The sequence below is a fragment of the Pinus tabuliformis genome, chromosome X (assembly GCF_031772625.1).
Source record: "Pinus tabuliformis cultivar Carrire ecotype Pingquan chromosome X, CPIR1, whole genome shotgun sequence".
Lineage (NCBI taxonomy): Eukaryota > Viridiplantae > Streptophyta > Pinopsida > Pinales > Pinaceae > Pinus > Pinus tabuliformis.
In genome coordinates, this window is record NC_142308.1 from 1,293,860,750 (window position 1) to 1,294,437,465 (window position 576,716).

Genomic DNA, 576,716 nt, shown 5'->3' on the forward strand with positions numbered 1-576,716 from the left:
TCTCCCAAACAATCTACACAACATTGCAGCGGCAAAACAGTAAGGAGAAGAAAGAGAGCTAGTGGTGTACATACCATTTTTATCCTTCTTTAATCTTTCCTCGTTGTTCGACCAGTTCTTTGTGCATTCTGCCAAGTCTTCGTTCTCCTTAGCGAACTTTTCTACAAATTGCTTGTTGTAGCTAGCCTGGGGTTCTGGCAAGTGATACATGCGTCTCAAATTGTTTGGGGTAAACGACCCCACGACTTGATCATTGGCCATCTTGAAATCTCTATCAAATATGTCTGCGTGATCTATAATCCATTTCACCATATTAGTGTATGGGAGTATTTTCGGCCTTACAACAATACGGTTTAGAAACGAGCATGCAAACTCAGTTAGGGATGCTTTAGAAGATCTGCGTCCATCGGATGTAACTGTAACTTTCATAATTCTCTGGTTTTCCTCTTCTAACAACTGGTACGTGGCTTCCCAAGTAGATATCCCTGCGTCCCTAGTATAGGTGGTGTCTGTGAATAATGGAGTCATTTCTGTTTTCTCAGATGTGGGTGCTTTGCCTTTCTTCCCCATTTCGTCGTGTATTACGCTATGCGTACTTTTCCTGAAAATTGCAAGCAGAGAGCAAGAATATGATAAAGATGATAGTGAATATAGGAAAAATCAATAGAAAAACAAGAATAAGGTGACGAGAAAGATATTAATTCTAAATCATATCAAAAGATATCATCCTGCATGAAATGGTCCTTTACCCTGATTTGAATCGTTTTTTAATAAATGACCACTAATGGACCATTAAGCTAAAATTTAATGTTCATAACTTTGCATCGAATGTCAGAAAGTCTTGTCCTAGAACTCTGAGCCCTTTGATCTGCGATAAAAGTGATTTTGCGATTTTCTTTGCAATATCACAGATCGCAATATTGCAAAACCTGCTTTCGTTAAAAACCATCATTACATCGAGGGGCTATGATATGCGATTTGCGAGAGGCTTATCACATTTTGTGATATTTGGGCTTGTTACATAAAGTAGTGCTGCAGAATTTGGAATTTGAGATGCGATGAGGTTGTAAGCTTTGTGATCTCGCATTTTCACAGATCACATTTTATAGGAGTTACTTTTATAAGGGATGCCCGTTGTGACCTTTTGTGATGCGATAATATTGTATAAAAGAAGATTTTTTAAAGCTCCTCTTAATGTTCAAGACTTTCCATTATAAAGCTTTTCTTAGGTCTTGTGGTCATGTAGCGTTTTTTATAAGGAAACTCATAGTTTGTGATGTGCTTGGAGTATGAAAAGGGAAATTTACATGTTTTAGCAAATTCCATTTTGATATCTTGTTTTATTCTAAAAGCAAAAGACAACTTTAAATGTTAACATTTGATTTCTTGGAAGGGTCCCCATTTATTAATGTGATTGCTAACATTAATAAAAGGGGGGGTTATTGATGGTCACAACAATTGGTGATTCACTTGAAAGAACCAGTTATCTCTGATGGTTTTTGAATTTTCTAAAACTTATAAAATAGAAATGGTTTTGAAAATGAAACTTTATTGTATAAATATAAGGTAAACAGTGCTATTTGTTAATAACAACAGGCCGTTCCAACTATCCTTATTCTGATTATCTTCTTTCCAACGTTAGTCATTGTACTCACATCAGTCATTACTTGGTTTGTAAAGATAAAAACAGAGACATCTCCTTAGATCAGTTTAGGTGTACTCATTTGTCGTAGGTAGAGCCTCTGCTACCAGCAGACATTTATAGCCTCGACAGGGTTACCTGTTACCCATCAATGATCCAGAATCCTACTTAAAAAGTATGCAATTTTCGAAGATAAATCCTCATATGCACTTGTTGCTTTTTCTTTTCTTATTTCTCTTTTAATTCTTAAATAACAATGTCTTGGTTTGGTGGCCAAAATTGACAGTGCCATTCACTTGATTTATAACTTAATTGAACAAGCTGGCTCGTGATGAGACCCCTTGTCTTTTGATTGAAACAATCTCAAGCCATTGCCCTGTTTTGGTATGCAGTATGGAAATGTCAATTAGTTATAACCTTTATGATCATGATAAGACGGCTCTTGATGAGACCTTTTATTCTTTAAGTTTAAAGTGCATAGTTGGATTACTCTTTGAATCTCGCAATTTCCTAAAGTGGGGAGGAAGTCATTGGATCCTTAAGTATTCTTCTGGATGACAATTGTAGAGTTTAAAAATAGCTTTTCTCTAGAGAATCTTTGTCTTGTTATTGATACCTTTTATGACTGATATGAGGAAAAATTCTTCCTAAGGTTGACTTTAACCAAAACTTGTATAGTTGTAACAAAAGAACAAGTAAATTTTTTTAGAATGATAGCACTTGACCCTATGTTTCAAAAATAAAGACTAATTTTCCTAACCACTTCCACTTATACAAGCGAAAAACAAAATTGACATGAGACACTATTCTTTTCATGGAAACCAAAAGTAAACATTTTCAACTTGTTTTATTATCAAAAAGAAAACTGAACTAAAAACAATAATTTACAGAAAATAGAAGAGATTATATTCTATGGGAAATATTTTTTAAGGATCTGTCCATTAACAAGTAAAGATTCTCTTTTCCCTGCTAAATCTTGTAACATGAAAGTTGATGGACCGATGATTTTGACAATTTGGAATGGTCCAAGCCATATCTGTTGGAATTTAGTATGCTTGCCTTTCTCTTCATGGGCTTTATCCCATTTCAATACTAAGTCTCCGAGCTGAAAATATTTTATAGATACCAAATTTGAATCAAAAGAAGCTTTTACTAATTGTTGATGATGCACATGGGTAATTCTGGCCTTTTCTCATTTCTCTTCTAGCTTAAGGATCTGCAGTTGTCTTAATTGAAAGGATGAGGAAGGGGTTTCTTCAATGAATTAAACTAAGGCCAAAGAAGGAATAACTAGATTTGTTGGGAGGACCACTTATTTCCCATAAACTAAATTAAAAGGAGAAGTTCCAATAAAAGTTTTCTGAGTTATTCGATCTGCCCAAAGAGCGTACATTAAAGACTTATGCCAGTTCCTATGATTTTGATCAATAGTCTGTTTAATGATTCTAATAAGGTTTTTGTTTGATGATTTAGCCAACCCATTTCCTTGTGGATAATAATTAGCAGAATATTTAAGCTTAAAACCTCTCTTGAGCGCAAATTTAGTCATAGTATTACTTGAGAAAGATGATACATTATCAAACATTAAAGCATAAGGTAAGCCAAACCTGGTAATTATGAATTGATCTATAAATTCAATGATACTATCAGAGTTGGCTACTTTAAGCGGAACTACTTCTACCCACTTGGTAAAGTAGTCAGTAGCTGTAAGGATGTACTTATGCTGTTTAGAAGAGTGAGGAATGATCTCACCTATTATATCTAATCCCAATTATTCAAATGGTTGATCGATGTTGACCGGCTGTAATGGCAATGATGGTTTCCTCTGTTTTCCGGCAGCAGTATGGAAAACCTGACATCTTCTTACATAGCTATGTGCATCCTTAAATAACGTTGGCCAGTAGTAACCTGCATGCAAGTTTTTGTGTGCTGTTGCATCTCTTGTGTAGTGTCTGCCCGCTCGTCCGTCATGAAGTTCCTGCAATACTTTTTCAACTTCAGATTTCTCAAGGCATCTAAGGAGAATAGAATCATAATTCCTCCTAAAGAGTACATCATTTACAATTTGATATTGTTTAGCTTTTAGCCTCAGGGCTCTTTTCCTTGTATGATTCAAATGTGAATGAGCATATCCATTTTTAAGTAAAACATGATATCAACATATCTTGATTCAGTGTCGTTTAGGCTTAGCTCATATATTTGTACTTCACTGTCTGGAGACTGTGTTTCTGACATGTGCGATGCTCCAGCCAACATCCTGCAAAAACCTTGACCTTTTACAATTTTTGCTCGTTTAATTTCAGCATCATATTCTTGCAAGGCCGTGACCCAATTTTCCATCTTTTCGCCCACGTATTTCTATACCAAAAGATTTATTACCACTGAAATGGTACTATTATTTTCATATGAGTCTTGAGAAGGAAGGGTCTGAAGTCTTTGATTGCTTTGAATACAGGATAAGTTTGTTTCTCAACGTCGGAGTAATTTAATTAATCTCCTTGCAAGTTTGAACTGAAGAAGGCAATTGGGGCTTTGGCTTTATCTTGATTGGCCTGTGTGAGTATTGAAACATACAATTTCTCAAAGGCAAATGTATACAAAGTGAAAGGATAAAAAAAGTTTGGAGTTGCTAGGGATGGGTCATTTATAATCACTTGTTTTATCAAGCCAAACGCTTCATGTTCTGCCTGTCCCCATTTGAAAAGAGAGTTTTTCTTTATCATGGCTTGGAGAGGTGACACGATTCTTGAGAAGTCAGGGACAAATATTTTAACAAAATTGATCTGACCAAGGAAAGATTGCATCGCCTTTTATTATGGGTAGGTATATTTCACAAATTTCCTGAATTCTATCTAGATCAATATGGATTCCAGATTTAGACACTATGAAACCGAGAAGCTTTCCTTAACTTAATGCCAAAAAGATATTTTTTTGGATTAACTGAGATCCCATATTTTTGACATCGTTGGAAGATCTGTTTAAAGTCTCTGAGGTGACTACTACGTTTTTTAGAATACACTGTTATGTCATCTAAGTAAATCACCACTGACCTATTCACTAATCCTTTAAATGCAATGTCCATGGCCCTTTGAAATGTGGCACCAATGTTAATCAACCCAAACGACATCTTTTGATATGTGTAAGTGCCCCATTTCGTTCTAAATGTAGTCTTCAATTGATCATCTGGGTGGACTAAGATTTGGTTGTACCCCGAGAAGCCATCTAAAAAGGACATTAGTTCAGACCCTGCGATCGATTGTAATATCTGTTCCATAGGGGGTAGGGGAAATTATCCTTATGGCAAGCTTTGTTGAGATTTCGAAAGTCAATAAAAATCCGAATATCTCCATTTTTCTTTATGACTGGTACCAGGTTGGAAACCCATCTAGAATGCCTAACAGGGAAAATATTCTTGGCTTTTAGTAATTTGTTCAACTCAGACTTAATCTGGTTTTCCAAATTAGAATGGATTTTCCTCAATTTCTGCTGGACATGCTTTTCATCAATGATAATTGGAATTATATGTTGTATAATCGAAGTGTCGTAGGTTTTGAGATCATCGTAATTCTAGGCAAAGATATTTTTGTATTGTCTTAATAGTCGAATGAAAGTTGATTTTTCCTCGGGTGTTAGACCAAGACCTAAGTTGACGTTCTGTGGTTTTATGTCAGTCCGCAGATTCACTAATTCATATCTCAGAGTTGAACTCTGAAGTTTTGAATTGGTGGACCTTTTGAACCTGTCCTTTGAATCATATAGGTCCTCCAACTTGACTACAGACTTGGGTATAAAGTTATTGTTGTTTCCTTGTTTCAGCTGCTTGGCATGTTGGTCTTCATCAATTATTTGATTATTGTAAGAGCCTTCTGAAGTCAGAAAACTTACAATATTAGGGTCATCGTTGAAAACTCTCCAGTTGGTAATGTTATTAGGAATGGAGGGTCTAAAGATTAATTCAATCGAGAATCTGTCTAGGCTATAGTCCTCTGATGGAATGAGCTTGGAAGCCACATTAGCAAGGAGATCAGCACTAGCATTTTGGAGTCTGGGAATAGATGAAATATTAAATGCTATAAAGTGTGAAGTCAGGTCTTGTACTAACGATTGATAGTGCTTCAACTGTCCTAACAGACAATGTATAGTATTTCTTACCTGTCTGATAACAATCTCAGAGTTTTCAAAGACTTGCAGATATTTGATATCAAGCCCGATTGCCTTGTATAACCCTTGAACTAACGCTTCATATTCAGAAGTATTATTCGTGCAATCGAACTCGAGTCTACATGTTAGCATGGTTTTCTCTCATTTTGGGCTAACTAATATACAACCTACTCCTGCTCCATCATTAGACTTAGAGCCATCAAAAAATAATTTCCAAAACAAAGATTGATTTACAGGTTTATCTACAAAATTAATGCATCTAGAAGTATCTGTTTGAGAGAAATTTTCTATATGAAATAAAATGGAATTTTCTAAAAAAGTTGAAGTATGAGCATTGAAATTTCCTAAGAACGAATCAACAGAATAGTTCCTAATTATATTGTTACTATATGCTATAGGCTCATTTTCTCCTTCTAACTCCATCACTATATACTTTTGGTGTCTTTCTCATTCAACCTTTATCTGATTTGGTTTACCATTGTAAGGGAGCCACATATGAGACCAGTCGGTCGCAAAGTAACCATGTAGCTTCTCTGACCAATCCCTGCTAAGAATCAGTCCATAAAATTCAGGAATATCTACAACAAGTATATCAATGACTTGACATACCTTTGGGTTTGATGAAAGCCTTATGGTCACTTGATTAAGTTCACCGATAACCTCAAATTGAGACCGATCCAGCTGTAATATGCGTACTACAGATTTCTAAGGTTGGACATTTAACTTCGCACAAATTGTCTTAGGCAAAATATTAGATGAAGCACCAGAATCTACCAGATAGTTATGTAAATTTTTATTGAAAACTTCAAAGGTAAGGAGAAATGGTGGAGTATGGGATTTCGACCTTCCTCCAATCAAAGAAATGTCATTTGGGTCAACTTTATTTGTCATGGCAGTCAAAGGTCTTCCCATTTCATGAGTAGTTTGTGAAATTACAACGACAGGTAAAGGGGTAATTGGTACTGCATTCAGCTCTTTCAAGAGCAATTTCTGTTGATGCTTTAATTTGCTGAGTTCATGAAAAGTAATATTAGCCCTAGTCTTCTTCATGTCTTCAACAATGTTATACTCCATTTCATCGGAGATGATAAGTGTTTTGGATGGAGTTGTTGAATCAGATTGGACTGGGTTTGTCTGAGTAGCCTTTGGTGAGGATTTCTTACCTGCGATTTTATCCTTAGCAGTCGGGCTTGGGTTTTTTTTTGTTTAGAACTGGATTGTGGGGGATCAAGTTGATTTCTACTTCTTGTAGCAACAGGCAATACATCTTGATCTTCTTCATCTGGAAGAATGAAGTCCCACATTCCTTGTAGTTCCACAACTTCATCATCATCAATTTGTTCCTCATTCGAAACTTCTTCTTCTTCCCCTTCTGATTTTGCGTTTGTTATAGCATTTGGAGGTTTCAGATCGGTTGAAGGATTTCTCATGAAGGGTTTAAAAGGTTTCTTGGAAGAGGTTTCTACTACTTGTTTCTTAATATCAACCATTTCGTTGGACATGGTTTTTAAAACTTTCTGTAACCCTTCTAGGTTGAATGGGTCCTTTGATTGTTTTTTCTTAGGATCATCTCTAAAAGCGACCTTTTTAGACTTTCTTTCATCTACAATGGTTTTCTTTTCTACAACTAGGATACGTTTATCTATAGCTATCGCCTCTTTCATATTTTCAGCCAACGATGGCTTGGCAGCCCTATCTACGAAGATGGCTGAATTTGAAGGCAAAGCAGAAATATACCATTTATTTTGGACTTTATTGCTATGCTTCGACGCTGCTGGTATTTTGTTTAATAATTTGTTGAAGTGAGAATTGAAATCATTAATTGGTTCTCTTGGTTCGGCTTTCAAATTGGAGAGGTCATTGATTAAGGTTGTTGTAGATCGGTCATCTCCAAATTTTGTTAAAAACTGATCTTGGAATGTTTCCGAGTTATTAATGGAGCCCGATGGTAATTAAAAATACCATGATCCCGCTGCTCCTTTTAAAGTATAAGGGAATAATCGTACAATTGCGTCCTCTTTTGTTACTCCTTTTAAATTAATAAACAACATGAAATTATTTATATGCTCTTCAACTGACAGGCCATTGTCAGGATTGAACTTGGGGAACCATTTCTCAAGATTAGTTGGTAATTGGGATAAGGGTGCAAGCATTCTCACGGCTCCTGGATTGGCCCATGGCCTTGGTGGAGGGTTTCTTGTCATTTTTGGGGTATGAGTAGGAGGAGGTGTTGCAGTAATTGAAGGTGGTTGGGTAGAGGAGGATGTTGCTCCTGTACGGTGTGAACCACGATCTGGAGTTGTGGGATGGATGAATGAAATTGTGATGATATGGATGGAATGGTAAATGAAGATAATGATAAAGGCTCACTCTGATATTCTATTGGTGTTTTCCTAGCTTTCTTACGACTCGATAAAGGAAACTCAACTGGTGGGATTCCTAGCTTTTCGCTTTGTGCTCTAGTTAGTCGTTGAGTCGGGGTCAGATGAGAAGTGACACTACCTTGGGAAAACTCAGATTCCTCTTGAGATAAAGAAATTCCCTGTAACTTATGAATTAAAGTTTGTAACTCAAGGGGATCTGAAGAAGAATGATCTGGCTTGTTTGGGATTTCAGTAATGTGCTCTGTATTTTTCTTTTCAACTTCTGGTTCAGTGATGGAAGATTTGGAATGCGAACGAGAAGTTGAGGGTGATGGTGAGGGAGTTTTACTCTTAGAATGGCGTGAAGATGTAGATTTACTTGCCATTCATAGTTAGGCCCTCCTTCTAGCGCCAAATATGTTGAAGGCTCGAAAAATCAGGTCTAAAACAAGGGGGATAACCACCCAGCCTAGACCTTAAGGCAACTCCTTTTCCGTTTGGAGTAGTGGCTCTGACTGGGGATGATGGGACTAGTTTCCCAATCTATTTATGATGGGTGTACTAACAGGATGATGTTTTTTCTCTTTGGGGTTTTATGGGGTGAATGCTTATTCTAAATCTAATCTATCTTTTAACTATCATGTGCAATCTATTCCAATCAAAGAAAACATCTAACTCTAAACTGTCCTGGGAGTAACATTTACTTATGCGATCTAAAATAATTTACAACAACAATTGATAATGAAAATCATTTAATCACTATAAGAAAAGCATCAATTAAAAATGGTTGTTTTCGTATAAAAAGTTAGCTGAAACAATTATGAGAAACATATCGCATAAGAGTTATTCATATACTCGGCATAAAAAATAAGTTATCACCATACAGAAGTGCAATAATGACAACTAAACATTCATATTTTCATATATCAATAACTGAAAATAATTTATCACTTGGCACATAAGTAAAAAGTATTAGGAGATAAAAATACCATTGGTAATAAGTTCTACTCATGAGCTGCAGCAATATAGATTTATCTTCAAATCACTCAACATCCACTAAGAATACAAAAGTGCATTTTAGTAGCAGATATCAAACTCATATAAAAATAAATCTCGTTCCATTCATTTTATCAAAACCTCCTCAGTGGGGTTCAAACTGCATGTTCTGAAGAATTGTTTTTGATAAAACTCTGGATCCCCCTCCAAATGCAATGAGAGGGATTTAAATACTACTCTATGAAATCTAAAAATAAATATTACAAAAATAGATGAGGAAGTTTAAATGACCTACCTCATTTCAAGCAAAAATGAACTAAAACAAAACTAAACCGTATCTATGATAAATCTTGTATCTGATCCTTTAGATTGCAAATATCCAACATTGGTTTCAAGAGCATCGGTTGGCCAAATTCAACTTTTAACTATCCTGCAAATACAATGTTGGCAAGAGCTGGCACTATCTTCTCGGCAGAGGTTATGAGGCATTTCAGGGTCATCCATTGGCTATGTGGCTTTACTAGGTACTGCCAGTATGTGTCCCAATTTAACTTGTTTACCTGTTTAATCAACTCTGCCTTTTCCTCTGTTGTTTGTTTCCACTTTGTTTGAAGCTGTTGTGCCTTTGGAAGGAATCCTGGGGTAGTCTCTGATATCAAATTGGCCTTGTGCAAATTTTCATTTATGCACTCAATGACACTATTCGCTGTTGTCACTACCTCTTCCATTGCCTGTTCTGCTTCTTTAAGCTAGGAATCCCATTTCGAAAATAACATTTCTTTGTGCGATTCGTCGATTCTGGGCAATTCTTCTCTTTTCCCTTCTTTTGATCTCTGCGAGTTCAAGAAGTCTGAAACCTTCTTAAAAATTGAATCATAATCAAGTCGTAAATCTACAACTTGATTTGTAATATTATCACTTATTTCACAATGGGAATTCCATTGCGAGATCTTTTGGCAGAGTAATTCTTCCTGTTGCAAGAGCTGGGAATTAAGAGCAAGTGCTTCTGTGATAAACTCCCTAATTTTGGGATCATCCTTATGCAGTTCTATCATAGCTTGTAACTGTTCTTCTTTATTGGCCAAACTTCTTTGATGATCCAATTGCATCTGTTGGAACTCTTGCTGAAGTTTTATTAGTTGTGTTTCTACTTCTTGACTGATACTATGACTGAATTTGCACTCAAGAGAGGTTTTAAGCTTAAATATTCTGCTAATTATTATCTGCAAGGAAATGGGTTGGATGAATCAACAAACAAAAACCTTATAAGAATCATTAAATGGACTATTGATCAAAATCATAGGAAGAGTTGGCTACTTTAAGCGGAACTGCTTCTACCCACTTGGTAAATTAGTCGGTAGCTGTAAGGATGTACTTATGTTGCTTAAAAGAGTGAGGAATGATCTCACCTATTATATCTAATCCCCATTGTTCAAATGGTTGATCAATGTTGACCAGCTGTAATGGAAACGATGGTTTCCTCTGTTTTCCAGTAGCAATCTGGAAAACCTGACATCTTCTTACATAGCTATGTGCATCCTTAAATAACGTTGGCCAGTAGTAACCTACGCACAAGATTTTGTGTGCTGTCACATCTCTTGTGTAGTGTCCGCCCGCTGGTCCGTCATGAAATTCCTGCAATACTTTTTCAGCTTCAAATTTCTCAAGGCATCTAAGGAGAATAGAATCATAATTCCTCCTAAAGAGTACATCATTTACAATTTGATAATGTTTAGCTTTTAGCCTCAGGGCTCTTTTCTTTATATGATTCAAATGTGAAGGATCATATCCATTTTTTAAGTAAAACATGATATCAACATATCTTGATTCAATGTCATTTACGCTTACCTCATACAGTTGTACTTCACTGTCTGGAGACTGCCTTTCTAACATGTGCGATGTTCTAGCCAACATCCTGCAAAAACCTTGACCTTTTACAATTTTTGTTGGTTTAATTTCAACATCATATTCTTGTAGTGCCTTGACCCAATTTTCCCTCTTTTCGCCCATGTCTCTCTGTACCAAAAGATTTCTTACCGTTGGAAATGGTACTGTTATTTTTGTATGAGTCTTGAGATGGAAGGGTCTGAAGTGTTTGATTGCTTTGAATATAGCATAAGCCTATTTCTCAATGTTGGAGTAATTTAATTCAGCTCCTTGCAAGTTTGAACTGAAGAAGGAAAATGGGGCTTCAACTTTATCTTGATTGGCCTGTGTGAGTATTGCAGCGTACGATTTCTCAGAGGCAAATGTATACAAAGTGAAAGGATCAGAAAATTTTGGAGTTGCTAGGGATGGGGCATTTATAATCGCTTGTTTTATCAAGCCAAACGCTTCATGTTTTGCCTGTCCCCATTTGAAAAGAGAGCTTTTCTTTATCATGGCTTGGAGAGGTGACACGATTCTTGAGAATTCGAGGAAAAATCTTTTAACAAAATTGATATGACCAAGGAAAGATTGCATTGCCTTTTTGTTATAAGGTCGGGATATTTCAGAAATTTCCTTAATTCTATCTGGATCAATATGGATTCCAGATTTAGATACTATGAATCCGAGAAGCTTTCCTTCACTTAATGCAAAAAAAGATTTTTTTGGATTAAGTGAGATCCCATATTTTTGACATCGTTGGAAGATCTGTTTTAAGTCTCTGAGGTGACTACTATGTTTTTTAGAATACACTATTATGTCATCTAAGTAAATCACCACTGACCTATTCACTAATCCTTTAAATGCAATGTCCATGGCCCTTTGAAATGTGGCACTAGCATTAATCAACCCAAACGACATCTTTTGATATGTGTAAGTGCCCCATTTTGTTCTAAATGTAGTCTTCAATTGGTCATCTAGGTGGACTAAGATTTGGTTGTACCTCGAGAAGCCATATAAAAAGGACACTAGTTCAGACCCTGCGACTGATTGTAATATCTGTTCCATAGGGGGTAGGGGAAAATTATCCTTTTGGAAAGCTTTGTTGAGATTTCGAAAGTTAATAAAAATCCAGATATCTCCGTTTTTCTTTCTGACTGGTACCAGGTTGGAAACCCATCTAGAATGCCTAACAGGGAAAATAATCTTAGCTTTCAGTAATTTGTTCAACTCAGACTTAATCTGGTTTTCCAAATTAGGATGGATTTTCCTCAATTTCTGTTGGACAGGCTTTTCATCGTTTATCATTGGAATTGTATGCTGTATAATCGAAGTGTTGTAAGTTTTGAGATCATCATAATTCGAGGCAAAGATATTTTTGTATTGTCTTAATAGTCGAATGAAAGCTGATTTTTCCTTGGGTGTTAGACCAATACCTAGGTTGAAGTTCTGTGGTTTTATGTCAGTCCCCAAATTCACTAATTCATATCTCAGAGTTGAACTCTGAAGTTTTGAATTGGTGGAACTTTTGAACCTATCCTTTAAGTCATATAGCTCCTCCAACTTGACTACGAACTTCGGTATAGCGTTATTGTTGTTTCCTTGTTTCAGCTGCTTGTCATGTTGGTCTCCATCAATTGTCTGATTATTGTAAGAGCCTTCTGAAGTCAGAAAACTTACAATATCAGGGTCATCGTTGAAAACTCTCCAGTTGGTAATGTTATTAGGAATGGAGGGTCTAAAGATTAATTCAATCGAGAATTTGTTTGGGCTATAGTCCTCCAATGGAATGAGCTTGGAAGCCACATTAGGAAGGATATCAGCACTAGCATTTTGGAGTCTGGGAATAGATGAAATATTAAATGCTATAAAGTGTGAAGTCAAGTCTTTTACTAACGATTGATAGTGCTTCAAGTGTCCTGACAGACAATGTATAGTATTTCTTACCTGTTTGATAACAATCTCAGAGTCTCCAAAGACTTACAGATATTTGATATCAAGTCTGATTGCCTTGTATAACCCTTGAACTAACGCTTCATATTTAGCAGTATTGTTCATGCAATCAAACTCGAGTCTACATGTTAGCATGGTTTTCTCTCCTTTTGGACTAACTAATATACAAATTTCTCCTGCTCCATCATTAGACTTAGAACCATCAAAAAATAATTTCCAAAACAAAGATTTATTTACAGGTTTATCTACAAAATTAATGCATCTAGAAGTATCTATTTGAGAGAAATTTTCTATCTGAGATAAAACAAAATTTTCTAAAAAATGTGAAGTATGAGCATTGAAATTTCCTAAGAATGAATCAACAAAATAGTTCCCAATTATATTGTTACTATATGCTATAGGCTCATTTTCTCCTTCTAACTCCGTCACTATATACTTTTGGTGTTTTTCTCGGTCAACCTTTATCTGATTTGGTTTACCATTGTAAGGGAGCCACATATGAGACCAGTTGGTCGCAAAGTAATCGTGCAGCTTCTCTGACCAATCCCTGCTAAGAATCAATCCATAAAATTCAGGAACATCTGCAACAAGTATATCAATGACTTGACATCCCTTTGGGTTTGATGAAAGCCTTATGGTCACTTGATTAAGTTCACTGGTAACCTTGACTTGAGACCGATCAAGCTGTACTATGCGTATAGCAGATTTCTGAGGTTAGTCATTTAACTTCGTGCAAATTGTCTTAGGAAAAATATTAGATGAAGCACCAGAATCCACCAGACAGTTATGTGAATTTTTATTGAAAAATTCAAAGGTAAGGAGAAATGGCGGAGTATGGGATTTCGACCTTCCTTCAATCAAAGCAATGTCATTTAGATCGACTTTATTTGTCATGCCAGTCGGAGGTCTTCCCGTTTCATGAGTAGCTTGTGAAATTACAGTGGTAGGTAAAGGGGTAATTGGTACTACATTCAACTCTTTCAAGAGCAATTTCTGTTGATGCCTTAATTTGCTGAGTTCATGAAAAGTAATATTAGCCCTAGTCTTCTTCATGTCTTCAACAATGTTATACTCCATTTCATCAGAGATGATAAGCGTTTTGGATGGAGTTGTTGAATCAGATTGGACTGTGTTTGTCTGAGTAGCCTTTGGTGAGGATTTCTTACTTGCGATTAACTTATTAAAATTCTCCCATTCCCCTTCTAGATACACTACAAGTGGCTTTGTTGGCTTTGTAGGGGGAATGGGAACTTCAGCTCGTTTCAGGGACAAAACCTGCTGGTCAGGTTTTTGTGTTATGCTCTTAACCTGCAAAATGATACCCAATACAGAATATGCGAAGAAAAGATACCCAGAACACAGAATAGCAATGATTTTATTGTTCAGAGAGTAATGTTCACTTGCCTCTTCGAGGGGGCAACCTCCAATAGAGCAGAGCTCGACTACAAAATAAGACACGATGCTCCTCGCAGGGAGTCTCTATCCTTTATATATGACTCATACATGCAATACCACGGGCCAATACCGTGGGTTTTATTAATACCATCTATCTAATACTACGACCCATTTGCAACTAACTGTGGTTCCGTCATTAATTGCGGATTAACCACTTACAATTATTAATATGGGCTTTATTGACTCTTGACTATGACGTGATCCCATTACATAAATAAGGGGCTTAGGGTGGGACCCTAACATGCCCTCCCCCTTAAGACGAGCCTTGTCCTCAAGGCTGAAGCTGCGGAAACTGTTGAAGAATAGTGGCTGGTTCCCAAGTTGCATCTTCCGGAGAGGTGTCTTTCCATTTGACGAGGACTTCCTTAATCATGCAGCCGCGCAGTTGCTTGTCTCGTGTGTCTAGGACCTATTCGGGTTGAAGACAGATGGACACTTCTTCGTCCAATTCAGGTAGATTGGTCTGAATTCTACAATTGTTCCCAATCACTTTCTTGAGGCATGAGACATGGAAAACTGGATGGATTTTCGTAGTAGGTGGCAAGGCCAACTTGTAGGCCACTTCTCCAATGCGCTGAAGTACTTGATATGGTCCGTAGAATTTGGGAGAGAGTTTCTGACACCCCTTGTCCTTGAGTGATGTTTGCTTATATGGTTGTAGCCGTAAAAATACCTGATCCCCTTCTTGAAATTGGTGCTCTGAGCGATGTTGGTCTACCTATTACTTCATGCGGTTCTGAGCTTGATGAAGATTCTCTCGAAGATGGGCGAGCATGGTTGCGCAGTGTTGTAGGAGTTGATCCACTACTTGTACTTTTGAGCATCCCTTGAGATACGAAGTAGGTGAAGGTGGGAGTTGACCATATACTACTTCATAGGGAGTCATTTTGGTGGTGGCATGATAGTTGGTGTTATACCACCATTCAGCCAGAGGTAACCACTGTACCCAAAGGTGTTGCTTTTTTGAAGTGAAACACCTAAGGTAGGTTTCTAGACATTTGTTGACAGCTTCGGTTTGACAATCTGTTTGTGGATGATAGGAAGTACTGAGTTTGAGTTGAGTGCCTTGTATTCTAAAGAGTTCTTGCCAAAAATTACTGGTGAAGATCGGGTCGCGGTCAGACACAATAGAAGTGGGCATGCCATGCAATTTGAAGATCCGATCCATGAAAGATTGAGCAACCAAAGTTGGTGTAAACGGGTGGGGTAGGGCGCAGAAATGAGCATACTTCGACAGTCGGTCCACAACCACCATGATGACTGACTTGTTCCCTGACTTTGGAAGACCTGTAATGAATTCCATAGAAACCTCCGTCCAAATTGAGGCCAGAATGGGCAATGGTTGTAATGTGCCTGGTGTGTTGACGATTTCCCCTTTGTGGCATTGACATACATCACATTCTGCTACGAAAGTAAGGATGTTCTTTTTCATGCCTGTCCAAAAAAATGATCATCTGGTGCGAGCATACGTCTTCTGAAAGCCCGAATGTCCTGCAATGGGAGATGAGTGCAATTCTGCCAAAATGCGACTTTTGAGGGTGGATGTTGGTGATATTACGACTCTGTTCTTCTAGCGAAGAATATCATCCTGCCACGAGTAGCCCTTGGAGGAATTTGGATCTACCTGCAATTGAGAAATGAGTTGGGAGAGCCCGGGGTGTGAAAACCATTCCCTGCAAGCCTCTTCAATCCATTCTGGAATGGGGAGGGAAATTGCTAGCAGAGTACTTTCCTCCTCAAATTGGCTAGATAATGCATCTGCTACACTATTGTCTTTCCCTTTCTTGTAAATGATCTCATAATCATATCCCAACATTTTGGCTAGCCATTTATTTTGTTGTGGGGAGGATAAGCGTTGCTCCAAAAAATATTTAAGACTGTGATGATCTGTGCGGATTTGGAAACGTCACCCTAATAAGTAAGGTCGCCAGGTCTCGACTTCATGTAAGATGGCCATCATTTCCTTCTCGTAGGTAGATTGGCCCAGATCCCTCCCACTGAGTTGTTGGCTTGTGAAGGCCAACGGTCGCCCTTCCTGCATTAAGACCGCCCCAATACCTGTACCCGAAACATCACATTCAATGACAAAAGATTTGGTGAAGTCAGGGAGTGCTAAGACTGGAGTGGAACACATGGCATTTTTGAGAGCTGTAAAGGCCTGTTGTGCTTCCTCATTCCAGAAGAATGAATTTTTCTTTAGGAGTTGGGTGAGGGGCTTCGTTATGCGACCATAGTTGTGGACAAATTTACGATAATAGCCTGTGAGACCCAAAAATCCTCTCAAGCTCTTCAAAGTCTTAGGTTGAGGCCATTCTTGCATTGCTTAGATCTTTTTGGGGTCCACCTTGACACCTTCACGCCCCACAATGTGGCCCAAATACTCTACTTCTGCCATGCCAAACGAACACTTGGACATATTGACAAATAATTTATGCTTGCGGAGCAGTTGCAAGAGTAGATCTACATGCTGAAGATGTGTGGCCCAAGTGCAACTATAGATGAGGATGTCATCGAAGAAGACAAGGAAAAATTTCCTGAGATATGGTTTGAGAATGTGGTTCATAAGGCTCTGAAAAGTAGAGGGGGCATTACAAAGACCAAATGGCATGACCAGGAATTCATAATGGCCTTCATGAGTTCTGAAAGCAGTCTTGGGGATGTCGACTTCCTTCATGCGAATTTGGTGGTAGCCTGAGCGAAGATCTAGCTTAGTGAAGAATTGAGCCCCATTGAGTTCATCCAGCAAATCATCAACCACCGGGATGGGAAATTTATCTTTGACTGTCAACTTATTGAGGGCCCTGAAGTCGGGACACATCCGCCACTCCCCATCTTTCTTGAGCACCATGACCACTGGGGATGAATAAGGACTAATGCTGGGACGAATGGCACCTGCTTCCAAAAGTTCCTTGATGATTTTTTCTATTTCATTCTTTTGGGTGAACGGATATCTGTATGGGCGCACAATTGGGGGTTGGGCCCCTGGAACCAAGGTGATGCTATGATCATGTTCCCCTCGCGAGGGTGGAAGCTCATGAGGCTTGTCAAATACCGACAGATAGTTATTTAAAATCTGTTGCATCTCAAGATGAATTGGCAGAGGGTTTGTTTCGACTACCTATATGGAATTAAATTGAGCTACAACTCCATGATTGCCCTTTTTTAACAATTTTTCCATCCTATGCGAGCTGATGATAGAGGGGGCTCCCGCCTGGAGTCCACAGAGGGTGTGTGTGTAGTTGTTTTGCTTAAAACTCATATATAATTCCTGGAAATCCATTGTGATTGGCACAAGAGTGCGAAGCCATTCAGCGCCGAGGACAATGTCGCAACCCCCCATGTGTATGGCAAACATGTGGGTTTTCAACTAATAATCCCCCATTTGAAGTTTGACATTTTCACAACGACCTTCACATTTCATTGTGCCTCCATCCGCAATTTGAACTTGGAAGTTAGAAACTGCGCGTACAAAACAATGCACTGCTTCTGCGACTTTTTGATGGATGAAATTATGTGTACTTCCACTATCAATCAAAACTACTACTGGGCGATGTTTAATAAAACCTCTGATTTTGAGAGTTTGAGGGGAAGAAATCCCTGCCAACGCATGCAACAAAATAACTGGTTCGTCAGGGACATTGTCCTGTTGGTTGTCTTCTTCTAGCGCCTCATGGTCCTCAAGTGGTGGATCTTCCTCTGTTGAGCTGTAGTCAGTGGCATCTATTTGAAAAAATTTGGGCTCCTTGCATTTATGACCTGGGGAGTATTTTTCATCACAGTAGTAACATAGTCCTTGCTTTCTTCTTTCGGCCATTTCCGCAGGTGACATCTTTTGGACCTTGAGTGTTTGAGTCGTGTTGTGAGCCTGTGGGGGGTGACCTTTAGCGGAGAAATTTGGGCGACTGTATTGAGCTGCTAAAGCACGTTCCACGTTACAAGCTACCTTGCAAGCCTCCGTCCATGTGGGAGGGTGGTGCAGTAGGACTTGAGATTTAATGGCTTCTTTAAGGCAGCTGATAAAACATTCCATGTAGAACGCATCTGAGAGACCTCAAGTGCGAAAGGCTAAGGCTTCAAAAGCTGTAATATATTCATCCACTGTACCAGTCTGTCGGAGCTTAGTAAGATGACCCAAAAAAGAGTCCTCCTATTCAAAGCGGCCTTGAAGAGCTTTTTTAAATTGGGTCCAAGTCCTAAAAGGTCCATTGCAACGTTGATGCCATTCCCACCATTGCCACCTTTCATTGTCCAAGTACATGCTCCCCAACATAAGCTGAGTCACATCATCTAAGATACGATTCAGTTTGAAATACTGGTCCATTTGTGCTATCCATGCCGACGGGTGAGAACCGTCAAATTTATGCATATCCAACTTGGGAGGTCGCTGACTGGGTGGTTGGTGGGTGTGCCAGACGTGAGGAGAGTGGCTAGACTCACCCTCATTGTATCCATTGCCATTATACGCCTCCGCGTGGGCTTTCTCCTTGTCCTTTGGGATGAGTTGCGTGACTTGGTTACTTAATCCGTTAAGCTGAAGGGTGAGGGTGTGCATGGATTCTTCAAGTTTGTCGATCCTTTCATTGGCCATTGCTTGAGCTCTAGTTTCTACCATACACCAACCTGATGAAAATTTGGGACCGCCTAAAAATTTTCACTAATAATTGAATGGTACCACTGTGCTCAGCTCGTCGTCCTGATTCTAATGGGCTAGATCACCAATAAGTGCCCCAAAAGATCTCAAACGACTTTTTTTTTTTTCTTTCTTTCTTTCTGAAAACTCCTAACGGAGTTTTACTCCTTCCTTATCAATACTGCAGTGGCCAAATCCTCAAAATGTCAATGCGGCCAAAAGTCCTGCGAAAATTATACCCCGGTATTCACAACGACTCCGATCTGGTGGATCTGAATGGCGGATCTGATGGCGGAACATACTGCTTCTGCGGATCTGATGGATCTAATCGGAATGGCTGATCTGCGAACTGCGGGACTGATGTCTGCTGCTGCTGCCTTTTGCACAAGCGGGTCTGGAAGAGATGCTGTGTGATCCCCTGATAGAAAAATGGAACTATGGTCTTGAGGAGTGTCAGGTGCTATATATCGCAATATACATAAGGGTCTGGCAGTAGTACTCGGCCCAATGTTTAAGGGCTCTAACTAAGGAGGATCGACCGTACCCTTAGCCGTACAACCCGACTACCCTATTGTACGGGCGAGTAATCTCCCCGAGTGCTGTTCTCGGTGTACTGTAGTCGCAAGACGGCCGACGGTTTATCTATGGCGAGGTTTCAAGGGAACCTAGGGGGCTTCCAATATACCCAGAGGGTACGTGGAAGACAATCCATGCGCGGTTCTGTCTAATGCGCTACTACTCGAAGGGGTACCCACAGGGGTTACAAGGGAGTCCAACAGACGTGACCACCTCTTGTATTTCCTGCGTGCATGCCTCCCCAAATCCGCAGGTTTATGCGCTCAATGACAAATCCCGTGGTTTAAAGACGCCGAAACACGTCTCTAGCCAAAAAAATTTTTTTGCTAAGAAATGGAGATCCCACCGGCCTTGGAAAGTGCTCTGATACCACTTGTTATGCTCTTAACCTGCAAAATGATACCCAATACAAAATATGCGAAGAAAAGATACCCAAGAACACAAAATAGCAATGATTTTATTATTCAGAGAGTAATGTTCACTTGCCTCTTCGAGGGGGCAACCTCCAATAGAGCAGAGCTCGACTACAAAATAAGACATGATGCTCCTCGCAGGGAGTCTCTATCCTTTATATATGACTCATACATGCAATACCACGGGCCAATACAATGGGTTTTATTAATACCATCTATCTAATACTACGACCCATTTGCAACTAACTGTGGTTCCGTCATTAATTGCGGATTAACCACTTACAATTATTAATATGGGCTTTATTGACTCTTGACTATGACATGATCCCATTACATAAATAAGGGGGTTAGGGTGGGAACCTAACATTTTGTGTAGATTGAGTTGTGTCTTTAATTGACCCCTCACTTCTGCTGTGTCCACTCTTGAATTGATCATCAGACTTTTCAGCTGATTCTTTTTCGGAATTTAATTTAGACTTCTCCTCTTTTGAACTTCCACTTATGCTAACACTAAGAGTAGGCTCCCTTATTGGTTCAATGAGCAATTGGTCCAATGGGACCTTTGTTAACCTCTTTTTTCTGTAATTGTCAAACTTTTGGAGTTTTTCTTGGTCAAAATGAATTCGTGGCATATGTAGAACCTCTTTGAAAGTGTTCTTTTGTAGAAAGACATTGTCAAAGGGATCTTCTTCATTGGTAAACACTTTTATTTTAACCATTGTAGTAAAATTACTTACAACACCAAAGGGATCGTACTGCCTCCCCGAGAACTTTGGTAGTTGTAAACATAACATATTATCAGCTTCTTTAAAAGCATGACCTAAGTCAAATAATGAAAAATATTCGCATACCACAGGAAATTGATGCCAAATGGTCTTCTTAGAATCTTTCAGTACTTTTCTCATTCCCCCAATGCCACAGGTCTGGTAGGTTATTTCCCTGGCCATTAGTTTGTCGGAGACGTAAAAAGGAAGCACATGGGGTGAAGCAATGCTGCCAAAAACTCTAATATATGTGAATAAATCTTCACCAAACCACCTTCCCACGGGGAGAATGTCCACTTCAGCTTCTGGGGAAAACCTTGGGGCATCTCTGTTGTAGAGAATTTTATGAATAGGGAGCATAACTCCATGACAAATCTTGTAGAAATATGGCATGAAATTGGATTCCCACAATACTTTGTGATAAACATGAATGGAAAGAGGATTTTGTACCGTCCACTTCCATCCCATAATAGGAAAATTAGAAACAAAACAAATAGCATCAATGACATAGGCACTAAAAAAGAATGGAGGGTAAACCCTTGAAGTAAAACTTCTTTTAGTTCTGTATCCTAAAATTGCAGAGGATAAATTATTCGATAAAATTTGGGCCCAATCCATTATGGTGGCATTGGTAGCTACATTGAATAGAGGTAACCATTCTGATGAAAACTTGTTTATGTCTAGTCTCCTAAACAATCTACACAAAATTGTAGCGGAAAAACAGTAAGGAGAAGAAAGAGAGCCAGTGGCGTACATACCGTTTTTATCCTTCTTTAATCTTTCTTCATTGTTCAACCAGTGCTTTGTGCATTCTGCCAAGTCTTCATTCTCCTTGGCAAACTGTTCTACAAATTGCTTGTTGTAGCTAGCTTGGAGTTCTGGCAAGTGATACATGCGTCTCAAATTGTTTGGGGTAAACGACCCCATGACTTGATGACTGGCTGTCTTGAACTCTCTATAATATATGTCTGCATGATCTATAATCCATTTCACCATATCAATGTAGGGGAGCATTTTTAGCCTCACAACAATACGGTGTAGAAATGAGCATGCAAGCTCAGTTAAGGATGATGCAGAAGAGCCGCGTCCATCGCTGTAACTGTAACTTTCATAATTCTTGAGTTTTCCTCTTCTAACAACTGGTACATGGCTTCCCAGGTAGATATCACTGCGTCCCTAGTACATGTGGTGTCTGTGAATAATGGAGTCATTTCGGTTTTCTCAAATGTGAGTGCCTTGCCTTTCTTCCCCATTTCATCGTGTATTACACTATGCATACTTTTCTTGAAAATTGCAAGCAGAGAGAAAGAATATGATAAAGATGATAGTGAATACGGGAAAAATCAATAGAAAAACAAGAATAAGGTGATAAGAAAGCTTTTAATTCTAAATCATATCAAAATATATCGTCCTGCATCAAATGGTCCTTTACCCTGATTCGAATCGTTTTTTAATAAATGACCACTAATGGACTGTTAAGCTAAAATTTAATGTTCATAACTTTGCATCGAACATCAGAAAGTCCTATCCTAGAACTATGAACCCTTTGATCTGCGATAAAAGAGATTTTGCGATTTGCTTCGCAATATCAAAAAACCTACTATCGTTAAAAACCGTCGTTATATCGGGGGGCTGTGATACGCGATTTGTGAGAGGCTTATCGCATTTCGCGATATTTGGGAATGTTACATAAAGTAGTGCCATAGAATTTGGAATTTTCAATGTGATGAGGTTGTAAGCTTTGTGATCTCGCATTCTCGCGGATCGCATTTTCGAGGAATTACTTTTATAAGGGATGCCCACTATGACCTTTTCTGATGCAAAAATATCGTTTAAAAGCGGATTTTTTAAAGTTCCTCTTAATGTTCGAGACTTTCTGTTATAAAGCTTTTCTTAGGTCTTGTAGTCATGTAGCATTTTTTATAAGGAAACTCATAGTTTGTGATGCGCTTGGAGTATGAAAAGATAAATTTACATGTTTTAGAAAGTTCCACTTTGATATCTTGTTTTATTCGAAAAGAAAAAGGCAGCAGTAAATGCTAAGATTTGATTTTTTGGAAGGGTCCCCATTTATTAATGTTATTGATAACAGTAATAAAAAGGGGGGTTGTTGATGGTCACAACAGAACCATACAATATTTATTCTCCAAGATAGATATGACAGTATTAAAAAAAGTAAAGTGATGATAATTAAATCTAAAATTATCACCTATGATACTTTCACTTATGAAAACAACTACTTGGAAGAAAATCCTTCATACAAGTATCTATGAATTGAGATCCATCATAAGATCAATTGTAATTATAACATTGAGAAAATGATAAATGGAGGTTGGAAATCTTATTATGGGCTTGAAAACAATTATAATTAAGATGATTTTGGGATATGATACTTTCATTTATGAAAGCAACTACTCGGAAGAAAATCATTCGTACAAGTATCTAGGAAGTGAGATCCATCATAAGATCAATTGTAATTATAACATTGAGAAAATGATAAATGGAGGTTGGAAATCTTATTATGGGCTTGAAAACAATTATAATTGAGATGATTTCGGGATATGGGAAACAAAAACAAAAAGAAATTCTCCTCTTTAAGACTCTCAACGCTCTTGTCATTTTATATGAATGTGAGGTGTGGGGTTTAGTATATCCAAATAGTTTTGGTGGAATATTGAGTAGGTACAAAAGCGGTTCATAACCTACAATATCAGGATTAAAGGAAATGCTCCATACCCTATCCTCCTGATTGATGCCAACTTTCCCCCCACTGAAAGCATGGATATGACAAGGTATCTTATATATAAGAAGAAGTTATGCAACATGGAAACTAAGAGATTTATTAAAATTTCTTCTAACTCTAGCCAAAATCCCCATCTATGACTTAAGTAAGGATATCATAATGATGCCTCTGCTTGGATGACACATTGGGGAATAAAGAAGGAGATCAAGTTGCATAATAAGGATAATATTAAAAATATTATTGGGTCCAAATTAAACGAGAATTAGTGGGGTAATAAATATTTTAGAGGGAAATAAGAAACAAAGATATTATAAGGAGTTGATCAACCCATCTTAAAAACCAAAATCATGTTTCCTTCTTGACTAATGTTAAGAAAAAAATGAACATTGCTAAGACAAGAACTAATTCTCATGAGCACCAATGTGAAACAAGGCTTTGGTTAATTCCCAAAACACCTTGGGATGAAAGGCTCTATCACCTATGTGATACTAATAGGTTTGGAGATGAAAATCAATTTCTCTTAGATTGTCCATCTTATACTCATATTCAATCTATTTTTCAAAATATTTTCCACAATACCATTCTCCTTTATCTTTTAAGTAAGCAAAAATATGGTGATATGGGAACACTTTTCTCACTTCTTTTCGAGCATAGAAATAAAATGTTAAAGAATTTTGTTTAACCTCTTACCTTATTAAGGTCTAGTAAACCATATAAGTCTACATTAATCATCATCAAATTTTGACAAAATAGAAAGAAAAAAATTATAACTTGATTCTCATAAAAAATATTATTTCCTTTGCATTGTGCCAAATCTTATAAGCTCATTGCAACTTCACCCACAATGTGTTAGGACCTATTAATGATACACATCTTAACATCAAGTTTGATAATTTAGAATCATGTTCTCCTTATATCTTTTATTATATATTGTTTAAAAAATCCTCATTCACATGAAATGGTGCTTGTTGGTATTACAGCCACTGATTTTCATGATTTTAACATATTTGGATACTTATAACATCAATATTTTGTTTGATAAAATGTATTTCATCGATCTTTCATTAAGAATCTTTTTCCATTAAAATGAAGTACATCAATACATTCATATAACTCTCTTTTAGAGACCACAATATCAAGAAATGATACATTTTCACTTTCATTCTATGTTTTATTGTAATAACTATTATATATATATATATATATATATATATATATATATATATATATATATATATATATATATATATATATATATATATATATAACATTTTAACATGAAATACATAGAACATGGTTATAGTTCTCTCTCTCTATCTATATATTTCATGTTAAAATGTTAAGATTCATGGGTTAGTAGCTCCCATATGACAAACTATGATTCTCCTTATTGAAGTTTACTTCCAAGGGTATTTGTATATATTAAGTTTTTGAATTTAGCAATACATAACACTCACCTTTTTTTTTTTTTTCCAAAGTGACAACTATATGTCTATAGATATGCTTTAGTATACTATTAACAAAAATAATAACCCTAATAATATAAATACACTAGTTTTTTATTTTTTATTTTTTTTCCAAAGTGACAACTATATGTCTATGCATATGCTTTAGTATAATATCAACAAAAATAATAAACCTAATAATATAAAACTCATTGAATTATTAATCTTGTTCTTCTTCTGTAGAATATACACCTTAATGTTTTCATAATTATTTCTCTAAGAATATCCTTCATTCTGTTACTTTGGAATTCTATCCTTATATTATGAACACTTGTTCTGTTACTTTGGAATTGTATCCATCTATTATGAACACTTGTTTCTTAATTAAAAGTTTTAATGCTCATATCGTATCATATGATGGAGTGACACGAATCCCATCTTCACCATTGTTTGATCATTTATATGAAAGACATGGTATCCTTTATTGTTTTTATATTTTTACGTTGTAAGGTGTTTCCCTTAAAAAGAACTTCCTCTCCATACCACCTGTCATGCCCCTACACTAGCAGTACTCTTCCAACTGCACTATAGGAGGTGCGGCACCACCGACCACTTTCTTTTCACCAATACTTGCGATTGTGGACTACACCTACTTTCTATACAGTTTATTTTTCAACAGCTAAGAATATTTTTCATTATACCATTTATCATATTAAATTCATTACCATGAATCTGCATTAACATGAAATACACAATAGTATAACTGGGAGGAGCAACTCCCTATGATGAGTCTGCACGTAATAATAGTAATAATAGTTTACAATATACAAGTTCCATCCTGAAGAAACCCCAGATTTACACTTAGAATATTTTCACATTCATCGGCACAACACATTTAGCTAGCTCGTCAGTGCGCCCACACAGTCGGCTGAACGACTCTTGCCCAACTCCTTGATTGCTTCCGCACATTCACTTGAATGCATTTCGTTCAGCTCATCTAACTCGTTGGGCACTCCCACCGAACACCCAACTCGCCCACCGGCGGGTGCTCTCCACTGAACGCCCAACTCGCCAAGTCTCCATTGGTGAGTCATTCACCATGCACGCCCGTTAAAGACTTTGCAAAAACCACCGTTCACCAACTTGTGTCGTTCAGGCGGGCGCCCTTCCGTGCCCTCGCACACCCTCGAACGACTTTCCGAATGGTCACCCGAACAACCTCCTGCACAACCCCTTGAAAGACCTCTGAACAATCCTTCAAATGATGTCCTAAGCGAACACCTTTGAATGACTTCCTGCATGAATGCCCTTGAACGACTTCCTACATGAACACCTTTGAACGACTTCCTACACGAATGCCTTCGAACGACTTCCTGCATGAACACCCTCAAACGACTTCCTGCACGAACGCCTTCGAATGACTTCCTGCACGAATGCCCTCGAACGACTTCATGCACAAATGCCTTCGAATGACTTCCTGCACAAACACCCTCGAAAGACTTCCTGCACAAATGCCTTCGAACGACCTTCCTTCGTTTCGGCTTGGGTGCTTCAGCCCGTGTCCGCTTGCACCTTCGCCCGTTTACTTCAGTCCAAATTCGCACTTTCACCCTCGCGCTTCTTGAATGCTCTGAACTTGTGCGTTTTTCTTGCCTTAGCACCATCGCCAAGTCTTTCCATATATATGGTTCGCCCATCATTTGAAACATTGTGTCTCACGACCATCCGACCCACCATATCTCCGTTTCAACCTTTGTTTCATTTCTTGAACGGGTCGGCTTGCCCACCGGCCGACCCAAGTGTGGTGTCCCATCATTTGGCCTTGCCCACCCATTGGCCCGCCAAGACTGCCCACGTCCTATATATCAAATGACCTCCACAAACACTTAGTTTATTTTGAGCATTTCCTCCCATCGTGTTGCTGCTCCTCAACTTGTTGCCTTCGTGCAAGCTCTTTGTATAACCTGCAGCTCGTGGGCGTTACATTCTCCCCCAATTGAAGTCATTGTAGTCCTCGACAATCTCTCATTCTAGCAACCATCTGTCACCAAGATACCCATACCAAGGCATATAAACCACCGGTATGTCATACATCGGAAAGTCTCCTCAATCCATGATCATCAACCACATCCATCACAATCTTCACATGCTGCTCCCATTGTGGAAGGCTAGTCCCTCCAACTCAAGCTACATGCTTACTACAACATATCGTGTCGACCTCATCATGTATCGTCATCGTGTGAACTATTGCCATGGTACTCCAACATAATGCTAACACATATCTGTACACCGTCAACCCCCATGACTTGAACTAGTGGGGTAGCTAATCCAATTGTCATGCCCAAACCATAAGAATGCACATCCCTTATGCCATCATCAGTGATTTCTCAGACTCCTGTCACAACATCAACTCGATCAAGAATCCATCTCCATATTAGTAAGCCATGTCTGAGTCCATAAAGTAGTCTTCATCTCATCTGCAACATGATTTCCATGATGTTTGGTATCAATGTGTTGCATGAAATCAGCCGCATCTATCCAACATCATCATCCATATGTGTAAAATCCATCTCCTCAATATGAAGAGATCCTCTCATCAAACCTAACTCTCGATGTGCCACATCCAGGTCCATGAAGCAACCTCCATCATATCTGTAATGTGCCATCCTTCAAGTCTGCCATAGAAACAAGTATACACCTGTCTCATCATCCACATGCTGCCTGTGATTGTAGATCAATCAATTTCCATGTATAAAAAGTGGTTAAGTCTCGGCTCAACCCATTTCCAAGTGTTTCCACCAAGGCATCATCATCGCTTCAACTCTATCACTCCAAAGTGTCTCGTATTGATCCTCCTCATCAAGTCACTCTTTCAAGCACACCCATGCATGTACTCAAAAGTATGCACCCCATTCTGTATCAAAGTCCCCAACTTCAGCTCCTCAATGCATCAGATCCTCCAAGTCCACCACAATATGAAGTCCCTAAAACTCACAACCTCATGTCATCATGAGCTCCATGAGTCATCTCCAACCAACACCCTCGCAAGCATACATGTCTTGGCCCAAAGGTCTTTGCCAGATGCCTCAGCTCTCCATGTAGTAGGAATGCTCCATAATCTGCTCACAAATCCAACCAAGTCCATGGCCTTGTTGTACAAGAGTGCACAACCTCTCCATCGACTCATAGATAAAATATCTCCATGTCACATCAGCAAATCCACCTGCACAACATCCCTGCCTTGGCACTCCTCATTGGATGCCCATAAATGACACCTCTACAAGTGCTCCTACGTAATGTCCCTGCATAAGACTGCCATGCTCCATGTCCCCAACTCGATGTCCATGACTTAAGTTACCCATGTTGTCCATCTAAGTAGACCCATCACAACAATTAGTCACCCTCATCCAAGCCTACAAATCGGTCTAGTGAACTCGGTCACCTAAACCATATCATCATCATATGAGTTCCTTCCACCATGGATACCCCACTGAAGGTTCCACCAAGACTTCCTCTTGGTATTGGCCATGAGAAGTCCACCCAAGTATCACCATACTCAAGTGTGTGCCCTCCTCCAATCTGTCCATGAGTCATGCCGGGCATTTAGCCAATTTCTCCATATGACTAAAGCTTGACCCATTCCTCTGCAACGATCATCATGTTCCTCCCTTGTCACGGGCCTTTGTACCTTCTACCATAAGGTCACAAACAACCCCAAGAAGTCCTGCAACAGTCAATGGTCCTTGCTTCTCCATACAATGTCTCCCCATAGACATCCATGGTGCGATCCTCCATTGCATTAGCAACCTGATTTTTCCCATCCCTACATACGGTTCATCTTCCAAAAGTCTTACTGAAACACAAGTATTAATAATAATTACTTCATCATGAGGCTCCTCCATGTGAGTATCCCCATCCACCAATGTCTGCAAACCACACGATCCTGGCCCAACTTGATCAATCTCAAGTTCATCCTCCATCGTTTTCATATCTGCAACATCCTCAAACATCACGGCTTCCTCTTCTTCGTCATCGCAATATGCAACTACATCCTGCTCCATTGCCCAACCAAGTCAAAGAAGTTTGCCTTCAACATTCCTTTCCAAGACTTCAAGTTTACCTCGAATCTGTGGGTTCTCTTCTTTCATCCGCTTCAACCTGTATAAGGTCAGCAAGAGCTTCCCTTCACATTCTTCCAAACCTGCCATGTCTTGTCATTCAGCTTGGCTCAAGCACAATGCTTCACCTCTGCTAAACTGGTCACAAAGTATAACACTTCTCTTCAACAAATCTGAATTACCTGTCACGAATGTCAAGTATTCAACTTCTTGTCTCAATCAAGGCCGATACCACCTATCACAAAGTGTAGTGGGATCATCTCTTCTGCAAATCCGATTATCAACTCTGATACCACCTATCACGCCCCTACACTGGCGGTACTCTCCAATCGCACTATAGGAGGTGCAGCACAACCGACCGCTTTCTTTTCACCAATGCTTGCGATTGTGGACTACGACTACGTTTTATACTTAGTATATATTTTAACAGCTAAGCATATCTTTCATTATACCATTTATCATATTAACTTCATTACCATGAATCTGCATTAACATGAAATACACAACAGTATAAATCGGAGGAGCAACTCTCTATGATGAGTCTGCCCGTGATAATAATAATAACAATTTACAATATACAAGTTCCATCCTGAGGAAGCCCCAGATTTACACTTAGAATATTTTCACATTCATCGGCACAACATGTTCAGCCAGCTCATCGGTGTGCCCACACGGTCGCCTGAACAACTCTTGCCCAACTCCTCGTTTGCCTTCACACATTCACCCAAATGCGTTTCATTTAGCTCGTCTAACTTGTCAGGCACTCCCACCGAACACCCAAGTCGCCCATCGGCGGGCGCTCTCCACCGAACGCCCAACTCGCCAAGTCTCCACTAGCGAGTCGTTCACTGTGCACGCCTATTCAAGACTTCGCATGAACCATTCAATTGGAATCGCTCCACAATATCGAGAAATGGCATTCCAATGGATGATTTGTTTGGGTAATGTCTAAATTGCAGCTATTATAGTTTTTCTTTGCCATATTTTAGTTTACTCGATATGCATGTACTTCTTTCCTTTTTTTCAGGGTGCGTGCTTCTTAATTGCATTGCTTGCTTTTTTTGGGGTGGGATTAAGTTTATGTGTTTTATTTTATTTGTGGGGATTTCAGTTTATGGGTCTTATTTTTGTGTTCTTTCCTTTTTATTGTTGTCAAAAAAAATTCTGAAGAAGCTCAAGGATTTGCAGATGGATCCCGTGACATCTTGCAATGTTGGTATTTTTATACCCATTTCAGATTTTCCCTTTCAAATTATTCCTAGATTTTCAAGCGAATGTGTGTTTTGTTTTATGTAGCTTTTTGGCACAAAGAATCTGTACGTGTTCCAACATTTTGTATGTATGTTGTTCTAGCTTAGTTGCACAAAGTGCGGTTGGATAAAATTTCATAGCTAAGTCTATGATGTCTTTGTATTTGTATTTAAACAGAATTCGGCTTTCGCTAATTTTTTTTCCACTTCTAACCATGAAATTCCCGGTGCCATATTATTTTCTCTGTGTGACAATTTATGCTACCATAATTCATGTAGTTTCTGTAATTCTTGCCAAAGTGGTGAATGCAGGATCGATCCTCAGACCTTCGACCACCAACCCTTCTGGTTGTCTCCCACTGGGTTCCTACCCATGCTCGGTGCTCATTTGCGTGTTCCCTTCAGCCTGCAAGTTGACTCTTCCCACCCTGCAACTTACAATAGGAAAACTGAGGCATCGAGGGTTCTGAGAGTAGGCACTCTAATTTATCTTTAATTTTTGCATAATTTTCTATTTTCTCTTACTTTTCTATTTGGAACTATTAAAAAAATATGTATTTGAACCATGAATCTCTGATGACAGTTATTTTGCAGGGTGGACCAAAAAGAGATTGCATGTCTAAGTGATTTTATTTTTTATTATGTACAATCAACTTAGACTATTCATCAAAGTAATTAGTGTAGTTCTTGCCATAAGGAATATTACAGATAAAAAATGAAGTCACTGCACACAACTCAAATGTAAGTTGGATTTACGGAAAAACTGGAGTAATTTTAAAATTGGTAAAATATATATATTTTTTTTATTCATGCATATTAATTTTTATTAAATTTTTAATACAAAATTGGTAATATTTTTTTTTTTCATGCACATTAATTTTTATTAAATATTTAATACAATGCCAGATGGATAAATTTCTCACTAATTTTTTTTGACAGAGATATGTGAATACAATTGAATTATTCATGTCATAATTTTTACATTTTAAATATTTATACAATGATTTTTAATTCAAAACTATACCCAGTCCCGGTGGAACTACCCATCAAAATGCCACAGGGTCTCCACCAAAACCGCACCCTAACTACCTTTACTATGTTGACCACTAACCAGTTGATCAAGCAAAATTAATGAAACTAGTTGGTGAAAGGGAGAGAAAAATGCCACAGGGTCTCTACCAAAACCGCACCCTAACTACCTTTACTCTGTCGACCACTAACAAGTTGATCAAGCAAAATTAATGAAGCTAGTTGGTGAAAGAGAGAGCAGAGACTAGGATCAGTCGTCTTTTTTTTTTTTTTTTTTTTTTCAATTGAAGAAATCACGCCTAAAGTAGTGATTAGAATAAAAATGGACAGTGGAACTTGTAGGAACCAAAACCAAATTTCCATAAGTATCAAAATTAAGATCGGTTAAAAATTAAGATCGAGTAATCTGTTGTAACACCTCATTTGAGAGCATTGGAAAGTTTTTCTCCAATTTTATTTTTTATTTTTTATTTTTTTAATTAAAAATCACGCCTAAAACAGTTATTAGAAGCACATAATCTTACTTAAAAATAAACTGTGAAACCTGTGAGAAACAAATCTCCAGAAGTATCAAAACTAAGATCGGGTAATTTGTTGTAACACCCTGTTTGAGAGCATTGAAAAGTTTCCCTCGAACTTTTCCTGACAATGCCAGAGTCACTTCTAAGGTTTCCAATGGCAGATTACAGTGGAACCTTTCATCCAGGGTTTTGGAAGGTGCTTTAGGGCTACCGTACTTGAGTCTAGTCAAAGATACACGAAATATAAAAGTTCAACGACAGTAGTCGCTTAATAAGTTATGTGGAACCTTCACTTCTTCATCCTGCTTGTTTTTCATTTTTCATCCACATGCACGAGTATAAAGGCTTTCAATACCGTTTCAGGGAAAAAAAAAATTAGCCAAGAGTGTCGATATAGGGCTGCAATAACCTTAATGTCATAAATGGGAGCAACTATGAGTACTCAATAGTTTTCTAATTGTTCCTCCTTGTCGAGTTTACTTTTGGATGGGATAAATCCCTTTTTACTGAACATGTCTTTACATCAATCCTAGAGAGCTCTCTTGAGAGATAATATTAAGATTCCAAAGATTGTATAATTTTGAATCAATGTTAATTTATTCATGTATATCTTTTCCTTTCTTTTGTTATGGAACAAGTGGAATGAGGTGTTATTTGATATTATGGAACTTTTCATATTTTTCATGATTTAATAATAGCTTGATTCTTGTTAACTTTTCCCTACAACTATGAATGATAGAGATGAAAATGACACACTTCCCCTAGAGATTAGAGATTTTGAGTTGCACTATCTATTGCCTAACCAAGGATACACTTGGTTCCTCCCCTAGCCACATAATTTCTCAATAGTCCCATAGATTCATGTCCAATAATGCATTAGGGTTATTTGTGCATTTAAGGAGAGGAGAGAAAGTAGGCACAATTAGCCACCCCGTCATATACAACTAAAGGATATGTTTCTAAATTTTGATCCTACTATTTTGGAAAATGTTAAACCCATTGAGTCTAATAATGATGATTGAGACTTAATTTTCATTGAGATGTAGCCTCTTAACATTGGATATGGACCAATCCTATTCATGTCATGGATTATATGTTAAGGTATTTAATATATTTGACTTTTCCTACAGTGAACAAGAATCTTTATTTTGAACTTTTCCCTTACTTTTGATTTCATAGTTTTCCATCTTTTATGTAAATAACATTGTCCATATTTATACCTTGCTAATATAATAAAAATATAATTGGATTTCATTTTCACACTCAATCAAGAAACATATGAAGAGAAACAATGTTCTTAATCTTTTGTATGCTTTCACAATGTTTCAAATTGTTGAATTGGTTTTGAATATTAACCGCATCCATGATTTTTGCTCTAGATGTTGCAAGTGACGCATTTACTGTTAACACTACTCTTTTTTACGCTACTGCCTTACGACGTTTCCTTTGCAACACTTGTGCAATTGTTAGTTATAATGCACTCTAGTTACAAACAATATACATGATTTTTATACACACTTTGCCTTGCTATTTGTTACAAACAACACACATGGTTTATAAAACATATACATACCGCCTTGTTATTTGTTACAAACAACACACATGATTTATAATATATATATACATACATTGCCTTGCTATTCGGAAATCAATGTGGTATTATACAAGGTTTCTCGGTCATTGTTTAAGGAGTCGTCTACCGAGGTGAAGGAATTGGCTGGACGGCCAAAAGTGGCTGGAATCTCGGCAAAAAAAATTCGAAAAATCTTGTAGAGATAGTGTTTGAATCGTGTTTTTGATGGTGGAAATAGATTCAACACCATCAAAAACATCTAAGACACTTAAAATTTTGAAGTTTGACAACTATAACTTGGATTTAGAAAAATCTTTGCTGGATTTTCTCTAAATATAACTGAAATTTCCGTAACTTTTCAGGCAATTCCTACGGTGATTAGAGTACGGCATTGTTTAAAATCAAACTATTAATTTGTATATTAATGCTTCTCTCCAGCCTTCACAACATCATACAACAAGGGCTCCCCACAAATTGGTCAACTAGTCTGGCAATACCTCTTTTGAGGAGCGGTGATGTCAATAATCCCTCCAATTATAGGACCATCATGATAAACCCTTTGTTTGCAAAGCTATTTGGAAGCATGCTAGAAAACAAAATTAGAAAGTAGGCAAAAGAAAGAGATAAGCGTGCTAAAGGGCAAACAGGTTTTAGACCTAAAGATTCCACAGTTTATCATTGCATAACTTTAAGGCACATCATTGAAAAAGTTTGGGAGAAAAAAGAAGAAGCCTTTTGTTGCTTTGTTGATTTCAGAAAAGCATTTGACTCGGTTCCTAGGGATAAACTTTGGCAGAGAATGGAGGAACTTGGGGTTCCTAAACATTTGAGAGCAGCTATGTATAGATTGTATGAAGATGTGAAAGTCAAAATTAGAACTTTAGCAGGCATTTTTAAAAGTTTTAGAGGCGATATCGGGGTCAAGCAAGGTTGCCCACTGTCTCCTACCCTTTTTGGTTTATATATCGACAAGCTTGAGGAGTGGTTAAATTCGCAAGGGGGTGATGGTATATATTTGTGCAAGTTTGTTATAAGGCTTCTTTTGTATGCAAATGACCTTAGTCTGATTGCTAAATCGACTCTTGGTTTGCAAAAGCACTTACTATCCCTTGAGCATTTTTGTAGAAGTGTGGGGATGCAAGTGAATATCAACAAAACGAAAGTAGTGGTCTTCTCTAAGAAAAGAAAACATAACTAGAATCAGTTCTACTTTGAAGGAAACATTCTAGAAGAAGTTGCGGATTATAAATACCTCAGGATTGACTTCAACAAAAATCTACGCTGGAATGGTTGTAGAAAGAAAAAAACTTTGGGGGGTTGGAAAGCATTTTATGCTTTTCAAAATAAGTGTAGAGAAGCAGAGTTATGGGACTGGAAGACCACTCAAACTCTTTTTGGGCTTCTAGTGATTTCAGTGATTCTCTATGGTTGTGAACTGTGGGCTAGGCTAGCAGTACCTCCAACATGCAGTGGAGACAAATTGAGAAAATTCAGAAGCGTTTGATTACAAACAAATTTAAAATGAAAAGCGCAGTTCCTTATGATATCTTGTTAAGTGAAACAGGGAGTGCTCCTATTGAAGCAATTGCTATGGTGCGAGTCATAAGGTATTTAAAAAAAATTGAGCAAATGGAAGATGGTAGATGGCCTAAGGTTGTCTTTAATGATAGATTGTGCAAGAGAAAAAGGACTTGGATGCAGCAAAATAACAAATGGTTTAGTAAATGGGGTATTTGCTTGAACGCATGTCCCATAAATAACAAAGAGATAAAAGCTTTTGTTATGGAAAAGTTCCACAAACGTACTTGGGATAAGGAGCTAGAAAGAAAGAAAAATTACTATATTGAAGTGTTTAATCCCACTCACAATCATCAACCAAAAGCATACATAGAGGCAAATATCTCTTGGAGACACAAAATTTTTATTGCCCAGTTAAAGACTAATTCTCATCAACTTTGTTGTGAAACAGGGCGCTGGAAAAGGCCAAAGGAAGTGTGGGAGGAAAGGGTATGCATTTTTTGTTCTTTCGGAAAAGTGGAAACAGAAAAACATTTCATTTTAGAATGTGAGGCCTTCAAAGGCAAGGGAAAGTTATGTAGATACACTGGCAGCCAGCTCTTGGGATAATCTATTTAGCGAGGGGTTTGTTGAGAAGCTGGGAGCATTTATTGTGAAGCTTCACAGAAAAAAGGCCAAATACATCAAGCAGATGAAGCGACAATCTGTCCCATAAGCTATCTTTAACCTCCTATACGTTAAAATAATTTCTTTCTTTCTTCTTTCTTATAGTTGTCCATATTTTTCATTAAATGCATCCACACAACCCTGCATGATATGTCCTTTGCAATTACTATGGTTTTGTTAACACCACCGTTAAATATGAATTGTCACAGATCAATAGTTGTTTAACGTTTACCAGTAATTTTTTTATTACAAATCCCTATGAGTCTGCTTGACATCTCAATAGCAGTAAACTCTCTCGAGCCACTACGTATACGGGATGCATTTGGTATCTCCACGATGATAAGTTTTTACTTTCCCGATCAACGACTGAGAAGCTATCGTAATTAATTAACGGTAAATATGAACTAGGTTTTCTTTTACGGTGTTATTAACTATCGACATTTACAATTGGATCATTCATTCTCCCTATTCTTTCTACCACATTTCCCGTTCTTCAATTAGGGTTCCATGGAAATTTCTCTTTAGTTTCCCTACTCGATACGTTGATATATGTATGGAGTTTACATGGTAAGGATTGATTTTCTCATTTGTTGAACTGGTTTAGCTTTTTCCGTATTTAAACAACGGTTCTTATTACAAGTAATTAAATTCAAAACCCTCTCTGAAATTTTTATAAATTTTACGTCATTGTGTTCACAGATAACACATCATCTATGTGTGTTCAATTCCAAATATTTTTCCCGTTTTCCTATTTTGCAGAATAATGAAGGTTATTGTCTCCACCAAGAGTTTTTTAGTGGATTTGCACACAGGAGTACCTTACAGAAGTTTTTACCTTGGTTAATACTTCATTTTAAGTCGAATGTATGTGGGGTTATGTAGTTTTAATCTTCTCCACCTGCAAACCTTCTCAGTGAGATAATGTTTTCGAATGTACCTCTTTTACTAGGTACAACGTCTTTTATTTTCCTTTATTATGGTTGGGGCCGAGTTATTTTGAGTCTTACATTTTCCTCCACAAGACCTAGCAACCAAATAATATGCTCTCACGAACGGTTTTGAGTCTTTCAAAATTTTGTTTTACTTTAATCTCTTTATATATGTATGTTTGTTTGTCCTCGCAACAAAAGATGGAATTTATGGTAGTGGTGACGGTTTTTTTCTCCATTTTTGTTTTTTATTGTTAGGTTAGTGTTGTATCTCTAAGATAATAACGGTTAGTTATCAATGCCAGAGCATCTAAGATAATTGTTAATTGTTTTGGGGTTTTTGTTTTAGTTTTGAAGACCAATGAATGAAACAGTTGTAACACTCTAATGTCTAACCTTTTGAATAATATTAATCTCAAAGCATAGGACTGCAATAAAATTTCACACAGTGATAAAGTTTGAATAGTGGTGAGCAAAAACAAAGAAATAAAATATGATTATCACAGTTTCCAAACTGAAATTTGCATAATCATAAGTATGAAAACCTCTGACCAACATTCAAAATGTTCAAGAGAATATGCTTATGATTACAACAAGATGTTGATGATTTATTGATTAGAGGGAACTAATTGAACACACAGTCTATTAATCCATTCTCTTTAGAGATTATCACTTCATGAGCTTATAGGAACAGATTAATACTCAATTATTCCTACCTTTGTATCTCTGTAAGACATAAGAATATGAAGAAAAACATACTATGTAATACTGGAAAAACTTGCAAGAAACACAAGTTGTGTAAAATAGAATTCAGAGTCCTTTGTTTTGTATTAAGGGTTCAGAAAAGTCAAGTACATTAAGTGTTTACAAATGCTTCTTCAAGCATCAACCTAGTTCAGTGGTGAACAGTGAACTTGGTCCAAGAGTGAACTTTATTCAAATGTCAACAACTGTGAACCCTTAATAACTCGTAAAGAGAGTTATTTATACAACAGTAGGACTAAGAAAATATCCTAAACTACTTTTACAAAAATAGATTTATTCAAGGAAAATGAAATATCTTCATGTAAGAATATAGAGACAACTATCGAACTCCTTCTTGTTGTCCCTGTTATTTAGGTTCTACTGACTTGGTCTTTGATATTTTGCCCTTTAAGCTACTTATCTGATTGATCTTCACACTGGAAGTCAACTTCACTTATGACCTTTCATCTGATACACTTTCATCTGATACTCTTTGACTGCCTCCTTTTAACTGTATTTCTTTATCTGCGTCCTTTGTTTTGTCTTTTACTGTGTAAATTATCTGTTTTAACATTTACTATGTAAATTATTTACTTATGCGTAAATGATTTCTTCTACATAAAAGCTTTTGAATGGATTTCCTTGTAAATTTTGGATTAAACAGGTTTTTAGATCAGTATCAAACTGTTTATCCAACTTTTGGCCTTCTGCTAATCGCCTGCAAAACACAACAATCGTTAAGAAAAACACAGGCTGATAGGGAGGTGATAATGGTTTGAAGGAACTTGGAAGTGTATGGACATAAATCAGAGGTAAAAATGAATTGCAGAGGCTCAGGGTGGCGCAGGCAGGGTTTAGACAGGTTTCACTTTGTAAATGGGCGAAAAGAGTGAAAGTGAGGGTTTTCGTGTTTAAACGAGAAAAACAGTTAACTTTTTAAATTTTGGTGCAAAGTGAATAGTTGATGGTTTTGCCGTACGCGGGGAGCAGTTTCGGAGGCTTATCGCACCGCTTTTGGCCGTCGGGTGGCTTTTTCCAAAAGCACGCGAGTTAACGTGGAGTTGCCACGTAACCATGAGGGGCCTGAGCAAAACCGCTCATTTCATGTGCTCTTGGGTGGGTAAAGTTCGGAGATCGGGAGCGCGTGATATGGCTGTGGATTGTTGGATCTGGGAGCGGATACTTTAATGGCTATCGCGCAGTAGAGATGCACGAAGGTGACAAGCATGGAGATTAGCGGTTCCCAGGGGATTAATTACGATTTATCATAATTAATTAACGATTAAGGCAGATTAAAAGATAATGAGCAGGGTTTATGTAATGTGGGACCGGGGTTAAATACAACAGAACCAGGGTTAAATGTGGGGTTTGTTTAACTACACCAAGGGAGTGAGTTAAAAGGTTATATCAGGAAAATGTATGAATGGTGGAGTCTTGTTAAGTAATGCAGAGAGAGGCAAAACTTAGGCTAAGGGGTATTTATGGATTTTTTAGGAACAATAAGGAAATTATAAGGGGAAAGTGACATTTTCAATGGGGAAAAGGTTTCACACTAGGGAAAAGGGGTTTTAGGTAGGGAAATGACCTTTGAAAAGTAATTTGCTAGGGAAACTGTGTGAAATCAAGGGATAATGGTGAAAATGAAGGGAAAATGGTATTTTCTTAGGAAATGATGGGATAATAGGAAATTGGTAAGTATGTAGTAAGGGATGAAATGAAATGAGAAGTTAACCAAATCAAGCTTGTAAACATCTTTTCACTTCCATAACTGCTCCTGCACACTAAAACGCGTGATTAAGCATGATAAGTGTGTTTATGCGTCAATAACCTTGTATTTCTGCAACCTTTCTTCTACCTACCCTTTACTTACCCTAACTTTTTTTCTTCACTTAATAGGTGCATTTAGGCTAGCATACCCTTTCTTTTCCTTTTTCTTTTGAAAGTAAACTATCTAATTCTAACCTTATATCATCCAAGGGCTCAAATTAAACTGATGAGCTCCTTATTATTCTCTATCTAACTATTGATCTGCTAAGATTAAACAGTTTGACTAGATCTTTATTCTCTAGCTATAAACATGAAATTTAAAGCATGAACTAGTCAAGATTAAACAGTTTGACTATCATGGATTGTGGCATTTATAACAAGCTACACACAACAATTATTTTGCGTAATAAATTAAAAAATAGCAGCACTTGGACTTGCACACTTTAAGAGTTTACTGTTTTTTGCTTTTCTCTCTAACCTAACATTTTTTTTTTGTCTTCATTATTTAGGGCATCTATTCTAACATTTTATTTGATATAAACATATTTATCAAGATATTCTCTAACATTTTATTCAATTATTCTTTTTGTCCACATCCTAGCTTAACATTTTTTGAAAAATATTTTCATTTTTTGACTAATTGATTCTAACTTATCAAAACCAAAAAATGCTATAACATCGGCTTCAACTGGGGACTGCTTTTTCCTGTAGAATTCAGAGAACCTGCAAATGCATGTGCCTTCTTCTCGGGCTATGGAGTCTTTTTCTGTAAAAATTCACACTAACAACTTGAAAAGTAAAAGAAACCAAAATTTTTAGAATGATAGTAATGAAATCTATTTCAACTTCTCAGTACTGAATGTAATGTTTGAGAAACCTTCCATTTATAGGGTAAGTGGAATATAGCCCCTCAAGATTTTGTAGCACAAAAGGATTGTTTCCTTTCACTTCAACAATTGCTAAAGGTCCAAACCACAGGTTGTCAAACTTGCCATGTTTTCCCTTGTCTTCTCTCCTAGAATCCCATCTTAGAACTAGATCACCTTCCCTGAAGTCCCTTTCCCTAGCTATTCCTTCAAACAGGGTCTTCATATTATTTTGATATTTTTTCAATTTGTATTGAACTTCATCTCTGTTTTCATTCAATTCAATAATCCGCTTTATTCTCCTTGAAAAATCATCAGGTTCATCTGTTGAATCCTGCAGAAATTTTAAAACAGGGAAAGCCAAATTGTTAGGGAAGATTGCATCATTCCCATAAACTAATTGGAAAGGAGATTTTCCAGTAGATCTCTTTGGAGTAATTATGTTTTCCCATACCGCATAAATTAAATGAGAATCCAAATCTTTTTATGATCTGCTTGTCTTTTTTATTACCTTTACCAGACTTTTATTTCATGATTCTGCCAGGCCATTACCTTGTGGGTAATATGGAGTTGAATGATGTAACAAAATCGGATATTCTAGAAAAAATCAATCAATTTAACACTAGAAAAATTTGTTGCATTATCAGTGGCAATTTGAGTTGGGCAACCAAATCTAGATAAGATGTTCTCTTCAATAAATTTGATTACCACTGAATCAGTATCATTTCTCACTGGAATGGCTTCCACCCATTTAGTGAAGTATTCTAATGCAGTGATGATCCATCTATGATGATTACTTGAAGTGGGATGAATCTCTCCAATAAAATCTAATCCCCATTGGGTAAAAGGTTCTGAGACTATTGATGGAACTAGTGGAAGAGCTGCTAGTTTTTGCTTACCAGCAAACATTTGACAAGGAACACAACCTCTGACCTTTGCTCCTACTTGTAAGAAAAATGTTGGCCAATAAAATCCTCCCCTTAATATCTTATATGTTGTTGCTCTCCAAGCATAATGTCCTCCACAAAATCTTGTATGAAACTGGTCAATGATTCCTTCAGTTTCTGATTCTGTTAAACATAATAACAAAATATTTAGTGGATCTTTCCAGTACAAATTTTCATTTATGATACAGTACTTGACTGCTTTCAGTTTGAGAGTTTTACACTGGCTTTTGGAGAATGATGTTGGACATTCAAAATGGATCAAGAAATTTACAATGTCTTTGTACCAATCTGACAACAGAAATTTGTCATCAATGTATACAGGGATCTGATCTGAAGGTAAAGGTTCTTGTGGATTCTTTTCTTCAGGATTAAGGGAAGGTTCTTGTGGATTCTTCCCTTGTATCTCTAAAACATAATTGATTCCGAGCACTTTATAGTTGGATTCAGCTAGAAGCTTAGCTAATCCTTGGCCTTTTACTAGCTTTGTAGTTTTGATAGTTAGTTGAAACTCCAGTATTTGAGTGATCTAGCTACCTCTCTTTCCATCAGTGTTTAGTTGAGTTAAAACAATTTTCACAACATTGTTAGGAACATAAGCAGTAATAGGGGAATGTAGGACATACATCCTAAATGATTTCAGGGTTTAAATAAGGGCATAGGCTTGCTTCTCAATTATGGCATACTTAAGCTCGACATCTCTCATAACCTTACTAAAAAAGGCTATGGGTTGGTCATGGGAATCTTCATTATTTTGTAGTAGAATAGCAACTAGGGTTGTTTCCGAGGTAAAGGAAAAGATACATAATGGTTTAATGTAATCAGGGCTAGCCAAGGTGGGAGCTTCAGAGATATCTTTCTTGATCTGATCAAATGCATGCTTGGAAGAGAGAGTCCATTTAACTTCATGATCTTTTCGGAGCATGTCAATTATATCTTTTACAATCTCAGCATAATTGGGGATAAATATCCTTAAAAAATAATATTGCCTAGAAAAACTTGAATCTCCTTCTTTTTTCTAGGTAAGGCCAATGTTTCAATGGCAGATACACGCTTGGGATCAATCATTACTCCTTTTTCTAAAATAATATGGCCCAACAATTTTCCTTCTTTGATAACAAACAGATACTTTTTAGGATTCAATGATATTCTGAATTTTCTACACCTGTCAAAAACCGTCATCAAGTGCTTTAGATGTTTCTATTTATATTTAGAAAAAACAGTTATGTCATCAAGATAAATAACCACAAATTTATTTATCTGACCCACAAAAGCTACATCCATAGCTCTCTAAAATGTTGCTCCAGCATTGGTTAATCCAAATGGAATTCTAGCATAAATAAATGTACCTCAGGGTGTAGTAAAGGTTGCCTTCTCTCTGTTTGCTGAATCAACATTTACCTGATTATAGCCTGAAAAACCATCAAGCATAGAAAGTCTTTGTGCTCCTGAAACCATTTGAAGTAACTGGTCCATTTTGGGAAAAGGATAATTATCTTTTAATGATGCTTTATTCAAATTTCTAAAGTCCACACAGAGTCTAATTTCTCTATTCTTCTTTCTAACAAGAACTAAATTTGCAACCCAATTAGAGTATCTAAGAGGGAGAATGATCTGATCATCTAGAATTTTCTTAATTTCCCTCTCTACAGTTGGTAGAAGAGCTGGATTGATCCTCCTAAGTTTTTGTTGATAAGGAATTTCTTCTGGCTTTAAAGGAATCTTATGCTGTATTAATAAAGTGTCATAGGTTTTTAGATTAGCATAGGTCCATGCAAAAACATCCTTATAGTTTTGTAATAACTTAAGATATTGAGCTTTGATCTCAGGATCTAGAGATGCACATATTTTGATGTTTTTAATATCATCATTTGTTCCAATATTAATTTCTTCTATGTCATCTTGTGAAGAAATGGATTGAGGGTTTCTGAGCACATCATTTTGATCAAACAATTTTTCTAAAGGAATGAAGCCTTTGGGAATAAAATTGTTATACAATTGAATAATGTCATGATAAACAATTTTTGAATTGAAATTTGAAGTATCATTTTCATTTGTATTTTCATCTATTTATGTTCTATCTTCATCAATTTGTATAACTGCAAATTTATCTATAACCTGCAGAAACTATTTCAAATGTTCATCATCTTCAAATATCTGCAAGTTTTTTAGATTGTCTGGGATGGATGGTCTATACCTGACTTTTATTTGATAGATTACATTAGTCTGATCAGGAATTTTAAATGAACTAGCAGAAATAGCTAAGGCATCTGCATGAATATTCTGATTCCTTGGAATATAAGTCAAATTCAAAGCATCAAAGAAGTTTTCCACTGAATCCCAAACTTCATTTCTCTAAGACCTAAGTCTAGGATGCTTAGTCTAGAAATTATTTCTCACTTGTTTGACAATACATTATGAATCAGTAAAAACACTTAAGTTTTGAACCTTTAAGCTTTTGGCTAATTGAAGTCCTAAAGGAAAGCTTCATATTCAGCCACATTATTGGTAACTTCGAAGTTGAGTTTGCATGATTGGGTGATATTTTCCTTTTCTGGTGAAATTAAAACCACCCAAGCTCCTGCCCCATCTTTTGTACAAGAACCATCAAAAAATAATTTCCATACATCAATTTGATTTGGTATAGGACTTTCAATTACATCTTCTATTTTAACTTGAGTTTAATGTATTTGATTTGAAGAGAGTTGAGAGCAACCAAAATCCTGATCAATTGCATAAATGGGATGGTTCTTTGGTTGGTTTATTTTGCAAATAGTGTGCACAAATCTTACCTCTCTATATAACCTTAGTTGTTCTCCTCCATAAACCGAAATAGTGGCATAAGACATCCATCTGAAGAGTTCCCCCTGATTTGGCACAACAAGACCTAGAAAGGAGCATTCCAAATTTGGGAGGGATATATGTGACAACTATATCAAGCATTACACTTTTCACTAGAATTTGGGCAAGGGTGACTACTAAATCCTTAATCAATCCTAAGCAGGGCACCCTTTTAAAATCAAAGGTATACAAGTCATGATAGGATCTAGTTATGTCAAATTTCAAATGGTCCATGATAGTTTTTGGCATGAGGTTATGTGATGCTCCAGAATCAAGCATACAATTATATAACATGGAATCATTTGTCTTAATGGTTACATAGAAATGAGGCACTATTTCATCTATCATATTTGAGCTAGGACCAAAGACAACTGCCGGTTTTTCATCTTGTAGACTAATGATATCACTTTCAGCATCAACCGAGGTGTTTTGTATCCATTTGGAAGCTTGATTTTTGTACCCAGGTTTTTTAGAAAGTTTTGAAAGTAGAATTGGGATTTTAACTCTTTTTCAACATTAAATGTAGTCAAAGCATTTTTATCATTCTGAACAGTATCAGTTGACTGATTTAATGGTCGAATAACAGTTGTTTGAGTTTTAGTAGCTTTGGTACAAGGTTCAATTGTTGGAGTCTCCTTAGGAGGTCTTCCAGGGCCGGGTCTAGGCCTAAGATCATATCCCTTGTTCAACTTTGCAATTAAAATTTTAGAGAAGGCATGGTATTTAGAAACCTGTGTGGATTCTTGATCTTCTTGACCCTGATTTTGTTATGAGAGAAGAATAATAATTGTTTGATTAGAAGAAGTGTCCATGTTATTGATATCTTCAGTAATAGTCATAGTATTTTCATCAGATTGCTAGTCATCTATCAATAAAGGAGTGGGAACTTGTTGATCATTCCTCGGTCTTCGAAGAATTTGTAATTGTGGATTCCTCTTATACTGACCTTGATTTTTATTTTGGGGTCTAGTAACTGTTTGTTGAACTATCCTAGGTTGAGTCTCAATCTTGAAAATTCTATTAGATAGATTTCTAAGAAGAGAAGTTATTTCCTTTATTTTAGAATCTTCAGTTTTAGTCTTAGAAGAACTAGAGGAACTAGAGGCTTCTTGAATAGATTTGAGTTTTCTTTGGGCTTTTTCCTCTTTAGCTTTCAAGGAAGTTGAAGCATCCCTATTTGCTTCCACCTCTATAGCATTTGCTTGCATATCTTCAAGAGTTCTTGAAGTTATCTCTCTTAGCATTACAACAAAATCATCGTCAAAGGCTTTGGAAAACCTAGACTTAACTACTGCTACAAGGGGTTTACAATTAGGGGGGATCTTATGATAAAGTTTATTGAACCTTTTGATAAAATCAGATACAGATTCACCAAAGTTTCTTTTAAGTTCTTCAAACTCAGTCAGAAAGTAAAGAGGATATTTCTTTACACCCCATTGGTTTTTAAATATGTTTGTAAGATCTTCCCAATTTCTAATGGAGTTTGGAGGTAACTGCCTAAACCAGATTCTTATATTTCCTTCAAGTGACTATAAAAACAATCTCATGTAAACATTTTCTTATTCTATATTCATGTTGTCTGCAAAATCTAGCAAAGCTTGAAGATGGTCCTCAGCGGTTGGACCAGTTTCTCCATTATACCTAGGAAGGTATTTCAAGTAACCAAGTGGGAATGCATCTAGATTAGCAGGTAAGACTAAAGTTGCATATCTAGCCTGTACAATAGGTCAGAATGCCATAGTAGAAGGTGGTGTATGAGGTGTTTGGGTGGATGAGGAAGAAGAAGATGAAGAAGAGGTAGAAGAAGTAGAAGAAGGTTATTGAGGGGGTGTGTGATTATGTGGAGGTGAAGAAGGAGGGGGTCTCCTGAATATCTCTAAAGGAGTCTTAAGAACTAACTTGGGGACCCGTGAATGAATATCTTCTTTTGTTTCAAAGAGTGGATTTGAATATATAGATAGGGTCTCTTTAGGTTGTTCAGAAGTAGAAGCTTCAGGTCGTTTAGAAGTGGAAGGGAATGAATAAGTGGTAGGGGATATGAAATCTGTGGGTTTGTATTCAGGTAAATGAACACCCAAGTCAGATTCGGTTTTAGGTGATCCTGGTGGTAATGGGGGTTATTGAAGTGTTTCAAAAGAATTAATGAGAAAAACTGAATCTAAATCAACTCCCCTATCTAATAGTTCAGAAACCCTAGGAGGTATTTGTGTCCAATCAGGATTAGATGGAATATTACTAAAAGGATCAAATGGTTCTAATTCTTTAGACTGCAAGGTGGAAGAGGAAGAAGAAGATGGTTGACGTCTCCTTTTAGAACTGTCTTTTCTTAGAAGTTTTTCAGGATCTGACAGAGGGTTAACTAAGTTAGATTCTGAATGAGATCTAGTGTGCTTAAAAGGTGCTAGTTTGGGCTAATAGAGTCGCCAGGTGAAAGACTTTAACATTTCTAGACCTTTAATCACCTTAAAGGAATAGAATGAATATTGTTGCCCCAGGAAAACTTAACGGAATTTGATTCCCTAGTGGAGGCGCCAAACTGATGTTGTTGTGACCATTTAATGAGATTCAAATTCTTGGAGAAAGAATTTTACTTTGTTCCCCGGCAACAGTGCTAGTTGATGTTGTACCTCTGAGATAATAGGGGTCAGCTATCAATGCCAAAGCATCTAAGATAATTGTTTTGGGGATTTTTGTTTTATTTTGGAAACCGAATGAATGAAACAGATGTAACACTCTAATGTCTAACCTTTTGAATAATATTAATCCCAAAGCATAGGGCTGCTATAAAATTTCACACAGTGATAAAGTTTGAATAGTGGTGAGCAGAAACAAAGAAATAAGATATGATTATCACAGTTTCCAGACTGAAAATTGCATAATTATAAGTATGAAAACCTCTGACTAACATTCATAAGGTTCAAGAGAATATGCTTATGCTTATAACAAGATGCTGATGATTTATTGATTAGAGGGAACTAATTAAACAAACAGTCCATTAATCCATTTTCTTTATAGATTATCACTTCAGGAGCTTATTAAACAGATTGATACTCAATTATTCCTACCTAGGTATCTCTGTAAGACATAAGAATATGAAGAAAAACATAATGTGTAACACTTGAAAAACTTACAGGAAACACAAGCCTTGTAAAACAGAGTTCAAAATCCTTTGCTTTGTATTAAGGATCTAGAAAAGTCAAGTACATCAAGTGTTTACAAATTCTTCTTCAAGGATCAGCCTGGTTCAATGGTGAATAGTGAACTTGGTCCAAGAGTGAACTTTATTCAAATGTCAACAATCGTGAACCCTTAATAACTCGTAAAGAGAGTTATTTATACAACAGTAGGACTAAGAAAATATCCTAAACTGCTTATACAAAAATAGATTTATTCAAGGAAAAGTAAATATCTTCATCCAAGAAGATAGAGACAACAATTGAACTGATACTTGTTGTCCCTGTTATTTAGGTTCTGATGGCTTGGTATTTGATATTTTTCCCTTTAAGCTGCTTCTATGTTTGATCTTCACACTGGAAGTCATCTTCACTTATGACCTTTCATTTGATATAGTTTCATTTGATACTCTTTGACTGCCTCCTTTTAACCGTATTTCTTTATCTGCCTCCTCTATTTTGTCTTTTACTGGGAAAATTATATGTTTTAACATTTATTGTGTAAATTATTTCTTCTGCATAAAAGATTTTGAATGGATTTCCTTATGAATTTTGGATTAAACAGGTTTTTAGATTAGTATCAAAATGTTTATCCAACTTCTGGCCTTCTACTAATCGCCTGCAAAATACAAAAATCGTTAAGAAAAACACAGGCTAACAGGTAGGTGATAATGGTTTGAAGGAACTGGGAAGTGTATGGACACAAATCGGAGGTCAAAATGAGTTACAGAGGCTCAAGGTGGAGCAAGCAGGGTTTAGATGAGTTTCACTGTGTAAACGGGCGAAAAGAGTGAAAGTGAGGGTTTTGGTGTTTAAATGGGAAAAACAGTTAACTTTTTAAAATTTAGCGCAACGTGACCAGTGGATGGTTTTACCGTACGTGGGGAGCGGTTTCAGAGGCTCATCGCACTGCTTTTAACCGTTGGGTGGTTTTCTCCCGAGGGCACGTGAGTTAACGTGAAGCTGCCACGTAACCACAAGGGGCCCGAGAAAAACCGCTCATATTGTGTGCTCTCGGGCGGGTAAAGGTCAAAGGTCGGGAGTGCACGATATGGCTGTGGATCGTTGGATCTAAGAGCGGATAATTTAACGGCTATCACGTGGTAGAGATGCACGAAGGTGACAGGCGCGGAGATTAGCAAGGCCCAAGGGATTAATTACGACTAATCATAATTAATTAACGATTAAGGCGGATTAAAATATAATAAGCGAGGTTTATGTAATGCGAGACTGAGGTTAAATACAACGGAACCAGGGTTAAATGCGGGTTTGTTTAACCACACCAAGAGGGTGAGTTAAAAGGTTATATCAGGAAAATGTATGAATGGCGGAGTTTTGTTAAGTAATGCGGAGAGAGGAAAAACTTAGGCCAAGGGGTATTTATGGGTTTTTTAGGAAAAATAAGGAAATTACAAGGGGAAAGTGATATTTTCAATGGGGAAATGTTTCACACTAGGGAAAAGGAGTTTTAGGTAGGAAAATGACCTTTAAAAAGTAATTTTCTAGAGAAACTGTGTGAAACCAAGGGATAATGGTGAAAATGAAGGGAAAAGGGTATTTTCTTAGGAAATTATGGGATAATAGGAAATTAGTAAGTATGTAGTGAGGGATGAAATGAAATGAGGGGAAGTTAACCAAATCAAGCTTGTGAACATATTTTCACTTCCATAACTGCTCCTGCACACTGAAATACATGATTAAGCATGATAAGTGTGTTTATGCTTCAATAACCTTGTATTTCTACAACCTTTATTTTACTTACCCTAACCTTTTTTCTTCACTTAATGGGGGCATTTAGGCTAGCAGACCATTTCCTTTCATTTTTCTTTTGAAAGTAAACTATCTAATTCTAACCTTATATCATCCAAGGGCTTAGATTAAACTGATGAGCTCCTTATTATTCTCTACCTAACTACTGATTTGCCAAGATTAAACAGTTTGGCTAGATCTTTATTCTCTAACTATAAACATGAAATTTAAAGCATGAACTAGTCAAGATTAAATAGTTTGACTATCATGGGTTGTGACATTTATGACAAGTTGCACACAACCATTATTTTGCATAATAAAGTAAAAAGTAGTGGTACTTGGACTTGCACACTTTCAGAGTTTATTGTTTTTTGCTTTTCTCTCTAACCTAACATTTTATTTTTGTCTTCATTCTTTAGGGCATCTATTCTAACATTTTCTTTGATATGGACATATTTATCAAGATATTTCCTAACATTTTATTCAATATTCTTTTTTTCCATATCATAGCTTAACATTTTTTAAAAAATATTTTCATTTTTGACTAATTGATTCTAACTTATCAAAACCAAAAAATGATACAATAGTTAGAAATACATTTTAAACCCTATTTTAGTAAGTTTCATGTTCTTTTATACATACTAAAATGGAGTGAATTGTCCTTTTTCATTGCATTTATTAATAATCAAAACTTTTATCTTTTATTCTATTCGATTCTCATTTTTGTGTTACTGTATTACAAGTACCTATATTGAAGTTGGTTATGGTACACTCTTGTGAACTTTCTATTTCAAAATGGATGACACTCTTGAAACTTTTTCATTTTCCTTTTAAAGGTCAAGGTTTCTCCATTCCCGTTCTTTTCTTTGTTTGGTTAAGACTTTCCTATTGAAAGACCAACAGTATTTTATTTTATCCTATAACTAAGTTTTTCACATTTTATATATTGCCTTACTTGGTACTTAGTTTCTCATAAACTAAGACATTTTTTATAGGTTATGAGCCTCTGGCATGTAAATCATTATTTCATGAAAAATATTTTATATACAAATTCCTATTTTTTATATATATTTTTCTCTAATTGGATACAGAGCATTTATTGCCTCCTAAGCCAATTTGGCTCTTACTATAGTTAATTTATTATAAAATTGCCAAACATTTTCCTTGGAAGTTTCCTATATTTTTTTAGAAATTGTTTAATACAAGAATATAGTCTTTGTTGTTCTAACAATAATTTTAATTACCATGGAAGTTTTTCATTCGACATTATGTGTATGATATTTCTTTAATTTCATGCAAACTAGAAAATTTACAAAAAAAATCCCTATTCTATTTATAACTAGAAAGATTAGTTGTTCCTATAATTAGAGTGTAACTATATAAATTACATTATATATAATTATTTCATAAAATAGTACATCATTCCTCACTTCTCAGAATATTACTTGAAAAATAATCAAAATCTAGTCCATTACCTATGTTTATATTAAAAAACAATTCTTATTTTTCTAGTAATTTTCTTATTTAATACAAAAATAAGTCTCTACTAATTGTAACCAGTCCACGGTCCAACTTTATTTTCATTCCTACCATTTATTTCATGCTTATTGTACAATTTATAGAGTATGTATTTATAAAGAAACATACGTTTAGAAACTTCTACAATATATTTAACTTTTCTCTTTTCTTTAATGAAATCAAACCATACATAACAAATAATCAACTCTTTATCCCTCAACAAGCAAATAAGACATGAGGGTTAGATATACCAACATGGAAAAAAAAAATCTTTTTCTAGAAAATTAATTGTCCAGTACTAGGCTCCTCCCAACCTTGACACTATAAATAGCCAATGCCCCAAAGCAACCAGGCCTGCAAATTTTTGTTTTAATATACTACTTGGTTCTCTTCAGTCCCTTTATGCTCTCAGAATGATGGGACAAAAACAAGTAAAAACAACATATATTATCCCATCTACCATTCTTTTTAGTCGTTAATAACTGCCTCCACCTTACCAATAGGTAGCAGGTTATTTTCTGCTCATTAATGAGCTTTGTTTCCCACTCCTAAAGACAACTCCCTGACTTCTAAGAATAATTAATTGGCCAATACCATAATTCCTCAATAAAATATAATCATCCAAATTAGATTCCTAGGACGTTTTTATGGGTAATAACACTTCCATAATAAATTATACCATTTTCTCTTTTAGCCATTTGTACTCAACAATTAATTTTCCATATTTTTTTATTTACATAAATAAAATATAATAAATACAAATTTACAATCAACTATTATTAGTTTAAGTTACTCATAATTTAAAATGTTCAATTGTCTTTCAAACTAAAACCTTAAACAAGGGGCACATATACACATTTAATTACAGAAACACATCAAGTCAAGGGATATCACATTTATGCTGCAAATGTGAAAAAAATGTTTCAACTTATTTTTTCTCATATAAAGATCTAATGGAAAATGGCAAGGGCTAATCTAACATTTCTACAATAAAGAGATAAAGATCTAGAAATATTGAATTGAATGCTTCAATCAATGCTTGGATAAAATTTCTTATAAGTTTTATGCAAATCACTTAGGGGCCATCAATCAAGTTACTATTAATTGTAAGATTTTCTCATCATGGATTGGATTAGAAAATAAATTGTCTATGAATAGTCCCCTCTTTGTCAACATTTTCAAGGAACCCATATTTAGAGACTTTCAATAATTTAGTAAGATACATTACACCTTTTGCAAAAGAATTTAGCTTACATAAACATGTTTTAAGAGTACTTAGCATATGGTCAATAATAATTCCAAGTGATGTGATATCTACATTAATTTCTTAGGTTTTTGGTTTATTCAACTTCATCAAAATATCAACAAGCATATTCAAACAAAATTAAACTAAGAAAACCCTTGCATTATGATGCCCATGCTCTTTCTTTCTTTCTTCCAAAAGCTTAACATAATAGTCATCAATGTAAAGTAATTCAAATATTTGACCCCTACATAGCCATCTAATCATATGGATTTGAAGAACTTATATGGATTCCAATTCCATTAGTAAAGTAATTATTTCATTATTTATCTTTGCTAAATTTCCAACCCATGAATATATTGTATATGCTATTTTTTCAGTATACAAAAAAATTGATATCTTCTTTGAAGCATTTGACACTACAAGTCCCTCACTGTGTGCAATACAATGAGTACCAAAAAGATTTGGTTGATAATTCTTTAGCAATGTGACAAATCCATTTTCACATTCAACTAGATGGAACACCTAATCGTTGGAAAATTCTTTAATATTTTCATTTTTCAGTTGTCATGTTTCCTTTACATTAATGATAGTATAAAATGTAGTCTTTCATTATCCATCAAAAACACTAATAATTTCATCAATTATGAGATTATAAGGCCCAAACCTTTAAACTATGGATATGTGGAATACACGATGAAGTGTTGTTTCAAACCATACTTTATACTTTCATCTAAAATCAAAAATAAAAATGAACTTTCTAACATTTTTCTAACTTGTACCTCTTCAAAGTAATCTAATATACAATAAACAAATTTGGATGTAGTTTTTCTATTTATGTAGGAATAATGATCCACTTAAGAAGGCATATTAGTTGGTTTTATATGAATTTGAAGATCATATACATCTTCATAAGTATCAATAGCAATATCCTTATGTCCAATAAAATATGTTAAATTCATGCACAATTCATGATGGTTATAACCATTCTCTTATTGGTCTCATTTATAATCACTACATGTTTTGAAATGGACTTTTCCAATCAAGTCAGTTTCACATAACAAAAATAAATAAAAATTGAATTGATATTTGATGAATGGAAGGTTTTGAGTGAGTTGTCACAACATTATATGGAATATTATGACATCAAGCCCCAAAGCCCCATGGACTTGAGTGTTGTATTTCTCACAAATTTTGCATCTTATATAAATCGTGCCATCTACAATATTGATATTATATGCCAATTACATTTTGTCTTCCATTCTTCTAAAAAATCATGTTTTAGGAGGTCTTCCTTCTCCTAATACCGCCAAATCCACTATCTTGTCTTTCCTTGTCATATCTAAGTATTTCTAAATAATCAACAAGCCCTTCATCCATGTCTTTATTGGATTTATTATTCAATTTATGTATATATGAAATATCTTGAACATTAAAAGCTTTTGACATTGTAGAATATCCATAAACTTTGTTCAATGTTGATTGACTCATTTTTTGTGTCATTTCTATTTAAATAATTTACTCATAGAAAAAAACATTAACAATAAGAAAATAATTTTGGAACTAGGAAATAAAATAAAAATTCACCCACATTAATATCATTTCCATTTCAAGTATCCAATGAACCTGTTGTGCCCACAAAAAATCCATTCTCATCTTGAGAAAAAATAAAAGGGGCCCTATTAAATTTTGAAACTATTCTCTATGTCTGGTTTTTGAGTCCCGGTTTTGGGTAGTATTTTTGAATATCTAATTGTCTTTGTTTATGGAAATATTGATCGAGTCTTCATTGCCATTGGTTTTGATTGCTTTGGTGATGGATTATTTTAGTCTATGCTTTCGAGCATGATTCCCTTTCATTATAGTTGGGTTAATTCATGATGTTTGATGACATTTTTATTCATTTCTCTTAAGCATATCCACAAGTAAAATCTAAGAAAGTGGTGAATAAGAGATGACTACTTAGTATTTTTCATAGTTTATCACCAACATAATATGTTCTAAGAAGAGTGTAGAGTCTAAAAGAACTAAGAAGAACAATGTAGTGGAGGTGACAAGTTGGGATACAAAAAGGAATATAATAAAATGAGTAGAATAATACAAATTCCTCTTTAAATGTCACATAAATAGATATTTATTTTTAATGTCCTATTTTTGCTACACAATTCAAATATTAATTTGCATAACATTTGCATACACTTAAGTCCCTACACTAAATATACCCTGGAATATAATAAAAACATGATATTATTAAAAAAAAAGAGATAAGCATTCATGTAATTTGTCCATCCTTAAAATTTCTTTAATATTACCAATAATAAACATTATTTTAGATTTTTTTTAACTAATAAAATAGGAATCCTAGATATTTTCTTTAAAATTTTATTAAATCTATATTAACTTTATTATTATATTTAATAAAATATATTTATTCAATTCAGATATATAAAATATTTGCACCATTTATTGAGGTATGCTGATTGTTTTTTCGAAAATTTTATTTATATATAAAACTTTATTAATAATAATCTATATATTTCTTAATTTTATATAAGGATGGTAACAAAACATTTAACACATTTTTTATTATTATGAAGATAATGACCATCACAAATTTAGATGTAGTATCTTCATAAAATTTTGGTAAGAATTGAATAATTAAACATTTTATTTTTATCATCTAAAATACTATGTAAAAATTTTATTAGATGTTTTTGGTAAGTTATGAAAATCATCTTACCAAACATATAGAGAGTGAGAAGTTGAACCCCTTCAACTTTTATATTTACTCTCTTATCTAAAGCAAATTATGAAGAATTTAGATGGAAAAAAACATAATTTCATTTGATGAAAAAAAACATAATTTCATTCATAATTTAAACTCTCATTAAATGATTTCAAAGGTAATCTTATTAAGGCAAATTGATTCAAATCATGAAAAAAATGTTCAAATAAAAAATAGTTTAAAGAGTAGTGTGGTGCATTCGATCTTCTAGTAGTATTATATACTTCTTCTTTTTTATCGATTCAAGCACTTAAATTGTCCTCAACTCACGCACTAAAGTTATTAGTAAGAGTGTCAAACCTCCACCTTGCTTTAAAAAAATGATTAAATAAGTTTCTCTTCATGTGATATTGACGCAAAGTATTATACATAATAATGGAAAAGGTTGTTTAGAATGTAATTATTTATTAAGATTGCATGGCACAAGAGATCCCACAAGATCAGAGAAGATCTAAGTGATGAGCTTGTACAAATACTCTGTTGATTTCTAGGAGTCACAACATTGCAAAGCTAAGTGTTAGGGATTTCTAAGGAGAAACGAATATAGGATCATTGAAAATGTGATTTGATGACTTAATTGCTAAAATTGATAGCAAGGGATTACTGGATAAAAGGGGCATCCTTATCTTGATTGCAGATTTCAAGATTATTATGGAATCCAACAAATAGGAGTGAGGTCAATTGTTTTAACCTCATTTATGTTCGTTAGATTAAAAAATATTCTCAAAATATGTAATCAAGATAAGTTTAGTTGATAAGAAATCCAACTCGTATTGCAATCGAGGATGCAAATTGTGACCAACTTGTAAGGAGGAATTATTGTTGAGGGGATTTGGCTTCTTTTACATGGATGGGGGAAATAAATTCTTAAATGTCATCACATTGCAATGGTAGGGCTACAAAGGGTTAGAAATGATAGTGTTATCACATCACAATGATGTTGTAATGAGGAGATTCGTTGCTTGGTTGACTGCAAAGGAGAGACCATGTGAAGGCTCGCCATGAAAGTACCATTGGATCATAGAGAGAATTCCATTAGATTGTAGATCTTGAGCGTCGTGAGATTGCAAAGTCTGGATGCCATGATTTCACTAAGGAATGGCTTTGAGATCACTTAGAATTGTGCCATGCGGGAAGAGGGTAATGGCATGAGATCCTAGTGGGATCATAGACATATCATATTGGTATTGTAGTGGGCCACCCTATACTGCAAGATCACAAAAGGGATATGATGTGACTGTAGTAGTAAAATCATATCATAAGGAAACAGTGTAACCAGATCATGGTATCATGTGAACCAGATGGAAGTAGTAAAGGGTTTAACAAGACCACATAAGGGATTTGATTCCCTACTCAAGCCATTGTAATATATGGGAGTGCTACACCTTTGTGAACTTTCTTTTTCTTGGAAGCTCATGCTATTTTTTTTCCTCAGGTAATAAAAGATGGAGATCACTATGGAGAATACGAATTAGTGCTTTCATGATTCCATGAATTTCATCCTTTTCATTTAAGTGCATGTGTTTTATTAACATTAGTCATATTCTTATTCAATGTGAATTTGTTTCCATTTTTTTTATGAATCAGGTTACTATTTATATTCCTTTAATTCAATTTTCCTGAAAATAGGCCTTCATTGTTAACTTCATTCATCAATTTCTTGTCCTTGTTTGATTAGAAGTGACATTCCTATGGTTCATTAGCATGTATGTTATGATTTTTTTCCCACATTTCAATGAATGTGTTGTGCGTCTAAGTGCAACTAATTTAGATACATTCGTAGGGTAGAATAGATTATTGATTAGTTTTACTTTCATATATTAGCCTAGGATTACATTTAGGAATTTAGTTTATTCTTGTATTTGATTTTAAACAAAACATTTGTTGATAACATTAGACTTTGAACCAACAAATATTTCTATACCAAATAAGGGTTAGTCTAATTTGAACTCGCCATTCAACAATTATTCCTATTCTTAATTTATGATTTCAACAACACCATTATATATTTAGGCAGAACAAAATCACATTTTTAAACATTATGTTTGTGAAACTACCATATATTAAAATTCTAATAGACCTTCTAATAAACCATTATAATTTTGATTTGGTTCCAAGAATCACCAAACTCAAATACTTTATAATTATGGAGAAAATATTTAAAAACTCATTAATATATGTTTAAATCATTTGTAACCTAATATCAATATAAACTATTTAAACCTAAAATTATTAATGTAGTTTTGAAATTTAACTAATTTTTTTTAAATACGTACTTTTCTTATTAAATAACTTAATAAGTCTATAATATTTTCACGATTCTACATATGATTTTACAATTCTCCTATTTTACATGATCCTATAAAAAAAATTGAAAAAAATATTATATTTCATATTAATAAATAAAAATAAATAAAAAATAAAACACAAATTCATATAAAGTTTAGCATGATCCAAGCTCAATTTATATAACATTCAAACTACACCATCATCCAAGCTCAATTTAAATTTATAATAATTTATTTTAAAATTTACGTAATACTTTTGAAGTATGTGTTTCTTTCAAAGTTTCTTTCAACAAAACATTAGATTGGTTTATTCAAAATATATTATTTAAAAGATAAATGGATCAAAATAATAATTTAAGTATGGGAATAAAAAAAATTGAAAACAAAACAAGAACGAATCACCAAATTTAAAGAAAAATAACGAAAAATTAAATTGAACACAAAAATAAACCAAATCTAACTTTCTATACATCCATAAAAAGTTTTCTCTAACCAAAATTAAAATACAAAACTATTTAGTGTTTAATTTCATAAATAATCCTTAAAAAATTTTGAACACGATGTCAAACATACAACTTTTCACAAAAAGGATATGTTTCCATAACTGTTAAAAGGCCCTATACTCCCAAAGGTATATAACATTAGAATATCGAATAAGTCATTAAAAAATTATTCTACTCTATCATAATAACTTTTTTTCAGTAAAGTCTAGGGTTTGGAATTTATGTTCTCATGAGGGGAAAGCTAGATAAGGTCAATTAGTATCATTTGCGAAATGATTAAAGTTAAGGCTTATAAATTAAAAATAGAACTTAAACAATCAAGTAGCAATTTATCAAACACTACCAAATTTGTTACGAACATAATTAATTAAAAATAATAATATTACTAACCTAATTAATTAATTATAATAATAATAATAATAATGATGTGATTAAGCATGTGAGAATCGTACTCTTTTCATTTTTTATTTTCCCAATGCTTCAAACTTGATCCTTAAAAGTTTAACCTCCATTATACCCTCACCATATTTTTTTGCAAGCTAGTCAAGTTGTTTTTGTAAATGTTTTTACAATGAGCAAATTAATGTATGTGATCATCAATCTTAATTTTGTAAAAGCATAAGATTTATGTTGAGAACATAATACTTATAGTCTTTCCAACATAGTTAAATTGGAGAAAAACCATATTTTTTTGCAAGCTATTCAAGTTGTTTTGTAAATGTTTGTACAATAAGCAAATTAATGTATGTAATCATCAATCTTAATTTTGTAAAAGCATAAGATTTATGTTGAGAACATAATACTTATAGTCTTTCCAACATAGTTAAATTGGAGAACAAGTTGTTTTGTAAATGTTTGTACAATAAGCAAATTAATGCATGTGATCATCAATCTTAATTTTTTAAAAGCATAAGATTTATGCTGAGAACATAATACTTATAGTCTTTCCAACATAGTTAAATTGGAGAAAATTGACAATGGTGTAGTGAAACATGCATTTATATTAAACTTTACAATAATTTTTCGAATAAGCACTTTCACCAGAGAGAAATTTCCCTTTCTCCCATACACCATTTGTAATAGATGTTTGGAGATTTTATCAAATGAAAGAGGTTACACAACTTTCGTCTATTATATCTCCACCAATTCTCACGAGCTACTGCCAACTCTGCCAAAGAAGAAAAATATCACACACCTTATCTTTTCTCTCTCCCAACAACCTCAAAATAAAATCCACAACAATTTACAAAAGGCTCTCTTATCAAATAACAATTGGAAATATGAAGTTATGAGACTAGGATAGTTTGCATGCAAAGGTATTTTAGTAAAAAAAAAAATTGTCAAATAAAATCTCCCCTAATCTCATTTGGCAATTTTAGAGTGTAACTCTCATGATTTTAGCAAGTAATAGTTTTGTGTATTTTATGTGATTTTAACGATGGCAGTGTTAGCAAGTGGAATTTTGGCAAATCATTCCTCTCCCTTCAGAAGATGCTTGGTTTCTTAAGTGATTTTATGAAGGAAGATATTGCCATCTCTTCTAACTTCTATTAGATGGTCATTATCAAATGATTTTTAGCAAGTTAGCCATATGAATCAAGTGGTTAGAAGGGTTTGTAAAATAGAGGTGTTGACTTTGATAATGGATATAAAGTAAAGGGTGGTGAGTGTTGAAAATTGTAACTAGGTTTGGTCTTCATTATGATCATGACATTATATATTCTTCATAAAGAAAGAAAAAGAAATTATATTTAATTTTTGGAGTATGGGTTTCATACTCAAGTTTAAGTCAAATGCATGTTCTTTGTGCTTTTAGGTCTTCTACATCTTCTAGGTCCTTCTAGGATAAAGAATAATATTGGTCATGTGTCATAGTCCCATTTGGACTCATTGTAATGAAGAAAAATATTTATTTTGTCAAGAAAAATCCATGGATAAGCCCAAGACCAAGTCAGCCCAAGGAGCAGATCAAGTCGACCTAAAGGGAGGGAATTTGACCCTCAAGAAAGGTTATATAAAGGAGACCAGTTCAACTCATTTGGCAAACTCACTAAAAAAAATTCGATCTGCAAAAGTGAAGAAGGAAGAAAGTAGTTGGAGGGATGAAGAAGAAGGATAGAAGTCAAAATTTGTCTAAAGATCATCTTCGCTCGTTTCGCTCTATGGTTTTTGAAGCTGCTATTTGCAAAGGGTTGAAGTTCTATTCCAGAGGGGGCGAAATTTTTTGAAGCAGTTGCAAGATGTCAAAGTTGTAGCATCGAATAAGCAGTGTCAAAGTTCTGGAAGTTGTCTTAAGGAAGATCTCACTCGGGGTTGGCTTGGGGCTTGGAGGGTTTGTTGGCTTTGGTCTCTGGGTCTTGGAAGTCTCTCTTGTAAGCAGATTCTAAGGAAAGAAGAGAAGAATTTTATGGGTTTTCACCTTGGAGGGGTTTTTCCCTTACTTGGAGCCTATATCTTGTGTACTTTGTCTTGTTGTGATATTCATTGTTTTGGTAATTTCTTGATGAACAAATATCTAATAAATTTACAAAAGGCCAACACATATCACAAGTAATGATCAAGTTAAGGAAAATCATTTAAATACATAAGTCTCCTGATTTTCCAACATGGTATCAGAGCTAAGGTGCAAGAAGGAGACTGAAGATCACATCTTTGTTGGCACTATGGCAAGGGTTATAAGGAAGGGTTTCAAGGTTCTTGGAAATCTCGCTACATCTATCAAGAATTGTCTATTAAAGATCATCTCCAAGCTCGCAAAGGAAGTAGTAGATGGAAGTTTGTTCTCTGCTTTATCTGGCACATTCAAGGACGAGAATGTATGGGTTATTGATAGTGGTCCCTCCAGACATATGACAAGAGAATGCAGCCAACTCCAAACCCTATCTAAGGGTAACTCATCTCATTCAATCGAACTTGGAGACAAGAAGAGCTATCCAGTGAAAGGGATTGGATCCACTTCGTTGGAGCTCGAGTCTAGTGGAAGCATTCACCTCAACAATATCTTATATGTTCCAGGTTTGAAGAAAAACTTACTTTCTATTTCTTGTCTAGAGGATAAGGGTGATAGAGTTGCTTTTGTTGATGGCAAGGTTTTGGTTTGGGGTAAGGGATCAAGTATTGATAATGCTAGGGTAATTAGGATTTATGAGGGGCCATTATATAGACTCTTTACACCTCTCTCTAAAGCCCTAGTCCACTTGGAAGTGATTCCATTTGAACTATGGCATAGAAGGTATGGACACCTTAATATTAAGATTTTTCAATCTCAAGTCAAATGGTCAATGGCATCCTTGAATTAAAGGAAGAACATGAAGGGGCATGTAAGGGATGTGCTCTAGGAAAGAACATAAAGAAACTATTTGCAAGTAGTGACACCAAATCTAAGGAAATTTTAAACCTCATACACTTGCATGTATGTGGACCTATAGTAGTCAAGTCTCTTGGTGGACCTTAGTATTATGCAACCTTCATTGATGATTACTCAAGGAAGACTTGGTTATACCTTCTCAAGAATAAGGATGAGGTATTCAAAAAGTTTCAGGAGTTCAAGAATGAAGTGGAAAACCTAACCAAGAGAAAGATCAAAACTTTGAGGTTTGACAATGGTGGAGAATACACCTCCAAGGAATTAATAACTTTATGTAAGGAAGCAAGGATTAAGAGGGAGCTCATTGTTCCTTATAATCCTGAATAGAATGGCGTGGCAAAAAGGAAGAATCAAACTATTGAGGAATGTGTTAGGGCTATGTTACATGATCAAGATCTCCCTTAATTCCTATGGGGAGAGGCATGCATGACAATCATCTACCTACAGAATCGAAGTCCTCACAAGATTCTCAACAATATCACTCAAGAAGAAGCATTTACAGGAAAGAAGCCAAGTGTGGATCATCTTCGGATATTTTGGGGTCCTGTGTATATTCATATACCCAAGGACAAGAGAAAGTATTTGGATCCTACTGGTGTAAAGGGCACCTTTGTTGGGTATAGTGCTTTATCAAAGGCGTACAAAATATATATTAAGGAGGATTTTCAAATTGAAGTAAGAAGGGATGTGATCTTTGATGAGAGCATAGCTTACAAGAAATCAAAGGATGTTCTAATTGACTCTAATGAAGAACAAATAACTATATTTTAGGATATCTCTAGGAACAATGATGGTCAAGATCATACATCCACTCGAGAGAATGTTGAAGGTCCTTGTGAACCTATACAACAAGTAAGTATCCCAGACGATCGAAAGAGATTTATTTGGTTGAAAATTACTCTTCAAGAAGTAGAAGGACATACAATATCGGGGACCTCCAGGGAAAGTAAAAGACCAAAAAGGTATTCAGGATATGTTGCATACATGATAAGGCTTATTGAAGCATAACCTTCCTCCTATGAAGATGCAACTAAACATCAAAAGTGGAGGAATGTTATGCAGGAAGAATACCAATCAATTATGAAGAACTATGTCTACGAAATTTCCCTTAGGCCAAGTGACAAATCTATAGTCACTTCAAAGTGGATTTACAAGATAAAGCACGTTGTAGATGGTAGCATCGACAAATAAAAAGCAAGGTTTGTAGCAAGAGGATTCTCACATAAAGAAGGAATTGATTACAAAGAAACCTTTGCTCCCACAACTAGGTATACAACAATAAGATCGCTTTTTTCATTGGTTGATACAATGGGATGGAACATCCATCAAATGGATGTCAAGACAACTTTCCTAAATGGGACCATTGATGAGGAGGTTTACATTGAACAACCTCGAGGATTTGAAATAAATAAAAGGGGGACTCATGTCTGCAGATTGAAGAAGGCTCTATATGGCTAAAAGTAAGCACCTAGAGATTGGTATGCAAGAATGTATGCATACCTATTGAGACTTGGTTTTACAAAGAGTACTATAGATCCTAACCTCTATATAAAGGGTGGTCCAGGGTGAACAAATTATCATACTCTTGTATGTGGATGACCTACTAGTCACAGGTGTAGAGCATCGAATTTAGGAATGCAAGAAGCAGTTAGTAGTCGAGTTAAATATGAAGGATCTTGGGATCATGCATTATTACTTGGGACTAGAAGTATGGCAAAAGCCAGGAGAGATATATCTTGGTCAAGGTAAGTATGTGATCAAGATACTTCAAAAGTTTGGCATGATGGATTGCAAGCCTATGATGACTCCTATGATTACCAATTTGAAGAAGTTGAGGAGTTTAAAATCTAGTTCGGTGGATCCTACTTGCTACAGACAATTGATTGGGTCCTTGATGTATCTGGTAAACACAAGACCAGACATTTATTTTGCAGTGAATGTCCTAAGTTAGTTTCAGATGGAGCCAAAACATGATCATTGGATTACAGCCAAGCATATCCTAAGATATTTGTGTGGGACTATATATCATTGCCTTTGGTACACTAGTAATGAAATCCAACTCATGGGATATACAAATTCAAATTAGGGTGGTAGTGAGACAAACAGGAGAAGCACAACAGGTGGATGCTTCAGCCTAGGATCTTCCATGGTCTCATGGATGAGCAGAAAGCAAGATACAGTTGCTTTGAGTAGTGCTGACACTGAATATGTTGTTGCAAGTGAGGTCTGTGGGGAAGAAATTTGGCTCAGGAAGTTGTTATCAGACTTGTTTGAAGGACCGTTTAGCCCTACATGTATACATTGTGACAATGAGAGTTGCATAAGATTGAGAAAAGACTCGATGTTTCATGCTAAAACGAAGCATATAAACAAGTACCACCACATCATAAGCTTGGTAGGAGATGGGGTCGTGGAGTTGCATTATCTACCTACAAATGAACAGGTAGTAGGCATACAGACTAAAGTGTTACCAAACAAGAAGCTTGAGTATCTAAGAGGTAATCTTGGTTAGGTGGATATCTCTTCCCTAATTGAGAGGGATTGGTATCAGATAGTTCTTGTCTTTATGGGTTATGCACTGACTAGGAATAACAAAGAATGGAGTTTGAAGGACTAGATAAGCATCTAGATTGGACATTCTTATGGATTGTAGAATCTAGGGAAAGAAGTTGTTCTTTGATGCTCTTTGAGGATGAGGTAGGGCATCCAAGATAAGAGTAGTTGAAGAGGACCGATATAATTTGATGATACAGCTCTAGGAATCCAAGATAAGAATAGTCCTAAAAGGACATACCTTGTAGACATTCGGATGGGGTATGTTCCTTGAGAGGTAGTGTGGCAGCTCATGTAAAGCCTCCCAGCATAATGCTCATAATTAAAGATGATCTCGTCCAGTTAAGGCCTTTAGGGACAGTGTTGGTTATGATAGATATGTTTAACAAAAGATGAATTATCAATCCAACTCTTTGTATGAGAATGCTTCAAGATTGAGATTCCTTGTACCATAAATACCTCCTTAGTTAAGAGGGATTGCTGAAAATTGTAAATAGGTCTAGTCTTCATTATGATCATGACATTGTATATTCTTTATAAAGAAAGAAAATAAATGAAAAAGAAATTATGTTTTATTTTTGGAGAATGGGTTTCATACTCAAGTTTAAGTCAAAAACATGATATTCATGCTTTTAGGTCTTCTAGGTCTTTCTAGGATAAAGAATAATATTGGTCATGTGTCATAGTCCCATTTAGACTCATTGTAATGAAGAAAACTATTTATTTTGTTAATAAAAAGCCATGGATAAGCCCAAGACCAAGTCGACCCAAGGAGAAGATTAAGTCAACCTAAACAGAGGGAATTTGACCCTCAAGAAAGGCTATATAAAGGAGAGGAGTTTGACTCATTTGTCACACTCACTCAAGCAAGTTCGATTTGCAATAGCAAAGAAGGAAGAAAGTAACTAGAGGGATGAAGAAGGATAGAAGCTGAAATTTGTCTAAAGATAATTTTCTCTTGTTTCACTCTAGGGTTTCTGACGCTGCCAGTTGCAGGGGGTGAAGCTTTGTTGCAGGGAGCCGAAATTCTATGAAGCATTTGAAAGAGGTCAAAGTTGCAGCATCAAAGACGTAGTATCAAAGTTCTAGAAGTTTTCTCAAGGAAGATATCATTGGGGACCGGCTTAGGGCTTGGAGAATTTGTTAACTTTGGTCTTTGGGTCTTGGAATTCTCTTTTGTAAACAGATTCTAAAGAAAGAAGAGAGGCATTTTCTAGGTTTCCCCCTTGGAGGGGTTTTTCCCTGGCTTGGAGCTTATATCTTGTGTACTTTGTCTTGTTATGATCTTCATTGTTTTGGTAATTTCTTGATGAACAAAGATCTAATAAAGTAACAAAAGGCCAACACATATCACAAGTAATAATCAAGTTAAGAAAAATTATCTATATACATAAGTCTCCTGATTTTCCAACCATTGAGTGGCTCCATGTAGGGAGAGTTTATAACTTCATTAACCATCAATTTCCTCTATGCCACTTTGCTATTACAAGCTACAAAAACTATTCCATAACATGTTACATGTAGATGGTAGATAGTACTATGTAGAAGTTGGGCTTCAAGAATGGTATCCAATGTTGGAGATACTAAGAGGGGGAGGGGGGGGGGGGGGGGGGGGGGGGGGGGGGGTCATTGTTTCTTAGCAATTAGCACTTAATTAATCTTTTTCAAAGCATTAGTTAATCTTCAATGGCATTACAATTATTCAGTGAAGAAGTAAACATCAATGAAGAATGATAGCGACAGTAGGCACAAGATTTTTAGGTGGAAAACCACCAAACGCTTTTCTAATAAGTTCTTTAATCTCCAACCCCAACCGGGAAGAAAGCTACAACTTCATAGAACTATAGAAAAGCATTATTCTCTAGATCACACTGGAAGGACGCCCCGATGCCCTAGTTTTATCAGCAGTCAGCGGAAAGGATGCCCCGAAACCTTAGTGAGACATAACTCGCCCTAACACCACCCTACCACCTTGAAGTATTTACAAGCCCCAACTTGAGGGTGACTTCATTCACCTGCCTAGCACCACCCTACCACCCTATAAAGACAAAAATTAAATACAAAAGTGTGGACTCCCATACCAGGGACAATGATCCACGTTACAATGATATTTTAATGATTTTTTTGACTGGTCAATAACACTAAGACCTAAACCCTTGTCCCGACAAGCTAAAAACCATTGTCCCAACTATAAACCAAAACCCTTTTCCCAAAAAAAATTTCCTTCGTCAACTCTAGGTAATGACACAGATTTTTTACAGTTACAATGATGTACATTGTTTGAATTCAATTGACAAAAAGGACTCTAGAACAAACTCTTTACAAGACTTGACAACTGTTGTACAGATTATCCTTGATGCTAATGATGAATCCTGCTATAGGAACTGTTTTGCTTGTCTGTTGTTGATGTTGCTGCAAGTGATGGTGGATCTTAATACTTTGCTTCAATTCCTTTACTGCTTGTGATAGATATCCTTGCCTTCTATGAAAGAAATTTTTATTGATTTGTCTTGATGTTAAACCTTGTTTACCTGTCAATTTAATTGTAGGATTCACTTAGTGGAGAGACTTCAATTAACCCAAAGTTGTTGTATGTGACTTATATCTACAAAAAAAGAATGTACAAAGGAATCCCCCATCTTCCAAAACAAAACGAGGAATAACCTAGTACCAATCAAGTCTACAACAACAAGTTCTAAACTATATGCAACTACAAATTTTAAACTGTATGTATTTCATGATTATCAAGAGAAATATCTCATAGTAAACCTAACAACAATGATGCAATATAGTACAAAAATACTAACCTAGGCATAACTGAAGTGTTGATGTTGATCTTCCACATGCAATAGATTAACTCAAGGAAAATGGAGTAAACAATTTCTAAAACTTAACTTGACTTGTGCTAAAAGGACAAATCCAAGCTCTAGAGAGTAGTTTTGATCCTTCAAATAACACTTTGTAGATATAAGCTTTGAAAAGAAGTTAGTTTAATATATCATGGACATTGATCTTAATACATGGATCAATTAAATGAAGTGAAAATTTTATTTTATGTGGAGACCCTAAGTCAACATATATGTTGCTTCAACATGAGATTCTGACTAGCCCACGCTTCTTTGACACAATCAATGTAGACCGCATAATCTGCAATTAGAGTTTTAATCAAGAGGTTCTTTTCTGGATTTCATACGCAGGTATGTGACATTGAAACTTCACTCAAGACTCAACTACATATACAATTAGGTTATTGGCCACAGAGTTTAGTTCTTCAAGATTGGAGATGTTAAAGACTAATCTTTCATGTCTAGTATAACATTTTTTTCACAGGAAGGCCGAAGAAATTTTATGGAAATTTTTCATACATATAGTCCATGCAAATTCTCGGTGATCTGAAGTTATGGCTCAACAAAATCCAAAAAGTATAGGCACAAAATTCAAAGCTTTCTTTTCAAAGCATAGTTCGCAAATGATGCTAGATATAGTCTTCATTCTTTACAAAAGATATTTGTTGCAAGAGTAATGACGAAGTATGCTTCAGGGATAAAAGGTCGAGGGTCTATAGTTCCTACTTTAGAATTGAGAAACTTCAGATTTGTGTTTTCAACATATACCTATAATGCTACACTTGAACCATGCATTGTACTAGATGAGATATACTCCTGCAAGATTGTCCAATGACACAAAAGAAAACCAAATGCAACCGTCAACTCAAAACATTGAACCCTATCTTCTCATCTCCTTTTCGTTTCCCAAGGGACAAATAAATTTCAGAGGTGCTTCACTAAAGATATTTCACTAATATACTTTGAAGAGGATATTAGGTCTATATTTATAGGGATAAGTTTAGGCTATGAGGGGATTCATAGATTGAACATTTGAGGTTAGGAGGGGATTCTCAAGGAGTTAAAACACTTAAAAACTAACTTTAATTTATTTGTGTCAATTGTGCTAAGTAAGGGAGGACGTGAGCTTTATGGAAGAGATATTAGTCTTTGAGATATGAAGGATACTTCTTATGAAGTAAAAGTAATTTAATATGCTTCGTAAAATGATTCTTCCACTAAACTTAATTAATTACCCTTGATAACCCTTAAATTAATTAATAAAGGACCATTGACTAATGAATGTGTGTGTCATGACACAACCCTATGGGTTTTTAGCCCACAATTGAGGGTCTCAATCTTTAAATGTGAATAATTTACAAATTGTAAAGAACTACGTGGCGTGCCACATACCACCAGAAATATCTTTTCAGGGACAATCTAACTAGAGTGATAAGGAGACGAGAAACTACGAATTTCCATGGAAAATTTACCGATGAATATTAAGGTAGCTCTTGGTGCTACTTGGGTTGACATCAATGACAATTGTCTATCAACAATCTCCCCCTTTGGCATTGATGGCAACACAAGTACTCCCCTTGACATCATGCTTCTAACCTTCCTAATGATTAGTCTCCCCCTTTGACATCAATGGCGAAGGGTAACTCCCCCTGATAACCTACCTCAACTCCTTCTATCTATTTGACGAGATAAAATAATAGTCTAATGGGAACTTGGGAGAATCCCATGTTTTTGGCGAAGATACTGAAATGTCTCAAGCGATAGAGGTTTGATAAAGATGTCAGTGATTTATTACTTTGTTCCAATATACTCGACTTGGATATTCTTCTCCGCAACTTGTTCTCTAACGAAATGATACTTGATCGAAATGTGTTTCGTTTCTGAATGCATCATGGGATTCTTGGAGATACTGATGGCGTTGGTATTATCACAACAGATTAGAATGGGCTCATCAAACTTTACTTGAAAATCTTGCAAGGTTTGTTTCATCCAGAGGACTTGTGTACAACAAGTTATTGTTGCTATATATTTTGCTTCCGTTGTGGATAAAGGGATTGACAATTACTTCTTACTTAACCATGAAACAAGACAACCACCTAGATAGAAAGTTGCTCCACTAGTGCTTTTATGATCATCAACACTTCCTTCCCAACCTACATATGTATAAGCTACAATAGTTGTTGAAGTTTCTAAGTTTACTTATTTAGAAACCCTTCATGCACTTTTTATGATTTATTCCTACCTACTTGTTATTTTTCCTTAACAAGTTATTTACAAAGTAAATACTAAAAATAAACGCCAGTGTATGCTCAAAATATCACAGATCAGCAACTAAAAGAAATAAGAAAAAGCACACCACATGACACCATTATTTTTGGACTAATGTCCCGGAAAAATCCAATGTGGGAAAATCGGTGCAGCTATCTAAGGGTTTTCTTATTAAGCAATATCAGAGTACAATCTAGGTGCCGAAACTGGCCGTCCCAACAGAGAATTTCCTTAGCAGCAATACCTCTCGGTTTCTAACAAATCTACTTATTGAAACCCTAGATTATCCTTCCAACAGCTACTCAACACCAATCTACCCCAGAAACCCCAACATCTCCCAGTCAGAACTGCGTCAGCCTCTCCTAGCCCAGCGTTGGCACTGTGTCAGCCTATCTTGGTCTGCGTCAACCCCAGGAGGCCCTACGTCAACTATCTAAGCCTCTTTGTCAGTTATGTTGGCCCCTCTGGTGATCTGTGCAACACTTAGCTGCCTTTGCGTGGCCCTGCGTGAGCACTGGCTGCTCCTGCGTCTCTCTCTCTCGCTGCTCTGTTGCTATCCCGACACTATCTTTGCCTCTCTGTCTCTATGTACTCAATGCCCCTCAGTTGCTCTCTCGATCACTGATTCTATCTCTCTTAGCAAACCCCGCTCTAGAGAATAGAATGACTGATCACGCTGGTGTGTTCTCAACGGCTGAGATTAAGTCCCTAATCAATAGCTAAGATTAGATCTGGCTTGATCCATGTCTTTTGGACTGCTCTAACACAAATTCATATTAATACACATTAATATTTTATTTTCCTGTGTTTAGACTTAGGGACTCCATTAAAAATATTAATTATTTTAATATCTCCTTATCTATTTAGAATCTGCCCAAACCCTTTCCAGGTATTGGAGATCTCATGTGCCCCAACCACTCAACCAAATTTTGTGGCTAGAGCACATCCGATGCTACCCCAAATAAACAATAGTTAACTCATTTCGTTTAGGATACCATAATCCATATTATGTTGTTCCCTTAAGATATCGAAATATTCTTTTTACTACAATGACGTGAGATTCTTTTGGTGTTGCTTGGAATCGTGCTACTTGTCTGACTGCTTGCATCACATCTAATCTGGAAGTTGTTAAATATAGAAGACTACCAATAATATATCTATACATCCTTTGATCCACGTCTTTGGATGAGTCATCAATGCTTAACTTGAAACATGTCACCATTGGGGTGAGAAATGGTTTGCAATATGTTGAGAAATCTAGGGCATTCAAAGTTAACAATCTCTCTGCTTGATAATTGCTTGTGATATGTTTTTACTTCTTATCTTATGATCCTTTCTTTGTTAGCTTATTAGTGTGTTCTTTTCATTAAGACAATTACCAGAATAAATAAAGACAAGTGACACAGTATGTAGGCTTCTCCAGCCAGGGCCAAAACCTCTCACTTCTTGAGAGGAAAACCCGATCGAAATCCTTCTTTTAGATCTTCAATTGATAAGTGCCAAGACCATGACACAGACCCTTGACTCTAGTATCCTCCCAAGAAACTTGTCACTAACCTTGATGCTCCGCCTCTTCCTTTCCTCGCCTTTCTTCTTGACTTTGAACTGCTTCACCTCGACTTCTTCTGGAGAAGCTTGGTCTCTATCTTGTCTACTGCAACTTCACAGCTTCCCTAGAGAATATCAACCTCTAGGTCTTCTATAGAGAAACTCGGTCTCTACTTCGATCACTTAGAAAAGTCTTTCTCTTACTGCCCCAGAAGAAAATTTACTTCCCTAACTTTGCATTTCCCAGAAGAAATTTCACTGCCCTAACTTCGCACTGCCCAGAAGAAATTTCGCTGCCCTAACTTCACACTGCCCTGAAGAAATTTCGTTGCCCTAACTTCACACTGCCCAGAAGAAATTTCACTACCCTAACTTCACACTGCCTAGAAGAAACTTCGCTATACATAGAAGAAAGTCTCCCAGAAGAATCTTCACACTTCTCCTTGTTGCTCCTTCTTCGCACTCCTTTTTAGCCCTCCCTTTGTACCTTTCTTCTACCTTTTCTTCGCACTTTTCTAGTTGAGATTAGATCGAATTGCTTGTCCAAATTGTGTGTTTCCAAATGAGGTCGAGTTGAGCTATTTATACACTTCTTTACTTGACCTTTAGGTCAACTTGATAGCTGGAGTTAGGCTGACTTGACAGTTGGAGTTAGTCTGAATTTATCTAGCAGCTTCTTCATCGTTTGTAGGCTGACTTGAAGAGGTTATGTGACAATTTCTTGGAGGATACTTTACATAGACAATATTGACCTTTTACAAAGTCTAACATGACTTCATTTACATGAAAATGACTCTTACATTTTATGACTAGATGACAAATAAATTCTAAAGACTCTCAACAGGAGTCTTGACTTAAAAACAAAACCTGTTGCTCATGAAGCAAGTCAATATAATAATTTCATTTTTCTTATTTACATCTCATTACATAAAATCATAATTACATGTCATAATGAAGATCGAACCTAGTTACACTTTTCAACACTCCCTCTTAACTAGGGAGGTATTCATAATGATACTTGGACCTTCTCAAACTGAAGAGTCTCTCATAAGAAGAATTCAGATTTGTAGTTCATTGGTATAACATCATACCAACCAACATTTTTATATAGCAAGGCCTTGACTAACAACTCTATCTCTCCACAAGATCAGAGCACAACGTTGGCCAGGCCAATGATTTATAGACAAACTCATCATTATCTCTCTAGGAACATAACCCACCCGAGTTCGCTCAAGATATGCTCCATGAGGACTATTCTTTTCTTGGACTCCCCAGTCCCACAAAGAATATCAATCCTCCAAGACTACTCTTTCATGGGATGCCCTATCTCATCCCCTAAGAGCATTGGATGCCAAATGATTACACAATCCTCCATTCTATCTTCCCAAATGAAGAATAGCATGATGTGTCTATCTCTCCTTTTCAAACTAGGAGGTTTTATTCCTTTAAAGGAATGTACTCATTCCTATTACAAAGGAATGATTACACAATCCTCCATTCTGTCTTCCCAGATGAAGAATAGAACAACGTGTCTATCTCTCCTTTTCAAACTAGGAGGGTTTATTCCTTTAAAGGAATGTACTCATTCCTATTACATAGGAATGTAACTAAGCTCCCTGCTTAGGAATTTCCAAGTTTCTTCCAAGTAAGAAACTTCTTCTCAGGCTCCCTCTTAACCAAGGACTTGTCGCAGCTCTTCATGTGGAGATCCTAAAACAGTCAGTTGCATGAAGAGCTCCTTCCTTTGATTTCATGAATTTCTTCTTCGCTAAGGAGTCTTTATCCTTTGGGAACTTCTATATATAGGCATGGATCATTCACCACTTTTGTTCACGAGTCAATCATGTCCTCAACTCATCAAAAAGCGATCCATCATATTCTCCATCTAGCTTTGCTTCATGTCATTTTGTTTTCATGCCATATTTTCGAAAGGGCATTACATCTTTCTATATGGTTTGTTTCGAATTCATTCACATATCTTCCCTTCGACAATTCTACATAAGCCCAACTAGATGTTAGTTCAAACATAATCAATCATTTCAAATCAGAATTACCTTTATGATGATATTTCACCATGACATATTTCTATAAGTATCAACATCCTGCATGCAAATTGACTAACTGATATCTATTGTCAAGGGTTTCTATCTTTTGCTTCCATCAGAGTCTCCATATCTTTCCGAGAGATATTCTGGTCAGATCTTCTTGGACTTTGGATGCTTTGTTTCTTTGTTGCATATTATCCCGATCTCTTCCTTTCTTTTCATACACACTTCATTCCCAGGAGCTTCCAATCATAATTCCTTGATTGTAGTCAACTTCCTCATGATTCATGTGAGAACATATTATGTTGATTTCATCTAGTGTGACTTATGCTTTGTTGCAATCCTTCGGTGGAGGAGATCCTTCCTTCTCTTGATCATATATCCTAGGAGGGAAATAGTGATCCATATTATCTGTGACACGACCTTCATAATAATCTATGTGAGCATACATACATCATCTTTCTTTTGGTCATTCAGACTTCCTGTAGAATCTTCATTCAAAAGGATTTTATCCTTTAGACCTGCTTTCTTGTTATGTCATCATACCATCATTCCTTGAATCCCACGAGTTGAAATTCCTGATGAAAACCTTTGCTTCCTTTCTACATTGGTGACTCCTTTGATGAGAATTATTTCAAATAAACTCAAGGATGTTTCTTATCCTCAATCTGCGAGTGTTTTCTTCTATGATTGTCCCAACCGATGATGCCCTCTGCTTCTATAAGTATTAATGAGGTTTCGTAAGAACTTCCTATTCTTTGTAATTTGTACCAGACATACTTTATGTTTTCCATGTCATGAGCTCTTCTAATGCTTCTATCATGATGATTCTTTCTAACTTGATGCCTCCTATCTTAATTACATTACTTCATATCTATGACTTATAAGTGAAAAGAACCTTCTAATGAAGAAGATCAACTCAGTCATATTTTCGCTTCTTCCTTCTTATGCTTCTTTGTCTTTGGTTCTTTCACTTCATCAGTAGAATAGTCTTCTTCCCTGTCCCTCTTGCGATTAGGGCAGTCCTTTCTGTAGTGCCCAAAATTATTACAACCATAGAATCTTTCTTTAGCCATGTTATTCTTTTTTTTTCTTCTTTCGATTACTAAACTTTCCAAATTTTCCTTTTTGTCTTGACAATTTTTGTTCCCTACCATTTGATCTTTTGTCACTTTCATTCTTCACCTTGTCTTCTTCTGCCTTGCAGAGAGACCATAGCCTGATCAATGGGATAGCTTCCTCTTCCCTAGTGGCAATGAGGTTACCTTGTTCATTAGTTAATTCTTTTAGAATAATGGAGATTATTTTGTTATCAAATACTATCTCTCCTAGGTCCTTCAATTGACCTTTTATTTGAGATTCCTTTGAGAGACATGACGATATCCCTTCATCCTTTGACACCTTTAATTTATGAAGATCAAATATAAGTGATAAAATCTTTTCTATCGTGCTTCTAGAGAAAAGTTCTCCCAGCTTATCATATATTTTTTTAGATGTCTCCAGCTTGGCTACATAGGAAATGAGCTTGATGGACTCCTTGAGAATCTTTTGAGCCTTGAGATCCCTTTGCATGTATTCTGACAATGCTTGTTCTTCGGATGGCTCAGAGACCTTCTCATGGACATGATCAATGACTTCATTTACTTCGAGAACAATGTCTATCCTTATTTTCCAAACAAGGAAGTTTGATATCCCAACCAGTGTTTGGTATTCCTTAAAACATGAAGTCATTTTTACTAGATTGTATTATAATAAGAGGTACTTACTTGTGAAGATCAAATCTTCAACTTGGTGATGAACTTGGTGCTTCTTACTGCAAATCTTTCGTGCTTCTTACTGCAAATCTTTCAGTGAGGGAGGAATGTTTTCTATGAGATCTCTGCTTCAATAGAGAGCGGATTGACTTTTGATTCAATCTTCCTCAAATTTGAAGAGCTTTCACTTTCTTTCAAGTGCTTCTATGGTTTTTGTTTTTCTTCCTGCTTCCTTCGATCTAGGGTTTCTTTGATGTAGATCTTGAACTTATTGATAGCCTTCGACTTGCTTTGATTCTTTCTTTGAAGATCGATTCTTGTGTGTCAACTTGCTTTGAATGCCCCTTCTTGTCTTCAGCACCTAAGCTCTGATACCATGTTGAGAAATCTAGGACATTCAAAGTTAACAATTTCTCTGCTTGATAATTGCTTGTGATATGATTTTACTTCTTAGGTTATGATCCTTTCTTTGTTAGCTTATTAGTGTGTTCTTTTCATCAAGACAATTACCAAAATAAATAAATACAAGTGAAACTGTGTGTAGGCTTCTCCAGCTAGGGCCAAAACCTCTCACTTCTTGAGAGAAAAACCCGATCGAAATTCTTCTTCTAGATCTTCAATTGATAAGTGCCAAGACCATGGCACAAACCCTTGACTCTAGTATCCTCCTAAAAAACTTGTCACTAACCTTGATGCTCTGCCTCTTTCTTTCCTCGCCTTTCTTCTTGACCTAGAACTGCTTCACCTCTGCTTCTTCTACTTGGTCTCTATATTTTCTACTACACCTTCACAGCTTCCCTAGAGAATCACGACCTCTAGGTCTTCTATAGAGAAACTTGGTCTCTACTTCGATCACTTAGAAGATTATTTCTCTTACTTCCTTAGAATAAACTTTACTGCCCTAACTTCGCACTGCCCAAAAGAAATTTTGTTGCCCTAACTTTGCACTTCCCAGAAGAAACTTTGCTATACCCAGAAGAAAGTATCCCATAAGAATATTCACAATTCTCTTTGTTGCTCCTTCTTCACACTCCTTTTTAGCCCTCTTTTCGTACCTCTCTTCTACCTTTTCTTCGCACTTTTCTAGTTGATATTAGATTGAATTTCTTGTCCAAATTGTGTGTTTCCAAATGAGGTCGAGTTGGGCTATTTATACACTTCTTTAATTGACCTTTAGGCCGACTTTATCTAGCAGATTATTCATTGTTTGTAGGTTGAATTGAAGAGGTTATGTGACAAGTTCTTGGATGATACTTTACATAGACAATATTGACCTTTTACAAAGTGTAACATGACTTCATTTACATGACAATGACTCTTACGTTTTATGACTAGATGACAAATAAATCCTAAATACTCTCAATGGGAGTCTTGACTTAAAAAAAAACCCATTGCTCATGAAACCCATGAAGAAAGTCAATATAATAATTTCATTTTTCATATTTACATCTCATTACATAAAATCATAATTACATGTCATAATGAAGATTGAACCTAGTTACACTTTTCAACAAAATCTTCCATCTGAAATCTCTTTGACATTTCCTTGATATATTTAGTTTGACAGATAAATATCCCCTTGTCCTCCTGAGATATTTGAAGTCTCAAAAAGTATGTCAACTCACCAAGTAACGACATATTGAACTCATTTTGCATATCTACTATAAACTTTTTGCTTAACCTATCATCATCACTTACAAAGCTTATATCATCCACATATACTTCAATAATTGTAAGGCTATCGTGTTCAACCCTTACATAAAGGTTGTTATCAACACTTCCTTTCTTGAATCCTTGCTTTTGCAAATACCTATCAAGACAGGCATACCAAGCTTTGGTTGCCTGTTTGAGACCATACACCGCCTTCTTTAATTTACAGACATAATCTTTATTGCCAGTGAGGAAAAATCCTTCAGGCTATTCTATGTATACTTCATCTTCTAATTCTCCATTTAGAAATGTTGATTTCACGTCCATTTGATAGACTTTGATCTTCCTTGAACATGCATAAGCCAAGAACATCCCGATAGCTTCCATTCTAGCAATGACAACAAATGTCTCTTCAAAATCGATACCTTCAACCTGTGCATATCCTTTGCAAACCAACCTTGCTTTGTTCCTGGTAACCTGTCCATCCTCATTCAGCGTGATATTGAAAACCCATTTTGTGCCAATGACATTTTTATCTTCTAGTCGTGGAACCAGTTCCCAAGTATCATTTTTCTCAATTTGATCCAACTATTTGTTCATAGTAGCTATTCAATGTTCATCTTGACTGGTTTCTTCAAATTTTGTTTGGCTCAAATGTAGCCAAGAGAGTAATATGGGCTTGTTTTGGTGCATGAAATTGTCGATTTCTTCTCGTTCCTATGCCTTCATTAAGATTCCCAGTAATTTGATTTGAAGAATGATTCTTTTGATGCCATTCTTTAGGGTTCTTGTTGTTCAACTTGTTGTTCATCTCTTTTCTCTTCTTGGTTGGTAATTTTTACCATATTTGATTGTGCTTGCTCCAAAGCTTCTTTTTTGAGCCTTTCTAGTTATGTCTCATGTACCTCTTATTTGCTTGTAGAAGAGTTTTCTTGTTCAATCTTTGGGCCACAATCTTCATTAAATGTTACATTGATGCTTTCAACTATTTAGTTAAGCCTCTGATTGTAACATCTATAAGATTTTATTTTATGTGAATATCCAACAAAGATGCCTTCATCTACTTGAGAATCAAATTTTCTCGTTTTCGGATCTTCCCTTTTAATGTAGCATTTGCTTCCAAACACCCTAAAATGTTTGACATTTGTTGGTCTTCCTCTCCATAGTTCGTATGGAGTCATATCACAACTGCTTCTAAGCAAACCTCTATTCAAAGTATATACTATCATATCAACTGTCTGAACCCAAATTTTGTCATTCAATTTTGAATCATTCAACATTGTTTTAGTCATTTCTTGTACAGTTTTATTCTTCCTTTCGACAACTCCATTTTGTTGTGGTGTCCTAGTTGTTGAGAATTACCTTTTTATTCCAATTTCTTCACAGAAATCTTGAAACACTTTGGAAGTGAATTCTCCACCATTGTTAGATATTAAACATTTAATCTTCAAATCAGTTTCATTCTCAATCATTTCTTTGTAGATCTTGAAACATTCAAATGGTTCAGGCTTTTACTTCTAAAATCTAACTATCATCATCTTGGTCTAGTCATCAACCATTAACATAAAATACAAGTCACCATTTAGTCCTTTAGTCTTCACTGGTCCACATAGATCAATATATATCAATTCCAGTGGTTTTGATGTGGAGTTTTATTTCGTCTTGAATTCAACTTTTGTCTATTTTCCATGCTTGCAGTGGTCACATATATTGTTGGTTAGTTTTGAAATCAATGGCATCTCTCTTATAGCTTCTTTTTTTATGATTCTACAAGGTTATCAAAGTTTATATGTCCCATTCGTTTATGCAAGATCCAACTCTCATCTTCTTTTACCAAAAACATCATTTAACAATGTCATCCAAAGTATATATGTCATTTGGAGTTCTAGTTGTAGTAGCCACTAGTTGGCTGAATATTTCTCTTCTTATTTCACATTTCCTCACGTTGAATAACATTGTACGTCTTTGATCACACATTTGACCTACACTCAACAGACTGTGATTCATATTTTCAACAAGAAGCACATCCTTTGCTATAACATCCTTGCTTCCAAGCTTGACAGTGCATGTTCCTATAACATTTGCAGATCCGTCATTTCCAAAAGATATTGTTCCATATTTTCCTTCTTTCAAAGATATAAATTTATTCCTATCTCTTGTCATATGTGTTGAGAAACCATTGTCGACATACCAAACATTCCTTTTGATTTGATCTTTTAGGGCAAGAGCGCATCTTTCAATTTTCTTTTTCCAGACCTAATTATTTAGATTCTGTTATGATTCTCTTGGGGGAGCAATAAACCTACAATATTTAGTTGAATGTCCAAATTTTTTGCATTTATAGAATTCTACTTCATCTCTTAAGTAATCAAACTTCTTGTAACTTTGCCTGAAATTTTCCTATAAAATTCTGGGATAACCATTCCTAAAGGGTCCTCCAATGTTTCTTTCGTTCCAAGCATAAGTATGACACGTTATAGCTTTATGTCCAAACATTCCACATGAATAACAAAAACCATGAAAGACGGGTTGATACCTGGGAGGAAACCTTCTTCGTGGAACCGTTCTCTAAGGGCCTTCTTGCATATCTTGATTTTTTGGTTCTACTGGGAAGCTTCCTTGCTTGATAGATCCTTTAACCATTTTTGCATAGGTTTTTTGTCCATTTACCCTTTCAGCCATGGAGAAGCTTGAACCCTTTTCAAATGTTTCTTTGTAGTCTAGACCAGCCTTATCATTATATGGCCTTTGATTTCTAATGAGCTCATCCAAGGTTCTAGATCTATTTGCAAAGTTTTGCAGAACATTTCCCCTTTTTTCTTATTTTCATAGAGAGATTATTTCAGCTTCTAGTTCTTCCCTTAACTCATTCCTTGGGGATTCTTCAATTCTTTTGCCTTCTTCTAACTGTACTCTGAGGCCGATGATTTCTTCTTGATTCATCTTCTCTGCAACTACTAGATCTTGGTTTAGATACTTGTTTGCCTTTCTCAATCCTTTTGGATGTTGTATATGCAATTTCTATATTAGATGAACCATCTTCCTCTTCAATCCTCATTTCATAAGATGTAAGTATCACATGTAGCTCGTCCATACTAAGGTTGCTTAAATCTGATCTATCTTCTAAGATAGAAACCTTAGGATTAAATCTTGTTGGAAGAGTTCTGAGGACCTTTCGAACAATGAAATTTTTATTTGTTGGTTCTCCTAATCCTTCCAAGGCATTTGTTACTTCATCTACAAATTGAAAGTAAGTTGCAATGTTCTTATCTTCTTTCATCCTTAGTTGTTCAAATTGAGCTCTGCAAATTTGAAGTTTTTCTTCCTTGACCTTTGAGTCTCCTTCATATATGTTTTAAAGCTTGTCCCATAGTTCCTTAGCAATTTTACAGCCCAATACCTTAACATAGACAGATTGATTGAATCCACTTATAATAAAATATTTGGTTTTGGCATCATATACAACATTTTTCTTACCCTATATATATGGATTCTGTAGTTGCATTATAGCCATGTTCGACTATTCCCAAACTTCATATCCTTTTGCAAGTAAATGAACTTGCATCCTTCCACTCCATAGTGCATAGTGATATTCATTAAACAAAGGTACTCTATTCTTGGTGTAATCCATGATCTCCTTATAGTTGTTAAATTGCTAGCGAAGGAACCTACTCTGGTACCAATCGTTGCAATTAATTAATCTTTTTTAGTGCATTAGTTAATCTTCAGTGGTATTACGATTATTCAGTAAAGCAGAAAACATCAGTGTAGAAACATAGAGATAGTAGGCACAAGATTTTTAAGTGGAAAAGCCCCTCCAGGTCAAAAACTACCGAACATTTTCCGATAAGTTCTTTAATCTCCAGCCCCAACTGAAAAGAAAGCTACAACTTCCTATAACTCTAGAAAAACATTCTTCTCCAACTCACACTAGAAGGATGCCCAAATGCCCTAGTTTTATTAGCAGTTAACTGAAAGGATGCCCCAACAACCTAGCGAGCCACAACTCACCCTAGCACCACCCTACCACCTTTAAGAATTTACAAACCCCAACCTAAAAGTGACTTCATTCACCCGCCTAACACCACTATACAACCCTATAAAGACAATATTTAAATACAAAAGTGTGGACTCTCGTACCAAGGACAATGATCCACATTACAATGATATTTCAATGGTTTTCTTGACTGAACAATAACACTAGGACCTAAACCCTTATCTCGACAAACCAAGAACCCTTTTTCCAAACAAATTTGCCGCCTTCAACTCTAGGCAATTCCATAGACTTTTTACAATTACAATGATGTACATTGTTTGACTTCAATCGACAAAAAGGACTCTAGAACGAACTCTTTACAAGACTTGACAATCGTTGTATAGATTATCCTTGATGTTGATGATGAATCCTACTATAATAATTGTTTTGTTTGTTTGTTGTTGATGTTGTTGCAAGTGATGTTGGATCTTAATACTCTGATTCACTTCCTTTACTGCTTGTGATAGATACTCTTGCCTTCTATGAAAGAATTGTTTATTGATTGGTCTTTATGTTAGACCTTGTTTAGTTGTTAATGTAATTGTTGTAGGATTCAGTTCGTGGAGAGACTTCAATTAGCCAATAGATGTTGTATGTGTCTTGTATCTACAAAAGAGAATGTCCAAACGAATCTTCCATATCCCAAAACAAAACGAGGAATAACCTAGCACCAATCAAGTCTACAACAACAAGTTCTAAACTATATGTAAATACAAATTTTAAACTATATGCATGTGATGATTATCAAGATAAATATCCTATAGTAAACCTAACAAAAATAATGCAAGATAATAAAACAAAAGACTTACTTGGGCATCATTGAAGTGTTGATGTTGATCTTCCACCTAAACTAGATTTTCACAAGGCAAATGAAGTAAACAATTGTTAAAGCTTCTCTTGACTTGTGCCAGAAGGACAAATCCGAGCTCCAGAGAGTAGTTTTGATCATTCGAATAACACTTTGTAGATATAAGCATTGAAAACTGGTTAGCTTAATATATCCTAGATGTTGATATTAATACATGGATCAATTAAATGAAAAGAAAAATTTCTTTTTGTGGAGACCCTAAGTCAACATATTTGTTGCTTCAATAGGAGATAATGACTAACCCATGCTTCTTTGACACAATCAATGTAGACCGCATAATTTGAAATTAGAGTTTTGATCAAGAGGTTCTTCGTTGGATTTCATACACAGGTATGTGACACTGAAACTTCGCTCAAGACTCAACTACGCATACAATTAGGTTATTGGCCACAGAGTTTAGTTCTTCAAGCCCCAAGATATTAAAGACGGATCTTTCATGTCTGGTATAGAACTTCTTTCACAGGAAGGCCAAATTCGTTTTAGGGAAATTGTTCATACATATAGTCCATGCAAACTCTCATTGAGATGAAATTATGGCTCAATGAAATCCACAGAATATAGGCACGAAATTTAAAGCTTGTTCTTCAAAGCATAGTCCGAAAATGATGCTAGATATAGTCTTCGTTCTTTACAAAAGATATTTGTTGCAAGAGTAATGACGAAGTATGATTTAGGACAAAAAGGTCGAGGGTCTGTAGTTCCTGCTTCAAAAATGAGAAACTTCAGATATGTGTTTTCAACATATCCCTATAATGCTACACTTTAATCATGTATTGTACTTGATGAGATATACTCCTGCAAGACTATCCAATGAAAGAAAAGAAAACCAAATGCAACACTCAACTCAAAACATTGAACCCTATCTTCTCATCTCCTTTTCACTGCCCAAGGGACAAATAAATTTCAGAGGTGCTTCACTAAAGATATTTCACTATTATACTTTGAAGAGGATATTAGGTCTATTTATAGATATAATTTTAGGTTATGAGGGGATTCAATAGGTTGAACATCTAAGGTTAGGAGGGGCTTCTCAAGGAGTTAAAACACTTCTAAAAAATAACTTTAATTTATTTGTGTCAATTGTGCTAAGTAAGGGAGGACGTGAGTGTTATGGAAGAGATATTAGTCTTTGGGATATGAAGGATACTTCTTATGAAGTAAAAGTAATTTAATATGCTTCCTAAAATGATTCTTCCACTAAACTTAATTAATTACCCTTGATAACCCTTAAATTAATTAATAATGGACCATTGACTAATGAATGTGTGTGTCATGACACAACCCTATGGGGTTTTAGCGCACAGATGAGGGTCTCCATCTTTAAATGTGAATAACTTACAAATTGTAAAGAAATACGTGGTGTGTCACATACCACCAAAAAGTTCATTTCGAGGAGAATATAACTAGAGTGATTAGGAGATGAGAAACCACAAATTTCCATGGTAAATTTGCCGACAAAGATCGGGGTAGATCCTGGTGTTGCTTGGGTTGACATCAATGATATTTGCCTATCAACATCCAACACATATATTGGAATACAAAACAAACATTAATGATTATTTATAGGAAATACTAACCATCATAAATATGTCCCTGCTAATTAGTCGTTTATTCTATGGGACACTTTGATAAAAATATTAATATTGTTTAGTGGGAAAATGCCATATGATGTTTTCCCATCAAATTCCATCCCTACCAACACATGTTGGGCTATAGGAAAAAATAATGATGCTTTATTAAAAATTAAACATCATAAATGTATTTATGATAATTAGTCATTCATTTCTTAAGACAACCGGATAAAAAATTTAACAATATTTGATAGGAAAAAATCCCTGTGTATTAATTTTAGGTATGTTCTATGCTTAGAGCAATTTATTTCAATTTTCATAGTTAGCTCCATATCTTTTCCATATTAGCAATCACATCAGCATTAAAGTAAACTGCAGATAGAACATAAACAAAAATCGCAGAAGACAAGCCATGACAAGAGGACACAAGATGTGGCGCTAGGGAGGGACAAACCCCAATGTGGGGAAACCCTTGATCAATTCTTATTATATGTTCTTCAATAGTTCAACAAAGAGAGAGAGAGAGAGAGAGAGAGAGAGAGTACGTTTACAAAAGAAGTCAACACTTTGACTTATCTAGATAAGAGCATAGATCATCTCTAAAAAGATGATACATGAGATCAGTTGAAGACATGTTGCTTCAACTAATTCTCCAAGGTGACTCCTTCACCTATCATTGTGCTGCATTTCGTCATCATGCTGCACCTCACCGCACTGCACCATGTTGTACCCATCATCACTATGTTACATCTCATCACGCTTCATTTATCATGACTGTACCCATCACTGTACTGCATTATGTTCCATTGTTGCACCATGTTGCCATCCTGACCTATGTGTTGGCTACACCTTGCTTGCTTGGTTTCCCTAGCATGCTTGTTTTCCTTAGCATGCTTGTTGTTGCATGATAGTTGTCCCTTGCATGCTAGCTGTAACATTGCATGCTTGGTGTATTTTCTGCTAAGTACCATACAAATGTCCCAATGTTAGTTAGTTGTCCCTTGCATGCTGCTTTCCTTCGAAGACAGATGCTCCAGCTGTTTCGGCAGTTCCCGACAGTTCTGGAAATTCTGGTTGTTCCCGGCAGTTCCGGTTGTCCCAGCAGTGCCGGCAGTTTCGGCAGGTCTAGCATTTTCGGATTTTCTGGCTTTTCTAGCTTTTCCGACTTTTCTGGCAGTTCTGACTTTTCTAGCATTTCCGGATTTTCCGACATTTCCAGTGTTTCCGGCTTTTCCGGCTTATTCAGCTTTTTTTTGGCTTTTTTGACTTTTCCGGCAGTTCTGGCTTTTCCGGCTTTTTCGGCAATTCCGGCTTTCTGCGCTCTAGATCAGGGCAACGTTATTCCTTAAGATCTATCCTCCTACTAAAACCCAAAGACAAGTAGAGAGAGGAAGAGATACCAAGTGTGTTGAAATGACTTGAAGGCCACCTCTATTTATACTAAAATGTTGAGCAGCTAATATGAAGAAGAAGAATTGATCGAGAATGTTTCATACCATTCTCTACTGACCCGAAGTCAGTTTCATCTGAAGAGAGTGTCACATCACTCTTACTGAACCGAAGTCAGTTTTATTGATCCCAGATCAATATCACAAGAGAGTGTCTCAAACCACTCATACTGATCCCAGATCAATGTCACAAGAGAGTGTCTCAAACCACTCATACTAATCCTAGATCAGTTTCATTGATCCTAGATCAATGGAGGTCATCCTAGCATAGGGAGTGTTAGCGCTTGAAATTTCACCTCAGGCTGAGAAAGGCAAACTCCAAGGCAACATCAAACCACTTAGCCTCGTAGCTAGCCCTACGGGGCAGGAGAGGGCTCTATCCGGTATATCTCGGCAAAGATCTTCAAAGGGCGGAGATAACCAACAACGAACACTGATTTTAGGCTAGTAAATTGATAAAAGGTTTGATTTGAAATTTTTAGGATTTTGGTGGAAAATCGGGGAAAGGCAATTTTGGGTGCGGGGATTGGACACAGTTTTCGCAGGGGGCTCTTTGGGGCAAGATAGGAGACTGTATTGATGCCTTTGAAAGAGTTGGATGGATGAGAATGACTGGTGAGGAGCTAAGGAGAGCAAGCAATCACCTTGAATTCTCCTTAAACAGATGAAAACATTGATATTAAGCAAACTTAAAAGCAGAGCATGACAATCATGAATTCTACTTTAACACTTCATTTGCCTAATTTGCAGAAGGAAAAGTAAGAAGATGAATCACATAACAAACTTACAAGTACAAAGAGAAACACACCATCAATACATGTAACCACAGGAATCCCAAAAAGGACTGCAAAACCCTGGTCTTTCTTCCTTTGCCAAAATTGCAGAGATACAATGAGTAATACAATAGAAGCTTTCTCCCTCAAGAGTCCAACCATGAAAATGACCAAGAAAGTACATAATATAGGCAATATAACATCTTTCCTTGCCTCTAGGGGTCGAGCTCACTATCCTAGGAGCTGTTTCAACCAATTCCAAACTGAGCAATGAAAACTAGGCAGTCAAAACAACTTGCCTCTATAAGCTAGGAAACCAATTCATTCATTAAATTTTTGCCTATCTCATGAATGAATCTTCTAGAAGAGATAAATAAGTGTCAAAATATCATAAAATTACATCATTTACAATAAGGAAGATCAAAATCTACTCCAAAAAGTCAAATACAGTCAAAACTGCGTTTTGCTGAGCTATAGGTGAATTTCTGTGAAAACTGCCCAACACGTCGCGCCCTGATCTTGAACGCGTCGTGCGCCTTTGGAGCTGCTTTTGAGGCACTTCCAGGTGTCCAAATGGGGTAAAAGTGGGCTTATTGGAAAGGTCTGGATGTCTACTTTCCAACCCAAGTGGAATTTCTGAATTTGGTGGCCATTTGTCCCTCCAAAGTTGCAATCTCCCAAGACTGCTTCCTGTGTGTCAAAAAGGTGGCAGAAAGTCATTTTTTGCTTTTTTTTTTTACTTTCTGGAGGCCCAAAATTTGGTGAAATTTCTTGGCAATTGCTGAGCAAGTGTATCTTTGCATGACAAATCCAAAAATGCTGAGTTTTCCTGAAAAGGAGTTGCCCATCGAAAGGGTCGCGCGCGGCGCGCGACGTGTTGGTGGAGAAAAACTGTTTTTTGCCCAAAAATTCACAAGTGACCAAAAATGCTCAAATTTTTTTGAAATTTGTGCTGGAGTTAAGTCATTTAGCATCATGCTCCTTCAAGGAAGCCTTAGCCAAGATGTGGAGGGGATCAGGCCTTTTCCTTCGTTTTAGTGCTTTGGCCAACCGTCATTGGAGCACCTTCATTCTTGCCTTGCATACGTGCATTCGGGCCCAATAGTGGTTCTTCATGTTCTGGAGCAGGTCCTTATCTTGGTTGGCCTTGGCCAGCAACCTCTCCAAATGAGCATTGACCCGGAGAAGCATAGCCTCTCGCTCAACGGGTACCAAATCACCGGGTCTCTTGCGAGCCAAGTTGCGGTCCTCATGAATCCTCCGCAACTCATCAAGAGTGTGCTCATCTTCCAATTGCTTGTTGCGCTGATCCAAATATGTAGTTTTCCATTGTGCCATCTCTAACTTTTGCTGCAACAAGCGGTTCTCAGTCTCCTTTTGCTGAATGATCTCGTGAAGCTCCGTGCTAGGAGAATGGATGTCAAGATCAATGATGTCGATATCTAGATCACCTGACGGTCCCTCCTCAATCATGGGCTGCTTGCCCCTCTCTGATACCTGTGCTACTGTCGGAAGCGAGGCCCCTTCCACCTGATGTGGAGATAACACTCGCTAAGCTGATGAAGAAGGCGAGACCCCTTCCACCTGATGTGGAGAAAATACTCGCCGAGCTGATGCAAATAAGGCCCTGTGGCCTCTCTGATATGTGACCAATGGAGGAGAGCTGACATGTCTGGTCTTAGGGATATCATGCTGCTGTGATGGCCCTCCCTCCTCATGAACAACCTCAGGAGGTGTTGGTGGCGTTGCGAAAAAATCACAAGAGATAAAATCCTCCCATGGGATACCCTGCTGAGCCAACTGATGTATGACCACAAGCTGGATCAAACCATAATGATAGATGCTCCTGTGTTGCTGTGCTGGGCTCTTTCTCTGCATCAAGGGCACCATCTTCTCAATATTCCGGCACATGAAAAATGGTATGTTCATCATCCGTACCCATGTGAAATGCATCAACAAGCGAATATGGTACGAATACAAACATGAAAATCTGCCCTCACAGGTGAAATAGCGCATGATGAGCCTCATCAAGGGAGCATACTCATCCCTCAAAAATCTGAAAGGAAATACACCAGTCATGTGCCTCATATATGCAGGTTTAATGTAGGGCTCATACTGAAATCTGTCCAATAGTTTGCGCTTGTTCCACTCTTCTCCAACATTAGGTATCCCTGTTGCTTGACCAACCATCTCAGGTGTCAATGTAAAATCCACCCCTGCAAGGTTCACATGCCCGTCATGCAAATGCAAAACAAACAAGTGGACCAATTCCATGTGATGCTGAATTTGAGAGATCCTCTTGCAAAACTCATAACATGACAGGTGGCGAAAACATGTGACTACAAGTGGACAAGCCTGCAAATAGGTCAAAGAGGCGGGCTCCTCTCTCACATGGTGAACACTCTTACCACCCCCGTGAGGCCTCCTTTGTACCTCAACCTCTAGTGTTGACTCACGGTCATCACTTTGCTCATAGTCGGTTTCGGTTTCTGACATGGTTTCAAGAGCAAAGTGGCTGAAATGTACCGCTGCTTCTGCTAAAAAATCTGTTGTTTTAATTGTTGAAATGTTGTTTCAAGGGGACAAATAACACAAGGGAGATGTTAGGGAGGGGAGACTTTTAAGGGAAATAAGGGAAAATATATGAAATAGGGAATTAAGGGAATGAATCATGACATATACAATTATAATTTGCAAGGGTTTTATGGGAGGTAGGGTTTAGGGTTATATTATTGATTTTTAGGAATAGGGGTAGGGTTTTAGGGCTTTTGGTATTTTTGGTAGGGAGATTAGGTAGAAATGATATGGGAGGTGGTAAAGGGATGTGGGGAAAAAGTGGGGGTGAAAAGGATGACCTTGAAAACAACAAAACAAACCTTAGCTTTACTAGCACTTTGACATTCTTAAGCAAATACACATGGACTCCTCATTTGAAAATAATGGCTTTTAAATACATTCTCATGCTCGTTCAAGCTTTAGCAAACAATACATTTTGATGATTGGAGGCCTACCTGCAACCTTGAAGAAATTTGGGGTCGTTTTGCAGTTTACAGGCAATTTTCTGTGGATGAATCCCCAACATGTAGCACGCAAGTCTGGATGGGTCGCCCGCACCCAATGCGTCACGCCAGTGCTTTTTTCCAACTGCGATGACTCCCTTCACGCGTCGCACCTGCCCAACACGTCGCGTGCAGGTCTGAACGGGTCGCGCGCGGGCTCTGTCTGCAATTTCACGCAGTTTCTCTTCAAATCGCCTTTCACTCTTGCTTTGAGGCAAATGATGACCAAATGGAGGGAGAGAGGGGCTTTATAAGTTTGATTTAAATTAATTTCCCCGCAAACCCTCTTTCTAATGTTTATAACATGACACTTTTCCAAAATATAAATGCTGCTGACTTTATGGTTTCCTTTTGTCCTGAAATTGGTTGAACTGATGCTTTTTCTTGAAAATTTTTGCAGGGATAGCTTCTGAGGAATCTTGGAAAAGGGGACCAGGGCTGCATGCTAACTTTCGAAGAATTTTGAATTTTTACAACTTTTTACAAAAATGAGAAAATGACCTTGTCTTTAAAAACAGGGTTTTTAAATCCAAGGTAAAAATTAGCTATACAAGATGAAATCTTTTGAAGAAATACTTTGATAGTCATCCCTCTGGCCTGCTGGGCATTTATTGACTTTTAAAGACATGACCTCAAAGACAAATTGGACCTAAACCCTAGACCTAGGACTTTTGACCTCAAGACAAGACAAGTAACCTTGAAAGAGTTTATTGACTGAAACAACTTGATCCAGCAGTGCCAAGAGGGGAATAAAGACACCAGCTCCTCCATCAGGGTTATGGCATGCCTAATGGAATGCAATGAGATGACACTGATGATACACCTACTTATGCAAATGCAAAGAGCTTTGATCGCTGATGGAGGGCTACTAGACCGACTCTAACAGGGAGTACGGTAGATATAGCGATGCATCCATCGATAGTACTACTATGGTCCCTATCCTCATTTCCCTGCTCATTGATCAGATGAGAGGTACTTCCCATGAGTCCCAGACTGCATGGGTAGGATGCCTCGACAAGAGAACTAATCATCCTGTCCACAGGAGAACGAATCATCTTGTCAAAGGATGCCACAGAGAACTAATCATCCTGGCCCATAGGAGAACTAATCATCTTGTTCCACATTCACCACAGAGAACAAATCATCCTGGCCCACAGGAGAAAATCATCCTGGCCCATAGGAGAACTAATCATCATGTTCCACAGTAGCCATGGGAGAACTAATCATCCCGGCCCATAGGAGAACTAATCATCCCGTTCCAAAGTTGCCACGGGAGAACTAATCATCCCGACCCACAGGAGAACTAATCATCTTGTTCCACAGTTGCCACGGGAGAACTAATCATCCTGACCCACAAAAGAACTAATCATCCTGTTCATAGTGCACCACCAGGGGAGGGTGAGTTGCCCTATGGTCGTATGTTGCTCTAGTAAGTACCCCAAGTCCCCGAGAGCTCCCAAAACTCAATGCATGCAACATGCAAGACCCTTATAAGAAGGTCTCTCAACGACTCCAAGTTGTTCGAGAAAGTCACAGATTTGACCTTTCCCCAGGGCTATGACAAAATTTTTGCGACCTATACATCAGTCTCAATGCGATGGAGCCTCCTCACTCATCGACCTACCATATGGTAGATAAGGCAGTCTCTGATGTCTATCTGCTGGAGCAATCATCGAATATGGGATTCCTCAATAATCGAATCCCCCCTCTGGTTGTCACAGAGAATCACAGTGGTATTCATCATGTGTACAAACAACTCGAGCTTCTGCAACCATGCAACTTCACACGAGATCATACTCGTAGCTATGTATTCGGTCTCGGCGGTGCTTATAGCAACCGACTTCTACTTCCTGCTCATCCATGATATCAAAGCAGAATCCAAAGAGAACCAGCACTGAGAAGTGCTCTAGTGATCCTCCACACTGCCTACCCAGTCAACATTCGAATAATCACGCAGTTTCATATTTCCGACAGTGTATCTCAATCCATGAGAGATTGTGCCCCGAAGATATCTCAGAAGATTCTTGGCACCAATCCAATGAGGCTCAACCAAATATGAGCTCACCATGCTAACTGCAAAACACATGTCCGGACAGAAGTTCACCAAGAACATCAACGCGAATGAATTTATGAAACTCGGAGGCATTTCCCAAGTCTGGTCCGACATCACTACCATATAACTTCTGAAAGTTAAGATCCTCGAGGTAGTCACAGGCTTGTAATTTATCATTCCACATCCGGAATCCAACTCCCTCTTACTTTTGCAAATGAGAGGGTCTGCACCTGTCAAAAATAGGTCATCCTCATAAGGTGCCGGTATGAGAGGTCTATCATCCACAACTTTCGGGTAATGGTTTAGATCGGTTTCACTCCTAGTGAATCTCAGCTTCATCAGACAGCTATTAATCCTCTCATACTACGCCCGGGGTGTTTTTCTTCAATCCATAGAGGGCTTTCTTCCACCTGTATACATGAGATTCCCGATCATGAATCTCAAACTCCATGAGTTGTTCCAAACCCGTGGACTTGCTGCATGAGGGGAATGGTCCTCTTATAAAATTTTCCTTCGGTACATTTCAGACATGTACCTTCATGCTCTACTTGAATTCAGACATCCCTATCACCATTTGACTCACATTAGGTAGGGCCCCATAGGCAGACCTCCAGTGTTATAGATGTGATATGTCAATTGACATGATCCCTAATGGACCACCCTGCAACTTGATACAGATTGCCAACCCTAAACCCATGAGAAAAAACATCTTCGAAAATTATATTTTTTAACACGTACCTTTCCATCGATGAATGCCACCCTGAAATCTTTGACTTCCATTTCCGAGATGGACACCAGGGTCTTCTTGCGATTAGGTACATAAAAGAGATTCTGTAAATGAATCGAGTTACCATTATTCAATTGAGAGTTAACATTCCCTACACCCTTTCCGGGATAGGTGGCATTGGCTCCAAGTATAATCCCACGATTGTTTCCATCTCTACCAAATTAGAGAGTGCACCCATCTATCTGATGAAGTGCCTTGAAGTACTACAATCTATAAGCCAGATTCCCAAAGAATCTAAAGGAGAGGGCCAATACAAGATAACGCTTCTTTATCTTATCAGAAACAACATTTGATTCTTCATACCTGAGGTTCCTTGCTTTCAAGGAAGAGTCGACAATTTCCTTGATGACCTACATTACCTGTCATTCCTTTAATCATTGAAGATGTCCCTGGAATGATTGTTATCTTCATCAAGAGATGTGTCTCTGCCATTCAAACACTCCTTCGCATAATGGCCGAACTTATTGCAACCAAGGCATTTGCCTTTCCTTCCACCCTTAGATCAACACTTCCCAATGAAGTGATCTTTAGGTAGGCCATCAAAAACTTCCGCTGCACCATTCTGATAATATTCTCTGCTTCGACTTCACCCTCGGTGAATTTGAAGAGGGATGAAGAATCCACTGATCCTTTTGTCATTTCCCAGCTGTCTTCGTTGATTGCTCTTTCACTCTTGCTTGGGCATTGTCTTCACCTCAGCTCTGATACCATGTTAATTTTAGGTATGTTCTATGCTTAGAGCAATTTATTTCAATTTTTCACAGTTAGCTCCATATCTTTTCCAGATTAGCAATCACATCAGCATTAAAGTAAACTGCAGATAGAACACAAACAAAAATTGCAGAAGACAAGCCAAGACAAGAGGACACAAGATGTGGCACTAGCTAGGGACAAACCCCAATGTGGGGAAACCCTTGATAAATTCTTCTTATATGTTATTCAATAGTTCAACAGAGAGAGAGAGAGAGAGAGATAGTATGTTTACAACAGAAGTCAACACTTTGACTTATCTAGATAAGAGCATAGATCATCTCTAAGAAGATGATACATGAGATCAGTTGAAGACATGCTGCTTCAACTAATTCTCCAAGGTGACTCCTTCACCTATCGTTGCGCTGAATTTCGTCATCATGCTGCACCTCACCGCACTGCACCATGCTGCACCCATCATCACTATGTTGCATCTCATCATGCTTCATTAATCATGACTCTACCCATCACTATGCTGCATTATGTGCCATTTCTGCACCATGTTGCCATCCTGACCTATGTGTTCGCTGCACCTTGCTTGCTTGTTGTCCCTAGCATTCTTGTTGTCCTTAGCATGCTAGATATAACATTGCATGCTTGGTGTATTTGTTGCTAAGTACCATATAATTGTCCCAATGTTAGTTAGTTGTCCCTTGCATACTGCTCTCCTTCGGAGACAGATGCTCCGGCTGTTTTGGCAATTCCGGCTATTCCCAACAGTTCCGATTGTCCCGGTAGTGGGCAGTTCCGGCTTTTTCGGCATTTCCAGCTTTTCCGAATTTTCTGGCTTTTCCGGCTTTTTTGGTAGTTTCGGTTTTTCCGGCATTTCCGGCTTTTCCAGCTTTTCCGACTTTTCCGGCAGTTCCAGCTTTTTTGGCTTTTCTGGTAGTTCCAGCTTTTTCGGCTTTTCCGGCAGTTCCAGCTTTTCCGACTTTTCCGACAGTTCCGGCTTTTCCAGCAGTTCCAGTTTTTCCGGTTTTTCCTGCTTTTTCGGCAGTTCCGACTTTCTACCCTATAGATCAGGGCAACATTATTCCTTAGGATCTCTCCTCCTACTAAAACCTAAAGACAAGTAGAGAGAGGAAGAAATCCCAAGTGCGTTGAAATGACTTGAAGACCACCTCTATTTATACTAAAACGTTGAGCACATGTGGGGTTTATTTTGTAGCTGGTCGACCTTGACGAATTGTCTTATAACGCAAATAAATTCATAACTCCATGAATACTTATCGGAATCGGATGATCTTTAGATCAATCCTACACCTCTCGATGAGATGGATCTAAGAAAAATAGCAGCTGCCATAAATAAGATGACCCACATGGAGTTTGGCCCTAGTTGCCAATTTTAACACTGTGACAAGAAATTTGCTAAGTTAAATTCCAACCCTACATGGGGATTCTTCAATGGTGCTTCATAAGGAAATCTTAGGAAGTGAATCTCATTCATTTCTTAGCATTATTCTTTTTTCTTTTCATGTGTCTTATGTTTTCACTTCAATAACATGGCCACTGTTAAGGCTATCCCATTATTGGTAGAGTTTATACTAGAAAATGATATCTTGGCTTTGTAAACTTTAGTGACTCTCAACTTGTGATTAACTTGATTTCAAGGAAGATCAAAAATTTAAATCTTTTTCCACGGATCATCTTATTAGGAGAGCCAAAGATCTTTTAAGAAATATAAGGTATTTCTTTAGTTGTTGTATTTTCCAGGAACTAAACATTACCACTGATAGTTTGTCTAACATGGTTGTGAATGCTCCAATAGGCTTATTGGAGATTACATAATTTAGGAAGTTAGAGTTAGATGTCATTACATGAAAACAACTTTTTTTTTAATGTTAAGTCCAATATAAGTCCCATGTTTGTTGAAAATTGGCAGCTGATAGAGCAATTCCCTCCTAGGAGAATCTCAATAAACCCTAAGGAGACCCCTCTTGCACTTGGAAAAATTTAATTTGTACATGGAAAAAACAATATTTTCTAAGTCAACTAAAAAAGGTACAAGTTGGCCTAAAGGAGAAATTCGACCTCCTAAGCCACATATAAATACACCTCACTTGGCATCATTTAGAGGCATCATCATACACATCATTCCTTCTTCATTTGGTTTTATATGGTCTGAAATTGTAGGGTTTGATTTTACATGTGCGAAGAAGAGAGAGGACATTTTTGTTGACCAAGTTTGACTTCTATTTTGGGATTGTTTGACAACGTTGACTTGAGGAGAGTTTGACTTAATTAAAAATTTGAATGGTTTTGGATGTGTTTTAGGAGGATGAGTTGACTAGGATTTTGACTGAACTTTTCTGGACACTTTGACCAGTGTTGACTGTAGATGTAAAAATAGGGTTTTGTAGGTTGACTTTGACTTTGACCAAAATTTATGGGCAAATTTCATGGACTATTTTGACTGGGTTTGACCGAGAAAAAGAGGACACATTATTTGACTAGTTGACGAAACCTTTTGGAGTTGATTTGACCATTGACCGTGGAGTGGTTAGGGTTGTGTTGAATGTTGTTGACTTTGAATGAAAAAGTGTAGGATTGGTATTTAACCAGATTTGACTATATTTCTCATCTTTAATTGGATATTGGTTTGGTTGACTTGAAAGTCAAGGCTTTGACGTTTGACTAGTTATTGATGTACTTTGACTATGTATCTATGTTGAACATTTAATGAACAACTAATAGAAGAAGAATTTGGCTGGGTTTTCCTCCTTGTGGGGTTTTTCCCTGGTCTTTGACCTAAATCTCCGTGTCTCATTTGTCTTCTATTGTGTATATTGTTTACTGCTCTATCTACAATTTCTTACTATTATTGGGTGATTGAAATTGAATTGGAACAGTGATTTCTACTGAAAGAAGAAATTGATAAAGTGTTTTTTACAACATGGAACATTGAAAAATTAACATGGTTTCAGATATAAGGTGAAGACAAGCCCAAGAAGACCAAAGCAATAACCCCTTGAAGAAATCTTATTTGTTGTTGAAGTTAATTTGTCTTGGTCAAGATGACTATCTCATATTTCAAGATTGAGAAGTTCAATGACTCATCAAAATTTGATGTTTGGAGAGCTATGGGGATTTTACTTTGGAAGAGAATGATGTCATGGAATATGTTGAAGGTAAGGTACCCAAGCCTCTGGAGAATGTTTTTTTTGTTGTCAAGTCCAAGTACAAGAAAGGTGAGGTCAAAGCTAAGAAAATCATTATTGATTCTTTGAGAGATCATTTGATCACTTGTGTTTCGAAGCTAAAGAAGTCTAAGGAAATGTATGATAAGTTGGTTGGGATGTATGAAGTCAACAACTTGAGTCAAATTCTTGTTTTGAAGAATCAACTCAAGGAAATCAAGATGAACAAGTGTGAGACCATTCAAGCATACTTCATGAGGATTTCTCAACTCAAGGATCAACTCTTGACTGTTGGTGAAATTATAGCTGATAGAGAGCTAGTGTTGATCTCACTGGGAGGACTTCCTCCAATTTTGGAAACATTTATTACAACCATTAGCAACAATTACTGGTTTCCTTCATTTGATGAGCTATTGGGCAAGTGCACTCAAGAGGAGACCAAGATGATCTCTAGATGATCTGAAATCACCCCTAGGTGACCTCAGGAAATTAATGAAGGTATTACAAACTCATGTGCTGGTGTGTGTCTATGTTATTTTAGGCAACGGATCGATAAGATTGCGAAATACACATACACTTGAAACAGTAAGAGATCACAGTAAGCAAAATATAAACACAACAAAAATTTAATAAGGAGTTCACCCAATCCTCCTGGGCTACGTCTCCTGGTCCAGCCTTCAATGGTGGCCTTTTTATTATGTCTTTAAAACAGAGTTTTACAATAAGGATTTCAATCTGAGTCTCACTTAACAGAGAATGATCAGTAGGATGGCACTTGGAATTCCCAAGTCCTTAGAGTTCACAGACTCCCCTTACTGAATTCCGACCTCAATTGGTCTTTGTTTGCTCGTTGTTGCCTTTGCTATGATGGTCAGCTCGTCTTCTCTGTTCTCTGCAATTTTGCCTCTCTTTCTATGTCTCTCAGCGTTCAGCTTCTTTACTACCTTCTTTTTGCCTCACTGTCTGGTCGTGGCTTTAAAGCTAGTTCGTTCCTCCGACTGTTCGTTTCTGCTTCTCGGCTCTTTGGATCGCCTGCCTCTGTCCACTAGAACTCCTTTGCCCTGCATCACCATTGCTGTGTAACACTTCACAGAGAGGTGGCCACCTGTCTCTTTGTGAACTAAGTGTCAGTTCTTTTTGAACGGTCGTTATTTCAGTTATTTTCCATATGCCTTCGAAACAGATCCTTCTGTCAACTTGTCGGTCAAGTCGGACTTCAAATCTTATGCACCACAATTTATTTCTCACTCGGTTCCGGTCATCCATTGGGTTGAACCTCCACCATTGATCTGGAGCCCCCAGATCCTACGGTCTTCGCTCATATCGCATGGTTGAGTTGCTCGACCGTTACTCCACGATGTAAGCGGTTTTTCTCTCTCATCCACCAGACACGCATCACTCGGTGTATGGAATCGCTGGGTCCTTGGCCAAACCCGCTTACCGCTCGAAATGCCTCTGATATTTTGCAGGTTTTGAGCGCGGGACCCACCTTGTCGGTTTTAGCGCTTTCCCACGGTTTTCTGGTTTTCCTTGTGACCAGGTGCTCGAGGCTTTTCCTTCTCGAGGGGTTTTTCCCAACAATAAGAAACAGCCTCCATTTCTGGATCTGAGCTTCCTAATTGCCATTTTTGCGCCATGCACGGTCTCCATGGGCCAACAGTCAGCGCGCTTTGACCGAAGGTCCTCGTTGTTCCATGCTGGCTGCAAATTGCTATTATTCAGAGGTTATTTCTGATAGCTATAAGATTTCTTGAAATCTGTCATTCATTCTGAACAACCATGAAATTGTTTGAGGATCCAATTTGAATCATGGCCTTCCCACTGAAAAAGCTTTTGGACCACTAAAAGTTGGTTTTCAAGCATCGACTAAGTGAGGATACAACTTTCTCACCTATACAATCTCTATCCATTTTGCACTGCTTGGCTTTGAACCCTTGAGTCCAATTCTGAGGTACTCAACATCTCCTCTGCGTGTCGTTCTCACCTTCCTGTCCAGAACTATGTCTTCCTACAATTCATTAAGATATTCAAATAATATGTCATCAATAGAAGGCAATTGACTCTGCTCTTCAGGATCTTTAATTAACAAAGGTTCAAATAGTCTCGAGCTATCTGCATTAACAACTGAGTAGATGTGCATGTAAGCTGGCAAATCAAGGTGAAATGCATTCTCACCAATTTTCTCAAGGATCCTGAAAGGTCCATACCTTATTGATTTTAGTTTTTTACCTTCACCTTGCATCCTGTCTTTGCTGATATACGACCAAACTTGATCACCAACTTGGAAACTATGCTCCATCTGATGCTTGTCATGCCTTGCCTTGTATTTGGCTTGGCTCTTTTCCAGATGTTCCTGTACTGCCTAATGGATCTCTTGGATTTTTTCAATGAACCTAGTTGCCTTGTCCACATCATTGTGTCCATCAACTATTGTGTCCTTACCAAAGACAAAATCTAAGGGAGACCTTGGTGTGAAACCAAAACAGGTCTCAAAAGGAGATCTTTGTGTGGAAGAATGTTTGGCTCAGTTGTAAGCATGTTGCACATAACACAAATGTTCATCCCAAAGCTTGGGATGCTTGCTGCTATATCCCATGAGCAACTAGATCGTTGTCATCTTGACTACTTTGCCTAGCCATCGATTTGTGGATGGAAAGCTATGCTTTTCTTTAGTTTGGTGTCCATCAGTTCCCACAAACCTGACCAAAATTTCCCCACAAATCGGGTGCCTCGATCAGATATAATGGAAGTGGGTAATCCAAAATGAACCCATACATGCAGAAAGAATAAGTTTGCAGTTTGTTCAGCTGTAATTTGTTTATTACAAGGTATCAAAATACACATTTCGCTGAACCTATCCACAACAACATACAAATAATCATGACCTTTCCTAGACTTAGGCAGTCCTCCAACAAAGTCCATGGAAACACTTTCCCAAGGATGAGAAGGAACTAGCAATGGAGTGTACAAGCCTAGTCTCCTATTGTTGGGCTTTCTTTTAGCACACATAGTACACCCTCTTACATATTTAGACACTGTCTCATTCATTTTTGGACAATAACAAAATCTTTGCAGCTGTGCAACTGTTTTACTTACCCCAAAGTGACCTGATATTAGAGAAGTGTGTGCCTCTCGTATTATCTTTACTCTTTCAGTCTATGGAATGCATAGCTTCCCACAGTGATACAAGAGTTGGTCCTTAATGTGATAATCCAATTCTTCTACTCATTTGCCTTGACTTAACGTTGCATATACATCTTTAAAGTCTATATCTTGAGCATATTATTCTATGTAGCTCTCATGCAATACAAAATTATGCTTAAGTATAGTAGATGCATTTATAATGGGTCTAGATAACATGTCTGCAACTTTATTATGTATGCCCTTTTTATATCTAATGACTAAATGAAACTGCTGTAGGAACCCCATCCATCTGTAGTGTCTTGATCGCTGCAACTTAGTTTGGGAGTGTAGATATTGAAGTGGTTGATGATCAGTATGTATCACTGTTTCTTTGCCCATTAAGTAATGTTTCCACTTTTTCACACTCTGTACTAATGCATACAATTCCTTGTCATATGTGGGATAGTTAACTACTGCAGAGTTAAACATCTCAGAATGATAACATATGGGTTTACCGCGCTGTATCAACACTGCTCCCATCGCATAGTCACTGGCATCTGTTTGGATCTTAAATGTTCTTTGAAGATCGGGTAGTGCTAGTACATGTGATGTACTAATCTTTTCTTTCAAGGTGTCGAAGGCTTTCTGTTGTTTTCCTCCCCACTGAAACACCTTGTTCAATCTTGTTAAAGCATGTAAGGGAGCTGCAATTAAGGAAAAGTTAGAAATAAAATTTCTCCAATATTGTGCTGCTCCTAAGAAGCTTCTAACTTCTGTGGCAGACCTGGGTTTAGGCCAGTTTACAATGACTGCAACCTTAGAGGGATCTATCTTCAATTTACCACCCCCTACTATGTGACCCAGATAATTCAAGGATGTTTTGCCAAATTCACATTTTGAGAGTTTAACATAAATTTTTTCTCTTTTCAAAACATCTAATATCTGCTTAACATGCTTTAAGTGTTCTTCTTACGTTTTTCTAAATATAAGAATGTCATCCAGATATATAGTTAAAAAATCATCAAGAAAAGGTCCGAGTACATCATTCATCATTCTCATGAAAGTAGCAGGAGCATTAGTTAAGCCAAAAGGCATAACTAGCCACTCATACAATCCCTGCTTTGTTTTGAAAGCAGTCTTCCATGCATCTTGTTCTGCAACTTTGACCTGATGATATCCACTATGCAATTCTAACTTGGAAAAACAAAAAGCTTCCTTCAATTGATCTAACAAATCATCTATGCGAGGAAGGGGATAACAATTTTTTATTGTTATCATGTTCAGTTCCCGGTAATCAATGCACATTCTCCACGAGCCATCTTTCTTTTTTACCAAAACGATTGGAGATCCACATGGTGATGTGCTAGGTCTGATAAACCCTTTCTCGAGCAACTCCTGAACCTGCATCTTGATCTCTGCATTCTCTAAAGCGGACAACCTGTACATGCCAATGTTAGGCAATGGAGCATCTTGCTGCAAATTAATATCATGTACTATTCCCTTTTTGGGTGGCAGACCCTTAGGTTCTTGAAACAAGACATCATATTTTGAAACAACCTTTTCTAAATCAGCTTGTTGTTTAGCATCATAGCCCTCAAATACATTGGTTTTATCAGGTTTCTTTTCCTTTACAACCATCAGTAAAAATTGCTTGCATGAATTTACAATTCGTTTCATCTGCCCTGACTTTATGAGAGTATAATTATCCCTCAGCTTCTGAGCTCTTACAATATATTCGATTCCATCTTTAACAAGGAGACACTTGTTCTCAGCTCTATAGAAAATAGCTTTTCTATCATATAAGTAGGGACTTCCTAAAACAATTCCACATCCATCCAAAGGAATTACATCTAACTCAACCTCATCTACAAATGTTGACCCAAAAGAAAGCTTAAGTTTACATTGTCTAGTCACTTGTAGTTGTGCTTTATCACTCAACCAACCTAATGGGTATGGTTTCTTATGAGGTGTAGTTAGTAATCCCAATTTCTTTACAATTGCTTCAGAAATCAAATTTACTTGTGAGCCACTATCAAACAAAGTATCTATCTTTTGATGCTTGGAAATAACTCGAATATGGAAAAGCTCATGTCTTTTTCTCTCATTCTCTTCATTAATAGATTGTGCAGAATTACTAGTAGATGCTTCAGAATTTTTACCTCTTATACCTGTGGCTGCAATGGTTGTTTCATCCCCTGAGTCTGACCCCAAATCTTTCTGAATAGCTGCAGCAGTCTTCTTCTTCTTGCCCTCGAACTTCTTAGGTCTCAGCTCCGAATGTAGGATCCAACAGTGTTCATCATCATGCCCCTCCTTCTTACAGTGAGTACATGAGGACTTGCTCTTCTGTGCAGTGTTTGCCTTCCTCTCTTTCCATTTCTGTTTTCTTTTCTCCTTATTCTTGCTTGCAGTGGGTTGGGATGATCCCCCAACTTCTGGGTTCCCATTCTTTCCTCTAGCTTCTAGATGCGTAGCCTGAACAGATACCTCATCTAGACTAGTGGGATTAAACATGAGGATAGTGTGCCTCATGTAGTTGTGCAGACCACCTATGTACTTCAACAGAGTATCAGGTGAGTCTAATGAAATTCCTAGAATTAAAGCTCTCTTCCTAAATTCTTGAGTGTAACTTTGTACACTTTTCCCTTTCAATTGGCGAAGAGTTTGCCAGCTCATCATGGCTTGCTGCATGTAAGCCAGTGGATAGAACTGCTTTTTGATTGCAGAAACAAATTCACTCCAGACAGAAAGAGTCTTACCATGTTTCTTCATGTTAGCTTGGGTCTTGCCTTCCCACCATACCAAGGCAGTGCCCCCAAGGCGTAGGCTGGCCAGCTGAATCTTGCTCTTGTCTGAGTCGATATTCTGCACTCTGCAATAAACATCAATTTTTCTGATCCAATTGTCCAGCTTCTCTACATTCAACTCTCCATCATATATTGGAAAATTAAATTTAACATCTAGTTTAATCAAAGATGCTTTCTTTGTATGTTTAGGGCTATTAGGAGGTAAGAGAAAGCTTTCTTCTTTCCCTTTGCCTTTGGAGTGGTCATGGAGGAGAGATTCTTCTTTCCCCTTATCTTGTTTGGAGCCTGATGATTCCTCATCTTTTTGTTTTCTAAAGTCCCTATACATTTCCTCTACCATGGACCTCATGGCTAGGAAACTCTCTATAAATTGTGGGTCTGGGCCCAAGGAACCTTCCTCCGACATTTTCTTTTGAGTATAGACTCTTCCAATTTTAGGATTAGTTTCGACCAACTCTCCTTCTCTTAATTTGAGCTTTGATTTAGTTAGCATTCAACAACTAAATCCAGCACAAGCTTGTCTAACCTTAACAACCTACTGCTGTGATACCACTTGATTTGAAATCACCCCTAGGTGACCTCAGGAAATTAATGAAGGTATTACAAACTCATGTGCTGGTGTGTGTCTATGTTATTTTAGGCAATGGATTAATAAGATTGCGAAATACATCGACACTTGAAACAGTAAGAGATCACAGTGAACAAAATATAAACACAACAAAAATTTAATAAGGAGTTCACCCAATCCTCCTGGGCTACGTCTCCTGGTCTAGCCTTCAGTGGTGGCCTTTTTATTATGTCTTTAAAATAGAGTTTTACAATAAGGAGCTCAATCTGAGTCTCACTTAACAGAGAATGATCAGTAGGATGGCACTTGGAATTCCCAAGTCCTTAGAGTTCACAGACTCCCCTTACTGAATTTCGACCTCAATTGGTCTCTGTTTGCTCGTTGTTGCCTTTGCTCTGATGGTCAGCTCGGCTTCTCTGTTCTCTACAATTTTGCCTCTCTTTCTGTGTCTCTTGGTCTTCAGCTTCTTTACTGCCTTTTTTTTGCCTCACAATTTGCTCGTGGCTTTAAAGCTAGTTCGTTCCTCCGACTGTTCATTTCTACTTCCCGGCTCTCTAGATCGCCTACCTCTGTCTGCTAGAACTCCTCTGCCTTGCGTCACCATCGTTGTGTAACGCTTCACAGAGAGGTGGCCACTTGTCACTTTGCGAACTGAGTGTCAGTTCCTCCTGAATGGTCGTTATTTCCGTTATTTCCCAGATGCCTATGAAATGGATCCTTCTGTCAACTCGTCGGTCAAGTCGGACTTCAAATCTTATGCGCCGCAATTTATTTATCACTCGGGTCCAGTCATCCATCGGGTTAAACCTCCACCATTCATCTGGAGCCCCTGGATCCTACGGTCTTCACTCAAATCGCAGGATTGAGTTGCTCGACCATTACTTCGCAATGTAAGCGGTTTTTCTCTCTCATCCGCCGGACATGCGTCACTTGGTGTATGGAATCACTGGGTCCTTGGCCAAACCCGCTTATCGCTCGAAATGCCTCCGATATTCTACCGGTTTTGAGCGCGGGACCCGCCTTGTCAGTTTTAGCGCTTTCCCACGGTTTTCCAGTTTTCCCTGTGACCAAGCGCTCGGGTCTTTTCCTTCTCGAGGGGTTTTGCCTTGCGATACGTGATTTGCGCTAATCACGTATCATAAACATCCTCCATTTCTGAATTTGAGCTTCCCAATTGCCATTTTTGCGCCATGCGCAGTCTCCATGGGCCAACGATCAGCGCGCTTTGATCGAAGTTCCTTGTTGTTCCATGCTGGCTGCAAATTGCCATTATTTAGAGGTTATTTCTAATAGATATAAGATTTCTTGAAGTCTGTCATTCATTCTGAACAACCATGGAATTGTTTGAGGATCCAATTCAGATCACTAGAGGAAGAATTCAAAATCATGAAGAAGGACAACCCATTGCATTTTTTGCTCAAACCAAGAAGAGGAAAGAAAGAGGAGGACCATATAATTCAAGAAATCTTGCTCCAACATTTAAGAACTCCAATAGAAAAATTAGAAAGGACATGTCACAAGTTCAATGCTACAATTACCACAAGCACGGTCATTATGCTTGAGACTATCCAGAGAATGGTAATGCTCTAAGGTGCAACAACAACAATTGTGGCTACAACAACAATAGTTTTAACAATAGAAGAAGAAGAGAAGCTCCTATTGCTCGTGAAGAAAGTCACCGTCCTCATAAGAAATCCAAGGTATAATAATAACACAGCTAAAACATAATCTGAATATTTTCTTATTTCTACTCTTTTAAGTTCCTCTCCTCTAGATTCTTTTGATAGTTGATTAGTAGATAGTGGGGATTCTAGAAATTTCACTAGTTATAGAGAAATCCTCTCAAACCTGGTTATTAGGGAGACCAATATGAAGATCATTCTTGGGGACAATTCCACTTATCCTGTGAAGGGGTTTGATTCTATTTCATTTCATTTGGATTATGGTCAAACTATACATCAATAAGATGTTTTGTATGTGCCCAGATTGAAAAAAAAAATTGTGTATCTATATCTGCCTTGGACGACAAAGGAATAAAAGTTGCCTTCATAAATAGAAAGGTCCTCACTTGGCTAATGAAATCTAGCTTGAGGGATGCATTCACTTTGGGATCAAGAATTGAAGGACTTTATAAATTTTATGGAAGACTAATCTGAGCATTGGTCCATGACAGTAATCATCAATGTGAGTTGTGGCACCGAAGATTCGCACACCTTCACTATAAAGCCTTGCCTCATGTTAGAAAGATGGTTTCTGGGATGCCTGAGACTCATGTGGATCATGAAGGAGTTTGTCAAGGATGTACAATTGGAGAACATGTGAAGGCCATTCCCTTCTAGTAAAAGCGGGACCAATGGAATAATTCAAATTATAGATTCTAGTCTATGTGGACCCATGTCGGTGACCTCTCTTGGTGGCTACATGTAGTACATAATCTTTGTGGATAACTTCTCTCACAAGACATAGATTTTATTCTTGAAGAACAAGGACTAAGCATTTGACATGTTCAAGGACTTGAAGGCTTTGGTGGAAAATCAAACGGGGAAGAAGATCAAAATATTCAAATCAAACAATGGAGGAGAATTCATTTGAAATGAATTCATTGGCCTTTCCAAGAAAGCAAGAATCAAGGAGACCATCGTGCCTTATAACCCCAAGCAAAATGGTGTAGCAAAAAGGAAGAATAGGACTATCATGGAAGCAACCACAACTATGTTGCATGATCAAAAGTTATCGAAGTTTATGTGCGAAGAAGCTGCTAATATTGTTTTCTGTATTCAAAATAAGACTCCTCATCAAGCTTTGGGTGATAAGACTCCCGAAGAAGTTTTCACATGTGTAAAGCCTAAAATTGGACATTTGAGGATCTTTGGCTGCCCCATCTAATTTAATGTGCCGAAGGACAAGAGGAACAAGCTAGAAGCTTTAAGAAAGAAAAGTATTTTTGTTGGTTATTGTGAAAATTCTAAAGCTTATAGAGTATATGTACCTAGTCAAAGGAATATAGAGTTTAGCATGTATGTGAAATTTGATGAAGATGTTACTCTTGGGAAAGCAAGGGACACTCCACCCCCTGCTAATGTTGAGAGAAAGGGTGATGTCATGGATGTACAAGAAGGCCCTCCTATGACAGAGCCAGAGCCTGATCTTGTTGATGATCCAATGGAACCCATTGACCTCTTGGATCCCCCTCCATGTGATCCTCCCACCACAAAGAGACCATTATGGCTTCGTGACACCTTATAGGATGTTGAGAGACATGTTGTTCCAAGAGGAACCTTCAGGGAAAGCAAGAAGCCATGCTGATATCAGGGATATGTTGTAGCAATAAGCAACATTATACAGGCTGAACCACATACTTTTGAATAAGAAGTGAAAGAACACGTATGGAAGGATGTTATGGCCGACGAATATGAATCCATCATGAAGAACGATCTGTGGGAAGTGGTTTCGAGACCTGAAGGAAAGTCTGTTGTGAATTCTAAATGGATTTACTAAATCAAGCATAGTGTTGATGGTAGTGTTGAGAAGTACAAAGGGAGATTTGTGGCTAGAGGATTCTCCCATAAAGGAGCAGACTATGATGAGCTAATTGCACCAATTGCCCGATATACTTCCATTCGATCGATCGTTTCTCTTGTCGCTAGCCAAAGATGGATATGTTGAGAAATCTATAGGGAAATTATTAGAGTGATTTCTCTTTTCTTGATAAGTACTTGTGATCTCTTTTTATTTTTTTCTTACTTATTAGCTTCTTTACTTATTATTATGTTTATATATCATCAAACAACTACCAAAACAAGAACAATATTACACAAGAACACAAAATATAGGATGCAATCCAGGCCCAAAACCTCTCCACTTGAGAGGAAAACCCGCAAATCTCTTCTCTTCTTATAGATTCTTCAATTGGCGAATTCCAAGACCTCTAGACCAAGACCAATACCCTCCAATACTAAGTCCAACCCTTCTGGTTGATGTGCTTCCTTTGTCCAAGTCAAACCCAGTCAAATCTCTTCCAACCAATGTTTTAAAAACCGGAACCGATGACCAGACTGCTCCACCTAATGAACTGGGTTTCGATCTGGGACTGGTGAGGTCTAAACGAACAAGTTTTAGAAAAATACATTAAATAATTAATTTTTAATGAAAAAACAATTTTTAAGATTTAAAACCATGATTCCAAGCCAATAGAGATAAAATATGCAAAGTTTTCTCATTTATAAACAATGTAAAGCTGAATATATCAAGATGGAAACGAGTGCAATACATATCATTGAAACAATACATAAGCAATGAGGCTCTAAAAAACCTATAAAGTCCAAAAACAATGATGCAAGCTATGAGGTCATTGGCCTACTACAAGTCTACAGTGTACACATGATCAATCATCAAATTCATCACCACTACTAGACACAGGATCATCATCAAGAGCCACATAGACATCATCTGCATGTATAGGACGACGGAGTTTATTGTTCCATCTGTTATCAATGATCTCCCATATATGGCCATATTTAGCTAAGCTGTCCTTGTAAGTTGCCCGTATCTGCTCCTCTGCCTGATCCATAGCCTCATAAATGTAGCCCATGGCTAATTTTTCCCCATCCACCATCCTTAGCACCTTAACAAGGGCCTCAGTAATTTTCACAAGCTCTACAGACCTTTTCCAAAAATAATTGTCAAACACTTTCTTTTTGGTGTCTTTTCCATCTTGTTTATAAGCCCACTGAGATTCAGTCCAATCATCGTAAGAAAACATTTTCTGTAGGTTTGTATGTTGACCATTGAGACATTGCAACATGAGGAAGTGAGTTGCAAATCTCATAATTACAGGCCTAACAAGCTCTTTTCCCCCAGTGTTTTTCCTCATTAGATTCAATACCAATGAGTGGTTGTAAATGTATTTTGTAATGCACTTGGCATGCTCTACAGTGTTTTTTACCCACTCCACTTTACCTATGTCCTCAAGCATGAGGTCTATGAAATGTGCAGCACATGGATTCCAAAATATGGTCCTATATTTGGACTCAAGCATCTTTCCAACAAGAACATAGTTTGAGGCATTATCGATGATGACCTACATAACATTCTGCTCCCCAACTTCTTGAATAATGTCATCCAAAAGCTCAAATAGAAGGGTTGCATCCTTCACCTTATCAGATGCATCAATTGATTTAAAAGACATGGTTCCTTGAGGGAAAGAAATAAGGAAATTAATGATAGTGCAGTTCTTTCCATCGGTCCATCCATCTGACATGATGGGACAATCTGTTTTAAGCCATGAATCTTTATACTCAGCCAAATACTCATCAATGGAAGAAATCTCTTTTTGCAAAAGAGCTCCCCTCAAGTCATGCAGACTAGGACCTTTGAAGCCCTTTCCTTCAGCTATAACAGAGTCCCACATAGCTTGGTAATAAAGTGAGCGAGCAGCATTAAATGGGATATCTGCATCATACCACCATCTAGCAATGTATTGATGAGAAGTTTCTTTGCATTGTTTTTTCCAATGTTGATCCAAAGGGGGTTGACGATTTGGCTAGGAGGAAGTGGGATTAGAAGAGGCAATGTTGGCAGAGGATGGGAAATAACTTTGGATGTTTGTTCTCTTTGTTCCTTTGGATAGTTGGCCAAAAGAAGGATGAACATAGTGAAAGGGGTCATTGGTGGAAGGGATAAAAGAGGAGTCTTGAATCTCATAATCATCATACCCACTCTCTTTAATGGCTTCTAAGAATTCCCTCTTCCTTGCAATGTCATCTTGGATGGCCTTCTCCCTAACCTTATCCTCATGAAACTTGTCAAGCTTGGAAAGATATTATGCCCTAATAGGACCTAACACTTCATTTGGTGCATCACATGGCTTTACTTGGCCTCTTACCCCAGCCAAGTGTTGTTTCAAACTAAGAATATCCCACCTCCAATAGGTTTATGGCATAATTTGCATATCATTTTTCCATTAATCACATCACAATGATCCCATGCACTGTCCTTGCCTTTTGGAGCCATGTTTTCTTGAAATAATTAAAATTTGAAAAATCGGTCATTTAAAAGAAAAAATGCAACTAACAAACATGGAAAACCAAAGCTAAATTTAGGAAAGAAAATGCACATGTAGCCTACAAAATTTGATGGCATAGAACTAGAGATTTGATAGCATAGATGATAGAAGTTAGAAGTAACAACGTAAACTTTGAAACGGAACTGATACTGTTACCCGTTTTGTAGAGATAACAAAAAAATGACCTGATTTTGAAAAGGGGTGATGCAAAACACACATGTTTTTTTTAAAGCATAGTTTTTGGCACTTTAATTTTTTTATGTACATTGCGTTTTAGAATGGTAGTGATTTTCATGCTGATTTTAAAAAGTGGTTATTCTGCATCAGACCCTTTTTTTAAAAGACCTATTTTTTGACTTTAAATTTTCTAATGTATGAAATGTAAACAATTATTTTGTAAATTTAATAATTTTGGAAGTGGTCTTTTTCTTCATATTTTCTTGTTTTTATTTTTATTTTTATTTTTTTTGTAGTGAGGTTTTTATTGATTTTCATATTTAAAAAAGAAGGTCGATATTTTGCATTCATGATATTGTACATATTTATACATCGTTAATTAAATTTTCAATCCACATGAAATAATTGTCTCTAAAAAACTAATATAAAAAAGACAAAAAATAAAAATAAAAATTGTTAAAAAAAAATTATCTCATAAACCATAAAAGAATTTGAAAAAAAAAACAAAATTAAAAAAAAAATATATATATATATATATATATAATTAAGTAAGTAAAAATTGAAAAAAAAAAAAGAAACAAAAAAAACAACTAGTAAAATTAATATTAAAAAAAAATTATCTCACAAACCATAAAAGAATTTGGAAAAAAAAAAACAAAATATATCTAAAAAAAACATTAGCAAACTTGGGAAAATAATAATAATAAAAAATAAAAATTAATTAATTAATTAAAAAAAAAAATTTAACGAAAAAAATTGAAAAACTGGTAAAATTAATATTTAAAAAAAAAATAAAAAAAAAAATAAATAAATACATATTTTGTTAAATAAAATATATATATATATATATATATATATATATAAACAATCTTTTTTTTATTAAAAAAAGTTGAATTTTTTTTAAACAATTATTATTATTATTAAATTTAAAAATACAAATTATTAAACCTACATTTTATATTTAAAAATAATAATAATAAGTAAACCTACCTTTTATATTAAAGAAGAAGAAGAAGAAGTAGTTAATGTTGGTTTTTTTTTTTTAAATGGTGGCCCTCCGCCCAAATTAAACAATTTTAATTTTTAATTATAAATATGTTTATTAAAATTGTTTTTATTAAATATTTATTAAAAAAATAAAAATAAAAATATTAAACAATTTTAACTTTTTGTTTTTAAATTTTGTTTTTATTATATATATATATTCAGCCCATGGCCGCGCCACCACCGGGCGGCGGACGGGCCGTTGGGCGATTCCAGCGGTGGGCTGAATATATATATATATATATATATATATATATATTAAAATTTTTTTATTAAAATTGTTTAATAATTTATTTTTTTTCTCAAAAAAAAATTGTTTTAAAAAAATAATTATATTTAAAATTTATTTTGTGATTTGTTTTTAAATAAATAATGAAAATTTAATTAAAAAAATTATTATTATTATTATTATTATTAAATCAAAAACACATATTTTTCTGTAAGTTTAAAATGTTTTTTTATTTTTTTTTTTTTTAATTGGAAAAGACGTTTTTAATTTTTTTTTAGTTAATTTTCCATTTTTGTTTAATCTAGTTTGTTTTTAATTTTTTTTTTTGCTAGTTTTTGTTAATGATTTTTTTAATCTTTCTATTTTTACTTACTTAATTTTATATATATAGTTTTTTTTTTTTTTTTAGTTTTTCCAAATTCTTTTATGGTTTATGAAATAATATTTTTTTAAACATTTTTTATTTATTTTTTGTCTCATATATATATATATAAGTAATTATCATTTTAATCTTAATTTCACTAGTTTTTAATGTTTTTATTGTTAATTTTTCATTTTTTTTTTTTAAGTTGAGTTTGTTTTTAATTTTCAATTTTTTTTTTAGTTTTTTGTTAATGTTTTTTAAATTTTTCTATTTTTACCTATTTAATTATTATTATTTTTTTTGACGTTTTTTTTTTTTTACTATTTATTTGTTTATAATTTGTAAATTTTTTTCTAGTTTTTTAATTCTTATCTTTTATAATTATTTTTGTTTTTTGTTGTTTTTTTTTAACATTTTTATGATTGATTTTTATTTTTGATGTTTGATTTTTTTTGTTTTTTATTTTTATTTTATGTTTTGTTTTTAATATATATTTTTATTTATGTTTTGTTATTTTTTATTTTTTATTTTTTACTTTTTTTTTTGTGTTTTTTCATTGTTTTAATTTTTTTTTTTTTTTTTTTTTTAATTTTAATTTTTTTAATGTTTTTCGGAGTCATGATAAAATATTTTACTCTTTTATTTCGAAATGTTGAAATTTTACCCTTGAAAATAAATTTGTTATCCCAGCATCAACACTTTTCATTTTGAGGGTGTTTTTTGCAAAAAATTTACCATTGAAAATAATAATAATAATAATAAATAAAAATAAAAATTGTTATTCGAACATCAACACTTTGTTTTGAGGGTTTTTTTGGACAATTTTTGCACCAAAAATTGGTTTTCACCGCCATTTTTAAAACATGTTGAAAATTTACCCTTCAAAAAAAAAAAAAAAAGGTGTTATTCCAACATCAACACTTTTTGTTTTTAACACTGTTTTTGATGTTTTTTCGGAGTTTTTTGGCCAGAGTTCCCGTTTCAAAGTTTACATTGTTAATTTTATAACCCATAAAAAAAATTAATACATAAACAACAATCAAATGAGGAATTTTCAAGTGAAATCCTTACCTGGAAATACAAACTAGATTCTTTAGCCTCCTCTTGAAGATGCCAACTCCACTGACAGCTCCAAACTATCTCCAAAATAGCTACAACTTCAACTCTAAGCCTCCAAGATGACTACTCCAGCAAAAACTCAAGACTCTCCAAGCTCCCAATCAAATTCACAAATACTCCAAATGAGATGTGTGAGACAAATGAGAGGGAGAAGGGCATTTTAAAGGCTTGGAGAGAGTGTTCTTGGAGGGAAAGAACTGTTACTTTCCCTCCAAAACACCCTAAACATTTGGGAAAAAGCATTGTGTGGGTCCTCCGCAGCCGTGGCAGCGAATCCACTGGTTTAGGACGAAACTATCCTGTTTGACCACAAACCGGCCGGCTCCGTCCTAAATCAACCAGTTAGGACCGGTTAGCTCAATTTTTTGGCGAAATGGAGGGTCAAACTAGATTTTTTTGCCGGTTTGACCCGGTGGGCTAGCTAACCGTTTGGTTTGACTGGTTACCGGTTTAGACTAGCCGATTTGACCAGTTACCAGTTTAAACCGATCGGTTTTTAAAACATTGCTTCCAACAGCACAACTTCAACCCCCAGCTTCATAATTTCAACCTCTACAATAAGTATGAAATTTTCGGTCTTCCTAACAACAGTTGTTGCCACACGTGAGCTTATTATGGCTTCCCAAGTCTTCTTCAAACCTTCACTTGGCTTTCTCCTTCTTCTGGTGCTTGAGAATGGCCTAATGTGACCTTTGTTGACCTTTCTCTTCCTTATTCAAGATCGAACCTGCAAAAGAAAAACCATAGACCTGTGGATCTTGGTATCTTGAGAATCTGGTTGAGTTTCTTCTGAGAATTGGCATTAAGTAATAAGATCACACATAATCTTGTTTGGAAACATGTTTGGCAATTGTGATTGGCATTTTATAACTTTGTGGCTAATTGATAAGTTGATAAATTTATCTAATTTCTTGTCAAGAATTGGTTAAGCATCTTGTAGATTAGTCCATAGTTGAAGCTTGCACTTGTATCTTTAAACACTTATATTGTTTAATATTATTATCTAATCATTGTTAATATAATAACATAAACTAATCTTAACTCAAGATAATTTCACTCATAATCATTGCACAAGCGTCATAGGATTTAGTTTGCATTAATAACTTACCTCCAAGCATAAACTTAGTTGATAGACTCCTAGGGAAACCCTTTTCCAATTAGCTTGAGGGATTCATCCCTTCTTAGTGGTTAACACGGTGAACTTGCAGTTGTCAGAGCCACAATCTCTGCAACACTGGAGGCACTGGGTGGTTGGAACATAGGGGGAGGTATCGTTAATCAAGCCACTGCTTGCTTCCCATTGGCTTCCATCTCACAACCTACTCTAAACATTGTTTCTCAAAACATTTAAGGAAAAGGTTCAACTTATACTAGGCATTTGATCTAAAGTTAACCAACACCCTTGCATCACACATAGTTCTTATGAATTGCATCTCATATGGGTTAGTCTATCATATTAAACAGCGAGTGTCCATCCGGTTACTTGGTCTAAATTTGTAATAAGCAAGAATTGTGACTCCATAAGGCATTGGTCTCATCTCTGAATCTAATTAAATTCTTAAGTCTTGCTAATTTTAACCAAGTAGCTAGGACACTCATCCATGTCTCCCAACTTAGTTGGTTCCCAACTCGTTTTCCTTCACCTCATTCCATAAAAACTACCCCCCATAGCCTTTTGCTAGGATACATCTAGAACAATGGTCGGGATCAAAGTGAAAGCCCCCACCCTGAGCAGTTGTCGCAGTGCCTATACAATCTGGGTGACAACATGTCTCCTTCTTGATTCCTGCTTTCTTGTAAAAGTCAATGAATTCTCCTCCATTGTTAGACCTGAAGATTTTTATCTTCTTCCTTGTTTAATTTCCCACCAAAGCCTTGAAGTCCTTGAACATGTTAAATGAGTGGTCCTTGTTTTTCAAGAAGAAAATCCATGTCTTGCTAAAGAATTCATCCACAAAGATTATATAGTAAAGGTAGCCACCATGAGAGGTCACCAGCATGGGTCCTGTTGACCACTAGAGTGGCACCTGATGATTATATGAATACTCTGTTATCCCCCACAATGTCTCAGGCTTAGAGGAATTAACAGAGGTAACCACAGACCAAGCTTTTAGTTTGGTAGCTAGCCCTACCAAACCAGAGAGGGCTCTCTCTATGAAATCAAAGCCAACAGATGACTGAGATGTAAAGGATTTTAGGCTAGATAGCTAGGCTCAGGTAGGTTTTGGAAAATTTAGGGTTTTGATGTTGGATAAGGGAGAAAAACTAGGTAGCTAGGTCAGAGGGTCAAAGGATTATAGCAGCAAAGATATGAAGGAGAAAGGTAGCAGTACTTTTGTGATGGATTTTAGGTTTTGTCAGTGTAGTATGGTGTTCAGAAGAAACATAAAGGTCTTAATGAGCATGAAACATGAATTCATTAAGCAGGAGTGAAAATAACATATAATAATTTTCCATCAAAACAGATCTTAGTGAAAAGAATTATGTTTATAAACTACAAGGAAAATTATTGAAGAGATGATGAATGGAAAAGGAAGCTAAATATCATTCATATATAGTAATAATAGAGGAAAAACAACAACATAAACTTACTGCACAGGGTTTCCTAAATAATATTTGCAAACTATCCTTTGATTTCCAAAAATCTCAAATATAGGCTACAGTGGTTCTCTCCTCAGATGTCCAACCCTTGAAAATGATTATAAAAGGCCTCATATAGGCTCTGAAGATGAAATCCTCCTTAGGAGGTCGAATTTCCAGCAAAGAAAGTCAAATACATGCACCTATCTGATCATTGCTACATACTAGGGAGGTTACTCAACCATTTCTTCTTTTATCTAACTATCACAAGATATTTATCCGAAGCATTAAATGGAGGATAATGCACCTATTTACCCATATAGTAACCCATTTACATTTACATTTGACCATTTACATTCATCCACTTTCACCTTTTGACTTTTACAAAAGTCAAACTAGAAACTCTGAAAAATTACACAATGAAAATTTTAATTAAAATCTCAGAAAATTGCAAAAGCGTAGCACCAAGTTTGAGGCCATTTTTAGGTGTCTTCCTGAAGTCAAAATTGAAATCTGAAAGAATGGTAAACTAGCCTTGTCTATCTAGTTTCCAGAACATCTTGAATTTTTGAAAATTACCCATGGGAAGGCCTCCAAAAACGCATTCTCCCAAGGTGTCTCCAGAAGGGTCGTTCCAGGCTGAAAAGGGTCGCGTCAAGCCCAAAAGGGTTGCATCATCCAGCGAATGGGTCACGCCTATTGAGAGTTGATTTTGGCAGACTTTTAGGAGTCCATTCTGCATTCTAAAAGCTGGGTCAAGTAGCCCCACATGTCTACTTTCCAATGAGCCATCAAGCTCCAAAAAATACCCATGGGAAGGCCTCCAAAACTTGATTTTTCCAACCTTACTCAGAAGCGCCGCGCCAGTCTAAATTTAGTGGCAGAGGCATGAAAAAGGTGAGGTTTTTTGAGTTTCTAATCAGAATAGGAAGCTTTTATGCAAAACAAAGCTGATATTTGGCATGTATTCATCCATGTAGGAAAGACTTCATTTGGATTTCCGGGGAAAAAGGGTCACACCTCTGCGTGGCGCTTCTGTGTGCCATTCCCTGCAAAATTTCAAAAAAATTCAAATTGCTCCAAAAGTTTCAAAATTTGTTCCTTGGCTACTATGGATGATAGGGTAAACATTCTGGGATGTTTTAGCCACCGATTTCATTCTTTTACCCCTTTTTCTTGACTCCCTTTGCTTGTCTTGGGCTTCTTTGAGTCTTGCTTTCGATTTCCTGATTTTGTTTTGAGCAACCTGATTCCTTGTTTGATAGTGGTGGGCCATGTGCCTCAACATTTGATTGTCCCTGTTAGCCTTGTCAAGAAGCTTCTCTAGATGGCCATTGACTTTGCCTACCCAATATTCCCTGTCTTTATTGATTTCCATAACAATTCTGTCTTCAATACTCAAATCCTCATTTAGTAGGTGTTTGGTCAATTTAGTGATGTCTAAATTGCAACTTTTAAATGTCAACCCGGGGCTCGTAAGCTGATGAAGTGATGTGTACTGTATGTACTTAGGCAACTGTTTCTTAAGTTTTTGTCGTTTTTAACTTTTTAAGTTTGTTTTCAAATCTATTTCTCCTACAGTGATGTGATGGAAATGAAATAAAGTGAGTGAAGTGTGTGTGATTGTGATGAGTTCTAGATGATTTCTTAAAACTTAAAAGTAATCTACAAGAAAGCTTCGAACAACAACTGAAATGAAATTAACTCTTAAAGGAAAAATGAAGGCATCAAATAAAAGACCAATGGCATTGGCCCAGTACCTCTACTGCTGATAAAAATGAGATTGAAAATGACATCTACATTAACTCAATTAAAAACAAGAACAACTACTTTAACTCTTCAATTAAATCTTAAGCAATGTACAATCTAAGTGACAAATCACACTACTTAATTTCCCCTTAACCTTTCTGCCTTCAGCTGGATTGATCATATAAGAAAGAGTTATGAGAAAGTTAGCAATGTGAGTCTTAAAACAAAATAAACCAAGCTGCACTAAGTGATGTTCTGGCTCCACTAAAAGTTAGTTGATTATGATAAAAAGAGCCATTAAAAGATAAACAATTTGATAAGCTATGAGCAGAAAATAAAGTACAAACTAAAGCAATGATACTAATGGAAATCAAAATAAAGATCAGCAGTCTAGATAAGACGATCACAAATGCCACTAGCTGTAAAAAGAGAAGAAAGAAAACTGTCCCGGGCACCTAAGAAATCTGCAAAAACACACTGATCAGTCATGGAAGAGTGCAGAAATGTAATCAGCAGAATTCAAAGTTATATACAACTATTGTACATGATAAAAACATAGCAATCAAAAGCATTCTGTACAACTATTATACATAAACTGATAAGAAGAAATGCAAGAAATGAAAAGCACTGTACAGGCCTTAAGTAAACAGGGGCCCTCTGCCTACTCCAGCCAGCTTAAAAGATCAGTTACACGCTTAGAAACAGAACGGTCTTCTCATATATTATGTAGCAAAATAGAAAGTACAGTGGGGTTCAAAAATTACATATCAGCAGCTAACTAATCAGCGTTCAGAGACGCTTTATTTATAGCAGAGAAAACAAAACTAACTTAACACAAACTACGCTATTCTATCAGCTGTGTAAAAACACGTAATCTAGCACAGTCCTCGGATTTAGGCAACGGTCGTGGTGGGCATTAAATCTTCTGTTGGATTCGTGTTTCCCATCATCTGCGTGGCTGAGGAAGAGGCCAGTTGTTCTTCACGTGCTCTAAAACCGAACACGCAGAGCCGTGCCACCGCCAATGACCTCTGTTTGACCGTAGTTGCCCCCTCGTTGACCATGGGTTTTTATGACTGGTTTGGCTGAGCTGGAAGGACACACACCATGTCCTTGGTTCCACGAACTTGCCCATGTGGCTCTTCTGCCCGGAGGACACCTGGAACATGCCGTTTAATAAAACAGCTGCGGAATCCGGGGTTGGCTGCGGAAACCGGGATCAGCTGCGGAAACCCTGTGTGAGCTGCGGAAAGTGCAGCACTTGAACCAAAATTCTAAACCAACAACACAGTCATTAGCATAATTAACAAACCATGTAAAAAGTCCTAAAATACAATGATTTGAGCAATTTGATGGAGGGAATGAGTGGCAAAAGAAGAAATGAATAGGAAAAGGAGGCTGAGAGGATGTGTAAAGAAGTGCAGGTTTGAGGCTCAACATACCCCCACTGTGAAGGTGTTGCATGTCCTCATGCAACCAAAACTTTGTCATTGTTGTTCAGTCCATGTGTTCAGATGCTTCTGCCAAAACATCTAGCCTTCTTTTCTTTCTTCTTGTTGCCAAAATTGTTCTTGGTTTCTTAACCAAACACTTGAATTTCAAATTGATCAAGGCCCTGCTCAGTTTCTTGCATTTTCTCTTCAATTTTCTGTTCTTCTTCTGCCAGAGTCCTAAGTGAAGCATGGTGTTGTCATGGACAATTTTGTCCACCTTGCTTTGTTCTTTCAATGCTTCGTTTTCTTGTTTTATATGCCGGTTCAGGACTTCTAGCTCAAACATCTCTTGTTTCAAAGATTGGACCTGTTCATTAAGAGGCAATATAGTGCTTGGACCTGCAACTGATTGCTCTAAGGTCTCCAAATAATTGTATACCTCCTGCTGGTCAGGGTCAATTTCAGGTGATCTCTTTGGGCTATGCTCAAAATCAAATTCTGTTTGAAGTTCTGGCTGAAAGGGGCTCTCTTCCCGTGGAGGAGTGGACTCAAGGTCAATCTGAGTTGGAGCCTTTTCAGGTGTACTTTCTCCCAAATCAATGAAATGTGACTGTTTTACTTTAGTCACACTCATTCTTTCTTTAATTCTACTGCTTCTTCTCACTTGTGCACTAGTGCTCTTTGGCTGGACACTCTGTTTTTCTTTTTGTTTCTTCTTTGAGAGGGCAGCAGCTTGAAGTTGTGAGAGTCTATTAGCCAAGGTTTGATAGTCTTCTTCTATTGAAGGTTCAGGTGATGGACATGATTCTTGAACAATTGCTTTCCCTTTCTCCTTTTTCTGTTTCTTAGCTTTATCTCTCTTTACCTCTTCTTCCTGAGTAGTCTCCTGAGTTTCTACAATAGGAGGATCTTGGGCTGCAACATCTCTTTTCATTCTCCTACTTCTTTTTGGGACTCTAGGAGAACTGCTAGCGGAAGCTTCAGTTACCTCTTGAAAATGATTCCTGACTAAAAACTTTTCCCATGTATCATTGTTGTTTTTCAATTGGTCTTCTATGAGCATTCTAATGAACCCGTGATGATACAAGTGAGGTTCAATATGGCCTATATTCTTTTGGACAGTGGAACTCATTTTCGTTAGGCTTCTTAACAGAAAATAGGGTAAATTGATGGCATGGCCTTCCATGAAGTTCATCATAATTCTAGCATGGTACATATACATAGTGCCAAAGCGGCCCTCACATGTAACAAACTTTTGAACAAGTAATAACAATGCAGTCCATTCTTCCTTAATCACATGTACAAGAATCCCTTTGGTGAATATTGAAGTGTCCATACCTGGGTTCTTAAGCATATCTTTCCATCCCTGATCTTCCACTGTTCTGTTCTTAAACCATCGGTCTCCCACCTGAGGTAAGCTGGTTGCTGTTGCTATGGAGTTCTCTGTGATTGTGAATTTCAGGTCCCCTACTTCCACAGTGTGTCCATTGAATGATCGAGCAAACGCTTTCGTTACCTCCTTATCATATCCTCTGAATTTTTGGATGAACTTCAACCATTTTGCCTTCTTTAATGCTTCCTTTGTCTGTGGGTATCCTTCTAGATACTTTGAACCTTCAGGTTCAGCTCTAAGCAGCTTCCCCATCTTCGACTCTTAACTTCGGCTGAAGCTTTGACTGTGTATGGATGCTCAAGGAGGATGCTCACGGGAAAAACAGATGGACTACGGCTGTAAGTGGAATAGCCGCAATGTAATGCAAGGCAATACGGGTTTGAAACGGAACTGTGGAGTTTGAAACAGAGCTGCGGGGTTTGAAACAGAGCTGTGGAATTTACAGCGAAAATGAGAGTGGAAATGCTGTGAGTGCGAGGGAGTAGAAGACAAACACGAGAATGAGTTCAAATGTGTGCGGAAAGAGAATGGAATAACGACCGAATCCCTTGAAGTTCGGGTGGCTTACGCACACGTTTTAGCATTGGCTGCGGAGATCGTGGTTGAGAAGAGACGTAGTACGATAGGTCTCTTCTTCCTTGTACGACTCATAAATGAAAGCGCAGTCTCAACTTGAGTTTGAACTAAGAGTGATTATGAGACCGTTAGGAGGGTATGAGGTGGATGAAGGATTATCGTGGAGGAGAAGTGGGATGATCTTGCCGAATCATTGCATTTAGTGGCTCTATCCATGATTTAATAATTATGCATAAAATGACATTTAAATGGTTGTTTGGAAAAGATTTTGATCATACCTTCATGGGTTTGCCATTTGTTGATTAAGGTTGTTGATCCATGATTGCTTTTTGTTCCTGCAGGTGCCTCCTATCCTTGTTGTCTTTGGTGATGATGATGATGTTAATCTTTTTGAAACAGAGTGCTGCTAGCTGTAGAGACAGAGTGGTGTTGGCTGCGGAAATCGTTTTTGGCTGCGAAAACTGGTGCGAGCTGCGGAAACGGTTTCCAGCCGCGGAAACTAAACATCTCCCTTTTAACTGCACAAAATTAGTTAGAAAAAGACTAACTGAATGGAAATAGTCCTGAAAGGGACTTTTATTAATGGAATGAGATGGAGTGAATGGAGTGAAGTGGAAAAATGAAATGGAATGAAGTGAAATGGAGATGGAAAATGATGAAGGTGAAGTGAAATGGAATGAAAATGAAGTGAGGATGGAAAGAGATTTTTTTGGAAAATATAGAGTGTCAGGTGTCCCTGATTTTCACTCCATATTTTCTGTATAAGACCGCCAATCTGAGATTGGTTTTCAGGTTTATACATTTTTTTTTTTTTTTTTTTATTTTTTTCAATTCAGAAAGAAACTAAGATTAGGCTGATGGAGGAGAAGAATTCTTCTCCACTAGCCTCATTGCAGAATTTTCTTGGAATATTTTGACAAAGTCCTCTTTTGAGAGTGGCTTATGATAAATTTTCAATCGGTGGCCATTCACAATGAGAGGAGTTTGAAACTCATCAATAGTCTTGATTCGAACTGCTCCATTACTAAAGACTTCATCAATCTCATATGGCCCAATCCAATGAGTTTGAAATTTCCCTTTGAAGTCTTTAAACTTTGAATCAAACAGTAGCGCCCAATCTCCCTTTTGAAACTTCTCCTTTTTGATATATCGGTCATGCCACTTAGTTCTTTGGTACTGAACTAGATCGGTCCTTAGAATTGCATCTTGTCTTATTTCATCTAGCCCATTTAGCTGCTCCATTCTGTGCTTTTGGGCTTCTGATAGACTCATCCCCAACTGAACTGCCATCTTGAAAGTCTTGATTTGAAACTCAATGGGGAGCAAGACTTCTTTCCCATAAACAAGTTCATAGGGAGAATGTCCTGTTGTGTTCCTCCATGTAGTTCTATAGGCCCATAAGGCTTCAGGAAGCCTTTCTGCCCAATCTCTTCTGTGGAGATGAATAGTCTTGGTGATGATGCTTTCAAGAACTTTGTTTGTAGATTCCACTTGACCATTTGCTTGCGGATGGTATGGAGTAGATTTTCTATGCTTGATTTTGTATTCCTCCATCAGCTTCTCCATCAATTTAGATGTAAATTGACTTCCCTGATCTGTCACAATTTCTCTTGGGACACCAAAACGAGTAAAAATATCCTCAAAAAGAAATTGAACAACTGAATTTTCAGTGGTAGAAGGCAATGCCTTGGCTTCTACCCACTTAGTAACATAATCAGTGCAAACCAATATATACTTTTTTTGTTTAGATGGTTGATTGATAGGTCCAACGAAATCTAAAGCCCATTTCTCAAAGGGTTCGCTGAGTACCTGTGGCTGTAGTGGCATTTCATTTAAAGGAGTTGGTCTCCCAACTCTTTGGCAGTTGTCACACCTTCTAACATATTGCTTTGCATCTTTGAAGAGAGAAGGCCAATAATATCCTAAAGAAAGGATTTTATAGGCCGTCCTCTTGTCAGCAAAGTGTCCACCACACGGTTCATCATGACATGCCTTAATGATGTCAGGCATTTCATCTTCCCGAACACATCTTCTGATCACACAATCTAGCCTTGTTTTGAACAATTCATTAGAAATCCAAGAATACTTTGAGCTCTCCTGAATGATTTTCCTTTTCTCATTAGGAAATAAGTGTGGAGGTAGCTTCCCTGTAACCAAATAGTTAGCAATATCTGCATACCAAGGAGTTTTAGTAGTTACTGCAAACAGATATTCATCTGGAAACTTATCCTCTACGAGAGAATCTTCGTTAGTATTTTGAATTCTAGACAAGAAATCAGCTACTGTATTTTGTTTTCCTGGTCTATCTAACACAGTAATATTGAATTCTTGTAGAAGTAAAAGCCATCTTGTAACTCTGCCATTAGTAACAGGTTTGTTCATGAGATATTTAATTGCAGAATGATTAGTATGGACAAAAGTTTCATAGCCTGTTATATAGTGTCTAAACTTGTTGATTGCATGAACAACGGCTAAGAACTCTTTTTCAGTCACAGTATAATTTAACTCAGTGGGAGTCAAATTTTTACTGGTGTAATAAATGGCATAAGGAACTAAATCCTTTTGACCCAACACAGCTCCTAGAGCTGTATCTGAAGCATCTGTAGAAATGTGGAAAGGGAGTTTCCAATTTGGCCCTCTCAAAATGGGTGCTTCAGTTATTCTAGTTTTTAAAGTTTCAAATGCAGATTGACAGTCAGGATCCCACTTGAATTCACAGTCTTTGGTAAGTAATTTGAAGAGTGGAGATGCTATCTTGGTGAAGTTCTCAATAAATCTTCTATAATACCCAGTAAACCCAAGAAAACTTCTAACATCTTTTTGACAATTTGGAATAGGTAACTTGGAGATGACTTCGACTTTTGATCTATCAACTTTGATTCCATCTCCTGAAATATGATGTCCTAAAACAATCCCTTCAGTAAACATCATAAAACATTTTTCATAACTTAATGAAAGATTTGTTTCTTTACATCTTACGAGGACTTTTTCCAAATTTTCTAATGCCTCTTCAAATGAATTACCATAAACTGTAAAATCATCCATATAGACCTCTACACAATCATGAATTAGATCAAAAAGATTCCTAGTACTGCCCTTTGAAATGTTGCAGATGCATTACATAACCCAAAAGGAAGTACTCGGTAAGCAAAAGTTCCCCATGGACAGGTAAATGTGGTCTTGTCCTGGTCTTCAGGTGCTACCTGAATTTGATTGTAACCACTAAAACCATCCAAAAATGAGAAATACTTTTTTCTTGCTAGAGTATCTAATACTTGATCAATAAAGGGTAAAGGAAAGTGATCCTTCAAAGTTGCTTTGTTCAATTCTCTGTAATCAATGCAAACCCTCCATTTACCATTCTTTTTAGGTACTATAACCAAAGGGGAAACCCACCGGCTATCTGAAATAGGGTAAATGAAGTTTACATTAAGTAACTTTTGGAGCTCTTCTTTCACTATCTCCCTAAGATTTGGATTCATCCTTCTTTGAGGTTGTTTGATTGGTCTACTGTTTTCCTCAATGTAGATGTGATGAATGCAAGTCTTAGGATCAATACCTTTCATATCAGTATACTCCCATGCAAATGCAGTAGAATGTCTTTGCAAGATTTTGGTTAGCTCTTCCTGTTGTGATTTTTCCAAGTTTTTATTGATGTTTAATGTTTTTCCTGGAAAGATCTCAATGGCAAAACTACCAAACTCTTCCATAGAGAAAAGAGACATTTGTCTAGATGATAGACACTCTATGTCAGAATCCAACTGAAATTGTGTGGAGTCATATTCTGAAGATGGTTCAAAATTTTCTAATGTGTTCAGAATTTGACTATCTTCACTAATCTCAGAAATGGTAAAGACAGGTTGTATAGTATCTTCATCATCAACCCACTCATTATCTCCTATTTCTGTGATTGCTTTTGCTGGAGGATACAGATTGAACTTCTTTGTCGAATTACCATCAGAAATGTACATATCCCCAGACCTACAACTTATGAAAGCATCAGCTGTGGCTAGCCAAGGTCTTCCTAAAATAAGAGGATGTCCTCCTAGATTACTCTTGGGAGTTAAAATCATGAAATCCACTGGATATTCCCAAGAATCTAAGGAGACAGGAATGTCTTCTAATACACCATCTGGTTTAATAATTGATCGATCTGCAAGTTGCAATAAAGTAGGTGTAAAAAGAAGATTAGGAAGTTTTAGCTGTTCCATAGTTTGCCTGCTCATAATGTTAATAGCAGCCCCTAAATCAATCAAAGTATTTGGTATTTCTACCCCATTGATATGTGTTTTGACAATTGGACTACCGGGATCTACATATTTCTGCATAGTAATCTTTCCCATCATGATGTCTGCAATTTTTCCTACCAGGTGGATCCTTCTGGTATCTCTTGGTTTCCTTCCTGGTCTTTTAAGGCTCAACTCCTTTATTGTTTTCGCTAGAATAGGAATTTCCTTAATGGCTTGTAACAAGGGAATCTTGATACAGACATTCTTCAATTCATCTAGGAAATTATAGTCAGGCAACCAAATTTGTTTTTCCACTCCTTTGTCAATTTGTAATCTTTCAGGAAAAGGAGGTGTGGATAGAGATGTAGGTTGCTCAACTATAGGAGTTGTGGGGGTTAATTCTTTTTCTTTTCCTTTTTGAGCGTCTGGGTTTTGAAGAGATGCTTCAGAACCCTTATTGGCATCAAGAGATTCTTCCTCAAAAATGCTTTGCTCTTGAGTTTTTATAGAAGGTTTGTCTAGGACTCTACCTGATCTGAGTTGTACTTCATTGAGAGGAACAATCATATAGGTAGGAAAAGGTTGTCCTTCCATCATGTAAGCATTTTGAGGATTTTTATTGTTGGGGTTTGGCAATGGCTGAGAAGGAAGTTGATTTGACTTCTGTTGGAATAGAAGCAAGAGTTGAGAATTTTGATTCTGTTGAGAAGGTTGTTGTTGTTGTGGAAATGGTAATGATAGTTGTGGATTTTGATTTGGAAGTTGTGGAGCTTGTTGGTTTTGAAAAGATGGAGGATATTGGTAGAACTGAGCAAATCTCCCATAAGGATTCTGCATACCTTGTACCCAAGCTTGAAAAGGATTTTGAGGTTGGGGCCAAGGTTGTTGCCAAGGGTTTAACAACTCTATGAATTTTGTTGCCCCTGCCAAGGTCTCCTTGCAACAAAACAGAGAGATTCAAGTGTACTTGGATCTTCTTGAAAGACAGCTTTGAGCCCAGGGATTGAAGGACAATCCTTGGTCTCATGATTCTCTGAGCAAATTACACATGTCTCTACAACTTTTGCTTCCAAGGGACATTCCCTTAGAGCATGTTTCTTTCTACACTTTGGGAAAAAGATGGCCAAAGCCTCAGCTTCTGCTTTCTGCTTATTGTGAATCTTAAGAGTGTCTAGTTGTTCAATAAGACTCCCTAAGATGTCAGTTTTAAATTCATCAAGCATACTGCCAATCTCAGCCCTACTTACTGATCTAGTTGCAGATTTGTTTGCTCTGAGGAGAGAAGGATCTCTAGGCCCTTTTTGAGTTTTAGATTTCCTCCTTGAGAGATGGACACATAGTTCTGCTATATCATTGAGTGAAAGTTGAGATATATCTCCCTTCCCCATCATGTTTAAAATGTCTATCCATTCATCTCTAATGGCTTTTAACAAAAGGGCTTTCAAGGTCTCCTCATCTAAGTTGTTCATTTTTGCTCTTTTCAAATTGTATTGAAATCTTTCAAGCAAATCCTCCAAATTTTCATCTTCCTTTTGTACCATTTTGAATACCTCATCCTTATGATTGGTGGGCATACAATAGTCCAGGTACCTATCCAAAAATGTTTGTTTCATATCATTCCAAGACCTAATGGATTGAGTGAGTAATCCCATGAACCACTTCAGAGCTGCTCCTTTCAATGTTGAAGGAAACAATTTGAGTTTTCGAGAGTCTTCCAGATAATCATAAGTTCGACAAACGACTTCAAACTCAAATAGAAATGTTTCAGGGTCCTCATTCCTCATTCCATGGAAATTTGGGAGGACAGATGGTGAGATGTTTTTCATGGTGGCTCGGGAGTCCTCATCGACTATAGGAAACCCGAATGAGTTATCTCCATCCCTATTTCCCCCAATGCTACCTCGACCTCCTCCATTGTTTCCTCCTCCTCCTCCTCTACCTCTACCTCTACCAACTCCTTCTTCTGTCATAGTAGTTTCCCTAGAGACTTCAGAGTCTTCTGGTTCTTCTACAAAGGGTGAATGAGAAGGAATTTCTCCCTCTTCTTCAGATAATTCTACTTCTTCAATTACAGTTTGTCCTTCTGTAGAAGGAAGGAAAGGATCTCTTTCTGATTCAAATTCAATAGAAGGTGTGGGAGAGTCAATTCTTGCCTCTTGAATTCCAGGAATCCTAGGGCTAGGAGTGTCAGTTGGAGATGAGGGAGGTGTCTCTTGTCTATTCCTTGAAGTAGATGGACTTGTAAAAATCGAACTCTTGGCTCTAGCTAAAAACCTTCCCCTAGAATCTCTTGCTCTATGCATGTCATTTTTTTATTTTCCTTCAAGTCAGGATAATAATTCTCTTTTTGATCTTCCAGGTCACTCTAGGTGCAAGAAGAGAGCATACTCAAGAAACTATTAAACCAATAACTTTCTCTTTTTTGATCCTCCAGATCACTCTAGGTGCAAGAGGAGAGCATACTTTGAGAGATTATTAATTTTCCTTCCTTGAAATTTCTTGTTTTTTTTTTTAAGAATTGGCTACCTAATTTTCACTTCCCCGGAAACGGCGCCAAAATGTTTGGTCAATTTAGTGATGTCTAAATTGCAACTTTTAAATGTCAACCCGGGGCTCGTAAGCTGATGAAGTGATGTGTACTGTATGTACTTAGGCAACTGTTTCTCAAGTTTTTGTCGTTTTTAACTTTTTAAGTTTGTTTTCAAATCTATTTCTCCTACAGTGATGTGATGGAAATGAAATAAAGTGAGTGAAGTGTGTGTGATTGTGATGAGTTCTAGATGATTTTTTAAAACTTAAAAGTAATCTACAAGAAAGCTTCGAACAACAACTGAAATGAAATTAACTCTTAAAGGAAAAATGAAGGCATCAAATAAAAGACCAATGGCATTGGCCCAGTACCTCTACCGCTGATAAAAATGAGATTGAAAATGACATCTACATTAACTCAATTAAAAACAATAACAACTACTTTAACTCTTCAATTAAATCTTAAGCAATGTACAATCTAAGTGACAAATCACACTACTTAATTTCCCCTTAACCTTTCTGCGTTCAGCTGGATTGATCATATAAGAAAGAGTTATGAGCAAGTTAGCAATGTGAGTCTTAAAACAAAATAAACCAAGCTGCACTAAGTGATGTTTTGGCTCCACTAAAAGTTAGTTGATTATGATAAAAAGAGCCATTAAAAGATAAACAACTTGATAAGCTATGAGCAGAAAATAAAGTACAAACTAAAGCAATGATACTAATGGAAATCAAAATAAAGATCAGCAGTCTAGATAAGACGATCACAAATGCCACTAGCTGTAAAAAGAGAAGAAAGAAAACTGTCCCGGGCACCTAAGAAATCTGCAAAAACACACTGATCAGTCATGGAAGAGTGCAGAAATGTAATCAGCAGAATTCAAAGTTATATACAACTATTGTACATGATAAAAACATCGCAATCAAAAGCATTCTATACAACTATTCTACATAAACTGATAAGAAGAAATGCAAGAAATGAAAAGCACTGTACAGGCCTTAAGTAAACAGGGGCCCTCTGCCTACTCCAGCCAGCTTAAAAGATCAGTTACACGCTTAGAAACAGAACGGTCTTCTCATATATTATGTAGCAAAATAGAAAGTACAGTGGGGTTCAAAAATTACATATCAGCAGCTAACTAATCAGCGTTCAAAGACGCTTTATTTATAGCAGAGAAAACAAAACTAACTTAACACAAACTACGTTATTCTATCAGCTGTGTAAAAACACGTAATCTAGCACAGTCCTCGGATTTAGGCAACGGTCGTGGTGGGCATTAAATCTTCTGTTGGATTCGTGTTTCCCATCATCTGCGTGGCTGAGGAAGAGGCCAGCTGTTCTTCACGTGCTCTAAAACCGAACACGCAGAGCCGTGCCACCGCCAATGACCTCTGTTTGACCGTAGTTGCCCCCTCGTTGACCATGGGTTTTTATGACTGGTTTGGCTGAGCTGGAAGGACACACACCATGTTCCTTGGTTCCACGAACTTGCCCATGTGGCTCTTCTGCCCGAGGACACCTGGAACATGACGTTTAATAAAATAGCTGCAGAATCCGGGGTTGGCTGCGGAAACCGGGATCAGCTGCGGAAACCCTGTGTGAGCTGCGGAAAGTGCAACACTTGAACCAAAATTCTAAACCAACAACACAGTCATTAGCATAATTAAAAAACCATGTAAAAAGTCCTAAAATACAATGATTTGAGCAATTTGATGGAGGGAATGAGTGGCAAAAGAAGGAAATGAATAGGAAAAGGAGGCTGAGAGGATGTGTAAAGAAGTGCAGGTTTGAGGCTCAACAATAGGTTTTGGTCTCTTTCTTTCTACAATGCCCTTTTAGGACTTTGAAGTACTTATTACATATAAAAACATAAAATTACATTTTAAATCAAAATTTATTGAAGAAACTTGTTGATTACCACTCCTTTGCTGGATTTTATGCATGAATTGAAAGTTTTAGTGACTTGGAAACCCTAATGACCTAATGGAGACACTGAACTGAATGAAATCATGATGGTGATGACTGACATGATGATGATAGTCTCTTAATGATAATACACTTAGCTGAGTGATGAAAGTGACCGACATGTGAAATTTTTGAGAGAGTTGAAATAACCCTAGACACACTAATGAGTGACCAAAGTTTTTGAATATAAGACCTAGTGAAATGACAAAAACTTGACCTTAAACCCTAATGGACATTCTAAAAGAGAACATTTGATCACTGGTGGAAGGAAAAAACCACTGACACTAACAGATTCCACGAGCAAGGATGATCCAGAGGACACTTGTACCATCAGATAACATAAGTCAACAAAGTTTTTTAACTCTACTTCTATCTTCTCATCATCTTTCTTGTACCTAGATTCCACAACCTGTGGAGAATTGTAATAAGTGATATTAGTAATAATGAGTTTTTGAGTCTATAATAGGCCTAGGATGTTGGGACTCAATTAGAAAACAAGTACACCTTGAAGTGTTTTTTTATCTGGTTAATTATCCTTTTCCTTTTCAGAGGCGGATAATTTTTTGGGTTTTTTTTCACTCACTTTTTACCCCAAAGTTGGGGTGATGGTTTGAAGGTTGAGCCCCTAACACATCTTAGTGTCTAGATTCGATTAATATTACCATACTAGATCACACAAAAAAAATCGTGAAATTTGGCTAGGTCTAAGTAGGATTTTTTATTATTAAAAATTTAATGCAAAATGAGATTTTTTAATTATTTTCTATGTAATGATATAAATAAGTGGCCTTAGGAAATATTTGAGGCGTGTGACTACTCGAAATTATTCCTCAAAGGCCCATTATTATCCTAATACCCACTTTAAGGGTCAAAAAACAACTTATAGTCCCTCAAAAGCTGATTTTCCGAATGACAGTGGCAAAAATGAAGACAAATTAAAAAAAATCAATAATTGGAAAAAAATTATAATTTCTTCCAAAGCCAAAGAAAGTCAAACAAGTGACATGGAAATTAAAGTGAAGGTCAAAGGTGATGTGGCAATCATGTGGGGCCCACTAAGAAAGCTACAACTCAAGTCAGCGCTCTAAATACAAGTCAAAGGTTCCACGTTGAGTTTATGAGGCACATCAAATTGTTAAAGTTCAACTTTTGATTTAATATTAAATCAAATGTATGTAATTAAAATGCAAGGCATATAAAGTTAAGCCTTAATAAAGTGAGGACCCCACCTCACTATACCCTATGAATAAATCAGCCAACATTTAAGGAGATACACACATGCATAATAGAAACTTCCACGCATCAAGCAATAGGACTCTCGACACAGATGGAAGGGACGGTCTAATGTTCAGTCAAGGATAAGATTTTGTGGAGTTTGTCTCCTCCACTTTCCTCCATATGGCTCATACGCATTGCCACGATTGGAAGGAACCTCCATGCATCATGTTCAATTGCTTGTTATCTACAACCAGTACGCAGAATTTGAAGACAGGAGTGGGACATTGTTTTGGTGGGGATTTGTTGCCATGTTTCAAGGGACTTTTCTCCCCAAATATTCCATTCGAACTACACTTGGCAGGCTTGGTGATATGCTCAGTCAGTAAGGAAAAACACTGTTAGTCAAAGAAGATATACACAACAGTCATATCAGCCACTTGTTTGATCACTACTACATTTGGATCTACTCCATGATGCCACTTGTTGACACAACCTATATTGGGAGCGGCTCCCAAAGTTCTATCTAACAGAGCCTCGAGCTCTCATTTGTATCAAAAATTGAAAGCGAGCTATTGTACTTAGGGAATCGTTGCTCTTATGTATACTTATGTTATATTGCAATAAAAGGCTTTGGGGATTCACATATGAGGTGTTGTTCTTGAGCAAGACAATATCTTGATCATTGTGTTTCATTTTCTATTTATACTATTGTGTTCATTAGTTTCCATTATGACTTTAAAGATTTGTTAATGTGCAGTTATCTCACATTGACATTTGGTTTTGAAAGTTTGCTCTAGATAAAGTTTTAGTTGATTTTCCAAAAAAATATCTAAGATATTTTTATCATTGTATTTCTTTTAATCCATGTGGATCTAATGTTTATTCGAAGTTGTGTAGAGACATTTCTTAGATTAAGACTCAAGCGTGGGGAAATTCTTGGAAGAATCATCCCACTCTTGAGCAAGTTTATTGAAGAACCTACATTTGTCATACCCCAAGGTCTCATCTCACGATTTTGTCTTGCAGGAATCCTTGGTTTTTAGCTTGTGTTTCAAAATCCAATTTCAATTAAAATCATTTGTCTCAATTTCTTGTGCTAATAACGATTTTATTTCGCTACTGAAAAACATGTTGAAAATTAGGCAAAAATTGGAGTTTTGCTCCAATTCCTTAGCCTAAATTTTGTAGAATATTTGTATATTATATTTGCTAACTTTCCTCTTTGTTTTACACTAAGGTTGAGTGTGGGTTTTGCAGAAAATTCAGATCTTTTTACGGACTATGCTCATCTTTTGTGTTGACAGGATTGAGGAAGCTAAAGTTTGAAACTCTAACTATTTGTTGTAAGACCCCAAGAGCACTTGAGGATCAACTTTAGGGAGGTCGTGGGCAATCTTGGATAGCAGCAAATTAGCTTGGTCGTAGGCCTTTGTGCACTTGTAATTTTCAGATTTCAAGCGTTGTTTCTTAGCCATTGTGGCTGCCACTTCTTGAAAGGAGATCTTGGTTCCTATAGACTCCTATTTTGTAATTGTCTTCCATCTTTTGGGCAGCCCATTAAGGGGTCTTCTACTCATTGTAGAATGCTAATAAAAGATCTATTTTTCTTGTGGGAGCTTGGGTTTTACCCATGGCATCTCTTCTCTCCATTTAGGGAGAGAAACATGTGAGTGAATTAAATTTTGCATCTTCTTGTTTTCCATTTTAATTGCATGCTTAAAATTTACACAACCTCACTCGTCACACTTTTATTTTGTTCAAATAAGTTTGCTACAATTCAACTTAAGGTTTTTCATTTTCAATTTTATATGTTGATTTGAGCTACAAGCACTTTACTTTGAAAAAACTATTTTTCACATGTTCATTAACTTAATTTTCTATAAGTCATTTTAATTTCATATTGCAAATTCAAATCCATTTCTTTTGCAAAGTTAATCAATCTTGAGTTCACTTAATCACAAGTATTGTTATTTACTTACATGTAAGACATCTCTCAAGTTTTATTTGCTTTTGGGTAAATCACAAAACTATCATAAAGCAAAAAAAAAAAAATTCACAAATCCTACATGTGTATGCAATCTTGTGTTTAAAGCAATTTCTATCATTTACTTAACTTTTGCAAATTTACTTGCATGACATAATAGGCATATTAAATTAGTTGCATTTTACAAGCTTCCAAAATCTCATTCAAAATTAACCTCCAACTTAGGTAGGTTGTATAGACATTTAGGGACCCTCCACATCTATTGACTCATCACTGTGAGGTCCAAATTTTTGGGCGAGGGTGGGGTCTGGAAATTGGAGTTTAATTGAAATCTTGTTTTTAGAGTTTAACTAATAAAATCAACCAAGAGCACATTTACATCATCATTTTACTTCACTTGCAATTTCTCATTTTGTTATCTTGATGTATTTTAACAATGTAAACTTTGAAACAGGAACTGATACTATTACCCGTTTCGTAGAGATAGCAAAAGAGTGACCCGATTTTGAAAATGGGGGATGCAGAACACACACAGTTTTTTTAGAGCATAGTTTTTAGTACTTCAAATTTTTTTATGTGCATTATGTTTTAGAATGTTAGTAATATGCATGGTGATTTAAAAAAATGGTGATTTTACATCAGGCCCTTTTTTTAAAAGACCTATTTTTTGACTTTAAATTTTCTAATGTTTGAAATGTAGATAATTATTTTCTAAATTTAACGAATTTTGACACTTTAAATTTTTTATGTCAATTTTTTTATAGAAAAAAAAAACAAATATAAAAATATATTAAAAAAGATTAAAAAACATTGTGTGTGTGTGTATGTGTAAACCATAAAAAGAGTTGACAAAAAAACCAAAAAAAAAAAAAAAACTATAAAATTAAATAACTAAAAATAGAAAAATTTTAAAAAGCATTAACAAAAAACTACAAAAAAATAAATAAATAAAAATAAAAAACAAACTAAAAAAAAGCCAATAAAAATCTAAAAAACTATTAAAATCAAAATTAAAAACATTAAAAAAAAACAAAATAGACTGAGATTAAAAAAAAAAAAAAACAAAACAAAACAAAAAACATTTAAAATTTAAAATATATATATAAACCTAAAAACATTTTAAATTTAAAATATATATATATATATATATATATATATATATAAAAAAAAAAAAACATATATTTTCAATTTTTAAAAAGTAAAAAACATTTAAAACTTTAAAAAACATATATTTACGATTAAAACTTTAAAAAATATATCTTCACATAGCTCCACCACTTAGGGCCACGCCCCTATGGGCGGCCGGGCAGTGGCTATCTGATTCCGAGAATCGGATAGCCACCCCCATGGGCGGTCAGGCAGTGGCTATCTGATTCTCGGAATCGGATAACCACCGCCTGACTACCTGTGGGGGTGGCTATCCGATTCTTGGAATCGATAGTCACCGTCCAGCCACCCCCACGGGTGGCCAAGTGATGGCCATCTGATTCCGAGAATCAGATAGCCACTGCCCGGCCACCCATAGCCACCCCCATGGGCAACCGGGTAATGGCTATTCGATTCCGAGAATTGGATAGCCACCCCCACAAACATCCGGGCAATGGCTATTCGATTCTTAGAATCAGATAGCCACCCCCATGGGTGGTTGGGTGATGACTATTCGATTTCGAGAATCCGATAACCACCCTCACCAACAATCAGGTGGTGGCTATCTGATTTTTGGAATAAGATAACCACCACCTGACCGCCCTTGAGATCGATATCCGATTCTCGGAATCGGATAGCCACTGCTTGGCGGCCCCCATGGGCGGCCGAGCGGTGGCTATCGATTCTGAAAATCAGATAACCACCACCTAGCCACTCACAAGTGGCTGAGTGGTGGCTATCCGATTTTGAGAATCGGATAGCCACCGTCCAACCACCCGTGGGGTGGCCGGGGAGTGGCTATTCGATTCTCGGAATCAAATAGCCACTACCCGACCGCTCGTGGGGGCGGTGGCCGATAAAATTGTTTTTTTTAATAAATTTTTTTTTTTTTAAATACAATAAACATATTTAACAAAATTTATTTTTTATTTAATAAAAACAATTTTATTGTCCACCGCACCCACGAGCGGCCGGATGGTGGCTATTTGATTCCGAGAATCGAATAGCCACTTCCCGACCACCCTCAGTGGGGGCGGTCGAGCGGTGGCTATCCGATTTTGAGAATCAGATAACTACCATCTGGCCACCCCCACAGGCAGCTGAGTGGTGGCTATCCGATTCTGAGAATCAGATAGCCACCACTCAACCGCCTGTGGGGGTGGCCGAGAAGTGGCTATTCGATTCTCGGAATCAAATAGTCACCGCCCCCACGCTCAACCGCCCATGGGGGTGACCGAGAAGTGTCTATTCAATTCTCAGAATCAAATAGCCACCACCCTACTTCTCGTGGGGGCGTTGGCCGGTAAAATTGTTTTTTTAAATAAAAAATAAATTTTGTTTTTTATAAATACAATAAACATATTTAACAAAATTTAGTTTCTATTTAAAAAAAAACAATTTTATCAGCCACAGCCCCCACGCGCGACCGGGCGGTGGCTATTTGATTCCAAGAATCGAATAGCCACTTCCCGGCCACCCCCACAGGCGGTTGGGCAGGGGCTGTCTGATTCTCGGAATCGGATAGCCACCACTCAGCCGCCTGTGGGGGTGGCCGGGTGGTGGTTATCTGATTCTCAGAATCGGATAGCCACCGCTCAGTCGCCCATGGGAATCAGATAGCCACCGCTTAGTCGTTCCCACGGGCGACCGAGCGGTGGCTATCCGATTCTGAGAATTAGATAACCACCACCTAGCCACCCGTGTAAGGACCTGTTGTCACGCCCCTACAACTGCGGTAGTCTTTCAACCACTTATAGCAAGGTGCGGTACCACCGAACACTTTCTTTTCACCAATACTTATGTTCGTGGACGCCTATCCACTTATCCTACTTAGTTTGTGTTTTGCAACCAAGTATTATTAATGTTTCTTTTATACCAATGAACACCCATACACATTCATTATCAACAACAATTATAAACAAAAAACACAATTCCACAGTATAAAAGGAGGGGCAACTCCCTGAACAATGAGTCTGTCCAATAATATATTATACAGTCTTTCAATATTACAAAGCTTTGCAAGTATACTTGGAAACACCAAGTTTCATACTTAGCCAAATTTACAACCTTGTCACGCCTCCATGCGACAACCAAGATTTCCTTGCCCAAGGCGGGCAGGCACGCCCTCACACGAACTGCCTTCCGCACTTCACAACTGAACCTTGTCTTTGTGCACGACGGGCGGGTGACTCCACCAAGTCACTATGACACACCCTTCGCACAACCAGCTTCACCAACGTTTCACCGTGCACTCGGCTTCACCACATTCCACCATTCTCCAAATTCGCACCGGCGGGCGACTCACCAAGTCTCCACCATTTGCCCTTACACGACGGGCAGGCGTTCACCCAAACGACCAAGACACCCATGCCAAGTCTCACCAAAAACCGAGATACGCGCTACCTCCGTGCGACCTTGCCCAAGAGTGGGCGCATTACCAAAATCTGCGCCTTCTTTTCTTGCTGCGTCCACTTACTAGATATGCGCACTTCTCCACATGATGAGCGAAGTTGTTCCCTGTTCAAATGAGTTCCAATGCGTGCTTGTTTATACGAGTGGCAGGGCGAGGTCTTGGCTACCCAGACGACCTGCCCACACCCTCATCTCCATCGCAAACACTTCTAAAACATGAGTCGGCCTTCCTCCAAACGCCCACAAGTAAGGTCGGCCTTGCTACGTTTGTTGGTCGACTGTGGGTTGAGCGTTCATGCTTCCCACGCATATAAAACAACTCGCCCTCATCCTTTATGCGTTCATTATTACATAACTCCACGCGTATGTAAGTCTGAGCTTCGCACTTCGTTCAAACTGCGCGCCCGAGGTATGGACCAACTCGTCGCACCAACCGGAGGTCGTGCCAAGGACTGCAGGTCCTTACATCCTCCTCCACCTGAAATTGTTGTCGCCCTCGACAACACACCATCCTGGTAGCTATCCACGAAGATTCATCAATATCTGTCTTATCCTTGGTCCATGATGTCAACTCCTCAACATACTGCAAACATCCCTGCAACATATGTAGAACTTCTATCTCCATCATGTGTCGTCCCATCCTGTGAACTGTCATCCTTCCTGCCTGCCTGATATCAACATCTCTTTGGTACACTGCTAGCCCCCATGACTTGAACTAGTCGGGTGATCAATCCAACTGTCACGCTCAAATCATAAGAATGTCCATCCTTATGCCTTCACCAGTCTATCTCAGATTCTGCCACATCCTGTACTGACCAAGAATCTCTCCGTGCTTAGGTCCATGGAAATTCCATCCCATCTGCAACATGTCATGATGCTTGATGCCAAGCCATCCCTGCACCATCTGCCATACCTGCTCAACCTGTTTTAAGGACTCACTGCCATGAGCAGCTAACAATGAGCCCCATCTTCTATGTCATCTAAGAAGATGTGGAGGGGGTAGAGCCTGAAGGCTCATCCTCACTAATCATCTCAATCCATCTGTCAGGATTTTCTATCTCCATCCTTTGTACATAAGTGACCTGATCTTCCTCCCGAACATTCGGCCTCACATATGCCTCACCATCATCATCATCATCCTCAACCACTTCTAGCCTTCTTGACAAATCCAAGATACTTTCAGAAAGAGTCTTGATGACCAATCACTGCTCAGTAAGCTTTGTCTCAACCATAGACAACTGCTTACTCATATTTTCCATCCGCTTCTCATCCCCCATTTGCATTACTGTCAACTTACAATCATGCTTTGTCAGTCCAATGGTTGGAACACCAATGGGTACATCCTCCCTTCCATCGTAAATATACAGCCTCTTCAAATGTGGAACAATCATAGCATCGAATTGTTTCAAGAATTCCATTCTCAGCACAACTTCATAGTCATCAATTCGCACTATAGTGAAGTCGACCTTCCCTGTCCACTCACCTAGTGTTGTATCCACCTTTTCAGCTACACCAAGAACACAATCAGGAGGAGAATTGATTGTCATCATCTATGCCTTCACCGGTACAAACTTCAGCCCGACTCTTCTCGCAGTATCTTCACTAATGAAGTTGTGAGTAGCCCCACTATCCACCATAGTGAGTATATCAACACTCCTAATCTTCATCCGAACATACTCCAAACTGTTCCTCTCAGGATCCCTCTGAGAGACCACCTCTGTAGCAGTAGCAGCTCCAAGTATCTGCATCATCCCCACAGAAGCCTCTTCATTCTTTGCATTAGATTGTGCAATAGCAGCCACTTTCGTTCTTGAAGGACAATTCTTCACCGTATGTGGTTCAGCACATATCCAACACTTCAAGGCTTTCTTCATCTTCGACTTATCATCCGATTTCGAAGCATCATCCTTCTTCTTCTCTTTCGGCTTATCGGACTTCTTCTTTCTATCATCAGAAGTCTCATCATAATGCTCCACCAACCTGTCCACAGCAGCAAAAGCTTCCTCAAGTGTTCTAATCCTCTGCCTCTTCACTTCATTGTGTGCCCAAGGCTTCAACCCAATGATGAAATTGAACACCTTGTCCCTCTCCGCCATGTCAGGAAGTTCCAGAACCGCACTTGCAAACTCCCGCTAATATGTCTGTAGGTTCTCTGTCTGCTTTATGAACTTTATCTTCATCCTTGCTTCCCATGTTTCATCCTGAGGACTGAAATGGGTCTACAAAGCTTTCTTCATCTCATCCCACAAAGTAATGTCACCAGCACTGCCATTGGCAATCTGATCCATCATCTTTCGCCACCACATCTTAGCATCCTTTGTCAAGAACTGAGCAGCTACCTTCACCTTTGTTATGAACCAGCTCAAGAAAAAGATAGAAAAGATAGATCCACGCCTTAGAATTCAGCCTCTTCAAGGGGGCAACCTCCTTTACATTACATAAATGAACAATTCTTGGATGATTCAAATGACAAAACCTCATTTTTATATATAGGAGTCTAAGAAGTCACAATATAACCTATCCGACCTAACAATAATAATATAAAGCCACAAAAATAACAAAAAAGGGATTATATGGGGCATAGTAATAACAATATGGGGGCAATAGGGGCACAACAATATTAATAAGGGATACAACTACAATAGTAATGGGGTAATCACTAGTATTATAGGGACCCAACATGCCCCTCTCTTTCAAAAAAGTGTTGTCCTCAACGCTTGAGTAGTTCTGGAAGCTTCTATATAAAATTCTCATCCTCCCATGTGGAATCTTCAGCGGATAAGTTCTTCCACTTGATAAGATACTCTGAAATTAATCGATTTCGTAGCTGTCGAGTTCTTTTTTCTGTGACTGCTTCTGGTTCCAGTATAATTTTTCCTTCCTCTTCAAGTTCTGGCAATATTGTTTGAACTGGGAGCTTGTCGCCTATAACCTTCTTTAAACATGAAACATGGAAAACTGGGTGCAATCGAGAAGCTGCAGGAAGCTCCAATTTGTATGCCATAGTACCAATCTTTTGCGACACCTTGTACGGACCATAATACTTTGGTGATAATTTATTATCTTTCTTAGCTTGCTTGAGGGACGTTTGCTTATATGGTTGTCGCCGTAGGAATACCCAATCACCTACATCAAAACTTCTTTCGCTGCAATGTTGATCTGCCTGTTGTTTCATTCTATTCTATGCCAACATGAGGTTATCCTTTAAGAGTTGGAGGACTTGTTGTTGATGTTCGATGTGATGTTCCACTGCTTGAACCTTAGAATTTTCTCTTAAATATGATGTGATGGATGGTGGCTGATATCCATAAAGTGCCATAAATGGGGTCATTTTTGTTGATGTATGGAAGGAAGTGTTATACCACCATTCGGCTAGAGGCAACCATTTGACCCATTGTGTTTGTTTATCAGATACAAAGCAACGAAGATATCCTTCCAAACATTTGTTTACTATCTCAGTTTGCCCATCAGATTGAGGATGATAAGATGAGCTATGAGCTAAGTGAGTACCAAGACAAGAAAATAATTCTGTCCAAAAATTTCCAGTGAAAATGGAATCTCCGTCACTTACAATAATCTTTGGGTTTCCATGTAGCTTTTGAATTGTTTCCATAAATGCAGAAGAAACTGTATTGGCTTTAAATGGATGTGATAATGCACAAAAGTGTGCATACTTGGTAAGTTTGTCAACTACCACCATGATGACACTTTTTCCCTCAGACTTGGGTAAACCTGTGATAAAATCTATTGAAACCTCCTCCCAACATTGGCTTGGAATGGATAAAGGTTGTAATAGACCCGGTTCTTAATTGTTTCAACTTTATTTTGTTGGCAAACCAAACATTCCGCCACAAACTTTTGAATATCTGATTTAAGGCCATCCCAAAAACATTCCTTCTTAACCCTGTGGTAAGTTTTTAAAAATCCTGAGTGCCCTCCTAAGGGAGAAGTGTGCAATTCCAGAAGAATCTTTTGTTTTAGCTGGGAATTCTTACAGAGGTATAAGCGTCCTTTGTACCATAACGAATCATTTTTTCAGCTAAATGTATTAGACGTACTGGAATCTTGTTGTAACTTTCGAATAAGTGCCCACACTTCTTCGTCATTCTTCCATTCCTCCCTTGCTTCGTTTATCCAATCTGGTTGGATAATAGAAATGGCACACAACAATGCTTCTACATCCTCATTCTTTCTTGAGAGTGCATCTGCCACCACATTTTGCTTTCCTTTTTTGTAGATGATTTCAAAGTCATAACCCAACATCTTTGTGACCCACTTTTGTTGCTCTTCAGAGGATAATCTTTGTTCTAAAAAGTATTTAAGGCTATCATGATCCGTTTTTACCTTGAAGTGTCTTCCCATTAGTTAGGGTCGCCATTTCTTAAGTGCATGGAGTATTGCCAACATTTCCTTCTCATAAATAGCTTTGTGTAAAAACTTGCCTTGATTGGACGACTTTCAAAAGCAATGGGTCTTTCATCTTGCATTAAAACAGCACCAATTCCATTTCCTGAAGCATCACATTCCACAATAAAGGTTTTTGTGAAGTCCGGTGTAGCTAAGACCGGTGCTTGGCACATTGCCTCTTTAAGATGTTCGAAGGCCTTTGTTGCTACTGGAGTCCATGAAAATGCATCTTTCTTCAATAATGTTGTTAGAGGTGCTGCTATTCTCCCATAATTCTTAACTTGCGATAATACCCTGTCAACCCGAGAAATCCTTGCAGATGCTTTATGGATGTGGGGATTTTCCATTCCTTAATGGCTTTAATCTTTCTAGGGTCTACCTTAACTCCTTCATGAGATACAATATGACCCAGATATTCCACCTCTTGTACTCCAAAGAAACATTTGGATCTTTTTGCATATAATTGTTTCTCTTCCAATAGTTGTAGCACCCTGTCAACATGTTCAACATCATCCTTCCAAGACTTGTTGTAGATTAGTATATCATCAAAAAATACTAACACAAATTTTCTAAGGAATGGTTTGAAAATGGAATTCATCAAACCTTGAAATGTTGAAGGTGCATTGGTAAGGCCAAAAGGCATGACCAAAAATTCATAATGACCCCGGATCATCCAGTTCTGAAATTGCAACCTGTAGTAGCCCTCTGTCTCCTCTTTCCAATGCCACCAGTCTGATCGCAATTGGATTCTCGAAGGAAGAGTTATGTCAAATCTCCCACAGTGACCTGATTATATACTAGTTCAGTAGAGCGAACTTGTACGACGTGCCACGTGTCCCTGTTTTGACCTTTGGCTCTGAAAAAGATATACAAGAACTACAGTCCGTCCTCTTTCTATACCTTCTTATGAAATTTCAATTCGATGCTCAGAGAGAAAGTTATGATGATTTTCCCCAGGTCACCTGTTTGGAATGTAATTCAAGAGTCTGCAAAAAGACCAACTTCCTCAGATCATATCGCCACAAATATAGCGCGAAAAGATCTGAAATTCGGACCAGAGATTCAGTGCGATGTCTTCTCAGATGGGTTTTTTTTAGCTTCTGAAACGTCACAGAAAAAAAGTTATAGTGAAAATGCCACGATGACCTATTTGGAGCAGCGAAACCGTAAAATCCAAAGCTCTGATACCAAATGTTAGGAATCAGCGCAAGAAAAAGATAGAAAAGATAGATCCACGCCTTAGAATTCAGCCTCTTTGAGGGGGCAACCTCCTTTACATTACAAAAATGAACAATTCTTGGATGATTCAAATGACAAAACATCCTTTCTATATATAGGAGTCTAATGAGTCACAATATAACCTAGCCAACCTAACAATAATAATATAAAGCCATAAAAATAACAAAAGAGAGATTATATGGGGCATAGTAATAACAATATGGGGGCAATAGGGGCACAACAATATTAATAAGGGATACAACTACAATAGTATGGGGTAATCACTAGTATTATAGGGACCCAACAACCTTCGTCTCATCATCAGATAGACCCAAGCGTTCCAAGTATTGCTCCATGTCCCATAGAAAGTTGCCAAGAGTCTTTGCACTCCCTGTACCATCATAAGATTCTGGTTCTTTGACTTTCACATGAGGCACTCCTCCACTTGAGTTATGCCTCACGGCCTTCTTCAACACTGCGATCTCATCTCTGGCTTCATTAAGAGATTTCTACAAGTCCACGATCTCTGCCAAACGTCGATCTCTTGCCTCTTCAATCTCCTTGACCCTTACTTCAAGTTGTGTACACATAAGATCAGTGTACTCGTGTTGAGTCCGAAGTTCCTCGAGCTCTTCCCTCATCTTCGAATTAGCCTCTTGATCTCTCTCGACCAAGTCCATCTTCTTAGTCCAGAAAGCTTCTAAGTCCTCCATTTTCTCCAACACTTTCCATGAATGCCATAGTAGCATCCTTTGCATCGTGACTAGACCCAGCTTGAGATTCAGCTGCCATTGCTAACAGCTTCCTTCTTCTTTACGATCTAGTTTCGACCATCCAACAGCTTCACCAAGATCCCTGCAACCTGAACCAACCCTTGTTCTACTTGTATGTGAAACAACTTCCTTCACCTGCAAGTACCTGCTTCACTGTCACCAACTGTCAAGTGTTTATACACCTGCTTCATCCAGCTTCCTGCAAGACTCCTCTAAGTCTTCAGACTAGCTCTGATACCACCTATCACGCCCCTACATCTGCGGTAGTCTTTCAACCGCTTATAGCGAGGTGCAGCACCACCGAACACTTTCTTTTCACCAATACTTATGTTCGTGGACTACGCCTATCCACTTATCCTACTTAGTTTGTGTTTCGCAACCAAGTATTATTAATGTTTACTTTATACCAATGAACACCCATACACATTCATTATCAACAGCAATTATAAACGAAGAAAACAATTCCACAGTATAAAGGGAGGGGCAACTCCCTGAACAATGAGTTTGCCCAATAATATATTATACAGTCTTTCAATATTACAAAGCTTTACAAGTATACTTGGAAACACCAAGTTTCATACTTAGCCAAATTTACAACCTTGTCACACCTTCGTGCGACAACCAAGATTTCCTTGCCCAAGGCGGGCGGGCGCGCCCTCACACGAGCTGCCTTCCGCACTTCACAACTGAACCTTGTCTTTGTGCACGACGGGCGGGTGACTCCACCAAGTCACCAAGACACCCCCTTCGCACAACCGGCTTCACCAACGTTTCACTGTGCACCCGGCTTCACCACGTTCCACCATTCTCCAACTTCGCACTGGCGGGCGACTCACCAAGTCTCCACCGTTTACCCTTGCACGACGGGCGAGCGTTCACCCGAACGACCAAGACACCCGTGCCAAGTCTCACCCAAAACCGAGATATGCGCTACCTTCATGCGACCTTGCCCAAGAGTGGGCGCATCACCAAAATCTGCGCCTTCTTTTCTTGTTGCGTCCACCTACTAGATCTGCGCACTTCTCCACATGATGAGCGAAGTTGTTTCCTGTTCAAATGAGCTCCAACACGTGCTTGTTTATACGAGTGGCAGGGCGAGGTCTTGGCTACCCAGCCGACCTGCCCACACCCTCATCTCCATCGCAAACACTTCTAAAACATGAGTCGACCTTCCTCCAAACGCCCACAAGTAAGGTCGGCCTTGCTACGTTTGTTGGTCGGCCGTGGGTTGAGCGTTCATGCTCCCCACGCATATAAAACAGCTCGCCCTCCTCCTTTATGCGTTCATTATTACATAACTCCACGCGTATGTAAGTCTGAGCTTCGCACTTTGTTCAAACTGCGCGTCTGAGGGATGGACCAACTTGTTGCACCAACCGGGAGGTCGTGCCAAGGACTGCAAGTCCTTACACCTGCGGTCCGGGTCACATTCACCGTGCGAAGGACAGGCGAAGAGCCCGTGCGAAATGCGAAATGAAAAACCAAGGGACGAGTTTATACGATGTTGGGCGAGTTGAGAGGGCGGTCCCACGAGTTGGGCGGGCTGACCCTCCACTCGGGCGAAGGCAACATGTTGAACGAGTCAGCTTGGGCGTCGGCCATGGGTCGGCTAGGTGACATAACCCACCACCCGCCCATATATATTGGTGGAGCATTTGTGGAGACATGCCATCATCATTCGGCCAACACGAGTTCGAACAAAGAGTTTTGCAGTGCATGGATGAGCCCGCACGCCAGGCGAAACTTGGGTGAAAAACTCGGGTGAGAAACTCGAGCGAAAAACTCGTGCAGGAAACTCGGGCAAGGTCGAACTCGGGCAAGGTCGTTCAAGCAGAACTCAGGCGAGGTCGTCGGGCAGAAAACTCGGGTGAGGTCGTCGGGAAGAAAACTTGGGTGAGGTCGTTCGGGCAAACCGGGCGAGGTCGTCGAGCAACCCGGGCAAAGTCGTTCGGGCGAGCCGGGTGAGGTCATCGAACGACTCGGGTGAGGTCGTCGAACGACTCGGGTGAAGTCGTTCGAGCGAACCGGGTGAGGTCGTCGAGTGACCTGGGTGAAGTCGTGTGGTGACTCGGGTGAAGTTGTTCAGGTGAACGGGTGGACGCGCGGACGGGCGGCTGGACGAGGGCGCGCCGTGCACGCCGAAACAAAAAATCGTGCAGACGGGCAACCTAGGTAGGTCGCGCCGGCGAAACGATGGAAACGATGAAGTGTTGGAGTTGTGAAGGGAGGTGTGACTCGTGCAAAGGTGCCCGTGTGTGGTGACTTGGTTACGACAAGGCGCGCCCAAGTTGGGAAAATGACACAATCGTGCGACGAGGTGAACGAAGAGTTGGTGAGTTGTGCGGCGACCGTGCGGAGGCGCCGGCGAGCTGGGCAACCGAGTTTGCCGAAACTTGGAAATTTGGCTAAGTGTAAATTTGAGGTTTCACAAGATTTAACTTGTACTTATAAAAGAAGATTATATATATTGATTCGGGCAGACTCATATTGCAGGGAGTTGCCCCTCCCTTTATACTGTTGTGCAATTGTATATGTGTTAATTGTTGTTGATAATGAATATGTATGGGTTTTCATCTGTATAAAGGATAAAGACAATACTTTGTAACGAAAAATAAACTACGTATCGAATGTTAAGGTGTAGTCCATGAACATTAGTATTGGTGAAAAGAAAGTGTTCGATGGTGCCGCACCTCACTATAAGCAGTTGAAAGACTACCGCAGGTGTAGGGGCATGACAGGTGGTATCAGAGCAGGTTCACAGTGGGTGAAGCCGGTGTATGACAAAGCGTTGATACACACCTTCACTTCATGACAGGTGGTATCAGAGCTGGTGATCTAAATCAAGGCGCTGATTCTACAAAGGCCAAAGACTTGAAAGGAAGTTCAAGTTTTGCAAGTGACAGGTGGAATACCAAGGTGATTCAAGTGAATGGTGAAACAGGTTTAGCAGAGGTGAAGCTTTGTGCTTGGGCCAAGTTGAACAACAAGGCATGGCAGGTTTGGAAGAATGCAAAGGGAAGCTCTTGCTTACCTTATACAGGTTGAAGCAGATGAAAGAAGAGAACCCCCAGATTCGAGATAAGCTTGAAGTCTTGGAAAAGAATGTTGAAGACGAACTTCTTCAACTTGGTTGGACAATGGAGCAGGATGAAGTTGCAGATTGTGCTAACCAGGAAGAGGAAGTCATGATGATTGAGGATGTTGCAGATGTGACAATGATGGAGGATGAACTTAAGATTGATCAAGTTGGACCAGGATCGTGCAGTTTGCAGACATGGACGGATGAGGATACTCACATGGAGGAGCCTCATGATGATGATGTAAGTACTATTGATACTTGTGTTTCACTTTAGCATTTGTGTCACTCTCCCAAGCTTATGGTAGTGTTTCCACCGTACTTGGCAAGGTGCAGCACCACTGAACACTTTCTTTTCACCAATACTTATGTTCATGGACTACGCCTAACCATTAGTTTACTTAGTTTGTGTTTCTCAACCAAGTAATTATTATGTTTCCTTTATACCAATGAACAGCCATACACATTCATTATCATCAGTGATTATACATGAAGAACACAATTACACAGTATAAAGGAAGGGAAAACTCCCTATAAAATGAGTCTACCCGAATACCATATATTATTCAACTTTACAATGTTTACAAAGCTTTACAAGTATACTTGGGAAACACCAAGTTTCATACTTAGCCAATTTTACAAATCGACAACACTTCTGTGTGCCAACCGAGTTCCTTGCCCGAGTTGGGCGGGCGCGCCCTCACACGAGCTACCAACCGCACTCCTCAACCGAACTTCATTTATCGCTGCACGACAGGTGGGCGACTTCACCCGAGTCACCCCGCGTTTCCTCTTGTACGATGGGCGGGCAACCTACCCGAGTCACCCGAGACACCTTCACACGGCGGGCGGGCGACCTACCCGAGTCACCTGAGACACCTCCGTGTTTCTCCTTACACGGCGGGCAGGCGACTTACCCAAGTCACCCGAGATACCGATGTCACACCGAACGGCGGGCGACCTCCTACCCGCACCTTCACCTGATACAACCTTTGTGCGATTTCACCATGCGGCATTGCCCAAGGACAGGCGCATAAGAGCTGCGCCTCTTGCGACCTGCTACACTTCGCACTTCTACTTGTCCACCGAATGAATGCGTTCGAATGAATGCCTTCCCAAGCTCCAACGCTCGTTTACTTATACCATTGGTTGGGCGAGTTGAGGTGCCCAAGCCGACTCGTCCATTATGTGCCAAACGCCCTTACACACGCCCGTTCGCCTTGTTCATTGTTGGTCAGCCAAAAATCTTTGCCCGAACTGCCATAGTATGTAAGGTCGGCCCGTGGACATACTAAACATGATCCCACGCTATAAACATCATCGCTCCACCTTCTAATGCGCATTTTCACTATGTCATTTCGCACATTTCGATCATGGATGCTCGCACTTCGCACGGAGGCAAGAAACTGGACCGTAGGTCCTTACATCCTCCTCCACCTGAAGTCATTGTCATCCTCGACAATCATGTCACCCCCATAGCCAGATCATCATCAACAACTGTCTCGTCCTTGGTCCATGATATCAACTCCTCCACATACTACAAACATCCCTGCAACATATGTAGAACCACCATCTCCATCGTCTGTCGTCTCATCCTATGAACTGTCCTCCTTCCTACCTGCCTGATGTCAACATCTCTCTGGGGTAATCAGTCCAATTGTCATGCTCAAATCATAAGAATGTCCATCCTTATGCCTTCACCAGTGTATCTCGGATTCTACCACATCCTGGACTCACCAAGAATATCTCCCATGCTCAGGTCCATGGAAACTCCATCCCATCTGCAACATGTCATGATGCTAATGCCGAACCATTCCTGCACCATCTGTCATACCTACTCAACCCGTTTTAAGGACTCACTGTCATGAGCAGCTAACAATGAGCCCCATCTTCTATGTCATCTAAGAAGATGTGGAGGGAGTAGAGCCTGAAGGCTCACCCTCACTAATAAGCTCAATCCATCTGTCAGAATTATCTATCTCCATCCTCTGTAGATATGCAACCCGATCCTCCTCTCGGACATTCGATCTCACATAAACCTCCTCATCATCATCATCATCCTCAACCTCCTCTAGCCTTCTTGACAAATCCAAGATACTATCGGATAGTGTCCTAATAACTAATGACTGCTCGGTAAGCTTTGTCTCAACAGTAGACAACCACATACTCATGTTTTCCATGTGCTTTTCATCCTCCATCTGCATCACTGCCAGTTTACAATCAGCTCTTGTCACACCAATGGGTACATATTCCCTTCCATCATAAATGTACAGCGTCTTCAAATGTGGAACAATCATAGCATCAAATTGTTTCAAGAATTCCATCCCCAGCACAGCTTCATAGTCATCAATCCGCACTATAGTGAAGTTGACTTTCCCGGTCCACTGACCTAGTGTTGTGTCCACTCTTTTAGCTACACCAAGAACACAATCAGGGGAGAATTCACTGTCTTCATTTGTGCCTTCACGGGTACAAAATTCAGCCCAATCCTTCTCGCAGTTTCTTCACTCATGAAGTTGTGAGTAACCCCACTATCCACCATAGTGAGTATATCAGCACTCCCAATCTTCATCCGAACATACTACAAATTGTTCCTCTCAGGATCCCTCCGAGAGACCACCTCTGTAGCAATAGCAGCTCCAAGTATCTGCATCATCCCCACAGCAGCTTCTTCATTCTTCATATTAGACTGTGCAATAGCAGCCACTTTCAGTCTTGAAGGACAATTCTTCACCGTATGTGGTTCAGCACATATCCAACACTTCAAGGCTTTCTTCGTCTTCGACTTATCATCCGATTTCGAAGCATCATCCTTCTTCTTCTCTTTCGGCTTATCGGACTTCTTCTTTCTATCATCAGAAGTCGCATCATAATGCTCCACCAACCTGTCCACAACAGCAAAAGCTTCCTCAAGTGTTCTAATCCTCTGCCTCTTCATTTCATTGCGTGCCCAAGGCTTCAATCCAATAATGAAGTTGAACACCTTGTCCCTCTCCGCCATGTCAGGAAGTTCCAGAATTGCACTTGCAAACTCCCGCTGATATGTCTGTAGGTTCCCTGTGTACTTTATAAACTTAATCTTCATCCTTGCTTCCCATGTTTCATCCTGAGGATTGAAGTGGGTTTGCAAAGCCTTCTTCATGTCATCCCACAAAGTTATGTCATCAGCACTGCCATTGGCAATCTGATCCATCCTCCTTCGCCACCACATCTTAGCATCCTTTGTCAAGAATTGAGCAGCTACCTTCACCTTTGTCTCATCATCGGATAGACCCAAGCGTTCCAAGTATTGCTCCATATCCCAGAGAAAGTTGCCAAGAGTTTTCACACTTCTTGTACCATCATAAGATTCTGGTTCCTTGACTTTCACATGAGGCACTCCTCCACCTGAGTTATGCCTCACGGCCCTCTTCAATACCGCGATCTCATCTCTGACTTCATCAAGAGATTTCTGCAAGTTCAAGATCTCTACCAGACCTCGATCTCTCGCCTCTTCAATCTCCTTGACCTTTACTTCAAGTTGTGTACACATAAGATCAGTGTACTTGTGTTGAGTCCGAAGTTTATCGAATTCTTCCCTCATCTTCGAATTTTCCTCTTGATCCTTCATGATCAAGTTCATCTTCGTAGTCCAGTAAGATTCCAAGTCCTCCATTCTTTCCAACACCTTCTCAATGAGAGTCAGCGAAGCATTGTGGCTAGATTCTCCAACTTGAGATTCACTTGCCATTTCTGCTAACAGCTTCCTCCTTTGTGATCTAGTATAGACCATCTACTAGCTTCACTAAGTTCCCTGCAACCTGAACTAGCCCTTGTTCCACTTGTATGTGAAATCAGCTTCCTTCACCTGCAAGTCCCTGTAAGTATCAGTGGAAACAGGTGTTGTCACCAACTGTCAAGTGCATATCACCTTCAGCTTCCTGCAAAACTTCTCACCAAGTCTTCAGACTAGCTTTGATAAGCTCTTCACCGAGCTCTGATACAAACTGTCACACCCCCAGGCCTACGGTAGTCTTTCAACCATACTTGGCGAGGTGTGGCACCACCGAACACTTTCTTTTCACCAATACTTGTGTTCATGGACTACGCCTAACCATTAGTTTGTGTTTCTCAACGAAGTAATTATTATGTTTCCTTTATACCAATGAACACCCATACACATTCATTATCATAAGCAATTATACATGAAGAACACAATTGCACAGTATAAAGGGAGGGGAAACTCCCTGAACAATGAGTCTGCCCAAATACCATATATTATTCAACTTTACAATGTTTACAAAGCTTTACAAGTATACTTGGGAAGCACCAAGTTTCATACTTAGCCAATTTTACAAACTGGCAACACCTCCGTGTGCCAACCGAGTTCCTTGCCCGAGCTAGGCGAGCGCGTCCTCATATGAGCTGCCAACCGCACTCCTCAACCGAACTTCGTTTACTGCTGCACGACAGGCGGGCGACCTCACCCAAGTCACTCTGCGTTTCCTCTTGCACGACGGGCGGGCGACCTACCCGAGTCACCCGAGACACCTTCACACGGCGGGCAGGCAACCTACCCGAGTCACCCGAGACACCTCCGCGTTTCTCCTTACACGACGGGCGGGCGACCTACCCGAGTCACTCGAGATACCTGTGTCACACCGAACGGCAGGCGACCTCCTACCCGCGCTTTCACCCGATACAACCTTTGTGCGATCACCGTGCGGCCTTGCCCAAGGACGGGGGCATAAGAGCTGCGCCTCTTGCAACCTGCTACACTTCGCACTTCTACTTGTCCACCGAATGAATGTGTTCAAATGAATGCCTTCCCAAGTTCCAACGCTCGTTTACTTATACCATCGGTTGGGCGAGTCGAGCTACCCAAACCGACCCGTCCATTATGTGCCAAACGCCCTTACACACGCCCGTTTGCCTTGTTCATTGTTGGTCAGCCAACAATCTTTGCCCAAACTGCCATAGTATGTAAGGTCGGCCCGTGGACATACCAAACATACTCCCCACGCTATAAACATCATCGCTCCACCTTCTAATGCACATTTTCACTATGCCACCTTCACACATTTCGGTCATGGATGCTCGCACTTTGCATAGAAGCAAGAAACCGGACCGCAGGTCCTTACAATTTAGGAGATGAACCATATGCAGGGAAGGGCAAAATCAGTTTGTCGATGCTAGGGGGCATCTTACCATGGATGTCTACGATGAGACCTTGTATGGAGAAGCAAGGATTGTTAACTGTTGCAGGACTTGTTGGGGTTGTTTGTGACCTTATGATAGAAGGTGCAAAGGCCCGTGACAAGGAAGGAATATGATGATCATTGTGGAGGAATGGGTCATGCTTTAGCCACATGGAGAATTAGCTAAGTGCCCGGCATGACTCATGGACAGATAGCAGGATGGCACACACTTGAGTTTGATTATACTTGGGTGGACTTCTCATGGCCGAGACCAAGAGCAAGTCTTCGTGGAGCTTTTAGTGGGGGAGCTATGATGCAGAGACTCGTGATGATAATATGGTTAGGTGACCGAGTTCACTAAACCGAAGATTGTAGACTTGATGGGGATGACCGATTGTTGTGATGGGTCTACATAGTTGGACTACATGGGCAACTTAGTCATGGACATCAGGTTGGAGACATGGAGCTTGGCAGTCTTATGCTTATGCAGGAGCACTAGTAGAGGTGTCACTTATGGGCATCCAATGAGGAGTGTCAAGGCAAGGATGTTGTGCAGGTAGATTTGCTAGTGTGACATGGATATGTGTTATTTATGAGCCGATGGAGAGGTTGTGCACTTATGTACAACAAGGCCATGGACTTGGATGGAGTTGTGAGCAGACTATGGAGCATTCCTACTACATGGAGAGCTGAGGCATCTTGCAGAAACCTTTGGGCCGAGACTTGTATGCTTGCTGAGATGTTGGTTGGAGATGACACATGGAGCTCATGATGACATGAGGTTGTGACTTTTGGAGACTTCATATATGGTGGACTTGGAGGTTCTGATGCATTGAGGAGCTGAGGTCAGAGACTTTGATGCAGAATGGGATGCATACTTTCAATTACATGTATGGGTGTGGCTTGAAAGAGTGACTTGATGAGGAGGATCGATGTGAGACACTTTGGAGTGATGGAGTTATGACGATGATGATGCCTCGGTGGCAACACTTGGGCATAGGTTGAGCTAAGACTTAACCACTTTTGGCACATGGGCGCTGATTGATCTATGATCATGGGCAGCACATGTATAGATGAGACAGGTTCATACTTGTTTCTATAGCGAACTTGAGGGATGGCACACAACAAAGATAACGGAGGTTGCTTCATGGACTTGGATGTGGCACATCGAGAGTCGAAGTTTGAGGAGATGGTCTCTTCATATTGAGGAGATACACATATGGATGATGATGTTGGGATAGATGCCACTGATTTCATGCAGCACATTGACACCAAACATCATGGACAACATGTTGCAGACGAGATGGAGACTACTTCATGGACTTGGGCATGGCTTACTTATATGGAGTGGATTCTTGATCGAGTTGATGATGTGACAGGATGTACTGAGAAACAACTGATGGTGGCATGAGGATGTGCATTCTCATGGTTTGAGCGTGACAGTTGGATTAGCTATCCAACTAGTTCAAACATGGGGTCGCAAAGTGTGCAAAGATGTGTTAGCATTTGTTAGAGTATCATGGCAGCGGTTCACACGATGACGATACATGATGAGGTCGACACGATATGTTGCAGGAAGCATGTAGCCTGGGATGGAGGGGCCAGCCTTCCACGATGGAAGCAGCATGTGGAGATTGTGACAGGGTGGTTGATGGTCACGGATTGAGTTGATTTCCGATGTATGACATATCGATGGGGTGTATGCCTTGGTATGGATATCTTGGTGACAAATGGTTGCCGGGATGAGATATTGTCGAGGATGACAATGAATTCAAGTGGGGGAGGATGTAAGGACCTGCGGTCCAGGTCATCTTCACCGTGCGAAGGACGGGCGAGGAGCCATGCAAAATGCGAAATGAACAACCAAGGGACGAGTTTATACGATGTTGGGCGAGTTGAGAGAGCAGTCTCACGAGTTGGGCAGGCCAACCCTCCACTCGAGCGAAGGCAACATGTTGAAGGAGTTGGCTTGGGCGTTGGGCGTGGGTCGGCCGGGTGACATAACCCGCCACCCGCCCATATATATTGGTGGAGTGTTTGTGGAGAGGGGCCATCATCATTTAGCCAACACGAGTTCGAAAAAGAGTTCTGCGGTGTGTGGATGAGCCCGCACAATGGGCAGAACTCGGGTGAAAAACTCGTGCAGAAAAGTTGGGTGAAAAACTCGGGTGAGAAACTCGGGCGAAAAACTCGTGCAAGAAACTCGTGCAGAAAACTCGGGCGAGGGCGAACTCGGGCGAGGTCGTTCAGGCAGAACTCGCGCGAGGTCATCGAGCAGAAAACTCGGGCAAGATCGCCAGGCAGAAAAATCGGGTGAGGTCGTTCGGGCGAGGTTGTCAGGCGACCCGGGCGAAGTCGTTTGGGGGAGCTGGGTGAGGTCATTGGGCGACCCGGGTGAAGTCGTTCAGCCGAACTGAGTGAGGTCGTCAGGTGACCCGGGTGAAGTCGTGTGGTGATTCAGGTGAAGTTGTTCAGATGAACGAGTTTGGGTGAATGGGTGGACGTGCGGATGGGCGAGGGCACGCCAAAAAGAAGAATCGTGCGGACGGGCGACCCAGTTAGGGCACGCCATGCACGACGAAACGGTGGAAACGGTGAAGTGTTGGAGTTGTGAACGAAGGTGTGACTCGTGCGGAGGTGCCCGTGTGTGGCAACTTGGTTATGACGAGGCGCGCCCAAGGTGGGCAAACGACACAATCGTGCGACGAGGTGAATGAAGGGTTGGTGAGTTCTGCAGCGACCGTGCGGAGGCACCGACGAGCTGGGCAACCGAGTTTGCCTTAAGTTGGAAATTTGGCTAAGTGTAAATTTGGGGTTTCCCAAGATTTAACTTGTACTTATAAAAGAAGATTATATATATCGATTCAGGCAGACTCATATTGCTGAGAGTTGCCCCTCCCTTTACACTGTTGTGCAATTGTATATGTGTTAATTGCTGTTGATAATGAATATGTATGGGTTTTCATCTGTATAAAAGATAAAGATAATACTTGGTAACGAAAAATAAACTAAGTATCGAATGTTAAGGCGTAGTCCACGAACATTAGTATTGGTGAAAAGAAAGTGTTCGGTGGTGCCGCACCTCACTATAAGCGGTTGAAAGACTCTTGCAGGTGTAGGGGCGTGACAACCCAAATCAGATAGCCACCGCCCAACCACCCGTGGGGGTAGCCGAGAAGTGGCTATTTGATTCTCGGAATCAAATAGCCACCACTGGCCGCTCGTGGGGGCGGTGGCCGATAAAATTGTTTTTTTTAAATAAAAAATAAATTGTGTTTTTTTAAATACAATAAACATATTTAACAAAATTTATTTTTTATTAAAAAAAAAATTTATCAGCCACCGACCCCACGAGTGGTCGGGCGATGGCTATTTGATTCCGAGAATCGAATAGCCACTTCCTAACCACCTCCACAGGCAATTGGGCAGTGGCTATCTGATTCTCGGAATCAGATAGCCACCACTCAGCTGCCTATGGGGGTGGCCAGGTCGTGGTTATCTGATTCTCAAAATAGGATAGCCACCGCTCGGCCACCCGTGGGGGTGGGGGTGGCCAGTTGGGCTGTGGCTATCTGATTCTGAGAATCAGATAACCACCACCCGGCCACCCCCACAGGCGATTGAGTGGTGGCTATCCGATTCTGAGAATCAAATAACCACCCGCCCAACTGCCCGTGGGGGTGGCCGGGAAGTGGCTATTCGATTCTCGGAATCAAATAGCCACTGCTTGGCCGCTCGTGGGGGCAGTGCCCGATAAAATTGTTTTTTTAAATAAAAAATAAATTTTGTTAAATATGTTTATTGTATTTAAAAAAAAAAAATTGATTAAAAAAACAATTTTATCGGCCACCACCCCCACGAGCAGTAGCTATTTGATTCCGAGAATCGAATAGCCACTTCCCGGCCACCCCCACGGGTGGTTGGGCGGTGGCTATCCGATTCTGAGAATCGGATAGCCACCACTCAGCCGCCTGTGGCTATCTGATTCCGAGAATCGAATAGCCACCGCCCAACCAACCGTGGAGGTGGCCAGAAAATGGCTATTCAATTCTAGGAATCAAAAAGCCACCGCCCGGCTGCTCGTGGGGGCGGTGGCCGATAAAATTGCTTTTTTAATTAAAAAATCAATTTTGTTTTTTTTAAATACAATAAACATATTTAACAAAATTGATTTTTTATTTAAAAAAACAATTTTATCGGCCACCGACCCCACGAGCGGCCGAGCGGTGGCTATTTGATTCCAAGAATCGAATAGCCACTTTCCGGCCACCCCCACGGGCAGTTGGGCGGTGGCTGTCTGATTCTCGAATCCGATAGCCACCACTCAGCCACCAGTGGGGGTGGCCGGGTGGTGGTTATCTGATTGTCAAAATCAGATAGCCACCGCTCAGCCGCCCCCACGAGTGACCGAGCGATGGCTATCCGATTCTGAGAATCAAATAACCACCACCCGGCCACCCCCACAAGCGGCTGAGTGGTGGCTATCCGATTCCGAGAATCGGATAGCCACCGCCCAACCGCCCGTGGGGGTGGCCGAGAAGTGGCTATTCGATTCTCGGAATCAAATAGCCACCGCCCGGCCGCTCGTGGGGGCGGTGGCCGATAAAATTGTTTTTTTAAATAAAAAATAAATTTTGTTTTTTATAAATACAATAAACATATTTAACAAAATTTATTTTTTGTTTAAAAAAACAATTTTATCAGCCACTGCTCCCACGAGTGGCCGGGAAGTGGTTATTTGATTCCAAAAATCGAATAGCTACTTCCCGGCCACCCCCACAAGTGGTCGGGCGGTGGCTATCCAATTCCGAGAATCAGATAATCACCACTCAACCGCTTGTGGGGGCAGCTGGGCGGCGGCCGAGCAGTGGCTATCCGATTCTGAGAATTAGATAACCACCGCCAGGTCACCGCCATAGGCGGCTAAGTGGTGGTTATCCAATTCCAAGAATTGGATAAGCATCGCCCAACCACCCGTGGGGGTGGATGGGAAGTGGCTATTCGATTCTCAGAATCAAATAGCCACCACCCGACCGCTCGTGGGGGCGGTGACCGATAAAATTGTTATTTTTAAATAAAAAATAAATTTTGTTAAATATATTTATTGTATTTAAAAAAAAAAAATTATTTTTTATTTAAAAAAAACAATTTTATCGGTCACCGCCCCCACGAGCGGCCGGGTGGTGGCTATTTGATTCTGAGAATCGAATAGCCACTTCCCGGCCACCCCCACGGGTGGTTGGGCGATGGTTATCCGATTCTTGGAATTGGATAACCACCACTCAGCCGCCTGTGGCGGTGACCGGGCAGTGGTTATCTGATTCTCAGAATCGGATAGCCACCGCTCGGTTGTCCGTGGGGGCGGTGGCCGATAAAATAGTTTATTTTAAATAAAAAATAAATTTTGTTAAATATGTTTATTGTATTTAAAAAAAAACAAAATTTATTTTTTATTCAAAAAAACAATTTTATGGCCACTGCCCCCATGAGCGGCTGGGCGGTGGCTATTTGATTCCGAGAATCAAATAGCCACTTCCCGGCCACCCCCATGGATGGTTGGGCGGTGGCTATAGCCACCACTCAGCCGCTTGTGCGGGTGGCTGGGTGGTGGTTATCTGATTCTAAGAATTGGTAGCCAACACTCGGTCGGCCATGGGGGCAGTCAAGCGGTGGATATCTGTTTCTGAGAATTAAATAACCACCACCCGGCCACCCCCACAGGCAACTGAGTGGTGGCTATCCGATTAGCCACCGCTCGGCCGGTCGTTGGGGCAATCGAGCAGTGGATATCTAAGAATTAGATAACCACCACCCGGCCACCCCCACAAGAAGCTGAGTGGTGGCTATCTGATTCCGAGAATCAGATAGCCACCGCCCAACCGCCTGTGAGGGTGGTCGGGAAGTGGTTAATAGCCACCGCCCGACCGTTCATGGGGCGGTGGCCGATAAAGTTGTTTTTTTTAAATAAAAAATAAAATTTGTTAAAAAAGTTTATTGTATTTAAAATATATATATATTTTTTATTTAAAAAAAACAATTTTATCGGCCACCGCCCCCACGAGCGGGCGGGCGGTGGCTATTTGATTCCGAGAATCGAATAGCCACTTCCCGGCAACCCCCACGGGTGGTTGGGTGGTGACTAATTTTGTTTTTTTTTAAATACAATAAACATATTTAACAAAATTTATTTTTTATTTAAAAAAAAACAATTTTATCGGCCGCCACCCCCACCGCCACCCCCACGAGCGGCCGGGTGGTGGTTATTTGATTCCGAGAATCGAATAGCCACTTCCCAGCCACCCCCACAAATGGTTGGGCGGTGGCTATCCGATTCTCGGATTCCACCACTCAGCCACCTGTGGGGGTGGCCGAGTGGTGGTTATCTGATTTGATCAGATAACCACCACCCGGCCACCCCCACAGGCGGCTGAGTGGTGGCTATCTGATTCCAAGAATCGGATAGCCACCGCCCAACCGCTTGTGGGGGTGGCCGGGAAGTAGCTATTCACTCGGAGAATCAGATAACCACCACCCGGCCACCACCACAGGCAGCTGAATGGTGGCTATCCGATTTCGAGAATCTGATAGCCACCGCCCAACTGCTTGTGGGGGTGGCCGGTAAGTGGCTATTCACTCGGAATCAAATAGCCACCGCCCAACCGCTTGTGGGGGTGGCCGGGAAGTGGCTATTCGATTCTCGGAATCAAATAGCCATTGCCCGGCCGCTCGTGGGGGCGGTAGCCGATAAAATTGTTTTTTTAAATAAAAAAATAAATCCTTTTTTTAAATACAATAAACATATTTAACAAAATTTATTTTTTATTTAAAAAAACAATTTTATCGACCACCGCCCCCATGAGTGTTCTGGCGGTGGCTATTTGATTCTGATAATCGAATAGCCACTTTCCAGCCACCCACACGGGCAGTTGCGCAGTGGCTATCCGATTCTCTGAATCAGATAGCCACCACTCAGCTACTTGTGGGGGTGGCCGGGTGGTGGTTATCTGATTCTCAGAATCGGATAGCCACCGCTCGGTCCTCCCCACGGGCAGCCGAGCGATGGCTATCCGATTCTGATAATCAGATAACCACCACCCAGCCACCGACACAAGCGACTGAGTGGTGGCTATTCGATTCTCGGAATCGGATAGCCACTGCCCAACCACCCGTGGGGGTGCCCGGGAAGTGGCTATTCGATTCTCGAAATCAAATAGCCATCGCCCGGTCGCTCGTGTGCACGATGTTTTTTTAAAATACAATAAACATATTTAACAAAATTTATTTTTTATTTAAAAAAATATTTTATAAATACAATAAACATATTTAACCAAATTTATTTTTTATTTAGAAAAATAATTTTATCGGCCACCGCTCTCACGAGCGGTCGGGCGGTGGCTATTTGATTCTGAGAATCGAATAACCACTTCCTAGCCACCCCCAACGGCGATTGGGCGGTGGCTATTTGATTCCGAGAATCGAATAGCCACTTTCCGGCCACCCCCACGGGCAGTTGGGCGGTGTTGGGGTGGCTGGGTGGTGGTTATCTGATTCTCAGGATCAGATAGCCACCGCTCGGCCGCTCGTAGGGGCGGTGGCTGATAAAATTATTTTTTTTAAATAAAAAATAAATTTTGTTAAATATGTTTATTGTATTTAAAAAAATCAAAATTTATTTTTTATTTTAAAAAACAATTTTACTGGCCACCGCCCGGTAGCGCATGGGGGCGGTGGCTGATAAAATTGTTTTTTTAAAAAAAAATATATATTTTGTTAAATATGTTTATTGTATTTAAAAAAAAAATTATTTTTTTATTTAAAAAAAAAACAATTTTATTGGCCACTGCCCCCACGAGCGGTCGGGTGGTGGCTGTTTGATTCTCGAAATCAAACAGCGACCGCCTGGCCACCCCCACAGGCGGTTGGGCGGTGGCTCTCCGATTCTCGGAATCGGATAGCCACCACTCAACCGCCTGTGGGGGTGGCCAGGTGGTGGTTATCTGATTCTCAGAATTGGGAGCGGCCGAGCAGTGGCTATCCAATTCTGAAAATCAGATAACCACCACCCGACCACCCCCACAGGCCGCTGAGTGGTGGCTATCCGATTCTTGGAATCGGATAGCCACCTTTCAACCACCTGTGGGGGTGGCCAGAGAATTGGATAGCCACCGCTCAACTGCCTGTGGGGGTGGTCGGGTGGTGGTTATCTGATTCTCAAAATCGGGGGCGGCCGAGCAGTGGCTATCCGATTTTGAGAATCAGATAACCACCACCCGACCACCCCCACAGGCAATTGAGTGGATAGCCACTGCTCAACCGCTCGTGGGGGTGGCCGGGAAGTGGCTATTCGATTCTCGGAATCAAATAGCCACCGCACGGCCGCTCTTGGAGACAGTCGCTGATAAAATTGTTTTTTTTAAATAAAAATTAAATTTTGTTAAATATGTTTATATATATATATATATATATATTTTAAATGTTTTCTTTTAATTTTATATATATTTGTAAAATATATATATTTTTAATATTTTATATGTTATTTTTAAAAATATCAAAAATATATTTAGCTTTTTTTAATTTTAATGTTTTTTTTCTTTATTTTTTTTTTAAATCCAAATTTTAAATGATTGTCAAATCCAAACTTTAAATTTTTAATATAAAACTTGAAGTGTTTTGTTTTTGTTTTTTTTTTTTAATTGTTTTTTAATTTTATTTTTTAATTTGAAAATATGTGTTTTTTTTAATTTTAATTGTTTTTCAAGTTTTTATTTTATTTTTAATTTCAACATATTTTTGTTTTTTAGGGTTTTTTTGAAAATGTTTTTAATCTTAATTTTTGTAGTTTTTTAATTTTTTTCGTTTTTTTTGTTATTTTTTTTATTTTTTTAATCTAGTTTGTTTTTAACTTTTTCTCTTTTTTTTTAGTTTTTCTTAATGTTTTTTTTTTAATTTCCTATTTCTACTTAATTTTATAGTTTTTTAATGGTTTATCACATTAAAGAAAAATGTTATTTTTTTTTTAAATATGTTTTTTTTTATTATTTATTTCTTTAAAAAATTTTAATTCCTATATTTTATAGGTTAATTTTGTTTTTTTTTTTTACATTTTTATGATTGATTCTTTTTTTTAATTTTATGTTTTGTTTTTAATATATATTTTTGGTTTTTTTTTTTTTACTTTTTTTTTGTTTTTTTTTTCATTGTTTTTATTTTTAATTTTATGTTTTCATTTTTTTATTGAAATTTTAATGTTTTTCGGAGTCATAACAAAATCTTTTACACCATTATTTCAAAATGTTGAAAATTTACCCAAAAAAAAGATGTTATTCCAGCATCAACACTTTTCGTTTTGAAGGTGTTTTTTGCACATAAAAATTCGGTTTTACTGGCATTTTTTTTTAAATGTTGGAAATTGACCCTAAAAAAATCCATCGTTCCATTATTAACACTTTTCATTTTCGAGTTGTTTTTTGTGCAATTTTTACACAAAAAATTCGTTCTCACTGCCATTTTTAAAACATATTCAAAATTGACCTTAGAAATAAAAAGTCATCATTCTAGTATACACACTTTTCGTTTTTAGCACTATTTTTCATGTTTTTTCGGGGTTTTTTGGACAGAGTTCTCGTTTTGAGTTTATAGTTCCCATTTCAAAGTTTACATTGTTTTTTGAGTTTCATTTGTAAATATCATTCTTTTCATTTCAAGAAACATTTATGATGCAAGTATTGTGAGTCCTTTACTTTTGCAACAGTTTAATTTTCTTGTACTTAAAATATTGATCATTAGTGTAGTTCTATTTCATGTTATGGCTTTGATGATCATTATGATCATGGGTAATTGATGTATCTTGTTATTTGAGGCATTTTCTTCCAAAGTACTATTTCTTTTATAGTTGCAATTGGTGTTCATATGCTTATTCTGATTTAACATTTGAATTGTCTATCATTGTATCTTGATTTCATTTTTTGAACAAGTTACTGTTATTTACTTGAATGCACTAGTCTATACTTTGAATATATCATTGAAATTTGTGCATTTATGTGCTTGATTAATTCTTGGAAACAAGTTAATTTTTACAAGTAAATCCAAATTAACTTTCCTTCTAGAACCTCATATCAATTTTAACTTAAATTTTTATTAGAGACCAACCACTCCTTGTGGGGTTGAAGGCTTTTCCCACTGACTTGTAGGTGTAGGTGGCAAGTGAAAACATGTCCAGACTCCACATAGATCAAAATGTATAAGTTGAAGTGTTCCATTGGTATTGCTTTTACTAGAAGGGAATGGTCCCTTCACATATTTTCCACTTGCACATCCTTGACAAACTCCTCCATGATCCACACGAATCCCAGGCATCTCAGAAACCATCTTTCCCACATGAGGCAAGGCTTTATAGTGAAGGTATGTGAATCTTCGATGCCATAGCTCACATTGAAGATTACTATCATGGACGAATGCTCGGATTGGTCTTCTATTGAATTTATAAAGTCCTTGAATTCTTGATCCCAAAGTGAAGGCATCCCTCAAGCTAGATTTCATTGGCCAAGTGGGGACCTTTCCATTTAGAAGGCAACTTTCATTCCTTTGTCCTCCAAGGCACATATAGATACAACTTTCTTTTTCAATCCTGTCACATAAAAAACATCTTGTAGATGTATAGTTTGACTATAATCCAAATGAAATGAAACATAACCAAACCCCTTTAGAGGATAAATAGAATTATCCCCAAGAATGATCTTCAAATTGATCTCCCTCTCAACCTGGTTTGAGAGGGATTCTCTATAGCCAATGAACTTTCTAGAAGCTCCATTGTTTACCATCCAACTATCAAAAGAATCCAGAGGAGAGGAACTTGAAAGAGCAGAAATAAGAAAATATTCAGATTGAGTTTCAGCTGCATTATTGTCATACCTCGGATTTCTTGATCTCTTATGAGGATGGTGACTTTCTTCACAAGCAGCGGGAGTTTCTCTTCTTCTTCTATTGTTAAACCTTTTGTTGTTGTAGCCACGATTGTTGTTGATGGACTTTGGAATATTACCATCCTTTGGACAGTGTCCAGCATAATGACCATGCTTGTGGCAATTGTAGCATTGAACTTGTGATGTGCCCTTTCTAATTCTTCTATTGGAGTTCTTAAATGTTGGAGCGGGCTTTCTTGAATTAGATGTTCCTCCTCTTTCTTTCCTCTTCTTGGCTTGAACATTAAATGCATTGGTTCTCCTTCTTCATGCTTTTGAATTCTTCCTCTAAAGATCATTCCGGTCTCCTCTTGAGTGCACTTGCCCAATAGCTTATCAAATGAAGGAAACTTGTCATTGTTGCTAATGGCTGTAAAAAATGTGTCCCAAATTGGACAAAGACCTCCCAGTGAAATCAACACTAGCTCTCTATCAGCTACAATTTCACTGGCAATTAAGAGTTGACCCTTGAATTGAGATATCCACATGAAGTATGCTTGAATGGTATCACCATTAGTCATCTTGATGTCTTCGAGTTGATTCTTCAAAGCAATAATTTGACTCAAGTTGTTGACTTCATACATCCCAACCAACTTATCGTACATGTCCTTAGACTTCTTCAGCTTTGAAACATAAGTGATCAAATGATCTCTCAAAGAATCAATAATTATTCTCTTAGCTTTGCCCTCACCTTTCTTGTACTTGGACTTAACAGCAATAGAAGCATTCTCCGGAGGCTCAGGTACCTTGCCTTCAACATATTCCATGACATCATTCTCTTCCAAAGACAAATCCACCCTTGCTCTCCAAACAACAAAGTTTGATGAGTCGTTCAACTTCTCCTCAATCATGAAATATGAGGTAGTAATCTTGACCAAGACAAATTAACTTCAACAATAAACAAGATCTCTTCAAGAGGTGATTTCTCTGGTCTCCTTGGGCTTGTCTTCACCTCAGCGTTGAAACCATGTTAATTTTTCAATATTATATGTTGTAACAATCACTTTAACAATTTCTTCTTTCAGTAGTAATCACTTTTCCAATTCAATTTCAATCACCCAATAATAGTAAGAAATTGAAGATAGAATGGTAAACAACATGCACAATAGAAGACACCCAAGGTCAAATGATACATGGCGATTTAGGTCAAAGACTAGAGAAAAACCCCACAAAGGGGAAAACCCAACTAGATTTTTCTTCTATTGTTCATAAAATGTTCAGCAAATATACATAGTCCAAGTACATCAATAACTATTCAAAGGTCAAAGCCTTGGCTTTCAAGCCAACCAAACCAATATCCAATCCAAGATGAGAAATATAGTCAAATCTGGTCAAATACCAATCCTGCACTCTTTCAATCAAAGTCAACAGCAGTTAACGTAGTCCTAACTAGTCCACGGTCAACAGTCAAATCAGCTCCAAAAGGTTTCATCAACCAGTCAAAGAATGTGGCCTATTTTGCTTGGTCAAACCTAGTCAAAATAGTCCATCAAATCTACCCATAAATTCTGATCAAAGTCAAATTCAACCTGCAAAAACCCTAGTTTTACATCTGCGGTCAATGCTAGTTAAAGTGTCTAGAAAAGTTTGATCAAAATCCAAGTCAACTCAACCTCCTAAAATAGATCAAAAACCAGTCAAACAAAATCAAACTCTCCTCAGGTCAACGTTGGTCAAACAGTCCCAAAATAGAAGTCAAACTCGGTCAACAGAAATATCCTCTCTCCTTCGCACGTGTGAACTCAGACCCTGCAATTTCAAACTAGATCGAACTAAATGAAGGAGGAATAACGCGTGTGAGGATGCCTCCAAATGATGCCAAGTGAGGTGTATTTATATGTGGTTTATGAGGTCGAAATTCACCTTTAGGTCGATATGTACCTTTTTAGTTGACTTTGAAAATAATATTTTTACATGTGCAAATTAAATTTTTCCAAGTGCAAGAGGGGTCTCCTTAAGGTTTGTTGGGCTTCTCCAAGGAGGGAATTGCTCCCTCAGTTGCCAATTTTCAACACCACAGCTGACACTCCCTGCTCTTTACGAAATTTCACTAATGGGAGGAGTCTCGGTAGGAAAAATATCGCTCATAATAGGTATTCTAGGTTTAAAGTACGAAATGATCTTGCTAGTAGGTCTTCTAGAAAAACATAATTTTGGGTTTAAGGCTTCATAAGGAAGCAATTCACTTTCTATAAAGATTCCTAGAAATGGAGGCACAAGGCCTAGGGTTTGATTGATTTGACGAGTGTTGGGGTAAATCTAGGTCAAGGCAAGGAGAAAAGGTTTCTTACCATAAATATTAGCTAAGCCAAGGCACATAAAACCTTCAAGAAAGTCCTTAAGTTGAGGGATGAGAAACTAGGGTTTCTGTTAATTTTAGGTATGTTCTATGCTTAGAGCAATTTATTTCAATTTTCACAGTTAGCTCAATATCATTTCCAGATTAGCAATCACATCAGTATTAAAGTAAATTGCAGATAGAACATAAACATAGATTGCAGAAGACAAGCCAAGACAAGAAGGCACAAGATGTGGCGCTAGCCATGGACAAACCCCAATGTGGAAAAATCCTTGATCAATTCTTCTCATATGTTTTTCAATAGTTCAGCAGAGCGAGAGAGAGATAGTACATTAGAAACCAAAGTCAAACACTTTGACTTATCTAAATAAGAGCATAGATTATCTCTAAGAAGATGATACATGATGTAGCTAGACTCAGTTGAAGACATGCTGCTTCAATTGATTCTCTCAGGTGAAGTCATCGCCCATCATATTGTTGCACCTCGTCATCATGCTGCACCTCACTGTGTTGCACCATGCTGCACCCATCATCACTATGCTGGACCTCATCATCATACTGCTGCGCCTTATGCTACACCTTCTTGTACTGCAACATCTTGTTCTACCTTATCATCTTGCTGCACCCACCAGTGCTGGCTCATCTTGTACCTCATTGCATCCATCATGTTGCATCTCACTGTTGCACAATGATTGTTTGTTGTCCCATGTACCGTGCTCCACCAAGCATCATAGCCTAGCTGTCCCAATGTGTTTGCAGCACCATGCTTGCCACCATGTACTTGTTGCACCTTGTTGTTGTTGTTGCCCTATTGTGCCACAGCTGCACAATGTCATTGATGTCCTATTTGTTAGCATGTCATTGCATTGTCCCATCATTGATGTTGTCTCAACATGCTGTTGTCCCAATTGTAGCACCATGCTATTGTTGCCATGTGTTTGTTGCAAGTTGTTGTTGTTGTCCCATTGTAACCTACAACAACCCAACAAGCATCAAAACAATAGAACAACCATACCTTGCTTATCAACAATTTGTTGACCTCTTGTCCTTGAATTTTGTACCTTCCTCTATAATCTCGGCCCTCTGGTTAGGGTTGACTATAACCACTATTATAGCCCTAAAACTTGGCCGTCTAAGCTTCCAAGACTGCGAGTTTTCTTCCCAAACAAATTCTCTCTACTCGTTGTCCATTACACCACTTACAACCCTCTTGTTTAGGCTTTTGGTCCCTCCAAAAGTGCCTAGACAACCAACGTTTTGTTCTTTCTTTACTCAATCTAGTAGCTAGCCCTCTTGGCCCTAGAACTCGGCCTCCTATAGCAAAATTCCTCGGTCCTTCTTCCAACAAGAACTGGCCTACGTCTAGGGAATTATAGCCATGTGTCTAGGGCATCATAATCCTGCGGCTAGGGCATCATAACCTGCGGCTAGGGCAGTGTATATCTTGTTGAGGTTTCCTCCATAGCTACGTTAAAATGATTGCGTTAAAGGTAAGGTCTCTTCTAGGTTAGCGTATCTACCATAGCTGTGATTTGACTTCCATTAGGGCAGTGTAGAGATCCCTTCCATGGTTGTGATCTGATCTCCATTAGGGCAGCGTTGTGCCTTCTCCTTTTGACTGCTCTTAGGGCTTCATCCTCCTAGATTTCTCTTCCACTAAAACCCAAAACAAGTGGAGATAAATCAAGAGTGAAGTGTGTAGAAATGACTATCAAGTCACCTCCTTTTATACTAAAAGGTTGAGTACATGTGTGGGTTATTTGGTTGTTGGCCGACCTTGACGAATTGTCTTATAACACAAATAAATTCATAACGCCATGAATACTTATCGGAATCGGATGATCTTTAGATCAATCCTACACCTCTCGATAAAAGGGATCCAAGAAAAATATCAGCTACCATAAATAAGATGACCCACATGGAGTTCGACCCTAGTTACCAATTTTAACACTCCCTCTCAACTAGGGAGAACTCCATTTGCTGATCCACCTGCCAGACTGTACTATCTCTACCATCAGTGCCCTGCACTACTCTACTCTGCTGAACCATGAAGAAGAGGAATTGATCAAGAATGTCTCATACCATTCTCTACTGACCTGAAGTCAATTCCATATGAAGAGAGTGTGTCATACCACTCTTATTGATCCCAGATCAGTTCAAAAAGAGAGTGAGTTATGTCACTCTTACTGACCCAGAGTCAGTTTCATTGATCCCAAATCAATATCACAAGAGAGTGTCTCAAACCACTCATATTGATCCCAGATCAGTTTCATTGATCTCAGATCAATAGAGGTCATCCTAGCATAGGGATTACGGTAGATACAATGATGCGCCATCGATAGTACTACTATGGTCCCTAACGCCATTTCCCTGCTCATTGGCCAGATGAGAGGTACTTCCCATGAGTCCCAGACTGCATGGGTAGGATGCCTCGACAAGAGAAACACTCGTCATATCCCTAAGTCGCCACGGGGTATCACAGGGGAAGGCTGAGCCATTCACCCTGTAAACGGCGCACCATTAGGGGAGGGTGAGTCGCCCTATGGTCGCTTGTTGCTCCAAGAAGTACCCCAAGCCCCCCGGAGCTCCCAGAGCTCAATGCATCCATCATGCAGGACACTCATAAGAGGGTCTCTCAACAACTCCAAGTCGTTCAGGAAAGTCACAAATTTGATCTTTTCCCAGGGCTTCAACAAATGGCTGCGACATGTACATCAATCTCAATGTGATGGAGCCACCTCGCTCATCGATGTACCATATTATACTCCTATAGTAATAGGTGTCATATTTCATTATTGACTGGTTGAGCTCTGTAATATGTTCATCCTTTCCTTACTGTAAAGGTTTCCATATTATCAAAAAATAAAAATAAAAAAAATGTAAAGAGGATATACCCTAAAAGAAAAATCACAGAGTAAAAAGAATAAAATGGTCGAAAAAATGAAAAGAAATGAACCCCAAATAAAAAATACCAGGAAAGTGTGCAAGTCCAAATGCCACTACTATTTCATTTTCTGCAAATAAAGCATTGTGTGCAGCTTGTGAACTTTATGCCACAATTGATGAATGGCCAAACAACTTAATCTTGGCCAGTTCATGTTTGAATTTCCTGTTTTAGAGATAGAGAATAAAATTTGGCCAAACTGTTTAATCTTGGCAGATAAGTAGATAGGTAGAGAAGAAAAAGAGCTCAACTGTTTAAACTTAGCCCTTGGAAGAAATAAGTGCAGAATTACGTAGGCTTACCATGAAAAGAAAAGAAAGGTTAGATGAGGGCTTGCCAGCCTAAGTGCACCCAATAAAGAAGGAAAAAATGCTAGCCAAAGTAGGCTGGGTAGGTAGAATGGTGTTGCAGAATGAGACTTGTGATGGATTATGTTTCTAAAAATGTGTTAAATTTCACTTCTATCACAAAGTGCTATGGCAGACATTACTTTTGATGCAACTCAAGCGAGGCAGATTTCTTGACTAAACTCCCCTTCATACTTTTTCCCAATCATTTACTAATTTTCCCCCTCAGGTATTAAGATCTGCTTAATATCACTAAAACCACTCATCTCATTTCATAAACCCCTTTTTACTTCAAAAAGCCTAAGTTTTAATGTGACTTGCGAACATTGGCTTAAGCGCTCAAAATCATTTTTCATATTAACTCTGACTTATTATATAAATCCCATATATTTATTCCCATCCCGTACTATGTAAATATAATACAAAAACCCCAATATTTTAAATATCCCCGCCCTGGTTGAAATATAACCATATATATGTTTGTCAAGGATTAAAGGTTTATCTGAAACCTTTTAATAACCTTCGCGCGCAAACCGTGGGATAATTAACCACCCGGGTTAATTATAACCATGCCTCCCGAACCAGTAGAAATAGCCCTGATATCATTAAATAACATTGTTTATTTGATCGGGCCCGCGCATTAAACTTACGCCATATGCTGTGAGCACCCACCGTCAGATCTGTGCCCCTTCATCCGACGGTCCGCGACCATTTCGCAGCACCCTTCATCGCCGCACGTTAACCCACGGGGAACCGGCGGTTTTGCTGCCGTACCATGCCACGCGTCGCCCATCCAGGGTGCTCGCTCCCTCCCCGCGCGATACCGCCTAGCCCCAAAAGCGATGCGGGCCAAACCACTTACCACCACCCCCCCCCATTGACGTCATCCTGCCACATCACCTTTTGCTAACGTCACTCCCATGTCACCTACCACGACCTCCGTCATGTCGTCTGTCCTGTACTCCCGCTGACGTCATGCTTACATCATCCATCCTTCAAATCGAAAATTGCCGCCAAAGCTTCATTTTGTCCAATAAAAGAGTAAAACATCATTTTTGCTATATTTTTCGCTGCAAGCGGTGCTCTGGGCATAAAAGCGACTGAGTTCGCAGTTCGTTCTCGATCGGCCCCCAACCAGAAAATTTCCAGCAACAAGCTCGCGGCCTCAACCAAGTTGCCATTTTATAGTCTTCTTCCTTTTAAAAAACAGTTCGCACCAACACAGAAGGACTTCCAAACTCGCAGAAGAAAGAAATAGGGATATACAGGGATATTTTGTTACTCTAGCCAGTAGACCTTTAGAAACATGAATGGCCAAGGGAAAGATGATCCGAGGACATGTTAGCAGTTCTATTTTGCCAGACAGCGATGAGCAAGGGTCGGTTCAGCATTAGAGACGATGAAAAACAAGTCAAAGAGTATCAGTTTTAGCATTAAAGTGTATCAGATTAGAATTGAACAATGTCAGAACAGAATTAAAAGCAGCAGAGAAGAATTAAAGAAAGCAGATTAGAATTGAATGTAGCAGTTAAGACAGACAGTCGGCGCAGAGTTACTACAAGACAGCTGCAAGTCGAACCCTAAAGGCCTGCCTCCAACACAACATCAGTTATCTTTCTCTAGTCGCTTCTATGTTACTTGTAAACTATTTCAGGTTAAAAATAGATATTATCTCACAGTTGTTATGAGATATAGGTTGTACATATTTTATTGTATAAATACCCCCTCCATAAGAGTTTTGGAGAGGTTGGGTGTGTGTGAATTTCCTAGGCTTTGCTGTAACTCCGATACTTTGGAATAAAGTGCTGTTAGAATCAACTGTTGTTTGATCTACTGGATGAAGAATTGAAGCAGAGGACTTGTCACAAAATTCTTGAATCAACCTCCGGATCAATAAGTCCTTTATATCTCGTGTTTTACAGTCTTCTGGTTTACTATATCATCTGTGTTTCATAATCTGAATGGTAAAGAAAAAGGTTAATTCAGAATTTGCTTAACTGCATTATGTTTTCAGTGTTTATTATTCTCTGTGTTTTCTTCAGAATTAGCACAAACAGTGAATTCTTAATTGCTCCTGTTTCCTGATTCTCTCATGTCAAGTATTTGCTAAGGAATTCTTAACTGCTCCTTACCAGTAATCATCCATTTTCCCCCTTTCAATATGTTGAAGGATTCTTAACTGCCCTTCACCTATTTGAGCCCATTCCATCTACTTCAATTCTTTTAATTTGTTCCCCGTTTAACTACCTTGCTCTGTGATGCCATCCTCTGTTAGAAGCCAAATCCAGAAAACCATCTCCTTTGACTCCATCATGCCCAATGGACTTAACTATTCTGTTTTACCTCACTGTTCTATTTGAATCTCACCACCCAAACTCAAAACAAAACCCTTGAACTTCATAACTAGCCTAACACCTTTAAAAACAAAGCTAAATCATAAAGAGAGAGCCCTCTCTGGATACAGATTGGCTAGATTCTGTCTCTAAAAGATTGTTCTGTGGTTACCTCGGGCATATTCCCCTTCTTACAACTTTTGGGAACAACCTAAGTGATAACATCATTGGTGACTCCACTGGGGACCTGAATAATTGTTTGTTACTACTGTTTTCTGTATAAGCTACAGATGGAGCCTGAAATTACCCAGGTAGCCTTTGAAATGCTTTTTCTTTGCAATTGCAGAAGTAAATGAATGCTGCTTCAGTCTATTTCCGGTCTAGTTTATGTATTAAATTGTTGGTTTCAAATAACTGATCAATTCCTCTTTTCAAAAGTCTTCAGGAAAGTTCAAAATTCCCACATCTAAAAAAAACCTCCTAGAAGAGACTGTTGAAAGTTGTATTATCAAAATATATTCCAAGAAAAAACCAAAAACATACCTAGAAACTGGCTTCAAAAAAGATTTGTTACACCAGATCAAATCCTGATCCTAATCCTCCACCTGTGTTTGATTCCTAGGATTCGTAGAAGCCAAGACAACCAAGAAAATTCTGCTAGTTCACACCTCGACAAAAATCTGCAGAACTCCATTTAATCTGAGCTTACCTCTAAAAAAACACCAAACCTTTCTGTGATTACTGCAGCGTCTCCGAGTTCGCCCTCACCACCTCAAGCTACCTTTTCCACTCCTCCATCTACAGCACGCATTCCCACTGTTATTTCTACTCCTCTAGTTGTCACATCTGTTTTTGCAACCATGGCAGACCGATATACTCCCCTAAACTTACCTGCTAATTCAGGGGCTATGCCCCAAGACTATCAAAGTAAAATCACCTATTTTGACAATACTGGCACTTACACAACTCAACAACACACCAAGAAAATAACCGACTATTTTGAAAACTATGAGATTGATGATGATGATGTCAGAATGAAAGTATTTGTTCAAAGTTTAACTAGAGATGTTAGAACCTGGTTTAGAGCCTTCCCTACAAACAGCATCAATGACCCACAAGCTCTTTATCAGACCTTCTTGAACAGATAGGAAAAGAAGAAAGATCCTCTCCACATTTTATCAGAATACGAGAACCTAAGAAGAGGCACACAAGAGAGTATCCAAGATTACTGTGCCAGATTCAATAATGTCTATAATGCTATTCCTCAAAATCTTAGACCTCCTCCAGATTTGGCCTTGATCAAATTCCCTGATGCATTTGATTCTGATATGGCATACCAACTTAGGGAAAGAGCTCCTCGAAACTTAGAAGAAATGCAGAGTATAGCTGTCAGTGTTGAGGCCAACCTGATATCTAAACGATCTAGAGCCAGAGCTGAAAGGAGAACACCTTTCAAAGAAGAACCGTCTGCCTTTGAACAGAAATTAGATGTTATCATTAAAGGAATGGACAGACTTGGAGATAGAGTGGAAACAATTGAGAGAAAATCTCCTTGGGATGGTCAACCAAGCAATACTAGGAGAAATCCAAATTTTAGGAAGAACCAAAATCCTAACACTGGAAAGATAGGGCCTGACCAAAATATTAGGCCCCCATTTCAAGAAAATTACGCTGAAGCCTCAACTTCTATGGAACCAACAAAAGACACTCAAATTAGTTTGATGGGACTCAACAATGAACGAGAAGTTTTCTTGACCCAAGAGGATCAAGAAGCTCACATTGTGAAACAATTCCAAACTCAGTCAGATGAATCATTTGACTTTAGGGAGGGATATGATATAGCCATTTATGAAGTCCACAAACAATACAATCCGAGGAGCAGAAGGATAGATGTCCCTGAAACAAGCAAACAGAAAGATACCAAGCAGCCCAACAAAGGTAAGGTTAGTAACCCCCTTGTACATATTCATTTTAAAACAGATCCTAGCCCAAATAATCCAATTGTTGAAGATGTATCAGAAAATCAGTCACCTAATAGACAACCTTCCATTACTATTCATGCTAAAGAAAAAATTTCAGCCCATGATCCCAGTCCTGAAGAAGAGAAAATTGCAGAAAATTTAGCTGTCTGAATTACAAAAACTCAGACCAAAAAACCTTTCAATTTTGAGACAGAAGTAGGAAAACTAAAGATAGTTATTCCCTTATCAGAATTAGCTAAACATGATGTCTACAGAAGTCAAATCAGCAGATCACTCAAAATTTCTGTGAACGAAGATTCAGTAAACGTTTTTGATGACCAGCCTGAACTGATATTTGGCCCTGAAATAAATGGAAAAACAGCAGAGGGAGAAGTTCCTCCTTTCTATGTGGGTTTAAACATACATGATAAAATACTCCATAATGCCATGTTTGATTCTGGTGCTTCTCATAACTTAATGCCTAAATCTGTAATGGAGAACCTTGACCTTAATATCACCACGCTATATAAAGATCTTTTTTCTTTTGATTCAAGTCAGGTCAAATGTTTGGATTTAATCAAAGACTTATGTGTGTCACTAGTCCAATATCCTGCGAAAACCATCTTAATGGACATAGTAGTAGCTAATATTCCTCCAAAGTATGGTATGTTATTGTCTAGATCTTGGGGTGCAAAACTTCAAGGATCTCTATAGTTAGACATGTCGTACGCTACTATTTCAGTGTTTGGTCAACCAAAGAGACTATACAGAGAAACCTTAATGAAGTATGTAGTAAGTAGTCAAGAGAAACCTCAAAATTTCCCTATCTACTCAATGCATTCAGATATGGATTCTTTTGTCCTTTACAATACTGAAATTAATCCCTCACATAAAATGAAAGCTTTAGCAGATGAAACGGAAGAAACATCCAATGAAAGGTCAAGTGTCCGAAACCAAGAAATTTTTTAAAGTCATGAAATATCAGATAAACCAGAAGAAACTGAAAAACCAGATCTCCCTGCTAAACAGATCCCTGAAACACCAGATGTTAAGTATAAACATGAAATCCTGTGGTACTTAGAATTTGACGGTTCTGTGAACAAATTAGGAGCAAGGGCAGGAGTCTGGGTGCACAATCTTGAAAACAATCATGCTGAAGGCCATGCCTACAGATTAAATTTTAGATGCACTAATAATATGGCTGAATATGAAGCTCCGTTGCTAGATTTTAAACTGGTCAAGAAATTGGGAGCAACTAGAGTGTCAGTCCTAGGAGATTCTGATTTAATTATTCAACAAATAAAAAAGAAGTTCTTGACAAATGATCCCAGATTGAGAGAGTACAGAGGAACAGCCACAGAGATCCTCAATACATTTCTAGAAACTCAGCTTGCCAAAGTCCCGAGAAAACACAACTTGCAAGCTCATAGCCTAGCAATGTTTGTTGACACCTGCAAATTACCATTTGAAACAAATCATCAATTCACAGCTGAAATTAGACACAGGCCAACCATACCTAACAATGTAAAGAACTGGCAAGTTTTTGACAGTGATAAACAGATCAACAATTTTTTGACCCTAGAAGAGGTATTTGCCAGCACTAACGTAGATAGAGATACAGTTAGTGAGTTTGACCCAACAAATCAAATGGAAACAGACATTTCAGCAAAAAATGCAACTCAAATGCTTCATCCAACAAAATTTACCAAAGAGGAAATACAAGATCTGAAAGAAACAGACGTTGATGAGATTATTGAAGGAGAATCTGAAATTATCAATTTGAAAGACAATCATTTGCCCAAGGGATTAACTCCTTTGGAAGATCTCTTTGATTTTAACGATATTCCAAAGAAACCTCAAATGGAACCTCCAAAAGCAGACATTGAAGACTACAACATAGGAACTGAAGAAAATCTGCAAATGATAAAATTGTCCAAATCTTTGCCCCCTGATAAAAAACTGAAGTATGTTGAATTTATCAAAGAATTCCAAGATGTTTTTGCCTAAAGCTATCAAGACCTGAAATCTTATGACACCTCTGTAATTCAGCGTACAATACCCCTCAAAGAAAATCAAAAACCATTCAAACAAAAGCTCAGAAGAATCAACCCTGTACTGCTTCCTTTAATAGAAAAAGAAATCAAACGAATGCATGATGCAGGGATAATTGCACCAATCAGATTTTCAGAGTGGGTATCTAATTTAGTGCCTACCAGAAAGAAAACAGGAGAAATCAGATTATGTGTTGACTTGAGGAATATAAACAAGGTTTCTTTGAAGGACAACTACCCTTTACCTAAGATGGATCATATTTTACAAAGAGTAGTAGGAGCCTCCAGGATTTCACTTTTGGATGGGTTTTCAAGTTTTAATCAAATTCTAGTTTATCCCGATGACCAAGAAAAGATTGCGTTTACGACACCATGGTGTACATTCAAATATGTCAAAATGCCATTCAGACTTAAGAATGCATGGGCAACCTTTCAGCGAGCAATGGACATAGCTTTTGCCAAAGAGATTCACGATTTCCTGGTTGTTTATCTAGATGACTTCACTATGTTTTCTAGGTCAAATCAGCAACATTTAGATCATTTGAGACAAGTATTTTTAAAGTGCAGAGAGTATGGTATTTCATTAAGTCCTAAAAAATCTCTGTTTGGTCTAGAAGAAGGCAAACTGTTAAGGCCATATCATCTCCAAAGATGGCATCAGAGTTGATCATGTTAGGATAGAAGCTATTCTGCAAATACCCCACCCCAGAAATGTCAAGGAACTTCAAGCTTTCTTAGGAAAGATTAACTTTTTGAGAAGATTCATACCTAATTTCGCTGAATTAATTAGATTGCTGAATAACATGTTAAAAAATGATTCAAAGGTTAAATGTACAGAAGAAGCCAAGCAAGCATTTGAAGAAATTAAAATGCCTTTGACCAAAACACCAGTCCTTACAAGTCCAAAGTTTGACAGAGACTTCATAATTTTCTCATTTGCATCAGAACACACCATAGCAGCTGTTTTACTGCAAAAAGATGACCAAGGATGTGAAAAACCCTTAGCCTTTTTTAGTAAAACACTTAGAGATGCACCTCTGAATTACAAAATCATGGAAAAACAAGCTTTTGCATTGGTGAAAGCCATTCATTCAGAGTCTACATACTGTACTCACATGTAATAGCTTATGTGCCAAATGTTGTTATTAAAGACATCCTGACTCAGGATGGAATTGAAGGCAAACGAGGTAAATAGATAGCTAAAATACTGGAGTATGACATTGAAATAAAACCCACAAAGCTGATAAAAGGACAGGGATTGGCTAAACTCATGACTGAAACAAACTTTCAAGCCCTGGACATCAATGAACTGGATAATGAACATGAGATGGCGACTCCACAAATCAGCCAGACCTTCTTAGAATCACCTTGGTATGCTGATATAATTCATGTATTATTAAACCTCCAGGCTCCTACAGGATTATCCAGAACAAAGAAAAGGTTTTTAAAGATGAAAGCTTCAAAATTATATATTTTAGAAAATGCTCTTTTTTGGAAAAATCATGAATGTATTCTATTAAATTGTTTGATAAAAGAAGAAGCTGACAAAGTTCTTGAATAATTTCATGCAGGGGACTGCAGTGGACACCTTTACTGGAAATCAATTGCAGACAAAATTCTAAGGGATGGATTTTACTGGCCAACGTTGTTCGTTGATGTAAACAAGTTTGTCACTGCTTGCCACAAATGTCAAATTTTTGAAGGCAAAAGGAAACTGTTGCCCTTACCCTTGAGACCAATTTCCACTGAAAAACCATTTCAACAATGGGGTTTAGACTTCATTGGAGAAATATACCCTTTCTCTTCTAGCCAACATAAATGGATTCTTACTGCCACAAACTATTTCACCAAATGGATAGAAGCCATTCCTTCTAGACAAGCCAATGATACAGTGATCATAGGATTTTTAGAGACCAATATCTTGTCTAGATTTGGTTGTCCTGAAAAGATCATAACTGACAATGCTGCTGCCTTCAAATCCAAGAAACTGATAAATTTCTGCAGCAAATACCATATCAATTTAGGCCATTCCACAGCCTATTGCCCTCAAGGTAATGGTCTTGCTGAATCCTCCAATAAAACTCTGATCAACATTATTAAGAAACTGTTGGAAGAGAACAAGAAGAACTGGGACAAGAAACTTACAAATGCACTATGGGCAAACAGACTTACTACGAAAAGATCTATTGGAACCAGCCCTTATGAGCTAGTTTATGGCATGGAGGTTGTGTTTCCTTCATCTTTAGGAGTTCCTATGGTGAAATTGCTGCAAGAAGCTCAGGTGGAATCAAATAACATTCAAAGAAGAATAAATCAGACCATCCATTTGCAGCAGACCAGAAAAGAAGTGCACCGAAGATCCCAAGTATTACAGGGAAAACTCAAGAAAATATTTGATAAAAGGGCCAAAGCAAAAAACTTCTACATTGGAAACAAAGTTCTAAGGTGGGATTCCAGAAGAGAAGACAAAGGGCCATATATCATCCATGCATTGCAAGTGAACAATACTTACTTTCTGAAGAGCCTGGATGGTACAGAAAGAGAAGATGGACCAGTGAATGGTCGGATGCTGAAACATTACTTTGATCCAGTTTTTTGATAAATTTTGACTCTAACATGGACATACTATATCCTTGATAATGTCACAGTTTGTTGGATAGTAACTTGCTGCAGTTGAAGCCCGAAGAGAAGGCCCTAAGCTTCATAAGTGTGTTGTCATACATGTAATAAAGCAACCAGCGAAGGAAGATTTCAGAATATAGCCTAACTTATGAAGGCCATCTGACCTGTTATTCTTGACTTTCCACCAGGGAAAGCCATCCCCAAGTGGAGCCAGTGTTATACTCCTATAGTAATAGGTGTCATATTTCATGATTGACTGGTTGAGCTCTGTAATATGTTCATCCTTTCTTTGCTGTAAAGGTTTCCATATTATCAAAAAATAAAAATAAAAATTAAAAAAATGTAAAAAGGGTATACCCTAAAAAAAAAATCAAGGGGTAAAAAGAATAAAATGGTCCAAAAAATGAGAAGAAATGAACCCCAAATAAAAAAGACCAGGAAAGTGTGCAAGTCCAAATGCCACTACTATTTCATTTTCTGCAAATAAAGCATTGTGTGCAGCTTGTGAACTTTATGCCACAATTGATGAATGGCCAAACAGCTTAATCTTGGCCAATTCATGTTTGAATTTCATGTTTTAGAGATAGAGAATAAAATCTAGCCAAAGTGTTTAATCTTGGCAGATAAGTAGATAGGTAGAGAAGAAAAGGAGCTTAACTGTTTAAACTGAGCCCTTGGAAGAAATAAGTGCAGACTTAGGTAAGCTTACCATGAAAAAAAAGAAAGATTAGATGAGGGTTTGCCAGTCTAAGTGCACCCAATAAAGAAGGAAAAAATGTTAAGCAAAGTAGGCTGGGTAGGTAGAATGGTGTTTCAGAATGAGACTTGTGATGGATTATGTTTCTAAAAATGTGTTAAATTTCACTTCTATCACAAAGTGCTATGGCAAACATTACTTTTGATGCAACTCAAGCGAGGCAGATTTCTTGATTAAACTCCCCTTCATATTTTTTCTCAATCATTTACTAATTTTCCCCCTCCGGTATTAAGCTCTGCTTAATATCACTAAAACCACTCATCTCATTTCATAAACCCCTTTTTACTTCAAAAAGCCTAAGTTTTAATGTGACTTGCGAACATTGGCTTAAGCGCTCAAAATCATTTTTCATATTAACTCTAACTTATTATATAAATCCCATATATTTATTCCCATCCCATACTATGTAAATAAAATACAAAAACCCCAATATTTTAAATATCCCCGCCCTGATTGAAATATAACCATATATATGTTTGTCAGGGATTAAAGGTTTATCTGAAACCTTTTAATAACCTCCGCGTGCAAACTGTGGGATAATTAACCACCCAGGTTAATTATAACCAAGCCTCCAGAACCAATAGAAATAGCCCCGATATCATTAAAAAACATTGTTTATTTGATCGGGCCCGCGCATTAAACTTCCGCCATATGCTGTGATCACCCACCGTCAGATCTGTGCCCGTTCATCCGACGGTCCGCGATCATTTCGCACCACCCTTCATCGCCGCACATTAACCCGCAGGGAACCGATGGTTTTGCCGCCCGTACCATGCCACGCGTCGCCCATCCGGGGTGCTCACTCCCTCCCCACCCGATACCGCCTAGCCCCAAAAGCGGTGCGGGCCAAACCGCTTACCACCACCCCCCCATTGACGTCATCTTGCCACATCACCTTCTGCTGACGTCACTCCCATGTCACCTGCCACGACCTCCGCCACGTATTCTGTCCCGTACTCCTGCTGACGTCATGCTTACGTCATCCATCCTTCAAATCGAAAATTGTCGCCAAAGCTTCATTTTGTCCAATAAAAGAGTAAAACATCATTTTTGCTATATTTTTCGCTGCAAGCAGCGCTCCGGGCGTAAAAGCGACTGAGTTCACAGTTCATTCTCGACCGACCCTCGACCAGAAAAGTTCCAGCAACGAGCTCGCGGCCTCAACCAAGTTGCCATTTTATAGTCTTCTTCCTTTTAAAAAACAGTTCAAACCAACACAGAAGGACTTCCAAACTCGTAGAAGAAAGAAACGGGGATATACAGGGATATTTTGTTACTCTAGCCAGCAGACCTTTAGAAACATGAAATGGCCAAGGGAAAGATGATCCGAGGACACGTTAGCAGTTCTATTTTGCCAGACAGCGATGAGCAAAGGTCGGTTCAGCGTTAAAGACGATGAAAAATGAGTCAAAGAGTATCAGTTTTAGCATTAAAGTGTATCAAATCAGAATTGAAGAATGTCAGAACAGAATTAAAAGCAGCAGAGAAGAATTAAAGAAAGCAGATCAGAATTTAATGTAGCAGTTAAGACAGACAGTGAGCGTAGAGTTACTACAAGACAGCTGCAAGCCGAACCCTAAAGGCCTGCCTCCAGCACAACATCAATTATCTTTCTCTAGCTGCCTCTATGTTACTTGTAAACTATTTCAGGTTAAACATATATATTATCTCATAGCTGTTATGAGATATAGGTTGTACATATTTTATTGTATAAATACCCCATCCATAAGAGTTTTGGAGAGGTTGGGTGTGTGTGAATTTCTTAGACTTTGCTATAACTCTGATACTTTGGAATAAAGCGCTGTTATAATCAACTGTTGTTTGATCTACTAGATGAAGAATTGAAGCAGAGGACTTGTCACAGAATTCTTGAATCAACCTCCGGATCAATAAGTCCCTTATATCTTGTGTTTTACAGTTTTCTGGTTTACTATATCATCTGTGTTTCATAATCTGAATGGTAAAGAAAAAAGTTAATTCAGAATTTGCTTAACTGCACTCTGTTTTCAGTCTTTATTATTCTCTATGTTTTCTTCAGAATTAGCATAAACAGTGAATTTTTAATTGCTCCTGTTTCTTGATTCTCTCATGTCGAGTATTTGCTAAGGAATTCTTAACTGCTCCTTACCAGTGATCATCCATTTTCCCCCTTTCAATATGTTGAAGGATTCTTAACTGCCCTTTATCTATTTGAGCCCATTCCATCTGCTTCAATTCTTTTAATTTGTTCCTGTTTGACTACCTTGCTCTGTGATGCCATCCTCTGTTAGAAATCAAATCCAGAAAATCATCTCCTTTGACTCCATCATGCCCAATGGACTGAACTATTCTGTTTTACCTTACTGTTCTATTTGAATCTCACCACCCAAACTCAAAACAAAACTCTTGAACTTCATAACTAGCTTAACACCTTTAAAAACAAAGCTAAATCATGAAGAGAGAGCCCTCTATGGATACAGATTGGCTAGATTCTATATCTAAAAGATTGGTCTGTGGTTACCTCGGGCGTATTCCCTTTCTTACAACTTTAGGGAACTTCCTGAGTGATAACATACCATATCCCAAATAAGGTAGTATATGATGTCTATGTGCTGGAGCAATCATAGAATACGGGATTCCTCAACAATCGAATCCCCCCCGGTTGACACAGAAGATCACGGTGGTATCTGTCATGTGTACAAACAACTCACTGAAGAGCTTCCGCAACCAGACAGCTTCACGTGAGGTCATACTCGTAGCTATGTATTCGGTCTCAGCGGTGCTCAAAGCAACTGTCTTCTGCTTCCTGCTCATCCAAGATATCGAGCAAAACCCAAAGAGAATAAACACACAGAAGTGCTCTTGAGATCCTCCACACTGCCTGCCCAGTCAACATTAGAATAATCATGCAACTTCATATTTCCGACAATGTATCTCAATCCATGAGAGATTGTTCCCTGAAGATATATGAGAAGATTTTTGTCACCAATCTAGTGAGGCTCAACCAAAATATGAGCCCAACATACTAACTGCAAAACATGTATCTGGACGGAAGTTCACCAAGAACATTAATGCGAATGAGTTTATGAAACTTAGAGGCATTTCCCAAATTTGGTTCGACTTCACTACCACATAACTTCTGAAAGTTAAGCTCCATCGAGGTAGTCACGGGCATGTAGTTTACCATTCCAATTCCGGAATCCAACTCCCTCTTACTTTTGCAAATGAGAGGGTCTGTAGCTGTCAGAAAGAGGTCGTCCCCAAAAGGGGTCGGTATGAGAGGTCTATCATCCACAACCTTCGAGCAAAGGTTTGGATCGGCTTCACTCTTGGTGAATCTCAACTTCATCAAACAACTATCAATCCTCTCATACTAAGCCCGTGGTGTTTTTCTTCAAGACATAAAGGGATTTCTTCCACCTGCATACATGAGATTCCCGATCATGAATCTCAAACCCCTCGAGTTGTTCCAAACCTGTGGACCTGCTATATGAGGGTAATGGTCCCCTTGTAAGATTTTCCTTCGATACATTTCAGACATGTACTTTCATGCTCTTTTTGAATTCAGGCATCCCTGTCACCATCTAACTCACATCGGGTAAAGTCCTATAATAAGTAGACCTCTGGTGCTATATATGAGATATGTCAATTGACATGATCCCCAATGGACCATCCTGCAACTTGATACAAATTGCCAACCCTGAACCCATGAGTAAGAGCATCTTTGAACATTCTATTTTCAAACAAATACCATTCCATCGATGAATGCCACCCAGAAACCTTTGATTTCCATTGCTGGAATGGACATCAGATTCTTCTTGCGATCAGGTACACAAAAGAGATTCTTGTAAATGAATCGAGTTACCCTCATTCAATTGAGGGGTAACATTCCCTACACCCATTCCGGGATAGGTGGCATTGACTCCAAGTATAATCCCATGATTGTTTCCATCTCTACCAAATTAGAGAGAGCACCCTTCTATCGGATGAAGTGCCTTAAAGCACTACAATCAATAAGCCAGATTCCCAAAGAGTCTGAAGGAAAGGGCCAATACAAGATAATGCTTCTTTATCTTAGCAGAAACAATATTTGATTCTTCATACCTAGAGTTCCTTGCTTTCTTTGAAGATTCGACTATTTCCTTGATGACCTGCATTACCTATCATTCCTCTGATCATTGAAAATGTCCCTGGAATGATTATTATCATCATCAAGTGATGTTTCCCTACCTCAAACACTCCTTTGCATAATGGTCGGACTTATTACAAATAGGGCATCTGTCTTTCCTTCCAACCTGAGATCCGAACTTCCCATTGAAGTGATCTTAAGGTAGGCCATCAGAAGCTTCCTCTGCGCCATTCTGATATTATTCTCTGCTTCGACTTCACCCTAGGTGAATTTGAAGGGGGGTGAGGAACCTATTGAGCCTTTTGTCCTTTCCCAACTATCTTCGGTGATTGCTCTTTCACTGTTGCTTGGGTTTTGTCTTCACCTCAGCTCTGATAACACGTCAATTTTAGGTATGTTCAATGCTTAGGGCAATTTCTTTCAATTTTCACAGTTAGCTCAATATCATTTCCATACTAGCAATCACATCAGTATTAAAGTAAATTTCAGATAGAACATAAACATAGATTACATAGATTGCAGAAGACAAGCCAAGACAAGAGGACACAAGATGTGGCGCTAGCCAGGGACAAACCCCAAGGTGGGGAAACGTTGGGTCAATTCTTCTTATATGTTCTTCAATAGTTCAGCAAAGAGAGAGAGAGAGAGAGATAGTACATTTACAACCGAAGTCAAACACTTTGACTTATCTAAATAAGAGCATAGATCATCTCTAAGAAGATGATAGATGATGTAGCTGAACTCACTTGAAGACATGTTGCTTCAACTGATTCTCTCTGGTGACTTCATCACCCATCATAATGATGCACCTCGTCATCATGTTGCACCTCACTGTGCTGCACCATGCTACACCCATCATCACTATGCTGGACCTCATCATCATACTGTTGCGCCTTATGCTGCACCTTCCTGTACTACAACATCTTGTTGTACCTTATCATCTTGCTGCACCCACCAGTGCTGCCTCATCCTGTACCTCACCGTACCCATCATGTTGCATCTCATTGTTGCACAATGATTTCTTGTTGTCCCATGTACCATGCTCCACCAAGCATCATAGCCTAGCTGTCCCAATGTGTTTACAGCACCATGCTTGCCACCATGTACTTGCTGCACCTTGTTGTTGTTGTTGTCCCATTGTGCCACTGCTGCACAATGTCATTGTTGTCCTATTTGTTAGCATGTCATTGTGTCCCATCATTGTTGCTGTCCCAACATGTTGTTGTCCCATTGAACATTGTTGTACCATGCTATTGTCCCAATTGTAGCACCATGCTATTGCTGCCATGTGTTTGTTGCAAGTTGTTGTTGATGTCCCATTATAACCTACAACAAACCTACATGCATCAAAACAATAGAACAGCCATACCTTGCTTATCAACAATCTGTTGTCCTCCTTGTCCTTGAATTCTATACCTTCCTTTGTAATCTCGGCCCTCTGGTTAGGGCTGACTGTAACCACTATTACAGCCCTAAAACTTGGCCGTCTAAGCTTCCAGGACTGCGGATTTTCTTCCCAAACAAATCCTCCCTACTCGTTGTCCATTACACCACTTACAACCCTCCTGTTTAGGCTTTCGGTCCCTCCAAAAGTGCCCAGACAACTAGCGTTTTGTTCCTTCTTTACTCGGTCTAGTAGCTAGCCCTCTTGGCCCTAGAACTTGGCCTCCTATAGCAGAATTCCTCGGTCCTTCTTCCAGCAAGAACTGGCCTGCGTCTAGGGCATCGTAGGCCTGCGTCTAGGGCATCATAGACCTGCGGCTAGGGCAGCATATATCTTGTTGAGGTTTCCTCCATAGTTGCGTTAAAATGACTGTGTTAAAGGTAAGGTCTCTTCTAGGTTAGCGTATCTACCATAGTTGTGATTTGACTTCCATTAGGGCAGCGTAGAGATCCCTTCCATGGCTATGATCTGATCTCCGTCAGGGCAACGTAGGGCCTTCTCCTTTTGACTGCTCCTAGGGCTTCATCCTCCTAGATTTCTCTTCCACTAAAACCCAAAACAAGTGGAGAGAAATCAAGAGTGAAGTGTGTAGAAATGACTATCAAGTCACCTCCTTTTATACTAAAAGGTTGAGCACATGTGTGGGTTATTTGGTTGTTGGCTGACCTTGAGGAATTGTCTTATAACACAAATAAATTCATAACTCCATGAATACTTATCGGAATCGGATGATCTTTTGATCAATCCTACACCTCTCAATGAGAGGGATCCAAGAAAAATACCAGCTACCATAAATAAGATGACCCACGTGGAGTTTGGCCCTAGTTGCCAATTTTAACAGTTTCCCTCTCAAAGCAAACACCTAGGGAAAGAGAATTTATGGATGAAATTGAAGTGGATGGCCACCAAATTGATAGGTTTTGTGGAAAACCCTTTCTACTTGATGTTTAGGCTCTCCAACCACCAAAATAGCTCTTCCCTAGAATTTCGCCTTATGTCCTAGTTTCTAGCCCTAGCCTTGAAGGACTGAATTTAGTAGAGAGAAAAGATAGATAAGATATGAGATTGATCACCAACAAATTGGATTAATGCCTTGTCCTTTGGGCATATGGAGTCAAAGATGATTTAGGTTAGCTAAACTTCTTTTCAAGAAGGCCAAAATTTGATGCCCTAGCAAGCAAATTTCAAGCATTTACCCACTCAATGAAAAATAGATTTGTACAGGAAAGCTACCATGAGTTCACCACTAGGACTATTTAATACTTGTTATGTATGTTTAATGTATGCAATATTCATCTAAATAGAAATTTAATTTATTTTCAACAAATTAGGGCACAATTTTACCATGACCTAAAATCAATAATTCCATACATTAGACATAGATAAGATAAGATAAGATAAGATAATTTTATTAATGTCCAACGAATGACCACAAAGTAGGTCAAAGGGACTGTCGGTTACATAAGGGGGCCGTGCCCAGTAGGAGAACCAATCGGTCTCCTCAGAAAGACAAATGCTGAAAGGAAGATAGAAACTAAAAACTAAAAACGAGGCGGGTTGGGAAGAGCGAATGGAGCTCCGATCCCGGCCACGCCTGTTGATCTCTAGACTGCGTCGTAGTCTCACTGGTGAAGAAGACCCTGGGGACTCGGATGTGGGAGTCCGCTACTCCTAGCATCCGAGGCCGAGAGAAAAGAGCTGAGGGTAGTTCAGCAAGGTTTGTTGGTTTGAAGCGGTGGGCGCTGGTTTCCTCCCATTGTGTTGTCTCTGTGATCTAATGATCCTGGGCCGCCTCTCGGGGAGATGCCTGGAATGGTTCTGCTGCTGGGCCCTCGTAAGTAAGGGGCCTCTCCTCTTAACTGAACGAGGGTCTGTCGATCTGTGTGAACCGGACTAATCGGTACTCGGACTGGTTGATCTCTTGACTCCTCGGTCTGAGGGGAGTATGCTGAAGAAAGAGGTGATCTGACGAGTAGTGTTGGGTCGGACGGGAGGCTGGAGGATATGCTCCCGATGCTTTAGAGTCTCCTGGATGTAAAGTGCGACACATCTCTGGTCCGTGTAGCTGAAAAAGCTGGATAGGTTCTATGGTCCTCTGAACAGACAGTGGTAGCGACCTCTGATCTCATAATAAATCGGACAACCGAAGATGAAGTGCCATTCGGTTTCCACCTTCTGTGTATGGCATAGCTGGCAAGTCCTGTCAACTCTCTCTATCTGGTGGTCTGTCTCTACCCGAAGCCTATGTGATCCAACTCTGAACTGCCCGAGGGGGATCCGAAGAGCATGCATCCAATGTCTAAGCGTGTACTGGGGCCGAACTATAAGCCCGTCTCTGATACTCAAGAAGTGCTCTGCATAGAACGCCATCTTTGGGCGCAGCCCCCCTGGGAGGTTAATCCATGGTTTAGTTCCTGCCTGGGGGGGAGTCCTCTGGGGGCATTCAGGGAATACCGAAAGGGGGGGAGATGATCTATATGGAGTCCCACTGCCTCGAGGAACTTCGAGACCCCTATGTACCAACATTTGGCTTTTCCTGGTTGGGTGCGGTCGATGGCTTCAGAAGAGCAGTAGGCTAGATAAGGGTACCTTTCGCGTCCTTTCAATGTATCTGCGAAGCTCCGGGCTCGGTGAAGAAAAGAGACCAGTCTGAAGGCTGTCTCAAGGCGGAAGGGCTGCGCACCAAACTCGGCCAGTATGATTTGGTGTGGGATAGTATGCTTGCAACGGATAATACGTCGGAGGAGAAGGGTTTGGACTCTCTCAACTGCTGCCCAATCAGACTCAAGCAAGGAGGGGCCCCAAATTTCCGATCCGTACAGGACCGTGGGTCGGATTAGGGCGTCCATAAGGCTCAATTTGGACGAGATGTCCTGGAAGTGGTGGCGGAAACATTGTCTCTCTAGAATGGCTAGAGAGCCATACCCCTTATTGATCCGAGGTTGCAGAGCTGGCCGCAAACTGAACCGGGGGCCCGAAAACTGTACTCCCAAGTATGTGTAACTATTGGTAATCTCCACTATCTCTCCCTTGAAGAAAAATCGGAGATCCTGAGACTTCTTCGTCCCATTGAAGACTATTACCTTTGTCTTACTCAGGTTCACTGACAATTTCCGGAGATCACAGAATAGGGCTAACGCATCCAGCTGCCTCTGGAGACCTTCTGGTGATGAGGATAAGAGTGCAATGTCATCTGCAAAGAGTAAGATATAGATCAAAACCTGATGAAGATAGCAATCGTCAGACTCTTGTATGTGTTCCCGCAGAAAGGCTTCGAGCTCATCAATATATATCCCAAATAAGGTGGGGGAGAGTGGGCACCCCTGCTTAACTCCAATCGTGCTCCGGATGAACTCAGACAGTCCCCCCACCGTGCGAAGACGGCCCAGCACAGACTCGTATAGACGCATAACAGCAATCAGCCGGGAGTTTGGGGTATTGGTGTCTTTGAGTCGCTGTAGAAGATCCTCTCTCGGGACTGAATCAAAAGCCTTCCGGAAGTCCACAAAGCAGCAGTACACCTTCGAGGACCGGTGGCGTGCTTCCTCGATCACAGCAGGGAGTGTAAAAATGTGGTCAATGGTCTGATGATCTGGCCTGAAACCAGCTTGGCCTCTGGCCCTGAGATCTCTTTCTTCAAAATCGCTGGAAAGCTTTCTATGGAGGATAGTGGCATAGAGTTTTGAGAATGCATGGCCCACCATAATTGTCCTATAGTTGTTGGGGTCCGAGGTATCCCCTGACTTATGGATGGGATATATAATATGGTGGGACCATATGGGGGGGAACCCTTCTCGGACCACATGGTTGAAGAGATCTGTCAGGTATCCGACTAAGGGTCGGATGCCTTGCTTGAAGAATTCGGCTTGGAATCCTTCCTCGTCCGCTGCTTTGCTGCTATTCATCGCCCAGATGGCTTCCTTGACATCTTTATCAATGAACAGGTGGCAGGAGAGGGGAGGAGATGTGACCTGGATCTGGGACTGTCCGGGAATGTCGTAGAGGCAGGAGGTGTGCGAGAACATGGAGACTGGGTCGAGATCGGAGGGAGGAGGAGAGCGACGGGGGAGGATCTTGCCCCAAAATTGCTTGGGGGAATGGGTAAGGAGGGCGGAAAGCTCTCGTCTTTGCTGGGAGATGAACTGTCATTTTTTGTGACGGAGGAGGCGACGATAATTCTTTTGGATGGCAGAGTATGAGGGAAGGGACTGGCGGAAGGCTTGGCGGAGATCCTGGTGGAGGAGTTTACAATCTGTATCGTACCATTTGTTCATAGGGGAAGTTCCTGTCTTACGGGAGGTTGAGGGGGTCAGAATTGAGTGTGGAAAGGATTTAAGCGCCGACTCCCAGATTGCTGAGGAGAGACAGTGGTACTTATCTGAGACAGTCTCGAGATGGGAGAAGTCATCCGAGTCGGGGAGGATTTGTCTGAGTGAGGAGGAGAAAATGTCGGGGTCGCCCTCATCAAAATGGAAGATGGTTCTACCTGGGGATCGGGGTGGGGGGTGGATTGGTCGGGGGGGATCAAACTGAAGAGAAAGTGAAAGCAGTGCGTGGTCGGCTAGGGGGATGGGAGAAACAGAGAGATTCCGGATGAAAGGGAGCAGTGTTCGGCCGGTTAAGGCGTAATCCACCACACTAGCTCCTCCTCCGTGAGGTCTACACGTGAAGAAGTGGGATTCTGGGAAGCGCGAGAGGCCGTTCAGAATTATCAGATCATGTGATTCGCCCAATTGCATAAGATGTCTACCGTAGGCTGTGATGGGGCCCAGAGCGTCCTCTGAGGTCCTCTGCAAGCCTACTGAAGCCAGGTCAACACCCCTAGTGCAGAACACATCCTCGAACCGGTCATGGAGTGGAACCTGCTGGTCCTTGGTACGGGCATTGAAATCCCCCATAATGATAATTTCTCCATCAGCGGAGTATTTAGTGATGTCTGGGTATATGTCGGTGAAGGGGTCCCTCTCTACACCGTTGTGGATGGCAAACGGAGATGTGGTTGGGGGGAAGTAACAAACTGCAATAAAGATATCCCTCCGGGGTGGTGCTCCAGTTCTGATTCGGATCCACATGTATCTGGCGTACTCGTCTGTATTTGCCACTGTGACTCTGTCCCTGAGCCCGTCTTTGACTAGGCACGCTACTCCCCCTGACCCTCTGACTCCCCCTAAGCTCCTTGTTTCCTGTCTACATACTGAATGCCATTGGTACCCTGTTATGTCTGGGAGAGGCCGAACTGGGCTTTCGTGGGTCTCTGTTACCAGAAGGATATCTGCTGACTCAAGGGCATCATAGAGTTACATAGAAAAATAGATATTCAATAATAAAGAGAAGTTACAAGACAACATGTAAGAATTCCTTCAATTGTTCAAAGAATATATCCTATAAATATCCAAGAATAAACTCCAAATGTCAAAATGTATCCAAGATCCAATATAGTCCACAAAAGAGCAAGTGTGAGTTCCTCTATTAGGACGAAATTCCAGGTTTGATGATCATGATAGACTCAAATGAGATCTCTCTAATATATATGTGGTCTAACATGTCCTATTTTAGCCTAGAAGCCCCTCTACTAATAAAATAATGTGCAAGTAAAGGCCTAGGTCACCAGCCAGCCTAATAGCTTTTACAAAATTATCTTTATCTCCACAAATGTTAGTCGAAATGCTAACATCATGCTTGTGTTGGCTTCCTTAGAGCTAATGTTGAGGCCTTTTGGTGCCATGACAAGTGTAGAAGGCCTTTAAAATCAATATATAGGGGTTGGTCGTTGTATCTCGGTGAAAATCATCCTATAGGCCCCAAATGTGGGTTTAGGGCACAAAATTGGATCTTATGGGTCTCCAAGTGGTAAAATATTTGTCTCTACTCCAACATTGAGGGCACTGAAGGTGGTGCTAGCCCTCCCTTATCTCAAGGCATGAGACAAACCTCATCTGGGCCCTAGATCAACTGTCACACCATATATATATATGCTAAGCTGACTGGGGCAAACTGGTCCAAGTGCATCATCCCATGAATAATATAGGGAAAACTTCAAAGTGTAGAGGTTGTGGGTGCTGAAGTTGCCCATGGCTGCGAATGATGCTCTACAATTGTCCGGAGTCTCATGGCTCTCAACACATCACCTATGGGTGTCAATATGTCCCTCTAGAGGACCTAGACCCCAGTTAAGTTGCCCAAACCTATAGATGGAACCACCTACCAATTACACATAATATCCAATGCTACAACTTTCATCATTAGGTACATTAATCATTAGTGCATCTAAGTGAACCAAGCTTGAAAGAAATGGGCATAATAACACTTCATATGTGGCTTCTCTTCCAAAATTGGGGCCTTAGTCACGTAATGGTGTTACCTCCCTAGGTAGGAGTGGCTAATAGACAACCCTATTAGGTGTTCCCAACCCCAAAGGGAAGTGACATGTCCTCAGTCCACCCTTCAATTGATAGGTTCCATGTGAATAATGATGGAACAGAGGCGGAAAAGAACTCCGTGGTCAAGTGCTATGGTCAAAGGGACCAGCTATGATAGAATACCTCGTCTTGGCTGTATAGATGTGAGGGAGAAATCGTGGATGCATGAGTTACCTCGGCCTTTGTTTTACCACCCCTCTATATTTCCTTTTACTTTTTCTTGAATTTTCCTTGTATTATTGCTCATAGCTTGAGGAATGAGAGCTTTCTTTGTATGACGTATAGGAGTTATTACCCCTTTTAAGATGGGGTAGTTCATCGCCCTTTAGGAGTTGCGACATGCAAGGGTTCCTTGTCTTCCATGAGATAGGGCAACATTGGCCCAAGAACCGTGTGATGGCCATATGATAGAGGTAGAGCTCATCCTTGGCTTTTGCCCATGTGCTAATTGTAAGTCTCGATCATCTTGTGCATTTTGATTTTTCTTTTTCTTTTATTGTGGCCATCATATGCCTTTTTCTTTTCTTTTAGCTGCATCAACCTCCCAAGGTGCATTTCCAAGCCCCACCCAAAGTATGAGGATGTGTGGATGCCAAATCCCAATGAACCAATGGCTAGTTGACCTCATGAAGGGAGGTGGAACAAGGGCTCATAATGTAAGATGGAAAGTGGTATGTATAGAATATGGATAGATGGGACTATGCTATCTCAATCATGGCTTCCTAAGTAGTGCCCCTTCCTAAAGCCATGGGCCATTAAGGGTCATCCCACTGGATTAAGATAGAAAGTTAACCCTCCATTTAAGGTGCGGGAACAATAATTGTGGCCAAGACCCTTCTTTATTTTAAGTGACCCCAAAATCCATGCCTAAATTCCCAAATACAAACAAGCATAAGCACCCAATTGTATAATGAAGAAAGTACCTTTTGATCAAAATCCCACCTTCCAACATGTGCTCTTGACAGATGGGCAAGGAAACTTATCACTGATGTAGATCGCAAAGATATGAATGGCACGTCACATCGGCTACAAAGTGGCCCTCAGGGGTTGTTGGTTGCATATTGGAAGAGATGAATAGGAGAAAAGTTTCTCCTAGGGATCACCCACTTTTGGTGGGTAACAGTACTGACCATCTTTTGCATTTTTTTATTTTTCTTTTGTTGTGGCCATGATATGCTTTTCCATTCTTTTAGTTGCATTTGTTGATTTTGGGTAGCATCGAATGTGCTCTAGCTTTGAAATTTGGTGGATAGGCTAAGGCACATGAGATCTCTAAGACCCAGAAATCGTTTGGAGAAATTCCACACAGATGAGGAGTTATTAAAATAATTAATATTTTTAATAGGTTCCTAAGTCTAAACTTAGGAAAATAAAAATATTAATGGGTATTAATAAAGATAAGGGTGAGAAGCTTCTAAGAGACAAGGATCAAGTCTGTTTTAATCTTAGCCGTTGATTAGAGACTAAATCTCGATCATTGATTCATTAACAGGAAAAGTATAAGAGAAGACTTGAGGATCATTTCAAGACACACCGGCAGATACTCTGTATCCCAAGGAAAATCGATTCTCAAAGAGAAGGATATCGATTTTAGAGAGAGAGTTGTAGGGTGGAGGAAGAGGAGGGCATTAGCAGCAGTCAGTGACTGAGGAGGAGGTGACACAGGGGTATTGAGAGACAGTGTAGAGGAAGACGCAGTCTAGGGGAGACGCAGCTCTCATGCAGGCTGACGCAGAGGGATGCAGAACCATGCAGAGTGATGCAGAGGTGACGTTGAAGTAGGAGAAGGGTCTCTAGGGTGTTAGAAAGTTTCCAGAGGAAATTCTCATGTGTTTTCTCTCAGTTTCTCTGTAAAATCATTCCTTGTAAAGCGATTGTTGTTGAAGATTAATAAAATCCTCATTTGCGACACCGAGTTTCCCACATTGGGTTTTTCAAAGACAGTTGATGTGATTGGTTCTTGTGCATGTATTTTTCTCTGTGTAATTATGTGATAACTGCAATAGAATTTATTTTAATGTTTATTGAAGGGATTTCATAAATAACTTATTGTGAAGAATAAGTAGGTGAAATAAATCAATTGTAGCAGTAGAATTTCGAGTTAGAAATTTTCAAATGGTATCAAAGCAGAGATCTGGCAACAGGAGAGAAGATTTGGCTATGGTTCAAGAGCATGATGCAGAGGCATCAAGTCAAAGGGACTCACGCAGATTTCCAAAAGAAAGCACGAGGGACATGGATCACGATTATTCTATGTTAGCTTCCAGACTAGAAGAAGAAGTTGCTTGCCTAGCAAGCTCTGCCTCCTCTGAGGTTTGGTGTATAGATAATGGAGCTTCCTGGCATATGACAGGAATTCGAGAATGTTTTTTAAATTATCAGGAAGAAAGAATGAATTTTCAGATCACCATGGGAAATATGGCAAAGTGTACCCCCATAGGAAGAGGTACCGTAGTCTTTCAAACCGAAGCAGGAGAGTGGCTTCGAGCAACTAATGTGTTGCATGTGCCAGGATCGAAGAAGAGATTACTCTCCGTATCTCAACTTCAAAACAAGGGCTATGACATTTTCTTCATTAAGGAGAAAGTATATGTCAAACACCCAAGTTGGAAAAGGAAGGCCCAGATTGGAATCAGAAGTAACGGGCTGTATAGATTATAGCTAGAATCTCCAATGGCACTGATAGGCAGTGATGCAAAGAAAGATTTGAATAAACTATGGCACATGAGGATGAGACACTTACACCATGAGACTGAGAATTCTCAGGAAAACAGTATCAGGAGTTCTAGAATTAAGTACCGAACGAGATGATGTATGCAAAGGGTGCGCTCTGGGAAAGTATGCCAAAGCAGCGTTTTTCAAAAGTAACAATAGAGCTCAGAGTGTTCTAGGATTGATACAGTCAGAAATTTGCGGACCTATGTCCACAAAATATCTTAGTGGTGTTGAATACTTCGTCACCTTCATCGATGACCATTCCAGGAAGACTTGGATCTAGTTTCTAAAAACCAGGGATGAGGTTTTTGGTCGATTCAAAGAGTTCAAAGCTCTAGTAGAAAATTTGACAGGAAAGAAGATAAAAGTGTTGCACTCAGACAATGGTGTGTTAGGTAAACTTGACTCGGGATAGAGTCAAAGTTGACCAGTGATGGCTTTGGGTCACATGGTATTGTGCACCCATAGTATTCTGCTTGTGGTATTGTATGTAATGGAGCTTATAAAAGGCTGGAAGGACTTCATTGTAATGGAAGATCTGGAGGTGAGCGATGAAGGCTCACTTGGTCGGATTGGCCAGGATTTTGGCCAATGCTAATGAGATCTTATTAGGTTGGGTTTTTCCCCGAATTTGGGATTTTCCCGGATAAACATTTGTGTTTATGTGTTTATGGTTGTTGCTGGTTATTTTTATATTTATTACATGGTGGAGAGTACGTTGACAAAGACTTCACCAATTTTTCCGCTAGGGAAGACATCAGAAAAGAATGGACAGCTCCCTACAATCTGGAGTATAATGGAGTAGCAGAAAGGAAAAACAAGACTATTGTGGAAGCAACTAGGGCAATGTTGTATGATTAGGATATGCCCAAATTCCTGTGGGCAGAAGCATGTAGCACAACAATTTATGTCCAGAATAGGACTCCACACAAGGCATTGGGCAAAATCACTCCAGAAAGGGTCTTCACCGGGAAGAAACTTGAAGTCAGTCATTTCAGGATATTTGGGAGTTTGGCATATTGTTGTATACCCGAAGAAAAGAGAGAAATTAGATCAAACTACTGAGAAATGATATCTTGTGGGATATAGCGAGAATGCTAAGGCATATAGAGTCTATCTTCCAGGGAGTAGGAAGGTAGTAGTTCGGCGGGATGTAAAGTTCATGGAGGACAGATCTTTCAGGAAATCCCGAGAAATGCCTTCTGAGGAGTAGTCAAAAGACAATCTGTTGGTCCAACCACTTCGACCAGCAGAAACTAGTACCAACAATTCTCCTAAAGGCAAAGCTTCAGAACAGGAGGAAACTTAGGAAGAGGAAGAGTTGATAGATGTACCCACCACCAGTGGAAGAATGAGCCAGGAACTCCGACAGATTCTATAGGATGCAGAGGACTTCATTGGTGCACCCAAGAATGATAAAAGGGAGCGAAGATAGCCAGACAGATACTAAGCCCTAGTAGTGTAGGTTGGGGAACCCTCTAGTTTTTAGTAGGCTGTTTAGCGTCAAGTATGGGTAGATGCTATGGTGGAGGAATACAGTTCTATAATGGTCAATGATGTCTGGGAAGTGGTACCTAGGCCTCAGGATAGGTGAGTGGTAGGTTCAAGATGGATTTACAAAGCCAAATATGCTACAGACAGTAGTGTGGAGAAATACAAAGCTAGGTTTGTGGCTAAGGCGTATGCTCAGAAGGAAGGGATAGACTACGAAGAAACCTTCGCCCTAGTAGCCAGGTATACTTTATTAGAACCGTAATATCCCTTGCAGCACAGATGGGGTGGGAGATTCACAAGTTGGATGTCAAGACGACATTCTTGAACAAGGTGATAGAAGAAGTATACATTGAACAGCCAGAGGGTTTTGAGAAACATGAGAAGAAATCTCATGTATGCAGATTAAAAAAAGCCTTGTATGGGCTTAAACAGGAACCTAGAGAATGGTACGGTCGAATTGATGGCTACTTGCAAAAGATGGGGTTCGTCAAGAGTGACGCAAATCTAATCTCTACTATCTTGTCATAGAGAATGAGCCTCTAATCCTAGTGTTATATGTGGATGATCTTTTCCTAACAGGATCATCCAGGCTCATCAAACACTGCAAGAAGAACCTAGCCACAGAATTCTACATGAAGGATTTGGGATAGATGCATTATTTCCTGGGGTTGGAAGTTTGGCAGCAGAAGGGTGAGATATTCCTTAGACAAGGGAGATGTGCTACAAAGATCTTAAAGAGATTTAGGATGCAGGACTGTATATCTATGGCTACTCCAATGATCACCAACTGGAAGAAGATTGATGCATCAGAAGATAAACACGTTGATCCCACCTTGTACAGGCAGCTTATAGGGTCCCTGATGTATCTGGTCAATACCAGGCCAAACATTTGTTATGCTATCAACACCCTCGGTCAGTTCATGGTGGAACCCAAGAAGGGGCATTGGGCAGCAACCAAACATGTTCTTAGGTATATACAAGGAACAGTCAAGCATGGACTATTGTACACCCAAGGCAATGACATCACGTTGAGTGGGTTCACTGACGCAGATTGGGTAGGAAGTTCAATAGATTGGAAAAGTACAACTCGGTACTGTTTCAACATTGAATCAGGAATGACATATTAGTGTGGCTCTGAGCTCAGCTGAAGCAGACTATATGGCAACTAGCACAGCTTCATGCGAAGCCATATGGCTCATGAAATTGCTTGTGAATCTATTCAAGAGAAGGATGGAAGCGACCAGGATTTTGTGTGATAATAAGAGTTTCATCAATCTCTCTGAGAATCCAACATTTCATGATCAGTCGAAGCACATTGATATCAGGTGTCACTTTGTCAGAGACTATGTCCAACGAGGGGCAGTACAGTTGAGGTACACTCCTACAGGAAAACAAGTGGCAGACATCCTCACCAAGGCTCTAGGAAGAACAAAGTTTGTTTATTTCAGGGAGGAAATGGAGATGGTGAAGAATCCATTTCAGTAGCACAAATGGATAAGTGTCGGGAGTTGCAGTGTAGCAGTTAGCAGTGGTAGTGCTATGGGCAACATGTTGAGAGGGAATTGCAGTACAAATGTAGCAGTGGCAGTGTCATGGGCAGCAGTAAAGGAAGCAACAGTGCAGTGGATGTGGGGTAGCAAGCCAAGCATCAGCACAGAGGAACAATACGGAGGATCAGTGTGATGCTTCTATGGTGAAGCATTGCTAAAGCACATTCCTCGCTAAGAGGGAGTGTTGATTTTGGGTAGCATCGGATGTGCTATAGCCTTGAAATTTGGTGGAGAGGCTAAGGCACATGAGATCTCCAAGACCCAGAAATCGTTTGGAGAAATTCCACCCAGATGAGGAGTTATTAAAATAATTAATATTTTTAATAGGTTCCTAAGTCTAAACTTAGGAAAATAAAAATATTAATGGGTATTAATAAAGATAACGGTGAGAAGCTTCTAAGAGACGAGGATCAAGTCTGTTTTAATATTAGCCGTTGATTAGAGACTAAATCTCGATCGTTGATTCATTAATAGGAAAAGTATAAGAGAAGACTTGAGGATCATTTGGAGACACACCGGCAGATACTCAGTATCCCAAGGAAAATCGATTCTCAAAGAGAAGGAGATCGATTTCAAAGGGAGAGTTGCAGGGTGGAGGAAGAGGAGGGCATCAGCAGCAGTGAATGACTGAGGAGGAGGTGACACAGGGGTATTAAGAGACAGTGCAGAGGGAGAAGCAGTCCAGGGGAGACGTAACTCTCACGCAGGCTAACGCGGAGCGACGCAGAACCACACAAAGTGATGTAGAGGTGACGTTGATGTGGGACAAGGGTCTCCAGGGTGTCCGAAAGTTTCCAGAGGAAATTCTCAGGTGTTTTCTCTCAGTTTCTCTATAAAATCATTCCTTGTAAAGCGATTGTTGCTGAAGATTAATAAAACCCTCATCTGCTGCACCGGTTTTCCCACATTGGGTTTTTCTGGGGACAATTGTCCAAAAACAACTGTGTTGATGTGATTGGTTCTTGTGCATGTATTTTTCTTTGTGTACTTATGTGATAACTGCAGTAGAATTTATTTTAATGTTTGTTGAAGGGATTTCGTAAATAACTTATTGTGAAGAATAAGTAGGTGAAATAAATCAGTTGATGCAGTAGAATTTCGGGTTAGAAATTTTCACAACATCCGAGGGAAATAGTTTTCAAGCCCTACTTAAGCAGTGTGGACATGAGGGTGCCAAATCCTAAAGAACCAATGACAAGTTAGACCCAAAGAACGGAGGTGGTCGATGGAGCTTGTAATGTGGGATGAAAAGTGTTGAGTATGGTGGAGGGGATAATGAACACGCTATCTCAATCTGATTTTTCCAAGTAGTGCTCCTCTATAACCCTAAGGCCTCAAGGGAGGTCCCACTCAACTAGGACTAAAGATTAACCCCCCATGGTAAGGTGAGAGAACAAATTTACAGTCAAAATAAGTCAATCTCCATACTACCCCTTTACCCATACTAAATGCCCAAAACAAACAAGTATAATCAACTGATTGCAAAATGATCAAAGTACCTTTTGGATAGCTGGCCACCTTCATCCAAGTGGTGAGGCTAGATGGGGAGAGACATATGGCTGATGCAAATGGCAAAGGTGCATGGAATATCATCGTTAATAGTGGTTGTCAAGGGCTGCTGGCTAGCTATCAAATGTATGAGAAAGGTTTTCTCCTATGAGGTTACTGATTTTGGTGGGTAATAGGACCAAGAAAAAGGGATTAAATGTTGTCGTCTCCTAGATAAATGTGTTCTTTCACCAATTATACGAGTTTGAATTTTCCCTACATTTGTTTCTTTACCTTTGAACAACCTTACCCTCTCACATTAAACATGAATGAAAGGATTCTTAGTTCAAAAACTCTTTTACAGGATTGAGATTAATCAGAAATTTTAAACATGAGAACCTCAATTTATTTCCATTTAATCCTGTTGGACACCTAATCATCTATGGGTTGCTGTGGAATGTGCACAGCCACCAAAGTCCAAGAGACCACTTAGGATATGAATCCAAGGGTCACATCAATGTACTATAAATGTATATCATGTCAATAATATATGCAATTCAATGCTTATCTTTCACATTCATTGTTATCTGTCTCTAAGGAGAGGTACTACTGCTCAGGGTATTCTCTGTTGGGTGAGCTATTTCTAACACCCTAGTTGTATTCTGAAAACTGCATAATAATAAAACCCTCTGAATAGCTACACTGGTTTTCCTGCATTGGGTTTTTCCGGGGACACTGGTCCAGAAGTAACGATGTCACTTGTGTGCTTGTTTTCTTTCAGTTGATGATCTGTAGACGTTGATACTGTACTTGTGTTTATTTTTAGTATTTACATGGTAAATAACTTGTTAAGTAATTAAAAAAGCAGAAAGAAATCAACCAGATAGTACAGGAAGAATTTCTAATGGGTTAAACTTAGAAATTCCAACATGGTATCAGAGCATGGTTACAGATCACAGGATAACTGAAGGCATCAACTAGCAGAGAAGTAGCAACAGATTCAGTTGTCTTGAGTGACAGAGTTGATCTATGCAGAAGGCGACAAAGGAAGGAGTGACGCAGAAAGACTGTGTCATCATTCTAGGCCAGAGAAAGGAAGTGCAGAGGCTAAGGGAGGAAGAATCAGGCTCATCAGAGCCACGCAGAGGCCAGGAGGGCTGATGCAGTTGGTTGGGGGAGTTGATTTGCCAATGTTGGGATTGCGCAAAGCCAAGTGGCTCAATCCTTCAGTTGCTGGGGTATAGGAGGTTGTGGGTAATTTGTGGAGCGAAGCTGGTGGGGTATTGTGGTCAGAACAGTACCTAACAGGGCAAGACCAAGGTGGAGGGAGTTGCTGCCGAGGTGGATTTCTGGCCAAGGAATCTAGATCACTGGTGCAATTGCATAGACGATCGGAGTGGGGCAAATTGACATTGGCAGAGAGATTTCCAGAAGGGAAATCAAGACTCAGAGGGAGTCAAACCGAGAACTTCCAGACGGGAAGTTAAGAGACTCAGCAGGAGTTGAACAAAGGACTTCCAGGAGGGAAGTAGAGAGACTCGGAGGAGTCGAAAGAGGAGCAACATAATGGTCGTGAACGGATTAAGAGATCAGGATAGGTTGGACGGAGCATCCAACTTCGTGGTCTGGAAGGCCAGGATCTTGTCCATTCTAAATAGATATCGCATCAAGGACTTCGCCTTGAAAACGATAGCGATCCCAATTGACCCAGCTGAAAAAGAGAAGTACAAGGAGGCAATGGCCAGGGCGAAGTGCATCATCCTTGATGGGGTCAAGCATCATGTGGTGCCGCATATTGCCGAGAAGGACACAACAAATGAGATGTGGGATGCCCTTAAGAAATTGTACCAACATACTTCCGTGCAGAGGAAGAGGTTACTTGAAAATTAGCTGCGGTCATATCAGATGCAGAAGGGAGAGCAGATAGATGTCTTCCTCGGTCGATTGAAAGAGATCCGTGACTAACTAACTTCCATAGGGACCACGCTGGATCAGGAATTGATGGTGAGGACCATATTGAATGTAGTCTTAGAGGATTGGGAGGTATTTGTCCAGAGCATACTGGGCAAGTCGAGCCTTCCAGATTGGGATGAACTATTGGCAGCTCTTCGTCAAGAAGAGATCAGACGAGTGACCAAGGCAGGGTGTAGCGAAAAAGGGGTCAGAATCAAGAAGGAGGAAGAAGAGGATGCGGCTCTAGCATCTGCGAGAAAGCAGTAGAAGAGAAAGAAGAAGGACCTCTCCAAGGTCAAATGCTTCCATTTTGGGGAACTGGGTCATTTTGCGAACCAGTGTCCTAGGAAGAAGAGTAAGGGAGAGGCTTCTGAGACCAAGGCAACGCCAACAAAGGCGAAGAAACAAGTCGAGGAGGATGACAATTGTGCCATGAGTGCTCATGTGCCACTTGAGAAGAAGTGGGGAGACATCGAGCTGTAGTCAAGAGGGCTAAAGGCGATGAGGGGCAGGATCCTTGAGGTACCCAACCTCTTGGATTATATCTTGCTACGAAGCCTCGAAGAGGAGTATCAGGACTGGCAGATGCAGGTAGAAACGGATGCGGATGGAGCAGCAAAGAGTGCTACAGTGCAGGAGTCCCCGGATAGCGCGAGGCTAGCAGGCTGCACCAATGTGAGAGGCACGGGAGTGTTGCACCAGTGCAGGATGGCACAAAGAGGTGTGCAATGGTGCGAGATGCAGGGAGTTGTTGTAGCAGCACAAAGGTCAGTAGAGGGAGCACTTGTTAGCAGCAGAGGGAGCTTCAACATCGGGAGTGTCTCTAGCCTGATAGGGATGTCAGAGTTTGGTGGATCAGTTACTTCTCGGAAACTGAGTTGCAGTGCAGCAGTTACTAGTGGTAGTGTTATAGGTAGCACAATGCAGCATGATGAGAGGGGATGCAATGCAGATGCAATGTTGGGAGGATGGACCAGCAGTAGCATGGATGCAAAGGGAGTTGTCGTACAGATGCAACAGTGGCAATGGCAGGGCCATGGACAAGACAACAAGATGCAGCAGTACAGAAGATGTTGGGCAGGGAGGCCTAGCATCAGCACAGGGACTGATACTGGATAATCGGGGTGATACTCAGTACTAGAGCACAGTCATCGCTAAGAGGGAGTGTTGATGTGGGGTAGCATCAGATGTGCTCTAGCCATGAAAATGTTATGTCCCTATAATACTAGTGATTACCCCATTACTATTGCAGTTGTATCCCTTATTAATATTGTTGTGCCCCTATTATCCCCATATTGTTATTATTGTGCCCCATAGAATCCCTTTATTGTTATTTTTGTGCCTTTATATTATTGTTGTTAGGTCGATTGGGTTATATTGTGACTCCTTAGATCCTATATATAGAAAGGAGGTTTTGTCATTTGAATCATCAAGGAATCATTCATTTGTGTAATGTAAAGGAGGTTTCCCCCTCGAAGAGGTTGAATTCTAAGGCGTTGATCTATCTTTTCTATCTTTTTGTGAGCTTGTTTCATAACATTTGGTATCAGAACTTTTGGATTCTAGGGTTTCGCTGCTCCAAATAAGTCATCGTGGAATTTTCGCTATAACTTTTTTTCTGTGACGTTTCAGAAGCGAAAAAAACCCATTTGAAACGAAATCGCACTAAACCTTGGGTCCGAATTTCATAGCTTTTCGCGCTATATTTGCTGAAATATGATCTGAGGAAGTTGGTCTTTTTGCAGACTACTGAATTACATTCCAAACAGGTGACCTGGGGAAAATCGTCACAACTTTCTCTCTGAGCATCGGATTGAAATTTCGTAAGCAGGTAGAGAAGAGGACAGACTGTAGTTTCTTGTATATATTTTTCAGAGCCAAAGGTCGAAACAGGGACACGAGGCATGTTATACAAGTTTGCTCTACTGAACTAGTCTATAATCCTAAGTAGCAGGAAACGCTGGGCAGTACGGAAACGAAACGGACGGGTTTGTACCGTACGGCGTGGAAACGAGTTTCCGTCCGTGTTTCCCGAGATGGAAATACGGACGGAAACTCGTTTCCACGCCGTTTTCCTGTAAAAAAGCACTTGTTTTTAAAAAAAAAAATTTCCTAATTAGTTTAGGGTTTAGCTTAGGGTTTCTAATCACTTCTAGAAAGCGTTTCTAAAGTTATAAAAGAGCTGTGCCTCTCATTCTCTCATCACACTATTCAGCAAGGAGTTTCTCTTGGAGATTGGCAGTTTAAGTAAATGTATCATTAATGCTTTATGATTGCAGTCTTGCACTATTCGCGTTTCCCAGTTTCCAAAATTCGGGGAGGTCGCGTTTCGTTTCGAGCAACTTAGCTATAATCAAGTCACTGTGGGAGATTTGGTATAACTCTTCCTTGGAGAATCCAATTTGGATCAGACTGGTGGCATTGGAAAGAGGACATAGAGGGCTATTGCATGTCGCAATTTCAAAATTGGATGATCCGAAATTACAAAGATACATCAGAGGCAATATCGAGCTCCTACAAAGTGAAAAAAGGTGTGTAGATTTTTTTAAATTCTTGCTTAAGCTTAGTTTGAAAATTTATTTTGAAGGAATTCAAGGGAATAGTAGAGCATTATTAGCAGTAACTAATGCCCCGAGGAAAGAAAATGCAAACACCTAGTAAGCAACCTGAAAGCTCTAGCATGACTCATGAAGAAGAGGAAGAAATACTACATGATATATCAAAATTACAAGACCAAATGCAACAAATGTCACTCTCACAAAAGCTAATAGAAGCTAAGATAAATGGCGTGGAAGCTAAGATGAATGGCATGGAAGCTAAGATGGACAATTTGAAGATAGATTTGAACACAAATTTGAAGACAGACATGGCGGATTTGAAGATAAATTTGTCAAATTTTCTACAAGTAATACTTACTAATGGTGAAAGGGCAGTGTTGACCACTACCGGTCAACTACCCATGCAGTACCCACCCCCTTTTTTTTGCAAAAAGGGGTAGCACTTGATCGACGTGTCCGTGCCATCCTGCAGTCATCAGCAGCTTGATCTTTTTAATTGTAAACCCAGTCTGCATGTATGAATTGTAAATAATCTTAGCAGATATGAGTCATGTATGTAAATTGCCTAGGTGGACCTAACTTTCTAATGATAATCTACGTCTCAGAAGGTTTTTCGTCTCACCGATCTATGATCGGCAGAGTTTTCCTTCAGCCTAACCCCAAAGCCGGGATGAATTTTGTTATTAGAACTTTAGGAGAATCCTAGTGTGTTAATCTGCTAGATTATAGTTGTGTCACAGAAACTGGGTGATTTATGAGGGTCTATGATAAAGGGGGTTTTCCCCCTTAAGATATAAATTGTAAAAAAATTCATGATGTAATGTGTCCTGAGGGTTGGAAAATGTTTTAATTCCCCTCATGAGTCCTAAGTCCTAGGTCCTAGGTGATGTTTCCAAAGGCTTAGTTCGATGATCCATTTAAGAAAATAATAAAATAATAAAATAAATAAAATTATAAAATGAAATAAACAAAAAATAATAAAAAATTATAAAATAAAGCAAAAACCCTAAATAATAAAATAATAATATTTTGAGTGAATGCATGCAAAATATTATTTTTAATAATAAGTTAACAATTTCGACGGATGAGACTAAGAGATGTCTTGATCCTCATCGACGGTCGAGATCATTTCGACATGGATCACTCGAACTAGCCGTTGGGATCATTTCCTTTAAATAGGGTGCTAGGGGTCATTTCAGATCATTGGATCTGTGAGTCTGGTACTGAAGAAGCTCTCTTGTAATCTGTTTTCTGGTTAATAAAAGAAGACTTTGGGGTCCAAATCTTGCTGGTGTTACTCTCTGGAAGTGCTGTGAGCTAATTTATTTTTTGCATATTTTATGTTTCAGCCATTAATAATAGCTTATTGTAGAGTATTGTGAGCACAGGTATCTTGTTCACTTGCTAGGGTTTGAGTGTTGTTAGGGTTTCTGAAGTAATAGCAAGTATCTCCATTACTTTTTGAGATCTAGCAGCATTTTTGCCCTCTTTACTGATGGTTGTTCTGAGCTGTGCAGAGAACCCTTACTAAAAAAGATTGGTGGGCGTTTGGGGAAGTTCTCGGCTGAACCAGCCAACTCCCGCAAGAATTTTTTGCTGAGCCCAGTTGGATTTGATCCTGGGTCTATCATTCAGTTTATTTTTCTTTAATTTGCATGAGATTTTCTGAAGTGCTTCATAGTGAAAATCTGAAATTTTTATTCTTTAAAATATTTCTGTGCTTATTGTTGAATCTGGCCGTTAAGGGGCCAAAATCTGCAAATTAATCAAGCTGATCTAGGGTTTCAAATTTTTGCTTTATGCAGTTTTCATTAGGGTTTTGTCTTTTTGCAATTGCAGGACCGCCGTCAATCTTCTCGCCCACTGCACCTGTAATGATAAACGCCAATCCGGTATATTTATGATAAATCAATGACAGTTTGTTCTGGATCCATTTCAAGGAGCGTATGCCTGTGTGTAAAGCAAAACTGCCGGCGTGAAAATATTCTGCTCCAGCATTTTGATAAGCAAGTCGATATTCATAAGTATATATCGGTTTCGTGGCCCCGGATCGCATGTATTTTATGTGTAAACACCGCCGTCAAGGGTATTTGAGCCGCAGACGAAGATCATTCACCGCAGAGAAAAGCGTTTAACCCTCATGATAATCAAATCTCAGTCAAAGCGCTCAGGATTACGATTTTTGGCTCTGGTTATATTATCATTCAGCATTCTGAGTGTATGTGTGATTGATTGCCGTCATGAACGTCTTCGATTTCTAGCCTCCACCGTCTCCTTAACCTGCAAACGCATACCCAGTATCGATCCGAGGGCCAAGCAGCGAAACATTTACGCATCTATCTGCGCCTAGCATTCAAGTGAAAGAATGGTGGCACGTCTGCGTTAAATCTTAGAAACGATCTGCGTCGTCGCCATCGACTGGGTCTTTTTGGGAGATTTTCTCTGTCGTTTATGCACTTTTGATAACGCCATCGGGCCAAAGGAAGCGTGCTCTCGAAATTTCATTCTACGTGGTTGAGATTTCCATTTGTCCGCCGTCAGAATTCTAGTAGGGTCGCAGGAGGTTTCACGTCTTGAACCCATAATCGCAGGCCATCACGCAGGTGAAGTAGTTTTCCTTTCTACGTGTTCAGTCTTTGACCCAGTTTGTGATTGATTGCCGTCGTGTAACACTTAGTTGACAAGTTCGCAGTTGTTTACGTTTCAGTTCTTTAGATTAGGATTTTAATTATAGTTTCGACTTTTTTATTTACTTTAGAATTTTTGAATTGTATTTTAAATATAATGTGAAAAGGGTTAGACGTAGGTTAGAATAGTTTTTTTTTTTTTTTTATAGTTTTAGTTTCGTATTTCTTTAGATTTTAATAGTGTTTTAAATAGTTTCTTCTTTAGATTTTTTTATTTTATTTAATATAAAGTCATAAAAAAATAAAAAATATAAAAAAGGTGAATAGAATTAAGCTTTAGTTTTTTTCAAATTTTGATTTCAAGTATAGTTTTTTTTTCTTTTGTAAATAATTCAATTTTCTACTTTAGTTTAATTCATTTTTATTTAGTTTTATTTTAAATAAATTTTAGCTTAGTTCATTTAAATTTGGATTTTATTTTTAATTTTTCCTCTTTCAAAAAAAAAAAAAATTTGAAAAAAGCATAAAAGCATCGTGGATATTTTTGCCAGTTTCAGTTGTTTTACTCAGGGAATTATCATGTTATATCTTTTATGCTGACATTGAAATTTTCAAGTCTAGATACGAATATGATATCTGGTTAATGATTTATGATCCTCATGGTGGTTTAAAGCATTCATCTTTTCAAAATTCTCAATTGTTGGATATTGTTTTTTGGTCATTTTAAGAGCATTGTGATTTAGCTGATACCTTTTGATGACAAATGATTGCTTTTCACGGTTTATGTTTCTATATAATCTAACAAGTAATCGTTTTAACAACAATCTCTTAAGGCACTGGTCATTTAACTTCACAAAATCATTTTAGTGTTTCGTGTCTCCCAAACCAACTGGTCGACAGTTGGTCTCTTTCACCTCGTAGGGTCTACCCCCCTTAGCCGCGGGAGACAGGTTTAAACGGAGGGATCGGGGATCAGAGTGACAGCCCCCGGTCTGAGCGTTGTCATGTCAATCTGCGCGACAACATCTTTTGGCGCCGTTGCCGGGGATAGAGTTTTTCTGTCCTTGGTGTTTCAACGACTTTTCATCATTCATCGTTCATCTGTCTATCATTCGTTTGAGCCAGCAACAGCAACATTTTTTGGCGCCGTTGCCGGGGACATTGTTTTCTCGACATTTCAACGGCAATCATCCTTCTCATTTTTTATCTTCTCATCTGGCCCGGCAACGCCAACATTTTTTGGCGCTGTTGCCGGGGACAAAGTTTTTCTGTTCCTGGCATTTCAACGATATTCATCTTCTCATCTTTTTCATCTCTTATTTGAGCTGGCAGATTCAACATTTTTTTGGCATCATTTGGATCTTTTCATCACATATCAACAACTTCTCTTCGGTTTGTTTCTTGTCTGGGTGGCGACTCCATTTTCTTATTTTTTCCCAGACAAGAAGCCTTCCTCATATCTGCTTGTGTTTCCTTTTTGGATCCTAGAATTAGATTCATTGTTCAAGTGGCGACTCCACTTCTTTCATCTATTAATTTTCTTGAGCAGAAGTCTCTTTCTATCATCCATTTGATCCCTTATTATTCATCATGGATTGTTCATTTAAACCATGTCATTTTACTGATAATCTCCATGATCTTCCGAAAGAGGCCATTTCTAAATTATTCAAGTTCTCGGGTGGTGATTCGGTCGCTGTTAGACAACATTTAAACAGGTTTACTTGTGTAATGATCATATATTGTAGACTTCCTCAATATAATCATGAAGATTTCAAGATGCGTCTATTTGTCCATTCTTTAAATGGTGATGCTTTGAACTGGCTTAATAGTTTTCCTGAAGATTCCTTCATTTCTCTGCAAGACATTGTCAATGCATTTAAAGATAGATATGGTGATCCAGATAGCTCGCCTTGTGCCCCTAAAATTATGCAACAAAATGAAAGTAATCTTGTAAAAGGTCCAGCTGTCCAAGACAATTCTTCATATCAGAATGTGTCATCCACCTGTACTATTGACGATCAAGTTCATGATAATGGAAAAGCAGGGACAAGTGACAACGAAAAGGAAGATCAAAAGCAAATTATACAAGAACTAATGATGCTGGTAAAAAATATGGAGATTAATCAAACTAATTACGTCAATGATGTGAGAACTTTATGCACCCACCTGGAAAAACGTAATAGGGAGATGGAAATTATGCAAAATCAACATGCTAAAGAAATTGAGGCCATAAAGACTAATCATGACACAGTAATTAGTTTCATGCAAAGCAAGATGTCAGGCTTAGAGGAAAATATGGCGACCATGAAAGCTGATCATGATAGGGAAATTAATTCTATGCAAAACAAGTTATTAACTATGGATGAAGAAATGACTATCATGACGTTCGATCATAATAATCAGTTGGCCACCATGCAAGCAAATCATAAAGAAGAAATAAACTCCATGCAGCATTGCTTGATGAATATAAAGGAAAAGACCGATAAACTAATAAAAGATATGGAAGAACACCAGGCCAGGCAAATCAGTGATATAAAGGTTGAACACTCTAGTCAGATGGATGCCATTAAAATACAGGTTCAAAAGTTTCAACAATGGTCAGAGGATAAGAGAAACCAGGGGACATCAACAGATCAGGAGCCTTCTCATTTGTTGCAACAAGTTCCATCTTATTATGAGGAGGTCATTGGTTCGATAGAAAGATGGTTAATTGAAGGTGATCCAGATAGACTTAAAAATGATAAAGATAAGATGCAGGGTAAAGAAAGACACGTCATGCATATCTTACATACTTCATCTGATAGCTTTGAAACAGAAAGTTCCATGTCATTAGTGATACAACCTGCTACAAAGAAAAAGCGCAAGAGAAAGAAAATGAGAAGAAGATTTGATGCATCAGACGGCGCGAGCAGCTTGATTTTCGGAAAGGGAAAAGTCCTACCATATGAAGAATTGGACAGGGCACATCCGACAAGCAACCGACAGATTTGCTTGAAAGCAGGCAAATGCTCAGTAGACACTATATTGAACACATCTGATGCCACGGGGCATCCTTTATTCTGGATTCTCACATTCCTACAGTGCAGCAACGTGTCCCAAAGTAGAGCCAGATGTTGACCACTACCGGTCAACTACCCATGCAGTACCCACCCCCTTTTCTTTGCAAAAAGGGGTAGCACTTGATCGACGTGTTCGTGCCATCCTGCAGTCATCAGCAGCTTGATCTTTTTAATTGTAAACCCAATCTGCATGTATGAATTGTAAATAATCTTAGCAGATATGAGTCGTGTATGTAAATTGCCTAGGTGGACCTAACTTTCTAATGATAATCTACGTCTCGGAAGGTTTTTCGTCTCACCGATCTATGATCGGCAGAGTTTTCCTTCAGCCTGACCCCAAAGCCGAGATGCATTTTGTTATTAGAACTTTAGGAGAATCCTAGTGTGTTAATCTGCTAGATTATAGTTGTGTCACAAAAACTGGGTGATTTATGAGGGTCTATGATAAAGGGGGTTTTCCCCCTTAAGATGTAAATTGTAAAAAAATTCATGATGTAATGTGTCTTGAGGGTTGGAAAATGTTTTAATTCCCCTCATGAGTCCTAAGTCCTAGGTCCTAGGTGATGTTTCCAAAGGCTTAGTTCAATGATCCATTTAAGAAAATAATAAAATAATAAAATAAATAAAAATTAAAAAATGAAATAAACAAAAAATTATAAAAAATTATAAAATAAAGCAAAAACCCTAAATAATAAAATAAAAATATTTTGAGTGAATGCATGCAAAATATTATTTTTAATAATAAGTTAACAATTTCGACGGATGAGATTAAGAGATGTCTTGATCCTCATCGACGGTCGAGATCATTTCGACATGGATCACTCGAACTAGCCATTGGAATCATTTCCTTTAAATAGGGTGCTAGGGGTCATTTCAGATCATTGGATCTGTGAGTCTGGTACTGAAGAAGCTCTCTTGTAATCTGTTTTCTGGTTAATAAAAGAAGACTTTGGGGTCCAAATCTTGCTGGTGTTACTCTCTGGAAGTGCTGTGAGCTAATTTATTTTCTGCATATTTTATGTTTCAGCCGTTAATAATAGCTTATAGTAGAGTATTGTGAGCACAGGTATCTTGTTCACTTGCTAGAGTTTGAGTGTTGTTAGGGTTTCTGAAGTAATGGCAGGTATCTCCATTACTTTTTGAGATCTAGCAGCATTTTTGCCCTCTTTACTGATGGTTGTTCTGAGCTGTGCAGAGAACCCTTACTGAAAAAGATTGGTGGGCGTTTGGGGAAGTTCTCGGCTGAACCAGCCAACTCCCACAAGCATTTTTTGCTGAGCCCAGTTGGATTTGATCCTGGGTCTATCATTCAGTTTATTTTTCTTTAATTTGCATGAGAGATTTTCTGAAGTGCTTCATAGTGAAAATCTGAAATTTTTATTCTTTAAAATATTTCTGTGCTTATTGCTGAATCTGGCTGTTAAGGGGCCAAAATCTGTAAATTAATCAAGCTGATCTAGGGTTTCAAATTTTTGCTTTATGCAGTTTTCATTAGGGTTTTGTCTTTTTGCAATTGCAGGACCGCCGTCAATCTTCTCGCCCACTGCACCTGTAATGATAAACGCCAATCCGGTATATTTATGATAAATCAATGACAGTTTGTTCTGGATCCATTTCAAGGAGCGTATGCCTGTGTGTAAAGCAAAACTGCCGGCGTGAAAATATTCTGCTCCAGCATTTTGATAGCAAGTCGATATTCATAGGTATATATCGGTTTCCTGGCCCCGGATCGCATGTATTTTATGTGTAAACACCGCCGTCAAGGGTATTTGAGCCGCAAACGAAGATCATTCACCGCAGAGAAAAGCGTTTAACCCTCATGATAATCAAATCTCAGTCGAAGCGCTCAGGATTACGATTTTTGGCTCTGGTTATATTATCATTCAGCATTCTGAGCGTATGTGTGATTGATTGCCGTCGTGAACGTCTTCGATTTCTAGCCTCCGCCGTCTCCTTAACCTGCAAACGCATACCCAGTATCGATCCGAGGGCCAAGCAGCGAAACATTTACGCATCTATCTGCGCCCAGCATTCAAGTGAAAGAATGGTGGCACGTCTGCGTTAAATCTCAGAAACGATCTGCGTCGTCGCCATCGACTGTGTCTTTTTGGGAGATTTTCTCTGTCGTTTATGCACTTTTGATAACGCCATCGGGCCAAAGGAAGCGTGCTCTCGAAATTTCATTCTACGTGGTTGAGATTTCCATTTGTCCGCCGTCAAAATTCTGGTAGGGTCGCAGGAGGTTTCACGTCTTGAACCCATCATCGCAGGCCATCACGCAGGTGAAGTAGTTTTCCTTTCTACGCGTTCAGTCTTTGACCCGGTTTGTGATTGATTGCCGTCGTGTAACACTTAGTTGACAAGTTCGCAGTTGTTTACGTTTCAGTTCTTTAGATTAGGATTTTAATTATAGTTTCGACTTTTTTATTTACTTTAGATTTTTTGAATTGTATTTTAAATATAATGTGAAAAGGGTTAGACGTAAGTTATAATAGTTTTTTTTTTTTTTAGTTTTAGTTTTGTATTTCTTTAGATTTTAATAGTGTTTTAAATAGTTTCTTCTTTAGATTTTTTTTCTTATTTAATATAAATTCATAAAAAAAATAAAAAATATAGAAAAGGTGAATAAAATTAAGCTTTAGTTTTTTTCAAATTTTGATTTCAAGTATAGTTTTTTTTTCTTTTGTAAATAATTCAATTTTCTACTTTAGTTTAATTCATTTTTATTTAGTTTTATTTTAAATAAATTTTAGCTTAGTTCATTTAAATTTGGATTTTATTTTTAATTTTTCCTCTTTCAAAAAAAAAAAAATTGAAAAAAGCATAAAAGCATCGTGGATATTTTTGCCAGTTTCAGTTGTTTTACTCAGGGAATTATCATGTTATATCTTTTATGCTGAGATTGAAATTTTCAAGTCTAGATACGAATATGATATCTGGTTAATGATTTATGATCCTCGTGGTGGTTTAAAGCATTCATCTTTTCAAAATTCTCAATTGTTGGATATTGTTTTTTGGTCATTTTAAGAGCATTGTGATTTAGCTGATACCTTTTGATGACAAATGATCGCTGTTCACGGTTTATGTTTCTATATCATCTAACAAGTAATCGTTTTAACAACAATCTCTTAAGGCACTGGTCATTTAACTTCACAAAATCATTTTAGTGTTTCGTGTCTCCCAAACCAACTGTTCAACAGTTAGTCTCTTTCACCTTGTAGGGTCTACCCCCCTTAGCCGCGGGAGACAGCTTAAACGGAGGGATCGGGGATCAGAGTGACAGCCCCCGGTCTGAGCGTTGTCGTGTCAATCTGCGCAACAACAGGCAGTAAAGGAAACCATGATGCGAACAAAAGAAATGTTAATCATGATTTCATAGACTCTAATGTTGGATTGAAGACCCACCATATTCAAAAAATCGATATGAGAAATTTTGATGGCAAAGATCCCGCAACATGGATATTACAGATGGAGCAATTTTTCGATCTCAATAATGTGCAAAACACACAAAAAGTATGTATTGCAACTTTATATTTGGAACCAAATCAGTTTGTATGGTATCAATGGCTTTGCTCTCGTAAACAAATTATCACTTGGGCAATTTTTACGGAAGAATTGACAGCACATTATGAGGATACTGTTGGGTCCCTATAATACTAGTAATTACCCCATTACTATTGTAGTTATACCCCTTATTTATATTGTTGTGCCCCTATTACCCCCATATTGTTATTTCTGTGCCCCATAGAATCCTTGTATTGTTATTTTTGTGGCTTTATATTATTATTGTTAGGTCGGCTGGATTATATTGTGACTCCTTAGACTCCTATATATAGAAAGGAGGTTTTGTCATTTGTATCATCCAAGAATTGTTCATTTATGTAATGTAAAGGAGGTTGCCCCCTCGAAGAGGCTGAATTCTAAGGCGTTGATCTCTCTTTTCTATCTTTTCTTGAGCTGGTTTCATAACATTTGGTATCAGAGCTTTGGATTCTAGGGTTTCGCTGCTCCAAATAGGTCATCGTGGCATTTTCGCTATAACTTTTTTTCTGTGACGTTTCAGAAGTCACAAAAAAAACCCATTTGAGAAGAAATCACGCTGAACCTTGGGTCCGAATTTCAGAGCTTTTCGTGCGACATTTTCGGAGATATGATCTGAGGAAGTTGGTCTTTTTGCAGACTCCTGAATTAGACTCAAAACAGGTGACCTAGGGAAAATCGTCATAACTTTCTTTCTGAGCATCGGATTGAAATTTCGTAAGAAGTTACAGAAAGAGGACGGACTGTAGTTTTCGTTTATATATTTTTCATAGTCAAAGGTTGAAAAAGTGACACGTGGCACTTCATACAAGTTCGCTCTACTGAACTAGTCTATAATCAGGTCACTGCGGGAGATTGTGCATAACTCTTTCTTGGAGAATCCAATTTGGATCAGACTAGTGGCATTGGAAAGAGGACATAGAAGGCTACTACAGGTCACAATTTCAGAACTGGATGATTCGAAATTACAGAGATACATCAGATTCAATACCAGGCTTCTACAAAGTAAAAAAAAGGTGTGTAGTTTTTTTTAATTTTTGCATAAGCTTGGTTTGAAGGAATTCAAAGGGCATAGTAAAGCATTATTATCGGTAACTGATGCCCCGAGGAAAGAAAATGCAAACACCTAGTAAGGAACCTGAAAGCTCTAGCATGACTCATGAAGAAGAGGAAGAAATGCTACATAATATATCAAAATTACAAGAACAAGTGCAGCAAATGTCACGCTCACAAAAGCTAACAGATGCTAAGATAAATGGCGTGGAATCTAAGATAAAGGGCATGGAAGCTCAGGTGAATGGCATGGACGCTAAAATTGATGGTATGGATGATAAAATGGAAGAATTGAAGATAAATATGAATAAGTTGCTACAAGAAATGGTCACTAAGGGTGAAAGAGTACTAAAGGAAACTCATGATGAGAACAAAAGAAATGTTAATCATGATTCCATAGACTCTAATGTTGGATCGAAGACTCACCATGTTCCAAAAATCGATATGAGGAAGTTTGATGGCAAGGATCCCGCCACATGGATATTACAGATGGAGCAATTCTCCGATCTCAATAATGTGCAAAACACACAAAAGGTACGTATGGCAACTTTATATTTGGAACCAAATCAGTTTGTATGGTATCAATTGCTTTGTTCTCGTAAACAATTTATCACTTGGGCAATTTTTACGGAAGAATTGATAGCACATTATGAGGATACAAAAAGCAACACTTTTTTTAGCCAATTGATAAGTCTTTTTTTTGGAGCACATTGAGGAGTTCCAAAAATTGAACATAAGGGTAAAAGATATTCCAGAGGAGCATAGGATTGATGTGTTCATAGGGTCTTTAAAAGATAATATCCAACATGATGTGCGCCTTTGGGAACCTGATTCATTAGAGAAGGCATTCAGGTTAGCAAGAAAAATGGAAAGCAAAATTATGGCAACTAGAAAGCATACCATTCACAACTATAAAGACGGAAGTGTTGTTGCCCATAGTCTTCCACAACCTACAAGGTTGACACCACAACAATTGGAAGAAAAAAGAGCAAAAGGGCTTTGTTACAATTGTGATAGCAAATACACAAGGGGTCATAAGTGTGGTGAGAAGAAATTATTCTACATAGATTGTGAAGAGGAAGAAGAAAAGGAGCAAGAAAGGTCAAAAGAAGAGGATATATTCCAGGAACAAAGCCTAGATGAAGAACAAATAAATCCGACCATATCTTGTAATGCATTGGCGGGAATTACCACTCCTCAAACCATCAAGATAGAAGGACAAATCAAGAAGAAAAAGGTAATAGTGTTGATTGATTCAGGAAGCACCCACAATTTTATTCATTGTAGGGTAGCAAAAGAATTGAATTGCTTCCTATATCCAGCACCAGAGTGTCAAGTGATGATTGCAAATGGAGGAACAATAAATTGTTCTGGAAAGTGCCATAATATCAAGCTATCCATGGGAGAATATGTATTGACTAGCCCAATGCTTTCCATTCCAATGGGAGGTGCTGATGTTGTACTAGGAGTCCAATGGCTACAATCCTTGGGTACAATAGCTTTTAATTTTCAAGAACTTTTCATGAAATTTTCTGTGGAAGGAAAGGAAGTTGAATTAAGGGGTATTGCAGGGAAACCAGGAAAGATAATCAGCTCTAATGGCATGACAAAGCTTCTAAAAAAGGAGCAAAGAGGTGTAATTGCACAATTATGTTCGCTAGATGTTTCCACATTGGAATCATCTATTTCTCCAGATCTCCAAAAAGTCCTGGACAATCATTCCAAGGTATTTGAGACTCCCAAAGGTCTCCCACCTATGCGTGATCATGATCATGCTATTCATCTGATTCCAGGAAGTGTTCCTCCAAACATCAGGCCGTACAGATATCCATATGTCCAAAAAAGTGAAATTGAATGTATGGTTGCAGAAATGCTAGAGGCTGGTATAATTCAACCGAGTCAAAGTTCTTTCTCAGCTCCAGTAGTATTGGTGCACAAGAAGGATGGATCATGGCGCATGTGTCCAGATTATAGGGAGCTCAACAAGCTCACTATTAAAGATAAGTTCCCCATTCCTGTCATTGATGAATTACTGGATGAATTGCATGGATCAATTTACTTCACCAAGTTGGATCTTCGTTCGGGATATCATCAAATCAGAATGAAGATTGAAGACATTCCGAAAACGGCATTTAGAACTCATGAGGGTCATTATGAATTTTTGGTCATGCCTTTTGGCCTTACCAATGCACCTTCAACATTTCAAGGTTTGATGAATTCAATTTTCAAACCATTCCTTAGAAAATTTGTGTTAGTATTTTTTGATGATATACTAATCTACAACAAGTCTTGGAAGGATCATGTTGAACATGTTGACAAGGTGCTACAACTATTGGAGGAGAAACAATTATATGCAAAAAGATCCAAATGTTTCTTTGGGGTCCAGGAGGTGGAATATTTGGGTCATATTGTATCTCATGAAGGAGTTAAGGTAGACCCTAGCAAAATTAAAGCCATTAAGGAATGGAAAATCCCCACATCCATAAAGCATCTGCGAGGATTTCTTGGGTTGACAGGGTATTATCGCAAGTTCGTTAAGAATTATGGGAGAATAGCAGCACCTCTAACAACATTATTGAAGAAAGATTCATTTTCATGGACTCCGGAAGCAACAAAGGCCTTTAAACATCTTAAAGAGGCAATGTGCCAAGCACCGGTCTTAGCTACACCGGACTTCACAAAAACCTTTATTGTGGAATGTGATGCTTCAGGAAATGGAATTGGTGTTGTTCTAATGCAAGATGAAAGACCCATTGCTTTTGAAAGTCGTCCAATCAAGGGAAAGTTTTTAAGCAAAGCTATTTATGAGAAGGAAATGTTGGCAATACTCCATGCACTTAAGAAATGGCGACCCTACCTAATGGGAAGACACTTCAAGGTAAAAACGGATCATGATAGCCTTAAATACTTTTTAGAACAAAGATTATCCTCTGAAGAGCAACAAAAGTGGGTCACAAAGATGTTGGGTTATGACTTTGAAATCATCTACAAAAAAGGGAAGCAAAATGTGGTGGCAGATGCACTCTCAAGAAAGGATGAGGATATGGAAGCATTGTTGTGTGCCATTTCTATTATCCAACCAGATTGGATAAACGAAGCAAAGGAGGAATGGAAGAATGACGAAGAAGTGTGGGCACTTATTCGAAAGCTACAACAAGATTCCAGTACTTCTGATACATTTAGCTGGAAAAATGATTCGTTATGGTACAAAGATCGCTTATACCTCTGTAAGAATTCCCAGCTAAAACAAAAGATTCTTATGGAATTGCACACTTCTCCCTTAGGAGGGCACTCAGGATTTTTAAAAACTTACCACAGGGTTAAGAAGGAATTTTTTTGGGATGGCCTTAAATCAGATATTCAAAAGTTTGTGGCGGAATGTTTGGTTTGCCAACAAAATAAAGTTGAAACAATTAAGACACCGGGTCTATTACAACCTTTATCCATTCCAAACCAACGTTGGGAGGAGGTTTCAATGGATTTTATCACAGGTTTACCCAAGTCTGAGGGAAAGAGTGTCATCATGGTGGTAGTTGACAGACTTACCAAGTATGCACACTTTTGTGCATTATCACATCCATTTAAAGCCAGTACAGTTTCTACTGCATTTATGGAAACAGTTCAAAAGCTACATGGAAACCCAAAGATTATTGTAAGTGACAGAGATCCCATTTTCACTGGAAATTTTTGGACAGAATTATTTTCTTGTCTTGGTACTCAGTTAGCTCATAGCTCATCTTATCATCCTCAATCTGATGGGCAAACTGAGATAGTAAACAAATGTTTGGAAGGATATCTTCGTTGCTTTGTATCTGATAAACAGACACAATGGGTCAAATGGTTGCCTCTGGCTAAATGGTGGTATAACACTTCCTTCTATACAGCAACAAAAATGACCCCATTTATGGCACTTTATGGGTACCAACCACCATCAATCACATCATATTTAAGAGAAAATTCTAAGGTTCAGGCAGTGGAACATCACATCGAACATCAACAACAAGTCCTCCAACTCTTAAAGGATAACCTCGTGTTGGCACAAAATAGAATGAAACAACAGGCAGATCAACATCGCAGTGAAAGAAGTTTTGATGTAGGTGATTGGGTATTCCTACGGCTACAACCATATAAGCAAATGTCCCTAAAGCAAGCTAAGAAGGATAATAAATTATCACCAAAGTATTATGGTCCGTACAAGGTGTTGGAAAAGATTGGTACTATGGCATACAAATTGGAGCTTCCTGCAGCTTCTCGATTGCACCCAGTTTTCCATGTTTCATGTTTAAAGAAGGTCATAGGCGACAAGCTCCCAGTTCAAACAATATTGCCAGAACTTGACGAGGAAGGAAAAATTATATTGGAACCAGAAGCAGTCACAGAAACAAGAACTCGACAGCTACGAAATCGATCAATTTCAGAGTATCTTATCAAGTGGAAGAACTTATCCGTTGAAGATTCCACATGGGAGGATGAGAATTTTATGCAGAAGTACCCAGAACTGCTCAAGCATTGAGGACAACACTTTTTTGAAGGAGAGGGGCATGTTGGGTCCCTATAATACTAGTAATTACCCCATTACTATTGTAGTTATACCCCTTATTTATATTGTTGTGCCCCTATTACCCCCATATTGTTATTTCTGTGCCCCATAGAATCCCTCTATTGTTATTTTTGTGGCTTTATATTATTATTGTTAGGTCGGCTGGATTATATTGTGACTCCTTAGACTCCTATATATAGAAAGGAGGTTTTGTCATTTGTATCATCCAAGAATTGTTCATTTATGTAATGTAAAGGAGGTTGCCCCCTCGAAGAGGCTGAATTCTAAGGCGTTGATCTCTCTTTTCTATCTTTTCTTGAGCTGGTTTCATAACAGATACAAAAAGCAACACTTTTTTTAGCCAATTGATAAGTCTCAAACAAAAAGGTTCAATAATGGAGTACATTGAGGAGTTCCAAAAATTGAACGAAAGGGTAAAAAATATTCCAGAGGAGCATAGGATTGATGTGTTCATAGGGACTTTAAGGGATAATATCCAACATGATGTTCGCCTTTGGGAACCTGATTCATTAGAGAAGGCATTCAGCTTAGCAAGAAAAATGGAAAGCAAAATTATGGCAACCAGGAAGCATACCACTCACAACTATAAAGATGGAAGTGTTGTTGCCCCCAGTCTTCCAGAACCTATAAGGTTGACACCACAACAATTGGAAGAAAAAAGAGCAAAAGGGCTTTGTTACAATTGTGATAGAAAATACACTAAAGGTCATAAGTGTGCTGAAAAGAAATTATTCTACATAGATTGTGAAGAGAAAGAAGAAAAGGAGCAAGAAAGGTCAAAAGAAGAGGATATACTCCAGGAACAAAGCCTAGATAAAGAAGAAATGAATCCGACCATATCTTGTAATGCATTGGCTGGAATTACCACTCCTCAAACCATCAAGATACAAGGACAAATCAAGAAGAAAAAGGTAATAGTGTTGATTGATTCAGGAAGTACCCACAATTTTATTCATTGTAAGGTAGCAAAAGAATTGAATTGCTTCCTATATCCAGCACCAGAGTGTCAAGTGATGGTTGCAAATGGAGGAACAATAAATTGCTTTGGAAAGTGTCATAATATCAAGCTATCCATGGGAGAATATGTATTGACTATCCCAATGCTTTCCATTCCAATGGGAGGTGTTGATGTTGTATTAGGAGTCCAATGGCTACAATCCTTGGGTACAATAGCTTTTAATTTTCAAAAACTTTTCATGAAATTTTCTGCGGAAGGAAAGGAAGTTGAATTAAGGGGTATAACAGGGAAACCGAGAAAGATAATCAGCTTTAACGGTATGACAAAGCTTCTAAAAAAGGAACAAAGAGGTGTAATTGCACAATTATGTTCGCTAGATGTTTCCACATCGAAATCATCTATTTCTCCAGATCTCCAAAAAGTCTTAGACAATCATCCAAGGTATTTGAGACTCCCAAAGGTCTCCCACCTATTTGTGATCATGATCATGCTATTCATCTGATTCCAGGAAGTTTTCCTCCAAACATCAGGCTGTACAGATATCCCTATGCCCAAAAGAGTGAAATTGAACGTATGATTGCAGAAATGCTAGAGGCTGGTATAATTCAACCTAGTCAAAGTTTTTTCTCTGCTCCGATAGTATTGGTGCACAAGAAGGATGGATCATGGCGCATGTGTCCAGATTATAGGGAGCTCAACAAGCTCACTATTAAAGATAAGTTTCCCATCCCTGTCATTGATGAGTTACTGGATGAATTGCATGGATCAATTTACTTCACCAAGTTGGATCTTCGTTCAGGATATCATCAAATCAGAATGAAGACTGAAGACATTTCGAAAACAGCATTTAGAACTCATAAGGGTCATTATGAATTTTTGGTCATGCCTTTTGGCCTTACCAATGCACCTTCTACATTTCAAGGTTTGATGAATTCCATTTTCAAACCCTTAGAAAATTTGTGTTAGTATTTTTTGATGATATACTAATCTACAACAAGTCTTGGAAGGATCATGTTGAACATGTTGACAGGGTGCTACAACTATTGGAGGAGAAACAATTATATGCAAAGAGATCCAAATGTTTCTTTGGAGTACAAGAGGTGGAATATCTGGGTCATATTGTATCTCATGAAGGAGTTAAGGTAGACCCTAGAAAAATTAAAGCTATTAAGGAATGGAAAATCCCCACATCCATAAAGCATCTGCAAGGATTTCTCGGGTTGACAGGGTATTATCACAAGTTTGTTAAGAATTATGGGAGAATAGCAGCACCTCTAACGACATTATTGAAGAAAGATGCATTTTCATGGACTCCAAAAGCAACAAAGGCCTTCGAACATCTTAAAGAGGCAATGTGCCAAGCACCGGTTTTAGCTACACCAGACTTCACAAAAACCTTTATTGTGGAATGTGATGCTCCAGGAAATGGAATTGGTGCTATTTTAATGCAAGATGAAAGACCCATTGCTTTTGAAAGTCATCCAATCAAGGGAAAGTTTTTACACAAAGCTATTTATGAGAAGGAAATGTTGGCAATACTACATGCACTTAAGATATGGCGACCCTACCTAATGGGAAGACACTTCAAGGTAAAAACGGATCATGATAGCCTTAAATAGTTTTTAGAACAAAGATTATCCTCTAAAGAGCAACAAAAGTGGGTCACAAAGATGTTGGGTTATGACTTTGAAATCATCTACAAAAAAGAGAAGCAAAATGTAGTGGCAGATGCACTCTCAAGAAAGGATGAAGATGTGAAAGAATTGTTCTGCGCCATTTCTATTATCCAACCAGATTGGATAAATGAAGCAAGGGAGGAATGGAAGAATGATGAAGTGTGGGCACTTATTTGAAAGTTACAACAAGATTCCAGTACATCTGACATTTAGCTGGCAAAATGATTCGTTATGGTACAAAGATCGCTTATACCTCTGTAAGAATTCCCAACTCAAGCAAAAGATTCTTATGGAATTGCACACTTCTCCCTTAGGAGGGCACTCAGGATTTTTAAAAACTTACCACAGGGTTAAGAAGGAATTTTTTTGGGATGGCCTTAAATCAGATATTCAAAAGTTTGTGGCAAAATGTTTGGTTTGCCAACAAAATAAAGTTGAAACAACTAAGACCCCGGGTCTATTACAACCTTTATCCATTCCAAGCCAACATTGGGAGGAGGTTTCAATGGATTTTATTACAGGTTTACCCAAGTCTGAGGGAAAGAGTGTCATCATGGTGGTGATTGACAGACTTACCAAGTATGCACACTTTTGTGCATTATCACATCCATTTAAAGCTAGTACAGTTTCTACAGCATTTATGGAAACAATTCAAAAGCTACATGGAAACCCAAAGATTATTGTAAGTGACAGAGATTCCATTTTCACTGGAAATTTTTGGACATAATTATTTTCTTGTCTCGGTACTCAGTTAGCTCGTAGCTCATCTTATCATCCTCAATCTGATGGGCAAACTGAGATAGTAAACAAATGTTTGGAAGGATATCTTCGTTGCTTTGTATCTGATAAACGGACACAATGGATCAAATGGTTGCCTCTGGCTGAAATGGTGGTATAACACTTCCTTCCATATAGCAACAAAAATGACCCCATTTATGGCACTTTATGGATATCAGCCACCATCCATCACATCATATTTATGAGAAAATTCTAAGGTTCAAGCAGTGGAACATCACATTGAGCATCAACAAAAAGTCCTACAACTCTTAAAGGATAACCTCGTGTTGGCACAGAATAGAATGAAACAATAGACAGATCAACATTGCAGCGAAAGAAGTTTTGATGTAGGTGATTGGGTATTCCTACGGCTACAACCATATAAACAAATGTCCCTCAAGCAAGCTAAGAAGGATAATAAATTATCACCAAAGTATTATGGTCCGTATAAGGTGTTGCAAAAGATTGGTACCATGGCATACAAATTGGAGCTTCCTATAGCTTCTCGAGTGCACCCAGTTTTCCATGTTTCATGTTTAAAGAAGGTTATAGGCAACAAGCTCCGAGTTCAAACAATATTGCCAGAACTTGACAAGGAAGGAAAAATTATATTGGAACCGGAAGCAGTCACAGAAACAAGAACTCGACAGCTACGAAATCGATCAATTTCGGAGCATCTTATCAAGTGGAAGAACTTATCCGCTGAAGATTCCACATGGGAGGATGAGAATTTTATACAAAAGCATCCAAAACTACTCAAGCATTGAGGACAACACTTTTTTGAAGGATAGGGGCATGTTAGGTCCCTATAATAATAGTGATTACCCCATTACTATTGTAGTTGTATCCCTTATTAATATTGTTGTGCCCCTATTAGCCCCATATTGTTATGATTGTGCCCCATAGAATCCCTTTATTGTTATTTTTGTGTCTTTATATTATTGTTGTTAGGTCGGCTGGGTTATATTGTGACTCCTTAGACTCCTATATATAGAAAGGAGGTTTTGTCATTTGAATCATCAAGGAATCATTCATTTGTGTAATGTAAAGGAGGTTGCCCCCTCGAAGAGGCTGAATTCTAAGGCGTTGATCTATCTTTTCTATCTTTTTGTGAGCTAGGTTCATAATAGAAAATTGGTGAAAAGGCTAAAGCACATGAGTTCTCCAAGACCCAAAAATGGTTTGGGCATATTCTAACCAGTTTGGGAGATATTAAAATAATTAATATTTTTAATGGAGTTCCTAAGTCTAAACTTAGGAAAAATAAAACATTAAATGGTATTAATATAAAACTAGGTCACAATGTTCCAAAAGTCATGGATCAAGCCAAATCTAATCTTAGCCATTGATTAGAGACTTAAACTCGGCCATTGAAAGGCCATCGAGAAAAGTATAAGAGGAGGCTTGAGGGTCAGTTGGAGAATGCACCAGAGTAATCAGTCATTCTATATTCTAGAGCAGGGTTTGCTAAGAGAGATAGAATCAATGATCAGCAGCGAGGGGCAGTGAATACATAGCAGAGAGGTAGAGTTGGTACCAGAGAGACAGCGTAGAGCTTGGAGAGGTTGACACAAAGGCAGATGGGTGCTACACAGAGGCATCCAGGAGTTGCGCAGAGCCAGGAGAGGCTAGCGTGTGAGACACAGAGGGTCTAGGGGCTGATGCAGAGGCTCCAGAAGCTGACACAGAGGCTAGCAAAGCTGACGCAGGGCCAAGAGGCAGCGCTGGAAGGATTTCGTGGGACAAACTAGGTACTGGTGAGCCGGATAGGGTGACGCGGTCCCTATTAAAGTGACGCAAAGCAGTGGGAGTTGCAATTGTTGCTGTGGGATTCTTCATCCGGTGATTAATCAGCTGAAATATCTGTCTCCGAGGAGAGGTACTACTGCTGAGGGCATTCTCTGTTGGGTGAGCCATTTCTGGCACCCTAGTTTTATTCTGAAAACTGCATAATAATAGAACCCTCTGAATAACTACACCAGTTTTCCTGCAATGGGTTTTTTCGGGGAAGAATTTCTAACGAGATAAACTTAGAAATTCCAACATCTCTCCTTTGCCTTTCTGACCTTGTTAGACTTGTGTAACTCCTTTCATTTATGGTTGTTTCTCTGCCATATGCTTGACCCTTGAAATTTGAAATTCGCAGATCTCCAATTTTGCTCGGACGGAGTAGTGCAAACATGATTATCTCTGCAAGATTTTGTGTATTCAAATCCCTTGGAGATGTGTTGAATGTCCACTGACCAGAAGTTTATCCATGCTTAATTTCTGTTCTAGAAAACCGTGGCTCCTAGCACTGTTGTTAAATACAATCTCTGCATTCAAAGACCGTATGCGGCATATGTGTGTAACAATTCATTAGTTGGGATGACAGTTTATATGTAATTATGGTTCATGGGTGCATTGAATTGAATATTGTGCAAGCTGACTTGGTGAAAAATTAACTTGGTATATGCCTTGTTTACCTAATGCTATGTGTTGAATAGTTTGTTTGGATGACTGATGTATGTTGAACCGAATCTGGTATGATGCATTTATCAATTGTGTTATCTATGATGTGCGTTAGTGAATGTTGAGTGTATGCACCTCATATGGAATCCTTATAAAATTATATGCTTTTATATATCATGTGCACTACACTGTTCTTGGCATTCATTCAGGTTTCTACAAAAGAAATGCCTTATGTTGTCCAATTTCAGTGGTGATTTGTTTGAGTTAGACTGCTTTGTGGTTCGAATGTCGTGACAGAATTGTTTTAGTGAGGACGGTAAATCACTTCCCCGGATTGGCCTGTCTCGTCATATTTTGAAACCAGAATTTGTAAAATTGTTGGTGATACCGAATATCCCAAACTAAGAAGCGCATCTTGCAATTCCATTGATTCAATCTTCCCACTACGATCTCTGTCAAACCTCTCAAAGATTGCCTGCCACGCTTGGAGACTGTGCCACAATGATGTAAATTCCTGCGGCCCTATTTTCATGGAATTATTTGTCATCTATGAATCCGCTCCCCACTGCGCGTTTTGATTGTTATATCACCCAGATATAACCTCCCCCGTCATAACTCTGTTGTTTTTTATATAACGCATGGCCTGAAGCATGGTAACGTCCCTCCCACCGTTTGGTTAATCTTATTACATATACCTTCCCCCATACGTTGTCGTATATGCTATACATTACAATGTCATATGTTGTCATATCCCCGCCAAATAATACCTGTCCTATATACATTAGGACTTGGAGGGAGAAGTGCAGGCGAAAAAGAGGTTAGAATTTGTTGTTTCCAAAGGCAGATCTATCGATCATTGTCATTCTCGCTGAATTCTCCATATTTTATTGTGTTTAAGGAGATATGAAAGATAAGCCTGTACATCTTGATTGAAAATAATCGTGAAATTTTTTTATTCTTGACACCAGAATCAGGAAACTCTGCAGAATTTTGTGTTTTCAGTGTGGAGCATAGGTCTGCTCACGACAGAGGAAAGGCAGACTTGATAGATGGTAGGGCCGAGTGTATGAAGTTGCATTGGAGATTGTGTACATGATTAAAAGATTGCATTCAATGTGAGATCCTGGCACCTGAGTATGAAGACTGTGACTTAATGCTGGTGGAAACGTTGTGTTCTGAACATTGGTGGAAACAAATCGTGACTGTGCACTAGAATTCGAACGCCAGGATGGAGCTAACCTACTTACAGTGCGGTGTTGTGCGTTGAATTCCATATACAGTGGTACAGTGGTGCATTTGAATGTGTTGAATAGTTTTGAAAGCCGTGATGCTGAAATGACTGAGCAATGGTGTAGTGAGTGTAAATTGTCTCCTGGTCAATGATTGTTGGTTGTCTTTGCTGGAAGACCATTGTGGAAGGTCATGGTATGCTACATCAACTCAAAGACCTTTGTGCGCTGGTTATACCTCTTGATTAAAGCCAGATTGAGGTATGTGTTGACAACATGGAATATTTTTTTTAATATGTTGAATACTTATGGTGAATGCAGCGTTGGATCTCTGTTGAAAATTTTGTGAAGACAGTGGGCATGGTCGTTGTTTATTATATGTTGGTTTTATACATTGAACTCCATGAAGGTCGTATATATAATAGTGTAAAGTTTTGAATCCATCAATTTAAAGAAGAGATCGTTGAGAGGAGTTTATTTTTGCTAACACAATTGCCAAATTTGATGATATATTAGAGCTACTAAACACCCTAATACTTTCCACTATTGATGGGAAAGTAAACATCAGCAAAGACACTCTCTGCGACATTCAAACCTACCTGCATAATGCACAAGAAAAGATTGATTTTTTGCAACTAGAATCTCAGTTCCAGCGAGATGAGCTTCAACAGATTTGTCATTCTAAATTGTTTTCTGCTCAAAACAATCCTTTGTTCAAGGTTAAAACAGACACCCATCAACAGCTAGCAAGTGATGAAATTAGTAAGATTGAGGTTGATTCAGATCCAGTACCCAATGAAGCAACAGAATTACATGCAGATGTAGAAATTCAGCCTGCACTTCCCAAGTTGATCATCAGACCTTGGGAAGAGCTTATCCATAACAAGCACAAAACTGGTCTTGGATATGACAAAGATGTGTCCTTTCATATTCCAGATTACTCAAAGCCCATCCAATTTCAAAGTGTTGATTTCCTTCATGACAGTGCACTTTCAGTGGTTCCAGATTTTGCGCCTCTTCCAAAACAACCACAACAAATTGTTAAAGTCCAACACTGTGACCGAGTTGGCCATATGAAAGATCATTGTTTTGATCTTCAACCGTGCAAGCATTGTGGTCATCGTACTCATTCTTCGCACAGATGCTTCAAAAACAAGCCTCCTGCAAGAACAAAGCTTCATCTTGGATGGATCGCTTCTTGGCAATGGGCTTCAACAACCAAGAAGATATTTCTCTCATACAACAAGATTTGTTCTCGAATATTAAAAAGTCTTGCAGTTGATATCTCTTCATCTTCTCACCTTGTATCTGACAGGGGGGGAATGATGGTCATCTACAAGTTTCAAAGCCACATCAAGCAAGCCTGAGCCACAACCTTCCATACTAGATTCAGATTTGTAGCTGGAGATAAAGATGTCATTGAGCATGCCTTCGGTTGGTGGTCATCCTTAAACCATCTATGCAGGGTTACGACTTCCATTCAAAGAATTGGGGATAGTTCCTCTAGCAAAAAACTTCAGCTTCTTTCCAGTTTTGGAAGAGTTCCAGGAATTGCATTAAGCATTCCAGAGTTGGTGGTCATCCTTAAACCACTGTAGGTTGTAGACCTCCCTTTTTCAGGTTGAAGGTCTCCCTCTCCAAAGCATTAGGGACACTTCCTCTTGCAGAAGATTTCAGCTTCTTGTCAGGCTTGGAAGAGTTCCGAGAACTGCACTAAGTGTTCCAATGTTAGTGATCATCCTTAAACCACCCCCTTATACCAACATTTCAGAGAGCAAATTCAGCCTAGTGCCGCCATGCATTTTTTGCACATTTTGTATTACAACTCTCTTCTTGGACTCATACATAACCCTTCAGATTAAGGGGGGGGAATGTTGGACACCTAATCCTCTATGGGTTGGTGTGGAATGTGAACAGCCACTGGAGTCCAAGAGACCACTTGGGATATTAATCCAAGGGTCACATCAATGTACTATAAATGTATATCATATCAATAATATATGCAATTCAATGCTTATCTTTCACATTCATTATTTACATTCCATGTGAGTTTAACAAATCCAAGAAAATTGCTTACCAAGATCCAAGACTGTTTACCAGTAATTAAGCATTACAAACAAGTGCCTATTTCAAACTGTAATAGTAGTTTAGCTGCATAATCAAAAGACTGACATAACTACAAAGGAAACTAACCTCTTAATAGAGAATGTTTTTCTGTATAACAATCCCTTTCCCCTTTGTCAATTAACAGGTCCACCATTATCAGCACCTGGAGAAACTTTGACGCACTTTTGCAGTTCCAAAATAACCTTGTTATAGAGATCACAAATCTAGTAAGTTGCTACGTAGGGAAAGTCCACATATAAGCATACTTCAAAGAGAAAAACGTCATTGAGGTTACTTCTAATGATTGGGAACAGCTCTTGGAAAAAATCATGAAAATGAGAATAATGCTAAAATCTTTAAAAACAACCGATCTAAAGATTTGTTACCATGAAAATAATGCCAAAAAGGGTCAAAGCTTGAATATTTATTTGGACATAACTTACAAAACCTAATTAAAATAAATTGATAAATGTGTTTAGTTGCTCAACATCAAGTTTCAACATATATCAATGAACAAAAGAGGAGATACAAACGAAGAGTGGATCATAAAACTGTGATGCTAAAATACCCATACTATATTATTTATATAATATAACCTTCAAAGTAGGGGGGATTCTAGTAGACTCAAAATGTGGTTGATCCAACTTCTTTCTTTGTTCCCAACACCCTATGCAATTTTGAAGTCAATTTGTACCCATGTAGGTCAATGGAGACCCCTTTTCTCTTATTACTTTCTGGATAAATTTTCTTAGATTAAACGGAGATAAATTGAGGATCTCATATTTAAATTGAAATTATTTTCTTTGCTGTATTCGTATTGACTTTCTACCTTAACATACCAATGTTGCAAATAGCATTCCAGATAACATATCACCATCACCAAGAGTACAGAAAGAAATTATAGGAAATATCAGGGAAAATATTGGAAAATGTCAGCAAGGATAAACTTGGACTTGAAAAACTTGGGAAAACTCAAAAAAAAATGAAACTTAAACAACTTGGAAAAGATAGGAAATACGAAGAGAAAACGAGTTAATTAATAATGATCATCTAGACCATAGACTTAGGCATATAAATAAAGTCATTTTATATGGTATTAGCATCTTGGACCAAAATGAAACAACATATAGTTTCACTTTCCTCTATAGAAGTAGAATATAGAGCAATAGTCAAGGGTCATGTGAAACATTTTGGCTTAGAAGAATGCTTGCAAATTTGCAAGTTCATCCGAATAAGCCAACAACATTCTTTTGTGACAACCAAAGAATTCTCAAGTTAGCAATGAATCTCGTCCATAAGCAAACCAATCATATTGTTGGGCATTGTCATTTCATTCAACAACTCGTAGAAGACAAAACAGTTGAGCTGAAATATTGTCCAACTCAGGCCCAAATTGCAGAGACTTTCACCAAGTCTCATGGCCAGATAAATTTGTAAAATTCGGAGATAAACCTGATGTAGTCTCTAGAATAATCATTAAAGGAGGATGTTAGGGTCATTTAGCTAATAATGGTCATCTAAAGTCTAGATTATAGAATTTATGACACAGTCTAAATCACACCTTAGTGTTGTATTAATGACTTAAATCATATTTAAGTTAATTTATGTTAATGAAACTAGGGAATATGCACTTAGAGCTCCTTTACTATAAAACAAAAATAAAAAATAAAAAACAAAAACAAAAAAAATGTGCTCTCTTCATTTCATTATCTAGGAAGTATTTCTCTCGTCCAAGTTCTTTTTTGTTCTTGGTTCTTGTGTAGAGTTTTTTTTGTTATAATCAGAAACTTGAGATATTTGCAAAACTTTAACATGCCTATCAGATTTAGTTAGGCTATAACACATTTCTATGGCCCTAATGGTACATTGCCAATTGTAGCCTATACTCAAAAATGTAACTAGGCTCCAAGTACCTTTCATTATTAGCTATTGACACATTCACTCAAGTTTTCATTTATATTTCTATTTCAAAGTCTTAATATACTTGTATTCATTTGTAAATGAGGAACTTATAGCCCATTCATTTCACCAACACAGATCCTCTGCAGAAGTGAATTTCATTCTCTATAAACCCATTTCAGAAATGATTATAAGGCTTTTGTCCTTAGTATAATCTGCACACAAATCGATCAGCTGACAATGAAACAATAATGACTCTGGACTTGTTTACCCCTTATTTTTCCCCTTGGAAATTTAGAGTGTTAAGGACAAGCACATTTCATTAGGATGGAGGTTCAAAGACAGATAAGTGGTTGGTTCCCAAGGGAGACTCATTGCAAGATTGATTCAGTGATAGTTCAAATGCATTTTTGCATAGATTGGAGAGAGGTGTTAATTTTAGCAGGTTTCCTATTTTGTAGGAGACAAAGTTCTAGGCATACTACAATTGTACCAATCACATATTCTGAGTCCTTTGAACATAGTATTCCACTAAGGCTTTTCCACGTGACATGCATGGCACTTTCTATTTTTAGCAAGTTTTGTCCAAAGACTCATGTGTCAGATATAATGATATATTTAGAATCCTTCCGAGATTATGAGTCTGATAAGCTAGTTATGGGTGACATGCAAGAACTTTCTATTCTTGGCAATAAATGCATGTCAATTCTAATCGTGGATTTGGATTGCTTACTGAAAGACAAATCCAATGAGTATGATTTAATGATACTATGAGGGCTTTCTATTTTATCAGTGGTCACATGTCAGGTTTGTTACCCGCCAAAATGGGTAACCCTATAGGAGAAAACATTTCTCCTATTCTTGACAGCCAACCAGTCAGCCACATAGCTAGCAGCCCCTGATAGCCACCACTAGCTAATGAAATGCCATTATATTTCTGTCACTTGCATTAGTCATATACTACTCACCCATCCAATATGAGGACATGATGGATGAAGGTGGGCTTCCACTCAAAATGTACTTTGATCATTTTGAAATTGGGTGCTTATGCTTGTTTAACATTGGGCATTTGGTATGGATTATTGGGTGATCTAGAAGAAATATGGGTTTTTACTGTGGTCTTGTTCTCTCACCTTAAATGGGGAGTTAATCTTCAATCCTAGTTCAGTGGGACCTACCCTAATGACCCAATGGGTATATGAGGGGCACTACTTGGGAAGTCATGATTGAGATAGCAAGTTCCATCTATCCCTATGTCATACTTAACACTTTCCATCTTACATTACAAGCCCATATTGCACCTCCATTCTTCGAGTTCAATTAACCATTGGTTCCTTGGGATTTGGCATCCATATGTCCACATACCTAGGTAGGGCCCAGAAACTTTGCCTTGGGAGGTTCATGCAGCTAAAAGAAACAGAAAGGGCATATCACGACCATAGCAAAACCAAAAAAAAGAACATCTAAATGTAGAAGATGGCCAGGGACATAAGAATTAGCATGTGGACAAAATCCTAGCATAAACTCTACCTCACTCATATGGCCGTCACCTAGCTCTTGAGCACATGTTGCCCCATTACATCAAAAGAAGGAACCCTTGCATGTCCAAACCCTAATGAGCGATAAAATGACTCATCATTAAGGTTGTATTAGTATTGTAGGACCTATTATCTTTATTGGTAGGTTAGTGTCTAGCAGATGTTTTCATCATTAGCACTTGACTAGATGACTTTCTCTCCATTGTTGACTTCAGCTCATTTCCCAATGGGAGGAGTCTACTATCAAGATGAGTTGCAAGTTGCAGATAGACAAGCATGGTAATTATTATATTTGCAGTGGAGTAGTAGAGATACCATGTAGTTGACTCCATAGCCCAGTGGACAAGCACTAATTGATAGGTCATTTCTCATTGATTAGTGGCACAGTTTTAGAGTATAGATATTTGATGGTTCTCGACATCCCAAAGGGGGATATCATCCCGTTGAGTCACCATTGTTAACCCTAGTAGCACTTCTTTCCAATGAAGGTTAAGGTCTAATGAGACTCGTTACCCACAAACATGGGTAACCCTATAGGAGAAAAATTTTCACCTATTCTTCACATCCAACTAGTCAACCATGCAACCCCTGACAACCACCACTATCTGATGACATGCCATTACATCTTTGCCACCTGCATTAGTCATATGCTTTTCACTCATCCAACAAGAGCACATGGACGAAGGTGTGCTTCCGCTCAAAAGGTACTTTATTCATTTTGCAATTGGGCCTTTATGCTTGTTCATATTTGGACATTTGATATGGATTATGGGGTGACCTAGAAGAAAGATGGGTTTTAACTATGATCTTGTTCCCTCACCTTAAATAAGGGGTTCTATGTTGCGGGGGAGCGCCCCCCCTGGAACCCGCTCCCGAATCGCGCTCCGGGCGGGAGCGCGCTCCCAAAATCGTTCCCGGACGGGAGCGATTTTCGGGAGCGCGCTCCCTCAAAAAAATTTGTGCTCCCTGGTCTATTAGGAAGCGATATAGGGAGCGATCGCTCCGGCGCTCCTGGAGCGATTTTTAACGCTCGGGAGTGATCGCTCCCTGATCGCTCCCAAGCATTAAAAATCACTCTGGGAGCGATTCGAGCCGGGCCAGGAGTGGTTCGGCGGAAAAAAATCCGCGGACCCGAAAAATAAAAAAAAATTAAAATTTTTTTTTGGGTTTTAAAAGCCCAATGGGCCAAAAAAAATTCATTCTAACTTCATTGAGCTTGAGTTTGGAGCTGGAGCAGGAGCAAAGGAGCGAGGAGCAAGCCTGCAGAGGTAAGTAACTTAGTAATTTAGTTAGTTTAGCTGGTTAGATAGTAATTTAGTTAATTTAATTTAACTGTTTGAGTTTAAAAATCATGTATTTAAATTAAATTAATAAATTAAATTAATTAATCCCAATAAATTAAATTAATTTGCAGATTCAAGAATCAAAACCCTACAAACATCAAACACCATGGACCTGGCTATATTTATTGGCATTTTCCTCTTCCTGGTCCCTTTTATGGTTATTATGGTGTTGGAGAGTAGGAAACGGAGGGGGCCCCAAACTGAAGAGGGGGATGAAGAAGCCGGAGAAAGTCAAATGGGTGAAAACCCCGATGAGGAGGAGCTGGAGGAGGGTGAACATGACCCTCAAAAAACTAAACAAGACCAAGCTCCATTGTGGAAATATGTTCACAGGGCTGAAACAGGGAGAGGGGGTGGAACCACTAAATTTCATTGCCCCCATTGCAACACTGATTACACAGGTTCATACACCCGTGCTAGAAGACACCTCTGCGGGAAAAGGCCATGGGATGGAGAGAAACAAATAGGAATCAAAACTTGTACAGCGGTGTCAACAGCGGATAGAGCCAAATACATAAGGGAAGAGGAGGAAGCCCAATACAGAACAAAAAAATCAAGGGGTTTCTTTGAACCAAGCTCACAATCACAAAGAACTCCTTCAGCATCCTCCCAAGGCAGTGGATATGGACATGGAGGCACAGGGTCATCATCTTTAAGGCATAGAACCATATCAGATTTCCTTGATGAGGGGTGTAGGAATGATGTGGATTCAAAATTTTAAAGGTTTCTCTATGCATGTGGGATACCATTCAATGTTCTACGCTCACCTTATTGGCACGAAATGGTTTCTGCCATAAATGATGCCCCTAAAGGATACAAGAGCCCTAGGTATGACAAGGCAAGAACCGTTGGCCTTGATCATGAAAAAGCAAAAATATCACATTCTTTGAATAAAATGACAAGTTCTTGGACTGACCATGGGGTGTCCATTGTATCTGATGGATGGACAAATGTAAAAGGCAAGCCATTGATAAGTGTTCTTGCTGTGTCTGTTAGTGGTCCCATCTTTCTAGCTACACATGATTACTCAAACAAGTTCAAGACCGCCATCAACATTACAGAAGCATTACTTGAAACAATTGAGCGTATTGGCCCATACAATGTCATCCAAGTCATCATTGACAATGCTCCTAATTGTAAGGCAGCGAGAGCAATTATTGAGGATAAATACCCCAACATATTTTGGTCTGGATGTTTGGTTCACACATTGAACCTTCTGTTGCATGATATTGTCAAAAACAAAAATGAACAATACCAATGGATTGGTAATTTGTACAAGAAAGGCAAACAAATGATAAAATTTATTACAAATCATAGCAATACCCATGGCCTTTTCCGTAGTCACTCAAGATTGGAGTTGCTGAAGATTGTGAAGACTAGATTTGGTAGCTATTACCTCACCTTCAGGCGCCTTTTAAAGGTAAGAGAGGCATTAGCTAGCATGGTATCAAGTCCACATTGGCAGGTATTAAAGGAAAGGGCTACAAATGCAGCTGACATGGGAGGTTTTGAAATGGTGGAGGAGGGCAGTTTTGGACAAGTGTGAGGCAGGTATTGGATTTCATCAAGCCAATTTATGACATGATTCGGTTTGCAGATACAGACAAACCAGTGATTGGCGAGGTGTATGAGCAAATGGATACCATGTTGGGGCAAATAAAAGATATTGTTCATAATAGAGATCCCAACTTGTACAAACTAATTCATGATTGTGTGTGTGAACGGTGGAATAAGCTTAATGTTCCACTATATTGCTTGGCGTATATCCTTACGCCAAAATACTACTCTACATCTTGGTTGGGCCAACCTGCAGCAGGGGGTGGGGTTAGGACCAAACCCCATTTAGATCCAGAGGTAACTAAAGGATATTTGGAAGCATTAGAAAAGTTGGTACCTGACAGGGAGGAATGTGCAGCTGTACGCCTTGAAATAGGCAGATACTTCAGTGGCACTAGTTTGTATGGTAACTTCCATGCAATGGACGACAAAGATAAATTTGAATCTCTCACATGGTGGGAAACATATGGCGGCCACGAACTTTTGCCAAAATTGGCAAAAAAAGTTCTTTCACAGGTTGTAAATTCTTCTTCTGGAGAGAGGTGTTGGAGCACCTACAGCTATATACATAATGTGAAAAGAAACAGACTCAATGAAAACCGAGCAGAAAGCTTGGTTTATGTGCACTACAACTTGAGGTTGTTGAGTCATTACTGTGATCGGGCTAATGAGGATCCCACATATAAAATTTGGGACAATCACCCAGAGGATGACAATTTGGAGGATGGCGTTGTACATATTGAAGAACTAGAAGATGAACTTGTAAGGGATGAAAATGAAGCCATGCCACCTCCACCTCCACCTCCACCATCTACTGGTAGCAGTGCTCGAGGTCCGAGTCTTGTTCCTTTGTTGTCGCCACCTCCATCTACACCCTCGCGTGGAGGTTCTAGTTCTGGTCATCGGTCTGTGCGGGAGACTCCTAGAAGACCACCACGACCTGCTTATACTCCTGGAGACTCTCGTGGCAAGGGCCACATGTAGATTTACAGTTTACTTGTCTTTTTTAGTTTCTATTAGACTTTAGTTTTCATAACTGTTGAGTTTTGAGTCCTTGACTCTTGACTCTTTCATATCATAATGATATTTTTTGTAAACATTATATCACTGTGACGATGAAAATTTGAAGTTTGAAGTTGGACCTTGGCAATTATAACTCATTGGTAATGATTGTGAATTATGAATATGATGCTTTGTGAAAGACTAAAGTCGTTTCATTTCATCTCATTATTCATGTTTCATTTTATAAATTTTTAACATTTCATATCATGTTAACAGTTAGAAGTTAGGACTTAGAAATATCTTCGATATTACTTCTTGTAATGGTTAAACTTAGCTTACAAGTACAACTTTGGTGATCAATGATGATAAATGTTATTGAATTTTGAAATTTTCAATTCTGAAAGCTTGAAGTTGAAACTTTAAGATTGAATTTGATGAATCATGATTTATAAGAGTCTAAGACTCAATATGTTGCAGTTGTAATATGTATTTTACTAACTTGTGGACATGGTTGATGACGATTATAATTTCTAGATGATTGATGTGATATGGTTCAATGATCAATCTATGTTTTTTTATGTTTTTTATGTCTAATTCATCATTCTACATGTTTTTGTTGACATATATGTATCAAAAATTAAAAAATATATATATATATATATATATATATATATTTATAAAAAAACCGCTCCCGGATTCGATCCCAAACCGGGAGCTTCTGAAAATGGTCGCTCCCGCTCCCGTTTTCGCTCCCGCTCCCGCTCCCAAGTAACATTGAAGGGGTTAATCTTCTATCCGAGTCCAATGGGATCTCTGTTGAGAAAACTAGGGTAGATTAGATATGGTTTTATAAACTTGATTTTTCTTTATCCTTGACACTTGCTTGTGATATTAGATTAATACATTATTATTATTATGTTTTTTTGTTCATCACCAAGACAAATGCCAATAAGAAGCTCATAATGCAAACAAGAAGACACTAGAAATAGGCTCCAAGTCAGAGCAAAACCCACAAGGGGAAAACCCAAAAACTCCTTCTTATAGAATCAACTCAATGAAGACTTACAAGGCCTTGAACCAAGACTAACCACCAAAAGACAAGCCAACCACCCTTAACAACTTCTCTGCAAATTCGGTCCATAGGAAATCTTAGTCTCCGCCAAGAATCTCACACGTGTGATTTGTAGAGATACCAAAAACATAAAAATTTGTTCTCTCTTTCTCTTCACTGCCTCTGTCAAAGAATTCACATCCTTCTTCTTGCTTGAGATCATAACAGAATATCTTGTAATGTGTGTGTCTCCAATGAGGTCGAGTTCCTCATCCTTTTATACGCTTCTTAAGGGCTACAAAGGCCTTTCCTATGCTAACTAGAAGGGTTGGCCGACTTGTCCTTTTGGAGGCTTCTAGACTGTTTCTTTACAAAATAATAATTTCTTTTTCTTGCTTCTAGAGCCAAATAAGGGCTATTACATCATGAATTTGACTCTTTGACTTTGAACAAGACCTTAGAGCACACAATGGGTGCTTGACCTAGGACAAACAACCAATGGGCAAGAAACCCATAAATAATTTTTGTTTTTACAAATAATTTCATTTTCTTTTTCTTTTGACAAATAAAACGATAATTAAATCAATTCATGACTCATATACAATTATGAAGACCAACACTAGTTACATTTCAACACTCCCTCTTAACTAGGGAGGTATTCATAATTGACTGCACGTACAAGGACAGTACTTCCATTGAAATATTCTCATAAGAAGAGTCGGATTTGTAAGACATCTTATAAGCTATCCTTTCAACTTATGTCAGTGCATCTCATCATACCAACCAACATTGTCATATTGCAAGGCCTTGACTAATAGTTTTATCTCTCCACTAGATTAGAACACAATGCTGGGGAGACAATGATTTATAGACACTGTCATTGTCTCTCAAGGCACATACCCTATCAGGATGTTCACAAGATATGTTCTTTTAGGACCATTCTTGTCTTGGATTTTACACATCCTCATGGAATCTCCTCTTCGACTACACTTTCCTATTGGATGCCCTACCTCATCCTCAAAGAGTGTCAATATCGATCTCAGATGCTTACCTAATCCTCCATTATTTCTTCACGATGTGAAAGCAAGAATGATGTGTCTATCTCTCCCTCTTAACCAAGGAGGATCTACTCATTCCTTTACACATGAAAGGAATATATCCAAGCTCCCTCTTAACTAGGGACTTGCTTCCAATATTAGTTCTCTATTCTTCCGTGGAGATCATGGTACCATCAGTTGCTTTTAGGCTTCCTTCTTTCGTGTCATCAACTTCTATGCACATCGTGGAGCCATCTTGTAGGGACAAGTCATCACTTTCCATATCATCAATATGTATCTGTTGCATATTTATGAACTCGTCACTGTGAAGGTTGAGCATCTAGAAAGTGATCTATCAAGACATTGTTAGTTTTTGTAGCATCGGATGTGTTCTAGCCACGAGATTTGGTGGATAGGTTAGAATACATGTATTCTCCAATACCCATAAATCGATTCTGGAAATTCCACTTAGAGACGACTTAATTAGATTTATTAATCAGTTTTAAATATTTCCTACGTCTAAACTTTGGAAATATGATTAATTAATCATAATTAATTAAGTCATGGTGTGAATGTTCTAGAAACTCACACAGATTGACAGGGAAATAATCTGGGTCATCGATTATGTTTTAATCTTGGTTGTTAGTGCTCCAACAAAATATTATAAGAAGAAGTCGATGGGTAGATGGAGGACACACTAGTGCAGTTACTCAGTTGCCCAGGAAGATCGATTTTATCAGTGGCTATGATATAGCAGAGGAGATAGAGCCAGAGGGTGACTAGCAAGTGAGAGAGAGAGGGTAGCAACAGAAGTCCGGAAGGAAGATTTCCGAATTCAGGAAGAGGCAACATGAGGGAGAGCATATTCCATAAGAGCACTGCACAGAGAGTGACGCAGAGGCACCAGCGTATGGGCAGAGGGTCCATCTCTTGGTCAGGAAGTTGCTGTGGAGAGTGAGAAATTTCTTATAAAATTTCTCTTAGTATTTTTTCTCTGTCTAGATTGCCAGAATTCTTGTACTCAGATTTGCTGCTGAAAATTAATAAGAAAACCCTCATCTGTTGCACCGGTTTTCCCACATTGGGTTTTTCCAGGGACAATTGTCCAAAAATAACAATGTTAATGTTTTCTATGTGTGTGCTAGAATTTCTCTATTTCCAGCATTTTATTTTCCGCAGTAATTTATTGTGAAAATTGCAGTAGTAAACTTATTCGATATTTGCCGTAGCAAATAAACTGCATAATCTATTTGACAATTAGAAGAATATTTTTCAGTTATTGCAATAGATGAAATTTTCACATGGTATATGATCAGCCAGAGAGCTCAGTAGCAGAGAAAGGAAGAGGTTCACTACTTAGCATGAGCAGCAATTCAAATCCCTAGAGGGCAGCATAGTCTCTTGGCCAGGGAATCGTAATTCTTGAGGAAAAGCATCTTTTTTGAGAGAGTGACAGAAAAACTTGATTTCTCCAAATCAAGAAAGTCCAGAGGCAGAGGGTGCAGCCCCATATTTTTGGAAAAGAAGATCTCTAGCCGGACATAGTAATTTTTGCAGCAGTTTGTTGAACAGATTCAGCGTCGAGAGGAAATATAAATAGCACAGAAAAATTATGGACAGAATTAACAATCAGGATGATTCAGATTTATCTTCCAGGTTGGAGGATGAATTTGCTTTCCTATCAAGATCAACTTCACTTGGAGTCTAGTATATAGATAGTGGAGCTTCAGCTCATATGACAGGAGTTAGAGAATATTTCTCTAGCTATCAAGAAGAGCAGATGGACTTCCAGATCACTATGGGCAACAGAAATAAATGTACTCCTGTAGGGAGAGGCACCATAGAGTTTCAAAGGGAGTTAAGAGACAGCACCAGTGCTACTAATGTATTGCATGTGCCTAGATTGGGTATGAACGTAATTTCAATGTCCCAGTTGCAGGACAAGTGGTATGATGTACACTTCGTAGGGAAGAAAGTGTATGTCAAACACTCAAGCTAGAAGAAGGTGAAACAAATTGGAGCTCGAAGCAACAGGTTATACAAGTTGCAGCTCAATTCTCCAAAGGCACTAATAAGCAGTGACAGTAGTTGTGGAAAGGAGTTGAACTAATTGTGGCATAGGAGGATGGGACATTTACACCATGGAGCACTCAAAATGCTCAGAGAAACTATAACAAGAGATCTAATTCTCAGTACGAAGCACAATGATGTATGCAGAGGATGCGTACTTGGGAAATATGTGAAGGCAGCATTCCCGAGAAGTGACAGCATAGAAAATGGCGTGTTAGGATTAATACACTTAGATACTTGTGGCCCTATATCCACTATAGCTCTTAGTGGTGGTCAATACTTCGTCACCTTTATTGATGACCATTCCAGAAAGACCTAGATCTATTTCTTAAAGACCAAAGATGAGGTCTTTGATTGTTTCAAAGAGTTTAAGGCACTTGTAGAGAACGCGACAGGGAAAAAGATCAAGGTGCTTCGCTCAGATAATGGTGGAGAATACATTGATAAAAAATTTACAAATTTCTGCACAAAGGAAGGCATCAAAAGAAAATGGACAGCTCCGTATAGCCCTCAACAGAATGGAGTAGCGGAGCGGAAAAACAAAACAATAATTGGGGCTGCGAAGGCTATGTTGTATGATCAGGATCTGCCCAGATTTCTATGGGCAGAGGCATGTAACACAACAGTGTACATTCAGAATAGAACTCATAGAGCATTGGGGAAGAAAACGCCAGAGGGAGTCTTCACAAGAAAGAAGCCTGAAGTAAGTCACTTAAGGATTTTTGGGAGTACAGCTTACTGCCACGTCCCAGATGAAAGATGTAGTAAATTGGATCAGACTGCAAAGAAGGGGTTCCTCGTCAGGTATAGCGAGACCTCAAAGGCATACAGGATCTACATTCCTAGCAGTAGGAAGATTGTAGTGAGATGATATGTAAAGTTCATGGAGGACAAAGCTTTTAGGAGATCTCGAGAAATGCCTGTAGGTGATTAGAATCAATCAATAGAAGTCTTGTTAGTCCAGCAGCAAGGACAGCTAGGGGGACTTGCAGGAGGACAGTCACAAGGATCAAGTACAGTGACTAGTACCAGTATTTCCTCAGAGGTAGGAGATCCGGGGAGTTCTCAGCAAATGGAGCAGCAGGAATAGGAGAAGGAAATGATTGAACCTCCCACCACCAGTGGTATATCCAACAGGGAAGTTCGTCGAGCATTGAGAGATGCAGAGGAATTTATCAGAACTTCTAGGACAGACAAGAGACATTGCAAGCAGCCTGATAGATATCAAGCCTTGGTAGCTCAGGTTGCAGAACCCTCTAGCTTTCAGGAAGCTGCACAGCATCAAGTGTGGGTGGATGCCATGGTAGAAGAGTATAGTTCTATCATGACAAATGATGTTTGGGAGGTAGTGTCGAGGCCGGAAAACAGATCAATTGTAGGTTCCAGGTGGATCCACAAGATCAAGTACGCTACAGATGGCAGTGTACAAAAGTACAAGGCTAGGTTCATGGCAAAGGGGTGTGCACAGAAAGAAGGAATAGACTATGAGGAGACCTTCGCCCCAGTCGCCAGATATAACTCTATCAGATCTGTTATATCCCTAACAACACAGATGGGATGGGGTATTCACCAGATGGACGTCAAGACAACATTCTTGAACAGGGTTATAGAAGAAGAGGTGTATATAGAACAACCTAACGGCTTCGAAACTCATGAGAAGCACACTCATGTGTGCAGGATGAAGAAATCCCTATACAGGCTCAAGCAAGCACCCGGGGAGTGGTATGGTCGGATTGACAGTTACTTGCAGCAGTTGGGATTCGTCAAGAGTGATCCAGATCCCAACCTCTATTACTTGATGGTAGAGGACGAGCCACTCATTCTGGTTTTGTATGTGGATGATCTCTTTTTGACCAGATCATTAGGGCTCATAAAAGACTGCAAGAGGAACCTTGCAACAGAATTTGACATGAAGGATATGGGGTTGATGCACTATTTTCTAGGATTGGAAGTTTGGCAGAAGAATGGGGAGATCTTCCTTGGGCAAGGGAGATATGCTATAGATATTCTGAAGAGGTTCAAAATGCAGGATTGTTGGCCCATGACTATGCCCATGATCACCAATTGGAAGAAGATAGATGCATTAGGGGACAAGGAAGTCAACCCCACCTTGTATAGACAACTCATTGGGTCTCTCATGTATCTGGTCAACACTAGGCCAGACATTTGTTTCGTTGTCAATACCCTTAGTCAGTTCATGGTTGAGCCGAAAAGGGTACATTGGGCAGCAGCCAATGTTTTAAAAACCGCAACTGGTGACCGGACCGGTCCACGTAATGCACCGAGTTTCGAACCGGGACTGGTTAGGTCTAAACGAACCATTTTTAGAAAAATACATTAAATAATTAATTTTTAATAAAGAGAAAACTATTTTTAAGATTTAAAACCATGATTCCAAGGCAATAGAGACAAAATATGCATAGTTTGCTCATTTATATACCATGTAAAGGTGAATATATCAAAATGGCACTGAGTGCAATACATATCATCGAAAAAAACATAAGCAATGAGGCTCTAAATGGCCTATAAAGTCCAAAAACAATGATGCAAGCTATGAGGCCATTGGCCTACTACAAGTCTATAGTGTACATATGATCAATCATCAAATTCATCACCACTACTAGACACAGGATCATCATCAAGAGCTACATAGACATCATCTGGTTCAGATTCTGAGGATGCCTCACCCTGATCTGCAACCTCGGTAGCAATGCCACCAATAACAATAGAAGTGGACCTAATGGAAGCATGAGTTGGTCAAGCTGCACGACTAGTTCCTTCCATTGGTTGTTTGCCTTTCCTTAATGCCGCTACTAATCTTGGTTCTCATGGCACCACCAAATCTGCTTCATCCCCCGCTAATGCCATGTCGATATCAAAATCAGCATCAAACACAGGATCTTCAGTCTCCTCCACCCATTCTGATGTTGGATCAATATCGTCCAACACAATGGGATCTAGATCAGGGGTTTTTTCATCATTTAGTTCCTCCTTAGTCGAAAGTTGTATTGCATGAAGACAAGATCATTTAACCGTTTTTGTTCCAAACGGTTTCTCTTCTTCATGTGTATGCGCTCAAAAACAGACCAATTGCACTCACAACCTGAAGCATTGCAAGTTTGGTTGAGGACTCTAATAGCAAACTTTTGCAATTGAGGACAATGGCCACCAAATGACTCCCACCAATGTGCGGCAAAGAAAACGACATTAATTAGTAACTTAGTTCATTTCATTACTTATTTACAAATTACAAGTATTTATAGATAATTTGAATTATAAATTTGTAAACAATTTAACCTGAAAAGAAAAACAAATTCGGAATTGGAATTGCTTACCTGGTTGATCCACATCTCTTGCCATCTTTGCCAAGTTTTTGCCAAAGGTACTAGTTTCCATACTGAAAAGAGTAAGTTGTCTATGTATTTCCAACTGGTCTGCATGGCTAGGGACCATGCGCTCTAAGCAATCAATTAATCTAGCTCTGACCTCCCCATCCTACAGATCTCCTAGCCGAGCTTTATAATGATACTTTGGGTTCAAAAAATAATCAGCTGCATGTATAGGATGATGGAGTTTATTGTTCAATCTGTTATCAATGATCTCCCATATACGACCATATTTAGCTAACCTATCCTTGTAAGTTGACTGTATCTTCTCCTGTGCATGATCCATAGACTCATAAATGTAGCCCATGGCCAATTTTTCCCCATCCACCATCCTTAGCACCTTAACAAGGGGCTCGGTAATTTTCACAAGCTCTACAGACCTTTTCCAAAAATAATTGTCAAACACTTGCTTTTTGGTGTCTTTGCCATTTTGTCTACGAGCCCACCGAGATTCAGTCCAATCATCAGAAAAAAAACATTTTCTGCAGGTTTTTATGTTGACCATTGAGACATTGCAATGTGAGGAAGTGAGTTGCAAATCTCATAATTGCAAGCCTAACAAGCTCTTTGACCCCAATGTTTTTCCTCATTAGGTTCAATACCCATGAGTGGTTGTAAATGTATTTTGTAATGCACTTGGCATGCTCTACAGTGTTTTTTACCCACTCCACTTTGCCTATGTCCTCAAGCATGAGATCTATCCAATGTGCAGCACATGGATTGCAAAATATGGTCTTATATTTGGACTCAAGCATCTTTCCAGCAAGAACATAGTTTGAGGCATTATCGATGATGACCTGCGCAACATTCTTCTCCCCAATTTACTTAATAATGTCATCCAAAAGCTCAAATATAAGGGTTGCATCCTTCATCTTATCAGATGCATCAATTGATCTCAAAAACATGGTTCCTTGAGGGCAAGAAATAAGGAAATTAATGATAGTGCGTTCTTTCCATCGGTCCATCCATCTGACATGATGGAACAACCTGTTTTCAGCCATGAATCTTTATACTCAGCCAAATGCTCATCAATGGAAGAAATCTCTTTTTGCAAAAGAGCTCCCCTCAAGTCATGCATACTAGGGCCTTTGAAGCCCTTTCTTGTAGCTATAACAGAGTCCCACATAGCTTGGTAATAAGGTGAGTGAGCATCATTAAATGGGATATTTGCATCATACCACCATCTAGCAATGTAATGATGAGAAGTTTCTTTGCATTGTTTTTTCCAATGTTGATCCAAAGTGGGTTGACAATTTGGCTGGGAGGAAGTGGGATTAGAAGAGGCAATGTTGGCAGACAATGAGAAATAACTTTGGATGTTTGTTCTCTTTGTTCCTTTTGATAGTTGGCCAAAAGAAGGATGAACATAGTGAAAGGGGTCTGTTGTGGCACCGATTGTCATGACAACACTCAGACCGAGGGTTGTCACCCTGATCCCCAGTGTAGTGCCCCGCTCTAGTTGACTAAACAGTGATATGACTCTAACATTTATTTAGCCCTAAGGCCCACTCATTATTCTTTGAGGACCTCAGGTTGAGGATCTAGGCACATGACTCTATTATTAGTGGTTGAGACATTTATGTATGTTCTCCATTGATGTTATGATAAAGATAACATTAATGGTTATGTAGGTTATCTATTGGTATTATGATGATTGTAGCATTAATGGTTATGCATGTTCTCTATTGATATTATGGTGATTGTAACATAAATAGTTATGTTTGGTCTCTATTGAACTTATGATAATGATGGCAATAAAGGATATGTATGCTCTCTATTGATATGATGAGGACGATAAATTTGATGGATAGGTATATTTCTATTGATGTTACAATGTTGATAATTTGATGGATATGTAGGTTTCCATTGATGTTTTGACGATGAAAGCCATGATGGATGTATCCCTTATATTAGCTACTTACATTAGTTCTGGTTCACAATGAACAATGATGTGAATGACCAGGTGATGGTAATAATGCTATTATGACAATGACTAACACTGAAAAAAACTGGTTACTGATTATTATTGAGTATGGCGGGAAACCACCAGAGGCACTCGCACATGACAAGTTGACGACACTTGGTTTGATGAAAATCTATATTATTTTATCTTTGAAATTCTAATCGATTTTGAAACCTGCTATATATGTTTATCTATATTCTGATGATATGGTAATGGTTGCAGGCACATATGAGTTGCTTGGCCGAATGACTCACATATGGGTGATGGGGTTGTACAAGTGGATGGAACTACATGGGAGGGGTGGGACAGTGTCCCTGATCTCACCCACTAGCACTCCCACCGTGACTTGGGCTGGAAGGGTTGAAACACCTTCGCCTTGAAGATCACGATGCCATGAGGGAAGGTCCCAAAGTTGGGTCGCTCATGAGGATCTGACCGGGGGGCGCGCATCAAGGTGGATTCCTTGATCCCCGACACCATTAGTCTCACTATAGCAGGCAACATAAGAGATGGTAGTGGTCTATGACGTTGCACTATACTTTCCCCTCGTAGTCACTGGATGCTTGAAGGGCAAGTGGTGTGGCACCCTTAGAACTTTAGGGGAATTTCTTGAAGGGCACGACCAACTTGGCACCCTTGGCATCACAAATAAAATGTTAGGCATGGCACCCTTGGAACTTCAAGGGAATTTCTTGAAGGACACGACCAACTTTGCAACCCTTGGCATCACAAATAAAATGTTAGGCATGGCACCCTTGGAACTTCAAGGAAATTTCTTGAAGGGCACGACCAACTTTGCAACCTTTGCATTACAAATAAATTGTTAGGCGTGGCACCCTTGGAACTTCTAGGGAAGTTCTTGAAGGGCACAACCAAGCTTGGCACCCTTGGAATCAGTAAAAATAAATAATAATAAATAAAAATAAGTAAGGAATGAAAACTAGGTAAAGTTACATCAAGGGTAAATGATGATTAGAAACCAAGGTGATTAAATCAAAAATAAAACTTGGAATAAGGAGGATCATAGGAAGAAATAAAATAGAGTACCTTAAAAACTCTACCGTTTCCATGTTGGAAAATAATAAGAAGATTATGTGGTTTAATTAGGTAAAAAGGGGGAAAGAGGGACATAATTGTAAGGATAAAGATTAATCCTAAACTAATTAAACCTAATTAAGAAAAGAGGAAGGTGAATTAAAATAAGAATAATAAATTAAATTTAGAGAAATGTAAAGAACCTCCATGTGGCAACAAACAACATAAGAATATCCATCTAAGAGACAACCTGAGTTAAATTAGGGAGTAAATAGGGGATCAAATCTTGACTCATTAATTGACTTTAAGTAATGAACACAAATTAAGGAATAAAAAGGGGGAATAAAGAGACAACTAGGAGAAGAAATAGGAATCTTATTGAGGTGAGGAAAATATTGGTTTTAAATAAAAATTTAAGTAAATAATTTTGGGAGACCCTTGATGTGAGAATGACACATGGGTGGGTGAATAATCAAGCTATTGAATTATAAAAGAAAAAATAATTATTTATGCATGACATGACAAGTGTCACCCATGAGGACTCCTATAAAAGAAGGGGCAAGCCATGAGAGAAAGGACTTTTTAGGATCCCTATTGTTGGATGGATGAGATGATGTCAGAGCAGTGATTACGAAGCTATAGTGAGTTTGGTGAGGTAGAGGATTTTAGAGAGGGGACTCTTGAGCTAAGGTGTGCTCTCCTCTACCAGCTAGTGCTTTCCTCCATTGTACAACCCCATTGCAACTCGGGGGTCCACGGGGAAGAAGAGTACCCAAGGAGTAGGCTGGGAGGTTAATCGGTGGGTCTTCGCATTCGGATCAAGTGCGTCATCATTCACTCGCGGAGGTGACCAGCTACAAGGGAATACCAGCAACAGCAGAGCAAGTGGAGTCTCGCCTTCTGGTGAACGGTACATATGTATTTCATTACTATGGATCTTAGTTAAAAGTATGAAAATGTTATGATATGTTTCCTGAAATGAGTGGCAAGAATGTGTGTGTTAAATAAATTTGAATTTCAATGCGTTTCTTTTCTGGTTGTATTTGCTGTTAACAAGCAAAAAAAAAAAAAAGAGAAAAAAAAGTATACAGTCTGGATTTGGTCCTTACATTTGGTATCAGAGCCAAGTTGAACCCTTGAAGCCTATGGGCCCATGCATGCTTGACTAGTTTTGTTTGCTATATATGGGTATTTCTCTAAAATCAAGAGATTGATTTACCCTCCCAACTTGTGTTTGGAGATCTGATTTTCGGTGTTTTAGTTGTAGATTTATTATAATGATGTGATGAACAATCATTTTAGTTCCAGTCGTTGTGAGGAAAAGTGGATAACCTCGGCTCAAGTCTCATTTTATGTCTCATTTTATGAAAAGGTTTATATGTTTGAATTTAGTTAGTCAGATTGCCCATGAGTTAGAATTTAGTTAGTCGGATTGTACATGAGTGAGTATCTATATATATATATATATATATATATATATCAAGTTAGTTAACTGAAATTGTACCTCAAAGAATATAAAATTAGCCTGGTATCATACCATACCGGAATGAGGGAGGGAAGCGAGCAGGCAGTTTGCCCGGAATATTTATATAAGGAGAGAGAGAAAATAAACCAGTTTCCACTTGGTTTCTTTCTGAGACAATTGTGCTTATTAGAACTAGGTTTCATGTAGATATATTCTTGTTATAGAATCGAGCCAAGGACAACTTCAACGGAATTTTCAATGAAACCCTAAATGTGGAAAACGCTTGCAGTGTAAGTGACAAGTATAAAGCTGTATTTTTTTTCCCGATATGTTCAACCCTTCATAATTTTCACTTCTTTCGCAGATAACCTCCAGAACTACATTTCAACATTGATATTTGTAAAACCATATAACTCCTCTTTGTAAAATGAAGATTGTGCACAAAACAGGAATCTTCGAGTTTATTAGTTGTGATGCAACATCGTTCGGCGTGATACTGATATTGAACAAGTTAACCATTGCAATCATACATCGTTCGGTGCCGAGATGTAATCATGTTCTGAGCATGTGGGATATGTAAGGCCAGACCTGGCTCTGCAACACAAGCTACTTATGGAACCTTCGGAGTGGCTTCACAGAGGGAATTGAAGCTAAGAGTTTAGCCTTTAACATGCTCATTGACTTACAGTGAGTGACCAATCTGGATTTCCATACTGATAGTTGAATCAAGGCGCGGGAATCGAGATGGATGACCTTCCTAAACCAGAGGTGCTGAGTGCCATTCCCGAGAGTCCCGATGGAACAGACCAGGTCGTCTTGATCATCGACACAAATCGGACAAATCAGACAATGTCGAACGATGGTGGTGTCGATTATCTGAGAAACGGGAAGTCGAAGGAGGAGAAGAAAAGCAGAATCGATGAACCCATAAAGCCCGCTGAGCAGCCTGAGGCCTTGGATGATTCGTTGGGCTCGACTCAGTTCACGCGAGAGCTGACTCTGGCGAACATTTACCAGGGGAGTGGAAATGTCGGGTCCTACAAATCCTTTTCCATTGATTCTGATAATCTTGAGATCGACTGGAATGATGATCGCACACGAAAAACAAGGGTAGATGAAATTGAATTGGGAACTAATAATTCACGGAGCCCAGAAAAACAGAAATTATCTGAGGAAGAAGCAAAGATAACGAGGGGCACAGTTCCTGCGTTGTCTAGATCGATGTACTCAAAACCGAAATCAAGATTTGTCGAAGCTCGACAGAGTCCTTCGAATGTTGTCGAAGGGAGCACCAATCCTTTCTTGCAAAGATCGCCCGACAGAACTTCGTCCACCACGCCCCGCGCCAGCCCCTTTAGGCAAAAGCCGCCTGACAGAGCCTCTGTCACCACACCCCGAGCAGCCACTCCCAGGACAATTGCTGAGGAAGAAGAAGACGATCCTTTCAAGGATGATGACCTTCCAGATAAGAAGAAGAAGCATGAAGTGGGCATGTGCCTGTTGTTGGAATGGACTGCCTTCGTTGTGCTGGTGGGGATGTTGATTTCGAGCTTGACAGTGGACCGCCTGGAGCATCACATGGTCTCGGGGTTGGAGATATGGAAATGGTGTTTGATGGTATTGGTTGTCTTCTGTGGGAGATTGGTTTCAGGTTGGTTTATTAGTATTCTTGTCTTCATGGTCGAAAGAAACTTCATTCTCAGGAAGAGGGTTCTTTACTTTGTATATGGACTCAGAAAGAGCGTGCAGAATTGTATTTGGCTCGCTTTGCTTATTCTGGCATGGAGTCTACTGTTTGATCCCCAGGTTGAGCGCTCCACCAAGAGCCATAAGGTGTTGGCTTATGTGACCAGGCTATTGGCTGCCTTTTTTGTAGTTGCAGTCATATGGTTGTTTAAGATTCTGTTGGTGAAGGTCATGGCTTCTACTTTTCATGTCAATACTTTCTTTGACAGAATCCAGGAGTCCATCTTCCATCAATATGTATTGGGGACTCTCTCAGGCCCTCCTGTGATGGAGATTCAGCAGAGCCTGAGGGATGAAAGGAAGCTCCCCAAGTCCAGTAATGATGACAAGATGCCTGTGGAAGGAATTCAGGTGAGCTTCAGGAGTATAGGGGTGAGCAAGAGGAAGGGTGGTGCTGGAGGTAAGGAAGAAGTAACCACAGATGTCATCAATGTGGAAGAGCTCACCAAGTTGAATCAGAAGAATGTGTCTGCTTGGAAGATGAAGAGATTGATGAAAGTCATTAGGCATTCTGGACTTTCTACCATTGCTAATACTATTGATGAGTCAGAACATCGTCGTGATACTGAGATTACAAATGAACTGCAAGCAATTGCTGCAGCAAAGAGCATTTTCAAAAATGTTGCTAAGCCAGGGGCCAAGTATATAGAGGAAGAAGACCTTCTAAGGTTCTTGAAAAGGAGTGAGGTGGAATCAATATTTCCGCAATTTGAAGGAGCAATTGAGACTAGCAAGATCAAAAAAATCTGCTCTTAAGAATTGGGTGGTGAATGTTTATCTAGAAAGGAAATCGTTGGCCCATTCTTTGAATGACACCAATACTGCTGTGAAACAGCTACACCAAATTGCCAATGCAATTGTAACAGTAATCATAATAATTATCATTTTACTTGTTCTGGGGATTGCCACATCCCATGTCATTTTGCTGGTATCATCTCAGCTGGTATTAGCAGGCTTCATATTCGGGAATACCTGCAAAACAGTCTTTGAAGCAATAGTGTTTGTGTTCGTTATGCATCCTTTTGATGTTGGGGATCGATGTGTTGTTGATGGTGTTCAAATGATTGTGGAAGAGATGAACATTCTCACAACAGTTTTCCTGCGATATGATAATGAGAAAATATACTATCCAAACTCGGCACTTGCTACAAAACCCATTAGCAATTTTTATCGGAGTCCAGAGATGGGTGATTCTGTGGAGTTCACTGTGGATGCTTCCACCTCAATTGAAAAGATGGGTGCCCTCAAGAAGAGGACAGCAAAATATCTCGAAAGAAAGCCACAGCACTGGCATCCAAAGCATAGCGTGGCCGTGCTAGATATACAAAACCTGAGTACAATGAAAATGGCCTTGTATACCCAACACACCATAAACCATCAGAACATGGGTGAGAAATCGAATCGAAGATCTGAACTTGTATTAGAGATGAAGAAAATTTTTGAGGAACTTGACATTCAATACCATTTGTTGCCCCAGGAAATCCATATCAAGTTTGTTGGCTCAGCCACAAATCAAATTCCACTGCAATGCTGACGTCTGATGTTTTGGAAAGCTAATCGCTGGATCCCTATTTTGGGGTTATATGCTCTACCATTCATTTATATCCCCTGTATTGCAAGTATAGGCTGTACCATTCATTTTATCCCGTTAGCTAATGGCAGTTCCCAACAATATCTGAAGATATGTGAATCATAAGGTTACCTTTGTGCGAAAGTGTAAATTCAAGCGTACTACAGTTTCTCTGGATTGCAATACCCATCAATTTCAACATGTACCTCGCTTGCTGATCCCACTTAGAGTTGTATTAGAATTCTCTTCCTTTGGCGGATTGATTGTTTTTCAGATTGTGTGCCAAGTCAAGTATGCCTCAGTTCTGTCATGTTTCATCGTTTTCTGAGATGAGATTTGATGCGTGTAAAATGGGACTGCTGTCATGTTCCATCGTTTTCTGAAATGAGATTTGATGCGTGTAAAATGGGACTGCTGTCATGTTCCATCGTTTTCTGAGATGAGATTTGATGCGTGTAAAATGGAAATGTTAAATGAGTTCCATGTGAATTTTTTTCCCTTCAAAAAAAAAAAATCTGTATTAAATTGAGCCATTTCAAAGAATAATAGAATTTGGCCTTCTTGATATAATTATTGTCACTCACCCCATGGAATTGGGAATGGACAAAGAAATGGAAAGTCAGGAAGTGTCCTTTGCATTGACGAAGAAAGACCATATCCAGATAGTTCCTCTGTGCGAATTTTGCCCTGTATTTTACTCACTCCAACGAATATTTACTGAGAAAGGACTTCACGGTTTTGCCTTGTACGCACCGCAAGAGGAAACAAACTCATATGCTCAGCCCAAAATAAAATACGCCCATTTTAGGGTATGTTGTCCAGAACTCGTTTTATCAAGAGTTGATGATGTTGCTCGTGGACAGAGAGAAAACGTATTTCTTCTAGTTTACAAAGTCAGCTGTCGGCATCTCAATAATGAACCAGTCCATTTCTACACAACTCGAACTCCACAATTCAATTGATAAGCATATCCTGAACAGAACTCGGCCAAAAAGAATAAGAGAACTAGTCCTCTTCCATCCGCGATTGTGAGATTACTTCTTGTGAAATGGCTCCACGAAGTACTGATTTTTAGTTAATGCATATTTTCCAATTAAGCATTTAATCAAACAATTTGAGAACAATGTGCTATGGAAGTACTTAATTTAATTTGACTCCAGATGAGATTAACACATTTACAAAATTGGCGGTGGTTAATCCATTGACAAAGCAACATCAACTGGCTTCCAAGGTAAGTCCGAAGTGCTGAAGCTACATGTACACAGGCGAATGTTTGTTATCTATGCAATTCGAGTCACCACACGATTCACTGTCAACAAAATTCGATCTTGAAGTTTGCAATATACTAGAATTGCTTTTAGAGGTGACAATCCACCACACTGTTGTAATCCGAGTTCTCAACTGCAATTAAACCGAACCTTTCAATGACCTGTAGGTAGATTTTATTCAAGGGATTTGAACATGCTTTCTTGTCAGTTGTCCAAGAATATGGCAGCTTGCTGTCACAGGTCCAAAATAGCTGCAATTATTTACCACAGGTTTAATACATATGCTATAGATCCACAAGTTCTGGGTGTAATCAATTTCCACAGGTATGCCGAGCAGTTTCCTTCCACAAAGTCGAGAACCAAACCAGACAACCAAAAAAAAAATGAAACCAGATGACTAAAGTCTAAAACCCAAAATATTGTGAATGAATGCCCTGTTTAAGCATTTTGGAGCACTTTAAGAACGATATAGTTACAATGCAACTGTAATGGCAGGGGTTTGAGTAGTGGCATTCTCTGTGTAGAATGCTACCATCTAATGCCATAGCGTTCTCTCCCAAAAGTAGCATCTTTTAGCACATATATTCAAATGTGTAGCAATGTTTCATTTTCAATACTCATCAAGAAGTTTTGCTGCTTCAGTTTGTCTTTTGTCCCATTCCAAGAGCATAGCGAGCAAAATTTTTGTTTTGTTGCAGTCTATGATGTAACACGTTGAGAGACATTTACAAATCTATCAGACATGTGGTTAAAAGAATTGGACCTCTATTCTACATATCAAGATTGTATCAAGATGGTTGTTGGGAATAAAGTAGACAAGGTAATCGTGGTAATCTCCTTTTAGAATAAAAAAAAAATTAATCAAATCAATGCATAATTCAATCAAATCAATGCATATGGAATATTAGTCATGATTATTATCAATGTTGGAATAGAACTAGAGGTGTCTAGTGAATAAATATTTTTCTTGTTTCTAAATGAATATAGTTATTGAATATATGTATTTTATATATATCTGTGTATATACGGTCCCTTTTTGACTTAGAATTTAGGGAAGTATTCTTTAGACTTGAAACACAGACAAAAAGAAGAAACACTGATTATTATAGTATTAACATGGGTGCATGCTTATTATATAGTGTGGCGGATGGCCTCCACGCTTGAGGATAAGCTATATGGCTAGCCAAACCAATGGTTTATGAGTATCCTTTTCTTGGTTTAAATGGTTTGGTTCATATTACAAATGGAGTATTGATGTCCTTTGAGATAGAATAAGGGGCAAGTCATCCTTGTCTCATTCCCATCTTCCTTTCTTTGGCGAAATTTTGCTAGAGCTCTGAAATCAAAATTTTTTCGCTAAAATACAATATAAGGAAGAAATAAAATAACCTTAGAGTGAATAAAAGATACAATATAAGGAAGAAATAAAATAACATTTGGTTGGTTGAGACCAAACCTGGTTTGCAAATGACTAGATAATGTTGCAGGCACATTACAAGGTTTTGAGCAATGCGTAAAAAAAAAAAAAATAGAGTATTCATTAGCAAGAGAAAATTCTTGGTAAGAGTTCACATTTGAGTATTTCTTGTCTAAGAAACACTAATATTGACTTGGTGGAAGACTAGTAAGTTACAAGTGAAAATGTAATTCCTTAATATGAATATCTTTGGTTTACACAAAGGCGCTGCATTGATAGCCAAATATGAGGGGTGGGGGGATTTTTCTTTTTAAAAGAGAATCACTAGTATGGATAATGAAGGAAGAATCATTTCAAACTAATTGTTAGTGATTCATAATGGATCAACTATGGCTAGCATGATTCACCAACATGAATCCTAAAACTATTTTAAGATATGACCTGTTTTTTTTTTTTTTGTGCTTATTACTATTATGGATTACCAATCATTGTAAATTTCAAATTCAAACAAGCTTGGTGCTGCAAATGACCGAAGTCAATAACATGCGAAGGATCTGAAATATAATGACGTAAAACAGAAACATGAAACGCATCATGCATACGTGCTAAAGATGGAGGTAAGGCAAGCCTATATGCCACTGACCCTTTCCTTAGATTTCAAAAGGTCCCTCAAACCATCCCATTAATACTCGATCCTCTAGTCGGTCCCAACTGAGAGGTGTTCTGTAGAATCTTCCATATAAGAACCCAAATGGTGCCCTCTTGATGGAACTCTGATAACTACTTTGGAGGACACCAAAGAGATGCGTCACTGTTTTCCTTACCTATTCCAAGGACTTCGGGACGAAGTTTATTATTAAGAGGGGGTGTATGTAGTGCCCCGCTCTAGTTGACTAAACAATGATATGACTCTAACATTTATTTATCCCTAAGGCCCACTCATTATTCTTTGAGGACCTCAGGTTGAGGATCTAGGCACATGACTCTATTATTAGTGGTTGAGACGTTTATGTATGTTCTCCATTGATGTTATGATAAAGATAACATTAATGGTTATGTAGGTTATCTACTGGTATTATGATGATTGTAGCATTAATGGTTATGCATGTTCTCTATTGATATTATGGTGATTGTAGCATAAATAGTTATGTTTGGTCTCTATTGAACTTATGATAATGATGGCAATAAAGGATATGTATGCTCTCTATTGATATGATGAGGACGATAAATTTGATGGATAGGTATATTTCTATTGATGTTACGATATTGATAATTTGATGGATATGTAGGTTTCCATTGAAGTTTTGATGATGAAAGCCATGATGGATGTATCCCTTATATTAGCTACTTACATTAGTTCTGGTTCACAATGAACAATGATGTGAATGACCAGGTGATGGTAATAATGCTATTATGACAATGACTAACACTGAAAAAAACTGGTCAGTGATTATTATTGAGTATGGCAGGAAACCACCAGAGGCACTCGCACATGACGAGTTGACGACACTTGGTTTGATGAAAATCTATATTATTTTATCTTTGAAATTCTAATCGATTTTGAAACCTGCTATATATGTTTATCTATATTCTGATGATATGGTAATGGTTGCAGGCACATATGAGTTGCTTGGCCGAATGACTCACATATGGGTGATGGGGTTGTACAAGTGGATGGAACTACATGGGAGGGGTGGGACAGTGTCCCTGATCTCACCCACTAGCACTCCCACCGTGACTTGGGCTGGAAGGGTTGAAACACCTTCGCCTTGAAGATCACGATGCCATGAGGGCAGGTCCCAAAGTTGGGTCGCTCATGACGATCTGACCGCGGGGCGTGCATCAAGGCGGATTCCTTGATCCCCGACACCATTAGTCTCACTATAGCAGGCAACATAAGAGATGGTAGTGGTCTATGACGTTGCACTATACTTTCCCCTCGTAGTCACTGGATGCTTGAATGGCAAGTGGTGTGGCACCCTTGGAACTTCAGGGGAATTTCTTGAAGGGCACGACCAACTTGGCACCCTTGGCATCACAAATAAAATGTTAGGCATGGCACCCTTGGAACTTCAAGGGAATTTCTTGAAGGACACGACCAACTTTGCAACCCTTGGCATCACAAATAAAATGTTAGGCGTGGCACTCTTGGAACTTCAAGGAAATTTCTTGAAGGGCACGACCAACTTTGCAACCTTTGCATTACAAATAAATTGTTAGGCGTGGCACCCTTGGAACTTCTAGGGAAGTTCTTGAAGGGCACAACCAAGCTTGGCACCCTTGGAATTAGTAAAAATAAATAATAATAAATAAAAATAAGTAAGGAATGAAAACTAGGTAAAGTTACATCAAGGGTAAATGATGATTAGAAACCAAGGTGATTAAATAAAAAATAACACTTGGAATAAGGAGGATCATAGGAAGAAATAAAATAGAGTACCTTAAAAACTCTACCCTTTCCATGTTGGAAAATACTAAGAAGATTATGTGGTTTAATTAGGTAAAAAGGGGAAAGAGGGACATAATTGTAAGGATAAAGATTAATCCTAAACTAATTAAACCTAATTAAGAAAAGAGGAAGGTGAATTAAAATAAGAATAATAAATTAAATTTAGAGAAATGTAAAGAACCTCCATGTGGCAACAAACAACATAAGAATATCCATCTAAGAGATAACCTGAGTTAAATTAGGGAGTAAATAGGGGATCAAATCTTGACTCATTAATTGACTTTAAGTAATGAACACAAATTAAGGAATAAAAAGGGGGAATAAAGAGACAACTAGGAGAAGAAATAGAAATCTTATTGAGGTGAGGAAAATATTGGTTTTAAATAAAAATTTAAGTAAATAATTTTGGGAGACCCTTGATGTGAGAATGACACATGGGTGGGTGAATAATCAAGCTATTGAATTAAAAAAAAAAAAAAAAAAATTATGCATGACATGACAAGTGTTACCCATGAGGACTCCTATAAAAGAAGGGGCAAGCCATGAGAGAAAGGACTTTTTAGGATCCCTATTGTTGGATGGATGAGATGATGTCAGAGCAGTGATTATGAAGCTATAGTGAGTTTGGTGAGGTAGAGGATTTTAGAGAGGGGACTCTTGAGCTAAGGTGTGCTCTCCTCTACCAGCTAGTGCTTTCCTCCATTGTACAACCCCATTGCAGCTCGGGGGTCCGCGGGGAAGAAGAGAACCCAAGGAGTAGGCTGGGAGGTTAACCGGTGGGTCTTCGCATTCGGATCAAGTGCGTCATCATTCACTCGCGGAGGTGACCAGCTACAAGGGAATACCAGCAACAGCAGAGCAAGTGGAGTCTCGCCTTCTGGTGAACGGTACATATGTATTTCATTACTATGGATCTTAGTTAAAAGTATGAAATTGTTATGATATGTTTCCTTAAATGAGTGGCAAGAATGTGTGTGTTAAATAAATTTGAATTTCAATGCGTTTCTTTTCTGGTTGTATTTGCTATTAACAAGAAAAAAAAAAAAAGAGAAAAAAGTATACAGTCTGGATTTGGTCCTTACACCCAGTGTCTCCGTTTAAGCCGTCTCCCAAGGCTAAGGCGGGTAGACCCTATGAGATGAATGAAGACCAACTGTGGACCAATTGGGTTGGGAGACACAGCGAGGCAACTTAGTACTTGATTGCTTTAGAAATTAATGTACCAGTGCCTTATGGAGTTAACGATTAAATGATTATTTATTAAATGTTGCAAAAATATGAACCTTGTAAAACAATCATTTATCATCAAATATCCCAAGCGATACAAGCTATTCAATAAACACACAATGCTTTATGAATGATCCAACAATTAAACTTCAAAAAATCAAACGCTTTAAATGACCATAAAATTTAACCGTTGACCAGCTACCACTTTCATATAGCCAACTTTAAATAAACATTTAAGTGCATTTAACTATAGACAAGTGGAACATAGATACCACAAAAGAAAAAGAAAAAGACATTAAAATAAATTGTCAATTTTTAATTAGTCTTTTTCAAAATTCTTAATTTTTATATATTTTTCATTATTTTTTCTTATATCAAAATAGACCAAAATATCTAAATGAAAATGAAATTTAAATATATACAAATGAAATGGAATTTAAAACTAAATATTATAAAATAAAGTCTAAAACTAAGATCTAAATTCTAATTTATATACACAATATAAAATCTAATTTCTAAATAAAACTCAGACCTAAAAAAAGAAGCCTTTTTTTACGATTTTTATATTTTATGATTTTTTTTTAATGATTTTTTTAATTTAAAATGAAACAAAACTTCAGTGTTCCACGGGGACTGCCCCCCCCCCCTAGGGGTCTAGTTTCCTCGTTCCCCCGCGCTCCGGGGACTTGGGGATGAGTAGGGGACGTTTCCCCACGCTCCCAAAATGGAGGAAACTCAAGGGGTGTGCTAGGGAAACGTTTCCCTTCCCTGAGGGGGTGTTTCCGAAAAGGGGGATGTGGGGGGGCGTGGGGGGACAAGAGGGGATGAGGGGGGGCGAGAGGGGACGTGGGGAGACGAGGGGGGACGTGGCACACCTTTAATGCATTAAAAACCATTTTAATTAACTAAACGCTGAACTTAATCTTTAATTAAGAGTTAATTAACGTTTAAGGTTTTGGAAAATCGTTGTTTCATGTTATAAAAACAGCACCCTGAACCATGAACAACACACTCACAGCCTTTGCAAGTTCGCTGAGCGCTCCACTCACGGCATTGGATTTCACTGTTCGGATTTTAATAAAGAGTGCCTATATCATTATTGATTGTATTAGGAATTGTATACAAAAGGTAAATTACCTAAAAAAAGTCAGCGAATTAATACAATTTGTTGAAAGTGCAAGCTAGGAAAACCAAGACCTTGAATCGGTTCAATATGGGCTCTCCCCATTCATGGTGATAGTAGGTTTAGGAAAAGAGCCTACTGTCACATGTTCTGAAAAGTGGATCTGACTATTTTGTTTCCATGAACCAATTAACCACAAGTATGGGTGAAAAATCTGACTTGTAAAAACTTAAAAGACTGCCTCCTTGACTACCATGCATTATGTTGATGAGACTTGACTGAAATATAATATTGTTGATATAATAAGACCTGATTAAAACACAGAATGTTAATATTCCACCAGCCACCCAACTACTTTCCTATATGATTTCTCAAAATTTTGCCCTGACATCTAATTTTGATCCCATGAGAACTTAAAGGGTTCAAAATATACATTCGCTCAAATCTAGAAACCAGTAGGATCTATAAAATGGAAACTAACTAAGCAATCTAACAACATGAAAAGAAGAAAGTAACTTCCACTTACGTGTCTATCATTTTTTGCATGAGATTGCCGATGGAAAAATCTATGGCACAAGGTTATGGCTGTCACAATGGTTACCTGGGAACTGAATAAACAATAGACAGTCAGCCTATTACTATATTAGGCCTATGGTCTTTACCTGTGGAAAAAGCATCCAGGTTCCGCTTAGTCCAAGTTCCAAAAATGATTTCTTTTAGACTTTTTCTCTAGGTTAGCAGTATCTAAAACAGAATTGTGAAGGTATATCAAACCTATGGGCTAGTCCTATGGAAGCATTGCCAAATAGGCTATTCACATATTAATATTATCAGTTTAAAATCTATGGCCTGCCTAACTAATATGTCAAGAACTTATAAGTCCAGTTTCTCAAAATCATTATACATAATCCACTATAGTTCTGAGTTCTCTCTATGTTTAAGTTTTCTTCTAAGAAGGACAGTTCTCTCTTTGTTTAAGTTTTCTTCTAAGAAGGATTGTGTAAATTTTCAAATTCATTGCTTTCTTGCTCCAGGAATTCATATCAATGATCATGCTTTGCAGCTTTTCAATTCAAACCAAATTGTCATAGTGGACTCAATTAATAAATTATGTTTTATATTTATAAATTTTTAAGACCCTGACGTTCCCCCACGTTTCCTAAAAATTGGTAGGGAGCTTTTGCATAGGACACTCTCGCGCCCCCTCGTCCCGGAACCTTGGTGGAACATTGCAAAACTTAAAATATAAATAAGGTTAAAATCTATTCTAAACTAAGACTCTAAAAAAAAAAAACAAAAACTTTTTAACCTTCTATGAATTTTTATTTTTTTATTGATTTTTTTATTTATAAAATAAAACTAAATAGAACTATAACATATCTGATTCTAAGACCAAAAAAGAAACCTAAACTACATGAAACTTAAAATATACAAAAATGAAATCTAAAATTAAAAAATCTAATTCTAAAATAAAACTAAGTCTTAAACTAAACTATGGGCTAAACTAATAAAACAAAATCTAAGCTTAAATATATCTAAAAGAAAATAAAACTAAAACTTAAGCTAACAGCTAATGAGAATCGATTTTTTGTTTTCAAACTCTTTTGATATTATTTTTAATATTAAAATTTAAACAAAAGTAAATCTAAGTGAAAATGAAACTTAACTTAATATAAACAATAAAAAATTCCAACCCTAATCTCTATCTCTATGCATGTACATATGAAATAAAACTAAGACTAAACTAATAACAAGAATACCTACGCTAAATCATAAGACACATCTCAAAAAATCGAAAATACTTTGAGTTTTGTTGTTGGCTGCGTATACAGGTCCTGGATGGCAGAATGAAAACGTACGGATGAATAGGAGACCACGCTGGCCAGCGAAAGGTGAGGGTCGTTAAGATGAAAGAAAGAGCAACGTGAGGGCTAGATAGGCAGGCGATGACAAGGATGAGAGGACGCAGGGAGCTGAGCAGTTTTAAAGAGGAACGCGATAGGCATGGGTTGCGGGGTTTCAACATGTTTTGCAGATGGATGGAGGGGTAGGAATGTTTGATGGCCAGGAGCGTGAAAAAAAAATTGCAGGTATAGCAGCATAAAGAGCTTGGATGACTGCAAGCAGAGGTTTGATACAGATTTGAAGGCGTTCGACGGTGGAAAATGAAGGAGCAGAAGCTGGATAGAGGAAATTGGACAACGCAGGTCGAATGATAGCAAAGGGGCTGACAGATTTGGGTTTCTTTGCACAGATTAACAACGTGGAATGCATGAAAAATGGAAGAAACATGCAGGCAATGCGTCTGATTGAGGTATTGAAGGCAGCGTGGACAGTGTGTGGAAGCTGGAATGGCCAGCGTAAGGCAATCAGCGTGAATAGAAGCCTGCGTGAGGAATGCAGGCCCTGAGCTACGGAAAAATGAGTAGCAGCGTGAGGAACTTTACCCAGCCTACTTAAAAAAAATTCGAAATTTTTTCCTGCAATAAAAATGAAGCCCCGAGCAGCATAGAAACTGAAACCATAGTCCAGAAACTTAAATAAAATTTTAAATCTTTCCTGCTCCAGATTCCCTGATGGAAAACCCTGAAAAAAATTCAAAATTTGTACCTGCAACCTGCAAAAACCGAACACCCAAAAGTAAAATGTGCAAGGAAGAAGCCTAAAACCCTAACAAAAAATCAACTAAATAATTACAATAATCACAAATTAAAGGCTCTAAAATAGCCAGATTTTTCATTATGCCACAGAAATATCTTCAGAATTTTAAACTTAATGCGAGATGCTTCAGAAAACCCTTCATGCATTCATAAAAATAAAATAAATAAATAAATAAATATTCAAATGATAAGCCTGGGATCAAAATTGGCTGGGCTCTTTCAGAAAACGCAATCCGGGAGTTGGTTGGTTCAACCGAGAACTTCCCTAAACGCTTAGTAATCTAAAAAAAAGGATTTCCTACACAGCTTAAAATCAACCATTAACATAGAGGGAGAAAACAACAGTGAAATTCAGATCAAATGGAGATACCTGCCATTATGTTTCAGAAATTAAACTATCATTCAAACCCCAGAGATCAGACAAGATACCTGTGCCTAAATCAATCTTCATCAAGCTATTAGCAATGACTGAAAATAAAATTATGCAGAAAAATAAAACATTTTACAGCATTTCCAGAAGAGCAACACCAGCAAGATTTTCAACCCCAAAGTCTTTCTTTATTGCACAAAAAATGACTACAAGAGAGTTTTCTTTAGCACCAGACTCTAAGATCCAATGATCTCAAATGACCCCTGACACCCTATTTAAAGGAAAATTTCCCAACGGCTAGTTCGAGTGATCCATGTCAAAATCATCTCGACCGTCGATGAAGATCAAAATCCCTTTTAATCTCACCCGTCGAAATTTTAAATGCGTTTTAATATATTAATAAATTAAAATCTTGCATTTATTTACTCAAAACTTGGACTTATTATTATTTTATTATTTTATTTTATTTTTTCAATTTTTTTAAATTTATGTATTTTTTATTTTTATGTATATTTTTTATTATTTTTATTTTTGGACCCTCGAACTTAACCTTTGGAAAAATCACCTAGGACCTAGGACTTACGAGGGGATAAAACATTTTCTAACCCTCAAGACATTTTACATCATAGCTTTTACAATTTTACATCTCAAGGGGGGAAACCCATTTGACATAGGCCCTCATAGACCACCCAGTTCTGCGACACAACTATAATCTAGCAGATCAAGCAATTTGTAATAACCTAACCAAATAGTTAGATTTATTTCCAAATTACTTTTACATAGACTCGAAGCACACTGGGATTCCCCTAAGATTCTAATGACAAAATCCATTCCGACTTTGGGGTTAGGCTGAAGGAAAACTCTGCCAATCATGGATCGGTGAGACAAAAAACTTTTCGGGACATAGATTATCACTAGAAAATTAGTTTTCCCTAGGCAATTTACATACATGACTCAGATCTGCTAAGATTATTTACAATTTACACATGCAGACTGGGTTTACAACATAACATGATAGGGCTGATAATGACAGTCGAATGGCACAGACACGTCGATCAAGCGCTATCCCTTTTGCGAAAAAAGGGGTGTACTGCTACGGGTAGTTGACACATAGTGGTCAACATCTGGCTCTACTTGGGAACACGTTGCTGCACTGTAGGAATGTGAGAATCCAGAATCCGCATCCACGCAACACACATCCAAAAATAAGTAGCGTCCATCCAAAAAATCATCATATAACATTAAGCACATGAAAGATATAAGCTCTTCATTTATTAACTATCTGGAAAAGTATATCTAATCCTAAAACAGAAATGAAAACGTTGAAAAAACAAGTAGGGTTAGAAGTACAGAGGATGCCCCATGGCATCAGATGTGTTCAATATAATGTATACTGAGCATTTGCCTGCTTTCAAGCAAATCTGTCGGCTGCTTATCAGATGTGCCATGTCCAATTCTGCATACGGTAGGACTTTTCCCTATCCGAAAATCAAGTTGCTCGTGGCCATCTGACACATCAAATCTTCTTCTCGTTCTCTTTCTTTTGCGTTTCTTCTTTGTGGCAGGTTGTATCACTGATGATGTGTAACATTCTGCTTCAAAGCTCTCAGATGAAGTATGTAAGATATGTGTGACATGTCTTTCTTCATCTTGCATCTGATCTTTTATCGTTTTTAATTTTATCTGGATCACCTTCAATTAACCACTTTTCAATCGAACCAATGACCTCCTCATAGTAAGATGGAGCTTGTTGCAGCAAATAAGGAGGCTCTTAATCTATTGAAGTTCCCTGGTTTCTTTCATCCTCTGACCATTGTTGAAATTTCTGAACCTGTATTTTAATGGCATCTAGCTGACTAGAGTGTTCAACCTTCATAGCACTGATTTCCCTGGCATGGTCTTCTTCCATATCTTTTATTACTTTATCGTTCTTTTCCTTTATGGTCATCAAGTAATGCTGCATAGAGTTTATCTCTTCCTTATGATTTGCTTGCATGGTAGCCAACTGATTATTATGATCGAATGTCATGATAGTCATTTCTTCATTCATAGTTAATAACTTGTTTTGCATAGAGTTAATTTCCCTATCATGATTAGCTTTCATGGTCGTCATATTTTCCTCTAAGCTTAATAACTTGCTTTGCACAAAACTAATTTCTGTGTCATGATTAGTTTTCATGGCCTCAATTTCCTTAGCATGTTGATTTTGCATGTCGGTTATGTAATTAGAGTGTTTAATTTTCATGATCTCCATCTCCTTATTACGTTTTTCCAGGTGGGTGCATAAAGTTCTCCTATCATTGGTGTAATTAGTTACAAATTTTTCTTGATTGATCCCCATAATTTTTACCAGCCGCATTAGTTCTTCTATAACTTTCTTCTGATTTTCCCTTTCATTGTCGACACTGATTTTATAATTTGTCCCTGCTTTTCCACTATCATGGATTTGATCTGCAATGGTATAGGTGGATGGCACATTCTGATATGAAGAATTGTCTTGAAATCTTTCATCGATAGTTGGACCTTTTATAAGATTACTTTCATTCTAAGGCGAGCTATCTGGATCACTATATCTATCTTTAAAAGTATTGAAAATGTCTTGTAAAGAAGTGAAAGAGTCTTCAGGACAATTATTAAACCAATTCAAAGCATCACCCTCTAAAGAAAGGACAAATAGACGCATTTTGACATCTTCATGATCATATTGAGGAAGTCTACAATACATGAACGTTATACGATAAAAACTCCATAAATGCCTTCTAACAGCGACTGAATCACCACCCGAGAACAAAGGTAATTTAGAAATGGCCACTTCCGGTAAATCATGGAGATCATCAGTAAAATGACATGGTTTAAACAAATAATCCATGATGGATAACGAGGGACCAAATGGATGATAGAAAGAGATCTCTGCTCAAGAAAATCAAGAGATGAAAGAAATGGAGTCGTCGCTTGAACAATGAATCTAATTCTAGGATCCAAAAAGCAACCAACAAGCAGATATGAGGGAGGCTTCTTGTCTGGGAAAAATAAAAGAAATGGAGTCGCCACCCAAACAAGAAATGAACCAAAGAGTAGTTGCTGATATGATGAAAAATAAAGCGATGAAAAGATCCAAATGATGCCAAAAAATGTTGACTCTGCCAGCTCAAATGAGAGATGAGAAAGATGAAAGAATGATGAGAAATGAGAAGATGAATGTCGTTGAAACGCCAAGAATAAAATGTCCCCAGCAACGGCACCAAAAAATGTTGTCGTTGCTAGCTCAAATGAAAAGATTCCAGATTCGAGATGAGAGAGAAGAATGAAGATGAAATGTCGTTCAAATGCCAGGGACAGAAAAACTCTATCCCCGGCAGCGGCGCCAAAAGATGTTTTCGCACCGATTGTCACGACAACGCTCAAACCGGGGGCTGTCACCCTAATCCCAGTCTCTCCGTTTAAGCCGTCTCCCGAGGCTAAGGGGGGTAGACCCTATGAGATAAATGAAGACCAACTGTGGATTAGTTGGGCTGGGAGACACAGCAAGGCAACTTAGTACTTGATTGATTTAGAAATTAATGTACCAATGCTTTATGGAGTTAACGATTAAATGATTATTTATTAAATGTTGCAAAAATATGAACCTTGTAAAACAATCATTTATCATCAAATATCCCAAGCGATACAAGCTATTCAATAAATGCACAATGCTTTATCAATGATCCAGCAATTAAACTTCAAAAAATCAAATGCTTTAAATGACCATAAAATTTAACTACTGACCAGCTACCACTTTCATATAGCCAACTTTACATAAACATTTAAGTGCATTTAACTATAGACAAGTGGAACATAGATACCACAAAAGAAAAAGAAAAAGACATTAAAATGAATTGTCAATTTTTAATTAGTCTTTGTCAAAATTTTTAATTTTTATATATTTTCATTATTTTTTCTTATATCAAAATAGACCAAAATATCTAAATGAAAATGAAATTTAAATATATACAAATGAAATGGAATTTAAAACTAAATATTATAAAATAAAGTCTAAAACTAAGATCTAAATTCTAATTTATATACACAATATAAAATCTAATTTCTAAATAAAACTCAGACCTGAAAAAAGAAATCTTTTTTTATGATTTTTTTTAATTTAAAATGAAACAAAACTTAAAATCTAAATAAAGTTAAATCTATTCTAAACTAAGACTCTAAAAAAAAATAAACAAGAACTTTTAACCTTTTATGAATATTTTTTTTATTGATTTTTTGATTTATAAAATAAATCTAAATTAAACTATAACATATCTGATTCTAAGACCAAAAAAGAAACCTAAACCACATGAAACTTAAAATATATACAAAAATGAAATCTAATATTAAAAAATCTAATTCTAAAAAAAAACTAAGTCTTAAACTAAACTATGGGCTAAACTAATAAAACAAAATCTAAGCTTAAATATATCTAAAAAAAATAAAACTAAAACTTAAGCTAACAGCTAATGAAAATTGATTTTTTGTTTTCAAACTTTTTTGATATTATTTTAATATTAAAATTTAAACAAAAGTAAATTTAAGTGAAAATGAAACTTAACTTAATATAAACAATAAAAATTTCTAACCCTAATCTCTATCTCTATGCATGTACATATGAAATAAAACTAACACTGAACTAATAACAAGAATACCTACGCTAAATCATGAGACGCATCTCAAAAATTGAAAATACTTTGGAGTTTTGTTGTTGGCTGCGTATACAGGTCGTGGACGGCAGAATGAAAACGCGCGGATGAAGAGGAGACTACGCTGGCCAGTGAAAGGTGAGGGCCATTAAGATGACAGAAAGAGCAGCGTGAGGGTTGGATAGGCAGGCGACGACAAGGATGAGAGGACGTAGGGAGCTAAGCAGTTTTGAAGAGGAACGCGATAGGTATGGGCTACAGGGTTTCAACGTGTTTTGCAGATGGACAAAGGGGTAGGAATGTTTGACAGCCAGGAGCGTCAAAAAAAAATTGCAGGTATAGCAGCGTTAAGAGCTTGGATGACTGCAAGCAGAGATTTGATACAGATTTGAAGGCATTCGACGATGGAAAACGCAGGAGCAGAAGCTGGATAGAGGAAATTGGACAGCGTAGGTCGAGTGATAGCAGAGAGGCTAATAGATTTGGGTTTCTTTGCACAGATTAACAATGTGGAATGCGTGAAAAATGGAAGAAACATGCAGGCAATGCATCTGATTGAGGTATTGAAGGCAGCGTGGACGGTGTGTGGAAGCTGGAATGGCCAGCGTAAGGCAATCAGCGTGAATAGAAGCCTGCGTGAGGAATGCAAGCCCTGAGCTACGGAAAAATGAGTAGCAGCGTAAGGAACTTTACCCAGCCTGCTTAAAAAAAATTCGAAAATTTTTCTTGCAATAAAAATGAAGCACCGAGAAACATAGAAACTGAAACCATAGTCCAGAAACTTAAATAAAATTTTAAATCTTTCCTGCTCCAGATTGCCTGATGGAAAACCCTGAAAAAATTTCAAAATTTGTACCTGCAACCTGCAAAAACTGAACACATAGAAGTAAAATGTGCAAGGAAGAAGCCTAAAACCCTAACAAAAAACCAACTAAATAATTACAGTAATCACAAATTAAAGGCTCTAAAATAGCCAGATTTATCGTTATGCCACAGAAATATCTTCAGAATTTTAAACTTAATGTGAGATGCTTCAGAAAACCCTTCATGCATTCATAAAAAAAAAAAATTCAAATGATAAGCCCGGGATCAAAACTGGCTAGGCCCTTTCAGAAAACGCAATCCGAGAGTTGGCTGGTTCAACCGAGAACTTCCCCGAACACCCAGTAATCTAAAAAAAAGGATTTCTTGCACAACTTAAAGTCACCCATTAACATAGAGGGAGAAAACAATAGTGAAATTCAGATCAAATGGAGATACCTACCATTATATTTCAGAAATTAAACTATCATTCAAACCCCAAAGATCAGACAAGATACCTGTGCCTAAATCAATCTTCATCAAGCTATTATCAATGGCTGAAAATAAAATTATGCAGAAAAATAAAACATCTTACAACATTTCCAGAAGAGTAACACCAGCAAGATTTTCAACCCCAAAGTCTTTTTTTATTGCACAAAAAATGACTACAAGAGAGCTTTCTTTAGCACCAGACTCTAAGATCCAATGATCTCAAATGACCCCTGACACCCTATTTAAAGGAAAATTTCCCAACGGCTAGTTCGAGTGATCCATGTCAAAATGATCTCGATCGTCGATGAGGATCAAAATCCCTTTTAATCTCATCCGTCGAAATTTTAAATGCATTTTAATATATTAAAAAATTAAAATCTTGCATTTATTTACTCAAAACTTTGACTTATTATTGATTTATTATTTTTTTTTTCAATTTTTTTTTTTTTAATTTTTTTTTTTATATTTTATTATTTTTTCATTTTTTATTATTTTTATTTTTATGTATATTTTTTATTATTTTTATTTTTGGACTCTCGAACTTAGCCTTTGGAAAAATTACCTAGGACCTAGGACCTATGAGGGGATAAAACATTTTCTAACCCTCAAGACATTTTACATCATGACTTTTACAATTTTACATCTCAAGGGGGGGAACCCATTTGACATAGACCCTCATAGACCACCCAGTTCTGCGACACAACTGTAATCTAGCAGATCAAGCAATTTGTAATAACCTAACCAAATAGTTAGATTTATTTCCAAATTACTTTTACATAGACTCGAAGCACACTAGGATTACCCTAAGATTCTAATGACAAAATCCATTCTGGCTTTGGGGTTAGGCTGAAGGAAAACTCTGCTGATCATGGATCGATGAGACAAAAAACCTTCCGGAACATAGATTATCACTAGAAAATTAGTTTTGCCTAGGCAATTTACATACATGACTCAGATCTGCTAAGATTATTTACAATTTACACATGCAGACTTTACAACATAACATGATTGGGCTGATGATGACAGTCGAATGGCATGGACACGTCGATCAAGCGCTATCCCTTTTGCAAAAAAAAGGGGGTGTACTGCTACGGGTAGCTGACATGTAGTGGTCAACAAGGTTGTTGGTAAAAGGGATAGAAGAGGAGTCTTGAATCTCATAATCATCGTACCCACTCTCGTTCACGGCTTCTAATAATTCCCTCTTCCTTGCAATGTCATCTTGGATAGCCTTCTCCCTAACCTTATTCTCATGAAACTTTTCAAGCTTGGAAAGGTATTCTGCCCTAATAAGACCTAACACTTCATTTGGTGCATCACATGGCTTTACTTGGCCTCTTACGCTAGCCAAGTGTTGTTTCAAACTAAGAATATCCCCACCTCCAATAGGTTTATGGCATAATTTGCATATCATTTTTCCATCAATCACATCACAATGAGCCCATGCACTGTCCTTGCCTTTTGGAGCCATGTTTGCTAGCAATAATAAAATTTGCAAAGAAATCTACCATTTTAAAAAAAATTGCAACTAAGAAACATGGAAAACCAAAGCTAAATTTAGGAAAACAAATGCACATGTAGCCTACAAAATTTGATAGCATAGAGCTAGAGATTTGATAGCATAGATGATAGAAGTTAGAAGTTTATAACACATAAAAAAAATAATACATGGAGAGTAGTCAAATAAGGAATTTTCAAGTGAAAATCCTTACCTGGAAATGCAAACTAGCTTCCTTAGCCTCCTCTTGAAGATGCCAACTCCATCGATAGCTCCAAACTATCTCCAAAATAGCTCCAACTCCAACTCCAAGCTTCCAAGATGACTACTCCAGCAAAAACTCAACATTCTCCAAGCTCCCAATCAAACTCACAAATACTCCAAATGAGATGTGTAAGACAAATGAGAGGGAGAAGGGCCTTTTAAAGGATTGGGGAGGATGTTTTTGGAGGGAAAGAACCCTAACTTTCCCTCCAAAACACCCTAAACACTTGGGAAAAAGTGTTGTGTGGGCCCTCCGCGGCCGTGGCAGCTAACTGGTCGGTTTAGGACAGAACCGACCGGTTTGCCCACAAACTGGCCGGTTCTGTCCTAAACCAACCGGTTAGCTCAATTTTTTGGAGAAATGGAGGGTCAAACGGTATTTTTCTGCCAGCTTCACCCAGTGGGCTAGCTAACCGGTCGGTTTGACCGGTTACTGGTTCAGACCGGCTAGTTTTTAAAACACTGGCAGCAACAAGGCACATTCTGAGGTATGTGTGCGAGACAGTTAGGTAGGGGTTGAAATATACTCGAGGAGATGATGTCAGATTATGTGGATTCACAAATGCCGATTGGGCGGGCAGTTCGGTGGACAAAAAAAGTACCTCCAGGTACTACTTCACCGTTGGATAAGGGATGGTTTCTTGGTGTAACAGGAAGAAAAAGTCAGTAGCACTGAGCTCATCAGAAGTAGAATATATGGCAGCCGACGCATCTACGTGCGAAGCTATATGGCTTAGGAAGTTGCTCATGAGTTTGTTCAAGTAGAGGGTGGGAGCAACCAATGTCTACTATGATAATCAGAGTTGTATAAAACTCTCTGAGAATCCAGTGTTTCATGATTGGTCGAAGCACATAGATATCAAATGTCATTTAATCAGAGACTATACAACGTGGGGCGGTCCAGCTACAATATGTTCGAATAGGAGATCAGGTAGCAGACATACTCACGAAGGCTCTAGGGAGATCTAAGTTCATCCAGTTCAGGGAACATATGGGTATGGTGGAGAACCCGTTTCAGTGGCAGATACCGGGCACCTTAGATGGTTCTCAGTTGCAGATGTTGCAGTTGCAACAACAACAAATGAGAGGGAGTTGTAGTGCAGATGTAGTGTTAGCAGCAGTTTAGTAGGATTGGCAGCAGCACAGATGCAACATATATTAGAGTTGCGCAGTGGTTGGTAAGCAGCAATAGCCAGACATCAACAACATGACAGAAGGTGGTGCAGAGACAGGGTATGGTGGAGAACTCGTTTCAGTAGCAGATACCGAGTACCTTAGATGGTTCTCAATTGCCCATGTTGCAGTTGCAATAGCAGCAGATGAGAGGGAGTTTCAATGCAAATGTAGTGTTGGCAGCAGTTTAGTAGAGTCGGCAATAAAACAAATGCAACACATATCAGAGCTGTGTAGTGGTTGGTGGGTAGCAGTAGCCAGACATCAGCAGCGTGGCAAGAGGTGGTGCAGAGATAGGGTGTTGCGTCAGTGGGTTGTAGCACTAAAACACATTCCTCACTAAGAGGGAGTGTTGGTTTTTGTAGCAATGGATGTGTTCTAGCCATGAGAGTTGGTGGAGAGGCTAGAATACATGTATTCTCTAATACCCAAAAATCGTTTCTGGAAATTTCACCTAGAGACGACTTAATTAGATTTAATAATCAGTTTTAAATATTTCCTACGTCTAAACTTAGGAAATATGATTAATTAATCATAATTAATTAAGTCATGGTGTGAATGTTCTAGAAACTCACACGCATCTATTGGGAAATAATTTGGGTCATTGATTATGTTTTAATCTTGGTCGTTGGTGCTCCAATAGAAGATTATAAGAAGGAGTTGATGGGTAGATGGAGGACACACCAGTGCTATTACTCAATTGCCCAGGAAGATCGATTTTCTCAGTGGTTGTGATTCAGCAGAGGAGATAGAGCCAGAGGGTGAGTAGTAGGTGAGAGAGAGGGTAGCAGTAGGAGTCTGGAAGGAAGATTTCCAAATTCAGGAAGAGGCAGTGTGAGGGAGAGCGTATTCCATGAAAACACTGCGCAGTCATTGCACAGAGAGTGATGCAAAGGCACCAACATATCGGCAAAGGGTCCATCTCTTGGTCAAGAAGTTGTTGTGGAGAGTGAGAAATTTCTTATAAAATTTCTCTCAGTATTTTTTCTCTGTCTAGATTTCGAGAATTCTTGTACTCAGATTTGCTGCTGAAATTTAATAAGAAAACCCTCATTTGCTGCACTGGTTTTCCTGCATTGGGTTTTTCTGAGGATAATTGTCCAAAAATAATTGTGTTAATGTTTTCTATGTCTGCTAGAATTTCTCTATTTCCAGCATTTTATTTCCCGTGGTAATTTATTGTGAAAATTGCAGTAGTAAACTTTTTTGATATTTGTCGTAGCAAATAAACTGCATAATCTATTTGACAGTTAGAAGAATATTTTTCAGTTATTTCAATAGATGAAATTTTCACAGACATCAACCCATCTGCAACCTGCTACCTTTCCTACTAGTGATATATATCCTTTGGACTTAGACTGCCAAAGTCATCCACTCAATTTCTGCAATTGAATATCAATCATACCATATTTGTCTGTCACTAAATCTTCTTGCAAAGCATCTTCTTTCGGTAGTAGAACTATATCGAATCATCAGAGTGATCAGATCATAATAGCTTCTTTACAATATGTCATGCCTTGTTTTCATCAACATCCTTTATCATACATCCAATCATCAAGAAGAGTTTTTCGTCACATCAGGTCATCTTATCAAAGGATTGTGTAGCTCCCTCTGAAGTCAGCAGTCTTTCATATCATATCAGAAGTTGATCACTACTAACATGTCTTCAACCGGAAGAGTCCAAATGAATTCAGAACATGCTAATGCAACCAGACATATTAATGTATCCTGCGCTTCCTGCATACTGAAAACATAAGTTAATTAAACAAAAGAAGAATTTCAAAACATTGATACCTAGCTTTCTTCAAACTGCTTCCCATCTTGAAGATGGAACTTCATCATGTTGCAATTGTACCAGAAAACTTCCAAATCTGAGAGTGTAGAAAAAAATTGTAATGTCATAATGGTCCTTCTTCTACCAGGCAGAGAAATCTTCCCATGAAGTCTTATAACGAAGGATCCTTGAATGACCCTCACCAACCAGTTACTGCATGACCTTCTTTCTTACTATACGAATTAGAGTGCCCAAGGATCCAACTTGTTTACCAAGTAACCATTCTTAGGGTCCTTCCATTTCCCTCCTTCTATTATGCTTACTAAACCACATGATTTGCTTTTCTAAGTCATCTTTGGTTTCTTCATGATGCTCTTTCAATACTTACTAGCAAATGCAACCAAGGAAATATAATAGTAAAAGTAAGATGTCCGTCAGTCATTCTAGGGTTTTCATGGAATCTAAGAGGATGGACTCCTAGGGTTTACAAATCTTAAAATTGTCACATCCATTCATACTAGGGTTTAAACTTTATCATATACCCTAAACTACATACAGGCCCTAGAAATCAAGACATAGGGTTTCTATGGGGGAACAAGTTAGAGAGTTTGTATGAGGGAACAAGTAAGTTAGGGTTACCATATAGCAAGGGTTTCTCATGTACCATCTAGGGTTCACAATCCTAGACATCAACAATTTCAATAAAGACTACAAATCCTAGATCTCATACTCAGAACCTTCACAAACTCGTAGATCTCATACCACAGATTCTTTTCTTGTATGCTACTCCACAAGTCAGCTCACCCTTTGGTTTTCTAGGCTTGAATCCTGTATATACATATTGGACCATGTTACCGCTCAAACTAGCAAGGGTCCTAAAGGAGATCCTTGAAGGGCTACTACTAGGCTAAGCACAACAAATGGACCAATAGCCTATTGTCCCCTCGACTAAGGCTCCCTTATCTTTACGAACTTTATCTGATGGAAGGAGACTCGTTATGACGAGGATCACTAAATGGATAGACCAATGATAGGGTGAGGGGTGATCCAAGAATCCTATTCACAAGAGAGGCTCAAGCATGCTTGCTTTGGAGACAAGGTTCAAATCTCTCAAAGAATGGCTTAAGGGGAACTTCAAGGTTTAAATTTAGGGTATGTATCTTATAATGGGGGTTCCTAGACCTTGAAATCCTTGTGAAAGCTTGGGTTCACAGTGATCCTTGAAGAATTACCCTTACTAGTGTATGGGACCACACAGGACCAAGTGGATCCGGGGGGTAGGTCAAGGGGGTAGGGTTTAGCAACCATTGATATGCTTGACCTATTTCGAAGGGAAAAAGGGACCAGAGAAAGAATTTTTAATGCAAGGCAATGTGAGGGTCCCAATGAGGCTTCTACCCTGAGGAAACCAAGGGCAAGAATTGTTAATTTTTGCAACTAGGGTCAAATTCCAAATTGGACAACTCAGATGACCGATATGATGCTTGCATTAAATTCTTCTTTTTGAGAGGACCAAAATCAACCTAAAGATCACCCTATTTGGTCAAGCGGAGGTTGATTTTTGAATTATTTTATTTATACATGTATTATGGAATGGGTCGGCCCTAAGCACATGTGAAATTGGTTAGGTCGGCCTCAACCCCAAGTGGGCCCTCAGGAAATCCTATAAATGGAAGCGACCTCAAACTCATTTCATCACATTGATCAAGCCATCTTCTATCTTCTCTTTTGTCTTGGTTCACACAGGTCTGACGAAAGAAGTTCGCGTAAGGGTCCAAAATCACAAGGGTGAAGCTCACACTGATCTAGGGTTTTCTAATTCCTGGACGTTGGCACAAAACTGGGCATTTTAGTCCTTGGATGTTGGCACAGAGTGGTCAAGACAGCGCCTAGAGACCCCTAGACACTGACACAGAAGCTTAAGGGAGCATTCAGGGTTTTAGAAGTAGATCTAAAGGTGTCGATCCCGAACGCTCACACAGAGTGGTCCTGAGAGCATTTAGTCAGTCCCGGATACACGCACAAAGTCTCCCTGAGAGCGTCCGAGCAGTCACAGACACCCTCACACTATGTCCGAGAGAACGTGCAGAGAGTTTCAGACGCACGCAGGTAGTTTTGCTGAGAGCGTCCAGGGTTTTGACTTTGGGTTTGACAGTTGGCTTCAGTTGGCTTCAATGATCTGGTAGATCTGGGTTTCTCTCTGCTAGTATATAGATCTGTAGATCTGTAGATTTGTTTTGTAAATCTCCGCTACAAATATATGTATTGGGCTCATTGTACTCTCTGCTGAAAACTTTTTATGACGATCTATTAAAGAAGAAGATTTGAAAGGGTTTCCCCCTTGTGGGGTTTTTCCCTGGTCTTGGACCAATCTGCTGTCTCTTATGGTTGTGTTGTTGTCTTCTTTGTCATTGCATATATTGTTCTATCTTCAGTTACAGTTTATGATTGGTTACATTGTTATTAATTGGATGCATTGTTAATGAAGAAGTAAATTGGGCTAAAGTAACTAATACAACATAGAACAATCAGAAAAATTAACATGGTATCGGAGCTGAGGTGAAGGACAAGCCCAAAAGAAGACAAGCATTGAAGCCCTCATTATCAAAAAGAATATTTCCTAGTCAAGGTCAAGATGTCTTCCTGTACCTTCAAGAAGTATGAAAAGTTTGGCGATGCATCAAACTTTGTTGCATGGAAAGTCAGATTGGAGATCATAGCTGAAAACAATGATGTTCTAGAATACATTCAAGGAAGGATTCCCAAGCCTCCAGAAAATGCTTCCGCTTCCCTCAAGAATAGGTACAAGAAAGGTGAGTCCAAAGCAAAGCAAATTATAGTTGATGGTTTACAAGATCATTTACTTGCATATGTTGGGAATTTAAGAAAGTCTAAAGACATGTATGACAAGATAGTTAGCATGTATGAAATCAAAAACTTGAATGAGATCATCACCTTGAAAGATCAACTCAAGGAAACCAAGATGAACAAAGGAGAAGTTGTTCAATCCTACATTATGAGGATATCTTGTCTTAGAGATCAATTGTATAGAGTTGGAGAAAATGTGCCTAACAAATACCTAGTAGTTGTGACTCTTAGAGGTCTCCCTCCTATTTGGGAAACCTTCATTACTACAATCAGCAACAGCAATGTCCTTCCGTCATTTGATGAAATTGTTGGGAAGCTTACTCAAGAAGAATCGAGGATGATAGCAAGAGGAAGGATTCAAAAGCATGAAGAGGGAGAGCCCGCTGCATATATCACTCATGACAAAAGGAAGAAGGCAAAAGGAGGTCCATCAAGGAAGCCTCCTTCTCAAAATACAAAAGGAAGGAATGACAAATCGTTATCTCATATTGAATGCTTCAATTTCCACAAGAAAGGTCATTATTCTCAAGACTGTCCTGAGAAGAGAAAGAGGCCATGTTACAACACCAAAAGCAACAACAATAACAAAAGAAGAAAAGACAATCAAAGGAATAATCGCAATAGAAGATATGAAAGAAGAAGAAGAGACTCCTCAAGCGACTGTGAAGAAGATCATCCTCCTCAAAAGAAGTCAAGGGTTCCCAGGTATGAAAGTAATGTTGTAAATAAATCTGAATACATTCTTATTTCTTCCCTTACTAGTTCTTCTCCACCGGATTCGTGGGATAGTTGGTTGGTTGATAGTGGGGCCACTCATCATTTCTCTGGATACAAGGAAGTCCTCTCTAATCTGGTAGAGAGGGAGACTAAGTTGAAGATCATTCTTGGAGACAACTCCACTCATCTCGTGAAAGGCTTTGGGTCCGTCAAATTTCAATTGAATTCTAGGAAACCAGTTCTACTGCATGATGTTATGTATGTACTGATTAATGAAGAATTTGGTATCTACATCCGCATTGGAAGATAAAGGGATGAGGGTTGCCTTCATCAAAGCAAAAGGTTTTACTTGGCCTGTTGATTCACCTATGAAAGATGCATTCACATTAGGATGAAGCTTTGAAGGACTCTATAGAGTCACTAGAAGGGCACTTCTAGCATTGGTTCATAATACCAATCATCTGAGCGATTTATGGCACCGCACGCTGGATCATTTACACTGATTCTCTTTCGAAATTGAAGAAACTGGTCTCAAGTATTCCCGATGTTCAAGCTCATCGTGATGGAGTTTGTCCTGGTTGTGCAAGTGGAAAGAAAACAAGGGGACCATTTCCCTCTAGTAAGAACAATACAAATTACATCCTCCATCTCATTCATTCCAATGTATGTGGTCCAATTCCTGTACATTCCATTGGTGGTCATCTCTACTACATCACCTTTGTTGACAACTTCTAAAGAAAGACATATATATACTACCTTAAGCACAAAGATGAAGCCTTTGAAATATTCAAGGAATTAAAAGCCTTGATCGAAAATCAAATAGAAAAAAAATCAAAATCTTTAGGTCCAATAATGGAGAGGAATACATGTCAAACGAATTCATAGCATTTTGCAAGAAAGAAGGGATCAAGAAGGAAACAATTGTGCCATATACTCCTGAACGGAATAATGAAATTCATTTGATTCCTTTGATCTATGAGATTGTAATGTGTGCAGGTCTTTGAACAAGGCCTTACCAGCGAACCATCAGATTGGTTAAAGCTCACAATCAGTACCATAAGGAGAAATACAAAGTTTCAAAGCACAGTAGATGAGAGGGCATGGAAATTGGGGCGTGGAGTCTTAAATCCAAGAAAGATAAAGACGTGGAGTCTTGTATATTTAGGGCGCAGAGTCCTGAATATTTAAAAATATCAAGTTGTGGAATCTTGGATCTTTGGAGTAGATCAGGGCATGGAGTCCTCAATCTACTAAGGCACGGAGATGCATGAATAGGGGTGAGGAATCCCTATTCTCCAGAATCAAAATACCACTCATGAATGAATTTCCTTAAATAAAATTTCATTCTCACAATTCTGGAATGACTTTCTAAAAATAGAAAGTCATCCAGCTTCTCAAGCAAGACTTTCCAAAAATAGTAAATCACTTTACATAAATTCGTAATAGTTCAATCTTGATTGAATCCTCAATATTATTAATATTATTATTATCTTTTACAAGACTATGATATTATTATTAAAAAGGAATTACAAGTCAATTTTATCTCCTCAATCAATTCACACATCTCCTTCATGACTCTCATGGCTCTATGTAACTCTCTCTCTCTCTTTTAAATAATTCATTATACTCTATTTTATGCACTCATCAAAGAATGGCATATTCCTTTTCACCCATTAAAAATGTCATAAAATATTCCTCTTACGCTCTCTTTAATGCATATGTTACACTCTCCTTAACCAAGGCATGCATACCTCTCCTTAATGGCATAAGTTACACTCCTCTAAAAGGAATCCAATGCATGCACATTACTCCTCCTTTATGACAAGAATTGGTTGCTCCTCCTATATATGAGTCTCATGTATTCTCACTTGGGGATTATGAGGCCAAGAGTGGAAGAGAATTGAGGAATTAGTGTTAAAATCGTAAGATCTCTAGCTATTGAGGTTGGCCATGAGTGGTAATGAGAGGAAGTGAAAATTTGTTTCCTTAGTTTGCCTTGCAAATCTCTCTACTATTGTCTTTTGGTACTGCTTGTGAGCTTTTGCAGCTCGGGGGTTCCAGGGGGAGAAGTTCTTCCTGGATATGGTTGGCAGGAAAACCGAGTGGTTCACAATGAGTTGGTAAGGATATTGGAGCTGGAGCACACTCTCATTGGAGCTAGAGCATACTCTCATTTTTTGAGTTGTATAAATTCACTGCCAGGTATGTTGACAACATTATATTGTGTTTCTTTTTGTAGTTCATTACATGGTTTTGTTTATTTGGTTGTTGACTGAAACTTAGATGTATATCAAATGCTGCACACTAAATGTTGAAGGAATTTTGCAATAATTGTAGTTTATTTTATGTAAGTTTTTTTTTGTACAGTTTCATTGCAAGTTGATTTACATCATGTCTTAATGGCTGAAGCATTCAGGCTGCCATGAGTTTTATGAAAACATGTTAATAGCATAAATTTGGTTTTTCCTTCTCTTTTTACAACTGTAGATAAGTTTGCACAATATATGTTTGACAAAAGGGATAAATGAGATAGTATGAATTTGTTTTTGGTTGTGGTTTTAAATAATCACATTTCTGGGCGTTTCTGTTTCGATTTATTTTAACTTCAGGGGGTATCTGTACCTTATGGCCATGTCGCCCCAACTTTGATTTCAAAAAACAGAGTTTCAGAATCTGGTTCTGTAATCTTCTATATTTTACAGATTTGTTGCTGCTGCCTGGTGGTTTGTCTTGCTGCTTTTTTTTTTGTAGCTGTGATTTACCTGGTAATCTCTTTTTATGAAACCAGTCTGTTATATAAACTTGGAATTATTATTTTAAAGTATCAATGGTTAATACATTGATAGTTTAATAAACTTGTGACTGCTTGTTTGATAGTTTAATAGCTAGCCGTTTGTTTTGTAACTGCTAACCGTCATTCGAAATTCCCAATGGCTGTAGCTACATTACTGCGAGCTATTTGTAAAAATTCTTAAATATTTATAGTCATTATGTGCCTAAATTTTTGTATATGCAGCAATCAAGATGGATGACAGTTCTACTTATGTATTAGGTTCACTTCTTGGCATTACTGACAAAGAAAAAGAAATTATGTAATCTTAGATTCATGTTAGTTAATTTTGGTGAAATCGCCTTAAGGGTTATGGTTGTAAGTGTTTGAAAAATGCCTCAATGGTTGTACGTTTCATGCTTGCAAACTGTTTGACATAATGCTTCAATGGTTGTAACCCCTGTTTTAAGAAACGGCCGTTTCGAAACCGAAACAGCCGGCTTGATCCGAGTTGAAAGCTGGCAGAGTGACCCGGCCTAGGAAACGGTCCGGTTGGCCGAGTCATCCATGACTCGGCCAACCCGGCCGTTTCCGATTTGACTCGGCCGAGTCACAAAGGGACGGCCCTCCACACGTAAACAACAATAAAAAAATGATTTTTTTGGGATTTTTAAAATGTTTAATGTTTGTTTTGGATGTCAAACTGTTATACCAATATGCTAAATGATTTTTGGGGTCCATTTCCCCCTCCCAAACCCTATTTAACACACCCAAGTGCTCTCATTCACTCACAGCAGTCTTATGCATTTGAGTGAGAGTCTTCTTTGAGAGTTAGTGAGCAGTTCTTGAGCTTTTTTTGGAGCAGCAGTGAGGAGTCTTGGAGGAGCATTGTAGCTGGAGTGAGGAGCTTCTTGGGCAGCCATTTGGAGCAGCATTGAGGAGCTGATTCTTGGAGCAAGCTTGAGGAGGCAGTTTGTGCCTGGAGGTATTTTTTTCCACCCCTCTATAAATCTGTTTTTGCGTAAATTTTAGGTGCATATCTAGAAAGCTTAGAGAGTGTTTTTTGTCAAATAAATGAACATTGAATCAATGTTTTTTTTTTTGTCATTTTCAGATTGTTTGCTTTCATTTCCTAGTAAAAAAATGGCACCTAGAGCAAGAGATCCTGCTTAGGCATATGTTGAAATGGTTGATAGTCAAATGCAATGCAAATTTTGCCATAGGAAAATTAAGGAAGGTCCTGGGGGCATTAATAGGCTGAAACAACACTTGGCAGGGATTAGAGGCCAAATTACCCCATGTACCTCACCAGAAATTGGGGAGATTAGAAAGAATTTGTTGGCCAGCTTTGAGAAATTTAAAGAAGATAAGGCTAGGCAAAAAGACATACAGGCTGAAATTGGGAGGAAGAGGGAGATACAAAAAATGATGGCTACCACCCCCCACTATGATTTTGAGGGTTCTTCCTCTATCCCTCAAACTGAGGCATCCAACCCTTTCCGATATGTTCCTCCCTCTTTTTCTTTTGTTCAAGATAAGGGAAAGGGTAGAATGAATTTGAAAAAGGGTGATGTGACTATCAAAAGTTATTTCACTCCCTCCTCTCCATCAGATGCACATGGTCCTGAAGTTAGTAAAACTCAAATGCAGCCCACTTTAGATGACCATTGGAAGAAAGAATTGAGGGAGACTGCTTGTGATTACATAGCTAGATGGTGGTATGATGCTGATATCCCCTTTAATGCTGCTCGTTCACCATATTATGAGCCTATGTTTGATGCCATATATGCTGTTGGAAAAGGCTTCAAAGGCCCTACTATGCATGAGCTAAGGGGGTTTCGTTTGCAGAAAGAAATTCAATCCATTAATGAGTATTTGCAAGAGTTCAGGGACTCATGGGCAAGAACAGGGTGTACCATCATGTCAGATGGATGGATTGATCAAAGAAACCTTACCATCATAAACTTTCTTGTCTTCTGCCCACAAGGAACCATGTTTTTAAAATCAGTTGATGCATCTAATAAGATAAAAGATGGCCACTTGTTGTTTCAGCTATTGGATCAGGTTGTTGAGGAGGTAGGGGTGGCTAATGTTCAAATCATCACAGATAATGCCTCTAACTATGTTCTTGCTGGTAAACTGTTAGAGGAAAAACACAAGACCATATTTTGGACCCCATGCGCTGCACATTGCATAGACCTCATGCTTGAGGATATTGGAAAATTAGATTGGGTCAAAAACACTATAGATCATGCCAAAAGCATAACAAAATTTATCTACAATCATACATTGGTTTTGAGCCTCATGAGGAAACACACTGGGGGCAAGGATATTATTAGGCCTGCCATCACTAGATTTGCTACACATTTTTTGACATTGCAATCTATGCTTTCCCAACATAGAAACTTGCAAAAGATGTTTTCCAGTGATGAATGGAATCAAAGCAATTGGTCTAACAAACCAGAAGGAAAAGAATTGAAAAGGAAAGTCCATGAAGAAACTTTTTGGAGAAAGGCAGCAGAGATTGTGAAGCTTGTTGAACCACTAGTTAAGGTGTTGCGGTTGGTGAATGGGGAAAGGTTGGCTATGGGCTTCATTTATGAGGCTATGGATCAAGCAAAGGAGCAAATAAAGACGGTATACAAGGATAGAGTGGCAAAGTATGGGCCCATTTGGGCAATCATTGATGAAAGATGGAACAATCAACTCCATCGCCCTATACATGCAGCTGGGTATTTTTTGAACCCACGGTATCATTATAAAGCTAAGGAGTCAGGAGCTTTGACGGGGGAGGTCAGAGATGGACTAGTTGATTGCATTGAACGCATGATCCCATTGGAGTCTGATCAGCTGGAGATACACCGACAGGCCAATATCTTCAGCAATGCAGCAGGTATCTTTGGGAAGAACCTAGCAAAGATTGCAAGAGAAGCAAATGAGCCAGGTAAACAAAAATTTCAATTTTCAAATTCTTAATAGTTTTACTTTTTTTAAAGTTTGTTAAATCGTTTATAATTTGAAAGTTAGATATAATTTGTAATTTTGTTGAGCTAACTCATTACACTCCTATGTTTTTTGCAGCACAATGGTGGGAGGCCTTTGGTGGCCATTGTCCTGAATTGCAAAGGTTTGCAATTCGTATTTTGAGTCAAACTTGCAGTGCATCTGGGTGTGAGCGCAATTGGGTTGTCTTTGAGAGGATTCACACAAAGAAGAGAAACCGTTTGGATCAAAAACGGTTAAATGATCTAGTTTTTGTCCAATACAACCTCCGGCTCAGACGAAACCATTTGCTGAACAAAAGACCGGATTCAGATCCCATTGTGTTGGAAGACATTGATCCAACATCAGATTGGGTAGTGGAGAGTTGTCCAGCAGAGTTTGATCCTGATGAGGATCTTGATTTAGATTTAGATCTGGAGACATCAGTTGAACTTGAACAGGCTGTTCAACTTCAGCCTATTAAGTTGAATGCAGATCCCAATCCACCATCCTCAGTCTCACAGCCAGCAGGGACTCCAGTTGTAGGTGCTTCCTCTGCCCAGCCACGACAGAAGCGCAGCCGCATATCTACTCTATCTCAGCTTGCATCTGCTGCAGTTGCACAGCCTGCTAGTGGTACCACTTCTACAGTTGCAGTTGGGGATGATGATGATGAGGAGGAGCCATGGGGCCCCCTGTCTGACTCTGATGATGATGATCCAGAGATTGATCGACGTGATCTTGGCTCCTTTGACAGTAGCTACTAGCCAGTGGCCGAGTAGTACTATAGTACTAGTACTGGAGTCTGGTCACCGTCACAGTTTACTTTTGTTGTAGAGGCCATTTCTAGCCTCCTTGGTTATGTGTTTTTTGTTTTGAGTCTTCGATCATGTATGACAGTTGACTATGTATTGCCATTGGGTACCATTTTGATATAATGGATTGGTTCATGAGCCTACTTTGATCATATGTTGTCTTCCATCTATATTATAATGCTGTGTGTTTGGAAACATGAATGAAAATCTTTAAAATTATGTTTTTTATATAAAAAAAAATATTTAATGTATTTTTTACAACGACCGAGTCATTGAAATCGAGCCGGCCGAGTCATTACCGTTTCGGAGTCGGAGTCGGAGTCAATCCTCGGCTGAGTCGGAGTCGGAGTCGGAGTCTTAAAACATTGGTTGTAACTAATTACATCTATGAATTGTCTATAAAAATGACTAAGTAAATTTAGGATTTGCAACCAAGGTGTTTCTAGAAATATCTTAAAGAATAAGCATGATGATTCCATTGAATTAAAAATCCATGGAAGGCAAATTGGTTTGGTGAAATGCTGTAATTGTTAGCTCACATATGAATTCATAATAATTGGAAAGCACTCATTTAGAAGTTGAATTATCTTGTTTTTCTTCGCTTTGTTTTACCAAAGAATTCATAGGCATATTATCTAGAACAAAATCAAATTAGGCACTCTTAAACACTCTTAATTGCAATAGAATGAACAATTAACTTATTAGAAATTGTGGATTGTAAAGATTGATATTATTTATCCCACTAAAGACTATCATTTAAATGTGATTTTAAGACTTATGGTTGTCAGTTTTGGATCTTGAGGAACCATGACCCTGTAGCCTTAATGAGAAATTTAATATTACCATGGGTTAGTTAGTTAGTAGAAATTAGCATGTAGTGTAAAGAATACCAATAAAAAAAATATATATATATATATATATATGACCTTGCATTAACTTTTACGTCTTAAAAACTTAAACTTAAATCGCATTTTGAGTCAGCCTTAGTATAATACTAATGGTTGGTAAGGTGGGACCTTATAGTTGACGACTTCTGAAGAAAGACATATATATAGGACCTTAACCACAAAGATGAGGCTTTTGAAATATTCAAGGAATTAAAAGCCTTGATTGAAAATCAAACAGGTAAAAAATCAAAATCTTCAGGTCCAATAATGGAGGGGAATACATGTCAAACGAATTCATAGCATTTTGCAAGAAAGAAGGGATCAAGAAGGAAACAATTGTGCCATATACTCTTGAACATAATAGTTTAGCTGAAAGGAAGAATAGGTCTACATTAGAAGCTACCCGTGCCATGCTCCATGAGCAAAAGGTGCCAAAGTTCCTTGGCCAGAAACCACATCTACTGTTGATATGTTCAAAACAGGGTGCCTCATCAAGTGTTAGAAACCAAGAGCCCTGAAGATATATTCATAGGTGTCAAGACTGATATTAGCCATCTTTGTGTATTTGGATGCCCGTATATTTTCATGTGCCAAAGGATAAAAGGAACAAATGGAAGCTACAAGAAGAAATGTTGCGTTTGTGGGTTATTGTGAAAATTTTAAAGCATATAGAATATATATTCCTGGTCAGAGGAAGGTCGAAATTAGAAGGGACATAATTTTCGATGAAGATGCAGCTCTTGGAAAAGCAAGAGATCTTCCTCCGCCTCCTCCTCCCAAGGAAGAGAATGATGCCAGGGATAATCTAGATGGTCCTTCCATACCCAAGTACGATATGGTTGATGATCCCATGGAGCCTATGGATTCGTTAGATCTTCATCCAAGTGATCCTCCTACTAGGAAGAGACAACTTTGGCTCCGCGATACTCTACAAAATTCTGAAATAAATGTTTCCATTCGTAGATCATTTAGAAAAAGAAAGCAACCATGCAAATATCAGGAATATGTTGCAACCATGAGCACTATTATTCAAGCCGAACAATCCTCATTCAAAGAAGCAGTAAAAGAACAAGTTTGGAAGGATGATATGGCTAAGGAATATGAATTGATTTTGAAAAATGATGTATGGGATGTTGTACCAAGACCGAATGAGAAATCTATTGTGACTTCAAAGTGGCTATTCAAGATCAAACATGGAATTGATGACAGCATTGAGAAATACAAAGCAAGGTTCGTAGCTCGAGGATTCTCTCAGAAAGAGGGAGAAGATTATGATGACATATTTGCTCCCGTGGCTCGATATACAACCATCCGTTCAATAATTTCCCTTGCTGCTAGTCAAGGATGGACTCTTCATCAGATGGACGTAAAGACCGCTTTCCTGCATGGCATGTTACAGGAAGAAGTATATGTTGAACAACCACAAGGATTTGAAGTGGAAGATCGAAGAACGCATGTTTGCAGGTTGAAGAAGGCATTGTATGGTTTGAAGCAAGCTCCCCGAGCTTGGTATGCACGCATTGACAGTTACTTAATGAAGCTAGGATTCACAAGAAGCAATGTCGATCCCAACCTCTACTTCAAGGTAGTCCAAGGTATGCCATTGATTTTGGTTTTATATGTTGACGATCTATTCTTGACAGGTAGTGAGCCTTTGATGATCGAGTGTAAGAGGGAGCTAGCCTCTGAATTTGAAATGAAGGACCTTGGTCTCATGCACTACTTTCTAGGCCTGGAGAGATTTTCCTTTCACAAGGAAAATACGTTGTGAAGCTGCTGGAAAGATTTGGGATGACTGAATGCAAATCCATGGCTACACAGATAGAAATGAACTTCAAGAAATAATGTGGAGACGCTGCAGGACCCGATTTGGCAAATCCATCAATATAGACAATTGATTGGGGATCTAATGTTGCTTGTAAACACTCGTCCAGATATATGCTATGCAGTAAATACATTGAGTCAATTCATGACCGAGCCCCTCCATGCACATTAGATAGCTGCCAAACACGTATTGAGACATTTGCATGGGTCGATCACACTTGGTCTAAGATATTCTGCCATAGATGTTCAACTTCATGGATGCACTGATGCTAATTGGGCAGGAAATGTTATCGACGGAAAGAGTACATCTAGATGTTGTTTTAGCCTTGGATCTGCCATGATATCCTAGATGAGCAAGAAACAAAAGTTTGTAGCATTGAGTACCGCCGAAGCAGAATAAATTGCCACTAGCATGGCTAGCTTCGAAGCAGTTTCATTGAGGAAGCTCTTTGGAGAGCTATTTAAGTAGGTCCTAGACACTATTGTGATATATTGCGACAACAAGAGTGGGATCCGTTTGGCAGAGAATCCTGTGTTCCATGAAAAGTCCAAGCACATTAAGATTCGATATCACTTTATCCGTGACATGGTGCAAAGAGGAGCTATTAGACTCCATCACATTGCAACAGATGAATAGATTGCAGATATTCTCAACAAGGCACTACTGAAAGGAAAGTTCTTGGTCTTTAGAAAGTAGCTTGGACTGATGGATATGGCCCCTCTGGATAAGGGGCAGCATTGATCGAGGACACTGAGCCAACTCTTCCTACCCTGTTTGAGCTCCCAGGGTGAGGAATTGAGATAGAGGGCTCCTAGGGTTGAGGGATCTCTGGACAATAGGGCACTCCCCTATATGTTACCCATAGGGTTGAAGATGTTTCTCCCCTATCTTCATAGGGTCGGAGAATGTTGCTCCCCTATTTGGTCTTTGCAGAGTATACCCTAGTTGGCATCATACCCACAAGCAAGGCTTGTCAGGAATACCACTCCTCGTTTGGCCAACGAGTTGAGAGTGTACTTGGGGTGTACAACCCAAGTCGATTATGATGTAGGTGTTCTACCACATGACTATTGAGGGTCATTGTTGGGAAGATCGATAGGCAATAGGATTGGGTTGAGAGTTGCTCCCCTTTTGATGTTCCAAGTTAAGAATGAGCTCCCCGATGAGATTTTAGGGTCGAAGATGTGCTCCCCTATATGATGAGTTATCCTATTGCTCGATATGAGTGGAAGCTATTGCTCCATGATTCTTCTTCTTTTAGATCCAAGAAAGTTTCAGCAAATGGAGTTGAGTAGAGATGGCCAAAGCATGACGACAACATGACAGGATGATATGAAGATCAACTGACAGATATTGGCAGGTGGAATTCTTCCTAGTTGAGAGGGAGTGTTAATTTTTGCAACTAGGGTCAAATTCCACATTGGACAACTCAGATGACTAATATGATGCTTGCATTAAATTCCTCTTTTCGAGAGGACCAAAATTGACCTAAAGATCACCCTATTTGGTCAAGCAGAAGTTGATTTTTGAATTATTTTATTCATACATGTATTATGGAATGGGTCAGCCCTAAGCACATGTGAAATTGGTTAGGTCGGCCTCAACCCCAAGTGGACCCTCAAGAAAGCCTATAAATAGAAGCGACCTCAAGCTCATTTCATCACATTGATCAAGCCATCTTCTATTCTTCTCTTTTGTCTTGGTTCGCACAGGTCTGACGGAAGGAGTTCGCACAAGGGTCCGAAATCACAAGGGTGAAGCTCGCACTGATCTACGGTTTTCTTGTGAAAATTTTGAAGTCTAGAATCCTACTGCAAGAACTGATATTATCTCTTCCATTTTTTAAATAAATTAATCAAATTATTTGCAGTTTCTTATGGCAAATATCGAAATAAATACACTGCAACCTTGACAAATTAAATATTGTGGAAAAATAAATGCAAGGAAAATTAAAGAAATGCTAGCACACATATAAGCACATTAACACAATGTGGGAAAATCGGTGTAACAGACAAGGGTTTCTTTATTATTCTTCAGCAATAATTCATGTACAAGATATCGGACAGCAAAAATAGAGAAAGAAACACTGAGAGAAATTTAATATTAAATTTCTCACTCTCCATAGCGATTCTCTGACCCCGAAACGAACTCTCTGCCCTTACACTGGTCTAACTACATCATCCTCTATGCAGTGCCCTGATGAACTGCGTCCTCTCTCATGCTGACCCTTCCATAGTTTATCCTGCACTCTCGGACTATTGCTTATGCCCTCTCTCTCTCCCTTGCAACTCACCCTCTGGCTCTATCTTCTCTTATTGAACTTCAACCAATAAGAAAATCGATCTGCCTGGGCAACTGAGTATCTACATTGGTGTATTCTCCATCTACCCATCGACTTCTTATAATCTTCTGTTGGAGCACCAATGACCAAGATTAAAACATAATCGATGGACCAGATTAATTCCCTATCGATCCATGTGAGTTTTTAGATGATTCTCACCACATCTCAATTAATACTGATTAATTAACCATATTCCCTAAGTTTAGACTCCGGAAATAATTAAAAAATTGGTTAATAATCTAATTGAGACACTTTTGGGTGGAATTTCCATAATCGATTTTTGGGTTTTTGAGAACTCATTCATTCTAGCCTCTCCAAAAAGTTTTGTGGTTAGAACACATCCGATGCTACAAAAACTAACACTCCCTCTTAGTGAGGAAAGTGTTTTACTACTACTGCCCCCTGTAGCAACACCCTGTCTCTGCATCATCTCCTGTCACGTTGTTGATGTCTGGCTATTGCTACCACCAACTACTGCCAACTCTGATATGTGTTGCATTTGTGTTGTTGCTGACCCTGTTTAACTATTGTCAACTACTGCAACTCCCTCTCAACTGTTGTTGTTGATAATCCATCAGTTTCTGCTATTGAAACAAATTCTCCACCATACCCATTTGTTCTCTGAACTAGATGAACTTAGCTCTCCCTAGAGCTTTTGTGAGTATGTCTGCTACTTGATCACCTGTGAGGACATACTGTAGTTGGACTGTTCCACGTTGAACACACTCTGATGAAGTGACATCTGATATCAATGTGCTTCGACCTATCATGAAATACTAGATTCTCAGAGAGTTTTATGCAACTCTGATTATCATAGTAAACACTAGTCGCTCCCATTTTCTTCCTGAACAAACTCACCAACAATTTCCTAAGCCATATGGCTTCGCACATAGCCGTGTTGGTTGCCATATATTTTGCTTCTGCTGAGCTTAGTGCTACTGACTTTTGCTTCCTGCTGCACTAAGAGATCATCCCTAGTCTAACACTAAAGCAGTACCCAAAGGTAGTTTTCCTGTCCATTGAACTACCTACCCAATCTGCATCTATGAATCCGCTCAACCAGACGTCATCTCCTCGAGTATATTTCAACCTGAGCCTGATTGTTCCATGCACATACATGAGAATATGTCTAGCTGCTACCCAATGTACCCTCTTCGGTTCCACCATGAACTAGCTAAGGGTATTGACAGTGAAGCAAATCTCTGGCCTAGTGTTGACCACATACATGAGTGACCCAATTAGTTGTCTGTACAAGATGGCGTCAACTCCTTTGTGCCCTGATGCACTATTTTCTTCTAGTTGGTAATCATTGGTGTTACCATAGGTCTGCAATCTTGCATTCTGAATCTCTTCAGAATTTCTATAGCATATCTCTGTTGCCCAAGGAAGATCTCCCCATTCTTTTGCCACACTTCCAATCCTAGAAAATGGTGCATCAACCCCATATCTTTCATGTCGAATTCTGCTGCAAGGTTCCTTTTGCAGTCCTTTATAAGCCTCGATGATCCTGTCAAAAACAGATCATCTACATATAAAACCAGAATGAGAGGCTCATTCTCCACCATCAAATAGTAGAGGTTGGGATCTACATCACTCTTGATGAATCCCAACTGCAGCAAGTAACTGTCAATTTGACTGTACCACGCCCTGGGTGCCTGCTTGAGCCCATATAGGGCTTTCTTCAATTTGCATACATGAGTGTGTCTCTCAAGAGTTTCGAAGTCTTTAGGCTGCTCTATGTATACTGTTAAAAAATCTAGGGCATTAGCATTAGGGGATTTCTCTTTCATTAGTGACTGCTTGTGAATGCTTTTGACTTCTTTAGATTAGGATCTTCTTCATGTTAGATTATCAGTGTTTTTTCTTCATCAAACAGTAACCAATGCATGAACATAAATAGACAAGAGACACAGCATGTAGGCTATGAGCTAGGGCCAAAACCTCTCACTCTTTGAGAGGAAAACCCGCACAAATTCTTCTTCTAGAAATTCCAATTGACGAATACCAAGACCAAGACCCTTGACCTAGTAGCTTCTCCAAGACCAAGACACACGTCCTCTTCACTGTCAGTCTTCTTCTTCGATTCTCTTCCAATTCGATCTTCTTTGCATCTAGATCTTCCATCATGTGATAGAACTGAGATTTTGTCACATACCAGTGATTATTTTCCTGAGATAGCACCAAGTCCTCTTGCTGTAAGATAGAGATTATACCGAGGTCATAACTGTGATATTTATCAATCTATGATCTCTTTATTATAGCACCAAAACTCTCCATCAGAATCATTATCCTTGAGATTAGTCCTTAGACCAATCTGAACTGATCTCTACATCTGATCTCCTGTAGCCTTTGACACCTGAAACCTTCAAAGATATAGACACGGATTTTTCTCTTGTTGTTACCTATTCGAAAACATAGTGATATACCTTACTGTCTCTACTTGTCTGAATTTTGAACAGTGACTTGACATCCGAATTTCTCCATAGCAATAGATCACTGAAACAAGGAATCTGAACTTCTTTTGTTCATCGAAATCTCAGAGTGATGCGAGGTTTGTTCACTGTAATTACCCACCAAAACTGTAGAGGTATCCGAGTTTTTGAACTGAACTTATGTGAAGATCCTAGCTAGGTATATATAGTAGTTTGTCTCCATAATAAGACGACATGATCTATTGAAGAGATGTGTCCCTTTAACTGTGAGCCGACATGAGTTCTTATTCTTACTTGAAGTCGACATGAAGAGGAGGACTGTGCTTGTCATTGGAGGGCTATTAGACATAGACATAGACTCATATACTTTTTACATATGCTCAAGAAGAGCCCTTCATACATGACATTAATTCTTAATGACAAATCCTAAGGCTCTCAATGGGAGCCATCTAAAATAAAATCACTTGCTCATGAAACCCATGAAGCAAGGTTTACAAAAATAATTTTATTTCCTTTTATTACATCATCACAATTACATGTCATTATGAAGACAGAACCTAGTTACACTATTCAACATATACCTCTTCTTCTATCACCCCGTTCAAGAATGTTGTCTTGATGTCCATCTGGTGAATTTCCCATCCCATTTGTGCTATTAGGGATATGACAGATCTGATAGAGGTATTTCTGGCAACTAGGGTGAAGGTCTCCTCATAGTCTATTCCTTCCTTCCGTGCATAACCCTTTGCAACGAATCTAGCCTTGTACTTTTCCACACTGCCATCTGCAGCATACTTAATCTTGTAGATCCATCTGGAACCTACAACTGATTTGTCTTCTAGACGAGGCACTACCTCCCAAACATCATTTGTCATGATAGATTTGTATTCTTCTACCATGGCATCCACCCACCCTTGGTGTTGTGCAGCGTCTTGAAAACTGGAAGGTTCTGCAACCTAAGCTACCAAGGCTTGATATCTGTCAGGCTGCCTGCATTGTATTTTTTCTGTCCTAGGAGCTCCGACAAACTCCTCTGCATCTCTCAAGGTCTAGCGCACTTTCCTATTGGCTCTACCATTGGTGGTGGGAGGTTCAGTCAATTCCTCCTCATGTTCTTGTTGCTTCGTCTACTAAGAACTCCCTGGATCTCCTACTCCTGAGGAGATGCTAGTACTGGCCACTGTACTTGATCCCTGCAACTGTCCTCTTGCTCGTCCAACTTCTTGTCCCTGTGCTGGACTAACAAACCTTTTGTTAAGAGATCTCCTGTAGGCATCTCTCGAGATTTTATGAAAGCTCTATCTTCCATGAACTTTGCATCTCACCTTACTACAATCTTCCTACTACTAGGAATGTAGATCATGTATGCCTTTGAGGTTTTGGCTATATCCTACGAGGAACCCCTTCTCTGCAATCTGACCTAACTTACTCTGTTTTTCATTTAGGATGTGATAGTAAGCCACACTCCAAAAGATCCTCAAATGACTTATTTCAGGCTTTTTCCCTATGAAGACTTCTTCTGGCATTTTCTTCCCCAATGCTCTATGAGGTGTCCTCAATGTTACTTGGGAGCGGGAGTGGGAGTGGGGAGCGGGAGCGAAAACGAGAGTGGGAGTGACTATTTTCAGAAGCTCCCGGTTTGGGAGCGAATCCGGGAGCGACTTTTTAAAAATATATATATTTTTTTATTTTTTTTATTTTTGATACATATATGTCAACAAAAACATGTAGAATGATGAATTAGACATAAAAAACATAGATTGATCATTGAACCATATCACATCAATCATCTAGAAATTATAATCGTCATCAACCATGTCCACAAGTTAGTAAAATACATATTACAACTGCAACATATTGAGTCTTAGACTCTTATAAATCATGATTCATCAAATTCAATCTTAAAGTTTCAACTTCAAGCTTTCAGAATTGAAAATTTCAAAATTCAATAACATTTATCATCATTGATCACCAAAGTTGTACTTGTAAGCTAAGTTTAACCATTACAAGAAGTAATATCGAAGATATTTCTAAGTCCTAACTTCTAACTGTTAACATGATATGAAATGTTAAAAATTTATAAAATGAAACATGAATAATGAGATGAAATGAAACAACTTTAGTCTTTCACAAAGCATCATATTCATAATTCACAATCATTACCAATGAGTTATAATTGCCAAGGCCCAACTTCAAACTTCAAATTTTCATTGTCACAGTGATATAATGTTTACAAAAAATATAATTATGATATGAAAGAGTCAAGAGTCAAGAGTCAAGGACTCAAAACTAAACAATTATGAAAACTAAAGTCTAATAGAAACTAAAAAAGACAAGTAAACTGTAAATCTACATGTGGCCCTTGCCACGAGAGTCTCCAGGAGTATAAGCAGGTCGTGGTGGTCTTCTAGGAGTCTCCGCACAGACTGACGACCAGAACTAGAACCTCCACACGAGGGTGTAGATGGAGGTGGCGACAACTCGGACCTCGACCACTGCTACTGGATGGTGGAGGTGGAGGTGGAGGTGGAGGTGGCATGGCTGCTGCAGCTGCTTCATTTTCATCCCTTACAAGTTCCTCTTCTAGTTCTTCAATATGTACAATGCCATCCTCCAAATTGTCATCCTCTGGGTGATTGTCCCAAATTTTATATGTGGGATCCTCATTAGCCCGATCACAGTAATGACTCAACAACCTCAAGTTGTAGTGCACATAAACCAAGCTTTCTGCTCAGTTTTCATTGAGTCTGTTTCTTTTCACATTATGTATATAGCTGTAGGTGCTCCAACACCTCTCTGCAGAAGAAGAATTTACAACCTGTGAAAGAACTTTTTTTTCCAATTTTGGCAAAAGTCCGTGGCCGCCATATGTTTCCCACCATGTGAGAGATTCAAATTTATCTTTGTCGTCCATTACATGGAAGTTACCATACAAACCAGTGCCACTGAAGTATCTGCCTATTTCAAGGCGCATAGCTGCACATTGCTCCCTGTCAGGTACCAACTTTTCTAATGCTTCCAAATATCCTTTAGTTACCTTTGGATCTAAATGGGGTTTGGTCCTAACCCCACCCCCTGCTACAGGTTGGCCCAACCAAGATGTAGAGTAGCATTTTGGCATAAGGATATATGCCAAGCAATGTAGTGGAAGGTTAAGCCTATTCCACCGTTCACACACACAATCATGAATCAGTTTGTACAAGTTGGGATCTCTATTATGAACAATGTCTTTTATTTCCCCCAACATGGTATCCATTTGCTCATACACCTCGCTAATCACTGGTTTGTCTGTATCTGCAAACCGAATCATGTGATAAATTGGCTTGGTGAAATCCAATACCTGCCTCACACTTGTCCAAAACTGCCCATCAAGAGCGGCCTCCTCCACCATTTCAAAACCTGCCATGTCAGCTACATTTGTAGCCCTTTCCTTTAACACCTGCCAATGTGGACTTGATACCATGCTAGCTAATGCCTCTCTTACCTTCAAAAGGCGCCTTAAGGTGAGGTAATAGCTACCAAATCTAGTCTTCGCAATCTTCAGCAACTCCAATCTCGAGTGACTGCGGAAAAGGCCATGGGTATTGCTATGATTTGTAATAAATTTTATCATTTGTTTGCCTTTCTTGTACAAATTACCAATCCATTGGTATTGTTCATTTTTGTTTTTGACAATATCATGCAACAGAAGGTTCAATGTGTGAACCAAACATCCAGACCAAAATATGTTGGGGTATTTATCCTCAATAATTGCTCCCGCTGCCTTACAATTAGGAGCATTATCAATGATGACTTGGATGACATTGTATGGGCCAATACGCTCAATTGTTTCAAATAATGCTTCTGCAATGTTGATGGCGGTCTTGAACTTGTCTGAGTAATCATGTGCAGCTAGAAAGATGGGACCACTAACAGACACAGCAAGAACACTTATCAATGGCTTGCCTTTTACATTTGTCCATCCATCAGATACAATGGACACCCCATGGTCAGTCCAAGAACTTGTCATTTTATTCAAAGAATGTGATATTTTTGCTTTTTCATGATCAAGGCCAACGGTTCTTGCCTTGTCATACCCAGGGCTCTTGTATCCTTTAGGGGCATCATTTATTGCAGAAACCATTTCGTGCCAATAAGGTGAGCGAAGAACATTGAATGGTATCCCACATGCATAGAGAAACCTGTAAACTTTTGAATCCGCATCATTCCTACACCCCTCATCAAGGAAATCTGATATGGTTCTACGCCTTAAAGATGATGACCCTGTGCCTCCATGTCCATATGAACTGCCTTGCGAGGATGCTGAAGGAGTTCTTTGTGATTGTGAGCTTGGTTCAAAGAAACCCCTTGATTTTTTTGTTCTGTATTGGGCTTCCTCCTCTTCCCTTATGTATTTGGCTCTCTCCGCTGCTGACACCGCTGTACAAGTTTTGATTCCTATTTGTTTCTCTCCATCCCATGGCCTTTTCCCGCAGAGGTGTCTTCTAGCACGGGTGTATGAACCTGTGTAATCAGTGTTGCAATGGGGGCAATGAAATTTAGTGGTTCCACCCCCTCTCCCTGTTTCAGCCCTGTTAACATATTTCCACAACGGAGTTTGGTCTTGTTTAGTTTTTTGAGGGTCATGTTCACCCTCCTCCAGCTCCTCCTCACCGGGGTTTTCACCCATTTGACTTTCTCCGACTTCTTCATCCCCCTCTTCAGTTTGAGGTTGGTCCCTCCGTTTCCTACTCTCCAGCACCATAATAACCATAAAAGGGACCAGGAAGAGGAAAATGCCAAGAAATATAGCCAGGTCCATGGTATTTGATGTTTGTAGGGTTTTGATTCTTGAATCTGCAAATTAATTTAATTTATTGGGATTAATTAATTTAATTTAAATACATGATTTTTAAACTCAATAAGCTAAATTACTACCTAACCAGCTAAACTAACTAAATTACTAAGTTACTTACCTCTGCAGGCTTGCTCCTCGCTCCTTGGCACTTGCTCCTCGCTCCTTTGCTCTTGCTCCAGCTCCAAACTCAAGCTCAATGAAGTAACAATGAATATTTTTTTGGCCCATTGGCCTTTTAAAACCAAATTTTTTCTTTTTTAAATTTAATTTTTTTTGGGTCCGCGGAATTTTTTTCCGCCGACCCGCTCCCGACACCGCGCAAATCGCTCCCGGAGCGATTTTTAATGCACGGGAGCGATCGGGGAGAGATCGCTCCCGGGCGTTAAAAATTGCTCCGGGAGCGCCGGAGCGATCGCTCCCTAAGTCGATTCCGAACAGACCAGGGAACGCAAATTTTTTTGAGTGAGCGCGCTCCCGAAAATCGCTCCCATCCGGGAGCGATTTTGGGAGCGCGCTCCCGAGCCGCTCTCGCCCGGAGCGCGATTCGGGAGCGGGTTCGGGGGGGGGGCGCTCCCCCGCAACATAGGGTGTCCTATTTTGAATATACATTGTTGTGTTACATGCCTCAGCCCATAGAAATCTAGGCAAATCCTGGTCATATAACATAGCCTATGCAGCCCCAACTATTGTTTTGTTCTTCCACTTCGCTACTCCATTCTGTTGAGGGTAGTATGGAGTTGTCCATTCTCTTTTGATGCCTTCCAATGCACAAAAACTTGTGAAGTCTTTATCAATGTATTCTCCACTGTTATCTAAATGCAACACCTGGATCTTTTTCCCTGTCGTGTTCTCTACGAGTGCCTTGAACTCTCTGAACCGATCAAATACCTCCTCTTTGGTCTTTAGAAAATAGATCCAAGTCTTCCTAGAAAGGTCATCAATAAATGTCACAAAATATTCACTTCCACTAAGAGCTTTGGTGGACATAGGGCCGCAAATATCTAAGTGTATCAATCCCAACACGCCTTTTGCTCTGCTATCACTTCTGGTAAAAGTTGCCTTAGCGTACTTCTCAAGTACACAACCTCTAAAAATGTCGTCGTGCTCAGTACTGAGAAATGGAACACCTGTCATAGTTTCTCTGAGCATCCTAAGTGCTCCATGGTGTAAATGTCCCATCCTCCTATGCCATAGTTCATTCAGCTCCTTCTCGTTTCTATTGTCCTTGCCTATTAGTGCCATTGGAGAATGAATCTCTCACCTTCTTCCTGCTAGAGTGTTTGACATATAGTTTCTTCCCAACAAAGTGTACATCATATCCCTTGTCCTGCAACTGGGATACCGAAATTAGGTTCATACCCAATCTTGGCACATGCAATACATTACTAGCACTGGTGTTGGTTCCTGTTTTAGTTTGAAACTCTACGGTGCCTCTCCCTACCGGAGTACATTTAGTTTTGTTCCCCATAGTGATCTAGAAGTCCATTTGCTCCTTCTGATAGCTAGAGAAATATTCTTTAACTCCCATCATATGAGATGAAGCTCCACTATCAATATACCAGATACCAGATGATGCTAAGCCTGACAAGCACGCAAATTCATCTTCCAATATGGAAGACACTTTTGAAGCTTCCTGATTGTTGATTCTATCCATGACTTTTTTGTGTTATTTCTCCTTTCCTTTCCAACGCTGATTGCTGCTGCAAAATGTTGCGTCCTAGCTGGAAATCTGCTCCGCAAGGAAACTGTTGCAACTCCCTCTGCTTATAGTAATCTTTGATGCGGAAAATTTTATTCTTTGTCGACTCTCTCGAAGAAATACATTTTCCTCAAAAACTGACCCTCCTGGCCCTAAGGGACTACGTCTAGAGGGTTTCGAATTGTTGCCTCTCCAGAGATTCGAAATTCTTTTTCCTTTTGCTGCTGATCTCTCTGGCTTACGATCTATGCTCTGATACCATGTGAAAATTCCGAAGTCTGGAATCCTACTGTAGTATCTGATATTTTCTCTTCTATTTGTTAAAAAAAATAAACAAATTATTTGCAGTTTCTTACGGAAAATATCGAAATAAATACACTGCAGCCTTCACAAATTAAATACTGTGGAAAAATAAATGCAAGGAAAATTAGAGAAATGCTAGCACACATATAAGCACATTAACACAATTATTTTTGGACAATCGTCCCCGGAAAAACCCAATGTGGGAAAACCGGTGTAGCAGATGAGGGTTTTTTTATTATTCTTCAGCAGTAATTCATGTACAAGATATCGGACAACAAAAATAGAGAAAGAAACACTGAGAGAAATTTAGTATTAAATTTCTCACTCTCCACAACAATTCTCTGACCCCAAAACGGACCCTCTGCCCTTACGCTGGTCTCACTGCGTCATCCTTTGCGCATTGCCTTGATGAACTGCGTCCTCTCTCATGCTGGCCCTTCTAGAATTTATCCTGCACTCTCGGACTACTATTGATGCCCTCTCTCTCTCCTCTGCAACTCACCCTCTAGCTCTATCTTCTCTTGGTGAACTTCAGCCACTAAGAAAATCGATCTACCTGGGCAACTGAGTATCTGCACGGTTGTATTCTCCAATATCTACACTCTTGTATTCTCCATCTACTCATCGACTTCTTCTTATAATATTCTGTTGGAGAACCAACAACCAAGATTAAAACATAATCGATGACTCAGATTAATTCCTTGTCAATCCGTGTGAGTTTCTAATAATCTAATTAAGACACTTCTAGGTGGAATTTCAAGAGACGATTTCTGCGTTTTGAAGAACTCATTCATTCTAGACTCTCCACAAAGTTTCGTGGCTAGAACACATCTGATGCTATAAAAATGAACATTTCTGATTCCTGGACACTGGCACATAACTGACCATTTTAGTCCCTAGACACTGGCACAAAGTGTTCAAGACAGTGTCCAAAGACCCCTAGACGCTAGCACAGAAGCTTAAGGAAGTGTCCAGGATTTCAGAAGCAGATCTGAAGGTATCGGTCCGCAAACGCTCGCACAGAGTGGTCCTGAGAATGTCCAAGCAGTCCCAGACGCATGCATAGTAACTGGAAGAGAGCATTCGAGGGTTTGGAGAAGATATGGGTGAGTTTGACCCCAGACGCACACACAGAGTCTTCGAGAGAGCGTCCGAGCAGTGACAGATGCCCTCACACTTGTGTCCGAGAGAGCCTCCAGAGAGTTTCAGACACACGTATTCAGTTTTGTTGAGAGCGTCTGAGGTTTTGACTTTGGGTTTGACAGTGGGCTTCAGTTGGCTTCAGTGTTCTGGTAGATCTGGGTTTCTCTTTACTAGTATATAGATATGTAGATCTGTTTTGTTAATCTCCATTGCAAATATATGTATTGGGCTCATTGTACTCTCTACTGAAAACGTTTTATGATGATCTATTAAAGAAGATGATTTGAAAGGGTTTCCCCCTTGTGGGGTTTTTCCCTGGTCATGAATCAATCTGTTGTCTCTTATGGTTGTGTTGTTGTCTTCTTTGTCATTGCATATATTGTTCTATCTTTAGTTACAGTTTATGATTGGTTACATTTTTATTAATTGGATGCATTGTTAATGAAGTAAATTGGGCTAAAGTAACTGATACAACATAGAACAATCAGAAAAATTAACAATTACAAGCTTTCTTCACATTTTCCCATCTAGGTCCACATTTGTCCATTGGGTGCACAAGGTGCTAGCCACCCTCTCCTCTTGTCCATACCTTGCATCAGGCACGAAACAATGCCCCGGAGGTTGATGCAGCTAAAAAGAAAAATACAAGCATAATACAGCCACATACAATAAGAAATGTACCACAAAATGCAAAAGATGGCCAGGACAAAAGAATTTAGCGCATGGACAAAAGCCAAACATGAGCTCTACTCCTTATAATTTTGGCCATCACCCTGGTTCTTAGGGCCCCTATGAGTGACCCTTGCATCATTAAGGAACCCATGATTGTCCCAACCCCTAGTGGGCGATGAACTGCCCAACCTTAAGGGGTTATTCACTGTTGCATCTTACACATTATGCACTGATCCCCTTGAGCCTTAAGCAGTAAAAAGAATAAAAATCAATAAAAGGCAAAATTCATATGAAGAAGGGTGGAAAAACAAAGGCTAGGGTAACTCATGTACCACAATTGCTCCCTCTTACGTTCATACACCCAAGGTGCGGGCCTCCTTTATCATAGCTACCCTTCTACCATGGCATGTGTTCTGGAGCATTCCCTCTTGCCCCACTCCATTCCACCATTATTTCACATGACACCTGCCATTTGATGGATGTACCATGGACCTGTCACTCCCTTAGAGGTTGAAACCACCCAACAGGGTCCCTCATTAACTCCCTTGTCGATAAAGGTAACAATGGTACATGTTTACAACCCATTTGGAAGGCCATGCCACTATGAAGTGTTCGTTTCTGCCCTTGATTAGCAAGCTTATTTTGTGAAAATTTCTGAATCTACACATCAGAAATCCTACTGCAATCATTGGCTTATCATCTCCTACTTGTTTTTACATTCAACAAGTTATTTAATTATTTAAATAGCGATGAAAACACTATTGTAGACTACACATGCATACAGATCATGAACTGAAATAGAACAAGACAAATACACAAGGGACACTGTTATTTTTGGGCAATCGTCCCCGAAAAAACCTAATTCGGGAAAATCGGTGCAGCATATAGAGGGTTTGTATTATTAAGCAAGCAGAATCTGAGTACAACAAGTTGCCTCTCACATCGGCTAACCTTTCACAGATATTACAATAGCAAGAAGTACATACGAGGGTTTACCTCGTTCTCCAAGTCTCAACTGATCCACTAAATCACTGACTCCGGAAAGCACTGCAAAAATCCCAGCACAATTTTCTCTGTGTGGGCTAGCGTCTTGCATCTGGGAGACTGCGTCACTTCTCTACTGGATCGATTTTCCCTCAGAAGCTTCGACTTCAACCCTCTCAGCTTAGAACATCTAACTCCTAGCAAAATCTCAAACTTCCCTCGATTATCTCGCACTGCCACTGCAAGAAACCTCTTGACCTGCGTTAGCTCTGTGTGAGCCCCTTCCTGGGCTGCGTAGGCCTCCGTGCTGCCTCTCTGCCTGGTACTCGTTGGCTCAGAACTCCCTTCCGATCCAACTCTTTACTACTACCCCTCTCACTACAACAGATCACTTGTTCGATTTTCTCAGCAAATCTCACCCCAAAAAAATTGAACTGACTGATCTCTTAGGTGTATCTCCAACTGACCCTCAACCCCTTCTTATACTTTTCCTGTTGATGAATCGACGGCCAAGATTAAGTCCCTAATCAATGGCTAAGATTAAAACAGACTTGATCCTCATCACTTAGAAGTTTCTCACCCATATTCTTATTAATACCCATTAATATTTTTATTTTCCTAAGTTTAAACTTAGGAACCCATTAAAAATGTTAATTATTTTAATAACTCCTCATCTGGGTGGAATTTCTCCAAACGATTATGGGTCTTGCAGATCTCATGTGTTCTAGCCCCTCCACAAAATTTTGAAGCTATAGCACATCCGATGCTACCCAAAATCAACACTCCCTCTTAGAGAGGAATGTACTCTAGCAATACTTCTCACCAGAAGTATCACACTGATCCACTGCATTGGTCCTCTGTGCTGTTAATGCTTGCCCTGCTGCCCTTCATCCACTGCATGGCCGCATCCTGTACTACTGCCCATGACTCTGCCACTGTCACTGCTACATTTGTACTACAACTCCCGCTTAAAATGCTGCATCATGCTGCCCATAGCACTGCCACTGTTAATTGTTGCACTGCAACTAAGTTACTGAGAAGTAAGTAACTGAAGCTTCACCCAAAAACTAACGTGTTGGTCAGTATGGATGCCTCGTGATGTTGAAGCTACCTCTGCTGCTAATTTGTGTTGACCCTCTGCTGCTACTGCGCTGGTGCAATCTTCTCTGTGCCTCTCGCACTGCAACAACATCCATTGTGCTACTTCAGACTTTGGCACTCTAGCTCTACCATTGTTGCTCCATCACACCTCGCACCAACCAACACCTGTCATTTGCTAATGTCATTAAGGGCTCCTGTAGTCGTATGTGATCCAAGAGTTTGGGTACCTCAAGGATCCTTCCCCTCATGTAGTCTTCTCGACATAACTCCATGTCACCCCACCTCTTCTCCAGAGGCGCATGAGCACTCATGGCACAATCGTCATCGTTGCCTTCCCTGTCATCTTTCGTTGGAGCAGCCTTCGAGTTAGAAGCCTCCTCCTTGCCCTTCTTCCGGGGGCACTGAGTGGAGAAATGTCCAAGTTCCCCACACTTGAAGCATTTGACCTTGGAAATATCCTTCTTCTTTCTCTTATGTTGTTGTTTTTGTCCCGATGATGCAAGAGCTGCATCCTCCTCCTCTTCCTTCTTGACCCAGGCTCCTTTGTCGCTACTCCCTGCCTTGGTCAACCTCCTGATCTCTTCTTGTCAAAGAGCTGCCCACATCTCCTCCCAACTGGGGAGAGTCGCTCTGCCCAAGATACTTTGGACAAATGTCTCCCAGTCCTCGGTGACTGCATTCAAGGCAGTCCTGACCATGAACTCAGGATCTAGTGTAGACCCCACGGAAGTCAACTGGTCGTGAATCCCTTGCAACTTGAGGAGGAAGGGATCGATCTCTTCTCCCTTCTGCATCTGGTATTGTCTTAGCTGATTTTCCAATAGCATTTTCCGTTGAACGGAAGTCCCCTGGTACAAGGTGGTCAGCGTTTCCCACATCTCCCTTGTTGTGTCCTTCTCAGCAATGTGTGGGACCACATGATCTTTGACCCCGTCTAGAATCATGCATTTAGCCTTCGCCTGGGCCTCCTCGTACTTCTGCAGCAGATCAGCGTCGACCAAAACAACAACTACTTTCAAGGCATAGTCCTTGATGCGATGTTTGTCTAGGATTGCCAGGATCTTAGCCTTCCAGATGACAAAATTGGATGCTCCATCCAATCTATCCTGATCCCTCAGTCCATTGACCGCCATCTCTGCTCAAAAAAATAGGACTGGTTCTCTTCTCCCTCTCCTACTGCTAATCCAGCAAGACTTGGATCTAGATTTCTTTGGTGCAAGAAACCCTCTAAGGAACAAGCTCCTCTAGACTCCCTATGAGTTCTGATTTCCTTCACGAAAATCCTCCTGCCAAATGTCGAATCAGTCCTCTCCAATCCTCCTTTACTGCTACAACCTGGATCTAGATTTCTTGGGCTAGAAATTTGTCAAGGCAGTGACTCCCGCTACCTCAGCTCTGTCTCCACAGACATTTTTCTACACCAACAGCAACAACGTCCCACCAGCTCCACTGATCGAATATGCTCTGCTCCTCCAGCCCTAGCAACTAACTGTTTCGAGCCTCTCAGGATCTGCATTGGCCCAGAGAGCTGACATAGTCACTACGTGAGCCTCTTAGGTTCTGCATCACCTTCTGCAGGCTCGAAATGTTGATGCAGGCACTGTATGAGCCTCTACGTCACTTCTCTAGCTTTGCGTCACTCCTTCAGCTGCTCCTCTACCTCTGAAACAACACTACCACTCGAGACAACTACTTCTCTGCAGCAAATTCTCTGGATCTCCTCGCTGATGTCTTCAATCGCCTATGATCTGCAATGCTCTAATACCATGTCAAAATTTTTGAATCTCCACATCAAAATCCTACTGCAATCACTGGTTTATCATCTCCTACTTGTTTTTACATTCAACAAGTTATTTAATTATTTAAATAGCGATGAAAACACTATTGCAAACTACACATACATACAAATCATGAACTGAAATAGAACAAGACAAATACACAAGGGACACTGTTATTTTTGGACAATCGTCCTCGGGAAAACCCAATTTGGGAAAACCGGTGTAGCATATAGAGGTTTGTATTATTAAGCAAGCAGAATCTGAGTACAACAGGTTGCCTCTCACATCGACTAACCTTTCAGAGATATTATGGCAACAAGAAATACATACGAGGGTTTACCTCGTTCTCCAAGTCTCAACTGATCCACTGAATGGCTGACTCCGGCAAGCACTGCGAAAATCCCAACACAATCTGCTCTGTGTGGGCCAGCGTCTTGCCTCTGGGAGACTGTGTCACTTCTCTGCTGAATCGATTTGCCCTCAGAAGCTTTGACTTCAGCCCTCCTGGCTCAGGAGTCAGAACATTGAACTCCTAGCAAAATCTCGAACTTCCCTTGATTATCTTGCACTGCCACTGCAAGAACCCTCTTGGCATGCGTCAGCTCTGCGTGAGCCCCTTCCTGGGCTGCGTAGGCCTCTGCGCTGCCTCTCTAATGCTACTGTTGCCTCTCTGCTGGTACTCGTTGGCTCGGAACTCCCTTCCGATCCAACTCTCTGCTACTGCCCCTTTCACTGCAACAGATCACTAGTTCAATTTTCTCAGAAACCTCACCCTAGAAAAATTGAACTGACTGATCTCTCAAGTGTATCTCCAACTGACCCTCAACCCTCTTATACATTTCCTGTTGATGACGTTGAAATTTCTAAGTCTATCTGTTAGAAATTTAATCTGTATTCTTTTGGTTTATTTATTCTACTTGTTAATTTTGAACAAGTTATTTAAAACATATAAATAATGAAATAAACACAATACAATCTCAACATCTACAGATCAACAGCTCAAAGAAAACAAACACACAAGTGACATCGTTATTTTTGGACAACTCGTCCCCAATGTTGACCACTACGTGTCAACGACCCATAGCATTACACCCCCTTTTTCACAAAAGGGATAGCGCCTGATCGATGTGTTCCTGCCATCCAGCTATCATCGTCAGCCTGAGGATCATGTTATAATGTAAACCCATTCTGCATGTGTATAATGTAAATAATCTCAGTAGATCCGTGTCATGTATGTAATTACCTAGGTAAACCTACTTTTCTCGTGACGATTTACATTCTGGGAGATTTTTTGTCTCACTGATACATTCTCGGATGGTTGGCAGAGTTTTCCTTTAGCCTTACCCCATAGCCGGAATGAATTTTGTCACTGGGATCTTAGGGGAGTCCTAGTGTTCTAGATCGAGTCTATGTAAAAATGATTTGGGAATAATCTTAACTATTTGGCTAGGTTATTTTATTACAAATTGCTTGATCTGTGTCACAGAACTGGGTAGTCTGTGAGGGTCCTTTTCAAATGGGTTTTCCCCCTTGTGATGTAAAAAAATGTGAAAATCAAGATGTAAAGTGTCCTGAGGGTTGGAAAAATAATTTATCCCCCCCACAGGTTAATTAATTCAATTTTCTGGCCAAAATTAATTAAAATCCTAAGCCAAAAATTTAATTAATTCTAGGTCTTAGGTAAATTTAAATTCTTCGAAGGCAAAATTCGTTGGTCCTTAAAAATTAAATTTTAAGAGGTCCAGGGACTTACAAATTGCTTGATCTGTGTCGCGGAACTGGGTAGTCTGTGAGGGTCCTTTTCAAATGGGTTTTCCCCCTTGTGATGTAAAAAAATGTGAAAATCAAGATGTAAAGTGTCATGAGGGTTGGAAACATAATTTATCCCCCCACAAGTTAATTAATTAAATTTTCTGGCCAAAATTAATTAAAATCCTAAGCCAAAAATTTAATTAATTCTAGGTCCTAGGTAAATTTAAATTCTTCGAAGGCAAAATTCGTTGGTCCTTAAAAATTAAATTTTAAGAGGTCCAGGGACTACGGTAAATTGGTTATTTTGCTAAATTTTAAGCCTTTGGTCCCTGGGGTTAAGTCAAAGTCAAAATTTTGAGGAATTTAATTCAAAAATTTAATTAAAATGCATTTAATTGAAAATTCGAATTTCCTCAATAATTTAAAATTTTGACGGATGAGATTAAAAGAAATTTTAATCCTCATCAACGGTCGAGATTGTTTTAACGAGGATCACTCAAACTAACCGTTAGAGGATTTATCTTTAAATAGGAGGTCATTTGTCAGTTGAGATCATCCGATCTTTTGAGTTGTATGCTAAGTGAAAGCTCTCTTGTAATCTTTTTACGAGCAATAAAGAAAGACTTTGGGGTTAATTTCTGCTGGTGTTACTCTTCGTGGAAATGCTGTAAGATGTGTTATTCTCATGCATAGATTTCATTTTAGCCATTGATGATAGCTTTCTAAAGAGTGATTTGAGCACAGGTATCTTGCTCAATCACTGGGGTTTGAATGGTAATTTAAATTTTGAATATAATAGTAGTATCTCTATTAAATCTGAATTTTATTATCATTTTCTCGCTCTACTTTAATGGTCGAATTGAGTTGTGCAGGAAATTCTTAATTTTTAGGATCATCAGGCATTCGGGGAAGTTTTCAGTTGGACCAGCCAACTCCCGATTCGTATTTTCTGAAGAGCCCAGCTTGATTGGATCCCGGGCTTATCATAAGAAATTTTATTGTTGATGCATGAAGGGTTTTGGGCGAAGCACCTCCATTTAAATTAAAATTTTCAAAATTTTTCTATGCTAAATTGATAAATCTGGCTTTAAAGAGCCTTAGAGATAATCATATTTGGGAGCGGAGTTGGACTCACACTCACTAGATCTGATAGATCCGTTTTTCCTGTGCATAGATCTGTAAATTTCTTGGTTCTTCTGACTTGGGTTTCTGGGGTTTCTTTTTTTTTTGTATATCAAGATTCTGGGTGTTTGTGTTTTGAGGAACAGGTTGCAGATCTGAAGGTGAAGTTTGATTTTGAAGTCAGATCTAGGTCCTGGAGGGTAAGATCTGGCCTCAAAACCAGCTATTGAAGGGGCATTGTTTTGTAGTCCATGGTTTCAATTTTTTATAAATCTGGAGAAAATTTTTAAGGGTTTTATTAATAAATCTTGAAGCAAAAATTTATGGGTTATTGTTGGGATATCATTTTTTAAATCTCTGGGTTTTATTGGTAAATTTCAATTTTTTTTTACAAGGCCCCAGCCTTGCTCCGCAAAGTCCCCTCACCCTTCGCTATCATCGAACTGTCGCTGACTTGCGTTAAAAAAAAAAAAAAATTGTCTGCCCTCATCCATCATGCATCCATTACTCTTCCATCAGCTGCCTCGTTCTACAACCTTCCATTGTCACGCCTGCAACTTCTAAACCCGAGCATCCCTTTCCGTAGCATATCTTTTCACCATCGTCCAGATTTCCATAGCTACCATCAAACCCTCCTTTCTCCCACACGCTCCTCGCTGCCAAACCTGCAATCGATCCTCCCTGTCCACGTTGAAGCTCCTCATTCCAGCACCCCTCGTCCATCCCTTCGTGCTGCCCATCTCCTCCATTCTGCCGTCTAATCTTCTCATCGAACCCTGCCCTCAACTTTTCCTACGTCCTCCAAATCGCATCCTCGTTGATCCATTTCTCTTGCTTCTCGCTGCCCTAACCCCTCACCTACATGTTGCCTCTTTCCATCCTCCACCCATTCTTCAAACCTCTGCCTTCATCGCACCCCATCCATCACTCGCAGCTCACCCCTTGCTGCTCCTCTCTGCCTGCGCGTAGCTTCACTTGCGGCCCTGTCCGTAGCGTTCCAACTTTTTCCGTCAACCTGACCTGCACACAACAACAAACACAAAAGCATATTCGATTTTTTTTTATTATATTTCATTTGTTTACAATCAGGTTTTATGAATTAGTTCTTTCTTTTTAAGATTTTCAATTTCATTTTAAGGTTAGTTCATTAAAAACTTTAAAAAAAAAAAAAATCGATTTTGGTTTTTATTTTTATTTATTTTTTATTTGATTTGACCTCACTTTACGACTTTATTTGTATTCAAAAATCATAAAAATAAAAAATTTCTAAATCTAAAAAATTATAAAAGACTTAAAAAAAAAAAAAATAAAAAAAAAAAGAAGGGGCCTCATTTTCATTTTTAATGTGACTTTGTGATATCCTAAAGTTTTAAATCGAAATAAATTTCACATTTAAAGGTTTTAAATTTTTTATGTGGCCTCTGGCCTATTAAAAGATTTAAAAAATTATTAAATCTTTTTCAATTTATTTTGGTCACATTTAATCTTGCTTAGCATATCGAGAAATTCACCTAAGGAATAATTAAGTTGTCAATTTAGAATTTCTTCTTGGTGTCTTTTTTGTGCCAAGGCTAAGATCTAAAAGCAAAACTTGTGTGGCATCAAATTTTTCCTTAGTTAAATGTGCTTAAATTTTTTATATCCTAAGTTTAACTATAGGAAGGTGGTTAATTTCCTAGATTTGGGTCACTAAGTATAAATCTTTAAATTTTGGGATCTAAATCGGTTAGCATTTAAATTTCGTGGTTGTTTAAAGTATTTGAATCTCTAAAAATTTAATTGCTAAGACATTGTGCATCTGTTGAATATCTTGCATCTATTTATCGTCATTGCTTAGATTATTTAATGCTCATTTCATGCTAGACGTTTTGCAAATGTTTTCAAGTGATTTTTAAAGAATCTTGTCATGGAACTATAATAGATCGCATATCTCTATTTCCTAAGCTGAATATTTGTGAAACTCTGTTGACATTGATATCGAATTGCAAAGTTGTTTTTTGTTCTCTTTGAGCTAAATTGTATCAAGAAGATTTGAAATATGCTGGTGTTTTAATTGTAATATCTTCAAGACTTTATCAGTTAAGTCTTCATCTAATAAAGCGAACATCTCATTTGGGTAATTGAAGGCTTTACCAACGCAAGTATTTCCCCATCCTTGAGTCTAACTTCATCTCATCTTCCGATGCATTTGCATATAAGTTAACTTTGCATAGATAAAATTTACTTCCAAGCATAAGGTTGGTCGATAGACAGATAGATCTCCATTCGTCTTTTCTTGAGAAGCCTGTTTTAATAGTACTTAAAAAGGCAACCTTGCAGTCATCAAAGCCACAGTTCTCTGCAGCGCCAGAGGCACCGGGTATGTTAGAACTTAGAAGTATAGGAGAGGTATCATTAATCACACCTTAGTGTGCTTCCCCTGACCACCTCTCTGCCAATTACTACGAAATCGGGCTCAACGCAGAAAGGATTGAAGGATTCACAATCTAAGTAGGCATTTAAATAAAATCAACCAAGATTCCTACATCTCACACTAGTTTTAGTATCTGCATTTCATACAAGATAGTTGTTTATCTAAGTAGCAGTCGTTGATCGATTATTTGGTCTTCATTTCCCTAGCAAGATCGTTAACTCCATAAGGCACTGGTATTAACCGTTTAAAATCTAACCAAATTCTAAGTCTTGCTAAATCTTAATCGGGTACATGATCACCTCGCTGTGTCTCCCAAACTAGTTGGTTCCCAACTAGTTCTTCTTCATTCCTTTTTTTCCATAGGATCTACCCCCCTTAGCCTGTTGTAGGGAGATAGCTTAAACGGAGAGATTGGGGATCAGGGCGACAGCCCCCGAGTTGAGCGTTGTCACAGTGACTAGACATTCTGTGCAACAACACCCGAAAAAACCCAATGCGGGAAAACTGGTGCAGAATTTCTGAGGGTTTATTATTATGCAGTATTTCCTTGAGTACAATTGGGTGCCAAACTGGCTCACCTAACAAAGAAAAACAACCCGCAGTAATACCTCTCTATTCAGAAACAGGTATTCAGAAAACCTATCCCACGAAACCCTCTCCAGCAACTCTGAAGCATTGTGTCAGCCTCCTGCTGCTTTGCGTCAGCCTCAGACCCCTCTACGTCAGCCCTCTAAGGCACTACGCAGCCTTTGGGACCCTCTACGTGGATGACGCAAGCCCTCTGGCCTCTGCACTGTCTCTTCTGAGCTCTGCATGGCCTACTCTGGCTTCTGCGTCTCGCTCTCTGCCTCTGCACTGGTCTCTCAGCACTATCTCTGCCTCTCTCTCCAGTACTCAATGCCCCTCGCTACTGATCACCGACTCGACTTTGCTTAGCAACCCCGCTCTAGCAAATCGAGTGACTGATCACTCTGTTGTATCTTCCAACTGACCCTCAAGCCTCCTCTTATACTTTTCTTGTTGGTCCTTCAACGACCGAAATTAAATCTCTAATCAACAGCTAAGATTAGATTTGGCTGGATCCATGACTTTTGGAACCTTCTAACCCAGTTTTGTATTAATACCCATTAATATTTTATTTTTCCTAAGTTTAGACTTAGGAGCTCCATTAAAAATATTAATTATTTTAATATCTCCCAAACTGGTTAGAATCTACCCAACCATTTCTGGGTCTTGGAGACCTCATGTGCCTTAGCCTCTCCATCAATTTTCATGGCTAGAGCACATCCGATGCTACCCTAAATCAACAGATGAATCAAAGTCCGAGATTAAGTCCCTAATCAATGGCTAAGATTAAAACAGACTTGATCCTCGTCACTTAGAAGTTTCTCTCCCATATTCTTATTAATACCCATTAATATTTTTATTTTCCTAAGTTTAGATTTAGGAACCCACTAAAAATATTAATTATTTTAATAACTCCTCATCCCAGTGGAATTTCTCCAAATGATTTTTGGGTCTTGGAGATCTCATGTGTTCTAGCCCCTCCACAAAATTTCGAAGCTAAAGCACAATCGATGCTACCAAAAATCAACATACTTACTCACTTATACTAATGAATTATTGTATTGGAAGGTGAGGAGATGCATTGGATCTTATACAGGATTGCAAGTGGGTCTTCATCTTGGACTTGGCCTCTTTTTACGAGATGCAAGCCCTCGAGAACATCATAATGGCACTTGTAGAGTGAGCGTTGAGAGCCATTGGCCTCCAGCATTACAAAGAATTGAATGCCACACCATGGGATCCTTCAGCACCATCACATTGCATGTTCGTTCCCTAGTTATACAGAGATGATGACGCACTTGGACCACGTTGCCCAACCAACTACACATTCACCCAATACTTGGTTGTTGATCCAGAGCCCAGAAGAGGTTTTGTCTCACCCGGAGGGGCATGGGAGGGCATGTGTCATTTTCTAGCCCCCATTGATGAAGCATCAACTTGATATTGAGCCATTAGGAGGCCCATGAGACCCATTTTGAGGCCAACTTGGGGTTTGGAGATGTTTTGCAACATTTGGAGGACATCCCCCTCTCATTCATCATTTTTTAGGCCCTTAACCTCATTCTCGACATTTGAGGCCTCAATGCTAGACTTGGAGAGCACTTTGCATTAATTATGTGGGCTAAAGGACAAATTAGAAAATAATTAATGTTTACTCTATCTTGGTTGGCTTGTAACCAAGGGTATCTCACATCATTTGATAGGTTAGGGGCTTCTTCTTTCAGAATTCGAACTCATTGGACTTGTATAAATATGAGAGACTCACTCTCATTTGGATCATTAGGGATTTTCGGCCAGCCTCATTAGAGATTTTCGGCTTGCAAATTGTGGAATGATTTTGGATGATTAAATGCATTTTGATGTTTGGGAAAATTTCAATCTCTCTTGAAGCTTCTCTTTGGAAAATTGATGGATGGATATATTCTTCATTGTCTTGTAAGTCTTGTTTAATGCTATATTTATGATCTAATGGATGTCTAAAGCATAGAATATTGTCTATAGTTTTTAATGTGCCCTAATTTTTTTTGGAACATTGAAGCTACTAGAAATTTTTCATGTGTTATTCATGTACAATAAATGAATGAATGTTCCTAGAGGTTTTTTATACATTACATCCTTGAAACTCCGTTAATTTTTCCAATGAAGTATAAAATTCTTGATTAGCAGTGACGATACCTCCATTAGGGCATGTGAAGCTTCTTCTAGGTCTCCTTGAAGAGTGAAGTTCACAAATCAAGATCATTTTGACTCCAATCTTCCCAATTGCTAGGCACTGGTCCTAGATCCTTGGTGATCACATTAACTCCACAAATTATCTTTCTTTTAACCTTTTCTTCCCTCTTTTCTTTGTCCCTTTAAGGATAAGGTGGATTTCTAAGGCTCGGGGCGAAAATTTAGGGACAAGGAACTTTTGGATTTCGTCCCAGTAGAATTCTTCCTTTGTGTCTCCTCTAGGCATCCACAAGTTTTGAACGAATTTCGACGATGTAATTTCAATTAAATTGATGCCCTAGCTATCACATCAAGTGGGAATCCTAGAAGCTAATCCTTCAACTTGGGGATTCTCTGAAGGTTTGTACTTCAATACTTGTTGAAGTAAATCATTAGCAATCTTTTCTCTTATTTACCTTGACCTTGGATGAACTCTTATATCATAAAATTTCTCAACCGTGGGTCTCATGTAGTCTTTCTTTCAAAGGGGTTTTTCTTGGAAAGTCTTCCTAGCTTCTCCCAAAGCTCACACTTTCATCGAACCTTTCCATTGAATAAGCCTCCTTTCCTCACTTCAAACCAATCTTGGATTCATCTATCACAACTGAGCTATACTAGGACTCCTCCCATCGGTGAAAATCTAAGAAGAGAGGGGGAGTTGGGCTATGGTGATAGTGAGCCTTAGTCCCAAATTGTTGTTGTGCCCTCTAGTTTTAGCCTACAAACTAGGCCTGCTAGTTTGTGCAGCAACATAGCCTTTCCCCTTAATTAATCTTTTCCCTTTTCTTTCATTTAATTAACTTATTAAAGTCACTTTTAATTTGGAAAAATGGCAAATCGACCACCATACTTTCTCTGGCCATTAGAAGTCACTTCTTAGTATCCCATCCTGTAGATATTCTCATTTAGGGTCCAACGAGCTATTATACTAAGGTGTTCCATCAAATATTCCTCCCAGAATGCCACCTTAATCGTAATCGATTAAGTTATGCTCAATAATAACCTCGTTTTACAGGAATTATCAGAATGCAACAAAACCAAAAAGTGCGAAACTAATCCTGATGCTGGAAGATGCCAAGCGAACATTGTCAAACCCCATAAAACTCCTCAAAACCCCTCCAGTTCGCCTAATGACATAACCCTTCTCTTGTGGCCCAACGATCACATACCCTGGAAATCCATCCTGGTTGTACTATAGAGGAAACTGAAAATGGGGACATTACAATTCTTCCCACCCCAAGATTGATTGCCCTCAAGCAATTTGTATATGTCCACAACAGAGACATCTGCACACTGATACCAAGATCCCATATGAACCACTGGGTTAAACCATGCCTTCATGCCACCAAATTATAAATGGATCCCTCAATACTTGCATCCCAAACAAACCTTCGACCATACCTGCCATCAATAGATCCACCTGGATCCCGATGCCACCCAAGCCCTGGGACCTGTGGGTTATGATATCACCATGGCCCTCCATTATTGTCCATGCCTAACGGCTCATGTTGTGTTATGCCTCCAATGAAAAATATGTTAGTTAATTTTTGTAGCATCGGATATGTTCTAGCCATGAAACTTTGTGGAGAAGCTTGAATGAATGAGATCTCCAAAACCTAGAAATTGTTTCTAGAAATTCCACCCAAAAATGTCTCAATTAGATTATTAACCAATTTTTTTATTATCTCGTAAGTCTAAACTTAGGGAATATGGTTAGTTAATCAGTATTAATTGAGATGTGACACACGGATCGACAAGGAATTAATTTGGGCCATCAATTATGTTTTAATCTTGGTCATTGGTGCTCCAACAGAAGATTATAAGAAGTTGATGGGTAGATGGAGAACACACTAGGGAAGACACTAAGTTGCTCAAGCAGATCGATTTTCTCAGTGGTTGAAGTTCGGCAAAAGAAAATCGTCAGAGAGTGAGTTGCAAGTGGGAGAGAGAGGGCATCAACAATAGTCTGAGAGTGCAAGACAAATCTGGAAGGGGCAGCACAGAAGAGGGACGCAGTTCATCAGCGCAGAAGAGTGACACAAGCACTATGCAGGGGGTGCCGTAGTAAGGACAGCAAAAGGGCAAAAGGTCCTCTTCAAGGTCAGAAAATTGTTTGGAGTGTGAGAAATTCATCAGTAAATTTCTCTCGATGATTCTTCCTCTATTTTGGCTATCTGTATCTTGTACAAAAATTATTGTTGAAGATTAATAAAAGAAACCCTCATTTGTTGCACCAGTTTTCCCACATTGGGTTTTTCCAGTGACGATTGTCCAAAAATAACTCTGTCATTGTGGTTGTATATGTGCTAGTATTTTTCCTTGCATTTATTTTCTGCAGAATTTTATTTGCGTAGGGTGCAGTGTATATGTTTCGATATTTGCCGTAGAAAACTGTAAATAATTTGTTTAATCAATTTAACAAATAGAAGAAATAATATCAGTTGTTGCAGTAAAATTCTAGACAACGAATTTTCACATGGTATCAGAACACAATTTGTAAGCCGAAGAGCTCAGAGCAGAAAGGAAGAAGGATTCCGAAAGCACTACATAGGCAGCAGTTCGAAACCCCAAAGAGGATGTGCAGTCCATTGGCTAGGTGGGCAAATTTTCATGGAAAATTAATTCTCTGAGTGAATCGACAGAGAATAAAATTTTCCGGATCAAGATTTGTCAAAGGCAGAGGGAGCAGCGCAGCGGTTTCCACGCAGAGTAGGACGTGTATTTTGCAGCTACGAATTCAACATTGGGAAGGAAAAATAGCACAAAAAATTATGGATAATCAAGAAGCCTCAGAATTATCTTCTAGATTGGAAGATGAGTTTGCATGTCTGTCAGGATCGGCATCAGCTAGTGTTTGTTATATTGATAGCAGAGCTTCAACTCACATGACTAGAGTAAGGAAATATTTGTCGAGCTATCAAGAGAAGCAAATGGACTTCTAGATCACTATGGGCAACAAAACTAAGTGTACTCCAGTAGGGAGAGGCACCATAGATTTTCAGACGGAAGCAGGAACCAGCACTAGCACCACGAATGTACTGCATGTGCCAGGATTGGGTATGAACCTAATTTCAATATCCCAGTTGCAGGACAAGGGGTAAGATGTATACTTTGTGGGAAAGAAGTATATGTCAAGCATCCCCGCTGGAAGAAGGTGAGACAGAATGGAGATCAAAGCAACAGGCTATAGAGATTGCAGATCGATTCTCCAATGGCACTGATAGGTAATGATAACAATAGTAGGAAGGAGCTGAATGAATTATGCCACAAGAGGATGGAACACTTGCACCATGGAGTACTTAAGATTCTCAGAGAGACTGTATCAAATATTCTAGCTCTCAGCACCAAGCACGATGATCTATGCCGAGGATGTGTACTTGGGAAGTACGCAAAAGCAGTGTTTCCCAGAAGTGACAGCAGATCCATACACTCAGATATTTGCGGCCCTATGTCCACCAGAGCTCTTAGCGGTGGCGAGTATTTCGTCACCTTTATTGATGACCATTCCAAAAAAACCTGGATCTACTTCTTAAAGACCAAGGATGAGGTCTTTGATCGGTTTCAAGAGTTCAAGGCTCTCGTAGAAAACATGACAGGGAAAAAGATCAATGTACTACGTTCAGATAATGGTGGAGAATACACAGATAAAGACTTCACAGATTTCTGCGCAAAGGAAGGTATCAAAAGAGAGTCGATAGCTCCCTACAATCCACAACAAAATGGAGTAGCGGAACGGAAGAATAGAACTATAGTCGGGGCAGCAAAGGTCATGTTGTATGATCAGGATTTGCCTAGATTTCTATGGGAAAAATCATGCAACACAACGATGTACATTCAAAACAGGACACCTCACAAAGCTTTGGGGAAGAAAACACGAGAGGGAGTCTTCACCAAGAAGAAACCTGAGGTAAGTCATTAGAGGATATTCAGGAGTGTGGCCTATTGTCACATCCCAGATGAGAAGTGTAGTAAGTTGGATCAAACTACACAAAAGGGGTATCTCATAGGATATAGCGAGACCTCAAAGGCATACAGAATCTACATTTCTGGCAGCAGGGAGATTGTAGTGAGGCGAGATTTAAAGTTCATGGAAGACAAAGCTTTCAGAAGATCTTGAGAGATGCCTAGATCAGTCATTAGATATTCCATTAGTCCAGCAACAGCAGGGACCGCAAGTAGAACAAGCAGGGGGATAGTCACAAGATTCGAGTACAGTGACTAGTACCAACATCTCGTCAGTGGTAGGAGATCCAGGAAGTTCTCAGTGTGAAAATCTAGAAATTCCAAATCCTTTTGCAGCGACTGATAATATTTATTCTATTTGTTAATTTACTGAAACAAATTATATGCAATTGTCCACAGCAAATATCGAAATACATATACTGCAGTCTTCACAAATTAATTACTACGGAAAATAAATGTAAGGAAAATACTAGCACAACAATAACACAGTAACACAATTATTTTTGGACAATTGTCCCCGAAAAAACCAATGTGGGAAAACCAGTGCAACAGATGAGGGTTTCTTTTATTATTCTTCAGCAAAATCTTATGTACAATCTACGGATAGCAAAATAGAAGAAGAATCATTAAGAGACATTTTACAAACAAATTTCTCCACTCCACAGTGAATTTCTAACACCTGAGAGGACCTGCAACCCTCACGCTAGCCACACTATGTCACCCTCTGCACAGTGACTGCGTGTCCCTGCGTCAATGCCTCTACATTGTGACTACGTTGTCCTGGCATCAATGCCTCTGCATGAGTGATCTACGTCCCTCTTCTGTGCTGCCTCTTACTGTCGTTTCTTGCACTCTCAACTATTGTTGATACCCTCTCTCTCTCACCTACAACTCACCCTCTAATTCGATTTCCTCTTGCCAAACTTCAGCCAGTGAGAAAATCGATCTACTTGGGCAACTAAGTATATGCCCAGTGTATCTTCCAAATGCCCACCCTTATAATCTTCTCGTTGAGTAATCAACAGCCTAGATTAAATTCTAATCAATGGCTCAGATCATATTGACTCAATCTCCGTCTTCTAGAAGATTCACACCCATTTTTATTAATGCCCTTTAATTATTTTAATTTCCTAAGTTTAGACTTAGGCATCCATTAAAAATAATTAATTATTTAATAAAACTGCCTTCGGATGGAATTTCCCCAAACGATTTCTGGGTATTCTGGAATACATGTGTCCTAGCCTCCTTGTAAATTTTGAGGCTTAAGGCACATCCGATGCTACCAGAAATCAATCCTCCCTCTTAGCAAGGAATGTTCTCTAGTAATGCAACTTGCTGAAGCATCACCCTGACTCTGTAACATCTCCCTCTGCACAGCTAATCACCAACTATTGCGCAAATGTTGTATCTGTGTTGTTGTTGCCATCTACAACTCCCTCTCATCTGATGTTGCTGCTGCATCTGAGAAACCAACTATTTCTGCTATTGAAACGGGTTCTCTACCATACCCATCTACTCCCTGAACTAGATGAACTTAGCTCTTCCTAGAGCTTTTGTGAGTACGTCTGTTACCTAATCTTCTATGGGGACATACTGCAGTTGTACTGCCCCACGTTGAACACAGTGTCTGATAAAGTGACATCAGATATCAAAGTGTTTCAATCGATCATGAAATACTGGATTCTTAGAGAGTTTGATACAACTTTGATTATCGCAGTAAACATTGTTCGTTTCCATCCTCTTCCTGAACAAACTCACAAACAGTTTTCTAAGCCATATAGCTTCACACGTAGTTGTGTTGGCCGCCATATATTTTGCTTCTGTTGAGCTCAGAGCTACCGACTTCTGCTTCCTGCTGCACCAACAAATCATTCCTGATCCAACGCTAAAGCAATACCCGGAGGTACTTTTCTAGTCTACTAAACTACCTGTCCAATCTGCATCTGTGAATCCGTTCAATTTGACGTCATCTCCTTGGGTGTATTTCAACCCATATCCGACTATTCCACGCACATATCTAAGAATATGCCTAGCTACTGCCCAATGTACCCTTTTTGGTTCCACCATGAATTGACTAAGGGCTTTGACAACGCGAAATAAATGTCTAGCCTAGTGTTGACCAGACACATGAGCGACCCAATGAGTTGTCTGTACAAGGTGGGGTCCACTTCCTTATCTCCTGATGCATCTATTTTCTTCCAGTTGGTGATCATAGGCGTAGCCATGGGCCGGCAATCCTGCATTCTGAATCTCTTCAGAATCTCTGTAGCATATCTCCCTTGCCCAAGGAAGATCTCCCCATTCTTTTATCAAACTTCCAACCCTAGAAAATAATGCATCAACCCCGTATCCTTCATGTCGAATTATGCTTCAAGATTCTTCTTGCAATCCTTTACGAGCCCAGATGACCCTGTTAGAAATAAGTCATCTACATATAATACCAGAATAAGTGGCTCATTCTCCACCATTAGATAGTAGAGATTGGGATCAACATCACTCTTGATGAATCCCAACTGCTGCAAGTAACTATCAATCCAACCATACCATGCTCTGGGTGCCTAGTTGAGCCCATACAGGGCTTTCTTTAACCTGCATACATGAGTTCTCTTTTCATGAGTCTTGAAGCCTTCGAGTTGTTCTATATACACCTCTTCTTCTATCACCTCGTTCAAGAATGATGTCTTGACATCCATCTGGTGAATCTCCCATCCCATTTGAGCTACTACGGATATAACGGATATAATAGAGGTATATCTAGCTACTGGGGTGAAGGTCTCCTCATAGTCTATTCCTTCCTTTTTGTGCGCACCCATTTGCTACAAACCTAGCCTTATACTTCTCTATACTGCCATCTGCAGCGTACTTGATCTTGTAGATCCACTTTGACCCTACAACTGATCTATCCTCTGGTATAGGTACCACTTCCCAGACATCATTCATCATGATAGAACTGTACTCTTCTACCATGGCATCCACTCAAACTTGGTGTTGTATGACTTCCCGAAAACTGGAGGGTTCTTCAACCTGTGCTACCAAGGCTTGGTACCTGTCAGGCGGTCTACGCTGCCTCTTCTCGGTTCTAGGAGCTCCGACAAACTACTCTACGTCCCTCAGCATTTGTCGTACTTCCTTGTTGGTTCTACCACTTGTGGTGGGAGGCTCCATCAAATCCTCCTCCGGTTCCTGTTGTTCCATCTACTAAGAACTACCTGGATCTCCTACTCCTGAGGAAATATTGGTGTTGGTTACAGTACTTGATCCTGATATCTGTCCTTCTACTTGTCCTTCTCACTTCCCCTGCTGTTGTTGGACTAATGGAACATCTGTTGACTGGTCTTCTGCTGGCATCTCTCGAGATTTTTTGAAAGCTCTATCTTCCATGAACTTTGCATCTCGTCTTACTACAATTTTCCTGCTGCTTGGAATGTAGATTTTGTATGCTTTTGAGGTCTCGCTATACCCTACGAGGTACCCCTTTTCTGTAGTCTGATCCATCTTACTACGCTTCTCGTCTGGAATGTGACAATATGCCACACTTCTGAATATCCTAAGATGACTCACCTCCAGCTTTTTCCCTGTGAAGACTCCTTCAGGTATTTTCTTCTCCAATGCTTTGTGAGGAGTTCTATTCTGGATATACACCGTTGTGTTGCATTCCTCTGCCCATAAGAATCTAGGCAAGTCTTGATCATAGAACATAGCCTTTGCTGCCTCGACAATTGTTCTATTCTTCCGCTCCGCTACGGCATTCTGCTGTGGATTATATGGAGTTGTCCACTCTCTTTTGATGCCCTCCTTTATGTAGAAATTGTGAATTTTTTATATGTATATCTTCCACCATTATCTGAACGCAATACCTTTATCTTTTTCCCTGTCATGTTTTCTACGAGAGCCTTAAACTATCTAAACCGATCAAAGACCTCATCCTTGGTCTTTAAGAAATAGATCCAGGTTTCAATAAAGGTGACAAAGTATTTACCTCCGCTAAGCCACCACTAAGAGCTTTCGTGGACATCGGGCCACAAATATCTGAGTGTATCAATCCCAACACGCTTCTTGCTCTGTTGTCACTTCTGAGAAAAGTTGCCTTAGCGTATTTCCCTAGTACGCATCCTCTACATACATCATCATGCTCAGTACTAAGGATTGGAACTCCTATAACAGTCTCTTTGAGCATCCTTAGTGCTCCATGGTGTAAGTGTCCCATTCGCCTATGCCATAGTTCATTCAGTTCCTTTTCACCATTATGATTATTGGCTATCAGTGCCATTGGAGACTCGATTTGTAATCTATACAATCTGTTGCTTCGAGCTCCAATTTGTCCTTTCTTCTTCCAGCTAGGATGTTTGACATACACCTTCCTTCCAATGAACTATACATCGTACCCCTTGTCCTGTAATTGGGACACTGAAATCAAATTCATTCTTAACCCCAACACATGCAGCACATTAGTGGCTTTTAGGCTAGTTCCTGCTTCCGTCTGAAATGCTATGGTGCCTCACCCTACTGGAGTACACTTTGATCTGTTTCCCATAGTGATCTCGAAGTTCATCTTCTCTTCTTGATAGCTAGAGAAGTACTCTTGTACTCCAGTCATGTGAGATGAAGCCCCGTTATCAATATACCAAACCCCTGTTGATGTTGAACATGACAAACATGTGAATTCTTCTTCCAATCTGGAAGATAATACATCTTGACTATCCATGTTGTTTTGTGTTATTCTCCTTCTCGATGTTGTACTTACTACTGCAACACTCTGCATTTTAGCTGGAGATCTGCTCTGCAAAATAACCACAGTTTCTCCCTATGTATCTGACAACCCTTCAATCTGGAGATTGATTCTCTGCCAACTCACTCAAAGAATTAACTCTTCCTCCAAATCCTACCTGGCCCAAGGACTGCGCAACCTTCTGGGGACTTCAAGCAGCTGCTTATGCAGTGCTACACTGCTCCCTTTTTTTCTGCACTAGTTCTCTCTTGCCTCCTATCTATGCTCCGATACCATGTGAAAATCTGGAAATTCCAAATCCTACTGCAGTGACTGATAATATTTCTTCTATTTTTTAATTTACTAAAACAAATTATTTGCAATTGTCTACGGGAAATATCGAAATACATACATTGTAGTCTTCACAAATTAATTACTACGGAAAATAAATGTAACGAATATACTAGCACAACAATAGCACATTAACACAATTATTTTTGGACACTTGTCCCCGCAAAAACGCAATGTGGGAAAACCAGTGCAGCAGATGAGGGTTTCTTTTATTATTCTTCAGCAAAATCTTATGTACAATCTACGAATAGCAGAATAGAAGAAGAATCACTACGAGAAATTTTACAAACAAATTTCTCCACTCCACAGTGAATTTTTGACACCTGAGAGGACCTATGCCCTCACGCTAGCCACATTACGTCACCCTCTGCGCATTGATGTTGATTTGGGGTAGCATCGGATGTGCTCTAGCCACGAAATTCGGTGGAGAGGTTGGGGCACATAAGATCTCCAATACCCATAAAGGGTTTGGGCAGATTCTAAACAGATCAGGAGATATTAAAATAATTAATATTTTTAATGGAGTCCCTAAGTATAAACTTAGGGCAAATAAAATATTAATGTTTATTAATATGAATATGTGTTAGAATGGTCCAAAAGACATTGATCAAGCCAGATCTAATCTTAGCCGTTGATTAGGGACTTAATCTCGACTGTTGAGATGTCAACAGAAAAAGTATAAGAGGAGGCTTGAGGGGCACTTGGAGAACACACTGAGGGAGACTAGTCAGTTCAATTTCTGGAGCGGGGTTTGCTGAGAAATTGAACCAATTTCTGGAGTGGAGTTTGCTGATAAATTGAACCAGGGGTCTGGACAGCAGTCAGGAGCAGCAAGTATGGAACAGAGAGACGGCGTATCAATGCAGAAGAAGCAGACGCGAAGCCAGAGGAAGCCACGAAGAGGCAACAGAGACTGTGCAGAGAGCCAGAAGGGTCTGCGTCATCCACACAAAGGCTGCAGGAGTGACGTAGAAGCCCAGAGAGGTTGCGCAGAGCCTTAGTAGGCTGACGCAAAGGGTTCAGGCTATAGTAGAGATCAGTAGGGCCTACGCTGGGTTTAGAAAATTGTTGGTAGTTTGTCTATCTATGGATAAGCCAGTTTGGCACCCTGTTGTACATGAAAACTGCTGAATAATAAAATCCTCCCTTGCTGCACCGGTTTTCCCACATTGGATTTTTCCGGGGACTTTAGTCCAAAATAACTGTGTCAATCTGTGCATATGTTTGTTTCTGTATTACGGTGTGATATCTGCAGCAATATTTATTTTAATGTTTGTTGAAGTAATTTCATGAATAACTTATGATATAAGTAGGAAAAGTAAATCAGTTGCTGCAATGATAGAATTTTCACATGGTATCAGAGCAAATAATCAAAGACAAAAAGGGAAAATCAGTTATGGGTTGAGACCATGATGCAGAGGCATCCACCTCAAGGGACTCACGCAGATTTTCAGAAGATTGCACAAGAGAGAGAGATTTTGATTTCTCTATGTTGGCTTCCAAGTTGGAAGAAGAAGTAGTGTGCATGACTAGTGCTGCATCATCAGAAGTATGGTATATAGACAGTGGAGCCTCGTGACATATGACGGGAATCAGGGAGTGTTTCTCAGAATATCGAGAAGAGAAGATGAACTTTCAGATCACCATGGGGAACAAAGCAAAGTGTACTCTAGTAGGAAAGGGTACCATAACAGAATTGGGAGAGCGGTTCCGTGCCACAAATGTGTTGCATGTGCCAAGAATGGGGATGAACTTACTTTCCGTGTCACAACTACAAGGCAAGGGCTATGGCGTCTACTTCATCAAGGAAAAGGTATACATCAAACACCTGAGCTGGAAAAAGAAAGTGCAGATTGGGATCAAGAGTAATCGGTTGTACAGATTACAACTAGAATCTCCAATGGCACTAATAGGCAGTCATGGGGACAAAGACTTGAATGAACTATGGCATAGAAGGATGGGTCACTTGCACCATGGAGCTATGAGAATTCTCAAGAGCACTGTAACAAGAGTTCCGGATCTGAGTACGGAACGAGATGATGTATGCAGGGGATGCGCTCTAGGAAAGTATGCCAAGGCGGCATTTCCTAGGAGCAACCACAGGGCCAAGAGTGTACTAGGATTGATACACTCAGATATCTGCAAACCTATGTCCATCAAAGCTCTCAGCGGTGCCGAGTATTTCCTTACCTTCATTGATGACCACTCAAGGAAAACTTGGATCTATTTTCTGAAAACCAAGGATGAGGTTTTCTGTCGATTCAAGGAGTTCAAGGCTCTAGTGGAGAATCTGACAGGTAAGAAAATAAAAGTCTTGCGCTCAGATAATGGTGGAGAATATGTCGATAAGGACTTCACTGATTATTGCGCTAAGGAGGGCATCAGAAGAGAGTGGACAACTCCCTACAATCTGGAGCAGAATGGGGTGGCAGAAAGGAAAAACAGGACTATTGTAGAAGCAGCTAGGGCCATGTTGTATGATCAGGATATGCCAAAATTCCTGTGGGCAGAAGCATGCAACACAATTGTCTACATTCAGAACAGGACTCCTCATTGGGCATTGGGCAAGATTACTCCAGAGAAAGTCTTCACTAGGAAGACACCTGAAGTCAGTCATTTCAGGATATTTGGGAGTTTGGCATATTGTCGCATACCCAAAGAAAAGAGGAAGAAGCTGGATCAGACTGCAGAAAAGGGGTATTTGGTAGGATATAGCGAGAACGCTAAGGCATACAGAATCTATCTTCCAGGGAGTAGGAAGGTAGTAGTATGACGAGATGTAAAGTTCATGGAGGACAGAGCTTTCAGAAGATCTCGTGAAATGCCTTCCAAGGAGCAGTCGAAAGAGGATTCATTGGTCATGCCTCTTCAACCAACGGAAGTGAAGAATCCTTCCTCAGATCAGGAAGATTCTCAGGATGAGGAGGAGGAGGGAACAGAAGCACCTGTTGACAGAGGAAGAACCAGCAGGGAACTTTGTCAGATTTTGCGTGATGCAGAGAACTTCATTGGAGAGCCAAGGAATAGTAAAAGGGAGCGAAAACAGCCAGACAAGTATCAGGCATTAGTAGCTCAGGATGGAGAGCCTGCCAGCTTCAAGGAGGCAGCTCAGCATCAAGTTTGGCTAGATGCGATGGTGGAGTATAACTCCATAATGATAAACGATGTCTGGGAGGTGGTGTCAATGCCTCAAGACATATTTGTGGTAGGTTCAAGATGGATCTACAAGATCAAATATGTTGCGGATGGCAGTGTTGAAAAATACAAGGCCAGGTTTGTGGCTAAGGGGTATGCTCAAAAGGAAGGGATTGACTATGAGGAAACCTTCGCCCCGGTAGCCAGGTATACATCTATTAGGACCGTGATATCTTTGCAGCCCAGATGGGATGGGAGATCCATCAGATGGATGTCAAAACGGCATTCCTGAATGGGGTAATAGAAGAAGTATACATTGAACAACCAGAGGGCTTTGAAACTCATGAGAAGAAGTCTCATGTATGCAAACTGAAGAAAGCCTTGTATGGGCTTAAGCAGGCACCAGGAGCGTGGTATGGTCGAATAGATGGCTACTTGCAGAAGATGGGGTTTGTCAAGAGTGACGCGGATCTGAATCTCTACTATTTGATCATAGAGAGCAAGCAACTTATCTTAGTATTATATGCGGATGATCTCTTCCTGACAGGAGCATCCAGACTCATTGAAGACTGCAAGAAGAATCTAGCCACAGAGTTCGATATGAAGGATCTGGGATGAATGCACTATTTCTTAGGGTTGGAAGTTTGGCAGTAAAAATGAGAAATCTTCCTTGGGCAAGGAAGGTATGCTACAGAAATCCTGAAAAGGTTCTGGATGGGAGACTGTAGACCTATGGCTATGCCAATGATCACCAACTGGAAGAAGATTGATGCATCAAAAGACAAGGATGTCAATCCCACCCTATACCGACAACTCATAGGGTCCCTGATGTATCTAGTCAATACCAGGCCAAATATTTGCTATGTTGTCAACACCCTTAGTCAGTTCATGGTGGAACCAAAAGAGGCTCATTGGGCAGTAGCCAAGCATGCTCTCAGGTATTTACAGGGAACAGTTGATTATGGGCTCTTGTACAACAAGGGGAAGAAAATCAGGTTGAGTGGATTTACTGATGCAGATTGGGCAAGAAGTTCAGTGGATCGGAAAAGTACCTCTGGGTATTGTTTCAACATTGGATCAGGAATAACCTCCTGGTGCAGTAGGAAACAGAGGTTCGTGACTCTAAGCTCATCTGAGGCAGAATATATGGCAGCAAGCACAACTTCGTGTGAGGCCATATGGCTCAGAAAACTGCTGGTAAACCTATTCAAAATAAATATGGAGGCGACCAGGATCATCTGTGATAATCAAAATTGCATCAAACTCTCTGAGAATCCAGTATTTCATGATAAGTCAAAGCATATTGATATCCGGTGTCACTTTGTCAGAGATTGTGTCCAACAAGGAGCTGTACAATTGAGCTACACTCCTACAGCGGAACAAGTGGCAGATATCCTCACCAAGGCCCTTGGAAAGTCAAAATTTGACTACTTCAGGGAAAAGATGGGGATGGTAAAGAACCCCTTTCAGAAGTAGTGTGTTAGCAGCACGAATGAAGAGGGAGTTGCAGTGCAGATGTAGTGTTGAGAGAAAGGACCAACAACAACACAGATGCAGAGGGAGTTGCAGTGCAGATGCAGTGTTGGGAGAAAGGACCAACAGCAACAAGGATGCAAAGAGAGTTGTCGTATAGATGCAATAGTGGCAGTAGCAAAATCATGGGCAGCAGTGCAGAGGATGTTGGGCAGGAAGGCCTAGCATCAGCACAGGTACCGATGCCAGATGATCAGAGTAATACTCAGTGAGGAGTATTGCTAGAGCACAGTCCTCGCTAAGAGGGAGTGTTGATTTGGGGTATGATTTGGGGTAGCATCGGATGTGCTCTAGCCATGAAATTCGGTGGAGAGGTTGGGGCACATAAGATCTCCAATACCCAGAAAGGGTTTGGGTAGATTCTAAACAGATCAAGAGATATTAAAATAATTAATATTTTTAATGGAGTCCCTAAGTATAAACTTAGGGAAAATAAAATATTAACGTGTATTAATATGAATCTGTGTTAGAATGGTCCAAAAGACATGGATCAAGCCAGATCTAATCTTAGCCATTGATTAGGGACTTAATCTCAGCCATTGAGATGTCAATAGAAAAAGTATAAGAGGAGGCTTGAGGGACACTTGGAGAACACACTGAGGGAGACTAGTCAGTTCAATTTCTGGAGCGAGGTTTGCTGAGAAATTGAACCAGTGGTCTGGAGAGAAGTCAGGAGGCAGCAAGTACGGAACAGAGAGACGGCAAATCAGCGCAGAAGAAGCAGACGCAAAACCAGAGGAAGCCACGCAGAGGCAGCAAAGACTGTGCAGAGAGCTGAAGGGTCTGCATCATCCACACAGAGGCTGTAGGAGTGGCGCAGAATCCCAGAGAGGCTGCACAGAGCCTTAGTAGGCTGATGCAAAGGGTTTCACGCTGACGCAGAGGGTTTCAGGCAATAGCAAAGGTCAGTAGGGCCTACGCTGGGTTTAGAAAATTGCTAGTAGTTTGTCTATCTGTGGGTAAGCTAATTTGGCACCCTGTTGTACAAGAAAATTGTTGAATAATAAAATCCTCCTTTGCTGCACCGGTTTTCCCACATTAGGTTTTTCTGGGGACATTAGTCCAAAATAACAGTCAATGTGTGCATATGTTTGTTTCTGTATTACGATGTGATATCTGCAACATTATTTATTTTAATGTTTGTTGAAGTAATTTCATGAATAACTTATGATATAAGTAGGAAAAGTAAATCAATTGCTACAGTGATAGAATTTTCACAAGTGACTGCATTGTTCTTGCGTCACTGCCTTTGCGTGAGTGATTTGCATCCCTCTTCTCGCTGCCTCTTCTTGTCATTTCTTGCATTCTCAACTATTGCTGATAGCCTCTCTCTCTCTCACCTGCAACTCACCCTCTGATTTGATTTCCTCTTGCCGAAATTCAGCCAGTAAGAAAATCGATTTACTTGGGAAACTGAGTATCTGCCCAGTGTACCTTCCAAATGCCCATCGAAGTCCTTATAATCTTCTCGTTGAGTAATCAACGGCCCAAATTAAATTCTAATCAATGGTTCAGATCATATTGACTCAATCTTCGTCTTCTTCTAAAAGATTCACACCCAGTTTTATTAATACCCTTTAATTTTTTTAATTTCCTAAGTTTAGACTTAGGCATCCATTAAAAATAACTAATTGTTTTAATAAAACTGTCTCCAAGTGGAATTTCCCAAAATGATTTCTGGGTATTCTGGAATACATGTGTCCTAGCCTCCCTACAAATTTTGAGGCTTAGAGCACATCTGATGCTACCAGAAATCAACACTCAGCATACAGAGCAACAAGAATAGGTGGAGGTACAAATTGAACCTCCCACCACTAGTGGTAGGACCAGTAGAGAAGTGCGTCAGACCTTGAAGGACACATAAGAGTTTGTCGGAGCTCCTAGAACCGACAAGAGGCAGCGCAGATAGCCTGATAGATACCAAACCTTGGTAGCTCAAGTTGCAAAACCCTCCGATTTTCAGGAAGCCACACAACATCAGGTGTGGGTGGATGGCATGGTAGAAGAGTACAGTTCTATCATGACAAATGATGTTTGGGAGGTGGTGCCTAGACGAGAAAATAGATTAGTTGTGGGTTCCAAATGGATCTACAAGATCAAGTACGTTGCAGATGGCAGTGTAGAGAAGTATAAGGCTAGATTCTTGGCGAAGAGGTATGCACAAAAACAAGGAATAAACTATGAGGAGACCTTCGTCTGATTTGCCAGATATACCTCTATCATATCCATCATACCCCTAGTAGCGTAGATGGGATGGGAAATTCACCAGATGGACATCAACACAGCATTCTTGAATGGGGTGATAGAAGGAGAGGTACATAGAGCAGCCTGAATGATTCGAAACTCATGAGAAGCATACTCATGTATTCAGATTGAAGAAAGCCATGTATGGGCTCAAGCAGGCACCCACGGCATGGTACGATCGGAGTGACAGTGACTTGCAGTCGTTGGGATTCATCAAGAGTGATGCAGATCCCAAGCTCTACAATCTGATGGTGGAGAATGAGCCTCTCATTCTAGTTTTATATGTAGATGATATGTTTTTAACAGGATCATCGAGGCTCATAAAGGACTGCAAAAGGAAATTTGCAGTGGGATTTGACATAAAGGATATGGGCTTGATGCACTATTTTCTAGGGTTGGAAGTATGGCAGAAGAATGGGGAGATCTTCCTTGGGCAAGGGAGATATGCTATAGAAATTTTGAAGAGATTCAGAATGTAGGATTGCAAACCCATGGCAACTCCCATGATTACCAACTGGAAAACGATAGATGCATCAGGGGTCAAGGAAGTCGACCCCACCTTGTATAGACAGCTAATTGGGCCACTCATGTATCTGGTCAACACCAGTTTCACTGTCAATACCCTTAGTCAGCTCATGGTGGAACCGAAAAGGGTACATTGGGCAACAACTAGACACATTCTGAGATATGTGTGTTGAATAGCCAGAATCGGGTTGAAATATACTCGAGGAGATGATGTCAGGTTGAGCGGATTCACAGATACAAATTGGGCGGGTAGTTTTGTGGACAGGAAAAGTAACTTCGAGTATTGATTCAGCATTGGATCATGTATGATCTCTTGGTGCAGCAGGAAGCAGAAGTCAGTAGCACTAAGCTCAATAGAAGCAGAATATATGGTAGCAAGCACAGCTACGTGCGAAGCCATATGGCTTAGGAAATTGCTGGTGAGTGGCATAAAACTCTCTAAGAATCCAGTATTTCATGATAGGTCGAAGCACAATGATATCAAATGTCATTTCATCAGAGATTGTGTTCAACGTGGGGCAGTCCAGATGCAGTATGTCCCCATAGGCCATCAAGTAGTAGACATACTCACAAAAGCTCTAGGGAGAGCTAGGTTCATCCAGTTCAGAGAAAAGATGGGTATGGTGGAGAATCCGTTTCAATAGATTCTCAGTAGCAACAGTTGAGAGCGAGTTGCAGTGCAGATGCAGTAGTTGACAGCAGTTCAATAGGGTCAACAACAACACAAATGCAACACATATCAAAGTTGCGCAGTAGTTGGTGGGCAGCAGGAGCCAGACATCAGCAGTGTGTAAGGAAATGATGCAGAGAAAGGGTGTTACTACAAGGGGCAGCAGCACTAGAACACCATCCTCACTAAGAGGGAGTGTTAGGTTTTGTAGCATCGGATGTGTTCTAGCCACGAAACTTTGTGGAGAGACTTGAATGAATGAGTTCTCCAAAACCCAAAAATCATTTCTATAAATTCCACCCAGAAGTGTCTCAACTAGATTATTAACCAATTTTTTAATTATTTCCTAAGTCTAAACTTATGGAACATGGTTAATTAATCAAAATTAATTGAGATGTGGTGAGAATCATCTAGAAACTCACACGGATCGACAAGGAATTAATCTGGGCCATCGATTATGTTTTAATCTTGGTCGTCAATGCTCCAACAAAAGATTATAAGAAGAAGTCGATGGGTAGATGGAGAACACACTAGGGCAGATACTCAGTGGCTCAAGTAGATCGATTTTCTTAATGACTGAAGTTTGGCAAGAGAAAGTCGAGTGAGAGAGTGAGTTGCAGGTGGGAGAGAGAGGGCATCAGCAATAGTATGAGAGTGCAGAACAAATCTGGAAGGGGCAACACAAAGGAGGGACGCAATTCATCAGCGCAAAGGAGTGACACAGGCACTACGTAGTCACTGTGCAAGGGGTGACACAGTAAGGACAGCGAAAGGGCAGAAGGTCCTCTTCAGGGTCAGAAAATTGTTGTGGAGTGTGAGAAATTCATCAATAAATTTCTATCAATGATTCTTCCTCTATTTTGGCTATTCGTATCTTGTACAAAAATTATTGTTGAAGATTAATAAAAGAAACCCTCATCTACTGCACCGATTTTCCCACATTGGGTTTTTCCCGGGATGATTGTCCAAAAATAACTGTCATTGCGGTTATATATGTGCTAGTATTTTTCCTTGCATTTATTTTCCGCAGAATTTTATTTGTGTAGGCTGCAATGTATATGTTTCGATATTTGCCATAGAAAACTGCAAATAATTTGTTTAATCAATTTAACAAATAGAAGAAATAATATCAGTTGCTACAACAAAATTCAAGACAATGAATATTCACAAAATATCCCATCAATAGAGTACCAACTCATAATCTCCCGCCAATCCATCCCATGGGAAGGATCGAATAAATGAATACCTACACATTGAACATCTCTACTATGTTGATGTTGCTCGATGCCCAACTCATGCAAATCTGCCCAGTCAACCAACAAAATCCTCCTAGAAAAGTTTGCCCCTCTCTCTCCAATGTACAAAGAAGGGCTAATAGCGTTGCAAACTCTTTCGATGCACTCCTGAAGAGGGCTACTCTAAAACTCCCAAGTGTACTCCTACTGCCTCGCTAGGACCCTCAACCGCCCCTCAATGCTAGACAACTTGTCCGCTGACTCAACACACTTCATTCTGAGCTCCTCGATATTACTGTTCTATTGCAAGATGGTGCCTTAGATTGTCTAGATCTTTTGCTTCAACACCATAAGATCTGCTTGAAATGTTCAATTTTCTCCTGGAGGCTAGTCACTGAAGGTGTTGCAACCCTGTTGGCTACCTCTACATCTGTGTGCACCTCATCGATGGGTGGACCCAAAGATGGATGCTCAACCACCTTCGCCACGTCTCCAACTTGAGCCTTCAACTGGCTCTCTAAAGATGGCTCATCATGCACATTGTGCATGCCATCCTCCTCGTCTAACTCATGTTCCTTTGTGTGCTTTCCCTGTTGGATCATCATTGGTAGCTCATCACTCTAAATGTCTCCTCCTCGGTCTTCTTCACTCATGGGGATAATTTATTGCTCATCATACTCATCCATTAAACATGGATGCATATCAAAGTTGTTGGCAACATCCCTACATGATTGCTCCTCAAAGGTATCCTTGTGAAAATCAATGGATTCAACTATAAAATAAGAATCCTCATTAGAAGGGTCAAAAGGAATCTCCTCCTAATCTACCTCTGCTATCTTCTCTATATCAGTCAAGCATGAGTGGTTAGGCCCCCAAGATCTCTTGCAAATAAATCAAAGCCCTTTTCTCCTTAGTTCATTCTTGCTGCCAATTTGAATCTTCTCATCCTTGTCTTCACTACAAACTCGCATCTTCCTTAGCTCTTCCTTGGTCAACTGTCCTTTGAATAGTCTCATATTTGGCTCAATCAAACTTATTGTTAATTTATGAGCAGCAAGTGAGATAGTCTGCTTCTTCCTCCAAATGGTCAACAATCTGGACTGCAACGACTTGTAGATGGCCTCATGATGACCCAAAACTCCAATCATGATCTCTAAGATCTTGAGCCTCTTTCCAAAGGTAGGGTCACAATGTCATGCAATCCCTAAAAACTTTCTTCTATCAACCAAAAAACATCCCTCATAATGTCATCATTGTAAGGGGGCATAGGTGAAGTTATCCTGATAATCTCACTGAGACAAGAGGCAACTGTAAGTTTGACCCCTTCACAAATGTGCTCCAAGAATCTTTGTTGGATCAAGGGGAGCATTGTTTGTTTGAGTGCCCAATTTAGAACCCTCAAATCTGATTGGCTCACCTTAGAAAGATTTGAGTCCAATTTCTCTAGATGAAGACGAGTTTTCGCTGTCATCTTCATGTTCTTCAAATTGATCCAAGTGCATAGAGCCAATTTCCTACCTCCAGTTCTTTCCGCAAATCCGTTATTTGTTCCAGCCGTAGGATAGCATGTACTCCCTTTGAGAAGGGCCTGTTGTTCTGCTTTTTCCTCTGGTCCATATTGCAGCCCACTAAGGTATTGTTGTGCTGGTTTAGGAGGCATCTTACAAACTCCATTACTGACATAACCTCAGCAAAATGTGGCACATATAAATATTAGCTTCGGCAATACATAATGTGCATGTAAGAGCATAAACTGGTAGCCACTTAGACTTAAGATATATGACAACCTCTCAGCATTGACTTTGACTCAAATCACTGTGCTTCAGCATTAAACCCTAACTCAATGAAAATATGTTCCCAATACAGATTGTCCTTTGCCTCTCTCAGCCATACACACATACATCTCTTTTGGCTCAACCCCTGCAGCAGCACATCAGCTCGCACAACTAACACACTCACATGATAAGACTTTGGAAGCATCTCTGACATATTCAACCCTCATGACAACCAAACCCTGACTGTAGGACTAATACACAGCAGCATGTAGACACATATTTTGACCTCTCAAGGCAAATACTCACACACTAATGTTCACTGCTCATGAAGCAGGACCAATACAAAACATTACAGGGCTTTTATATATTGATACACCATTGAGCCACTCAGCCACCAATGGGTAGTTGTAACACAACAACAAAATTCAGACCTCACTATGGTATACACAGCTCTACAACAAGACTCAAGGTATATGGAAATCTTTTAAATGGTACAATAAATAAAACCAGGAATACATCGATCTTCTGTCAACGTAGAAGCATTATACCCCATGACACTTACAGCTATACTTCAGCAATATAATTATGGTACAAAAATGAACAACAAATCAATCTTGCATAGCAGCCAATCCTCTACAACACAATAGCAATCCTATTCTTCTATACCCTGGCAGTAAATCACTAGCATACACAAGGCATAGCTCAAAGTATAGCAACCACACTTGGCTCTACCTATGCAATAGCAGCAGCTATACATCGTTTTTCTCCATGCTCAGACATTCAAATATAGCAATATGTATATATAAACATTCTCTAGTCATTAATCCCATGACATTAATATGTTTTTTTTTCTTCTCTTTTTTAACACATGGAACCGATTATAAGTCTAGATCAGCCAACGATCTAATCTCAATCCAACAACCTCAGCAGTCTGCACATTTTTGCCACACAGGCTAACACATCATGCACCAAACTTCTGCCACTGTTGCACACGAACAATCACCAGCTAAGCATGACCAAATGATCTCTGCGTCCCTTAGCTGATAATGCTGATTAACTCCTGTGTATGCCTCTGCAATTTCTTATGTATGCTAGTAGCCAGGAATGGTTGTGTGCTATGCACTGGAGTGGACCACAATCCTCTTGAAATCTGATCAGAGCTTCATGCTATTACATCTTGCATCTCCATTGCGCCTAGTATTAAGTTTAACCAGACCAGTCTTAATCCCAGAACACAATACTTGGACTAAAAACTAGAGACTGCTGATTATAATCATCGCTGGAAATTTGCAGATCGGATCTCAGACCAATTCGTCACACTAACAAATGTATCATATGCACTTTGGCTTCAAGTGCACATTGTGCATACTCAAATTGATCCAGCACTATAGGGCATGACTATGATGGGGTTGATAATTTGATGGCGATGGTGAGTCTCTTGTGAAGAAGGAAACTAAGAAGAAATTTGAGATGATAGCAGTGTAATTAGGATTTGCAATATCCCTTACACTCCTAGCCGACAGCTCGACATTCTTTTACGACAGCTCGATATTCCTTTGTAAACTAGCCCCCACTACGAAGCAATAAGTGGACCTTGCTAATACTCAGCTCGCCCCAGACAGATGTTACAAGAATCAGTCACGTGATCACAATTTGGTTCTCGTCCCTGAGTATCAGTCTTGTGGCCCAGTGGTTGTGCGTGTTCACTGATACTAGCAGATCAGCGTCTCGGTCTCCAAGAATTGATTGGCCCTTGAGCAGCTCGCTTTCCTATTGGTGCCCAATCAATCACACGAAGCCTCACGATTTGTGATTGATCTCCTTTTGAGGCTGACTGCACGTGACCAGTGGTGCGATTCCTCCTGCCACACACTACGGTCCCCATTGACTCCTTTTGTTTGGCACCACACTAATATATTAATGACGCAATCACATTCAAGTTACACTATTTCCTCTTCGCTCTTGCTAAGAACTTATTCGGCTCCTTTAAAAATCACTGCGGCCTCTAGTCCGCCAACAATGTTGCTACCTCTGGATCTATGGTTCTTGGTCTTGGCTTATAGATATTGGATTCGGTCATCCTCAATAATGAAGGATTCAATCTCCCTATGCTAAATATTTGCAGCCCACTGATCTTCGCCTTAATGAACTCAGCCTTCAATCACATACACAACAAACTAGCAGGAATTTGGTCGTCCAAAAAATAATCAACCCTAAAGCAAAGAAACTCGCCCAGGGATTTTCCTGCTAAATAATAGATTTGATCCCTAACAAACAATTGTGATGAGATTGGTCACCAATTAATTTGGGTTCTTGGCCCCACAATAAACTCCTAGAATGCTGAGCTGGAAATTTATCTTCAATTAATTTGGCTTCTTGGCCCCACAATAAACTCTCGGAAATAGTAATAACTTTGACACCTTGCTTTAGAATTTTTCGCTACAATACCTATAATAATCTGATATGGCAATTTTGACAATCAAACCCTCAAGCTGGCAGGATAACCAGCTCTGATTCCACTATAATATCCCGAAATTTTATTTGGCAAATTTTCCACAATTTTACTTCAAAATTTACACCACAAATTCGTTTATTTGAAACTCAATCAAACAACAGATAAGTTTGCAATGTAAACCCATAAACTACAACTCTAAAAGTACACAGGAAGAGATAATGGAAAACTTAGCTTTATTTATTAACTGGAATAATACAAAATACATGCTAGTACATCTACCAATAGCTGAGCTAGAAGAAATCTGAGATCGCCTCCTAAATCTGCTGCAACTGTTGGCCTCCCACAATAAACTTCAACCAATAAGCATTCCCGTGAATTTTGAATGAATTCACCGAGGGATGTGGTGGGTTTTTGTCCACTCTCACCGAATCACCCAAGGGTTTCCATCCTAGGGCTACCTGAATCCTAAGAGCCAAGTTCTCAAAACCAGTGTTGCACTAATCGCGATAAAATCGTAAAATCGTGATTTTTTAAATTTCGCGACATAATCAGCCGATAAAAATGAAATTTTTTTTGGCCCAATTTTTATGAAAAAATCGCGATAAAAATAAAAATTAAAAAAAAAAAAAACATATATATATATATATAATATATATATATATATATATATATATATATATATATATATATATTTTAATGAGGAGGAGGACGTGACCCAAGCTACCCCTGTCACCAGTAGAGGACGTGGTCTACCTCCTATAGCTCCTAGTTCTTCAGCTTCTAGAGCACAGCAGAGTCTACTGCCAACTCCACCGACATCTACATCTAGAGGGGCAAAGGAAATCAATAGTATTAGACTTTAGTTATTTGGTTCATTTCATTGTATATGACATTATGACTCATGATATGAGATACATTATTATATTTTTTGTTGATATTTTAAGGCTGAGTTGGGAGTCATGAGTCAGGACTTACTATTCAGGACATGATTCACTGTTATGTGTGATGTGGCACTAGAAATGATATTAAACATCTTACATATTAGTTCTTTTATCATATTTATGTGTCAATGTATTTATTTTATGTTGTAGATGCTTTAGATATTAAAAAAATTGAAAAAAAATGAATATTTTTGTATGTTACGATCTTTTCCCGATTTTTACCAATTTTTTCCCGATTTTTACGATTTTTTTCGATTTTTTCCCCGCGCCGATTTAATCCCGATGACGATTAGTGCAACATTGCTCAAAACCTCTCACAAAAACAATGCTCAATTCCAAGATGTCCCAAATGATCTCTTCCTCCTTCTAAAGGCATGATAGATAGATCTCCAATCTTCTAGAAGCTCCTCCTTGACTTCATCTTAAGTGACTTTTAATTTGTTTCTATTTTACTCAAGTCACTTTTAGCCTTTTCCCCTTAATTAATATTTTCCCTTTTCTTTCATTTTATTAAGTGACTAATTAAAGTCATTTTTAATCTGCGAAAATGATAAATCACCCACCATACTTTCTCTGGCCATTGGAAGTCATTTTTCAACATCCCATCCTATAGATCTTCTCGTTCTGGTTCCAAAAAGATATTATACTAAGGTGTTCCATCAAATATTTCTCCTAAAATGCCACCTTAAGCATAATCAATTAAGTTATGCTCAATAATAACCTCGTTTTACGAGATTATAGGAATGCAACGAAACCAAAAACAAGTTGTGTGGAACTAATCCTAATGATGGAAGATGCCAAGTGAACATCGTTGAACCCCATAAAATTCCTCAAAACCCCTCTGGGACCCCTGATGATGTAACCCTACTCCTGTGGCCTCGCCATCACATACCCTGGAAATCCATCCTTGTTGTAATATAGAGGAAATTAAAAATGGGGACATTACAATTGATGCATTCCTTAAGGTTAATAACGGGACTTTAGTTATTTTCCCTTTAGAGATGATCCTATCTATGGCACAGACACTAAGGGATACCAGATTACAGAACTTTGGACGCATGAGAAAGCAAGTTACCCCATTGATTATGAACAGCCATATCAACTCATACAAAAGTAGGCATATGTATAGGTACAGAAAGGGGGCTACTACATTCGAGCTACAAAGAAGACTTTTCAAGAGTGGATGTCCTTGACATGTGACTCTCAGATGTATAAGTATCCTTTTAACAATAAATATCTCAAACTTGTAGTGGTGGGAAGCCCATATCATTTGTCGATTCTGACATACTTCAAGAGCTTTCAACCCCACATGTTGTACCAATCAACTATAAGCTATGATTTTCAATGTATTTTCAATTCACATGATTTTTCTCATGACTTGTGTATGTATGTTATTAGGGGTAGCCAGGGAGGGCAACAATATTTCCAATTAGAGTCGCCATCAAACCCCCCTTGCTTACCAATACAATGAAAAACATTGATGAAATGCCTCATACACACACTAAAGAATATCATTATCTTAGTCCTATCGATCGATGGATAGAAGAAGCATGCAATAGCACAAAGACACATTGGTACTTCTTTGATTCCTTTCTGCATGATGAAGATTCCTTCGTAAATGTAGCCTAAGCCATGAACAAGTTTCGAACATACTTTTGTTGCAAGTTTGACATTTAATTATTTTGCTTAGAAACCAAGCATAAAGGTAAAACCAAAGGTAATGATGAATTAATTGTTGGTTGCATTGGTTGTACGGTTTTACCTAACATGTTTTACTTCTTTTAAGTAGATTAGGATAGGATGAATAAACTCTTTAGCATGAGCATTAGATTAGTTTAAATGTATTGTCTTCAATCATTCTAGCATAGTTTCAATTTTTGCTTAGGATTTTCAATGTAGTCCAAAATCCATAAGTTGCATGACATACTTTCAGTGATTTTTGGCTATGAATATCCGCTGCTTAGTTTTCAGCTACTACAGTGACTTTTTTTATAGCTAGATAGCTGATACTAGTGAACACCTCCATTCTAGGTGACGCCATCAAAGGCACTGATCTCAGTGAGGAGTCAATTGGGGTTAATTTATGGACTTCTCCCTTGACACTTTAGGGGGTGTTGGGCCTAAATAGCAAGGGCTTGGACCAAGGTGATAGTGGGTCCCTGCTCTGTGTGTGTCCATCTAGCAAGTTGTTAGGACTTTAGCAACACTATTGATTTGATCAACAACGGGGACCAAGTCTACTTTCTAACTTTGGGGACCACTTACAATGAGAAACGTGAACTACCTTGGGTAACATGAAATGTTGGCACTGAGAGACTGCCATGTTGAGAAACATTTGAGGGATAATGCACCAAGGCCAAGGCAACATATAGACTCAATAAGCTCATAGCCATGTGGTAATGTTAGTTTTTAGTAGCTAGGACAAGTGCTTTAGTCTCTATTGGTGCCTATGAGGCTAAGGAACATAAGAGACTAATTATCGCGAAGACCCAGAAAAAGTTTCTAAGGAAAATGCTTTAATTAGATTGATTAGCCAATTATTAAATATTTTCCTAAGTCTAACTTAGAAAAATTGGTTAATTAAATCAGATTAATTGAGGTAAATCAATTTTGCTCTACTGACTTTTAGAAAAGTTATGAGAAGGGATCAAGATGATCTTAGCCATCGATTGGGATTAGATCGTGATTTTTGGTTGCTCAATGAGAGATTATAAAGAGCAAGTTGATGGGGCTTTGGAGATCACTTAGAGATAGTGAATTGCAATGATAGTGTTGACCACTACGTGTCAACTTCCCAGCAGTACACCCCCTTTTCTTCGCAAAAAGGATAGCGCTTGATTCACGTGTCCGTGCCATTCGACAGTCATCGTCGACTTGATCAATTTATGTTGTAAACCCAGTCTGCATGTGTGAATTGTAAATAATCTTAGCAGAGTTGAGTCATGTATGTAAATTGCCTAGGTGGACCTAATTTTCTAGTGATAATCTACGTTCCGGAAGGTTTTTTGTCTCACCGATCCATGATCGGCAGAGTTTTCCTTCAGCCTAACCCCAAAGCCGGAATGAATTTTGTCATTAGAATCTTAGGAGAATCCTAGTGTTAATCTGCTAGATTATAGTTGTGTCGCAGAACTGGGTGGTTTATGAGGGTCTATGTCAAATGGGTTTTCCCCCTTGAGATGTAAAGTTGTGAAAGTCATGATGAGGTTTAGAAAATGTTTTAATCCCCTCATAAGTCCTAAGTCCTAGGTCCTAGGTGATTTTTCCAAAGGCTAAGTTCGAGGATCCATTAAAAAAAAAAAAAAATCATCTTCCTATAGTTTAGATTTTGATTTAGTTTGGATTTAATATCACTTAGATTTTTTAAGGTTCATTCAGCTCTAATTTTTGTTTTAAATTTTTGTCTGAAAAATATAAAAGTATTTTGGAAATATTTTGCCAATTTCAGTCTTGGCTCGGGAATTTCTTAGGTTTCATCTTTTATGCTGAGGCTAAAAATTTTGACGTGGGAATTAGTGTTTAATATGATTCAATGTTCATCTGAGGATTAACTGCGTGAATGTGATCTCTGGTTAATATTTTACGTGATTAGCACTTTATCTTTCGAAATTTTAAATTGCTGGAGTATCTCAGTATCATTAAGCCGTTAAGCATTTTCTCGCATTTGATAAAAGTTAATCTTCGCTCGGGTTATTTGATGATAAATGATTGCTCTACATGGTTTACATTTCTGCAACATTTATCAAGTAGTCATTTAAACATTAACTCCATAAGGCACTGGTCTATTAACTTAATAAAATCAACTAAGTGCTTGTTCCCCCTCATGTCTCCCAACCCAACTGGTCCTCAGTTGGTCATTCATTTTCCCATAGGGTCTACCCCCCTTAGCCGCGGGAGACAAGCTTAAACAGAGAGATCGGGGATCAGGGTGACAGCCCCCAGTCCAAGCGTTGTCGTGACAATCTGTGCGACAACAGATAGCAAGGACGTAGTTGAGGACACCAACAACAGGGTTTTAGCAGAGTGAATGAGGAGAGAATTTCTGGAGAAATTCTCCATGGAGATTCCAACATTCTGAGAAAAGGAAGAAGGCCAAATTATTTTGCAAGAGGGAGATCGATTCATCTAGCGCGCATTTCCATTTTACCTAGTACGAGTTGCAAAGGCTAAGTTCGATTTCCAGTGTCAGAGTTAGCTACCGGAGGAGGTGTGATTGGCTTCAGAGTGTTGTTGGAGACAGTGTAATTTCTGGAATGAATTTTCAGAGGCTAAGAGAATTCCTAGAGCAAGTCGTGCCATTTTCCAGTCGCCTGTGACCACCAAGAGGAGGTGCAAATAGCTAGAGGAAGTTCGAATTGCTTTTGCAAAAGGAAACTTGTATTTCCAGATCAATTTTGCCAATGGAAAAAATATTTGCCAGAGCTTTTCCAATGAGAGGCAAGCACATTGTAATTCTCAATTTTGTTGAAGATTAATAATAAACCCCTCATTTACAGAACTGGTTTTCCCCACACTAGGGTCCTTCCAGGGACAATTTGTCCAAAAATATTGGTGTTCATTATTTTGTGTGTGCATTATTTCTCAGTTCCTATTATAAGTTGTGAAAATTGTAGAAGTGATTTATTCATTATTTGCCATGATTAATTTCTGAAGACAAATAATTTGCATAAGATAGAAGAATAAATTCTGGTAACTGTAATTAAGGAAATTTCACATGGTATCAGAGTAGATCTAAAGTGTAGTGGGTTTGCAGGAGTAAATCAACATGGGGCACGGGAAGAGAAAAGTCGAGGGTTTATAAACAAGTTTATATTCTCCATATTTATTTGGGTTTCACTATTTCTAGATTTTCAAAGATGGTCACAGGATTGACAAATCAAGATAGATTGGATGGAGCCTCCAACTTTGGCATGTGGAAAGCCAGAATGTCTATTCTTTTGCACGAGCATGGACTGAAGGAGTATGCAACTAATGTCATAGCCATACTGGGAAATCCATAGCAACTGGCAACCCATAGAAAGGAGAATGCCAAAGCAAAGAGGATTATCCTTGACGGAGTCAAGGACCATATAGTTCCTCATATTGCAAGGAAGAAGAAGGAAGGAAATTTGGGATGCAATTATAAATATGTACTAGAATCCTACAAAAAATTAGAAAATGATTCTCAAAGAGAGGCTAAGGACTATTCAGATGCATAAGGGTGAAGACGTAATATTCTACCTCACTAGAGTTTAACTTGCCAAGGACGAGTTGGTTGCAATAGGATATGAGCCAAGTGATGATGAGGCAGTGCGAATAGCCCTAAATGGGTTCTCTACGTAATGGGATGTCTTTGTCCAAGTTATTAATGGAGAAGACCAGTTGTTGAGTTGGGGTCGCCTATGGAGTGATTTCACTCAGGAGGAACTTAGGCTCAGCTTGGTTAATGGAAATAGTAGTAGTAGCGTTAAAAGTCCAAATGTTGAGGAGAAACAAGAAAACATAGGCCTAGCAGGAAAAGGGAAGGCAAAGAAGGAATCTAGCAAGGGATCAGGCCTAAAAGGAGAAAATAAGAAGAAAGACTTGAGTAAAACCAGTGCTTTGGTTGCAGTTAGCTAGGACACTATGTCATCCAATGTCCAATGCAGAAGAAGGGAGGAAAGAAAAGGAAGCATATAGCAACTTCAGTAGACATTGAGGATTTGTCTTTGAGGCTAGAGGACGAATTTTCTCTCATAGCTTCCCTCTCTAGTTCTACATCCACGGGTTTCTGGTATATTGAAAGTGGAAAGTCAGCACATATGGCGGGAGTTAGAGAATATTTTTCCAGTTATAAGGAAGAGGAGATGGACTTCCAAATCTAGATGTGAAATGACTAAATGTAATCCATTCGGCAGAGGAACCATCAACATTCAGAGGGAGTCAGGCAAGAGCACTAGTGTTATAGATGTGTTTCATGTGCTAGGTTTAGGCATGAACCTCATTTTAGTTTCTACACTACAGAACAAGGGTTGTGATGTCTATTTTGTGGGGCAGAAGGTGTATATCAAGCACCAAAGTCAAAAGAAGGTCAAACAAATTGGAGTAAGGAGCAACAAATTGTATAAGTTGCAGTTCGACTCTCCAAAGGCACTAATTAGCAGCGACAGTAGCAGAGACTTGGGAGAGATATGGCATAGAAGGATGGGACACCTTCATCATGGAGCACTTAGGTTGCTCAAGGAGATCGTGACAAGAGTTAAAGAAATTAGCATGGAACATGATGATGTGTATATAGGGTGCATGCTTGGGAAGTTTACAAATGTAGCATTCCCAAGGAGTGACAATAGAGCCAAGGGTGTACTTCAATTGATACACTTAGATATATGTGGCCCATTGTCTACAAAATCTCTCAGGGGTTATGAATATTTCGTAACCTTTATCGATGACTTCTCCAGGAAAAATTGGATCTATTTCTTGAAGAGAAAAGATGAATTCTTTAGTCACTTCCAAGAGTTCAAAGCTCTTATGGAGAACATAACAAGAAGAAAGATCAAGGTACTTCAGTCAAACAATGGAGGCAGGTACACAGATAAGGCCTTCACGAGGTTTTGTGCGAAGGAGGGCATTAGAAGAGAGTGGACTATGCCATACAACCCACAACAGAATGGCTTGACTTTGAAGACTAGGCAATTTGAGCTTGATGATGCCAAGCCCTGATGACTTGAGTTTTGACTTGTCTACAAAGTAGACTGCTCCACCAACATTGTCAGTGAATTCTTCAAAGAAATCTCTTCTGAAATTCATGTCACAAGTTGCTCCTGAATCAAGCAACCAAACATCTTTCCATGAAGCAAGTGAACCATTGAATAAGTCTTCAATTACTCCAATGTTGCAATGTGCCACAACATAATGAGCGGACTCTGGTGCTTTTCCTTTCCCTTTATCTGATGATTTTTCCTTTCTCTTCATCCCTCTCTTGTCTAATCATGTCCCACAAGAGCTTACATGTGGAAGCATCATGACCATTTCTATTACACTATATGCAATGAAGATCAGACCTTTCTCCTTGGAAATATATGCTCTCCTGCTTCTAAAATTCTCTTTCCACATCCTCTCTTGCTACCTGTTGACCTCTACTGGTCAACTACCCATGCAGTACATCCCCCTTTTCTTGGCAAAAAGGGGCAGCACCTGATCAGCATGTCCGTGCCATCCTGCCATCATCAGCAACCTGATCTTTTTGATTGTAAACCCAGTCTGCATGTATTAATTGTAAATAATCTTAGCAGACATGAGTCATGTATGTAATTTGCCTAGGTGGACCTAACTGTCTGATGATAATCTACGTCCCGGAAGGTTTTTTGTCTCACCGATCCACGGATCGGCAGAGTTTTCCTTCAAACCTGACCCCAAAGCCGGGATGGATTTTGTCATCGGAAGTTTAGGAGAATCCTAGTGTGTTGATCTGCTAGATTATAGTTGTGTCGCAGAACTGGGTGTTTTGTGAGGGTCTGTATTAATTGGGTTTGTCCCTTAAGATGTAATTTTGCAAAAGTCATGATGTAATGTGTCCTGAGGGTCGAGAAATGTTTTAAATCCCCTCATGAGTCCTAAGTCCTAGGTCCTAGGTGATGTTTCCGAAGGCTTAGTTCAGTGATCCATTTTAAAATGATTTAAAAAATTAAAAAAAAATGAATAAAAATAATAAAATAATAAAAAATTAAAAAATGAAGCAAAAACCCTAACTAATAAAATAATAATATTTTAAGTTAATAAATCGACGGATGAGATCAAGAGATGTCTTGATCCTCATCAATGGTCGAGATCATTTCTACATGGATCACTCGAACTAGCCGTTAGGATCATTTCCTTTATAATAGGGTGCTAGGAGTCATTTTCAGATCATCTGATCTGTGAGTCTGTACTGAAAAGCTCTCTTGTAATCTGATTTTCTGATTAATAAAAAGACTTTGGGGTTCAAAACTGGCTGGTGTTACTCTCCGGAATTGCTGTGAGATGGTTGTTTTTTCTGCATATTTCAGTTTTCAGCAGTTAAATATAGCTGGTTTTCAGAGTATTGTGAGTACAGGTATCTTGCTCACGTGCTAGGGTTAGAATGTTGTAGGGTTTCTGGAATAATGGCAGGTATCTCCATTAATCCTGAAATCTAGCAGCATTTCTTGCCCTCTTTACTGATGTTTGCTTGAGGTGTGCAGGAACTCTTTAAGTGAAGGGTATTTGTGGGCGTTTGGGGAAGTTCTGGGCTGAACCAGCCGACTCCCACAGGCTTTTCTGTGCAGAGCCCAGCTGATTGTGCCCTGGGTTAATCTTTTAAGTTTTATTTCGTGTTTTACATTGAGAGATTTTTCTTTCTGTTCACAGTGAAGTTCAAAATTTCTGATATTCTGAAAGTATTTCTGCTCTTATTTGCTGAATCTGGCTATTTCAGGGGCCAAAAATCTGTAAATTAACAACTGTTCTAGGGTTTCAGATTGCAGGATTTTGCTTTGTACAGTTTTTCATTAAGCTGGGTTTCATTTTTCTAGGGTTTTAAATTTTTTTTTTTTTTTTTTTTTAGGGTTTTGTTTTTTTTGTGTTTGCAGCTGCAAGGTTTTTCAGTGAGGGCTAAGCGAAATCATGCATACATCGTTCATTTTCACTTCCTGCCTTCCTTGATCCTCACTATTATTCCAAGAGCCATTTCAAGCCGCCGACAGTGATTGACGAAGTTCTGGAGAGAGATAAACGCGTGTGCATCCATCAGCGCTAAGCAGCGTTGGGTAGATTTCTGACATTTGGGGGGTTCCTTGCCCGTCCAGAGTATTAACCTCCAGCCTGCATTCAGAAATCGTTTTAAGCTAGCCACTTCGTTCTCAATCTTTCGCCCTGCAGCTGTCATTTCTCACGCCTTTCTCTCCTATGCCCATCTCTTTCAGAGTCATTTTTTGATTCCTGCAGAGAGGCGCGTTCCTCTGGCAATCGTTTTTTCTCGGAAGCCATCAAGCCTGCATTCCAAAATTTACGTATTCAAGACCACCATCACTGCGTGTTAGCGTCAAAGTCACAATCGATTTGCATCTCGCTTCCTATTGCGTTTGGTTGTTGGCCTCAAGAAACAGTTTGATGTTATTACAGTCTTGAACGTGGACATCAGAAAGACGTCACGGCTGGTGTTTGACAGGGCTTTGATTCTATCATTGCTGTCTACGCATCTGGTCATCACGTTTACCCTCGATCACGCAGGACCCTGTTACGCTATCACCTGTGAAAGTCCTCTCGGCCGTGAGGTTTCACGTTTCCAGCGAATGCTCAGGTGATTCGGCTTCCCTTTCGGCGGCTGAGGTAATGTCGTTTCCCTTCAGGTATGCGGCTATGGTAAGTTGTAGATTGCCAGTGCTTTGAAATCGATTTTCTTTGTTGTAGATTTTGTATGACGTTAGCTTACTTAAATTAGGACTTTAGGTTTGTTTTTTGACATTACGTTTTGATGTTTTAAATTTAGCGTAGCCTCAATTAGATTTAAATTCGATTTTGCTTCTTTTTTCTTTTTCTTTTTTTTTTTTAGGTTTTAGTTTCGTTTCATTAGTTTAGGATTTAATAATTTTTGATCATATAAAAATAAAAAATGCGATTGGCCTTTTTCATGTAGATTTTAGATTTTGTTTTGTATTTTAATTAATGTTTAGTTTAGATTTATTAGATTTTAATTAGAATTTCTTTTTGTTTATTAGATTTTAATTGTATTTAAAGTTTAGATTTTTATTTCATTTTTAGTTTTGTTTATTTTAAAATCTCAAAAAAAAAAAAAAAAAAAAAAATAAAAAAGGGTTTCATTTAATTAGATTTTGTAATTTTCGTTTTATAGCTTTTAAATTTAGATTTTAATTTCTTTAAATTTATTTCTTTAGATTTTATTTTTATAATAATAATAATAAAAAAAAAAAATTGAAAAAGATTTTAATTTTTTTTTTTTAAAAAATAAAAAATTTGTGGAAAATTTATTTTTGCCAGTTTCAGCCTTTCTATTAATGTTGTATCCTTCATGCTGAGATCTAGATATCTGGTTAATGATTCTTAAATTTCACTGTTGTTTAAAGCATTGATCAAAGTTGCTGGATATCGTTATTTGATGAACTTTGTGTTTTACTGGATATTCAAAGCATTGTTCTCATTATTTGATGATAAATGATTGCTGTTTATGTTTCATGTCCTTATATCGTCCTGCAAGTAATCATTTAAGCACCAATATCATAAGGCACTGGTCTATTAAACTTAACAAAATCTTTTTAGTGCTGGTTTCCTTTCGCGTCTCCCAACCCAACTGGTCGACAGTTGGTCTCATCATCTCACAGGGTCTACCCCCCTTAGCCGCGGGAGACAGGCTTAAACGGAGGGATCGGGGATCAGAGTGACAGCCCCCGATCCGAGCGTTGTCGTGCCAATCTGCGCGACAACATTTTTGGCGCCGTTGCCGGGGACAGAGTTTTTCTGTTCCTGGAGTTTCATCGACATTCATCTTCTCATCTTCTCATCTCTCATTTGAGCTGGCAGATTCAATATTTTGGCATCTTTTCATCACATATCAGCAGCATCTCTTCGGTGTGTTTCTTGTTTGGGTGGCGACTCCATTTTTTATTTTTTCCCAGACAAGAAGCCTCCCGCATATCTGTTTGTTGGTTACTTCTTGGATCTTAGAATCAGTTTTATTGTTCAAGTGGCAACTCCACTTCTTTCATCTTTTGATTTTCTTGAGCAAAGAGCTAGTTCTATCATCCATCTGATCCCTTATTGTTCATCATGGATTATTCATTTAAACCATGTCATTTTACTGATAATCTCCATGATCTTCCGAAAGAGGCCATTGGTAAATTACTTAAGTTCTCGGGTGATGATTCGGTCGCTGTTAAAAGGCATTTAAACATGTTTACTTGTGTAATGATCTTGTACTGTAGATTTCCTCAATATAATAATGAAGATTTCAAGATGCGTCTATTTGTCCGTTCTTTAGAGGGTGATGCCTTGAATTGGTTTAATAACTTTCCTAATGATTTTTTCACTTCTTTACAAGACATTCTCAATGCTTTTAAAGATAGATATGATAGTCCAAACAGCTTGCCTTCTACTTCTAAAATTGTTGAACAGAAAGAAAGTAATTCAGCTGTTGAAGAAAGATTTCAAGGTCAGAATGTGTCATCCACCGAAAATATTGCAGATCATCATAGTGAAAAATCAGGGATAAATGACAATGAAAAGGAGGAGCAAAAGCAAATAATACAAGATTTAAAGATGCTGGTGAAAAATCTGGAAAGTAACCAAACTAATCTTATCAATGATGTTAAAACTTTACGCACCCATCTGGAAAAACGTAATAAGGAGATTGAGGACACGCAAAATCAGCATGCTAAGGAAATTGAGGCCATGAAAATTAAATATGAAACAGAAATTAGAAGCATGCAAAGCAAGATGTCAGTCTTAGAGGAAAATATGGTGACCATGAAAGCTGATCATGATAGGGAAATTGACTCTATGACATTCAATCACAACAATCAGTTGGCTGACATGCAAGCGAATCATAAAGAAGAGATAAAATTCATGCAACATTGCTTGATGGACATAGAGGAAAAGAATGATAAGGTAATAAAACACATGCAAGAAAACCATGCCATGCAAATTAGCGCTATAAGGGATGAATGCTCTAGTCAGATTGATGCCATTAGAATACAAGTTCAAAAGATTCAACAATGGTCAGATGATAAGAGAAACCAGGAGCCTTCTCATTTGCCGCAACAAGTTCCATCTTACTATGAGGAGGTCATTAGGTGGATAATTGAAGATGATCCAGATAAGCTTAAAAACGATAAAAATCAGATGCAAGACACAAACGGACTTAGCATGCATATCTTACACACTTCATCTGATAGTTTCGAAACAGAAAGTTCCAGATCATCAGTAATTTATCCTGCCAGAAAGAAGAAGCGCAAGAGGAAGAAGATTAGACGAAGATTTGATGCATCAGACGGCCGCGAGCAGCTTGATTTTCGGATAGGAAAGAGTCCTACCATATGCAAAATTGGACATGGCACATCCGACAAGCAGCCGACAGATTTGCCTGAAAGCAGGCAAATGCTCAGTATGCACTATATTGAACACATCTGATGCCCTAGGGCATCCTTTGTATCGTATTTCTAACCCTACTTGTTTTTTCCGCATTTTCGTTTCTGCTTTAGATAGTTAATAAATGAAGAGCTTTTATCTTTATTGTGCTTAACATATATGCTGATTTTTGGATGGACGCTACTTATTTTTGTGTTGTATGGATGCAGATTCTGGATTCTCACATTCCTGCAAGCAGCAACGTGTCCCCAAGTAGAGCCAGATGTTGACCTGTACTGGTCAACTACCCATGCAGTACATCCCCCTTTTCTTGGCAAAAAGGGGCAGCACCTGATCAGCATGTCCGTGCCATCCTGCCATCATCAGCAACCTGATCTTTTTTATTGTAAACCCAGTCTGCATGTATTAATTGTAAATAATCTTAGTAGACATGAGTCATGTATGTAATTTGCCTAGGTGGACCTAACTGTCTGATGATAATCTACGTCCCGGAAGGATTTTTGTCTCACCGATCCACGGATCGGCAGAGTTTTCCTTCAAACCTGACCCCAAAGCCGGGATGGATTTTGTCATCGGAAGTTTAGGAGAATCCTAGTGTGTTGATCTGCTAGATTATAGTTGTGTCGCAGAACTGGGTGTTTTGTGAGGGTCTGTATTAATTGGGTTTGTCCCTTAAGATGTAATTTTGCAAAAGTCATGATGTAATGTGTCCTGAGGGTCGAGAAATGTTTTAAATCCCCTCATGAGTCCTAAGTCCTAGGTCCTAGGTGATGTTTCCGAAGGCTTAGTTCAGTGATCCATTTTAAAATGATTTAAAAAATTAAAAAATGAATAAAAATAATAAAATAATAAAAAATTAAAAAATGAAGCAAAAACCCTAACTAATAAAATAATAATATTTTAAGTTAATAAATCGACGGATGAGATCAAGAGATGTCTTGATCCTCATCAACGGTCGAGATCATTTCTACATGGATCACTCGAACTAGCCGTTAGGATCATTTCCTTTATAATAGGGTGCTAGGAGTCATTTTCAGATCATCTGATCTGTGAGTCTGTACTGAAAAGCTCTCTTGTAATCTGATTTTCTGATTAATAAAAAGACTTTGGGGTTCAAAACTGGCTGGTGTTACTCTCCGGAATTGCTGTGAGATGGTTTTTTTTTCTGCATATTTCAGTTTTCAGCAGTTAAATATAGCTGGTTTTCAGAGTATTGTGAGTACAGGTATCTTGCTCACGTGCTAGGGTTAGAATGTTGTAGGGTTTCTGGAATAATGGCAGGTATCTCCATTAATCCTGAAATCTAGCAGCATTTCTTGCCCTCTTTACTGATGTTTGCTTGAGGTGTGCAGGAACTCTTTAAGTGAAGGGTATTTGTGGGCGTTTGGGGAAGTTCTGGGCTGAACCAGCCGACTCCCACAGGCTTTTCTGTGCAGAGCCCAGCTGATTGTGCCCTGGGTTAATCTTTTAAGTTTTATTTCGTGTTTTACATTGAGAGATTTTTCTTTCTGTTCACAGTGAAGTTCAAAATTTCTGATATTCTGAAAGTATTTCTGCTCTTATTTGTTGAATCTGGCTATTTCAGGGGCCAAAAATCTGTAAATTAACAGCTGTTCTAGGGTTTCAGATTGCAGGATTTTGCTTTGTACAGTTTTTCATTAAGCTGGGTTTCATTTTTCTAGGGTTTTAAATTTTTTTTTTTTTTTTTTTTAGGGTTTTGTTTTTTTTGTGTTTGCAGCTGCAAGGTTTTTCAGTGAGGGCTAAGCGAAATCATGCATACATCGTTCATTTTCACTCCCTGCCTTCCTTGATCCTCACTATTATTCCAAGAGCCATTTCAAGCCGCCGACAGTGATTGACGAAGTTCTGGAGAGAGATAAACGCGTGTGCATCCATCAGCGCTAAGCAGCGTTGGGTAGATTTCTGACATTTGGGGGGTTCCTTGCCCGTCCAGAGTATTAACCTCCAGCCTGCATTCAGAAATCGTTTTAAGCTAGCCACTTCGTTCTCAATCTTTCGCCCTGCAGCTGTCATTTCTCACGCCTTTCTCTCCTATGCCCATCTCTTTCAGAGTCATTTTTTGATTCCTGCAGAGAGGCGCGTTCCTCTGGCAATCGTTTTTTCTCGGAAGCCATCAAGCCTGCATTCCAAAATTTACGTATTCAAGACCACCATCACTGCGTGTTAGCGTCAAAGTCACAATCGATTTGCGTCTCGCTTCCTATTGCGTTTGGTTGCTGGCCTCAAGAAACAGTTTGATGTTATTACAGTCTTGAGCGTGGACATCAGAAAGACGTCACGGCTGGTGTTTGACAGGGCTTTGATTCTATCATTGCTGTCTACGCATCTGGTCATCACGTTTACCCTCGATCACGCAGGACCCTGTTACGCTATCACCTGTGAAAGTCCTCTCGGCCGTGAGGTTTCACGTTTCCAGCGAATGCTCAGGTGATTCGGCTTCCCTTTTGGCGGCTGAGGTAATGTCGTTTCCCTTCAGGTATGCGGCTATGGTAAGTTGTAGATTGCCAGTGCTTTGAAATCGATTTTCTTTGTTGTAGATTTTGTATGACGTTAGCTTACTTAAATTAGGACTTTAGGTTTGTTTTTTGACATTACGTTTTGATGTTTTAAATTTAGCGTAGCCTCAGTTAGATTTAAATTCGATTTTGCTTCTTTTTCTTTTTCTTTTTTTTTTTAGGTTTTAGTTTCGTTTCATTAGTTTAGGATTTAATAATTTTTGATCATATAAAAATAAAAAATGCGATTGGCCTTTTTCATGTAGATTTTAGATTTTGTTTTGTATTTTAATTAATGTTTAGTTTAGATTTATTAGATTTTAATTAGAATTTCTTTTTGTTTATTAGATTTTAATTGTATTTAAAGTTTAGATTTTTATTTCATTTTTAATTTTGTTTATTTTAAAATCTCAAAAAAAAAAAAAAAAAGGTTTCATTTAATTAGATTTTGTAATTTTCGTTTTATAGCTTTTAAATTTAGATTTTAATTTCTTTAAATTCATTTTTTTAGATTTTATTTTTATAATAATAAAAAATAAAAAAATAAAAAATTTTAAAAAGATTTTAAAATTTTTTTGAAAAAAAATAAAAAATTTGTGGAAAATTTATTTTTGCCAGTTTCAGCCTTTCTATTAATGTTGTATCCTTCATGCTGAGATCTAGATATCTGGTTAATGATTCTTAAATTTCACTGTTGTTTAAAGCATTGATCAAAGTTGCTGGATATCGTTATTTGATGAACTTTGTGTTTTACTGGATATTCAAAGCATTGTTCTCATTATTTGATGATAAATGATTGTTGTTTATGTTTCATGTCCTTATATCGTCCTGCAAGTAATCATTTAAGCACCAATATCATAAGGCACTGGTCTATTAAACTTAACAAAATCTTTTTAGTGCTGGTTTCCTTTCGCGTCTCCCAACCCAACTGGTCGACAGTTGGTCTCATCATCTCACAGGGTCTACCCCCCTTAGCCGCGGGAGACAGGCTTAAACGGAGGGATCGGGGATCAGAGTGACAGCCCCCGGTCCGAGCGTTGTCGTGCCAATCGGCGCGACAACACTACCTCTTCCTCTAGAAGAATCATGTGCATGATTCTTCTCTTTCTGTGCAAGGCACACAGCGTCTTCAGAAGATTGAGGAGATGTCTTCTCCCCAAAATCCTTCTCTCTTTCAGAAATCTTCTTCTCAAGGGAGTCAAAGGAAATCTCCTTAAGTTTTGCACTTGCTTGCAATGACTCAAGATAATGTGAATAAGTGGGATATATTGCCTTGACATAAGCTGTGAGAGGAACATCAATTTCAACTCCAGTAGCTTCAATATCATGCATTATGGCTCTTATTTCTGATGCTAAGGCAAGAGGGTCATCATTTTTCAACTCAAGATTGAACAACTTGATCATCAATTGAACAACTTCAAGCTCAGAGTGTGAGTCGTATAATTTTTTCAACTTCTTTAAAGTTTCAAAAGCATTTGAAAATGGTGAAATTTGTCAACTCACCTCTTCATATACTGACGTTGCAATTAAGGCATAGGCCTTGTTGTTCTTGTTTTCCCAAATGGCAAGCTCCTTGTCTGAAGTGGGATTTTCAGGTGCATTGTCTCCTTCTCCTTCACAAACTCCTTTCCAAAGTTCATTGAAAATGAGGGTGTGTTTTATCTTCCTAGACCACTCATGATAGTTCTCTTTGCCAGAGGAACTACTCCCACAATGGAGATTAGTGAATGCATCATCAAAAAAGGACTATGTGCTTTTGATTTCCAAAATAATTGCAGCCTTACTTTCTGCCTTCTTACAAAACTGATTTAAAAAAACTTCACTACCAACTTCACTCTTGACTATACAAAGTCAATACTTTAATATGTGCCTATAAACCTCCACTCATCAAATATATATTATATAATGTATATCATGGCAATGCCATCATACACACGTCATAAAAAGAATTCAACGTACATATTCCCATCATAATATATAATAAATCGTATGGTGCTCTCTTTAATGTATATGGCTTCAACATATAATAAATCTTTTGGTGCTCCCTTTATTGTATATGGATTCAACATATAATAAATCGTATGGTGCTCCATTTAATGTATATGGTTTCAACATAAAAAGGAATTCAACACTCAGAATCGTATGGCACTTGCACCAACACACACAGCCATCAAAAAATAACTCGCAGCATACCAAGTTGATTTTTCAACAAATCAGCTTGCACAGTATTCAATTCAACACTCATCACATTGCGTTATATAGTGGCTCAACCCAACGCAACCCTCATAAAAGATTTCAATGCAAAGATGGATTAAAAAAAACAACCCAGCAGTCAAACACTTCATCGCATACCATTGTACATACCGCAGCATATCACACAGCAGTGCACAGTGTTCAAGACCAACATTGAGTCTCAGCAAACGAACTGCAGCATATATGAGATGATTCACAGGTCATTTACCAAATGCAGAGCAGGGTTCAACATTTTGTATGCAGAGGTCTCAAAGCAGAGCCTTCAGCATTCGTCAGGAGTTAAGACAGTCACTGTCTTAAAAGATTTGACCAGACTGTGAGGAATATGCTTACAACGCACCGCAAACCAAAACCAGTACTCACAGTCAGCTCCAAGGGATTTGAATTGACAGAACCTTGTAGAGAATATGGCAGAGAGCAGAGGGACAGAATATGACAGAGAAAATAGGAGTTGCAGGACACAGGAAAACAAAAAATGGGGCTAGCTCTGGCACCATGTCAGGTCAGGAGAGTAAATCCACGAATGAATTGTGTTTTTGCATTAAGAGAAAACATGTATATATACAAGGACAGAGTGACTATCGGGATTCATCTTCCAATTTTCTTTATTTTTCTATTTACAATATTTACATGGATTTTCCTAATCCCAAAGATTAGGTGTCAACAGGGTCATAGAAAGGAAGAACAGAACAATAGTTGGCAATAGCAAGGGCAATGTTATATGACCAGGACATGCATAGATTTCTCTGGGCAAAAGCATGTAGCACAACAGTGTACATTCAGAATAGGGTTCCCCACAAAACATTGGGGAAGACGACACCAAAAGAGGCTTTTATAAGAAAGAAGCCAGAGGTTGGAGATTTCAGAATATTTGGCAGTATAGATTAATGTCACGTGCCAAATGGCAAATGCATCAAGTTGGATTAGACTGCAGAGAAGGGTTATTTCATTGGATACAACAAAACGTCCAAGGCGCATAGGATCTACATTCCTGGAAGCAAGAGGATCATTGTGAGACGGGATGTTAAATTCCAGGAGGAGAAAACTTATAAAAGATCTCACAAGTTGCTAGCAGATAATCAGAGTGGGCCAGCAGAAGCTCCAAGGGTTGAGCAATAGTCACAGGGACAACAAAGCACAAGTACAATTACAAGTATGAGCACTAGCTTAGGTGTAGGTGGTCTAGTGAGTTCACAGTAGACGGAGAAGCAAGGGCAGGATGAGGAGCATGAAGCTCCACCCACCACTAGTGGAAGAAGAAACAAAGAGGTGTTTCAAACATTAAAGGATACGTAGGAGTTCGTGGGAGATCCTAGGGCAAGCACCAGAGAGCACAGACAGTCAGATAGGTATAAGGCATTAGTGGCAAAGGACATTGACATAGAGCCTTCCAACTATCAAGAGGTTGCACAACATCAATTGTGGCATGAGGCAGTGGTGGAGTATAACTCCATCATACTCAATGATGTATGGGAGGTCATGCCTAAACCAATGGACGGGTTAGTAGTTGGCTCTGGTTATGCCAAGGGTTATGCGCAGAAGGAAAGCATAGACTACGAGGAGAGATTCACTCCATTGGCCAGATACACTTCAATCGAGGTCGTTATCTCTCTAGCAACACAAATGGGATGGCAAATTCACCAGATGGACGTCAAGACAAACTTCTTGAATGGGGTGATAGAAGAGGAGGTGTACATCGAACATCCAAAAGGATTTGAGACACATGGGAGGGATACTCATGTGTGCAGGTTAAAGAGAGTGCTATATGGACTCAAGCAAGCTCTCAGAGCATAGTATGGTCGTATTGACAACTACTTGTAGTAGATGGGCTTCGTGAAGAGTGAGGCAGATTCTAAGAGGTTGCACAACATCAAGTGTGGCATGAGGCAGTGGTGGAGTATATCTCCATCATACTCAATGATGTATGGGAGGTCATGCCTAAACCAATGGACGGGTCAGCAGTTGGCTCTGGTTATGCCAAGGGTTATGCGCAGAAGGAAAGCATAGACTATGAGGAGAGATTCACTCCATTGGCCAGATACACTTCAATCGAGGTCGTTATCTCTCTAGCAACACAAATGGGATGGCAAATTCACCAGATCGACGTCAAGACAAACTTCTTGAATGGGGTGATAGAAGAGGAGGTGTACATCGAACATCCAAAAGGATTTGAGACACATGGAAGGGATACTCATGTGTGCAGGTTAAAGAGAGTGCTATATGGACTCAAGCAAGCTCTCAGAGCATAGTATGGTCGGATTGACAGCTACTTGTAGTAGATGGGCTTCGTGAAGAGTGAGGCAGATTCTAACCTCTTCTATTTGATGGTAGGAGGTGAGTCGCTCATTCTCGTCATATATGTGGATGATCTATTTCTGATAGAGTCATTAGGGCTCATAGACGATTGCAAGAGGGACTTGGCAGTTGAGTTTGAGATGAAGGATTTGAGATTCATGCATTATTTTCTAAGATTGGAGGTATGGCAAACAGATAGGGAAATTTTCCTTAGGTAAGGGAGATATGTTGATTTCTATAGCATCGGATGTGCTCTTGCCTCGAGATTTTACAGAGAGGCTAAGACACATGCATTCTACAATACTTAGAAATCGTTTGGGAAAACTCCACCTAGAGATGATTTAATTAAAATAATTAAATTTTTAAAATGGTTCCCTAAGTCTAAACTTAGGAAATCTGGTTAATTAAAGGGTATTAATTAAATCAAGCATGAATCTTCTAGAAGAAGACGAGGATCAACTCCTAGTTAATCCTAGCCCTTGATTATGTTTTAATCTTGGTTGTTGGAGCTCCAACGAGAGATTATAAGGAGTTCGATGGGAACTTTGTAATACCCAAATTTCGAAATACAGCAAGCATGTAATTACTCATAAATTGGAGAACAACAATGCATAAAAATGGAATCTGTACATACCTGGACTGCTAGCTGATTGCTGATTCTGCTATTGAACTGGCGATCCCGCTGCTGGTGATACCGTTTTCGAGAGGCCAATACCACCCAACCAGACTGAGCAAACCTAGCTGCTCAATCCAGAAAGCTCTCCACAGAGGCTCTCTGTCCCTCCGTGCCCAGAACCCAGACCACTTAAAGCTCTTCCACTGATAAGTCCCTTCTCCTGGTTTCCTGTTGATGAATTTATGCTTCTCTGGTTTTTCTGCCCCCCACTTCCGGTTCAGGCCTCTGCTATTTATTCCCTGACCTGGCGGTGGCCGCCCTCCCACTTGCAGCCACCGCCTCCCACACATTGATGGCTCCCGATATTTCTTACTGTCCCAGCGCTCAGTAATAAGTGTTCAGCAGGTTCGACCGACTTTTATTAATGGCTGGGATATGTATAGATTCTTTTAGGGCAGCTGATATTTACGATTATAACATTTCCAGCATACGTTATAAGTTTTATAACTGATACCTTTATAACTTACATTATAATGTTATAAAGTTTAATGACACATTGTATAACGTTTATATTATAAATGCTATAAAGTTTTAAGATATATATATTATAACATTTAAATTATATATGATATAAAGTTAAGTAATATATCTTATAACATTTCTTTATATATGTTATATAAGTTTAACGATATGTTTTATAAATTCATATTATAAAGTCTAACCATATACTTTATAAAATTTAATACATATATATATATATATATTTATAAAGTTTTAAAGTCTAAAATTTTATTAATGGGTTGTTACAAACTTGGAGAACACATCGATTGAGAGAGATCAATGATCGAATTTCTCAAGAGTAGCATTGTTGAGTTGTCGGAGTGAGATCAAGTGATCTTCTTCTAGTGAAGGGCAGGGATAGTAGTCTGAAGGAGAGTTTTCCAAATGCAAAGAGTGCAAGGCAAAGAAGGCACAGAGCAGTTCAAAGAGGCAGCACAGTGCCACGTAGAGAGGCAGCGCAGAGCTTCAGAGGGAGTTCAAAATTCAGCTGGGAGAGTCCAGATCTAGTGCCAAAAGTCGGGGTGTGAGACCGGAGGACCAGAGGGTCGAATTTCCATACAATAGGAGATCAGAAGAGGAGGTGACGCAAAGCCCAGCAAGTGTGACGCAAAGCTGCATAGGATTGACACAGAAATTGCGCAGAGGCAGCATGGGGCCAGCCAGCCTGTCTCTGATTAGTGTCGGATCTCCCAAATCGGTGTGAGATTTTTCTCACTAACTCTTTGCCAATTTTTCTCTGTATCAGATAGCCAGTTTGGGCATCCAATGATTTTTATTTAGAAACTACTGCATAATAATAAAAATCCTCAGCTGCTGCACCAGTTTTCTCGAGTTGGGTTTTTCAAGGGACATTGTCCAAATACAACAGTGTATATGTGTGTGTTTATTTCTCTCCAGTGCAGTATTTAGTTTCCGCGGTATTTTATTTTGTGTAGGCTATAGTGTATGTATTTCAATATTTGTCATAGAAAACTGCAAGTGATTTAACAAATAGGAGAAATACCATCAATTTGTTGCAGTAGGAATCGGGTCACCAATTTTTCACATGGTATCAGAGCACAGATCGTGAGCAGGAGAGCTCAGAGCATAAAGGAAAAAGGAGGTTCGAAATCCTCCCTTGGCAACAGTTTGAAACCCTAGAGGCAGTGTAGTCCTTGGGCCAAGGAGGTCAAAGTTTTGAGTGAGATTGATTTCTCTGAGTGAGTCGATAGAGAAATTCAATTCTCCAGATCGAAGCTTTCCAGAGGCAAAAGGGAGCAACACAGTTTCCTTGCAGAGCAGATCTTCAGCTGGGACGCAGTTATTTTGCAACAGTTGCTGGCAGAATAGCGTCAGAAGGAGAGAATAGCACATACTGAGGGAATTTCTTCCTTAGAGGACTTCTAGCCAAGAAGTTTGAATTTTCCAAGCAGAGCAGCAGTAGTTGTGTGCGGGATTTCTCACTCTAGAAGGGAGTGCGAATAGCTAGGCAGCAAATGTGCAGAAGAGAAAAGGGAGCAGTTCTACATTTTTTAGGAGAAATGGCATCAGCTGGGTTGAGAGATCAAGATTGGTTGGACGGAGCCTCCAACTATGTGATCTGGAAGGCTAGGATCTCCTACCTTCTAGATGAGCATGATCTCAAAACTTATGTTGATAGTGTGGTAGTTGTACCTATCGATGCAGATCCGCTCAAGAAGTACAAGGCTGAGATGGCGAAGACTAAGAGGATCATTCTTGACGGGGTTCGAGATCATGTAGTATCCCATATAGCCAACAAGGATACTACCCAACAGATGTGGGAAGCCTTAGCTACGCTATACAAAGGATCTTCCGAGCAACGAAAGATGTACTTAGAGGAGAAGTTGAGATGCACGAGGATGCAGAAAGGGGAGCATGTAGAACCCTTCTTTACGAGGCTTTAGGATGTCCAGGACTAGCTGGCTTCAATAGGGTTAGCTCCCCATCCCTCAGAGTTTGTACGAATAGTGTTGAATAGTGTTTCTAAAGATTGGCAAGTTTTCATCCAGAGTATCTTGGGCAAAGAAAAACTACCAGATTGGGAACGTGTGTGGGTTGATCTGCAGCAGGAGGAAATGAGGCGTGATCTGGTAAAGGCCACCATCAATGGCAGTAGCAGCAGTGGGATGAAGCAGGTGAAGGAAGAGGAGGATGTGACCCTTGCATCAAAGGGGCAACAGGAGCAGTGCAAAAGAAAGAAGGATATTTCAAAGATCAAGTGCTTCAAGTGTGGTGAGTTGGGCCACTACAGCACTTAGTGTCCTCTGAGAAAGAAGGACAAGGAGGAGAAGCAAGATCAACAAGCTGCATCCGCAGAGATCAATAGGTTATCCTCCAAACTGGAGGAAGAGTTTGTCACGATTGTCAAGATGCCTCCAGGGGTGAGGTGGGGTGATATAGAGTCGTAGCCCCAGAGAGCTACAGGATGGGCAGGATCCTTGAGGAGTCAACCTCTTCGATCAAGACCTTGCTACGGGAGCCCATAGTCAGCAGTAGCAAGATGGACCAGTGTCAGTTGGTGCAGTCACGTGCCAGAGTGATAGATGCAGTAGCTGGTAGCGATCAAATTTTGAGCAGCGCAGAGCAGAGTTGGCAGCAGTGCAGTTGGCACAGAGCAGAGTCAGCAATAGCGCAGAGGCTTCATTACAGTGCAGAGACTAGCAACAGTCAGAACTCAGACGATGGATGTTTTTCCATTGCATATGTTGCATTTGCAACAACAACAGATGGAGAGAGAGAGTTGCAGTGCAGAGGCAGTAGTAGACAGCAGTTCAGTAGGGTCAGCAGCAGCACAGATGCAGCTCATATCAGATTTGCACAGTAGTGATGGGCAGAGCATCAAGACATCAGCAATGTGACAGGAGGTAAAGCAGAGTTAGGGTGTTGCTTCAGCGGGTTGCAGCATTAGAACACATTTCTCACTAAGAGGGAGTGTTGATTTTTGTAGCATCGAATGTGCTCTTGCCTCCAGATTTTGCAGAGAGGCTAAGACACATGCATTCTCCAATACCCAGAAATCCTTTGGCAAAATTCCACCTAGAGATGATTTAATTAAAATAATTAACTTTTTTAAATGGTTCCCTAAGTCTAAACTTAAGAAATCTGGTTAATTAAAGGGTATTAATTAAATCAGGTGTGAATCTTCTAGAACAAGACGAGGATGAACTCCCAATTAATCTTAGCCCTTGATTATGCTTTAATCTTAGCCGTTGGAGCTCCAACGAGAGATTATAAGGAGTTCGATGGGCACTTGGAGAACACATCAATTGAAAGAGGTCAGAGATTGAATTTCTCAAGAGTAGCAGCGTTGAGTTGTTGGAGTGAGATTGAGTGATCTTCTTGCAGTGAGGGGCATGGATAGTAGTCTGGAGGAGAGTTTTCCAGATCCGGAGAGTGCAAGGCAGAGAAGGCATAGAGCAATTCAAAGAGACAGCACAGAGCTTCAGAGGGAGTTCAAAATTCAGCTAGGAGAGTCGAGATCTAGTGCCAGAAGTCAAGATCTAGTGCCAGAAGTCAGGGTGTGAGACCGGAGGGCAAGAGGGTCTAATTTCCAAACAGCAGGAGATTAGAAGAGGAGGTGACGCAAAGCCTAGTAAGTGTGACGCAAAGATGCATAGGATTGACGCATAAGCTGCGCAGAGGCAGCATGGGGCCAGCCAGCCTGTCTTTGATCAGTGTCGGATCTCCCAAATCAATGTGAGATTTTTCTCACTAACTCTTTTCCAGTTTTTCTATGTATCGGATAGCCAGTTTAGGCATACAATGATTTATACTCAGAAACTACTACATAATAAATAAAACCTTCAGCTACAACACTGGTTTTCCCGAGTTGGTTTTTTACGGGGACATTTTCCAAAAAAACAGTGTATATGTGTGTGTTTATTTCTCTCCAGTGCAGTATTTAGTTTCCGCAGTATTTTATTTTGTGTAGGCTACATTGTATGTATTTCAATATTTGTCGTAGAAAACTGCAAGTAATTTGTTCAATTAATTTAACAAATAGGAGAAATACCATCAGTTTGCTACATTAGGAATCGGGCACCAATTTTTCACAAGATAAACCATGAAGATCTTGAAGAGTTCAAGATGCAAGACTCTAGACCCATGTCTACACCTATGATTACCAGGTGGAGGAAGATAGATGCATCAGAGGATGCAACAATGGACGCAACCTTATATAGGCAGCTCATTGATTCTCTTATGTACCTGGTCAACACAAGGCCATACATTTGTTTCGCGGTCAACACTCAATCAATTCACGATGGAGCCGAAGAGAGTGCCTTGGACAATAGTAAGGCGTGTATTGAGATATCTACGAGGTATAGTCAAGTATGGGTTGAAATATGATCGAGGTGATCGTGACAGTTTGATGGGATATACGGATGCAAACTAGGTGAGGAGTTTAGTGGATCAAAAAAGCACCTCACGGTGTTGCTTCAGTATTGGATAAGGGATTGTCTCTTGGTGTAGCAGGAAGCAGAAGTTTGTGGCACTGAGTTTTGTAGAGGTAGAATACAGGGCAACGAGCATGGCCACATGTGAAGTTATTTGGCTTCGGAAGCTGCTAGTGGGATTGTTTGGTCAACTATTGTATTTGACCAGTATTTACTATGAAAATCAAAGTTGCATCAAGCTCTCTATGAATCTAGTGTTTCATGATAGGTTGAAACATGTCGACATTAGATACCACTTCAGCGGATATTGTGTACAACGTTGATCAGTTCGTCTACAGTATGTTCATACAGATCAACATGTTGTAGATATTTTCATGAAGGCCTTGGGTAAGGCAAAGTTTGTCTACTTCAAGGACAAGTTGGGAATAGTGAAGAACACCTTCCTCACTAAGAGGGAGTGTTAGTATTTGGTACCTCGAATAAGTGTTCTAGTCCCTATTGGTGTCTATGAGGCTAAGGAATGCAATAAGGATAATTATCTCTAAGACCCAGAAAAAGTTTCTAAGGAAAATGCTTCAATTAGATTAATTAGCCAATTATTAAAAAAAATCCCAAGTCTAACTTAGGAAAATTGGTTAATTAAATCAAATTAATTAAGGTAAATCGATTTTTCTCTAGTGACTTCTAGAAAAAGTTATGAGAATAGGTCAAGATGATCTTAACCATCAGTTGGGATTAGATTGTGGTTGTTGGTTGCTCAACGAGAGATTGTAAAGAGCAATTCGATGAGGCTTTGGAGATCACTGAGAAATAGCAAATTACAGTGACAGCAAGGGCGCAAGGGAGGACACCAACAACGAGATTTCCGCAAAGAGATTGACGAGATAATTTCTAGAATTCTCCACAAAGATTCCAACATTCCGAGAGAAGGAAGAAGATTGAATTATTCTGCAAGAGGGAGGTTGATTCAGCTAGTGCTCATTGCCAGTTTACCCAGTGCGAGTTGCGGAAGCTACATTTTGAGTGCGAGTTGCGGAAGCTACATTTTGATTTATAGTGCCATAGTTAGCTACCGGAGGAGGTGTGAGTGGCTTCAAAGTATTGTTGGAGGCAGTGTAATTGTCGAAACGAATTTCTGGAGCCTAAGAGAATTTCCATAGCAGGTCATGCACATTTTCCAGTCACCAATGCAAGCAGTAGTAGGAAGTGTGAATAGACAAAGGGAGGCGAAATTGCTTTTGCAGAAGGAAACTTGTATTTCCAGGTTGATTTTTCCAGTGGAGAAAATATTTGTCGGAGATTTGCTAGTGAGAGGAAAGTAGATTGTAATTCTCAGTTTTGTTGAAGATTAATAATAAAACCCTCATCTACAAAACTGGTTTTCCCCACACTGGGTTTTTCCATGGACAATTTGTCCAAAAATCTTGGTGTTCATTGTTTTGTGTGTGCATTACTTCTCAGTTCCTATTATAATTTGTGAAAATTGTAGTAGTGATTTATTCGTTATTTTTCATGATTAATTTATGAGGAAAAATAATCTGCATAACATAGAATTTCATAATTATGACATAAGTGCACCCAACATGCGATGGACTTGCCCCGACAATGGTGATCACGTCTATAAAAGTAGGCTCCTCTAAAATCACGAATCCTTAAATAAGCCCATTCAAGGCCCTCCAATCCCATCTAGGATGAAAAGAACCAGAGATGAACTAAGGGACCGACCACGGTCTTGTTGGAAAATGCAATGTGGCGGCTATCAAATCAGATTTTCCTTATTCCTTAATACTTGCTTGTGAACTTTAATTATCTTCTTGTGTTCCTTTATTATATCTTTTAATCAAACAAATATCAAGATCAAAACAGTAAAGACAACAGACACAGAAATTAGTCTCCAAGCCAGTGAAAAACCCCTCCAAGGGGAAAACCCAGAAAATATCTTCTCTTCTTATAGAATCTGCTTCAAATGAGACAACAAAGACCCAAACCCTAGACCAAGTCCTCCTCCAAGTACCAAGTCAACCCTTCAAGAAATCCTTTCAAGTAGATCAAATCAACAAAGCTTGATCCTGCTTCAACTAGCTTCTAGCTACAACATCGACCCCCATCTTTGACCCTGCAACTTCGGCCCTCTAGCAGCTGTAGAAACCCTAATCCAATTTTTCAAGAGATCCTCCTTTGAGCAAGACAAATCCTCCCAGGGTCAACGAGGTCAACACAGAATATATGCTCTTCCAGCAACTTGATATTGCAACTCGCTCTCCTACAATTCGGACCTACAATTTTTGCCTTTCTGGAAACTACAAAAAACCTAGATCTTCGCACGTGTGAGAGAGATAGAGCCCAAAAACAGATCTTCCTTCTTCTTGCCTTCTAGACCTTCGCTCTCCTTTTCTTCTTGCTTCCTAACTATAGATCGAACTTCTTCTTGAGATATCGAACTTGTGAGTGAGTGAGTGACAAATGAGATCGAATATGCTTCTTTATACAACCTTTCTAAGGGATCGAATTCTATCCTTTAGGCCGACTTGTACTTTGGAGGTTTCCATGACTTTCTAGACACAAAATACATTCTTTTACAAGTTACATCTTGCCCTGAAGGGTCTTATAAACACGATGTTTGACTCTCTTGACTCATGAAAATATATTCGATGACCTAACAAACCCTAGAAGCACGAAGAACATTCTTTTACCTAGAAGATCATCAATAAGGAGCATGAAACTCGTGCTTTAAAATAATAGCTTTTCTTTCTTGTTTTTTTTTGTTAAATAAGATACATATTTAAATGAGTAAGATAACAATTATGAAGACCAAAACTAGTTACATTTCCAACAATTCTAACCAAACATAAGGTCTAAGACACCTAATACAAGGCCTCACATGGTTACTACAAGGCTTTGACTTGTGACCGTTACCGCCCAAACTAACGGGGGACCTAAGGGGGATCCCTAAAGGGGAAATGCTAGGCCAAGGGCAACAAATGGAGACTTAGCCCACTATCACCTCAGCTAAGGTTCCCTTCTATTTATGAACTTTCACTGATGGGAGGAGACCCAGTATATTATGGAGTCACCTATGAAGGATAAGTCAATGAAAGGATGTGGAGTGACCCAAATAATCTCTTTCCTGGAAAAGCTTGAAGGGTGGAGCTTGCTTGCGTTCTAAGCAAGGTACAATGTCTTCTAGGGAAAGGAAGGGAGGATTTGAGGATTAGGTTTATGGGATATGACTTGTAAAGGAATTTCCCAATCCCTAAAATCCTTAATGAAATTGGTATCCCAGGTTGTTCTTGAAGAATTGTCCTTTCAAAGGTACAAGACCACACAGGACCAAGTGATCCCAGTCTAGAGTAGGGGAGAAGGGTATGGCAACCAATGATTGTCCCTAACCTAAACAAGGTATGGAAATGGATCTAAGAAAGAATATTCACTTAAAGGTTTGAATTGATCCAATAAGGTACTAGCCTTTGGGGATGCTAGGGCAAAGTTTGATCCCGAAGCTAGGGCTTGGCTTTTCTCACAACTCCACCGTCGAAATGGCCTCAAATTTGGAGGAGGTCTTGAGGAAACGCCAGCACAGAAGACTCTAATAGATCGATCCTTTTGGATGGGTATTTTACCGGGAAAATGATGCCCTAGGTGACCCAACTTGGCGAGACCTGGAAAAAGGTGAAAAGATATGATTTAGGTGACCACCTCTTTGTAGATCAATGCCTTAATCTTGGGAAAGTGGAGTCTATGATGAATATGAGTGAGGACCTTTGGTTCTTGGTCAAGGAGGCCTCAAGACTATTTCATGAGCCTTCTAGGTCAAAGAGAAGCAAGCTTGCAGCTTTTATACTTCGATGTGCAAAGGATATGGCTTATCAAGGTCAATTCGTTGATAGAATTGCCCCTGGGAGATTTTATTCACGTTACATGGCCCATACATTGAGAGATGCTATAATAGAGACAAAATTCCACAATTAGCCCTAAAAATAGTGAAAATCCTAGTCCAATGTATATGACAAAGTAAAACAAGAATAACATTAAAAGCATGTACTTACATGTAACATAATATATCCAACCATCCACAATTGACAAAAGAGAAGCTCCAAGATAAGATAGACCATTATCCACACATCAAAATTTATCTGTAAAGCTCCAATTCATCCTCTAGAAAAAGTGCGAAACGAGAAAAAATATCCAATCCAAAATGATGATGAGAAAATGAACTCACCTCACTTATATTTATACACAAATTAGGAGTTCGAATTAGCCTCATTGGCCTACATAAGCCCCAAAAATTAAATAATGTTCTAATAATTCAACTTTTGGTGACAAACCCACTAGACTAGCTCATAAATAAAAAAATAAGCCTCTCAAGAGATCAAATAATAATTTATGCATATCGTAGGACCCTCTGAGAGGCCTAATGAGGTCCATGGGTGCCACAATGAAGAATAGGACCCTCAAAAGCAGTGGACAAGGGCTTGGCCCCTTGTAATAACCTGTGGTGCTCCAAATGACATGTGGGGGCACACAAGTGTCCTCATGGATCTCCACACAAATCGAAGATGCTTGTAGATCGCCTGCAGGGGCTAGGATTATGGTGTAGATGATGCCACATCATCGTGTGAGCCCTGGCTCATCTGCCAAGTATATGGTGCAAATCTGGGGCCAGTTGGGCATGATGGATCAAGTGCATCTTCCTCGTCCAATAAGCGAACCATGAGCAATCTCTGAATGGCTGTGGGGATCCATGGAGTGTTGTGTGCTGCTGTGGAGGCCCATGACTTTCAACGCACACCCTACATGTGCCAATGTAGCTCTCTGGATGATTAGGACCCCGTATAGGGAGACCAAACCCAAGATGGAGACCATCTGCAAACTTGCATAAGATCCAATGCATCCCCTAGCCTTCTAGTACAACAAATCATTAGAGAAATCGAGTAAATGGGCTTACCAATCATGGACCACAGGTGGGGACTTCATAATGCCCTTCCCTTCCATAATGGGCCTCAGGATGTGCCAATGTCTCCTAAACTCCAAATGGGGTTAACCAAGAATCCTCTTAGGTGGTTTGTACTTCTAAAGGGGATAATATATTCATGGTACATCCTTCAAAAGGTGGTAGCATGTGACAAATAAGTGAATGAAGTAGGGGATGAGAAGGGGCAGCCCTGGGTCACATGCTAGGGTACAAGGGTAGATAATAAGAGGGAAGCCCACACTTGGGTTTATAATGTATAGGAGGAAGCAATTGTGGTACATGAAGTGCCCCGGCCTTGATTTTTCCACCCTTCTTTATTTTCCTTTTGCCTTTTTATGATTTTCTTTGGTTAACTGCTTGGAGCTCAAGGGGTAAGAGCATAATGTATAAGATATAACAGTGAATACCCCTTTTTAAAGTGGGGCGGTTCATTGCCAACCAAGGGTTGGGACAATCATGGGTTCCTATATGATGAAGGAGGTTCATAGAACCTGTAAGAACCAGGGTGATGGCTATGATGATGGGGTAGAGCTCATGTATTGGATTTTTCCCATGTGCTAAATGTGTTTGTCCCGACCATCTTTTGCATTTTGTGGTACATTTTCTTGTTGAATGTGGCTATATATGCTTTTATCTTTATTTTTAGTTGTATCAACCTCCAGACTTCATTCCAGGCCATAACCCAAGGTGTGGGCAAGGGGAAGGGGCATGCTAACCCTATGTGGACCCAGTGCGGGAATGTGGACCCACGTGGGAGAAATGATGAATAGGGTAATAATGAATGGAAAGAGGGTAATATAAGCGGATAAGGGAGCAGGACCACGCAACCAAAATCAGAGTTTCCCACGAAATACCATCCCTAGAGCCAATGGTCAGTAAAAGAGATCCCATGGGACTCAAATCCAAGGTTAATACCTAAAAGGGGTCTAGGGGACAAGAGTGTAGACCTAACCCATTCTTTCTGCCGAATCCCCCCATTAATCCATGCCCAGAAGTCTCCATGATAAGCAAACTACAATACTCAATTTCCAAATGACAAGGCATACCTTTAGGTTCGGGAGGCCCACCTTCAAACATACGATCATGGCAAATGGGCGAGGAACCACGTGGCTGGCTCAGGTGGCAGAGAAATGGCACAATGAGCTAGCTAGTGGCTGCAAGGGGTTGCTGGTTGTTAGCTGAGGACCATGTTGGAGAAAAAAATTTCTCCTAGGGATATTACCCACAAAATGGTGGGTAACAATGACCTTGGGCTTACAATGGTGTGAAAAATGTTGCAAGAATATGTGTACCCCTATTGACATAATGGGTAATAGTACCTTTTTTTTACTTAATCGATGCTAAGTCATACTATTTTGAGAGCCATCGTTGTACTACACAATTCACTTCTCCAAATTGTCGTACAACTATGTAGTTTGAACCACCACAAAGTAACGAAATTACCGTAGCGAAATTGTCTAGTCAAAATTGTTGTAGAGATTTGAGAAGTCATCTTACAATTTTAATTCCCCATTTGTTGCCACTTCCATATGGAATTAATTTGTTTTACAAATAAATTCGCTTAAATTCATCATCCGTATAAGTCATTGTACTAACTTTCTAATCACTTGCAGTCCATACAAACTAATTCACTTAATTTGTCATTCGTAAAAGTCATTGTACTAATTTTCTAATTACTCATAGTTCCTATTAATTTTTGCAACCGCCAAATTGATGGTGTGTTTGGACAAATTTATTGTTGTGCCTTTGTAACATGCCAAATTGATTGAGTGTCAGTACAAAGTTATTGATGTACCTCCATATTGAATTAATTCCTGAGAAATGCCATACTGCAAGTGATTTTTCCTCTTCCTAAACTAGTCGTATCATGCATGTTTCTTCTCTAAGCAGGTGGTGTCAAACTTTATCTTGAAACAATATTTGATATGTCCTAGGCCACAATCATGGGCTTTGATACTATGTTAAACTATGGAGGATATGAGAAACAAGCAAGAAAATATGAATGAATAACAGAGATGTATTATTTCAACGTATCATCAATTAAATAAGATGGTGGCATATACATATCTAGGAGGAACTAGTCACCTAATTTATAATTACATATAACATAAATGCTATTTATTACTTACAACTTTATTACATTATTAATTAAGACATTGAATGAAATCATCATTATAATAGCTAACAACAACTTGTTCATATGCTAGTGAATGAAGATTGGGAAGGAGAAAGAGAAGAAGGGCCTAAACTCCTAAAAAGGAATATTTCAATTTTCGCAGTAAACAATCGAATCTTTCGCAATTGTGCCAACACTAGAATCAGCGTTGCAATTGTATCTATGATGTGTCAAGGCTGCTAATGATTGTGATATTGTTGCATAGAAGTCCTTTACTCAAGCATTTATATTATATGAAGGGGTCTTGCTTGCATATTTTATGGAAGGAACTAGCCCATAGGAAGCCTCTAGAGGCTAGGCGTTGCACATTGAAAAGAAAATTCTAGGAGGGGCTATCCCCTATTTGGGGATTTTCTACTCATCTTTGGGGAGTCGTCTTGCTTTGGAAGATTATACCATCCACCTTGGAAGATGACTTGGAGGTTGGACATGTATCCTGGAGCCTCTACTTGCCATTATTGGTGGAGACACCCTTCTTTGGGGTTGATTTCATTGTACGTAGTATGAACAACCCATATTTTATGTATCTTAGATTAATTAATCAAAGAAGAGGGAAATTTTCCCCTCCACGGTTAATTTTTAGGGTATCTATGATGTGTCAAGGTTGTGTCTAGCATTGCAATTGTATCTATGATTTGTCAAGGCTGCTAATGATTGTGATATTGTTGCATACAACTTACAAGTCCTTTACTCAAGCATTTATATTATATGAAGGGATCTTGCTTGTATTTTGTGGAGTGAACTAGCCCATAGGAGACCTCTAGAGGCTAGGCATTGCACATTGAAAAAAAAATCGGGCTATCCCCTATCTAGGGATTTTCTACTCATCTTTGGGAAGCCATCCTACTTTTGAAGATTAGACCATCCACCTTGGAAGATGACTTGGAGGTTGGACATGCATCTTGGAGCCTCTACTTGCCATCATTGGTGGAGACACCCTTCTTTGGGGTTGATTTCATTGTATGTGGCATGAACAACCCATATTTTATGTATCTTGATTAATTAATCAAAGAAGAGGGAACTTTTCTCCTCCACGGTTAATTTTTAGGGTAATTCTTACAATATTAGCATTTTATTGTAAAGTTAATAATCTCTCTGTAAATAGAGATGCATTTCCTCATTTGTACTCATGGTTAGGTTGGGGAAGAAATCTCTTAGCAAATCTTGAAATTTCTGAAATTTTGTTGGAGATCAATTTTTTTGGTGTTTTGGATGGCTAGTTAAAGAGCTCTCTTGAAGGTGTTATTTTGTGGACACTTCTTAATAGATGGACATTCAATGGATGAATGGATATGCATGTGATTTGATACGTAAGTGGTCTCTTCTTTTCTTTGTGGTATTTCATTCTTGAATCGCTATGTTACCAATCATATTAGTAGGGTTGCTAAGGTTGTGACAACCTGTTGGATGGGCACACACATGGCAAGTGCCCACTATCATCTCGGCCCAAGCCCCCGTTGTTTAGGCCCAACAACCTTCTAAATGGCCTAAACGATCCCAACAATCTTACCCTAGGCAAGCCCCCTTGAGCCGAAGGAGAGCCATTTTGAAATGAAGGATGAGGAGACAGTGGCCTCCCTCTTAGTTGCATTCAAACTGCACTTGAACTTTGGGACTTTATTTCAAGAGATGCAAGTTTATGTGAGAAAAATGCCCTGTTTGGAGATTTTTTGTTAATTCTACCTTGACTGGGATATAGCAATGTTGGAGGAGTTCCCCTTTATTCACTCTCTAGCAAATTAGGTGTAAGTCTATTTTTGAGAATGAGGTTAGCTCATTGTCTTCTTTTTGTTCCAAGTGGCATGATAAGGTATGCCATTAGCACCTTGTTAGGGGTGCTCTACTAATCAAAGATGCCCAATCTTTGAAGTCCATAGCTTATTTTGATTTTATTCGATGCTAGTTGCATTATGGAAGAGGTTATGATTACCATTGTATACAGCCTTCTACTTTATACTCTATTGTTTGTAGATAGTTTTACGTAAATACAAGATGTCTTTTTCGAAAAAAGAAAAACACATTCTTATCCAAAGATCAGAAGAGTAATCTTGACAGTCGCTATGGCGGTAAGTGTTGATTTGGGGTAGCATCGGATGTGCTCTAGGCCTCAAATTTTGCAGGGAGGCTTGGGCACATGTATTCCAAAGAACCCAGAAAGCGTTCTGGGAAATTCCACCCAAAGACGATTTTATTAAAATAATTAATATTTTTTAATGGGACCCTAAGTCTAAATTTAGGAAATTAAAAATATTAATGGGTATTAATCTAATTGTGGGTGTAACTTCTAGAAGAAGACGAGGATCAAGCTAAAGTGATCTTAGCCATTGATTAGCTTATAATTTGATCTGTTGAATGTCAACGAGAATCTTATTTAAGGGAGCTTGAGGGTCATTTGGAAAACACACCGAGAGATCAAGAGATCGAATTTCTGAAGTGAGAAGTTCTCATTAGGAAGTTCTGATCAAGGATATTTCTTGCAGTTGAGGGGCAGGGATAGCATCCATAGAGAGAGATTTTTTTAGCCGGAGAATCATCAGCAGAGAGAGGCAGAGAGTGATCCAACAACCCAAACGCAGAGGCTGACGCAGAGCCACGAAGGGCCACGCAGAGGCAGCGTAGAGGGTGAGAGAGAGTCCAAGATTTTGCTATGCAGAGTTAGTTTCAGAAGCCAGGAGCCGGGGTGTGAGACAGAGAGGTTGAGAGAAGAGACTCTAGGCAACAAATCGATCAACAGATTGGGTGATGCAATGCCTAGAGAGGTTGACATAGGGACTGCGTGAGGACTGCGCAGAGGCAGCATAGGGCCTATCAGAGGCACTTCATCCAGTGTCCGGATCAGCCAAGATTTTCTCAGTGATTGTCTGAGGTAATCTCACAAATCTTTCTGCCAATAGTTCTCTCTGTAACTAAATAACCCAAGAGGTATTTAGAATTTGCTACTGCTTAATAATAATAAACCCTCAAATCTGCTGCATCGGTTTTCCCGCATTGGGTTTTTCCGGGAACATTTGTCAAAAAATTACATTGTCTATTGTGTTGTATTTTATTTCTTGCTCAGTCTCTTGTTTCCGCATAATATTTAATTAAGTGAAGGTTGCAGTGTGTGTATTACGATATTTTTTGTAGGAAACTGCAAGTGATTTGTTTAAAGGAATTTAACAAATAGGAGCAATATCATCAATTGTCGCAGTAGGGGTTCCAGTTGTGGAATTTTCACATGGTATCAGAGTTGCAGGTGGAACAAAAAGAAAAGTGCCAGAGAACCCAGCGCTGAGAAGAAGAGGGAAATCGAAAAGTTGCAAAAGGCAGCAGTTTGAAACCCCAGAGGGTTTGCGCAGTCCTAGTCGGAGGGCTGATTTTCGAGGCAATGTCTCTCTGAGTGAGTCGATAGAGAGGAAGGACCCCCAATTCAAAAGTTTGTCGGGCCAGAGTGAACAACGTTGAAGCCTCAGCATGAGGAGAGCTGGTGGGATGCAGATTTTTCTGCAGGGAGTTTGCTGGGCAGAAAATCATCAGAAGAAAGAGAAGCACGGCTGAGGGAATTTCTTCCTCAGAGAATTCCTAGCCAAGGAATTTGAATTCTCTAGAGCTGAGCAGCAGCAAGGGGCAACAGTTTTACTAGCTCTAGCAGGGAGTGCGTAGGCTAGCCCAGCAGCAGCACAGAAGAGAGAGGAGATTTTTGACATTTGTGGCAGAAATGGCAACCAGTGGCTTGAGGGATCAGGACAAGTTGGACGGAGCATCCAACTACGTCATCTGGAAGGCTAGAATGTCATTCCTTCTAGATGAGCATGCCCTCAAGACATACGTCGACAATGTGGTGGCTGAACCAACAAATCCAGATCCGCTGAAGAAGTACAAGGCAGAGATGGCGAAGGCCAAGAGGATGATCCTGGATGGAGTCAAGGATCACGTGGTGTGTCACGTTGCTAGCAGAGGGACTGCTAAGGAGATGTGGGATGCCTTGGCCACGTTATATCAGGGATCTTCCGAGCAGCGGAAGATGTACTTAGAGCAAAAGCTAAGATCTGCTCAGATGCAGAAGGGGCAGCGTGTGGATCCATTCCTCACAAAGCTGAAGGAAACCCGTGATGAGTTGTCTGCTGCGGGGCATACACCTCAAGATTCAGAGTTGGTTAGACTGGCCCTCAATTCTGTCTCAGATGAGTGGCAAGTCTTTGTCCAAAGTATCCTGGGCAGAGCAGCATTGCCAAATTGGGATGAGATGTGGGCAGCTCTAAAACAAGAGGAGCTGAGGAGAGACTTGGTCAATGTCAAACTTGACGAAAGCAGCAGCAGCAGTGGGTCAAAGCCCAAGGAGGAGGAGGAGAATGCAACCCCTGCATCTAAGGGACAGCATGAGCAGCGGAGACATAAGAAAGACGTCTTGAAGATCAAGTGTTTTAGGTGTGGTGAGATGGGTCACTACGCTACTCAGTGTCCTCTCAAGAAGAAGGACAAGGATGAGAAGCACAATCTAAAGGTTGCGCCCACAAAGATCAAAGAAGGGGAATTCATCATGACAGTCGAGATACCTCCAAAAGGGAGGTAGGCTGATTTGGAGCTGTAGTTCGAAAGAGCTACAGATGGGCAGGATCCTTGAGGAGTCCACCTCTCAGATCAATACCTTGCTACGGGAACCCAGATCAGGAGTAGCAGGATGGACTAGTATCAGATGGTGCCAAGGAGTGTCGGAGAGACAGTTGCAGTGGCTAAGAGCGCCAAAGTCTGAGCAGCGCAGAGCAGAGTTGGCAGCAGTGCATATGGCATAGAGTAGAGGTCAGCAGCAACACAGTGTATTCAGAGGGTCGGTGCAGAGACTAGTAGCAGTCAAGCTTCAACATTCACGTGGTATCATACTGAACGCATCTAGTTCAGTAATTTTGGATGTTTTTCCATTGTTGATGGAATAGCAGCAACAGTTTGCAGTACAGTAGCAATTGCCAGTGGCAGTGCTAGCAGCAGCATAGATGCAACACTTGAGAGGGAGTTGTAGTACGGATGCAGTGTTTCCAGTGGCAGTGTCGGCAGCAGTACAGTTGCAACAGCAGCGCAGTAGTTGGTGGACAACACGTCAGACATCAGCAACACAGTGGATGATGCTTCAAAGTGAGAGCAGTATGCAGCAGCAGTACATTGCTAGAGCACATTCCTCGCTAAGAGGGAGTGTTGATTTGGGGTAGCATCGGATGTGCTCCAGGCCTCAAATTTTGCAGGGAGGCTTGGGCACATGTATTGCAAAGAACCCAGAAAGCGTTTTGGAAAATTCCACCCAGGGACGATTTTATTAAAATAATTAATATTTTTTAATAGGACCCTAAGTCTAAACTTAGTAAATTAAAAATATTAATGGGTATTAATCTAATTGTGGGTGTAACTTCTAGAAGAAGACGAGGATCAAGCTAAAATGATCTTAGCCATTGATTAGCTTTTAATCTGGGCCATTGAATGTCAACAAGAAGATCATTTAAGGGAGTTTGAGGGTCATTTGGAAAACACACCGAGAGAAGTGAGAAGTTCTTGGGAGGAAGTTCTAATTGAGGAGATTTCTTGCAGTTGAGGGGCAGGGATAGATTCCAGAGAATCATCGACAAAGAGAGACAGAGAGTGATCCAGTAGCCCAGACGCAGAGGCTGACGCGGGGCCACGAAGGGCCACACAGAGGCAGCGCAGAGGGTGAGAGAGAGTCCGAGATTTTGCTGGGTAGAGTCAGTTTCAGAAGCCGAGAGTGGGGTGTGAGACTGGGAGGCTAAGAGAAGAGACTTCGGGCAGCAAATTGATTAGCAAACTGGGTGACGCAGTGCCTAGACAAGTTGACACAGGGACTACGTGAGGACTGCGCAGAGGCAGCATAGGGCCTTCCAGAGGCACTTCATCCAGTGTCTGGATCAGCCGGGATTTTCTCAGTGATTGTGTGAGGTAATCTCACAAATCTTTTTGCCAGTATTTCTCTCTATAACTAAATAACCCAAGAGGTATTCAGAGATGTATTCAGAATTTGCTACTGCTTAATAATAATAAACCCTCAAATCTGTTGCACCGGTTTTCCCGCATTGGGTTTTTTCGGGGACATTTGTCCAAAAATAACGATGTCTATTGTGTTGTATTTTCTTTCTTGCTCAGTCTCTTGTTTCCACATAATATTTAATTAAGTGAAGGTTGCAGTGTATGTATTACGATATTTGTTTTAGGAAACTACAAGCAATTTGTTTAAAGGAATTTAACAAATAGCAGTAATATCATCAATTGCTGCAGTAGGGATTCCGGTTGTGGAATTTTCACATTAAGCTTACTGTGGTAATTGACTAATTGCTCCAAATATGTAGTGGTGAACCTATAGAAGTTAGTTTCTTGAAAAGGAAATCTATTCAAGTGTTGTTGTCAAGATATCTTTGAACAGAATATCAAAGATTTCAAGGATATTGTAATAACCTGCGGACTCATGTCATAGTTAGGTGGAGAATGGAATCTTGCAACTATCCCTGCAAGGTAGTAATCGTTGTACAAAGATACAAAGATCATTAGCCAGAAAATCATGTTTTAGCCATTAGGGTTCCCATGACCAGCAAATGGATGCAAACTTATGGCATTTTACTTATTGTATCCCCCATATTCAGACGTTTCATTGCTAACATTTGATAGTGTCCATTGAGTAATATTTGTATAGGTGATGAACTATATAGTTATTACAAAGTGGCCTATTATTTCACTTTTGATTAGTCTAGTGAACCATTTGTAGTTGAAATCCTCTCACTAAAACAAAAGTAATTAGTGTTAGTTGATATCCAAACCAATCTTTCACCGAAAAGTTACAAACCAATGTTGTCCTCTACTGCCAATTGGACTACAAGAGACCTTGCTTAATATACAAACATTACTAACCACCCACGTTAGGATGGAAGAAGCCAAACATAGGAAGAAGTCATCATTCAAATTTATTAGAAATGGATATGAAATGTGGGAGGGGTGAAGGTTTCAATGTATGACATAGGTTTTCTCAGTGTCCATGCCATTGTATCTACTAATAACGACTCAAAGACTACTTTAAATATATTCTTACTCTTAGAAGTATCCTTAGCATTATATGGTTAAAATAAAGCAAAGAAACTGATGAAACATAACAATAAATAAAAAGGCTCAGATTAGTAAACTCGATGCTTTTGAAATTTGCCATATTTCTAAATAATACACTTTCTAAATATTTTTAGAGAAATCATCCTTTACAAATCCTAGTTTTCATCATAGTTTCCAAACTCTATTAAAGAAGTACATGTTCAATAAAGGTTCATTTTGAATTTAAGGCAAGAAAGAGAGTATATAAAACAGAAGATTTGATCAGATGTGTATCAAGTGAAATATTGTACTGAATAAGAAATTGGTTAACTATAGGAACGAAAACATTCCACAAATTTACAGGTTGCTACTCCAATCATAGACATTCTTAACAATTACTCAAGGATATAGTAAAGAGATTTGAACCTTAATGTGGCCAGGGTGAGTTCCAATTGCTGCCATTACCTGAATGCATCATAATTACAAGTTAGGGCTTTCACAAAGCACAAAGTGAAAAGTTCAGGAATTCTAACAGATACAGCTTTGAATAAATATCACAAGCATTATTAACCAATAAGATTCTTATTTTTGTTTTGAATAGTTCTACTTAAATTCATTTGCTTGATGTATAAAATATTCAGTCTAAGCTAAAAGGCACAAACATTTTATATCCATGCACATTCATGTTGACATGTAATTTGAACTTATTTCAGCTATGCTTAGTAGGATCTCAACAAGGGACTGGAAAATTAATCCATAAACAAAAAAAGTTTCATACAGCGGAAAGTACCAAGATTTGTAGTAGATAGCCAAGCTATAGTTACATCAGTTGAAATTAAGGTATTGACTTCATACTCCTTTTCGAAGCAAATTTAGTCAGTACTCTTAAGCTAAAATAACCCATAAATCATAAAACATATGGATGGAGGGATAACTCAACTTGCAAAAAAAGAATTTGAACACTTGAAAAGATTCAAAAGTTTATCTGTCAAGGAGTGGAATGGTGGAATTAGAGCAAGCACAACATAACCTATGATGAGTTCAACTTGGGCTTATACAATCCTTCAACTATTAGCAAGCTCAAACAAAATCAAATATACATCACACAAACATGGAGTGGTTAAATTGGACAAAAAATCAAATAAAATTTTGCATTACCATAGTAAATTGTGCAACTAGAATACGAAAAACATGCAGCTTGTGCATCTATCCAAACAACCAGAAAACCCCATTACAATGTCATCAAGAGGTATATATAATCACGCCAAGGGAAGAAAAACACTTTGTTTCTCCCTTGTTGATATTCTCCACATCATCTAATTTATAGAAAATTTAAGAGTAAGAGATGCAAAACAAAATCCCTTGTGATTGTTGGAATTCCATGTGTCACCTCCCAAACCTGCGCAGAAGGAAGTTGAATATCTTTGGGAGGAAAAAGGTTAAGGGATAGTCATTCCAAGCTTGTTACCTCTACTTGAATTATTCTATGGCATACCACGTATAAGCTTAGAATGACTATCCTTTTAGACCAATTTAATAAAGTTTTATGATCATTGTCTAGATGCCCTCTCTTTGAAATACAAAATTGTATCTTCTTCAAATTTTGTGCCAACTTAGTGACAAGCACCTCAGGAATTAGCATTTTTACCCCTTATACTAGCAGGGGCACCTATACATCTATTGCAGCATTTTCACACCATTATAAGCCAAAGGTCACAACCTTGCTTATGTAAGGGTGATCACCAATGTAGGGGCCAGTACATCCCAAGTCGGATGTGCCTATGTCTTACCTCATGGTTATGATTTTATTGAGTCTGTAGTTGACCTTGGCTTTGGTGTAATATCCCTCTAATGTTTCTCAGACATAGCAATTTCACAATTAGCAACATTTCATGCGTCCCAAGGTAGTTCATGTTTCCCATTGCAAAGTGGTCTTGTTACCTCTGCGAGTTGTGTGTTAAAATGGTGAAATCTCCAAACCACATCGCACAATTTGAGTGGAAATTGGGTAGATCACCCACCGTCACCTCAACAACCTACCTTACCTCTTTAGGCCAACTCTACTTTGGCTTTGTTACCCACCATTTTGTGGGTGATATCCCTAGGAAAAAAAATTTCTCCAAGATGGTCCTCAACTGGCAGCCAGCAGCCCCTTGAAGCCACCAACTAGCTTGTTGTGCCATTTTCTCCACCACCTGAGCCAGCCATGTGGTCCCTCCTCACCCACTGTCATGATCATATGTTTGACGATGGGCCTCTCGAACCTAAAGGTATGCCTTGTCATTTGGTAATTGAGTATTGTAGTTTGTTTATCATGGACACTTCAAGGCATGGATTAATGGGGCGATTCGGTGGAAAGAATGTGCTAGGTTTGTGCTCTTGTCCCGTAGACCCCGTTTGTATATTAACCTTGGATTCTAGTCCCATGGGATCTCTCTTACTGACCATTTGGCTTTAGGGATGGTATTTCATGGGAAACCCTGATTTTGGTTGTGTGTTACCACTCCCTCCTCCACATATACTGACGCCTTTCCACTCATTATAACCCCATTCATCATTTCTCCCACCTGGGTTCACCTTCCTCTGTTGGGTCCACATAGGGCTAGCTCTCCCCTTTCGCTTGGCCACACGTTGGGTCAAGTCTGGAATGATGCCTCGAAGGTTGATGTAGCTAAAAAGAAAAGTAAAATCATAATTGGCCTCATTCAACAGGAAAATGTACCACAAAATGCAAAAGATAGCTGAGACAAACACATTTAGCATGTGGGCAAAAGCCAATACATGAGCTCTACCCCATCATGATGGCCATCACCGTGGTTCCTACAGGTTCTATGAGCCTCCTTCATCATATAGGAACCCATGATTGTCCCAACCCCTAGTGGGCAATGAGACGCACTACCTTAAAAGGGGGTATCCACTGCTATATCTCACACATCATGCTTTTACCCCTTGAGCCCTGAGCAATTAATTAAAGAAAAATCATAAAAAGGCAAACTACATATAAAGAAGGGTGGAAAAATCAAGGTCGGGGCACCTCGTGTACCATGATTTCTCCCTCCTATACATTATATACCGAAGTGTGGGCTTCCCTTCTACTAGCTAACCTTGTACCCCAACATGTGGCCCAGGGTTCCCCCTTCTCATTCCCAAACCCATTCACCTTTTTATCACAAGCCACCACCTTTTAAATGATGTGCCTTGGACATATTATCCCCTTTAAGAGTAGAAACCACCTAATGGGATACTTGGTTAACCCCATTTGTAGTTTGGAGACATTAGCACATGCCAAAGCCCATTACAGAAGTGCATGCCATTATGAAGTCCCCATTTGTGGTCCATGGTTTGTAAGCTTTTTTACTCGATTTTCTTGATGACTTGTTGTACTAGAAGGCTAGGGGACACATTGGATCTTATGCAGGATTTCAAATGGTCTCCATCTTGGGTTTGGTCTCCCTATACGAAGTCCTAATAGTCCAGAGGGCTACATTGGCACATGTAGGGTGTGTGTTGAGAGCCATGGGCCTCTACAGCAGTAGAAATCACTCCATGGATCCCCAGAGATGTTTAGATATTGCTCGAGATTCACCTATTGGACGAGGAAGATGCACCTGGTTCACCTTTGCCCATCCATCCCAACAAATGTACGATGCACTTGGCAACTGACCCAGGGCTTGTAGGATGATGTAACATCAACTACACCATCATCTAAACCCTTACAGATGGTCTACAGGCATCTTCGACTTACTTGGAGACCCATGAGGTCACTTATGTCCCCTCACAACCATTGGGAGCACCACAGGTTTATTATGTGGAGAACAAGGGTCCAACCCCTTGTCCATGACTTTTGGAAGTCTAACTCATCATTTTGGCACGTATGGACTTCATCAAGACTCTTAAAGAACCCCACAACATACATTATTGATTATTCGACCTCTTGGGAGGCTTATTATTTTACTTATGAGCTAGTTTGGTGGGCTTGTCACCCATAGATAGTTATTTGCACATTATTTTAGTTAATGGGCTAATGTAGGCTCAAATTAGGTAATTCGAACTCCTAATGAGTATAAATAGGAGAGAAATGAATTCATTTGTATCATCACTTTGGATTGGATCGTTCTTCTCTTTGGAGAATTTCACATTTTTCTGGGATGATGAATTGGAGCATGCATGAATTTTGATGTTTGGATTGGAGTATTTTGTCTTGGAGCTTCTTTATTGTCAAATTGTTGATGGTTGGATATGTTCTATTACATGTAAGTATACACGTTTGATGTTATTCTTGTTTTACTTTTATCATATGCATTGAATGGGATTTTTCACTATACTAGGGCTAATTGTTGCATTGCATAATTGCAAAATTGTGGAATTATTGCTTCTATATAGCATCTTTCAATGTTTGGGCCATGTATGTGAATGAAATCTCCTAGGGATAATTACACCAGTGAATTTATCTTGATAAGCCATCTCCTTTTGCAAAGCGAAGTATAAAAGCTTTGAGGTCTCTTCCGCTTGCCCTAAAGACCAAGCGAAGTAGTCGTTAAGGCCTCCTTGACCGAAATACAATATCCTTTCTCATCATTCTCCTAGATTCCATTCTCCCCAAGGGATTAGGCACTAGTCTACCAATAGGTGATCACTCAAAGAATATTTTTCTCCACCTCTTCCCTTTCTCTTCTAGGTCTAGCCAAGTTGGGTTACCTAGGGCATCACTTTTCCGACAAAATAGCCATAGAAAAAGTTCGATCTCCTAGTCTCTACTGCGTTGGTGTTTCCTCAAGGTCTCATCCAAATTTGAAGCCATTCCGACGGTGGATTTGTGAGATATCCCAAGCCCCAGCTCTGAGATCAAACTTTGCCCTGGTATTCCCTAGGCTAGCACCTCATAGGACTAATTTGACACTCCTAATTGGAAATTCTTGGTTTGATCCTTTCCCCTTCCTTGTTTGGGTTAAGAACATCATTGGTTGTTAGATTCCCTATTCTTAACCTAGGTTGGGTCCACTTGATCCCGTGTGGTCCCACACCTTTGAAAAGTCCCATTTGGACAATTAAAAAAAAGACTTTAAATTTTTTAAGTGACATTTGTCCTTCAAATTGCCAAGTCGGCCCTCCCAAAGAGCTCAGCAGACATGGGAACCACTATATTGTAGAAAAATTTATGATCTGCACCCTTAACCCAGATTACAAGTTTGCATGTGTTTGTTTATTTAGGCCCAACCCACATGTTTTGCCATGCTGATATAATTTCAGTATGCATTTATTGTAAACATTAAAAGAGTACTCCCTGGATGCGGGTGCCACGAGCGAGGAGTTGGGAACGCCACCTGTTCACCATGGGCGGTACCAAGATTAAGAGGGGCATTCACTGCAATCTGTCGTCAGGGATTGCAAGCGTGGGTGCTGTTGAGAGAAGGGACGGAAATTTATTGCCTGGTCCGGATTATAGCTTTGGTTGCTGTGTGCAGTTATGGCATACGAGGGTCGAGACGTCGCAGAGGAGCATAAGTATGATGGAGGTAAGGAATGTTATGCATTGGATCGTTCACAGTTTGAGGAATTGGGAGTATGGTTGTCAGCTCCCAGAGGTTCGGCTCAAGGCGCCCCTATTGCATTTGAAGTCGGGAGCACGTCTGCAAGTGTGGGCGACGGGTGTGTTGCTGTTCTCCCTGCTCTGTTTCGCTCTCCGGTTTTCAACGCCATCATGGTCAAGCCCCGACAGCGCCTTATCAGCCGTCGAGGCTCTGGCAGAGGCGGAACCTCACGCCCCTCCGTCGATAATGCCTCTTCCCGCTGTTGCCGCTGTTTATGTCACTAAGTTGCAGAAGCTAATCCCTTGCAATCGCGCCAGTTCATGGATTCTGGCAATCCTGATACGGGCTCTAATCCTCTTCCCGCGTTTGGAACCGCGGTTTTCTCCTTTAACAGCTCCCAGGCCAATTCGCACATTAATGCCCATGTCTCTGTCCTTTTTCTGGAAGAACCAGTGGAGGAGGTCGGGGAGCAACCCCGCCCACAGCTTCATCCAGCTGAGAGCTCCAGGGCTGCTGAGGGAATGCCAGAAGACCGCCCAAAGCCAGACATCGACCCTCCTGCGACTCAGGAAGCGCCTTCGTCAGAGAAAGCCAAGGTCGATTGGAGTCCCCCCCCGGAAGGTACGTGCTGGATATATGAAGAGGAGTCGGACGATTAGTCGTCCGCTCGCTCAGTCTCTTCCTTTCATATGATGCTCTGGTTTTGCTATGAAACGTCATGTAAGCCGCTATGGCAGCTGGTATGTTTTGAATGTCTTTGTTTTGTATGTGAATTCTACTGTTCAGTGTGTCTCCACGCCCCTGCGAGGGAGATTGATGAATATTCTCTTTTTCTCTTCCACGCCCCTAAATGGAATGACTACTGCTGCCCTCACTGCTCCTCAAAGGTTCAAAGCCCCTGCGTGGGCATTCTATCTCTGTGGTAGCGCCCCTGGGTGGGTGTCTGGTCTCAAGGATGCTGCCCCTGCGCGGGTGATATGTTTTCATGTTAAGGCCCCTGCGTGGGTAATCAATCTAGTGGTGTGGACCCTGTATGTGTGTATTTTTGAGCACTGTAAATCCAGAGCGCCATCCCCGGCCTCTGGCACATGACTTCATGGCTGTAATTGTTTCTCTTTTAATGTAAATAATAGCATAGCATAGTATTAACAAGAAAAAAAAACATTAAAAGGGTACTACAATTTTTCACTTTCCTATCATCTGGTAAATAGTACAAAATTTATACAAGCATTCACAAATGTGAGACACTTATTTTTGGTCAAACTAACCCCGGAAAAACCCCACAGCCTCTTGGGAAAACCGGTCTTCAAAGGAGGATTTTATTGCTTGAGAAATTATAAAATAAGTACAAAAAATTTCACTGTACTTATATCCCTTTTTTGTTGTAGCATTAATTGCAATTTTTGGAAATCTGTGCCCACTGAACAATTCAGATTTTCAGAAAATCTCATGCCCAAAATTTCTGCAATTTCTCACAGCTCAAATCCTTGGAATTCGTACCCAAAATGTAAAAATTCTGTTTCCCACCCCGGTTTTCAGTTTCACCTTATTTCTCCCATGTAGTTAAATGCCCATTCCCATAACCATACATTTAACAGACTGAAAAAAATAAATATTGCTGAAAACACAAATTCTGGAAATTTTTCAGAATGCTGGAAATTGCAGAAATAAAAATCAGCAATTAAAAACAGCCATTAAAACACATTTAAACTCAGTGATTTTTGGTCAACTTGACCCTGGAAAAACCCCCTACAACTCTTGGGGAAAACCAGTTTGAGAGCTCTTCTTTATTTCTGGAAATGCCTTTTTACAGTGAGAAATTTTCAGCAAAAATCAGCAAACAAATTTACAACTTATCTCGATTTCTGAGCCTCACAGCCCACCAGAAATTTCCAAACAGCAACACAATGCTATACGGCCACTGTACGAACGGTACGAACGGCTGTATGGACAGTACGGACGGCTGTACGGACGGTACGGACAGGCTGTACGGACCTCGATTTTGTGTAGAAAATCGGGTGCCTCGATTTCTGTGCAAAAACAAATCTGCCTTTTGCTGTTTGCTCAAGAAAAATCTGCCTTTTACTGCTTGCACATTCAGCTGTAAGGATTTGCTTAAACGCTGTCTTGGTATGTGTGCCAAGCTGCTGCCTCCTTCTCCTCCTTGTCCAGAAATCTCCCTTGCTCTCTTGCTCTCTCTCTCTCAATCTGCTCATGAAAGAATGAATGATCTTTTCCTCCTTTTCCTCCCTTAACCCAACCCTAAATGACTTTTGGGTGATCCCTAAATCCAATGGCTGAAATAGATTTAGATCAATGGCTGAGATTAAATGCTCTTTTAAATCTCACTTTCTATTTTTTAATTCACCCCACTTTAATAAAGACCCACTTAGTCATTTATTTCCAAAGTCACTTTTCCTTTCTAATTTTTCATTGACTTTATAAAAGTCACTTTAAAATTAGACTTAGTAACTTTATCACTTAAAGTCACTTTCAAATTAGATTTAACTTTATAAAAATTATAAAGTTACTTTAGGAGAAAAATTAAATTCTTTTGGACACTTTTCCCTAGGCCAAAGATCAAAGCCTTAGGGAACCACCTGTCCTCCGGTACCAAATTTCAACACTCCCTCTTACCGAGGAAGGTGTTCCTCACCACACCCATCTTGTCTCTGAAGTAGACATGCTTGCCCCGTGGTAAGGCTTTGGTAAGAATATCTGCAACCTGCTCATCAGTGGAAATATACTCAAGCTTCACAGCTCCCTTCTGAACATAGTCTCTGATGAAATGATATCTGATCCCGATATGCTTTGACCTGTCATGAAATACTGGATTCTCCGTGAGTTTAATGCAACTCTGATTATCACAGTAAATCACTGAAGGTCTCAACGGCTGACCAAATAAGCCAAACAACATCTTAAGAAGCCAAATGGCCTCACAACTAGCTAGACTGGCTGCCATATACTCTGCTTCCGCTGAACTCAGTGCTACTGACTGCTGCTTCCGGCTGAACCATGACACTACTGCTGAACCCAACCCAAAACAACACCCTGAAGTGCTCTTCCTATCAGAAGCACAACCTGCCCAATCAGAATCAGTGTATCCTGCCAATCTCACTCCATCTCCCTGCCTGTAGTCCAGACCATAATCCACTGTCCCCTGCAAGTAACGCAAAATGTGTTTTGCAGCCACCCAGTGAACCTTCCTAGGCTCACACATAAACTGACTCATCGTGTTGACTGCAAAACAAATATCTGGTCTAGTGTTGACCAAATACATCAAGGAACCAATCAGCTGCCTGTACAATGTGGGATCCACCAACTCGGAATCTGAAGCATGAAGCTTCTTCCAGTTGGTGATCATCGGTGTCGACATGGGTCTACAATCCTCCATGTGGAATCTGCTAAGGATGTCCACAATATACTTCCCCTGCCCCAGGAAGAAATGCCCCTCCTCCTGCCACACCTCCAAACCCAAAAAGTAATGCATCAAGCCGATGTCCTTCATCTCAAACTCCGCTGCAAGATCTCTCTTGCAGTGCTCTATGAGTCTCTCTGCACCTGTAATGATCAAGTCATCCACATACAGCACTAGAATGAGAGGCTCCTCACCAATCACAATAAAGTAAAGGTTCGGATCTGCCTCACTCTTTGTGAAACCCATCCCCTGCAAGTATGCATCTATCCTGGAGTACCAAGCTCTGGGAGCTTGCTTTAGGCCATAAAGGGCCTTCTTCAATCTGCACACATGGGACTCCTTCCCATGCACCTCAAAGCCCTGTGGCTGCTCAATGTACACCTCCTCCTGTATGAAGCCATTGAGAAATGCGGTCTTCACATCCATCTGGTGGATCTTCCAACCCATCTCTGCTGCTATCGATATAATGGAGCGGATCGAAGTATATCGAGCCACGGGAGCGAAGGTCTCCTCATAATCAACTCCCTCTACCTGGGAGAACCCTCTAGCCACAAACCTCGCTTTGAATTTCTCAATGCTGCCATCTGCATCATGCTTTACCTTGTAAAGCCATCTGGAAGTAACCACGGATTTGTCCTCAGGCCTCGGCACCACCTCCCAAACATCATTCTTCATTATAGAAGAATACTCCTCCTGCATGGCCTCTCTCCAGACCTGCTGGCTAGCTGCCTCCTCATAGCTAGAAGGCTCAGAGTCAAGGATGCTGGTAACCATCGCCATATAACTACAAAACCTCTCAGGTGGTCTACTCTCTCTGACCGGCCTCTTCGGCTCAGCAACAAATGTGGCATCTCTCAAGGTGTCCTGAAGCCACTTGGGCTTCCTCTTCCTTGAGCATGCTTCTCCCATAGGAGAATGAAACTCCTCCTCCTCATCACCATCAGTAGTCTGAACTCCTGACTGTCTGTCTGTTGTCCTCCTGCCTGCACCTGAACCTGTAGAAGCTGAGGTATCGTGTGAACTGTCCATCAGTGGACTCCCTAGTGAACTGCTCTGTGAACTGCTCTGCATGCTGCCCAGAGCACCACCCCTCTGGCTCGGCGAGCCACTGCTCACTGATGGACCTGACATCCTCATAGATGTACCTCCGGATCCTCCTGATCCCTGCCCACTGGATCCCTGCGACTGACTCAACTGCTGCTGAGGGTCTGGCTGATCCAGATACTCTAACTCCCGTGACCTCCTAAAGGCCCTGTCCTCCTCGAACTTCACATCCCGTCTGACAACAACTCTCCTCTGTGCAGGAATGTAAATCCGAAAGGCCTTTGAGGTCTCACTATAGCCCACAAAGATACCCTTCTCTGCGGTGGGCTCTAGTTTGGTCCTCTTCTCCTTGGGTATATAGGAGTATGTAATGCATCCAAAGATATGAAGATGACCAAGATCAGGCTTCTTCCCAGAGAAAGCCTCCTCCGGAGTCATGTGCCCCAAGGCACGATGCGGACTCCTGTTCTGCAAGTAAACAGCTGTGTTGCAGGCCTCTGCCCACAAGAACAATGGCAACCCCTGATCATGTAACATGGCTTTAGCAGCCCCTATGATGGATCTGTTCTTCCTCTCTGCAACTCCGTTCTGCTGGGGGTTGTAAGGAACAGTGAACTCCCTCCTAATGCCTGCCTCCGCACAATAGTCAACAAACTCTCCAAGGGTGTACTCTCCTCCATTGTCCGACCTCAAGGACTTGATCTTTCGACCTGTCTGAGTCTCCACAAGAGCTCTGAACTCCTGAAACCGCTTGAAGACCTCACTCTTGGTCTTCAAAAAATAAATCCAGGTCCTCTTGGAGTGATCATCAATGAATAACACATAGTACTCATATCCACTCAAGGAAACATGAGACATCCGACCGCTCACATCGGAATGAATCAAATCAAGTATCCCCGTCGCTCTGCTGTCACTGCTGGGAAAAGGGGATTTGGCAAACTTGCCCATCGCACAACCTCTGCAAGTATCAAAGTGATCAGTACTGAAATCTGGCACACCTGTAGTGATCTCCCGCAATGTCCTCAAGGCTCCATGATACATGTGCCCCATCCTGCGGTGCGAAATCTCACACAGCGCAGAACTGCTAGCTCTTTTGTCGGTACTACTGCTCAATGCCAAAAGGGGCTGGAATGCAAACTTGTACACCTTTGCATGGCGTACACCTATCACTCTAGCTGAATCAGCTGGAGTGCCCCTGGGATACATCAACACCTGTCCTCCCCTGAACAGTACCTCATATCCTCTGCCCTCCAAAGCTGAGACGGATATGAGGTTCTTCCTCATCCCTGGCACATAAAGAACATCTGACACTTTCAAGGGAGGTCTGGACTCCCTCTGAAATGTCAGTGTACCCACCCCGACTGCTCTAACAACTCTGTCATCACCGAGTACTACCTCAATATCAGTGCCACTCTCTGAAAGCTCTGAGAAGTACTCCCGAACTCCTGTCATGTGGCGTGAAGCCCCACTGTCCACATACCAGATACCTGTAGATGCTCCGCTAATCGAGGGAAAAGCATGCTCCCTCTGAACCTGTGTGGCAGGTGATCCTGCACTAGAGGACTCACATGTAATGAACGCAAACTCCCGGTCAAAACGACCTGCAAAGTCCTCAATCTCAGCTGAAGCTGCCACATCCTGGTTCTTCCCCTTCTTCTTCTTCTTCTCCGGACACACAACTGCATAGTGTCCCATCTTCTGACAATTCCAACACTTCACTTTGGAATAGTCCTTCTGTGAGTTACCCTGTTTACCTTTACCTTTGCCTTTGCCTCCACCACCGCTTGTGGAAGCCTGCTTCTTCCCTTTGCCTTTCTTGCCTCCTGCCACCAGTGCTACGTCCTCATCCTGCTCAACTGGCTTGGCTGCCCCAAGCTGTCCTTTCCTGATCTCTGTCTGAATACAATCATCCCAAAACCTCTCCCACGTGGGAAGGGTCTCACGTGCACAAACCCCATCAGCAAAGTTCAACCATGAACGGGGGAGGCCATTCACTGCAATACGCACCAACTCAGTGGATGGAATGGCCTCTCCAATCGCTGCCAACTCATCTCTCACATTGGTAATCTTTGTGAGATATCCAGCTGCACTATCATTCCCCATCTTAATGTTCTTCAGCTTCTCCTTCAGGACCATCTTCCGGTTCTCATTGGTACTCTGGTAGAGATTGGACAATGCTGTCCACATCTCATGGGCATTGCTCTTTCCTCTCACATGAGGAATGCAATGGTCTTTGATTCCGTCTAGAATCAGCCTCTTACCCTTGTTGTTCTTTTTATTATAAGCGGTCAACTGAGTAGCATCAGTAGGCACAACAACAGGGTGCTGTGCTGTATGCACCATGATATCCCAGACTTCTGCCTCCTCAAAGATACTCTGCATTCTCTCCTTCCAAACGCTGTAATTTGTATGCCCATCCAACCTATCCTCCACCCTCAATCCCAATGACATCTTGCTATCCTAAAACTGAAAAATAGCACTGTTGTGGTAAAGATAAAACTGTTGTTTATGAAAAATCAGCTTGCTGGAATTTTCTGAGTGAAAAAATCAGCAGCTGTATTTTTTTTCTTTTACTGTCCCAAACTGCCCTTCAGCACTCAAGCTTTGGTACCATGTAAAAATTCTGTTTCCCACCCCGGTTTTCAGTTTCACCTTATTTCTCCCATGTAGTTAAATGCCCATTCCCATAACCATAAATTTAACAGACTGAAAAAAATAAATATTGCTGAAAACACAAATTCTGGAAATTTTTCAGAATGCTGGAAATTGCATAAATAAAAATCAGCAATTAAAAACAGCGATTAAAACACATTTAAACTCAGTGATTTTTGGTCAACTTGACCCTGGAAAAACCCCCTACAACTCTTGGGGAAAACCAGTTTGAGAGCTCTTCTTTATTTCTGGAAATGCCTTTTTACAGTGAGAAATTTTCAGCAAAAATCAGCAAACAAATTTACAACTTATCTCGATTTCTGAGCCTCACAGCCCACCAGAAATTTCCAAACAGCAACACAATGCTGTACGGCCACTGTACGGACGGTACAGACGGCTGTACGGACGGTGCGGACGGCTGTACGGACTGTACGGACAGGCTGTACGGACCTCGATTTTGTGCAGAAAATCAGGTGCCTCGATTTCTGTGCAAAAACAAATCTGCCTTTTGCTGTTTGCTCAAGAAAAATCTGCCTTTTACTGCTTGCACATTCAGCTGTAAGGATTTCCTTAAATGCTGCCTTGGTATGTGTGCCAAGCTGCTGCCTCCTTCTCCTCCTTGTCCAGAAATCTCCCTTGCTCTCTTGCTCTCTCTCTCTCAATCTGCTCATGAAAGAATGAATGATCTTTTCCTCCCTTAACCCAACCCTAAATGACTTTTGGGTGATCCCTAAATCCAATAGCTGAAATAGATTTAGATCAATGGCTGAGATTAAATGCTCTTTTAAATCTCACTTTCTATTTTTTAATTCACCCCACTTTAATAAAGACCCACTTAGTCATTTATTTCCAAAGTCACTTTTCCTTTCTAATTTTTCATTGACTTTATAAAAGTCACTTTAAAATTAGACTTAGTAACTTTATCACTTAAAGTCACTTTCAAATTAGATTTAACTTTATAAAAATTATAAAGTTACTTTAGGAGAAAAATTAAATTCTTTTGGACACTTTTCCCTAGGCCAAAGATCAAAGCCTTAGGGAACCACCTGTCCTCCGGTACCAAATTTCAACACAGAATTTTGCCTTGAAAATTGTGCTGAAGTGTGCCTTGATTTCTGCCTTGAAGGGTGAATGTACCTCCTCAAAAATCATCCCAAAACTCAGCTGAAGCCTCCCTTGAAATTCGTGTTGCTTGTAGCAGTTGTCCCGAAATTCGAGGCACAAATTTCGGGCCAAGACAACGCTGGCAAAACTCCTAGAAATTCGTGCCCAGGTGCCTCGATTTCTGTGTTGCTGCCCTCTATTTTTGGATTGCTAGATTTCTTGAATTTTGTGCTCCTCCTTGATTTTTGTGTTGTTGTATGCCTTCCTCCTAGAAATTTGTGCCTCCTTCCTTGGCTGCAATTTCTCCTCAACAATCTCTCCTTTTCTCCTTGAAGTTTCTCCTCTCTTCTCTTCTCCTCGTGCTCTCTCAAGTGTGAAGTGAAAAATGAGATCCCGTTTTCCTCTTTTGTCTCCTTGGAAAAGATTGAATCCCTAAACCTAGGATCCAATGGTTGAGATTTAATCTCCAAATCTCAAGATGTGTGGTTGAGATCAATTCTCCCAAATGACCCCCCTCATACATTGGCCCCATCACTTAAAAGTCTCCTAGTACCTTTTTCAAGTTGTGTACCTTTTCTATTTTTCTCATAAAGTGATTTTTCAACTCACTTTAATATTAGAAAAGTACACTTAGTACTTTACACATAAAGTCACTTTATAAAGTAAAAGTGGCTTTAATATTAGAAAAAGTACATGGTACAACACTTCTAAATACCTTTTCCATTGTAATGATCCTAAATAGGAATACAAGTGATAACAAGCAAATAATATATGCAGCAAATTACAAGAACGAAATATTCAGCAAACACCCATATAAAAGCTGCAAATGGAGAACTTCTGAGCCATTTTATTAAATTTTTGCAAGCCAAATACAATAGATGATAGAATGGTGCACCTGGGTTTGTTTCAATGGACAAACACGACCAAACTCAGGTAGGAAATTGGCTGAGCTGAAGGTTGCCCCGTTGTTGCACCAATTTGCACTGCGTTGCCCAGAAAATCGCTGCTCTGCTGAGGTTCGAATGGCTGGAAAGGGCACTAAAACTGCCCAGAAATTCATATGCTTTTAAGCTCATACTCCTTGGCCAAAACCCAGAAGGGATTTTAGCTGGTTTTGACTTTTGATTTTCAACCCCTTTGGAGCCTCACCTCAACTATAACTGTCAAACTCGGCCTGCTGGAAACTGCTTATGAATCACCCTGAAAACTCCTCTAAAATGCTGAGTTCACCCCTACTATCTAACTCCTGACTTCTCGAATGGGCTCTTGGCCCGAATCAGTTGCTCCCAAGCACCACGAAAATCTGTTGATGGGCCTCTGCGCTGTCCCTCAGCCCAGCAATTCAAATTGCTGGAATGTTGGCTCAGTTGGCTGAAAGCTCCAGCGAAAATGCCTATCAAATTCTGCTACCTCAGCTCCCTAACCTCCCAACAAGCTATGTGATCCCTGCTGGTCCAAAACTCCCTCTGCGTGATTCCTGGCTGCCAGAAATATGCACTCCCTTCTCTCCACTGGTGTTGCTGTGTGTCACTACCCTAGAACTCCTGAAAACTCCTATAGAATAGCCTCCCTAGAGCGGGCACAAATGGTTCCCCGAAGTAGAGGTTGAATCTCCCGCGTGAGAGATTCGTGGCTAAACAGTCAGTAGACTCGCTAAATAGCACAGTGAACAGATGTGTGTTTGTTTGCAAATGTCAAAGATGAACCAAAATGAGCTCTGATCTCTTCTTATATCTCTTTGCGCCTCCTTAGCCTCATGTGGACCCCTTTATCCATCCATTCGATTTCCCTCCAAGCATATCGAATGGCTAGTTCAAATTCTCCATGTGGGTGGCCCCCACGTTCCACTAGTTGCTAAATAAAGTCGATTTGGCCCCTAAGTCCCTAAGTCGAAGTGTGGGGCCCTCTTCCTAAGTAAAAAATGTGCAAAATTGTGTAGAAACACCCTGTTGCTAATGTTTTTGAGAAGGGGCATGACATTCCTCCCCTCCCAAATGTTGCTTGCCCTCAAGCAACCTCAAAGTTGGGTGCTGCAATATGTGCTCACCTTCCTAGGTGGCATCCTCATCCAACAAGTTTTTCTAGCGCACCAAGAACTCCTTGATGATCCTGCTCCTCAGTCTCCTCTCCCTGCTCTCCAAAATGGCCTCCAGTTCCAACACCAAGTGGCTTTCATCATCTAGTGGGGGTAGATCAGTTGTTGTTGTCACCTGTTGTACCAACACCTTCTTAAGGCATGAAACATGAAAACAATTGTGGATCCAACTCCCCTGAGGCAATTCAAGCTCATAAACCACCTCCCCAACTCGGCTAGTCACCCAATAGGGCCCATAGAAGCATGGTTGTAGCTTCTCAGCCCCCTTCTGTTTCAACGTGGACTGCTTATAAGGTTGCAGCCAGAGGTATACCAAGTCCCCCTCCTCAAAGTGTTTCTATGTCCCGTGCCGATCTGCTTAGATTTTTCGCTGATTTTGGGTTGTCACCTAATTATGCTTGAGAGCCTTAAGGATATCTTGGCTCTCTTGGACCCAGTCTTTAGCCTTTAGGGTTTGGCTGTCTCCAAAAACAATATCAGCAAAAGATAATGCATCATATCCATAAAGGGCACGGAAAGGAGTCATACTGATGGACATGTGGTGCATGGTGTTGTAGCAGTACTCGCCCAGATGCAACCACTGAATCCAAGTCCTCTGTTGACCGGTCATGTAGTTCCTCAGGTAACCCTCCAACCATTGATTAACTCTCTCCGTCTAGCCATCTGTCTGAGGGTGATAGTTGGTGCTAGGAGTGAGCTTCGTCCCAACCAACCTGAAGAGTTCCTGCCAAAAGCCTCCCATGAATCTGTTGTCCCTGTCGCTCACTATGTTCTTGGGGAGCCCATGCAATCTGAAAATCTCCCGGAAGAACAACTTGGCAACCTGTGCAGTCGTGTACCTAGTGGGAATGGCGAAGAAGTGGGCAAATTTGGTCAACTTGTCGACCACTACGTATATGCAATCCTTCCCCTGCACTGTGGGGAGCCCTGTGATGAAATCCATCAAAATACTTTCCCATTTCCCCTCTGGGATGGGAAGTGGCTATAGCAATCCTGCAGGGTGGGTCAGCTCCCCCTTGTTCCACTGACAAGCCTCACACTCCCGTACGTGCTGCAACACGTCCTCCTTGAGGCCCTTCCACGTGAATCTCTCTCGGACAGCCATATAAGTCTTTCGAAACCCCTGGTGCCCGGACAGTGGTGAATCATGTGCTGCCTGGAGTACCCTCTCCCTCAACTGCGAGTTGGGCACTAAGTAAATGTGCCCCTTGTAATAGATGACCTCATCCATCACACGGTAACGCTCATCTACATGTGTACCCTCCAATACCTCATATGCCCTCCTATCCTTGGAGTACTCCACCGACAACTAAGCCTTCCAATCATGGCAGATGCTCATGAGAGATAACCCAGCTGGTCTTCGAGATAGAGCATCGGCCACCACATTGTGCTTCCCCCACACATACTCTATGTCGAAGTCATAGGCCTGCACCTTGTTGACCCATCTCTGTTGCCTATCATTGAGGCCCTGCTACCCCATGAAATGTCGAACACTGTTGTGATCAGTCTTCACTCAGAATCGGTTGCCCACCAAGTACTAGCGAAACTTGGCCAAGGCATGCATAATGGCCAGCATCTCCTTGTCATATATGGAATATGACAGCTCATGTGGTAGGAACTTTCGACTCTCGAAAGCAATGGGATGCCCCTCCTGTGACAATACCGCTCCAACTCCTACCCCGAATGCATCACACTCCACTGTGAATGGCTGGGAAAAATCTGAAAGTGCCAAAATAGGGCAACTGCTCATCACCTCCTTGAGGCGATCGGAGACAACTGGGCTCCATCAATCCATATGAAGGCCGCCTTCTTGGTCAAGTTGGTCAAGGGTGTTGCCAGCTATGAAAACCCCTTGACAAACTTCCTATAGTAGGTGAAGATACCCAAGAAGCCCCTCAGTGTAGTCACATCTCAGGGTACTGGCCAATCCCAAATGGCCCAAATCTTCTCCTCGTGGACCTTCACCCCATCAGCTCCAATGATATGCCCTAGGTAGAGCATCTTTGTCAACCCAAACTCGCACTTGGAGAGCTTGGCATAAAACTGTTGCTCCTCCAGAATGCGCAATACCTCCTCCAAGTGTTGGAGGTGCTCCTCCCATGTCCGGCTGTAAATCAGAATGTCGTCAAAGAACATTAGCACAAACCTCCTCAACTATCCTCGAAAGACATGGTTCATGCATGACTGGAAGGTGGCCGAAGCATTGGTCAGCCCAAATGGCATGACCAAAAACTCAAAGTGCCCATAGTGGCACCGAAAAGCTGTCTTAGGGATATCCTGATCCCTCACCCTGATCTAGTGGTACCCTGAACGCAGATCGATCTTAGAGAAGTACTTGGATCCTCTAATCTCATCCATCAGTTCATCTATGCGGTCGGTTCTTTATTGTCTTCTGGTTGATGGCCCAGTAGTCAATGCACATCCGAAGGGTTCCATCCTTCTTCACCAGCACCACTAATGAAGCGAAAGGACTGGAACTTGGCCTGATATGGCCCAATGCAAGCATCTCCTGTATGGCCTTCTCTATCTCGTCCTTACAGGCTTTGGGATGCCTGTAAGGAGTTGTGATCACTGCTTGCATACCCGGCTCCAACTCAATGGTGTGCTCAAATCCTCTGTCTGGTGGATTCCCTGGTGGAATATCCCCAAACACTACTGCATACCTGTCTAGCAAAGCCTGTACGTTTGTTGGTGATGGTTGCGCCTATCCCCCAGCCTCTGAGATCCTCAACTCCACTGCCCATGCAATGTCCCCATGTCGTAAGTCTGCCTCCATCCTGTGGGCCGAAACTGTCTGAGGTGGATAAGACTGCATGCCTCTCAAGACTACCAGTTTTCCATTTGGCCCAATGAACTCCATCTCTGGTTTCCTCCAGTCTGTTGTGACTCGCCCAAGGGAATACAACCACTAGACACCCATCACCACATTGGTGTCTGGCACATTGACCACAAAGAAGTGGTTCTTCATCGAGTAGTTCCCGATAACCACTGTTAAGGAAGGCACATATCTAGTGCACTGGATGGTACGGTCACCTGGTACTAGGACTGAGAAGCCCTCGAACTCTGTTGTGGTGAGGTCCCTCCTCTGGACCAACTGGGCATCTATGACATTATGGGTAGCCCCACTGTCCACCAGTACTGACACCCTCTGTCCCTACACAGTGCCTCTAATCCTCAGCGTCAAAAAATTGGGAATCCCGCACAAGGAAGCGAGAACTCCCCCTGTTGGGGCAAGGGATGCCCCACCCTGTGGAGGTGGTGATGGTGGCCCTATGTTTGTCAGACTCTCTCCATCTACCCCACCGTAAACCTGCTCCACCTCGTCCTCCTAGTCACTATCAGAAAAAACCTCAATGTAGTGTGCTTTCCCAACAATGCACGGATGAACTAGTGCCCAAGGCTCTCTGCATGTGAAGCACAACTTCCTCCTCCGGAGGTCCTTCTGTGTCTCCTCATCTAGTGCCCCTTCCCCTGCGTGGTCCTCTGAGGTGGAGTTCTAGTCTCATGCCCCTTCTGTGGAAAAGGGGTCTGTGCAGGAAAGGGTGCTCTAGTCTTGGGGATGGCCCCGTGCAAATCTCTCACACACAAGACTGCTTCTCGCAGCGTGGAGAGTCTGCGTGAATTCACCAATCCACGCAGGGGCTCAAGTAAGCCCTCAATGAAGGTGTACACCCTCCTTGCCTCGGATAGATCCGGGACCATCACTAACACTCATAAAAAATCTGAGAAGAACTGCTATGGGTTGCCTGTTTGGCGCAGTTGGGCCAGCTCTCTAAAATGAGCCTCCAGATCCCTCTGATCAAATCGCTCCACCACCCTCCTGGTGAAGTCCTCATAAGAAACTACGTGGGCATGCCCCAGGGTGGTCAAACCATGAAACCACCAATCATGGGCTTCCCCCTCCATGTGCAGCATGGCCATCGTAATGGCTTCTTGCTCTGTCATTTGGTTGAGTTGGAAATATGTGTCTGTCTTCTCAACCCAAGCCCTAGTCGTGCACTTGGCAGTGCCATCAAAAGTAGGGCAATACTTCCTCCCTATGGTTCTCTACAACTCATAGTTTTGGGTCCCTTGTCCTTCGTACTCCTTGTTCTTCTCACTCTGCTTGAGCTTGCAATAATCTCTGAAGGAGAGGGCTTCTTTGAAGTCTTCATCCATAGACTACCTGTAACGACCCCGCTAAATTGATCCATTATATAAGGTTTTAAACTTTATAATAAAACAGAGGTGATGAAATGTAAGCAATAAATATGTTAAGTTTATAAATACAATTTAAATTTATAAACATATATAAGTTAAAATTTTATAAAATATATAATTAAACCTTATAATATATATATATACTAAATTTACAAAATATATACTTGAATTTTATAATATAAATTTTATAAAGTATATATATGGAATTTTATAATATAAATTTTATAAAGTATATATATGGAACTTTATAATATAAATTTTATAAAGTATATAAATGGAACTTTATAATATAAATTTTATAAAGTATATAAATAGAACTTTATAAATTATATGTAAATTTATATGCTGGACTTATGAAAATACTTATGCGATAGCCTACCTAAAACTCATTACAGATCATTAAAGGGGCGCGTCCAACCTGCTGAGAATTTATAGCAGAGCGCCCTTTGCCAGAAAAGATCTGTGAGTTAAATTGCATGCGGAGGCGTGTCAGGAGGGAGAAGAGCGGTGGCCGTAAGCAGGAGGGTGGCCACCGCCAAGCCTGCCATTATAAATCACTAATCTGAACCGATCAGGGGGGGAGAAAAAACGGAGATGGAGGGCAGGAGCTGAAATTAAGAGTTCAGACCAGAGGACTAAGAATTACCAGTGGAAGAGCATTAGCCGGCCTGAGGTTCTGGGCACGGGGGCAGTAAGCTTCTGCGAGTAGCTTACTGGGTTGAGCAGCCATCTGCTCAGTCTGGCTGGGAGGAATTGGTTTCCCGGAGATTGGATCAAAATAGCCACGGCATCACCAGCAGTAGCAGGATCAGCAGCAGTTAAGGTAAGTACCAATTTAATGTTTCAGGCTTCTGTATTTCAGATTTTAGTTACTGTGAGTGCATGTCTATTACACTGCCACTCTCTAAAGTAATCTCCCATCTAAGGAGGGTCTTCCTCCCTTGTAGGCTCGATTTGTGCCACTAGCACGAGGGAAGGTAGTGTAGCACGAGTCGGCACACTGACTGAAGGGCGTTGCGCTGTTGGTGAGGGGTGATCGAATGGCTGAGAGGCCCTAGAAGTTTCTCCACACAGAAACCCTCTAGGCATGGTCCTCTCTCTGTTCTGTGACTTGATCTCTTCCAGCATGTCTTTCTTCCCCTTGGCCAAGTCACTCAAGGCCCTCAGGAGGCTGTCGAAAGGCATCTCCTCCCTGCTCTTGGGCTCTGTCATTTCCTCCTTTTCTGCTATTGCTTTGCCCTTGTCCTCCGTATCTGGAGTAATCTCTAACTCCCTTTCTTTGCTCCTGTACCTCTGTCTATGATAGGTGATGTTCTGTTGGTCCCCTTCTCTCATAGGAGACAATCCCCATAGTTGAGCCAAGAACTAGGCTCTAATACCACTATAATGATCCTAAATAGGAATACAAGTGATAACAAGCAAATAATATATGCAACAAATTACAAAAACGAAATATTCAGCAAACACCCATATAAACGTTGCAAATGGAGAACTTCTGAACCATTTTATTAAATTTCTACAAGCCAAATACAATAGATGATGTAATGGTACACCTGGGCTTGTCTCAATGGACAAGCAGGACCAAACCCAGGTAGGAAATTGGTTGAGCTGAAGGCTTCCCAGCTGCTGCACCAATTTGCACTGCACCGCCCAGAAAATTGTTGCTCTGCTGAAGTTCGAATGGCTGGAAAGGGCACTAAAACCGCCCAGAAATTTATATGCTTTTAACCCCGGACTCCTTGGCCAAAACACAGAAAAAACCAGAAGGGATTTTAGCTGGTTTTGACTTCTGATTTTCGACCCCTTTGGAGCCTCACCTCAACTATAATTTCCAAACTCGGCCAGCTAGAAACTGCTTGCAAATCACCTTGAAAACTCCTCCAAAATGTTGAGTTCACCCCTACTATCCAACTCTTGACTTCCCATATGGGCTCTTGGCCCGAATCAACTACTCCCAAGCACCACGAAAATCTATTAATGGGCCTCTGAGCTGTCCCTCAACCCAGCAATTCAAATTGCTGGAATGTTGGCTCAGCTCGCTGAAAGCTTCAGCAAAAATGCCTATCCAATGATGCTACCTCAGCTCCTTAACCTCCCGACAAGCTATGTCATCCCTGCTAGTCCAAAACTCCCTCTAGGTGATTCCTAGCTGCCCAGAAATATGCACTCCCTTCTTTCCACTGGTTGTTGATATGTATCATTGCCCTAGAACTCTTGAAATAGAACAGCCTCCCTAGGGCGGGCACGGATGGTCCCCCGAAGTAGAGGTTGAATCTCCCGCGTGAGAGACTCGTGGCTAAACAACCTGTAGACTCGCTAAACAGCAGAGTGAATAGATGTGTTTGTTGCAAATGTCAGAGATGAACCAAGATGAGAGTTGATCTCTTCTTATATCTCCTTGGGCCTCCTTAGCCTCTTGTGGGCCCCTCCATCCATCCATTCGATTTCCCTCCAAGCATATCGAATGGCTAGTTCGAATTCCCCATGTGGGTGGCCCTCACATTCCACTAGCTACCAAATAAAGTCGATTTGGCCCCTAAGTCCCTAAGTCGAAGTGTGGGGCCCTCTTCCTAAGTCAAAAATGTGCAAAATTGTGTAGCAGCACCCTGCTAATAATGTTTTTGAGAAGGGACATGACATCCACCCATGACGTTAATTTAACTCATAAATGTCACTAAGACAAAAGTAATTAATGTGTTCACTAGGCTAAAAGGGATAAAATCCTAGTAACATCTCCCCTTGGTACTATTTTCAACACTCCCTCTTACCAAGGAAGGTGTTGCTCATCACTCCCATCCTGTCTCTAAAGAAAACATGCTTACCTCTTGGCAAAGACTTCGTGAGAATGTCTTATAACTACTCATCAATGGATATATACTCAAGCTTCACTGCTCCTCGCTAAACCCAATCTCTGATGAAGTGGTATCTCTATATGCTTTGACTGGTCGTGAAATACTAGATTCTCAGAGAGTTTAATACAACTCTAATTATCACAGTAAATCATAGTTTGTCTCAACATCTGACCAAATAAACCATGAAACATCTTGCGAAGCCATAATGCCTTGCACCCTGCCTAACTAGCTGCCATATACTCTGCCTCTGTGTTGCTCAATGCCACTGATCATTGTTTCCTACTAAACCATGACACAAATGTTGAGCCCAATGAGAAACAACATCCGAAAGTACTCTTCCAGTCACTGACATTGCCAGCCCAATCTGAGTCTGAGCAACCAATCAATCTGACTCCATCACATCTGACATAGTCCAGACCATGATCCACTGAGCCCTGTAAGTACCTCAACACATGTTTTGTAGCCACCCAGTGTACTCTCTTGGGCTTCATCATTAACTGACTCAATGTGTTGGCTGCTAAACAAATATTCAGTCTAGTGTTCACTAGATACATCAATGAACCGATCAGTTATCGATACAAAGTGGGGTCCACCAACTCGGAATCAACATCGTGCAACTTCTTCTAGTTGGTGATCATAGGAGTAGCCATAGGCCTGCAACCATCTAAACAGAATCTCCTCAAGATATCACTTGCATACCTGCCTTGGCCCACGAAGATATGCCCATCCTCCTGCGAACCCTCCAAACCCAGAAAGTAATGCATCAAGCCCATATCAGTCATATCAAACTCTGAAGCAAGATCTCTCTTGTAGTGTCGGATGAGTTCGTCATTCCCTAAAATAAACAAGTCATCCACATATAGAACCAGAATGAGTGGATTGTCACCTACCAAGATAAAGTTTAGGTTCGGATTTGCATCACTCTTCTGGAAACCCATATGCTGCAAGTAGGCAGCTATCCTCTCATACAATTCCCTTGGTGCCTGCTTCAGTCCATACAAGGCTTTCTTCAGCCTACACACATGAGACTCCCTCCCATGCAACTCAAAGCCCTCAGATTGCTCAATTACACCTCCTCCCTTGTAACACCATTGAGAAAGACGGTCTTCACATCCATCTGGTGAATCCTCCATCCCATCTTATCTGCTATAGACATCACTACTCTAACAGAAGTATAACGAGCAACTAGTGCAAAGGTCTCTATTGGTCAAGGTTGTCATTGATGTCAATATGGCATTGATTGTGATGGCAAGTATTCTTGTGATACATGAACCTCATGCAAACCCTAGGTGCTAAGGATGCCATTTATGAAGTAAAACCTAGATGCTAACGTTGCCCTTACATTATGAAGATGTCAAGCCATTTATGAAGTCGAAGATGCCCATTGATCATAATGCCCTAGTGATGAAAGTTCTTATGACGATGCCATATCAAGAAGATGACATACATGAATGACTACGCTTGATGGATGTTGCACTATTGGAGGTGTTAGCGCTTGAGATTTCACCCTAGGCTGAGGAAGGTAAACCTTCAAGGCAACATCAAACCATTTCACCTCGTAGCTAGCCCTACGGGGTATGAGAAGGCTCTCCCCGGTCAATCTCAGTAAAATATTCAATGGACAGAGATGACCAATACAGTGACACTGATATTAGGCTAGTAAACCGATTAAAAGGTTGATTTGGGGGTTTTTGGGGTTTTTTTTGGTGGCAAATTGAGGATCTGCAATTTTAGGGTGCGGGGATTTGACACAGTTTCTGCAGGTGGGTCTTTGGGGCAAGGTAGGAGTTTGTGCTGATGCCTTTAGCTGAGATGGATGATCAAGGAAGAATGATAAGAAGGCTAAAGAGGGCAAACAATGACTTTGAATCCTCTCTAGACAGTGGAAAACATAAACATTAAACAAATTTGAAAGCTGAGCATGGCAAGCATGAATTCAAACTTTATCACTTCATTTGTTTAATAAGCTGCAGTAAAGAAAGAGATGGAACACATAAACACACTTACAATTACAATAAGAGAACACACCATCAACACAAGAGTCCACAAGAATCCCAATGATGTCTGCAAAACCCTGGTCTTCCTTTTCCTCAAATTGCAGAGATACAAGTAAAATATACAATAGGAGCTTCTCCCTCAAAAGTCCAACCATGAAAATGAGCAAGAGAAGGCATAATATAGATGATCTAACTCCTTTCCCCACCTCTAGGGATCGAGCTCAGCTTCCTAGGAGCTGTTTCAACTAATTCTAAACTGAGCACTAGATAATAGTCAGTCAAAACAACTTGCCTCTAAAACTTAGGAAACCTATCCATGCATTAAATATTTACCATTTACATCAAAGAATCTTCTAGAAGTGTTCAAGGAGAGTAAAAGTATCTAAGTGCCATGAAAATTACACAAAAATCCATCATTTACATGCCTCAAAAGTCAACCAAGATGAAAACAGTGTTTTGCTGGCCGAACTGGTCAAAACAGGCAAATTTCCCTGACAGGTCGCGCACATCACTCTGACTGGTCGCGCACATTCACAGCTCTATTTGAGGGCCTTCCCGGTGTCCAAATCAGGTGCAAGATAGCTCGTTGGAAAGGTCTGCGAGTCTACTTTCCATCTCCACTGGAATTTCTGAATTTGGAGTTAATTTGACCCCTCAAAAGTCATTTCTCCCAAGACAGCTTTCTGCAACTCAAAATAGGGGCAGAAAGTCAAAAATTGCATGTATTTTGAGCTTTTGGAAGCCCAAATCTCCATAAAATCTGAAACCCATCCATAGGCAAGTGTATTTTTGCATGACAATTCCAAAAATGCAAAGTTTTCCCCGTTCTGAGCTGCCCCCATGTATGGTCGCGCGCGGGGTGAGACCAGTCAAATGGCCAAAACCTGTAAAATTCCCAAAAATGCCAAAAATGCTTCAAAACTCTCAAAATTTCTTGGGTTCGCTGCTAGGAGGATGCTAATGAGTATCATGGTGAGTGAGAGAGGCCTCAGCCAAGATACGGAGCGGGTTGGTCTTCTTCTTCCTCTTACGGGCCTCGGACAACCTCCTTTGGAACATCTTCATTTTCGCCTTGCAAACATGCATCCTCGCCCAATAGTGATTCTTCATGTTCCGTAGCAACCTCTTGTCCTCGTTTGCCTTCTCTAACAGCCTCTGCAAGTGTGCATTCACACGGATAAGCATGGATTCCCTCTCCTTGGGCAGCAAGTCACCGGGCCTCCTACGGTTGATGACTCGGTCACTTCGAATCCTCCACAGCTCATCCAACTCTTTCCCATCCTCAAGTTGCTTGTTGCGCTGCTCAAGATAGTTTATTGTCCATTGGGCCATGTCGAGCTTCTGCTGTAACAAGCGGTTTTCCGCCTCTCTTTGTCGGATGATCTCATGCAAATCTGAAGTGGGGGAGCGAGCATCAAGATTAATGATGTCAACCTGTGTGTCACCGGCTCTCTCCTCCTCTGTCATGGGCTGTTTGCCCTCCCGTACTGCTGATGGAGAACGCGAGGCCCCTTCTACCTGGTGTGGAGATAACACTCGCTGACCTGTAGATGATGATGGCGAGACCCCTTCCACCTGCTGTGGAGAAAGTACTCGTCGAGCTGCTGCAAACAAGGTCCTATGACCTCTCTGGTAGGTGACCTGAGGTGAGGAAGCAACCTGTCTCGGAACAATGATCTCGGGCTGGTGAGATGGACCTCCCTCCTCATAAATGACCTTTGGCTCTGGGTGTGGCTGTGGTGGCACTGTAAAGAACTCATGAGAAATGAAGTCTGCCCATGGAATGCCCTGCTGACTCAACTGATGGGAAACAATGAGCTGGATGAGACCATGATGGCACAAACTCCTATACTGCTGAGCTGGGGACCGCCTCTGAAACACGGACACCATCCTCTGAATGTCCTGGAAGAAGAAAACCGGGATGTTCATCATCCTCACTCGGGTAAAGTGCATCAACAGGCGAATGTGATAAGAGAAGACCTGTGAAAATCTCCCCTCACATGTGAAGTAATGCATGATAAGCCGCATGATCGGAGCATACTCCCCCCGGAGGAATCTGAAAGGAAAGACCCCCGACAAGTGGCTCATGAATGCTGGCCTGACATATGGCTCAAAATAAACATAATCCAGCATTTTGCGCTTGGGCCACACTTCACCCACATCTGGTATCCCGGTAGCCTCTGAAATCACCTCCGGAGATAGCACAAAATTCACCCCTGCAAGAGTGACCTGCCCATCATGAAGGTGCAAAACAAATAAGCGGGCCAACTCCCTGTGATGTTGGATCTGAGCAAGCCTCTCACAAAACTGCAAACATGACATGTATCGGAAACAATTCACTGCCAAAGGGCAGGCCTGTAATTCTGCTAAAGATGTGGGCTCTTCTCTCTTATGATGACCACCTTTGCCACCCCTACGAGGCCTCTGCTGTACCTCAACCTCTGTGGAAGAAGACCGGTCATCACCTTGCTCATAGGTTTCAGTGGTTGACATGGTGCTTTTGAGCAAAGTGGAGAAAATAGACAAAGTTAACTGCTGCCCTGTCTGCAAAAATGCTGAGAAGTATGTTGTTTTCAAGGGGGGAAAATCATGAAGGAAATGTTAGGGGAGGGACTTTTTTTTTAAATAGGGAATGGAAAATATGTAAAAACAGGGAATTTTCAAGGGACAATTCACAAAATGTTAAGCATATAATCTCATCTACATCATCGGGAAATCATTTGCAAAGAAATATTTTTATTAGGAAAAACATGTATGAGAATAACAAAGGGAAAGGACATGCATTTCAACAGGGGTATGGGACAGCATTGTTCATTTGATTTTTTGTCTTCTAATGTACATCATTAGGTAAACTCTGTTTTCAAAGGGATTCATGTACATTTAGTCATAGAGGAACAAGGCTTCTTTTACATTTGGTCATAAGGGAAAAGGAATTTTATTTAAACAGGGATATTAGGGATAAAAGGGAAAACAGGACTTTGTCTTTTGGGAGACACAGCAACATTCCTTTGTAAACAATATTCAGAGCAGTATGTCTTTTTATAAATATATACAGCTGCATTTCTTTGTTTTTGTTTTGAACATACACAGCCATCTTTTCTCTGTTTTGTAATAGCTATACACAGCCATATTGCCTCTGTTTTTTTTTTTTTGTTTTATTTATTTATTTTTTTTATTATTTTACCATTATATTGCTCTTTTCTTTTTACACAACATTTTTTAATCCTTGCTGTGTTTTTTTTTTTTTGTTCTTGCTGTGTGGAGGGCATTAGGGTTTTGGGAATGTATTTGAGAGGGGGATAGGGTTAGAAATTGGGAGATAGGAAATTTAATACTCTTTGCAAATGAGATAAGATAGAGACATATCATAACAATTGTGAATTTAATGGGAAACAATGGAGGGAATAAATGGGAGTTTAAAACCTTGAAAAAAACACCAACCCTAGCACTATGCCTACATTGACAAGCCATAACTAAAATCCATTTCTCTTTGCATCCTTGGTAGCAAATATATATGAACACAAGCCCATCATTCATATTTCAAGCATCCAACAGGTTAATAGACCCTACCTCGATCAATTTAGCAAGCAAGAGGGCGATTTGAGAAAATTTGAAGTGGTTCTGTGAGTGACAGGCTAACTGGTCGCACACAGGCTTGGACAGGGCGCGCACAGCCTGACTGGTCGCGCCCGTTGAGTTTTTGCACTGCGGAGGGGCGCCTGATAGGTCGCGCACTGCCCAACAGGTCGCGCACGCCCTCTGACAGGTCGCGCACCTGAAAATGGTTCAAATTTGTTGCCCTTTGCCTCCTTTCGCCTTCTTCGCCCTCTCACTCTTCTTTGCGAGCTCTTAGATGCACAATGAGGGTGTTTTAGAGGGAATTTGACTCTTTATAAGCCCAATTTGAAAAAATTTACTTACCAAACCCACTTTCTAATGTTTTGTTTTGGCACTTTCTTTTAACACTGTTTTGAGTTTACTTTTGTCCTGAATTTGACTTTTTGAGTGCTTTAACTCCGTTCTTTTTGCAGGTAGACCATCTGATGGACTCTGGCGAGGAGACCAGGGTTATTGCCGGCATTGTGAAGAATTTTTTGAAATTTCCTTATTTTTTACAAAATTGACATGACCTTGGCTTTAAAAACATGGTTTTTAAATCCAAGGTATAAATGAGCTGTACCTGATGTAAATATCAATGAAACATATTTACATACCTCCTTCCGGCTTGCTAGGGACCCATGGACCTCTGACTCATGATCTTGCAATGACATTTGACTGAAACCCTAGACCTAAGACTTTGGACTTCAAGACAAAACAAAACAAGCGTGACACAAGTTCATTAACTGATATGACCTGATCCAACAAAGCCGAGAAGGGAACAAGGACCAGCTCCTCCATCAGTTTTATGGCATGCCTAATGGAATGCAAAACTGACATCGATGAGACACCTACTTATGCATATGCAAAGAGTTTTTTGATCACTGATGGAGGGCATCATGACCGACACTAATAGGAGGATTATAATTAATGACATACCTGATGAGATATATTATCGTGTGACTTTAATCGGGTCTTTGAAGAATAATCCATTGTCGGAGTAATACACTTTGGAAACCTTTTAACCAAAGTTCCCATGCATATAATATAACACAACACTATAATAAAACCCTATCAGAGAAATATCATATCGGCACTTTTATTGTGTGTCACCACTCAAAACCTCCGATCTCCGATATGCGATATCATATATGCGACCCGACTCCGATCTCCGATATGCGATATCATATATGCGACTTGACTCCGATCTCCGATCTTCAATTTCTGATATGCGAACCCGACTTGATTTAAGTTACAATTTAATTATCTAATCGCATCCGCCACTTTATCGGAACTTTTGAAATGGCACCTCTGATAAGACCCTCCGATAAGACCTAATCTTCGATTGCCAATATGGTTGTAGATCTGATTGGCTTTATCATAACGTTTTAATATAATATCGCGCTTGCTACATAGGAACTTTCCTATATCACAAGTTTTGCACGTTGTGTCATGTTAAAGCTTTCGATACCCATCCACATCATGTCGGCCTCCCTCCAAGGGTCACGTCCCTTCATTTTCATAACAAAATGTGTATAAATAAACATCGCAGACCTTCAAATCAAATCATCCTTCCGATCATCCAATAAAGTGAACAGCAATACAGTTCACAACTCATGAACTTGAAGAGAGGAAGCATAAAATTTGAGGAGAAAGGATCTGCGAATAAATGTTTCTAGGTTATATCGGATGATTGACAACTCCAGGCAGTTATAAGATTGATCTTGTTCACTATAACATACCTCGGATCCACTGTAAACAACTCGAACCTGTATTCTCTATATTAGATTACCCTCGGACCTATTTACACAGTGCACTCTCCACAAAACTATTGACTTGGACTTGGAGTATTGTTGTGCCTCGGATCATCTTCGGATTGTGGACCTTCTAAGACTTCGGACCTATGCTATCTTTTTTCGGTGGCTCACAGTGACTGTGCTCGACCCACTGTAACATAATTTAGTGCTGTGGAATATCTTTGTAGCTCAGATTTTGAGGCCAAGAATAAAGGCTCGGATCAATGAGATAGTCACTTAGAGGAGCTTTGTTCTGTAGCTTGCAGAGGACTGTTACTATTGCAGTAGTCCGGATTGCTAAGGAGACATTACAACTCGGTGTGTGGACATTCTTCCTATGGTAGCTCAATTGATTAAAGAAGTCTTGGAACTGTTTGGAGGATAGAATTATTACAGTGGTTTTGGGCATCATATTTGAGCAGCGATTGAAAATATTGTACACTCTTTTGAAGGCTTTGTTAAGTCTTGTTGAAAGAGCATTGATGAATTAAGAAGTTTGGAAGCATCTCTAGTATTGTTGAAGATCTTTTGGAGTTTGGTGTGCAGATCATTTCTTTGGAGCAGGCTAGATAGTTGGAGTATTAAAGAATTTTGTGAAGCAACATATTAAAGATTTGTGGAGATGATCAAAGACCTTAATTTAAACCCTCATGGAGTGACCTTGGAGAGATTGTTTGGGTAACCATGAAGAGCAGTGGTGACACCTTCATGAGAAGACAAGGTTGTCATTGATGAAGTGATTTGAAGAAGACATTGTTGAAGAGACTGACAGGGCTCATTGAAGAAGATAATCGGAGCCATTAAGAATCATTAAACTTATCTTAATGAATTGAAGCTGAGGGTTGGAGCCTCATCGAGACAAGGTTGGTGCCTTGGAAGATAGGGTTAGAGCCCTAGAGGATAGGAGTCCTCAAGAGACCAAGTTGGAGCCTATACCAGGGATAGGGTTGGAGCCCTAGAGATTTGTGCCTCAAAATGACAAGGTTGGGAAGTCCAAGTTGGTGCTTGGCAAAATACAGGTTAGAACCTGGGAGATTGAAGATTGGTATCTTCATTTAGGGTTGGAGCCCTACAATATATTGTATTGGATTTATTGTAAAGAAGAAGTTAATAAAAGTATTTATTCTTATTGTTCATTTTGTGTTCTAATTATAAGTGATCTAACTGGTAAAAATAACAATTGAAAAGAAATATTGATTCACCACCCTCTCAGTATTTTCAACAATTGGTATCAGAGGCAGTGCCTTCGTTCATAAGCCTAACAGCTTGAAGGTTGATCGTTAGAACACAAATGGCAAAGCCAAGGAAGAAATCCTCCAATCCTTCTAAAGATGTCTCTTCCTCAACCATGAAAACTGAAGATAATCACATTGGGAAAGTTTCGTGGTTCAATGGAAACTTTGATATATGGAAGATGAGAATGAGGAATTCTTTAATGGCTCAAGGTATTGAAGTCCGGGAATCAATGATTATTGAAAGCATGATGGAAGGAGAATCCAAGGAATATAATACAAAAGCAATGAAGGCAACCTTGAATGGGCTACGAGATGTTATAAAGGCCAAAGTGGAAAAATGTCATTAGCAAAAGATATGTGGGACGAGCTTCATGATTTTCACTCAAAAGGAGCATTGACCATGACTACTAGTCAAGAAGATGAATGAAACCAAGAATGAAATCCATAACCCATTAAGGAAGCTGAAAACAAGAGTGAAGATATCAAGGCCAAGGAAGACCTAGAAGCAACTTTGCAGGAGGAAATTATGCTTCTTCATTTATGTACAAAATTGAATGCTTCAATTGTCATAACATTGGACATATGGCTCGTGATTGTAACTTGATCGAGTAACTAAGCAAGCTAAAAACATGACTACCAAGCAAGAAAAGAAAGTTACACAAGTATGGAGAAGGAAGCAAATTGGATCCGAAAGTCTCTTGAACACTTAAGCCAACAACGCATGTTGTTGATTTGATGAAGACATCCTTGGCAGATGTAATATTCCAAGTGTTTGATGATGAGACTCTGCCAAAAAGGAGACCATGCATACAGTTAGGGGGAGCTTGTGATCATTCTTGCAGAACATGGGGGAATTTCATCTTTTGGTAGATCATCTCTCGGGAGCAACTCCATTGAAGAACATAATCCTTTACTCATCCGATGGATCGTTGTTGAAGATATCTTCCACTTGATCACAAGGCGGCAATCTTTTCTTGAGCAAAACAAAACAAAACAAAAAAGTGCTAGAGTTTATGAAGGCAAGGGAAGTTGGTGGATCATCTACCTCATCCATTTCCATGAAGACATGCAGAGGCTTATGGGAAGCAAGTACATTAAAGAGCACCATGACAGGGGGAGCAACATATCTATGAAGAACTATCATTGACGAAGAAAATACGATGAAGAGAAGCAGCTTGATAAGGGGAGTACTTGGGCACCCCATTTGCCATTGATGTCAAAGGGGGAGAGAATGTTGAGAGGGCAAGAATACTGCCATCAATGAAAAAGGGGGAGACTGTCGCTCAATTTTGTCATTGATGTCAATATGGCAATGATTGTGATGGCAAATATTCTTATGATACATGAACGTCATGTAAACCCTAGGTGTTAAGGATGTCATTTATGAAGTAAAACCTACATGCTAAGGTTTCCCTTACATTATGAAGATGTCAAGCCATTAGTGAAGAAGTCTAAGATGCCCATTGATCATAATGCCCTAGTGATGAAACTTCTTATGAAGATTCCATATCAAGAAGATGACATACATGAATGACTATGCTTGATGGATGTTGCACTATTGGAGAATTATAATTGATGACATACCTGATGACATATATTATCGTGTGACTTTAATCGGGAATTTGAAGAATAATCCATTGTCGGAGTAATAAAATTTGGAAACCTTTTAACCAAATTTCCAACACATATAATATAACACAATGCTATAATAAAACCCTATCAGAGAAATATCATATCGACGTTTTTATCGTGTGTCACGACTCAAAACCTCTGACCTCCCATATGTGATATCATATATGCAACCTGACTCTGATCTTCGATATGCGATATCATATATGCGACCTGACTCCGACCTTCGATCTCCGATTTCCGATTTGATCTGATTTCTGATATGTGACCCGACTTGATTTAAGTTATAATTTAATTATCTAATCGCATTCGCCACTTTCTCGGTACTTTTGAATGGCACCTCCGATAAGACCCTCTGATAAGACCTAATCTCCAATTGTCAATATGGTTGCGGACACGATTGGATTTATCATAACGTTTTAATATAATATCGCTTCCACTGCGTCGAAACTTTCCTATATCACAAATTTTGCACATTGTGTCATGTCAAAGCTTCTGATACCCAAAACACTGATACCCATACACGTCATGTCGGCCTCCCTCCAAGGGCGACATCCCTTCATTTTCATAACAAAATGTGTATAAATAAACATCGCAGACCTTCAATTCAAATCATCCTTTCGATCATCCAATATAGTGAAGAGCAATACAGTTCACAATTCGTGAACTTGAAGAGAGGAGGCATAAAACTTGAGGATAGAGGGGTCTATGAATAAATGTTTTTGGGTTATATCGGATGATTGACAACTCCAAGCGGCTATAAGATTGATCTTGTTCACTATAACATACATCGGGTCCACTATAAACAACTTGGACGTGTATTCTCTATATTGGATTACCCTCAGACCTATACTCTCTATATCGGATTACCCTCAGACCTGTATTCTCTATATTGGATTACCCTCGGACCTGTTGACACGGTGCACTCTCCACAAAGCTGTTAACTCAAACATGGAGTATCTTTGTGCCTCAGATCATCTTCGAACCTATGCTATCTTTTTTCAGTGGCTCACAGTGACTGTGTTCAACCCACTGTAACATACTTTAGTGTTGTGGATTATCTCTGTAGCTCAAATTTTCAGGCCAGGAATAAAGGCTTGGATCAGTGAGACAGTCACTTAGAGGAGCCTTGTTTTGTAGTTTGCAGAGGACTGTTACTATTGCAGTAGTCAAGATTGCTAAGGAGACATTACAACTCGGTGTGTGGATTTTCTTCCTGTGGTATCTCAATTGATTAAAGAAGTCTTGGACCTATTTGGAGGACAGAATTATTACAGTGGTTTTGGGCATCATATTTAAGTAGTGATTGAAAATATTGTACACCCTTTTGAAGGCTTTGTTAAGTCTTGTTGAAGGAGCATTGATGACTTAAGAAGTTTGGAAGCATCTCTAGTATTGTTGAAGATCTTTTGGAGTTTGGTGTGCATATCAGTTCTTTGGAGCAGGCTAGATAGTTGTAGTATTAAAGAACTTTGTGAAGCAGCATATTAAAGATTTGTGGAGATCATCGGAGACCTTGATTGAAGCCCTCATGGAGTGACCTTGGAGAGATTGTTTGGGTACCATGAAGAGTAGTGGTGACACCTTCATGAGAAGAAAAGGTTGTCATTGATGAAGTGATTTGAAGAAGATATTGTTGAAGAGATTGAAAGGGCTCATTGAAGAAGATATTGGGAGCCATTAAGAATCATTAAACTTATCTTGACGAATTGAAGCTGAGAGTTGGAGCCTCATAGAGACAAGGTTGGTGCCTTGGAAGATAGGGTTGGAGCCCTAGAGGATAGGAGTCCTCGAGAGACCATGTTGGAACCCTAGAGGTTGGTGCCTCAAAGTGACAAGGTTGGAGCCTTGGTAAGCCCAAGTTTATGCTTGGCAAAATATAGGTTGGAACCTGGGAGATTGAAGATTGGTGTCTTCATCTAGGGTTGGAGCCCTACAGTATATTATATTGGATTTATTGTAAAGAAGAAGTTTATAAAAGTATTTATTCTTATTTTTCATTTTGTGTTCTAATTATAAGTGATCTAACAAGTAAAAATAACAATTGAAAAGAAATATTGATTCACCCCCCTCTCAGTATTTCCAACGGTCTCCTCATAGTCAACTCCCTCTACCTATGAGAACTCCCGCACCACAAACTGTGCTTTGAACTTCTCCACGCTGCCATCCGCAACATGCTTGATCTTGTAAAGCCACCTAGAAGTCACAACTGACTTCCCATCAAGACGTTGCACTACCTCCCAGACATCATTCTTCATGATAGAGGCATACTCCTCCACCATGGCATCCCTCTAGATCTGCTGTCTAGCGGCCTCCTCAAAACTAGTTGGCTCTGTCTCTACAACATCTGCCACAAAGCCACCCAACCTCTTTGGTGGTCTTCTCTCCCTCACTGACCACTTAGGTCTCCCCACTTACTTTTGAGACTCCTTCAGGGTCTCCCGAAGCCATCTTGGATTCCTCTTCCTTGCAGTATTCTCCTGTGGTGGTATGGGAAAATCCTCAACTGGTGCCTCTCCTCCTGGCGAGGAAGGCTCTGAAATAACCAATGGAGATCCTGAACTCTGAGATACTATGCCTGATGAACCTGCACCAGGTGATCCTGTACTCTGTGAACCTGTCACCCCTAAAGAAGGTGAACCTCTTGATTCTGATGTACCACCTAATGCACCTGAAACTTGTAGTGTGACCCCCTATTGAGAAGCCTGCTGCTTTACCTGATCAACCTCCCGAGACCTCCTCAAAGCCCTCTCCTCCTCAAATGTCACATCCCTCCTCAGGACAATCTTCCTCTGTGCAGGAAGATATATACGGTAGGCTCTGTTGGTCTCACTGTAACCCACTAGAATACCCCTCTATGTAGTGGGTTCCAACTTCGTCCTCTTCTCTTCAAGGACGTGTGAATATGTAAGGCACCCAAATATCCTGATATGCCCAACTTCTAGCTTCTTGCTGGTATACACGTATTCAAAAGTCTTACTCCCCAAGGATCCGTGCGGGCTCCTGTTCTACAAATATACAACAACGTTACACACCTAGGCCCAAAAGAAGAAAGGTAAACTATAAATGCAACATCGCTCTAGAAGCACCCACAATAGTCTTGTTCTTCCTCTCTGCCACCCCATTCTGTTGAGGGTTGTAAGGCACAATGTGTAATGTTCCAAAAAGGAAATAACAATGATAGACAAATCAAAATACACATACAACACAGAAATATTTAAACAACAATTAAACACCCACAATTTACACTGAAACTGCACCAAAATTCAGCCATTTTATTATATATGGAGAAGAGTACAATGCATGAAATGTGTGCACCTGGGTTTGCCAAAGCAAGCTAGACAATCTGAGGTGAGAAAAATGCTACCCGGATGCAAAGGAAAGGCTTCTCCTCAATGTTCTGCGCTGACCCTGGAAATTTTGCAATTGCTGGATGGAAGAAACGTCTAATTGAGCCTCAAAAAGAGCTCAAAAAAATTCTGCCAGATTAATCTTGAGCTCTCCACCAAAAACTCAAAAAAACCCAAAAAGGATTTGGGAAAATTCTACCGACTATCTGGGACCGAAAATTCATGCTCACTCCTCCCCACTAGCTACCAAATAATTCTATTGTTTGGGGCACCAAAACTCCTCCAAAAAATTGCAAAATTAGGAGCATACTCCTTGAGGCTAGTCCAGCAAAACCCAGAAATTTGGTGCTACACCCTCCTTGACAGATTCTGTGTCCCCTACAAACTATAACTGTTGAATATGTCCCAATCCCCCCTCAATTAGCTATAGAATGGCCCTGCAAAATTCCTCCATAATATGTGTGTGAAATTCCTTCCCAAACCCAACAGAAATGAGATGAATACATCCCCACGAAATCTGTCCGACAACACCTCTGCATAGGCCCTAAAAATGGTGAATTTGGATCTCACAGGAGCAGCAATTTCCAGCTCTGAAATTCACCCCAAATGCTGGTCGCCCTCAGTGAAATTTCTCCTAAATTCGCTGGCCAAAATTCCCCTTAAAAATCCCTCAATTCAATGGAACGACTTTTGCCCCTGCGTCCTCCTAGAAATTCAAACTGGCTGAAACTAGAGCTGATTTTCCCCGCGAACTTGAGCAAAGCTCTACCCACTAAGTCTGGAAATCTCTCCTAGGGTGGCACTCTAAGTCCATCGAAGAAAGAGTTGAGATTTTCGCCCGGAAAACTCCTTGTGCTAAGCAGAACTGGTAGTCTTGGTTAAGCAACTGAAGAGTACTCTAATTAAAAAATTCAAATTGTCAAAAGCCCCCAAAATCATGCATCCTCCTATTTATCTTTGCTGCACCTTTTCTCTCCTTGTGGGCCCCACCAATTCAACCTCCTTCTCCCTAGCTCAATTTTCCTAAGGGGTTCGAATTCCACTTTTTGGGTGGCCCCACATCCCACTACCAATTTAATTTTCCTTTTCTCTAATGTTGGTGGCCTCCATCTCTCCAAAAATAAAGTGGGGACTCCGCCTCCACCCACTTTTCCTAAGTTTAAATGCCAAAATATTTCCCAACACCAAATTGAAACAATGGAAATTTTTCTTACCAAAATTAATTTAATTGGGGACATTACACAATGAGCTCCCTCTTGATGCCAACACTCCCACAAAAATCTCTCATCTTCGCGGAAGCATACTCATTGCGATTCTCTGATCTCAACACCCTAATTTGCCTCCCTGTCTGGTTCTCCACAAGAGCTTTAAACTCTTGGAATCTCTGAAAGAACTCATCCTTAGTCTTTAGGAAGTAAATCTAGGTCCTCCTTGAGTGGTCATCAATGAATGTCACATAGTACTCATATCCACTCAATGAAACATGGGAAATAGGACCCCATACGTCAGAATGAAATTTGAATCAAGTCAAGGATACCTGCAACTCTGTTGTCACTGCTCTGGAAAGGTGTCTTGGTGTACTTTCCCAAAGCACACCCCCTGCACACAGCATGATGCTCTATGCTAAAGTCAAACAATGTTAGTTTTTTATAGCATCGGATTAGGTCCCTATAATACTAGTGATTCGCCCATTACTATTGTCATTGTAGTCCTTAATGTTATTATTGTGCCCCTATTGTCCCCATATTGTTATTATTGTGCCCCATAAAAACCCATTATTGTTATTATTGTGCCCTTATATTATTGTTGTTATGTCGGCTTTGATTATATTGTGACCCCTTAGACTCCTATATATAGAAAGGAGGTTTAGGCAATTGTATCATCCAATAATTGTTCATTTGTGTAATGTAAAGAAGGTTTCCCCCTCGAAGAGGCTGATTTGAAGTCGTTGATCTATCTTTTCTATCTTTTTGTGAGCTAGTTCATAACATTTGGTATCAAAGCTTTGGATTCTAGGGTTTTGCTATAACGTTTTTTCTGCAAGACATTTCAGAAGCTAAAAAAACTCATTTGAGCCGAAATCTCGATGATCCTCAGGTCCGAATTTCAAATCTTGTCTCACTATATTTTCGGAGATATGATCTAAGGAAGTTAGGGTTTTTGCAAGCTCCCGAATTACATCCCAAACAGGTGACCTTGGGAAAATTATCATAACTTTCTCTCTGACTATCAGATTGAAATTTCGTAAAAAGTTACAGAAAGAGGACAGACTATAGTTTTCAGTGCATCATTTTCAGGTCTAAAGGTTGAAGCAGTGATACATGGCACTTCGTACAAGTTCGCTCTACTGAAAAAGTGTATAATCAGGTCATCTTGGGAGATTGGGCATAACTCTTTCTTGGAGAATCCAATTTCGATCATACTAGTGGCGTTGGAAAGAGGACTCAGAGGGCTACCACAGTTCGTAATTTCAGACCTTGGAGATCCGAAATTTTAGAGATACATCAGATTCAATATCGAGCTCCTACAAAGTGAAAAAAGGTGTGTAGTTTTTTTAAAATTTTTCATAAGTTTGGTTTGAAAAATTAGTTTGAAGGAATTCAAAGGGCATAGTGAAGCATAATTATCATTAATTGATGCCCCAAAGAAAGAAAATGGAAACACCTAGTAAGCAACCTGAAAGCTCTAGCATGACTCATGAAGAAGAGAAAGAAATGCAACATGATATATCAAAATTACGAGACCAAGTGCAACAAAATTAACTCTCACAAAAAGTAACAGAAACTAAGATGGATGGTTTAAAGAAAGGCGTGGAAGCTAAGATGGATGGCATGGTTTAAAGAAAGGCATGGAAGCTAAGATGGATGGTTTAAAGAAATGCGTGAAAGCTAAGATGGATGACGTGGAAGCTAAGATGGAAGGCAAAATGGAAGATCTGAAAACAGATTTGACAAAGTCGCTACAAGAAATGTTTACTAATGGTGAAAGGGTAGTAAAGGAAACTCGTGATGAGAACAAAATAAATGTTAATCGTGATTTCATGGACTCTAACGTTGGATTGAAGACCCATCGTGTTCCAAAGATCGATATGAGGAAGTTTGATGGCAAGGATCTCGTAACATGGATACTACAGATGGAGCAATATTTCGATCTCCATAATGTGCAAAACACACAAAAGGTACACATTGCAACTTTGTATTTGGAACCAAGTTTGAATGGTATCGATGGCTTTGCTCTTGTAAACAAATTGTCACTTTGGCAATTTTAATGGAAGAAAATGATAGCACATTATGAAGATACAAAAAGAAACACATTTTTTAGCCAATTGATCAATCTCAAACAAAAGGGTTCAATGATAGAGCACATTGAGGACTTCCAAAAATTGAATATAAGGGTAAAAGATATTCCAGAGGAGCATAGGATTGATGTGTTCATAAGGACTTTAAAGGATAACATCCAACATGAGGTTCGCCTTTGGGAACCTGATTCATTGGAGAAGGCATTCAAGTTGACAAGAAAAATGGAAAGCAAAATTATGGCAACAAAGAAGCCTACCACTCACAACTATAAAGATGTAAGTGTTTTTCCCCTAGCCTTCCACAACCTACAAGGTTGACACCACAACAATTGGAAGAAAAAAGAGCAAAAGGGCTTTGTTATAGTTGTGATAGCAAATACACTAAAGGTCATAAGTGTGCTAAGAAGAAATTATTTTAAATAGATTGTGAAGAGGAGGAAAAAAAGGAACAAGAAACATCAAAAGAAGAGGACATACACCAGGAACAAACCCTAGAGAAAGAAGAAACCATATCTTCTAATGCATTGGCTGGAATTACCACTCCTCAAACTATCAAGATAGAAGGACATATCAAGAAGAAAAGGTAATAGTGTTGATTGATTCGGGCGGTACCCATAATTTTATTCATTGTAAGATAGCCAAGGAATTGAATTGCTTCCTATATCTAGCACCACAGTGTCAAGTGATGGTTGCAAGTGGAGGAACCATAAATTGCTCTGGAAAGCGCGATACTATCAAGTTATCCATGGGAGAATATGTATTGAATAGCCTAATGCTTTCCATTCCAATGGGTGGTCTTGATGTTGTACTAAGAGTCCAATCGCTACAATCCTTGGGTACAATAGCTTTTAATTTTCAAAAACTTTTCATGAAATTTTGTTTGTAAGGAAAGGAAGTTGAATTAAGGGGTATCGCAGGGAAACCGAGAAAAATAATCAGCGTTAATGGAGTGACAAAGCTCCTAAAGAAAGAATAACGAGGCGTAATTGCACAATTATGTTCACTAGAGGTTCCCACATCGAAATCATCTATTTCTCCAGATCTCCAAACAATCTTGGACAATCATTCCAGAATCCAAGGTATTTGAGACTCCCAAAGGCCTCCCACCTATTCGTGATCATGATCATGCTATTCATTTGATTCCAGGAAGTTTTCCTTCAAACATCAGGCCTTACAGATATCCCTATGACCAAAAGAGTGAAATTGAACGTATGGTTGCAAAAATGCTAGAGACTGGTATAATTCAACCTAGTCAAAGTTATTTCTCTACTCCAGTAATTTTGGTGCACAAGAATGATGGATCATGGCGCATGTGTCCGAATTATAGGGAGCTCAACAAGATCATTATTAAAGATAAATTTCCCATTCCTGACATTGATGAATTATTGGATGAATTGCATGGATCAATTTACTTCACCAAGTTGGATCTTCGTTCAGGATATTATCAAATTAGAATGAAAACTGAAGACATTCTGAAAACAACATTTAGAACTCATGAGGGTCATTATGAATGTTTGGTCATGCCTTTTGGCTTTACCAATGCACCTTCTACATTTCAAGGTTTGATGAATTCCATTTTCAAACCCTTCCTTAGAAAATTTGTGTTAGTATGTTTTGATGATATACTAATCTACAACAAGTCTTGGAAGGATCATGTTCAACATGTTGACAGGGTGCTCAAACTATTGGAGGAGAAACAATTATATGCAAAATGCTCCAAATGTTTCTTTGGGGTACAAGAGGTGGAATCTCTGGGTCATATTGTATCTCATGAAGGTGTTAAGGTAGACTCTAGCAAAATTAAAGCCATTAAGAAATGGAAAATCCCCACATCCATAAAGCATCTGCGAGGATTTCTCGGGTTGAGAAGATATTATCTCAAGTTTGTTAAGAATTATGGGAGAATAGCAGCACCTCTAACAACAGTATTGAAGAAAGATGCATTTTCATGGACTCCAGAAGCAACAAAGGCCTTTGAACATCTTACAGAGGCAATGTTCCAAGCACCGGTCTTAGCTATGTCGGACTTCACAAAAACCTTTATTGTGTAAGGTGATGCCTCGGGAAATGGAATTGGTGTTGTTTTAATACAAGAAGAAAGACCCATTGATTTCGAAAGCCATCCAATCAAAGGAAAGTATTTACACAAAGCTATTTATGAGAAGGAAATGTTGGCAATACTACATGCACTTAAGAAATGGCAACCCTACCTAATGGGAAGACACTTCAAGGTAAAAATTGGGTTATGACTTTAAAATCATCTACAAAAGAGGGAAGCAAAATGTTGTGGCAGATGCACTCTCAAGAAAGGATGAGGATGTGGAAGCATTGCTTTGCGCCATTTCTATTATCCAACCAGATTGGATAAACGAAGCAAGGGATGAACGGAAGAATGACGAAAAAGTGTGGGCACTCATTCAAAAGCTACAACAAGATCTCAGTACATCTGATACATTTAGCTGGAAAAATGATTCGTTATGGTACAAAGATCGCTTATTCCTATGTAAGAATTCCCAACTCAAACAAAATATTCTTATGGAATTGCACACTTCTCCCTTAGGAGAGCACTCAGGATTTTTAAAAACTTACCACAGGGTTAAGAAGGAATTTTTTTGGGATGGCCTTAAATCGGATATTCAAAAGTTTGTGGTGGAATGTTTGGTTTGCCAACAAAATAAAGTTGAAACAATTAAGACCCCAGGTCTATAACAACCTTTATCCATTCCAAGCCAACATTGGGAGGAGGTTTCAATGGATTTTATCACAGGTTTACCCGAGTCCGGAGGAAAGAGTGTCATCATGGTGGTAGTTGACAGACTTACCAAGTATACACATTCTGCATTATCTCATCCATTTAAAGTCAGTACAGTTTCTACTGAATTTATGGAAATAATTCAAAAGCTACATGGAAACCCAAAGATTATTGTAAGCGACAAAGATCCCATTTTCACTAGAAATTTTTGGACAAAATTATTTTCTTGTCTCAATACTCAGTTAACTCATAGCTCATCTTATCATCCTCAATCTCATGGGCAAATTGAGATAGTAAACAAATGTTTAGAAGGATATATTCGTTGTTGTCTTTGATAAGCAGACACAATGGGTCAAATGGTTGCCTCTGGCTGAATGGTGGTATAACACTTCCTTCCATACTACAATAAAAATGACCCCATTTATGGCACTTTATGGATATCATCCACCATCCATTACAACATATTTAAGAGAAAATTCTAAGGTTCAAGCAGTGGAAGATCACATCGAGCATCAACAACAAGTTCTCCAACTCTTAAAGGATAACCTCACTTTGGCGCAAAATATAATGAAACAACAAGCAAATCAACATCGCAGTGAAAGAAGTTTTGATGTAAGTGACTGGGTATTCCTACGGCTACAACCATATAAACAAATGTCCCTCAAGCAAGCTAAGAAGGATAATAAATTATCACCAAAGTATTATGGTCCATACAAGGTGTTGCAAAAGATTGGTACTATGACATACAAATTGGAGCTTCCTGTAGCTTCCCGAGTGCACCCAGATTTCTGTGTTTCATGTTTAAAGAAGGTTATGGGTGACAAGCTCCCAGTTCAAACAATATTTCTAGAACTTGACGCGGAAGGAAAAATCATATTGGAACCTAAAGCAGTCACAGAAACAAGAGCTCGACAGCTACGAAATCGATCAATTTCAAGGTATCTCATCAAGTGGAAGAACTTACCCACTAAAGATTCCACATGGGAGGATGAGACTTTTATACAAAAGCATCCAGAACTACTCAAGCGTTGAGGACAACACTTTTTTGAAGGAGAGGGCATGTTAGTTCCCTATAATACTAGTGATTCCCCCATTACTATTGTCATTGTAGCCCTTATTGTTATTATTGTGCCCCTATTGTCCTCATATTGTTATTACTGTGCCCCATAGAAGCCCACTATTGTTATTATTGTGCCCTTATATTATTATTGTTATGTCGGCTTTGCTTATATTGTGACCCCTTAGACTCCTATATATAGAAAGGAGGTTTAGTCAATAGTATCATCCAATAATTGTTCATTTGTGGAATGTAAAGGAGGTTGCCCCCTCGAAGAGGCTAATTTTGAAGTTGTTGACCTATCTTTTCTATCTTTTTGTGAGCTGGTTCATAACACCTTGAAATTTTGTGGAGAAGTTAGAATACATGAGATCTCCAAAACCCAGAAATCATTTCTTGAAATTCTGCCTAGAAATGACTTAATTAGATTATTAACCATTTTTTAAATATTTCGTAAGTCTAAACTTAGGGAATATGGTTAATTAATCAGTATTAATTACGTCAAGGCGAGAATCATCTAGAAACACACACGAATCGATCCAGAGATGATCCTAGCCATTGATTAAGTTTTAATCTTGGTCGTTGGTGCTCCAATAGAGGATTATAAGAGGACCTCGATGTGGTGATGGAGAATACACTTGAGCAGATCGATTTCTGAGCAAATCGATTTCCAGAGTAGCAGCAGTCAGTTGCCAAAGAGAGAGTTAGAGATCGAAGCAGTGTGAGAGGGGCAGGCACAGTGAGTCCAGAGGAAAGATTTCCATATCTGGAGAGACAGCAGCAAGAGGGTTGAGTTATCCCAGAGAGGCAGCACAAAGCCTCTGCAAGTAGCTTTAGCAACACAGATTGATTTGTTGGTGATAAAAATTGTTCTAAGTTCCGAAGGACGGGTAGAGGTTCCAGAAAGTCGAAGAGACAATTTCCTCAATAGCTGGAGGCAGAATGACTTCATCAAAGGTAGTTTCGAGTCACACGTGTGGTAGACAGCGCAGAGGCAGCGTAGAAGAGACTCACACTGGGGTTTGGACGGCCAGTTTTCTGAAGGCAAGTCGTGCTAGAGATTGCCTGTGGGAGAAGGGAAATTCCCTTCAGTATTTTGCCCATATTTTTTTGTTGTGGATTTCCATTTTCAGGCATCCAGATTGTACTCAGATTTTTCACTGTTGCATAATATTTAATCCCTCATCTGCCGCACTGATTTTCCCAAGTTGAGTTTTTCCGAGGACTTTTTGTTGATTTCTGTAGCATCAAATGTGCTCTTGCATCGAGATTTTGCAGAGAGGCTAAGACACATGCATTCTCCAATGCCCATAAATCGTTTGGGAAAATTCCACCTAGATATGAATTAATTAAAATAATTAACCTTTTTGAATGGTTCCCTAAGTCTAAACTTAGGAAATCTGGTTAATTAAAGGGTATTAATTAAATCAGGTGTGAATCTTCTAGAAGAAGATGAAGATCAAATCCAAGTTAATCTTAGCCCTTGATTATGTTTTAATCTTGGTCGTTGGACCTCCAACGAGAGATTATAAGGAGTTCGATAGGCACTTGGAGAACACATCAAATGAGAGATCAAAGATCGAATTTCTCAAGAGTAGCAGCGTTGTGTTGTTGGAGTGAGATTGAGTGATCTTCTTGCAGTGAGGGGTAGGGATAGTAGTCCAGAGGAGAGTTTTCCAAATCCAAAGAGTGCAAGGCAAAGAAAGCATAGAGAAGTTCAGAAAGGCAACGCAGTGCCACGCAGAGAGGCAGCGCAAAGCTTTAGAGGGAGTTTTAAATTCAGCTGGGAGAGTGGAAATCTAGTGCCAGAAGCCGGGGTGTGAAACCGAAGGGCCAGAGGGTCAAATTTCCAAACAACAAGAGATCAAAAGAGGAGGTGATGCAAAGCCCAGCAAGTGTGACACAGAGCTGCGTAGGATTGACGCAGAAGTTGCATAGAAGCAGCGCGGGGCCAGCAAACCTGTCCCGAATCAGTGACGAATCTCCCGAATCAGTGTGATATTTTTCTCACTAACTCTTTGCCAGTTTTTCTCTATATCGAATAGCCAATTTGGGCATCCAACGATTTGTACTCAAAAACTACTACATAATAATAAAACCCTCAATTGTTGCACTGGTTTTCCCGAGTTGGGTTTTTCAGGGGACATTGTCCAAAAACAACTGTGTAAATGTGTGTGTGTTTATTCCTCTCATGTGTTGTATTTAGTTTCCGCAGTATTTTATTTTGTGTACGCTGCATTGTATGTATTTCAATATTTGTCGTAGAAAATTGCAAGTAATTTGTTGAAGTAATTTAACAAATAGGAAAAATACCATCAATTTGTTGCAGAAGGAATCAGGTCACTGATTTTTCACATGGTATCAGAGCATTGATCGTAAGCAGAAGAGCTCAAAAGAATAAGAAAGGAGGATTTTCGAATCACTACAGAGGCAACAATTCGAAACCCTTGAGGCAGCACAGTCCTTGGGCCAAGGGGGTCGAAGTTTTGAGTGAGATCAATTTCTCTAAGTGAGTCGACAAAGAAATTCGATTCTCCAGATCAAAGCTTTCCAGAGGCAGAAGGGAGTAGTGCATTTTTCTTGCAGAGTAGATCTTTTGCTAGACGCAGTTATTTTGCAGCAGTTGCTGGCAGAATAGCGTCAGAAGGAGAGAATAGCACATACTGAGGGAATTTCTTCCTCAGAGGACTTCTAGCCAAGAAGTTCAAATTTTCTAAGCAGAGTAGCAGTAGTTGTGTGCGGGATTTCTCACTCCAGAAGGGAGTGCGAATTGCTGGCCAGCAGCTGCGTAGAGGAGAAGGAGCAGTTCAACTTTTTTAAGGAGAAATGGCATCAGCTGGGTTGAGAGATCAAGATCGGTTGGACTGAGCCTCCAACTATGTGATTTGGAAGGCTAGGATCTCCTGCCTTCTAGATGAGCATGATCTCAAAACTTATGTTGATAGTGTGGTAGTTGTACCTGCCGATGCAGATCCGCTCAAGAAGTACAAGGTTGAGATGGTGAAGACTAAGAGGATCATTCTTGACGGGGTTCGTGATCATGTAGTATCCCATATAGCTGGCAAGGATACTGCCCCGTAGATGTGGGAAGCCTTAACTACACTATATGAAGGATCTTCCAAGCATCGGAAGATGTACTTAGAGGAGAAGCTAAGATGCACGAAGATGCAAAAATGGGAGCGAGTAGACCCCTTCCTTACAAGGCTTCAAGATGTCGGGGACCAGTTGGCTTCAGTAGGGTCAGCGCCTCATCCCTCAGAGTTTGTACGATTAGTGCTCAACAGTGTTTTTGAAGATTGGCAAGTTTTTGTCCAAAGTATCCTAGCCAGAGAAAAACTACCAGATTGGGAACGTGTGTGGGTTGATCTGTAGTAGGAGGAAATGAGGCGTGATTTGGTAAAGGCCACCATCAGTGGCAGTAGTAGCAGTGGGACGAAGCAGGTGAAGGAAGAGGAGGATGTGGCCCTTGCATCAAAGGGGAAGCAAGAGAAGCGCAGAAGAAAGAAGGATATTTCGAAGATCAAGTGCTTTAGGTGTGGTGAGCTGGGCCACTACAGCACTCAGTGTCCTCTCAGAAAGAAGGACAAGGAGGAGAAGCGGGATCAGCAAGCTGCATCCACAGAGATTGACAGGTTGTCCTTCGAATTAGAGGAAGAGTTTGCCATGATCGTCGAGATGCCTCCATGCCTCCAGGGGTGAGGTGGGGTGATCTGGAGTTGTAGCCCCAGAGAGCTACAAGATGGGCAGGATCCTTAAGGAGTCCACCTTCTGGATCAAGACCTTACTATGGGAGCCCATAGTCAGTAGTAGCATGATGGACCAGTGTCAGTTGGTGCATTCAGGTGCTAGAGTGACAAATGCAGTAGCTAGAGCAATTCAGAGAGAGGCAACGCAGAGGCTTCAGTGACAGCGCAAAGACTAGCAGCAGTCAGAACTCGGACGAAGGATGCATCATACTGACCACAGTTGGTTCAGTATTTTGGATGATTTTCTGTTGCAGACGTTGCAATTGCAGCAACAACAGATGGAGAGAGGGTTGCAGTGCAGATGCAGTAGTTGACAGCAGTTCAGCAGGGTCAACAGTAGCACAGATGCAGCTCATATCAGAGTTGCACAGTAGTTGGTGGGCAGTAGAATTAGACATCAACAGCACAGCAGGAGATGGTGCAGAGATAGAGTGATGCTTCAGCAGGTTGCAACACTAGAGCACATTCCTCGCTAAGAGGGAGTGTTGATTTTTGTAGCATCGGATGTGCTCCTGCCTCGAGATTTTGCAGAGAGGCTAAGACACATGCATTCTCCAATACCCAGAAATCGTTTGGGAAAATTCCACCTATAGATGATTTAATTAAAATAATTAACCTTTTTAAATGGTTCCCTAAGTCTAAACTTAGGAAATCTCGTTAATTAAAGGGTATTAGTTAAATCAGGCATGAATCTTCTAGAAGAAGATGAGGATCAACTCCCAGTTAATCTTAGCCCTTGATTATTTTTTTAATCTTGGCCGTTGGAGCTCCAATGAGAGATTATAAGGAGTTTGATGGGCACTTAGAGAACACATCAAATGAGAGATCAGAGATCGAATTTCTCAATAGTAGCAACGTTGTGTTTCCGAAGTGAGATCAAGTGATCTTCTTACAGTGAGGGGCAGGGATAGTAGTCTGGAGGAGAGTTTTCTAGATCCGGAGAGTGCAAGGCAGAGAAGGCATAGAGCAGTTCAGAGAGGCAGTGCAGTGCCATGCAGAGAGGCAACACAGAGCTTCAGAGGGAGTTCGAAATTCAGCTGGGAGAGTCGAGATCTAGTGCCAAAAGTCGAGGTGTGAGACGGGAGGGCCAGAGGGTTGAATTTCCAAACAGCAGGGGATCAGAAGAGGAAGTGATGCAGATCCTAGCAAGTGTGACACAGAGCTGCGTAGAATTGACATAGATGTAGCGTGGGGCCAGCCAGCCTGTCCCTGATCAATGTTGGATCTCCCGAATCAATGCGAGATTTTTCTCACTAAATCTTTGCCAGTTTTTCTCTGTATTGGATAGCCAATTTGGGCATCCAACGATTTGTACTCAAAAACTACTACATAATAATAAAACCCTCAGCTGCTACATCAATTTCCCCGAGTTGGGTTTTTCTGAGGACATTGTCCAAAAAACAACTGTGTAGATGTGTGTGTGTGTTTATTACTCTCATGTGTCGTATTTAGTTTCCGCAGCATTTTATTTTGTGTAGGCTGTAGTGTATGTATTTCAATATTTGTCGTAGAAAACTGCAAGTAATTTGTTGAAGTAATTTAATAAATAGGAGAAACACCATCAATTTGCTGCAGTAGGAATTCGGTCACCAATTTTTCACACTTTTGTCCAAAAATAATTGTGTTATTTTTATGTGTGTGTGCTAGCATTTCTTCCAACGTTTATTCTTCCGCAGTTTTATTTGTGTAGGTTTCAGTGTGATTTATTCGATATTTGACGCAACAAACAACAAATAAATTGTTAAATAAAATGAACAATTAGGAGAATAATTTCTAGTTGCTCCGATAGGATTCCAAGTTTGGAATTTTCACATGGTATTAGAGTGCAGTTGATCAATCGAAGAGCTCAGAGGCAAAACGAAGGAATTTCGTTGCTTACTATGGGCAAAGGGTGTGAAAAATCGGAAACTTGATTCCTATTGTAGCAATTGGAAATAATTCTCCTAATTGTTAAATTAATTCTTAACAATTTATTTATTGTTTGCTACAACAAATACTAAATCAATCACACTGCAACCTACACAAATACTGCGGAAGAAATAAACGCCAGAAGAAATACTAGCACACACACATAAGATGACAGTTATTTTTGGACCAATGTCCCCGGAAAAACACAACCCGGAAAATCGGTGTAGCAGTTGAGGGTTTTATTATTATGCAGCAGTGAAATAATCTGAGTACAACTGGATGCCGAAACTGGAAATCCTACAGAGAAATACTAGCAAGAAAAATCTAGTGAGGAAGTTTCTTCACTCCACAGGCAAATCTAGGCACTAACCTCAACTCAAATTGAGTCGTCCAAACTGGCTTTGCGCAATCACTGCGTCACCCTAGTGCAATCACTTTTTCTCTCAACTTGAAATAGCTTCTCCTCAAGTTGTCTAGTTAGTTGTTGTCTGAGAAAATGTCTCTCCTGGCCTCTGGAACCTCTGCCCAACTTCTGGCACTGAAACTCAGCTTTTCCCTAGCAGAATCAAAATTGCATCTATAGGCTACTGCGCCGCCCCAACGTCAACTTCTCAATGGCTCTTTTGCCTCTCTGCAAATGCACTCACCTAAACTAGAATCCTTCCTCCGACTTCACTGTCCCTTCCCCTCTCACTGCTTCGATTTCTCTGGCTCTCTCTCCAGCAACTGAATCCTACTACTCAGGAAATCGAACTGTACTAGTGATTTTTCCAAGCCCCGTCGACTTCTTCTTATAATCCTCTATTGAGACTTCAACGGACCAGATTATATCTTAATTAATGTCTAGGATTAACTTGAAGTCAATCTGTGTGAGTTTCTAGAACATTCACACCTTAACTTAATTAATTCTGATTAATTAGTCATATTCCCTAAGTTTAGACTTAGGAAATATTTAAAAACTGACTAATAATCTAATTAAGTCATTTCTAGGTGGAATTTCCAGAAACGACTTCTGGGTTTTGGAAATCTCTTGTATTGTAGTATCTCCACAAAATTTCGAAGCTAGAACACATCCGATGCTACAAAAATTAACACTCCCTCTTAGCAAGGAATGTGTTCTAGTGCTATTGCTCAACCTGTAGCAGCACCTTGTCTCTGCATCATCTCCTATCACGCTACTGATGTCTGGCTATTGCTGACCACCAACTACTGCGTAACTCTGATATACTCTACATATGTGTTGTTGTTGACTCTACTGAACTGCTGCCAACGCTGTATCTGTGTTGTTCCTGACTCTACTAAACTGATGCTAACGTTGCGTCTGCACTGCAACTCCCTCTTCATATGTTGCTGCCACAACTGCAACATCTGCAACTTAAAAGCATCCTAAATACTGAATCAACTGTGATTAGTATGATGCATCTGTCACCCGAGTCTCTGACTACTGCTAGTATCTGCGTTGTCCCTGAGGCATCTGCACTACTGCTCACTCTGCACTGTACCACCTGCACTGCTACCAACTCTGCACTGCACACCCCAGTATCTGACTGCAACTAGACTCTGCATCTGTCACTCTAGTATCTGACTGCATCTACTGCAATGTCCATCCTGCTACTGAATATTGCGGGCTCCCATAGCAAGGTATTGATTCAAGAGGTGGACCTCCTCAAGAATCATGCCCATCTTTAGCACTCTAGGGCTATAAAACCAAATCTCCCCATTTCACTCTTTGGGGTACGTCAGCAAACATGGCAAAGTCTTCCTCCAGCCTAGAGGAAAACCTATCAATCTCTGCTGGTGTTGCTTGCTAGTCCTACTTCTCCTCCTTGTCCTTCCTAAGAGAACATTGGCTACTGTAGTGACCGAGCTCACCACACCTGAAGCACTTGACCTTCGACAGGTCCTTCTTCTTACGCTACTCCCCCTGTCCCTAACTAGGACCCTTTGATGCGAGGGCCACATTCTCCTCCTTCACCTGCTTCAATCCATTGTTGCTGCCATTGATGGAGTTCTTCACTAGGTCTCATCTCAACTCCTCCTACTGCAAATCGGCCCACATCCTGTCCCACCTTTGCAAGATTTCTCTACCTAAGATACTTTGGACAAATACTTACCACTCCTTTGAGACACAGTTGAGTGCCAATCGTACTAGCTTTGTGGGTTGAGGTGTTGCCCAAACAACTAACAGTTGATCCTAGATCTCCTGAATCCTGGTGACGAAGGGGTCTAGGATCAATCTCTTTGCTCATGCCATTTCCTTTTTGTACTCATTCAGCTGATCTGCATCCTGGGGTACTGCTACCACTGCATCAATATATGGCTTCAGGCCATATTCATCCAAAAGGAAGGACATCTTTGCCTTCCAGATGGCATAGTTGGAAGCACTGTCCAACCTGTCCTGATCTCGTAGTCCGGCAGCGGCCATCTCAGATAATGTCGAAAATCTCCTATTCCCTTCTACTTAGTTGTTGTTAGGTTATTCACACTCCCTTATAGAGTGAGAAAAACTACTCACAACGACTATTGATCTGCAAGCGAAATTGAACTTCTTGAGACTAGAAGTTCCCTGAGGAAAATTTTCCCTCAGTGTGTGCTCTTCTTCCACCTGATGCTAGATTTTCTCTAGCAAACTGCTGCAAAACTACTGCGTCCAGCTAGAGATCTTCTCTGCGAAAAATATTGGTTGTTTCCTCTACCTCTGGAATCCCTAAATCTGGAGAGATCGAATTTTTCTGTACCTCTCTCAAAAAAATCGAACCTCCTCGAGAAATTCGACCTCTTGGCCAAGATGACTGCGTTGCCTCAGGGATTTCGATCAATTGCCCCTCAATGAACAACGAAACTCCCTATTTCTTCACTACTGAGCTCTCTGACTAATCATCTGTGCTCTAATACCATGTGAAAAATCGGAAACCCGATTCTTATTGCACAAATTGGAAATAATTCTCCTAATTGTTAAATTAATAATTTAATTCTAAACAATTTATTTATTGTTTGCTACAGCAAATACTGAATGAATCACACTGCAACCTACACAAATAAACTGCGGAAGAAATAAACACTGGAAGAAATACTAGCACACACACATAAAATGACAGTTATTTTTGGACCAATGTCCCCAGAAAAACCCAACCTGGGAAAACCGGTGTAGCAGCTGAGGGTTTTATTATTATGAAACAGTGAAATAATCTGAGTACAATTGGATGCCAAAACAGAAAATCCTACAGAGAAATACTGGCAAGAAAAATCTAGCGAGGAAATTTCTTCACTCCACAGGCAAATCCGGGCACTGGCCTCAGCTCAAATTGAGTCATCCAAACTGGCTCTGTGCAGTTACTGTGTCACCCTAGCGCAGTCACTTCTGCTCTTAGCTCAGACTAGCTTCTCCTCAAGTAGTCGGGTTAGCTGTTGTCTAGGAAAACATCTCTCCTGGCCTCTAGAATCTCTGCCCAGCTTCTGGCACTGAAACTCGGCTTTTCCCTAGCAAAATCGAAATTGCCTCTAGAGGCTACTGCGCTGCGCAACGTCAACCTCTCTATGGCTCTTTTGCCTCTCTGCAAATGCACTCACCGAAACTAGAATCCATCCTTCGGCTTCACTATCCCTGCCCCTCTCTCACTGCTTCGATTTCACTGGCTCTCTCTCTGGCAACTGAATGTTGTTACTCAAGAAATCAACCTGCTCATAGAATTGAACTGCACAAGTGATTTCTCCAAGCCCCATCGACTTCTTCTTATAATCCTCTGTTGAGACTTCAACGACCAAGATTATATCTCAATCGATGGCTAGGATTAACTTGAAGTCGATTCGTGTGAGTTTCTAGAACGTTCACACCTTAACTTAATTAATTCTGATCAATTAGTCATATTCCCTAAGTTTAGACTTAGGAAATATTTAAAAACTTTCTAATAATCTAATTAAGTCATTTCTAGGTGGAATTTCCATAAACGATTTCTGGGTTTTGGAGATCTCCTGTATTCTAGCCTCTCCACAAAATTTCGTGGCTAGAACACATCCGACGCTACAAAAACTAATAGAGGGTCGAAAATCCCAAGGGCAGTGCAGTCATTCTGCCAGGGGGTCGAGTTACTTGTGGAGGTTTGATTTTTTTAGAGGGGCAGAAAAAATTCGATCTTTCGAGATCGATTGATTCCAGAGGCAGAGGAAGCAGTTCAGAGTTTTTCGTTGGGCAGATCTCTAGCTGGACGCATTGGTTTTTGCAACATTTCTCTAGAGCAGAGCTAGTGTCGGGGTGGAAGAGAGGAGCACACACAAGTAGAGGGAAAATTTCGCTTAGTGAATCTCGAGTCTTAGAGATGTAAAATTTTCCAATTGCAGATTGGTAGTGGCTGTTTTTAGTTTCCAGAAATTTTCGAGGTTTATTTCTATAGTTTTTAGTTTCCAGATTTGGCAACTTTACAAGGATGGTCGTACAAGATTTCCAAACGAGGTCGTGCGAGTTAGCCAAAGTGCATATCTCGGCAGCAAATCGACTTCTAGTTGTCGAAGGCAGATGTTGGAGGAAGTGCGAGTTGTCTAGTATGAGTTGCAAAGAAAGGAAGGGTCCCAGCCAAGGACTAGGCTCGATAGGAGATAGTGGGGCACTAGATCCAGGTGGAGGAGTATGAGACTCCTGTGCCAAATGGGCAGGGTCCAGCGCAATTGCAAGAAGGAGATTAGTCAATCAATTCCATATTGTTGCAGCATGACCATCACCTTTGCTACAGGAGCCCATAGTATCATAGTAGCAGGTTCAGTGTCAGCAGACGCAATTTGTCATTAGACAGTTGCAAATCTAGTTGCAGTCAATACCCAGGAGACAGTTGCAGAGCTAGATGCAGTGACACAGGAAGTACGAATTGCCCAGTTGCAGTATGTCGGTGCAATTCTAGCCAGCAAATTCCCAGCGCAGAGCTACGCAGTCTAGTTCCAGTACAGGAGGACAATGCGAGTTGCCAAGAGGGAGCAGAGAGATTTCCCATTGGGAGATTGAGACTCTGAAGGAGTCTATAGTTTTAGAGGGAGCATCCCTATGGAAGCTAGTGCTTCAAGACCTGAGGAGATCAGACTCATTATTGTAGTAGTTGCAGCAACAGTGCAGAAATAGCAGCAAAGCATTAGCAGCAGCAGTAAGAATAGATCAGAGGTCAGAGTTGCAGAGTTGGGCAAGATCCTTGAGGAGTCCACCTCATGGATCATTACCTAGCTACGAGGGACCACAATATTCAGTATCAGGATGGATCAGTGACAGTTGATGCAGTCAAATACTAGAGTGACAATTACAGACTAGTAGCAGTCAGATGTTGGGGAGCGCAGTGCAGAGTTGGCAATAGCGCAGATCCTTTAGTGACAGTGCAGATGTTAGTAGCAGTCAGAGACTCGGGAGATAGATGCATCATATTGATCACAGTTGATACAGTATTTTGGATGCTTTTCAGTTACAGATGTTGCAGTTGCAGCAGCAACAAGTGAGAGGGAGTTGTAGTGCAGATGTAGTGTTGGCAGTAGTATGGCAGTGTCAGCAACAACATAGATGTAGCATATATCAGATTTGTGCAGTGGTTGGTGGGAAGTATGGTCAGACATCAACAGTGTGACAGGAGATGATGCAAAGACAAGGTGTTGTGGTAGGGTGTGCAGCACTAGAACACATTCCTCGCTAAGTGGGAGAGTTATTTTTTGTAGCATCGGATATGTTCTAGCCTTGAAATTTTGTGGAGAGACTAGAATACATGAGATCTCCAAAACCCAAAAATTGTTTCAGGAAATTCAGCCTACAAATGACATAATTAGGTTATTAACCAGTTTTTAAATATTTCGTAAGTCTAAACTTAGGAAATATGGTTAATTAATTAGTATTAGTTAAGTCAACGAAAGAATCATCTAGAAACACACACGGATCAATCCAGAGATAATCCTAGCCATTGATTAAGTTTTAATCTTGGTCGTTGGTGCTCCAACAGAGGATTATAAGAGGAGGTCGATGTGGTGATGGAGAATACACTTGAGCAGTTCGATTTCTAAGCAGATCGATTTCCAGAGTAGCAGTAGTCAGTTGCTAGAGAGAGAGCTAGAGATTGAAGCAGTGTGAGAGGGGCAGGGACAGTGAGTCCAGAGGAAAGATTTCCATATCTGGAGAGACAGTAGCAAGAGGGTCGAGTTATCCCAGAGAGGCAGCACGGAGGCTCTACGCAGTAGCTTCTGCAAGACAGATCGATTTGCTGGTGAGAAAAATTGTTCTCAGTTCCAGAGGCCGAGCAGAGGTTCCAGAAGACTGGAGAGACGATTTCCTCAGCATCTGGAGGCAGAACAACTTCATCAGAGGCAGTTTCGAGTCACACATGTGGGAGACAGCGTAGAGGCAGCGCAGAAGAGGCTCACGCTAGGGTTTGGACGGCTAGTTTTCTGAACGCAAGTTGTGCCAGAGATTGCCTGTGGGAGAAGGGAAATTCCCTTCAGTATTTTGCCCAGATTTTCTTGTTGTGGATTGCCAGTTTCAGGCATCCAGATTGTACTCAGAATTTTCACTGCTGCATAATATTAAAACCCTCATCTGCAGCATCGGTTTTCCTAAGTTGGGTTTTTCTAGGTACTTTTGTCCAAAAATAACTGTGTTATTTTTATGTGTGCTAGCATTTCTTCTAGCGTTTATTCTTTCGCAGTTTTATTTTTGTAGGTTGCAGTGTAATTTATTCAGTATTTGTCGTAGCAAACAGTAAATAAATTGTTAAGATTGTTAAATAAAATTAACAATTAGGAGAATAATTTCCAGTTACTGCAATAGGATTCCAAGTTCGGAATTTTCACAGGAAACCCTGTAACCATCTCACTCAACATCCTAAAAGCTCTATGGTGCAAGTGGGCCATCCTCCTGTACCACAACTCACATAACTCACTGCTACTGGTCTATGCTACCATAGCTCTAAGAGGTTGAAATATAAGTCTGTATAGTCTCCCACTAGGAGCTCCAAACCACGAGCAAACTCGATACTGGATCCCCTGGGATATATCAGTACTTGTCCCTTCTAGAACAGTACCTCATACCTATGTCACAGGGTTCGCCGAATTTGAACCTTGAGGTTCGAATATTGGCGAACTCAAAAAAAAAATTCAATTTCGTTCAGGTTTGGCGAACCTCAACGAATTCGAACCTGAAGGCGAACCTAAAGACGAACCTGAAGCCGAATTTTAAAATTAAAAAAAAAAAAAAATTCGTTCGAGGTTGAGTTCAAGTTGCTTTTGTCAGTTGTTTTAAGGTTTATGAGAAAAACCATGGGCAACATGTGGTTTTCTCTTGTTTCGCTTACCGCCACTTAGTTTCCCATGGTGGCCACTGGTTTGGCTTTATTTACCATGGTTGTCGATATATTTTCACAAGCCAACTTCAGTTTGAGTGTACTGGCTCTATTGTGCTCAGTGTTGCCGTTGTGTGTTGTATTGTCTGCAATTTCCTGAACTCAATTTCTAGATGTTGCTTGTCTCGGTCGCCTGGAGTGTGAAGTGAATAGTGGTCGTGATTTGTGGCTCGTGGGTGCTCACTGCTACTCATATAGCTTTATTGATTGATTTTGATTTTTTATTATTTTATGTCATATATATATATATATATATATATATATATATATATATATATATATATATATATATTGAAAAATATATATAGTTGAACCTCATACGAACCTCATCGAAAAATTCGAATTCGAATCGAACTTAATCGTTGTCAAACTCGAATTCGAACCCGAACCGTGTGACATAGCCTCATACCCCCTGTCCTCCAAGCTAGAGACTGATATCAAACTCTTCTTCAACCCTAGAACATAAAGAACATTTGTCACCTTCAAAGGAGGTGATGACTCCCTCTGAAATGAAATTGTCCCCATCCTTGCCGCTTTGACTTTGGGGTTATCGCCAAGCACAACCTCCAAGTCAATATCATCCTCTAAAAGGCTCGTGAAGTGCTCTTTCTAGTCATATGGCAAGATTCTCTACTGTCAACCATGCACGGGAAGATGTGACATGAGTGGCCAAACTCACCACCAAAGCACACTTTGAATCAAACATAGCTACAAAATCATCCACATCCACTGAAGTTGCAACTCCCTGTTTCTTCTTACCCTTCTTATTGGGACATTAAACAACATAGTGACGCATCTTCCCACAAACAAAGCATTTCACTTTGCTCGTGTCCTTCTCCTTGGCCTTTTGCGTCCCCTTCTCCTGCTTTGCTCCACTAGAAGACCCCTTCTTGATCTTCTTTCCCTTCGCATCTTCCCACAAACAAAGCATTTCACTTTGCTCGTGTCCTTCTCCTTGGCCTTTTGTGTCCCCTTCTCCTGCTTTGCTCCACTAGAAGACCCCTTCTTGATCTTCTTTCCATTCTTGCCCTTTGCCGCAAGAGCAACATTCTCCTCTTCACATCCCCCACCACTCTTGCTGCCACCCCTTGCACTCCTAATCTCATCCTGGATGAAATCGTCCCACATCCTCCTCCAACTAGGAAAGTGGTCTTTAGCCACCAAGCCATGGAAAAAGTTATCCCACTTCTCGGTGAACCCATCTAAGGCAATCCTAACCAACTGCTCCTTTGGAACACCCTCTCTAATGGCAGCTAACTCATCCTTCACCTGTGAGACTCTTGTGAGGAAATATGTCACACTGTCGGTCTTGGTCATCTTGGTGTTACATATTTTTTGTCTCAACACCGTCTTCCTATTCTCATTAGAACTCTGGTGTAAAGAGACCAAGGAATCCCACATCTGATATGCATTTCTCATCCCTAAAACATGAGGGAATAAATGGTCCTTGATGGCATCTAGAAGGATCCTCTTTGCCTTCACATTCTTCTTGTTGAACTCCACCAACTAACTTGGATCAGTGGGTGCTTGCACAGTTGCTTCAACAACATCCCACACTTCCACCTCCTCTAGTAAAAGCATAATCCTCTCCTTCCATGGGCCAAAGTTTTCAGCCCTTGCCAATCTGTCCTCTACTCTCAACCAATAGCCATGACACCACACCAACAATATGGAGCAAATCTAGAAGCTAGAACCTTCCTCTCTCTGAACTACTGAAGTCTTTGGGTTTCTGGCAAAGTTTCAAAGGTTTTGGTTCACTGTTTGAAGACTTTAAATGTTTGTTGCCCTCTTTATCAGCTGACTGAAATTTGAGATTTGATCCTCAACTTAGCTCAACTCAGCTTCAATACCATGTAGAAAAATTTATGATTTGCACCCTTAACCCAGTTTACAAGTTTGTGTGTTTGTTTAGGCCCAACCCACATGTTTTGTCATGCTGATATAAATTTTAGTATGCATTTACTGTAAACATTAAAAGAGTACTTCTACTATTTTTCACTTTCCTATCAACTGGTAATTAGTACAAAATTTATCCAAGCATTCACACATGTGAGACACTTATTTTTGGTCAAATTGACCCCGGAAAAACCCCACAGCCTCTTGGGGAAAACCGATCTTCAAAAGAGGATTTTATGGCTCAAGAAATTATAAAATAAGTACAAAAAAATTCACTGTACTTATTTCCCTTTTTTGTTGTAGCATTAATTGCAATCTCTGGAAATTTGTGCCCACTGAATAATTTTGATTTTCACAAAATCTCATGCCCAGAATTTCTGCAATTTCTCACAGCTCAGCTCCCTAGAATTCGAGCCCAGAATTCTGCCTTGAAAATTGTGCTAAAGTGTGCCTCAATTTCTTCGTTGAAGGGTGACTGTACCTCCTCAAAAATCATGCCAAAACTCGGCTGAAACCTCCCTTGAAATTTGTGTTGCATGTAGCAGTTGTCCCGAAATTCATGCCTTGAATTTCGGGCCAGGACAGCACTGGAAAAACTCCTAGAAATCCGTGCCCAGGTGCCTCAATTTTTGTGCTACTGCCCTCAATTTTTTTGCTGCTAGATTTCTTGAATTTCGTGTTGCTCCTTGATTTTCGTGCTACTGTATGCCCTCTTGGAAATTCATGCCTCCTTCCTTGGCTGCAATTTCTCCTCAACAATCTCTCATTCTCTCCTTAAAGTTTCTCCTATTCTCTCTTCTCCTCATGCTCTCAAGTGTGAAGTGAAGAATGAGATCCCTTTTCCCTCTTTTGTCTCCTTGGAAAAGATTGAATCCCTAAACCTATAATCCATTAACTAAGTTTTAATCTCCAAATCTCAAGATGTGTGGTTGAAATCAATTCTCCCAAATGACCCCCCTCATATATTGGCCCCATCACTTAAAAGTCTCCTAGTACCTTTTTCATATAGTGTGCATTTTCTATTTTTCTCATAAAGTGATTTTTCATCTCAGTTTAATATTAAAAAAATACACTTAGTACTTTACACATAAAGTCACTTTATAAAGTATAAGTGACTTAAATATTAGAAAAAATACATGGTACAACACTTCTAAGTACCTTTTCCACCCATGACATTAATTTAACTCATAAATGTCATTGAGACAAAAGTAATTAATGTGTTCACTAGGCTAAAAAGGATAAAAGCCTAGTAAGACCTCTCCTTGGTACTATTCTCAACATATATATATGCTAGCGTGCTCTTTCATTTGGCAACAAGTTTGTGGACTATCTATGGAAGTTCAGTGGTCTTCTGAAGATAAATAGAAAAAACTTCTAAGGTAATATGGCTTGAATTCTGAAGCAGAAGAAGTCTAGTCTATCTGAGTTTTGTAATACATGCTCTAAGCCACACTAATCTGAGAATCTGATGACACATAGTCTGAAACTCTGAGACACACAGGTCCAAGAATCTGTTGGCACACAAGCCTGAATTTTGAGGCTAGTATATCCAAATTGTTGATAAAAAGAAGACTATGGTATTATCTTTGCATTAGATTGGAATAATAAACAGTGTTCAAGCCTCTATGGAAGACATATATTTGGCTCCTTGAGGAAAGTTTGATGGCATCTAATGGGTAGAGTGGAGGGCTAACTAGGAAATGGAAGGAACTAGTTAATGGACTGCATTTGACTTGGATTTCTCTTGACTCTACAAGGAAAGGATTGATGGATTTTTCCCCCTGGCCTCTGGCCTAATCTCTTTTGTTCTTTGTCTCTTGTGCACTATGATCTTAATGTTTTGGTAATTACTTGATGAAGAAGATTAACAAATTAAGAAATAAGAACAATAATAATGTTCACAAGTAATTATCATGTTAAAGAATTCAATTATCATTGGAATTCTAACATTACAAACCTGAAGCAAACCTTGTTCCAGTACATTTGTGATAGCTTGTGGACATCTTTGACTTGGAAATTTGTGGAGGGTTGGCTTGGCTCTTGGTGGGTGGTCATCTTGCTTCCATGCTAGTCAGTTTGTCTATGAATTTGATGTCTCTCGTTGAATTGATTCTATAAGGAAAGGATTGTTGGTTTTATCCCCCGTATGGGTTTTCCCAGGGAAAATGATGTGTTCTTATGTAGTTGTCTCTTTATGATCCGTATGGCATTCTATTTTACTATTGAGCTCCTTTGTATAATTACTTTATGATGAAAAGGAACACAAGAAATGAATTAACTTAACTAAATTCATAAGAAGTAATTATTTGTCTAAAGGATGCCCTAAAAATCAACAGGGTCGGGATCACAACCCCCTCTTTGTCAGCTCTTCCTTTAGGACTAGATGGGTGAGAAGTTGGGGGTGAAACTATCCCACTCAAGCCAATCTAGGCTAAGCTACAAGGAATTCGGCTTCACTAGGAAGACCTACTCATTCGAGATGCCCCAACCATTATGCTACCAGTTGCCCCCAATATCCCACAAGTTCAGTTGAAGATTCCCCCTAAAAGGGATTGTCCAACACTTGAAAATGTGTATTGTTGGTGAGAGCTAAGGGTGAGATGAAGACCCTAGAATCCTAGACCTCCCCTTCCTAGTGACTGTGACATTCAATGGATCAGTAAAGAAATTGTGATCAGTGATTTATACCTGCAAAATTAGCCTAATTAAAGTGCAAATTATAGGCAAGAACTAAGAAGAAGAAGCATAGAAAAATCAACCCAAAACAACGCCCATAACCCAAGAAGATTTTATTAGTCTCCAGGGAGAGGAATACTCCTATTCTCCAACCATGATTACGAAATGAGGGAAGCACCTCTCTTTATAGGAGGAGGCTTTAACTCCTTTGCAATAAAATATTATTATATTTGATGGAAGACTTAATCCTAAAGACTAAGTATTTTTCTAACTTAAAAATAATAATTAAAAAAAAAAGAGTTAAGTGGACAAAGTCACATGTACAATGATTATCACCAACCTAGTTCCATCTTAAATTCAGATCTACCAACCACCAAGAGGGATAGAGTTGGGAGTTAAGATGGATCTGAGCTGGTACTCTTGCATTCCATAATGAGTTTCCTCAAGCCTTTAAATAGGCTTTGTTGCCGCAAAATCTAGCAAGCCTTGGAGAGGGGTAAATAGGCTTTGTTGCTAGCAGATCTTGGAGAGGGGTAAATAGGCTTTGTTGCCGCAAAATCTAGCAAGACTAGACCAAGTGACAACAATAAGGTAGTAGCCCACTATCACCATAGCTACTACCCTCGCACTTTATGGATTTTCACCAATGGGAGGAGTCCCAGTAGGTAGGTCACCTAAAAGATATTCTAGGCTTCAAGATATAAGATGACTTAAAGGCTTATAATGGAAAGACACAATTTAGGTACTAGGCTCCAACTATGAAGAGGAGGCAATTTGCTTTCCTTAGAGAGGCCAAATTGGGGCAACACAAGACGTAGGGTTTGATTGATATGTTGTGAGTTGGGATGCCCAAGGGTCAAAGTGTCAAGAAAGGGTTTCCCACAATGTGTTTCATTAAGGTTATGGCACATGAAACCCTCAAGAAGCCCTCAAGTCGAAGATATAACCAAATTAGGGTTTTACCCTAGAGCGAACAACTAATGAAAGAGAAATTATGGATGAAATTGGAATGAATGCCCACCCAGGGGAATGATTTTGAGGCAATCACTACAACCATGGATGTTTAGTCTTTCCAAGACCAAAAATCTCCCTTCCTAGTTAATTCGCACTAAGCCCTAAGCGGCCTTAAAGGGGCCGAATTAGAGAGAGGGAGAAAGAAAATACAAAATTATGGATAAAAGATGAATTGATCACAAACAATGGATGGCCAGTGCATAGTCCTAGGGTTAGAGTCTATGGATTCTTTAGGTTGGCTAAAACTTGCAAAAGAGTAAGGATATTTTGATCCCCTAGCATAAAATCCTAACTATTACCTTTGTGGGGGATCAAAGTTCACTTGGGAGAGCTAATGTAATATCACCAAGGGGATTTCCATTCACATATCATACAATGAGTAATGCATGCAGTAATATGACCTAGCTTCCATACAATTGATATTCAACAAAATTAGGGCACAATATTTAACCTAGATCATCAATTTATTCCATACATTAGACATGAATTAGAAATTTCCAATAAACGGCACTTACAAGCCAATATGCATGTACAATCCAATCATTTATCCAAGGCAACTTTTCCAAAGACAAGAATATAGCTCCAAGACAAAATATGCTCCGTAGATCACATCTCTCCAATAGGTACAAGAGGCCTAAATTCTCACGTAGAGAGGCTGAATTCACAAGTGACGATGACAATATATGAAACAGTCCTCTCCTCTATTTATATGAGGAGGATAGGTCTCTAATTAGCCTAAGAGCCCCTAATAGCAAGTTAAAATTACAATAGAACCTTGGGTTACAAGCCAACCCAACTAGCTTAGACATAAATGCAAATGAAAGCTTACATGTGTGAGCCGTGAGGCCTCATAAGACTAATGTAATCCATGAAATGAGCTCCAAGTGTCAAGCGTTGAGGATTTTGAGTGCCAAGTGTGGTGTAGAAGCCTCTAAAAATCAACATTTGAGGGTTGGCCCTCAAATCTCCATCAATATCCCTTTGTGGTCCCCAAAATCCACTTGGGGTACAATAAGGTGGTCTTTTGGGTCTCTAACTACTCAAAATGTACATCTCTGCTCCAATGTTGAGGGCTTTCTAGGTGGTACTAGCCCCCCCATGTCTCTAAAGGCAAGACCATCCTCATTTGGGCCCTAAATCAGTTGCCACCCTTCCGAATGTGCTAAGGCCGACCTGGAGGCATGCTACTCCAGGTGTATCATCTTGAAAAAATGTCAAATATAGTGCAAAGTGGCATAATGACCTAAGTGCAAGAGGTGCCCAGGGGTTGGTATGATGTGTTGCTATTACTCGGAGATCCAAGCCTCTCAATGCTTCACCTATGGGTGCCAATATACTTCTCTAGGGCTTGGGTACCAGTGGATAAGGTTCCCAAGTGATGGGCTACTGAACCACCTAATAATCACAACATCAAGTCTAGTGAAAGCATTGAGTCATCAAGGACAATAATCATTATTGCATCTAAATGAACCAAGCTTGAATGTAAAGGTTTATTTAATACTTCAAACAAGGCTTCCCTGCCAAAATTAGGGCCTTCAACTCGCAATGGTGTCTCCTCCCTAGGAAGGAGTGACTAAAGGACAACCCTATTAGGTGTTTCCAAACCCCAAAGAGAAGTAAATTTCCTCAATCCACCCTTCAATTGATAGGTGTTAGTGAATAATAATGATGATACATGGGGCAGAAGACTTCATGGCCAGATTCCATGGTTAAAGGGACCAGCATGATAGGGATCCAAATCCTGAGTAGATAGATGTGAGGAGGTAGTAATCATTGATGCATGAGTTACCAACTTGGCCTTTGTTTTTCCACCCCTCTTATGCACCTTTTACTTTTGCTTGATGTTTTCTTTGTATTACTGCTCGTAGCTCAAAGGTTTAGAGCTTGTTTTGGATGATGTATAGCAGTGGTATTACCCCTTAAGGATGAGTCATTTCATTGCTCATTGGTGTTGGGACATGCGAGGGCTCATTTTATTATGTGATGGAGCAACATGTGCTCAAGAACCAAGTGATGGCCATAATGAGTGACGTAGAGCTCATGCTAGGCTTTTCCCCATGTGCATTTTGATATTCTTTTATTTTATTTTGTGGCCATAACATGCATTTTCTTTTTCCTTTAGCGCATCAACCTCCCAAGGCAAAGTTACGGGCCCTACCCGAGTATGTGTATGTATGGGTGCCAAATCCCAGAGAACCAATGGTCTGGAACCCAAAAAATGGAGGTGGAATATGGGCTCATAATGTAAGATGGAAAGTGGTAAGTATGGAATGGGGATAAACAGAACAACGCTATCTCAATCAGAGCTTCCCGAGTAGTGCTCCTCCTATACCTATTGGACCATTAGGGGAGGTCCCACTAGACTTTAACCCCCCATTTAAGGTGAGGGAACAAGATCACAGTCAAAACCCCTCTTTCTTCCAGGTCACCCCATAATCCATATCAAATGCCTAAACACAAACAAGCATAAGCACCCGCTTGCAAAATTAATAAAGTACTATAAGGAATATGTACAGTGGTACAACGTGTTATGTTGGGCTGTATAGTTGCTCTTTTCCTTGTTGTTGACTGGCTGTCTGTCCTTGCTGAAAATTGGCAGCCTTCTCCTTGCTGAACTACTACTGAAATCCTCGCCAATGGCTGAAAAATCAGATCTCTGATTTTCTCCTTCACTCATGTGACTTGTGAAATGAATGCTCTATGTGTCTTTGTCCTTTTCCCTCTCTTTCTTTTATAACTTTGACATGAACCAAAAACCTAATCTTCAATGGTCGAGATCTAAAAGGGAGATCAAAGGCTCTCTCTTAATTAAATTATTAAGTGACCTGCTTTAGACATTGTATTAATTGAAAATCACTTTAATAAAAAAATGTTCACTTTATTAATTAATTAATAAAATGAACTTTTGAAAAAGCATAGGATACTTTTAATGAGGATTTTCATAAGTAGACACCCTCATGGAAATACCTCTATAAGCTACAAACACAAACAAAGGTTGCTAGAATAACTTGGAATACTATCATGACTCATAACATAACATAAAGTTTGTATGGTTATGTGACTTCTCTTGTTATACTGAAATTTCATGTGACAAGTTTTCGAGGTTTTGGAAACGATTAGAAGTGCAACGCTTTCTTCTGTCTCTAGTCACAAAACAAGCAAGGCAAATTGTGAAGTATTAAGAAACTTCAATTGGATATCTTCAACAAAACAAATGGACTGGTATGACAGAATATTCAGCTCATCTTTTTTCAATACTAGGTTGTGCCTAGGCTGGGGCCAGCTCACATGTTGGATGGAAGAATGTTCTTCCTAACAGCGGGATGTTGTCACAAGGATTGTGCAGTGAAGCTTGGAAACCCCTTGGGGCAGCGTATCACCCACAATTGGCTTCCACGCTCAACACAACCCCCACATGAGATTTGAAACTGGAATCTGATGGGACTAAACCCCACACAAACCAACTGGTCTAGACCTCATGGGCTAACATTCAGCCCATTTTAGATGGCAACCCCACCTTTCCATATTTAACAGTAAGGTCAAGTTTAAGAATGTTTGACTAACATGGAAGGGGACTCCCTTTTTGGTTTAGCATACTGAAGGATGATACTCATCCCAAGCTTTTCAGTTTTTGGACAAATCTTATTATGTGTGCAGTCCAAGCTGTACAAATATTTGGACAAATTTTGAGAATTTATTGTCTTCTCATGTGTGCGCATTCCATTAAAATCTAGCAGCAAGCAATGACTAGACAGGTGAATAGTTAATTCGTATCTTCCATTGTGCTTAAATACTTAGTTTCTTGTATTAATGGTATTTACCTTCAAAAAGCAGTGCCAATTACCAAATGCGAAGGCACAAGATTAAAAAACTCACCGTCTCAAATGTCTCCCCTCGCACATTTAGTCGAACTATTTCCATGCCCTTCCTTACTCTAACACCTTGATAGTCTTCAATATTTGCATACACAACTGCACTTGTTGCTATCAACTGGTCCCCAATATCCACTAGTCCACTTTTATCAGCATTCCCGTCCTTCACTAGCTCTGCAACAAATATATTTCCAGACTTGTCTTCTTCTAATACAACGCCTGCAGTCCCAGTAGAAAAACAATGGCATTATTTTCAACTTTAAATTTATATAGATAAATGCATTTTTACTTAAGGGAATATAGATATGGTCGAACAGGTCAAAAAGGCCACCCCCATTTCCGGCCAGCTTGCCAATTCAAATCCCGTCAAAAATCCAACGGAAAACGTAGTTCCACCATAGTCAGAGTACCATTTATGGAGGAACTCTGCCCTTGGGGCTTTGACCCTCTTTGAAACGGTTCAGAACCTTAAAATTCTAAAAAATTGAATAGATTGATTGCAAATTTGCCTGGAATATTTCGCCAGATTCCAGCATATCTGGCCGAAAATGGGGTTTTAAGTACTCTTATCATATGCCATCAAAAAGTGTGCGGGATTTAAGCCACTGCCTGCAACATGGGCTGTAAATACATGGTTATCATACATGATAATGCCCAGACCTTGTATATCCATACTCCAGGTATGACATGGATGTTATATTACATGATGCTTGCAGGTCACTGACACTTGTCAATGTACCATGTTCAATGATATTTACCCTCACCATTATATTATAAATAGCATAGAAAAAAAAGTAGAAGCTGAATTGAACTTAAATATTTAGAATGAAGATTATAACCTAGAGGTTTGCTCAACTCCACTTTGAAGCGACTGCATCCAGGAGGTGCTAAATCAACATCTGTCCCAGTGCTTTCAGCTGCATTCTTGCTTGGATTAGAGCCCAGAACAGCTCTGAACATTGGTGGTTTTCGTATCTTATGAATATGTATGCTTTGTCTTGCAAACGCACCTGATTAATCAATTGAGACAACTGTTTTTAGGTATCTTAGGAACAGGGTAGACAGGATTTACAGTTGAGTATTAAAGCAAGTATCAGGGAAAGTAAATTTGAATTCGATTTTCAGGTAATCAGGTATCAGCTATAATTCTCATTGTTTGAAGTGAAAGTTCTAACATTCATTAAGGTTTTGTCCTGAACAAGCATGGAAGAATTTCCCAGATTGAAAGGAAATACATATTTGAAATGTCAGGACAATTACAATTGCAATTTCGTCAAATCCATTTCAAGTTAGTTAGTATGGCAGGAGCAAAGCGTACCAGCCTTTAGCCCCACCATACGTTCCGGAATAGAGAGGGAAGGTAAGCAAGGAATGGAGGAGAAGGCGAACGCCATCATCACTTGCAGCCTCTCAAGCACCAGCAATGCCCGTTCATCCCATTCTCCTCTCTTCCTCTAACTGCTTCGTGATCTCCAGGCTTACGTGTTGCCACGTCTGCAAAGCAAAACCTTACTTTCTGTGATCCCTTATATTTTTTTTTATATTTATTTAAATTTTCAACTTTTTATCCATTGACCATTTATATCATGAGGATTTATATTTCAATTTTTAACTACTGACATGGCTATCGTGTTCCACGTGGTCCAAACACACAGTATGACTTGTATTGTTGAAATTATAAATATAAATGGTAAATGGTTAATATTACAGAGTTGATGAGATGGAATATTTTTTTTGTTCAATTTAAATAAATGAAAAAGAAGCATACACTATAATAAAATAAAAATTAAATTTCACACCTGAACCTTTTCATTTTTAATAATATTAGATATCATTTTTGGGATTCAACTGCGTTAAGTAAGTCATTCAAACGTATGACCATTTCCATGAGAGGTAGTCGTAACTGACTAATTTCTCATGATTTTTGAATAGTTCACTTAGCACTCATTGCAATGCTCACATGAAGAAGTGGGATTGAAACTAGTGAAATGTGGAGAACGAATCACATAGCATCAATCATCAGCTTGCATAACCAGGACTTGAGAATGGCTCAATAATGTGGAGTTTTTCCACAATCAAGCCCACTTAGCTTGCTAATTTGCAAAACCTTAGCAAGTATTGTGCCTCATGAACCATTCAAGTAGAGATCCCTTGACTCTTTTTATTTAAGTATGGGGGATTTACGCAGTGCATTATATTAGATATCATTTTTGGGATTCAACTGCGTTAAGTAAGTCATTCAAAATGACCATTTCCATGAGAGGTAGTCGTAACTGACTAATTTCTCATGATTTTTGAATAGTTCACTTAGCACTCATTGCATCGGGTGATGCTCATTGAAACTAGTGAAATGTGGAGAACGAATCACATAGCATCAATCATCACTTTTCCACCAGGACAGGAGGAACTCCTCTGGCTCAAGCGCGCTTAATAATAATTATTTTTCCACACAAGAACATTTTAATTTTCAATAATTATTATTTTTTAATGTATTTAATGTAATTAATAAATATATAATGAAATATTTATATGTAAAATTAGCATAATTTAGATATATTAATTTCCTAATAAATATTTTTTAAATTTGTCATTTATTTAATACGCTGATTGTTATTTCTTTATAGTATTATTATTATTATTTTAATGAGATGAATTGTATTAAAAGGTGTTTTTTTTCTTGTATAGAAGAGATGTCGCAATGTCATATCATGTTTTATTATATAAATATTTTGATTTAGTCAAATTAAATAAAAATAAAAACAATAGTCTATCTGTTATATGTTTTGGAGAGCTCTCTTGTAGCGTTTCCAATTTAATTTGCCCAAAATCCTACACGGATTTGTTGGAATCACATGTTTAAGTTGTGAACTCTCCACAATAGGACGCAGGGATTTGTTGGAATCACATGTTTGAGTTGTGAACTCTCCACAATCTAAGTGTCTCTCGAATAATTTTTCAAGGTGTTGAATGAATATATGCAATCAAAAATCCATTATTCGCCCCAAAAATTCCAAAACTTATAATAGTTAGACAATGCTAAATCAAAATTAAAATAAAATTATTAATTATTAAAATAAAATAAAATTTACCATTGGTTATTTTTAAGCTCCAAGGTTTGACAACCAATGATTTTGTCAATGGTATTCTTATGTAAGATAGTCTATTTAGAAGTTATATATATATATATATATATATATATATATATATATATATAACCAACCTAGATAGATCTTAACTCCAAATCAAGCCTAGCCCCGAGGGATAGCTCAAATGGTCGAGTTCCCGTTGATAGTACTCTCCCGGTTTGGGAGGTCACGGGGTCAAATCTCCTCGACGCCCTCGGGGTCAGGCCTGATGGCCGTGCTTGTCTACGTGGACGTAGCGGCCCACCTCCGGTGCCCCGTGAACCACATCGAAAAAAAAAAAAAAAAAAAACTCCAAATCAAGCCTTGAGAGGGATCAAATCTCTCAAGTTTTGCACTCTTAAGAGATTTGATCCCTCTTGATGCTTGATAGATCTGGAGTTAAGATGGAGCTACGTTGGTAGATATATAATGAAGTATTTATATGTAAAAACAATTTTACAAAGTATACATTAGATGTACTAAAGTTCTTAATAAATATTTGTGAAAATGGTCATCTATTTAATATGAGGATAGATCAATGTTAACCCCTGATCTATCATATATGTAATTTTTTTCTTAGAATGTAAAACACGATGAAAGATTTGCACCTAGAAATATTTGATCCTTGTGGAAGTATGACAAATATGGAGATATCATGGATCTATATAGAGAAAGAGCGAGCGAGAGAGAGAGAGAGAGAGAGAGTTGATATTGAAATATTTCACTTAACTTGGACATTGAAAAAATTATTTATGACAAACATTTTACATATTGAATTTTTTTTTGTTATTAATATTTTTTAAATGTCAAGACTTAACTTGGAGCCATGGGTCACCTTGAGTGAGTGGTCGAACATGTGGTTGCACCTAAAGAGATTATATTAAATGGTCGCGTGGCTCGTGCATACATAAGTGGATCAAAAACCTCCCTCATATCCTTCAATTTTTTATAAGTCTTGGGTTAGTTGCTTGACTGATTGGGAGAAAAAATTGTTCTCTCATCCACTGAGGTTCAATTCCAATGGACATGTTTCACCCATTGTGATAAGACTCAAACAATAAGCGGACCGTAGGATAGGATCCCACTCTGGGGGGTCAGGATGTCTCAACTCTTGTTAAGTCATAAGATATTGGTATATCTGGCTTGCAGGCTCTTGGTGTTATAATGGCAACCATAAGGTTTGATCGTGGGCCTTGCCTAGGTTACTCCAACGCATTACCAATTCACCATGGTCAATATGTGTGTGTGTGTGCGCGCGTGTTGGCTCCATTTGAGACCATCTAATTTAGTTGCTCTTAGAATTAGTCCTTGTTTAACTAGTTTATCTTCATCTACCTTGACTCTGGCCCTTGTTCCCACCATGATGGGAAGTAATACGAACCCTTATAAAGCTTAAACATGAACCCAATCAATTTGACATTATATGGTGCAATTGAATCTCCTAGATTTGACCAAACTTATCAATGATCATATTCAGAATAATGTTGCTTGGCTAAAAATGCCAACTAGGTTACCCTTAGATATTTTTACATTTGAGGGTCATGCTAGAGAGAAACCCTCCAATCATATCATGGGATTCCACCTTTGGTGTTCATCACAAAGTTTCACTATTGACTCAATTATATTGTGATTGTTTCAACACACCCTCACATGTGTGTCCAACAAGTGATACATTGATCAACTAAGTAATTCTCACAACACCTTTGAGTCTATTGCCAAAGTGTTATTGACCTTTTTCTAACATCAGCTTTCCATGATGTGGGATTAAGATATCGACTTTCATTAGACTATGACTACCAATTTCATTAGTCACACACATGCATGATATAGGAGACATGTCTTGTGTAACATTTAGATGAAGCATTGATTCTTTATGGACTAATTCTTGAAGTATTTACTTCCTTCCATCACCAAAGATGTGGCCTTGATTCTTAAGAGGAAGTTTTCCAAAAATCATATCAACATGACATAATCTATGCCTAGTGAAGGTATTTGTATATCATCGTTCCTAATGTCCCTCATTCTCGCTCAAGCCAAGGCAATCCCATGTAGATGATGGCTTTATCGTGTCTATTTTGCAAAGTAATCAATATTCTTATCCCTTGAATGTAATGTGTATAACACCACATATAGTAGAGTTAGTACCTCGTACCACCCTCGTTATGTACAATATCCCCTTGTCCCACGTAATTACTCTAATGCTCCACCAAATCCATCTAATTCCACATCTCAAGTGGTAACTAGCACCTCTTATTTAGGTCCCCACATACCAACGCATGCATGGTATAGTTGTTCTAATTCCTCTTGTACTAGAGCAACAATAAATCCACATCCACATTATCCTTTTATTGCCCCCATGAGAGCAACTTTAATTCTTAGAGTACCCAAGGTCCTAGTCAATGTTGGTCAACCCACATTTCCTCTTCAAGGTTGGTTGTATGCTCAACGAAATGTACTTATCCCTCGTTTTGTGACATCTTATGACGAGGTTGCACCTTATGAATGAAGAAGGATACCAAGGCGGAGGAATTGCCTGGACGGTCAAAAGTGGCCAGAATCCAAGCAAAAAAAAATCAAAAAATATTGCAATAGTTGTGTTTGAATCATGTTTTTGATGGTGGAAATGTATTCAGCACTATCAGAAACCTCTGGGGCACCCAAAATCTTGAAGTTTGATAACTATAACCTGAATTTACAAAAATCCTTGCCAGATTTTATCAAAATCTTGCTGGAATTTCTATGATTTTCCGAGAAAAAAAGCAATCTATTTAGACTAACCAAAGGAATTTTATTACGGGAAGTTGGAGGAACATGGAATTGTGTTAGTTCTTGGAACCTGGATAAAGTCCACTGATGTGAAGCGCTAGATGTTGCAGACAGATAAAACGTTGTGAGCTCAGGGAATTTCAGAGAACCCAGATATAACAAATGCTTCTAGGAGCATGATTGGAGAAATTAAGAACCATTCTGTACGCTTGACGGCAATGTGGAGTTACAAATCGAATGATTGGAGAAATTAAGAATTGTTCTGCATGCTTGACAACAATGTGGAGTTACGAGGCAGATTTTTTGATGCATGATAAGAGGAATGCAGGTTGCAGCTAATGCAAACATTGAGCCCTAGATTTTGTTCAATGGCTTGATGATGGACTTGCTTTTCTTAGAAAGATGAGTAATTCCAACTTGATGGTGTAGCAGTGGCTTGACAGGTCAGTTGAACATAGAAGGAAAACAAAGAAGAAAAGTATTTTAACATCCATGAGGCTAAAAATAGCATATGGGACAGATTTCTTCTTCATTTGGTTGATGTATTCATCCCTTTTCTTGTGAAGCCTCACAATAAACGCTCCCAGCTTCTCGACAAACCCATTACTAAATAGATTATCCCAAGAGCTAACTACCAGAATATTTTCATAACTTTCTCTGTTGTCTTTGAAGGCCTCACATTCTAAAATGAAATGCTTTTCTATTTCCAATTTTATGGAAGAACAAAAAATACATATTCTTTCTTGCCACACTTCTTTTGGCCTTTTCCAACGCCCTATTTCACAATGAAGTTGATGATAATTAGTCCTTAACTGAGCAATAAGAATTTTTTCTCTCCAAGAAATATTGGCCTCCATGTACGCTTTTTGTTGATGATTATGAGTGGGATTAAACACTTCAATCTAGTACTTTTTCTTTCTCCCTAGCTCCTTATCCCAAATACACTTGTGGAACTTATCCATAACAAAAACTTTTATCTCTTTACTATTTATGGGACATGCATTCAAGTAAATACCCCATTTACTAAACCATTTGTTATTTTGCTGCATCCAAGTCTTTTTTCTTTTGCACAATATGTCATTAAAGACAACCTTAGGCCATCTGCCCTCTTCCATTTGCTCATTTTTTTAAATACCTTATGACTCGCACCATAGCAGTTGCTTCAATAGGAGCAGCCCCTATTTCACTTAACAAGATAGCCTAAGGAGTTGCACTTTTAATTTTGAATTTGTTTGTAATCAAACGCTTCTGAATTTTCTCAATTTGTTTCCATTGCATGTCAGATGTATTGTTGGCCCACAGTTCAAAAACATAGAGAATCATCAGAATCACTAGAAGCCCAAAAAGAGTTTGAGTGGTTTTCCATTCCCATAAATCTGCCTCTCTACACCTATTTTGAAAAGCATAAAATGCTTTCCAGCGGCCACAGTTCTTTTCTTTCTACAACCATCACAACTTAAATTTTTGTTGAAGTCAGTTATGAGGTATTTGTAATCCACAACTTCTTCCAGAATGTTGCCTTCAAAGTATAACTTATGATGGTTAAGTTTTCTTTCTTAAGAGAAAACCACTACTTTCGTTTTGCTAATATTGACTTGCATCCCCACCCTTCTACAAAAAATCTCAAGGATAGTAAGTGCTCTTGCAAACCAAGAGCAGATATAGCAATCAGAATAAGGTGACCTACATACAAAAGAAGCCTTATAGCAAAATTTCCCAAATAGATACCATCACCCCCTTGCGAATTTAACCACTCCTCAAGTTTGTCGATATATAAACTAAAAAGGGTAGGAGACAGTGGACAACCTTGCTTGACCCCGATATCGCTTCTAAAACTTTCAGAAATGCTTGTTGAAGTTCTAATTTTTATTTTCACCTCTTCATAGCCTATGCACAACTACTCTCAAAAGTTCAGGAACCCCAAGTTCCTCCATTCTTTGCCAAAGCTTATCCTTAGGAACAGTGTCAAACACTTTTCTGAAATCAACAAAGCAGCGAAAGACTTCTTCCTTCTTCTCCCAAACTTTTTCAATGATGTTCCTTAAAGTTATACAATCATCAACTGTGGAATGTTTAGGTCTAAAACCCGCTTTCCCTTTAGCACGCTTATCTCCTTCTTCTACCCACTTGCTGATTTTATTTTCTAACATGCTTCCAAATAACTTTGCAAACAAAGGGTTTATCATTATGGTCCTATAATTGGAGGGATTATTGACGTCACCACTCTTGAAAAGAAGTATTTCCAGACTAGTTGTCCAATCTGTGGGGAACCCCTATTGTATGATGCTATTGAAAATTTTTGTAATGTGATGTGCAAGAATATTTGAGCCCCACTTTAGATACTCTTCTTGGAATTCAACTAAGTCTTTTGCTTTTCCAACACCTAACTTCTTGATACCCATCTCTACCTCTTGCATCGTGAAGAGTTCAGTATCAGTTTTGACCAAGGGAGGAGGGTCAACCTTAGCATCTTGCTCATAGAGTTGTCTTGCATAGTCAAACAATTTAGAAGTTGTAATACTATTTTCAATTTGCATCTTTCTCGGTTTGAGCTCCTTCCAAAATAATTTGGGATTATTTTTCCCAAGGAAGATGAGTTCTTCCCTCCTTGAAACCGTGAAGTTGGCCTTTTTCTTTCTTAATATCTTCTTGTAAGCTTTGAGCTTTATGTTACCCTTGTTTGACTCTTTCTATATTTTCCTTGCCTTTTTGCATTCCTCGTCAAACCAAGCATTAACTGGAAAGCAATTTGTTTTAGACTTCTTAATTTTTGCTCTTTTGCACTCTGCAAGTGCGCTTTGAATTAAATGTGTTAATTCATAACTATGAAGGTCGTGAATTGGGATTTTCTCCTTCTTGAAGAGCCTCTCTAACGTCATTTTGAAGGTATTACAATTTTCTGGACTCAAAATAATTCTGCCCTTTGGGAGATTTTGTTGAACACACTGAGTTTTTTACTCTAATTGCTTTTTCTTAGTCCAAGAGAAACTTAAATAAATTGGCTTGTGATCTAATTTTAAGTCCCAAAGCTGATCTCCAATCAAAACTTCCTCCATTTTCTCACACAAACTATGCAAGAAAATTACATAATCTACTACACTTACTCCATTGTAAGTATTGCAAGTGAAATTATCAGACTTTACCCATCTAGTCAAGCCATTACAAATAACTAAATTGAAGGCCCCATATACAGTAAACAATTGTTCACCAAAGAAATTGCAGCCCTTGTCCTTTGAAATTCTTTCCTGGTAATTATTACTCTCTTCTGTAAGCCAAATAGTGTCACAATCTTCTTTACAACAAAGAATGCTAGCTTGCTCACTTGCAGTCCTAGTATTGAAATCGCCCACTATAAGGACTTCACCTAGCTGAGAATATGTTGCAATATATGCTTTTAAGGCTGCAAATGGATCCTTATGGTCGAGCCATCTACTTTTGTAGATTTTTGAAACTTGCAGTGCAAAATAGCATGTTGCAATTCTTATGTGATTTCCATTTTCTGATATTTTAAACCAAATGAATTACTTATTTGAGTCTTATTTTTCTAACTGAATGAGACGACCTTCTTTTTCCCTCACTAATACCATGATACCCCCGTGTCCTTTGCCATTCCCTGCTGCTTTGTTCCACACTTCCATATTCCAGTATCCTTCAAACAAAGGTGTCTTGCACCCTTCATGCTCATGTGTTTCTATGAGGAAAATTATGTCTTTATCTTCCACAATAGGCTCTAACCCAGGTCCTCATCTCCATGGGTAACCTTTGCAGTTCCAACAAACTAATCTTAAGGAAACCTAGGTATGACTTGATTCCTATTTATTTTGACAAGCAAGGCTCACATTTGAGTCTTTGTCCCTGCTTTCCCATATTAACCTTGCTTCCTGATTTCTTGTTGAATAGTTTGTTGCCTCTTCTTTATTACCATCTTGTTGCTCTGTTTTGGAAGGAGGTCCAAATCGCTCTATCAAAACTTTACCTTTATAAATCCATGCTCTCTTGCCTTCGTCTCTTGCTACCCTAACCTTTAACATTTCCTCCCTCCTTTCCTCTTGTTGTTGTATAGTTAAATCTTCTTCTAGAAAAAAGCGAGAACCCCTCAAGAGATGCTTCTTGCTTAGAATGATATATTTATCACGCAAACTAGGCATGATGACTTTTATGGGCCTAGTGCTCTCACCGTTAAGCTTACCCACCCTCCATGCTTGGCATATTTGTTCGTGCCATAACAACTTGTCTTTCAAGAAGTCCCTTGCAAGGTCAAGAGTACATTCATTTTTCCCATAGTCTTTCACCCCTTTAATAATTATGTTTACTGCTTTATTTTGTTTTTCCTTGCTTTCTCTATCTTGCATGTTGTCAACCCGAATGTTTATTTCTCCTTCCATATTAGCAAAACTGCTAATAACTTGAGCCCAAGTTTTGGAAACTCTTGTGGAATCACCTTTCCTTTCTTCTCTTGCTTTCTCTTCATGGTTGTCTATTTGGGAAACTGCTTTCCCTTTATCCTGGGATGGTTTCACATTCACCACCTATGTACTTTCCACTACATATTTTTTTATGTTTTGCACATCTGCCTTCATGCGTTTCCATTTTGTCTTCCCTACGAGGAGAGCTTCCTATAGTAATGCTACATGTTCTTTCAAAACTTTATTGCTTTCTGCTAAATCCTTGTTCTCAATTGTTATTATATGAATTTTTATGATCTCTTTCCTGCTCTTTAGCTTCTAAAACCTCCAACCTATGTTTTGCATTTAACAATTCTTTCACATAAAGATCAAATGACCAGGTGAGAGGTGTGGATGTGGTACTATAGAAGGTAGAATCATCAATGAATTTTCCTCTGGACTTGTTGTTACCGCATACTTGTAGAGGGATTTTTTTTTAGTGCTTATTGCAAAGGCCCCGAGTACTTTCTCTTTGAAACTATTTTTTCCTTGTTTGCTCCCCTTTTAGACGGGCTAGACTTCATTTTAAAATGCCCCGATACTGTTTTTCATTGACCCAAACCCACTTCCCAACTTTGGCAGATGGGGCAATTTTCACTTGCCCTAGATCATTTGTTTCCACGAGTTTTGAAATTTCTTATCATGTTTGAATGCATTTCTAGTTAATTCGATTCTCTGGTGCCTGAAACAATGAATTTTTTAAAATTTTCCCCAAAATTGTAGTTACATGTAGTCTGAGATCCACCCTTTATTTCAAGTCATGGTTGCATCTCGTTGACATATACTCCATCAAACAACAAACTGCTCAGAACATATTAACCTATAAAAACAATATTTCGTTAAAGTTGTTGCAGATTACCTGACTCAAACAACGAGTGTTGCGTTCCACATAGCAGCCTCTGCCCAACAAAACCTCGACAAAACCTCGAATAACACCCAAAAATCTCGTCTATCTGTCTCTTCCCATTGTACTGTGCACTGTATGGAATTTGTTGCATCACATCCACTTCAGTTGTGAAAGAAAAGCTCTCGTGCTCTTCAATCCTTTTGCCTGTTCTCCCAAGGTCGATAATATTTGTTCATATATGATAATATGATAATAAATATATTTGGAAATCTTCTCTTGCAAAATCACTTGGATAGGATATTTTTCCATTTTCAAGATTTGAGGTTGAGGGTATTAATGGGGAAAAACCCCATTATTGTCCTCTTAGAGAAGAGAAGGGAGATAAAAATGTTACGATCAATAATTGTTGCATCTCATTGGTCACACGAACAAATTTAACATAAGTATTTCCGCCTATAAATAAGTTAAATTAAAGATAAATACTATGGGAAAAACCATGGTTTCTCATAAACGTGGAGACCAAAACTGTTGGTAACTGGACTGAGTCAAGTTTATCGAACACTCTAACAAAAAACCAGCCTAAAGCCATCTTAACTCCCGATCTATCAAGTGACCATATTAACTCCCGACCTATCAAGCACTAAGAGGTATCAAATCTCTCAAGATGCAAACCTTTTTTTTAGTGCCAAACTTGGGGATAGGTTTGCACCTCAAAATATTTGATCCTCTCGGAGCTTGATAGATTCAGAATTAACTGGATGGATTTAGGTATTATTTAATTATTAATTATAATTATTTTTATTTTGTTTTGTTTTTATGTAATTTGACAAGCAAAAATGTTTACATAACATAACCTTACAACATCTCTTCCATATTAGACTAGACCCAAAAACAACAAGAACTTAGTAGTATCATCCTATGTTTCCAAGTGACCACTATGGTTTGCTTTTAAAGTTTAGACAAAAAAATTGATTGTTACCCAAGGGCAAGTTGTGCCGAAACTGTATCGTTTCTTTTGAGAGCCGAGGAAAGTTGATTAAAACTGATGATCATGTTATTGAGACAATTCCTTTTTCGGGATTGGAAAATTGAGAAGGTGGAGTCAAGGTTAGCAGCATCAGCAGTCAACCCACATTTGCAGGTTGATGCAAAGGAGACTTGTGTTAGCACAATCCCTTTTGGAGTGGTGAGGTTGATGGTGTTTTAAATGCTCAAGACAATGTCAATACCAAGTTTTATGTGATTCAAGGAGCTTTCCAAGAGATTAGATCTTCAATCTGTGGGTTTGTGGGATGTAGTCACTTTTGCTAAGTTAACCAAATGAATTGTATATTAATGATTGTCTCAAAGAATGATGTACATAGTGTACATATAAATACATCAAGAAATCGTTGATTAAGTTTTCGAGTCTTCTTGGACTTTAATAGCCACTCACCATAACACAAACATAATCTTGAGGATTATTTGTCTAACTTTCCCCCCTTAATCCAAAGGGATGTATCAAAGTCCAAGAATGAGAGCTCAAAATACAAAAATGCATCTCAACCAAGAGTTGAATGTCTCTCAGAAATGGCTTTCAAGGACAACCACAAATCAAAGATGGTGGTTTTTAATAGAAAACCACAAACAATACCCATGTCTAGAACCTTCATAGCAGTTCTTAGATCAATAAAAAATGTCAACTCTGGAACCATCAATGTAGTTCCTGGAACAATTATGAATATGGAAGTGCTTGTTGACAAACAACTCATTCAGAAAAAACCAAAGTCTCTTTGCCTACAACTATGGCTCTAGTTGGTATAGGTTGTGGCTCAGGCTCACTTGTGGAAAGTTAACTCGGGCTCACTTGAAAAATCTTCGAACCTGTAGCAGACCATCACAACTCTATCATTTCCCCCCTGTCGGATACAGGATGAGAAGATGAAGTATTCTTTATCACTAAAAGGATGGTCAATACTCTCAAACATATCCTGCGGTATGACCTATAAATATTTTTGGCAGCTTTAGACCAATCCCAAGAAGCAATTCATCCAAAATTTAGTTTCTCTCTTACAATAGTCTTCTTTTAGGAACATTTGTTTGAATGGTGATTTCAATTCCCACAATACTCACTAGGGTGAAGATCAAAACACTGATATTTCACATGTCCAACTCTGTCACAACATTGACATTAATCAATTTGTTCTAGAATGACACCATCCAGAAATCCAACACTACGAAATTGTATAGGTTTAGAAAAATCACGAATATGAAAAGATACATCCAAAACATCCTTTTTATATCCCAAACCAGTTCTGTTTTTGTTGTGTACAGTTTCTTCCCATGGTCTTATAAAGGTTTTGGGAATGACAAGATTCACATTTGTATGCAAATGACTCTTGCATACCCTTGTCTGAACATGACTTTCCGTTGCATCCAAATTTTCTTTTGAAATCACTTCATTACTCTGATCACTCTTTGACTGATGATCAAGCTAAAACAAATTGTTGTTTTTAACAAGAACAAGTTCAAATTTACAATTCATCTTTAGGTCACGCAATTCATCATTTTGCCACTGTGATTCTAACTCCAAAACTTCAATTTTGCTTTGGGCATTTTTTAAACATGTTCGGATGTCAGAGAGTGTGTCCTTGCTGAGTTGGACATTGTTATGGATAGGAAACAACATTAAAGTGTTTAATGACTCTAACAAATCAATGAGTTTAGCCATTTTCTCCAACTTCCTATCAAAGAAAACTTGCAATCAACTTTGAAAAGGGTGTCGGCTACCACCGAGGTTGCACTCAATTACAATGGAATATGTCAGATTAAAGAAGACTTTCAATATTGTTCTAGTTTGTAATCAAAATAAAACCTTCATATATACTACCTTTCAATATTTGATGGTAATCTTATGTTGTTCCCAATGCCCATGACAAATATGTTTTTAAATAATAATATCATCGTTCATCCATTCATTTAAAATTTAATTCTTATAAAAAAATTGTGCTTTACCTTTTGATGCATGCATGCAACTTTGACTTTGGTTTGGGCGTGTTTAAAATTCTTTAACAAAACTGAGTTGAAATTCCAAGCATCATTTTGTTGACAACTCCTCTATAGTTGGTCTTGATCTCGATCTGCTCATTCTAATATTGTGTCTTCTGCTGGTGAACAACCACCTTCTGAAAACAACACTTAAACGTGATTTCTTTGACTCTTAAATACCAATGTAATTCTCTGACCAACCTTCTCAAGTACTCTTGATGCGAAAAAAAATTAAATGGACCCTCCAATCTGGAACAATTGGTTGGCTTGCCGAACAGTCTATGCACAATGCTAGAATCTGGAGCAAGAATGCTAACATTGGACCAGACATTGATGTCGAGCCCCAAAACGAGAGCGTTGGTTAACACTTACGCACACCGTGAATCAAGCTTCCTTCTTCTTCAACTTCTCTTAGGCCATGGACAGGATGAGAGCATACTTAAACAAATGTGTAAGAGTCTGAATACAACAAGAGTAGATGGCATAAATATTTTTGTTAATAATACTGAAACATGTGCGGCATAATTCACAACACCAGGTTTCCAAGCAAATAAAACGAATGTTCTTAAAGCATTCCACTTTCAATTCTGCAACTAATCTCCAGAGGCTTTGGCACAGAACCTTCTATGGTAGTACAAAAAAAAAATATCTACATGGCTACATGTCTTCACCAACATCACTGCTTCTTCAATCTATCTTTTATAGACACTGATTTAAATAAAGCGATTGAACAGAGAATTACCTCTCAGATTTAAACAATGTTGTGAATAAACTCAGACAATAGGCCCGGATAAACTCACGTGAAGAAACATTAGGATTATGAGGGTTAAAATTTATGCCAAACCTCCAAGCTCGCAGTTCAGTCGGGATATTGCTGGGGTTGTCTAAGCGTCCAATTGTCCCTTATTACCTTTTCACATATATCAATTTGTTCCACCGAGCAAAAGCACTAGGAAAAAAACGTGTTCCATTAAAGCTAAATAGTAGTGTGCTTTGTCCACTCTACAGTTAGCCGATGTTTTACATTCATCAAGAATGATGTACATTCCAACATGTTCATTGCTGATCAAACTCGAGTTTTGTAAGGAACAAATGTAGTGCTTCTGAAGGAAAAGCAAGTATATATCAAACTTCTAACTTCTAGCCAATCACCCGTGGTACAGGAACTTATATAAGCATAAGCAAACCAACAGATATCTAATGTATGTTATTTTGTAGGAAAATCGAAGATCGTTTTGCAATCTCTGCCTATGTTCACACTGTCACGGTTTTAGATCTTCTTCTCAAAGGTCGAAGGGCTTCCCAAAGTAAAAAAAATTGTGTTCATTTATGCGACAAACCAATGCGATGAGATTCACGCACAAGTACTAGTCAAATCCTGAATCTTACTGCTACACTTACTTAGATACGCCACAATAGTTAATTATGATCGAAACTGATTCTAATAGTCGGTCTATTGTGCCAAATACAAGGACAATCAACCCAACTTGGGAAAAATATTTAAGATTTGTACCTTGTTAGGATTTGGTTGACATTTCGAACCAACTAATGTCGTTCATCATCAGGACAAGGTGAAAAATCCATCGATTAGAAGGAATAAATAGTATGGATGCATCATTGCCCAGAGTTAGCCATTATAAATTAGCCGTTGCTAAATTTGTTAATAGGTAAAGTAAAAAATTATTTAATAATTAGTGGTAAGGAGTTATTTTATTAAAATATTCTATATTTAGTGTAAAATGTGATTAATCTGAAAGACTTATATCTACATTATGGATCACAAGAGTCTTAGATCTAACAAGATTTCTACCTTTTTGAATTCAATCTTGTCGAGTCCTTTGTGCTCTAGCAGCTCGACTATGCTCCACATACCATTGTTAGATAACACAATTGGAAACCAAATGAACTGTATATTAATGATTATCTCAAAGAATGATGTACATAATGTACATATAAATACATCAAGAAACTGTTGATTCAATTTCCGGGTCTGCTTGGACTCTAATAACCACTCACCATAACACAAACCTAATCCCAAGGATTAATTGTCTAACATTGAAGTATACTATTTTTGTCCCAGAACTTCAAGGGATCACAAATTTATAGAGGATCATCTCCATATTCATATAAATGGATAATCTTACGATGAGAACAATTCATGTAGTGCTAGCAAATTAGGAACATTATCACATACATTCAGAAATATGGAAAGCATCCGGTGAATAGGACACATTTGGCTGTGAAGGGCCTCATAAAACTTCAGTTCCACGAAAATTTAGAAGGTGAGTATTATTGCCCTGTTTTAGAAACGATCTTCTCGGAATTCACTCACATTGTTGCTGTAAAGACAACAAGAAATCTATTTTTTTACGAGGTAATCAAAGAATTAAATTTGAAGCCAAAGAACTAGAGGGAATTGCCCACGAATGAACTGTTTACTAAAGATGACTTGATAATGATTCAGAATCCAAATGATCTTGATGCAAAGCTCCTTTCAGATTTTGATGTGAAAAAGGAAGTGAAAATTATTGACGAAGAGTCTCGTATAAAGGTTCAAACATGCTGAGAAAAATGATGAGTTGTCAATTTTCATGCTTATATATTTGGTTTCTATTCACTTTTACTTCATAGAGGTTTTACCAAAAAGCAAGAAACAAAGGTTTAGTGATCGAGTGGCTAGGTGTTGCAATTGACAATCCTCCAACAACTCGTGATGGGTGGCATCATGATAAAATCTATAAATGTTAATTGGTAAACAAATTAGTTAAATGCAAATAAGACCAAATTTCCTATTTTCCTAGAAGAGTGAGATAACCAACTCCTATTCAATTGAGCTACCTCAAGTCAGCTCATCAACACTATTGTTTTGGAAATTTAATTGTATCAGCAAAGACATAAGTTTATCATTAAAAAATAAGATAAAGGGAAAGCATTTGAGGGATTTTGGGGGATTTTTTTTGGTAGAGGGAAACCATGTTTTGTAAATAAAGCTCAAGGGGATTTTTCTCTGTAATTTTTCTGATTGAGGCATCTATCCATTGGATCCACCTCTAGTATATTTAGAGTCTTGTTTTTTTCTCTTTTTACTGTGTCACACTTCTCATTCCTCACTTCTTTTCTTTTATGTTATGAATGTAATTATTATATCCGCGAACTTATGGAGTTGTATGAAATATTGATATGATATACAAAGCATAGCTAAAGGATTCAAAGTTAACTTTTTTCTCTTTTCTATGCCCTTGGATTTATATATTTTAAAGATAATTATTAAAATCATTAAGGAAGTGTTAGTAAGTTTAATTCCTTTGTTGTGATCAATCCTTGCACCTGAAAATGGATTCCTTATTTTATACCCAACAAATCTTCTACTTCTTCATCCAAGATTAACAATGACGTTCTTACTTACTATTAGATTCAAGACCTTGTGTTCTTCTCATTTCTTCCACCTTCAATTATCAACTATTGTTCTATGTTACAAGAGACTCTATGCCCAATGGAAAGGCCTCTTATATGAGAGATTTGCAATGTTTTTATCCCATTTTGCTACCTTTTCCTCAGCCTTGTTTATCATTATGTTATTTTAGATTTTGTCATTGAGCTTAATATTGTGAGTTGTGCTTAGAGACAGTGGGTAGACAACTTCATTTCTGAGGAATCCCTCTTTACTCCAAGGGCCAACTTGTAGTTAAAAGTTGGTTTGAATATGTCTTGGCATAGTTCCTGTAACACCCTCCTCCGACATCTACTCAAGTAACCGGCCAACCAGGGTAAACATGTGAACATAAGTTACTATGATATGATTTGACTCCCTATGTGTCAGTTAATGAAGTGGAATTGACATAAACACACCATATATAACTTTCACATCAGCAACAGAACTCCCAAGAGCCATCCCAACCACTTAGGTAACCAGCCCCTGAGACCAACTAAGTTTTTAGACCATTAAACCCCTGGATGCTCCCTTGATATGGGCAAGCATGCCTCCAGGAGGCTCCAAACGCTCCCACAGCATGGGTATGCATGCATCCAAGTAATTTTCTGCCCAATGTTGTGCCTACGTCCCTAGGATTTGAGCCACTTTTTCAGACCCAAAGCCCAGGTCACTGCCCATAACTAAATGACACTTTCGGGACTAAAAGATAACAACATAAAAATGATACAAATGCAATTTCTTGAACAAGGAATTGAATGGACCCCTATTAGCCATGACAAGAATTTTGTCAAACATGTCACAAATATGTAATCTACAGGTTTAAACAACATATCTAAGCATAAGGGTCTCATACTTATCTGAGATTTACTATGAGGCATTGTTTCCTTATCACTTTAGCTGCATTATCGTCTATTAGGCCATAGATACATTGTTCATTCAATTATAAGTAAAAACATGATGATATCCATACATAGATTTGTCATAATAAATGTCCATAACCAACATAATAACAACAGAAATACCAAGGAAACAACAACCATATAATCCACATATAAACTAATATAATATTCATGAATTAACAAGGAGAGGTAACCTCATATTAATGATGCAAAATCCAACCTGATATGGGACTATCACGTTCCACCGATCATAGAATGGCTGAGCCAAGTCTCTCTTCAGCCAATCACCCTCGTTCCATATTCCAAGCATGAATGTGGGATCTCATAACACATCAATCAAAACCATCTAGGGCTCCAGAGGCCAAACCACCTCAATCCATAAAACAACGATTCCACCTCATGGTCGAACATCACAAACCATCACTATATTGGTCTCTACCCAAGCCTTCCAGGGCTCCAGAGCATTTATTCCAACCAAGGCTTTTAGGACCAGTAACTGAACCCAAAATTGTTGTCAGGCTTCCAAAGTGTTTGTCCAACCAGGGCTTCCAGGACTAATAACTCAACCAACCAAGGTCTTCCAAAGCATTTGTACAACCAAGGCTTCTAGGACTAGTAACTCAACCCAAGTTGTTACAGGGTTTCCAGATCGTTTGTCCAATCAGGGCTTCCAGGAACTAGTAACTCAACCCAAGTTAAAGGAAACATAAGAACCAACCAAAAAAACAAGGAAATGATCCCACAACACCATGGCTATCCAGGAAATGGCAAAGATAGGAAAAACCACTTTTAATCTAGGCAATCCTCCATGCCAATGACAGATCATGTCCCATAAACCACATGCATGTGTCATGCATGGCAAAACTAGTGAGGAAAACGTACATGCAACTCAGTACCTGCAAGAAAAACATGTTGTAGTTGTTGATCCTGATGTCCTCTTGTGCTTTCCTACTCTTGCTTTGTCTTCTTTCTCTAAAACTCCAAGTATGCCACACTCTCCACGAGTGCTCCAAGAAAACTCTTAGTGTCCAAAAGTATGAGAGAGAGAAAATAGAACAGAGCTCCACCAACCTGTCAAAAATCTTACCAACTGATCCTCATAAGCATTTTTATCAAGAAGGCCTCTATTTTCTTCATTTTCCATTATTTTCCTCCTCACATGCAACCTATGACCTTTCACCTTCCTTTTCTCCTATTTTCCTTTATTTTCATAAATAAATTCCAATTAATGCCACTTTGTCTTTTCAATGCCTTTGCAAATTTCCTTAGCCATAATCAACCGAATGAACACTCACTAGGATGTTTTGCCCACCATTCATCTTGGAATACTTGTCCCGTGACCATGGTCTTATATTTTATATTTACATGGATTTTTAACCAAGTTTGTTACAGAACCCTCCCCCTGGGGGGGACACCGTCCTTGGTGTTCAATGAAACCTATAACTAGCAAGACCGTTGAAAAAAAAACATATTTCCCATGGAGCTTTATAACATATCTCATTGCAGTATTTACAATGACCATCTGCTAAAACGTGACAAACATACTGTTTACTGGAGCTTTATAACATAATTCATTATGGTATTTACAATAATAACCACATATACACACATAAACATTTGCTTCACCCAAAAAATGATCATACTGTCTATGGAGCTTTATAAATCCATCTCTATACAATATTTACAATAATAAACACTTATATACATATGCACATTTTCTCAACCAACAAATAAAAGGATATTATGCCTGCATCTACCACAAGGGAATCCAGAGTCTCATGCCTCCACCCTAAAAGTAATACCAAGATTCACCTCCTTCCCAAGAGGTCCAGAATCCACTGCAAAGTCAAAGCTGCATATAATGTCCAACGTTATAATCTTGCTTCACTTGTCCTCTCAGTGAATAATTACCAACTCATTGTTCCAGGGTACACTCCTAATGTGCATTTGATTCCATATGGCAATGCTAATGACCAAAAAAAATCCATCCCTGACCTTCCTTTGTTTGATACATAGTCCCTTAGGCAATCTGGTCACCCCCTTCCATGCAGCCACACACCTTCCAAGTTCCACCGGCACCCCCATCCTAGGAAGTCCATCCCTTGACATGGTTTGCTCGCATCGGAAGGTCCAAAAACCAAGGCATATCCCTGCCTCAAACCATTATACCGGTCATAGAATGCTCATGGAAATCAATGGACACTATTGGGTACCAATGTCCCACAATGGCCCTACTCCTGAATGTTTTACCAGCATACTGCTTCCTGTTCCAATTCCTTTCACTAACACTACTAATTCCTGTAGTTAATTTCAGCCACCCAACCGTGCATTTCATGCTTTCTTGTACCAAGCACATAATTTCCATTAGATTCAAAATAAATTGAAATAACTTGAAATCATACCTCATTGGTGGCTTGTCAACAAGGTACACTTGCAATTTTGTTCGCTTTCGGTCACAACAAGTCAAACTAGAATCTTTGACCAAATCATCATGTATAAACATATCACATCAGGTTAGCTCAAAACACAACCATCATAGATCAACATCATAAATCATATGTAGCCATCATAAACCATAATCACAGATCACGTGTAATCATCATAGACCAGAATCATAAATCACATGCATAATAAAACTGAAATAAAATACTGATACTTATCCTTTAATCAATCCTTAGCTTCTACCTTAGTTCTTTCTGTACACACATTGGATCGGTTGCCACACCCAACAAACACATAATGCATTTTTCTTTTCTTCAATCACATACACATACACAATGTACATCACAACACATACATCCACATATAAAGTACGACACCACACAATGCATACACCTACACCTAATATACAAAACAACACATACATCTATACCCGATGTACCACGGCACACAATACATGTACTTACACCTGGCATAGAACACAACACAATACATATATACCCGATGTACAACACCACACAAGACATGTACCTACACTTGTCATACAAGACAACACAATACATGTACTACATAGAGTACAACACAACGAGTACACATGTCATGATACCACAACTACACAATGCACATACATAGTACCACATGCCCGCAACACAACATGTACGACATGCACACAATACCACATGTACACTAGTACCATAGGTACAACATGTACACAATACCACCTATACACAACACCACCTGCACGACGTGTGCACAACATCACATGTACATAGCACCACCTGCATAATGTGTACACAACACCACATGTACACCACACCACCTATACAACATCTACACAATACCACATGTACACAGTATCACATGCATGACATGACCACATGTACACATCGCCACATGCATGACATGTACACAACATCACCCTCACACAACTCCAATTGTACAACATGTACACAACACCACATGCACACATCACCACTTGTACAATCATGCACACAACACCATATTTACATAACACCACAGCCACAACATGCACGCAACACCACATGTACATATCACTGCATATCCAACATGTACATAGCATCATATGTACACAACATTGCATATTCAACATGCGCACAACACCATGTGCAAAAAATATTGCATATACATCATGTGTACAATACGATATGTACAAAACACCGCATATCCAACATGTACATAGCACCATCTATACCCAACACTGCATATGCAATATTCACACAACACTATCTGTACCACCCTATACATAATATTGCATAAACAACATGTACACACACTATATATACACAACAACGCATGCACACATCATCACAAATGCAACATGTACAAGATATACAACATATGCACAACATTAGTACCACACTGTCTCGATTAGGCAACCTTGCTTCTAGTGCTTCTCTGCCATCCATGCTTATCCTAGCATGCCTTGGATCTCACTGCTTTCATTTAGTTGATGTATCCCTTAGAGTTACCTGTCATAACAGAAACATAGACATAATACAAGCATACACTATCAATTCATATCCACATATTGACCTCATGTATTTGTCATGACTACTCTCCCCACTTGATTCCCCATAAGACCAAGAACCTTATCATGCCATTCACCTGCATAAGAAATCATTCCTCCACAAGCATGATCTTTGATTACACTGTTGGACAATGACATAGATACATGGATACATACATACATATACATAAACATTAGCATAAAAAAATCATGATGTTGTAAGACAACGACATACATACATATAAACATTAGCACTAAACAACCATGATCCATGACGACCCTATTAGACATGACACACACACACACACAAACACATACATGTATACATATATAAGCATCAACATAATCATGATCATAACATAATTACCAGATAGCATAAGGTTAAGGTTAAGAGAACTCCCTTTATCTGTGCACACAATGCACAACATTGAGAACAATCGTTCCCAACATAGCCAAGGCATCTAATGCCTTAGATCCATTTACTTCACCTTTCATGTTACCTTTCTCATGATTGTCCTGCCATTGTCCATTTACCCCAATGGACCCAACCAATCCAACTGACTGCCATACTCTTGCCTTCAGTTGCCCTTATACATGCACAAAGCTTCATTACATGTTGGGTTTCATTCCACTCTTCCCAAGCTCCATTAATTTTCCTCTTTTACCAACCAATTCCCAAGAATCAAAACATGAAAGGCAAGAATAGGAAGAAAACAAGAGAAAACCATGAAAACCAATAGCAATATGACATCACAAACAAAGTGGCAAGGCCTTGCACCAGACGCAATCAAAACCCATAAATCAAGCTCAAAAAAATCACAAAATATTGAAGGCACAAAACTCCCAACAAACACCATGACTCAACCCCATGGGTTCCCAATGTCTCCAAGGGAAATTCAACTTGAGCCTTCTTCTATATTTCATGATAGTCTCATTTTCCATGCAATCCCCTGCATCATACTACCATAAACACACAATTGTCTGTCCATAAGTAAACATCAAAATATGCCAATTATCTTACATTGTGTTGATGCCTCGAAAATCGCTGCATCGACATCGGGGAAAACCACCTGGTTCGGACCTTAAAGGCAGCTCCTTTTCCGTTTGGTGTGGTGGCTCCGACTGGATATAATGGGACCAGTTTCCCAATGGTTTGTAAATAGGATGGATAAGTGATTGATTTTTATTATCTAATGGTAATGATGGATGATTTATTCTAAAATGTAAAAATATAAACAACTAATCTATCCCGGGAAATCTCCATTTTAGTGCAACTTTTGGTAATTCTTATTAACAAGTAGGCATATAGATGACTCCACTTATAAACAAGAACATTCATTCATCTGATAATTACTTTGTTCAAGTAGTTGAACAAAGTCATAATTAAAACATTATTACACTATTCTTTATATACCATTGACATAAATACGAACGAAAAAGTAACAATCCTTAAACATTCAATAGTGATAACCTAAAGGACTGTTGTGAAAACACATACATATATCAAATGATATCAAAAATGAATAAACGTTGATTCATATAAAAGAATGAAGCAAAGACATAGATAATAGTACCATATGTAATTTGAATCCCCTCCGATATCAATCGCATTCAGATCCCATCTTTCAACTTAGAAATACTCTCATAAAAAGCAATAGTGCATATCTCATCAAAGTACTCTTCATTAAAATTCAGAATTTAGGTCCAGTCTTCATAAAAAAAAATATATCGGAAGCACAGTAGTGCAACTCCCGATCCAAGTCTTAATACAAAAATTGAGGACCCTTTCCAAAAACATGAAAGGATCTATAAATACTTTCTAAACTAACTAACTACGAAATAAAAATGTTGTGAGTTGGTATAACCAAATCATAAATATATAAAAATCTCCTCGAAATAGACATGCTTGCAGTCGGTAAGAATGATTCACTGTTTCGGCTAACTATCCATTAGCTTGAGTTGGCATATGACGAGCATTGGTTATAGTTTTGGAGGGTGACTCATACGTGAATGTAGTTGGGCAGAATATGTGGCATCAATAATTTCTGGAATCATGTAACGATTGCATCGGTTAGACATTTCATCATTGCCTTTTGACTATGTGGTTTAACAAGGAAGAACCAAAAGGTGTCCCATGTTAAACTTTGAATGCCCTTGATCAATCTTTCCCTCTTTTCCAGTTCTTTTTTGCATGTCTGTTCCAATGCTTTAGCTGATGGCAGTTTCCCTGGAGTGCATTCTGAAATTAAATTGGATAAATAAAGAGTATCATTAATTAATTCAATCAGATTACTAGTCATCGATCTGCATCTTGAAGTCGCCCTCTCCGCTTTCATCAGTTGAGATTGCCATTCTAGGAACAAGATTTCCTTATGTGATTCCAGAATTTGAGGTAGATTTGTAGCTTGTCCTTCCTTGGTTTCTTGCCAAGAGAGAAACTCTGTTAGTGTTTCATCGGCTTGCTCCAATTTCTGTCTTGCATCGACTGACTTATCAATCATTGATGAGAAAATTTCATATAGGGGTTGAGCAAGAGAGATATTATGACATAGCAAGTTCAATTGATTAGATAATGCCTCATTAATCTGGAAAGCTTCTGATATGAATTCTCATACTTGAGGAAATCCTTTGAACCTTTCTACTTGCAGTGACAGTTGAGGGATTCGTTCATCTTTTGTTTTTCTTAACTATTCATTCATTGTCTTCAGCTTGGCCAATGCTTGGGATAGTTCCTTTTGTTTCTGAACTGCATTTTGATCTATTCTCTGCTTCTCTTTGAGCAATTGCTCGTTTAATTGGTTGTTTGACTACTTCTGTGTTGCCAACTACTGTTCTAACTGCTCTATCCTCTGATGCTTTTTAGATACCTGTGCCTCCAGTGAAAAATTTGTCTGATCCTTTTCTTTTAGAAAATTTTTGACTTCCGATGCCTTGTCCATAGTAGCTGCCAAGTATGCCCCAGCATATTGAGAGAGTTTAGTAAGGTATTCGGAAGGATTAACTTCCTCTCTCCATACCACATTTGTTATTTCCATATGTGCAGGCAAAAAGAGAAGATTGATCAAGTTTTCTCTTCTTTCTTTGTCTCTTTATTACAACCCTATGCTTAGGGCTGTTGAAGACATCCAAAGGTGGTATTTCTTCAACATGTAGAACGATTTCATCAAATGGGTTTTCTGGAATCATCTCTATATACTTTTGAGTTATGGGTAGGCCGCTGGTTTCTTCAGTCGGAACCGTATTAGTTGCTGTCTTGTGACCAGTAGTTACTTCAAGCATGCTAAATCCTTGTAGGCTCTCAGTATTGCTTATGATTGAGTCAAACTGTTGTCATTCTTTAAGTAGTTTTGGGTCAATGTGAATGTTTGTATCCATGAGTTCACTACCTTTTCCCTGTTCCTGTTCCTGTTCTGGCATTTTTTTCTTTCTCGGAGACCTTTTCCACATCAGGAGTCTTATCAGTAGTTGTTTGTTTAGTTTGATTAGATGGCTGAACTATAGGGATTGTGGCTAATAGGTCTAGAGGCAAAGTTTGCAACCTCTGTTCTCTAAGCCTATGAAACGTTTGTAGCCCTTCATCTTGATACCTGATTCTAGCCAATCCTTTAACTTGAAATAATGATTCAGTTGAGGCAAATAGATCATCGAAGTCATCTGCTTCATGATCAAATTTAGCAAGTTTGGCTTGTTCAAGAACATTATAGGAAACCTTTATTGGATCATATTGCCTGTTAGGAATTGTGGCAAGATTCAACATTTGTATATTTTCTGTCTCCTTCTTTGCGTGCTTGTAATCATGAAGAGTGAAAACACCACATTGTAAAGGGAATATAGGCCATATCTGTTTCTTAGAATCTCTAAGGGTTTTTGATGTCCCTTCTACTATTATTTGATAAGCCAATTCCCGAGCTAATAGTGTATCAGGTACATATAGGGGAAGGACATGGGGTTTAGTGAGGCTACCAAAAAGCCTTATATAAGTAAATTTTTCCTCCCCGAACCAACTACCTACTGCTGTCAAGTCTGTCTCTGCTTCCTGGGATATCCTGGGAGCAGGCTTATTAAAAATAGAGTAATATACAGGTAAAATAAAACCATTGCAAATTTTATACAGATGATTTTTGTAGTGAGCCTTCCATAACTGCTCATGATAAATATGGATTGGTTTAGGGTCTTGGGGAGTCCATCTCCATCCGAGTAACGGAAATTTAGAATTGAAACAAATAGTATCCATAATGTATGCACTGTAATAGAATGGGGGAATGGTCTTGGTAGTTTGATGTGCATTTGTTCTATATTCTAGAATTGTTGTGGCTAGTTTATCGGACAAAATATTCGCCCAATCCATCACATAACCATTGATTACAACTTCCATTAGAGGGACCATTTTGATAGTGAATTTAGCAGAATCATGTATTCCCCACATCCTACACATCATAGCTCCAGCATAGCAGTAAGGGGAAGCTAATGAGTTGACAAAGTACTTACCCGATGACTCGTGTTTGTGATTTTCCGGCAAATGCCTCCACTACTTTATCGGGTTTCAAAGGAATTCTACACAAACTACTTTAATGGGGAAGTGATTTCTTCCCCATTTTCTCTGGATCTCTGGTTTCAATGGAATTCTACACAAACAATTGAAAACTGTAATACAGAGAAAGTGCTGGTGCAAGCCAATATGATAATGAATCGAGTTACGTCGATTGGCATATGATAAATGAAATATAGTTAAGGATTACCACGGATAAAATCTTATTAAAGATCTACCCTTAACTGCATTATTGAATAGCCATTTGACCTGTCAATCATGGTAAATAACATCATAAATGCCCATCACGTGGCTCATATGCCAAATGATTATTTCAAGCATGCCTTAGATTTCATTGATCGGTGATAAATCGCAAATCGGCGATTGGGAATGTCAAAGGGAAGGGATTTAACACTTGCTGTAAATATTTCCGATTACCGAAAGGTGATATAATGCATGCAAACCTTTTAAATGTATTTTCGAGATGCGCGCCTAATTAATAGATCGCAGTTGGGACTTGGGCTTGATCTTTATCATTTTGTCATGCAACTCCGCCGATTTCCGATTGCGATTTGCTTTTTCGCATCAGGGGTTTTGAGCAGGCCTATTTATATGTTCGCTTATCATTAACACCACTGATTTGCCGATTGTGATTTGCTTTATCTCATCGAAGGATTTGAGGGGTTTTGTTTTATTATACCTTTGGCATTTGCTTCCTCTGATTTCCCGATTGCGATTACCTTTTTGGATCGGAGAATTGGGTGAGGTTTTCGCTTTTGTGTGTGTTTCCTTTGTTATTGCGATATGCGATCTCCAATCGCTTTATCACAATAAAGAATGGTTTTATAATATTTACTTAAAGGAACACTTTATTTTTATTTAAAAGGCTTTATAAAATGATTTATTTACATCGGGCCTTTTAATAAGGATTTTTTCTTATGATGGGTTAATACCAATTTTTTATTTGTGGACACAAAAATCTTAACTAAGTTGATTTTTAAAAGGGACCCATTTCTTATTAAAAATTTTATGTAAAGATTTTTTAGAAATGGGGGGTTGTTGTACAGCACAACAATTGGCGATTCACTGGGAAAAACAGTTATCTCTGAGAAAGTAATATAATACTTTAACTTTCTTAATCTGAAAATCTTACTTGATAGAGAAAATATAATATAACTAGATAATCATAAATTCTGAATATAATGATAACTATTTTTGCTATTTCTTTCTCATATTAAAATTAAATACATTCTAATCTTCAAGTAAACCTTAATTGGTTGATAATGATAAAACAAAAGACTTTTCCAACTTAGCTTTTATAATGACTCCTTTGTCATAGGTAGAGTCGTTGTTGCCAGCGAACGTCTATAGTCTCGACAGGGTTACTTTTTAATTATTTGATCATTCATTGTTCCATCCATTTCAGAGTATAATTAAAAAGAATGAATCCAAAAAATATGTTTCCACATTTTTTGTATTGCATTTTCTTTTTTCCTTATTTCTTTATTTTGTAAGATAAAAAGCCATTGTCCTAGTTTGGTGGCCAGCTGTTGACAATGCCATTCACTGGTTGTAATTTAACTGAACACGCTGGCTCGTGATGAGACCCCTTGTCTTATAACTATAAGCCATTACCCTGTTTTGGTATGTAGTGTTGGTAATATCAGTTGAACTATTCCCCTATGATCATGGTAAGCAGGTTTGTATTAAGAACTCTTATTTTTTATATCAAATATATTTTAGAATTACACTCTGAGAAACTATAAACTTTGATGGATGGGATGAACAATTTTCTCCTTAAGAGAACATAGATGACATTTTTGAGAGTTGAAGATGCTAAGATTGAATCAGTCTTTGTTTTGTATTGATAACTGTTTTTAGGCTTCTAAAACTTTAGAATGATTTACAGTATTTCTAAGTTTTGAGAAGATTTCACAAAAATAAAATGGGGTTTTCAGAATTTAATTATACCTAATTTCCTATAATTTTCCTTTTTCTTGAAGGCTTCCATTTCTTAAAAGTAAATATTAAAACTATTTTCTTTTGAGTAAATTTTTCAATATAGTGAAGACCAATGGAAGGCTATTCACAACTTTATTTCCTAGGATATTAAATAACTAATATATTCACACAAATCCAGCTGAAAATTGAATATTTACAAAGGGAGAAGGGGTTACCTCCTCAATTGAAGAATTTTTTTCAGAATAAGGTCGTTGACAGGAAGATAATATCTCTTTCCTGATAGATCTTGCAATATGAATGTAGAAGGACCTATCTTCTCGTTGATTTGGAATGGTCCAAGCCACATTTTCTGAAACTTAGTGTGTTTTCCTTTATCCTCATGGGCTTTGTCCCACTTCAAAACTAGAACACCAGCTTGTAAATGTTTTAAGCTGGTTGAAGTTGTATCAAAATAAGACTTAATAATCTGTTGATGTTTTTCATGTGTAATTCAGGTTTTCTCCTTTTCTTCTTCTAGTTTCAGGATCTGATCATGTCTTAATTGAATAGAAGATGATGGATTTTCTTCAATAAACTGCACTAAGGCTAGTGATGTAAGTACTAAATTTTCTAGTATGACAGCTCCCTTTCCATACACTAGATTAAATGGAGAAGTTCCTATTGAGGCCTTCTACGTTATTCAGTCTGCCCATAGTGCAAATATCAAAGACTTATGCCAGTTTTTATGATTCTGCTCGATAGTTCTCTTAATGATTTTGATAAGATTTTTATTGGTAGATTCTGCTAAACCATTACCCTAAGGGTAGTAATTCGCAGAATATTTCAATTTGAATCCTCTGTTGATAGCAAATTCAAGCATAGAATTACCAGAGAAGTAAGATGCATTATAAAAAATAAGAGCATTTGGAACACCAAACCTAGTATGATGAGCTGATCTATGAATTCAATGGTTGCCTCAGAGTTTGCTCTCTTCAAAGGAATTGCTTCCACCAACTTAGTAAAGTAATCGGTAGTTGTAAGGATATACCTATGTTGTTTGGATGAATGTGGAGTGATTTCTCCAATGATATCCAATCCCCATTGTTCAAAGGGTTGTTCAATGTTGACTGGTTGCAAAGGAAAAGTTGGCTTCCTTTGTTTTCCACTGGTAGTTTGACATATTTGACATTTCCTTACATATTCATGAGTATCTCTAAACAAAGTGGGTCAGTAATACTCAGCATGAATGAATTTGTGGGTTGTTGTATCAGCTCCAAAATGTCTTCCTGCCAGACCATCATGTAGCTCCTACAAGACCTTTTGCGCTTTAGGTTTTTCTAAGCATCTTAACAAAATTGAATCATAATTCCATCTAAACAACACATCATCAACAACCATGAAGTTTTTTGCTTTCAGTCTTATGGCACGCTTGTTTTTATAGGAAATATTAAAAGGAGCATATCCGTTTTTCAAATAGAATATCAAATCTGCATATTGGGATTTAGGATTAGTGGTACTTATCTGATTGATTTCTTTGGTATCATTTGTACCTTCATGTTCCTGAATATTAGAAGCTCCTGTTAACAACCTGCAAAAACCTTGGCCTTTGACAATCTTTGCTGGTTTAATTTCCAAGTCATATTCTTGTAATGTTGTGACCCAATTTGCCCTTTTTTTTCCCAACTCCCTTTGAACTAATAACTGTCTTACTGCTGAAAAAGGGACTATAACTTTTGTGTGAGCCTTTAAGAGAAAGGGTCTGTAGTTTTTAATGGCTTTGCATACAGCAAAGGCTTGTTTTTCAACTTCAAAGTAATTAAGTTCAGCACCTTGAAGGTTTGAACTATAAAATGAAATTAGTGCTTCCAAGTTTTGATAGTTGATTTGTGTAAGCACTGCTGCGTATGATGAATCAGATGCAAGAGTATATAAAATGAAATGATTTGAAAAATTAGGAGTGCTTAAAGTAGGGGCATTTATGATTGATTGTTTGATGAAATCAAATTCCTCTCTTTCTATAGGCCCCCATTTAAACACTGAATTTTTCTTGATCATGGTTTGTAATGGTAAAACAATCTGTGAAAAATCTGGAACAAATCTTTTTACGAAGTTAATTTGACCTAAAAATGATTGCATTGATTTTTTATTATGTGGAAATGGAATATTAGAAATCTCTTTGATTCTATCTGGATCAATATAAATACCATCCTTTGAAACAATGAAGCCCAAGAGTTTACCTTGGTCAAGAGCGAAAAAGGATTTCTTAGGATTGAGTGAAATGCCATACCTTTTGCAGCATTCAAAGATTTGTTTCAAATCATGCAAATGACTTGATCTTTTCTTAGAGAACACAGTAATGTCATCTAAATAGACAACTACTGATTTATTGATTAGACCTTTGAATGCTATGTCCATTGCTCTTTGGAACATAGCTTCAGCATTGATTAACCCGAAAGGCATTTTTTGATAGGCATAAGTTCCCCAATTGGTTCTGAAAGTAGTTTTAAGTCTGTCATCGGGGTGCACCAAAATTTGGTTATACCTTGAAAAACCATCTAAGAAGGACATCAGTTTAGAACCAGTTACTGAATGAAGAGTTTGCTCCATTGTTGGTAAAGGGAAGTTATCCTTTTGACTTGTTTTGTTAAGATTTCTGAAATCAATACAAATTCTAGTGTCACCATTTTTCTTCCCTACTGGCACCATATTGGACACCCAATTTGAATGTCTAACAGGAAAAATTATCTTAGCTTTCAAGAGTTTATTTAATTCAGCTTTTATTTGACTCTCTAAATTAGGATGAACCTTCCTTAATTTCTGCTATACTGGTTTTGCTCAGAAAGCATTGGAATTGTATGTTGTATGATAGATGTATCATACGTTTTCAAATCATCATATTTCCAAGCGAAGACATTTTTATATCTATGCAATAATCTAATGAATGCAATTCTTTCTTCTGAAGAAAGTCCTAATCCAAAATTGATGTTTTGTGGATTTTCCTCAGTACCAAGGTTTATTAATTCAAACCTCAAAGTAGAACTTTGGAGCTTTGAATTAGTAACCTGTTTAAACCTGTCTTTGATGTCGTAAATATCTTCAAGTTTGACCATTGGTTTGGGTATTGAGTTTTCTTCGAGCTTTTCTTTCATTTGAAGATCATGCTCACTTTTTTCAATAATTTGAACATCATAGGACTTATCAGAGGTTAAGAAATTTAAAATGTCATCATCATGATTGAAGACTACCCAGTTAGTGACATTATCAGGAATTGATGGTCTAAAAATTAACTCTACTGAAAATCTATCGAGACTGTAATCTTCGAATGGAAGGAGCTTAGAAGCAACATTGGCTAGTAAATCTGTTGCTGCATTCTGGGATCTAGGGATGGGAGAAATATTGAATGCTAAAAATTGAGATATAAGGTCTTGTACCAAGGATTGATAGTGTTTAAGGTGACTAGAAAGGCAATGTATGGTATTTCTGATTTGTCTTATAACAATTTCAGAGTCACCGAACACTTTCAAATATTGAACTTTAAGACCAATCGATTTATAAAGTCTTTGAATCAAGGCTTCATATTCAGTCGTATTGTTTGTGCAATCAAATTCTAATCTGCATGATAACATGGTCTTTTCTCCCTGAGGACTAACTAAAATACATCCTGCTCCTGCACCTTCATTAGATTTAGACCCATCAAAATATAATGGCCAAAACAAAGATTTATCTATAGTTTTATTTACAGTTTCCTCAACAATTTTAACACATCTTGATGTATCTGTTTGGAAAAAAAATTCAATTTGAGATGTGAAATTATTAACTGAGAAGGGTGATGATTGAGCAGTGAAATTGCCAAAGAATGATTCAGATGAGTAATTATCCAAAATGTTATTGTTGAATGCTATTGGTTGGTTTTCTTGTTCAAAATCAGTAACAATACGAGTCATATGTTTCTCCCGATCAATCTTTATCTAATTTGGCTTTCCTTTATAAGGTAGCTACATATGAGACCAATCGGTGGAAATATAACCATGAAGTTTCTCAGACCAGTCTCTACTCAAAATCAAACCATAGAATTCAGGTATATGAGTGATTAAAATATCAATTCTTTGAACCACTCTTAGATCAGTTGATAACCTAATGGTAACTGAGTTAATTTCTCCTAATACCTAGACCTTAGTTCTATCCAACTGGACAATATGGATTGCAGACTTTTGGGGTTCAATGTTTAGTTTGGAACAAACTGAAGCTGACATTATATTCAAGGAAGCCCCTAAGTCAATCAAGCAGTTGTGTAGATTTCTATTATAGATCTCGTAGGTTAAGAGAAAAGGAGGAGTATGGGAATTTGATCTATCTCCGATTAGGACAACATCAATAGCTTCTACTCTACCAGGAGGTGGTTTACCTGTTTCATTAGCAGCTTTGGATAATACAGCATTAGGAATAGGAGAAGAAGATACTGCATCTAACTCCTTAAGCAGTAACTTTTGTTGATGTTTGAGTTTACTAAGTTCAAACATAGTGATATTTGCCTTTGTTTCCTTTATGTCTTCAATAATGTTGTAGTCCATAGAGTCTGTAACTACTAATGTTTTAGCTGTTGTAGGTGGATTTGAAGCTGATGGATGATTTTGAGAAGGTGTGACTGGAGACTTCTTTATGGGAGTTTTCTCTTTTGTAGTGGTACCCGTGTTCCTTTTCTTTTGATATACTTGAATAGGTTCAGGAGTGCCTTTACTCCTGGTAGTTACAGGGAAAGCTTCTTGTACATTTTCTGTATCAGAATTAGGAAAAATGAAGTCCCACATCCCATGACATTCTACAGTTACCTCTTCTTTAGTTTCTTCAGATGATAAGACCATCTCTTCTTCTTCATCTTCTTCGGGGTCTGAGTCTGCATTGGATATAGCATTTGGTGGTTTTGATTCGGGTTTCTTAAAGTTTCTAAATGGATTTTTTGTTGAAGTTTCAGCTAACTGCTTCTTGATTTCTATCATTTTGTTTGACATAGTCTTGAGAACTTTTTGGAGACCTTCCATACCATATAGATATTTAGCCATTTTCTTTTTCGAATCATCTTTGAAGGAGACTTTTTTAGATTTCCTGTCCTCAAGAGCAACTTTCTTTTCTAAGGCAATGATACGTTTTTCCACATCAATTGCCTCTTTCATATTTTCAGCTAGAGTGGTTTTGCAGCTCTATCTACAAAGATAGCTATGTTTGAAGTTAAAGTTGTTATATACCATTCACTTCTCACTTGTTCACTAGGCTTAGAGGCAGTTGGGATCTTATTCAAGAGTTTATTAAACCTTGAATTGAATTATTTTATAGGTTCTTTGGACTCTGTCCTAAGATTTGAAAGATCATTGATTAATGTTGCTACAGATCTGTCATCACCGTATTTAGTCAAGAACTGTTCTTGAAAAATATTCCAACTGGTAATGGATCCTAATGGCAAAGAAAAGTACCAAGACCCAGCTGATCCTTGTAGGGTATAAGGGAAAAGCCTAACAACTACATCTTCCTCTGTAACTCCTTTTTAGTTAACTGACAACATAAAGTTGTTAACGTGTTCATCTTCCGGTATGCTTGCATCTAGATTAAATTTTGGCAACCATTTTTCAGGATGTGTTGGCAATGGGTGCAAAGGTGCAGGCATAGTGACTGCACCAGGACTGCTCCATGGGTTTTGTGCCATTGTCAAGCTACTAATAGATGATAGTGCCGATGAAGTTCCAGATGGTTGGGAAGGGGCAGATATTGAGGTTCGAGAATGTTGAGAAGCCGATGTTGAAGTTCCAATTCCCTGTTGAATGACAATTTGTAATGGAGGAGTGGATGGTTGAATTTGCAATGGAGAAGATGAAATGGAGGCTGATGATGAGAATGTTTCATTGTTAGATCCTTTAGTTGTTTTCCTTTTCCTTTTCCTTTTAGGAAAAGGTAACTCAGTAGGTTCAATACCAAGTTTTTCACTCTGAAGTCTGGTGAGGGGGTGAGAAGGAATGAATTGCGAAGTCACACTGCCTTGATATACCTCAGATTTCTGTGGTGATATTGAGAATCCTTGAAGTTTATGGATGAAAGACTGTACTTCAAGATATTCAGGAGCTAATTTATCTGGGATATTTTGGGGTTGAGCAGTGGTAGTTGTCTCCTCTACTTCTCACTTGAAGATTGGAGTTCCAACATGCAAAGGAGAAGTCGGAGGTGAGGTGGAGGGAGATTTAATCTCAGAATGGATTGTAGGTTTGGATTTGCTCACCATTCACAGTTCAGGCCCTCCTTCTAGCACCAAAAATGTTGATGCCTCGAAAATCGTTGCATCAACATCGGGGAAAACCACCTGGTGGTTGAAGGGAAAGTACCCCTAGAGTCCTTTGGGCTGAGACTCTACCAGACTGAAAATTGCTTATACAAAGAAACACTCACACACAGCCATCTTTTTTACTTTTAAGCAAATCCTAATGTTTTAGGGTACATACCTAAGGTCCTACGTCTGAGAAGACCGTTAGGGTGCAAACCCTTCTTGGAGTTCCCTTCTTCTTTCTCTGATCTGCAAGACAAACAAATCAAAGAAATCAACAGTACATGTATAGAAGTTTATGTATAAATCATCTTTATGCTATAAAGTTAGTTATAAATAATCTTTAAGTAACTACTTTCATAAGTATTCAACACAAGAATCTCATAAGCATAAAGAAAGATTATTCGGGAACAAAGACGTGTTTCTTTATATATAAAGGCAAATAAAGTACATATATCGGAAAGATATCACCTGAACACCTTCAGCAGGCTCCAAGCAAGCTTCCTCCCGGATTCGTTCCAGCCTCCAGCCTTCAACAAGAGCTCCTTCCAAGTCTTACTCAATGATGGTGTCAAGGATGAATGATCACCAATACACATGGAAACAAGGGTTTCCTATGCAAAATGGGGGAAGTGCAGGATGCACCAAGGACTTCAGACCTGGTCTAAGGGAAAAATCTCAGCATAATAATCTTGCTCTCCTTTCTCTCTCCCCTTGGCCTTCCCTTTGATGTCTTTTTATACCCTCTCCAAAGTAGTTTTTTAGTTAGGAGTTGGTTGGGAACAGTTGGGCCACGGGCACTAACAGGTGATCCAGCAGGTAAACCCGCGATCACCGCCCGAAAAAGAGGAAATTATATTTTTTTTAAGTGTTTTAATAGATACACGCGGGTTGGGTATGACAGACCCGCGTGTACACGCGTTTAACACAGGGCAAAGTCGCGTACAGGGAATAAAACACTGTTTTTTAAATTTTTGGACCAGGTCTGGAAGGAGGGGTTGCCCTAGGCCATAAGTGCAGCATCACAAACCATAAGAGTGAGATTTGGAGCTATAACAGATGCCCCCTAATGTATGAGGTCAGAAGGGGAACATGATGGCCGAAATACATTAAGTAAGTACAAGGAAAGGAACTTCGCCAAAAAACCGAGGAGGACTTCACCGGAATTCAGCCTGCCAAGCCACCGAAAGGAGATCAGAAAGAAACACTGTCTGAGGCGGGCATACCCATGCTCAGGAAAAGTAAAGCATGTCCGCATATCAAGTACAAGCGGATCCACTAAGTATACAAGTATAAATGACTGTAAAAATACATAATGGATCATCTGATCATAATGAGTAAGTACATGTCTGAATATCACATATAAAACTGTCAATGATGCTGAAAGATGCAACGGATCACTGAAATCAAAGACTGATCCCATAAGGTACCAACTGAACATGATGGAATAGGATGGTACTACACTGCAAACTCAGGTGCCAGCATATAGAATGTCGCCATGACTGACTGCAACATATAAGGTGGAATGGTATCAACTAGCAGCAACAGGAGCAACTGTCAAGTGAACCAATGAATGCTGATACAACCTGAGGTCTTCACCGACCGCCGTGGTACATTTCTACACCATGGGAATAAATGATCTGAAGTCGACCATGTGAGAAATCGTTTGATTACCGGTCATTGATGTATACCGTTAACAAACGCGAGACTACTCACCGATAATGATAATGAGCGTCAAGGTACCCAGTACAATCTAACAAGTGTGAATAAATGAGCTGAAGTCGAACACCTGTAAGAATCTATCAATCAGGAGACAATGATGGTTTCCCACTGTCGATAGCGAGGAATCTGCCACTAATGACTGCAAACCCCAAGGTACTGCCAAATGGACTCTAGATCTTTGCCCCAGAGCAATGAGTCGTAGTCGATAGGGAAAGATCCGCTAGAAGGAAGGCATTAAGGCAGATTCCTCGCTATCGACAGTGGGAAACCATCATTGTCTCCTGATTGATAGATTCTTACAGGTGTTCGACTTCAGCTCATTTATTCACACTTGTTAGATTGTACTGGGTACCTTGACGCTCATTATCATTATCGGTGAGTAGTCTCGCGTTTGTTAACGGTATACATCAATGACCGGTAATCAAACGATTTCTCACATGGTCGACTTCAGATCATTTATTCCCATGGTGTAGAAATGTACCACGGCGGTCGGTGAAGACCTCAGGTTGTATCAGCATTCATTGGTTCACTTGACAGTTGCTCCTGTTGCTGCTAGTTGATACCATTCCACCTTATATGTTGCAGTCAGTCATGGCGACATTCTATATGCTGGCACCTGAGTTTGCAGTGTAGTACCATCCTATTCCATCATGTTCAGTTGGTACCTTATGGGATCAGTCTTTGATTTCAGTGATCCGTTGCATCTTTCAGCATCATTGACAGTTTTATATGTGATATTCAGACATGTACTTACTCATTATGATCAGATGATCCATTATGTATTTTTACAGTCATTTATACTTGTATACTTAGTGGATCCGCTTGTACTTGATATGCGGACATGCTTTACTTTTCCTGAGCATGGGTATGCCCGCCTCAGACAGTGTTTCTTTCTGATCTCCTTTCGGTGGCTTGGCAGGCTGAATTCCGGTGAAGTCCTCCTCGGTTTTTTGGCGAAGTTCCTTTCCTTGTACTTACTTAATGTATTTCGGCCATCATGTTCCCCTTCTGACCTCATACATTAGGGGGCATCTGTTATAGCTCCAAATCTCACTCTTATGGTTTGTGATGCTGCACTTATGGCCTAGGGCAACCCCTCCTTCCAGACCTGGTCCAAAAGTGCAGCATCACAAACCATAAGAGTGAGATTTGGAGCTATAACACCTGGTACGGACCTTAAAGGCAGCTCCTTTTCTGTTTGCTATGGTGGCTCCGACTGGATATAATGGGACCAGTTTCCCAATGGTTTGTAAATATGATGGATAAGTGATTGATTTTTATTATCTAATGGTAATGATGGATGATTTATTCTAAAATGTAAAAATATAAACAACTAATCTATCCCAGGAAATCTTCATTTTAGTGCAACTTTTGGAAATTCTTATTAACAAGTAGGCATATAGATGACTCCACTTATAAACAAGAACATTCATTCATGTGATAATTAATTTGTTCAAGTAGTTGAACAAAGTCATAATTAAACCATTATTACACCATTCTTTATATACCATTGATATAAATATGAATGAAAAAGTAACAATCCTTAAACATTCAATAGTGATAAGCTAAAGGACTATTGTGAAAACACATACATATATCAAATGATAGCAAAAATGAATAAACGTTGATTCATATAAAAAAATGAAGCAAAGACATAGATAATAGTACCATATGTAATTTGAATCCCCTCTGATATCAATCGCATTCAGATCCCGTCTTTCAACTTAGAAATACTCTCATAAAAAGCAATGGTGCATATCTCATCAAAGTACTCTTCATTAAAATTCAGAATTCAGGTCCAGTCTTCATAAAAGAATATATATCGGAAGCACAGTAGTACAACTCTCAATCCAAGTCTTAATACAAAAATTGAGGACCCTTTCCAAAAACATGAAAGGGTCTATAAATACTTTCTAAACTAACTAACTATGAAATAAAAATGTTGTGAGCTAGTATAACCAAATCATAAATATATGAAAATCTCATCGAAATAGACATGCTTGCAGTTGGTAAGAATGATTCACTGTTTCGGCTAACTATCCTTTGGCTTGAGTTGGCATATGGCGAGCATTGGTTGCAGTTCTGGAGGGTGACTCATACGTGAATGTAGTTGGGCAGAATATGTGGCATCAGTAATTTTAGGAATCATGTAACCGATTGCATCGGTTAGACATTTCATCATTGCCTTTTGACTATGTGGTTTAACAAGGAAGAACCAAAAGGTGTCCCATGTTAAACTTTGAATGCCCGTGATCAATCTTTCCCTCTTTTCCAGTTCCTGTTTGCATGTCTGCTCCAATGCTTTGGCTGATGGCAGTTTCCCTGGAGTGCATTCTGAAATTAAATTGGACAAATAAAGAGTATCATTAATTAATTCAATCAGATTACCAGTCGCCGATCTACATCTTGAAGTCACCCTCTCCGCTTTCATCAGTTGAGATTGCCATTCTAGGAACAGGGTTTCCTTATGTGATTCCATAATTTGAGGCAGATTTGCAGCTTGTTCTTCCTTGGTTTCTTGCCAAGAAAGAAACTCTGTTATTGTTTCATTGGCTTGCTCCAATTTCTGTCTTGCATCGACTAACTTATCAATCATTGATGAAGAAATTTCACATACGGGTTGAGCAAGAGAGATATTATGACATAGCAAGTTCAATTGATTAGATAATGCCTTATTAATCTAGAGAGCTTCTGATTTGAATTCTCATACTTGAGGAAATCCTTTGAACCTTTCTATTTGCAGTGACAGTTGAGCGATTTGTTCATCTTTTGTTTTTCTCAATTGTTCATTCATTATCTTAAGCTTGGCCAATGCTTGGGATAGTTCCTTTTGTTTCTGAACTGCATTTTGATCTATTCTCTGCTTCTCTTTGAGCAATTGCTCGTTTAATTGGTTGTTTGACTACTGCTGTGCTGCCAACTACTATTCTAACTGCTCTATCCTCTGATGCTTTTCAGATATCTGTGCCTCCAGTGAAACAATTGTCTGATCCTTTTCTTTTAGCAAATTGCTGACTTCTGATGCCTTGTCCATAGTAGCTGCCGAGTATGCCCCAACATATTGAGATATTTTAGTAAGGTCTTCGAAAGGATTAACTTCCTCTCTCCATATCACATTAGTTATTTCCATATGTGCAGGAAAAAGAGAAAATTGATCAAGTTTTTTCTTCTTCATTTGTCTCCTTATCACAACTCTATGCTTAGGGCTGTAGAAGACATCCAAAGGTGGTATTTCTTCTACATGTAGAACGATTTCATCGGATGGGTTTTTTGGAATCATATCTATATCCTTTTGAGTTATGGGTGGGCCGCTGGTTCCTTCAGTCGGAACCGTATTAGTTGCTGTCTTGTGACCAATAGTTACTTCAGGCGTGCTAAATCCCTGTAGGCTCTCAGTATTGCTTATGATTGAGTCGAACTGTTGCCATTCTTTGAGTAGTTTGGGATCAATGTGAATGTCTATATCCATGAGTTCACTACCTTTTCCCTATTCTTGTTCATGTTCTGGCATTTTTCTTTCTCGGAGACCATTTCCACATCAGGAGTCTTATTAGTAGTTGTTTGTTCAGTTTGATTTGATGGCTGAACTATAGGGATTATGGCTAATAGGTCTAAAGGCATAGTTTGCAACCTTTGTTCTCTAAGCCTATTAAACATTTGTAGCCCTTCATCTTGATACCTGATTCTAGCCAATCCTTTAACTTGAAATAATGATTCAGTTGAGGCAAATAGATCATCGAAGTCATCTGCTTCATGATCAAATTTAGCAAGTTTGGCTTGTTCAAGAACATTATAGGCAACCTTTCTTGGATCATATTGCCTGTTAGGAATTGTGGCAAGATTCAACATTTGTATCTTTTTTGTCTCCTTCTCTGCGTGCTTGTAATCATGAAGAGTGAAAACGCCGCATCGTAAAGGGAATATAGGCCATACCTGTTTCTTAGAATTTCTAAGGGTTTTTGATGTCCCTTCTACTGTTATTTGATAAGCCAATTCCCGAGCTAACAGTTTATCGGGCACATACAGGGGAAGGACATGGGGTTTAGTGAGGCTACCAAAAAGCCTTATATAAGTAAATTTTTCCTCCCCGAACCAACTACCTACTGCTGTCAAGTCTGTCTCTGCTTCTGGGATATCCTGGGAGCAGGCTTATTAAAAATAGAGTAATATACAGGTAAAATAAAACCATTGCAAATTTTATACAGATGATTTTTGTAGTGAGCCTTCCATAACTGCTCATGATAAATATGGATTGGTTTAGGGTCTTGGGGAGTCCATCTCCATCCGAGTAACGGAAATTCAGAATTGAAACAAATAGTATCCATAATGTATGCACTGTAATAGAATGGGGGAATGGTCCTGGTAGTTTGATGTGCATTTGTTCTGTACTCTAGAATTGTTGTGGCTAGTTTATCGGACAAAATATTCGCCCAATCCATCACATAACCATTGATTGTAGCTTCCATTAGAGGGACCATTTCTATAGTGAATTTAGCAGAATCATGTATTCCCCACATCCTACACATCATAGCTCCAGCATAGCAGTAAGGGGAAGCCAATGAGTCGACAGAGTACTTACTCGATGACTCGTGCTTGTGCTTTTCCAGGAAATGCCTCCACTGCTTTATCGGGGATGACTTTGAGTCGTTTTCCTTTCAAACGCTTCTAGGAACGCCTTTTTGTATCGCTTCTCAGGTTGAAGTAAGTGATACATTTTCCTGAGATCCCTAGGCTAAAACGAGCCGAATATCCTCCCATCAGCTGTGCAAAAGGTTCTGTCAGAAACTAGAGTTTTCTCTACCACCCATCTTACCACATCAGTATATGGCAGGATTTTAGCTCGCGTTGCTATCCTGTGAAGATAGGAATAAGCCAATTCTTTAAGAGTTCCTTCTGACTTGTTAGTTGAATTGGCTGTGGCCTCCTCTGATAACTCTTCGGGCTCCTCTGCTTCAATCAGATTATAAATACTCTCCCAGCTAGTGTTTCCTAAACCGAGACACGTCGTATCTGAAATTAATCCTTTTTTTCTTGGTCTTGGATCTTTGTCTGCAGGAGCTTCTGTTGCAGGTTTCTTTGATTTCTTCCCCATTTTATCTGGATTTTTGGTTTCGGAGGAATTATGCACAAACAATTGCAAACCATAATACAGAGAAAGTGTTGTGCAAGCTAATATGATAATGAATAGAGTTACATCGATTGGCATATGATAAATGAAATATAGTTAAGGATTACCGCGGATAAAATCTTATTAAAGATCTACCCTTAACTGCATTATTGAATAGCCATTTAACTGTCAATCGTGGTAAATAAAATCATAAATACCCATCACGTCGCTCATATGCCGAATGATTATTTCAAGCGTGCCTTAGATTTCATTGATCGGTGATCCGCAATAAATCGCAAATCGGTGATCGGGAGTGTCGAAGGGAAGGGCTTTAACACTTGCTATAAATATTTATGATTACCGAAAGGTGATATAATGCATGCAAACCTTTTAATGTATTTTCGAGATGCGCGCCTAATTAATAGATCACAGTCGGGACTTGGGCTTGAGCTTTATCGTTTTGTCATGTGACTCTGCCGATTGCTGATTGCGATTTGCTTTTTCGCATCAAGGGTTTTGAGCAGGCCTGTTTATATGTTCGCTTATCATTGACACTGTTGATTTGCCGATTGTGATTTTCTTTATCGCATCGGAGGATTTGAGGGGCTCTATTTTATTATACCTTTGGCATTTGCTTCCTCTGATTTCCCGATTGCGATTACCTTTTCGGATCGGAGAATTGGGTGAGGTTTTCGCTTTTGTGTGTGTTTCCTTTGTTATTGTGATATGCGATCTCCAATCACTTTATCGCAATAAAGAATGGTTTTATAATATTTACTTAAAGGAACACTTTATTTTTATTTAAAAGGCTTTATAAAATGATTCATTTACATTGCACCTTTTAATAAGGATTTTTCTTATGATGGGTTAATACCAATTTTTATTTGTGGACACACAAATCTTAACTAAGTTGATTTTTAAAAGGGACCCATTTCTTATTAAAAATTTTATGTAAAGATTGTTTAGAAATGGGGGGTTGTTGTACAAGACAACACCTTGTTGTGCCAAGCACATTGCCACATTGTACACCTGTGCATATCATTCCTCAAATGATTTCAATTCTCTTAACGGACCTGTAGGTTTTAACCCCGTACAAAAATTACCTGCATACGAATTATAAAACAAAGAAAATAAACAATGCGAGAGCATAACACATAAAACACATATACACAAAGAATTTCCCCTGGATCCCAAAACTGGGACTACAAGCTTGATTTTTCATTATGTTCCTTTCAATGTTATAATACATATTTATACATGCTGAAGCATCCAATACCATGGACCGAAAAACCATCGCGTCCAATACCATGGACCAAAAACCATCGCGTCCAAAAAAAACATATGCAAAAATCATGCACAAAACCATAGGTGCTTCCGCCCAACCTAACATAGGGTTCAAAACCAAAATTTTTCGGGGCACTGCCCTGGACTCCATAAAGTGGGGTTACAGGTACACCTCAAACCCCCAGTGACCCCCCCTCGCTACACAATCAGCGCAATGAAGGGGGTGCTCCTCCCCCCTCTGACTCCCGGGTTAACTACGTGGGCTAGTCATGGAAAGAATATAGCACAACCCAACATTCTCCCACTTGTTGTTTTCTTTCCACAGGGGGCCACAAGAGAGCTTAGTCATTTTTCCAGCCCTAAAACACCCATTGTTTCTCTACACCAAGGGAACTTCTCAGAGCTCACAGATTTTTGTCAATGCATCTGCAGTATTCTTCAAATTGTCCACCTTTACTAGCAACACCTTTTTGTCTTCTATCATATCCCTCACAAAGTGATACTGAACATCAATGTGCTTTGTCTTTGAATGATATGCGGGTTTCTTTTCTAAGAAAATTGCACTTTGGCTATCATAATCTATCCTTATAGCTTCCTGTACTAACCCCATACTTGAACACAATCTCTAAAACCAAACTGCTTCCTTTCTTGCATGAGTGGTTGCCATGTATTCTACCTCTGTAGTTGATAGTGCCACTACAAATTGTTTCTTACTCATACAACTGACTGCACCTCCAAATAGGTTAAACACATACCCACTTGTAGATCTTCTCTAATCCAGATCTTCAGCCCAGTCTGCATTAACAAAGCCATGAATATCCAACACTCTGTCCAATCTTGGTCTTCCTTGGTAGCACAAACCTCACTAGTACCACGAAAATACTTGAAAACTTGTTTCACTGCTGTCTAGTGCTCCTTCCCTGGTTTTGACATAAACCTGCTCAATACTCCCACTGCATGTGCAATGTCTGGTCTAGTACAAACCATTGCATACATTAGGCTACCGACTGCACTTGCATATGGAACACGGGACATGTCCTCTTCCTCTTCTTGTGTCTTGGGACGCTGTTCAGCAGATAACCTCACACCTACAGGAATAGGAACCTTCACCGGTTTAATATCCTGCATATTTAACCTCTGCAGTATTGTTTTGACATACTTCCTCTGGTTTAACCAGAGCTTCCTCTTTGTACGATCTCTTTTAATTTTCATGCCCAAAATATAGTTTGCAGCACCAAGATCTTTCATGTCGAATTTGGAGGACAATTGGGTCTTCAAATCCTAGATAATTTCTTTGTCATTTCCAACCAGCAACATATCATCCACATACAAGACCAGATAAATAACACGGTCACCAATTAATTTAAAATACACACAGTGATCTGCTTTGCTTCTTGTGAAGCCAAGTCCCCGTATAAATGTATCAAATTTCTGATACCACATCCTTGGTCACTGTTTTAACCCATACAGGGACTTCTTTAACTTACACACCAGTTCTTTCTTACCCTTCACCACAAAGCATTCAGGTTGCTTCATGTAGATCTCCTCTTCCGGATCCCTGTGAAGAAATGTTGTCTTCACATCCATTTGTTCCACCTCAAAATCAAAAGCAGCAGCAATAGATAAAAGTAATCTACTAGAAGTTACCTTGGCAACAGGAGAAAAAATATCACCAAAATCAATTCCCGGCACCTGGGAATAACCTTTTGCTACCAACTGAGATTTGTATTTCTCCACTTTTCCTTCTGCATTTGTCTTCTTTTTGAACACCCACTTACTGCCAATGGGTTTCCTTCTAGCCGGCAACTCCACCAGGTCCCAAGCCTCATTTTTGTGCAAAGATGCCATTTCATCAACCATGGCCTCTTTCTAGAGTTTTCCATCCTCTGAATCCACTGCTTCCTTCACAGTTCTGGGATAATCATCAGTAACAGACAAAGAAAAATTTGAACAAAAAGCAGATGGACTATACCTTTTTGGATTCCTTCTTTCTTGAACTGATCTTCTCATAGCTGGATTTTGTGGCTCTTCATCTTCTGATTCCTCCTTTGTTGTAGAGTCTGATTCTTCCTCCTTTAGCTCAAACTCTATCTTCTCAGGTTCCTTTGGTTGGACTTCATGTTTAATAACATCTTTTACCTCTCTGAACACCACATCTCGGCTGTACACAACCTTCTATGTGACTGGGTTCCAAAGCTTATAACCCTTTAAACCATCTTTATACCCAATAAAGATGCACTTTTCAGAATTACTATCCAACTTGGTTCGTTTCTCCTTTGTAACATGTACATATGCATCACATCTAAATACCCTCAGATGTGAAAAAGAGGGTTTCTTACAAGTCCATACCTCTTGTGGAGTCTTATCCTCCAATGCTGATGAAGGTGACCTGTTGACCAGGTAACATGCAGTATCCACCGCCTTTGCCCAAAATTCCTGTCCTAACCCGACACCACTGATCATGCTTCTTGCCCTTTCCATCAACGTCTTATTCATTCTTTCTACAACTCCATTTTGTTGAGGTGTATATGGAGTAGTCTTCTGTCGTGCTATACCACACTTCTTGCAGAATTCTTCAAATTCCTTACTGCAAAACTCTCCACTATTATCTATCCTTAGCACCTTTATCTTCTTCTTTGTCTGGTTTTCCACTAGAGCCTTAAATTCTTTAAACCTGTCAAAGACTTCAGATTTATTCTTAAGGAAATATATCCATGTATTCCTAGAGAAGTTATCTATAAATGATACATAGTACACAGATTTACCCAGTGATGGAACCTTCACAGGTCCAAACACATCACTGTGCACAAGCTCTAATATATGTTTCACCCTCTTACCATTAGAGGGGAAACTCACCCGATTCTGCTTCCCATATACACAATTTTCACAGAAATCAAAATCCAGAGAGCCATTACTCATACCTTCTACCATACCTTTACCATGAAGTATTTGAAGGCCCTTCTCTCCAATATGCCCAAGCCTTTGATGCCACAGCATGGTCTTCTCTCCAGAGACCACTAGATTTTCTGCTCCACTTTCAGGAACCATAGAACTATTGCACCCATCAATAACAGTGCTACCTTGTAGCTTGTACAAAGTTCCAATCCGAACTCCCCGCATCAATACCAGTGCTCCCCGAACCATTTTGCAGGTATCCTTACCGAACACTGTTTTTACACCTGCATCATCCAACTTGCTTACAGAAATCAGATTTCTGGCTAATGCAGGATTATGTAGAACACCTGGAAGCATTCTAACCTTTCCACCTTGCAACTTCAACTTTACTTTTCTGCGACCAATGATTCTAGCCTTCCTATCATCCCCCAAGAAGACATCACCACCATCATATTTCTCATACTCACAGAACCACTCTCTATGGGGAGTGAAGTGAAAGGATGCACCTAAGTCAATCAACCATGCCTCATGATCTACATGTGTACTTGAAGAAGCCAAGTACACATCCCCACCTTCATTTGAGGTGGTTTTCGCCTCTACAAAAGGAGCCTCATCGGATCCCTTTCCTTTGTCAAGAGCTTTAGATTTACAATCCCTTTTGAAGTGGCCTTCCTTTCTGCATTTCGAGAACACCACCTTTACAGGTTTTCCTGGAGATTTAGATCTCCCACTCGATGACATATTTTTGTTTCTGTTCTGGGACCGTCCTCGTACAGACAAGGCATCACCATTTTGGCTCTCCATATTTTTCCGTCTCATCTCCTCCATTAGCAAGGCTGAGACTATTTCATCAAATTGCAAGGCAGTTGCATTGCTACCTATTGCAATAACCAGACTATCCCACGAATTTGGTAGAGAACACAAAAAATTGATGCACTTATCTTCATCTGAAATTTTAATATCAACAGATGCTAACTGACTTACCACAGTATTAAACACGTTCAGATGCTCTGTCACCAAGTCTCCATCTTTCATCCTCAGGTTATACAACTTTTTCCGCAGGAACAGTTTATTCACCAGAGACTTAGATTGGTACAAAGTCCCTAACTTGTCCCACAAAGCCTTCGTCGTAGCTTCCCCTGACACATTCAGCAATACTGAATCTGAGACACACAATCGTATTTTGCTCTTTGCCTTCTGATCCAACTTCTTCCATTCTTCACTGGACACTCTCGTTGGTTTAGTACTCGGATCTACTGCAATCCACTGATCTTTATCCACCAACAGATCCTCCATCTTGAGTTTCCACAAATCAAAACTCTGACCATTAAATTTCTCGATCTCTATCTTTCCACTGCTCGCCATCTTCTTTCACTACTAGAATCGATCTCGCAGATCTCCCACTGAACAGCGTCTACCACAGGTCCGAGCGAAACCCCTCAGCAATAAAGGTGTCCCCTTGAAGCCAAATTTGCTCTGATACCAAATGTAGGTTTTAACCCCGTACAGAAATTACCTGCATACGAATTCTAAAACACAGAAAATAAACAATGCGAGAGCATAACACATAAAACACATATACACAGAGATTTTCCCCTGGATCCCAAAACCGGGACTACCAGCTTGATTTTTTCATTATGTTCCTTTCAATGTTATAATACATATTTATACGTGCTGAAGCATCCAATACCATGGACCAAAAAACCATCGCGTCCAATACCATGGACCAAAAACCATTGCGTCCAAAAAAACATGTGCGAAAATCATGCACAAAACCATAGGTGGGTCTGCCCAACCTAACATAGGGTCCAAAACCAAAATTTTCTGGGGCGCTACCCCGGACCCCATAAATTGGGGTTACGGGTACACCTCAAACCCCCTCACTACACAATCGGCGCAACGTAGTGGGTGCTCTGCCCCCCCTCTAATCCCCCGGTTAACTACATGGGCTAGTCGTGGAAAGAATATAACACAACCCAACAGAACCCAACTATAGCTAGAAACTAGCTAATATATCTGTCACATACATGTTTAGGAATATAACTGGTATCCACATAATATTAGAAAAAATCTAGGTTAAGAAGACTTCCTGTATTCAAAGTATTCATTCGTTTGGATTTACGGTTTCCAAACATAGCCAAAGGAATCCTAACCCAATTCCCTTCTTTACCTTTTTACATTGCTGCAATCAAGTCTTACTATGTATTGTCACATCACCCCACTGTTAGTTATATAAACAATTCTATTATTACTGTCAGGCCAGGTAGTAACTCTCCAAAGGTAAAACTGATTCGTCTGATATTCCATAGGTAGGTTATTGTTATATACATTAGGAGTGATTGTTCAGTTCATCTCCCAATGACTGTTCACATTCCTGATTTATTTATTTACAAATTCCCCCAATCATGAAGATTAAGTGTCAACATTCCCCCCCTTAATCTGAAGGGATGTTGGTGAGTCCAAGCATCATTCTAAATCGTTCAAGCTTTTCCTTTCCAAGTGCTTTGGTGAAGATGTCTGCAACTTGCTCATTTGTGGAACAATGACGGAGATGGATTGTTTTGGCCTCAACATGATGTCGAATCAGATGATATTTAGTATTGATATGCTTTGTTCGATCATGGAACTTTGGATTCTTGGCCAACTTTATTGCAGAGGTGTTATCAATCATGAGTGGAGTTGATTGTACTTGTTTTACCTACAAATCTTCAAGAATTTTCCTGAGCCACACAATTTCTTTCGTTGCTTCAGCTGCTGCCACGTATTCTGCTTCTGTTGTGGAATCTGCTGGAGTTGATTGTTTGCGTGATCTCCAGGAGACAGCTCCTAATCCAAGACTCATAGCATATCCTGAAGTATACACCCCAGTTTCTTTGTCTCCATCGAAGTCTGAATCAGAGTATCCAATCAAGCTGAAGTCGTCCACCTGTGTATACTTGATTCCAAGGTCTTGAGTTCCCTTCAAGTACCTTAGAACTCTTTTTGCAGTAGACGAATGTCCCTCACAAGGCTTTTGCATGAACCTGGAGAGGATTCCAACAGTAAATGAAATGTCTGGTCTGGTAGTAGTGAGGTAGATGAGACTTCCTACAAGCTGTCTATACTTTGTTGCATCCTCAAATTCCTTTCCTTCAATAGATGTGAGCTTTATTTTTGTTCCATTGGAGTAGAAAGAGGATTGCACTCTGTCATGCCAAATCTGTTTAACAAATCTCCAATGTATTTCTTTTGAGAAAGAAATATGGATTTTGGATGTTGGGTTACTTCAATGCCAAGATAGTAATGAACATAGCCCAAATCAGTCATTTCAAAACTTTTCCCCAATTCCTTCTTTATGGATGCAATGTAGCTTTCATTGTTCCCTGTCATTAAAATATCATCTACATATACCACAAGATACACAACTGTTTTTCCAACTTTCTTGACAAATAAAGTTGCATCATCAAGATCAAAATGATTGAAGTTGAGTTTCAGAAGATGCTCAGTTATTTTTTCATACCAGGCTCGCGGTGCTTGTTTGAGGCCATATAAGGACTTCACAAGTTTGCATATTTTATGTTCATGTCCTTTCACAGCAAATCCTTCAGGCTGGGACATAAAAACATTCTCTTTTAGATCTCCATTCAAGAATGCAGTTTTTACCTCCATTTGATGGACTTTCCAACCGTTCTGAGCTGCTAGTGCAAAGAGTGTCCGGATGGTGGCCCATTTTGCTGTGGGGGCAAAAGTTTCCTCATAATTGTCCCCTTCCTTCTGTGCAAAACCTTTTGCCACAAGCCTAACTTTGTGCTTGTCAAGTGAGCCATCAGCTTTGTACTTGTTCTTGTAGACCCACTTGCAGCCAATTGGTTTGGTTCCAAATGGAGGATCAACCAGCTTCCAAGTGCCATTCTTTATGAGAGCATCATACTCCTTTTGCATCGCTTCTTTCCATTCATCATGAGAAGCAGCTTCTTTGAAGGAAGTTGGTTCAAAATCTGTAGACAAGTTCAATTCACAATCATAAGTAACATCCATATCAACAGGTGAATTAGAGTCATCTACATCACCTCCATTTTGTCGGTTTGAATTTCTGGTTCTTGTTTTTCCAATTTCATCAGGATGAACACTTTCAAGTGTCTTTGTCAGCCACTTTGGGGGACCTTTCTGAGATGGTCTAGGCTGCTTTGTTGATTGAGTTGGGACCGAATCAAGATTGAGTCTCCCAATTCTATCAATTACATCACTTAAAGCATCATCCGTTGTTGGAGTTTCATGCAGAGGAGATTGTTCTTCAGAAGAAGATTCCACATGTTGTTCTAGTATAGGAATCCCCCCTTAAAGATGTGGAATCTGATTATCAAACTCTTAAAATGATTTCGTTTTTGCGAATCTATCCAAGCGATCAAGTTGTCGCTCAACAACATTGTCAGATTTGGATGATTAAAGAAAAATTACATCTCTAGATACAACAAACTTTTTATTTACTTCATCATAGAGGCGATATGCTTTGGAGGTGTTTGAATACCCCAGGAAGATACACTTACAACTTCTAGCACCAAGTTTGTTTCTATGTACCTTTGGTATCAAAGCATAACAGGTGGAACCAAAGATCCTGAGATGTTTTACCCAAGGAACATGTCCATACCACAATTCATAAGGAGTCTTGTTTCTTATAGCATTAGATGGACATCTATTCTTTATATATGCAACACATAGAACAACATCAGCCCAAAACATTATCTTTACATTTTTGAAGAAAAGCATGGATCGTACCATATTCAAGATTGTTCTATTCATTCTTTCAGCTACACCATTCTGTTGGGGATTATAAGGCACAATTGTTTGAAGTTTGATCCCATGTTGGCAAAGATAGTTTTCAAATTCATTTGATGTATATTCTTTTCCATTATCAGTGCGAATAGACCCAATATGAGATTGTGCATCATTTTCAATCCATTTATGAAAATTCTTGAATGTTTGAAAGGCATCAGATTTGTTCTTCAATAAATAAACCCAACACATTCTGGTGTAATCATCAATAAATGTCATGATATGTTTATTTCCATTTGCAGAAGGAACATGCATTGGACCACATAAATCTGAATGAATGAGTTCAGGCTTCCTATGTGCTCTTGAATGTGAATCATGAAAAGACTGTTTGCTATGCTTTCCTAGAATGCAAGCATCACATTGCTTATGTTTCCTAGGAATTGTAGGCAAACCAGCAACACCATTTTTCTTCAATAAGCGGAGACTGTCATAGTTTAAATGTCCAAATATAGCATGCCATAATAAACTTGATGGAAGTGTACCTTCTTCATGATGAGAAATATATGATAAATGTTGTGCATGAGCAGAGGTTCTTTGCAGTTTGAGAAGTCTTTCTTCTTCTATTCCCCTCATGACAAGTGAGTGGTCAGATGCTTTTCTTACCTCAAGCTTGCCATCAAACATATGAATGGAGTGACCTTGCTGGCGGATGTGGACCAAGGACAACAAGTTTCTCTTGAGTTGTGGGAGATATAGAACATGATCCAAAAGAAAGTCTAGCAGACCAGGCAGTTTAAGCCTGATTGTGCCAAGCCCTGATGGCTTGATTTTTGACTGATCTGCAAAGTATACTACTCCATCAACATTGTCAGTGAAATCTTCAAAAAAATATTTTCTATGAGTCATATGACAGGTTGCTCCTGAATCAAGCAACCAATCATTTTTCGAAGAAGCAAGTGAAGCATTAAACAAATCTTCATTTACTCCAATGTTACATTGTGCCTCAATATAGTGAGAGGATTCAGGTGCTTTACCTTTGTCTGTATCATCAGTTTTACCGTTCTGTTGGTTTCTTTTCTGCTCAATTTTGTCCCATGGTAGCTTGCATGTAGAGGCATCATGTGATCCATTTCTTTTGCAGCGAATGCAGTGTAAGTCTGCCTTTTCTCATTGAGAATGTCTGCCCCCCCTGCCTCTGAAGTATCTTCCTCTTCCTCTTCGTCCACCTCTTCCTCTTGTAGAATCTTGAGCAGGATGCTTTTCTTTATGAGCAAGGCACACAGTCTCTTCAGAAGATTTAGGAGCTATCTTCTTTCCAAAGGCTTTCTCTCTTTCAGCAAACTTTTTCACAAGAGAGTCAAAGGTTATATCTTTAAGATTTCCATTTGCTTGTAAAGACTCAAGATAATTAGAGTAAGTAGGATAGAGTGCCTTGATAAAAGCAATAAGAGGGATATCCAACTCAACCTTAGTGGATTTGATATCATGCATTATAGAATTTACTTCAGATGAAAGAGCAAGAGGATCATTATTTTTCAGTTCAAGAGTGAAGAGTTTAATCATGAGCTGAACAACTTCAAGTGAAGAATCTGAGTCATAGAGTTCTTTCAGCTTTTGTAAAGCTTCAAAGGCAGTTGAATATGATGAAATATGGTGACTCACCTCTTCATTTACAGATGCTGCGATTAATACATAGGCTTTGCTGTTCTTGTTTTCCCAAATGACGAGCTCTTTGTCTGATGTAGGCTGCACTGGGTCATTGTCTCCTTCTCCGACATGCACTCCTTTCCATAACTCATTGAAGATGAGGGTGTGTTTTATCATCCGGGACCATTCAGGATAGTTCTCCTTGCCAGTGAGAACTATTCCTACCATAGAGATGATTGAATGCATTCTGTAAAAAATACTTCTGCTGATAAAAAAAAACTTCTTCTGATAAAAAACTTCTGCTGATAAAAAAACTTCTGCTGATAAAAAAAACTTCTGCTGATAAAAAAAACTTCTACTGATGTACAATGAAATTGTACTCAAAAAGGCATTCTCAAAGGATTTCAAATCTCTTCCTTATGCTACAACTTTATGCACTATATTTTCTTCAAATCCCTCTAATGTTAGATAAAAGCATCCAGCATACCATGTCATGGGCATTTAATATCAACGCATACCCATCACAACTCATAAAGTTGCACTAACTATATTCCATATTACATATAATTTCATTGCATCAAATGTATATGCACAATATTCAATAGTGTGAGCAAACCACAATACCCAGAATTTTACCCCAAAAATCTAAGCCAAAGAAACTCCCCAGAATCGGCAAAAGGAGGCCCAAACTGGTAAGGACCAAAATGCTGGAGGCAGAATAAATAGTAGCTGCGACTTAGGGTTTTACCACATTTTCTCACTTTTGCGTTGGAGAGAGCGCCAAATACTTTAAATAGAATGTCGACATTGGGTTTGAAGGGTATTCTTACAGCTTAAAGGATGATGCCAATCTTCGCCAGTTTCTCAGCACCGTCCAATCGACTTCTCTGCTTCTATTAGGATCATCAAATAACTCGTTTCTAGCTCCTTTGAATTCTTTGCCAAGTTATTTGTCTGATCTCGTTTCTAGCTGGCGAGTGCAGAGATTTAGGGTCTCACCGGGCACTTGGACGAAGCCCAGATGCTTTTGGAGAGCGGGGCAATCTGTGTCAAGCACACCTTCGATGGGGATCGTTGCCACTATGCGGCACTCAATCTCAAGGTCAGGAGGCTCCTCAAGGTCTTCGAAGCCTGGCCCCCACCCTTGGCTCCTCTCCAGAGCGCCCTCCGCGATGTCTTCATTAGCTGCAAAGCCAACAGACTCTTTCACCACGAATATTCCAATGAGCATTCAGCAGGAAATGGATAGCAGATGACAATCTTCCACAATCAGGCTCTTCTCAATTAAAAATCCTCATTCAGAGTGGCGAAAAAATGTTTGCCACAACAGTGAGGTATTTTGCAAAGAAACCGAAGCTGAAGATGAAGCCGGTTGATATAAGACTCCCGCCCGAGCAAGCCATAGCGATCAGCACTGCTGTTTTCAATGTGATCAAAGCTCACATCCCTCTTACCGTTACAGGAACCAACGCATATCTGGGCATGTCAGGCCATGGACAGAGGCAGAGCAGCGCTATATCTGGTCAGGCAATGGACAGAGGCAGAGCAGCGCTCAAGACAGAGGTAGTGGCAAACTATTTCAGGACAGAAGCAGAGCAGCGCTCAGGACAGAGGCAGTGGCAAACTATTTCAGGACAGAGGCAGAGCAGCGCTCAGGACAGAGGCAGTGGCAAACTATTTCAGGACAGAGGCAGAGCAGCGCTCAGGACAGAGGCAGTGGAAAAAATGAAGGGAGTTACAACCATTTTTTGAACTCTATGACTCACAACTATGTTGACACTCTCCAAAGGCAGTAAAACTGATTCGTCTGATATTCCGTAGGTAGGTTATTGTTATATACATTAGGAGTGATTGTTCAGTTCATCTCCCGATGACTGTTCACATTCCTGATTTATTTATTTACAAATTCTCCCAATCACGAAGATTAGGTGTCAACAATTACCTTGTCATGCTAATACCAAGCATGTTGCCCCACAATTGTTCACACCTGTCAATCACATGTTCCAAATATCAATACATCATATCTATTAATCTAAAATCAACCTTTACCAATACTGACAACCAGGTCATAATCCAAAGTCCACTCGTAGTCATTAGACATAATGCTACAACTGTCACCTACTTACACTCAAATACATATCAACTGTCTCAACACATATGTATTAGTAAAACCATCCTAAAACAAGATCATTTAAGCAAGAAATCTTATAGACACATACTCATATCATTCAAGTAATCAAACATTTAGACAATAGATAAACGATATAATAGACACCAAACACTCTCACACCAAACAAACGACATAGTCAAACATTCAAACACAAAATATATGACATAAGGGAACTCATACCTTAATATATCTCAGGGGAGGCTATCTTGTCTACACAATCAATCTATGTTAGCACGATATAACTTCACAACATATCAACTCAAACATTAATAAGGTCATGATATCCATAATAGTTACTAGCTAACATGTTCACACCATAAACTCATAAACAATTATCATTCATACATAATAATCGCATCTACACAATCAGTCTAGATTAGTGTGACATAATATCACAACATATTAACTCATACCTGAATGTCATAACCCTAATCATTTGCATAGACCAATCCAAATTAGTATGATACATATAACATCAAGAGCTTAAGGTAATAACCCTAATCATCAAGTTACTAGCATATAACAACAAGAAGTTACACATCATGCTCATCAACAACATATAACCTAATCATCAAGCTAACTATCGTATAACAAAAACGAGTTAACCTATAAAATACTCATCAATAACATATAACATAATCATCAAGTTATCTAACCTAAAACAACAATAGCAATGCATACAACCACAGTTCACTATCATTCATGATATCTGACACATACGCATGTGAATACACTTATCAACTAGCATTTATCATACATGTAACCATAATAACAATAAATGACAAACATGTATATAACTCTATTGTATATAAAAATCCATTAACTAACATACCTACATGCCAAACATACAATACCTGTATGATGATCTGCTCTTACCTGAAGGTCTAATGTCACAACCTCATTCTGATGATATGCATCTCCTGCTCTATCTCATCCAACACATTAGCATCATAACATACCAATATCATCATGATGACCTAATTTCATACAATGAACTCACAATGCAGGTCTGACCTACAATACATGGATAACCATAACCATGACAATGCATGCATAACAACATATAGCCACTAACATGCATAACAAATGCATATAGAATCATACACTCATGACGAAACACCCACAACAACACCATCAACCTTCACATGGAAACATCACTACAACCATGTTCAACACCATGCAAATGCAAAAATCACATGGACTACAAGCATAAGGAACACATATGCAACTGACATGAATGCATGACCAACACACTGCCCATCCAGTCTGAGGGGTGAATCATGCTTCTGGTACCACTCTGTAATGCCCTCCTCCCACATCTACCCAAGTAACCAACCAACCGGGGTAAACATGTGATGAGAATTTACTATGATATGATTTGACTCCCTATGTGTTAGTTAAGGAACTGGAACTAACAGAAACACACCATACAGACCTTCCACATCAACAACAGAACTCCCAAGAGCCATCCCACCCACTTAGGTAACTAGCCCCTGAGATCAACTGACTTTTTAGACCATTAAACCCTCGGACACTCCCTTGGTATGGACAAGAATGTGTCTAGGAGGCTCCAGACACTCCCATGGCGTGGGTATGCATGCGTCCAAGGAATTTTTTGCCTAGTGTTGTGCCTGTGTCCCCGAGATTTGAGCCACTTTTTCAGGCGTGGAGCTCAAGTCATTGCCGAGAAATAAATGATACTTTAAAAACCAAAAGATAACAACATAATAATGATACAAAAGAAACTACTTGAACAAGGAATTGATTGGACACCTACTAGCCATGACAAGCATTTCGTCAAACATGTCACAAATATTTAATCTACATGTTTAAACAATAGATCTAAGCATAGGGGTCTCATACTTATTTAAGATTCGATATGAGGAATTTTTTCCTTATCACTTTAGCTACATTATCATCTATTAGTCCAAATATACATTTTTCATTCAATTACAAGTAAAAACATGATGAGAGCCAAACATAGCCACTATCATAATACATGTCCATAACCAGCATAATAACAATAGAAATACCAAGGAAACAACAACCATATAATCCACATATAAACAAGTATAATACTCATGAATTAACAAGGAGAGATAACCTCATATTAATGATGCAAAAGCCAACCCGGTATGGGTCTACCACGTTCCACCCGACTGTAGATTGGCTGAGCTAAGTCTGTCTTCAGCCAATCACCCTCGTGCCTGTTAGCTCTGCTACAGGTTGCTGATAATTCAAAGAAGCCAGAGTAAGCCTGGTCCTCGGTTTTGTCTCAAAAGAAACATATGCCAGTGTGTTCCCGCCACCCTTCACCTTGCTCATCCTCATTTCTCCTTATTTGTTTAAAATCGCATATAAGAGCTTTACTCTTAGCCCCGAGCGTGTGTTATAGACAATTTTGTGCCTTGCATAAATTGTCAATAATCCAAGGGATCCAAAGTCCCTAAACATGATGTTCCTACCCCTAGAGGAACAAGGTCAGCAAACCAACAGCTCTCAGATCAGTTCTCCACCTGAAAACACTCAAAAACAAGCAATCCTGAAATCAAAGCAGGTGCTCCACTAGGCTTCTGCGCTGAAACTCAACTCCTCCATGGTGTACCTGCGTTGCAAAGCAAGTGGAACAAAGGCCACCTGCGCTGAGCGAGATGGGGACAAGTGGCACACTGAGTCATTGCTCTGGAATCTTCCAAAAATGACACTTGGATCAGGGATTTCGCCTTGTGATGAGTCAGAGGTTCTGTTTCTCCAAGTGGAAGCAAAGTTCACCAAGTGGACTCAAGAACTGAAGATCAACTGAAGAGAGAGAGGACACAAGGCAGCTACACATCAGTTGCAAGCTGACTCATCCTTTCTCAATTCATCTATATATTGAGCTCTCTCCTATGAGCTCAGCAGGTTGGAATTTTGTGCAAAGTAATTATATGCTGTTGGTTTCACTATAGAGCTATTGGGTGATTGCTTGAAGGAGGTGAAGAGGAGAAATTCTTTCTGCTGGGAGGTGTTGCTGGATTGGAGCCTTCAATGGTTGTAGCACTCTCAGAACCTTTACTTCTTCATTAATAAAAGCTATTGAGGTTCTTCTATATGCTCTTGTTTCAATGATATATTGTGATAATTGTATATTTGATTTACACTAATCCCTGAATCAGTTATGATTGCATGTTGCTTGTAGTTTCCTTCTTTGCTATTTTGCAGGATCTCATTGTAGCTGGGCCAGCAATAGAGCAAGGAGCTGGGAGCAAGCAGCCATAGAGAAGAGTTTGGATTCGACATTAAGCGCAAGGCAACGGTTAGTGCATTCTTTCATTCTCTTTTGATTTCATAAAGAAGTAAACCTTCAGTAGTTTCCTTTACAGTTGTTGCTGAGGTACTATCACCCTTAGAGTGGGATAGGGTCATCCGAATCGGATACTTTTCCCTACAACAAACTGGCGACTCCGCTGGGGATCGTATCTGTTTGATTGTGTTTGTAGTATTTTGCTATTCATTTCCTGAACAAAAGAGTACCAAATCGAAAAGCTTTTGACTATATAAAAAAGCGAAGTAGAGGGCAGCTACTCTAGCTCATTTCTGAGCATGTTCATGATTTGAAGAGCTGATCTACAAGGATCCTTGTAAGCTCTTAGTGATAGCTTTTCACCTTCCTTGTCATCCCTTTGAGTGTGCTTGACTGATTGCTTCTTATTTGAGCAAAAACTGTGCATTTTTGAGAAAATTGTGACCCGGAAACTGAGAAAACGCAACTTTCGTTTTCCAAAGCAGGTAGTACACAGGCTACCTACTTTGCAACGCAGGTCCCGAAGGGGCTACCTGCACTGAGAGCCAGACTGGCTGTGCAGCACCTGCGTTGGCCCAATTTTTCCTAGTGCTGTTGGGGTTTCCTCCTTTTCTCTTGCCTGTTTTCACCATAGATTTGGCAGCCAGTTACCAGTCTTGTACCTGTTCTGAAACCAACATTACTTGCCATCATTCCGCCTCTGTTATATAACGAAATTGTACTTGTTCTTTTGTATTTCTTACGTCATTTACAATTTCCCATAACGAAAAGTAAACTAGTCTTGCCTTGGCCTCTTAGATCTGAACCTGTGTTAGGCATTTTGCTGGTCTAAAGAGTTAGCTTGTTTGCTGTCCATAGCTGATTAGTCATTTTACTTTCGTCATTATGGTTTGATTTCATGTATTTCCAGTGATTAAACAAGTAAATCTTAAGGTGTCTTTTGATTTTGGACAAGCTTGTTTACTTTCGCTTTAAATCGAAATCAAAGTTATATAACAACTTTCTTTTTGTAACCAATCAACATTAAGAAAGGGAAAAGAAAATACATGCATTGTGCATTTTGCATTTGAAAAAGTTTGCATGATGATTTAGGAAAAAATTGCATTAGTGTGTGCTCTATGATCTGTGTGAAAAGATTTGCCTTTCTTCTCCTCAGTAGTTAAGATTTTCAAAGTTGAAAGATTGAAAAGGTTGCTTCTCATCTTAGACTGCATTCAGGAATTTGTTACATACATCTCGTGGTGATCCTTAAAGGCAAACTGCTAAGCAAGATCAACATTAAAATAAATTCAATTTACATAACAACGCTTTGTAACATAACGCAAACATATAGAGGTCTAGGTAGAGACGTGTTCCGGCGTCGTTAAACATAGTGACTGTCGATCTCTACGAAGGTGGGTGATTCCTCCTGAGAGTCGGTGGCACTAATACGGACTTGTGCTCCCACGTACCGTCACGTATATATTGGGAGACCCCTATAGGAAAAAAGCCTTTATCCATAGGAAGCCGTGTCGGCCGCCCTACTGATCGCGATGCAGTGAACACAACATTCACGAAGATCGACCACCCGTACCGTAAAACGTATTCTGTGGTTTCGCGAAAAGTTTGGCACACCCTCTGCCTAGAACTCCAGAGCAGTTTCTTTTGGCCTTTTTCAAACTCTATAACTGAAAAAGTCCATCCGAGCATTTGTCACTTCGGGCTCGTTAAAACATCGAAGGCGACTAGAGTCATCTTTAGCTTTTTCTCGACTCTTAAAACATGAAAAAGCAAAGTTGTGTCTAGAAGCGTCGTTAATAAAATTTATTTTAATCGGAACATAATCACCTGTTATTCCCACGTTGATCTTTCAGTTGAAAAGTATGGAGCCCACCAACCAAGGAAGTAACCTTGGCGGAAGTCCCAATCCCTTCTCCTCTTGGGGAGATGTTGGTGCGCCTCATATGGCCACATTGTCACTTCCAGGATTGACAATTGGCCTACCTGTATGGCTCTTTTCAACTAATGTAGTTCAGATCGCCACTAATCCTGAGCAGTCGAATCAACAGTCAGACCAGTCTAGAACTACCCACCAGCCTTCCACTTCTTACAATTCTTTCTCTGATCCTTCATCTTCACAAGGAAGAGCCGGCAAAGGTCAGCCTCCCATGGAGAAGAAGGAAAAGAAGAAGAGAGAAAAGAAGCAGAAGGGGCCTATGGCGAAGGCGACTGGGGGCAAGCAAAAGACAACTGACAAAAATCCACACACTGCACCGACCGGGCCTAAATCGCCATGTGTCATTTGCAAAGGGACCCATTTCCATCGTGATTGTCCTTGTATTCCCCGGATACTAAGGGACTGGTCCCCAAGGTTGCACAATCCGGTAGCATCAACCTCTGATAGACATGTTGATTGCATTCCGTCAGCTAGCGAGAGTGAAGGACGAAGAGGGAGACCAAGATCACCCTGTATGCTGTGTGAAGGCGACCACGCCATCCACCGTTGTCCATTCTTAGATGAGGCAAAGAGAGTTTTGGAAGATCGTCCGGTTTCACCGTTACGACTTCCTCCTGGATACCAAAAACTCGCGCCTAATCCCTCGATAGTTGAAAATCCAGCTGACCCGCTCAAATGGTCAGCTGAAATGTCAGTCATTGAGAATGAACCTGCTGAATCCAGACCAGACGAAAGTCTAAAGGTCGAAACGGCAGTTGACCCGGTTCTTCCTTCAGAGGTTTCATCCTCAAATGACGCCGTCGTTGAAGATTCATCTTCAAATGACACCCTCACGGAAGAGGATAAGGATGACACCGTCCATATTCTTTTCATCAACAAAGACTCTGATGAGCATCAGGGCAATGCGCCCATTCCTCTATCGCAGGAAGGAACATCGTCAGGGTCGTATCCGGCCGTATATTCGGTCCCACCACCAAGCAACCTAGTTGTATCCTTTGATTGGAATCAACTAGGCAGACCCCGGTTACCAGCCAATATCCCATTCAGAATCATCGTCCAAATCTACAGAATGGTGATGGCTGGAACTATCATTGATGAAGGGGCATCTGTGAGTATCCTTTCCTCTATTGCTTGGAAAGCACTGGGTTCCCCGGCGCTTTTACCTGAGATGAGAAATCTATCAGGTTTTGATAAAGGAACCAGTCACCCGTTAGGGATTCTCCCCAATGTTCTAGTTACATTGAAAGGGAAGACAGTTCATATGAACATCATGGTTGTCCAGGGACCCTTGGTTTATAACTTACTCCTTGGACGAGACTATATATATTGCATGGAGGCGGTAGTGTCCTCACTCTTCAGAGTTATGTGTTTTCCGCACGAAGGAAGAGTGGTCAAGCTCGTAGACCAACTTTCATTTCCAGGATCTCGCATCGCAAATAGTCAAATACCATCCCTTAACGGTTTATTCACTCAAGGAATGCCTCCACCCCCGGTTCTACTTCCCGATGAATGCGAGTGATTCAGAAAGAAAGAACTGGGACCCAGGGGGCATGCACCCTGGCCTGCCTTGGGCAGAGGAAACCTTGGGTATAAAGTTAATTTCCGCAGAAGAATGGACTAGTCCGTACCCCGTCCGAAAGAAGGAAGAGAGGGTTGTTCTAGGATAAAGTTCTTTTGTCAAAGTTATGTGAGTGAGATAAAGTTCTCGCTCCCTTTGTCTAAAAAAGTAGGCTCTCCTAAGGAGGAGATCCATTTGTTGCGGCAAGTAGCCACCATCTTTGAATGTCAAGCCTCACCCATTAAAACATATGTTTTGAAGGATAAGTAGGGGCAGTCTCCAAAGAAAGAGATGAAATTGCTGCAACAAGTAGTCACCATCCTTAGCAACCTAATGATAGACATCGCCGAAAAGAGAGTTTAGTTTGCGGCAGCGAACAAAACCATTTTTCGGATAATAAGTAAGAGAGCCTCCCTCCGTAACACCAATGTTTTATCTGTTGCGATCTTGCAAAAATAAAAAAGTGAACTGATGGGAAGACAAGTACCGTCGGCACCGAAAAATAACGAGAAGACAAGTATCGTTAAAAATATAGCAAGACGACAAGTAGAAAAACAGAGGTGGGACAGAGGAGGGGCAGCCTTGAAATTATAATTTATACCTGGGGGCATGCGAACCTTTTGGAGTGCAAGCACGGGACAACTATTTATTTTTTAAAATTTTTAGGTCCTCCCTTTAAACCTGTAGGTCTAACCCGTTAAACTCGTAGGATTAGCCGTTTCCAGCTTGCATAAAAAAGGGATGTGAGGCAAAAGTTAAAACTTGCCAAATTGGAGTAGCTAGTGAGGTATAGCTCCTTAAATAAGAATACCTCACCTGAGGCGTTCCTTGTATTAAGACTGGTATAATTGAGCAAGGTTTGAACGCATTCAAGCTCGTTAAAAAATGAACTGCCCCTTAAAGTTTAGGGGGCATATGCCTCATCTGCATTATTATGCTGGGGGCATCCATAATCGAGCAGTTTTTGTACAGAGTTCATGCTCGTTAAAAAATAAACATAAATTGTGAGCAATCTTTCCCTACAGTTCAAGCTCATCCAGAAAAAATGAACCGGTAAATAACCTTGAGAAATGTAACCTTTGACTGCCATATTAAAGCCCTTGGTCGTGTTTATATGCCATCACCTCCATCCGTTCATTTGGCCAATCGTTCATCTCCATATGTTTGTTTACCCATTTTGAGGAACAGCTGCGAAGAGTGATTTCACTTAGCCATCCTTGTGACACTGCCGTGATTGGAAAATTCCAACCTGTACCTGGAATCTGCTGCTATCCCTGTTCATCACTCGTTCCTCAAAAGACGAGTCTTCTTTGAGCTCTTTTCACTGACTCGTAAAATATGAAAAGTTTGCCGAGTTTTGGCCTTCCAGCTCGTTAAAGCGACCGGAAAGCTATCCCTCCTCTAGATTTTAATCCTTTTGGACCTGAGGGATTATTGCACAAAAAGATCGAGCGCTTGTTTTGTTCGGCTCGTTAAAGCAATCGAAAATTCATCCCTTCTGTATTGTTTTATACTTTTTCGGACTTAAGGGATTAGATGACGAAAAATGAATTTTTGGAGTTGACTTTACGTACCTTTTCAGACTCTCTAAAAATGAAAAGGACCGAGTTATCCTTGTCGTTAGACTCGTTAAATTCATTAAATAGCGACAAACTTGTCTTTAGACGAGAACGAGTTTCCCTATCGCTAGGCTCGTTAAAACATAGCGATGGGCTTGCCCGAAGGGCAGGTTATAGAAAAAGCATATGTTATCCTCCTCAAGCTTGATAAAAAATAAAGAGGTACTGGTCAGCAATGACTGGGGAAAAATTGGGAGAACCTCACAGCTTTAATGGTAGCAAGTCGCTCTTGAACATGACACTTTGTCCTCCGTATCACATCGGGTTGGGTTGTTTCATTCACCGGTCTCATCACCATGGTCCTCGCCACACCATCCACATTTGGGGTAATGCTACCGATCCATCACATCAGTGTCGTTATATGTTCAAGAGATGTTGTTCTGCAAAGAGTCAACCGTGTCCCATCCACTACCATACATTGTCCTTCATCCATTTCATGACCGCCACCCTGAATCATACATCACAGTTTGTTTTCACCTCATCACAATCACTAGCTCCGTTCCGTGTCACTGATGTGGGATTCATTAAGGCCCTCCTTTGACGGATCGCTCCTTGTCGACATCAGCTCATTATCCAAGGAGTTGATCTAGGAACAACCCCTTCAGTACTTTGAAGCTTGCATGCCTCAATGGCAAGTTTCTCACTTCCGGCGACAGGTATACATCAATGACCTTCAACCAGAAGATTTTGCATGGTGGTCGACGCCAAGTCCTTTATTCCCACCATGTGAATTGTACTGCCGTACCTTGAGGGTCATCATCCTTATCGGTGATTCCTCTCGCGCTTGTTAACGGTTTACATCATTGACCGGTAATCAAGCGATGTCTTCCCATGTTCGACTTCAAGAAATTCTCACATGGATCGACTTGTACATCGAGTGAAGATCGGAAGAGATTGAAGACCCCGGATCTAGTTTCATCCATCCGGGCTGCGATATATATTCAGGATATAAAGACATTTGATATGTACATCATTGCAGCAGATGATCATCCTTCTCAAAGGATGATAATTTCGGCAGAGAATTATCAGTCTATCATCAGACGATCGTCTGTTCTATGTACCAAAATGTATTTATAAAGCTGAGCATGGGAATGCCCGCCTCAGCTAGATCATGAAAAAGTATGAAAGAATAATGTATTGTATTGTATCTTATTACAGGACACTTCTCAGCAGATTGAATGAACTTCGGATCCTCCTAATAAAGCATTTCACCCGATAAACGACCTCATACTTTAGGGGGCATCTGTTATAGACAATTTTGTGCCTTGCATAAATTGTCAATAATCCAAGGGATCCAAAGTCCCTAAACATGATGTTCCTACCCCTAGAGGAACAAGGTCAGCAAACCAACAGCTCTCAGATCAGTTCTCCACCTGAAAACACTCAAAAACAAGCAATCCTGAAATCAAAGCAGGTGCTCCACTAGGCTTCTGCGCTGAAACTCAACTCCTCCATGGTGTACCTGCGTTGCAAAGCAAGTGGAACAAAGGCCACCTGCGCTGAGCGAGATGGGACAAGTGGCACACTGAGTCATTGCTCTGGAATCTTCCAAAAATGACACTTGGATCAGGGATTTCGCCTTGTGATGAGTCAGAGGCTCTGTTTCTCCAAGTGGAAGCAAAGTTCACCAAGTGGACTCAAGAACTGAAGATCAACTGAAGAGAGAGAGGACACAAGGCAGCTACACATCAGTTGCAAGCTGACTCATCCTTTCTCAATTCATCTATATATTGAGCTCTCTCCTATGAGCTCAGCAGGCTGGAATTTTGTGCAAAGTAATTATATGCTGTTGGTTTCACTATAGAGCTATTGGGTGATTGCTTGAAGGAGGTGAAGAGGAGAAATTCTTTCTGTTGGGAGGTGTTGCTGGATTGGAGCCTTCAATGGTTGTAGCACTCTCAGAACCTTTACTTCTTCATTAATAAAAGCTATTGAGGTTCTTCTATATGCTCTTGTTTCAATGATATATTGTGATAATTGTATATTTGATTTACACTAATCCCTGAATCAGTTATGATTGCATGTTGCTTGTAGTTTCCTTCTTTGCTATTTTGCAGGATCTCATTGTAGCTGGGCCAGCAATAGAGCAAGGAGCTGGGAGCAAGCAGCCATAGAGAAGAGTTTGGATTCGACATTAAGCGCAAGGCAACGGTTAGTGCATTCTTTCATTCTCTTTTGCTTTCATAAAGAAGTAAACCTTCAGTAGTTTCCTTTACAGTTGTTGCTGAGGTACTATCACCCTTAGAGTGGGATAGGGTCATCCGAATCGGATACTTTTCCCTACAACAGCGTGGATTTTAAATTTCCATATGACAATATCCTCATAACCGTGCGCTTTTACAAAGTCCCTAGCCCGCTGCTTTCCCTGTCACACCAGTCACACAAAACATGTGCGTTAAACCCGTGCCGTCCGATCAACTCCGCCATGATCGGACGATAGTCGCTCCTCCCGATCCCGCGAACTGCCCGCGCATTAACCGCGGGGAAAGCTGTTTTCCGCCAGTCCCATCTGCCACGCGTCGCACAATGACTCGTATCGTGAGCCCGCGTACGTTTACGGAATACCGCCCGCCACCGAAACCGCCTTCCCACCGCATTAACCCCCCACGCATCTTTCTTGCCCGCTGACCGTCGGATCCGCCGCGTCTAGATCCAACAACTCATGACCGACCACTCATGCTTCCGTCCGATTCCTCCTGCAAAAAAATCTCCACCATCGATCTGCATGATCTGACGACTGATCCTGCTCCGCTGACTAGATCTTCCATCCACCATGCAGTACGCCACCTTTGATTGTCCTGTACCATGCTCATGAAGGACAGAAGCGGCCATCTATCAGTGTTTGGCACATTTACTCCTCAACAATCGCTTTCAAGAGATAGAATGGCCAAGAAAGGAAAAGATCAGCCTCGAGCAGGGAAACACAATCAACAACTGTGGAATGTAATCCCATACGACACTCCAGTTACTTGAGAGGACTGCAGAGCACCAGAAAATGTCAAATTAATTCATTGAAGTAGTGAGATCACAGCAGAGACCCATATCAGATAGTTAAAGTGGTTGGTGGTCCATTATGACCCCTCCACGCATAGAGTAGCAGAGCATTTTTGTAAAGAAACTCTATATATACCTTCAACTTCTGGAGACTGTAACTACTTTGATACTTGCAGCATTTGGTCTTCATTTTCAGCTAATACAAGCTTCTTTTGTTGTTAATTGCTCACTTTCCATTTCTACTATGTTCTAGGCTATGCCTGTTATGCATTTGTTCATGTGCTCTTGATTTTTAACATTAGAGGGGCTGTCATCCCACCTCTATGTTGAAGTCTAGTATGTATCATTGAATGTGTTGTGTAGGTTTCTGTTCACTTAATGCTAGAGAGCTGTCATCCTGTTTGTGTGTTAGGAAATAGATTTGCATACCTCTTTCCTGGTTGTAGCCGACCATCACATGGTCTTGTGCATTTGCTGGTGTGGTCAGTATTCTCCATGTTCACCTAATCCTCAAACTGTGAGTAATTGGTGGTCTAAAGCCTTGTAGTCTGGGGGTGTTCACCCATGTCTGGAGTTAAGCATAGTAGAAGTAGTTATCTGGCTTGGACAAGCATCATTCCTTCCATTCATCCATTTCCAACATTTTGTTGAGTTTGTAATGTTCCCGAGCATCTCTGAGATACAACCTAGGAGAGTTTCTTTGGGTGATAACATTAATTGGCGCCATTGCCGGGGAGAGGAGATTGAAGCTCAACTTCCCTGGGAGACGACATAGTTCCATATTTTGATGATAGACAAAGTCTGGGCACATTTCTGGTTGTAATCATCTATCTGGCGACTCCACTGGAGGAAGACCAACCTTTGGTGACTCCACATCATAGTCCTGGCTGAGTTCGTGAGACACACTCGAAGAAATCCTCAGAAATCACCAGTTGTTCCAGTGCCTGACCCTAAGAAGATTGTTAAACCAAAGAAAACATCACAGAAAGGAGCATTAGGATCGGGTAAGCCTAAGAAATCTTATGCATCTCTGAAAGATAAGGTTATAGCTGAGGATATATAGTTTGAAGATTTAGAGCCTAGCTTTGTTAATAAAGAAATTCTTTCAGAGATTAATAAAGCTCCTTTTTCAGTTAGTTCCCCTTTGGATCGTAGTCCAAAGAAAGCCTCCCATTCAGTCCATCGATTCCATTCATTTCTTTCATCGATTTCCTTAGCTCCTACCATTCAATCTGCCAGTATCCTTCCACATATCCCTGTCATGGCAGGCCAGCAAGCTCCCACGAAGATGGAAAGAATTATAGCTGCTAGGTATGGACCCCTGGTCTTTCCTGCTCCTTTGAATGCCATGCCTGTAGGAGAGTATCAAAAATATATGCCTAAATTCACTGGTACAGAGGGAGTAACTGCTGAAGAACACCTTGAGTCTTTTTATAGCTATGCAGATAACCTAGATATTAGTGAAGATGATGTATGGATGAGAGTTTTTGTCCAGAGCCTTGATGGTGAGGCTAGGAAGTGGTTCAGAGAATTACCCCATAGGTCCATAACAGACATTGAAGCATTGGATGATGCATTCCTGAAGAAATGGGGAGATAGAAAGGATCTGCTCTATTACCATACAGAGTTTGGAAACCTAAAGAGGGAAAATGGGGAATCATTGCCTGATTTTAATAAAAGATTTAACCGTATGTATAGTAAGATACCCGCTGAGGTAAAGCCTACCCCCACCTCCACCAAACTCACTTATGCCAATGCTTTTGAATCTGATTTCTGCCTGTTGTTGAGAGAAAGAAGATGTGCCACTCTAGCTGACATGAAGGATGCAGCCATAGAAGTGGAATATAATATTATGGCCACAGAAAAGCTTAAAAGTCATGCTGATAGAAGGAGGCAGAGAGGTGAGACTTCTTCTTCCTCTACTTCATCTTCAGAACCTAAATTGGATAAAATGACTAAAATGATAGAGTCATTGGCTGCTGAAATATCCAAGCTGAAAGTCGAGCAGAATTCTGGGAAAACAGGGTTTCAAAGCACGTTTGCTCCAAGAAATCCGAATCCATTCAGAAGAGAAAATGAACAGTGGCAAGTCATTCAGAGGGGTAAAAAGCTAACGAGGATCAGAAAGTTAAAGCTCCTTTTCAAAATGTGGTCATGGAAGAGGAGTAGATTGAAGATGAGGATGAAATTCATTGTATGGAAGATAAAGGTAGTGCTACCTTTTTGACATTGGCTGCATACGAAGAATCTTTGTCGTAGGAACAAGATAGTCAAAGGTGGGACAAAGAGGTTGTTTTGCAGACTGAGGAGCAGTAAAGATATAATTTGATGTCAAATGCAAAAAATGTCAGGGAGAATCCTACCCAAAGAGTTGTTGTCCAAACAGAGTCACAAAATATCAAACAGAGAAGACTAGCAGCTGATCCAGTCATCCTCAAGGCACCAGTTCAAGAGGTAAGAGGTTCTTATAAATTACCTTCCTCTTTTAGCGTTGAGTCAGAAGTCCAGAAGTTAAAAATATATGTGCCTCTGGTAGAGTTGGTAAAGAGTGAAGTATTTAGAAAGCCTATCCTTGAAGCTCTTGAGCTGGAAACCACACAAACCTCCATTGACTCTGTCAATTTGCAAGATGACAAGCCCGCAGTTGTGCTTAGCCCTATGATCGAACCTGCTGATAATATTTCTCCATCATTTTATGTCTCCTTGACCATTCATGACAAAATCCTTCACAATTGCCTGCTAGACATGGGGGCCAGCCACAATCTGATGCCTAAAGCTGTCATGGAAGAGTTAGGCCTTGACATCACCAGACCATATCATGATTTATTCTCATTTGATTTAAAAAAGGTGAAATGTCTGGGGTTGATTAAAGATTTAGCCATTACTCTAACTCAGCTGCCCATGAAGAGTATGATGATGGATATTGTGGTAGCAGATGTCCCTCCTAAGTTTGGCATGCTGTTGTCCAGAGGATGGATTAAGAGATTAGGTGGGACATTGAAGAATGATTTATCTTATGCCACTGTCTCAGTCTTTGGAGGAGAAAGCAGGATATTATACAGGGAAGCACAGTTGGCATACATCATCAGTGATGAGAAGAATCCTACTAATCATCCCATATATGCTGTGGACACTGATTTTGGAGCATGTATCCTCCAAATAGAAGAATCCCAGAAGGTCTCAATGCAGCTCAAGAAACCAACAAATCAGGCTGAGGAAGAGCAAGAAAATCAGGTTTGGGAGATGTTATTTGATGGAGCATGTTCCAGGGAAACTGTAGGAGCAGGGGTGGTGCTGATATCTCCAGAACAAAAGAGCACACAACTATCTTTTAAGCTGGCTTTTCAAGTCACTAATAACATAGTAGAGTATGAGGCTCTGATATTGGGGCTCACTGTAGCTAAAGACAGAGGAATCAGAAACATAAAGGTGTTTGGAGATGCTGTAAGCATGAAATAGGGAGTCTAGGTCAGCCTAGATACATAAATCTTTCTTCTCATCTATCTGTTGACCAAAGTTCTAAATACTGCAAATTAATGAAGCAATTTGCTGACGTCTTTACCTAGGAATATAGTGACCTGAAAACGTATGACAAGCAGATCATCCAGCACAAAATTCCTTTAGAGAAAGACACCATACATTTCAAACAGAAGCTGAGACCGATAAATCCTTCGCTCATTCCTCTAATTGAAAAAGAAATTAAAAATTTGTTGGCTACCAAGATCATAGTCCCTCTCAGATATTCAAAATGGGTAGCCAATTTGGTTGTGATGAGGAAGAAAAGTGGAGAAATTAGACTCTGTGTCGATTTCAGAAACTTAGACAAGTGCTCAAAGAAAGACAATTATCCCTTACCAAAAATGGAGCATTTGCTGCAAAAGGTCTCAGGAGCCAAAGTAATGTCTTTCCTGGATGGATTTTCAGGCTATAATCAGATTTCTGTACACCCAGAAGACCGAGAGAAGACTACATTCACCACTCCTTGGGGCACTTTTATGTATGCCAAGATTCCTTTTGGGTTAATGAATGCTAGAGCCACCTTTCAGAGAGCTATGGATATAGCATTTGTGGGAGAGAACGATAAATTTGTTCTTATCTACCTTGGTGACATAACAGTATACTCCAGCAGCCATCAAGACCATTTGCAGCATTTGAGGAAAGTGTTTCTGAAGTGCAGAAGGTTTGGGATTTCATTCAATCTTAAAAAGTCACAGTTTGCTTTGGAAGAGGGAAAGATGTTAGGACATGTTGTTTCTGTTGCAAGTGTCCGAACTGACCCAAAAAGAGTGAGAGCAATACAGACCCTGTCTGTCTCGAGATCAAAGAAGGACATCTAGTCCTTTCTGGGCAAGATTAATTTTGTGAGGAGGTTTATACCAAATTTTGTAGAATTGGTGAAGCGTATTACCTCCATGTTGAAGAAGGGGTCGGAAATCAAGTGGACTGATTCAGCAAGAAAATCCTTTGAGTCCATTAAGAAGGCTATTATGGAGGCTCCTACTTTAAGCATTCCATATTACAGCAAGGAGTTCCATATATTTTCTTTTGCCTCTAATGACACCCTTGCAGTAGTGTTATTGTAAGCAGATGAAGAAGGTTCAGAGCATCCAGTGGCATTCTTCAGCAAAACCTTAAGGGATGTTGAGCTGAGGTATGATATTATTGAGAAACAAGCATATGCTCTTATCAAGTCTTTGAAAGCTTTCAGAGTTTACATTCTGCATTCCAAGATAATTGCGTACGTGCCCTCTGCTTCAACTAAAGATGTCCTAACACAGCCTGATGCTGATGGAAGAAGGGCTAAATGGATTGCAAAGTTGATTGAATTTAATATAGAACTGAAGCCCACCAAACTTGTCAGAGGTCAGGGTCTTGCCAAACTATTAGCTGAAGAAAATTGCAGAACATTGGACATACATTTCATGTGCACAATTACGGAAAATGGTCAGGCAGAAGAAGAAGAAACAACTGAACCAGAAAAGAATCAGACATTGGCTGAAAATATAGCTTCTTGTGATTGGTATTCTGCAATAATTAAATTTTTGCTGAAGCTAGAAATTTCTCTCGGCTTAAGCACAAGCCAAGCCAGAACTATTAAGCTTAGGGCAGCTAGATACTGCATTAACGAAAATCTGCTCTATTGGAGGGACCCATCTGGAATGCTTTTGAGGTGTCTGGACAAAGAACAATCAATGGAAGTTATGCAACAGTTTCATTCTAGCATGTGTGGAGGACAACATTATTGGAATACTACAGCTCATAAAATCCTCAGAGCTGGGTACTATTGGCCCACTTTATTTTCTGATGTATTTTCATTTGTTAAATCTTGTGACAAGTGCCAAAGATTTGAAGGGAGACAACAGTTGAAGTCCCAGCCCTTAAAACCAATACATGCAAAAGGCCCTTTTCAGCAGTGGGGCTTGGATTTCATTAGAGAAATCAATCCGCATTCCAGTGGCTAGCACAGATGGATATTAGTAGCCACTGATTATTTCACTAAGTGGATTGAAGCAATCCCGACCAGAAAGGCTGATCATAATGTGGTCATGAAGTTTTTGACAGAAAATATCTTTACCAGATTTGGTTGTCCACATAAATTAGTCACAGATAATGCAACAACTTTTAGAGCAAAAGAATTGGTGGATATGTGTGATTCAATGGGAATTAAGCTAGTTCATTCCACCTCATATTATCCCCAAGGCAATGGTCTAGCAAAATCTTCAAATAAAAGCCTGATAAGGATAATTAAAAAGCTGCTTGAAGACAATAAAAAGAATTGGGATTCCAACCTCAGGTATGCACTATGGGCTGACAGAGTAACCACCAAGAAATCCACGGGGAATTCTCCTTTCAAGTTGGTGTATGGCACTGAGGCTGTGTTTCCAATTCAGTTAACCTTCCCTGTGGCAAAATTCCTGCAAGAAGAACATAGTGAGGGAGAAGACATGGCGAAGAGGATCACTGATTTAGCAGAGGTACACCAAATCAGGGAATAGCTGGTTGAAAAGTTTGCAGCACATCAAAAGAAGATCAAGGAAGCCTTTGAAAAAAAGACAAAATCAGATAATTTTCAGGTTGGAGACTTGGTTCTGAAGTGGGATGCATTGAAAGAGAAGAAAGGCAACCATGGGAAATTCGATGCTTTCTGGACAGGGCCTTTTATCATTTCTCAAATCCAAGGGAACAATACCTTCATGCTGACAAGCATGGGAGGAGAAGTAGTTTTTGATGGCCCAGTTAATGGGCATTTTCTGAAAATTTATGTGATTTAAGGTCTTTTGGCCTTAAAGTTGTAAATATTTTGTTTTATCAGTTTTAGTGTAGGATCAGTCAGACTCCATGCCCAATGGAACACTAGGAATTTTTCTAATTTGTTTTCATCGGAAAGGCATTGATCTGCAGGTTCTTGAGACCTCACAGGGAGGATCTCATCCCCAGAAGGAGCCAGTGTTAGCTCTGCTACAGGTTGCTGATAATTCAAAGAAGCCGGAGTAAGCTTGGTCCTCGGTTTTGGCTCAAAAGAAACCTATGCCAGTGTGTTCCCGCCACCCTTCACCTTGCTCATCCTCATTTCTCCTTATTTTCTGGGGTCCTTTGTTTAAAATCGCATATAAGAGCTTTGCTCTTAGCCCCGAGCATGGAGTTTAAATTGCCATATGACTATGTCCTCATAACCATGCGCTTTTACAAAGTCCCTAGCCCGCTGCTTTCCCTATCACATCAGTCACACAAAACATGTGCGTTAAACCCGTACCGTCCGATCAACTCCGCCATGATCGGACGGCAGTTACTCCTCCCAATCTTGCGAACTGCCCACGCATTAACCCACGGGGAAAGCGGTTTTCTGCCAGTCCCATCTGCCACACGTCACATGATGACTCGTATTGTGAGCCTACGTACGTTTACTGCCATCCTCTAAAAGCAGTGCGGGGAATACCGCCCGCCACCGAAACCGCCTTCCCCGCGTGTTAACCGCCCACGCATCTTTCCCACCCAGTGACCGTCGGATCTACTGCGTCTAGATCCAATGGCTCACAACCGCCTGCTCCTGCTTCCGCCCGATTCCTCCTGCAAAACAATCTCCACCATCAATCTGTGCGATTCGACAGCCGATCCTGCTCCGTTGACCAGATCTTCCATCCTCCATGCAGTACGCCACCTTTGATTGTCCTGTACCATGCTCCCGAAGGACAGAAGTAGCCATCTATCAGTGTTTGGCGCATTTACTCCTCAACAATTGCTTTCAAGAGACAGAATGGTCAAGAAAGGAAAATATCAGCCTCGAGTAGGTAAACACAATCAACAGTTATGGAATGTCATCCCATACGACACTCCAGTTACCTGAGAGGACTGCAGAGCACAAGAAAATGTCAAATTAATTCATTGAAGCAGTCAGATTTCAGCAGAGACCCATATCAGATATTTAAAGTGGTTGGTGGTCCATTATGACCCCTCCACGCATAGAGTAGCAAAGCATTTTTGTAAAGAAACTCTATATATACCTAGAAAAGAGATGTAATCAGGGTTGATGGTTGTTGTTTTGATGTAAGGTTCAACTTCTGGAGACTGTAACTACTTTGATACTCGCAGCGCCTGGTCTTCATTTTCAGCTAATACAAGCTTCTTTTGCTGTTAATTTCTCACTTTCCATTTCTACTCTGTTCTAGGTTGTGCTTGTTATGCATTTGTTCATGTGCTCTTGATTTTTAGCATTAGAGGGGCTATCATCCCACCTCTGTGTTGAAGTCTAGTATGTATCATTGAATGTGTTGTGCAGGTTTTTGTTCACTTAATGCCAGAGAGTTGTCATCCTGTTTGTGCATTAGGAAATAGATTTGTAGACCTCTTTACTGGTTGCAACCAGCCATCACATGGTCTTGTGCATTTGCTAGTGTGGTCAGTATTCTCCATTTTCACCTAATCCTCAAACTATGGGTAATTGGTGGTCTAAAGCCTTGTAGTCTGGGGGTGTTCACCCATGTCTAGAGTTAAGCATAGTAGAAGTAGTTATCTGGCTTGGACAAGCATCATTCCTTCCATTCATCCATTTCCAACATTTTGTTGAGTTTGTAATGTTCCCGAGCATCTTTGAGATACAACCTAGGAGAGTTTCTTGGGGTGATAACAGTGCCATATTCCAAGCATGAGTGTGGTATCTCATAACACATTAATCAAAACCATCTAGGGATGCTAGAGGCCAAACCACCTCAAACCATCTAACAATGATTCCACCTCATGGTTGGACATCACAAACCATCACCAAATTGGTCTCCACCCAAGCCTCCTAGGGCTCGAAAGCGTTTATTCCAACCAAGGGTTCCAGGACTAGTAACTCAACCCACAGTTTCCACCGGGCTTCCAGAGCATTTTTCCAACCAGGGCTTCTAGGACTAGTAACTCAACCCATCAAGGGTTTCCAGAGTGTTTTTCCATTGTAGTTGTTGATCTCGATATCCTCCTGTGCTTTCTTATTCTTCCTTTGTCTTCTTGCTCTAAAACTCCAAGTATTCCACACTCTCCAAGAGTGCTCCAAGAAAACTCTAAGTGTCCAAAAGTATGAGAGAGAGAGAAAATTGAAGAGAGCTCCACCAACTCATGAAAAATCTTACCAATTGATCCTCAGAAGCCTTTTTATCAATTAGGCCTCTATTTTCTTCACTTTCCATTATTTTCCTCTTCACATGAAACATGTGACCTTTCACTTTCCTTTTCTCCTAATTTCCTGTATTTTCATAAATAAATGCCAATTAGTGCCACATTGCCTTTTCAATGCCTTTGCCATTGCCTTTACCAATTTCCTTAGCCATAACAAACCGAATGAACACCCACTAGGATGTTTTTCCCACCATTCAACTTGGAATTCGTGTCCCATGATCATGGTCTTATATTTTATATTTACATGGATTTTTAACCATGGTTGTTACAATTCCTAAACAACTAGGACCACCTCAAGAAACAACACCTCCCAATTATGATCAAAATCATAATAACAAAAAGAATAATAAAGGGAAGGGAAGATAAAAATTATCAACACTAGAATCAAGGGTCCAATCAAGGTAACCAAAATAAATAACCCAATAATACTAGAGGAAAATAGAATACTACAAATCAATGTAAGTAATAATCCATGACCAAATGGGGAAAGCACCTTCAAGTTTACAGAAATAATCCTTGCTCTATTTGTGGTGCATATGGACATTATATCCATCAATTTCCACTTTTATTTGTGTTTCTTCAATTAAAGGAGTTAGTTGATAAAGCTCAAGCAACACTAGCTCAACCTATTCCCCAACCTATGCCCAACCCACCCCATCATCATCATTGCAGACAATTATGTTGTGTAACCCTTTTCTAACACATTGGGGATTTGTATCCACCAAAAGTAATTCCTTTTGGTCAACCTTCTAATTCCAACACTCTTGGAGATGGTACCTTTTCAGATTCGTTAACCTACTATCAATATTAACCCCAAGATGTTAAATTTCCCTTTATGTCAAAATTCCCATAACCCTCATGCATAGGCTACTTATAACTACAATGTAGTTGATGATCTTGCTCAACCTCCAGTAGTTATGTCATATTTAAAATTCCTTTAAACTTTTCCTACATAATGGAAGGCTTTGTTATCTACATTAGGTGTGGTCAATCCTTCAAACATCAGAATGAATGTGTTTTATATCAACAAAGATGATATTCATCTTCCCCCTTATTTACCTTCCATATTTTGATCATGATTAAGAATACCATTAATAATAGATGCATTATTGATGAGGGGAAATAAACACGTCTTATGTTTACTCATGTCTAGAAGAAGTTAGGTTCTCATGAGATCATGCCATCTACGATCACCTTTTCTATGTATGATGGTAGGCTCTCCCAATCAGAAGCATTGTATCAGAATGTTCCAATCTAGTTAGCTAGAAAACAAGTCCTTATTCATATTGAGATTGTAGAATCCAAATTAGATTACATTATCCTCTTAGGATATAGTTATGCATGCGATGAAGGTGGTTTCCTATTGAATTTTCATATCATGAATTCTCCCCATGAAGGGAAGGTCATTACCATAAATTAGAGTACTTACTACATTCCCAAAGCTCAACTTTGTCCTAATATTGCTTTACCCCTTGTGGAAAAAAATGAAACCATTTCGTCCTTTTTGGATTTTAGTAATAAAATATTCAAATATTATGCATTATTTATCATGTATTGTGGTCCTATATCGGTAATAAACCTCCTTGTCCATCCAATATTTTCATAGTGAAAATGTCTAAAAAAATTATTGCCTCAATGACTTCTTCATTTGAGATTTCTTCGTTGTAGCCACCTATGGAACCCACTACTCCTAAACACCATCATGAGGAAGGAATCCCACCCATAGGCCTCTCTTTACTCAAGTCCCATGCCTCCAAGAAGAGTAAGTATCCCTATGATGGTACCTTAACTTTACCTAATCTCACCTTGGGGATCTTGGTGTGGTACCTAGATCTTCCAACCCCCCAATGTCATTGATGTCAACCCTTCATTTGGTTTTGAAAATTAACACCTTTTCAACCCACAAGTGTTGCCCACATATCTTTTGTATAATCTACATAGGCCCAACCAATCCCTACCAAATTTGGGAAATGGGTTCTCACTGAGGGGAATCTAATAAATTTGGGGGCACTACCAACTCTAGACAATCAATGACCACCCAAACCACAACACCTAGAGCTATCTACTCACATTCTTTATGTGAGCTCATCAACCATGCAACCAATAATTTTCTATTGCTCCCAAAATTAAAGGACCTTTTTATTTCTAATGATTTAGGACCTAATCCATCTACTCTCATGGTGGAAATATCTCTTCTAAATAATCAAGAAAACATATTAAGTCCTTGAGAACTAATCAACCATGTGTTTTGAGAGATGCATATGGTCATTATTCTCATCATTGTCTCAAGATACCCCAATTTTATGAGGCCCTTTCCATCATTTTCATTATGATTCCTCTCTAGAATATAAGCTAACTCTTGTATTGGATGATGTTTCCCTTCAATATGAAACATTTTTTTAAAATTGGTTGTTGAAATCAATCCTCCTCTTATCAAAACTAATGAGAATACCATACACATTCTTTAAATATCAACTTCCATGGGATTGACATCTTCTAAAAATCCTTCATTTTCATCAAGTATACATTCAAGCACCCATTTTATGCTTCATCTCCCCTTGGTAACCACATTTGTGGAACCCCCATGTATTGGTCTCATATCTTCCTCTATAGAAGTCTCATATGTGAGCCAAACCTCTCATCCATGTGGAATTTGTAAAGGCTTCACTATCCCATCATCTACATCACAACATTAGAAAATAATGTGGGCTCGTGTACCTCTATCTTTCATTATGATGAAGATTTCTAGAGTCCCTTACCATTCCAAATTATCCTTGGGATGACATGCATCATCATTCCTACCTTTACCCACCAAATGAGTCCCTCTAACTAATATGCTATAGAAACAAAATTCTCATAGAGAAGTTCATTAGTTAAAGAATCATTTTCTTACCCCTGATGAATTCGAGGAAGGTAATATGGCTAACATTTCAGCTACCATTAAGGTGGATATATCTATTACACTTTGTCTCATTGAAAACATGCTTACTAGAAATTTTTTTCTCCTTGAAGATATTTCCTCCTATGAATCCTTTTCCTAATAATTTAGAGATGTTTTTACATGGCCATATTAGAGATGCTTGGACTTGATCTTACCATCATTGATCATAGCCAAAATTGATCAAATTAATTAAGCAAGATTTATTTACCCCATTGTGTATACTTCACAAATTTCTAATCCCATCCCCATTTTAATGAAACAAGAAACCATCTATGCTTGCGCCAATTTCTATAATATAAATTGGACCTATCCTAAAATATAACAAAATCTAAAGTATTAATATACAATAATTAAAAGTGAAGATTCTTAGGCATTGGTGTCGAAGTGTAATACCTCTTGAGGTAGAGCCCATTGTGGGACTCATCTCATATATTCCCTTTAATAGTCTTCTAACTCATAGGCTACTTCATGTCATGGAAGGTGGTTCATAAATGACAACTACCTCTTTAGTTTGAAAGGATAAGCAAATCCTAACAAGAAACATGACTTATTCGATATAGGAATAAACTTAGATTATGCAAAATATGAATTGGTAGTGGCAATTTAATGTGTCTCAAAACAAGCATCAAGAGTTTAAATAGTGTTGGGATGCAAGACAGAGGATAGTATAGAGTATGGTCTCCCATACCTACATGTTAAATAGGTGGTGAATCAAAAACTTGACTAAGGATGAAGCTTTGTGGGTCCCATTGAGTGATCTGAGGAAGTGAACAAGAAAGGTCTCCCACACCCGCATGATATATAGGCACATATTGAGTGTTACAAAGTGTAATATAAGTAATGTGAGATGTGAGATGTAGAGGGTACTCGGTGAAAAGAATAACCCGCAACATCCATGGATGAAAAATTACTAAGTACTTGAGTATTTCAGGTTATGAGGTTTCAAGGAACAAATAGGTGAAAAGGGAACCAATAACTTGCATTAAAAAAAATAGAAGGGTATGTTTTTGGAAAGGAAGGGTGATTTCTCCTAATACAAGTGATTAAGAAAAGAGAGAAGAAAATATTTATCAACAAATGTTGATCAACGTCTTCCTATCGAACTTTGTATGATCTTCTATCGACATACTTATAGGAGTAGCATTAGGATCCATTGCAACCCACTATTCTGTCTACTAGATGTTTTTCCATATTCAACTTCCGTAACTCAAAGTGTTTACTATTAAATTTCCTTATATCAATTTTTGAACTACTCGTTATTCCCTTCTCGCACAAGAATCACTATGGTAGAGTTTCCACTAAAACTAGGCTTATGATAGACCCAAGATAAGAAAAACCTTAGCAAAAAAGTTATCCCCATAAAGCCAATAACTATTCTAATACCAAATGGAAGTTTCAAAACTTTATAGTAAGTAATGCACACATAGATTTTTTATGAGCTGAATAATAAATAATAGCAATCGTGAGAATTAGTGATATGTTGCGGCACTGAACTATGAAAACTGAGGTTTAGATTTGGCTAGGAACAGGGACTATGGTCCCTAATCTTTCAGGATAAAAATGGAAATGGATCTAATTGATTACTTAGAGGATTTCTATGAGGGCCTATACATCTAGTCAAATCCTAGGAGGTTTTCACATCTAACTCCTTTAACTCCTTTGGAGCAACCCCAACCTTTTTACACCTCCTCTCCAACTATGGAAACTGCTCCCCTTGACACATTGTGCACCCCTCCTAATCTAATCTCCTCCACCTGCCCTCTCCTCGTCCCCCATGCCCTTTCCTGGTCACTGTTACACAGTATTTTGTCACCGACCCCACATCCCCTGATACTGGATAAAGTCGGTCTTTAAGTGACATCTACTCTTTGTCATCTACCAAAATATGTGTCCAAATCTTCCATATTACTCAAGAAGATTGGCTAAGCTCATTAATCCTGAAGTTGACCCCTTTTTATCCATGTTTCAAAATCGTCTCAGGTCATCAGTGTCCTGCCTGTGATGATAGCCGAAAATGAACTAACACCTCGTGACGTTGTCGCTGAGTCTCAGTGTTTAACCCGCGACGGTCTCTGAGGCTCAATGTTTGACCTGCGACGACCTAGATATGGCGAATTAGTTCAAACATAATGCTTCTGGGCGGTTTTGGAGCTGGTTGTTGGGTCAAAGAAGTTCGCCTTTCCTCATTTGAGACGGTGGTTCCTCCTTTTGAGTAGCCTCCCATGAAGCTAAGCTTCCTCTTCCCTCATTTATGGAGGCTCCTCATCGTATAAAAGCATCCTCCATGGCTATGATCAGCTAGTTCAGAGTTCTTAGCAAGTTCTAGATAGTTAGCAAATTAGCTAGTTCTTGGTGTTGGATTGATAGCTTATAGTTTGGATCGCTGATAGCCTAGCAATAGGTTTAGGATTGATAGTCTGAGATGGTTTTGTAAGAAGGAAGCCTTGTTGTGATTGCCTCAGTCTCATACTTGTGCTTTTGGGTGAGAGAGAGAGTCTTCAGTTCTTCTGGGAGACCTTTGAGAGTAAATGCTTATGGAGACATACTGATCAGACCCTTTAAGGAAGCTTGTGACGTCAAGGCATGGTTGTAAGATTTGTTGTTGTTTATATTAATACAATCAATGGTTATTTCCTATATCATGTATGAAATGTATGTTTATATATTATGGTTCCTTGACTCTATAAGTGGATAGTTTGTTGTTGTGCTCTATTATGTGTTTTTCCATTTTCATACATTGTTTCAGGTGACTCATTCATTAAGGAGAAGAAAGCGATAGCTGAAGCGATGTAACGAAAACTTCATCAAACATCGGTATAAGGTAGGCCTCTTCAACAATAACTATTCAAGGAATTAGCTATTGTCTTTGTCTTGTTGTGACTAGACCCACTCTAGGGCTAGAGGAGTTGTCTCTATCCACAGAGGGAACTTACCTGCATCACAGTCACCTTCTCCACTTGCAGAGTCCCCTCTCTCCCCCACTGTTCCATCATTGCTTTGCCCTAATACTTTCTCATCTTCAAGTAAGGTTTTCCCTTATCCTTCTCCCATTCCTTCTAGTGGTTTTGAAGATCTGACCTCTCTCATCCAATTAAACCCCCTCAACATACCTACCTCTCCTAGTTTTATTTGCAACATTCTAACCAAGGAAATGCATAGTGGGGGTACTTCATCGAAATTTCGACTGCCTCCCCTCTATCTAGCGTCAACAGTTGTCCCAAAATTCAACAAAAAACGTGTGAAGCAGAAGGTTGAAGAGCCAAACCTGATTTTGGGAGCTGACATTAAGCTCCATGATATCTCAAAAATGGAAGACATGGAAATGGTGGGTGAGTTCATGAGTAAAAGGATGGAAATGGCATTCATGAGGAGTTGGATTGTAAAACATTTCATGTAGGTGTTGTAATATTCACCTAGGTGCATCATTCTGGTGAAGGGTTTGATGGGATGGCTCACATCCTCCAGGTAGGACTTGGGAAAGCTACTCTAGCAGCGATGGCAGTGGGGTTCTTAAGAACTTTTCCTAAAAAAATGGTTCAAAAACACACAAGCAGGCCCTCGATTATAATGGAATACCACACAAGTTTTCTCGTTTCCACTTCTACAACCATTTGGGAGAGGATTTCCCTAACAGGAAACTGAAGAAAAAATGGATTCATCGCATAAGGGAATTAAATCAGTTAGTGTTCCCTCTCGTAGTATGAAATTAGATGAAAACACAATAAAAGGAAATGCTTCAGGCCTTACTTCTGGTTTAGATGGGAGGGGGGTGGTTCTAGTGGAGAATATCCAAGGAAATCCAACTACAACCTTAGAGGAGCTCCAAGGAGAAGTTATAGTAGCCTTAGAGTATCTTTAAGGAGAAGTTGTACTCACTAATACAGTCACCATAGCCTCTTCATTAGGTATGTTATCTCCCATCACACCTCCTTCCCCTTCTGTTTTTGCAAATATCTTTGCTCCTCCATTGTCTCAGTTCTCTTACCCCCTTATGGATATTCTCGATTTACTTGTCCTCCTTCCTTCTCCCCCTATATCTTTTTTCCCTTCCCCCCCTCCAAATCCCATATCCCCCATCACCGCCCTTTCTCTCCTCTCTAAAGAGAATTTTCATTCCCTCCACATTGTTTCTAAAAAACTTTACTATAACCTCATATCTCATTCCTCCAACTAGGCAGAGAGTGTATTCTAAAAAGGTGTTTTTAATCCTGAACCTGGTGGAGGCCTTGGTATTATCAACAAATAGAAGCCTCAGGGCTCGAGTCAAGAAAGGAAATCCCTCATCTCCTTAGTTATGAAATAAGCTTCCTCAAAGATAAAACGGGGGAAGAAAAAATCAATCATTGGGGCTCTAAGAGAAGGAGGCCCTGGAAAGGTCTCAAAATGAGATTACTATCCTCGAATATACAAGGCCTAGCCAACCCTTCTAAAAAATTGGCTTTATAACAACTGATCACATCCCTCTCACCTAAAATTATCTTTTTGCAGAAGACTATGATTGATGTCCATAAGGCAAAGTCATTCTATCACATATTCTTCCACTCTACCAATGCATTGGGGAAATCTAGAGGGCTAATCACTAGTTGGAATTTTGATCTACTATTTCGTTCATTGGCACGAGCCTCCAGGGCATGTTTAGCTACCACTTTTACATTAAGGGATGATGGTTTCTCTTTTACTAGTCTAAATGTATATGAACCATATATGGAGAGTAAATGATTCTAGGATAACACATTCAACCTCCCTTGTTTTTGGATTAGACTTATCTGCCTAGGGGGGACCTAAATTTCACTCTAGGGAAATCTGAAATTTGGGGCCCTTATACTCATCTCAACCCTATTGTTGATTAGTTTGTGGATAATATTGAGGATGTTAAATTAATAGAAGTAATCCTTGCAAAAATTCGTCCAACTTGGATGAATAACAGGACTGGACCTTCATATATTACTAAGAGATTGGATAGCTTCCTCATTTCATGAATTTTCTAGATCAACCCTTTCATTTTTGCCAATGGCTATATTTTTGGGGAGTTTCATATCACAATCCAATTTTACTGGAAATGCTTGTTGGCTCCCAAAATCCCATGGGACCATTTAAATTGAATTCTATATAGCTTGAACACCCATCCCTTATGGAAAAAATTAAGACTGCATAGTCCCCTTATGATCCTGCTCGCGGATCACCCTCTTCGTTTCAATTCAAGAAGAATCTAAAAAAGGCAAAAAAAACTATCTCTCTATGGGGAATGGAGAAAAACCGTCAGGAGGAAAGGTCTCTATTTGAAATTGAGGAGAAATTAAAGGATTTCCTAAAACACAGGGACCATTCCTCACTATGTGGCAAGAAACTATCGGTTCAAAAAGAACTAAAAGTGAAGAAGAGAACCCTTCTAGTGGAGAAGGAATAACACCTAAAGAGAAAATCCCTTTGGGTGAATGTTGGGGATGACAACACGAAATTTTTTCACATATTAGCTTAACCATTGGAAATCCATAAACATTATCTTAGAAACTAATTAGGATGATGGATCAAATGCCACCTCCTTTAAGGAAATTTTTGAAGAGGGTGTATCATATTTTAAATACATTTTCAAATCACTTGGGGGAGAAATCATTGACAAGATTCTCTAAATTCCTGCGCTCTTTCCTTTTTTTATTGATGAAGAAGAAAATGAAGAGTTAATGAAAGAAACCAAAAAATTGGCAATGGAATTTATCCTTCATCATTTCCAAAAGGACAAAAATACTGGGTCAGATGGCCTTTCCATTGAATTCTATTTGGTTTTCTTCAAACTTATTGGCAATGACTTACTACAAGTGGTGAAATACTCCAAATGACATGGGAAAATTCTTGCCCCCTTCAACACTACCTTCATCACCCTATTCCCAAATCTAATAATCATGTCTCTTTTTATCAACTTTGGCCCCTCTCTCTATACAATTCTATTTATGAAATTGTCTCTAATATCATTGGCCTTCGTTTAATGCCTTTCCTCTCTAAGCATATATCAATTATTTTTGACCAATTCAATACTTCAATTAGCAATATTTTCAATACTAATTAATCTTTCCAATCATCAACATTAATGGAAGATATAAGAATAAATGCAATGACAAAGGAGATAACCAACACATCAATAAGAGACACCAGATTTGGTCAAAGACTAGGGGAAAACCCTACAAGGGGAAAAAACCTTTGAAATTCTTATTTTATTAGATTGTCATACAAAAGTTAGCAAAGATTACAATGAGCTTAATACAATATCATCCATAAAAATTATCCCAACAATGTTCAGAAATATGTTTCTACCATCAATATAGATCAAAGAAAACTTTGCCTATCTACGATCAAACACAGTCAAATGTCAAATTTTAGCCCTACTTTCTAGTCACACGAAGGAGGAGGTATGTGAGCGACTGAGAGCTTCCATTTTCTCCCTTGATCCTTCAAGCCAATGACTGCAACTAAATATTTCCTTTGTCAAGTCAATGACTGTAACCCAAAACCTTAGAAACACATGCGAGCTTCCGACCTTTGCGAACCTCTTTCGTCGACCCAACCTCAGACTTGTGTGAACTAATCAATGAAGAATATAAGAAGAAGATGCTTGGTGATGCCCAAATGAGCTTGAGGTCAATTGTATTTATAGACTTCCAGGGGTGACCAATTTCCAGTTAGGATCGACCTGTCCAAATGTGCATATGTGGGCTTTTCTTGATAAGTACACTTTCCCTTGTCCAAAGTGAGCACTTCAATAGTCAAAATTGGTCCTCTCGAAAAGAGGAATCTAGTCCCATGGTTGGAATTTGTCAATGGGCTTCAAAATTAACACTCACTCTTAGCTAGGGACAAATTCCAACTGTATCATGTCATGTGTTGTCGTCATATCATGTCCCATCTCTGCTCAACTTTATCTGCTGAAACATTCTCGAATCTAAAGAAGAAGAATCATCGGGGAGTTAAATATACCACCTTGTACATCATCAGAGAGCACATATCAATCTAAAACTACATTGGGGAGCACATCTCAACTTGGAATCTCATGGGGGAGATAAACATCTTCGACCCCATATCAAGCAATGGGTGATATAGGGGATCACATCTCAACCCATTCGATTGCCTATTGATCTTCCCAACAATGACCCTCAAGAATCATGTGGTAGAACAATTACATCATAATTTGAGCTTGGGAAAGATACCCAACTTACCAAAAGGTAAGGATCACATGCCTCGAAGCCTCCTCAACCTATTGGCCAGACAGGGAGGGACAATCCCAACAAGCCTGACTTGTGGGTATGATGCTAACTGGGGTATACTCTACAAAGAAAAATATAGGGGAGAAACATATCCAACCCTATGGGTAGCATATAGGGGTGACACCCTATTGTCCAGAGATCGCTCAACCCTAGAAGCCCTCCATCTCAATTCCACAACTTGGGAGCTCAAACAGGGGGGAAGAGTTGGCTCATTGTCCTCAATCAGCAATGCCCCTTATCAAGAGAGGTCACATCTGTTAATCTAAGTTTCTCTTTGAAGACCAAGAACTTCCCTTTCGATAAAGCCTTAGTGAGAATATCTGTAATATGCTCATCTATTGATATATGATGGAGTCTAATGGCTCCTCTCTGCACCATGTCTCTAATGAAATGATATCAGATCTCTATATGCTTGGACTTGTCATGAAATACAGGATTCTCTATCAAACATATCCCATTATTGTTGTAGAAATATATCACTGTAGTGTCTAAGAACTACTCAAATAGCTCCCTAAAGAGCTTCCTTGAGGTTTGTACTCCAAAATAGCAAGTAAAAAAACATGAATTTTATGTGTGCTTACTTAAGTTACTTTCATGACGAAGATTTAAAACATGAAACCAAAACACTGAATGGAAGCATGCATCAATCAGTAATACACCAACCATTGTTAAAGAATTTCACCCTTCCTGGGCTACATCTCCTTGGATCAACTCTAAAGGCATGACCCCTTCTCATTATGCTCAATATCTCGAAAAGAAGAGTACATAAATTGTTGAAATGGAATGGCTAGTTTCTCCTTCAAAGAAACAACTTCTGCAAAAGTTCTCACTCCACACACATGTTAACCTACAATCAAACATGTAAACCTTCAGCAAACACAGGCATCTGACACCAAGACCCCATTATCCAACTGCAAAGAGCATAAACAGTACCACAATCCACTTGAAGTACTTAAAAAATTCTATTCTCAAAAACACATATAGAGAAAAGAATAAATAAAGCTACAACAATGATGTCATGGCTGCTGCAGAAAGCACATGGAGGTTGGAAGACCCCTGCAAGGTCATCTCCATCTTCAAACTCCTCCATAAACTAAATCAACACTTTGGTTGACCATGGCATCCATAGGCTTCACTTTGCAAAAATCCTATCCAGAACTGCTCCTTTGATCATAAAACCTGTTCTAAAGAGTCCAGAATGTCCAAAAATGGCTATCTAGCCTCTTTTTGCATCCCATTTGGTCAAAAATTTCCTTGTTTATGACTTTTGCCCGTCTTTCCACAATTTTCTCCTTAAAATTTGGCTTACTTCCAGTTAAATTCATTATCTGGAGTTAAATCTGGAAGTTTTGCCGAAATCGACAGCCCCGCCAACTTCCAAGCCTATCTCACAGTTAAGGCCGAGAGGTCACATACAATGTGGTTAGTCCGGCGGAAAAAGGCAGGTCATTTATGCGATTGTGATATCGATGGACCCGGTGGACGATTAAATGAAACCTATAGTCGCATCGCATCCGATGCCCTATCGCAAATCACAATCAGTGCTTATAGTTGGGTCGCTTTGTAAACACTTGCCCTAATTGTGATATGCGATATATCACATCGCACCTAAACTCTACCGTGGGCTGATTTTGTAACGCTGACCCTTCGTCGATCTGTGATTACGATATATCGCATCGTAACTCTGACTACTTCGAGGGCTGATTACCTTAACTCCTTTGATATGTGATATGCGGAACCCAATGGAAACCTGCCACTTGGTGATTCCCCATTCACTGGAACCTTTGCCGTGTCATCCAATCCTGCCACGTGTCTAAGTGAAACCTGAACTTTGACTTGCTCTAACTCCTACATATGAGCTCGGATTTGAGTGTCGTTCACACCATTGGATTCAAAATGACGAGCTCTTCGATCTGAAGCTAAGATTATCAAGATTCTGACACTTTATTTTTTTTGGCAAATTTTGAGCTCCTGATCACTTTTACCCACTGAAAAACTTTTGGTCTCCAAAAGTTTCAAATCATCAATCAACTGTATGAAATGTCTTTGAAACATATTCTTTGTCTCCTTCACCTCTGTTCTTCAAAGTTTGAACGATGAAGCCATTACTTGCATCTGTAGCTGACATTATTGAGTTTACAATGAAGCAATTTACTTGCCAAGAGTTTATAAAATACTCTTTGGACAAGTTTACATGGAATTGCCAAGATGGTTTAGGAAAATTGCTTCTTTCAAATCAATTACATAATGATGATTACAAAACCCATTACAAAAACTTAGGCATAATGCCTCTCACTCTCTCATCACTTCAGAGTGGCTACAAATCCCCTTGATGGCCATTTAAAACACTTTATGTTTTATTGTTTCTTTCCATCATATTATCATGTAAAAATAATGGGGTTAGTGCTCTAAGTACCATAAAGAACTAAAAACTTTAATTAAGGTTCTTACTGCAGACTCTCATAATTCAACAAATCTACTTGACTTGGGTTTGGAATGATGTTACCACCGCAGGTTTCACCTTTGCTGCAATTGATGCCTTCAACACGTTCAAAGTGCCTTCAACTGCTGGATCAACTAGTGTTGCCTTTGGATCATCAACTTTATCAATGATATTTGGACATGCCAAGTGAAACACTCCCCTGCAACCATTAATGGCTGCTGCCAAACTCTCATGATATCTTTTGAAAAGATGACACTCATGTCTTTTGAGGTCTACCTAAGATTTCTTCATTGAAATGTGACTCTCGTTGCAACAAGAGAAAGAGTTCCTCACTTCTTCCAACATTTCCCGCCTAATGGCCAAATTGTTGCATTTCCAGTTCATGCACATATTCTTGCTATACAAGATGGAGCCGACTTGTAAGATGTGCTGGCCTCCACTCATTTTTTGTCTACTTTGAAGAGTGTGCTCTTTGTAGACTGCCAGATTCCATTCTTTCAACAATGGACAACCCTTGGATACTTCACCCATGCTTGTGGTAAGTCTGCCCACGCATTCAACATTTTGTTTGTCAAAATCATGCTGGGCTTCTGGTCAAAAGGATGTTCTTCTCGGCTTGTCCATGTCACTATGGCCATCCACAACAACATCCTTTCCAAGAAGAATTCCAAGGTTCTCATCTGCAAAATCCTTATCGAGGATAAGATCCTAAAATACTTTTCCAAATGAACCAAAACAAGCCTCACATAGTGAATACTTGTATAACTTGAGTGCTAACACATTTGGAACATACTAAATGTGCTGCAACTACTCATACAACAGTTTTTAAAATGTTTTCTCAAACTAGAAATAGAAATGCATTTTACAAAATGGAATAAACTTGACTCCCAAATTTTCCATTCAAATTGACTATCAACAAGCCAAACTAGCATTATATTGCTTAAAGAAAACACTATTGCATATAAGTAATTTATTTATGAACATCACTTTTACAAATTACCCAACTATGGGGATGTGCAACTAGTGCAAAACAAAAATTTACAAACTTCAGCTGGAAAACTAGTCTGCCCATTTCTTATCCAACGAGGTAAATGAACCATCTATTTGAATTTTCTCTTCTTCTGACGCTGCTTTAGGGAAGGTCGCATCTTGCTCCACTTTTTCTTTTGTTGCTTCTTCTTCTGGTGCTTGCATGATTTTCTTTCCCTTAACAGGATGAAGTTGTGGAAACAATTTCCAACACTTCTCGACCCAATGTCCACTGATATTGCAGTGAGTATAAAAGTTCTTTTGAGCTCCTCTTGGCTCACTTTCCTTTAACCTTGGATGATATTTTCTCTTTTCGGTCTCAATTCCATTAGACATAAACATCTTCTTGATGATTGATTTCCTTTTATCATGCTTATCTACACAATGGTTATATGAAAGGAAAATGGTGCATGGAAACATATTCCTCACCATGTTATTCAAATCAACATGTTGTTTTCCATTATGAAAAGAATTCTAATTAATAGGATGATTATACCTCTTTTTGGAGTCCTTTGGCTTACACTTATTGTGTGAGGAACTTGCATGGCAAGAAGAGCTTAGCTTCCCTTCTTCTTCAACTTTTTCATCTTTCTTTGGAGATGTTTTGCACTTCAAGTCCTCCTTACACTTGAGGAACCAAGCGGGAACCAATTCTGGATGAAAATCCCAACATCTTGCCTCCTCATGTCCTCTCTTACGGAAAAAGGAACACAATACCTATGAGCTATAATTAGAAGACCATTCTTCTTTTGCAACATAGCCTAAACCTTCATATTTGGGCCTCTCCTTGGCCTCGATTGGATTTTTAATTCCTTTCTGGTTTACTCCAAGGTCTCCTCCCTTGTAACCTATCTTGGTCAAGAGCTCGGATCCAATGCCTTTACTATGTTTTCAAAGGCTACAAATGAATTTACGTCAACACTTTCGCATTAGGAAGAAGCATGTAAATTCTTACTTTTTGCCTCATCTTTTTATTGACATACAAAGATGTTTTCGAACTCCCTTTTGATTCTAGATGTGTCCTCTTGGACTATTTGGCTCTCTTCTTTCAACTCCTTGAATTTGGGTGCTGATAGAACCTCATCTTCCACATCATGTGGATAAAAGGTACAAAATTGTCCATCTACCTTCTTTCACCTTGCAATTTGGTATTCCTCTCTTCATAGAGGATTTTCACCATTTCTTCCATGTCTAAGAAAGCCTTTCTAAAAGCTTTCACATCCTCTGAAATTCTTGTAGGCTCTCCTCCTTGGGACATGCTTTTCTTGAAGCCTCTACTACAATTTGAGGTAGAAAATTGTCCATATACCTTCTTTCACCTTGCAATTTGGTATTCCTCTCTTCATAGAGGATTTTCACCATTTCTTCCATGTCTAAGAAATCCTTTCTAAAAGCTTTCACATCCTCTGACATTCTTGCAGGCTCTCCTCCTTGGGACATGCTTTTCTTGAAGCTTCTACTACAATTTGAGGTAGAACTTTGTGGTAGATATTGTAACAATCTTGCTCTCCTTTCCAAAACCTTCTCCTCACTTGAGCTTCAAAACACATTCACTTGCAAACAACAATCAATTCCTCCTTGCACAAAGAAAACCTATGCTTTGATACCAACTTGATATGAAATGGAGTAGATTAGTAATGTTGTGCTAATTCCCCATTCAAAATATAAAAATGTACTTGAGGTTTGTACTCCAAAATAGAAATTAAAAAAAAAACATGAATTTATGTGTGTTTACTTAAGTTAGTTTCATGAAGAAAATTTAAAACATGAAACCAAAACATTGAATGGAAGCTAGCATCAATCAGTAATACACCAACCATTTTCAAAGGAGTTCAACCCTCTAGAAAAGAAGAGTACATAAATTGCTGAAATGAAATGGCTAGTTTCTCCTTCAAAGAAACAACTTCTGCAAAATTTCTCTCTCCACACACATGTTAACCTACGATAAAACATGTAAAACTTCAACAAACACATGCATCTTACACCAAGATCCCATACTCCAACTTCAAAGAGCATAAACAATACCACAATCCACTTGAAGTACTTAAACAAGTCTCTTCTCCAAAACACATATAGAGAAAATAATAATAAAGCTACAACACTGATGTAATGGCTACTGCAGAAAGCACATGGAGGCTGGAAGACCCCTGCAAGGTCATCTCCATCTTCAAACTCCTCCATAAACTGAATCAACACTCTGGTTGACCATGGCACCCATAGGCTTCACTTTGCAAAAAGCCTATATAGAAGTGCTCCTTTGATACTTAACCATGTTCTAATGAGTCAAGAATATCAAAAAATGACTATCTAGCCTCTTTTTGCATCCCATTTGGTCAAAAATTTACTTATTTATGACTTATGTTAGTCTTTCCACAATTTTCTCCTCCAAATCTGGCGTACTGCCAGTTAAATTCATTATCTGGAGTTAAATCTGGCAGTTTTGCTGAAATAGGTGGTCTCACCAACTTCCAAGCCTATCTCGGAGTTAAGGCCGAGTGGTCACATACAAAGTGGTCAGTCCGGCGGAAAAGACGATGGTTTCGCAGCTCTATCGCAACTCGCAATCGGCGGAAAACTCATGGTCTTAAGGTCTGTGAACAAAAGCGGGTGATTTGTGCGATTGCAATATCGGTGGACCCGACGAATGATTAAACAGAACCTATAGTCGCATCGCATATGAAGCCCTATCGCAAATCAAAATTGGCACTTATAGATGGGACCGCTTTGTAAACACCTACCCCAGTTGCGATTACAATATATATTACATTGCACCTAAGCTCTGTTGGGGACGATTTTGTAACGTTGACCCTTCGCCGATCTGCGGTTTTGATATATCGCATCGCAACTCTGACTGCTCCCAGGGCCGATTGCCTTAACTCCTCTGCTACGTGATATGCAGGACCTAATGGAAACCTACCACTTGGCACTTCCCCATTCATAGGACCTTTTCCATGTCATCCAATCCTGCCATGTGTCCAAGTCAAACCTGAACTTTGAATTGCTCTAACTCCTGCATATGAGCTTAGATTTGTGTGTCATTCACACCATTGGATTCAGAATGACAAGCTCTTCGATCTGAAGCTAATATTATCAATATTCTGACACTTTGAGTTTTCTGGCAAATTTTGAGCCCTTGTTCAGCAGCTAGCCATGCTAGAGGCAATGTACTCTGCCTCGAGGTACTCAATGCTACAGACTTCTATTTCTTGGTCATCCAAGATATCATGGTAGATCCAAGGCTAAAACAACATCCAGATGTACTCTTCCCATCGACAACATTTCCTGCCCAGTGAACATCGGTGTATCCATGAAGTTGATCATCTCCAATAGAATATGTGAGACCAAGTTTGATCGTCAAATGAAAATATCTCAAAATGTGTTTGGCAGTGATCCAATGTGCATGGAGATGATCGGTCATGAATTGACTCAATGTATTCACTGCATAAAATATGTCTGGATGGGTGTTTACTAGGAACATCAGAGCCCCAATCAACTGTTTATACTTAGATGGATTCGCCAAATCGAGTTTTGCAACTTCTCCACATAACTTCTTGAAATTCATCTCCATAGGTGTGGGCAAGGATTTTCATTTTTTCATTCCAAATCTCTCTAACAGCTTCACGAAAAAAAATTCTTGTGAAAGGAAAATATCACCAGGCCTTTGCCACACCTTAAGGCCTAGAAAGTAGTGCATGAGTCCATGGTCCTTCATCTTGAATTCAGATGTTAGCTCCCTCTTACACTCAACCATCAGGGGCTTGCTCCCTGTCAAGAATAGATTGTCAACATTTAAAACCAAAATCAACGACATATCTTGGAATACTTTGAAGTAGAGGTTGGGATTGACATTGCTTCTTGTCAATCCTAGCTTTACCAAATATCTGTCTATGTGCATGCTCTAGGGGTTTGATTCAAACCATACAATATCTTCTTCAACCTACAAACATGTGTCTTTCGATCCTTTACTTCAAATCCCCGTGGCTTCTCGACGTACACTTCTTCTTGTAACATGCCATGGAGCAATGATGTAAAGCAAGCTAGTTAACCATGCAAAATCCACCTTGGATGGAAATTCCCTTAGCCAGGAAGAATTTGACCTTGTCTCCAGGATCCTATTTGTTTCCCTACAACCTCAAGTTGATGATCCCCTAAAACATATGGGTTTATTTTTAAATCCTAATAGCTACAAGAATCAAGATTGGGCTTGGCTTATCACAAAAAATGAACTTAAAATCAGAAATTGGTGCAACATACAAATATCTAGGGATGGCAGATTCGCTCTTTTCAAGTTTTTGATAGAATTTATTCCTATATATTGGACATCACTTGCATGGGTCCTCTTGGGCATCTTACACAAAATTAAGTAGATAACCTTAATATATATTTGGGTTGGGAACATGATCATATACCCTTTTCACTTATATCATGGTCTTCTATTTCCATTCCAAAGCAACTTGGGGTATGGGGGTTAAAAAACCTCATACGGTTCTCAAGATCACTAGCTACAAAGGGTGTATGGAGATTGATTCTGGGTTCTAAGCTCTGGGCTCAAATTATGAGAAAAAAATACATCTACCCCTCCAGTATATTAAATTGGCTCAGAGATCCTAGAAGACCATCACATTATGTATCTCTAATATGGAAAGCTATTAAAAACTCTGCAACTGTCATTCTTCAAGGCCTTAGATGGAAAATTTGTGATAGTTCAAAGATGTTAATTGGGAAAGATCCTTGAATAGGAAGTGGAGAATCACACATTCTTAGTGACCAACTCATCCATGCACTTCACTCTCAAGGAATTTTCTTCTTAAATCAGGCTTTTGATCAGATGGGATTCATGGGCCAGTAAACTTGGAAAAGGGAAAAATACTAACAACTCAAGGGGGCTTTGGTTATTAAATGGAATAAATATCTTGATTCCATTCGACATAATATACCCTCTCTCTCACCTACCAAAGATATTCTAGTTTAGTCTTATGCTCCTTCAGGCATCTACAATCCAAAATTTTGATATTTATCCATTACACAATAGCCAACCACCCACCCACCTCCCTAGTGGGTCAAAAAGCTCTAGGAACAAAACTTTTTGCCAAAAACAAAACTTTTCATGTGGTTGCTCTTGAAAAATAACGCCCCAATCTGGGAAATTCTTCAAAAAAAATCTTTCTGGGGACCTAGTAGATGTTCACTCTATTTAGAAGACACAGAAGATATCCATTATCTCTTCATAAAATGTCCCTTTACTATCAGAGTGTGGACTAAGAGTCAAAAATATATTGGAACCATCTATACATGGTAATGGAATTCTATGGATGAGTTCCTAAAATATTGGATTGGCAGGAAACCTCCCAATAATATAAAATATCTCCCCCTAATTGTATGTTGGGGCATATGGCTTGAAATGAACAGTTCTATCATTGAGAAACAATACAAATCCTTTATCAGAGTGGTAATAAATAGTCTTTTCCTTTTGACTTCTATTCCGATAAATCAATTTACTACTCATGTCTGGAATCTCTTTGATGTGGAAATTATGAAAGACAAACCATGATATTTTTTCAACGGGGCATCACAAAAAGAAAAATCATTGGGAGACTTGGGAGGTCTTATTAATTTGGCAGATTCTCGTTTCTTATTTTCTTGCAATATTGTCAATGTAATAAATAATTTTGTTGAGTTATTTGTGCTCAAATTGTTATTGTAGTTAGCAAAATATATACATATCTTTGAGCTACATATTTATGGAGACTCCATGGTAATTATAAAATGGTGCAGGGAACAACCATATTGAAAAAATATACCCTCCTTCCACTATATCGAAATGTCATCCATAAACCAATATATTTTTCTTAGTTACCTTTCACGTGTCTTTCACTGATATCCATAGGGAACAAAACAAAATGACTAGTCAACTTTCGAAAAGAGTATTGACATTGGATCAAGGATAGTGGGAAATTAAAGAAAGTAATGAAGTCTCAATCAGGCAACACCAAGCTATCCCCTTGGGCATAATTAACCAATCAACTTTTCTTCCTATTCAGCTCTTGCATGTTGTACCAACAACATTTTTTTGACAATGTACTTATTTTTTTTGATTTACTCTTTTTGATGTTTACTTTTCACTTTTCTACTTGGTTTGAATAGCATGGCATTGAACAATACAAACATGTATCTTGACTCCCCTTTTTGGTTCTCAGGATTTTTTTTTAAGGAAGCATGAGTATACAAAATATATCTTTCTTCAAACATGATAATAGATGATGTATTTATCTATTATGAGGAGCTCTCTCTATTTTTGGATGATTTCAGTTTTGGTTTGCAATAAATTTTTGATGTACTTTACATATGTAACAAACAGGTCATTAGACCAAACACTGTATTTTTTGGCATCTGTGCCACTAGAATGCTATGGTATTTACACTCAGTTTATTTTATTTTAATTATAAATAGAATACTTTTTTTTTCTTTGGAAAAAAATAATAGTGATCACTCATAATACTCATACCTTTACCTTGGAAATCCTTAACTAGGAAATCGAACAAAATGTTTAAATCCATATTCTAACTTTCGTCATCAATAAATCCATTATTTACAATACCACATATAGTATCTAAAACCCTAATCCATCTACCTAGATTAAATAACAACCTCAAATCCTTATCTAGAATTAGAAAATGGTGGGTTGAAAAACTAGACCAAAAACCATAAAAAATAGGAAAAAACCTCCCTTTTATATGAGGAATTATTATATGAAACCATAGGAAAAGGGGGCTTTTATTCGTTGAGTGACCCTACTCCTTCAGCTAAAGCATACAAATCACTTGTGAAGCTAATCATGAAAAGAATATAAAACATATCCAAAAATTAAAGGGTCATGATGCAATGTTGATTATAAGATAAGAAGTTATATTTTATAGATGATGTGTGGCATTAAAGAATCCTCTTGGGATGAATATGGGATAATCTTATATTTATTTTAGCATTGGAATTGAAGAAAATTTTGAGAAAAGGGTTTAAATTGTATGGTGCATTTACTATGAGCAAGAAGGAAGATGCAATAGATATAGAATACTATTTTCTCTTATCTAATTTAATTCTTATATGTGTGCTTAAAAGAATTACTTACATTACCACATAAGATAGGAGTTTTAGTTCATAACTGAACTCAAACCAAGAATGAAACTTATGGCAAAGGCTCCTTATTACCTGAAAACTCTAGAGTTGTAGGAATTACAAAAGTGGCTTCGAGAAATTTTAAATCAGGAACTTATTTGTCCACGTATATTACCATGGTGAGCACTAACAGAACACCACAATAATAAATTAGTACTCCTTTCCTAAATTAATGATATTTTTTTATTAGTGAAAGGGGAAAAGGTGTTTTTTTAAATATATTAAGGTTGTGATATCAATAATTGAGAATAAGAGAATCGGATAGTCCTAACACAACATTGAATATATGTTTTGGTCATTACCGAATTAACAAATAATGATAAGAAACTAGTGTGGATAGAATGATGTGATGAAATTACAAAAGATTAAAAAAATATTAATTTGATGGCTTATGTTTTAAAGGTATAGATGTCGATTAATATTTATTGGCACGTATGGATGTTTGAAAAGAAGGACTAGGTGAAGTACTAATGCAAGAAGGTATGGTGATTGCTTACTCTTCAAGGAAACTTTGGCCACATGAAAAGAATTACATAATACATGATTTAGAGCTTCTGGAAATAGTATATGCATTAAGAATTTAGATAGACTACTTAGTTGGAAGGAAATTTGAATTGAACATAGATCATCATGGATTTCAACACATATTTGAACAAAGTAATTTAAATTTTTGAGGGCGTTGGATCCCCAAGAACTCGATGATGAGGATTAAATCCAAGGAAAAGGCCCAATAAGATTCTTTCCTATTTGAGATCAAATAACCCTCTAAGTTATTGTTTGTCAACCATTTGATGAGATCTATGAATTAGTTTAAATTCATTTTCCATCCTTCCAAATGTGTTTAAATGAATGAAATAAGCCTAATATAAAGGAAGTTTGAAGAAATATATTCCTAAAAGATAATTTTTAAGAATAGTAGATAAAAGTGACCTAAAAGATAATTTTTAAGGATGGCTAGTGAGATCACTCTTCGCAACTATTCCTCAAAATGGGTAAACAATCAAATGGAGGTGAATGACCGGCCAATGCAAAAGTGGAGGTGATGGTGCAAACACGACCAAGGCTTTAATGGCTGAAGTACTACATTCACGATGGTTATTTACCGGTGAATAGTTCATTTTTTAATGAGCTTAAATGCGGGAAGAAACATTTGCTCATGCCTTATGTTTATTTTTTAACGAGCTTGAACTATGTGCTAAAACTACTCGATTAATCCAGTCGTGTGATAAGAATGTATCATATAAAAATGACAACTTTTAGATTTTTGCCCCACATCCTTTCTTTATGCAAGTTAGGAAACGACCAATCCAAAAAAACAGATAAATGATCACTCTTTGCTTGCACTCCAAAAGGTTTGCATGCCCCCAGGTATAAAACAGAGTTTCAAGGTTACCCCTTCTTTTTTTCGTTAAAACATTTGTTTTACCAAGAGAGGCCTACCTCTTACAGGTTACCCAAAGATTTTTTTATTCACAGCGCAAACAAAAACACTTCTTTGGCGATGTTTACCGAAATAGACAAAGGTGAGTGAAGGAGGCTACTCCACTCACGTAACTTTAACAAGAGAATCTTGTTCTAGAATAACCCCCTCTTCCAATCACGGACGGGAGTACAGACTAGTCATATTCTCTCGCGGAAACCTACCCTATACCTGAAGTTTTCCTGCCGAAGCAGACCAGGGTGCATGCCCCCTAGGTTTCAGTCATGTCCCCCGAATCACTCGCGCTCATCAGGTGGGCAAACTGGAGATTGAGACATTTCTTGCATGAAAAGACCATTCAGGGATGGTATATGACTATTTGCTCTGTATGATCCGGGAAATGAAAGCTGGTCTATGAGCTTGACCACTCTTCCTTCGTGCGGAAAACACATTACTCTAAAGAGTGAGGAGACAATTGCTCCCATGCAATAAATATAGTCTCGTCCAAGGAGTAGATTGTAATCCAGGGGTCCTTGAACTACCATTACGTTCATGTGAACAGTTTTCCCTCTCATTGTTATGGGCACATTGGGAAGGATCCCTAACGGTCGACTGGTTCCTTTGTCAAAGCCTGTTAGATTTCTCATCTTAGGCAAAAGCGATGGCGAACCAAGCGTTTTCCAAGCAATTGAGGAAATGATACTCACAGAAGCCCCTTCATCTATGATGGTACCGGCCATAACCATTCTATATATTTGAACAATGATTTGGAACGATATATTAGCTGGTAAACGGGGTCTGCCTAGTTGATTCCAGTCGAAGGAGACAACTAGGTTGCTTGGAGGTGGGACCGAATAGACGGCCGGGTACGACTCTGACGAACTTCCTTCCTGCGGTAAAGGAACAGGTAAATTGCCCCCATGTTCGTTGGAGTCTGTGCTTATGAAAAGAATTTGGACGGTGTCATCCTTGTTCTCTTCGGTGACTATATCATCTGAAGATGGAACCTCTGAAGGCAAGACTGGGTCAACTGCCACCTTGACCTTTTGACTTTCATCTAGTATTGGTTTAGATGGTTTGTCTTCAATGATAGATGCTTCAGCCGACCACTTGAGCGGGCCAGCTGGATTTTCAACCAGTGAGGGACTCGGCAAGAGTTTTCTATATCCAGGAGGAAGTTGTAACGGTGAAACCGGACGATCGTCCAAAACTCTTTTAGCTTCGTCTAAGAAGGGACAACGGTGGACGGCATGATCGCCTTCGCACAGTTTACAAGGAAATATATATTTTCCTTTTTGTCCTGGGGCTTCACTTTCACTAGTTGATGGTGTGTTTTCAACATGACCATCAGAGGTTGATGACACTAGGTTGTGCAAACGAGGAGACCAGTCCCTTAAGATCCGAGGGATGCAAGGACAATCTCTGTGATAGTGGTCTCCTTTGCAAATGACACATGGCGATTTAGGCCTAGTCGGTGTAGTGTGTGGATTTTTGCTAGACGACACTCGTTTGCCCCCATTCACTTTTGGCTCCTTCTTCTTCTTCTCTTTCTTCTTCTTTTCCTTCTTCTTCTCAGGTTCTTGACTTTTGGCTTTACCAGCCCCGTCAAGCGAAGAGGAGGGAGGAGAGGAAGAATTAGAGGAAGTAGAAGGTTGGTGGGTAACTCTGGACTCGTCTAGTTGTTGATTCGATTGTTCAGGAATTGCGGTGTTCTGAACGACATAGGTTGAGAAGAGCCATACAGGCAAGCCGATTGTCAGTTCTGGAAGCGACAATGTGGCCATATGGGGTGCACCAACATCTCCCCAAGAGGAGAAGGGACTAGGATTTCCTCCAAGGGGAATTCCTTGGTTGGTGGATTCCATTTTATCAACCCAAGATCAACGTAGGAAAGGGTAATGAGCATTCCGTTTAAAATAAATTTTAGACGCTTTGACACAACTTGTTTTTTCAATTTTTAAGAGTCAAGAAAAAACAAAAGATGACTCTAGTCTCCTTCGATTTTTAATGAGCCTGAAGTGACAAGTGCTCAGATGGACCTTTTCTATTAAGGAGTCTGAAAAGGAACGAAAGGGACTACTCTGGAAATCTAGGTAGAGGGATTACCAAACCAATCGCAAAACTGCAGAATAATTTTTACGGTACGACAGTCAATCTTCCCGAATGCTATGTTCAGTGCATTGCGATCGATAGGGCGGGAGACATGGCTTCCTATGGATAAAGGATTAAGCCTATTGGGGTCTCCCAAAATATACTCGACGGTACGTGGGAGAACAAGTCCGTACTGGCACTTATCGTCTCAAAGTGGAGGAATCACCCAACCATCAGTGAGAACAACAGTTACTAGGCTTTATGACGCCGGAATACGTCTCTAGCCTAGACTTCTAAATGTTGTGCGTTAAGTTCCAAAGCATTGTTAGATTCATTGAATTTATTTTAAGTTGATCTTGTTTATGAAGTTTGCCTTTCAGGTTCACCGCGAGATGTAGATGTAATTCCTAAAATGCAATCTAAGGTGATAAACAAACTTTTTATCTTCTTTGTGCAATGAAAATCCTAGCTACTAAGGATAGAAAGACAGAATCTTTTCACAAAGAGAAAAGAGCACACTCTAAATGCACTTTCATAAATCAAGCCAATCAGATTGTCTATATGCAAATGCACATGCATGTATTTGTTTTCGACTTTCTTAGTATATGAATGCTAAAAAGAAAGTTGATGCACAAATCTGAATTTCTTTTCAAGCGAAAAATATCAACAAGTTTCTTTTCGAAATAAAAAATGGAGACGATCACAACACCTTACGATTTTGAAATGAATACTTGTCCTCGACACTAGAAAATTACAAATTCTGACCAAAAGCAACAATAGCAGGATAATCGACCATCAACAGCAATCAAACTCTTTTCTACGATTGAAATCGACACTTGCGACAGTTTCAAATCAAAGGACGACAGTACGATTATGCTACTTTTGCAAAGGAGAATTGTAAATGACTCAAAAAACACACAAAAACATATACAGTTCTTTTGTACAAAGGAGGCGGAATAACAGCAAGGAAAAGGGGTTTCAAATAGACATATACTGATCACAGGCAGCAAGATTTAGGAATAGAACTGGAAAGAATGAATCACAGAAACCAAAACTGCATAGAGCCTAGTCTGATCAGCGCACCTGCAACACAGAGAATTTGAAATGCAGTGCACCTTGTCCACTCGGGAAGTGCGCTGAAGTTCATATTTTCTGAACAGTACCTGCGCTGGGCCAGAAACGAGACTCTGTTTGGGTTCCGGGTCACAGTTTGCAGTTCAGTTCTTGGGTTTTGGCTGAGCAAAAAGCAATCAATAATGCAACAATCAGGGGTAGATCTAAGGAGGATCTAAGAGCTATTACAAGGGAAATCAGATAGTTTGTGAATCAGTTGTTTAAATCATAAACAGATCCAGTAGATGGATTGAAGTAGCAGTTATCTACTTTGCATTTGCTATGGCAAATGCAGTTCGAATGCTACCTGTAAGTTTATGAAACAGACAACAAAGAATGATAAACAAACAAACTAATACTTCCCCAGCGGAGTCACCATTTTGTTACAGGGAAAAGTGTCTATATAGAACTGCTCTATCCCACTAAGGTGTGACAGTTGCCTTAGAAACAAACAGAGAAAAGCTACTTTCGTTTTTCCTTTATGAATTATAGATAGAGAGGAACAGAAAGACCAACCTCTGTCTTGCGCTAATCTCCTGATTTGATTCCCCTCTTCTTTGATAGTCTTTAGCTACCTGCTCCCTTGCACGCCCAGCTTCACAAAGTACCTGTAAGATCACAGTAGCATAGCACTATACAAAGACATGGATCTATAATCATAAACAATCTAGGATCATATGTAAATTGACCATACAAATGTAGCAAGTATCAATGACACAAGAGCATGGAGGAAAACTTGAATAGCTTTTATTGATAAACAAGAAAGAGCCAAGAGGAGTTACAACCAGTTGTTCTTACCCAGCATCAACCTCCCAGCAAAGAAGCCCCTCTTCACCTCAAACAAAGCTTAGATCACCCAACAATCTGATGTTTGTCTCAAGAAACCAACAACAATTCCTTACAATATGCAAAATTCCAGCCTCTGGATCTCTGGGATGAGGGATCCATATATAGATATCTGTAATGGAGATGAGTCAGCTTATGATTTGATTAGTGTCTTCCCTCGGATAGTTCTTGCTTCCACTTGGAGATTGATGATCTCTTACTCATCCTTGGTCGAATTCAGTGAGGCAAGTGTCACAGGAGAAGTTTCTGGAAGCTTCCATTGCCTCTCCACCTCGCGGAATGACACTGCCATTTGTCATTTCTCGCCCATCACACCCCATAGAAGGGATTTTTGAAATGCAACGCACCCTCATAGTGTATTTAGGTGAGATGCAATGCACTTAGCCAGTGGAGCAGCTGAAATGATCCTGTTTTGACCAATTCTAAGCAGTTTTTCATGGAGAACTTCTGGGAGAAGCTGTAATCTATTGACCTTGTTCCTTTAGGGGCTAGAACAACACTTTTAGGGACTTATGAACCCTTGGTTTATGGACATTTCATGCTTGGGGTTGTAGTGCCCAAAAATGTCTATAACACATCTGGTAAGGTGCATATGCGGGTCATCACGTCAATCATATTTTTCAGTTATCCGTAGTTCTGGGTTCCCAAATCTTATCTGCATCATGTGCTTACTGTTGCGCCAATCGTTGAAAGTCCCTTCATGTGTGCCCCACCAACGCGCAGTCATCACACACAATGCCCATCACAACGCATCAAACCGTTGGGGCTCTGGAACCACGGTTTCAAATTTGGTTAGGAATTCCTCTACTGCTGTGAGCCCATCATACATTGGCAGTTCGCGGTCCTGAGCTTTGACGCAATACAATGACTTAGTCATCATATTGCAGTTTAACATGGTTACCCCATTCAACCGATTATGCCACCGCTCATCTTCCTCATCTGAATCTTCGGTGCAGGATTCTGCATGCCCCCACGATATTCTTCCTCCCGCAGTCGGATTGACCCAATCTTGATTTCGTGCGGTAATTTTGTAGATATAATCTAACTCATCATCACTTCCCTCGTCGCGCACAGGCTCAATGTAATGTGGTCCTTCAGCTGGGTCTAGCAGAATGACTATGCAGAGTGACTTCTTCTCAAATATCATTTTCCGCTTCTTTAAATTAATAACCCCATTCATATCCGTGGCCCAGTCTATCCCTAACAATGCAGGATATGGGCTACTTTCATCCATGATTTCTATTACCTCAAAGTCCGTTTGGGTGCTCGTGCCTTCGATATCTACTGTAATTCCTTGCAGTCTTCCCATGGGCAGAATCTTCTGTTGATTCGCCATCCGAAATTGAATAGGAGACCATTGTAGTGTAGGTTTTCCCATGCGTTCCCAAGTCTGTTTAGGTAGTACATTTGCATCCGATCCCAAGTCCAGAATGATTTGATCCATCTCAAAGTCGCCAATTTGCACCGTTAATCACATTTCTCGCCCAGTCCACAATGCTTGTTTTCCCAATTTTCGGACCACGTGAGGTTCCCCCGACCCCGCGTACCTAGTTATCAATTCTTGTAATCCTTTAACTGCCCGATTGTCGTGAAGATTTCATACATGTCTCTAAAAAGGTAGTTACCATTGAGGGATCCCTCTCCAGCTCGGGGTGATCCTTACTACCGGGGGTAGAGACTTCCGCGAAGCTCTCCCTAGCTTCCAGATATGTTTCCTTGCAAACACCGGCAACATCCTTGGTAACATTCCTCTTATCTTCCCCTGTAACTGCGCCACTTCTGAGCACCATGTTTATGTTGGGGTCTTCCTCACACGGTTCGTCCCTCATCATTTGGACATTCTGTGTCGTCGTCGGTTTCGCTGCCCTCTTCTCCCGTATCTGTGCTATCAATGTGGGGAAATCTATCATTTCATGATTGAACTGCTCACAGTAAAGGCATGATATTCTGGTCGGTTGGCATAGTCCCGCGCGTAGTGTCCTAGTCCTCCGTAGTTGTAACAGATTAGTTGCCCACGACCCCTTCCTAGCCCCATTCCTCCCCGTCCTTGTCCACATCCCTGGAACCCACCGCGCATTATCGCCGCAGCTGGATCCTGACCTCGCGCTTTGATTTTCACTCTGTAGGCAGGTGACCGACCCATTAATAATTGATAACTACGGCAGTCTCGCTCCTCATGGCCCACTGATCTACAAAAGTTGCAAAATAACTGTTGGGGGTCTGGTTAAATTTTGGTAGTAGATGACAGTTGTCCATGTTGTGCTTTCCTCCCACCTGGCAGATTGCGCACCAGATCAAGGGTGTCGCGCTCGACCCTGTTTTTGCCTCTGGTCGCAACGGCATTGGCCCACCCGCTGCCACATAGTTCGCAAAAACCAGACAGTGGTCCTTATCATGACCCTGGCTTCTACACTTTATACACCACACTTCCTCCTGGATCTCTGGGCGGGGCGCCCTTTCCTTTTTTAAGTTATGCATTTCTAAACATAGGTTTTGTATTTGCGCGTGGATTTTTTGAACTCCCAACCCTGGATCCTGTATTGGATTTTCATGCAACCTCATCGTTGTCTCTAATGCTTTAGCCTAGGTTGAGATCTTTTGTTGTGACAACACCGTCCTTAGATGTGGTCTCAATGACGCCACAAACCACGTGTAGTGTTGCGCATCTGACAGTGTCATGTTTTCCTCGTGGATTGTACTTTTCAATCTCTGATCTAGATCCCAAGGAGTTTCTCCAGGAATCATCGCGATCTCCTTGAACCCTATGATCGATTGCATTTCTGATTTTGGCCGTTTAAATTCTTTTTTCAATTCAGCTCGGATATCCGTTGTCCTCACATTCGGGTGATCAGTTGAGTACTTTATATACCATGTCAGTGCGCGATCTTGTAGCGCGCTAACTAGGGTACCCTTTTTGATGTTGTCATTCGTAACTCCGTGCGCTTCCCATACTGTCGTTACCACGAACCAAAATTGTTCTGGATCTTCGCTTCCTGCTCCTTTGAATACCGACAACTGAATCGCACTTGTCATCTTTAACTACTGGTTTGTGTGTCAGTGCACTAGGACCCTTTATGAACTCGTACCTCTCCTGATTCAATCAATCCTCAGACTCTTTCTTCATAGGATTTTAGCATCCCGACATCAGACATCCCTTAGGTAGATCCCGATCCCGGAAACGGAATCATTTGTTGGCTTATATGGGCATGACCTAAGTTTGGAAGAGTTATTTAGCAAAACAAATTCCGCAACTATTGGCCCTTTCGGCAAGAACGCGTGGAGTGCAGACTAAGGTCTCACCCGAGGTAGAAGGGAGGGTGCTGGAACCAAGTTTCTGCACCCTATGATGTCTTGATGTGGTCAGGAGGGTTCGCGAGTCATTCTATGGCCTCGTGCCACTCTGCTTCTGCGTACATCCGGAACAAGGAAATTCCTTAATATTTATGATTACTGAGTTTGTTACGATTCAGATCTACTATTTATGGTCTTTAAGAAAACATTTACTAGAGATAACCAATTCACGCACCCAGAAAAGATATAGATTTGCATAAACTCAATATGTAAACATAAGCACGCAGATTAAACAGATATATCAACCATAAATTAACCAGATCCGCAATAATACAGTATTTCAAAATCCACTTATCTTTATTCAATTCCTTCGCTAATATAACCAGATCTTCCCTACGCACTCAACTACAGTGGTCCGCACACACAGTTGCAGACTCTACCAGGCCTCTGCGCACCTAGCTGCAAAGCCTCTATCTACCCATCAACACCCTTGACTCAAACTTACAGATGCAGAGATTACTATCCTTACAAACCCATAACACTTAGATCTCTCAACAAAACTACCTTTTTCCCCCTAGAGTCACGCTCTATTTATACATTCCCATGGTTTGCGGACCAAGGGCAGGCCATCTTACTTCATATTATTCTATACTATTTCTCAAGTGGACAACCCTTTGACTCAACCTATTACATTTCACTCTTCGCATATTTCAGTGATTTACAATATTTTTATCCTAACTTAGAGACTTCAGCCCTAAAACTGTTACGCGGGACCTCCACTACCTAACACTCCTCGTACTTGTCGTTATCATTTGCGTCAATTGGGATTGTTATCGTCCTCAAGGCGAAGTGCTTGACACGATTTCTATCAAGTATGGATAAGATTCTCGCCTTCCAGACTGCGAAGTTTGAGGCTCCATCCAGTCTATCCTAGTCTCTTACTCCGTGTAGTGTCATTTTGCTCTTCTACTTCTCTCTTGTAAGTTCTCGATGTGACTCATTCTGAGTCTCGATTTCCCTCTTGGAAATCCTTCTGCCAATGTCGAGATCCCCCCTCCTCTGATCGTCTATGTAACTACACCACTGATCTGGATGTCTCAGCTAGAAACCCTCGATATCAACTCCCTCCTCCTTGTCCTTGCCCTGTTAGGTATTGTTCTAACTACAGTACCCCACCAGCTCCACTCTGCAATTTTCCCACAGCCTCGTAAACCCCAACAACCTGAAGGTGAGAACTCCTAGGCTCTACGCAATCCTGACACCAACAACTCGGCCTCCTCAGTCAACTGCGTCAGCCCTCCTAGCTTCTGCGTGGCTCTGCGTGAGCCTCCCTTTTCCTCCCTTAGCCTCTACGCTACCTCTTCCTGGCTCACCCTTGATTATGCAAACACTGCATCACCCTTCCCTTGTTGCTGCTTTGCTAGGAACAACTTTTGTCACTCGGGACAACTGTTTTCTGCTGTTGTTTCTCCGCTCGGCTGATGTCCTCAGTTCTCCTGTGATCTGCAACCACTCTTCAATACCATGTTGAAGTTTCTAAGTCTACTAGTTAGAATCCCTCCATGCACTTTATTGACTTATTCCTACCTGCTTATTCTATTACTTAACAAGTTACTTACCATGTAAATACTGAAAATAAACACTAGTGCATTCTCAACATGTTACAAATCATTAACTGAAGGAAATAGAAACAAGCACACAAAATTACACCATTATTTTTGGACCAATGTCCCCGGAAAAACCCAATGCGGGAAAACCGGTGCAACTATCTAAGGGTTTTCTTATTAAGCAGTTTTAGAATATAATCTGCATGCCAAATCTAGCTTACCAAATAGAGAATGACCTTGGTAGTAGTACCTCTTATTTTGAGACATATGTCTCATTTGAAACCCCGGATAAAACCTCTGGTAGCTCCTCAGCTCCAATCTTCCCCTGAAACCTTAGTGTTTGCTTCTCTGGACTGCGTTAGCCTCTCTCTGCCCAGCGCTGGCCCTGCGTCACCTTGAATAGGCCTGAGTCAGCCTTAGGAGGCCTTGCGTCAGCCTTCTGACCCTCTGCGTCATCTACGCTGGCCTCTCTGAAGCACTACGCAACTCCCGGCTGCCTCTGCGTGGCCTTGCGTGAGCCCTAGCTGCTACTCCGTCACTCTCTTTGGATCTTGTGTTGATCTCTCATCACTATCTCTACCTCTTTGTCTCCCTGTACTCACTACCCCTTAGCTGCAACTCCGATCACTAATTCTATCTCTCTTAGAAAACCCGCTCTAGAGAATAGAATGATTGATCATCTGGTGTAATCTCCAAGTGACCCTCAAGCCCCCTCTTATACTTTTCTCGTTGACATATCAACAGCTGAGATTAAGTCCCTAATCAATGGCTAAGATTGGATCTGGCTTGATCCATGAATTTTGGACCATTCTAACACAGTTTTATATTAATTCAAATTAATATTTTAATTTCCCTAAGTTTAGACTTAGGGACTCCATTAATAATATTAATTATTTTAATATCTCCCAAATTGTTTAGAATCTACCCAAACCCTTTCTGGGTATTGGAGATCTCATGTGCCCCAAACTCTCCACCAAATTTCGTGGCTAGAGCACATCCATTGCTACCCCAAAACAACACTCACTCTTAGCGAGGAGTGTGCTCTAGTAATACTCCGCACTAAGTATGACCTTGATCATCCGGCTTCAGTCCCTGTGCTGATGCTAGGCCTGCTACCCATCATTCTCTGCACTGCTACATCCTGTACTGTTACCCATGGCTCCACCACTAGCACTGTTTCATCCGTACTACAACTCCCTATGTATCTGTGTTGCTGCCCATCGCTCTGTTGCTGCATCTGCACTACATCTCCTCTCATCATGCTGCATCGTTCTGCCCACTGCTACAGTACAACTCAGTTACTGAGAAGTAAGTAACCTATCTCCAAATTCTGATCTCTTTGTTGGGCTAGAGACCCTCCTGATGTTGAAGCTCCCTCTGCCACTGATAAGTGCTCCTTCTCTGACCTCTGCACTGCTACAATAACTCCCTACAACTCACACTATTTCACACATCTCTGTGCCATCCTACACTGGCGCAACACTCCTGTGCCTCTCACACTGCTGCAGCTTGTTAGCCTCAGGCTGTCTTGGGAATCTTGGACTGTATCTCTCTCTGCTGCTCCGTCCACATCTGTCTTTATCCACATCCGCCAATCCCGTTGCTCTCATCGAGGCTCCCGTAGCAAGGTCTAATCCAAGAGGCTGGGTACCTCGAGGATCCTGCCCCTCATTGCCTATACTCCATCTGACTACAACTCGATGTCTCCCCACTTCCTCTCAAGTGGTGCGTGTGCACTCATGGCACAATCATCGTCTGTCTCCACTTCCTTCTCTGCCGTTGCTAGTGCTGCCTTAGTCTCGGAAGACTCTCCCTTACTCTTGTTCCTTGGACACTAGGTCGCATAATGACCCAGCTCCCCACAATGGAAGCGCTTGATCTTGCAGAGATCCTTCTTCCATTTTTCTTATTTTCCCTCAGATGCTGGGGAAACATCTTCCTCCTCCTTTTTGACTTTGATCTCCTTATCGCTGCTTCCTACCTTGGTTTGTCGTCTAATCTCTTCTTGGCGAAGAGCCACCCACATCTCCTCCCAAGGTGGAAGGGTCCCTCTACCCAACATACTTTGGAAAAATACATCCCAGTCCTCTGAGACTACATTCAGGGTTGTCCTCAACATCAATTCCTGATCCGGAGTGGCTCTTATGGAAGTCAACTGATCTTGAATCTCATTAAGTCCTCCGAGGAAGGTGTCAATCGGTTCTCCCTTCTTCATCTGATATAACCTCATTTGATTTTCTAGTGACATCCTGCTTTGCACATAAGTATGCTGGTACAATTTCTTTAAGGCCTCCCACATCTCATATGTCATTTCCTTCTCGGCAATGTGTGGTACTACATGGTCCTTGACCCCGTCAAGGATGATGCTCCTGGCCCTTGCCATTCCCTCCTCGTACCTGTCATTATCAGCTGGGTCAACTAGGATTGCTATCATCCTCAAGGTGAAGTTCTTGACACGATTTATGTCAAGTACAGATAAGATTCTAGCCTTCCAGACTACGAAGTTTGAGGCTTTGTCCAGTCTATCCTAGTCTCTTACTCCGTGTAGTGCCATGTTGCTCTTCTACTTCCCTCTTGGAAGTTCTCGATGTGACTCCCTTTGAGTCTTGATTTACCTCTTGGAAATCCTTCTATCGATGTCGAGATGCCCCCTACTCTGATCGTCTATGTAACTACACCACTGATCCAGATTTCTCAACTAAAAACCCTCGGTAACAACTACCTCCTCCTTGGCCTTGCCCTGTTAGGTATTGTTCTGAATACACTACCCCACCGACTACACTCTGCAACTTTCCCACAACCTCCTAAACCCCAGCAACATGAAGGTGAGAGCTCCTAGGCTCTACGCAATCCCAACACTAGCAACTCGGCCTCCTCATCCAACTGCGTCAGCCCTCCTAGCTTCTGCATGGCTCTTCCTTTGTCTCCCTTAGCCTCTGTGCTGCCTCTTCCTGGCTCACCCTTGATGGTGCAGACATTGCGTCAACCTTGCCTTGTTGTTGCTCTACTAGGAACAACTCTTGTCACTCAGGACAATTGTTTTCTGCTGTTATTGCTCCGCTCGGCTGATGTCCTTAGTTCTCCTGTGATCTGCAACCACGCTCCAATACCATGTTGAAGTTTCTAAGTCTACTAGTTAGAAACCCTCCATGCACTTTACTGATTTATTCCTACCTACTTGTTTTGTTACTTAACAAGTTATTTACCATGAAGATACTAAAAATAAACACTAGTGCATGCTCAACATATTATAGATCATCAAGTGAAGGAAACAAAAACAAGCGCACAAAATGACACCGTTATTTTTGGACCAATGTCCCCGGGAAAACCCAATGTGGGAAAATTGGTGCAGCTATCTGAGGGTTTTCTTATTAAACAGTTTTAGAATACAATCTAGGTGTCAAATCCAGCTTACCCAATAGAGAATGCCCTTGGCAGTAGTACATTTAAGTCTGAGACAGATGTCTTGGCTGAAACCCCAGATAAACCCTCCAATAGTTCCTCAACTCTAGTCTGCCCCAGAAACCCCAGTGTCTGCCTCTCTGGATTGCGTCAGCCTATCTCTACCCAGCGCTGGCCCTGTGTCACCCTGAATAGGCCTGCAGCCTCATGAGACCCCACATCAGCTACGATGGACTCTCTGAAGCACTACCCAGCTCCTGGCTGCCTCTGCGTGGCCTTGCGTGAGCCATGGCTACTACTGCGTCACTCTCTCTAGCTCCTACGCTGATCTCTCGACACTATCTCTGCCTCTCTATCTCCCTCTACTCACTACCCCTCAGCTGCAACTCTGATCACCGATTCTATCTCTCTTAGCAAACCCTGCTCTAGAGAATAGAATGACTGATCATGTGGTGTAATCTCCAAGTGACCCTCAAGCCCCCTCTTATACTTTTTTCGTTAACATATCAACGGTCGAGATTAAGTCCCTAATCAATGGATAAGATTAGATCTGCCTTGATCGATGACTTTTGGACCATTCTAATACATTTTTATATTAATTCACATTAATATTTTAATTTCCCTAAGTTTAGACGTAGGGACTCCATTAAAAATATTAATTATTTTAATATCTTCCAAACTATTTAAAATTTGCCCAAACCCTTTCTGGGTATTGGAGATCTCATGTTTCCCAACCTCTTCACCAAATTTCGTGGCTAGAGCACATTTGATGCTACCCCAAATCAACAAGACATTCTAGTTTAGTATTATGCTCCTTCAGGCATCTAAAATCCAAAATTTTGATATTTATCCATTACTCAATAGCCAACCACCCACCCACCTCTCTAGTGGGTCAAAAAGCTATGGGAACAAAATTGCTTGCCAAAAACAAAACTTTTCATGTGGTTGCTCTTGAAAAATAAAGCCCCAATCTGGGAAATTCTTCAAAAAAAATCTTTCTGGGGGCCTAGTAGATGTTCACTCTATTTAGAAGATGCATAAGATATCCCTCATCTCTTCATAAAATGTCCCTTTACTGTCAGAGTGTGGATTATTGGAACCATCCATAAATGGTAATGGAATTCTATGGATGAGTTCCTAAAATATTGGATTGGCAAGAAACCTCCAAATAATATAAAATATCTCCCCCTAACTGTATGTTGGGGCATGTGTCTTGAAATGAACAGTTCTATCATTGAGAAACAATACAAATCATTGAGAAATAATATTTTCTCTTATCTAATTTAATTCTTATATGTGTGTTTAAAAGAATTATTTACATTACCACCTAAGAGAGGAGTTTGAGTTCATAATTGAACTCAAACCAAGAATGAAACTTATGGCAAAGGCTCCTTATTACCTGAAAACTCTAGAGTTGTGGCAATTACAAAAGTGGATTTGAGAACTTTTAGATCTGGAACTTATTTGTCCATGTATATTACCATGGTGAGCACTAACAAAAAGCCACAATAATTTTTGGAGATAGTTGGGACATTCAAATTACTGAGGGAGCTTGACATCTATGTTTCGCCGCTGCTGGAAAGGGTAAAAGAAATGAAGATTCCTCTACTCAAATTGTTCCAGAGACTCCCTCATCTCGAACGTTTGCACATGAGAGGCATGTTTGTTTTGGTAAGAAAATAAAATTATGATATTATTATTTTTATTCAGCTGTGCTTATTCGATGCGGGAGATGATTGAATTTTGCTTTGTTTTTGTATGCAGGAGTTAGCTGGTGATCACATTCCAGCATCTGTAAACACCCATTTTGTCAATCTTCGAATGCTACGTGTAGATATAAGTAATTTTGGTGAGAAGGAAATGGTTGTGCTGGGCTGCTTGCTTGAGAACGCCCCTGCTCTCCAAACCCTGAAAGTGCAATTACTACGAATTGAAGGCAGGGAAGAGGAAAAGAGGTTGCAGTTTCTGGCGAGATTATCGTATTGGAGGAGAGCTTCATCTCAAGCTAGAGTATGTGTGGCATTTGAATAGCCAAGAAACTTTTTAAATATAAATATAAAATAATAGAATAGTTTAAAGAGTTACAATTTTGCTGAGAAAATTCTTGGCAGGAATCTGGTAATTTTTTCTGAAAATTTAAATGATAGCGATTAAGTTTTAGAATTATGGTTTCCAGAGTTTTTGATCTTATTAAATTTATTTTTATCATTAAAAAAAAATAAAATTAAGTAATATCACATTGCAATTTCTTGGGAAAGAAACCAAATTACAATTCAAAAATCAGAATCCTAAACTAATTGTGACCTCAGTAAACAATGCCTAATTGTGACAAATTTTATAAACCTATCTCTACTTATAACAAAATAAGCTCAGCCCCATCTTTATTGATTATCTTATGAAATATTAATGGTGAAATGGTACTCATAAATGAATTGTAAGAAATATCATTGACTACTACATGTTTTAACCTACTACAAACTTCATTTTAATTTTGACCTCGCTATTTTATAATAGCTACATAGTGAAATATTTTAGTGAGACTTATTATGGGAAACCATATTTGTTATTTATCTAACAACTTTTCTAAACAGATTGCTTGGGTAGGTTGCAATAATTTAAAATAATTGTTAGTTGGTTGAAACTCACTTTGTTGGGTAGCCTTTATGATGTAATTATCACTTGGTTGAAACTCACTTTGTTGAATTATTTTTGCTGCTTCTCAAACATATCAAACCAACAATGCATACAGTAGTATCTTCCCTGTCTCTTTTGGTAGTTATTGGTTAGTTGGCATGATTAAGACAGTGAGGGGCTTGAGTTTTTTCCTTATTAGAAAACTTGATGACAATTCCCATCTTTGCAATTTGTTGTGATAAATATTGGTTGTAGAGTCTTAATTACTTTTTTAATATATGTTAAATCTCAATTAATTGGAATCTGTGACCCAAGATGTTGAATGGGTTCATAAGATTTTCACACTGGAAGAGGGAAATATGTGTGTCAACTAATGTGAAAATTGACAGTTTGCACCTTTTAGTTGACATGAGTCTAAAGAATAAGATTAGTGGAGTGTGACTAATGAGGACAGTGAGATGAGAAAAAGATTACACCAAGTAATAGTGATTTTACCATCGTGATGTGGGAGTTCTCGGCACAAGCGACAACGGCATGATATGGGAATTGAATATGTTAATTGTTGGGAACTTTCTTGTTGTGTCGTGAATTCTTTGGAAAATTCAAGGTCGATGTACCTCATGTACCACAATTTCTCCCTCCTACACATTAGAAACCCAAGTGTGGGCTTCCCTCTTGTTAGCTACCCTTATACCCCAGAATGTGACCTAGGGCTACCCCTTCTCATTCCCTACTTCATTCACCTATCTACCACATACCACCACCTTTGACTGATGTACCTTGACAATATTATCCCCTTTAGAAGTAGAAACCACCTAATAGGGTGCTTGGTTAACCCCATTTGGAGTTTAGGAGACATTGGCACATCTTGAAGCCCATTATGGAAGGGCAAGCAATTATGAATTCCCCACCTATGGTCCATGATTAGGTAAGCTCATTTACTCGATTTCTCTAATGACTTGTTGTACTAGAAGGCTAGGGGACGCATTGGATCTTATGCAGGATTGCAGATGGTTTCCATTTGGGGTTTGGTCTCCTTTGTTCTTCTCTCATCTATATTTCATAAAGGAAAAACGAAAGTAGCTTTACTTTGTTTGTTTCTAAGGTAGCTACCACACCTTAGTGGGATAAGCAGTTCTGTATAGACACTTTTCCCTGTAACAAAATGGCGACTCCACTGGGGAGTGACTAGATTGTTTGTTTATCTATCTTGTTGTTTACTTTATAAACTTACAGACGGAGCCTGAAGTCGAGCCAGGTAGCTTTCGAACTGCATTTGCTGTGCAAATGCAAAGTAGATAAATGCCGCTTCAGCCAATCTCTGGGTTTTTTTTTATGAATTAAACAACTGATTTACAAACTCTCTAATTGCCCTTGTGGTGGCTCTAGTAACCTCCTTAGATCTACCCTTGTTGTTGATTTACTAATTACCACTTGCTCGGCCAAAATCCCTGAACTGAACTGTAAATTGTGACCCGGAACCCAAACAAAGTCTCGTCCCTGGCCCAGCGCAGTCTCTATTCTGTGAATCTGAACTTCAGACTAGACATTGTTCCTGAATGTTGGTTTCTGTTCATTCTTTTCAGTTCTATTCATGAGTTTTGCTGCCTGTAATCAGTATACCTCTGTTTGAAACCCCTTTCCTTACTGTTATTTCACCTCCATTGTGCAAGGAACTGTAAATGTTTTTGTGTATTTGTTGAGTCATTTTCAGTTCTCCTTTGCAAAAAAGTAATGTAGTTGTACTGTCGTTTCTCGATTTGAAAGTGTCGCAAGTGTCGTTTTTAGTCGTAGAAGAGAGCTTGATTTCTCTTGATAGTCGATTACCCTGTTACTATTGTATTTGATCTGGATTTGTAGTTTTTCTAGTGTCGAAAGCAAGTATTTTTTTCCAAATCGTAAAGTGTTGTGATTGTCTTCATTTTTTATTTTGAAAAGAAAATTGTTAGTAATTGTCGCTTGAAAAGTAATTCAGATTTGCGCATTAGCTTTCTTTTTATCATTCACATATTAAGAAATTCGAAAACAAATACATGCATGTGCATTTGCATTTAGACTGTTTGATTGGTTTGATTTAGGACAGTGCATATAGTGTGTGCTCTTTGATATTTGTGAAAGAATATTGTCTCTCTTTCCTTAGTAGCTAGGATTTTCATTGCACAAAGAAGATAAAAGATTGTTTATCATCTTAGATTTCATTTTAGGAATTGTACATCTACATCACGCGGTGAACCTGAAAGGCAAATTTCTTAAGCAAGATCAACTATAAAATAAATTTAATGAATCTAACAACGCTTTGGAACCTAACGCACAACATTTAGATGTATAGGCTAGAGACGTATTCCGGTGTCGTAAAGCCTGGTAACTGTTGTTCTCACTGATGGTTGGGTGATTCCTCCACGTTGAGACGATAAGTGCCAATACGGACTTGTGCTCCCACATACCGTCAATTATATTTTGGGAGACCACAATAGGCTTAATCCTTTATCCATAGGAAGCCGTGTCTGCCGCCCTATCGATCTCAATGCACTGAAAACAACATTCAGGAAGATTGACTGCCGTACCGTAAAAAGTATTCTGCAGTTTTGCGATTGGTTTGGTAATCCCTCTACCTAGACTTCTAGAGCAGTCCCTTTCGTTCCTTTTCAGACTCCTTAACAGAAAAGGTCTATCTGAGCACTTGTCACTTCAGGCTCATTAAAAATCGAAGGCGACTAGAGTCATCTTTTGTTTTTTCTCGACTCTTTAAAATTGAAAAAACAAGTTGTGTCAAAGCGTCTAAAATTTATTTTAAACGGAATAATCATCACCCTTTCCTACGTTGATCTTAGGTTGAGAAAATGGAATCCACCAACCAAGGAATTCCCCTTGGAGGAAATCCTAGTCCCTTCTCCTCTTGGGGAGATGTTGGTGCAACCCATATGGCCACATTGTCACTTCCAGGACTGACAATCAGCTTGCCATATGGCTCTTCTCAACCTCTATCATTCAGAACACCGCAATTCCTGAACAATCGAGTCAACAACTAGACGATTCCAGAGTTACCCACCAGCCTTCTACTTCCTCCAATTCTTCCTCTCCTCCTTCCTCTTCGCTTGATGGGGCTGGTAAAGCCAAAAATCAAGTATCTGAGAAGAAGAAGGAAAATAAGAAGAAAGAGAAGAAGAAGAAGGAGCCAAAAGCGAAAGGGGGCAACCAAGCATCGTCTAGCAAAAATCCACACACTGCACCGACCAGGCCTAAATCGCCATGTGTCATTTGCAAAGGAGACCACTATCATAGAGATTGTCCCTGCATCCCTCGGATCTTAAGGGATTGGTCTCCTCGTTTGCACAACCCAGTGTCATCAACCTCTGATGATCATGTTGAAAACACACCGTCGGCTAGTGAAAGTGAAGCCCCAGGACAAAAAGGAAAATATAGATTTTCTTGTAAACTATGCGAAGGCGATCATGCCAACCACCATTGTCCCTTCTTAGATGAGGCTAAAAGAGTTTTGGACGATCGTCCAGTTTCACCGTTACAACTTCCTCCTGGATATAAAAAACTCTTACCGAGTCCGTCACTAGTTGAAAATCCGGCTGACTCGCCCAGGTGGTCGGCCGAAGCATCTATCATTGAAGACGAACCATTTGAACCCATACCAGACGAAAGTCAAAAGGTCGAAGCAGTAGTTGACCCGGTCTTGCCTTCAGAGGTTCCATCTTCAGATGATACAGTCACCAAAGAGAACAAGGATGACACCGTCCAAATTCTTTTCGTAAGCACAGACTCCGATGAACATGGGGCAATTTACCCATTCCTTTACCGCAGGAATGAAGTTCATCAGAGTCGTACTCGACCGTCTATTCGGTCGCACTTCCAAGCAACATAGTTGTTTCCTTCGACTGGAATCAACTAGGCAGACCCCGTTTACCGGCTAGTGTACCATTCCGAATTATTGCTCAAATATATAGAATGGTTATGGCTGGTACCATCATAGATGAAGGGGCCTCTGTGAGTATCCTTTGCTCGACTGCTTGGAAAGCGCTTGGTTCGCCATCGCTTTTGCCTAAGATGAGAAATCTAACAGGCTTTGACAAAGGAACCAGTCGACCGTTAGGGATCCTTCCCAATGTGCCCATAACATTGAGAGGGAAAACCGTTCATATGAACGTAATGGTGGTCCAAGGACCCTTGGATTATAATCTACTCCTTGGACGAGACTATATTTATTGCATGGGAGCCATTGTCTCATCACTCTTTAGAGTAATGTGTTTTCCGCACGAAGGAAGAGTGGTCAAGCTCGTAGACCAGCTTTCATTTCCTGGATCACACATAGCAAATAGTCATATACCATCCCTGAATGGTCTTTTCACACAAGGAATGTCTCATCAATCCCCAGTCCGTCCACCTGATGAGCGCGAGTGATTCGGGGGACATGACAGAAACCCAGGGGGCATGCACCCTGGTCTGCTTCGACAGGAAAACTTCGGGTATAGGGTAGGTTTCCGCGAGAGATATATGACTAGTCTGTACTCCCGTCCGTGATTGGAAGAGGGGGTTAGACTGGAACAATATTTCCTCGTCAAAGTTATGTGAGTGGATTGTCTCACCTTTGTCTATTTCGGTAGACATCGCCGAAGAAGTGTTTTGTTTGCGGTGTGAATAGAACAATCTTTGGTAACCTGAAAGGGGTAGACCTTTCCTAATAAAACAAATGTTATGTCGGAGATTTGAAAGGTGACCTTGAAACTCTGTTTTATACCTGGTGGCATGCAAACCTTTTGGCGTGCAAGCGAAGAGCGATCATTTATCTTTTTTTTGGATTGGTCGTTTCCTAACTTGCATAAAGAAAGGATGTGGGGCAAAACTCTGAAAAATGTCGTTTTTAAATGAGACATTCTTATTATACGACTGGATTAATCGAGCAGTTTTAGCACATAGTTCAAGCTCGTTAAAAAATAAACATAAGTCATGAGCAAATGTTTCTCTCCGCGTTTAAGCTCATTAAAAAATGAACTATTTCCCAGTAAATAACCATCGTGAATGTAGTACTTCAGCCTTTAAAGCCTTGGTCATGTTCTCATCATCACCTCCACTCTGTATTGGCCGATCATTCACCCCCATTTGATTGTTTACAGCTGCGAAGAGTGATCCCACTAGCCAACCTTGTAACACTGCCGTGATTGGAAAATTCCAAACCTTACCTGGAATCAGCTGCTACCCAATTTTATCACTCGTTCCTCAAAGATGAGTCTCCTTTAAGCTCTTTTCAACTGACTCGTAAAATATGAAAAGATTGCCGAGCCCTTGGCCTCTCCAGCTCGTTAAAGGGACCGGAAGTGCTATCCCTCCTTTAGATTTTAATATTTTTGGACCTGAGGGATTATTACACAAAAAGATAGAGTGCTTGTTTTGTTTGGCTCGTTAAAAGTATCGAAAATTCATCCCTTCTGTATTGTTTTATACTTTTTTGGACTTAAGGGATTAGATGACGAAAAAGGAATTTTGGAGTTTCATTTACGTCCCTTTTCAGACTCTCTAAAATTGAAAAGGACCGAGTTATCTTTGTCGTTAAACTCGTTAAAACCTAATAGCGACAAACTTGTCCATAGCAGACAGGAACGAGTTTCACTATCGCTAGGCTCATTAAAACATAGCGATGGGTTTTCCCGAAGGGAAAATTATAGAACAAGCATATGTTATCCTCCTCAAGCTTGACAAAAATAAAGAGGTACTGGTCAACAATGACTGGGGAAAAATTGGGAAGAAAACTTGAAGAAACTTTGTTGGTAGCAAGTCGCTCTTGAACATGACACTTTCACTCTGCATCCAAGTCGGGTTGGGTTGTTTCATTCACCGGTCACATCGCCATGGTCCCATCACACCATCCACATTTGGGGTTAATGCTACCAATCCATCACGTCAGTGTCGCCGATATGTTCAAGAGAAGTCATTCAGAGAATTCACCTATGTCTCACCCGCTACAATACATTTACACTCCATTCTTTCATGACCACCACCCTGAACCTTATATCACCAGATCATTTTCACCTCCATTAAAATCATTTGCTCCGTTTCGTGTCATTGATGTGGGATTCATTAAGGCCCTCCTATGACGGATCGCTTCTTGTCGACATCAGCTCAGTATCCAAGAAGTCGATCTAGGAACACCCCGTTCAGTACTTTGAAGCTTGCATGCCTCAATGGCAAGTTTCTCACTTCCGGCGACAGGTTTACATCAATGGCATTCGACCGAAAGATTTTGCGTGGTGTTCGACGCCAAGTCCTTTATTCACACCACATGAATTGTATTGCAGTACCTTGAGGGTCATTATCATTATCGGTGATTCCTCTCGTGCCTGTTAACAGCTTACATCATTGGCTGGTAATCAGGCGATGTCTTTCCATGTTCGACTCCAGTACATCTCTCACAAGGATAGACTTGTACTTCGAGTGAAGATCGAACAAGATTGAAGACCCCGGATCTAGTTTCATCCATCCGGGCTGCGATATATATTCAGGGAAATAAAGACATCAAATGTACATCGTTGCTGCACAGATAATCATCCAATCAAAAGGGATGATGACTCTACCAGAATCATCAGTCTACACTCAGATGATTGTCTGTCCTATGTACATGAAAATGAATTTATAAAGCTGAGCATGGGAATGCCCGCCTCAGCTAGATCATGAAAAAATTATGAAGATAATGTATTGTATTGTATCTTATTACAAGTCTCCTCCCAGCTTGAAAGAAATTCAGATCCTCATAATAAAGCATTTCACCTGACATCAAAAAAAAGATTAACGACCTCATGCTTTAGGGGGTAACTGTTATAGACATTTTTGGGCACTGCAACCCCAAGCATAAAATGTCCATAAACCAAGGGCTCCTAAGTCCCTAAAAGTGTTGTTCTAACCCCTAAAGGAACAAGGTCAACTGATTACAGCTTCTCCCAGAAGTTCTTCATGAAAAACCACTCAGAATTAGTCAAAATAGGATCATTTCACCTGCTCCATAGGCAAAGTGCGTTGCATCTCACCTAAGTACACTCTGTGGGTTCGTTTCATTTCAAAAAGCCCTTCTATGGGGTGCGATGGGCGAGAAGTGACAAATGGTAGTGTCATTCCGCGAGGTGGAGAGGCATGGAATCTTCCAGAAACTTCTCCTGTGACACTTGCCTCTCTGAATTCGACCAAGGATGAGTACGAGATCATCAATCTCCAAGTGGAAGCAAGAACTATCAGAGGGAAGACACTAATCAAATCACAAGCTAACTCATCTCCCTTACAGATATCTATATATGGATCCCTCATCCCAGAGATCCAGAGGCTGGAATTTTGCATCTTGTAAGGAATTGCTGTTGGTTTCTTGAGACAACATCATAATGTTGGGTGATCTAAGCTTTGTATGAGGTGAATAAGGGCTTACTTGCTGAGAGGATGATGTTGGGTCAGAACAACTGGTTGTAACTCCCTTGGCTCTTTCTTGATTATCAATAAAAGCTATTCAAGTTTTCATCCATACTCTTGTGTCATTTATGTTTTATGCATTTGTATGGCCAATTTACATCTGATCCTAGATTGTTTATGATTATAGATCCATGTTCTTCTATAGTGTTATGCTACTCTGATTCTACAAGTACTCTGTGAAGCTGGGCGTACAAGGAAGCAAGTAGCAAAGGACTATCAGAAGAGAGAGGAATCGAACTAGGAGTCAAGCGCAAGACAGAGTTTGGTCTCCTTTGTTCTTCTCTCATCTATATTTAATAAAGAAAAAACGAAAGTAGCTTTACTTTGTTTGTTTCTAAGGTAGCTACCACACCTTAGTGGGATAAGCAGTTCTATATAGACACTTTTCCCTGTAACATTTAGTGCCCTGATTCCTTCCCCCCCATCACTAAAGATTGGAACGAGATGTTCATTCAGTGGAAACATAAATTCCCCTATTCCTTGAACTCTCTTTTAAGGCGATGTTGGATGGAAATTCCCAATTACCTATGTTGGTTGATTTGGATTTGCCGAAATCAGGCTATCTTTCAGAATAAGTGCCACAATCCTAAAACCATAGGAATTAAAGGAATGACGCTTCTCTTCGAGGTCATTTCTTCCAGGGGATTTGAAGTTTTAGATATGAATAAATTATCTAGCTTCGAAAAAGAGTGGATCAAAATCTCCTCTTCTAATCTCAAAGCCCCATTGTCAAAGCCTTATGTCGTCCCTTCCTTATGTACCAGACTGAATGGGGAATAATTTGTTGAATGGAAAAGAAAAGTCGGAAAGACCCAATTGTATTTTGATGGAGCTTCGAAAGGTAACCCTAGGGAGGCTGGAGTGGGAGGGGTGATTGTAAACCTCAAAGAAAATACCGAAATAAAGTTCACATGGGGACTAGGCACAACCACAAACAATCAAGTGAAAGCTCTCTCTCTTTAGCAGGGTTTGAATATTAGTGTTGCTAATGGTATCAAAAACTTGATTATCATTGGTGATTCTATGATAGTAATAAAAAAATGTTTGAAACTCTCTAAGAATGAGAACCTCCTTGATGTTGAATCTTCTCCAATCATTACGAGGATAAATTATCTATTTAAAAAGTTTGAAAACGTTAAAATGTTCCAAATGTTGTGGGCTAATAGCTAGATGGTGGACGCGCAAGCCAACGTCGGGGTGGACTTGGGAGAAAGGCTCCTTATGCATCAATCACTCTGTTAAAATATGTCATATTCCCTGATCATATTAAATACTTCAAGCTGACATTGTACAGTTGGGGTACGGGTCTATAGGACATAAATTGGCAGTTATTAAGGTTATATCCCCAATGGCCCTTCGCAGTGCGTTGGGAGTTGGGGTGGGTGCTAAGGAGTTATGGAACATGCGTGGAAATTGTAGATCAAAGGTCATGTGCTGTGACAGGTGGGTAATGCGTCCTTGGTTATTTACCTGGTGTTTTAATATAGTTCCATTCGTGGGGTGGGCAGGTACCATCACATTTCGCTCCAGGCTAGTTTTGGCGGTGGAGGAGATGGAGGGTAGCTTCTATGCCATGATGCAAAATCATTTCACATTTATGAAGGAAAAGACAGGAAGGAATGTTAGAATTAACCAGGCCATTATTTATAGCATCTGGTTGCGAATGGTAAATCAAAGAATTTTGTCAATACAAGATAGAATCACCACGAATATGGCTTTTACAAGCAATGAAAGTGGTGGCGAACAGGGTCGGGACACTCCGAGAATATAGAAGGCTTGTTTGAGAGTTCATGCAAGAAGGTTGTAAAGGAAATTGTTAAAGAGATAAATGAGAACATGGCGGTTTTGTATGCCTAGCTGTCGGGACTCGATAAAGACATGGAACTACTACAAAAGACTATGGAGAGTCTATGCATAGATATGATGAGTCTGCAACAAAAGGTGGAGAACATCGAAATTAATATAGAGACTGTAACGGTCGGGGCGTTAAAGGAATTTTTTTGATTTGGGGACGGTTAATTCCGTAATGTTGATGTTGTTGTGGACACTGTTGTTGTTTGGGACTCAGAACCTGGGGTGGGCGTCGTTGAAGAATTGGTTACGATTGTGAAAGAAGCTTATGGATAAATTGACCTTGGTAGCAACGAGTATATGTTACTTTTAAGTTATATCTATGTTTTGTTGATCTATAGAATATAGAGGGGTTTTTTGTAAAGTTTACAATATAGGCTATGTACAAAGCTCATATGTAAATAAGGTTGGTAGAAATAGGGTCCTTATACAGTTTAGAACGATGAATATTTTTGAGAGCTTGCTCTTCAAGATTGTATGGGACTTGGCCCTTTTCTAGTTTATCTAATGAAAATGCTACCCGTTTCTTTAAAAATAAAATAACAAGTGGCATAGAAACAGTTGATAGCATTGAGTAGGAAAGCATGCGAGAAAGAACAAATGCGAAAAAACAATTGTACGAAGTAGTGCCTATGCAAAAGAAGTGGTGTACATGATGGAGATATGTGAAAGAAGTTTGTGGAGATAAGAATTGTTATGCGGAGGAGGTAATATTGTGTTAAATATTGTGTGGAAGTGTAGTGGTCTCAGCTAGGGTGCTAGACTGGACTCTATATTTAATATCAACCGAGGTGCGTAAGCTTAGAGGCGTGGTCTAAGGTATATAGACATAAAGAATTACCGCCTAGGTGATTATGAGGTAAATTGCAAGGCTTCTTTACGGAAGACCGTGATATGCAGCCTATCCTTCACACACCTAGATTATCCTACTGATGTATCTGACTACAATGCTGGTTATGACATGCATCTATCAAAGCAAACTGTGAATCTAAAGACTGTGTATGATTGTGGCAATGATTCTAACCCCCTTACAGAGGTATCACTCAGAAAACCTTTGCTTAATAAACACACACAGCATGCAAGATATTTACACTATGAAACTATATAAAAAGAACATGAATAGACTGTGAAATGAGGCAGAGTTTATGGGCATGCATCTGTAAATCACACAAGGACCAAATCCCTTACAAGATTCTCGTTCCAGATCCTAGTGCTGACCATTCAACATAACAATAAACCCTTCGGATGCGCACACCATATACATGTAATGAAACTCAAAACATAAAGGAATCGAAAGTTCATATGACTGCAGCGCATATACTATGTGAATCAACAGTTATATAAATCGAAACTATGATGCAACCCGTGATACATAAATCGAAACCAATACAACGCTGTGTAAGCATATAAATTGAAACTAATACAACGCTGTGCAAACATACATGTATAAACTGAAATGAAATGTAAACAAAACGAAGAGCAGTATACCAAACAAAGGACGCAGGGCCCGTCCGCGCCTAAGGGTATACTGACTACCACCGTTCAGCAATCAACCAATGCAAAAGAGTGAACACACGTTGGGACTGTAACCGGTTCTGTGTATTAACTAAACTCTGTTCTGAGCAAATGTTTTAACAACTGATTAATTAACCTTCAAAAACATTGAACTACTGTATTTACACATGCGTACATACAGCCATGTCATCGATGCAGTGAATGTACATAGTGCTGTTGCCGCGTTTTTACATAACTTTTTGCAAAATGTTTCCATACCATAAGTTTCAAAAAGAACAAAAATCAAAATGAAAATAGAACAATGCTGTTGCTGCCTTTATGCGCCAGGGTACCCTGCTTTGACTGAAGTTGACCGCATGCATAGGAGGCTCGATTTGGATGGAGGATAGGTGTTTGTCCATCCTTGGACATTCCACTTTTCGCCCATGCTTTTCGTTCTCGCTCATCCGCTGCGCCACATGTCAAACGGTAAACTCATTATAGGTTGTGGGTACTTCCTGTAGTCAAGTCATCAAAAACCTCTAATTCTGGAACATAAAACCCCTAAATTAATTCTTATGCAATTTAATAACTATAGAGAAATTAATAATCAATATTCAAGGATTTTGAGGGACAAATGATGAAAATGTATGGATAAATGATGTGAAACTGGGAAGGAAAAAGGGTCTTAAGATGATACCAACATCTCTCCCCGACTTAAGGATTTAGCATGTCCTCATGCTACCCCAGAGGTACTCCCTTTGAACTCTGTGCCTGCATGGACCTCTGCTACCTTGAGTAGGGTATCTACATTCTCCTTCACCTGTTGATCCTTCTGTCCCTTGAGCTCTTGCTTCAGCTTTTTATATTTCTCTTTAAGAGCCTTTTTCTGGTTGTACCACTTAGTGGCCCAGTTGGAAATCTCAGATTGCTCAGTCTCTAACTCACTGATCCTTTCCTTTAGCTTTTCATTTGTCTTCTGTACTTCTTTGCTTTGTGCCCTGAGCAGTTCATTTTCTCTTTTGATAACCTTTTCCAACATGTTAGCTTCCATGAGCTCTTCTTTCAATTCCTCAATTTGCTTTTCTAACTTCTTCTGTCTCTTGGTAGGAGGTGGTGAACATTTCTCCTGCTGGTTATGGCTTTCCACCTCTATGTCAACTTCTGGTGCTGGAGGTGAATGATCACCACTTTCAACATCCAAATGGGCAGGGGCAGGAGATTCAAATTGGTCTTCTTGCAGCTGAGTTTTTGATTTCCTCCTTGATCTTTGGGAGTAGGTGGTGAAGATTTTGTCTTTCTCAGCTCTCTTGACATCCTCTTTTTGCATGTTTCTGGTCCTTATGCTGCCCTCAGGTTGAGGTGCTCTGCTGGCCTTAGACACTGGAATTTCCTCATCTATATCCTTCATAAACCCAGAATCTTCTTGCAGCTCTTCTTTTTCCTCCTCATCTCTGATCTGGTTGACAGTTAAGAATTCTTTCCATGGCTTCCCTCGCTTCTGCAACTCATGTTCAATGAGGATTTTAATCAGGCCAAAATGGTATAGACTTTTGTCCTCATTCCCTTTTTGTTTCTGGATAGTTTTGGCCATCTTTGTTAAACTTTGCAGCAGAAAATATGGCACACTGATTTCACATTGTTTCTTTAGATGGAGGAGTAGCTTGATGTGATAGAGATAAACAATGCTGTATCTACCTTCACATGTTATAAACTTTTGGATAATGTAGACCATTTCATCCCAAGGATGAACTAACCAGCTTCTTGGAACTCCCTTTTTCCAGTTTACTGAGGAAACTCTAGACCTGGACATGAACTGTGTCCATGATTTCTCCTTGAATTGTTTAGTCTTAAAGTACTTTTCTCCCTCAGGGCTGAGTCCAATTGCCTGAGCTATGGTATCCTCTGAGATTCTGAAGGAGAAGGTGCCTATTAGGGCCTTTTCTCCATTAAAAGTAAAGGCAAATTGTTTTGTGACTTCTTCATTACTCCCATGGAATTTTTCCAGAAAAGGTAGCCACTGTGCTTCTCTAAGAATCTCAATACAGTCTTCATGGTACTGTGAGCTATCGAATGTACTAGGTTCAACTCTATTAGTCATGGTAATGGTAGAGGGTTATGCCCTTAACCCTTCTCTGTCTACACTTTTAGAATTTAAACACAGAGATGTCAAGTCGGTTACCTGGTATATGTAGCTTCCTTCAATCTTCAATTATGGTGCTTAGCTGGTCGATACAACTGCTGTGGGTGTTAGAAGTAGAATGGTGATGCTTCCCTTTTCGGTGCTCACCGGTTTCACTGTGTAAACCGACTCCAAACAGTGATACTTTCCTCTGCGCTCTTTGTTCAAATTTTCACTTTGTAACCCCACTCAAATGGTAACAATCGCCTCGGCGTTCCTTGCTTCACTCCTTTACGTTGTAACTCCACCCATATGATGACAATCTCCTCGCGTTCCTTGCTTCAAACTTTCGCTGTGTAAGTTATGGGAACCGAGGATGTGAAATACCCTGTACTCGCCTTACAATGTAATCTTACAATTAAAAAACAGAGGGCTGTACGCTTGTATGCACATTAGCATAAGGACGCTGAGAGCGTACCGAAAGTGCTGAGCTATAATGCTGGGTAGCAATGCTGGGTGGCGAGGTTATAATTCGGGTGTGTGTGGTGTAAAACATATAGGCCGTTTGTTATGATTCGACTGTATGGAGTAAAGAATATATATAGGCCGCTTCTATCTCATCCTTTGTATTTGTTTTTAAACAAACACACAGCTTACCACGTGCCCTTTTCAATTATATTCAACCATGTAGAGAATGTTGGTATACCTAGAGGGTATATGTGTTGGTGATGGGTGTTAGGGATAGGTGGATGTAGGGAATGATGAAACTTGGTGGGATAAGGGGTGGTAAGTGGATGTATGAAGGTGTCCTTGAAATTAATTACAATAGCTTATAGTCACAAAAATTACATTAAAACTAATCTAGGAAATTAAATGCCCAAGAATAGAAATACATTACTCCTTTGTTGATCATTTGACATGCTGAGTTGCTAATCCTTTTGACTGTTCTTTTGACAGGTCCTCTGAGGGAGGTTGAATACACAAGTCCTTTGAGAAAAGTTTTGAAGATATAACAGGTCCCTTTTGAAAAATTTGAATGTACAGGTCCCTTTTTGAAGACTGAAAATGTAGTAGGTCCCTTGTGAAAACTGAAGATACAGGTCCCTTGAGAAAACTGTAACAGGTCCCTTGAACAGCTGAAGACGTTCATGCAGCTCTTTGTATTATTACAGGTTTACTGAGCTTGCAATTTGCTGGAGTGTTGGTGGAAGTCTGTTGAAGTAGCCTTTGATGTCAAGAAATTTTTAACAGGTCCCAACTGAATGTTTTAAACAGGTCCCTTACTGCTGATTGGAATGTCTCAAACAGGTGTCAATTGCTTTAAACAGGTCCCAACTGAATATCTTAAACGGGTCCCATTGCACCGATGATGTTGATAGCATAGGTGTATGAATAAAACAGGTCCCCCTGTAAACTATTTACAACCAGGTCCCTCTGAAAATCATGACAGAACAATTTATTTGTTAAAGTCTAGAATGCTGGTAACAAGCTGTTGTTGGAAATTTACAGTGAAATATAAAATAAGAAATTTGAAGAATTTACAAGGGAGAGATAAAAGTAACAGAACAGATGTCTCCCTCTCCCCGACTGAAGGTTTGACTTGTCCTCAAGTCATGAAACAACTGAGAAATAAAACAATGAAGAACAGAAATAGAATTCATACCCGCCAATAAATTGGTTTTTAGGTAGGAATTCGGGGTTAGATTGTGCCAGATACTGGTTTTCACATCTAACCCATTATTACTTTTTTTGAATTTTTGTTTTAGTTAATTTTTTTTTAATTTTTTTTTATTTTTTATTAATTTTTTTTTATTTTTTTATTTTTTATTTTATTGTTTTGTTTTTGTTTTGTTTTGTTTTTTTTTTTTTTCTTGATTTTGAAATTGAAAGAAAATGAAACTAAGGCAGTGATACTGCAGCTGAGGGCTGCAGTACCTCAACCTCTTCTTGCTGAGATAATGTATTGAGAAAATCTTGTTTGCTGATGGGCTTGTTGTACAGCTTCAGGCGATGACCATTGACTGTGAAATAAGGACCTTTGCCATCAATAGTTTGGAGTTTTACTGATCCATTGTCATAAGCCTGAATGATTTCATAAGGGCCCATCCAATGGGTGGTGAACTTAGCTTTATGATCCTTGAATTTTGAATCAAAAAGCAGAGCCCAGTCACCTTCTTTGAAGTGCTTCTTCTTAATGTGTGAATCATGCCATTGCTTCCTATGCTTTTGCATGAGGGTGGTGGTTTGTTCTGCTTGTTGCCTCATCTCATCCAGCTGGTTCAACTGCTGGATTCTCTCTTTCTGTGCTTGATCCAAATCAATTAGTAAATCTGCAGCTAATTTAAAAGTGTGAATTTGGAATTCAATAGGAAGCATGACATCCTTACCGTACACCAACTGGTATGGTGTAAATCCGATGGTATCTTTCCAAGTAATCCGGTAAGCCCAGAGTGCCTCCTTGAGCTTTTCCTCCCAGTTTTTGCGGTTCATTGTAACAGTTTTGGTAATGATCCCCTCCAAAGTCTTGTTGGTTGATTCCACCTGCCCATTGGCCTGTGGATGGTAGGGGGTACTTTTTCTATGCTTTATCTGGTACTTGTCTGTGATGTCCTTCATGAGCTTGGAGGTGAATTGGGTACCTTGATCAGTGACAATTTCTCTTGGCACTCCATACCTCACAAAGATCTCCTCAAAAAGGAAATTGACTACTGTGTGTTCGGTTGCTCTTACCAGTGCTTTTGCTTCTGCCCACTTTGTGACATAATCAGTACACACTAAGATGTACTTCTTACCATTAGAGGCTGGGTTGATTGGTCCTATGAAGTCCAGAGCCCACTTATCAAATGGTTCTAAGTGAACTTGGGGCTGAAGTGGCATCTGATCCGTAGTTGTGGGTCTGCCCATCCTTTGGCAGTTGTCACAACTCTTTACATACTTCTTGGCATCCTTGAAAATGGATGGCCAATAGTATCCAAGAGTAAGAACTTTGAAGGCTGTCCGCTTCACTGCAAAATGCCCACCACACGGTTCATCATGGCAAGATTTTAAAATGTCAATTACCTCATCATTTCGGACACATCTCCTAATGATCATATCAAAACCAGTGTAAAAGAGATCGCCATTGAGCCATGAATATCTAACACTTTGTTTGATCAGTCTTTTCCTTTCCTTTGCAGTGAAATGTGGAGGTGTCCTACCTGTAGACAAGTAATTAGCTAAATCAGCAAACCAAGGAGTTACTATGGAAATTGCGAATAAGTGCTCATCCGGAAAAGAGTCCTCAACGGGAACAATCTCACCTGGATTTTGCAGTCTAGAGAGGAAATCTGCCACCTGGTTTTCTTTGCCTGGTCTATCTAGCACTGTGATGTTAAATTCCTGCAGCAATAATAACCATCTGGTAACTCTGCCACTAGTTATTGGTTTATTCATGAGATGTCGAATGGCAGAGTGATCAGTATGTACAAAGACTTCATAACCAGTTATGTAATGGCGAAATTTGTTCACAGCATAAATGATGGCAAGTGTTTCCTTTTCTGTAATTGTATAGTTAAGTTCGGCAGGTGTGAGATTTTTACTAATGAAATAAATTGCATATGTACAAGATTCTTCTTTTTGGCCTAAGCATGCACCTATGGCAGTGTCAGATGCATCGGTAAAAATATGAAATGGTAAACACCAATTAGGCCCTCTCAGGACTGGTGCAGTAGATAGCTTCTTCTTAAGTTGTTCAAATGCATGTTGGCAGTTCTCAGTCCAATTAAAAAGTACATCTTTGGCAAGAAGTTTAAACAAAGGTAAGGCTATCTTGCTAAAATGTTCAATGAATCTACGATAATAGCTAGCATACCCAAGAAAACTTCTTACCTCTCTCTGGTTCTGTGGAATAGGCAAATCGGCAATAATCTGTATCTTTGCTGGGTCAACCTGGATGCCTTGAAAAGAGATATAATGGCCCAACACTATCCCTTCATTTAACATCATGAAGCACTTTTCGTTGCTGAGGGACAGGTTAGCTTCAATACACCTTTTCAAAACTCTTTCTAGATTTTCTAATGCATGCTCAAAAGAATTGCCATATACTGAAAAATCATCCATATACACTTCAACACAATCATGAATCAAATCAGCAAAGATAGCTAACACAGCTCGCTGAAATGTAGCTGGAGCGTTACAAAGTCCAAATGGCAAAACATTGTAGGCATAGGTGCCCAAAGGACAGGTGAAGGTGGTTTTGTCCTGGTCTTCAGAGGCAATCCGGATCTGGTTGTAGCCACTGAAACCGTCAAGAAAGGAAAAGGATGATTTGTCGGCTAGGGTGTCTAACACTTGGTCAATGAATGGCAGTGGGAAGTAGTCTTTGAGTGTGGCTTTGTTCAGCTGTCTGTAGTCAACACAGATACGCCACTTGCCATTCTTCTTAGGCACAATAACTAATGGGGATACCCACTGACTGTCAGAAATAGGATATATAAAGTTGACTCTCAAGAGTTTTTGCAACTCTTCTCTGACAATGTCTTGGAGCATGGGGTTCATTCTTCATTGCGGTTGCCTCATCGGTTTAATGGTGCTATCAGTGTAAATGTGGTGAGTGCATGTGTCGGGGTGAATCCCATGCATGTCAGTGTAATCCCATGCAAAGGCTTTTTGGTACTTTGTCAAGAGTCTAATCAATTTTTCTTGTTGAGATGAGTCAAGGTGGTTGCCTATATTCAAAGTTTTGCCTGGACTGATCTCTATGACTTGACTCTGAGTATTGGTGATGGATTGAACTGGAAAGATGTCATGAAATGTAGATTGCAAGGAGTGGATAGTGCATGTTTCTTGAAAGTTTTGAGCTAGAAGTACATCTGCAGCATTATACTGTTCATTTCTCAAATTTTCAGATATATCAGGCTGTGAGAGAAATAATTCTACCAAATCAGTATTATCTTCATGGAAATCATAGATCTGGTCAATGCTAAAAACAGATTGTACCTCCTCTTTGTCATTAAATTTGTCATCAAGCCACAAGTTATGTGTGACTGCAGGTGATTGTGCTGATGGATAGAGGGTGAGCTGTTTCCTTTCGGTCCCTCTAGAGATAATCATGTTACCTGATCGGCATCCAATAAATGCATCAGCAGTCGCTAACCATGGTCTGCCTAGAATGATAGGATGTCCTCCTAAATTGGATTTGGGTTGAAGGACTAGGAAATCCACTGGATACTCCCAAGAGTCCAGTGAAACAATGATATCTTCCAAAATCCCCTCAGGAATGACTTTGGACCTATCAGCTAGTTCAAGAACAATTGTGGTATGTTGCAAATTCACAAGCTGGAGTGTTCTCATAGTTTCAAGGGTCATGACATTAATTGCAGCTCCAAGATCTATCAAAGTGTTTGGGATCCGTACGTTGTTAATGATGGTGGTCACTTTTGGAATGCCCGGATCAACATACTTCTCCATGGAGATGGTATTGGTCATAAGGCCTGCTAAATTTCCTAGAACATGAATGGTCTGAGGATCAATCCTCTTCCTAGCAGGTTTCTTTAGACACATATCTTTGATGGCTTTGGTGTAAATAGGAATGTCCTTTATAGCTTGCAGCAAAGGGATTTTTATGTAGACATTTTTAAGTTCATCCAAAACATCAAATTGTGGTGGAGGCAATGGTGGTTTGACCTGGACCAAACGGTCCGGAAAAGGTGGTTGCAGTGACTGCATTTGTTTGTCTCTGGTTTCACTGCTTAGTTGTGTTTGAGGTGTCATTTCATTTTCTTTTTCTAAGTTTTCTCCTTGCTGATCTGTTATTGGAGAATCCTTTTGGAGCACCCTACCAGACCTCAGGTTAATGTTTTGTAAAGGCAGTGTGGAGTAGGAAGTTCCTTCCTCTACATTATAAGCTGGCCTCTCTGCTCTATTGTTCGGATTTGGGACAGTTTGAGCAGGTATTTGTGTGGGTCTGGGAGGTTGTGAATTAGTTGGAAATTGAAGTTGTGGGACATTTATTTGTGGAGGAGCAGGCAAAGTTTGTTGAGAAGGTTGGGGCTGATAAACAACTGGCTGAGGGTGCTGCTGATATGGCTGTGAATGTGATGGATATGACTGAGGGTACTGCTGATATGGCTGTGGGTAAGGTGGGTATGATTGAGGATACTGATGGTAGGATTGGGGATATTGTTGAGATGGTCTCCATTGATTTTGTGATTGATTTGCATGCTGCCATGGCATAGGTATATTACATGAGTTTTGTGCATACATATGATCATTCATAGGAAATTGCATATTTTGATTAGGAAACATACCTTGGGGTGCTTGCCTTGGTTGCCATGGTCGCTTTGCACCCATGTAGTAGACGTTCTCCATCTCTGTGCTGGCTGCCATGTTACAGTTCTGCACAATTTTAACTTTAGGACAGTCAAATATATCATGATGCTCAGTACAGAAAGCACATACTTGTATATTGTCTAGAGGACAGTCTTTTAATGCATGCTTCTTGCGACACTTGGGGCAGAAAATGGCCATGATATTGTCTTCTTCCTCTTGTTTCTTTTTGGCTTTTAAGGTATCAATTTGGTTTCCTAGAGTACTCAACAAATCTGTTTTGAACTCTTCTAAAAGATTACCAATTTCAGCCCGGGTGACACTAGCAGAGGCAGTTTTTATGACCCTAGATGACAAGGTCCTCTTTCCCATTTTGGCTTTACTTCTTGAATATTTTTCACACAGTTCAGCTATTTCTTCAAAGGGTAGGGCAGAGATATCACCTTTGCCCATTAAGTTGAGATCATCCATGTATTCTTCCCTAATACCTTTCAAAAAGATTGTGCGGACTAGATCAGGAGGCATGGTTCGGTGTTTAGATTTTTGCAAGTTATAGACAAACCGTTCTAGATATTCTTCTAAGGTTTCGTCCTCCTGCTGGCTCATTCTAAAGATGTCATCTTTAGAGTCTTTGGATCTGCAATAAGGCTGATATTTCCTCAGAAATATCCTCCTCATTCCATCCCAATCTACTATGGCATGTTCCCCTAGCCCCATAAACCATTTCAAGGCTGCTGCCTTTAATGTGGCTGGAAACAATCTCAGTCTGTGAGCATCATCTGTATAACCATAAGTGCGACACACAATGTCGAACTCGAATAAGAATGAGTCCGGATCCTCTGATGCCATACCATAGAAATTGGGTAACACGGATGGGGGTATATTTTTCATTTTAATCTCCTCATCCTCCTGTGGTTCTTGTATAGGGAATTTAAAAGTGGATTCCTCTTCCTCTTGATGGGGAACTGATCCAGATCCCTCCTCAGCCATTTTTCTTGGTCTCTTGGTGGAAAAGAGAGAAAGGAATATTGTTTGGTAATGGTGCTACTTTTCCCTTGGGTAGAGGATTTAGGAAAAGGTTGCTGCTGTGATTTATGTGCAAACAGAATTTCTCTCTCAGCAAGAGTAATGTGCTGTCCTGAATAAAATTTCTCAGCTAACGTTTGAATATCCTCCTCAGTTGGTGTTGAGTCTGCTCCTGATGATGATGGATTAGTGTTAGGATGGTGGGGGGGTTTCACAAATCTCCCTTGATTGTCCCTAAGTCTAGGCATATATGAACATGATTCTAACTGTGTTTTTGGTTGTTTTTGTGTATTGAATTTTTTTTTTCTTTTTGTTTGAATTCTTTACGTACGCCTCCCCGGAAACGGCGCCAAAATGTAGTGGTCTCAGCTAGGGTGCTAGACTGGACTCTATATTTAATATCGACCGAGGTGCGTAAGCTTAGAGGCGTGGTCTAAGGTATATAGACATAAAGAATTACCGCCCTGGTGATTATGAGGTAAATTGCAAGGCTTCTTTACGGAAGATCGTGATATGCAGCCTATCCTTCACACACCTAGATTATCCTACTGATGTATCTGACTACAATGCTGGTTATGACATGCATCTATCAAAGCAAACTGTGAATCTAAAGACTGTGTATGATTGTGGCAATGATTCTAACCCCCTTACAGAGGTATCACTCAGAAAACCTTTGCTTAATAAACACACACAACATGCAAGATATTTACACTATGAAACTATATAAAAAGAACATGAATAGACTGTGAAATGAGGCAGAGTTTATGGGCATGCATCTGTAAATCACACAAGGACCAAATCCCTTACAAGATTCTCGTTCCAGATCCTAGTGCTGACCATTCAACATAACAATAAACCCTTCGGATGCGCACACCATATACATGTAATGAAACTCAAAACATAAAGGAATCGAAAGTTCATATGACTGCAGCGTATATACTATGTGAATCAACAGTTATATAAATCGAAACTATGATGCAACCCGTGATACATAAATCGAAACCAATACAACGTTGTGTAAGCATATAAATTGAAACTAATACAACGCTGTGCAAACATACATGTATAAACTGAAATGAAATGTAAACAAAACGAAGAGCAGTATACCAAACAAAGGACGCAGGGCCCGTCCGCGCCTAAGGGTATACTGACTACCACCGTTCAGCAATCAACCAATGCAAAAGAGTGAACACACGTTGGGACTGTAACCGGTTCTGTGTATTAACTAAACTCTGTTCTGAGCAAATGTTTTAACAACTGATTAATTAACCTTCAAAAACATTGAACTACTGTATTTACACATGCGTACATACAACCATGTCATCGATGCAGTGAATGTACATAGTGCTGTTGCTGCGTTTTTACATAACTTTTTGCAAAATGTTTCCATGCCATAAGTTTCAAAAAGAACAAAAATCAAAATGAAAATAGAACAAAGTTGTTGCTGCCTTTATGCGCCAGGGTACCTTGCTTTGACTGAAGTTGACCGCATGCATAGGAGGCTCGATTTGGATGGAGGATAGGTGTTTGTCCATCCTTGGACATTCCACTTTTCGCCCATGCTTTTCGTTCTCGCTCATCCGCTGCGCCACATGTCAAACGGTAAACTCATTACAGGTTGTGGGTACTTCCTGTAGTCAAGTCATCAAAAACCTCTAATTCTGGAACATAAAACCCCTAAATTAATTCTTATGCAATTTAATAACTATAGAGCAATTAATAATCAATATTCAAGGATTTTGAGGGACAAATGATGAAAATGTATGGATAAATGATGTGAAACTGGGAAGGAAAAAGGGTCTTAAGATGATACCAACAGGAAGCAAACATGTATGAAAGAGAAGTTTATGTAGAAATAAGCTAGTTGTAGAGGTAAAGCATGTGTGTTACTAAAAAGATAAGTATCATCTGATTGCTTTCGCAATATTGCAAAAGCATGAAGAAATAAAAAATTATATATACTAGAATAAGTTAATGCATTTTATTGACACCAATTATTTGACTGGAACAAGTTATTAGATTTGAAAAATTCCACTCATAAAAGATTTCCAATGTTATTTATATATAAACCAAGTGTAAAGTCAACAATGTTAATCTATAATTGTTTTGGCAAAGGCACCCAACTATTTATATGTGGGTGTAAATCTTAAATAATAAAGTTATGATGAATAAATTAAATAGAATTCTATGTTATAAGTAGTGAATTAAGAGAACTATATGTTCCTATCTATGCAGATCCTACAATTTATTAAAGGGTTCCATCTTTCAAAATCCATTCAGTAATTTATGCATAAAATAAAATTAACAAAAAATAGGAAAATCCATGTCCATTCTTTATACATTAATATAATGATACACAACAACAAGCCAAGCCATAGTAGCAAGAACTCAATCCAATTTTAATTCCCAATTATGAGAATCGTCATTAAAATCTATGGCACACATGGAACATATATCTGAGACCCAAAATTGTTGTCGAACCTTTATATTCATATTGTTTGTTTCAAATATCAATAAGAGGATAGAAAACTATGGTACAATTTCATAAGATTTGAAAATTTGATAGAGGGAGAACACAGAGCAAAAAATAATATTGCACAAACAAACATGACATAACACAATGAGCTAGTTGGAAATTTTTATGCAAAATGAAATATAACATATGGATCAAAGGCATAGAATACTAAACTTAATTTATTTGATGTAAAAAATCATCAAACAAGGATAAATATTTTAAGCCAAAATCTTTGTAATCACAATAGGTCGTGTAAAAGAAGTTAATAGTGCCGACTAGGAAAGTGTGCGAAGAAGGACAAATGTAGTGAAGCAATTATGTGGAGTACTGCGCATACAAAACAAGTTCTTTACAAGATGTAGGTACATTGAAGAATTGTGCAAAGGTGACAATGCATGCAGACATGTGAAGTGAGAATGTGTGTCGAAGGGGAAGCATTATTCCACGGAGGAATGTGCAGAGCCAAAGACTTGCTAAACTATGTGTGATGGTAAAGGGGTAATTTTCATTTGACCCCTTTCAGAATATTGTAAAAGCATAAAGAAGTTATTTCTTACACCTATTTGACACATGCAACACAAACATATAACCAAAAGTAGTAAATTTGTTCTAAATTTACATAATTATTTTCTTGGGCAAATTTACTAAATTTGACTATTCACATAAAAACTAAGCGTAAAGTAAGCAATCACAGCATCCTCATTTGCTAATGTCTAGAGATCATTGTTATAAGTCGTCCCGCATGAAAAGTCTCAAACAATCAACAAAGATACAGTAGAAAGAACTAAATCTAGATTTAAATCCCAATCATCATAACTATAATTAAAATCAATACTACACATGGAAAACATATTTGAGACCCAAAAATTTTTCAAATCTTTATTTTCATATTCATTAATAACAAAACATTCGATATTAAATAGGTCTTGAAAGAAAAACCTAAAAAACTCGTGCTCAATTAATGTTTTTTGGCCAATGCCAAAGAATTTAGACTCATAGAAGATTTCATGCAAAAAATTATCTTCGGATTCCTGACAACATTGGTCAGCATACTCAGAATTAGAATAGAGTAATTAGGCAACAAAACAACAGAAAAATATTACCACCAATGCACCATAACTAGAATCGAAGATAGACTTCAGAGCTCATGATTTATGACGATCAACATTTTTATCCCAGAGATAGCTCAGATCAACAATGAGAATATTTTTGCTGCTTATCCTACCAGCTCACCCACTATGTTGTTTTTGCACATTCCTTTCTTAATTATTTGCTACTCCATTCAGGAAAATAGCTGGAAAGTGAAAGTTATAAGACGTAGTTTCAAATATTCTATTATCGCCATGATCAAACTAAATGATAATTAATAAGGTTATCATCAATAAATTAAGTAGAGGCAATACATGATTATTTATCTGTGAAGGAAAGGCATGCGTGGAAGGGAAGGCATGTGCGGATGGATGCCATAATATAACTAAACATACATTTAGATATAAATAATGTCCAATTTTTTTTTTATATCTACAATAATGTTTGGAGCCTAATGCACTCACCGGAATCCTCATACTTAATTAAAAAAGGAAATGCATTCGTCCTAATGGGGACTGGGGTTGGGCTCCCTTGAACTGTAATGTGAAGAAGGTACTTGTAAGGAAAAACAAGAAATTGCATTGAAGAATTAGATTAAGCCAATATAACACAATCAACAAACCTAAATCATCAAATGTTGGAAAGAAGAAAATCAAATGCTTCAAGATTTACGAATATTCACAGCTTGTGAAAGCAAGGATTGTGATTGTTGAAGTGGAAATTGTCTTTTGAAATCATGATTTATTGGGGGGATTTTGTAGCCAATTTTGAATGTAATCTTTCATCAAAGGGGCTATAATGTCCATTTTGACACGTTGATTGAATATCTCCTCCTCAATTTCAAGAGTCTCTTCTTTCAATTGCGTAGTTAAGACAGTTTGATCTTCATTAACCTCAACAAAAACACGTAGCCATTTTATAATTTCCTCCTCAGTAAAATAAATTCTATTATCAAAATTTGCTCCCATTGATTGTTTTAAATTGTCCAATTCAACTACTAACATTTCTTTCGCAATTAATCCACTATCATTTTTACTGTGTGGACCGTGCATATCTTCAATAATTTTTAGTGCCTTGAAAAATGCATCACTTTTTCTTTCTTCTATCTTCTTACATTCAGAATTGATATTTTCCAGGATATTTATTTCCGCATACCATCCAACTTTGATTTTATTCATTTGGTTAGTTGTTCAGAGGGTTTGTTGTTTTCTCTCAACATGAGTGGGTGAATCAAGCTTCCAAATAAAAGTAGATAAATCATTATCTATGAAATGCTTGTCTCGTTGAAGATAATTTTTAACCAAGTTAATCAATTATGTAATCCTTTGTGCTAAATAGTTTATATGGAAAGCTACTTCCCATGCATCTTCAATAATTTTCAATGTTTGTTTATATCAGTGAAAATATATGATTTTACTCCCTTTAGGAGGTTGTTTTCTTTCTTAAATATACCGGGTGTGTTGGGGGTATAAATTGTTGATGTCAGTGAATGTGTCAATAGATTCAGAAACAAAGGAATCAAATTTAAAGCTTCTTCTAGCTCTTTTACTATTGCTTTCAGCCGCAGGTTTTCTGCTTCTTTTTCAGAAACTGATTGTGCCAGTGCCTCACCATTGCTTTGATGCAACTTTATAAGCCCAATGGCTCGAACCCTAGACACATCAACATCCATTTGTACTTGATAATTAACCTTCTTATTATGAACCTTTGCTATTTCAATTTTCAACTTTTTATTTCCCTTTTCATAGTTTTCATTTTGTCATAGTTTGCATTTTGTCATAGTGTGCAAATATTTCATCATAATCTTCTCCCTCTTTCTAGGAGAATCCTTGGGCCATGAGCCTTGCCTTGTATTTCTCAATGCTACCATCAGCTACATGTTTGACCTTGAATAACCACTTTGAAGTCACCACAGATTTCCCCTTTGGTCTCGATACAATATCCCATACATCATTCTTCATAATTGATTCAATTTATTTTGCCATAGCATCCTTCCAAACTTGTTCTTTCACAACTTCTTCAAAGGTGGGCGTTCATCTTGAATAAAAGTACTCATGGCTACAACATATCCTTGGTATCTGCATGGCATCTTGCAGATACCATAAAGTATCATGAAGCCAAAGTGGCCTCTTCCTAGCAAGGGGATCACATGGAGGAGGATTTAAGGTATCCATGGGCTCCATGGGATCATCAATAATATTTGTCTCAGATTCAGGCATGGAAGGACCATCTAAAATATCCATATCATCATTCTTATTAAGAGGAGGAGGCAGAGGAAGGTCCCTTGCTTTCCCAAGGGTAGCATCTTCATCAAACATTACATCCTTGCTAATTTCAACCTTCCTTTGACCAGGAATATATATTCTAAATTCTTTAGAAATTTCACAATATCCAACAAATGTACATTTTCATCCTGTGGCTTCCAGCTTGTTCCTTTTGTCCTTTGGCACATGAAATTATATGGGGCAGCCAAACATATGGAGATGATGATGGTTACCGTCACTAAGACCAAATTGGTCTATCGGACCTATAATTTTCTTTCTTAGTTTCTAATTGTCTGGATCCTCGCCTTTCTTGGCGAGATTGGTGGCATAGCCTTCTTTTTTTTCTACGGTCTTCCAACTTTCTTTATCTTGCATCTCCTTCATCTCTTCTGAATCTTGGGACATTGGTGTCTTAGCTTCGCGATCTATTATGTTCGTCCTTTTGAAGATAGTCGAAGAAGAAGTTTGGTCTAGGAGATCTGCTTTGCTGTTAAATGGAGATTTATGTTGTGCAGTATTCGAGCCCTCATAACTTGAGGGGTTGTCAAGTTCACTCTTTTTTTGTTGAATGGGGCTTCCCCCCCACTTGTCTTGAGAGTTGTTTCTCTCTTGCCCGATTTCTTGTGATTCAGAGTTTTCTCGAGAGTATTCTTCTTTGATGATAGTGTAGTGTTCCTTTTGTGCTCCTTCCCACCATGTAGATCTATGGTGGTTTTTCTAGCAAAATTTTTCTGGGAGGCTTTTGGGAAATTTTTGGCTAGGTGGCCTGTCTCAAAGTAGGATCAGCATCTGAAAAGGATGTTATCACTCAGGTTTTCCCAAAAGTTGTAAGAAAGGGAAAGGAGGCCGAGGTAACCACTAACCAATCTTTTAGATACAGAATCTAGCCAATCTGTATCCAGAGAGGGCTCTCTCTTTATGATTTAGCTTTGTTTTTAAAGGTATTAGGCTAGTTATGAAGTTCTGGAGTTTTGTTTGAGTTTGGGTGGTGAGATTCAATAGAGCAGAGAGGTAAAACAGAGTAATTCAGTCCATTGGGCTAATGGAGTCAAAGAAGATGGCTTTCTGGATTTGGTTTCTTAACAGAGGATGGTTTCACAGAGCAAGATAGTCAAACAGGGAACAAATAAAGACTTGAAACAGATGAAATGGGCTCAAATTGCGTGAAAGGCAGTTAATGATCCTTCAACCTATTTAAAGAGGGAAATTGGATGATTACTGATAAGGAGCAGTTAAGTATTCTTTAACAAATAATCAACATGAAAGAATTAGGAAACAGGAGCAATTAAGATTTCACTGCTTATCCTAATTCTGAAAAAAAACACAGAGAACAATAATGACTTGAAAACAGAGTGAAATCAAGCATATTCTGAAATTAAATCTTTTCTTTATCATTCAGATTGTGAAACACATATAATGTAATAAACTAAGAAAATTTTAAAACACAAGATATAGACGACTTATTGATCCAGTGGTTGATTCAAGAAGTTTGTGACAAGTCCTCTACTTCAATTCTTCATCCAGTAAGCCATGCAACAGTTGATTCCAACAACTCTTTATTCCAAAAAATCAATATTACAGCGAAGTCTATGAATCCACACACAATACTCCAATGGGGGAGGTATTTATGCAACAAATTATAAAACAAATATCTCATAACAGAGTGAGATAATATCTAGGATGACTAAAAATAGTTTACAAGAAATAGAAAGAGCTAGCCTTGAAAATAGTTAAAAGATAAACTGATGTTGTGCTGGTCCTGTTTTTGTTGAATGTGCTGGAGGCAAGCCCTAGGATTCGGCTGGCAGCTGTCTTCTTCGGTAACTTTGTGTTCGCTGCCCTGTTCTTACGGATACTCTTTAACTGCTCTGATACTCTTCGACCTGTTTTGACCCCTGCTCATCACTGTCTAGTAAATTGCTCAATCTGGTAGAATTTTCAGCTGAGAACCGAAATTGCATGGTTTCATGGCAAACTAGATAAATACCTGCGTAAAAGAAGAAAAATGTACAAATGCAGGTAGAATGGAAGGCCGCAGAGCTCATGCTTGTAGTTTTTTTGGTTGAGTGCTGGTTTGTAATTGAACAGGATGTTTCTTGCATAAGAGCGCGGTATGCAACAAACTATAGCAAAAATGGTGTTTTATCCTTTTTGTTTGACAAAACAAAGGTTGGCGGGTCTTTTTCATATAATTTGGGAGGATGACGTCAGCGGCAAATGACGTCAGTGGATGAAGTGGCGAATGACATCAGCGGAAGGCGGTAAGCGCTTTTTCTCGCACCGTTTTTGGGGCTCAGTGGTTTTGGGCGGAGGGTGAGCGAGCATGCTGAATGGGCAACGCGTGGCAGAGGTACGGCGGAAAACCGCCGGGCGATCACGAGTTATCGCGCGGTCAAAAGGGGGGTTGCAATATCGTTTTCAGTCGTTGGATGAGCGGGGAATGATCGGACGGCTGACGGGCTCTGGAGATGGCAGGGAGTTAAGCAGTGGGGCCGACACAATAAAATAATGTTTTAATCACTTCGGGGTTGATTTGATTGGTCGGGGTTGGTTGTTAATTAACCCAAATGGTTAATTAATTCCATTATCGCGCGGTGGAGACGGTTCTCTAACGAATTTATAATAAACCCGTTAATCCCTGTTTACATTGCATTTAATTGTATTTATGGTTATAGTTAACCGGGGCGGGGATACATAGACTATCGGGGTTTTTAATATATGTATATAATATGGGATTGGTAATATGGTGCGGGGGTTATATATTTAGAAGTTAAGAGTTAATATGAAATTGAAATAGAATGAAAAGTGCCAAGTTTTAAAAAAAATTCACATATATTTAAACTTAGGCTCTGAAGGAGAAAAAGGGGGTTTTTCATATGATATTGCGCATTTTCCCTAAGTAAAATAGGGTTTTTACTTAGGAAAACTTTATGAAATGGAGTGAATGGTTTATGAGTGATATTAAGCACAGATCTTAATACATTTGGGGGAGTTAGTGAATGATTAGGAAAAAGTGTGAAGGGGAGTTAGTTATGTAACCTTGCCTCGCTTGAGCTGCACCAAGTATAATGTCTACCTTGCACTTTGTGATAGAGATAAAGATTAACACATTTTTAGAGACATAATCTATCACAAGTATCATTCTGCAACACCACCTACCTACCCTTCCTACTTAGGTCTAGCATTTTTTCCTTCTTTATTTAGGTGCACTTAGACTGGCAAACCCTTATCAATCTTCTTTTCTTTTCATAGCAAGCCTACCTAAGTCTGCACTTATTACATCCAAGGGCTCATATTAAACTGTTGATCTCCTTTTTACTTACTCTACCTATCTACTTATCTGCCAAGATTTAACAGTTTGGTAAGATTTTGTTCTCTATCTCTAAAACAAGAAATTCAAATATGAACTAGCCAAGATTAAGTTGTTTGGCCATTCATCAATTGTGGCATATATTAACAAGTTGCACACAATTCTTATTATAGAAAATAAAAAGTAGTGGCATTTTGGACTTGCACACTTTCCTGGTCTATTTTTGTTTGGGGTTCATTTCTTTCACTTTTTTGACCATTTTATTCTTTTTACCCTTTGATTTTTCTTTTAGGGTATACCCTCTTTACATTTTTTAATTTTTTTTGGAAAATATGGAAAACCTTTGCAACAAGGAAAGGAATGAACATATTACAGAGCTCATCAAGTCAATCATGAAATATGACACCTATTGATATAGGAGTATAACATAGGACACTTTCATAATCGAGTTTCTGGTTCCACACATAGTCTTTACTTGTTAGGTGTATTTCAGCTGGGAATCCGACGCTGAAGTCCATTTCCACACAGATGCGTGCATAGGTGGTTCTGGCATATTCCTTTGTTTCTAGGCACCTGCAGTAAAATTTCCGAATTGCATTTCCAATGGCTTTTAGCGAAGAAAAATTTGAGAGATACAAGGGTAGGTTTGGCAATCTCTCCCAAACTGGTGCTGAGGTTATGACTGTTGTTGAGGGGTCGAATAATGAGTTCCATGGCCTCATGAATAGGCCTGATTTTTCCCAAAACCAAGGGCCGGAATCTAGAATAAATTGTCTGCTTTCAAGGTTTTCAAAATCTACTATAAAGAAACCCCTAGCACAGGGGTAGATATTAATTGCATTAGGAATTAGAGGCTTCCATACCTCCGAGATCCAACTGTGGAAAGCTGTCAACTGCAGCCAAAAACCATTGAATCGACAAATTAGGGCACTTTCAAAGAACTTCAAAGCCTCATCGAGTGAGGCCTGGACCACTTGGACAGTGGGAGCTGGGGTTTCACTAATGATATGGATAGGAGCTTGCTCCCCAGAGGGGGACGGAACTAAGCCGGCAACTATTTTCACGAAGCTGGGAGCCATTTGGAGAATGCTCTCCTTCTGAGTATAGAACATTACCGAAGAAAAGCCACATATCTAACTTGGAGAGTCGCGGATCTATTAGATTTAACTTGGAGAGCCGTAGATCTAACTTCTTTGGGTGACCTTGGAGCCCTATTATCCTTGTTAAGCTTAGTGGACCAACATCTGGCATGTAAAGCCTGAGATTTTGCAAAGCACAGGAGTGCTCCTCTTCTACAGTTCCTCCATAGCACAGATTCCACTATGCACCTGTAGATCTCGACACACGCAGGAATCGACAGACCAACGTCCTCTCTAAGTGGATAAGTCCACCACGTTGCCGATGTGAGGCACGCTTCTGTTGCAGGTCTTTGACCACCAGTAGCCATGATCAGAGGGTGCAACTCGGCTCAGCTCCTGCCTCCACACAGGCTCTCTGTGCGTTACCCTCGCCACGACCCACAGTCCTACTAGAACCCTTCGTAGCTTGAACCACCGAAGGCAGCCAAACGCAGAAGCCTGGCCGTAGCTCGAACCACCGAAGCTTGGCCGTAGCTCAAAGGCAACAGAACACAGAAGCACAAACCGCCGAATGCAGAAGCCACGGATCTATCAGAAGCCGCAAAAGCTGTGGATCTACATGAGAAGCCGCAGATCTATCAGAACAACATGCTTAACACCTGTGAATACTTCTTGAAGGGTCTTATTGTCCAATTCTTTATGAGGCACCCTGTTTTGAACATATACGACAACTTTCATTGCTTCTCCCCAAAGGAACTTTGACAACTTTTGATCATGGAGCATGGCACATGCATCTTCTACAATGGACCTGTTCTTTCTTTCAACCACTCCATTTTGTTAAGGAGTATAGGGCACAATTGTTTCTTTCTTAATACCTTCCTTCTAGCAAAAACCAATGAACTCCTTTGATGTGTACTTTCCACCATTGTCAAACCCAAATATTTTTATTTTCTTCCTTGTTTGATTTTCGATCAAAGATTTGAACTACTTGAAGATTTTGAAGGATTCATCCTTGTGCTTCAAATAAAATATCCACATATTTCTTGAGAAGTCATCAATGAAGGTGATATAGAAGATATGACCACTAATAGAATGCACAGGCATCAGACTACATATTTCATAATGAATGAGATGGAGAATGTCATTTGTCTTGTTCTCACTAGAGGGGAACGGTCCCCTTATCTTATTTCCACTCGCATAACCTGGACATACTCCATCATGTTTGGCTTGAACCTTGGGAATCCCTTAGATTAATTTCTCCAATTTAGGAAGAGCATCACAATGTAGATGGGCCAATCTTTGGTGCCTGTTGATGCCTCGAAAATCGTTGCATCAACATCGGGGATAACCACCCGGTCCGGACCTTAAAGGCAGCTCCTTTTCTGTTTGGCGTGGTGGCTCCGACTGGATATAATGGGACCAGTTTCCCAATGATTGGTAAATGGGATGGATAAATAATTGATTTTCTAATATCTAATGATAGTGGATGAATGATCTAATCTAAAAGTAAAATTATAAACAACTATCCTATCCCGGGAAATTACTGCTTTTAGTGTAACTTTAGATAGTCTTCATTCACAAACAGGCATATAGATGACTCTTGTTGGTAAGCAAAGATGTTTATTCATATGATAATTACTAAGCCCAAATAGTTGAACAAAGCAATCAAGCAAACATTATTACACTATTCCTCATATATATCATAGACATAGATATGATTGAAAGAATAACAGTCCTCATACATTCAATAGTGAAAAGTACAAGGATTGTTGTTAAAACACATATATATATTCAATGATAGCAAAATTTAAACGAATGTCGATTTACATAAAAATGACACAAGAGCATAGATAATAGTACCATATGTTTCTTTGAGTCACTCCCAATATCAATCGCATTCAAATTCCTTTTTCCAACATAGAAACACTTCCACAAAAGGCAATAGTGCACAGATTATCAAAGCTTTCTTTGTCAAAATTCAGAATACTGGCTCAGTCTTTGTAAAAAATAGATCAAAAGCACAATAGTGTGACTTCCTGATTTGAGTTTATACAAAAACTGAGGACCCTTTCCAAATGCATGAAAGGGCCTATAAATACTAATTAAGCTAACTAATTACAAAATAAATGTGCTAATTAATTGGTACAACTATGCTATAAATATCTCCTCAAAATTGGCTTGTCCTTAGTCGGCAGCATGATTCATTGTTTCGGATGATCTCCCTTCGGCTTGAGCTGGCAGATATCTAACATCGGTTGCAACTCCGGGGGGCGGCTTAGGCGAGAATTCAGTTGAGCTAAATATGTGGCATCTTGGATCTCGGGGATCATGCAACTGATAGCATCAGTTAAACATTTGAGCGCGGCCCTCTGACTGTATGGCTTGATTAAGAAAAACCAAAAGGTATCCCAAGTTAAACTTTGGATGCCAGCGATTAGCCTTCCTTTCTTTTCCAACTCCTGATTGCATGTTTGTTCCAAGGCTTTGGCCGATGTTAATTTTCTTGGATTACATTGTG

The 576,716-nt window shown here is 39.3% G+C and overlaps 1 protein-coding gene and 1 pseudogene across 4 annotated transcripts; one reads left to right on the forward strand and one right to left on the reverse strand.

Annotated features, from left to right (window-relative positions):
- Nucleotides 1-57,913: 57,913 nt before the first annotated feature.
- LOC149144777 (uncharacterized) lies at nucleotides 57,914-433,028 on the reverse strand. 4 transcript variants are annotated; one of them, XM_089449642.1, is made up of 6 exons: nucleotides 432,850-433,028; nucleotides 432,371-432,541; nucleotides 431,536-431,750; nucleotides 365,884-365,922; nucleotides 221,035-221,150; nucleotides 57,914-58,200 (listed from the first exon to the last, which is right to left on the reverse strand). In XM_089449642.1, exons 1-5 carry the CDS (start codon nucleotides 432,926-432,928, stop codon nucleotides 221,082-221,084), a joined length of 573 nt encoding a protein of 190 aa, XP_089305768.1. In that variant the 5' UTR covers nucleotides 432,929-433,028; the 3' UTR covers nucleotides 57,914-58,200; nucleotides 221,035-221,081. The 4 variants fall into 4 exon arrangements, with proteins under 4 accessions (XP_089305768.1, XP_089305770.1, XP_089305769.1 ...); XM_089449644.1 differs by lacking the exon at nucleotides 57,914-58,200 and adding an exon at nucleotides 65,465-65,483; XM_089449643.1 differs by lacking the exon at nucleotides 57,914-58,200 and adding an exon at nucleotides 124,105-124,354.
- On the forward strand, nucleotides 240,981-244,004 carry LOC149144778 (mechanosensitive ion channel protein 10 pseudogene; annotated as a pseudogene).
- Nucleotides 433,029-576,716: the final 143,688 nt, after the last annotated feature.

What these genes read in the sequence shown, in the direction of transcription:
- LOC149144777 (XM_089449642.1), bottom strand. Translation starts at nt 432,928, where the DNA reads ATGATGGCGTTCGCCTTCTCCTCCATTCCTTGCTTACCTTCCCTCTCT. An exon ending in GAGGGGAGACATTTGAGACG is followed by an intron (nt 365,923 to 431,535) that starts GTGAGTTTTTTA and finishes TGATGCATTCAG; the next exon opens with GTAATGGCAGCAATTGGAAC. An exon ending in CTCACCCTGGCCACATTAAG is followed by an intron (nt 221,151 to 365,883) that starts GTTCAAATCTCT and finishes CTCTATAACAAG; the next exon opens with GTTATTTTGGAACTGCAAAA.